Consider the following 487587-nt stretch of genomic DNA (forward strand, 5'->3'; position numbering starts at 1 on the left):
AGCAGCGACGCCCCTCTTCACCGCGCAGGATCTGCGCGGATTTCGCACAAATTGCTGCGGAGCACCCGGAAGAGCCGGAAAGTCCCGGCGCTTTTGCGGCGCAAACGGAAACTGGTTTTTGGCGGTTTCCGTTTGCGCCGCAAAAGCGGCAGGACTGTCCGGCTCTTCCGGGTGCTCCGCGGCAATTAGTGCGAAATCCGCGCAGATCCTGCGCGGTGAAGAGGGGGTCGCTGCTGATTAAGGTGAGTGCGAAAACGCCCTCTGTGTCACATAAGAACATAAGAGAAGCCATGTTGGATTAGGCCAGTGGCCCATCCAGTCCAACACTCTGTGTCGCATAAGAACATAAGAGAAGCCATGTTGGATCAGGACAATGGCCCATCCAATCCAACACTCTGTGTCACATAAGAACATAAGAGAAGCCATGTTGGATTAGGCCAGTGGCCTATCCAGTCCAACACTCTGTGTCACATAAGAACATAAGAGAAGCCATGTTGGATTAGGCCAGTGGCCCATCCAGTCCAACACACTGTGTCACATAAGAACATAAGAGAAGTCATGTTGAATCAGGACAATGGCCCATCCAGTCCAACACTCTGTGTCACACAGTGGCCAAAAAAATTATACACACACACACACATATATATACACACTGTGGCTAATAGCCACTGATGGACCTCTGCTCCAGATGTTTATCCAATCCCCTCTTGAAGCTGGTTATGCTTATAACCACCACCTCCTGTGGCAGTGAATTCCATGCATTAATCACCATATACCAACGAAACCACCCTGTGATTCCCATAGGGTTGCCAAGTCCAATTCAAGAAATATCTGGGGACTTTGGGGGTGGAGCCAGGAGACTTTGGGGGTGGAGCCAGGGGACACTGGGGGCGGAGCCAGGAACAAGGGTGTGACAAGCATCATTGAACTCCAAGGGAGTTCTGGCCATCACATTTAAAGGGACAGCTCACCTTTTTAAATGTCTTCCTTCCATAGGAAATAATGAAGGATAGGGGCACCTTCTTTTGGGGCTCATAGAATTGGACCCCCTAGTCCAATCGTTTTGAAACTTGGGGGGTACTTTGGGGAGAGGCACTAGATACTATATTGAAAATCTGGTGCCTCTATCTAAAAAAACAGCTCCCCCAGAGCCCCCGAAACCTCCAGAACAATTCCCCATTATACCCTATGAGAATTGATCACATAGGGAATAATGAAGACGTTTCCCCCTCTCCCTCCTCCCCCCTTTCTGGCCAGTCTGAAGCAGCGAATCAGCCTCTCTACTCACCATTTGCTGCCAGCTTCTTCACAGAAACAGAGACACACCATCCTAAATTGAAGCCTTTCAAGTCAAGCCTCTGGAGGTGCAAAGGCACATGGTCCTTTGAGGGCGGGGCTCCCTCCCCCCCCGCCGCCAGCCAGCTGATTAGGGCGGGAAGCAGCCTGGGAAAACTGAAGAAAGGCTGCTGCGATCGGGGCTGGGTGGGAAGGGCAGGGCAAGGAGAAGCTGCTGAGGTCGGGGCTGGGTGGGAAGGGCTGCCACTCCCCCCCGCTTTCCAGATTTTTGGCTAGCGGGGGGAGAAGGCTCCAAATTGGGGGTCCCCAGGCAAGGCGGGGGCTTTGGGAAGCCTAGATTCCCACTTAGGTTTACGAAGATATAAACATATGTAGCTAGGGTTGTCATCTATAGGTTGAAAAATACCTGGATATTGTGGGAGGTGGAGCCAGACAGACAGTTTAGGGAAGACAGGGATCTCAACTGGGCACAATGCCAGAGAGTCCACCCTCTAAAGCAGGGGTGGGGAACCTCTGTCGCAAGGGCTGTATATGGCCCTCGAGGTCACTTGGTGTGGCCCGCTGGGATTGCTGGGCAGAACCAAGCCATATGGCAGCCTCCTTGGGGCCTGGCTGGCCAGCGAGGATTGTGGGGCCCAGCCGCGCTGTGCAGCAGCCTCCCCAGGGCCAGGCAGGGATCACAGGGCCCAGATGTACTGTGCGGCAGCCTCCCCGGGGCCTGGCTAGCCGGCCAGAATTGCTGCAGGGCCTGGAAAAGTTACTGTCACAGTTCAATTTGCACTTGATTATCCCAGATGGTGTGGCCTAATATGGTAATGAGTGTGTGACCTAATATGCTACTATTAGGGGATGTGGTCTAATATGCTACTGAGTTCCTGCTGGGCTTTTTCTACAAAAAAGCCCTGGACCTATGCATTTGCCTAGGGCAACGGGCTGGGTATGTGTGTGTGTGTGTGCCAGATTAGGCTCTCCCCACATGACTTCAAATAAAAAAACAATTATTTGCATTAATTTTGCTGGCCTGAATCTTTCTCCCTCGGCGGAGCATGGTTTTTTAAGTTGATAATTTTTTATGGCCCGCGAATTATGTTATAAACATCCATATGGCCCTTGGCAGAAAAAAGGTTCCCCACCCCTGCTCTAAAGCAGCCATTTTCTCCAAAGCCATTTTCACTTGTCATCTGGAGGTCAGCTGTAATACTGGGAAATCTCCAGGCTCCACCTGGAAATTGTTACAGAGATAAGGAACTACCATGAAACAATAAGTATGCAATGTGAACAAAAGCTTATTTTGTAGCAGGAACTCATTTGCATATTAGGCCACACGCCCCATGATGTAACCAATCCTCCTGGAGCTTACAGCAGGCCCTGTAAGAGCCCTGCAAGCTCTTGGAGGATTGGCTACATCAGAGGGTTTGGCCTAATATGCAAAGGAGCTCCTGCTACAAAATGAGCCATGGTAAACAACAACATAGCCGGGATGGGAGAGTCTCTGAAATCGCACATCGTCCTTCTACAAAGTAAGGGATTGCTTTTTATCTCATCTCTACATTTGAACTGGAATAATTGGGGAGGAAGGAATTCTACTGAAAGTTTACATATTAAGAATGGACTAATTAGAGGCACAGAGCATTTTAAGAATCGGCGAACCATTCTTTTTATTGCGCCTTTATTGGACTATGAGTGAATTAAGAGCTGCACCGTATCAGAGTCTTACAATTGAACCAGCGAGTGAATGAATTCTTTGCATCGCTATAGTTGTTGCCATTGCATACTCGATTGTTTCACAGTTGTTCCTTATCTCTGTTTCTATATAACTCCCACCTGGAAGTTAGCAAGTCTGTCAGTAGCAGAAAAGGGTTATATTTGTAGCTGCAGGTAACCATGCTCTGAGAAATACTAACATGTGAAATCACTGAAGCTGGTCCCCCCAAGCATTAGATCGGGGTTGCCGATGTTGCACTCGTTGACCAACGTTCTCTCTGATTTCTTTTCCGTACTGAGTAGGGCTGCCAAGATCTCATCGGGGGGGGGGGATCCTTGGCCATGAGGAGCCCTGTTGGCACGTGCCATCCCCGGCACAGGGACACTCTAGGATTCACACTAAAAACTATGGTACCATAGAGTTTTAGGGCAAGTCCTAGAGTGTCCCTACGTGACGGCCCTGGCACGATGACGTCACTTCTGGGCGATGTCATCGCATCGTGTGTGCAAAAGAACAAGTCCCCCGCCACAGCAGCAGAGGCAATTCTGCTACTAAGAGGAGAAATTCACATCCTATTGTGGGTCAACAGCCTGCAGCAGCTGATGCTGATGCCCGACCGGATGAGCCTGTTCCCACCCCTAACAGTGACTCTGAGGCAGAGGAAGCGGGCCCTTGAGAACCAGTCGCTGAAGTTGCTAAGGACAGTGGGGACCCTAGCCCCATGGGCACTGAGACCACAGAGGAAGTGACCCCAACAGGCAGTGAGCCAATGACCCAGGATTCAGGAAAGGATGCCTCACCTCCCCTTTCCCCTGAGCCAGGGGAACACAGGAGGTGACAGTCATGCTTGAAGCTCCTCAAGAGGAGATGGAGTGTGGGTCGTCACATGTATTCCCTATTTTCACCCGATCTTCCTTTGGGTGTGTATGTAATTATCCGCTGGTTTTTCATGCAGATAGGTGTCTCAGCCTGCCCTAATTTCAGAGGTTCTATTTCACCCTAGTCCTACCTAGACAACCCACGATTTTCTGCCTTTGTTACACTTCCCAGGCTAAAGGTACCAACCGCCCACTGAAGCTGACAACCTCCCACCTTCAGGCTTCAACTCCGGCCTTGCTATGTGGAGGAGTGGGAGGGGAGAGTGGGGCAGCGACATTGACACAACGCCATGATGTCATTTCCTGCTGAGCAGGAGGAAGTGGCGTCACAGTGTCAGCTATGTTCTAGGAAGTTCTCAAATCTCTATTGCATTTACTGCAGAGATGCAGGAAATTCCTAGAGTATCACGGATGCTCAAATGGCAGTGATGTCAGCTAGGGAAGCCAGCCTCCCGGGATTACAGCTCATCTCCAGGTTACAGTGATCAGTTCCCCTGGAGAAAATGGCAGCTTTGGAAATTCATCTCTATGGCATTATAGAGATGAATCCCCACCCCTAACCCTAAACTCCGCCCCCCCCAGACTCAACCCCCTCCTAGGGTGCCAGCCCCCACCCTGGCCTCTGGAGGGCGATGGAGGGTTAGAGCGACCAGATCCAGGTTGGGAAACCCCTGGAGATCTGAGGGTGGAGCCCTGAGCAGGACAGGGACCTCGGTGGGGTTCTGAGCTCTGTAATCTGGAGGTGAGCTGTAATTCCAGAGGATCCCTAGAGGCTAGCATCCGTATCCCCTCCCCAAGTTGTGCTCCCAAATTTTTCCTGGGGGTTGTTAGTGGAATTCACTGTCACAGGAAGTGGTGGCAGTCACAAGCATAGATGGCTTCAAGAGGGGATTGGATCAACACATGGAGCAGAGGTCCATCAGTGGCTATTAGCCACACGGTATAGATGGAACTCTTTGTCTGGGGCAGTGATGCTCTGTATTCTTGGTGCTTGGGGGAGGGGCAACAGTGGGAGGGCTTCAAGTGTCCTGGCTCCAATGGTGGACCTCCTGATGGCACCTGGTTTTTTGACCACTGGGTGACACAGAGTGTTGGACTGGATGGGCCACTGGCCTGATCCAACAGGGCTTCTCTTTCTTATGTCTGGGCTGAGATGCTCTGTCATCTTGGTGCTTGGGGGAGGGGCAACAGTGGGAGGGCTTCTAGTGTCCTGGCCCCACTGATGGACATCCTGATGGTGCCTGGTTTTTTTGGCCACTGTGTGACACTTTGGTTTTTTTGGCCACTGTAGGACTGGATGGGCCATTGGCCTGATACAACATGGCTTCTCTTATGTTCTTATGAGTGGAGAGGCAGGTGACTCAGTCCGAGCTCCTCATTGTGAACGCCATCCACAGAACGTCCATTCTGAACAGTTCCAAAGGCTACATAGTCATCTAAACTGTGGGATAATTAGAGGAGCATAATTCGTTAATTTGTCATTTCAAAGTTTCAAATCAAATGGATTTTTCTTTTTTTAAAAAAAATACAGTCAGTTTTAAGATCTCAATAGGCTCGGAGGTACCCGCTCCCCCATTCCTTCTGAGTTCACCATTTTGTCAAGGCAGCTTTCACCTACAAGATACTTTAGAATTATTCCCTGACAGCTCCCGAAGCCATTAAAATACAAAAATGAACTGGAGACTAAATCAATGACAAGCATTTTGGTATCTCTCTCCGCCGCATAGTGAAAAGGCCACGGGGCTGCTTAATATGCGCTCGTCTGCCACGATGTGCCCATCTAATCAGGTGTGACTGAGTAACCATGAAATTTTAGAGTGCCATCACACCGTCTTTAGGCTGTCAGCTTCTCCCCCCGCCCTCCCCGTTGCCTTCCGTGTTGTGCGTTAAGGAAACCCAAATTGCTTCTGTGCCTTCTTGATAAGGTCCTTGTTGACCCTAGGACAGTGCGAATGCAGCACAAGAAAGTCTCGGTAAATTTGTGTGATTGGTGCTATGGAATCACCGTGACGGTATTTTTAAAATGAGGGTAAAAGGAACATATAAAATGGTGTATTTTTAAAAAAAAAAAAAAAAAAGTAGGAGTATAAGGTTATTAAGGACTAAAGTACGCTCGAAAAAATGTACCAGGTGTAATGCACATTGCCCTGATGGATCTTGTCAGATTTTGGAAGCTAAGCAGGGTCGGCCCTGGTTGGAACTTGAGTGGGAGAATCATAGAATCCTAGAATCCTAGAATCATAGAGTTGGAAGGGACCCCAGTCCAACCCCCTGCACAATGCAGGAAGCTCACAAACACTTCTCCCTAAATTCACAGGGTCAGCATTGCTGTCAGATGGCCCTCTATCCCTCTGTTTAAAAACCTCCAAGGCAGGAGAGCCCACCACCTCCCGAGGAAGCTGTTCCACTGAGGAACCGCTCTAACTGTCAGGAAGCTCTTCCTAATGTTGAGCTGGAAACTCTTTTGATTTAATTTGAACCCATTGGTTCTGGTCCTACCTTCCGGGGCCACAGAAAACAATTCCACACCATCCTCTACATGACAGCCCTTCAAGTACTTGAAGATGGTGATCCTATCACTTCTCAGCCACCTCCTCTCCTGGCTAAACATGCCCAGCTCCTTCAACCTTTCTTCATAGGACTTGGTCTCCAGATCCCTCACCATCTTTATTGTCCTCCTTTGGAACCATTCCAGCTTATCTATATCCTTCTTAAAATGTGGTGCCCAAAGCTGAACACAATACTCCAGGTGAGATCTTACCAGAGTAGAGTAAAGAGATACCAACACTTCATGTGATGTGGACACTGTACGTCTGTTGATACAGCCCAAAATTGCATTTGCCTTTTTAGCCACCACATCCAAGGAAAACCTCCAAGGAAGTCCTGGGTCAGAAAGAGGCAATGTAATATTTTCAAGGAAAGAGAACATCTCTTGCCTTGAAAATATTACAAGATCACCATTTGGAAGAAGAAGAGCTGACCTCTGACCCCTCCCCCTTCCTTAGTCCTCAGCCTCCATCTTTAAATCTTAGTGAGAGAGCTCTGACAGAAGCTGCCCTTTCAAGAACAACCTCTACAAGAGCTATGGCTGACCCAAGGCCATTCCAGCAGCTGCAAGTGGAGGAGTGGGGAATCAAACTTGATTCTCCCAGATAAGAGTCCGGGCACTTCACCACTACACCAAACTGGCTCTCGTTACCTTGAAGTAATCAGTTCTTGTGACCTTGACGCTTGCTCCAGCTCCTGAGACAAGCACATGGACAACACCTGCCTTGCTAAAGAAGAGGTCTGTGTGTGCTCATGAACTCAGCACCCAAGGAAAAGAGAGTTCCTTCCGGCTGCAAGGAATTTTTTTAATCATTTCTGTTTCTCCACCCACTCACCAGGTCACGCCAGGTCAAAGAAGCATTTCTTAGGGTTTCTTCCTGGAGATCATTCCTGGATCCATTCTAGCCTAAGGTACTCCACATCTGTGTTCCCTGCTTAGGAGGGAAGAGAAGGGGGAAGGATGACCATCCCATCATCCAGATTTCTTAGCATTTATATGAAGGCAAGTCTGGAAATCAGGGCTTTGTTTTGGAGCAGGAACTCCTTTGCATCTTAGACCACACACCCCTGATGTGGCGAATCCTCCTGGAGCTTGCAACAGGCCCTGCACCAAGTGCCCCGTAAGCTCTAGGAGGATTAGCCACATCGGGGGGGGGGGGGTGGCCTAATAGGCAAAGGGGTTCCTGCTATAAAAAGAGCCCTGAAACTAACAAACTCTGTGGCACTGGAGGCACTTTTGTGAGTCACTGGAAAAGTGAGCAGTGACTCACGAAAGTTCATCTACTGCCCCAAATTTTGTAAGTCATTCAAGTGCTACAGGACTCGTGCTCTTTTCTGTGTTTCAGAGGCACCCTGAGAGTGTTTCTGAGTTACCTGAGTTACTTTTTCTGTAGGAGCTCCTTTGCATATTAGGCCACACGTCCTAGGCTTCCCAACCCTCCCGCCCTGGCGGGGGACCCCTGAATTTGCAGCCTCCTCCCCCACTCTCAAAAAATCTGGGGGCAGGGGTGGGGGGGGGAGAGAGAACATACCTGTAGGCATCATGTTATTGTAGAGCTTCTGATCCGTTTTTAAAATGTGTCCCTTTAAGGCTGCGCAGGAAACAGGAAGGGCTTCATGGGAAAGGGTCAGTAACAGTTTCCATGGAGAACGGCCTCTCCCTTTCTTTTCCTGTGCAGCCTTGCTTTCGTTTTCACAGCCAACAAAGTTCTGCTGGAAGAAGACCAAGTAAGTATTTGTGTGTGAGAGAGAGGGAGGGGGGATTCCCTGGTATGGAGGCCCTCCCCCTTTAGAAAGTGTGGGGGGGAGGGAAATGCCTACTAGGCACTCTATTATTCCCTATGGAGAACGATTCCCATAGGGAATAATAGGGAATTGATCCATGGGTATTGGGGGCTCTGGGGGGGCTATTTTTTGAGGTAGAGGCACCAGATTTTAGTATAGCATCTAGTGCCTCTCCCCAAAATACCCCCCAAGTTTCAAAACGATTGGACCAGAGGGTCCAATTCTATGAGCCCCAAAAGATGGTGCCCCTATCCTTAATTATTTCCTATGGAAGAAAGGCATTTAAAAAAATGTGCTGTCCCTTTAAATGTGATGGCCAGAACTCCCTTGGAGTTCAATTATGCTTGTCACATCCTTGTTCCTGGCTCCACCCCCAATGTCTCCTGGCTCCACCCCCAAAGTCTCCTGGCTCCGCCCCCAAAGTCTCCAGATTTTTCTTTAGTTGGACTTGGCAACCCTAACACCTCCTGATGTAGCCAATCCTCCAAGAGCTTACAGGGCTCTTTGTCCAGGGCCTACTGTAAGCTCCAGGAGGATTGGCTACATCAGGGTTGTGTGGCCTAATATGCAAAGGAGTGCCTGACAGTGCCGTTTGTAAGTAATCGACCAGCAACTTGGCGTCTAGTTTCTGAGCACTGGTTCCAGGTTTGAATTGTTATTTGCAGCTATGGCCGCTTAAGAGAACTGCTACCTTGGATACTGACATGCATTTTGAATGTATGAGTTGAGGTTCCAGAAAGAGTCATTTTTGTCAGACTGTAAGCCGCTCTGAGTCTCTGATTCAGGGAGAAGGGTGGGGTATAAATCTGCAATTCTTCTTCCTTATGTGTTTCAATACCAACTTCCTCTGATCAAAATACTTCAATAATCTGGAACCAATGCTCTATCACAGTATGCGTGCAGTTAGTCGATTACTCCAAACAGGAATTAGTGGTTCTCCACCACCACCTCTTGTGGCAGTGAATTCCACGTGTTAATCACCCTTTGGGCAAAGAAGGACTTCCTTTTATCCGTTCTAACCTGACTGCTCAGCAATTTCATTGAATGTCCTCGAGTTCTCGTATTGTGAGAAAGGGATGAAAAGTACATCTTTCTCTACCTTTCTCTAAGTCGGGGGGGAGGGAAGAGAGAATATTTCGTCTTTTTATCTGGGTGTTTTTTTCCCAAACAGAAAGTAATTTGGTAGAAACTGACCCTTCCAAAAATGGAGAGTAAGAAACCATTTTCAAAATGGCGGGGCCATCCAAGAAACCCTCTCTGAATGATATGCAGCAGCTGTGCTAACTTCAATTCCCCCTCAATTAAAAATTACCATCTCGACAAGGACGGCATTTCAAAAATATCTACTGTGTATAAATCAACAGCTTAACCTTGGGGTGAATTCGAGGGGGTAAGCCGATCTGGTGGCGGGTTGCTAATTGACAAACTTTAAACGGATGCTCGTTATTTTTTTTTTTAATGAGGCAATTATGTATGAAGCTGAGGCAATGCACCTCACAAAATAGACTGGCACAGATGCCAGCGTTCAAGTTGCTTCTTAAAAGGGGAGGACAAGAAGTGAAACAGGCCTTTCAAAAAAGAGAGGTGGGGTGGGGAACCCATTAGATTGACATTTTCCTCAATAAAAAGAAACCCTCCAACTGGGCCGCATTTTGGGCAGGAGCTCACAGGAGCAGAGCTCCGGAACGTCTAAATTTTATTGTGCTCCTTCTTTCTCCCCACCCCCACCCCCACCCCCCAGCAATACTTGCTTCTGGGCTCCATTGTTCAAACCCCACTGTGAGAACTCTTAAGATTTGACAAACTTTCTAATATTTTTCCCTACCAAAAAGTGAGGAAATGGCCCCACTAATGGACCTCCTGATGGCACTTGGGTTTTTTGGCCACTGTGCGACACAGAGTGTTGGGCTGGATGGGTCATTGGCCTGATCCAACAGGGCTTCTCTTACGTTCTTAACCAAAACACATAAATCAGACAGATGGAAATCTTCCTCATGCCACTGAGGCCACATAGGAGAAATGGAAGAAAGATGAATTTTGCGATCTATCAAAGACTTTTTGATTTAGAATTACACAACTTCTGCCCATCTCACCCTTATATTTACTCACAAGCTCACCTTGACCTCTCAATTCAGTATGGCCAAATGGCCCAATACCTTCATAATCTCAGCCACCCCGACCATCGTAGAGCCTTTACGTTAGCGCGGCTGAATGTCTCCCCTCTAACATGCCGTGGGGTTGATTTCATAACTTTCCCTTACAGAAAAGACTTTGCAGTTGCCCCACTACTGATATTGACTCAATTTCCCGTATTATGCTCGCTTGCCAATTACACACAGAGTCTCGTAACAAATTTCTGCCCCCGGACTCTGATCTATTTAGAAGCCAATATAGCACAATTTGATATCTGCTCAACGATACTTTTACAGAAAATACTAATACGGTAGCTAAATTTTTAGCAGAAGCAGTTGTTCTTTGATATAGGCTTTTTATATGAATTGTACTTTTTTGGACGCATTTTGATCACTGGAAGTGTATGTTGCAATGTACCTTTTCATACCGTTATGCCATTAAAGGTATTTCGATTCAATTTGATTTGAATTAATATAAAAAATACGTCGGGAGGAAGGTTTTTATGATGACAATTAGGATTCAAGAAGCGTTTTTAAGGTAGATACTGAGCTGATATCATTTGGTACGCCTTCCGGTGATGCCAGGGGGGTGTGGTGTATGCAAATGAGTTATGCAAATGAGTTGTGCTAGTGAGCTCGGGCACCTCTTTTTCTACAAAATGACCCCTGGCTCCAGCTAGGGTTGATGGGTCCTCCTTGGGATTAGGGTTCCCAGATTCAGTTGGGAAACTCCTGCAGATTTGGGGGTGAAGCATGGGGGAAACTGCGGCCAAAGTGGGGTACAATACCACAGAGTTAATGTTCCCTCTGAGCTGCGGAGCCTTGGGAGGAAAAATTCTGCTTTGTGAGCTACCGGCATTAAAGCTGTGAGCAGGCCTCAGATTCAGCAGGAGCTCACAGCCCTTCTGAGGATTCCCCCTCTTCCTCCCCACCTACCTTGTCCATTGAATAGCAGGTGCAGCTGCATAGTAATCCCTGGATTAGGAGAGTGGGCAGCCAGCCAGCCACCAGGGGCTTTGCCATGCCCCCAGCAGCCCTCATTAACCCCTGGAGAAGCCCACACCCCACTCTTTCTCCACTTCCTATGTGATTTTGGGTGGTGGGTGGCTGGCTGGCCTTTTGACGGGGGGGCAACCCAGGAGAACCCCAGGTGAGCAAGGCCTGCTTAGGTTGGCTGGATCACCTCTCAGTCGACGTTTCTCCAAGCTAAAGAGCCCCAAACATTTTAAGCTTTCTTCATAGGGAAAGTGTTCTTAGAATTACAGCTTCCTAGGGAAAGCGTTCCCAGAATTACAGCTCATCTCTAACCTGGGAACCTGAATCAAGCAACCCAGACTCCCCCCCTCCCCAATCCCCGGCTAGAGGTCAGGGGAAAACCTGGCAACTTCGCATTTTACCAGCCAGTTGTCTGGATGAAGCCAGGCAATACTCTTCAGGAGTGTGGAGTTGCCCCACCTAAGAATTTTAAAACAACTTGTCCTAAGCTGGAGCGGGTCCAGAGGAAGGTGACAAAGATGGTGAGGGGTCTGGAGACCAAGTTCTACGAAGAAAGGTTGAAGGAGCTGGGCATGTTTAACCTGGAGAGGAGGCGGCTGAGAGGTGATAGGGTCACCATCTCCAAGTACTTGGAGGGCTGTCATATTGAGGTTGATGCAGAATTGCTACTGGGTTGGCTACTGGGTTCAGGAGCCACATGTGGCTCTTTCACACATCTAGCTTTAAACCCCCACTACCCGTTGGCTGGCTTGGAAAAGGCATTTCTCTTTTCAAATCATTTCTCCAAGTCAAGCCAGCTGGCGGCTTGGAGAATGCATTTAAAGTTGTTTTATTTCCACCTCTCCCTCTCCATCTATTTCCCTCCCTATTTCCTTCCTTCCTTCCTTCCTTCCTTCCTTCCTTCCTTCCTTCCTTCCTTCCTTCCTTCCTTCCTTCCTTCCTTCCTTCCTTCCAGTTTGGTGTAGTGGTTAAGTGCGTGGACTCTTATTTGAAAGAACTGGATTTGATTCCCCACTCCTCCACTTGCAGCTGCTGGAATGGCCTTGGGTTAGTCATAGTTCTAGCAGAGGTTGTCCTTGAAAGGGCAGCTGCTGTGAGAGCCCTCTCAGCCCCACCCACCTCACAGGGTGTCTGTTGTGAGGGGAGAAGATATGGGAGATTGTAAGCCACTCTGAGTCTCTGATTCAGAGAGAAGGGCAGGGTATAAATCTGCAATAAGGTTTTCAAGGCAAGAGATGGACAGAGCAGAGCAGAGGATGGTGACCAAGATGATAAGGAGGAAAGACTGAAGGGCCTGGGAGTTTTCAGAAGAAGAAGAAGAAAGAGTTTCCGACTCGACATTAGGAAGAACTTCCTGACCGTTAGAGCAATTCCTAGGTGGAACAGGCTTCCTCAGGAGGTGGTGGGCTCTCTTTCCTTGGAGGTTTTTAAACAGAGGCTGGATGGCCATCTGATAGCGATGAAGATCCTGTGAATTTGTGGTAGAACAAGAAGATAAGAAGATATTGGATGTATATCCCTCCCTCCACTCCAAAGAGTCTCAGAGCGGCTCACAATCTCCTTTACCTTCCTCCCCCACAACAGACACCCTGTGAGGTGGGTGGGGCTGGAGAGGGCTCTCACAGCAGCTGCCCTTTCAAGGACAACCTCTGCCAGAGCTATGACTGACCCAAGGCCATGATAGCAGGTGCAAGTGGAGGAGTGGGGAATCAAACCCGGTTCTCCCAGATAAGAGTCCGCACACTTAACCACTACACCAAACTGGCTCTCCTTAAAACGAGAAATTAAATCAAAAGAGTTTCTGACTCAACATTAGGAAGAACTTCCTGACCATTAGAGTGGTTCCTCAGTGGAACAGGCTTCCTCGGGAGGTGGTGGGCTCTCCTTCCTTGGAGGTTTTTAAACAGAGGCGAGATGGCCATCTGACACCAGTGAAGATCCTGTGGATTTAGGGGGAGGTATTTGTGGGTTCCCTGAATTGTGCAGGGGGGGTGGACTAGATGACCCTGGAGGTACCTTCCAACTCTATGATTCTAAGAAGAAGACAACACTGGATTTATATTCTGCTCTCCACTCTGAATCTCAGAGTCTCAGAGTGGTTCACAAACTCCTTTATCTTCCTCCCCCATAATAAACACCCTGTGATGTGTGTGGGGTTAAGAGGGCTCTCACAGCAGCTGCCCTTTCAAGAACAACCTCTGCCAGAGCTCTGGCTGACCCAAGGCCATTCCAGCAGCTGCAAGTGGAGGAGTGGGGAATTAAACCCTGTTCTCCTAGATAAGAGTCCGTGCACTAAACCACTACACCAAACTGTCTAAGGACGGGGGGGGTGGGGACGTGAGAGAGGTTTCTAAAATTATGCCCAGGGCGGAAAGAACTGATAATTTTTTGTCCCTTTCCCAAAATACTAGGACTCAAAGGCATCCAATGTAGCTGATGGACAGTAGGCTATCCAGGTTGTGGTCTCCAGAAAGTTCCGTCACGTTTCCAGGTAGGGCTTCAAGAAAATATTGCCAAAACAGTGATTTTCTGATGAGAAACAAGTCGTCTTCACAATAAAGCCAGGTGTCAGTACGTATTTTAGCGTCTATGCATTTTTAGCCTCCGAAAGGAAACAATTCATTCCACCCAATGGCCTTGAGTGGAAAGGCACTGGATGAATAAGGGGAGTTATTTCAAGGCTCATAACTTTCTTAAGTCAACCTCTTACCTCTTTAAGGATCCCCAGCCACAGTAGCTGAAGGGGATATTTTTTTCCAGAACACTTCTGAGTAATAGTGCTCTTGGAAACACTTCAGAGTCCCCAGGGAAATCTTGGGTGGCAGATGAGTGAAATTTGGAGCACTACCTCTTTGGAGGAGAGCTCTGTCACTAATAGTGCTTAAAAAAAAAAAACCACAGGATTTTCCCTATTTTAGAAGACAAACTCTCATTCTTTAAGTAAAAATTCTTGTATAACAAATTAACAGAATCTTAGAGTTGGAAGGGACCCCCAGGGTCACCTAGTCCAACCCCCTGCACAACGCAGGAAACTCACAAATACCTCCCCCTAAATTCACAGGATCTTCATTTCTGTCAGAGGGCCCTCTAGCCTCTGTTGAAAAACTTCCAAGGAAGGAGAGCCCACCACCTCCCAAGGAGGAAGCCCGTTCCACTGAGGAACAGCTCTAACGGTCAGGAAGTTCTTCCTAATGTTGAGTCGGAAACTCTTTTGATTTAATTTCAACCCATTGGTTCTGGTTCTACCAGGCTTGGAATGCTAGCAGGAGCTCCTTTGCATATTAGGCCACACACCCCTGATGAAGCCAATCCTCTGAGAGCTTACAAAAAAGAGCCTTGTAAGCTCTTGGAGGACTGGCTACATCGGGGGGGGGGGGGGTGGCCTGATATGCAAAAGAGCTCCTGCTATAATTCCACCCCTGGGGTCTACCTTCTGGGGTCACAGAAGGGTTCACCATTACCCAACATAATATTCTGCTTTTGTGTAAGCCCTGTTCTATCCAGCTGTTTGCTAAGAAGGCAACCTGCTTCCATCTCCCCAGTGCAAAGGGTAACTGACAAACCCTGAGCACTAGATTCGAATCCAGGAGCAACTCAGAGACTGGCAAGGGATCTGTGACTCTCAAAAACTTATAACCTGAACATCTGGTTAGTCTCTATGGTGTACTGGATTCAAATCTAGCTGTTCCGCTGCAGACAAAATACAGCTACCCTCTGAAACTATATTTAGGTTCGGGCAGCTCTGGGTCGATTTCTCTGACATAAACACACACACACACACACACAACCAATGTTCCATCAGGCCCTTCTACAAAATTGTGTCGTTACGGACCTGGCTGAGGGAAACATATGTTGTTAAACTGTTCAAGCTGTTAAGATCCCGTCTGTGTTTGTACTTTGTGTGCCCAACAAAATAGCTGAATCCTGTTACGGGTCTCTCTCCAAACCGGGATAACAAAGATTATGAGTAAAGACTGAGATTGTGACAATTGGGACTTTGAAATCTGATGATTTCTTGGAACCTGGTGCCATTTCAAAGGCTTATGAAGACTCTACAGGGATTGCACATGGTATAATTGTGATAGCAAGCAGTCAAGAGCAAGTTTGGTGTAGTGGTTAAGTGCATGGGCTCTCATCTGGGAGAACCGGGTTTGATTCCCCACTCCTCCACTTGCACCTGCTGGAATGGGCTTGGGTCAGCTAGAGCTCACACAGAGCTGCCCTTGAAAGGGCAGTTTCTGGGAGAGTTCTCTCAGCCCCACCCACCTCACAGGGTGCTTGTTGTGAGGGAGAAAGGTAAAGGAGATTGTGAACCACTTTGAGATTCAGAGTACAGGACATGATATAAATCCAATTTTTTCTTCTTCTTCTTCTTGTAGTAGAAATAAAAAGGTAAAGGTAGTCCCCTGTGGAAGCACCAATCATAAGAACATAAGAGAAGCCATGTTGGATCAGGCCAATGGCCCATCCAGTCCAACACTCTGTGTAACACAGTGGCCAAAAAATTTATACACACACACACACACGCACACACTCTGGCTAATAGCCACTGATGGACCTCTGCTCCATATTTTTATCTAACCCCCTCATGAAGCTGGCTATGCTTGTAGCCGCCACCACTTCCTGTGGCAGTGAATTCCACATGTTAATCACCCTTTGGGTGCAGAAGTACCTCCTTTTATCTTTTCTAACCCGACTGCTCAGCAATTTCATTGAATGCCCACGAGTTCTTGTATTGTGAGAAAGGGAGAAAAGTACTTCTTTCTCTACCTTCTCCATCCCATTCATAATCTTGTAAACCTCTATCATGTCACCCTGCAGTCGGCGTTTCTCCAAGCTAAAGAGCCCTAAGCGTTTTAGCCTTTCTTCATAGGAAAAGTGTTCCAAACCTTTAATCATTCTAGTTGCCCTTCTCTGGACTTTCTCCAATGCTATAATATCCTTTTTGAGGTGCGGCGACCAGAACTGCACACAGTACTCCAAATGAGACCGCACCATCGATTTATACAGGGGCATTATGATACTGGCTGATTTGTTTTCAGTTCCCTTCCTAATAATTCCCAGCATGGCGTTGGCCTTTTTTATTGCAAATGCACACTGTCTTGACATTTTCAGTGAGTTATCTACCACGACCCCAAGATCTCTCTCTTGGTCAGTCTCTGCCAGTTCACACCCCATCAACTTGTATTTGTAGCTGGGGTTCTTGGCCCTAGGGTTGCCAAGTCCAATTCAAGAAATATCTGGGGACTTTGGGGATGGAGCCAGGAGACTTTGGGGGTGGAGCCAGGAGACATTGGGGCGGAGCCAGGAACAAGGGTGTGACAAGCATAATTGAACTCCAAGGGAGTTCTGGCCATCACATTTAAAGGGACTGAACACCTTTTTAAATGTCTTCCTGCCATAGGAAATAATGAAGGATAGGGGCACCTTCTTTTGGGGCTCATAGAATTGGACCCCATGGTCCAATCGTTTTGAAACTTGGCAGATACTTTGGAGAGAGCCACTAGATACTATACTGAAAATTTGGTGCCTCTACCTCAAAAAACAGCGCCCCCAAAGTCCTCAAAACCTCCAGATCAATTCCCCATTGTACCCTATGAGAATCGATCTCCACATAGAGAATAATGAAGTACTCAGCAGACTTCCCCCCCCCCCCCAATTTCTGGCAACACTGAAGGGGGATTGGCCTCTCTACTCACGAGTTGTTGCCAACTTTTTCAAAGTAACACAGACACCCCATCCCAAGAGGAAGTCTTTCAATCAGCGACTGAAGCCTCCGGAGGTAGAAACGCACATGGTCCTCTGGGGGCAGAGCTCCTCCCCCTCCGCCGGCCAGACTCCCCGAGGAGACGCCTGTAGCAGCTGGAGAGGATGCAAGGACTACGAGTCCCAGCATGCACCTCGCGAAGGGAGGCCGCGCTGTTTCCCCCACACACACCCCTCCCGCTTCCACGTTCTTGGAGATCGGGGGGAAAGACTCCTAATCCAGGGGTCCCCTGGCAGGGCGGGGGGGTTGGGAACCCTACTTGGCCCCAGTGTGCATTACTTTGCACAGCCACATTGAACCGCATCTGCCATGTTGACGCCCACTCACCCAGCCTCAACAGATCCCTTTGGAGTTCCTCACAATCCTCTCTGGTTCTCACCACCCTGAACAATATAGTGTCATCTGCAAACTTGGCCACTTCACTGCTTACTCTCAACTCCAAATCATTTATGAACAAGTTAAAGAGCATGGGACCCCACTGCTTACCGTCCTCCACTGCGAAGACTGCCCATTTATACTCACTCTCTGCTTCCTATTAATTAGCCAGTTTTTGATCCACAAGAGGACCTGTGCTTTTACTCCATGACTCTTGAGCTTACTAAGGAGCCTTTGATGAGGAACTTTATCAAAAGCTTTCTGGAAGTCAAGGTAAACAATATCTATAGGGTCTCCTTTGTCCACATGTTTGTTCACCCCCTCAAAGAAATGTAACAGGTTAGTGAGGCAAGATCTTCCTGTACAGAACCCATGCTGAGTCTTCCTCAATAACTCATGTTCATCAATGTGCCTACTCATTCTGTTCTTGATAACGGTTTCTACCAACTTTCCCGGTATTGAAGTCAGACTGACTGGCCTGTAATTTCCCAGATCCCCTCTGGAACCCTTTTTAAAGATGGGGGTGATATTTGCTACCTTCCAGTCCTCAGGAACGGAGGCAGATTTCAATGAAAGATTACATATTTTTGTCAGAAGGTTCACAAGTTCAACTTTGAGTTCTTTCAGAACTCTGGGATGTATGCCATCCGGACCTGGTGACATATAATTTTTTAATTCGTCTATCAGTTGTAAGACCTCCTCTCTTGTCACCTCAATCTGACTCAGGTCTTTCAACACCCCTTCCAATATAAGTGGTTCTGGAGTAGGCAAACACTTATCTTCCACAGTGAAGATGGAGGCAAAAAATGCATTCAGCTTCTCAGCCATTCCCCTATCCTCCTTCAGTAATCCTTTGACCCCTTGGTCATCCAAGGGCCCCACTGCCTCCCTGGCTGGTTTCCTGCTTTTAATATATTTGAATAAATTTTTATTGTTGGTCTTTATGTTTTTTGCAATATGCTCCTCATAGTCCCTTTTTGCCTGCCTGATCACAGTCTTGCATTTGATTTGCCACTGCCTGTGTTCCCTTTTATTAATCTCGGACTCATATCCGACTCCGGGGTGACGTCACATCATGACGTTTTCACATTGCCTTCCCAAGCCATCTACACTTTCCCCCCAGCAAGCTGGGGACTCATTTAACTGACCTCGGAAGGATGGAAGGCAGAGTCAACCTTGAGCCACTATCTGAACCCAACTTCTGCCAGGATCGAACTCAGGTCATGAGCAGACAGTTTGGGCTGTACTGCAGCTTTACCACTCTGCACCACAGTTCTGCTTAGCAGTAGAAATACATGCTGTTAAAATCAATCTCCCATATGCTTCAGGGTAGTCAAAGTTTGGTTCTGATATATGTTTGACTCCACCAGCAGACAAATAATTCTGGTGTTAAAGAGCTCGACAGCTTGAATAGCTGTGGGCTACTGGAGGACCTGAGTTCATATTCCACCACCATCCCATAGAGGTTTTGGAAAGAGGGGTAATAAATCCCACACGTCTAGTGTTGTTGCAATAATCTTTGGGAGAAATGCTAAGGACAATCTTAAATCACATTTGAAGCTAGCTATCCTGATGTTCTGTTGTAAAAAATCTGCTTAGGAATCTTACCTCTCTTTTCTTTTTTAGCCAAGACCGAACTTGGGGGGAAAATACATTTCAACAGTTCGCACATAAATATGGAACAACTGTGATAAAAGGGAGCTCCCTCCAGCACTGCGCTGTAGCTATGGCAACCCGCATTAAAAAAATATGCCCATCATAAATACATAAACCACCCATTAAGGAAAGATTTAGTTGCACCAATGGCTGATTTGTGAATATTCCAATCATGAAAAATGCTTCTTGTTAAAACTGTTTATTTAAAAAAAAATAGTGCAGCTGTTTGCAATTTTTCACACTAGGCAACTTCGCCTTTTTCCTCTGCTTTGTATAACTTCACTATTTTGGAGGTGTAATTTTCTGTTTGATTAATAAGGTTTAATATTCCAGGGTTCTCTGCTCTGTTAGCTTTCCTGCAAGGGTACTTGTTGAAGAGCTTCATTTTTTCTTGAAAAATTCAGGGTCCTGAGCTTCATGAACTAACCTTGTTTTTTCTTGAAAAATTCAGGGTCCTGAACTAGCTTCATTTTTTCTTGAAATTTCAGGGTCCTGAGCTTTGTGAACTAACTTCATTTTTTCTTGAAAAATTCAGGATCCTGAGCTTCGTGAACTAACATTGTTTTTTCTTGAAAAATTCAGGGTCCTGAGCTTCATGAACTAACTTTGTTTTTTCTTGAAAAATTCAGGGTCCTGAGCTTTGTGAACCAGCTTTGATTTTTCTTGAAATATTCAGGGTCCTGAGCTTTGTGAACCAGCTTCATTTTTATCAAAGATTTCAGGTTTTCACAGCTGGTAACATCATTAGGATTTGTAGAATCTTTCGGGCTCAAGTTCTACTGGAGAAAGTTTTTCTTCCAGACGTTTCATTCTCGGCTGCAGAGAACATCCTCAGTGGCGTTGCAGCTGGAGCAGGCGCTCTGACCTTCTTGGCTGCTGTGCATTGAGTGAGGCCAAGGCTGCTGGAGAGCTGCTATTTCTAGGCTGGAGGGGGTGTGGTGAAAGGGCAATAGGTTTGTGGATGTGCCCATTGTTTGGTGGGGCTTCGTGGAAGGGTAGTGATAAGGAAAATGGCTGTTGAATGTGTTAATTGCTGGGAGGGTTGGAAGGGGTGTGAAGAATAGGAAGATGGTTGTTGACTGTGCTGATTGTTCTGTGGAATGTACTGGTTGTTCTGTGAATTTCTGCAAGTTATAGTCTGTAGGGTGTTTTGCAGAGCTGGATACCAAGATTGGTGGATGGAAATGCCTTCTTCCTTTCTGTTAAAGTTGTGCTGGTGTTTGTAAATCTCGATAGCTTCTCTGTTCAGGCGGGTATGATAATGTGAGGCCGTAGAAAGAACTTCAGTTCTTTCAAAGTGGATGACGTGGTTTCCTTCTTAAAGTGCATGTTCAGCTACAGTCATCCACTTTGAAAGAACTGAAGTCCTTCAAGGACGTAAAGCCCTTCAATGACAGCCCTTCAAGGACTTAAAGATGGTGATCATATCACCTCTCAGCCGCCTCCTCAGGCTAAACATCCCCAGCTCCTTCAACCTTTCCTCATAGGACTTTGTCTCCAGACCCCTCACCATCTTCGTCACCCTCCTCTGGACCCGTTCCAGCTTGTCTATATCCTTCTTAAATTGTGGTGCCCAAAACTGAACACAATACTCCAGATGAGGTCTTACCAGATCTGGACACTATACTTCTGTTGATACAGTCCAAAATTGCATTTGCCTTTTTAGCCACCGCATCACACTGTTGACTCATGTTCAGCATATGATCCACTAAGACCCCTAGATCCTTTTCGCACATACTACTGCTAAGACAAGTCTCCCCCATTCTATAACCATGCATTGGATTTTTCCTACCTAAATGCAGAACGTTACATTTATCCCTGCTAAAATTCATTTTATTGGTTTTAGCCCAGTTTACCAGCCTGTCAAGGTCATCCTGTATCCTGTTTCTGTCTTCTTCTGTGTTTGCAACCCCTCCCAATTTAGTATCAACTGCAAATTCAATAAGCATTCCCTCTATTCCTTCATCCAAATCATTGATAAAGATGTTGAACAAGAGTTCCTGAGCAGTGTTCCATCTAAGCTGAATTAGCGTGAGCTAGCTCACAGTTTTTTAGCCTCCAGCTTGCATCTTTTTGCCTTAACTCAAGGGAAATGGCCCCAGAGCAAATTAATTTATGCAGCAGCTCAGAACTTTAATGCCAGTAGCTCACAAAGTAGAATTTTTACTCAGAAGACTCTGCAGCTTAAAGGGAACATTGCTCCTGAGTTACTTTGATTCCCTCTTAGTCTTTAACAATCCCAAAGATCTCACCTCCCTGCGAAACAATCTAAGTCTTTATTAAGTTGCCCTTGATTTCTATAATTCACCAGAAAAGTTCATTAAAGACTTCATTACTTTTCACCCATCTGTAAAAGTCTTGTCACTCCTGCTGTTCACTGACAGGTAATTAACTGGGTTTCATGTTTTAATTGGGGGGCAAGTCATCCACCTGCCCTGTCGCTGGCATTAGACTAATTACAATTTGCTACGGCAAAAAAAGAAAATCGTTTTAATTTCCCCCCCCCTGTCTGTTCCAGTCATGAGGACTCCATATTTAATGTGGGACGCTCACGTCAGTTCTTCTTCCCCACAGCATATATCCCCATCGGGCTGAACGCATAGTATTAGAGAAGAATAACCGCAAAAGACTTTGGGCCTGAAATGTATCACAGAGAAACTGCAGCCAGTTCTCCGGAGTCTTGGCTTGGGCCTGCCTCTCAAAACTTCCGCTAGTTCTGGAGTCAAGTTTGAGGGAAAAGTTTTCCTCATAGGCCGGGGTCATTTCGTAGAAAAAGAGGTGCCGAAGCTCATTAGCACCACTTATTTGCATATGCCCCACACCCCTGACATCACCAGAAGGTGGACTCAATTAGATCAGCTCAGCATCTACCTTAAAATGCCTTTTGTATTATAATGATCATCATAAAAATCTGACTCCCATCATAACTTTTTAAATGACTTTTCCCTAGGTAGCCACAGTGGCTTGATGAAGTTTTTCATCTGTCTGCTTTCTATGTTTTAGTTATTTCCCCATTTTTAACAGGGAAAATATCAAGAGCCCCGTGGTGCAGAGTGGTAAAGCTGCAGTACTGCAGTAGGAGCCCTCTGCTCATGATCTGAGTTTGATCCCAGAGGAAGCTGGTTCAGGTAGAAGATGAAGAAGATATTGGATTTATATCCCGCCCTCCACTCCGAAGAGTCTCAGAGCGGCTCACAATCTCCTTTCCCTTCCTCCCCCACAACAGACACCCTGTGAGGTGGGAGGGGCTGGAGAGGGCTCTTACAGCAGCTGACCTATGGCTGACCCAAGGCCATGCTAGCAGGTGCAAGTGGAGGAGTGGGGAATCAAACCCGGTTCTCCCAGATAAGAGTCCGCACACTTAACCACTACACCAATCTGGCTCTCCAGGTAGCCGGCTCCAAGTTGACTCAGCCTTCCATCCTTCTGAGGTTGGTAAAAGGAGTGCCCAGCTTGCTGGGAGGGAAAGTATAGATGACTGGGGAAGGCAATGACAAACCACCCCGTAAAAAGTCTGCCGTGAAAACCTTGTGAAAGCAACGTCACCCCAGAGTCGAAAACAACTGGTGCTTGCACAGGGGACTACCTTTACCTTTTTAATAGGGAAAATATTAGAAAGCTTGTGATATCTTGGAGTTCCACAGAATATGGGGTTTCAGCATGCATGCAAGCAGAAAAACAATAATAATAATAATACATATGCTTAAATCCTTATATAATTTAAACCAGTGAATACAATGTCAGTGTATACAATAAAGGCCAAGCGCAGAAGAATAGATGCTTTCGAGCTGTGGTGCTGGAGAAGACTCTTGAGAGTCCCTTGAACTGCAAGAAGATCCAGTCAGTCAGTCCTAAGGGAAATCAACCCAGACTGTTCCCTGGAAGGTCAGATGCTGAAGCTGAAGCTCAAATACTTTGGCCACCCAATGAGAAGGGAGCACTCCCTGGAGAAGACCCTGATGCTGGGAAAGACAGATGGCAAAAGAAGAAGGGGATGGCAAAAGAGGAGATGGTTGGACAGAGTTACTGATGTAACAAACACGAATTTGAGCAGACTTCGGAGGATGGAGGAAGACAGGAGGGCCTGGCATGACTTTGTCCACGGGGTCGCAAAGAGTCGGACTCGACAGTGCGACTGAACAACAACAAAAATACAATGTCAACGTATCTTCCCTCCAAAGAAATTACAATTACAATGTATTACAAATCATTCCAAATCAATTGCTTCCACGGTTTCCAATAGAGGGATGACTAGCCTGAGAGCCATCACGGCTCGTTGTCATTGAAAGACTTCTCCTCCATGAATTTATCTCATCCCTTTTGAAAGCTGTCTATTCCCATGGGCATCACGCCATTCCTCTGGCAGCAAACTCCACATTTTAATCAGCCTCTGTGCAAAGTAGTACTTCCTTTTGTCTGTCCTGAACCTACTGCATTTTTTTTTGCATTTGAACCTAATTTTTCTAGAGGCCAGTAAGTAATAGGATCCCCAGGTCCCTCTGGGCAGCTAACAGGGAATGGGGGCGTGGTTTACAGGGAGAAAGGAGTCTTACCCAATGTTTCAGCAACATGCCCATGTGACTTCGACCGTGACCCAGAAGTGATGTAGGCATGCCAAGGACATCAGGGTGATGCTCTGGTTCTGAGGCAAAAACTCTATGGTAGAATTCGCTTCTACCATAGAGGTTTTACCCAAAACACTAGAGCATTGCCCTGACATCCCTGATGTGGCTACATCACTTCCAGGACATGTTGAAGTCATGTCGACACATTGCTAAAATGTCCGGTGTTTGCCCCTTTTTTGTGTTAAGTCCCCCCCTCCACACTGGCCAACTGATCAGCAGCATAGAGGTGGGGCTGGAAGCAGGGAACCCCTGCCCTAACTAGGGGGTCTGGCGTCCCTAGTTAGAAGGAAAGGTTCTCTGGTCAAGCCATTCAAGCAATATCTCATTTTCTGTTTTGTACTTGAGAACAGATATTCAGGGGAAGAAAGTGACATGATGTAACCCAGTTGAAGAAAAAGAAGATATTGGATTTATATCCCGCCCTCCACTCTGAAGAGTCTCAGAGCGGCTCACAATCTCCTTTCCCTTCCTCCCCCACAACAGACACCCTGTAAGGTAGATGAAGATATTGGATTTATATCCCGCCCTCTACTCCAAAGAGTCTCAGAGCGGCTCACAATCTCCTTTCCCTTCCTCCCCCACAACAGACACCCTGTGAACTAGATGAAGATATTGGATTTATATCCCGCCCTCCACTCCAAAGAGCCTCAAAGTGGCTCACAATCTCCTTTACTTTCCTCCCCCACAACAGACACCCTGTGATGTGGGTGGGGCTGAGAGGGCTCTCCCAGATGCTGCCCTTTCAAGGATAGAGTCTCAGAGCGGCCTACAATCTCCTTTACCTTCCTCCCCCACAACAGACACCCTGTGATGTGGGTGGGGCTGAGAGGGCTCTCACAGCAGCTGCCCATTCAAGGATAGAGTCTCAGAGCGGCCTACAATCTCCTTTACCTTCCTCCCCCACAACAGACACCCTGTGATGTGGGTGGGGCTGAGAGGGCTCTCCCAGATGCTGCCCTTTCAAGGATAGAGTCTCAGAGCGGCCTACAATCTCCTTTACCTTCCTCCCCCACAACAGACCCCCTGTGAGGTGGGTGGGGCTGGAGAGGGCTCTCCCAGAAGCTGCCCTTTCAAGGACAACCTCTGCCAGAGCTATGGCTGACCCAAGGCCATTCCAGCAGGTGCAAGTGGAGGAGTGGGGAATCAAACCCGGTTCTCCCAGATAAGAGTCCATGCACTTAACCGCTACACCAAACTGGCTCTCAAGAAGAAGAAAAAGAGGAGGGGGAGGAGATTAGATTTATACCCTGCCCTTGACTTGGAGTCTTAGAGCAGCTTACAATCTCCTTCCCTTCGTCTCCCCAGAACAGACACCCTGGGAGGCAGGTGGGGCTGAGAGAGCTCTGAGAGAACAGCTCTTGAGAGAACATCTCTGAGAGAACTGTGACTGACCCAAGGTCACACCAGCAGCTCCATGTGGAGGAGTGGGGAATCGAACCTGGTCATCCCAGCTTAGAGTCCCATGCACCAGTGCACCAAATTGGCTCTCAAATTAACTAGTACACCAAATTAGCTGCCAGGTTTAACTCCTACCCCCAAACTGAAGCTAAGCAGGGCAGGTACTCTGGAAGGAAGGCGCTGCAGAAGAAGGCAATGGCAATCCCCCCTGGCTTCTCACTTGCCTTGAAAGCCCATGCTTGGACTGTCATGAATCAGCTGCAGGGTACTTACGTACATACGTAGAGACACCCAAGCTGTTCCGCTCGTCCACCGTGCAACATTCCGTCTGCCTTGTGGATAAGGAAGAAACGAGGAAACTTTATCAAAGCCAATTACAATTCAGCTGACGGATACAAACCGGAGACAATATAATCTCATCCATACAAAACTGTCGTTGCAAGTTCCCTCAAAAGGGCAAAAGCTAATCCTGTAAAGCAGAGCCGCCCGTCTGTTGATACATTCCGTTTCGCAAACGTGACGGGAGACTTAAAAATGCATCAGAGAGGCGGCAAAGTTGCCCGGGTGCCAATGAGAACAGCATGAAATGTAACATAAGCAAAACCAAAAAATAGGAAGATGACACAGATCAGTGGGAGAAAGTCTAATTAAAACTCAGGCGAGGGAAATTCACCGTGCTCTGTTGTCTCCGTTGGAGAAACTAGCATGTGCACCCACACAGCCCTTACTTATGTTTTTTTGCAAAAGTTGGAGGGAGGGAATGAAGGATATTTAAAAGTAGGCAGGTATTTATGATTGTGAGCAAGCAGACAAGATTTAAAAAAAAACAGATCAGTAGACAATAACGTCTTCCAAATTTGACTAATCTTCTGAAAGAGAGAGAGGGAGAAAGAGAGTTTCAGAAGTGATTTCAACAATGGTGTTCAGCGCTTTTTTTTGTAGCAGGAACTCCTTTGCATATTAGGCCACATCAGGGGCTGTTTTGTAGAAAATTAGGTGGTGGAGCTCATTAGAGCCAGTTTGGTGTAGTGCTTAAGTCCGTGGACTCTTATCTGGGAGAACCGGGTTTGATTCCCCACTCCTCCGCTTGCACCTGCTGGAATGGCCTTGGGTCAACCATAGCTCTTGCTGAGTTGTCCTTGAATGGGCAGCTGCTGGGAGAGCCCTCTCAGCCACACCCACCTCACAGGATGTCTGTTGTGTGGGGGAGAAGATATGGGAGATTGTAAGCCGCTCTGAGTCTCTGATTCAGAGAGAAGGGAGGGGTATAAATCTGCAATTCTTCTTCTTCTTCATTAGCATAACTTATTAGCATATGCCCCCCCCCAGCCAAAAGCAACCCAATGCAAGAAAGGAGAACGCTGGGTGAGTGAGGCCTGCTTGGGCTGGCTAGAGCCCAGCCATCCCAAGCAGGCCTTGCTCGCCTGGGGTTCTCCTAGGCTGCCCCTCCCAGTCAAAAGGCCAGCAAGCCACCCACTGCCAGAATCACATAAGAAGTGGAGAAAGGGTGGTGTGGCTTCTCCAGGGGTTAATGGGGGCTACTGGGGGCTGGCTGCCTGCTCTCCTAATCCGGGGATTTGTTATGCAGCTGCACCTACTATTCAATGGACAAGATAGGTGGGGAGGAAGAGGGGGAACTCTCAGAAAGGTTCAGAAGCTGTGCTCCTGTGAGCTCCTGAATCTGAGGCCTGGGCCACACACCCCTGATGTAGCCAATCCTCCAAGAGCTTACAGGGCTCTTGGTACAGGGCCTACTGTAAACTCCTAGAGGATTGGCTGCATCAGGGGTGTGTGGCCTAATATGCAAAGGAGCTCCTGCTACAACCAAAAAAAGGGGCTGGTGTTCACACTGAAATGTGCTATTTGTGAATGTGGTTGCTAAGAAAACCGAAAGCCAAAGTGAGTCTTTTTAAAAAAATTCATTCCAACCTACATTTGAGTCAATGTGGCTTTTTAAAATTTGGTTTGCAAGCACGGAGTATCTTGCTACGGATGCTGTTATTTAACAGCACCGTAAAATGGTTTTAAAATGTTTTAACAGTGTTTATTGTTTGGAGTTTGTTTAATTTGCATTTATTGTCTGAAATTTGGACTCTTAGCTGCCCTGAGTCCGTTTGCAGAGAGGGCGGGGTATAAATTAAAGGTAATAAATAAAAGAAATAAAAATCTTACAAAAATGACTAGAGACAGACAGACAGGACTAGAAGTAAAGTGGAAAGACAGGGTGAAACGTATTTTTGTCCAAGGCAACCAATATCCAAGGATCAATCTTGCAGTGCCCATAAAGAAAGTTTCTTTTAAAATGCCATGTTTGAATTAGGTTCTGTAATATACTGTTTGGAACTTGGGATGATGCAGCTAATTTTTTTTCTGCTCCTAAAACAACCACAGTAAATCCAACAAAATGCTACAATACAACAGCAGCCACCCACTAACTAAAGTAGTATTTCTCACACCATGTGTCTTTAGAGCCAGTTTGGTGTTGTGGTTAAGTGTGAGGACTCTTACCTGGGAGAACCAGGTTTGATTCCCCACTCCTCCGCTTGCAGCTGCTGGAATGGCCTTGGGTCAGCGACAGCTCTCTCAGAGTTGTCCTTGAAAGGGCAGCTTCTGGGAGAGCTCTCTCAGCCCCACCTACCTCACAGGGTGTCTGTTGCGGGGGGAGGGGAAGGTAAAGGATATTATGACTGCTCAGATATAAATCCAATATCATCTTCTTCAAATATGTTTCATGGTTTTACCTTGCTTTGAGAACTGTTTGTTAGGAAAGCAAATAATAAAATTGAAAATAAATAACATGCCCTCAACTTTTCATAAAATGTTTTCTTGTTGTTATAATAATAATAATAATAATAATTTTTTATTTCTATCCCGCCCTCCCCGCCGGAGCAGGCTCAGGGCGGCTCACAACATAAAACACACATTACATCAGTTATAATTATAAAACACGGTTAAAACAATTACAAAGTATTAAAATTCACATAACAGTATGGCGTTATAACAGGTTTCACTAAATTCCAGAAGTAAAAACATTTCAAGAATAAAAGCATTTCTAGCAGCATATCTAGTTTTGTCACAGTTTTTTCACTAATTTTTTTTTCGCTAGTTGAAGGCCATCTTGAAAAGGTGGGTCTTACAGGCCCTACGGAATCCCTCTAAACATCGTATGGCCCTCACCTCCTCAGGGAGTTGGTTCCACAGTAGTGGAGCAGTAATAGAGAAGGCCCGGTCCCGGGTGGCTTTCAGTCTGGCCTCCCTTGGCCCAGGGATATTCAGCTGGTTTTTCCCAGATGACCTCAGTGCCCTCTGGGGCTCATAAGGGGAGAGACGGTCCCTTAGGTAGGTAGGTCCTCGGCCATATAGGGCTTATGGCTTATGTTCTTACTGACCATGTCACAAAACAATGCCACTTAGTTATGGGCTTTTCATAAGAACATAAGAGAAGCCGTGTTTGATCAGGCCTATGGCCCATCCACTCTGTGTCACACAGGGGCCAAAATTCAGGTGCCATCAGGAGGTCCTCCAGCTGGGCTAAAATTCCAGAAGCTCTCCCATTCTTGTCCCCCAAGCACCAAGAATACAGAGCAGCACTGCCCCAAACATAAGAGAAGCCATGTTGGATCAGGCCAATGGCCCCTCCAGTCCAACACTCTGTATCACACAGTGGCCAAAGCCCAGGGCCGTCATGAGGTTCACCAGAAGGGCCAGAACTCCAGAAGCCCTCCCACTGTTGCCCGCCCCCCAGCACCAAAAATACAGAGCAACACTCCCCCAGACAGAGTGTTCCATCTAGGGCTATGCTTCCCTCTCTCAAACATACACACTCATACCCATCCACTTACTTGCTCTAAAACGAAAGCAAAACAAACGAAGGGGCTGTACTTTGAAGAGCTTCTGCTATTGACCCTTCCCCATGAAGTACTTCCTGCTTCCTGCTCAACTTTAAAGGCACACACATGCAGGCATTTTGAAAGGGGACCTGTTTGCAGGTTTCTTAACCTGCCGGAGATCTAGAGGTAAGTGGTGACTGTGGAGGTGGGCCTTCCCCCAGCCGACCAGCTGGCGGGGGGAAGCCTGTAAAACCGGGAGATCTCCCACTGGGACCTGGGGATTGGGAAGCCTACTACAAAGACTTCTGAAAAGTACTCTCTCTTTCTCACTGTGTCTGGTTCCTCCACAATGACATCTGACAGTTACAGGGGCTACGCTGCTCTCTCTCTCACACACACACATGCACACACTCTTACTTGCTGTGAAACGAAAGCAAAACAAATGGAGACTCTGCTTCTGACCCTTCCCCATGAAGTACTTCCTGCTTCCTGCTCAACTTTAAAAGGACACACACACAAAGAGGCATTTTAAAACGGGACCTGTTTGCAGGTTTCTTAACCCGCGGGAGATCTAGAAGTACTTATGGCTGTGGGGGCGTGGCTTCCCCCCACCGGCCAGCTGGCTGGGGATGGAGGGAAGCCGTTAAAAACGGGGGATCCCCCGCTGGGACCTGGGGACTGGGAAGCCTATCCTGATGCCTACATTCCGATTGACTGTCCTTTTAGAACCAGCCAATCAGGATGTGAGGCGTTATCTCTCAGGAAACACAAATGAAGGATCCCGGAGAGACCAGGATTGCTGCCCACATAAGGGGGCGTGTTTATCTCAGGCCAAATGGATATAAGGAGTGGTGTGGCCTGTTTGTGTTCAGTTCTGCTCTTGTTCAATAAGTGTTCTTGCTGGCTGAACTCACTATATGATACCAACGTAGCTGCACATAGCCCAGGCTGCCATGTTGGTGTATGAAAGCTCCTAGCGATAAACAACTTACTAAATGGAAAGTATCAGAGGTGGTTTCATGCTTTTCATATTTTCTTTTCTTTTCTTTTTTGCATGCTCCAGTAATTGCTGGAAGTAACCTTCTCCATCTGAGAGATCATGCTTGGATTTCTTACACATAGACATTCGCCAAATGCCACGGCCTCTCCCCGTCTCTTCTCCACATGGAGAAATTTGCTAGGAATTCACATGAGCATAAAGTCTTTTCCTGCATTAGATTTAAAGCTAGGTTCATAGGAGTGACAGGCTGGTATATTAATCTACTGTGCCACATAACCTCATAATAACACAGAGGTTTCTTCAAAGAGCACTTCCCTTCACTTTCACAAGGTTTTCTTTTCGCTTTACTCAGTGTTCTTATGAATATTTTATACTGGCTTATACCTGCAGTACATCTTACACATATTATTTCCCCTGGGGCCCGGTAGGCCATTTATATGCCATTTATTTTTGCACGCATTTTACTCTGACTTGAGTAGATATACACATTTGTAAGTCACCTAAACATTTTCTGTTCAATATACCATAATGCACTGGGTTGCTCTTTCGGTGCATACGAGGAGGGATCTACATTACATCTACATTAGGAGCGGGGGGTGGAAATATTTCCTGCATCAACCTTTCCATTTTTTTCCCCATATAATTTTCCCATTCTTTAACTTGAAAAATGGCTGCCTGGTATGATTTACCTCCCGTATAACGGATGGGTGTATTTATCTGCTATCAAGTTAACTCTCTGATGTTCCGCTATTTTAGAGCTTCTACGATACGGAGCGTTTATATAGGATGTAAAAGATAAACAGTAATGCTGTTTGCCTTAAGGCTACGGTGCAGTTCCGTGCAGCGAACAAAGAGAGATCGGCTAAAGAACTGCGAACACTGAGGCTTGGATAATACGTTGCTCAGACATTCGCAGAGATAGTTTGCAGATCTCTTGGGGCTCTGACCCAAAGGAGGTATGGTCTGGTAGGTAAAGGGTGGGACTTGTGAGGTCAGGTGATGCAGTTGGTAGGGTACAACCTCTAGGGCAGGGGTGTCGAACTCATTTGTTATGAGGGCCAGATCATAACATAAACGAGACCTTGTCAGGCTGGGCCCTGTGTGTACCTATTTAAGATTAGGCAGCAGAGATACAAACTTTATAAAGGACACAGACAAACACAATTAAAGATTCTAAAAAAACAAAAAAAAAACCCAAAGCATGCTTAAAACATTAGCACTCATTGGTCTTAAAGGGACTTTCTTTGTATCTCTCCCATGGGATCCAAAGAACTGGGCAAAGGAAGCTCTGGCTCTCTCCTTCCTTCCCCAGGGGACCAGGATGAGGAGAAGCCTCAGCCAATAGAAGGAAGAGAGGCCTGGCTCAGTAGCTCTGCTATGCTATTGAGAGAGCCTGGCAAAGCAAGCTCTCCCTCCCCCCTCTTCCTCCCCAAAGGAGGAGCCTCAGCCAATGGAGAAAACAGAGGCTTTGCTCTGTAGCTCCTAGGCGATTGAACAAGCCTTGCAAAGCAAACTGTTATGCAGAAGGAAGCAAGAGAGAGGGAGAAGGAAGCAAATGACAGCCAGTTGCTCAGGGGCCTGATAGGAACCCTCCGGGGGCCTGATTCAGCCCCCAGGCCGCATGTTTGACACCCCTGCTCTAGGGGACAGGGGTTGATGCTGGTCAGTGACTACAAAGTGCCTATGGCGCTTTCTACACTAGCCATTTAAACTTCTCTTAGTGCACATTTCAAAGTGACCTTCTACATTAACTAGCGCCTTCAGTCCTCTCTCACCTCGCAGTTTCTTGTAGCTTCTGCATTCATTTTGAGTGACTAGAATTCACACTGATTTCAGCTTTCTTTCTCCTGCAGTTTCCAAAACTCCTTTTGGGGCTGTTACCAGAATTACCCTGGATTTGGTCGTGGGGAATTAATGGGTGGGCAATCTGGCTTTTGCGAGATCTTTGGAATCTGTGTATACAGAGGATTTCTCCTTTGGAGGTCACCCAATAACGAGGAGGTGTTGTCTAATAATCAAGGGGTTTTTATTGTAAAAATATAGGCATTCATACAAGGGTATAAAATCATACAGCAAACATACCGACCTAGGAAAATAGGGTTGAAATAGACAGGGGTAAACACGAGGTGGACAAACAGGGTAATAATTACCTATCGTAGTCTTTGAGGAAGGCTCCAATAGCGACAAAAAGGGAGATTGGGAAGGACCCTCAACTGATCAGGTATCGGGGGCGTATCTAAGTAGCAGGGTAGGGGTACTGTCAGATGCACACATGTGGGGCATTGGGTCAGTGGTTATAAGGACTACCTTGAGCCCTTAGGGGGTAGGAGGTCCAGGGGCTTATGACACGGGGTCAGATGGGACATTATGCTGTATCGCATGATATATTACCTCAGGGAAGGGGAAGCACCAGAATGACAGTGTGGGTGGGACATGGGTCAGGTCTGGGTAGAGGGAATTAACACGTGTCCTAGAATAACAATAGAGGGCCAAATTGATATCTAAGGTGACATCCAGTTCACACAATAGCTCTGGCCGGTCTTCCTCTTCTTTCTCCTCTGGCTGGCACCATTCTTTTGTCAAGAGTCCCGTTTGACAAAAGTTCGGGCAATTGTACCCAAGCTAAACTTTATTGCTTTATGCAGATCTTAAAGCAGCTGTTGTTGGATACGTGAGCCTCTCGCTTCCCCATCATGGAGTCTGGCTGGGCAGGAAGATGGTCGTTTAGTGCCGTCAGCAATGGAATGTAGCCTTCATGGAACCGGCTGGAAACCGCTTGACTAGGCAGCTTATGGCAGTGCGACTTCTTCCACTGCAATGGCCGAGACTGTGCACACACTGAGCGGCTAGGAGCTGGTCGTCCCTCCTGGTTAGCCTCCATTCAGAAGTAAAGAATGCTGCTGTAAAGATGAGGCCACTAGTATCCACATAAGTCTCTTAGAAAATGGCAGATGAAACCCATGCTTTAGAGTAGGTGTGTGCAGGGCTTTTTTTTTGTACGGAAAAGCCCAGCAGGAACTCATTTGCATATTTGGCCACACCTCCTAATGTCACCATTGTTTCACATAGGACTTTTTTGTAGGAAAAGCCCAGCAGGAACTCATTTGCATATTTGGCCACACCTCCTGATGTCACCATCGTTTCGCATGGGACTTTTTTGTAGAAAAAGCCCAGCAGGAACTCATTTGCATATTTGGCCACACCTCCTGATGTCACCATCGTTTCACATATGACTTTTTTGTAGGAAAAGCCCAGCAGAAACTCATTTGCATATTAGGCCACACCCCTAGCACCAAGCCAGCCGGAACTGCGTTCCTGTGCATTCCTGCTCAAAAAAAAAAAAAACCCTGGGTGTGTGTGAGTTGGAATTCCAGGCCCCCTGGCAACCAAACTAGCTATCACAATGTCCATATATCAGTGAAAATGGGGGCTATCGCTCACAGTGCAGACCTTTTGCCTTCTCCATGTTTGATCCGGGTATCTTTCAGGGAAAATGATGGTGGCCATTCTCTGGAATCAAAACATCCCCCTGCCTGCCTCCCCGCCGCCCAAGTCAAAGGCAGGCTTTCTGTTGAACCGTACAACTGACTATAATATCCTTGCGGGCAAAAAAGAAAAGCGAGAGATAGAAATTGGCGCCCTAAAATGAAAAACAGGAATAATTGGTACCGGTAGGTGAAACTCATTCGGTTGCATATATGACCTTGCGAATACGGAGATGTATCAATGCGGCGATTGCTTCCAGTAATAAGGCATTGTTAAAAAATTAATCCACTTGGTAACGGCGGTCAATAAAAGTCTGCATTTGAAAGTGAAATGTGTAAAATATCGTGAGGAGATGGAGGGGCGATCCGTAGCACAGAATAGTGTTCTCAAGCGGCCTGGCACTGGCTCAGGTGTTTCTTTGGGCCTAATTAATTTTACCTTCCATTTTAATTGTTAAGACAGAAAAGAGGGTAGAGTGGGCATCACGTCAGTCCTGTAGGGCAGCCACATCTGTCCTGACAACTGGAAGGGATGGGGAGGACATATTGGGAGGGGGAGAGGGGCCCAGCCGAAACTGCAGCTACGCATTTGCATCACTTCCAATGTGACTCAGAGCTGACAACACCATGCAAGATGTCAGGGCGACACTCTGGTATCTGGGCTAAAGCTCTAGGGTAAATCTGGCTTCTACCATTGAGTTTTCGCCCAAATAGCAGAGCATCACCCCAATTCTATTGACGCGATGACATCATTTCCGGGCCACGTCAGAAGTGATGTAGACACGTTGCTGCAACATTGAAGGGGGGTAAGTCCCCTCCGCCAGCAAGCTTATCGGTGGGAGAGGGGCTGGTGGGGGGGTCCCGCCTCCACAAAAGATCTGGCCACCCTAATGGGGCCCCAGTTGTCAGTGGAATTATAGAAAATAGTGTTGGAAAACAGACAAAAGCTAAGGACATAAGAGAAGCCATGTTGGATCAGGCCAATGGCCCAACCAGTCCAACACTCTGTGTTACATAAGAACATAAGAGAAGCCATGTTGGATCAGACCAATGGCCCATCCAGTCCAACACTCTGTGTCCTACAGTGGCCAAAATACCAGGTGCCATCGGGAGGTCCATCAGTGGGGCCAGAACAATAGAAGCCCTTTCACTGTTGCCCCCCAAGCACCAAGAATACAGGAGCATCACTGCCCCAAAGATAAGAACATAAGAGAAGCCATGTTGGATCAGGCCAATGGCCCATTCAATCCAACTCTCTGAGTCCCACAGTGGCCAAAATACCAGGTGCCATCAGGAGGTCCATCAGTGGGGCCAGAACACTAGAAGCCTTCCCACTGTTGCCCCCCAAGTACCAAGAATACAGGAGCATCACTGCACCAAACATAAGAACATAAGAGAAGCCATGTTGGAGCAGGCCAATGGCCCATCCAGTCCAACACTCAGGTGCCATCAGGAGGTCCATCAGTGGGGCCAGGACACTAGAAGCCCTCCCACTGTTGCCCCCCCCAAGCACCAAGAATACAGGAGCATCACTGCTCCAAACATAAGAACATAAGAGAAGCCCTGTTGGATCAGGCCAGTGGCCCATCCAGTCCAACACTCTGTGTCACATAAGAACATAAGAGAAGCCATGTTGGATCAGGCCAATGGCCCATCCAGTCCAACACTCTGTGTCACGTAAGAACATAAGAGAAGCCCTGTTGGATCAGGCCAGTGGCCCATCCAGTCCAACACTCTGTGTCACATAAGAACATAAGAGAAGCCATGTTGGATCAGGCCAATGGCCCATCCAGTCCAACACTCTGTGTCACATAAGAACATAAGAGAAGCCATGTTGGATCAGGCCAATGGCCCATCCAGTCCAACACTCTGTGTCACACGGTGGCCAAAAAGACAGGTGCCAGCTAAAACACATCCTGTAGTGCATTTTGGAAGAGATGTGCACTGTGAAAATTAGACAGATTTTTTCTTCTTCAGCTGGGTGGGAATAAAAGGACTGCAGGAATGCAATCCTTGACATTTGCACAGGATCCCCAAATCATGACCACCCCTGCGTGAGACAGTCAGGTGACTATATTGCACACCGGGTTCGTTTCAAGGTGCTGGTTCTTACCTTTAAGGCCCTATATGGAGACAGAGTGTTGGACTGGATGGGCCATTGGTCTGATCCAACATGGCTTCTCTTATGTTCTATATTAGGGACCACCTTTCCCAAATATGTTCCCCGGAGTGCACTTCAGTCTGGATCACAAAATCTTCTGTCAATCCCCGGCCCTAAGGAGGCCAGGCTCATGACAACTAGAGCCAGGGCCTTCTCTGTAGTGGCCCCCCACTGTTGGAATGAATTGCCTAGAGAAGTTAGGGCCCTGCGAGAGCTCATACAGTTCCGCAGGGCCTGTAAGATGGCACTCTTCCACCAGGCATTTGCAAACTAGATTGCTGGCCGCTACAGTCCTCAGGGAACGTCTGGACCGCCTCTTGCAAGCTGCCCTGAAGCAGGAGCGGAAGGGAACATCGAAGATCTGTTAGCAGAGGACATAACTTTGAATTTAAGACCACAGCATCAAAAAACTTATATGTTTTAAACGGTTTTCTGGCTTTTATATGTTTTATACTCGTGCATACGCATGAGCATGTAAGCTGCCCTGAGCCCACCTCGGCGGGGAGGGCGGGATACAAATGGAATTAAATAAATATGGCCAATGTATTCGGCTGGGAGGAGGGACTTCAAGGAGGCGGGCATCTGCTCTTAGGGCTGCCAACTTCCAGGTGGCACCTGGAGATCGCCCCCATTACAATGGATCTCCAGATGACCGAGGTCAGTTCTCCTGGAGAAAACGACTGCTTTGGAGGGGGGGGGGCCACTCTGGCATTGGACCCTTCTGAGGCCCCTCCCCTCCCCAAATCCCTCCCTCAAAAAAACCTCCAGAGTTGACAACCCCAGCTATTGTCCTTGTCCTTCTTCTATCTGAAGGTAGCAAGTTCACCAGCAGGGAAGTGAATGTCCCTCCATAGGGTTGCCAATCCCCAGGTGGGGGCAGGGGATCCCCCGGTTTGGAGGCCCTCCCTCCACTCCAGGGTCATCAGAAAGCGGGGGGAAGGGAGGGAAATGTCTGCTGGGCACGCCATTATTCCCTATGGAGACCAATTCTCATGGGGTATAATGGAGAATTGATCTGCCAGTATCTGGGGTTCTGGGGAAGCTGCTTTATGAGGGAGAAGCACCACATTTTCAGCATAGCATCCAGTGCCTCTCCTCAAAACACTCTCCAAGTTTCAGACAGATTGGAGCAGGGGTTCCAGCTCTATGAGCCCCTAAAGAAGGTGCCCCTATTCTTCATTATTTCCAATGGAGGGAAGGCATTTAAAAGGTGCGAAGTCCCTTTCAATGGGATGGCCAGAACTCCCTTTGGAATTCAATTGTGCTTGCCACAACCTTGCTTACTACTCCACCCCCAAAGTCTCCAGGTAGTTCTTGAATTGGACTTGGCCAACCTAACAGTCCCTTTCAATGTGATGGCCAGAACTCCCTTTGGAGCACCTGTGCTTGTCACCCCCTTGCTCCTGGCTCCACCCCCAGTGTCTCCTGGCTCCACCCCCAAAGTCCCCAGATATTCCTTGAATTGGACTTGGCAACCCTAGCAGTCCCTTTCAATGTGATGGCCGGAACTCCCTTTGGAGCACCTGTGCTTGTCACCCCCTTGCTCCTGGCTCCACCCCCAGTGTCTCCTGGCTCCACCCCCAAAGTCCCCAGATATTCCTTGAATTGGACTTGGCCACCCTAGCAGTCCCTTTCAATGTGATGGCCGGAACTCGCTTGGAGTTCAATGATGCTTGTCACACCCTTGCTCCTGGCTCCGCCCCCAATGTCTCCTGGCTCCACCCCCAAAATCCCCAGATATTTCTTGAATTGGACTTGGCTATTCTACTCCAGTACTACAAAATCGAATACGCTAAACAAAGTCGTTCTGGGTATACGAGACTGTTCCGCGCGAGGCTTCTACAAAGAACTTTCCCATCGAATGTGAAAGAGGCACTACATTAAAAAAAAAAAGATATGTTCCAGTAAGACAGGGCCTCCTAGCATATTCTAGAATTAAATTAACCAACATGACAAGTTGCATATATTTCTTAGATTCTTGACATTTATTTAACAAAATTTTGCACTCGACTCGGATTAAATCACAGCCAGCAACAGGCCGTCGGTGACGTAGGCCACCATTAACATCAAATCACCGTCTTTACAACTGCCTTCTGTTACTTCTGAGATGACGGCAGTCAATGCCTCCTGACCGTTATATAATTATCGGACTCCTAATTCCTTTATGGGCAGTAATATGCCTTTAGGCCTTTTCCCATCCATAGCTGCAGCTTTAATTGAGTTTCGGAAGGAAGTGAATTATGGACTTGTCAGTGAGAAGGCTGACAACCCAATTTTTCAGGTTCACAAACAGCCAGTCATGCAAACAGCTGTGCTATGCAACACAATGGACAAGGAAGTCTTTGCTGCGTGTGCCGCTTCACCAGGCCAAGGTTTTGTTTAAAATTTGGTTTTGTTTAAAATCTGATTTTAACATTAGACATTGTTTCCTTGCATTGATATTTAAATGCATTTTATTTCCAACTGATATCAGCCATTCCCAGGGCTTTTTAAGAGGGGGAAAAAAAGGCTAGCAGGAACTCATTTGTATATTAGGCCACACCCCCTAATGTCACCATTGTTTCACACAGAGCTTTTTTTGTAGAAAAAGTCCAGCAGCAACTTATTTACATGTTAGGCCACACACCCTTGACATAATAATAATAATAATAATAATAATAATAATAATAATAATAATAATAATAATAATAATAAATTTTATTTATATCCCGCCCTCCCCGCCTAGGCAGGCTCAGGGCGGCTGACAACAGTTCGATAAATTATACAATATAAAATATACAATATAAGGTAATTTAAAACAACATTTAAGTTATACATTGATTTAAAACAACAATCTAAAACCAGTTCCAAATGTCTGGGTCATTCCATAGTTTAAACGGCGGTGATCTTCCTGATGTTATCTGTACACTTGTATTATGGCAGGGGTCACTAGATAAATCGTTGGTAATTAAACAGCCATCCTATCAACTTCTACAAACGCCTGCTTGAAAAGGATGGTCTTACAGGCCCTGCGGAATTGGTCCAAATTCCGCAGGGCCCGTACCTCCTCCGGAAGTTGATTCCAAAGGCACGGGGCTATAACAGAGAAGGCCCGTGCCCGTGTACTCTGTAATTTCGCCTCCTTTGGCCCAGGGATAGTCAGCGTGTTCTTCCCTGCCGACCTCAGTGCTCTTTGGGGCTCATATGGGGAGAGACGGTCCCTCAGGTAGGCAGGTCCTCGGCCATATAGGGCTTTAAAGGTAATATCACAATTGTTCCACACCGAGCTTTTTTGTAGAAAAAGCCCAGTTGGACCTCATTTGCATATTAGGCCACATCCCTTGATGTCACCTTTTTCACACAAAAAAACCAGCAGGAACTCATTTCCATATTACGCCATGCCCTTTGATGTTACCATAGTTTCACACAGAGCTTGTCTGTAGAAAAAAGCCCAGCAGGATCTCATTTGCACATTAGGCCATGCCCCTTGATGCCATCATTGTTTCACACAGGACTTATTTGTAGAAAAAGGCTTGGCAGGAACTCATTTGCATATTAGGCCACACCCCTTGATGTTACCATTGTTTCACACAGGGCTTTTCCATAGAAAAAGGCCAGCAGGAACGCATTTGCATATTAGGCCACACCTCTTGATGCCACCATTGTTTCACACATGGCTTGTTTGTAGAAAAAGCCCAGCAGGATCTCATTTGCATATTAGGCCACACCCGCAATACCAAGCCAGCCAGAACTGCATTCCTGCTCCAAAAAATCCCTTCCCATTCCTGCTTTTGACTTGGGATAACACATTACAGGGGAAGGAGACGAAGTCCTATGAGGAAAGATTGAAGGAGCTGCATATGTTTAGCCTGGAGAGATGACTGAGAGGTGATATGCTCTCGAAGGGCGGTCAGAGAATGGTACTGAGTTGTTTTCTGTTGCCCCAGCAGGTCGGTCCAGAACCAACAGATTAAAATTAAAATCAAAAGAGTTTTCAGCTAAACATTAGGAAGAACTTCCTGACCCTTAGAGTGGTTCCTCAGTGCAACAGGCTTTCTTGGGAGGTGGTGGGCTCTCCTTCCTTGGAGATTTTTAAGCAGAAGCTAGATGGCCATCTGACAGCAATGAAGATCCTGTGAATTTAGGGAGGAGGTGTTTGTGAGTTTAGAGTGGTTCCTCAGTGGAACAGGCTTCCTTGGGAGGTGGTGGGCTTTCCTTCCTTGGAGGTTTTTCAACAGAGGCTAGATGGCCATCTGACAGCGGTGAAGATCCTGTGAATTTAGGGGGAGGTGTTTGTGAGTTTAGAGCGGTTCCTCAGTGGAACAGGTTTCCTCCTTGGGAGGTGATGGGCTCTCCTTCCTTGGAGGTTTTTCAACAGAGACTAGACGGCCATCTGACAGCAGTGAAGATCCTGTGAATTTAGGGGGAGGTGTTTGTGAGTTTAGAGTGATTCCTCAGCGGAACAGGTTTCCTCCTCGGGAGGCGATGGGCTCTCCTTCTTTGGAAGTTTTTAAACTGAAGCTAAAAAAGCTTCCTGACAGCAATGCTGATTCTGTGAACTTAGGCAGATCATGGCCCTGTTCAGACACGCAGTATAATCAGATGTTGCTGCTGTTTCCTTCCAGATTTAAAGTGGCTGATCAGACAGCAACATCTGCCTCCCGGTATTAACTCGTGGTAGCCCCTCCCAATCCTTCTCAGAACCGGATTATTTTGTTACCTGCTCCTTTGCGGTGTGTTTTGAGTTCTCCGGTTTCGCCTCGCAGTTTTCTCCGTTTGGATAGTTCTGCTGCGATATTAACCAACTTCCGGATGTCTGAAGGCCGTCCCACAGCAAATGGAGCCTCAGACATCCGGTTTACAGCTGCCATTTTTTTTTCACTACTTAGCGATATGCGCATAACCGCATAATGTTTTAACCTATACGCATGCGCATAATGCGCACATGTCCCTAATAGTGGAGAGAGAAAAGAACTGCATGGTGCCGTCGTGTGGACGGCAGAAGACGGTTTCACCGCAGAGTGATTCAAATTGACGTATGGCAGTCTGATCGATAATATCCGGAACAAAGATATTCGGAACAGAACCGGGTCAGTTTAACATGGACTCAACACGTTGTGTGAACAGGGCCCACGAGAGGGTTCCAGCAGTGCTCAGTTCTCATGGCCCTTTCTTAAGCACGCAGGGAAATGCCAATGACCACTTTGGGGTCAAGAAGCAATTTTCTCCAGCTGAGTTTGGCCAGGAATCCTGGTGGGTGGGGGGGTGCCATCTTCTGAACATGGAGCAGAGGTCCTTGGAGGTGAGGGAGAGGTATAGAGTTTTTATCCAAATGCTAGAGCATCCCCCATGCAATGTACCCAGTGCAATGGCATCACTTCCGGGTGATGTCAACACACTGGGCATGCCGGGCAACAGTGGACCTCTTCGGGGGCAGGGCTTCCCCTACCGGCCATTTCCATGCCAGCGGGTTGGAGGCCCCGAAATCCACCCCTACCCTGAAGGGTCCTGCAGCTACAGCCTTTGCCCTTGGTCTACCTTCCAAGTACTGACCCTGCTTGTTAAAAAAAAACCCACTTTAACAGAGCTTGCTAGCTTTCTGCTCCATTTTAACACCTTCTTCGAAGAGGGGGTTCGATGTCCTCCCCAAAATTCTTATTGTTCCATGCCGCTTAGATACAGTTGACAATCACCACAAGCTAGCAAGCACCACTGAGGTGGTTTTTGAGACATCTTTCTATCAATTCCATGATGGACTATATTGGAAGAATTCTGACACAAGCACTTTAATGAATCAAGAAGACCATAGATTTATACCCTGCCGTTCTCTCTGAGTCAGAGTCTCTGAGAGGCTTACAATCATCTTTATCTTCTTCCCCCACAACAGACACCCTGTGCGGTAGGTGAGGCTGAGAGGGCTCTCCCAGAAGTTCCCTTTCAAGGACAACTCCTACGAGAGCTATGGCTGACCCAAGGCCATTCCAGCAGCTGCAAGTGGAGGAGTGGGGAATCTAACCCGGTTCTCCCAGATAAGAGTCCGTGCACTTAACCACTATACCAAACTGGCTCTCAAACTGGAAAAATTCATATTCAGCATTGCACTTAAATGCTACTGGATTAGAACTTTATTGAGATTTCTAAGAATATACAAATCAATTGTATGGTAGAATGTTTAGAAAAAAAATTTTCATGGTAGTCTGGCCACACCTTGAAGCTAGCAACCCTATTACAGTATATTGGACTGTACGGACCACTGGTCTGATCCAGCAGCCTCCACTTACGAACTGTTTTTCAAAATATCTAGCTGTCACATTTCCACTTTACATTTTTAGATGAAGACTTCAAAACAATCCAAAAAACATAATGTCTGAAGAGCTCTTCCAAAGATCTCAGGAATTCTGATAAGACTGAAGACGGACTTAAAAGTAATATCAGGCCCAAGTAATATCAGGACTTCAAAGGTTAATCTGAGACCTTGACCTAGAAGATAGCAGTGAACGCCAAAGGACTGATGTAATGTATTCATTGACATGAAAGACCTAAATCCTTTGCTTCGAAGGGTCTTTTTACATTCAGTTTGATCCAGAGATTTAGAGTCTTCAAATCGCCAGCCCACCATTCCACTTTAATTATTTTCCTTTAACATTGGTGGATTTGCTGCGCTCATTTTGCGTAGCCAAACTTCTACATTTCCTGCTGAAAGCATTTCAGTTTGTGGGGGGGGGGGGGGCCTCTGATCAGAGGGCACATGGAATACCAGTGTTTAGTTAAATGTATACGATTGCTTAGAAATTGTGTCAATACTGCAAAAACAATACACATTTAAATTACAAGATGAGGCAAGCAATGATATGTAAAAATTTCAAGTGCTGTCAGTTCTCATGCAAATTACTGCACCTTGTGGCTTTTGGAGGAGTCTTTTACAACACATGAAAACTGGAGAGCCAGTTTGGTGTAGTGGTTAAGTGTGCGGACTTTTATCTGAGGGAACCGGGTTTGATTCCCCACTCCTCCACTTGCACCTGCTGGAATGGCCTTGGGTCAGCCATAGCTCTGACAGAGGTTGTCCTTGAAAGGGCAGCTGCTGTGAGAGCCCTCTCCAGCCCCACCCACCTCACAGTGTGTCTGTTGTGGGGGAGGAAGGGAAAGGAGATTGTGAGCTGCTCTGAGACTCTTCGGAGTGGAGGGCGGGATATAAATCCAATATCTTTTTTTTGTTATAAACAATTTTATTAGTAACATATGGTAGTAGAACTATTTCTACAGCTTATAAAAAAAAAGCCTTAAGATGAAAGCATCATTCCACCCCACATCTTACTTTCCTCCCACCCCACCCCCCAATAATTGACCCCCGCCAGTGTTATTTTTTAAAAAACAGATATTAAAGGTACCTTTAACTATCAAGAAAAAACAAAAATTGATTAAGAAAGAGAAAAAAAGAGAAAAAAAAACCCTTCAAAAGTTATATTCTTGTCTTAAAGGTCTTAATCTTCAAAAATTGTCCAGTGTCCTTTTATTTTCCACTCTTTTTCAACATATCTTCTGAATTTCTTCCACTCCCGATTAAAGAGTTCTAAATCGCAGTCTCTTAATTTTCTTGTTAGCTTATCCATTTCACTCCATGACATAACTTTTAAAGTCCAGTCCCATTTTTCTGGTATTTTTTCTTGCTTCCACAACTGCGCATACAATGTCCTAGCAGCTGAGAGCAAGTACCATATTAAAGTTCTATCTTCTTTTGGAAAATTCTCCATTTGTAATCCCAGCAAAAATGTCTCTGCTTCTTTTTTAAATTCATATCCTAGGATCTTAGATATCTCTTGTTGAATCATCTGCCAATCCAATATCTTAATCTACCTCACAGAGTGTCTGTTGTGGGGGAGGAAGGGAAAGGAGATTGTGAGCCGCTCTGAGACTCTTCGGAGTGGAGGGCGGGATATGAATCCAATAATCTTCATCTACCTCACAGGGTGTCTGTTGTGGGGGAGGAAGGGAAAGGAGATTGTGAGCCACTCTGAGACTCTTCGGAGCAGAGGGTGGGATATAAATCCAATATCTTCATCTACCTCACAGGGTGTCTGTTGTGGGGGGGAAGGTAAAGGAGATTGTGAGCCGCTCTGAGACTCTTCGGAGCGGAGGGCGGGATATAAATCCAATATCTTCTTCTTCTTCTACAAAACAAGTTTGCAACGCCTGTAGAGAAATGACCAGATCAAAACTAGTTCTGAGAAAAATGTTGCAGCAGCAGCAGCAGAACTCATCTCATCAAAACAAATGTAGATGCTTCAGGCAGCAACGATGCAAAACAGTTGTGAGAATGTTAGGTAATGTAAAAGGTGAGTTTCCAATGCGATGATAGAGCGTCACAAACTGTCAATGTAAAAACACCCTCTAACTTGCCCCATGTTCTCCATACGCCTCCTGCAAATGAATCCAGTTAATACAAGCTGGAGACCTGACCTTTAACCCCCTTAAAATCAGGCGACTTCCCAGAAAGTCAACAGGACATCTACCATTGGGTTTTCATGACACCTGAATTCTCACTTCCGTCCTTCACAGTCGCTGAGCAAACCTGGATTTCCGCAGCGTGTTGCTGACCTCTTTGACAGTGTCTTCGTGGATAAAGGCTAGTTATCTGCCCTCGAAGTATCCCTGTGTTCTCTTACACCTTTTAACACAGCGGGGTCTTCGGTAACTATCGCAGTGGAGGCTGGCTCCACCTCAGCTTCTCAGAATACCAGTTCTATAGCCTCGGTGGCCTGCAAATAGAAGCTTCAGCGACCTGACAAAATGGGATTGGTAGCATCAGGCCAAAGCCGGCCTCCTGTGATGAACAATCTTTTCTTTACAACATGCCAAAAGGATGCTTTTATGAAAACAGTTGGGAAGAAGTGGGACGTCCAATGGGGAGAAGAAGAAAAAATCAAACTGCTTTCATTGTCAAATTGTCTGTCCTTGCACTTGTCCCATCTCTCCCTGGAGTCCTTTCTCCTGGTCCTTGGTAAGCCGCTGTGCCTATTTTTCCTTTTTGAGAATATCTTTTTATTTCCCAAAGCACGGCCAGTGTGAGATGCCAGATTGCTGTAGGGTTTATCCGCAGGGTCTCCGGAGAATGGAAGATTTGTTTTCTGTGCAGCTACAGGGAGAGGTTTCCTAAGCCCAGAGTCACACATCACAGTATATGCACGTACGACCTGAGCATACAATGATTGCAGGGCTTTTTTTGTAGCAGGAGCTCCTTTGCCTATTAGACCACGTACCCCTGATGTAGCCAATCCTCCTGGAGCTTACAGTAGGCCCTGTACTAAGAGCCCTGCAAGCTCTTGGAGGATTGGCTACATCAGGGGTGTGTGGCCTAATATACAAAGGAGTTCCTTCTACCAAAACAAAGCCCTGCATGTTTGTAAGAAGGAACTAATGTGCATTCACTAATTACATAAAACTAGGGACAGGCTTACTCAATGCACATGCAAAAAACCCCCCATGGATGGTACATGCATTGCAGCAATGGGGCCGTGGGGGTGGTGCCCCCTCCCAAATCTGCCAGACACACTCTCTCCTTGTTCCTCGACCCTCTTCTCCTCTTGTTTATGCCTCCTTCATTAAACTAGTGCCCTCTGGTGCCACAGTCACTGAAGAAGTGAAAAAGTCCACACAGTGAACAGTGAAAAAGTCCACACAACTCCACGTATGGGGCGAAGCCCACTTCCTGTACACATCTCTATGTCCTGTTGTCTTTCGTGCCGCTACAAAGGAATCCAAAGAATTCCACTGGAGAGAGAAAGGGGACGATACTCCTAGGTCAAATTACGGTTTCGTTCCTTGTCCCTTTGTCAGCCTGATCTCTCCACGGCCGTCTTTGTCACTAAAATATATGTTTGTACACACTTTGGTGTGATAATAAGTATATTTCTGGTGTTGATTGTATTGATCCAGGTTGGGAAATAGCTGGAGATTTGGGGGCGGGTCAGACCTGAGGAGGGTGGAGTTTGGGGAGGAGAGGGACTTCAATGAGCTATAATGCCTTACAGTCCACCTTCCAAAGCAGCCATTTTCTCTATTTAGCCAACTAAATAGCCAAGTGTTGAGGTTGTCCTGGGCTAGGGTTGTCCATCTCCTCATGGAGCTTGGAGTTCTCCTGAGATTTCCAGCAATCCCCAGACAACAGAGACAGGAGAAATGGCTGCTTTGGAGGACAGACCCTATGGCATCAAATCCCCTCTGACCGTCTTCCCTTTCCCATATTCTCCCTCTCCATGCATGGTCCCTAAATCTCCAGGGATCTTCCAAGCTGGAGTTGGCTACCTGAGCAGGTGCATCACATTTGCGTCCCCTTGGTTTGCCCCCCCTCCCCCACCTAGCTATGGCCCTGTTCCGGAATTCAGTTCTGGTATGTTCCCCCAGGAAAAAAGCCCCGGTGGTTATAGGTTAACCGTGACTTGACAACCCTGTCCATCACACTGGAAAAGGAAGGGAGGGAGAGTTGCCAACGTTGAAGCAGGGGAGAAAGAGCCCGGAGATCTCCCAAAATTGCCACTGATCTCCAGTCTACAGGGATCAGTTCCCCTGGAGACAATGGTGGCTTTGGAGGGTGGACTGCATAATAGCCCACTGAAGTCCCTCTAGGGTTGCCAATCCTCAGTTGTGGGTAGGGGATCCCCTGGTTTGGAGACCTTCCCCTCACTTCAGGGTCATCAGAAAGCAAGGGATGGAATGTCTGCTAGGCACTCCGTTATTCCCTAGGGAGACTGAGTCCCATAGTGTATAACGGTGAATTGATCCACGGGTATCTGGGGCTCTAGGAGGGTTGTTTTTTGAGGTAGAGGCACCACATTTTCAGCGTAGCATCTGGTGCCACTCTTCAAAATACCCTCCAAATTTCAAAATGAGCTCCCAAAGAAGGTGCCCCATCCTTCATTTTTTCCAACGGAGGGAAGGCATTTTAAAGGTGTGCAGACCCTTGAAATGTGATGGCCAGAACTCCCTTTGGAGTTCAATGATGCTTTTCGCAACCTTGCTCCTGGCTCCACCCCAATGTCTCCTGGCTCCACCCCCAAAGTCTCCTGGCTCCATCCCCAAAGTCCCCAGATATTTCTTGAATTGGACCTGGCAACCCTGTCTCACCCCTTCCCCTCCCCACCCCCCAGACTCCACCCCCAAATCTCCAGGAATTCTGCAGCCTGGAATTGGCAACTCTACGGGACACAGCTTGGAAAACCAAAGCCCGAAGCCTCCCTCTGAATTTTACAGTGATGACCTCTGACAATAATTTTTCCCCCAATGCGGAACTCTTCTATTCCCAACTGATTTGATCTACTCAAAACCCACGGGAAATATATTTCAGATTGTTTTTCTCTGCCAGGGACCATCTAACTTTCCCCACAAAAAGCAAGCTCTGAGCTGTCTGTCCATCTCAAATCGGCTGCCTGTTTTCAAGCCGCGGAAATCGCCGAAGTTATGCTGAATGTGCAAGTTAAGAAAATGGGGGAACTGAAAGGAAATTATCATAATTTTCTTTCTAGAAAAGAAAAAAGAAATCAGGAGGCTAGTCTAAACTTAGAACTGAATGTTGCGGCTTCTTAACAAGAGGAACTACAGAGCTGGAACACGGCCCTGTTTGGCGATGCGCATGTTAAGAAGGCAAATATTTCGGCAAACTGTCAAGAATTGCGATGATGGCAGTGTCGGTAACACAAACAGACTCGGGTTGTGAATGACAGCTTTTCAAAAAAAAGGAGAAAGAGCAGGTTTCACCTAAGGCTAAAAATGTGGTGTAAGTGGAATAAAATTGAAGTAATCTTCTTGGTCATTAATGTTCTAATTATGCATTTCATTATGTAAAGTTTTATTGCAAAGGAATTCATTAATAACAATTAGTCTGCCATCCTCTTCTAATTTATATGCACCTGTTCCTAATTACAGTCCTGCTGTATCAATATTGGGGGAAACGCTTAACCCTTTTGGAGCAGAAGAGCATATTTAAATCCTATAGGTGCTAATGGGGACTAAGCATGTTCAATTTCTCTGGATTGTAGCCTTGGCACCTATGCCAAGGAGACCAGATTGGACTGAGAATATACACATATGCTCTTTCCGCATTCCAGTTGCCCAGAATCAGTTCCTTACTCAGTTCTAGCAATTAAAACTCCTGTAGGAAGGAGTAGAATTCTAACTGGAGCTCCTTTGCATATTAGGCCACACACCCCTGATGCAGCCAATCCTCCAAGAGCTTACAAGGCTCTTTTTTTGGAAGCTCTCGGAGGATTGGCTACATCAGGGGTGTGTGGCCTAATATGCAAAGGAGCTCCTTCTAGAATTCCACCCCTGCTTGTAGGTACGGTTACCATTCCCCTGATGTGGGCAGGGGATCCCCCACTTTCTTGGGCTCTTGATAGGGTGGGGGCAAGAAATCCTCTGGTTTGGAGGGCCTCCTCCCACTTCATTTTGTGGTGGCATCCACTATTCATCAGAAAGCGGGGGAGGGAAATGTTTGCTGGGCACTCCATTATTCCCTATGGAGACTCATTCCCATAGGGTATAATGGAGAATGGATCCGTGAGTATCTGGGGGGGCTGTTTTTTTAGCTAGAGGCACTAAATTTGCAGCATAGCACCTCATGCCTCTCCTCAAAACACCCTCCAAGCTTCAAAACAATTGGACCAGGGGGTCCAATTCTATGAGCCCCAGAAGCCACCCCTACCCTTCATTATTTCCAACGAAGGGATTTAAAAGGTGTGCGGTCCCGTTGAATGCGATGGACAGAACTTCCTTTGGAGTTCAGTTATGCTTGTCACACCCTTTTTCCTGGCTCCACCCCCATGTCTCCTGGTTCCACCCCCAAAGTCCCCAAATATTTCTTGAATCAGACCTGGCAACTTTAGCTCCCAGCAGCCAGCTAGCAGGCCGGAGGAAATTCCCCACCCCAAACAGCAACACTGTGTGTGATACGACGATGTCACCCGGAAGTGATGTAGGAGCATCAGTGACGTTGGAGGGGGTGACGCTCTGGTTTTGGGGCAGAACTCTATGGCTTGACGGCGTTTTTCCCATAGAGTTTTGCCCCCCTAAAAAAGTGTTACCCCCAACATTGCTGATGTCAGTTCCGGGTAACGTATGCGTGCCGTGTGACATCCCTGCCCACTCCCAGAATGCCCTCTCATCCCCCCCACCAGCACAATCCCCCCCACCAGTGCAACCTGGCAACCCTACTTGTAGGCTACACTTTACAGGGGAAACAGTAGACACAAGAGTTTCAGATGGCAGTGCAAACTTCCTTGAGAGTCCGGAAACAGCTGCCTCCAACATAGGAAGCTGATTCTTTTAGAGCTCTTAGTGTTTTGTGATGGGCTGCCATTGCCATTTTGTGGTCGGACGAAAAACTCTCAGCCGCCATTTTGTGGCCAGACCAAAAAAAAACTCTTGGCAGCCATTTTATGGTGGCATCCACTATTTGTTCTTGGCATTCCAAGAACCCTCTCCAGCCTCACCCACCTCACAGGGTGTCTGTTGTGGGGGAGGAAATGAAAGGAGATTGTGAGCCGCTCAGACTCTTCCGAGTGGAGGGCGGGATATAAATCCAATATCTTCATCTACCTCACAGGGTGTCTGTTGTAGGGGAGGAAGGGAAAGGAGATTGTGAGCCGCTCTGAGACTCTTCGGAGTGGAGGGAGGGATATAAATCCAATATCTTCATCTACCTCACAGGGTGTCTGTTGTGGGGGAGGAAGGGAAAGGAGATTGTGAGCCACTCTGAGACTCTTCGGAGTGGAGGGCGGGATATAAATCCAATATCTTCATCTACCTCACAGGGTGTCTGTTGTGGGGGAGGAAGGGAAAGGAGATTGTGAGCCGCTCTGAGACTCTTCGGAGTGGAGGGCGGGATATAAATCCAATATCTTCATCTACCTCACAGGGTGTCTGTTGTGGGGGAGGAAGGGAAAGGAGATTGTGAGCCGCTCTGAGACTCTTTGGAGTGGAGGGCGGGATATAAATCCAATATCTTCATCTACCTCACAGGGTGTCTGTTGTGGGGGAGGAAGGGAAAGGAGATTGTGAGCCGCTCTGAGACTCTTCGGAGTGGAGGGCGGGATTAGGGTGGCCAGACCGTCCCGGTCTCCCGGGACATTCCCGGATCTGGCCACCCAATCCCGGATCCCGGGCTGCCTATACCGGGACCATTAAAGGTCCCGGTTTAGGCAGCCCAGGAGCCGGTGGGCCGCGGGCGGGGAAGGCGGGGAGTGAGGGAGGGAGCGTCCCTGCGCCTGCGCAGGGCCCCTGCGCACGCGCAGGGACGCTCCCACCCTCACTCCCCGCCTTCCCCGCCCGCGCGCGGGGCCCGGCGGCAGTGGTGGAGGCCTCTCCGTGGCCTCCGCTGGTCGCTGGAAGCCCTCCAGAGACTCTGGAGGGCCTCCAGCGACCAGCGGAGGCCGCGGAGAGGCCGCGGGGCACCCGGCGCTGGTCCCGGAAGGCCTTCCAGAGCCTCTGGAAGGCCTTCGGGGACCAGCGCCGGCCAGCGAAGGCTTCCCCGCGGCCTCCGCTGGTCCCTGGAGGCCCTCCAGAGTCTCTGGAGGGCCTCCAGGGACCAGCGGAGGCCGCAGGGAAGCCGCGGGGCACCCGGCGCTGGTCCCGGAAGGCCTTCCAGAGGCTCTGGAAGGCCTTCCGGGACCAGCGCCGGCCAGCGAAGGCTTCCCCGCGGCCTCCGCTGGTCCCTGGAGGCCCTCCAGAGTCTCTGGAGGGCCTCCAGGGACCAGCGGAGGCCGCGGGGAAGCCGCGGGGCACCCGGCGCTGGTCCCGGAAGGCCTTCCAGAGGCTCTGGAAGGCCTTCCGGGACCAGCGCCGGCCAGCGAAGGCTTCCCCGCGGCCTCCGCTGGTCCCTGGAGGCCCTCCAGAGTCTCTGGAGGGCCTCCAGGGACCAGCGGAGGCCGCGGGGAAGCCGCGGGGCACCCGGCGCTGGTCCCGGAAGGCCTTCCAGAGCCTCTTGAAGGCCTTCCGGGACCAGCGCCGGCCAGCGAAGGCTTCCCCGCGGCCTCCGCTGGTCCCTGGAGGCCCTCCAGAGTCTCTGGAGGGCCTCCAGGGACCAGCGGAGGCCGCGGGGCACCCGGCGCTGGTCCCGGAAGGCCTTCCAGAGCCTCTGGAAGGCCTTCCGGGACCAGCGCCGGCCAGCGAAGGCTTCCCCGCGGCCTCCGCTGGTCCCTGGAGGCCCTCCAGAGTCTCTGGAGGGCCTCCAGGGACCAGCGGAGGCCGCGGGGAAGCCGCGGGGCACCCGGCGCTGGTCCCGGAAGGCCTTCCAGAGGCTCTGGAAGGCCTTCCGGGACCAGCGCCGGCCAGCGAAGGCTTCCCCGCGGCCTCCGCTGGTCCCTGGAGGCCCTCCAGAGTCTCTGGAGGGCCTCCAGGGACCAGCGGAGGCCGCGGGGAAGCCGCGGGGCACCCGGCGCTGGTCCCGGAAGGCCTTCCAGAGCCTCTGGAAGGCCTTCGGGGACCAGCGCCGGCCAGCGAAGGCTTCCCCGCGGCCTCCGCTGGTCCCTGGAGGCCCTCCAGAGTCTCTGGAGGGCCTCCAGGGACCAGCGGAGGCCGCGGGGAAGCCGCGGAGCAGCCGGCGCTGGTCCCTGGAGGCCTCCAGAGGCCAGCGCCGGTATCGGAGAGGCCCGGCGCTGGTCCCTGGAGGCCTCCAGAGGCCAGCCCCGGCAGCTCCCTCCCTCCCTCGCCGCGAGGCCGCCGCCGGAGGACTCCCCGCCGCCGCCGCCGCTGGATCCGCCGCCCTGGATTAAGGTAAGGGGGCCGAAAGCGGGGGGGGCGGGGGGCGGCCTTCCTTTCTTCCCTCCCTCCTCCCTTCCTTCCTTCCTTTCTTCCTTCCTTCCTTCCTTCCTTCCTTCCTTCCTTCCTTCCTTCCTTCCCTCACTCCCTTCCCTTCCTTCCTTCCTTCCCTCCCTCCCTCCCTCCCTCCTCCCTTTCTTCCTTTCTTCCTTCCTTCCCTCACTCCCTTCCCTTCCTTCCTTCCCTCCCTCCTCCCTCCCTTCCTTTCTTCCTTCCTTCCCTCCCTCCCTTGCCTTCCTTCCTTCCCTCCCTCCTCCCTTCCTTTCTTCCTTCCTTCCTTCCCTCCCTCCCCCCTTCCTTCCTTCCTTCCTTCCCTCCCTCCCCCTTCCTTCCTTCCTTCCCTCCCTCCCTCCCCCTTCCTTCCTTCCTTCCCTCCTTCCTTCCTTCCTTCCTTCCTTCCTTCCTTCCTTCCTTCCTTCCTTCCTTCCTTCCTTCCTTCCCTCCCTTCCTTCCTTCCTCCCTCCCTTCCCTCCCTTCCTTCCCTCCCTCCCTTCTTCCTTTCTTCCCTTCTTCCCTTCCTCCCTTCCTCCCTTCCTTCCTTCCTTCCCTCCCTCCCTCCTTATGTTGTTATGTGATGCAGAGTGTTGGACTGGATGGGCCACTGGCCTGATCCAACAGGGCTTCTCTTATGTTCTTATGTGACGCAGAGTGTTGGACTGGATGGGCCACTGGCCTGATCCAACAGGGCTTCTCTTATGTTCTTATGTGATGCAGAGTGTTGGACTGGATGGGCCACTGGCCTGATCCAACAGGGCTTCTCTTATGTTCTTATGTGACGCAGAGTGTTGGACTGGAGGGGCCACTGGCCTGATCCAACAGGGCTTCTCTTATGTTCTTATGTGACGCAGAGTGTTGGACTGGATGGGCCACTGGCCTGATCCAACAGGGCTTCTCTTATGTTGTTATGTGATGCAGAGTGTTGGACTGGATGGGCCACTGGCCTGATCCAACAGGGCTTCTCTTATGTTGTTATGTGACGCAGAGTGTTGGACTGGATGGGCCACTGGCCTGATCCAACAGGGCTTCTCTTATGTTGTTATGTGATGCAGAGTGTTGGACTGGATGGGCCACTGACCTGATCCAACAGGGCTTCTCTTATGTTGTTATGTGATGCAGAGTGTTGGACTGGATGGGCCACTGGCCTGATCCAACAGGGCTTCTCTTATGTTATTATGTGACGCAGAGTGTTGGACTGGAGGGGCCACTGGCCTGATCCAACAGGGCTTCTCTTATGTGACAATACTGACTTTGGTGGACCCAAGCACTGATTCAGTGTAAGGGAGCTTTGTGTTTGTGTCTTCTAGTGCAATTTTGTTCTCAGATCCTGTATTTACTTCATCAGTATATGGGATAAGGCACTTTCTCAACTGTGCTGCATAATGCAGCCTATTTATTTTGTCCTGTTGGCTCTGTTGGCTCTATCTGCGCCACCTTCATCACTTTCGGGGTGTGGATCCCCCAGTGGAGTGGTCTCCCGACTCCCTCCGCCGGCTGTTTCTGATAGCCCTGCGCCCCCTCTTTCATTTGATATGTGTCCCGTGCGGGTGCCACCCTCCCGCCGGGAGATGCCGCAAAATGAGCCCCCTTGAGGCTTATGGCGGCAGGGCTCGGGGGAAGCGAGCTAGACTGCTGTTCTTTTGAGGGGTTATAGAGTGTTTCGAGCCCGTCCCTGTGGCATCGGTCCCATCATTGTGGGGCCCAGGGGGCCGGCGCAGCGGCACGCTGAAGCAGCCTGTCGGTCACTTCCAGGTTCCTGTCCTGCATCTTGACCGGTGTTATTAGTGACAGGCTGCTTCGGCGTGCCGCTGCGCCGGCCCCCTTGGTCCCACAACGATGGGACCGATGCCACAGGGACGGGCTCGAAACACTCTATAACCCCTCAAAAGAACAGCAGTCTAGCTCGCTTCCCCCGAGCCCTGCCGCCATAAGCCTCAAGGGGGCTCATTTTGCGGCATCTCCCGGCGGGAGGGTGGCACCCGCACGGGACACATATCAAATGAAAGAGGGGGCGCAGGGCTATCAGAAACAGTCAGCGGAGGGAGTCGGGAGACCACCCCACTGGGGGATCCACACCCCGAAAGTGATGAAGGTGGCGCAGATAGAGCCAACAGAGCCAACAGGACAAAATAAATAGGCTGCATTATGCAGCACAGTTGAGAAAGTGCCTTATCCCATATACTGATGAAGTATATACAGGATTTGAGAACAAAATTGTTTCCGGCGGTGATATTTGGGGGATTTTTGGGGACGTCACAGGAAGTGCTGTGAAGTCACTTCCTGTTTCCGGCAGGTGACGCGGGGGAAATGATGTCACAGGAAGTGATGCCACTTCCTGTTTCCGGTGGTGGCATGACATCACCGGAAGTGACGTCACCGGAAGTGACGTCACTTCCTGTTTCCGACGGCGCGCGCACACCCCCCCCCCCCCTCCCAGTGTCCCTGGCTGGCCTTCAGACATTATGGTCACCCTAGGCGGGATATAAATCCAATATCTTCATCTACCTCACAGGGTGTCTGTTGTGGGGGAGGAAGGGAAAGGAGATTGTGAGCCGCTCTGAGACTCTTCGGAGTGGAGGGCGGGATATAAATCCAATATCTTCATCTACCTCACAGGGTGTCTGTTGTGGGGGAGGAAGGGAAAGGAGATTGTGAGCCGCTCTGAGACTCTTCGGAGTGGAGGGCGGGATATAAATCCAATATTTTCATCTTCTACATCTCACTGAAACAATAGTGGACTGAATGGCAAGACTGTGAAGTGGGGTAATTTGTTTCTTAAAGTACCTGTGTGCAATCCAGATGAAAGAATTTAAAGTGCCTGCGTGGACTTTGATTTATTTTTGTGCAGACTGTTTGAGTTCATTTTTGTGCAGACTGTCTGGGAAAAGAGGTTAAGTCTAAGTGCCTGGGTGCACGCTTGGGTTTCATATGGCAGTCCGTTTAAAGGTAGAAGCTTTGGAATATTAAAGTGTCTTTTGTGCACATTTGTATTGTTCTTCTTAGATTATTTAGAAGTAGAGTCTACTCAGACGTAGAGGCCAAAAGGGTTTTCCTATTGCATATAAATGTTTCGATAGTATAGTTTCACCCTGATGTTTCTTCTATTATAGTCACAGCATAACCAGCCCCCTGAGGCGTGCCAATACGACAAGATCCTTGTCCACTCTCTATTGACGGTGAAGACTCAACTGCCGTAAAGCGAATCAGAGATCATAATCTATCTCCCGCATCAACCGTGGTATCTTTCGCGAACTAAAACACATTCCCTTATCTCAGCAGGTGAAGTGAGGGGAACAAAATGTCTGCCTTGATTCACTGCTCAGCCACAATCGGTGAGAGCTTCGGGAAGTGACAGAAAGAACAACACAAGATATGGCTGTGTTCTCTTTGCCTTTTAATCAGGGCTTTTTTGCAGCAGGAAATCCTTTGCATATTAGGCTACACACCCGTGATGTAGCCAATCCTCCAAGAGCTTACAAAAAAGAGCCTAATATGGCCTAATATGAAAAGGAGTTCCTGCTACAAAAAAGCTCTGCCTTTTATATATATAGATATATCTGCTAAATGTAGATATATATATATGGAGTGGCTTAGATCTGATATTTAAAAAAAAAAAAAACACCTCCTACTGATGTGAAGACACAGAAGAAGCGTTGGTTTTATACCCCACTTTTCTCTACTCTAAGGAGTGCCAAAGTGGCTGACAATCATCTTTCCCTTCCTCTCCCTGCAACAGGCATTTTGTGAGGCAGGTGGTGCTGAGAGAGTCCTGAGAGAACTGGGACGGGCCCAAGGTGGCCCAGCAGGCCTCAGGCATCTCAAAGCAGCTGACAATCGCCTTCCCTTCCTCTCCCTACAACAGGCACCCTGTGAGGCAGATGGGGCTGAGAGAGCTCTGAGAGAACTGTTACTGCAGAGGAGGAGTGGGGAATCAAACCCGGTACTCCAGATTGGAGTCCGCCACTCTTAACCAATGGTCCATCCCCAGTTCAACACTTTGTGTCACACAGTAGCTAAAAACCAGGTGTCATCAGGAGGCCCCCCTGTGGGGCAGAACTTCAGAAGCCCTCCCACTCTTCCCCCTCCCCAAGCATCAAGAATACAGAGCATCACCATCCCAGACAGAGTGTTCCCTCTATATCTTGTGACTAATAGCCACTGATGGACCTCTGCTCCAGCTGTTCCTCCAATCCCCTCTTGAAGCTCTCTATGCTTGTAGCCACCACAGCTTCCTGTCACAACGCTAGGTGTTAATTGCTGGCTTCGTGTATATTTGTCTTTTCCTCAGTCCATTGTATCCATAAACTGTGTTGGTCTTAAAGGTCCCACTGGTCTCTTCTCCAACACCACATTTCAAATGCATCAACTTTCTTCCCAATCGGCTTTCTTCGTTGCCCAACTGAGGGACAATTCTGCCCAGTTTCCACTCTTCCCTACAGCTTGCCCTTGCCTCCTGGAATCTCACCCATGAAGCTTCTTGAAGGTCTCAGGGAGTGTTAAGTAGCGGGTTCAGACGCTAGAGCAGGGGTGGTCAAACTGTGGCTCACGAGCCGCATGTGGCTCTTTCACACATATTGTGCGGCTCTCAAAGCCCCAACTGCTCCATCAGCCGTTTTGGAGAAGGCATTTCTCTCTTCAAATCACTTCTCCAAGCCAAGCCAGTTGGCGGCTTGAAGAATGCATTTCAAGTTAGCTTTCTTTCCACCTCTCCCTCCCTCCTCCTCCCACCCCTAACTGTTTGACTGCCTGCTTACCTTTCCTTCCTTCCTTGTGGCTCTCAAACATCTGGTGTTCATGTCTTGCAGCTCTCCAACATCTGACGTTTATTCTGTGTGACTCTTACATTAAGCAGGTTTGGCCACCCCTGCGCTAGAGCATAGAGAACCAGTTTGGTGTAGTGGTGAAGTGTGCGGACTCTTATCTGGGAGATCCGGGTTTGATTCCCCACTCCTCCACTTGCACCTGCTGGAATGGCCTTGGGACAGCCATAGCTCTCTTATCTGGGAGAACCGGGTTTGATTCCCCACTCCTCCGCTTGCACCTGCTAGCATGGCCTTGGGTCAGCCACAGCTCTCTTATCTGGGAGAACCGGGTTTGATTCCCCACTCCTCCACTTGCAGCTGCTGGAATGGCCTTAGGTCAGCCATAGCTCTTGCAGAGGTTGTCCTTGAAAGGGAAGCTGCTGTGAGAGCCCTCTCTAGCCCCACCCACCTCACAGGGTGTCTGTTGTGGGGGAAGAAGGTAAAGGAGATTGTGAGCTGCTCTGTCCTTGAAAGGGCAGCTTCTGGAAGAGCTCTCTCAGCCCCACCCACCTCACAGAGTGTCTGTTGTGGGGGAGGTAGATATAGGAGATTGTAAGCCACTCTGAGTCTCTGATTCTCATGTCTGGGGCAGCGATGCTCTGTATTCTTGGTGCTTGGGGGGCAACAGTGGGAGGGCTTCTGGAGTTTTGACTACTGCGTGACTCAGAGGGACTGGATGAGCCATAGGTCTGATCCAACATGGCTTCTCTTATGCCAGTTTGGTGTGGTGGTTAAGTGTGCAGACTCTTATCTGGGAGATCTGGGTTTGATTCCCCACTCCTCCGCTTGCACCTGCTGGAATGGCCTTGGGTCAGCCATAGCTCTGGCAGGAGTTGTCCTTGAAAGAGCCAGTTTGGCATAGTGGTTCAGTGCACGGACTCTTATCTGGGAGAACCGGGTTTGATTCCCCACTCCTCCACTTGCACCTGCTGGAATGGCCTTGAGTCAGCCATAGCTCTGGCAGGAGTTGTCCTTGAAAGGGAAACTTCTGGAAGAGCTCTCTTAGCCCCACCGATCTCACAGGGTGTCTGATGTGGAGGGAGAAGATATAGGAGATTGTAAACTGCTCTGAGTCTTTGAGAAGGGCGGGGTATAAATCTGCAGTCTTCTTTATTTATTTAGCAAGAACACACTCTAGCCCCCATTGGTGGACCTCCTGATGGCGCTTGGGGTTTTTGGCCACTGTGTGACACAGAGTGTTGGACTGGATGGCCCATTGGCCTAATCCAGCATGACTCATGTTCTTACTTTGAAAACACATGTGGCAAGCCACAACTATATACACAAAAACTCCACCCAAAGTACACCTCCAGCAATAAACAGCCCAATAGAAAAACAGGCGCTCGGATCCCTCATTTGCATGGGTCACCATGACTTCCTAGTGCATGCACACACACACTCACACATGTGCACATGCACATGTGCACATGGACATACAAAAAGGGGGAGCTTGAAGAACCCTGAGTTAAACCATAGTTTTGCATGGGCCAGCCCAAGGTCAACCTATGAGCCTTACGACCAAGCAAGGATTTGAACCCAAGCCTTCCTGATCCAAACCAAACATCCTATCCTGTACACCAGGGGTGTCAAACATGCATTCTGGGGGTCGAATCAGGCCCCCGGAGGGCTCCTATCAGGCCCCTGAGCAACTGGCTGTCATCTGTTTCCTTCTCCCTATACCTTGCTTCCTTCTGCATAACAGCTTGCTTTGCAAGGCTTGCTCAATAGCATAGGAGCTACAGAATTAAGCCTCTATTTTCTCCATTGGCTGAAACTCCTCTCTTGGGGGAGGGAGAGCTTGCTTTGCCAGGCTCTCTCAATCGCATAGCAGAGCTACAGAGCCAAGCCTCTCTTCCTTCTGTTGGCTGAGGCTCCTCCCCCTTCTGTCCTCCTGGGAAGGAAGGAAAGAGCCAGAGCTTCCTTTGTCCAGTTCCATGGATCACATGGTGGCAACAGAAAGAAAGCACCTTTAAGACCAACAAGTGCTAATGTTTTAAGTATGTTTTATTTTAAGTTTTTATTTAAAAATATATATTTAATTGTGTTTGTCTGTGTCCTTTATAAAGTCCATATCTCTGCTACCTAATCTTAAATAGGTACAGGCATGGTCTCATTTATGCCAGATCCGGCCCTCATAACAAATGGGTTTGACACCCCTGCTGTGCACCATATTAACTTTTATATCAAGAAAGGATTCAGATGGTTTCCTTTGAAAAACTCTACTTAGCATTTTGTGCATTTGAAAGCTTGACATTCAAAAGCATTCAAAGTACGGGTTACGTATCGAATCGCCCTGCAAGGAACATTTCTGTGAGATGAAAGGAAAAATCCTTTTGTTTTCCCACACGCACTTCAACTTTAGAAACGACAGTATGCCCAATTATTAGAGCAGTGAAACATCTTATAGGTAAGAATCAATGAGCGAGGGTAGCTATTTTGAAATCCTATTAGTTTAATGAATCACACTTACTACGAGCCTAATAATTATATTATAAAAAGGCAATCGGAGCGATGTAGAATCACCCATCATATAATATTCTGCATGTCAACTTTATTGCTACAATTACAGGGAATTAATCGAGAAATATGACACGCGCAGGAATTGATGAAGATAAAGGACAGGGGCGATTAATGCAGGGCCGCGTTAAGCAGTGAGTTGCCGTCTGCTGGCTTCGATACATAACAACGACGGTTGGTCTCATTTACACAAAATAATTGTTACATTAATAGACTAATGTAACTCAGCAAACCGATTCAGGAATCGTTTCGGTACGCATGAACTGATGGATAACTCGCAACAAACTGATTTCCATGCGAGTGCAAGAAATTGCACGGCGATGTTATCACAGACGAATGTGGGTGGGAACTTCTAAAAGGCAGAGCCTTCCCAGGTGCATTGTGGGAGGTGACACTCCCTTTTGTTATGACCCATCCGGTCTTTTCCAATAAAGGGCACACCCTTAATTAAGATGGATCATGGGGATTGGAGGGGCCATGTTGAAGGTGATTCTAGCTGTCTCTCCCTCTTTTCTTTTGCCATCAGTCACCGCTGGTGTATGGCGAGTCAACGGCAAACCACCCTGTAAAACAGGGGTGTCAAGCATGTGGCCCAGGGGTCACATCAGGCCCCCAGAGGGCTCCTATCAGCCCCCTTATAAGAACATAAGAGAAGCCATGTTGGAACAGGCCAATGGCCCATCCAGTCCAATACTTTGTGTCACACAGTGGCAAAAAAAACCCCAAGTGCCAACCGGAGGTTCACCAGTGGGGCCAGGACACTAGAAGCACTCACACTGTGCCCCCGCAAGCACCAAGAATACAGAGCATCACTTGCCCCAGGCAGAGAGTGTTCCAACAATACGCAGTGGCTAATAGCCACTGATGGACCTCTGCTCTATATGCTTATCCAATCCCTCCTTGAGGCTGGCTGTGCTTGCAGCTGCCACCACTTCCTGTGGCAGTGAATTCCATATGTTAATCACCCTTTGGGTGAAGAAGTACTTCCTTTTATCTGTTCTAACCTGACTGCTCAGCAATTTCATTGAGTGCCCACGAGTTCTCGTATTGTGAGAAAGGGAGAAAAGGACTTCTTTCTCTACCTTCTCTAGCCCATGCATAATCTTGTAAACCTCTATCATGTCACCCCGCAGTCGGCGTTTCTCCAAGCTAAAGAGCCCCAAGCGTTTTAACCTTTCTTCATAGGGAAAGTGTTCCAACCCTTGAATCATTCTAGCCCATTTCTGCACTTTTTCCAATGCTATAATATCTTTTTTGAGGTGTGGTGACCAGAATTGTACACAGTACGCCAAATGAGGCCGCACCATCGATTTATACAGGGGCATTATGATACTGGCTGATTTGTTTTCAATTTCCTTCCTAATAATTCCCAGCATGGTGTTGGCCTTTTTTATTGCCATCGCAAGCTGTCTCGACATTTTCAGTGAGTTATCTACCACGACCCCAAGATCTCTCTCTTGGTAAGTCTCCGCCAGTTCACACCCCCATCAACTTGTAATTCGAGCAACTGGCCGTCATCTGCTTCCTTCTCTCTCTCGCTTGCTTCCTTTTGCATCTCAGCTTGCTTTTCCAGGCTTGTTCAGTCTCACAGGAGCTACAGAGCGAAGCCTCTATTTTCTCCATTGGCTGAGGCTCCTCCGTCGGGGAGGAAGGGAGGAGGAATAGCTTGCTTTGCGAGGCTCTCTCAATTGCACATCAGAGCTACTGAGCCAAGCTTCTCTTCCTTTTATCGGCTGCGGCTCTTCCCCCTCCTGGTCCCCTGGGGAAGGAAGGAAAGAGCCAGAGCTTCCTTTGCCCAGTTCCCTGGATCACACGGGAGAGATACAAAGAAAGCACCTTTGAGACCAATGAGTGTTAATGTTTTAAGCATGTTCTATTTTAAGCTTTTAAAAAACCTTTGTGTGCGTCTGTGTCCTCTATAGAGTTTACATCTCCACTACGTGGCATTACATTTTATGGTGCCCATGGCCCGGCATGACAAGGTCTCGTTTATGTCACATTCTGCCCGCATAACAAATGACTTCAAGCCAGGCCTACAGTAAATAAATTGCCTATGCATCTGCTGAAACATCATGTAGGGACCAGTGTTCCCTCTAAGCTGAGTTAGTGTGAGCCAGCTCAGAGTTTTTTAGCCTCTGGCTCACACATTTTTGTCTTAGCTCAAGAAAAACAGCCCCAGAGCAAACTAATTTTATGCAGTAGCTTACAAATTGAATGCCTGTAACTCACAAAGTAGACTTTTTCTCACAAGACTCCACAGCTTAGAGGAAGCATTGGTTGGGACCCTAAAAGGATACTTGGGAGGGGGCAGTGCATGTCTAAGGGGGTAGCTCTCACTAAAGCTTGTTTTTGAGAAGGACGGTTGTCCGACAGTGACTCTTTGGACCAGGCTCAAAGATCCAACATCCCCAGGGGAGGGACAGTGGCTCAGTGGTAGAGCATCTGCTTGGTAAGCAGAAGGTCCCAGCTTCAATCCCTGGCATCTCCAACTAAAAAGGGCCCAGGCAAGTAGGCATGAAAAACCTCAGCTTGAGACGCTGGAGAACCATGAATAGGGCTGTGGCTCAGTGGTAGAGCATCTGCTTGGTAAGCAGAAGGTCCCACGTTCAATCCCTGGCATTTCCAACTAAAAAGCGTCCAGGCAAATAGGCATGAAAATTTCAGCTTAAGACTCTGGAGAGCCGCTGCCAGTCTGAGTAGACAATGCTGACTTTGATGGACCGAGGGTCTCATTCAGTATAAGGCAGCTTCATATGTTCATAACACCCCTGCTGTAAAAAGTCTGCCAAGAAAATGTCATGATGTGACGTCACCCCAGGGGTCAGTAACAACTCGGTGCCTGCACAGGGGACTATTTTATTTTATTCTCTTCCCGTAGAACAGGCTCAGGGCGGGTTACATCATAAAAGCAGTCAACAGCAAAAACAGTAAAAGACCAATTTAAAAATATATAAAACCTAAAATTACAAAGACTAAGATGGCAGATTCCACCTCACAGATATGGCCTATTGTCCAGGTCCAGCAGATCTTATAGCACTGGGATGGAATGAAGCGGGTGGCCGGTAACGAATGACGCCCACTGCCTCAGTTGAAAGCCTGGCGAAAGAGCTCTGTTTTACAGACCCTGCGGAATTGAAGCAGATCCCGCAGGACCTGGATCTCCAGGAGGAACTCATTCCACCAGGCAGGGGCCAAGGCTGAGAAGGCCCTGGCCCTCGTCAAGGTCAGATGGACATCTCTGGGGCCGGGAATTACCAAAAGTTGTTGGGTCACTGATCGTAAATACCTACGAGGCTCATACAGGGAGAGATGGTCCTGAAAGTATCCTGGCCCCTGGCTGTATAGGGCTACCTACCTGAGGTTTTCAAGGCAAGAGACTCAGACACCGGGGTCATTTTGTAGAAAAAGAGGTGCCAAAGTTCGTTAGAGCAACTTATTTGCATAGCTCATTTGCATATGCCACAGACCCACCCACCCACCCCCGACATCACTGGAAGGTTGACTAAATTATATCAGCTCAGCATCGACCTTAAAAGGCTTCCTGAATTATAATAATCATAAAACCTTACTCCCAGTCTGGCCATCTAAACCAGGCCCAACAGCATTGCCCCATAATCTTGGGTTGGCATTAGGGTTGCCAAGTCCAATTCAAGAAATATCTGGGGACTTTGGGGGTGGAGCCAGGAGACTTTGGGGGTGGAGCCAGGAGATATTAGGGGTGGAGCCAAGATCAAGGCTGTGACAAGCATAATTGAACTCCAAAGGGAGTTCTGGCCATCACATTTAAAGGGACGGCACACCTTTTCAATGTCTTCCTTCCATAAGAAATAATGAAGGATAGGGGGACCTTCTTTTGGGGCTTATAGAATTGGATCCCCTGGTCCAATCTTTTTGAAACTTGGGAGGTATTCTGGGGAGAGGCATTAGATGCTATATTGAAAATTTGGTGCCTCTACCTCAAAAAACAGCCCCCCCAGAGCCCCAGATACCCGCGGATCAATTCTCCATGATTTTCTGTGGGAATAAATCTCCCTAGGGAATAACAGAGTCCCCAGCAGACATTTCCCTCCCCTCCCCCCGCTTTCTGACGACCCTGAAGCGGGGGGAGGGCCTCCAAACCGGGGGATCCCCTGCCCCCATCTGGGGATTGGCAACCCTAGTTGGTATAGACCAGGAGTGGCCAACAGTAACTCTTCAGATGTTTTTTGCCTACAACTCCCATCAGCCCCAGCCAGCATGGCCAATGGCTGGGGCTAATGGGAATTGTAGGCAAAAAACATCTGGAGAGCTACCGTTGGCCACCCCTGGTATAGACTAGTGTATGAACTACCAAAGATCAAGGCCTTTTTTGTAGAGAAAGTCCAGCAGGAACTCATTTGCATAATAGACCACACACACCCCGTACACCAAGCCAGCCAGAACTGCGTTCAAGTGCGTTTCTGCTCGAGAAAAAACCCTGCTGAAGATTCGTTTTGAGCTCTGCAATATTTTAGAAGCCATAAATATGAACATTTTAAGCCCTAGCCTAACGAAGACAAGGAATGCTTTGTAATGGCTGGCTGGATTTATCAGTCTTTCATTAAACGAACCCGTCTCCCCTTGCTTCATTGGCTCTTAATAACATTTGCCTTTCTGAAAGAAATGAAATCATGTTCACGTGACAAACTTTAGGGAAGAAAATCTGTTTCCTGAATTACAAGAACGATGAGTCGGGATTTAGGGCCTGGCTCTCGCAGAGCGGCCCCGCCGAGCTCTTCTCCTCAGAGTTTCAAGGATAATCTTTGTTTTCAAAAGGCGAGAAACTTCAAATGTCAAATTTAAACGAGTTTAAAGGACAGGGAAGAGTTAGAGAAAAGCGGAATCGGAAAAGGGAATGAAACCATTTACCAAAGGCCAAGAGGCTCCGGAGGAATATCTGTATCTTGAGCCAGTGACTCATTCACCGCCTAGCTTTGTAGTGAGGACTGGGGCTTGCCACCTTCCAGGTGGGACCTGGAGATCTCCCAGAATTACCATGATAGAGCTTAGTTCCCCTGGAGAAAATGACTGCCTTTCCTAGTTCTGTATTGCTGGCGTTGAGTATTGTCTTGTGTTTGTATCTTGTCTTAGGCAGAATTTGCCATTTTAGTACCTATTGTTCTCTGTAATTTTAGATTTTACATATTTTAAATTGTTTTTTTTAGTGTTGATTGTTTTTATGATGTCACCCGCCCTGAGTCTGTTCTACGGGAAGGGCAGGCTACAAATTGAATTAAGGAAATAAATATAAATAAATAAATATGCTTCAGAAATCCTCCAATAAAAATAATTTGCTTCAGTTATAAAAACTCTCTTTGTTGACTAAGGGCCTACTGGGAAAAACTGACCCCAATATATGTATTATTTTTGCCATCATACCCCCCCTAACTAAAATTCCCCAAATTTATTTAATAAGGCAATTTGGCTTACAACTAATACCGGGGGAGGGGGGCAACCTTTTTGAGCCTATAGGCAGCTTTGTAATTCTGACCCAGCATGGAGGATGCAGCCACAAAATGGCTGCTGAAGGAGGCGGAGCCAGCCACAAAATGGCTGCCACAGAAAGGCTCCTGCAGAAATCATAGAGTTGGAAGGGATCACCTGGGTCATCTAGTCCAGGGGTCCCCAACCCCCGGGTCGCAGACCGGTTTCCAAGTGGGCCGCGCAGCCGCCTGCCTACCCCCCTGCGCAGCCTCGCCATCCCCCATTTATACCACTTTAAGGCCGGGGAAGGTGTCATGAAGCGCTTTCCAGGCCGACCTCCCCCGCCCCCTGATGATCAGCTGATCCAATCAGCGGGGGAAACCGCAGCAGCAGTGGCAAGCGACCACTGAAACAGCCACACTGCTGTGGTTTTCCCAGCCGACTGGATCAGCTGATCGGCGGGGAGGGGAGGTCAGTCTGGAAGGCACTTCACCTTTCCCGGCCTTAAAGTGGTAAAGGCTGCACGGGGGCAGGCAGCAAGGTTGCGGGGGGCGGGGCAGAGGAGGGAGGAGGAAACAGAAGGGAGGAGGCACCGTGGGGAGCGGCTGCCAGCTCTGGGGTCGCGGTGGGCCGGCCAGCCCTGGGGCTGGTCCCTGGGACAAAAAAGGTTGGGGCCACTGACCTAGTCCAACCCCCTTCACAAGGCAGGAAATCCACAAATACCAACTCCATGTACACACACCCCAGTGACCCCTGTTCCATGCTCAACCCTCCAGGCTCCCTGGCCAAACTGGCCTGGAGAAAATTGCTTCCTGACCTGTTACATAGCAGGGGACTAGCAGGGCCGTCTACTGGCTGCCACCACTCTGGTAGGGGTCTATATGGAAGGCCCAGAGCATCCAACCACCTTTGTCTTCCTTGTTAATAAATATGTCTTATCTGTGACCAAACAGATGTGAGGACCCCAGCAGTATAACAAAAAGAGGTTTATTGTTAGTGCTCTAAAACAATAAGTGGGTGACAAAGATTTAGTGCTAAAGTGAATATGAAACAGTAATGGTTGGTGCAAATAAACAAAAGCCCTGAAGCGTTCAACTATACAGTCCCTACTCTAATACCAAAACTCACCACCTCCCTTGGGTGAGGGATCTTCCAACTGCCTATTCCAGAGAGCACTCCTTCTCCATCTGCAACCTTTCTAGACAGAGAACCTCCCTGCCAGCAGCCTTTCCAGAAAAGAACACGCCGTGTCTGTGCTTGGCCCTTTTTATGCTCTCCTCCCAGGTCCCACCCCTCTCTGAGCTTGTTCCCCTCCGAAACTTTGCCACCCAATCAGAGGGACAGAGGGGGTCCTGGGATATGTAGGCTTTCAGCAATAACTCCGAGGCAAGCTTCTATGGAGCCCGTAGGCCTCATTAGGCCCAGGATCATGATATGACCCCAAAGTGGTGATCGGCATATCCCTGGGCATGTAAGAAAGGGTCACGAGAACCCCTGAACTAATACATACCACCAATGAAGAAGAAGAAGAAATTGGATTTATATCCTGTCCTCCACTCCGAATCTCAGAGTCTCAGAGCGGCTCACAATCGCCTTTATCTTCCTCCCCCACAACAGACATCCTGTGAGGTGGGTGGGGCTGAGAGGACTCTCATAGCAGCTGCCCTTTCAAGGACACCTCTGCCAGAGCTATGGCTGACCCAAGGCCATTCCAGCAGATGCAAGTGGAGGAGTAGGGAATCAAACCCGGTTCTCCCAGATAAGAGTCCGTGCACTTCACCGCTACACCAAACTGGCTCTCACTATTCTCATGGGCCATTCATATATCTCTGTTATGTACACAGAGCAGAAGAAGAAGAAGAAGAAGAAGAAGAAGAAGAAGAAGAAGAAGAAGCCAGGGCTATGGCTAACCCAAGGCCATTCCAGCAGGTGCAAGTGGAGGAGTGGGGAATCAAACCCGGTTCTCCCAGATAAGAGTCCGCACACTTAACCACTACACCAAACTTCCTACCTTATTCTCTGCCAGTCCACCTTGCCGCTAGTAGTGCGCTCATACACATCATCTCTCCTGAGCCCTTCCCAGTTTTTAAGCAAAAGCTTCTGAGCATGGATTATTTGGCAATTGATGGTAGTTCTATTTTCTCCACAGATGTAGCAGAAGATGTCCACACAAAGTCTCATCACAAGGAAAGACTGGTTACTATGAAAACCAAAGCCACCTCATACCTTTTAGTAGGGTAGAGCCAAGCAATGCAAAAACAACATAATTATAAGTCGTTTCATGGGTTTTTGTCTGTGACCAGAAGTTGTCATGTATCAGCATGTACCTCCATCGAAATGGAGAAGAAAGGACTATTAAAGCATAGAGGAGAACTTGCCCTTCCATGAAGAAAATCCGTTGGCTGCTGACGGAAACGGGGAAGCCTTTGGAAATTGTGCCTTTAGTCTGCCAAAAATTATTCTCCGAGTCACGATAAACGTTCTGCGGAACCTGGAGCTGAAATCCTGTGCTTAAATAACCACAACAGAATTAATTTCATCGCAATGCAGAGACTCTGTTTTACCTGAGCACCTGGCTCGGGGAACCAGGGCTTTCAAAATGTAGAGTTGCTCATGAAACTGCCTTTCACCAAGTCAGGTAACTTGTCTATCAAGGTCAATTTCTCCTGACATGTAGCAATTCTCTAAGGTCTGAAGCAGAGGACTTTCAGAGGTCTTTTCATCTTTCCGATGAAGAAAGGTTGAAGGAGATGGGCATGTTTAGCCTGGAGAGGAGGTGGCTGAGAGGTGATAGGATCACCATCTTCAGGTACTTGAAGGGCTGTCCTATAGAGGAGGGTATGGAATTGTTTTCTGTGGCTTCAGAAGGTAGGACCAGAACCAATGGGTTGAAATTAAATCAAAAGAGTTTCCAGCTTAACATTAGGAAGAACTTCCTGACTGTTAGAGCGATTCCTCAGTGGAACAGGCTTCCTCAGGAGGTGGTGGGCTCTCCTTCCTTGAAGGTTTTTAAACAGAGGCTAGATGGCCATCTGGCAGCAATGAAGATCCTGTGGTTTTAGTGGGAGGTGTTTGTGAGTTTCCTGCATTGTGCAGGGGGTTGGACTAGATGACCCTGCAGGTCCCTTCCAACTCTATGATTCTGGGGCTGATTACAGACCGGCACTTTGGATCGACTCAGAGATGCCTCTGAAGTCGACCCAAAAAAACCGGCCACACGGCAGCATCTGCCGGCCGCCCCCGTCCCGCACTTACCCCGTCCTGAGAGACGCTCCAACCATCTCAAAAAGGAATCACTTGGAAAGTAGTCCCTTTTCACTGGGGCGGCTCTGAGGCGGCAGCTGGCCGTCTGGAAGCCCGGAGAGCGCCTTACAAGCACCCGGGGAGCTGCGAGCAGGACACATGAGCGTTCCACAAGCTCCCCAGCCGCCCAAGGCCTGCCCCTTCTTCCGGCACCGTCTGGAAGCACCAGGGCGCTCTTCTTTTGGCTGGCTAACAATGCTGTTATCAGTCTATGATTCACATCGCTCACTACCTGAGAGCCAGGGTGGTGTGGTGGTTAACAGCATTGAACTGGTATCTGGGAGACCCAAGTTTGAATCGTCACTCATGCCTGGAAGCTTGCTGGGTGACCATTGGCCAGTCACACTCTCTTCGCTTTAGCTCCCTCACAGGGTTGTTGTGAGGATAAAATGGAGAAGAGAGAAGGATATAAGCCCCTTGGTGTCCCTGCTGGGGGAACTGGTGGGGTACGATTGAATTAAATCCAATCCAATTGGCCCCAACTTGGAGACACTTCGGTGCGAAGGGCGGGGTATAAATCCCAATATAAATAAATAAATAAATAAATAGCCCAGGCAAGCCCCATCTCGTCAGATCTCAGAAGCTAACCAGGGTCGACTCTGGCAAGCCGTTGGATGGGAGACCTCCTTGGAAGACCAGCAGTCGGGAGTTGAGGGGCAGGCTCTATTCAGCCACCTCCCTGAAGATCCTTCAGGCCTCTAGTCAGGGTCAGTCACTGGAGGTCGCCATGACTTCCAGGTGTGCACACCGACAAGAAAAATACAAAAATACCCGCCCAAAAAAGGGTAAAAAATAAACTGGAGATGCTGGAGGTTTATACTTGGGACTTTCTGCATGCAAAGCCAGAAGTCTCTTCCACTGAGTCATATAGCCGCTCCCATATATCGACATGCTAACCAAGGTGGAATTCTAGCAGGAGCTCCTTTGCATATTAGGCCACACACCCCTGATGTAGCCAATCCTCCAAGAGCTCACAAGGCTCATTTTTGTAAGCTCTTGGAGGATTGGCTACATTAGGGGGGGGGGGTGGCCTAATATGCAAAGGAGCTCCTGCTAGAATTCCACCCCTAATGTTAACTAACCAAGAGCCCTCATTTGGTTCCTTGTAGTGATCTCCTACCCCAAAGTGTTGCTTAATAGAGCCTTCAGCTCCTTCGTTCGCTGCCAGAACCCCGCATTGGGCAGCACCACATGTCTGTTAGGTCTTGTATGTGTAAGCAAAAGCGATGTCACCATGGAGCAAGGCGCTCTAGGATTTCCCCCAAACTCTAGCGTAATTGCCATAGAGGTTGGAGAAATTCCTGCTGTGTTGCACAACACAGTGACGTCACTTCCAGGTTCCTAGCGGGAAGTGAAGATGTGGTGGTGTGCAATGCAGTTTCCCCCCTCATTTCCACACACACACCCCCACTCCATCTGAGATCTGACAAGATCAGGCCAACCTGGGCCCTCTATGGGTAAAAGGTAAAGGTAGTCCCCTGTGCAAGCACCAGCCGTTTCTGATTCTGGGGTGACATCGCATCATGACATTTTCATGGCAGACTTTCTATGGAGTGCTTAACCACTGCGGCCCGGTGGCGCAGAGTGGTAAAGCAGCAGTACTGCAGTACTGTGGTCTGAACTCTCTGCTCATGACCTGAGTTCGATTCTGGCGGAAGGTGGATTCAGGTAGTCGGCCCAAGGTTGACTCAGCCTTCCATCCTTCCGAGGTTGATAAAAAGAGTAGCCAGCTTGCTGCGGGGAAAGCGTAAAAGACTGGGGAAGGCAATGGAAAACCACCCTGTAAAAAGTCTGCCGTGAACATTGTGAAAGCAACGTCACCCGAGAGTCGGAAACGACTGGTGCTTGCACAGGGGACCTTTCCTTTCCTTTCTTCCCCTTAAAGAGCCCCGTGGCTCAGAGTGTTAAAGCTGCAGTACTGCAGTCCTAAACTCTGCTCACAACCTGAGTTCGATCCCAGGTGGAAGCTGGGTTTTCAGGTAGCCGGCTCGAGGTTGACTCAGCCTTCCATCCTTCCGAGGTCAGTCAAATGAGTACCCAGCTTGCTGGGGGGAAAGTGTAGACGACAGGAGAAGGCAATGGCAAACCACTCCATAAAAAAGTCTGCCATGAAAACTTTGTGAAAGCAACGTCACCCCAGAGTCGGAAATGACTGGTGCTTGCACAGGGGACCTTTTCTTTCCTAACCACTACACCAAACTGGATCCTAGTCTCCTGGAGCTTACAGTAGGCCTGTACTAAGAGAAGTGTTCCCTCTAAGCTGAGTTTGGAAGGCTTCCTTGCTAGAATAAGACATGTAACAAAGGCAGCTTCATAAACTACTGACATAAGAAATTGTAGAACAAAGTGGGAGTCCAGTGGCACTTTTAAGACCAACAAAGTTTTATTCAGAATGGAAGCTTCCATATGCGAATTCAGAATAGAAGCTTCCATATTCTTCAGACAAGGAATCAGGTACAGTGAGCAGAGCTACATATAGCTGGTGGGCAGGATTTTAGAATTCAAAGTGGTACAAAGTTAAAATCCAGTGGCAGAATAGTAAAATTAACAAATTGAGAAAACTTTTGATCTGGGTAGCATTAGCATGAGAAACCAATAAAACAGTAACAGATCAAAATCAGTGTTCTCTCTAAGCTGAGTTAGCGTGAGCCAGCTCACACATTTTTGTCTTAGCTCAGGAAGGATGACCCCAGAGCACACTAATTTATGCAGCAGCTCACAACTTTAATGCCAGTAGCTCACAAAGCAGAATTTTGGCTCACAAAACTCTGCAGCTTAGAGGCAACATTGACTAAGAGCCCTGTAAGCTCCAGGAGGATTGGCTACATCAGGGGGGCATGGCCTAATATGCAAAGGAATCCCTGCTGAGCTTTTTCTACAAAAAAAGCTCTGAAGACATCTAAGTTACTTTCACACCTTTTCAAATGGGACATTTTTCTTTCTTGACTCATGAGAATTGCTGGGGACAGGGTCAGGAGAAAAGGTGGGCTACTTCGTGGGGGTGTGCCCTAATATGCAAAGGAGTTCCTGCTAAAAAAGAAAAAGAAAAGCCCTGCGCTTCACACTTATTCAGACTCGGTCAAAATGTTGCTCCCATCTTCTATTCAAAGCATCTAGGCAACAAGTCCACATTTCTGACCACCATCTAAATAACCTCCTGTCAGGTTATAGATTTAGGGGAGAAGTATATTAAAGTATAGATTATTTCACAAAACAGCCCGAGGCTTACCTAGAGTAAAATAATTAAGAGACTGCTCCATTAACGAAGCCGCAGCAATAATGGATTTTCCCTCCGGCTCCACCTCGGTTTCAATTCTGTCTAATTTTCTCCCTGCCCGTAGAACCTCTGGTCACAGAGGGTTTCTGACCCCAGCCTAGTTTGTTCCATCAAAAAGTAAATCACTGTTTGTATGCAAGATAGGCTTACAGTTGGACATAATTAACGTCATTCTGCAACACTTACTGGTTAAAAAAGAAAAAAGAAACCACCCAAAATTCCTTGAAAATATGAAAAGCATTTCGCCGGTAACTGCAATCGGGGTTATCTTTCTCCCCAGCGAGAATGTATCAGCTGGGAGGGGAGGAAGGAGAACTTCCTGTAATTATTTACAACGGCGACATCATTAAATGATTAGGCCATCAATAATAAATGTGCTTCTTTGGTACTTTTTTATTACTACGGAGGGAAGGGAGGGAAAAGGCAAACGCCTGCTTATTAAGCCTTTGCCGAATTCCAGATACCAGCAGATTTTGAGCAGGGCACGAGAAACTGCCATGTCTTTAGTTTTGAGTTTACGGGCACCTTGTTTTTCACTGGAGTGTTCAGAAGATCAGCAAAAAAAATCTCCCCACATGCCTTCCGGAATTGGAGAGAGAGGGTTCTAACAGTAAATGAACGTTTGCACCTCTGTCAGCGAAGCAATATACCTCGTTCATTAGCACAATCACTGACCTGTCTGCAATTAAATGAGTATCCCAGCTATACAAATCTGCTATAAACAGCAAAGGACAAAGTTATGTGCCCCGTAACTTTTAGACATTCATTTTGGGGGAATGAACACCGAATAGCTGACTCAATATCTCTCAGTCTTATCTCCTGTACTTATTTTTTGGGGGGAAATTACCACTGTCGTCTGTTCGAATCTCACCCCACAGCATAACTTCAAATCCACTCTAGGAGGAACCGTCTTTCTCCCCCAGTTACAGTACAGTCCTATACAGAGTTATACTCTTGCGAGTCCATTGAAGCCAAATGGCCTGACTCTTTTGGACTACAGTGTTAGCTTTCCAGATTAGAACTCCCTGGAACTTTCTGAAAGTGTTGGGCTTTGATTCCCCACTCCTCCACTTGCAGCTGCTGGAGTAGCCTTGGGTCAGCCATAGCTGTCGCAGGAGTTGTCCTTGAAAGGGCAGCTGCTGGGAGAGCCCTCTCAGCCCCACCCACCTCATAGGGTGTCCGTTGTGGGGGGGGGGAGGATACAGGAGATTGTAAGCCGCTCTGAGCCTCTGATTCAGAGAGAAGAGCGGGGTATAAATCTTCAGTCTTCTTCTTCCTCTTTTGTAGCAAAGCTCCTTTGCATATTAGGCCACACACCCCTGATGTAGCCAATCCTCCAAGAGCTTATAGGGTTCTTAGTACAGGGCCTACTGTAAGTTCTTGGAGCATTAGTTGCATCAGGGGGTGTGGCCTAATATGCAAAGGAGCTCCTGCTACAAAAAAAAAGCCCTGGATGGAACTGTCTGTGAGGAGGAGGAGAAGGCTGGATTTATAAGATGCCTCAGAACAGCTTACAATCTCCTTTCCCTTCCCCTCCCCACAATAGACACCCCATGACATAGGTGGGGCTGAGAGAGCTCTCACAGAAGCTGCCCTTTCAAGGACAACTCCTGCGAGAGCTATGGCTGACCCAAGGCCATTCCAGCAGGTGCATGTGAAGGAGTGGGGAATCAAACCCGGTTCTCCCAGATAAGAGTCCGCTCACTTAACCGCAGTGCCAAACTGGCTCTCAGTAGAGGGAGGGCTTCTTGCCCTGACTTGGAAGGCCCAATCTAGCCAGATCTCATCCCATCTCAGAAGGCAAACAGGGCACTGCTTTGATGGGAGATCGTCAAAGAAGTCCAGAGTTGCTACGCAGAGGCAAGCAATGGCCCTTCACCTTTGCACGTCTTTTGCCCTGACTTGGATGGTTGAGGTTAGCTCAGTCTCATCAGATCTGGGAAGCTAAGCAGGGTGGCCCCTGGTTGGTATTTGGATGGGAGACCACCAAGGAAGCCCAGGGTTGCTACGCAGAGGCAGGCAATGGCCAACCACCTCTGACCGCCCCTTGCCTTGAAAACCCTACAGGATCGCCAGAAGTCGACGACGACAACCTGATGTCACTTTTCACCATCTGACAAGAGGATATATGGGAAATCTCCAAGCTAGTGCGTATAACTGCTCCACTTAGCCTGGGTTATAAAAAGACCAACAACAACAAAAATGCTGCGTAATACAGTTTTTCTTCTAGAACGGGGGTGGCCAAGGGTAGCTCTCCAGATGTTTTTTTTGCCTACAACTCCCATCAGCCCCAGCCAGCATGGTCAATGGCTGGGGCTGATGGGAGTTGTAGGCAAAAAACATCTGGAGAGCTACCCTTGGCCACCCCAGTTCTAGAATATGCTCCTGAGGATTTGCAGAAACGTGAACAATTCGCATTGCATCCAGCAGATGGCAGTCACGGAGCCCACATCTGTTCTTGCTTTCCCGTAAAACGGGGGGCAGGTGAGAATATATTTATGAAGCCAAACACTAGGTATCTCCGTAAAACAAAGAAGGTGGCTAATAGAATCCCAGGGGTGGTGTCAATGAGGGGGAGCAGTACTGGGGGGGGGGGGGAAGTATGACACTCCTTCCTGGTCCTCTCCTGTGGTCCTAGTCAAACTCAACCCTACACACACATACCCCTACACAAAGATATGGTCATGGATTGTCATTAAAACACGCCGTTTGGCCCGGTTAAATAGCGGTTTCGATACATGAAGAGGCTTGTTGAGGTTGATCTAGGCTCTTTATTCAGGTTGCAGCAGGGTAACAGTTAGGTCAGGGTTGGCCGAACTTGCTTAATGTTAGAGCCACAGAGAATAAACATCAGATGTTTGAGAGCCGCAAGAAATGAGTGTCAGAAGTTTGAGAGTTGCAAGAAGGAAGGAAGGAAGGAAGGAAGGAAGGAAGGAAGGAAGGAAGGAAGGAAGGAAGGAAGGAAGGAAGGAAGGAAGGAAGGAAGGAAGGAAGGAAAAGAAAGGGAGAAAGAAAGAAAGAAAGAAAGAAAGAAAGAAAGAAAGAAAGAAAGAAAGAAAGAAAGAAAGAAAGAAAGAAAGAAAGAAAGAAAGAAAGAAAGAAAGAAAGAAAGAAAGAAAGAAAGAAACATTCCCTGTGAGGTAGTTGGGGCTGTGAGAGCTCTGAGAGAACTGTGACTGATCCAAGGTCACCCAGCTGGCTGCATGTGGCAGAGGAGTGGAAGGGAGGGAGGGAGGGAGGAATATATTGCTAGAGCTGAATGAAGAAGATGATGATATTGGAATTTCCCCCTAGGAAGGAAGGAAGGAAATAGATGGGACAGGGAGAAAAAGAGAGAGGTGGGAAGAAAGCAACTTTAACTTTAAAGGCATTCTCCAAGCCACCAGCCAACAGGGCTGGTGAGGGCATCAAAACCACACATATGTGTGAAAGAGCCACATGTGGCTCCCGAGCCACAGTTTGGCAGGAACTAACAACCAACATTAAACACAGGAGTCCACTTACACAACAGACCCTTAGAACAGCCAGAAGAGACTGAGGATCTCTCAGCTTCTCACGGGGCAGGGCGGGTGTGTAAAGTGCCCTCAAAGCCACAGCTGATTTAGGGCAGTCCTGTCAGGTTTTCAAGGCAAGAGATGTGCAGAAGTGGTTGTCCATTGCCCACTTCTGTGTCCCGACACTGGTGTTCCTTGGAGGTCTCCCACCCAAGTTCTAGCCAGGGCTGACTAGGGTTGCCAATCCCCAGGTAGGGGCAGAGGATCTCCCAATTTGGAGGACCCTCCCCCTGCTTCAGGGTCATCAGAAAGCGGGGGAGGGGAGGGAAATGTCTGCTGGGAACTCTATTATTCCCTGTGGAGACTTATTCCCATAGGAAATAATGAGGAATTGATCCGCAGGTAACTGGGGCTCTGGGAGGGCTGTTTTTTAAGGTAGAGGCACCAGATTTTCAGTATAGTATCCATTGTCTCTCCACAAAATTCTCCCCAAATTTCAGAAAGATTGGACCAGGGGGTCCAATTCTATGATCCCCCAAAGAAGGCGCCCCTATGCTTCATTATTTCCTATGGAAGGAAGGCATTTAAAATGGTGAGCAGTCCCTTTAAATGTGATAGCCGGAACTCCCTTTGGAATTCAATTATGCTTGTCCCACTCTTGCTCCTGGTTCCACCCCCAATGCCTCCTGGCTCCACCCCCAATGCCTTCTGGCTCCACCCCCAAAGTCCCCAGATATTTCTTGAATTGGACTTGGCAACCCTACGGCTGACCGTGTTTAGCTTTTGAGATCTGATGAGAAAAGCCAAGCCTGGGCAATCCAGGTCACTTTTGATGGCCACTTAGGAGGACCACACTGAGGCCCCTCCCCTCTCCAAACCCCCAGCACCCTCCCTAGGCCCCACCCCCAAACGTCCAGGTGTTTCTCCAGAAGGAAATGTTTTTTTGAGCAGGACCGCATCAGGGGGTGAGGCCTAATATGCAAATGAGTTCTCGCCGAGCCTTTTCCACAAAAAGACCTGTGTGAAACAAGGGTGATGGCAGGGGCGTGGCCTAATATGCAAATGAGTTCCTGCTGGGGGGGTTGCTACCAAAAAAAAGGCCCTGGAGGTGACAATTCTGTGTGTCACAACATTTTGTATGAGAAGAAGAAGTAGAAATAAAAGTTGTAGAAGAAGAAGAAGAAACTGGATTTATATCCTGTCTTTTAGTCTGAATCTCAGAGCAGCTCACAATCTCCTTTCGCTTCCTCCCTCACAACAAGCACCCTGTGAGGTGGGTGGGGCTGAGAGAGTTCTCCCAGAAGCTGCGCTTTCAAGGACAGCTCTGTGAGAACCATGGCTGACCCAAGGCCATTCCAGCAGCTGCAAGTGGAGGAGTGGGGAATCAAACCCGGTTCTCCCAGATAAGAGTCCGCGCACTACACCAAAAAAGATCAGGAGGAGGAAGAGGAGATTGGATTTATGCCCCACCCTTCACTTCGAGTCTCAGAGCAGCTTACAATCTTTCCCCCCTTCCGCTCCTCACAACAGACACTCTGTGAGGCAAGTGGGGCTGAAAGAGCTTTTTAGAGAACTGCTCTTCAGAGGGCAGCTCTGAGAGAATTCTGACTGGCCCAAGGTCACCCAGCTGGCTTTGCATGGAAGAGTGGGGAATCAAATCCAGTTCTCCCATATTGGAAGAAGAAGAAGATACTGGATTTATATCCCGTCCTCCACTCTGAATCTCCCCCACAACAGACACCCTGTGAAGTGGGTGGGGCTAAGAGAGCTCTCCCAGAAGCTGCCCTTTCAAGGACAACTCCTGTGAGAGCTATGGCTGACCCAAGACCATTCTAGCAGCTGCAAGTGGAGGAGTGGGGAATCAAACCCGGTTCTCCCAGATAAGAAAAGTCCCCTGTGCAAGCACCAGTAGTTTCTGACCTTGGGGTGACGCTGCTTTCACAACGTTTTCACGGCAGACCTTTTTACGGGGTGGTTTGCCATTGCCTTCCCTGGTCGTTACACTTTCCCCCCAGCAAACTGGGTACTCATTTTACTGACCTCGGAAGGATGGAAGGCTGAGTCAACATCGAGCCGGCTACCTGAACCAGTTTCCGCTGGAATCAAACTCAAGTCGTGAGCAGAGGGCTCCGACTGCAGTACTGCAGCTTTACCACTCTGCGCCACGGGGCTCTCTGCTGCACGGGGAGAAATGAGGAATCAAACCCAGTTCTCCTAGGTAAGAGTCCATGCACTTAACCGCTACACCAAACTGACTCTTTTTAGTTGACTATACAATGAGCGAGTTTGTGTGACCTGTGGCTTCGAGGCTGAAAATACACATTTCAATTAGTTGTACGGTTTTAAATGCAAGTGGCCCAAATATTATCTTTGCAGGTCCAGAACTAGCGTACAAGTGTTCTTGGGGGCATTATTTCCAGTTTGAGACCCTTCAGTTCAGCAGGGTCAACTCCTGTTTTTCTCTTCTGACTTCCAGTGCCCTGTTCAAACAGAGGATTTGGAAAGGAAATTCCCCTTAAGAATAATCAGAACAGCTCTCTCCCATGAAGTGATGGTCTCTGCTTGCTTCAATGGCTCTTCTGTAACCTTTGAAGTACAGAAGAAGGAACCAATTTTTCATAACAGACAGCCCAAAAACAGGAGAATGAGTTGACTAGCCATGCTTATTAGCAAGGAGACCGCTCAACCTTTTTTGCAATTCCCGAGGCTTGTTTGAAGGACCTTTGCTTGCAAGACTGAACTGTACTTTTGCTTAAGCAAAACGCTTTTCTTTTTCTTTTCTTATCTCCATCGAGGTTATCTCCACAGGTTTATCTTTCTTCCGATTAAGATATAGACGGCAGGCCTTGAATGTGAAAGCTAGCTTCTGAGAGGAACTCTTGACGATCTCAAGAGGGTTTTCTCCCAGAACTAAGAATTCCTGGTCAATTTGTATGGTTTAGCACTTGGGCTGCCAACCCCCCGGTCCGGGCGGGGAATCACCCGCCTGGGAAGTTCTCAACCTGCCGGCCTGATGGAACCTCCCCCTGCGATGACATCACCCGGAAGTGACGTCGTCAAAATAGCAGCACCCGTGCATGGCCACTCAAAGCATTTCCAGGAAAACTCTATGGTTTTCCCAACCACTTTAGCCATTTGGGAGGTTAAAAACTCTATGGCACTTTTGCACCATAGAGTTTTAACCTCCCGAATGAGAAATACAAAGAAACCTCCCATAGAGTTTTCCTGGAAACGCCTAGAGTGACCCCGCATGGGGCGCCACCATTTTGATGTCACTTCCCTGCACGAAAGTCCCCCGCGGGGGGATGAAGAGGACTTGGCAAACCTATTTAGCACAGGGGTGTCAAAGATGTACCCTGAGGGCCAAATCAGGCCATAGAGGGCTTCTATAATGCCCCCAAGCAACTGGCTGTCATCTGCTTCCTTCTTCTTCTCTCTTGCTTCCTTCACAGCTTGCTTTCCCAGGCTTGCTCTATCGCACGGGAGCTACAGCGTAAAGTCTCTGCTTTCTCCATTGGCTGAGGCTCCTCCCTTGGGGAGGAAGGGGAGGAGGCAGAGCTTGCTTTGCCAAGCTCTCTCAATTGCACAGCCGAGCTACTGAACGAAGCCTCTCTTCCTTCTATTGGCTGAGGCTCCTCCCCCTCCTGGTCCCCTGAGGAAGGAAGGAAAGAGCCACAGCTTCCTTAGCCCAGTTCCTTGGATTCCCTGGGAGAAATACAAAGAAAGCACCTTTAAGACCGAGTGCTAATGTTTTAAGCATCTTTTAAGCTTTTTTTTAATTATTTGTGTTTGTGTCCTTTATAAAGCTTATATCTCTGCTATCTAATAGGTTCACACATGACCTGGCCCGACATGGCTCAGCCCAACCCAACATGGCCAGGCCCGACAAGTTCTCATTTATGTCAGATCCGACCCTCATAATAAATGAGTTCAACACCCCTGGTTTAGCAGCTGAGTGGCTACTATTTAGATCCAGTAGTACCCCAGAGCAGGGGACCCCAACCCCCAGAACATAACTGTGGCCTGTTAGCAATCAGGCCATGGAGCGTGGCAGAGATGCTGCACCTCCCCTTTCGCCTGGCCAAAGGAGGCAGCCTCTTAAGAACATAAGAGAAGCCATGTTGGATCAGGCCAGTGGCCCATCCAGTCCAGCACTCTGTGTCACATAAGAGAAGCCATGTTGGATCAGGCCAATGGCCCATCAAGTCCAACACTCTGTGTCACATAAGAACAGAAAAGAAGCCATGTTGGATCAGGCCAATGGCCCATCCAGTCCAACACTCTGTGTCACATAAGAGAAGCCATGTTGGATCAGGCCAATGGCCCCTCCAGTCCAACAATCTGTGTCATAAGAACATAAGAGAAGCCATGTTGGATCAGGCCAATGGCCCATCCAGTCCAACAATCTGTGTCATAAGAACATAAGAGAAGCCATGTTGGATCAGGCCAGTGGCCCATCCAGTCCAACACTCTGTGTCACATAAGAACATAAGAGAAGCCATGTTGGATCAGGCCAATGGCCCATCCAGTTCAACACTCTGTGTCACATAAGAACATAAGAGAAGCCATGTTGGATCAGGCCAGTGGCCCATCCAGTCCGACACCCTGTGTCATAAGAACACAAGAGAAGCCATGTTGGATCAGGCTAATGGCCCATCCAGTCCAACACTCTGTGTCACATAAGAACAGAAGAGAAGCCATGTTGCATCAGGCCAATGGCCCCTCCAGTCCAACAATCTGTGTCATAAGAACATAAGAGAAGCCATGTTGGATCTGGCCAATGGCCCATCCAGTCCAACACTCTGTGTCACACAGTGGCCGAAAAAAACCCAGGTACCATCAGGAGGTTCACCAGTGGGGCTAGGACACTAGAAGCCCTCCCACTGTGCCTCCTGAAGCACAAAGAATACAGAGCATCACTGTCCCATACAGAAAGTTCCATAAGAACGTAAGAGAAGCCATGTTGGATCAGGCCAATGGCCTATCCAGTCCAACACTCTGTGTCACACAGTGGCCGAAAAAAACCCAGGTACCATCAGGAGGTCGACCAGTGGTGCCAGGACACTAGAAGCCCTTCCACTGTTGCCCCTCCCAAGCACCAAGAATACAGAGCCTCGTAGCTAGGCAGAGCAGCCCTGCCGTCCTGTCCGCCGACCCAGGGGGACAAAAGAGGCAACGCAGCCCCACTCTGAAGCACCACCTCTTTCATCCGCAGCGACCTTCACCTACCCCTCATTTAAAGGCCCGCATGAGGAGCAGGGATGGGGCAGGGGGGCATTCTGGGGTAGCAAAAATCCCAGCATCACCATCCCCCACCAGTCTGTGGAAAAATTGTCTTCCACAAAACCAGTCTCTGGTGGAAAAAGGTTGGGAGCCACTGTCCTAGGGAACAACAGGATTTCCACAATAGACCACACCGACCTCCAAATGACCACGCTCAGTTCCTCTGGAGAAAATGGCGGTGTTGGAGGGAGAAGTCTATGGAATGATACCCCGCAGAGGTCCCCAAACTCTGCCCTCCCTGGGGCTCCACACCCCACCCCAAATCTCCACGTATTTCCCAACGCAGAGCAGGCAACCTTAGTGTGTGTGTACATATCATTATTAAAACTTCCCTTCGCCTGACTTCCTTGTTGAGGCATAACATACTGCAAATTTTCTCTCCTTTGCAGTAATCCAAACAAACAAACACCCAATGCACCGTACAAATTTTCAGGATGAAGAAGAAGAAGAACAACAGCATAGATTTATACCGCACCCTTCTTTCTGAATCAGAGTCTCAGAGCGGCTTACAATCTCCTTTATCTTCTTCCCCCAACAACAGACACCCTGTGAAGTGGGTGGGGCTGAGAGAGCTCTTAAAGCAGCTACCCTTTCAAGGTCAACTCCTGCGAGAGCTACGGCTAACCCAAAGCCATTCCGGCAGGTGCAAGTGGAGGAGTGGGGAATCAAACCTGGTTCTCCCAGATAAGAGCCCACACACTTAACCATTACACCAATCTGGCTCTTAACCACTACACCAAATGTGGAAGGTAAGCAGGGTCCTATCCTGTTTGGATAGGAGACCTTCAAGGAGGTCCAAGGTTGCTACGCAGAGGGCAACCAATGGCCAACCACCTTTGTTTGTCTCACTCTGAAAACCCTGTGAGGTTGTCATAAGTCCACTGCGACATGATAGAACTTGTTATAGTATGTTTTTAAAATTTCATATAAACAATACAAACATTGAGAAAGGTAAGATGCGATAGAAACGCCGCAGTGTTTCATTTATACGTAAACGGTCATATTTGGTTCAACAAAAGCATAAAAATCAGAGAGAAACCCTCATTTATAACCACCATGTTTATTGACTTGGATATAGAATCAAAGAGTTGGAAGGGACCTCCAGGGACATCTAGTCCAACCCCCTGCACAAGGCAGGAAACCCACAAATACCTACCCCAAATTCACAGGATCCTCATCGCTGTCAGATGGCCATCTAGCCTCTGTTTAAAAACCTCCAAGGAAGGAGAGCCCACCACCTCCTGAAGAAGCCTGTTACACTGAGGAACTGCTCTCACGGTCAGGAAGTTCTTCCCAATGTTGAGCCAGAAACTCTTTTGATTTAATTTCAACCCATTGGTTCTGGTCCTACCTTCCGGGGCCACAGAAAAAAAATTCCACACCCGCCTCTAGATGACAGCCCTTCAAGTACTTGAAGATGGTGATCCTATCACCTCTCAGCCGCCTCCTCTCCAGGCTAAACATCCGCAGCTCCTTCAACCTTTCCTCATATGGCTTATATATGGAAGGAGTGTATTGAAAACTTATATTCAGGGCTTCTTTTTTTAGCAGGAACACACCGGAACACAGTTCCAGCTGGCTTGGCATCAGGGGGTGTGGCCTAATATGCAAATTAGTTCCTGCTGAACTTTTTCTACCAAAAAAGCCATGTGTGAAACAGTGGTGTCAGGGGGTGTGGCCTATTATGCAAATGAGTTCTTGCTGGACTTTTTCTACCAAAAAGCCCTATGCAAAACAGTGATGTCAGAGGGTGTGGGCTAATATGCAGAATAGTTCCTGCAAGGCTTTTTCTGCATAAAAAACCCTACATGAAGCAATTGTGTCAGGGGGTCTGGCCTAATATGTACATGAGTTCCTGCTGGGCTTTTTCTACAAAAAAAGGCCCTGCTATGACTTCATGAATAGTTCTTAGTCGTTTGTGTCACAATAACTTTGTTATTCTGTTTGATCCCACCTGGAGGTTGGAACCCTACTTCCACCACCACCACCCTCAGATTTTTATGTTGTAGAGATCCAGGGGAAGGCAATGACATTTAAATTTTACGTTTCAAGAAGGCTAGCTCAACTCCTCTCCAAAACAGGGACAGTGTGGTTTCACAAAAACAAACCGAGAGTCTGCCACTAGCCACCAGCATCCAGTCCCACAACCAGTGTTCCCTCTAAGAGAGCCAGTTTGGTGTAGTGGTTAAGTGCATGGACTCTTATCTGGGAGAACCAGGTTTGATTCCCACTCCTCCACTTGCAGCTGCTGGAATGGCCTTGGGTCAGCCATAGCTCTCGCAGGAGTTGTCCTTGAAAGGGCAGCTTCTGTCAGAGCCCTCTCAGCCCCACCCACCTCACAGGGTGTCTGTTGTGGGGGGAGAAGGTATAGGAGATTGTAAGCCGCTCTGTCCTTGAAAGGACAGCTGCTGTAAGAGCTCTCTCAGCCCCTCCTACCTCACAGGGTGTCTGTTGTGGGAGGAGAAGATATAGGAGATTGTAAGCCGCTCTGACTCTCTGATTCAGAGAGAAGGGTGAGGTATAAAGCTGCAGTCTTCTTCTTCTAAACTAAGATAGTGTGAGCTAGCTCACCGTTTTTTAGCCTCTGGCCCACACCTTTTTGTCCTAGCCCACGCAAAATGCCCCCAGAGCAAACTAATTTATGCAGTAGCTCCCAACTTGAATGCCAGTAGCCCACAACTTTAATGCTAGTAGCTCACAAAGTCGAATTTCTGCTCACAAGACTCCACAATTTAGAGTGAACATTGCCCGCAACTTCTTTCTTTCATGTGCAATGGTTTTATAAAGCACCTTTCATGTTCAAGGTGCTTCCAAATGCTTTACTGGGTAATGAGTCAGGTGCTGATGTTACCGCGGTTGCAGGCTCATCCGGTGTGAAATAGCATACGGCGCAGCCTTGGACAGTAAACCTGCCTTGCTCGGGAAGAAAGATTACCTCCAAGAGCCAGTTCATTTCCAAAAAGGCTGCTGGATTTTTATCTGTGGTAGACAGCTTGGCTCAACCCGCAGGCGAGCGCATCTGCCCAAAGCCGTATCTTTGCACTGACTGCTGTGCTAAAACAGGAAATGTGCAGGAATTCTGAAATATGCCACCTGGAATGCAGCCCGGTTCTTTTTTTTATAGCTGTGAAAGATTAAAGTTGCATCCAGTCTAGCTTCCCCATCTCACTTCTTTGGGTTCTGGGTTTTTATTTTTTTATCTCCTCTCTCCCCCCCCCACCCCCTTTTTTTTGTTTTGTATTCTATTCCATTAGAGAGCCCCATGGCGCAGAACGGTAAAGCTGCAGTACCGCAGTCAAACTCTCTGCTCACGACCTGAGTTCGATCCCAGCGGAAGCTGGGTTTTTCAGGTAGCTGGCTCGAGGTTGACTCCGCCTTCCATCCTTCCAAGGTCGGTCAAAGGAGTCCCCAGCTTGCTGGGGGGAAAGTGTAGATGGCTGGGGAAGGCAATGGCAAACCACCCTGTAAAAAAATAGTCTGCCATGAAAACGTCGTGATGCGACGTCACCCCAGAGTCGGAAATGACTGGTGCTTGCACAGGGGACTACTTTTACCTTTTTATTCTATTCTGTGCAACTCTTTCTTGTGCTCAGCAATATTCCACAAGAGTAAACCCTGAAACAGAAGTTGGGAAGGGGACTTTGTTGCAATTGCCAGAGAGGCAGAAATATTTTCCAGTTTCCCAAAGTGGTTCAACAAGAATGTCCATGTCCAGGAAAATGCCAGTAACCACTTTAGGGGTCAAGCAATGGGAGGACTTCTAGTGTCCTGGCCCCACTGGTGGGCCTCCTGATGGCACCTGGGTTTTTTTGGTCATTGTGTGACACAAAGTGTTGGACTGGATGGGCCATTGGCCTGATCCAACATGGCTTCTCTTATGTTCTTATGTGACACAGAGTGTTGGACTGGATGGGCCATTGGCCTGATCCAACATGGCTTCTCTTATGTTCTTATGTGACACAGAGTGCTGGACTGGATGGGCCATTGGCCTGATTCAACATGGCTTCTCTTATGCTGCTATATGGAGCAGAGGTCCATCAGTGACTATTAGCCACAGCATTTTGATGGAACTTTCTGTCTGGGGCAGTGATGCTCTGTATTCTTGGTCTTGGGGGCATAGGTGGGACGGCTTCTAGTGTCCTGGCCCCACTTTTGGACCTTCTGATGGCACTTGGTTTTTTTGGCCACTGTGTGACACAGAATGTTGGACTGGATGGGTCAGTGGCCTGATCCAACATGGCTTCTCTTATGTTCTTATGGTGACACAGAGTGTTGGACTGAAGGGGCCATTGGCCTGATCCAACAGGGCTTCTCTTATGTGACACAGAGTGTTGGACTAAAGGGGCCATTGGCCTGATCCAACAGAGCTTCTCTTATGTTCTTATGTGACATAGAGTGCTGACTGAAGGGGCCATTGGCCTGATCCAACATGGCTTCTCTTATGTTCTTATGTGACACAGAGTGTTGGACTGAAGGGGCCATTGGCCTGATCCAACATGGCTTCTCTTATGTTCTTCTGTGACAGAGTGCTGGACTGAAGGGGCCATTGGCCTGATCCAACAGGGCTTCTCTTATGTTCTTATGTAAGCAGCCATTTTTCTCCAGGCCACTTTGGCAGGGCTCTGGACACAGAGCAGGGGGCCCTGGAGATGTATGTAGGCAATGGCTAGCATTTTTAAAATAAGCTTCCAACATCTTTTGAGTGATCAATGATTTGTCTGCATTATTTATGCATTATTTTAGGTATAATATATTTAAACAAAAAAATGTGCCCCCCCCCCCCAAAAAATGAAGAATTCTGGCTACAGGCCGAAACAGCCCTAGATTGTTTGGGTCAGTTCCAAAGGGTTCCCAAGTCCAATTCAAGAAATACCTGGGGTCTTTGGGGACAGAGCAAGAGACTTTGGGGGTGGAGCCAGGAGACATTGGGTGGAGCTCGTTGTGACAAGCATCACTGAACCTCAAAGGGAGTTCTGGCCACCACATTAATGGGACCACACATCTTTTTAAATGCCTTCCCTCTATTGGAAATAATGAAGGATAGGGGCACCTTCTTTTGAGGCTCATAGAAATGGACCCCCTGGTCCAATCCTTTTGAAACTTGCAGGGTATTTTGGGGAGAGACACTTAGTACTATGCTGAAAATTTGGTGCCTCTACCTCAAAAAAACCCAACTCCCCCAAGCTCCAAATACCAACTGATCAATTCTCCATTATACCCTATGTGAATGGGTCTCCATAGGGAATAATGGAGTATCCACCGAACATTTCCCTCCCTGCACCTGCTTTCTGATGACCCCTGCAGTGGGGGAGGGCCTCCAAACCGGGGGATCCCCTGCCCCCACGGGGATTGGCAACCCTAAATCAGTCTCTCTAACCATAGAGAACATACCAAGGTTAGCCCTCTCCATGTTCATCAGAAAGGAGGAACCGAGGAAGTGGTCTCTTAAAGCAAGGACGCATGCAGCATTCAAAACCAGCAATCACTTTGGGGCATTTATAGGGGGAAATCAGCAACGTGAGCCCTGTGGCGCAGAGTGTTAAAGCTGCAGTACTGCAGTCCTAAGCTCTGCTCATGACCTGAGTTCGATCCCCGGCGGAAGCTGGGTTTTCAGGAAGCCACTCCGCCTTCCATCCTTCCGAGGTCGGTAAAATGAGTCCCCAGCTTGCTGGGGGGAAAGTGTAGAGGACTGGGGAAGGCAATGGCAAACCACCCTGTCAAAAGTCTGCCGTGAAAACGTTGTGAAAGCAACATCACCCAGAGTCGGAAACGACTGGTGCTTGCACAGGGGACCTTTCCTTTCCCAGCAACTGAAAGGAACTGCAAGGGTGATGGGGTGGGACGAAATGTCCATTTTATTGACTATGTTTCAAAGGCAAACAAGTTCTCCAGGATGCTCGCCTGCTGAAGGACTTGCCAGCAACAGTATAATGTTGATTTTGAAAGGCTACGAGAGAGGGTTTTCTTCCTCTGAGGAGTCCAACTCTTTTTTTAAAAAAAACCCTGACTTTTTCAAAAGCATTTTCTCAGTAAATCATGGAAATCTGCCATTCGTGTTTGCTGCAGGGGAATTTAATTTAGAGTATTTCCAAACCAGAATATTTCTAACTCTATGATAATCTTGCCCTGAGCAGAACAGCCCAGGAGAACCCTATTTCTGTCATATTTAGGAAGCGAAGCAGAGCGCAGGGGGGGTGGCCAAACCAGTTCCGCTCATCTCTTGCCCTACCCTGGAAGGAACTCCCTTTGGAGTTCAAATGTGCTTGTCGCAACCCTCTTCCTGGCTCCTCCCCCAATGCCTCCTGGGTCCGCCCCCAAAGTGTTCAGGCTCCACCCCTAGACTCCTCAGATATTTCTTGAATTGGACTGGGCAACCCTAGGCAGAAGACTTTCCCCAAAAAAGGTTGTCTCTGCAAAAGTAATAAAAGGGAGTATTCTGGGCAGCTTCCGCTTATTGTTCTAGAGGAGGTGGGATCCTGCCAAGGCCGCAGTAGGGAGAGCCAGTTTGCTGTAGTGGTTAAGTGTGCGGACTCTTACCTGGGAGAAGTGGGCTTGATTCCCCACTCCTCCACTTGCAGCTGCTGGAATGGCCTTGGGTCAGCCAGAGCTCTGGCAGAGGTTGTCCTTGAAAGGGCAGCTTCTGTCAGAGCTCTCTCAGCCCCACCACCTCACAGGGTGTCTGTTGTGGGGGGAGAAGATATAGGAGATTGCAAGCAGCTCTGAGACTCTTCAGAGTGGAGGGTTGGATATAAATCCAATATCTTCTTCTTCTTCATGAGTCTATCTAAACTTGGATTGTTCTAACCATCACCAGCCATTCATATGCTGGTCATTTGGTGTGCAGTGTTTTTCTTGCTTTGCCTAAACTCCACTGCAAGTTTCCTTATTTAACGCCCACCTGGGGATTGGCAGCCCTACAATAGATTGAGGACCAGCACAAGAAAATACTTCTTGGCACAGAGAGTGATAAAAATGTGGAATTCGCTGCCAGAGGATGGAGTGATGGTCCCAGGAATCAAGAGCTGTAAAAGAGGATGCTAGATCAGGGGTGTTGAACTCATTCTTATGAGGACCGGATCTGACATAAATGAGACCTTGTTGGGCCGGGCCATGTGTGTCATAAAATGTAATACCAAGTAGTGGAGATATAAATTTTATAAAGAACACCGACAAACATAATTTAGGATTTAAAAAAAAAACACCTTAAAATATGATTAAAAGAAGATTAGTACTCTTGCAATATTTTGTTTATTTAACAGTTTCTGGTAACTGACCCCTCTAGGTCTGAATTATTGCATCAAAATCTGGAGACAATGTCTGTGCTGTAGCAGTCTTGAGTATGCTGTTCAGGTGTGTGCCTGTAAGTTGCAAACCTACTTTTGATTTACTGACATTCATTACAGAAATCTCATGGGCAATGCTTTGAGCCTAAAACCCCAGGGGAAAACATGAAATGGCTGGGCATTGCAAGCTTTTGTACCTAAGTTGCTTCATATGCTGATCAGCCAATGGAGAAAATAGAGGCTTTGCTCTGTAGATCCTGTGCGATTGAGCAAGCCTGGCAAAGCAAGCTATGATGCAGACGGAAGCAAGAGAGAGAAAGAAAGAAACAGATGACAGTGAGTTGCTTGCAGGCCTGATAGGAGCCCTCCGGGTAGGCTTCCCAAACCTCCCGCTCTGGCGGGAGACTTCTGGGTTCGCAGCCTCATCTCCCGCTCTTCAAAACTCTGGAAGCGGGGGTGGGGGTGGAGGAGGGGGAGAACATACCTTTAGGCTTCATGTTGTAGAGCTCCTGAGCCGTTTGCAAAATGTCTGCCCCTTTAAGGCTGGGCAGGAAGCAGAAAGGGCTTCTGAGAATGGCCCCTCCCTTTCTTTGCTTTCGTTTTCACAGGAAGTAGAGTTGTCCGGAGGAAGATCTGGTAAGTGTGTGTGTGTGAGAGGGAGGGGGCAGGGGATTCCCTAGTTTGGAGGCCCTCCCCCCCTTTAGAAAGTGTGGGAGGGGAGGGAAATGTCTACTAGGCACTCTATTATATAAATATATATAAATATATATAATGAAATAATAAATAAATATATATAATGAAATATATATATAAATGAAATAAATAAATAAATAAATATTATTCCCTATGGAGAACGATTCCCATAGGGAATAATAGGAAATTGATCCGTGGGTATTGGGGGCTCTGGGGGGGGGCTATTTTTTGAGGTAGAGGCACCAAATTTTTAGTATAGCATCTAGTGCCTCTCCCCAAAATACCCCCCAAGTTTCAAAACGATTGGACCAGAGGGTCCAATTCTATGAGCCCCAAAATATGGTGCCCCTATCCTTAATTATTTCCTATGGAAGAAAGTCATTTTAAAAGGTGTGTTGTCTCTTTAAATGTGATGGCAAGAACTCCCTTGGAGTTTAATTATGCTTTTCACACCCTTATTCCTGGCTCCACCCCCAAAGTCTCCTGGCTCCGCCCCCAAAGTCTCCTGGCTCCACCCCCAAAGTCCCCAGATTTTTCTTTAATTGGACTTGGCAACCCTACCTCCGGGGGCCTGATTCAGCCTTCAGGCTGCATGTTTGACACCCCTGAATAGATTCATGGAGGATAAGTCTATCAAATGCTCCTAGCCATGGTGACTGAGGGCAACCTCCTCACTCAGAGGCACTAATCCTCTGAATCCCAGAACCAGGCCTCAGCCTCTATGCCCTGTTGTGGGCCCTCCAGAGGAACTGGCTGGCCACTGTGTGAGACAGGATGCTGGACGTGATGGACCACTGGTCTGATCCAGCAGGGCTCTTCTTGTGTTCTTATCAGGGGAAGGCCTCAGCCTCTCTGCCCTGTTGCTGGCCCTCGAGAGGAACTGGTTGGCCACTGTGTGAGACAGAATGTTGGACTAGATGGACCAGTGGTCTGATCCAGCAGGGCTGTTCTGATGTTCTTATCAGGTGAAGGCCTCAGCCTCTATGCCCTGTTGTGGGCCCTCCAGAGGAACTGGCTGGCCACTGTGTGAGACAGGATGCTGGACGTGATGGACCACTGGTCTGATCCAGCAGGGCTCTTCTTGTGTTCTTATCTTCAACTGTCTCCTAGAGATCCAAAGTGAGGGGGCCAGGTGCACCTCCCTGAGGATGTTGTTCCATATTCATGGGGCTGCCACCTGTAAGGTCCTCTCTCATGTACCTACCAAACAAGTTTATTTGATTGATGGGATAGTCCAGAGGGTCTCTCTTCATGATCTTAATTCTTGGGCAGAAATGTATGGTGGACAACACTCCTTCAGGCAGGAGTGGCAGGAGTTCCTTTGCATATTAGGCCACACCCCCTGATGTAAAAAAGATGTGAAAAGAGAGGGCTGCCCACTTTCCACCCCCATTTTGGCTCAGCATGAGTTTCAAAGAGATCTTTCTGAAAATGAATTTACTTCCAAAGAAGAGGCAGGTTTGGGGGAGTGCCCTGGAAGTGACATCACAGGAAAAGGTGGAGTTTTGGTTCAGTGTGCCCGAAAGTGACATCACTTGGTCCTTGATACCACAGGAAATGACATAATTCCTGTCTCCCGGCTCCACCCCCAAAGTCTCCTGGCTCCACCCCCCAAATTTTAGTGGGTCACAAAGGATAAGTGTAAAAATAACCGGGCCACGGGAAAGAAAAGTTTGAGAAACCCTGCTCTATAGGCAGCCCTTCAAGTACTTGAGGATGGTGATCCTATCACCTTTCAGCCGCCTCCTCTCCAGGCTAAACATCCCCAGCTCCTTGATATTCAGAAAGAGGGCAAGAGGGAGGGAGAGATCATGGGTTTCCCTTTTCCAATCTACTTTTTAAAATAATTACTTTATGCAGATTTTCCAACTTTGAAAACTATGATTCCATCTGTTCAGTAGGCAGCTCACAGAACATTGTCCCTTTCCTCTCAACCTTGAGGCCCAAGCAGTAGAGAACCGCTCCCAAGTGCACTCCCATTAAATGGAGCCGCCATGTTCCCAGGCTCCTTTTATGCATTTCAACAGCCCTTTGTTCAAGAAACCTTCCAGCAGACAATGCCCTTTGTTCTTCGTGCTCCCGTCCATGTGAGACATTTTACCGGCTAGGCTCATGAGACATAACCACAAATGGGCAAATTCCAAAGCAATGAACATCTGTGTAGGCTTTGGATGATGGATTTGCAAACTGAAAAAGAGGAGCGTTGAGTAGAAAACCAGCTGGGGCTGTTTTGGAGCCCCTCGAAACTGAACGAGGAGTACCAGAACGGGGTACCTTTGGCACTGTCAAGGCCATCGTTTCACTGGGCAGAATGGTGACAATCGTTTAAACTATCACATTAAAAGGGAACGTTTCTGTTACCTGGCTGTACAATACAGCTGGATTTGAAAGATGTGTTTTTGCAATCCGTCTCTGAATGGGTAGATGTCCCTTTAAATGTTGTCTTTACTGTAGAGTTCATCTGCGACACCATCCAGCAGCTGGCTGGAGGGAAGCCGATTGATGGAACTGTTAGACACTTCCCATGCTCTGCGGGGAGTGCGTTTCATGCGGAGCGACTGACAAAATGGGATGCGAGGGGGAGAGGAGAGAGTTTATAGCAAGCTGTAAATGCCTTCCTGCGATATTCAAATATTCATTTGCTTTGCAACAGAGACACAGCTGTTCGTAGAAACACGGGTATCTCGACAAATGTTTCTCGGCTTGAAAAACTTTTTATCTGTGTTCATTCAGACAGGGAGGGTGAAATAAAACTCGGGTGACGGCAGGAGTCAGGCAGGAGGGGTACAAAGAATAAGAAGAAAACTTCGTTTTAGCCAGACAATTTGAAAAGCGCAACTTGACTTTCCTAACATAGCTTTCTTTGTCTCATTGACTTGTGAAAGGCAGTGGACTGTTTGGCATTCCCTCGCTTTTGTGTTCCTGTTGCTGGGGGGGGGGATGTGTTGTCTGTTCTATATGTTCTAAAAAAGAACTACATACATAAATGTGTGTTTTGGACCCTCTAGTGGTTGATTCAATATTGTATCGCTTGATGCCCAGAGCCAGTTTGGTGTAGTGGTTAAGTGCGCCGACTCTTATCTGGTAGAACCGGGTTTGATTCCCCATTCCTCCACTTGCACCTGCTGGAATGGCCTTAGGTCAGCCACAGCTCTGGCAGGAGATGTCCTTGAAAGAGCCAGTTTGGCGTAGTGGTTAAGTGCGTGGACTCTTATCTGTGAGAACCGGGTTTGATACCCCACTCCTTCACTTGCAGCTGCTGGAATGGCTTTGGGTCAGCCATAGCTCTGGCAGAGGTTGTCCTTGAAATGGCAGCTTCTGGGAGAGCTCTCTCAGCCCCACCCACCTCACAGGATGTTTGTTGTGGGGGAGGAAGATAAAGAAGATTGTGAGCCGCTCTGAGACTCTGTCCTTGAAAGCGAAGCTTCTGTCAGAGCTCTCTCGGCCCCACCTACCTCACAGGGTGACTGTTGTGGGAGAGGAAGATAAAGGAGATTGTAAGCCTCTCTGATTCAGAGAGAAGGTCGGGGTATAAATCTGCAGAGTTTTTCTTCTTCAGAATAAAAAACCTGCTGTCTAAATTTGCAGGGAGATAAGCAAAACATAAAGCAATGTAATATTGAACCGACCAACAGAAGGAGCAAAATGTACGTAGAAAAAAAAAAACCCAAAACACCAAAGCAATGGGAACACACAAGTGAAGAAAATGAAAATACGGAAAAGTTCAAAGTCTTGCAACACAGCACAATGAAGTTTTATTCAAGGTGTGAGCTTTCATGGGTTACCCAGCTGGCTTCATGTGGAGGAGTGAAGAATCAAACCCAGTACAGTACTCCAGACTAGAGTCCTGCCACTCATGGCTGGTGAATGGGAATAGGCCAAGTAGGCAGCTGCCTAGGGGGCACCACGAGGCGCCCCCCCTCCCCACACGCAGCATATGTGCTCCTTGGAGCCTGCCTTCCCCAATGGAAAGCAGACTCCGTGGAACACAGACACTGCCCACCTGGGAAACACAAAAGCAGATGGCACCAGGACAGTGTGCTCCTCAGAGCCCAGCAGGGATAAATTAACCAATTGTTAAAGCTGAAGAAGAGCCAATTCCAGTTTCTAAAAATTGGCTCCTGTTGAAGTTGTCTGCTGCCACTCATCCTTTCTACTCTGCTTTAACAGAGCCAGGTGGTGGGAGCCTTATCTCAGGGGTGGAGCATCTTCCTCGCACACACAAGGTCGTGTCCCTGGCACCTCCCGCTAAAAGGATCAAGTAGAAACGGCCATGTGACAGTCTTGTCCCTGGCACCTCCCGCTAAAAGGATCGAGTAGCATTCTGACAATTTTAATTGCTTAATCTCACAATTTTTAAAAATAATTAAAATCTAAAATAAAAAACCTGTAAATTAAAAATGTGTATAGTTTCAAGTTTCTTCATCTCTCCTACAATTCTCTGTTTTTAAATCTTCAGCGGGGGGGAGCTAGTGGGCAGCTGGCCTAGGGCCCCAAAAACCCTAGCACTAGCACTGCTACCAGTTGTAACCATTACATCATGCTGAACTTTGTCATGTTGTGGGTCAGGGAAGTATACCCTCTCAGGCCCTGAGAAAACAAGAAGAAAAAGAAGAAGATGATGATGATGATATTGGATTTAAATCTCAACCTCCACTCCAAATCTCAGAGGGCGTTTTCGCACTGACCTTCTAGTGGCGCGACCACCCTCTTCACACCGGAGGATCTGCCCGGATTTCGCACAAGAAGCGCCGGCGCACCCAAAAGAGCCGGCGACTTCCGTCGCGAAACCCGCTCAAACGGAAACCGCCAAGAAGCAGGAAAACGTTTGAGCGGGTTTCGCGACGGAAGTCGCCGGCTCTTTTGGGTGCGCCAGCGCTTCTTGTGCGAAATCCGGGCAGATCCTCCGGTGTGAAGAGGGTGGTCGCGCCACTAGAAGGTCAGTGCGAAAACGCCCAGAGTCTCAGAGTGGCTCACAATCTCCTTTATCTTCCTCCCACACAACAGACACCCTGTGAGGTGCGTGGGGGCTGAGAGAACTCTCACAGCAGCTGCCCTTTCAAGGACAACTCCTGAGACAGCTATGGCTGACCCAAGGCCATTCCAGCAGCTGCAAGTGGAGGTGTGGGGAATCAAACCCTGTTTTCCCAGATAAGTGTGCACGCACTTAACCACTGCACCAAACTGGCTCTCAACAGCTGACCCAACTCAACCCTTGAATAATTTAAATGTTAAAGGGATCAGTATACAGACTGGTGTGTTTCTATTGCAGAGAAGACCCATTAGGAAGCCAAAATCCTGACACTCTATCTCAGTATTACTCATACATGCTTAATGGAATCAGATTGATCTGATACTATTCACCGCTCTGCGGATGAGAGGCAAACGCTGCCATCAAAGCGCGTATTTACTAATGAGCCCAGGATACTGATTCTCAAAGACACTCCTTCCCAACCGATTTGCATAAAACTGAAGTGAATAAAAATTCAGTAATTGGAACTTTTCCTTGAAAAATGGGACAGGCTGCGGAGCCGATACATATGCTTTAACAGATTGCAGGAGCAGATTACAGATTTCAAATGAAAGCGTCGCATTTGCATTATTTGTTCTAGATGACTGTGGGAAACCAGAAATGAAGTCTATTTTTTTTTAATATACTAGTCATTTTTTTTTCCAAGAATTGGATTACTAGTGCCTAAGGAATTGCAAAGGGAGATGAGATCTATTGTGCAGCTGGCAAAATTAAAATGACAATGATCATTGTCAAATATCTAGAAGAAGGGTTGGGCAAAGTGTGGCTCTTTAGCATATATTGTGTGGCTCTCGAAGCCCCCACTGCCCCGTCAGCCAGCTTGGAGAAGGCATTTCTCCCTTTAAATCACTTCTCCAAGCCAAGTCAGCTGGTGGCTTGGAGAATGTGTTTAAAGTTAAAGTTGCTTTCTTTCCACTTCTCCCACTCTCCTCCCTCTCTCCATCTTCCTTCCTTCCTTCCTTCCTTCCTTCCTTCCTTCCTTCCTTCCTTCCTTCCTTCCTTCCTTCCTTCCTTCCTTCCTTCCTTCCTCCCTCCCTCCCTCCCTCCCAGCTCTCAAACATCTGACATTCATGTCTTGCGGTTCTCAAACATCTGATACTTATTCTGTGTGGCTTTTATGTTAAGCAAGTTTGGCCACCTCTGCTCTAGAGAGACACATGCCAACCTTATCTGGAACACTGTACACTCTGAGGAAGTTATTGTTCCTGTTATAATCTCTTATCTGAAGGCATTGGTGGTTTGTTGTGGGGAGGGGAAGGGAAAGGAGATTGTAAACTGCTCTGAGACTCTGAGTGAAGGGGCAGGTTATAAATCCAGTCTCTACCTCCTCATCGTCTTCTTCCTCTTCTTCCTCCTCTTCTTCTTTCTTCTTTTTCCTCTTCCTTCTTTTTTCTTCTTCCTCTTCTTCCTTTCTTCTTCCTCCTCTGCTTTCTTTCTTCCTCTTCTTTTTTCTTCTTCTTCCTCTTCTTTCTTCTTCTTCTTCCTCTTCTTTCTTTCTTCATCTTCCTCTTCTTTCTTTTTCTTTTTCCTCTTCTTCCTTTTCTTTCTTTCTTTCTTTCTTTCTTTCTTTTTTCTTCTTTCTCTTCTTTCTTTCTTCTTCCTCTTCTTTCTTGCTTCTTTTCTTCTTCCTTCTTTCTTTCTTCTTCTTCCTCTTCTTTTTCCCTCCTCTTCCTCTTATTTCTTTCTTTCTTCTCTTTTTCCTCTTCTTTTTTTTCTTCTTCCTCTTCTTTCTTTCTTTCTTTCTTTCTTTCTTTCTTTCTTTCTTTCTTTCTTTCTTCTTCTTCCTCTTCTTCTTCTTCTTCTTCTTCTTCTTCTTCTTCTTCTTCTTCTTCTTCAGTATGCTGCCACATTCCACTTCTCCCAGCACTCCTTTCTGACTAGTTTTGCCCCTTCTGGACCAGGCTATTGCAGGAGATCTGTGGGGCGGAGCTTGGAGCTGGCAGGCTTTGGGGACGGGAGGGACCTCGATGACATCTAATGTCATTGAGTCACTCCCCCCCCCAAAGCAGCCATTTTCTCCAAAGGAACTGATCTCTGTCATGTACAATTGTTCTGATCCGCCCTGAGCCCATTTGTGGGGAGGGCAGAATATAAGTCTCAAATAAATAAAAATAAAATGTGCTTAAAAAGTCTAACACAAATGCAGACAGAATATTCAGAGACCAGCGAATATTATTCACCAAAGAAAGCAACGCCACTCCAGAGTCGAAAATGACTGGTGCTTGCACAGGGGACTACCTTGGAGGGACTTACCAAGAGAAAGAGAAAGGTTCAGACCACATTTCTGTTGCCACACAGGAAATGATGTCATCACACCAGTGTCTTTCAGGTGATACTCTGGTATTTGGGCATAAACTCTATAGTAACGTTTTGGCCCAAATACCAGAGCAGCACCCAGAAGTCTCTCACATGATGATGTCACTTCCTGTTTCTCACTGGCAATGTGGCCTGGGCCTTCCTCTTTTTTCTGTGAGGTTGGCTTCAGGCAACCATGTGAGAGAGGGGACCTGATTTTATCCATAATAGTAGCAGCAAACAAAGGAGGGAGGAAACAGTGGCTAGTTTTGTCCTGCAGTGTGACAGAGACTATGACAGTGCTAAACAGAGTTCTCAATTCCAGGTTGACAAATTCCTGGAGATTTTAAGGGAGGAACTTGCGGAGGGCAGGTTTAGAGAGGGGAGGGACCTCAGGTAGGTGTAATACCATAAAGTCCACCCTCCATTTTTTCCCAGAAGAACTGATCTCTGTTGTCTGGAGACCAGCTGCAATTAGGCTTCCCAAATCCCCCACCTTGCCTGGGGACCCCCGATTTGGAGCCTTCTCCCCCAGCTAGCCAAAAATCTGGAAAGCGGGGGGGAATGGCAGCCCTTCCCACCCAGCCCCCGATCTCAGCAGCTTCTCCTTGCCCTGCCCTTCCCACCCAGCCCCGATCGCAGCAGCCTTTCTTCAGTTTTCCCAGGCTGCTTCCCGCCCCAATCAGCTGGCTGGCGGGGGGGGGAGCCCCGCCCGCAAAGGACCATGTGCCTTTGCACCTCCAGAGGCTTGACTTGAAAGGCTTCAATTTAGGATGGTGTGTCTCTGTTTCTGTGAAGAAGCTGGCAGCAAATGGTGAGTAGAGAGGCTGATCCGCTGCTTCAGACTGGCCAGAAAGGGGGGGGGGGGGAGTCTTCATTATTCCCTATGTGATCGATTCTCATAGGGTATAATGGGGAATTGTTCTGGAGGTTTCGGGGGCTCTGGGGGAGCTGTTTTTTGAGGTAGGGGCACCACATTTTCAATATAGTATCTAGTGCCTCTCCCCAAAGTACGCTCCAAGTTTCAAAATGATTGGACTAGGGGGTCCAATTCTATAAGCCCCAAAAGAAGGTGCCCCTATCCTTCATTATTTTCCTATGGAAGGAAGAAATTTTAAAAGGTGTGCTGTCCCTTTAAATGTGAGGGCCAGAACTCCCTTGGAGTTCAATTATGCTTGTCACACCCTTGTTCCTGGCTCCACCCCCAATGTCTCCTGGCTCCACCCCCAAAGTCCCCAGATATTTCTTGAATTGGACTTGGCAACCCTAGCTGCAATACTGGGAGATCTCCTGGCCTTACCTGGTGGTGAGCACCCTGATGGTAAACTGGAAAGGAGTCTGGGAAAACCCTCAAAATGGGAGGGCTAATACTGGTTATCATCTTGATCTAGACATCTCCCTTTTGAATAGGGTTGCCAATCCCCAGTTGGGGGCAGGGGATCCCCCAGTTTGGAGGCCCTCCCCCCGCTTCAGGTTCATCAGAAAACAGGGGGAGGGAAGTGAAATGTCTTATTCCCCATGGAAACCAATTCCCACAAGGTATAATGCAGGGGTGGCCAAAGGTAGCTCTCCAGATGTTTTTTGCCTACAACTCCCATCAGCCCCAGCCAGCATGGCCAATGGCTGGGGCTGATGGGAGTTGTAGGCAAAAAAACATCTGGAGAGCTACCGTTGGCCACCCCTGGTATAATGGAAAATTGAACTGTGGGTATCTGGGGTGCTGGGGGGGCTGTTTTTTGAGGTAGGGGCACCAAATGTTCAGCATAGCATCCGATGCCTCTCTTCAAAAAACCCTCCAAGTTTCAAAATGATTGGACCAGGGGGTCCAATTCTATGAGCCCCTATCCTCCATTATTTCCAAATGAAGGGAAAGCATTTCAAAGGTGTGCAGCCCCTTTCAATGTGATGGCCAGAACTCCCTTCAGAGTTCAACCATGCTGGTCACAACCTTGTTCTTGGCTCCACCCCCAATGTCTCCTGGCTCCACCCCCCAAAGTCCCCAGATATTTCTTGAACTGGACCTGCCAACCCTATGTTTGAAGTAAGATTCAAGAGCGATTTCAGAAGTTGTGCCTTGTCAGGAGGCCAACTCAATCGGTGAGATCCTGCGTTGACCACCTCAGGAAAAAAGAAAAGTACGATAGGAAAACTCCTTCTTTGTCTTGTTGAAGCTCACTGAACATTTTGTACGAGGAAGCTTCTGTCTCTATCAATTTCCCCCAGCCTCCATCCCTTCCTGCTGATGCAAAAACAACCGTTTATCTTCGCGGAAAGGAGATAACCTTGAAGAGGGGAGTTAAGCCCTGTGGAAACTGAAGCATTCGGTGGCGGTCTGAGACTGCACTGAAACACATTTAATTTAAAAGTGTTGGATTCGGACATAAACAAGTAGGTGCGAATAAATCAAGCCAATCTTTGGCTCTTGGGACTAGAATCTACAATGAAAACTCGATCTTGCAGGAAAAATGGTAGCCGAAATTTTAACATTCCAAATGTCTCTGTTTTCGTGGCTTTTTTAAAAAACCATTCATTTAACTGGCCATAGTTTCAACGAGCTAGGTTATGTTTGTTTTTTTAAACAGTCTTTTTAGTTGATAAGACAGTCATTGGGTGGACGAAGGCAGCTATGCTCTGTATTCTTGGGGCTTGGGGGGCAACAAAGGAAGGGTTTCTGGAGCTCTGGCCCTGCTGCTGGACCTCCTGGTGGCTCCTGGGTTTTGAACACTGTGTGACACAGAGGGTTGGACTGGAAGGGCCATTGGCCTGATCCAACATGGCTTCCCTTATGTTCTTATGCCTAGGACAGTGATGATCTGTATTTTTGGTGCTCGGGGGCCAAGTGTAGGGGGCCTTCTGGAGTTCTTGCCCCTCTGGTGGACCTCCTGATGGCACCTGGGTTTTAACCACTGTGTGACACAGAGTGTTGGACTGCATGGGCCATTGGCCTGATCCAACATGGCTTCTCTTATGTTCTTATGTCTGATGCTTTGTATTCTTGGAGTTTGGGGGCGGGACAACAGTGGGAGGGCTTCTAGTGTCCTGGCCCCACTGATGGACCTCCTGATAGCATCTGTGTTTTATGACCACTGTGTGACACAGAGTGGTGGACTGGATGGGCCATTGGCCTGATCCAACATGGCTTCCCTTATGTTCTTATGCCTGGGGCAGTGATGCTATGTATTCATCATGTTTGGGGGGTAACAGTGGGAGGGCTTTTGGAGTTCTGGCCCTGCTGGGGGACCTCCTGCCTGAAGGAAGGAAGGAAGGAAGGAAGGAAGGAAGGAAGGAAGGAAGGAAGGAAGGAAGGAAGGAAGGAAGGAAGGAAGGAAGGAAGGAAGGAAGGAAGGAAGGAAGGAAGGAAGGAACTTTATTTTTAAATGCATTCTCCAAGCCACCAGCTGGCTTGGCTTAGAGACGTGATTTAAAGAGAGAAATGTCTTCTCCAATCTGGCCAATGGGGTGGTGGAAGCTTCAAGGTTTAGCTGCAGTCTGGCCACCTGATCTAGATAGATAATCAACCACCCCCAATCTGTATTCCCCTCCTCTGTTTCATGTTTGTTCCCCTTGTGTGCTCTTGTGTATATTTTGCTCTTTTATTTCTTTTAAATAAAATCCTTTTTTTTTAAATTTAATTTGGACTGGTTTATTTTGAGAGTTCTCAAGAGGAGAATCCCTGTAAACACTAGCGGAGATCTTGCTCTTTACCCCCTTTTGCAAGCTCTGGCTCCAATTATGCTAATTCCCTCCAGTAGATTTGGAGGAAAAAACCCTCCTCAGTTTGGGTAATATAGCTGCTGCTGCCTTCCAGAGACAGACAGAAGAGAGACAGAGACACAGAGAGACAGAGACAGACTGTTTGTTCGTGAACTATGGCAGCAACAGCAATTTGGAAGTGTTGTACATGTACAGGGCAACAATGCACCCTTCCCTCTTCAAGAGATAGCAGCCTTCTTACCTCTTCAAGAATTTCCCAACCTGTAGATGGCAGCATAAGAACATAAGGGAAGCCATGTTGGATCAGGTCAGTGGCCCATCCAGTCCAACACTCTGTGTCACATAAGAGAAGCCCTGTTGGATCAGGCCAGTGGCCCATCCAGTCCAACACTCTGTGTCACATAAGAACATAAGAGAAGCCCTGTTGGATCAGGCCAGTGGCCCATCCAGTCCAACACTCTGTGTCACATAAGAACATAAGGGAAGCCATGTTGGATCAGGCCAGTGGCCCATCCAGTCCAACACTCTGTGTCGCATAAAACAAGAGAAGCCATGTTGGATCAGGCCAGTGGCCCATCCAGTCCAACACTCTGTGTCACATAAGAACATAAGGGAAGCCATGTTGGATCAGGCCAGTGGCCCATCCAATCCAACACTCTGTGTCGCATAAAACAAGAGAAGCCATGTTGGATCAGGCCAGTGGCCCATCCAGTCCAACACTCTGTGGCACATAAGAACATAAGAGAAGCCCTGTTGGATCAGGCCAATGGCCCATCCAGTCCAACACTCTGTGGCACATAAGAACATAAGAGAAGCCATGTTGGATCAGGCCAGTGGCCCATCCAGTCCAACACTCTGTGTCACATAAGAACATAAGGGAAGCCATGTTGGATCAGGCCAGTGGCCCATCCAGTCCAACACTCTGTGTCACATAAGAACATAAGAGAAGCCATGTTGGATCAGGCCAAAGGCCCATCCAGTCCAACACTCTGTGTCACATAAGAACATAAGCGAAGCCATGTTGGATCAGGCCAATGGCCCATCCAGTCCAACACTCTGTGTCACATAAGAACATAAGCGAAGCCATGTTGGATCAGGCCAAAGGCCCATCCAGTCCAACACTCTGTGTCACATAAGAACATAAGCGAAGCCATGTTGGATCAGGCCAAAGGCCCATCCAGTCCAACACTCTGTGTCACATAAGAACATAAGCGAAGCCATGTTGGATCAGGCCAAAGGCCCATCCAGTCCAACACTCTGTGTCACATAAGAACATAAGCGAAGCCATGTTGGATCAGGCCAAAGGCCCATCCAGTCCAACACTGTGTCACATAAGAACATAAGAGAAGCCATGTTGGATCAGGCCAAAGGCCCATCCAGTCCAACACTGTGTCACATAAGAACATAAGAGAAGCCATGTTGGATCAGGCCAAAGGCCCATCCAGTCCAACACTCTGTGTCACATAAGAACATAAGCGAAGCCATGTTGGATCAGGCCAATGGCCCATCCAGTCCAACACTCTGTGTCACATAAGAACATAAGCGAAGCCATGTTGGATCAGGCCAAAGGCCCATCCAGTCCAACACTCTGTGTCACATAAGAACATAAGCGAAGCCATGTTGGATCAGGCCAAAGGCCCATCCAGTCCAACACTCTGTGTCACATAAGAACATAAGCGAAGCCATGTTGGATCAGGCCAATGGCCCATCCAGTCCAACACTCTGTGTCACATAAGAACATAAGCGAAGCCATGTTGGATCAGGCCAAAGGCCCATCCAGTCCAACACTCTGTGTCACATAAGAACATAAGCGAAGCCATGTTGGATCAGGCCAAAGGCCCATCCAGTCCAACACTCTGTGTCACATAAGAACATAAGCGAAGCCATGTTGGATCAGGCCAATGGCCCATCCAGTCCAACACTCTGTGTCACATAAGAACATAAGCGAAGCCATGTTGGATCAGGCCAAAGGCCCATCCAGTCCAACACTGTGTCACATAAGAACATAAGCGAAGCCATGTTGGATCAGGCCAAAGGCCCATCCAGTCCAACACTCTGTGTCACATAAGAACATAAGCGAAGCCATGTTGGATCAGGCCAATGGCCCATCCAGTCCAACACTCTGTGTCACATAAGAACATAAGCGAAGCCATGTTGGATCAGGCCAAAGGCCCATCCAGTCCAACACTGTGTCACATAGTGCCCAAAACCCAGAGACCATCAGGAGATTCACCAGCAGGGCCAGAACTCCAAAAGCCTTGAGGCTAATAGCCATTAATGGGCGATGGAGTCATATTTGGAATTCTGCTGTATACACATCACCTGCTTTTAATATTAGGCTCCAAACATATAAGGTGATTTCCATATGGTACCTAGCCCCTGCTCAAATCTCGCACTCAGTCCCAGACCTGCCTCCACATTGTTGGAAAAGTTGTGGTTCTAGGACAACCTTTTTTCATGCTTGGTGATCTTGCCCTGTGATTACCATTTTTTGGAAACAGGTGATTAAGGAAATTTTCAAGATCACATAACACCTGATTCCATTTTCTCCAAGTCTGATTCTTCTAAATCTATGGGAATCTGGTTCTGCCTCAAAACGAGATAGAGAGCTTATAATGAATTTACTTACAGCGGCTAAAGCGGTTACTACTTGTAAATGGAAAGATGTGCTGTCTCCCAATATTCAAGCTTGGTATCTCAAAGTTTGAGATTATTTTACTATTGATAAGATCACCGATGAGGTCCAGTCATGTGCTATGACACCTCGGTATAAGTCTGTAATGAAAAAGCGGTCGCCGTTTTGAAGAATGATTAAAGGTTTGGAACACTTTCCCTATGAAGAAAGGTTAAAACGCTTGGGGCTCTTTGGCTTGGAGAAACGTCGACTGCGGCGTGACATGATAGAGGTTGACAAGATTATGCACGGGACGGAGAAAGAAAAGAAATAAGTACTTCTCTCCCTTTCTGACAATACGAGAACTTCTGGGCACTCCATGAAATTGCTGAGCAGTCCGGTTAAAACGGATAAAAGGAAGCACTTCTTCTCCCAAAGTGTGATTAACATGTGGAATTCACTGCCATAGGAGGTGGTGGCGGCTACAAGCATAGCCAGCTTTAAAAGGGGATTGGATAAAAATATGGAGCAGAGGTCCATCAGTGGCTATTAGCCACAGTATATGTGTGTGTGTGTATGTATGTATGTATGTATGTGTGTGTGTGTGTAGATATACACACACACATATATTGGCCACTGTGACACAGAGTGTTGGACTGGATGGGCCATTGGCCTGATCCAACATGGCTTCTCTTATGTTCTTAAGAATTCATTTTGCTAATTATTTAACTTAGATTTATTTTTTTGTGTTATTATCTATGTGTGAAATTTAAGTTGTATCAAATTTTGAAGCTTTATGATTTTATGTAAGCCGTTTGAATTTTCAATAAAGAAATATTTGAAATTTAAAAAAAAAACCGTCAATGAAAACCATGCAGCAGATCTGCTCTTGGGTGTTTTCAGTTTGGTGTAGTGGGTAAGTGCGCTGACTCTTATCTGGGAGAACCGGATTTGATTCCCCCCTCCTCCACTTGCACCTGCTGGAATGGCCTTGGATCAGCCATAGCTCTCGCAGAGTTGTCCTTGAAAGGGCAGCTTCTCTGAGAGCCCTCTCAGCCCCACCCACCTCACAAGATGTCTGTTGTGGGGGAGAAGATATAGAAGATTGTAAGCCACCCTGAGTCTCTGATTCAGAGAGAAGGGTGGGGTATAAATCTGCAGTCTTCTTCATACAACTAGGGGAAACAACCAGAAACATGTGCTTTAGTAGCATGCTTGTAAAATGGAAAAATAATGTCTGTTCCCTTGAGCTGAGAAGAATTCTATGGAAACCACAGGCCTCCCAAAGCAAAATCTCGCTAGTGTAACTAGGGGAGAGGCAAGGGTCAGAGATAACAACACAAAACAGGCTTGCTTTCTTTGGACATAACCTATACATATTCATCGGGTTATTTCATTTACTGGCAGGGTCATCCAGCAGAATAGAACCCGGCGTTCAGCTGGTGAGCAGCTCCTATTAGTATTAATGGGAATCGAACGGCAAGATCTGAGTGTGCCCAACTGTGAAAAGAGACCCCCAACACCTGTCACAGATGCATTTGAAACGTTGTGCCGGTTTGAATGATTAATCCGCTTCGTTTACGGTTACTGCCAAAGTCTGAGAGAAGACGAATCTGGAATAAATGGCTCGAACATGGCTTCCGTTTCCCCGTGCAACTATCATATTGCTTTCCCCCCAAAATGCTATAGAGGTAGTTTTGAAAGAGTCGTTCACAAAATAATGAGGTCAGACTCCGCGGGGTGCAGTAGGGGTTCCGTCTCCCGGACAGCTTGCCATTAAAAAGCCTAAGGAGGCTGCAAGAGATATAGGGCGTTAAATTGACTTCGGACTGCTTTGTTTTGGTTGCAGGGTCTCTCCCACTGCTCTGCGCAGGGTGCCCTGCTGCGCGATTTGTTCCCTTGGCCTCGTATAACAAAATGCAAAAGTATTCTTTCCCAGCAGTGCGTCCCTACCCGTGGGACGCATCCAAAATGATTAACGGGGCATTTCTAAGTAGAGTTACCCCCTTCCGAGTCCCTTGAAGTTAACCGGCTTCGAAGGGCAAAACTCTCTTTAGGATTTCTCGGGAACTCCGATAATTCATAATCCTTGCATTAATTCAAATGAAGTTTGCTCTCCAGGAAAACCACTGGAAAACACAAGCACCGCAGAGAGAGGAAGAAAAAGGGGCACGTCGGTACTATAAATCCACCGAAATATATGCGCGTGCTGGGTGCGCTAACAAAATGCTGCATCGTTCTCACAAACAAAACGCAAAGTGCATAATAAAGGTATATGTTTTGGGGGTCAGGGCAGTATTTGTCAAAAGCAGGGGTGTCAAACATACAGTCCACGGGTCAAATCAGGGCCCTGGAGAGCCCCTTTCAGGCCCCCGAGCAACTGGCTGTCATCTGCTTCCTTCTCTCTCTATTGCTTCCTTCTGCATTGCAACTTGCTTTGCCAGGCTTGCTCAATCGCACAGGAGCTACAGAGCAAAGCTCCTCCCTTGGGTAGGAAGTGAGGGAAGGAGAGCTTGCTTTGCCAGGTTCTCCCAGTTGCACAGCAGAGCTACGGAGCCAAGCCTCTCTTTCTTCTGTTGGCTGAGGCTCAACAAGCCAGTGAAGTGAATTAGGCTGAGTGTGTGTGTTTGTCTGTGTCCTTTATATAGTTAATATCTCTCCTACCTGGCATTACATTTTATGACACACATGGCCCAGCACTTATACATATATAGCCACCAAGCGCATGAACATGTGGAATCCACTGCCACAGGAGGTGGTGGCAGCTACAAGCATAGACAGCTTCAAAAGGGAACTGGATAAGCATATGGAACAGAGGTTCATTAGTAGCTACTAGCCACAGCATATTGTTGGAACTCTCTGTCTGGGGCAAGTGATGCTCTGTATGCTTGGTGCTTGGGGTGGGGGACACAGTGGGAGGGCTTCTAGTGTCCTGGCCCCACTGGTGGACCTGCTGATGACACCTGGGTTTTTTGGCCACTGTGTGACAAAGAGTGTTGGAGTGGATGGGCTATTGGCCTGATCCAACATGGCTTCTCTTATGTTCTTATATGGAGCAGATGTCCATCAGTGGCCATTAGCCTCAAGGCTTTTAGAGTTCTGGCCCTACTGGTGGACCTCCTGATGGTCTCTGGGTTTTGGCCACTATGTGGACACAGTGTTGGACTGGAGGGGCCATTGGCCTGATCCAACATGGCTTCTCTTATGTTCTTCTGGACACAGAGTGTTTTTTCCCATGATACCCTTCTTAAAGTATCAAGTCAGGTGATTATTCTGTATTGGAAACTCTCCTGTGCTCAGTTTTTTTCTTTCAGTGCCTTGCAGCGAGCGCATGAACAATGCAAGGGATAATTACTTTCTCCAGTATCTCCTGAACGCATATTCTCATTGGTCAAAATACATAGATTTTTGTGACAAAATCTGTCATGAATCATTGGGGAAGCGGGGGAGGGAAACGCTGTCTCAGTGGTCCTGTCTATTTATTACAATTTTGGAGAGTGCATTACTGATTCAGCGACACATTCTCCTAAGTAGTGCATTTCAGCAATCTCTCCTGTACATCTTTTTTCTGAAACTCCTGCACTGCAATATAAATTTGCACTCTAGGCAGAGAGAGGTGCAACCTCCTAATCAAATCGCTAAGGGAACAACTTCATTTGGTACAGCTACTGTATAATTTTCCAACTAGAGTCTCCAGGTACCACCTGACAACCTGTGGGGGATGGAGGGGACTTATCAACAGTGCTTTTTTGCAGAGAGAGAGAGAGGAAGGAAGGAAGGAAGGAAGGAAGGAAGGAAGGAAGGAAGGAAGGAAGGAAGGAAGGAAGGAAGGAAGGAAGGAAGGAAGGAAGGAAAGGAAGGGAGGGAGGGAGGGAGGGAGGGAGGGAGGGAGGGAGGGAGGGAGGGAGGGAGGAAAGAAAGAAAGAAAGAAAGAAAGAAAGAAGAAAGAAAGAAAGAAAGAAAGAAAGAAAGAAAGAAAGAAAGAAAGAAAGAAGAAGAAAGAAAGAAAGAAAGAAAGAAAGAAAGAAAGAGAAAGATTCCCTGTGAGGTAGTTGGGGCTGTGAGAGCTCTGAGAGAACTGTGACTGATCCAAGGTCACCCAGCTGGCTGCATGTGAAGGAGGAGTGGAAGGGAGGGTTGGAGGAATATATTGCTAGAGCTGAATAAAGAAGATGATGATATTGGAATTTCCCCCTACCCCTTCACTCAAAGTCTCAGAACTGCTTACAATCTCCTTGCCCTTCCTCTGACCACAACAGACACCCTGTGAAGTGGGTGAGACTGAGAGAGCTCTGACAGAAACTGCTCTTGAGAGAACAGCTCTGAGAGAACCATGACCAACTCAAGGTGACTCCACCAGCTGCATGTGAAGGAGTGGGGAATTACAACCCCAGTTCTCCCAGATAAGAGTCCACACACTTAACCACTAAGGCAAACTGGCTGCAGTTAGGGCTTCCAACCTCTAGGTGGGGGCCTGAGTCCTCTCACAATTTCCATTGATCTTCAGACAACAGAGATCAGTTCTCCTGGAGAATAAGTACGGTTGCCAGTTCTGGGTTGGGAAAAAACCTGGAGATTTGGTGTGTGGAACCTGAGGGTGAGGTTTGCTATTCTCCAGGTGGCACCTGGAGATCTCCTGCTCTTATGGTTGATCTCCAGATGACCAAGATCAGTTTCCCTGAAGGAAATTGCTGCTTTTGATGATGGACTCTATGGTATGGACCCTGCTGAGGTCCCCCCCCCCTCCCTAAACCTGCCTCCACCCCCCCAAATTCCCAGGTATTTCCCAACCCGAGCTGGCGACCTTGTTTTCATTAAAAGGGCAGAAAAAGGGCAACTAGAATGATTCAAGGGTTGGAACACTTTCCCCTATGAAGAAAGGTTAAAATGCTTGGGGCTCTTTAGCTTGGAGAAACGTCGACTGCGGGGTGACATGATAGAGGTTGACAAGATTCTGCATGGGATGGAAAAAGTAGAGAAAGAAGTCCTTTTCTCCCTTTCTCACAATACAAGAACTCGTGGGCACTCAGTGAAATGGCTAAGCAGTCGGGTTAGAACAGATAAAAGGAAGTCCCTTCTTCACCCCAAAGGGTGATTAACATGTGGAATTCACTGCCACAGGAGGTGGTGGCAGCTACAAGCATAGACAGCTTCAAGAGGGGATTGGATAAGCATATGGAGCAAAGGTCCATCAGTGGCTATGAGCCACAGTGTATTGTTAGAAGTCTCTGTCTGGGGCAGTGATGTGTTTCAGGGGGAGGGGCACAGTGGGAGGGCTTCTAGCCCCACTGGCGGACCTCCTGATGGCACTTGGGTTTTTCGGCCACTGTGTGACACACAGTGTTTGGACTGGATGGGCCGTTGGCCTGATCCAACATGGCTTCTCTTATGTTCTTATGATACTGCTCCCTTGTAAGCAAGGCATTGTCTCAGTGAAAAAGGATAGGCCAACTATCTGGCCAGTGAGGGGTTCTCTCTATGCTGACCCATTCACCTTTGCTTCAAGGGTTTGAGGGCGCTTCAGGGAGGAAGTTCAGTGCAGGTGTGATGTTGTAGAGTCCACCCTCTGAAGCCACCATTTCCTTCCAGGGAGCTGACGTTTGCAGTAGAGATCAGTTGTCAATCTGGATGATCTCTAAGCCCCATCTGGAAATTGAGAAGCCATCAGAAACCCATGAAGGGTTTGGGATTGGACTAGATGATCCTGAAGGTCCCTTAGAATCAAAGAATTATAGAGTTGGAAGGCACGCCCCCCCCCCGGGTCATTTAGTCGAACACCCTGCACAATGTAGGAAACTCACAAATACCTCCCCCTAAGTTCACAGGATCAGCATTGCTGTCAGATGGCCATCTAGCCTCTGTTTAAAAACCTCCAAGGAAAGAGAGCCCACCACCTTCCAAGGAGGAAGCCTGTTCCACTGAGGAACCACTCTAAACTCACAAACACCTCCCCCTAAATTCACATGATCTTCATTGCTGTCAGATGGCCATCTAGCCTCTGTTTAAAAACCTCCAAGGAAGGAGAGCCCACCACCTCCTGAGGAAGGCTGTTCCACTGAGAAACTGTTCTAATGGTCAGGAAGTTCTTCCTAATGTTGAGTCAGAAACTCTTTTGATTTAATTTCAACCTGTTGGTTCTGGTCCTACCTTCTGGAGCCACAGAAAACAATTCCACACCATCCTCCATATGACAGCCCTTCAAGTACTTGAAGATGGTGATCCTGTCACCTCTCAGCTGCCTCCTCTCCAGGTGAAACATGTCCAGCTCCATCAACCTTTCTTCATAGGACTTGGTCTCCAGACCCCTCACCATCTTTGTTGCCGTCCTCTGGGCCCGTTCCAGCTTGTCTAATGTGGTGCCTAAAACTGAACAAAATACTCCAGGTGAGGTTTTACCAGAGCAGAGTAAAGCGATACGCTTCACATGATCTGGACACTATACTTCTGTTAATACAGCCCAATATTGCATTTGCCTTTTTAGCTACATAATCACACTGTTGACTCATGTTCAGTGTATGGTCCTCTAAGACCCCCTAGATCCTTTTTGCACATACTTCTGCCAAAACAAGTCTTCCCAAACTATAACCATGCATTGGATTCTTCCTACCTAAATGCAGAACTCTACATTTATCCCTGTTAGAATTCATTGTATTGGTTTTAGTCATTTTCCAGCCTGTCAAGATCATCCTGGATCCTGTTTCTGTCTTCTACTGTATTTGCAGCCCTTCCCAACTCGATGATTCTAGAGAGGTTTTTGGCTTCCCTGAACACTCATCTATAGATTTCAAAGTTATAGTAGCTCAGCAGGAGGGATCTTGTAGGGAAATAATTAATAATTATCATATGTAGTATAGCCAGGAGATCCAAAGATTGTCTGGCTGCCTGAATCTCTAGCTCTTTTTGCGGTGAGCTAGGTTTATTTGACTGTAGCCATGAAATTAAAAGACGTTTGCTCCTTGACATAACAGTTAAGGTGAACCTAGGCAGTATAATAAAAAGCAGAGACATCACCCTCCCAACAAAAGTCCATATAGTCAAGGCGATGGTATTCCCAGTAGTAATGTATGGCTGTGAGAGCTGGACCATAAGGAACGCCGAGAGCAGAAGAAGAGATGCTTTTGAGATGTGGTGCTGAAGACTCTTGAGAGTCCCTTGGGCTGCAAGAAGATCCAATCAGTCAGTCCTAAGGGAAATCAACCTTGACTGTTCCCTGGAAGGTCAGGTGCTGAAGCTGAAGCTCAACTCCTTTGGCCACCCAATGAGAAGGGAGCACTCCCTGGAGAAGATCCTGATGCTAGGAAAGACAGAAGGCAAAAAAAGAAGGGGATGGCAAAAGAGGAGATGGCTGGACAGGGTTACTGATGTAACAAACACGAATTTGAGCAGACTTCGGAGGATGGTGGAAGACAGGAGGGCCTGGCATGACTTGGTCCATGGGGTCTCATAGAGTCGAACTTGACTGTGCAATTGAACAACAACAAAGGTTTATTTGGGGGGAGGGCTGAGAGAACTGTGACTGACCCAAGGTCACCCAGCTGGCTTCACGTGGAGGAGTGGAGAATCAAACCCGGTGCTCCAGATAAGAGTCTGCCGCTCTTAATCACAACACCAAACTGGCTCTCTTTATTTTGCTTAGGACAGAAGGTTATTTTTCCCTCCAGAGGAATGCTATACACATCTATCCTATGTCCTCATGGATACATCAGCGGTTAGGAATGGTTCACACCCACTGTGAGTAGGTAAGCGGAGGCTTTGGAGTTGATCTTGTTTATGCCACTGCTCTGCTCTATGAATTTCACACACCTTAGCCTGGGAAACCCTTGAATCTTTGAGCCTTTCTGTTGTTCGTAGCTCTGGTGATCAATCTGTCAGCCAACTGCGTGTCACGCTTCATGCATCTGCTGAGGTCAATTTGGTGCAGTAATTAAATGCGTGAACTCTTATCTGGGAGAACCGAGCTTGATTCCCCACGCCTCCACTTGCAGCTGCTGGAATGGCCTTGGGTCAGCCATAGCTCTTGCAGGAGATGTCCTTGAAAGGGCAGCTTCTGTCATAGCTCTCTCAGTCCCACCTCCCTCACAGGGTAGGGGAGGAAGGCAAAGGAGATTGTAAGCCGCTCTGAGACTCTGAAATTCGGAGTGAAAGGCGGAGTATAAATCCAATATCAACATCTTCTTCTTCTAGCTTAAAGAAGCATCTGGTGTCATACATAAATGTCATTAGCCTTTGAGGTTGTGTGGTTGTGTGCAGGGGTGGAATTCTAGCAGGAGCTCCTTTGCATACGAGGCCACACACCCCTGATGTAGCCAATCCTCCTGGTGCTTACAGAAGCCCCTGTACTAAGAGCCCTGCAAGCTCTTGGAGGATTGGCGACATGATGGGGGTGTGGCCTAACATGCAAAAGAGCTCCTGCTACAAAATAAAACCCCCTGCAACTAACAAAATTTGTGGCAGGGGATGAACTTTTGTGCGTCACTGCTTCTGACTCACGAAAGCTCCTGTGTTGCCATAAACGTTGCTAGTCTTTAAGGTGCTATTGGACTGTCACTCTTTTCTACTTCTACAGACAGACTAATGCAGCTGCCCATCTGGATCTTTTCTAGCTCCTTCATGGTTGCCCTTCTCCATCTCAGGCTACAATCACATGCACTAAATAATGCACTTTCAATCCACTTTCAAGTGGGATTTTGCCGGTTCCTACAGTACAATCCAGTTGGAAAGTGCATTGAAAGCGGATTGAAAGTGCATTATTTAGTGTGTGTGATCGCAGCCTCAGTCTCTTTCTGATTCCTTGGTTGCAGTTTAAGGTTCTTCTACAGGACCATAATTCTTAGGGTTGCCAACCCCCAGGTGGGAACTATACAAAAAGTCACTGCTCACGACCAAAACGCTGCAGAATTAAAACCAATTTTATATTTAGTATGCACAGATAAACAACATGAATTCAAAAGCAACACAGTTGCAGGTTTGAAACACTGTTGACTCGAACTGATAGTTGTGAATCATGCCATTCCACTGCTTGCAACAAATGCCCGTATTTAAAGAGCCACGGCTCTATTTCTTCCCGTACTTCCTGTGTGCGGAATATGGCGACTGATGACACAGTTCTTTATGGCTGATGGTAAGTTCAGTAATTATTGTTCCCAAGATGAGAATAGCGCAACGGTGAACCGGTAAACATTCCGTTTCCCACAAATGCTTCGACTGGCGCATATCCATTGCTTGGAACAGAATTTCAAAAAACAACATACAAATTCTAAGGAATAGAATCTATAAAAATAGAAGCTGTCAATACTACGGCCAGCCTGCATCCAATGATTTATGAAATCATTTACAACCTGTCAGTCCAAGGGAGTCATGTACTGTCTAATTTGTGGGTGCTCTAAGATCTACGTGGGGAGCACAATTAGAGCTTTGAGGACACATTTGCTTGAACACAAATCTAGGTTGCGCTTTTCAGTCCCCGATGCCCCTCTCGTAAATCATTGGATGTAGGCTGGCCATAGTATAGACAGCTTTAAGTTTGTTGCCATATATAAGGTTTCCTGAACATGTAGATAGTTTCAATGCCCATAGAATTCTTTTGCATGAGGAATCTTTCTGGACTTTCAAGTTAGCAGCTGTGGCCCCAGAGGGTCTAAATTCCAGTTTGGATTTAGCATGCTTCTTGTAAAGTGGTTGTATTTATACTATCAGCTAGGAGTAGCTTATGTGTATCGATCATAATAAAATCTATGTCAGTTTTTAAGTATCGATTGTATCAATCAAATCATGCATAGGTAAGTGTTTTAAAATCATGTTGTATAATGTGGAGATACCTTTAAGGAAATGTGTGGCATGTACACCTGATACCGATTAGTCCTTTTAGTATGGGAGCTCTCCGCTATGCTCTAAGCTGCCGGAGTCTGAAAGTTTGACTCGAATAAAGGGGTTGCGATCTGTATCGCTTGCTGAGTTGAAGATATAAAAACCTGGAAAATGTGCAAAATTTTATTTTGAATGTGATGTATTCCTTAGAATTTGTATGTTGCTTTTAGAAATTCTGTTCCAAGCAATGGATATGCGCCAGTCGAAGCGTTTGTGGGAAACGGAATGATTACCGGTTCACCGTTGTGCTATTCTCATCTTGGGAACAATAATTACTGAACTTACCATCAACCTTAAAGAACTGTGTCATCAGTCGCCATATTCCACGCACAGAAAGGACGGGAAGAAATAGATCGGTGGCTCTTTAAATACGAACATTCGTTGCAAGCAGTGGAACCGCACGATTTACAAATATCAATTCGAGCCAATAGTGTTTCAAACCTGCAACTGTGTTGCTTTTGAATTCGTGTTGTTTATTTGTGCATACTAGATATGAAATTGGTTTTAATTCTGCAGCGTTTTGGTTGTGAGCAGTGGCTTTTTGTATAGTTCAGGTTATACACAACCTTTGACACAATCCCCCAGGTGGGGGCAGGGGATCCCCTGGTTTGGAGGCCCTCCCCCCACTTCAGGATGATCAGAAAGCGGGGGGGGGGGAGGGAAATGTCTGCTGGGCACTCCATTATTCTCTATGGAGACCAATTCCCATAGGCCGGGTATAATAGAAAGTTGATCCACTAATATCTGGGCCTTGGGGGGGCGGCTGTTTTTTGAGTTAGAGGCATCAAATTTGCAGCATAGCATCCAGTGCCTCTCCCCAAAATACCCTCTGAGTTTCAAAAGTATTGGACCAGGGGGGTCCAATTCTATGAGCCCCAGAATAAGGTGCTTCTATTCTTCTTTATTTCCAATGGAGGGAAGGCGTTTAAAATTTAAGCTTTAAACGTTATGGCCAGAATTCCCTTTGGAGTTCAATTATGCTTGTCACCACCTTGCTCCTGGCTCCACCCCTCAATGTCTCCTGGCTCCACCCCCAAAGTCTCCTGGCTCCACCCCCGAAGTCCCCCGATATTTCTTGAATTGGAGGTGGCAGCCCTAATAATGCTGGCTGCATGAGGATCCTAAATACGGCTTCCCCTCTGGGATTCATTTATTTGCTTACATCATTTATGCTTCATCTTTCTCACCAATGGGAAAGAGGAATATCAAAAGGAGCCGCACTGGTGCAACAAAAGGGAGTTGTCTTCTGAAGGCAATAAAATCCCCTTGATGAGTTTCTCCTTGAGTTTATTAATTAATGCATCAGCTTTCTTTCCTCATGGATCTCAAACCACATTAGACAGAAAGTCTCCTGACTTTCAAGTCACTTTCTTGAAATGGATATACTCATTCCTGGGGTCTTCGAGCAGGGGTGGCCAAACTTGCTTAACGTAAGAGCCGCGCAGAATAAATGTCAGATGTTGGAGAGCCGCCGCAAGATGTGAATTGTCAGATGTTTGAGAACTGTAAGATGGATGGAAGGAAGGAAGATGGGAGGGGGAGCTAGAAAGAAAGCAACTTTAACTTTAAATGCATTCTCCAAGCTGCTGGGTGGTTTGGCTTGGAGAAATGATTTAAAATGTTACAAAATGTTTTAACTGTACTTACTGTTTGAAGTTTTGAACTATTTAATTGTATTTATTGTTTGAAGTTTTGAACTGAGTGTTAGCCGCCCTGAGTCTGCTTGCAGAGAGGGTGGGATACAAATTAAAGGTGATGATGATGATGATTTAAAGATAAATGCCTTCTCCAAGCTGGCCATTGGGGAGGTGGGGGCTTCAAGAGCCTCACAATATGCGTGAAAGAGCCATATGTGGCTCCCGAGCCACAATTTGGCCACCTCTGTGTTAGAGCATCTTTGTATATTTCCCAGAAGGCTTTTAGGAGAGAAAAAGGAAAGGAAAAGGAAAGGTCCCCTGTGCAAGCACCAGTTGTTTCCGACTCTGGGGTGACGTTGCTTTCACAACGTTTTCACGGCAGACTTTTTACGGGGTGGTTTGCCATTGCCTTCCCCAGTCTTTTACACTTTCCTCCCAGCAAGCTGGGGACTCATTTTACCGACCTCGGAAGGATGGAAGGCTGAGTCAACCTCAAGTCGGCTACCTGAACCCAGCTTCCGCCGGAATCGAACTCAGGTCATGAGCAGAGAGTTCAGACCACAGTACTGCAGTACTGCTGCTTTACCACTCTGCGCCACGGGGCCGGCCGTGAGGAGAGAAAAAGAGAGCATCCCAAATCTATTGAGGGAGGGGCATCTTTTATAATCACTGTTATCACTAGGGTTACCAGCGGTTTTCCCTCTAAGCTGAGTTAGTGAGCTAGCTCACAATTCTTTAGCCTCCAGCTCACACATTTTTGTCTCAGCTCAGGAAAAATGGCTCAGACGGAGCAAACTAATTGATGCAGGAGCTCACCACTTTAATGCCAGTAGCTCACAAAGTAGAGTTTTTCCTCACAAGCCTCTACAGCTCAGAGGGAACATTGGTTACCAGATATCCTCTTTTTACAGGACATGTCCTCTCTCTTTTGTGTTTGTCTGTCCTCTTCGGGGCTCTTTTTTTAAAAAATAAACTGTTGAAAGTGTCCTCTTTTGGGGTCAGAAGGTTAGGACTGGGGTCAGAAGTGAGTGACAGCCAGCGACCACAGCTTTAATGGGAGGGGAATATAAAACGAGATTTGTCACAAGGATCATTTGTTTGAGGTAGTCAGTTGGGAAGTGTGTCCTTTTTTTTCCTTTTCAAAAATAAAGTAACCCTATTATCACTCTACCTGGCTAGCTCACCCCTCAGGGCGTCTTTTGTCTGCCTCAAGTAAATCTCCCTATTCTTCCCCCCAGATTAAATGCCAAAGTTCTGCTTTTGAGAATGGGATCTCTTTCCCTCTGTCTACAGTTGCTTATACGACATACAAAGAGGCCTGAATATTTATCTTGTTCTCCTGTAAAAAGGGAAGTTTAGGAGGTCCATTCAAAAGGCTGGAGAACCCTGTTCTTCTCTCCATTTCCTGTACACCTTTCAGCTTAAGAGTCGCTTTTCACTCCTGCTCGGGTTGCCAGCCTCCAGGCAGTGGCTGGAGATTTCTTGAAAGTGTTAGAGGGAAACTTCGTAGGAGAGTGGAAGATAAACTGTAATGAGTGAACAAGCTACGGCTTAGGTAAAGCTTACAGCGAAATAGACCGTTTTTGCCTGTCAGTGCTGTGCTTTTGAGGTGTTGCAGTGATCCACTCAGGCCATTCCATGTGAATTTATGATACGTCGAATGGATTGAATTTCCACACCCATTTGCTGGTGAAGATCATGTAGACTGAATAAACAAAGTTGTTTGAGACATTTTTCTATCGAAACGTGTATTGAGTTGCACGTCTTTAAAGTGCTCATTTTACTTCAGGAGTCTGTTGCAATCGGTGCTTTTGCTTGTGCTCCAGCTCCACATCCTGCGCAACTCTTTTTTGGGTTGCCAAGCCTCCAGGCAGTAGCTGGAGATTTTCCTGGGATCTCCAGGCAACAGAGACCAGCTCCCTTGGAGAAAATTACTTCTTTGGAAGGTGACCCATATGGCGTTGTACCCCACGGAGGTCCCTGCCCACTCCAAAACCCATCTTCTTCAGGCGCCACCCCTAAAATTTCCAGATATTCCCCAACCTGAAGCTGGCAATGTTACTGGCGAGGTGGGGTGGGGGGAGAATAGGGTTGCCGATCCCCAGGTGTGTGCCTCAAAAAAGTGGCAACGCAGTCTATAACAGCAGAAAATAACAACTGTGCACAAAACAGACTACATATAAATTTCCCTTAAATTTCTACCCTGCCCTCTGCACAAGCGAACTCATGGCGGCTAAGTCAGTTCAGACATTTATATTTACAATTAAAAACCAATAAAGTACAATTACAATTAAACGCATTGTATGGTGCTGCGCAACTTCAATACAAGTGGGCTCTTCTTTCCTGATGGTGATCGTATAGTAGTCGTAGCTCTTAGCGATGTGGAGTGGCAGTCCTCTCCTGCCTTAGATGTTAAAGGCCTGTCGGAACAGTTCAGTTTTGCCCTTATGGCCTCCAGGAGGGCATTCCACATTTCTGGTGCTGCCACCGAGAAGGCCCTAGCCCATGTGAAGCATAGCCTGACCACCTTTGGTCCAGGGATGGACAGTAGGTTTTGTGTCCCTGAGCGCAGATCTCTGGGGAACATGCGGAGAAAGGCGGTCCCGTAGATAGGCAGACCCCTGACCATATATATGTGTCTCTTTTGTTTGTCTCTGTTTGTTTTCCAACAATACCAAATACACAGTATACAAAAATATCTCACAAAAGGAAAGGATCCACAAAACTTCAAATGTCCAGAGGATACACAGTCCTTCACACCTCTTATTCCATCTTGTGTGATATCCAAATTCCATTCAAATCCAGGCTCCGAAGGCGATGTTCCTTTTTTGTGCTCGTCAACTTAAGAACATAAGAGAAGCCATGTTGGATGAGGCCAATGGCCCATCCAGTCTAACACTCTGTGTCACATAAGAACATAAGAGAAGCCATGTTGGATCAGGCCAATGGCCCATCCAGTCCAACGCTCTGTGTCACACAGTGGCCAATATGTGTGAGTGTGTATACACACACACACACACACATATATATACAGTAGCTAATAGCCATTGATGGACCTCTGCTCCATATTTTTATCCAATCCCCTCTTAAAGCTAGCTATGCTAGGAACTTGGATCACGTTTCGCACTTAATGCTTCCTCGAAGAGCCAGCCTGCTCAATTTTTCTTTTTGATGTCAACTAAGACCACTGAATCAAATTTCCAATAGGCACTAGCTCATTGTACATATATTTTATTTGTTTGTTTGTTTGTTTTATGATTTATATCCCGCCCTTCCCACCAAGTGGCTCAGGGCGGCTTACAACATAAAATCCCACATAAATTAAGTTTAGGTATTTAAACAGTTAAAATAATTAAAAACATTTAAAGCATATATATTTTTGTGTGTTTTGTACACAAGTGTTGTTTTCTGCTGCAATCCCCAGGTATGGGCAGGGCTATGATAAGTGATTGTGAGCTGTGTAAAGCTGGAGTAAGAAATGTAAAAAGCACTAGTTCCAATCTTAGTTGCTGTCAAGAAGAAGGATTGCAGAAACATGAAGTCAACCTAGGATTCATGTGGCTGCCTATTTTTTTGAAAGAAATACAGCTACTTTACAGTCTGCTAGTGCTACCTGACATCACCCATCAAAGAAGAAAAACTGGCCACTGGATTTTGTGCTGGATATTCAGAGTGTGGAGTGATGACTGAAGGATACACTGAGTGCAAGTAGAAGAAGATGACAGATTTATACCCCGCCCTTCTCTCTGAATCAGAGACTCAGAGCGGCTTACAATCTCCTTTATCTTCCTCCCCCACAACAGACACCCTGTGAGGTGGGTGAGGCTGAGAGAGCTCTGACAGAAGCTGCCCTTTCAAGGACAACCTCTGCCAGAGCTATGGCTGCCCCAAGGCCATGCTAGCAGCTGCAAGTGGAGGAGTGGGGAATCAAACCCGGTTCTCCCAGATAAGAGTCCGCACACTTAACCACTACACCAAACTGGCTCTCTTGTGCATGGGACTGTAACTTTAAGAACTTTGATAAGCATTTATGTTTCAAATGCAATGATAGGAATGATGTATGTCGTATGAGAAGCATAGTATGCTCTTCTGATGTGTTCTGTGAATATAATAGAGTTTGTTGTGTAAAGGATTTCAGTGGTCTTTAAGACTTTTTCACCAGCTATTAGTGTTGTTCAATCCCCAGCTGGGGGCAGGAGATTCCCCACTTTGGAGGGGCCCCCCACTTCTGGGTCATCAGAAAGTGGGGTGGGGGAGGGAAGTGTCCCCTGGGCACTCCATTATTCCCTGTGGAGGCTGATTCTTGTGGGGTATAATGGAGAATTTATTTGTGGGTATCTGGGGCTCTGGAAGGGCTGTTTTTTGAGATAGAGGCACCAATTTTCAACATAGCATCCAGTGCCTCTCCTCAAAACACCCCTCCAAGTTTCAAAAAGATTGGATCAGGGGATCCAATTCTATGAGCCCCAAAAGGAGGTGCCCCTATCCTTCATTATTTCCAAATGCAGCGAAGGCATTTTAAAGGCGGTCCTTTTAAATGTGATGGCCAGAACTCCTTGCTCCTGGCTCCAGCCCCAAAGTCCCTAGATATTTCTTGAGTCAGATCTGGCAAATTTATGGGGGAAACTCTTCCTCCTGTCTGTTTCACCCATTAAAAAAATCTTTCAAGGGTTAGGATGGCCAGGTCCAACTCAAGAAACATCTGAGGACTCTGGGGATGGAGCCAGGAGACTTTAGGGGTGGAGCCGGGAGCAACGGTGTGACTAGCATGACTGAACTCCAAAGGGAGTTCTGGCCATCACATTTAAAGGGACTGCACACCTTTTCAATGCCTTCCCTCCATTTGGAAATAATTAAGCCTTCTTTGGGGGCTCATAGAATTGGATCAGAGAATCAGGCTGTTGAAATGGAACCCGATTTCAATAATTTCTTACACAGACTCAAAGTTCAAAGCTAAAGCAGCGTCATTGGGTTCTCCAGTGAAGAAGACCAGTATTTGAAATGTCTTGAAATGTAGAGGAGACGTCTTTATGAAAGCTGCAAGGATTTCCTGGCCTCTCCACTTGAAAGAATTTTGTAGGAAGTGATGGATTGCGTTATGGACTTCGTTAATTGGAGGAAGGATTTCTGAAAATCCCTCTATTGGAAAGTATTAGAACGAATTGTTGTTTGTTAATCATTTGTAAATTTTTCTGGAGGGGAAGAAATTGGAAATTGATGTTGATATTTGTATACACTGGTTTAAAGTTGTATATAGGATACATGATATGTAAGGATTGAAGTCTACTCATTTTTTTTCAGTGGGGTTCTATCCGCTTTGACTTTACACGGAAACCCCTTCTCCTGTGGTACCCCCCTGGAGGTGGCATCCCGACTTCCAGCAGCGTTTGAACATGCCAAATAATTATAATAATAATAACTTAGTTCTTCTTACACCTGTTAAAAGACACACAGGCCAAGCCGCGTGACGCAATCTCGTGTCCTTTGTGAAAACCAGTTCAAAAAAAAAAATCTTCACCTGCAAGTTGGTAAAAGGTAAATTATCCAATTAGAATGAAAGGATCTAATCAGAAAGCAAGCTAATTATTAAACTGTTGCAAGAACCGACCAGCCGGATTCTCAGGGCGACGCCCAATTCCAACTCAAGGTCAATAAAACCAGAGCAGATGCTCAGAATCCAAAACGCCTCCCTGCTTTAAACGGAATAGAATTTTTACAAGGTTTTTTTGGTAACATTTCATGTATCATTGTCCAGTACCAGTTTCGCTTTTTGCAGGTCCGCCACATGTGGAAAAAAAAGACAGCAGGGGGGATTTATGCAAAGGAAAGGTCCCCTGTGCAAGCACCAGTCGTTTCCGACTCTGGGGTGACGTGACGTTGCTTTCACAACGTTTTCACGGGAGACTTTTTACGGGGTGGTTTGCCATTTCCTTCCCCAGTCATCTACCCTTTCCCCCCAGCAAGCTGGAGACTCCTTTGACTGACCTCGGAAGGATGGAAGGCTGAGTCAGCCTTGGGCCGGCTACCTGAATCCAGCTTCTGCCGGAATCGAACTCAGGTCATGAGCAGAGAGTTCAGACCACAGTACTGCAGTACTGCTACTTTACCACTCTGTGCCATGGGGCCACTCCCCCCCCCAAGTTGTCATCAAATCAAATCCCCCCTAATGGACAATCCATTGTTAGGAGAAGCAATAGCAAGGGATCACACAAAAGTGGAGTGGTGATTAAAAGGGCGAATTTGCTTGCAAAGTCTTGCATTCAAAGGAAAAAAACCCAGCCTTTTGGTGAGGGTCCTGGGTGACTTTGTCCTCAGGTGAGATTTGATGCATAACCTTCCCGCCCACTGAGGGCCGTAAATAGAAGGCTAGATGGAGGTGGAATCCAAAACCTGTGGAAAAGAACTCCACGGAGCTGTCTTTCAGGTTCTGCTCTGGGGCTGGGCTGAGGGGTTCCTCTGCGAGCCAGTTCTCTCAAGAGCCTGGACCCAGATTTTCTTTGGATGTCACCCATTCAGGCTGCGGGAGTGAGAATAGGGTGGCCAAGTCTGTAGGGTTGCCAATCTCCAGGTGGGAGCAGGAGATCCCCCAGTCTGGAGACCCTCCCCCCACTTCAGGGTCATCAGAAAGCAGGGAGGGGGGGGGGACGTCTGCTGGGCACTCCATTATACCCTACGGAGACCGATTCCCATAGGGTATAAAGGAGAACTGATCCATGTGTATCTGGGCTGGGGGCCCGTTTTTTGAAAACCAAAGTCACTATTAAGAACACTGTGCAGATTCACACAATAAAATCTTTCTCCACCATCAGTTTATGTTCCATCTTCCTTTTTTTAGTTCATATCAAACAGTTAGTGACCCAAAGGTAAAAGGTAAAGGTAGCCCCCTGTGCAAGAGCCCCATGGCGCAGAGTGGTAAAGCTGCAGTACTGCAGTCGGAGCCCTCTGTTCACGACCTGAGTTCGATCCCAGCGGAAGCTGGTTCAGGTCGCCGGCTCCAGGTTGACTCAGCCTTCCATTCTTCCGAGGTCAGTAAAAGGAGTACCCAGCTTGCTGGGGGGAAAGGCAATGGGGAAGGCAATGGCAAACCACCCCGTAAAAAGTCTGCCATGAAAACGTCGTGATGTGACGTCACCCCAGAGTCGGAAACGACCAGTGCTTGCACAGGGGACTAAAAAGGTAAAGGCAGTCCCCTGTACAAGCACAAGTCGTTTCTGACTCTGGGGTGACGTCACATCATGACGTTTTCACAGCAAACTTTTTATGGGGTGGTTTGCCTTCCCCAGTCATCTATACTTTGCCCCCCAGCAAGCTGGGTACTCATTTTACCGACCTCAGAAGGATGGAAGGCTGAGTCATCTTGGAGCCAGCTACCTGAACCCAGCCTCCACCGGGATCGAACTCAGGTCGTGAGCAGAGCTTGGACTGCAGTACTGCAGCTTTACCACTCTGGGCCAAGTGAAACAAAACAATATGTGCGTATATACAAAAGTCCCACTTGTCCAGCTCTCAGAGTATCTGAAATCCACAAGTATATTCTTCTCCCTCCTGCAAAAACGATCTCCTGTTCAATCAGTACTTCCAAAGTTCCTTTTGCAGTACACCCTTGTTCATGCAAAGATGAACAAAAGCCAAAAGTTGACACGTTGCCAGGTATTGTGTCGCAGTTTGGTTGGATCAAACTATATTGGCTTCTAAGTGGGACTGAAAATACAAAAACATAATCAACCGCAATAAGCAAAGCATATCATACATGCCAAATGCAGCACACACCAACATAGCTTCCCTTGATCTCAACAAAAAAAAACCAGCACCACCCCCCCCCCCCTATACACAAACACACCAGTTTGTGGGAAAATTGCCTTTCACAAAACCAGTCCCTGGTGCTGAAAAGGTTGTGAGCCACTGCCTTAAAGCAGAGGTCCCTAAACCCCGTTCCGTGAACCAGTACCAGTCCATGGCATGTTAGCAACCGGGCCGTGAGTTGTATAATTATTTCATTATATAATACAATGTAGTAATAATAATAAAACGACGACGACATTGGATTTATATCCTGCCCTCCACACCGAATTTCAGTCTCAAAGCAGCTCATAATCTCCTTTTCCTTCCTATCCCACAACAGACACCCTGTGAGGTAGGTGGGGCTGAGAGAGCTTTCCCAGAAGCTTCCCTTTCAAGGACAACCTCTGCCAGAGCTATGGCTGACCCAAGGCCATGCTAGCAGCTGCAAGAGGAGGAGTGGGGAATCAAACCCGGTTCTCCCAGATAAGAGTCCACACACTTAACCACCATACCAAACTAATAGATATAAAGTGCACAATGGTATTATCCTGAAACCACCACCACCACACACACCCCAGTCCATGGAAAAATTGACTTCCACAAAACCGGTCCCTGGTACCAAAAAGGTCGGGGACTGATGCCTTGGAGTATTTCAGAACAATCAAGCCAAAACACGGGTGTATCACCTCAATACCCGCCACCATGTAAATGCTGCCAGAATCGGGTAAGCTGTGCTGGTCAGTGTTCCCTCTAAGCTGAGTTCGTGTGAGCCAGTTCACAGTTTTTTTAGCCTCCGACTCACATATTTTGGTCTTAGCTCAGGAAGAAAATGGTCTCAGAGCAAACTAATTTATGGAGTAGCTCACAACTTTAATGCCAGTCGCTCACGAAGTAGAATTTTTGCTCATAGGGAGTATTGCTTACAGGGAACATTTTTTGGTGTATGGGCAGTGTTTGGTGTATATTACATGCTTTGTTTTCTGCCATTGGAGTCCGACGCTCTTATCTAGAACACCCCGTCCGATGTCATCCGGCTCACCTTCTTTCACCCACTGAATGCACTCCGCCCTGCACAGATAAATGTCAGTGATGCAAACCACGGTGTGAGTCACAGCAAACAGACTTATAATGAAAAGATGCCTGATATGAGACTTTTGGGTTGCCAGATCCAGGTTGGGAAATTCCTGGAGATTTTTTTTGGGGGGTGGAGCCTGAGGAAGGCAAAGTGAGGGGAGGGGACCTCAGCAGGGTAGAATGCCGTAGAGAAGGCGTCCCCCACTTTTTTGAGCCTGCAGGCCCATTGGGAGTTCTGACACAGCAGGGTGGGCACAGCTACAAAATGGCCACTGCAAGAGCTGGAGCAATCAACAAAATGGCCGCTGCAGGAGGCGGAGCCATCGACAAAATGGCCACTGCAGGAGGCGGAGCCATCAGCAAAATGGCCACTGCAGGAGGTGGAGCCATCGACAAAATGGCCACTGCAGGAGTCAGAGCCATCGACAAAATGGCTACCGTAGCTTACCTTCAGTCACACAGTGAAGATTCATGCACTGTGGTGGCAGCTGCCACTGAAACAGCATTTTTTTTTAAAATCTGCACCGCCAATCAACTCTCCAGTGGCCAATCAGAAGCCCTGCAGGGCAAAGCCCTGCTGGGCCATGCCCGCTTTCTAAAAACACTTGGCAAGCATCTGGAATGCCCATAGGCAACACGATGGCCACTCTCCAAAGAAGCCATTTTCGCCAGGGGAACTGATCTCTGGAGGTCATTGTGATTCCAGGAGATCTCCGGGCACCTCGTGGAGGATGGGAAGCAACCTATTGGCAGGACTTTTTTTGTAGCTGGAACTCCTTTGCGTATTAGGCCACGCACCCCTGATGTAGCCAGTCCTATAATAAGGATTAAGAGCCCTGCAAGTTCTTGGAGGATTGGCTACATCAGGGGTGTGTGGCTTAATATACAAAGGAGTTCCGGCTACAAATAAAAGCCCTGCCTGTTGGGATGTTGGTTACTTCTGCATGTTTGGAGTGTTCTTTCTTCTGCAGAAAAACAAAGTAGGGTTACCAACCAGGTGGGGGCAGGGGATCCCCTGGTTTGGAGGCCTTCCCCCCACTTCAGGGTCATCAGAAAGTGGGGGGGGGGAGAGAAATGTCTGCTGGGCATGCCATTATTCCCTGTGGAGACCAATTCCCATAGAGTAGAATGGATAGTTGATTTGTGGGTGTCTGGGGAGGGGCTGTTTCTTTTTTTTCTTTTTTTTTGAAAGAGGCACAAAATTTGCAGCATAGCATCCGAAGTCTCTCCTCAAAACACCCTCCAGGTTTCAAAAAGATTGGTCAAGGGGGCTCCCAAATAGGTGCCCCTCTCCTTCATTATTTCCAATGGCGGGAAGGCATTTAAGAGATGTGCGGTCCCTTTAAATGTGATAGCCAGAACTCCCTTTGGAGTTCAATCATGCTTGTCCCACCCTTGCTCCTGGCTCCACCCTCAATGTCTTCCGGCTCCACCCCCAAAGCCCCCAGCTATTCCTTGAATGGGACTTGGCAACCCTACTCCTGGCTCCACCCCCAAAGTCTCCCGGCTCCACCCCCAAAGCCCCCAGCTATTCCTTGAATGGGACTTGGCAACCCTACTTCTGGCTCCACCCCCAAAGTCTCCCGGCTCCACCCCCAAAGCCCCCAGCTATTCCTTGAATTGGACTTAGCAACCCTACTTCTGGCTCCACCCCCAAAGTCTCCCGGCTCCACCCCCAAAGCCCCCAGCTATTCCTTGAATGGGACTTGGCAACCCTACTCCTGACTCCACCCCCAAAGTCTCCCGGCTCCACCCCCAAAGCCCCCAGCTATTCCTTGAATTGGACTTAGCAACCCTACTTCTGGCTCCACCCCCAAAGTCTCCCGGCTCCACCCCCAAAGCCCCCAGCTATTCCTTGAATTGGACTTAGCAACCCTACTTCTGGCTCCACCCCCAAAGTCTCCCGGCTCCACCCCCAAAGCCCCCAGCTATTCCTTGAATTGGACTTAGCAACCCTACTTCTGGCTCCACCCCCAAAGTCTCCTGCTTCCACCCCCAAAGTCCCAATATTTCTTGAATTGGACCTGGCAACCCTAAGGTTTTGTGCACGCACACAGACACACACACAAAATGACCAAAGCCCCTGAAGGCAAAGTGCAGGTACAAAATGCCTTCCCCTCACCCAAGAAGTTATTTTTTAAGAAGAGCTTTCAGCGTAAGGGGAGACTGCATCTATAGAATATGGGGAAATGACACTGAATACAGCTAATCTCGTTCTAGGCCACCCGCCCCCAGCTTTCTGTTTTTTCCTCTGCCAACTGCCTAGGTGGACAAAATTCCATCCCAGCCAGTAATAATCCAGTTGGCTGGCAACTCTGTTTTACAAAACACAAGAGGTGGCTGGATATGGTTGCCAAGTCCAATTCAAGAAATATCTGGGGACTTTGGGGGTGGAGCCAGGAGACATTAGGGGTGGAGCCAAGATCAAGGCTGTGACAAGCATAATTGAACTCCAAAGGGAGTTCTGGCCATCACCTTTAAAGGGACGGCACACCTTTTCAATTCCTTTCTTCTTTAGGAAATAATGAAGGATGGGGGCACCTTCTTTTGGGGCTCATAGAATTGGCCCCCCTGGTCCAATCTTTTTGAAACTTGGGAAGTATTTTGGGGAGAGGCACTGCATGCTATACTGAAAATTTGGTGCCTCTACCCCAAAAAACAGCCGCCCCCCCAGAGCCCCAGATACCCACGGATCAATTCTCCATGATTTTCTATGGGAATAAATCTTCATATGTTCATAGGGAATAACAGAGTTCCCAGCAAACATATATATGAATATATGAACATATGAAGCTGCCTTATACTGAATCAGACCCTTGGTCCATCAAAGTCAGTATTGTCTTCTCAGACTGGCAGCGGCTCTCCAGGGCCTCAAGCTGAGGATTTTCATGCCTACTTGCCTGGACCCTTTTTGGAGATGCCAGGAATTGAACCTGGGACCTTCTGCTTCCCAAGCAGATGCTTACCACTGAGCCACCATCCCTCCATTTCCCTCCCCTCCCCCCGCTTTCTGACGACCCTGAAGCGGGGGGAAGGCCTCCAAAACAGGGAATCCCCTGCCCCCACCTGGGGATTGGCAACCCTACAACAAGCATAACTGAACTCCAAAGGGAATCCTGGCCATCACATTCAAACGGACCATGCTCCTTCCAAATGCCTTCCCTCCAGTGGAAATAATGGATAGGGGCACCTTCTTTGGGGGCTCATAGAATTGGACTCCCTGGTCCAATCCTTTTGAAACTTGGGAGGGTGCTTTGAGGAGAGCCGTTGGATGCTATGCTACAAACGTGGTGCCTCTAGCTCAAAAAACAGCCCTCCCAGAGCCCCAGATACCCACAGATCAATTCTCCATTATATCCTATGGGAATTGGTCTCCATAGGGAATAATGGAGTGCCCAGCAGACATTTCCCTTTCCCCCCCCCCCTCTGCTTTCTGATGACTCTGAAGTGGGAGGCAGGGCCTCCAAACCAAGAGATCCCCTGCCCCCACCTGGGGATTAGGCAAAACCGGAAACCACAGTATGCTGATTAACACCAACTGCAAAACCGGAAACCACGGTGTACTGATTAACACCAACTGAAATAAACCGCTGCGTTACCTCTATATTGCAAATAATTGCTCTTCAAATATTTCTTACATCCTATTCAAAATACAAATTAATTTCCAATGGCTGTAACGGTACCAAACATAAGAACATAAGAGAAGCCATGTTAGATCAGGCCAATGGCCCATCCATCCAACATTCTGTGTCACATAGCGGCCAAATAAATAAATAAATAAATAAATAAATAAATACACACACACACACACACACTGTGGCTAATAGCCACTGATGGACCTCTGCTCCATATTTTTATCTAACCCCCTCTTGAAGGTGGCCATGCTTGTGGCCGCCACCACCTCCTGTGGCAGTGAATTCCACATGTTAATCACCCTTTGGGTGAAGAAGTACCTTTTATCCGTTTTAACCTGTCTGCTGAGCAATTTCATCGAATGCCCACGAGTTCTTGTATTGTGAGAAAGGGAGAAAAGTACTTCTTTCTCTACTTTCTCCATCCCATGCATTATCTTGTAAACCTCTATCATGTCACCCCGCAGTCGACGTTTCTCCAAGCTAAAGAGCCCTAAGCGTTTCAACCTTTCTTCATAGGGAAGGTGTTCCAGCCCTTTAATCATTCTAGTTGCCCTTTTCTGAACTTTCTCCAATGCTATAATATCCTTTTTGAGGTGCGGCGACCAGAACTGCACACAATACTCCACAGTACTCCAAATGAGACCGCACCATCGAAAGTCCACTGTCTGTATCCTTTCATTGATAGACGTGTGCAGTACCCCTTTGGTACCATTACAGCAACTGGGAATTAATTTGTATTTTGAGTTCTGTTGTATGCATGGACATTTGTAAGAATTTTGGTGAAGAATGCATGAATAGGATATAAGAAATATCTGTGGATCAATAGCTACATCAATAACTTCTCTCTCTCGGCTTGACTTCGCGAACGAAGATTTAAGAAGGGTGCAGTAGTCCACGTCTGCTGCAGGCTCGCTGGTGGCTGACAAGACCAATGCAGGACAGGCAGATCCGGCCACAGTGGCTGCAGGGAAAAGTCTGATTTGGGGTTGGTGCTGTAAGCAGTGCGATTCTTCCTCAATAACTTACTTTGTGCTTATTATAGGTGTGAGTTAAATTAGATGTTGAGACAGTCTTGAAAGAAAAAATCTTTTTTCTTAACTGGTTATATTTAATTTGTGTTTAAAAAGAACTGTTTAGATTTACATTGCTTCACTAGTTTATTAAAAAAAATTATTATTATTATTTTATTATTCTGGTAGAAGAAGAAAGGAAGGTAATATTTAAGGTGATTTTTATACTTGCAGGCAGAATGATCTGAGCATTTTATTGGGAGGTGGAATTAGAATTGATATATTTGTACTGGTTTCTGTTTCTATTTTCTCCATTCCGTCAAGGCCCCTTTCCCTCTTTTTATGTATCTTCTGCAATGCTTCTTTTTTGTAGTTTAAATCAATAAAACTTTTTAAAAATGAAGAAATATCTGTGGAGCAATTATATGCAATATGTAAGTAACACGGTGGTTTATTTCAGTCGCTACCCACCTGGAGATTGGCAACCCTACGGCAGGAGCAAAGGGAACATTTTGTTATTTGGGGAGAGACGGTGGCTCAGTGGCAGAGCATCTGCTTGGTAAGCAGAAGGTCCCAGGTTCAGTCCCTGGCATCTCCAAAAAGGGGTCCAGGCAAGTAGGCATGAAAATCCTCAGCTTGAGACCCTGGAGAGCCGCTTCCAGTCTGAGAAGACAATACTGACTTTGATGGACTAAGGATGGATTCAGTATAAGGCAGCTTCGTATGTTCATATTTTATGAGAGCAGAGCGTGGTCACGGCAGGCAAAGAGTTTCTCCCCAAGACCCAAGCATGGCAAACCATCCGCTCCCAAAATGAGAAGCCACCCACAAAACAGACGCGTGGGTGCAATCTCAGCACACCCCAATATTGCTATCTCTTTCTGGGACACCAAATCTGATAACATAAATGAAATTAGCGGGCGTAGGAGAAGCCGGATGCAGTGCATAATCCCATGGTGAGCTGAAATGAACCTTTGTCCGCCTAGCCTACTGTCTCTCTCAAGGCCTTCCAAGTTCAAAGACAAGGGTTGCCAATCCCCAGGTGGCAGCAGGGGATCCCCCGGTTTGGAAGCCCTTCCCCCACTTCAGGGTCATCAGAAAGCGGGGGGGGGGCAATGTCTGCTCAGTACTACGTTATTCCCTATTGAGACCAATTCCCATAGAATATAATGGAGAATTGATCCATGGGTATCAGGAGCTCTGGGGGGGGCGCTGTTTTTTGAGATAGAAGCACCAAATTTTCAGCATATCATGCGGTGCCTCTCCTCAAAATACCCTCCAAGTTTCAAAAGGTTTGGACCAGGGGGTCCAATTCTATGAGCCCCCAAAGAAGGTGCCCCTACCCTTTATTATTTCCAATGGAGAGAAGGCATTTAAAAGATGTGCGGTCCTTTTAAATGTGATGGCCAGAACTCCCTTTGGAGTTCAATCGTACTTGTCACAACCTTGCTCCTCCCCAATGTCTCTTGGCTCCACCCCCAAGTCTCCAGGCTCCACCCCCAAAGTCCCCAGATATTTCTTGAATTGGACTTGGCAACCCTATCAAAGACCCAGTTCTGTTGGGCTCCAAACATTAGGCTCCAAATGGGTGTAATGAATCCAGCCCTTAATCCGTTCTCGCATATGAATGGTTCGCTAATGGCTCAGCCAGGACATCCTGTGGGGACTGAAGCCAAACCTAAAGGAGAAAGGCCTCTCCCAGCCTTTGGCTTCCGAGGCTGGCAGGTGCAGAGGTGGCAAACGTGGGCTGGATCACACAGAAATGTCACTTTGTCCGGCCGGGCCATTTGTGCCGTGAAACGTCATGCCAGATTCCGGAGATATAAACACAGGATACAGGCAGACCCGATTAATGATAAATCAAGATGGCTAGCCCTGTTAGTCTGTCCGGAGCAGGAGAAAGAGCAGAAGTCCAGGGGAACATTAAAACCGGAGCCCTCAACCCCCATTCCATGGACCAGTACCACTCCGTGGCCTGTTAGCAACCGGGCTGTGAGTTGTATAATTACTTCATTATATATTACAATGCAGTAATAACAATAAGACGACATTGGATTTATATCCTGCCCTCCACTCCGAATTTCAGAGCCTCGGAGCGGCTCACAATCTCCTTTACCTTCCTCCCTCACAACTGACACCCTGTGAGGTAGGTGCGGCTGCGAGAGCTCTGAGGACAGTCTCTCAGAGCAGCCTACAATCTCCGTTCCCTTCCTCCCCCACAACAGACACCCTGTGAGGTGGGTGGGGCTGAGAGAGCTCTCCCAGAAGCTGCCCTTTCAAGGACAGAGTCTCAGAGCGGCCTACAATCTCCTTTCCCTTCCTCCCCCACAAAAGACACCCTGTGAGGTGGGTGGGGCTGAGAGAGCTCTCACAGCAGCTGCTCTTTCAAGGACAGCTCTGCGAGAGCGATGGCTGACCCAAGGCCATTCCAGCAGCTGCAAGTGGAGGAGTGGGGAATCAAACCCGGTTCTCCCAGGTAAGAGTCTGCACACCAAACTAATAAAGTGCACAATTGTATCATCCTGAAACCATCCCCCTCCCCCCAGTCCCTGGAAATATTTGTCTTCCACAAAACCGGTCCCTGGTGCCAAAAAGGTTGGGGACCGCTGCCTTAAAAAATAACAAAATTTGTGGCAGAGGAGGAGTTTTCATGAGACACTCTTCACTTCTTCAGATACTAAACATTTGTGCTCAGGGTTTTTTTTTGTGTGTGAGCAGGAATGCACAGGAACACAGTTCCAGCTGGCTTGGTGTCAGGGGGTGTGGCCTAATATGCAAATGAATTCCTGCTATGCTTTTCCAACAAAAAAACCTTATGTGAAACAATGGGGAGGTATGGCCTAAAATGCAAATGAATTCCTGCTAGGCTTTTTCTACAAAAGGCCCCTATGTGAAACAACGGGGAGGTGTGGCCTAATATGCAAATGAGTTCCTGCTGGACTTTTTCTACAAAAAACCCTCATGTGGAACAATGGGAAGGTGTGGCCAAATATGCAAATGAGTTCCTGCTGGGCTTTTCTGCAAAAAACCTTGAGACAATGGGGTGTGTGGCCTAATATGCAAATGAGTTCCTGCTGGGCTTTTCCCACAAAAAACCCTTATTTGAAACAATGGGGAGGTGTGGCCTAATATGCAAATTAATTCCTGCTGAGCCTTTTCTACAAAAACCCTATGTGAAACGATGGGGGTGCAGCCTAATATGCAAATGAGTTCCTGCTAGGCTTTTTCTTTTAAAAACCCTATGTGGAACAAAGGGGTGTGGCCTAATATGCAAATGAATTCCCGCTAGGCTTTGCCTTAAAAAACCCGTTATGTGAAACAATGGGGAGGTGTGGCCTAATATGCAAATGAGTTCCTGCTGGGCTATTTCTGCCTTAAAAAGCTGATTGTGTTATGTTTCTTGTTAAGAATCTGCATAGTTCAGATGGGCTCAGGCTTTTGAACACAGCTCTGCAGTTCTTATGCCAGGAGGATAGTCTTCTGGGCTTCTTATCGTTTGTTTCCTGCCCCCACCCCTTGGGGATTGCTGAGTCATTGGACGGCATCCATTCATACACATTTGAAGGTTAAAACAGGATCTGGCTGTATTATGTTCCTAATACAGCACAATGCCTCCAGCAGTTTCTTGGAAAGGCAGCCTACAAATAATGCAACCTTGAAAGAAATAAAATGCTGTTTATTAAAGCTTTCTCTTTCAAACATAGCGGCCCCGTGTCACAGAGTGGTAAAGCAGCAGTACTGCAGTACTGTGGTCTGAACTCTCTGCTCATGACCTGAGTTCGATTCTGGCGGAAGCTGGATTCAGGTAGCCGGCCCAAGGTTGACTCAGCCTTCCATCCTTCCGAGGTCGGTCAAATGAGTACCCAGCTTGCTGGGGGGAAAGTGTAAAAGACCGGGGAAGGCAATGGCAAACCACTCCGTAAAAAGTCTACCGTGAAAACGTTGTGAAAGCAACGTCACCCCAGAGTCGGAAACAACTGGTGCTTGCACAGGGGACCTTTCCTTTTCCCTTATCTTAATTACAGCTGTGCATCAACAGGTTAGCAGCCCCCTGGCACAGAGTGGTAAAGCTGCACTACTGCTGTCCGAACTCTCTGAGTTCGATCCCGGAGGAAGCTGGGTTCAGGTAGCCGGCTCGAGGTTGACTCAGCTTTCCATCCTTCCGAGGTCGGTAAAACGAGTCCCCAGCTTGCTGGAGAGAAAGCGTAGATGACTGGGGAAGGCAATGGCAAACCACCCCGTAAAAAGTCTGCCGCGAAAACGTTGTGACAGCAACGTCACCCCAGAATCGGAAACGACTGGTGCTTGCACAGGGGACCTTTCCTTTTCCTTTGACACACAGCAAACAAGCAAAGTACAAATGTATATGACTTGTAAGCAATGTACAGATCGGATACCAGGCAGGCCGGGGCGGGGGGCAGGACTAAAACTGGTGTTTGGACATAATCATATAATTCAGTCATACAAATCTTATGCTCTCTGCTTCTATTTTTAAAAACGGTTTTGGCATCGAACCCGTTGCAGTGAATGATCTTTGGCCAGAAAGCTCAGATCGCGTTGGCGTGCTTGTTCTTGTATGTGTGTGTTTGTACACAAGCAAAGCGAAAGCACACAACGCCATCCAAGCTCTGCAGGGTTGCACAACTAACGCACATGTTGCCAAGTCTTCTGTTTAGTCCATTAATTAACTGGTGGAGGGTATCTGGATTTCTCTCCCGGCAGAAATCCGACTTCTAGCCGCCGAAGCTTTCCTCCTGATCCGATTAGCATGACCGGCTTATGGGGGCTTGGGACGGAGCCAAACGCTACACTTGGAGATTTCCTACTGAAGCTGGCGGTGTGGCTCAGGCTCAGTGGTAGAGCATCTGCTTGGCACGCAGAAGGTCCCAGGTTCAATCCCCAGCGTCTCCAGTTAAAAGAATCAGATGGGGGCAGGCGATGGACAGGACCTCAGGTGAGACTCTGGAGCAGGGGTGTCAAACTCAGTTTATGAGGGCCAAAGCTAACATAAAGGAGACCTCGTGAGGCTGGGTCACGTCAGGCCGGGCTGTGTGTGTACTTACTTAAGATTAGGTAGCTGAGATACAAACTTTATAAAGGACAATTAAAGATTTTTTAAAAATTAAAACATACTTAAAACATTAGTACCCAGTCTTAAAGGTGCTTTCTTTGTATTTCTCCCACGGGATCCAGGGAGCTAGGCAAAGGAAGCTCTGGCTCTTTCCTTCCTTCCCCAGGGGACTGGGAGAAAGAGTCACCTCAGCCAATAGAAGGAAGAGAGGTTTGGCTCAGTAGCTCTGCTGTGCGATTGAGAGCGCCTGGCAAGGCAAGCTCTCCCTCCCCCCTTCTTTCCCCATGGAGGATCCTCAGCCAACAGAGAAAAGAGATTTTGCTCCGAAGCTCCTGTGTGATTGCGCAAGCCTTGCAAAAACACGCAGTGATGCAGAAGGAAACAAGAGAGAGGGAGAAGGAAGCGGATGACAGCCAGTTGTTTGGAGGCCTGATAGGGGCCCTCTGGGGGGTCTGATTTGGCCTCCAGGCCACATGTTTGACACCCCTGTGATAGATAGACAATAGAGACAGACAGAGGGCTTTTTTTGAGCAGGAACACACAGGAACACAGTTCCAGCTAGCTTAGTGTCAGGGGGTGTGGCCCAATATGCAAATGAGTTCATGCTTGGTTTTTTGGTACAAAAAAGCCCAGTGGGAAACAATGGTGACCCCTCCAGGGGGTGTGGCCTAATATGCAAATGAGTTCCTGCTGGGCTTTTTCTACCGATAGATGATAGATAGAAGGCGGACGACGGACAGATGGGTGGGCGGGCGGACAGACAGACAGACAGATGTCCTTAAGATGGGAAACCACCAACATGCATGCAGCACACACATACACACACACAAAACTGAGTCCAGTGGGTGCCTGAAAGTCTACTCGACTTCATGCCTGGGGAATCCTTGGTGAGTCAGAGTTCCCTTCCACTGACTCACACAAAAGCTTCTGCTGGTGCACATTTCATTCTGTTTGCAGGTGCCGCTGGACTCCTGCTTTGCTTTGCTGATCCAGGAGACAGCAGATGCCTCCTTCCCACCTTTTTCAACCTTTCTTGGGCTGCTGAGCCCCGTGGCGCAGAGTGTTAAAGCTGCAGTACTGCAGACCAAGCTCTCTGCTCACGACCTGAGTTCGATCTCAGCGAAAGCTGGTTCAGGTAGCCGGCTCGAGATTGACTCAGCCTTCCACCCTTAAAATGAGTATCCAGCCTTGCTGGGGGCAAAGCGTAGAGGACTGGGGAAGGCAATGGCAAACCACCCCGTAAAAAGTCTGCCGTGAAAACGCTGTGAAAGCAACGTCACCCCAGAGTTGGAAACGACCGGTGCTTGCACAGGGGACCTTTCCTTTCCTTGACAAGGCTGGCCATCTGAGAGGGGGAGGGGAAATGGAGGCAAGGTGCAGATTTGCAAGGGGGGGATGGGAAAGGAAGAGGAGGCCTTATGCGCCCTGCCCCCCAGGATCACTCCAGGGTCATGGCCTTAACGGGGCTCTTTTAATTTGCAAAATAAAGTACAGAGGAGGACAATTGAGGTGAGGAGGGGGTTGGAGCCGCTTCCCTGGGAGGAAAGGTGGAAGAGTCTGGGACTTTTTGGTTTAGAAAAGAGAGGACTAAGGGGGAGACAGGAGGGCAGTTTATAAAATTATGCAAAGGGTGGAGAGAGTTGCCAAGGGGAACTTTTTCTCTGCAAAATGCTAGAACTTCAGGGGATCCAAATGAAGCTAATGGACAAAAGGAAATATTACTTTTAAACAGGGAGTGATTCCAATTCATTGCAAGAGGACGCAGAGATGACCACAGGCATAAATGGCTTTCAAAGGGGATTAGAGAGATTCATGGAGGATAAATCTACCACTGGCTCCTCCCCATGGTGGCTGAGGGGAGCCTCCACCTTCAGAGGCACGAATCCTCTGACTCCCAGAGCCCAGAGGCAGCATCAGGGGAAGGTCTCAGCCTCTGTGTCCTGTTGTTGGCCCTCCAGAGGAGCTGGTTGGCCACGAGATCAATGTGAGGAGCTGTGTTGGTCAGAAGCAGTAGAAGTTGGAGTCCAGCAGTACCTTTAAGGCCAACAAAGTTTTATTCTGAGAATGAATAAGCTTTCCTGTCGATGCATGGTTGGTCCCTGCGTGAGGCAGGATGCTGGACTAGATGGACATTCACTGGTCTGATCCAGCAGGGCTCTTCTGATGTTCTTCTCAGGGGAAGGCCTCAGCCTTTCTGCCCTATTGTTGGACCTCTGGAGGAACTGGCTGCCCCTGTGTGAGACAGATGCTGGACTAGATGGACCACTGGTCTGATCCAGCAGGGCTATTCTGACATTCTTATGAAAGCCTCAGCCTCTCTGCCCTGTTGTTGGCCCTCCAGAGGAACTGCTTGGCCCCTGTGTGAGACAGATGCTGCACTAGATGGACCTTCACTGGTCTGATCCAGCAGGGCTCTTCTGATGTTCTTCTCAGGGGAAGGCTTCAGCCTCCATGCCCTGTTGTTTGCCCTCCAGAGGAACTGGTTGCCTGCTTTGTGAGACAGGATGCTGAGCTAGATGGACCACTGGTCTGATCCAGCAGGGCTTTTCTGATGTTCTTATAAAGGCCTCGGCCTCTGTGCCCTGTTGTGGGCCCTCCAGAGGAACTGGCTGGCCCCTGTATGAGACAGATGCTGGACTAGTCTGATCCAGCAGGGCTCTTCTGATGTTCTAAATAAAAGCCAACAAAAAGCAGAAACAGGAGAGACTGTGTCTCAGCTTCCCTAAAAAGTTACCCACCTGAACAGATTCAGGTGGGCAGCCATGTTGGTCTGAAGCCGCAGAACAAAGTTTGAGTCCAGCGGCACCCTGAAGACCAACAAAGTTTATTTCCGAGTATAGGTTTCAATGTGCATGCACACTTCTTCAGATACATTTGGTATAAGCTTTTGTGTGCATGTATACTTCTTCCCTTATTTCCTGGCTAACCAAATTGGATGGTCCCTCCAGGCATCTGGAGACCAAGTCCTATGAGGAAAGGTTGAAGGAGCTGGGGATGTTTAGCCTGTAGAGGAGGCAGCTGAGAGGTGATAGGATCACCATCTTCAAGGACTTGAAGGGCTGTCATATAGAGGAGGGTGTGGAATTGTTTTCTGTGGCTCCAGAAGGTTGGACCAGAACCAATGGGTTGAAATTAAATCAAAAGCGTTTCCGGCTCAACATTAGGAAGAACTTCCTGACCGTTAGAGCGGTTCCTCAGTGGAACAGGCTTCCTTGGGAGGCAGTGGGCTCTCCTTCTTTGGAGATTTTTAAACCGAGGTTAGATGGCCATCTGACAGCAATGAAGATCCTGTGAATTTGGGGTAGGTATTTGTGGGTTTCCTGCCTTGTGCAGGGGGTTGGACTAGATGACCCTGGAGGTCCCTTCCAACTCTATGATTCTATGTTGCATCAGGCCAGTGGCCCATCCAGTCCAACACTTTGTGTCACACAGTGGCCAAAAAACCCCCCAAAACCAAGTGCCATCAAGAGGTCCACCAGTGGGGCCAGAAGCCCTTCCACTGTACCCCCCCTCCAAGCACCAAGAATACAGAGCATCACCATCCCAGAGAGTTCCAACAATACACTGTGGCTTATAGCCACTGATGGACCTTTGCTCCATATGCTTATGCAGTCCCCTCTTGAAGCTGTCTATTCTTGTAGCTGCCATCATCTCCTGTGGCAGCGAATTCCACATGTTAATCACCCTTTGGGTGAAGAAGTACTTCCTTTTATCTGTTCTAACCCAACTGCTCAGCAATTTCATTGAGTGCCCACAAGTTCTCGTATTATGGGAAAGGGAGAAAAGGACTTCTTTCTCTACCTTCTCTATCCCATGCATAATCTTGTAAACCTCTATCATGTCACCCCTCATGCATCACCTTGTAAACCTCTATCATGTCCCCCCACAGACAAAGTTTCTCCAAGCTAAAGAGCCCCAAGCGTTTTAACCTTTCTTCATAGGGAAAATGTTCCAACCCTTTAATCATTCTAGTTGCCCTTCTTTTCCAGCTGATGGCTTGGAAAGGCATTTTAAGTTAAAATTCCTTTATTTCCACCTCTTCCTACTCCCATCTATTTGCCTTCCTTCCTTCTCTCAAACATCTGATGTTCACGTCTTGTGGCTCTCAAACATCTGTAGTTTATCTATACAACTCTTACGTTAAGCAGATTTAGCCACCCCTGGTCCAGAGTGCAGAAAAAGCTATATGGTGCCATCTGAGGGCTTTTTTTTTTTAAATTAATCTGCTATCTTGTTTTTTATGTGTATACTGTTTTGAGGCAACTGGGGCAGTTAAGATGATTATGATAAAATAATAATTCATGTGCATGTACACTTCTTCAGATGCATTGTGGGTAAAAACAGGGCTTTTTTCTGGGGGATGTGGCAGAATGGAGTTCTGGGACCTCTGTGAAAAAAAAAATCACAAAAAAATGTTTAAAAGTTCATGAGGGGCACCTGTATGTTCTTCATTTCACTCTTGAGAGTTCCAGAACCAATTTTTTCCAGAAAAAAAGGTGCTGGGTATAAGTTTCCATGTGCATAAATGCTTATTCCAATGCTTTCTGGCTATAACAGGGGTAGCTGAACTTGCTTAATGTATGAGCCACAAAGACATGAATGTCAGATGTTGGGAGAGATGCAAGGAAGGAAGGAAGGAAAACAGAGGTTGGGAGAGAGAAGTGGAAAGAAAGCAACTTTAACTTTAAATGCATTCTCCAAGCTGCCAGCTTGCTTGGCTTGGCAAAGTAATTTAAAGAGACACATGCCTTCTCCAAGCTGATCAACAAGGCAGTGAGGGCTTCAAGAGCCATATACCATGCGTGAAAGAGCCACATGTGGCTCCTGAACCAGTTTGGCCACCTATGGGCTGTAAGTTTCCATACGCATGCACACTTCTTCAGATGCATTCTGGGTACAAGCTTTCTTGTGCATGCACAGGAAAGCTTATACCCATAATGCACCTGAAAAAGTGTGCATGCACAGGAAAGCTTATACTCACAGTGCACCTGAAGAAGTGTGCATGTATAGGAAAGCTTTTACCCACAATTCACTTGAAGAAGTATGCATGCACAGGTAAGCTTTCAGTCACAATGCACCTGAAGAACTGTGCGTGCACAGGTAAGCTTTTACCCACAATGCACCTGAAGAAATACACATGCACAGGAAAGCCTATACCCACAATGCACCCGAAGAAGTGTGCATGCACAGGTAAGCTTTTACCCACAATGCACCTGAAGAAATACACATGCACAGGAAAGCCTATACCCACAACACACCTGAAGAAGTCTGCATGCACAGGTAAGCTTTTACCCGCAATGCACAGGAAGGTTATACCCGGAATTAAACTTTGTGGGTCTTCAAGATGCTTGACTGCATGCATCCCAATTGCTTAGTCTTTACAAGTCCCACTTAGCCAAAAGAAGAAAAAAGGGGAGGGGAGGAGGGAAGAGAAACAGACCTTCCAGCGCCCGGCCTCCACCGCGCATGCGCCCCTCCGCTCCGCCGCCGGCGCAGCGCCTCTCCTCCGCAGCGTGGCCGCTCCGCCAACAACGTAAGGCCCGGCCGGGCCGCTGACGAGGCGAGAGCCGGGCCGCGCGCGGCGTAAGCCCGTTTGAGGAATGGCGTAGCGGGCGAGAAGGAGAGAAGGCCGCGGCGGGGAGGGAGTCGGTCGTCGGGAGCCCCTCACGAAGCGGCGGAGGGGCGGGGGAAAGAAGCCGGAGGAGGAGGAGGCGGCGCCTTTCCCGCCCAGCCAGCCAGCCGCCCTCCCGCCCGCCTGCTCGCGCGCCGCGGCGGTTTTTGGTACCGAGCGGAGAGGCGAGAGATGCACACGGCACACTCGCGCTGAGGTAAAACTATAAAAGCCCCGGCCGGGCGGTTGGGCCTCTTCCTTTCCCGCCTTCCCCAGCCCTCGCGCGCGCTCTCTCGCAGGAGAGGAGAGGCGAGGAAGGCCGCGGCCGTGGAAGAAGAAGAGGAGGCGGCTGTGGGCCCAGGGCGGCGTGAGGGGAAGGGAGCCGGCGGGCCTGGAGGGGGGACGGGAGAGAAAGAGAGGGCGGGAAGAGGTCGCCGCCGCCTCCGTCTCCTCAGCGCGTGGGAATGAGGAGAGATTGGGGGAGGGGGGGGGTCTTCGCCGTGTGTCTTTTTCTTCCTGCCGACCCACCCCGGGTTTCTCTGAGGCAAAACGAAGCTCCGGGGTGCCTGTGGGGGTTTTTTTTGAGGGGGGGGGGAATAGTTGGTTTGTGATGGGGGAGGGGGCCTTGAGGCCTCTTTGGGTCTTTCCTCGGTGGGCACGAGGCGAAACAGCCCTCTTCTCCCCTCCCCTCCCCCAGGGTTTCCTCTGAGGCTGAAGACGATAGGGGAGGTCTTTACCATGTGTCCCGCTCTTCCTGCCCAAGCCCACCCCGGGTTTCTCTGAGGCGCAAAAGAAGGCTCGGGGGTGCCTGCGGTGCTTTTTGAAAGGGGGGGGTTGTTGGTTTGTGATTGGGAGAGGGGTCTTGAGGCCTCTTTGGTGGGCAGGAGACGAAAAAGACCTCTTGTCCCACCCCCAAGGGTTTCTCTGAGACCCAAAACGAGGCTCGGGGTTGTCCGCAGTGGGGGTTTTTTGGTTGTTTTTTTTAGGGGGGATTGTTGGTTTGTGATGGCGAGGGGGGTCTTGAGGCCTCTTTGGGTCCCTACTTGGTGTGCAGGAGGTGAAAAGGCCCTCTTCTCCCCTCCCCAAGGGTTTCTCTGAGGCGCAAAACGAGGCCTGGGGGTACCTGTAGGGGGTGTTGGTTTGTGATTGGGGGAGGCCTCTTTGGGCCCTTTGGTGGGCAGGAGGCGAAACATCCCTCTTCGCCCCTCCCCCAGGGTTTCTCTGAGGCGCAAAACGAGGTTGGGGGATGGCTGTGGTGTTTTCCGAGGGGGGGATTGTTGGTTTGTGATGTAGGGGGGTCTCATGAGGCCTCTTTGGTTCCCTCTTTGGTGGGCAGGAAGCGGAAAATCCCTCTTCCTCCCCCCCCCCCAAGCTGGAGAGGAAGAAGCCAGGAAGACAAAGGGGATCATGATAATAACCCTCCCCCCCCAATGGTTATTTTTAAGGGGGTTGTGTGGAGTTGCTTTGCTGCATTGTGGGTGTGGGTGGTTTTTTTTTGCAATGCGTTTTGGGGGGAAAGGGGGAGGTGACCTGGAAAGGGTTTCTTCCCCCCCCCCCCCCCCCAAGCGCCAGTATCGATTCAAGGACCACGCTGCTATTGCTGCTAAGGGGGGGATGTGTGGACTTGCTTTACTGCATTGGGAGGGGGTGTCTTTTTGCATTGCATTCTCCCCCCCCCCCAAAAAAGGAAGGGTCAATATCGATCCGAAAGCCACCTCGTGGGGAGGGCCACGCTGCTGCTGCTGCAGGAAGCCGCCTCTCTCCTTCCCCCTTATTTCTCCCAGTTTCTGACCCACAACAGTTCTATTGTTGCCTTGTTGTAGGTTTCAAATGGAAACCTAGGAAAAGGGCTAGTATCATCCGAGGGCCATGCTGCTGCTGGGGAGGGGGTGGGGGGAGTTTGTCATCCTGCTTTGATGCATTGGGGTGGGTTTATTTTTTTGCATTTCATTTTGGGGAGGGGGTAGGTGACCTGGAAATGGTTTTTTCCCCTCCCAGGAAGGGCCAGCATCAATCCAAGGAGGCTGCCCCCCCCCCCCCCCGCAGTATTGATCAGAGGGCCACGCTGCTTCTGCTAAGGGCGAGTGTGTGGACCTGCTTTGCTGCATTGGGGGTGTGCAGTTTTTGCGTTGCATTTTGGGGAAGGGGGTAGGACAAGGGTAACCCCCCCCCCCAGGAAGGGCCAGTAGCAGTCTGCTGCTTCAGCAGGGATCCTTTCTTCTTCCTCCTCTCCCCCCCCCCCTGCTTTTGACCCACGCAAGCTCTGTGTTTACCCTGATAAAGGTTTCAAGTGGAAACCTGGAAAAGCTACTCCCCCCCCCCCCCCCCCAGTATCGATCTGAGGGCCAGGAATGCTGTTAAGTGGGAGTGTGTTGACCTGTTTTGCTGCATTGGGGTGCATGCATTTTTGCATTGCATTTTGGGGAGGTTGGGCTTAGGTGACTTGGAAACGGTTCTCTCCCCCCCCCCCCCGCCTCCCAGGAAGGTCCAGTATCGATCCAAGGGTCTCCTCGTGGGGAGGGCCACACTGCTGCAGGGAGTGTCTCTTAATCTTTCACCCACACGCAGCTCTTGGCTCTGTTGTTGCCCTGCTGTAAGCTTTAAGTGGAAACCTTGTTTTTCTAAAAAGGGCCAGTATCGATCCCCCTTGTGGGAGGGCCACGCTGGGATCCTCCCCTCTTCTTCCTCCTCTCCCCCCACCCCTTTCTGACCCACACACAAGCTCTTGGCTCTGTTGTTGACCTCCTGTAGGTTTTTAATGCTCTGGTCTTCTCGTGGTTTCACTTGTTCTGGGCAGGGCCAGGCGAGGAGGTAGGCTCTTTTGTTTTCCTAACCCTACTCTTTTGGAGAGGGGGAGGGTCGTGTTTTTCAAGAGCTGTGGGAAAGGCCTTGTGAAGGGTTTTTTTGGTTTTCAAAGTCACAAGTGTGTGGCTTTTAAAAAAAGATTCTTTCCCACTCACCCCCCAGCCTTTTTTGTTTGTTTGTCCTTCTGCTTATTTTTGGTGGCGTCCTGGGCAGGTCTGCTCAGAAGGGGGTTTCAGAGTTTGAGAAGTAAGCTTGGGGCTGGCTGTTTTTATTTTTGTTTAAATTGGGGAATGTGGAGGAGAGGACCAGTAGTTGCTAGCTGTGGTGACTGAGGGGAATCTGCACCTCCCAGAGCCAGGAGGCAAGCTCAGGGTGAGGCCTCAGCCTCTATGTCCCTTTTGTCGGCTGTCCAACTGGCCGCTAGACGAATCTGGTAGCACCTTGAAGACTTCACAGAATTAATGCCAGGGGATCACCTTCCATGAGTTGCTGCTCATTCCAGGCGTTTTGTTAGACTTTAAGGTGCTGCTCTCTTGCTCTTTTGTGCTGGTACAGACATCTTACATGACCACCATTTTGGTTAGCCAGTGTGTGAGACAGGATGCTGGACTAGGTGGACCACTGATCTGACCCAGCAGGGCTCTTCTGATGCTCTTAGGAAGGCCTCGGCCTCTCTGCCCTGTTGTTGGCCCTCCAGAGGAACTGCTTGGCCACTGTGTGAGGCAGGAGGCTGGGCTTAGATGGACCACTGGTCTGATCCAGCAGCTTTTCTGATGTTCTTATGGGAGTGTTTTAAAGTATTTTAAGCCACCTTGAACCGCACGAAGCAGTCTTCTACTAAATCAGTATACTGCTTTATATTGAATCAGACCAATAGTCCGTCAAGGTCAGTATTTTGTGTACTCAGACTGGCAGCAGCTCTCCAGGGTCTTAGTTAGAGGTCTTCCTCATTACCTGTCGCCTGCTCCTCTTAACTGGAGATGCCAGGGATTGAACCTGGGACCTTCTGCATGCCAAGCAGATGCTGTACCACTGCAACACAGGCCCTTCATGAAGGAAGGCGGGGTATATACGTTTATAAATAAATGAGTCCCGTGACATGTAGTGGTGCTTGCTACAAGGTGCATGCGCTTTTTGACACCTCCTGGGATTTCACTGGTAGCCAATCACGGTGGCTTTCCTTTCTCTTCCTATTCTCTTCCCTCCCCCAAAGAAAACTCTTTACAGAGAGATAATTACAAGTTGCTTTTCTCTTAAAACAAGTTCACACTGACTTGCAGCATTAAGAAGGGGGGGAAATCCTATAAAAGTGTTATATGACTTATTTTATGAGTTATGTAACTCAAAACATGTGTGAACTGCTACTGCTGCAAAACAGTTTCATAGCTGGGAAAAGTTGTGATGGCAGTAGAATAGAATCTCTGTGGTTGTGTCCCAGCCTTGGTATTTTGAAGGAGTCAAAAAGATTAGACAGGAGTGCTGATTTAACTTTAGTCACATGCGGCTAAGGTGTTAATATGCAACATGTTTCTGGTGATGTACATTTGAACACACATCAAAATGTGTCTCCCCTTCAGAAAATAGTCGAGATAAATTGTGTCCTAATCAGAGGTGAAAGTAACTAGTATTGTTGTTTTAGTGTTGGTAAGCAAATGCCAGAGTTGGACCTTCCGCCTTGTGATTGTATCGCCCAAGAGAGAATCCACTGTAGCAACAAAAGTATTTCTGCTCACAGAGAGACACTTCTATGAGTGTGATTCCCCATGCAGCAAGCCATTGCTGTATGTATCCCTATTACGTTCCTTCCTTGCATTTGGCCATCTCTGCTCAGCTCGCTGGGGAAGAGCACTAGTTTAGGTTATGGCTTGTTTTGGTGACGTGAAGCAGCACAGTGATGTAATAAGCTTCTGGTGTCTGGAATCACAGCTCAGATATTTTTTCCTGAAGCCTGGGAACAATGTGGCTCTTTAAAAAATGGAAAGTGACTATGCTGTCATATCACTTGCATATAGCAGCATCTGTTGTTTTCACAAGAGGGACAGACTAGTGTTTGCCCCTTTTGTTGACACAGCAGCTGCTTAATAGGCATGTGATTTATCTCCCCTTCCCCTCCCCCCACCCTTTAATCGAGGAGAAAAACTTGGATTCTCCTCCAGGTATAAAACAGGATGTTTTCGCATTGCCCTTCAGCAGGTGTTGCTTAAGTTGCATTTAGCCTAAAAATGAAGCATTCTCATGGAAACACGAGGAAAGTTGGAAAGCAGAGTGCCTGCACAGATTGTACTAATCCTCAAATATCTTGTATGGGTTAACAGATTCGCAATGCTACGAAGGGTCATTTGGAGTGAAGTCCAAAGGTAACTGTATGTAGCAGGGGTGGCCAAACTTGCTTAACCTAAGAGCCACATAGAATAAATGTCAGATGTTTGAGAGCCACAGGGGAGGGAGGGAAAATAGGGAGGGGGAAAGAAAGCAATTTTAACTTCAAATGAATTCTCCAAGCCAGCTAATGGGGTGGTTGGGGGCTTTGAGAGCCACACAATATATGTGAAAGAGCCACAGTTTGGCTGCCCCTGGTATATAGCCTTAAGCTGCAGTCTTAGTGTGCCCCATGGTGCAGAGTGGTAAAGCTGCAGTACTGCAGTTGGAGCCCTCTGCTCATGACCTGAGTTTGATCCCAGCGGAAGCTGGTTCAGGTAGCCGGCTCCAGGTTGACTCAGCCTTCCATCCTTCCAAATGGGAAAGTGGGGGAAGGTGTTGGGGAAGGCAATGGCAAACCACCCTGTAAAAAGTCTGCTGTGAAAACATGAAAGCAACGTCACTCCAGAGTCAAAAATGACTGGTGCTAGCACAGGGGGCTACCTTTACTTTTTAGTGGGGGTAAGCTCCCCCCCATAAGACTGGACTTACTTCTGAGTAGACCTGCTTAGGATTGCTCTCTATAGTTCTGGGCTGTAATTTCATGTACACTTACCATGGAAGAAGTCTCACTGAATACCGTGAAACTTAATTCGAAGTAAAGATGAAGAACAACAGGCTGCACAACATTATGCTAAGTGGACTTCTGTAATTGCCTCATCAAGCCGTTTGATTAATGGAAAACATTCAAAAACAAATGTGATTTGTGGGCAGTTCTGTACCATCTGCACACCTTCTGCTCAGTTTCTTTTTTTCAAAATGCTATTCCAGAATAAAGTTTAATTGTGCTTCAGTGTAATGAGCTTCATCTTTTAACTTTTTGGGGATTTTTTTTAATGATGCAAGAATTTTGGCCTAGCAGTGTTGTACTCCTGCCATGGAAGAGTAAGCAGAGCTGGCTATGAACATTTGCATAGACCAGGGGTGGCCAAACTTGCTTAACGTAAGAGCCACATAGAATAAATGTCAGATGTCTGAGAGCCACAAGACAGGAACATCAGATGTTGGAGGGAGGGAGGGAGGAAAAAAGGGGAAGGGGAGGTAGAAAGAAAGCAACTTTAAATTTAAATAATGAGTTCTCCAAGGTGCCAGCTGGCTTGGCTTGGAGAAGTGATTTAATGAGAGAAGTGCCTTCAAGAGCCACACAGTATGTATGAAAGAGCCATATGTGGCTCCCGAGCCACCATTTGGCCACCCCCTGGTGTATTTGCATTGTATATTTTATATGGTTTAAAAAAGCTTTCACGTCTTTCAACGTAATCTTACAAATCAGTCTTTGGCAACCTGTTAGTGGTTGCCTGTACCCACCTTCCTTTTTCTTGTTCTGCTGCCCATCCATCAACAGCCACCTGTCTTGACTCACTACACCTCAAACCTTTCCTTTCTCTGGAGAGAACAGCTGCCCCTTGGGGCTAGAGGAGAGCATTACCATATACACCTGGCCTAGTGCTGTGGTTGAGTGTTTCGTGATGCTAACTTTCCAGCCTCAGGGGAGTTCATGGCTCTTGACAAATAGAATAACGTGTATCAGACTGTTCAGAAAGTTGCTGATATTATTCAGGCTGCTCCTTTTAAAAAAATTGAGAAAAGCTAGGTTTTAGGTTGCAACTCAAGTTCTTAGCCAAATATATATTTGCTAATATCCAGTGATTCAAAGGCAAGCTTGGTTTAAGAACTGCTAATGATGAGAAATAGCCTATCAGCATGTAAGGTTTATACTGCTGAATGCTTGGGATCTTCTTCCACCCCAGTGTGATTACTAAGGCTTTCCATTAAGAATCAAAGGCGCTGGGGCCCTGATTAGTGTAACTCAGGGGTCCCTGGGCCATGGACTAGTACTGGTCTGTGGCATGTTAGCAACCGGGCCGCAGGGTGAGGCAGAGACCTTTGGCTGCTCATTTAAAGACCCCCATGAGGGGGGCAGGGACGGGGTGTGGGCATGGGGGCAGCAGAACCCCCAGCACCCTCACTGGTTGGTGGAAAAATTGTCTTCCACAAAACTGGTCCCTGGTGCCAAAAAGGTTGGGGGGCTACTGTTGTAACTGGCAGACACTGTTGATTTGGTGCTTCCAAACAGAGAATTGTATATTGTCGTCTTATGATGTATCAAGTGTTATGTACGTTGATATTACTTCAGTGTCCCCTCTCCCAAAGATATGCCATAAAAAGACAGGGTTATTTCACATTTTGTGTACAAATCTGTTATGTCCAATAGGGGAAAAAATTCTTTAAATGGGTGGTTGTCTTACATTCAGGGTCACCTTCCTTTCCAGTAAATACACCAGTGTGCGTTGAAAGCATGCATATGAATCAGAAGTGTAAAGGACAAGTTCAGATTGCTGAGACCCAAAGAGATCTTGGAGTAAAGGGAGGGGGGAGTTATACCTGTTTGGTGGGAGGTTTTAACTCCCCTCCCTTCCTCTGAGCAGCTCTCAGAAAGCAACTCCAGAAAACTAAGAACCGCCTTCACCACCTTACAGTGGTCAGACTTGGTTGAGTCCAAGTCAGTGATGGACTCAAGAAGGCGGCCTTGGATCTGAAGATAGCTTGCTGAAAAGTGTCAACAGTGTGCAGTGGTGATTCCTTATAAAAGGAGAACTACACATCAATTATCAAGAAAGGACTGAGAACCAAATAGAAGTTGGTGGTGTGGCCTTGTTCGACGTCCAGTGTGCCATCCTGGTTCCTGCGTCTCAGAAAAGATAGTCAAGACCTAGCAAAAGAGTAGAAGATGGCAACTAAAATGGCTGTGAGGCTGGATTTGTGAGGTCAAGCAGCAGTGGGAGAACCCTTGCTCCGATCCAGCATGGCTGTTCTTGTAGCTCTCCAATTTGAATGACAAATCGGTGGAGCGGTGGGGCCTGTATGAAAGTGTTGGAGCAAATGCCTGTGACTCTCTGGGCTGAAGCCACGTCAGAACTGAGAAATCATTCATTTATCTGTTTATTTCATGTTTAGCCTACCTTTCTGACTGAGACACAAGGTGGATTAGAGGACTCTTTAAAAAAAATACGTCAGACAGCAAGGATTTCCAATGAACAATGCTGTAGGTAGGACTGCTGGGAACAAAAACCAGGCACAAGCAAACAAAAACCAAGGCGTGACAATGCAATAAGGCAGCAAGTGAGTTGCAAAGACAGAACACAGTGCAGGAAAAGGGGATACCTGCAATACACATTAAAAAGTCTCCAAGCCTTTTACCTTCTAAAAGCAACCTAAACATCACTGATATTAGAGGATTTTGTGTAGGTATGTCTAGGATTGGAGTGTTGCAAGTACACGTTAGAGCGCCATGCTCTCTGCACTTATGCAATATTTATCAGATAATTAACTTTATGTTCCCGTTCTGCTCAGGACGCATTTTGCCTGAAAACAAGAATGTAATTACAATGCACATAATCAGCATATTGAAAACAACTTGGAATTCATGAGTCAAAAGCAAACCGAAATTATTTCTCTGCCAGAGTCAAGCTGCTTCTACATGGGAAATTGAGTGCACAAAACTTAGGCATGGAAGAGCAATTCAGCTGTCTGGGTGAACAAGAAGTCTGATCGGGCTTGCTGGAGGGTTTGCATTGTAGACATCCAAGGCTCAATTGTGCAACAGTGTGTTTATAATTGTATAATTCTGTATCTTTCCAGACAGTGTGTGGGCCACAGATATAAATGGGCAAGACATTGAGCCTCTACCTTGTCTTTAGTACTGGTGCTTAGCTTTGCACAAATCTGAAGTGAGTGGGAGTTTCAAATCTAACATTGTCTCCACAATCTGGTATCCATTTTGGATCTTTCCAGGATTATAATCTGTGTGAGCTTCATCATACTGAAGATCAATCCTTTGTAAACATCTGAGAAGTAAACTGGCTCAAGAAAATGGGCAGCAGACTGTTGGCTAAAAAAGTTAAAGACGTGACGGAAATAAACATTGGGGGGGCGGGAAGCAAAATATATTTAACACTAATAGTTCTTCTCTTGCATGTTTTCAAAATGAAGACTAGTTAACTGAGAAAACTCGTGATATTTCCCGGGATGCTTTTGGCTACATTCCTTACTAATGTATTAAAATGGGAACAACTGTTCAAATTGTTAACTTAAGCTAAGTTGTTCTTGTTGTGGTTGTTGTATGAAACGATGGCACTGCTTTCACATCATCTCACCTCAAGCGCACAACTTTTTGTTGGAAGAATTTTGCATGTTCAGCTCAGATCTTTCAACAGTGAGTCACGGAGTGATGAGTACATGTGTGTGCAGATCGGCCCTAGGCTGCGCCAGAAATACTTTTTTTTTTTACCTCTGGGCTGTGGAGTGGTGAAATTACACCCCCTCCAATTTGTGCACCTGCCTCACCTTGTATCTTCTAGTGCTTTTTTTCTGATCCCTGTTCCCTCACTTTATGTGAGGAGTAGCTGTGTTTTCCAGGGCTAGTAAGATGGCTCTGCTCAGCTCAACTCCCCTGCCAGTGTCTCCTCTGACTAACCCATAAAGCCATTTAACATTCATTTGGGTATTTTTTTATTGTTTGAAAAGATGTTTTGTTAGCTGCTTTGAGAAAGTGTTTGGCCACAATAAGCCAGTTTGGTGTCGTGGTTAAGTGTACGGACTCTTATCTGAGAGAACTGGGTTTGATTCCCCACTCTTCCACTTGCACCTGCTGGAGTGGCCTTGGGTCAGCCATAGCTCTCATAGGAGTTGTCCTTGAAAGGGCAGCTTCTGGGAGAGCCCTCTCAGCCCCACCTACCTCACAGGGTGTCTGTTGTTGGGGGAGAAGATATAGAAGATTGTAAACTGCTGTGAGTCTCTGATTCAGAGAGAAGGGTGGGGTATAAATCTGCAGTCTTCTAAGTAGGGTACACATTCCCAAAACATACACGATTTCAGGTTTCAAATGCACCCAATTTAATTTGGATAGCAAATAGTTTGTGTCCACAATGATCACAGGCTGAATTGAGTCCAGCCTAAACTTGAAACAAAATCTTCATGCTTCGCTTTTTCTCCTACTTTGTGTACTCTGCAATGCTCTAAGAAAGCACACCCATATTCCAGCAGGTGTGCACTGTCTGTCCTCTGCTACATTCAGATGGACCTTTTCATTGTACGTCCATTCTTGGAGAAAGAAGCAGACACATTCAGACATCCTCTTTCACACTTTGAGCACATCAACATGCAGTTTTAGGCAGTAGCCAGAACTGTTTTGGAGATGAAAGAGTGGTGGTCTCAGTGACCAGGTGGTAGAAGACACTCATTACATATTTATTGCCACTGCTGGTACTGTGACCAGATAATACATGTATTTTGTACATCTTTAAAACAAACGTCTACTTTTGCTATGCCATTTATTAAGATAATTATACTGCGTTTGTCTCCCCATGGGTAACCTAACAGCAGCTCATAACATAGTTCTTTGTCCTTCATTTTATTCTCCCGACAGCAGTCCTGTGATTAGACTAAGAGACAGATGCTGTCCCCATGAGATGGCAGAGTAGGTATTCATACCAAGGTCTGTCTGCTTCTAGTCTAATACTAACTGCCACCTCATGCTGGCTCATACAATACAGACAGCTCAGGGTTTTTCCCCCTGTCATTATTCAATCAGTTGTAGCATTATTGAGCTACTTACAGTCTCTCCTCGGGTTTTCCTCTTTGCGCTCAGTTGAGTGCAACGTCGTCTTAATAGGACCGTCCTGAGCATGCTTACTCAGAAGTAAGCTTCCTCTACTTCTACGAGTGGGCTTAAAAGAAGGAACAGCATGCCACTGCATCGCACCGGCAGCCCTCAAGAGAGGCAAAACAGCAGGAATTATATACATGGTTCTGGTCAGCAGGGGTTGTTTTGTAGAAAAATAGGTAGTGGAGCTCATTAGCATAACTCATTAGCATATGCCACCCTCCCAGCCAGAAGCAACCCGATGTAAGAAAGAGTCCCGGGCGAGCGAGGCCTGCTTGGGCTGGCTAAAGATCCAGCCAGCCCAGCAGGCCATTTGGGCTGCTGGGGGCGTAGTGAAGCCCCTGGTGGCTACCTGGCTGCCCGCTCTCCTAATCCAGGGATTGTTATGCACTGCACCTACAATTCAATGGACAAGGTAGGCGTGGGGGGAAGAGGGGGAACCCACAGGAAGGTTCAGGAGATGTGTTTCTGTGAGCTTCTGCTGAAACTGAGGCCTGCTGGTCAGAGACCCGGTTCTTCATGAAGGCAACATAGAGACTCCCCAGTAGGGGAGAGACCAGATTTTTGTGGTTAGGTTAGTGGCTGAGCCATGACCTAGAGCCATTTAAACCAAACAACTGAGTTTTTCACAGAGAGCAGAAAGCAGGAGTTTAAATGGTTCAGCCACTTAAGCATGTTTTTTTTCTGGACTTAATGAACTACTGTGAAGTGCATCAGAATTCCTGTAATTTTGTGTCGAACTTTAGTTCATCGGCTGGTTCTTGCCCATCTCTGCTCACTAGAGCCCACTTTGACGTGCCTGTAATTGGCATCTGGAGATAAGGAGCGAGAGCCATGGCTTGCCCCATTCCACAAAGACCTAGAATGCTTAGTTTTTACATCATTTTACGTCATTGACCTATTGGTGGTGCTGAGGGCAAGAACAACCAACACCAAACCCCTCAAGCTCACCTGCCCCCAGGAACAAAAACTGTCCTGGATAAGACTTCACACATTGAAATGTAAGAATACTATTAATCCACACCTGTGCAGTGATAACTTTTCATTTAAGTTAATTTTTTAAAAGTTGACAGAAATTGTTAGAGAAATGGGCAGAGGGGGTTGGAGAAGGCTGCCAGGTGGGTATCCACTGTGATTGTTTTCCTCCTATGATAATCTGTGGTAGTCCCAGTTAAAGGGGACTGATATCTTGTACAGTTACATTTTTACCCACTTTGTGTTTCCTGTGTGTGTGTGTGTGTGTGTGTGTGAATGACAGGGAATGAAAATTATTTGGTGAAATTATGAGTTTTGTTACATTTATATTTGTACACACCTTTCCCATCTTTTCCCAACAATAAAATGACTCTGTGAGGTAGTACAGCATTTGTGTCCAGTGGAACCTTTAAGACCAACAAAGTTGAAATCTGTGTATAAGCTATAAGAGGGGTGGGGAACCTCCATCCCGAGGGCCGTATGCAGCCCTTGAGGTCACTTGGTGTGGCCTACGGGAATTGGTAGGCCAAACCAAGCCATGTGGCAGCCTCTCTGGGGCCTGGCTGGCTGGCCAGCGAGGATTGTGGGGCCCAGCCGCGCTGTGCTGCTGCCTCCCCAGGGCCAGGCAGGAGTCACAGGGCCCAGATGTACGGTGCGGCAGCCTCCCTGGGGCCTGGCTGGCCAACCAGAATTGCTGCAGGGCCTGGAAAAGTTACTTCACAGTTCAGTTTGCACTTGATTATCCCAGATGGTGTGGCCTAATATGCTAATGAGTGTGTGATCTAATATGCTAATATTAGGGGATGTGGTCTTAATATGCTACTGAGTTCCTGCTGGGCTTTTTCTACAAAAAAATCCCTGGACCTATGCATTTGCCTAGGGTGGTGGGCCGTGTGTGTACGTGCCAGATTAGGCTCTCCCCACATGACTTCAAATAAAAAACCATTATTTGTGTTAATTTTGCCAGCCTGAATCGTTCTCCCTTGGCGGAGCACTGTTTTTTAGATTGATAAATTTTTATGGCCCATGAATGATGTTGTAAATATCCATATGGCCCTTGGCAGAAAAAAGGTTCCCCACCCCTGCTTTAAGAACATAAAGAGAAGCCATGTTGGATCAGGCCAATGGCCCATCCAGTCAAACACTGTGTCACACAGTGGCCAAAAAACCAGGCGCCATCAGTGGGGCCAAGACACTAGAAGTCCTCCCACTGTGCCCCCCCCCAACCACCAAGAATACAGAACATCACTGCCCCAGACAGAGACTTCCAACAATATACTGTGGCTAATAGCCACTGATGGACCTCTGCTCCATATGCCTATCCAATCCCCCTTTTGTGTGCATGCACACGTCTTCAGATAGGTTAGGCTGAAAGAAAATGACTAGCTCAGGATCACCCAGCAAGTGTCATAGCTGGCTGGGCAATTAAATGCCAGTCTCCCAAGGTCTTATGCAGCCTAAGCAGAGGGGCACCTTTTTAATCCATTGAAGCTGATGGGCTTAAAAGGGTGTAATTTTTTTAAGATTAATTTTCAGTGTTTCTTGCTGGAGTACACAGGGAGCTTAGCTTGGATGGGCCAACATGGACTTAAATACAGGTGAAGTATCTATTAGCTACTCTTTTCTCAAATTTAGTTTAAGGGTAATTACAGGTAATTTGGTGCCTGACCTTTAACAAGTGTCCCCATAATGAAGCTTGAGCAATTTACACATACAGGGGAAGACACAACTTGAAACAACAACATGCTAATCAGAGAAATATCTTGACATCCTGTTCAGAGGCGGTAGTTGGGTGCAGGTGATCAGCAAACTGTTCCATTTCTACCCACTGAATGATTTTTAAATACCTTTCTCTCATGTGAGTTTGTAGAAGAAAACATTCCTCAGCCGTATATGTAATCTTCTTTTAATTGCATCCTTCCCCCCCCAAAACCAGTCACTGACAATATTTAAATATATGAAGGGCTTTTTTGAACAGGAATGCGGTTCCAGCAGGCTTGGGGCATGGGGATGTGGCCTAATATGCAAATGAGATCCTGCTGGGCTTTTTCTACAAAAAAGCGCTTATTTACATTCAGGCCCAAGGCGTCTGCAAGAATGTGCAGTTGGTTTTCCCATTTCCTGTTTTATCGTTAATGGAATCTTGTTGCACACAAAAAGGAGAAAATTAAAATTTCTTTCCAACTTGGATTTTGTTTCCTGACCTTTTTGTTTTCTCCTAAGGGCAGAAGGCGGGGGGGAGCGGGTGGCAGTGTGTGATCCAAAGGAGTTGATGGGCAGTAGATTCAGGGCAGACAAAAAGGAAATGCTGCTTTCTTCAGTGAGTGGCTAAAATGTGGAATTTGCTGCCAGAGGATGTAGTGATTGCCACAGGCATAGACATCTTTGAGAGAATTAGTCTTCTTATGGAGAATAAGGCTATTAGTGGCTACTAGCCATGGTTACTAAAGGGAACCTCCACATTCAGAGGCACTAATCCCCTGAATCCTAGTCCAAGGAGCCAACAGGGGAAGGCCTTAGGCTCCCTGCCCTGTTGTTGGCCCTCCAGAGTAACTGGTTGGTCACTGGGTTAAATGGAATGCTGGGCTAGATGGACCATTGGTCTGATCCAGCAGGGCTCTTCTTATGATCTCTTAGGTTAGTAACTACCAGACATCATCTACCTATATTTTAATTTTCAAGGACCCAAAATATTCAAGCAAGTGTAAGAAAACTGATTTTTTTTTAATGTGGTTGCATAAGCACACAGATTGTATTAGTACACGCAGCAGCAGTAAAGTACAATCAAACAGAGCTTTGCCATTACAGTTTAGAAACAGGAGACATCAGGTGTCTGATGGAACTTCCCACATATTATTTCCAAGTAACAAGAGAGCAAGAGACTGCAAAAGACATTCTTAATAGAATACGTTGTCTTCAGAATGAAGATAACGAATAGTTGAAACTCGATAGTAGATTCTCTCTTGTTCTTTTACAAGCTAGGTTTGGTGTAGTGGTGAAGTGTGCAGACTCGTATCTGGGAGAACCGGGTTTGGTTCCCCACTCCTCCACTTGCAGCTGCTGGAATGCCCTTGGGTCAGCCAGAGCTCTCGCAGAGCTGTCCTTGAAAGGGCAGCTGCTTTGAGAGCCCTCACCCACCTCACAGGATGTCTGTTGTGGGAGAGGAAGGGAAAGGAGATTGTGAGCTGCTCTGAGATTCATAGGGTGGGATATAAATCCAATATCATCATCGTCTTCTTCTAGTAGGCAGGAGATATTCTAAGTTTTGGTTTATCTGCTAGATAGCCAAAAGCAAAATGAGTTTATGATTTATCTCTTTGCTTCTGGCAGGCAATCCAAGGAGAGAGAACTAGAAAGGGCAGCCAAACATACTATATTGGTTTTGAGACACTGAAGTTCCTAATGGAAATTAAAAGCATTCCCAAATCCCATGCCCACAATGTCTCAAGGTACCCAATCATCTGGGATCTTTACAAAGAAACCTTCCAGAGATTGTTGGACGAGAACCACCATTATGAGAACTGGAAACTCCAAAAACCTTTACGTTCAAACTTGTCAAATTCAAATATACCTGTGTAGAGGCATCTGCCTAAATATATTAAATGTTGATTTCCATCTCTACATATGTGAAGAGGTGTGCGTGCACATGAAAGCTGTTACCTCGAATAAACTTTGGTTGGTCTTAAAGGTGCCCCTGAGTGCAAAATCTGTTCTAATTCAAAGCTTGCCTCAGTATTTAGTAGATTATTTTTCCTGCTGGTAGATTTATTGTGCGGCATTCTGGGCACAAGGATCACTGAAGGACAGTCTGAGGGACCTGGCTTTCTTTTCCACCAATACCATTTCTTTCCCCAGGGAAGTTTATTCCTGTGGTCTTTTAAAACCCTTGTGGACCAGGTAGCCATAAAGGCTGAGAAGCTGTAGGGCAAAGGAAGTGAAATTGTTCCCTTCTTCCTACATGTGTGTTACTCGTGTGAGTTCCATAACCCTGGGAACAAGTTCCTGGGTTCTGAAAGAACTGTTGGCAGGAGGGGAAAACTGGGAATTTTAGAGGCATATCAGTATCTTTTGCTGACAGATTGCAGGATACATTCCAGTGTCTGTAACAGAGGTGATGAAACTTGCTTAACAAAAGAGCTACACAGCATAAACATCAGAGGTTTGAGAACCACAAGACATAAATGTCAGAAGTTTGAAAGCTGCAAGACAGGAAGGAAGGAAAGGTGGAAAGAAAGCAAATAGATGGGGGGAGGGAGAAAGAGTTGGAAAGAAAGCAACTTTAATTTCAAATGCATTCTCCAAGGCACCAGCTGGCTTGGCAAAGTTATTTAAAGAGACAAATGCCTTCTCCAAACCGTCCGACAGGACGGTGAATTCTTTGAGAGCCACACTATGTGTGTGAAAGAGCCACATGTGGCTCCTGAATCACAGTTTGGCCACCTCTGGTTTACAATATCTACCTTGAGACTTCTTAAACAATTACATATTGGTCATAGTCCTGTGAATTGCACTTTAAAAGATATATGGAGTTGACATTTTTTTCTTGAAAGGTAATTGCAAAGTTCCATAAGTTTGGGGTCCCTCCCCCCTTCTGTGTGTGTTTAAACATCAGGCAAAATACTTCCTGCTGAATGATTTGCCAAGCTATACATGATAGATTTGAATAATGCTAAAAAGAATGTGTGAAAGGGTTTATATCGTTAAGGATTAAAGTAAGCAAATGCTCTTAGTAGGTTGAGTTGAGGTAAAGGGTAGAATAGCACACCCGTTTCTTCCTATAGCTAAATATCTGGATCCGCCTTTCCAGCAAAGAAAGGAACAGGATTTTTGTCAGTTTCCCCTTCCCACTACAAAACTCCCCCTTTCACCCCACACTGCTCTGGTTGGTTCCCTATTCCCCAGCAGTTGCTACTGCATTTTGGGGAGCTCAGTTCACCACGGCAGGGGAAGTTCTGTTCTAGCCCCTGAATTCGACTAATGAGATTTCAGATCCGGCCCTTTTGTGAAATATTTTTCCCTGCCCCGTCCCCAAAAACCTCTGAGCAGATTATATGTATTTCAAAATATGACTAACGATTCTTCAGATTCCTGACTTGGCTATACCAAACAGCATTAACATGGCAGTACACCTTTTCTTTCTTCTTGGAAGGACAAACTATTGTGCCCCATTTTTGTTGTTGATGTTTGTCACAGTCAGGTATGTGACTGGTAGACTTGTTTTCTGCAATTAGAGATCTAGCCAAGTTCTTGGGAATTGCAGATGTATCTTAGCAAGATTCTTTGCAAGCAATGCTATTTTCTTTCTGTCAAGTCACAGCAGATTTTATGGCGACCCCATAATGTGGGCGTGTCGAACTCATTTGTTACGAGGGCCGGATGTGACATAAATAAGACCTTATCGGGCCGGGCCATGTGTGTCATAAAATGTAATGCCACGTAGCAGAGATAGAAACTTTATAAAGCGCAAAGACAAACACAATTTAAGATTTTTTAAAAAGTAAAATATGCTTAAAAGATTAGCATTCTTGTAGTATTTTGTTTATTTCTCTCTCTCTCTCTCTCTCTCTCTCTCTCTCGGCTTGGCTTCGCAAACGAAGATTTAAGAAGGGTGCAGTTTATTTAACAGTCTTATAACTGTCACCTCTTGCTCTGAATGGAGAAAATAGAAACTTTGCTCTGTAGCTCCTGTGCGATTGAGCAAGCTGTGATGCAGAAGGAAGCGAGAGAGGCAGAAGGAAGCCGATGACAGCCACTCATCGGGGGCCTGATTTAGCCCCTGGGCCATAAGGTTTCAAGGCAAGAGGCAATCGGAGGTGATTTGCCATTGCCTGCTTCAGCACAGGACCCTGGTATTCCTTGGTGGTCTCCCATCCAAATTCTGACCAGGGCTGACCCTGTTTGCAATCTGACAAGATAGGGCTGTCCAGGGCGGGGCCAGTGTGGTTTAATGCGTTGTCTGAAGGATCAAAACAGTTTACCATTTATTTAGCCAGTGGATGGTAAAGATTATTATGTGATGTCAGTGCTCCTTTTAAAAGCTGTAAAGAAACTGAATTACAAATAAGGGTTAGCACTTTTAAAAATGTTTGTTCTGGGTTTTTCCCCCCCGTTCCGAGCAGTTCATCGCTACCAATTTTCAAATGACATTTTGCGATGAGGTCATTTTGCAGAAAAATGGGCCAGTGTATTTTCAGAGCCTGAGCTCTCTTTATCATACACAGATTCATTCCCAGGCACGCAGATTATTCTTGGACATGTTCACAGTGAAGGCTTCACATTTAGTTCTGAAGGGACGGCATCCGTTGCTGTGGGCAATAAGGGCATCTTCTAAGAAACCGCAAATAGAACCATGTTTAAAAATCTGCATAGGCAGTTTGAAGCAGGGCGGATGGACTGACATCAAGGTGAGTGGAAAGCATCAAGAGGAAAATAAATTTACATTCATGATTCAGATCAAGTTTACCGTGATAGTTTGAGCCTCAGCATAGTTTGCAGAAGCACGTATTGGTTTGTTTTATATGATAATCACAATTGTTGGTTTGCATCTAAATACAATTTTAATTAATTGTGTCTAAATACAATTTAATTTAATGCAGTTTACTTAATTGCATTTGAATGCAATTAGAATTAAAATACATTGCTAGCAGAGAGCACAACTCAAAGCTGTTGGTTATGTGTCCCACTTTTTGGGTAGGTTTGGTATTTTCTTTCTTTCTTTGCGTTTGCACCTGGAAGTCATGTCAGCTTCTGGTGACTGATCCCTGAATAGAGCCTGCCTTTGCTTCTCAGCTGGGTATTTCAAGAAAGTCTCCCATCCAAGTATTAACCACAGTCGATCTTGCTTAGCTTCTGAGATCTGACGAGATCAGCTTGCTTGGACTATCCAGGTCAGGGCGTCTGCACAGTTGTCTCTCTTTAGGGATGAGAGGAGCTGACTGAAGGTGGTGGGTTTCTGTTTGGCTCTCTGTACACATGTAAGAAGCCCTAAACAAGATTCTTAAAGTCGAGGGCCACAGTCCAATGCGCAGAGTTGAGAGTGATGGGTTGTGTTCGGATAGAATTTTGCAGTAGACAAGACAGCAATATTTACTGGGCAAAACGAATCCCCCCCCCCCCGGAGAGACGGATAGTTTGTGCTGTTCTGTTCAGTGCGACTGTTACATCATATTTGATATAACAGTAAATACAGCGTTTGGCTTACTGCACATGTAACAGTTCTTGTGGTCAGAACTATTTTTTTGCCTTGGTAGAAGCAATTACATAGTTCAAACTTCAAAGGCTTGCTCTTTGGTGTTAGACATCCTGACCGTGCTTACTCAGAAGTAAGCTTCCTCTACTTCTACAAGTGGGCTTAAAAGAAGGAACAGCAGGCCACTGCATCGCACCGACAGCCCTCAAGAGAGGCGAAACAGCAGGAATTATATACATGGTTCTGGTCAGCAGGGGTTGTTTTGTAGAAAAATAGGTGGTGGAGCTCATTAGCATAACTCATTAGCATATGCCACCCTCTCAGCCAGAAGCAACCTGATGTAAGAAAGAGTCCCGGGCGAGCGAGGCCTGCTTGGGCTGGCTAGAGATCCAGCCAGCCCAAGCAGGCCATTTGGGCTGCTGGGGGCGTAGCGAAGCCCCTGGTGGCTACCTGGCTGCCCACTCTCCTAATCCAGGGATTGCTATGCACTGCACCTACGCAGAGGCGAACCACCTGGGGCTTGGCGGGGCAAGAGTGGGAGGGCTTCTGGAGTTCTGGCCCTGCTGGTGGACCTCCTGAGGGCACCTGGGTTTTCGCCACTGTGTGACATGGCGTATTGGGATGGGTGGTCCATCGGCCTGACCCAACATGGCTTCTCTTATGTATGGGGCAGTGCTGTTCTCTATTTTGGTGCTGGGAGGGCAACAGTGGGAGGGCTTCTGGAGTTCTTGCCCCACTGACGGACCTCCTGATGGCCCCTGGGTTTTGGCCATGTGTGACACAGTGTTGGACTGGATGGGGCCATTTACCTGATCCAACGTGGCTTCTCTATGTTCTTATGGCTGGGGCACTGATGCTCTGTATTCTTGGTGTTTGGGGGGCAATAGTGCAGGGGGCTTCTGGAGCTCTGGTCCTGCTGGTGGATTTCCTGATGGTACCTGGGTTTTGGCCACTGTGTGACGGAGTGTTGGATTAGATGGGCCATTGACGTGATCAACATGGCCTCTCCTATTTTCTCCTGTGTGCACCTTTGACAGTCTCTTGCCTTGAAAACCCTCTGGGGGCCTCCATAAGTCAGATGTGACTTGGCAGAACTTTCCACCCAGGAAAATGGGAGTTTGAACAGAAGAACATAAGCCAATGGCCTATCCAATCAAACACTCTTTGTCACACCATGGCCAAAACCCAGGTTCCATCAGGAGTCCCACAGTGTTGTCTGATGTACTCTTGCATTTCCATTGCAATTAGATTCATGTTTGCTCAGAAGCAAGGTACGCTTTGTTTACTAGGATTTAATCTTAGCAGGGGAGTTTTGTCTCCATAAAGGTGCATTGAAAAGAAAACCAGGCCCAGCCAGCATTAAGTGATACTTCTGTTTGACTGGGGGCAAACCTAACCTCCTTGCTTGAAAGCGCAGTTTCCAGATGTTGTCCCACCACGTACCATTACCTTGTTCTCATCTAGCGCTTTCTTGGATGATTTTTCTAGCGTGTTTTCAGGGGTTCTCTCCCCCCACACACACACACACACCCCCGCTCTGGTTTCTTACCGAAGATTGTTCAGAGCTTGTAAGCGTAGTTGAGGCTGGCAGAAATACTTTTTTAGAAAAATATAATTGCTTCCAGGTCAAGACAGTGTGACGGGGTCAAAGCAAATGGCGCCCTTGTAAAAGAAGAACAAATACATCCCCCAGCCTCTCTTGAACTGCAGTTCTAATTGGCAAGATGCATTAGCGGAGTTGACACTGTGGCTCATTAGAATTTTTTTTTTAAAAAAAAAGTTATGTGGAGATGATTTATGCATTATTCGTTGCTTCTCGCAGGATAATCAGGGCCCAGTCTTATCCGTAGCTAATTTACGTAAATTATTTTTAAGTTTCTCAACTGTCTTTTGACCCCAGTTGGATCTTCACAGCAAACGTCAACACGTAGAAAATGCTTGCCGCAAAGGATTCTTCATTATTTTGAAGCAGGCCTTCACACGCCTGCGTGGTAAACTGATTAAAGACTTCACACCTACGGATTTGTAGACTTGTTAAATTTTTAAAAGCAGTCTCTGGGAAGTAAATGATTTAGGAATGTGCTTATTTCAGGGCTGGTTATTTTAACCACCTTCTATGCAAGTATTTTAAAAATGTTAATTGAGCAGAACTGTAGTCAGAGTGGCTGGTGATGGTTAGAACAATCCAAGTTTAGATAGACTCATGAAGAAGAAGAAGAAGATTTTGGATTTATATCCAGCCCTCCACTCTGAAGAGTCTCAGAGCGGCTCACAATCTCCTTTCCCTTCCTCCCCCACAACAGACACCCTGTGAGGTAGATGAAGATATTGGATTTATATCCTGCCCCCCACTCTGAAGAGTCTCAGAGCGGCTCACAATCTCCTTTCCCTTCCTCCCCCACAACAGACACCCTGTGAGGTAGATGAAGATACTGGATTTATATCCCGCCCTCCACTCTGAAGAGTCTCAGAGCGGCTCACAATCTCCTTTCCCTTCCTCCCCCACAACAGACACCCTGTGAGGTAGATGAAGATACTGGATTTATATCCCGCCCTCCACTCTGAAGAGTCTCAGAGTGGCTCACAATCTCCTTTCCCTTCCTCCCCCACAACAGACACCCTGTGAGGTAGATGAAGATATTGGATTTATATCCTGCCCTCCACTCTGAAGAGTCTCAGAGCGGCTCACAATCTCCTTTCCCTTCCTCCCCCACAACAGACACCCTGTGAGGTGGGTGGGGCTCGAGAGGGCTCTCACAGCAGCTGCCCTTTCAAGGACAACCTCTGCCAGAGCTATGGCTGATGCAAGGCCATGCTAGCAGGTGCAAGTGGAGGAGTGGGGAATCAAACCTGGTTTTCCCAGATAAGAGTCCGCACACTTAACCACTACACCAAACTGGCTCTCCGAGGATCATGGAGGATCAGTCTGTCAATGGCTCCTAGCCATGGTGATTGAGGGGAACCTCCACATTCAGAGGCACTAATCTTCTGAATCCCAGAACCAGGAGGCAACATCAGGGGAAGGCCTTGGCCTCTGTGCCCTGATATAGGCCTTCCAGGGGAACTGGTTGGCCACTGTGTGAGACAGGTTGCTGGACTAGATGGACCCTCACTGGCCTGATCCAGCAGGGCTCTTCTGATGTTCTTAGGAGGGCCTCAGCCTCTCTGCCCTATTGTTGGCTCTCCAGAGGAACTGGCTGGCCACTGAGTGAGACAGGAGACTGGACTAGATGGACCATTGATTTGATCCAGCAGGGCTCTTCTTATGTGCTTTTAAAATTACTTAGCCATTCCGGTGAAACAGCAAAATCCTAAACCTTTGTAATGATTTTCTTTCATTGATTAGCTCACAATGGTTTGTGAATATTAAGGCTAAAAAGACAATGAGCAGCTACCCTAGGCTTTTATCCTGGAAGCCATGCATCCTGTCAGCGGTTAGAAATTCCATTTAAAAAGGAATTTCAGTATTGTTACCAAACAACAATAGCAAGCAAAAATCAGTATTAAGAACATAAGAACATAAGAGAAGCCATGTTGGATCAGGCTAACGGCCCATCAAGTCCAACACTCTGTGTCACACAGTGGCAAAGAATTTTATATACACACATACACTGTGGCTAATAGCCACTGATGGACCTGTGCTCCATATTTTTATCTAAACCCTTCTTGAAGGTGGCTATACTTGTGGCCGCCGCCACCTCCTGTGGCAGTGAATTCCACATGTTAATCACCCTTTGGGTGAAGAAGTACTTCCTTTTATTAAAATGTGGGTCTGGGTACAGCACAGGGTAAAAGCAGTCCCTTCCCTCCTCCCTGTATGGTATCAGGGAGAGCCACTGCGGTATAATCGTGAAGAGTGTTGGACTAATATCTGGGAGACCCAGGTTCGAATCCCTCCTTGTTCCATGGAAGTTCGTGCTGGGTGACCTTGGTCCAGTCACACTCAGCCTAACCTACCTCACAGGGTTGTTGTGAGGACAAAGTGAAGAAGAGAACCATGTAAGCTCCTTTCGGTCTCCAACAGAGAGAAAGGCAGGGGTATAAATAAATTTAATAAATGACATAAATATGATGGCAGTTCTTAAGAGCATGGGTGGCCGAACTGCGACTTGGGAGCCGCATGTGGCTCTTTCACACGTATTGTGTGACTCTTGAAGCTCCCACCGCCCCATGGGCTGACTTGGAGAAGGCATTCCTGTCTTTAAAACCACTTCTTCAAGCTGAGCCAGCTGGCAGCTTAGAGAATGCATTTAAAGTTGCTTTCTTTCCACCTCTTTCCCTCTTCCCTCATGTATTCTCCTTCCCTTCCCTTCGCTTCCCTCCGTCCCCCCCTCCCTCTCTCCCTGTGACATCTGGCATTTATTCTATGTGGCTCTTACATTAAGCAAGTTTGGCTGCCTCTGTCTTTGAGCAAGCCAGCAGCCTTCTTTCAGTTCTTGATTGTCAGGTGTCACTGCGATGCTGCAGAACAGGTACACGAGGGCAGCGTCTTGGCTTGATGCCACATTCGACTGCATCCAATGTTTTCAAGTCGTAGGCAGACAGTCCCCCGGCATCCCAGCGCTGTCTTTAGAGTAACAGGCTCATTAATGCATTGGACATCTTTCAGATAAAAGCAAAGACAGCCATCTTGAAAAACTCCTTGTTCTTTCCTGTGAAATAATGAGCGTACATATCTGATTTTAAAAGGGAAAAAAAAATTTCCTTGTTAAAAGCAGTCTTAAATTCAGAAACCGATTGACCGGTCTCTCGGTCAGTTTCTTTTTGGGCAAAGGAAAGACAGGAGCTCTGTCAGTGTGGCAGAAACTGGCGGATGCAGAGCGCAAAGGGAGTATCGTAAGCTTTGATCCCAGGAGCAGGGAAAATAATGCCATGCAAATTGGAGCTCTCCAGAGGAAAGAATGCACACCCACGGTTGGGAGATAGAGGAGATACTTCCATGCTTCTGTGGCAGAAAGATAGCAACCATGACAACGTGAAATCACTTCTTCAGCAGCGGTAATGCAAATACAGACAAAATGGCTTTCATGGTGTGGATCGTTCAGGTTTGCGGATAAACGGCAGAAGTAGAAACCCTAGCTTTCAGAAATGTAAATGATATGTTAGGAAAAGAACCATTTGGTTTGGGCTAAATAGGTTTGTGGAGTTATGTAAAAGCAGGCGGGTCTAATTACACAGTAGGAGTTTCTTCCCCAATGGAGGGCTGTCGTAAACCAATAGTCTTTGTTCCAGTAACTTTACAAACTCCCTTGCCGAATCACACCAAAAGCTGTAGCACAAAAGGCTGGTACCATCTGCAAGAATGGTGAGCTCGGTGCATCTGAGAACCTCTTCAGTAGCTTCTACTGGCTCCTGTTCTGGGGTGACCAGTGTCTGGTATATTGCTTTGGAACATGGAGGCTCCATGATCCTTTATTCTGGCCAATAAGAGTAAAAAAAATCTGTTCTACATGGACATTCTGCCACTCTTTAAAAAAAAAACCATTTAAGCTTGTGGTAGTGAATTTGGGTCACTTCGAAGACCTGTCGAAGAAGGTCTATCCTGAATCTGCTGCTGCTTGGCTTCGAGACAGTTTGATGTAGTGGTTAAGTGCACGGACTCTTATCTGGGAAAACCAGGTTTGATTCCCCACTCCTCCACTTGCACCTGCTGGAATGGCCTTGGGTCAGCCATAGCTTTCGTAGGAGTTGTCCTTGAAAGGGCAGGTGCTGTAAGAGGTGCTGTAAGAGGTTTCTTAGCCCCACCTACCTCAAAGGGTGTCTGTTGCGGGTGGGGGGGAGAAGGTAAAGGAGATTGTGACCGCTCTGAGATTCAGAGTATAGGGCGGGGTATAAATCCAATATCATCATCTTCATTCATTGACTTTGAGTTCTTATATGATGCACTTTCATGATTTTATAAGTCTTTTATGTTGTCTTAGCTATCTTTGTTCCTCATTGAACATGTTTGAAAATGTGTGCATACAAAACACCCAGCAGGCAAATCTGCCGGGGACAGTTATATGCCTATATCCTTGCGAAAGAGAAATGGATGTTTGAGGTCGTGATTTTAAATGGTCCCGTTTCATGCACTTTAAAGCAAAAAACAAAATATAACATATTTATATCATGGCAAAAACCTCTTCCTAGGGTAAGAACTATTAGAATTGACTCCACCAAGGGACAGATCTGTGAGCCAGTATCAGATCCTTGTTAGGTCCTACTTCGTTACCAAAGAGTAATTAACACACAGAATTCACTGCTGCAGGTAGAGGTGGCAGCTACAAGCATAGACAGCTTTAAGAGAGGACTGGATTTGCATCTGGAGCAGAGGTCCATGAGTGACTGTTAGCTGCAAGGTATAGATGGAACATTTTGTCCAAGACAGTGGTGTTTTGTGTTCTCGGCGCTTGGGGGGCCAACAGTGGAAGGGCTTTTGGAGTTCTGGCCCTGCTGGTGGATCTCTCCTGGTGGCCCCTGGGTTTTGGCGACTGTATGACAGAGTGTTCAACTGGATGGGCTAGTGGCCTGATCCAGCATGGCTTTTAAGATAGCCAGTTTGGTGTAGTAGTTAAGTGTGTGGACTTTTATCTGGGAGAACCGGGTTTGATTCCCCACTCCTCCACTTGCACCTGCTGAAATGGCCTTGGGTTAGCCATAGCTATCGCAGGAGTTGTCCTTGAAAGGGTAGCTGCTGTGAGAGTCCTCTCAGACCCACCTACCTCACAGGGTGTCTGCTGTGGGGGGAGAAGATGTAGAAGATTGTAAACTGCTTTGAGTCTCTTATTCAGAGAGAAGGGTGCAGTATAAATCCGTAGTCGTCGTCGTCGTCGTTTTCTCCTCCTCCTCTTAGGTTCTTCTGAATTATCTTGAAAATTTATTGAAAATAAGGAAAACACCTTCCCTGAACATTTGCCAGACTTTTGTCTAGTTCAGTTTGGATTTGGGGGGCATTTAAACCTGACAGCTGAGAGGTGCAGTTCTGCCGCTGACCTGTTAGATTTAAATGGCAGCAAGTGTGGGGCAAAACTGACAGGCTTAATGGCTTGCAGCCATTTAAACATGACAGCTAATGGGCATACTCACCTTACTTTTAGGTTGGCATGGCTGGCAGCCATTTCAGTGGCCAACAACAGGGCATAGAGGCCGAGGCCTTTTCTTGATGTTGCCTCCTGGCTCTGGGATTCAGCGGATTAGTGCCTCAGAATGTGGAGGCATTTCCTTCTTTTTTGAACAAGCGCTGAGCAACACAAAATAGTCTGAATTATACTTCTATATAGTGGTCAGATAATTTGTCGGATTTTGAGAAATCGACTCCAGATTACTAAATTGTGGGGATTTACAACTCCTGCTTGAAACCAGACATTGGGAAACTGGTATTAATTCATCAAATCTCATCCATCGTGTTAAGAATTTACTGAACAGGGGAGTAGTTACTGCATTTGGTATCTATGATTCCTGCTAAATGGCTGTCAGACTTTGAACAGCTAATGCAACCCAAGAGAGCAGTTGCTATAGACTGTGCAACAATAAATAAACCCAAAGGGTTATAGTGACCAAAAATTTACTAAGTGTAATGTACTACAAACTTCTAACTTCTATAGGTGAATCATAGTTCATATTAACTCATCAACAGTCGCATAAACAACCTTGAGCCATTTTTTGAGCTGGTGCCAGTTTGTAAACAGAGAATGAAGACTTTTTGTGTCTAATTGTAAATGTACTAAAGGAGATGTTATTATAAATTATTGGAGGAGGAGTAGTTTGGAGTTGCCTTGGAATGTGATTATATTACTGGAGTTGTCTCCATTGAAGAGGAGAACGTAGAGTTTACCTTTGCTGGAAGAAACTTCGAAGCAGAACATCAAGTCGACCTCCTGTACATTGGAACTTTACCTTTACCTTGTACTGTATTTTTATAGAAATATATCTTGTATTGTGGTTGCTTATGTGATTGTTGATGAGTTAATATGAACTATGGTTCACCTATAGAAGTTAGAAGTTTGTAGTACATTACACTTAGTAAATTTTTGGTCACTTTGGGTTATTTATTGTTGCACAGACTTTGAACAGGTGGCAACGGTTGGATCGTGTTCATCAATTTTGTCGAATAAATTAAGCCAAACTGTGTTAATCGGATTTAAAATAATAAATGTACAATTACTTGCTACTGGTTTTAATTTTATTGTTGTTCTCTTCCTTAGTGGGTTACACAAACCACTATTTCTGAAAAATGCTTCTTATAGTGTACGGCAGGGATGGCCAACGGTAGCTCGCCAGATGTTTTTTTGCCTACAACTCCCATCAGCCCCAGCCATTGGCCATGCTGGCTGGGGCTGATGGGAGTTGTAGGCAAAAACATCTGGAGATCTACCACTGGCCACCCCTGGTGTAGGGAAGGCGGCACAGGGGATGAGATTATGGAACCTAGAGGGTGGTGGCCCCAAAATGTTTGGGAACCACAGAGCGAAATCAGGGCAGTACTGTCATGTGTGACCGAATTCTGTCTCTAGCTGTGCCTGTATTGGATTTGAAAGGCCAGTAAAGCCCGATTACCCTCAACATACATAATTCAGAACAAAAGTTCCAGATAGAGGCTGTCCAAAGCAAAGAACATTGTGAAGAGAAGAGCTGCCATTCCAATGATGTGCTATCTATCACTGGGCTAGTTTTCACTTTAGAGCAGGCCTGGCCAAACTGTGGCTCAGGAGCCACATACAGCTTTTTTGCACATATTGTGTGGCTCTCGAAGCCCACCCCCCCTCCACCCTCATTAGCTGACTTGGAGAATGCATTTAAAGTTAAAGTTGCTTTCTTTCCACCTCTCTCTCTCCACCCTCCCTGCATCTGTTTGCTTGCCTGCCTTCCCACTTTCAAACATCTTATGTTCATGTCCTGCAGCTCTCAAACATCTGACGTTTATTCTATGTGGCTCTTATGTTAAGCAAGTTTGGCCACCCCTGCCTTAGAGATTGTTCAGTAAGAGCCCTATGGTTCGGTTCTGAAAAAAATGTGGATAAAGCTTAATAATCTCGACAGTTTTTATCTGCAATAAACTATCTTCTTAGCAGCTCTTCTTGAGATCAGAAAACAATATCTTGTACTATACCTTCCCCCCCCCCCCTTAGTAGCTTGTAACTAACATTTTTCTCGTAGAAGAAAGTTTTGTGTCCAGTGGCAACTGAAAGACCAAAAGTTTTTTTTTTCCTGTGTGTAAGCTTTTGTGTGAATGCACATGAAAGCTTATACCCAGAATAAAACTTTGTTGGTCTTAAACAGGGGTGGCCAAACAGTGGCTTGGGAGCCACATGTGGTTCTTTCACATGTATCGGATGGCTCTTGAAGCCCCCACCACCCCATCAACCAGCTTAGAGAAGGCATTTCTCTCTTTAAATCACTTATCCAAATCAAGCCGGTTGGTGGCTTGGGGAATGCATTCAAAGTTAAAGTTGCTTTCTTTCCACCTCTTTCTTCCTCCTCCCATCATTTTGCCTTCCTTCCCTCCTGCCTTGGCGGCTTTCGGACATCTGACGCTCATGTCTTGCGCCTCTCAAACATCTGATGTTTATTCTTAGGTGGCTCTTACATTAAGCAAGTTTGTCCACTCCTGGTCTTAAAGGAACCACTGGATTTGAACTTTGTTCCGCTGCTTCAGACCAGCACAGCTGCGCACCTGAATCTCTTTTTTCATACTAATTGGATCTGATTTTCTTACAATTAAAATAGCTTTTGCTTGCAAAATCAATATGTGTATAGTATTTACTTGAAAGCCCACTTAGGGCAACCTCATGAGGTTTCAAGGCAAGAGGCTTTCAGAGGTGGTTAGCCGTAAGAACATAAGAGGAGCCATGTTGGATCAGGCCAGTGGCCCATCCAGTCCAACACACTGTGTCACACAGTGGCCATAAAACCCAGGTGCCATCAGGAGGTCCATCGGTGGAACCAGGACACTAGAAGCCCTCCCACTGTTGCCCCGCCCCCAAACACCAAGAATACAAAGCATCACTGCCTCAGACATAAGAACCTAAGAGAAGCCATGTTGGATCAGGCCAGTGGCCCATCCAGTCCAACACACTGTGTCACACAGTGGCCATAAAACCCAGGTGCCATCAAGAGGTCCATTGGTGGAGCCAGGACACTAAAAGCCCTCCCACTGTTGCCCCGCCCCCAAACACCAAGAATATAAAGCATTACTGCCCCAGACATAAGAACATAAGAGGAGCCATGTTGGATCAGGCCAGTGGCCCATCCAGTCCAACACACTGTGTCACACAGTGGCCATAAAACCCAGGTGCCATCAGAAGGTCCATTGGTGGAGCCAGGACACTAGAAGCCCTCCCACAGTTGCCCCGCCCCAAAACACCATGAATACAAAGCATCGCTGCCTCAGACATAAGAACCTAAGAGAAGCCATGTTGGATCAGGCCAATGGCCCATCCAGTCCACCACTCTGTGTCACACAGTGGTCATAAAACACAGATGCTATCAGGAGGTCCATCAGTGGGGCCAGGACACTAGAAGCCCTCCCACTGTTGTCCCGCCCCCAAACTCCAAGAATACAAAGCATCAGACATAAGCGAAGCCATGTTGGATCAGGCCAATGGCCCATCCAGTCCAAAACTCTGTGTCATAAGAACATAAGAGAAGCCATGTTGGATCAGGCCAATGGCCCGTCCAGTCCAAAACTCTGTGTCATAAGAACATAAGAGAAGCCATGTTGGATCAGGCCAATGGCCCGTCCAGTCCAAAACTCTGTGTCATAAGAACATAAGAGAAGCCATGTTGGATCAGGCCAATGGCCCCTCCAGTCCAACACTCTGTGTCACACAGTGGCCATAAAAACCATCAGAAGGTCCACCAGTGGGGCTTGAAACCCTCCTGCTTTGCCCCCCCCCCAAGCCATTATCTGCCTCTGCGTTGGTGGTCTCCCATCCAAATACTAACCAGGACCCAACCTTGCTTAACTACCTAGATCTGACAAGATAGGGCTGGCCTGGGCTATTGAGGCCAGGGGAAATTAACAGGACATTTGTGTCGGTAGTACATATATTTTTGGAGGCTTTTCCTTTTGGCCTTTAAAAAGAAAACAGCCATGCATGCAGAATAGCAGCAGAGAGAATTCAGCAGAAGGGAACGATCAGTAAGCGGCCATGTGTTAAACCAAATGTCTCATAAAGGAAAGGTACAGTCTAAAATTAGAGAGGCATGACCACATTTCCAAGTACAGTTCAGTTCTGCCGTACGTGGTAGTCACATGAAAACGGATCATGCGCCAGCAGGAAGGGCTAGGATCAGAGGTGAGACCTGGGTAAGGAACATTTTTTAAAAGCAGAGCGCTTGGGCTGCTTTGAACTTTGATGCTTCGCGAGAGAGTTCATCCATATGGGAAGAGGGAGGGAAGCTCTGCTCGTAACAGGCAAGACTTTGGTAACAGCGGAAATGACTTCTCTGTAAAGGGTATCTTAAATAGTGTCTCTCAAAGGTAATGTAAATCTGCTGGGCCACACCACAGAGAAGCAAAAAGCTCACAGCTGAATGACTGCAAATAGTAATTATTTTGTACACACATATCTAGAAAAATCTTTCATCAAAAATTGATCCAAAAATATTCTTTGCAAACACAGTTGCACAATACACTCTGACCCGAGACGATATTGGCACATAATAAGTGCCACGCCGCTTGCCGGATACGCTTCCTTCCATGTTTTAAAGAGCCCAAGCTCTAGTTACCATACATCATTGTGGAGTCCATATAAGCATTCATATTGTCTCTAAATTGATGATGTTGTAAAAGTCCCAAAGATGAGAATCCTAGGCGCAACGGTGGACCGGTAAACTAACCATTTCTCAGATGAATGCTTCATCAGGTGCTGCTTTAATAAGTGGGACCAATCACTGATACAGTCAAAATGACTTATCGATTCAGTGTAGCAGTGCTGGTGCTTCTGGAAGCAGCGCCTGATGAAGCATTCATCTGAGAAACGGTTTGTTTACCGGTCCACCGTTGCCCCTAGGATTCTCATTTTGAATTTTTGATGAATGATTTTTCTAGATATGTGTGTATAAAATAATTAATATTTGCAGTAATTCAGCTGTGAGCTTTTTGCTTCCCTCAGGTCGATTCATTGACACGTCTTCCTCTTTTGTTTGCTGTGGGCCACACCATAGGCCATCATGGGAGAATCTTTGCCATTTCCTATTCCACCTACTGCTGGCACAGTTTCATCCCTCCTCATAAGAACATAAGAGAAGCCGTGTTGGATTAGGCCAGTGACCCATCCAATCCAACTCTTGTGTCACACAGTGGCCAAAACTGAGGTGTCATCAGGAGATCCACCAGCAGGGCCAGAACTCCAGACGGCCACCCACTCTTGCCCCCCAGTCACCATGAATACAAAGCATTACTGCCCCAGACATAGGAATGTAAGAGAAGACATGTTGGATCAGGTCAATGGCCCATCCAGCCCAACACTCTGTGTTACACAGGGACCAAAACCCAGGTGCCATCAGGAGGTTCACCAGTGGGGCCAGAACTCCAGAAGCCTTCCCACTATCCCTGCTGTCCCATACCAAGAATACAGAGCATCACTGCCTTAGACATAAGCAAAGCCATATTGGATCAGGCAAGTGTTCCATCCATTCCAACACTCTGTGTCACATGTTAGCCAAAACCCAGGTGCCATCAGAGGTCTACCAGCGGGGCCAGAACTCCAGAAGCCCTCCCGCTGTTGCTCCCCAAGCATCAAGAAAATAGAGCACCATTGCCCCAGACATAATGTTCTATCTATACGTTGTGGCTAATAGCCACACGTGATCTGGACACTAGACTTCTGTTGATGCAGCCCAAAATTGCATTTGCCTTTTTAGCCACTGTTGACTCATGTTCAGAGTAGGGTGGCAACCAGCTGGGGGGCAGGGATATGGGGTGGACGCAACGCCACTGACATCTCTGCAGTTCTCCCTCAGAGGTTGTCGGACATCTCTGTGGGTTATTCCTACTATTCCTTCAGGGAGGCAGGAACACTTTTTTCAACTTCCTGTTGGCGCCTTCGGAATAACCCCGCCCTCAGTTTTGTTCCTGCCTCTACAGGGAGCAGCAGCACAAGGCTAGGCTCAGCCTTTTTTCTCTGTTTCTTCTTCTCAATTTCCATTCCATATCCTTTTCTTTTCCATATCTACTTATCCCTCCTTTTCCTTCTGCCTTTGCTGATCAAAGACTACCGAGGAAACTTGTTCTGGGTCGTTTTAGAATGGCCTGTAGTAGGGACGGTTTCCTATCGGACGAGGAGGGAGAGTCGCGCGCCGCGCTTCTAGCAGCGCCGACTCACGTCGAAGGAGCCGACCTGCCTTTGCGGCTTGTTCGCGCCCTTCCTGACGCGGCCGCAGACGAGCCAGCTGCCAGCGCCAAGAAACGGCGCGTAATGAAGGCCCAGGCTACGTCCCTCGGGGCGGCAGCAAGCAGCGGCGGCCATTTTGGAAGTGCGGAGCGTAGCTCTCAGACCTTCCAACCCCCAGGAGCAGGCACTCCGGAGACTCGGAACTACCTGCAACCGCGCATCGAAGGCTTCCAGGACGGGGGTAATGTACAAATGGGCAACCCTCTGAATCCAGAGGCTATGCTTTTTATTAGAAGAGCTATGCAGGAGGAAATGGGCTCCTTTTGCGCCCGGCTGGGGCTTCTCCCTCAAGGATCAACCTTTCCTGCAGACCCTCCCCGCTCTTTCTCCTGGCCCACTAAGGCAGCGCGAAAGGCCCCAGTGCAGTCTTCCCAATCCTTAGAGCTCGAGACTATGGCATCTGACTCTGACCAGGAAGACAGGGAAGAGGGGGAATGTTTCTCTGAGGAGGAACAGGAGGAGGTTAAAATTCCTGAAAAGGCTAGTCGTTTCTTCCATCAGGAAGATTACCAGTTCCTTCTAGCCAAAACGCTTTCAGCCTTAGAAATTGAGGAGGGCCCTATTGATGAGGAAATCAAGGTAGCTAGTTCTAAGAAGTTTAAGTCAAAAACCAGTGGTAATTCTGAGTTCTTGCCCAGGGGGGAAGCTTCTGAACAAGTCTTCCCTTTTCCAGAATACTTTGAAAAGCAGGTCAGAGCAGAATGGGAAAAGCCAGCTTCCCTTAAGCAGTTTCCTCACTTAGTAAAGAAGTTATATGCACTGCCTGCCTATACCAATGAGTTGTTACAAGCTCCAACTGTGGACGGCCCAGTAGCAGCTCTACAGTCTTCGGGACTGGTTTCAGAGGACGGCCAGGGTTCTCTTAGAGATCCCCTGGACAAAAAAGCTGAGGCAACCTTGAAGAGATTGTACGAATCTGTGGCCATGATAGTTAAGGCGTCCTCCGCGGCCTCCCTGGTCTCCAGGGCGTCCATTGTTTGGGTACGTAAGTTACTCCAGATGTTACCAGAGGACAACAGACGCATGTTAGAGGGCGCCTCACGCATCCTTAAGGCAGCGTCATTCACAGCTGACGCAACCTTAGATATACTGACCTTTGCCTCTAAAACAATGGCTTCCGCTACTGTGGCTAGACGCCTCCTGTGGCTTAGGGCTTGGCAAGCTGACTTCCTCTCTAAATCCACAGTGGCAGCTTATCCCTTTCAAGGGGATCGTCTCTTCGGGGACGCTCTGGACAAGATCCTAGTAGAGACTAGGGATAAAAAGAAGGCCATGCCCAAATCCATTCGGAGGAATGAAAAGAGGGGCCCTCAGTCCTTTCGGACCCAACATTCCTTGGCCAGATATCGTTCTGAATCAAAGAAGTTTAATTGGGAAACACCAAAGAATTCCTTCAAAAGAGGCTCATTCGGCTCCAAATTCAATCGTAATAACTTCTCCAAAATGGACAAGCCTGACAGAGAGGGCAAGTCCAAGCAGGCATGACTACGGTCACGTACCGGTGGGAGCTCGACTACTCCACTTTGCAGAAGCCTGGGAGGCCTCTCAGGCAGACCAATGGTCTTTAGAAATTGTAAAAGAGGGGTATTCAATAGAGTTTCACCGCATTCCACCAGACAGATTTGTCAGATCACCTTCCCCCAAGCAGAAGCACAAACGTCTCATCACCTCAAAAGCAATTCAGCATCTTATCGACATTCGAGCAGTCGAACTAGTCCCAGGGTCGGAGAAGGGGAAAGGCGTATACTCCATCCTTTTCACCATACCCAAGAAGAATGGCGACTGGAGGGCCATCTTGGATCTCAAGTTTCTAAATCGCTATGTCAAAGTACGTCACTTCAGAATGGAAACCTTGAGATTCATTATGGACTCTCTATTGTCAGGGGAGTACCTCACTTCCATAGACCTGACCGAAGCTTATCTCCACATCCCTATCCACCCTTCTCATCGTCGTTTTCTAAGGTTCGTGGTAATGAATCAGCACTTCCAATACAGGGCCTTACCCTTTGGCCTGTCAACGGCGCCCAGAGTTTTTTCCAAAATGTTAATTCACCCTATAGCCCAGCTGAGGAAGCAGGGTATTCACATTCACCCCTATCTGGACGACCTCTTGGTCAGATCCAACAGCAAGGAGAAATCCCTTCGGGGGACAACTCTGGCCATTCAGTGTCTTCAGTCTCACGGATTCCTGGTGAACAAAGAAAAGAGTTCACTTCAGCCGAGTCAGAGGTTGGAGCACCTAGGCGCAATGATCGACTCCACTTGCAATTCGCTATTTCTACCTCTGTCCAAGGCCAGGGCCATCAAGGATTTGGCTTCCAGGGTCATCCAGAGCAAATCATCACCTCTGATGTTGCTTGCCAAACTAATGGGACTTTTTGATATCGACCATAGACATGATTCAATGGGCCAGATTCCATTCCAGGCCTCTTCAACTGTTCCTACGACCATTTCAACTTCAGATAATGGAGAGAAAGGCCATAAATCTGATAATTCCGTTGTCAGTCAAGAGGAGTTTGCGATGGTGGACGGACTTGTCTCATCTTCGCCAGGGCAAGTTGTTCCATCCTCCCTCATACCTGGAGGTATTCACAGATGCCAGCCTGGGGGGCTGGGGAGCTTCTCTTCAGGACAAGCCAGTCCAAGGCAGGTGGTCTCAGTCCGAGAGTCTGCTTCCCATCAACCTGCTAGAAATCAGAGCCATTCGTCTAGCCCTGGTTGCATTCAGGACCCAATTGTTCCAGAAGCATGTGCTTGTCAGAACGGACAATATCACAGCCAAGGCGTATCTGAACAACCAGGGGGGCTCCAGGTCTTCTCAGTTGCACCGGGAAGCATCAAGAATTCTGACATGGGCAGAAAAACATCTGGCCTCTCTAAGGGCGGAACACATCAGAGGCCAGGACAACATACAGGCAGATTGGTTAAGCAGACAGGAAATCTGCGAGGGCGAGTGGGCCCTCAGCTCAGACATATTCGACCTCATATGCCAGCGTTGGGGTCTACCAGAGGTGGATCTTTTCGCTTCAAACACAAATGCGCAACTACCAAGGTACTTCACAAGGTTCTCCCATCCAGAAGCCGAACAGACAGATGCCTTGACAGCCATATGGCCTCCAGGTCTCTTGTATGCGTTTCCTCCGGTCCCTCTAGTTTCTCGAGTACTGCGGAGGGTGAGAGCTCTACAGGCGGAAATCATCATGGTAGCTCCCTATTGGCCACGGCGTCCGTGGTTCTCAATGTTGACAGAGCTATCAATAGACCTTCCAATGTCACTTCCAGTTCCTCCCGACATGCTTCATCAGGGTCCGGTGTGGCACCCCGACCCGGGGTGGTTTCATCTGACCGCGTGGAGATTGAGCGGGAGACATTCAGAAATCTAGGTTACTCTCCGGAGGTGACGGACACTATGCTAGCATCAAGAAGGCCCTCCACAGTTCGCATATACAACACCACCTGGAAGGCCTTTGTCCGATGGTGTCGTAGGAAAAAGGTTCCTTCGCTTTCCCCTTCCATTGCGGAGATACTAGCGTTTTTACAGGAGGGCCTGGACTCCAGGTTAAAACCAGCTACGCTGAGAAGGCAGATAGCTGCCCTGTCCACTGTCTTACCGGTCGTTGGAGGGTATAGGCTATCTCAACATCCACACATCCAATTATTTTTGCAGGGGGCAAAATCGAAATCTCCTCCGACAGTCCATCGCTTTCCGTCTTGGCGGCTCCATACCGTTTTATCAGCGCTTACCAAGAAGCCATTTGAGCCCCTTCGAGAGGTGGACTTAAAATGGGTGCGAATGAAAACTCTCTTCTTAGTAGCCATCACGTCTGCACGTCGAGTCTCGGAACTGGGGGCCTTATCAGTGAAGGCGGGTCTTTGCGTGTTCCACAAAGAAAAGGTGGTTCTGCGCACGGATCCCTCCTTCATTCCTAAGGCTGCTTCTAGGTTCCACCGCTCACAAGAAATCTACTTACCCACCTTTTGTCCAGAACCCAAACACCCAAAGGAGGTAGTCTGGCATACGTTAGATGTGCGCAGGGCCTTGAAGATTTTCATTCTACGATCTGAGTCAATTAGAAAAACTGAATCCATGTTCATCAACATCTCTCCTCCAAGAGTGGGAGACAAGATGTCTAACTCATCCATCAGTGCAGTGCTGAAGGCCTGTATCAGCGAAGCATATAGGGCATCAGGGTTACAGGTACCTGGAGGAATCACGGCACATTCTCTTAGGAGTGCCTCCACAAACGCGGCACTGCTGAATAGGGCTTCAGTCGAAGAGGTGTGTAGAGCTGCTACTTGGTCCTCTCCGTCTACATTCATAAGACATTATAAGATCCATTCCATGGCATCAGCAGATGCAGCATTTGGGAGAAAGGTATTACTGCATGTTCTGGGGGAGGTCAGCGATGAAGACCCACCCAATTAAAGGGGACTGCTCTGATAGGTCCCACAGAGATGTCCGACAACCTCTGAGGGAGAACGGCCCATTGGACTTACCGTGAGGGGTCCTTCTCCTCAGAGGTTCGGAGGACATCTCGCCACTCCCAGATTCATTTCATCGCTTAGGTTTCTTTCTATAGCCTATCTCCCTTGTACTGTGTTACTTTCAGTATTATCGGAGTTCAAGTTTACAGTTTACATGTTAAAACGAGTTGTTAGTTTGTGTTTATAGTCCTTCTAGTTAGAGGGAAGACGACACTGCTTTCGGAGTCCCACAACTGAGGGCGGGGTTATTCCGAAGGCGCCAACAGGAAGTTGAAAAAAGTGTTCCTGCCTCCCTGAAGGAATAGTAGGAATAACCCACAGAGATGTCCTCCGAACCTCTGAGGAGAAGGACCCCTCACGGTAAGTCCAATGGGCCGTTTCCAGCCGTTCCTAGAGAGCTAACCCTTTGTGACATAATGACGTCAGTGACAGCACGGCTTTTGAATTATCATTTTTCTCCCGCAGCCACTCTGAGCGGAGGAGGTAACAAGTCTGGCAAGTCTAGCAAAGCCTAGGGTTTTGATCCCCACCTCTTTATCCATCTGCGCTCCGCTGAGGGAATCGTATGTGAAAAAGAGAGTTGGCAACTCCCCCCCCCCCAAATTAAAAGTTTTATTGAATTTCAGATACAGGAAAAGGGGGAAGGGAAGAGTCATACAGGCAGATATGGGGAAATCAGGGTTGGAGGAGGACAACAAATGCTTCTCTTACATTTCCTTTCTTATTATAAACACATCTAATTCTATTAATTCTCAATCTGTGTATCATTTACGATTTATATCTTCCATTTTGTCTCTTATAGGAGGGGTGGCCAATGGTAGCTCTCCAGATGTGTTTTTTTCCTTACAACTCCCATCAGCCCCAGCCAGCATGGCCAATGGCTGGGGCTGATGGGAGTTGTAGGCAAAAAAACATCTGGAGAGCTACCGTTGGCCACCCCTGTCTTATAACATTCTATCTCTTTATAACTCTTTCTTTGGCTTACAAATACACATTTCTTATCATTGCACCATCTTATTCAGCATAATATGCATTACTCACTCCTTATCTTATATTCTTATATGCAAATATGTTGCCACTTAGTTTGCCTCAAATTTCAAACTCATACTACACCCGACTAATCATACAGTGGCTGCCAGACCTTCTTAATTGTCTTGAGAGTTGGCAGTTTTGAACCCGAGTGCTTGATTCTGCATATGCTCTGCATTTTCGTGTTGCTGTCTTTATATTCTCTAATGCCAAGTGGGTCTGTCCCCTTGTGGGGATATGCGGCAGTGTAACCAGGCCAAGCATTAAAAGGATCTCCCAAGAATTTCAGAGGCTTTCAGGGTCTGCTCTGGAATTTTCAGAAGCTTAATGTTTGTGATATTTATGGAAGGCGGGGTTGGACAAGATGACCCTGGAGGTTCCTTCCAACTCTGATTCTATGACTCTTTCCCTCTAAGCGCTAAACTGCCCCTCTGTGGAAGGAGGGATTTGAGTGCTAACACCTTTGGATGTGGAGATTCTCTTGAGTCACCCTGGCTAGTAACCAGTGTTGGCCGTGCCCTCAGCGAAGGCTTTGAGGTCTGTATCTTAGTCCAGAGTTCTGTATGGTCTCTACTGTGTCTGCCTGTAGCTCTAATGTACACACCTGGCTCCATTCTTCAGAGCAGGCCTCGAATTCAGCAGGAGCTCACAGGAGTGCAGCTCCTGAACCTTTCTGATGGTCCCCCCTCTTCCTCCCCCACCTACCTTGTCCCTTGAATAGTAGGTGCAGCTGCATAGTAATCCCTGGATTAGGAGAGCAGCCAGCCACCAGGGACTTTGCCATGCCTCCAGCAGCCCTCATTGACCCCTGGAGAAGCCCACACCACCTTTTCTTCAGTTATGTGATTTTGGGCAGTGGGTGGCTTGCTGGCCTTTTGACTGTGGGGGAGCGGACCAGGAAAGCCCCAGGCGAGCGAGGCCTGCTTGGGCTGGCTGGATCTCTAGCCAGCCAAAGCAGACCTCACTCGCCCGGGGCTCTCCTTTCTTGCATTGGGTTGCAAGCCAATGAGCTCCACCACCTATTTTTCTACAGAACGGCCCCTGCTTCAGAGGAATGCGTGTGCAGCTCTGCTTCCTCATCAGGATGGGTAGGGTAGCCCTTGAGAGTAGGGGCAGTGTTCTAAATGTGCATTGGAGCTCCAAGCTTTTATAGCTCAGCAGTAGACCCTCTGCTTGGCATGCAGAAGGCTCCAGGTTCAATCCCCAGCATCTCCAGTTAAAGCATCTGGCAACAGGAGATGCAGAAGACCTTCCTCCGCCTGGGACCCTCGAGAGCCGCTACCAGTATGAGTAGGCAGGACTGATTTTGATGGGTTTGGTTCAGAAAAAGGCAGTTTCATGTATGTCCAGAGTTCCTTGGAGGGCATGTGACAAATAGATGAAGGGTTGAATATCTTGGAGGTTGCACCCGTATCTCATGAGTTCCTGGAATTTCCTTGTGGCTTCGCTTCTGGGGTCATTCAGATGTACCCATTCTTTCCTCCACAAGGAATTGTTGTTGTTTTTTAAAAAATCAAATTGTGTCTAAGCAGGCAATATGTTAAGAAATAATTAGGTGCTTGTTCTGGAGGTCCATCGACAACGCAGGCTTTACGGAGGCTCGCGAATGAACAGAACCCTTTTTGTGAGCGGCACTGACTTCCTGGCTCGAGTGCTTTCCAGCTTTGACATGTTGGCAGTCTGTAACCTCAACGAGGTTAGCAGAACGTCATTCCGCATTTATAAAAACAGAGCAGGTAAGCCTTGGAGTCTGGAAGAAGAAGGCTCTGAAAGCTTGATTCTGTCCAGAGTTGTGATCCAGAGTGCGTGCTTTCTGCAGTGAGTATGGATCTCTGGCTTGGGTTTACCATATTCTTTGTGCCTGTGAGATTTGTAGCCTTCCTTCCTTCCTTTTCCCCTTCCCGTTTCCTTCCCTTCCCATAGGGCAGGGTGGCCAAGGGTAGCTCTCCAGATGTTTTTTTCCTACAACTCCCATCAGCCCCAGCCAGCATGGCCAATGGCTTGGGCTGATGGGAGTTGTAGGCAAAAACCTCTGGAGAGCTACCCTTGGCCACCCCTGCCATAGGGTTTTCAATGCAAGAGAAATTCAGCCAGGGCTGACCTTGCTTAACTTCCAGGATATGACAAGATCAGGTTAGTCTGGGCCATCAAGTCACGGCTGGTTTATGGTGGCCTTGTGGGGTTTTCAACAGAAAAGACATTTTCTGTTGCCTGCCTCTGTGTAGCGACCCTGGACTTCCTTGGTGGTCTCCCATCCAAGCGCTAACCTGGGCCGACCCTGCTGTGTTTCCAAAAATCTGACGAGATCGGGCTAGCCTGTGTTATCCCAGGTCAGAAATAATCCTGACTTTAGGTAAATTAAAATCACTGTGCTTTTTCATGAGTTTGTGCTGTGTTCTCATGAATGGGCTCTGGGTAAGAAACCGTGACTCACTTTTACATCCTACTTTTCAAGAGGGGGGGGGGACCCTCTTTGATCATAAGACCTTTTAATTAAACGAAATAGGATTTCTCTCCACTTTCTTCCTTGTAATAAGGCTTTTATTTAAATCTGGATAGGTACCATCAAAGAAATTGGTTGCTGGCCAGTGTTCCATGGGCAGACTTTATGCCTCGATTCCTTTCCCATTGTTAAAGAGGCTGGATAGCTGAGTCTGAACGTTCGTTCTTGGCTTAATCATCCCTTGTAATTGGTTCCTTGGAATTAGCCAATAAACTCCAAAGGAATCATTGTGGTTATTCGTTGAAATAATGCACACACACAAACACAAAACACAACTAATGACACTTTAAAGACTAGTTTTTATTGTGGTACAAGTTTTTGTAAGCTAAAGCCCAGATGCCATTAGCAAAGTGGGCTACAGCCCACAAAAGCTTGTGTTCCAGCATATTTCGTTAGTTGCAGTTAAGTCTTTCAGGCAAGGGTGGCCAAACTTGCTTCAACTAAGAGCCACATAGAAGAAATGCCAGATGTCTGTGAGCAGCAAGACATGAACCCCAGATGTCTGAGAGCCGCAAGGCATTAACGTCAGATGTCTGAGAGCTGCAAGACATGAACATCAGGTGATTAAGAGGCGCAAGACAGGGAAGAAGAGAGGGAGAGAAGAAGGAAAGCAAATAGATGGGGAAGGTAGAGGTAGAAAGAGAGCAACTTTAACTTTACATGCATTCTCCAAGCTGCCAGTTGACTTGGCTTGGACAAATGCCTTCTCCAAGCTGGCCAACTGGGCAGGGGGGGCTTCAGGAGCCACACAATATGGGTGAAAGAGCCACACGTGGCTCCCAAGCCACAGTTTGGCCAACCCTGTTTTAAGGTGTTACGGTTTCTTAACAGGAAGTGCTGAAAGTTGGACACTTATCTTCCTAACAAGCTATCACCCTAATGTCCTTTAGTAAGGTTTATAATTGGTGATTAATAAGGGAAATTGGTGCTTTGTTGAATATTAAGGAGCTAACCAAATGAACGCATGTTCCTGAATGTTTGGAACAGGGGTGTCAAACTCATTTGTCGAGAGGGCCAGATCTGACATAAATGAGACAGAGCCGTGTTGGGTTTGTGTACCTATTTAAGGTTAGGTAGCGGAGATAAAAACTTTTCTTAAAGGACACAGACAAACATAATTAAAGATTTAGAAAAAAATCTTTTTAAAATGTTTTTTTAAAAACATTAGCACCTGTTGGTGTTAAAGGTGCTTTCTTTGTATTTCTCCCGTGGGATCCAGGGAACTGGGCAAAGGAAACTCTGGCTCTTTCCCTCCCTCCCCAGGGGACCAGGAGGCAGAGGAGCCTCAGCCATTGGAGAAAATAGAGGTTCTACTCTGTAGCTCCTGTGTGATTGAGCAAGCCTTGCAAAGCAAGCTGCAATGCAGAAGGAAGCAAGAGAGAGGGAGAAATAAGCAGATGACAGCCACTTGCTCAGGGGCCTGGTAGGAGCCCTCTGAGGGCCTGATTCAGCCCCTGGGCCGCATGTTTGACACCCCTGGTTTGGAGGCTTCTTTTGAGATGATTATTTTCCCCTTTTTCTTGCAGAAACAGAAATGAAGGTACACGTGCACACGCAATTTTGCCTCATTTGCTTGCTGACATTTGTCTTTCACCAATGCAACCACTGCCACGAAGACGGGCACAAACACCATCACAACGACTATCAGATCTCGGAGTCCACGTACCTCCAGAACGGAAGGACAGAACCCACGCCAAATAAAGAAGCTGAAGACGCACAGAAATACTACATTGAAAAACTCTTTGACCGCTACAGCGACAATGGCAAATTGTCATTTTGGGGTCTGGAGAAGTTGCTGACAAGCCTCGGCCTCGGGGAAGTAAAAGTCGTGGAGATCAACCACGAGGACGTTGGCCACGATTACATGTCTCATTTAGACATCCTAGAGGTGCAAGAGGGAAGGCACTCGCACACCCACAACCATCCCAACTCTCACGGTCACTCAGGTTCAGAAAACCAGACTGTAAGTGACAGGTCTGCCAGAAGGTCCCAGAAGTGTGACCCCGAGAAAGAGGTCACCGAGTCGTCTTCAAAACCTGACGGCAAACATGCCCATGACCACAATCTCAGACACCGTGGGCACCACCGTCACCACCCGCACCGCCATCTTGGTCACAACGGCAGCCACCATTCGCACAATGATTCCATAAGGGCCAGTGACCATGGGGAACCGAGTCACGAGCCCTCCACGGAAACCAACACTACTCAAGAACAGTCTGAAAAAAAACCATGTGAGCCCAAGAAACCCAAAGGTAAGAAGAAGAGCGGCAATGCGTTGATAGACACGACGCAAGCCGTTGCTCCGGATCGTGACTCCAATGAACAGTCTGAACACAATCACGTTCACAAGCATGGTAACGCACACCATGCGCCTGCCTCGCATCCGCAGCTTCAGGACTGCGCGAATGACCACGCGGCTACTCACGGGCATCAGGATCCCAATCCCGCCAGTGGAGACGGACATCACCATGCAAGAAAGCGGGAAGCGCCCCATAAGCAGATCAGCGTGGAAAAGCAAGATATTTTTTCTGCGCGGGGTCACAAGGACCATAATGAAGATGAACATCATCACGAAGAGGTCAGTGTATAGCCGATAGAACCATGCAGGCCTTGGTTGTTTTTGCTTTGGAGCCTCGGCCAAATTATGGAAAATCAGTTTGGTGTAGCGGTTAAGTGTGTGGGCTCTTATCTAGGAGAACCGAGCTTGATTCACCTTTCCTTCACTTGCAGCTGCTGGAATGGCTTTGGGTCAGCCATAGCTCTGGCAGAGGTTGACCTTGAAAGAGCCAGTCTGGTGTAGTGGTTAAGTGCGCAGACTCTTTTCCCTACTCCTCCACTTGCACCTGCTGGAATGGCCTTGGGTCAGCCATAGCTCTCGCAGGAGTTGTCCTTGAAAGAGCCAGTTTGGTGTAGCAGTTAAGTGTGTGCACTCTTATCTAGGAGAACTGGGCTTGATTCACCTTTCCTTCACTTGCAGCTGTTGTAATGGCCTTGGGTCAGCCATAGCTCTTGCATAGCTGTCCTTGAAAGGGCAGCTTCTGGGAGAGCTCTCTCAGACCTACCTCACAGGGTGTCTGTTGTGGGGGGAAGGAAGATAAAGGAGACTGTTAGCCATCCTGAGATTTAGAGTGAAGGGCAGGATGTAAATCCCATATCATCATCCTCTCCTTCTTCTCCTCCTCCTCCTTCTTCTCTTCCTCCTTCTTCTCCTCCTTCTTCGGCTTTCAAAGCAAGAGATGTTCAGAGGTGGCTTGCCACAGCCTGCCTCCATGCGTAGCAACCCTGGACTTCCTTGGTGGTCTCCCGTCCAAATACTAGCCAGCAGTGACCCCGCTTAGCTTCTGAGGTCTGACAGGCTTGGGCTGGCCTGGGCTACTCAAGTCAGGGCCTGCAGGCCTTTAACGATGTCAGATATTCTATACACAAGAGCTCCCACGCATATGGCTGAGCCTGGGAACTGTGAAAATTTGCTTTTGCTAGAACAGGCTTGTAAATACTCTCACTTGACTGTGGCAGATGAGGCTTTATAGCCAAATTAGATTCCCTCCCCCCAGAGCTAAATGATACATATGGGAAAGCAGGCTAATAAAATTGCGTAGGCTAGTAACTTTGTGTGTGTGTGTGTGTGTGTGTGCAGATCTATTATCAGAACTGTTCCAAACTGTACTGCCACGGCACATAAAACAGTAGGAATTGTCCTGGCCCCACACAAAATAGCTTAATTGGGTAGTGGACCTTTTGTGTTCTTTCTTTTTACAAGCACCTCCTTCTCTTCAGAGCACGGAGAGGATGGAAGAACTCCGTATGCTGCCCCGAAGTCCTACACCAGGGGTGGCCAAACGGTGGCTCTTTCACACATGTTGTGCGGCTCTTGAAGCCCCCACCCCGTCAGCCAACTTGGAAGAGGGCTTTTGTTTCTTTGAATCACTTCGCCAAGCCAAGCCAGCCAGAGGCTTGGAGAATGCATCTGAAGTTGAAGTTGCTTTCTTTTCACCTTTCCTTCCCTCCCTCCTCCCCCATCTGTCATCCTTTCTTCTTTCCTTGTCTTGTGCAGGGCCGGCTCTGCCGCTAGGCAAACTAGGCGCTTGCCTAGGGCGCCGGGTGGCAAATTGGGCTTCCCCCCTTGCCCGGCGCCCCAGGCAAGCGCTTAGTTTGCCTTCATCTCCCCCCCCCCCCCATGCTGCTGCCGCCGCAGCCGCTGTCCCCCTCCGGCCCGCCACCGCCTCCCCCTACACCCTCCGGCAAGCTCTACTCGCTCTCCCATCCCCTCGTGTCCGGCTCTGCTCTGCTCGCCGCGAGTCAAAACACGCAGGCATGGGCTGCAAGGAGCCGACAGGCCTTCGTCTTACTCGTGGCGAGCAGGGCGGGAGGGGATGCGAGAGCGAGTAGAGTTAGCAACCGGCCGGAGGGCGTGGGGGGCGGTGGCAGACCAGAGGGGGCTAGCGGCGACTGCGCCGGGGGGAGGAGGGATGCATCATGCATGCAGTAAACGGGAAAGGGAAGGGAGGGAGGAGGCGGGGGTGCTGCAGGGTGGGGGGGGGTGCCTGCCTAGGGCGCCAGGGTCCCATGGGCCAGCGCTGATCTTGTGGCTCTCAAACACCTGACATTCATGTCTTGTGGCTCTCAAACATCTGACATTTATTCTATGTGGTTCTTACGTTAAGCAAGTTTGGCTACCCCGTCCTATAAAGATGGGCATAGTAAAGATGCAATGGAAGAGTAAAGGTTTTAGTCTGTCCAGCCATCCTGAGAGCAATCTGCTTCCCGGGATTCGCATATTTTGGCTGCCATTAGTAGCCATCCAAAGAAGAGGAAGAGATTGGATTTATGCCCTGCCCTTCACTATCCGAAGGAGTCTCAGAGCAGCTTACACTCTCCTTTCCCTTCACCTCCCCACAACAGACACCCTGTGAGGTAGGTGGGACTGAGAGAGCTCTGACAGAAACTGCTCTTGAGCAGAACAGCTTTGAAAGAACTATGACTTTGACTCAAGGTCACTCACCTGGCTGCTTGAGGAGGAGTGAGGAATCAAGCCCGGTTCTCCCAGATCAGAGCCCATGCACTTAACTACTACACCATCTGGTTCGCACATAGTCAGTGGCTTCTCAGGCTGTGCCCCCCACTCAGTGATGGAGGGGTGGGTTTCAGCCTCAGGTGCCAAGTTTGGTTTTGGGCATGCAGTGCAAGTTCAGGGGACACCATCCACTGTTGCCCCCTCCACTCCGGAGCAGGATCAAAACTTCACTGTCGGTTCTGTTTTTGAGGTGCTAAAGGTGTCTCCAAGGTGCATCAGTGGAACGCTTCAGCCATCTTCTCAAACTTGGAGTTGAGGACAGAGACTTGTCCAGATACACCCTCTGTTTCCAAGGCGCTTTGAGCCCCAGTGAAGCACGCGGAGATTTCTGTAACAATCCGGTCTTCGCCCTCCCCTCCTTCCCCCAGCTCCAAGTTGAGGGAGCCTGCTGTGCTTCCAAGATGCTTGTGGGACCAGTGAAGCACATGGCAGCTGTACAGAGGATCCCACTTCCTTCTTTTCTCCAGGCCTTTGCAGGGGTGAGGGAGGAGCTATGGCCTAAGTAAGTGGTGACCTCTTCACCACTGCAGGTTGAATTTGTTTAACAGTTTGAAAATTTTTATTAGTTTTCAGAAAGTTAGAGGTAACGGGTAAGAGGGGAATAGAGAAAAAAGTTAACAACTGTCAATACTATAATAATCTAATCTGCACGTAATATGCTTTCCTAAGGTACAAATATTGTCACATATTGTTATCTCTTTAGATTAAATCATCAACATCTATATAATACATTTCAGTGATTGTAAGTTTGCTTATAAAAATGTCTATTTGAGCTTCCATTTCCAATGTAAATGATGTTATAATCGAAAGTACAGGAGAAAGGAGGTATAAGTTCACACCAAAGAACCTTAGAAGTCTTGAGCGTCTAGCCAAACATATAATTTCACCCAATATTTTCTTGCTTCTTCCTTAGATATCCCAGCTGTCAGCTGGGATAAATAGTCCATCTCAGCCATTTCCAGAATTTTCCCCACCAAGTCCAATCTCATGGGGATCTCCTGAGGCTTCCATCTCTGTGCCAATAGAAGTCTAGCTGCTGTGTTAATATGCGCCAGCAAATGTCTCATCTCTTTGGAATAGTCACTAGGATACATATTCAATAAAAATAGTTCTGGTTTGAATTGAAGATGGTCCACGAACTATTACAGAAAATTCTGAAGACACGGGTTGAATTTATTTATTTATTTTAGACTATTTATATTCCGCCCTATCCTAGAAAGGGCTCATGGCGGATAACAATATTATAAAACAGTATATATAACAAAACGTATTGTATCAACAAAACAATACAATTTGATCATAAAGCGTTACAGGTGGTGGCTCAGTTGGACACATGTGGTATAGATTAAGAATCTGGCACAGTAAAGCGGTAGTTTAAATATTACAGCAGAGATGGTACCGCAGCATAGGGCCGGCCGATGAAAGGAACACCCGATAGAGTAGGACACCCGCTGCCTCAACTAAAGGCCTGGCGGAATAGCTCTGTTTTACAGTACCTATGAAAATATAACCGTTCAGTGAGGGCCTGGATCTCCAAGGGGTGCTGATTCCACCAGGCTGGGGCCAAGGCTGAAAAGGCCCTGGCCCTCGTTGAGGCAAGAACGAATGTCCTTCAGGGCCAAGGATGGTCAGCAGATGTTGTGTGCCGGATCGTAGTGATCTCCGGGGCATATATGGGGAGAGGTGGTCCCGTAGGTATGTTAGTGCCAGAATTGATGACACTCTGCTTCTTGACTGGGTGGACCTGAAATTTAAAATCAACCTGAGCGGTATTTTCAATGGGTGGGATTTCCTTTCCCTATTGGGAAGTATTTTTGCTTCCTTTCATCAGGGAGGAAAGCAGCATTATGTACTCAGTTGACTCAAGGCTTCCAGCAATATCGGGGCTTGAACCCACACCTTCTGTCAATGGGAGATAATTTTTTGTCAGTTTTCCCCCACACTTGCACCCATTGCAGACCCCCCGTTTCCTCCCCCCGCCATTGATCTTGAGGGTCCCCCATCTCAGAGAGAGCAGTGGGCTTCTGCCAGAGCAGAGATGAAGGCAGAAAACTAACCTGCTGCAGTGCCAAAATCATTTAGGTGGACTCCCCAATATGCCAGATCATTCCAAGTCTAATTACCGTTGAGCCAAAATGATCTGACAATGAGGAAAGAAATCAAAAGAAAACACTGAAACAAGAGAATTTCACATGAATGCACGTGAAGCTGCCTATTAAATCAGACCCTCAGAGTCAGTATTGCCTACTCAGACTGGCAGCAGCTCTCCAGGGTCTCAGGTTAAGGGCTTTTCCACCACCTACTTCCTGATCCTTGAATTAGAGACACGGGGATTGAACCTGGAACCTTCAGCCTGCCAAGCAGATGCTCTACCACCAAGCCACAGCCCCCTCCCCAAGTTTATTTGGGTTTCTCGTCTCCCATTACTATTCTTCATTTCTCGGAATGGCTTACAGTTACCACAGGAAGGGCTTTCTCGGTGATGGCCCCTACCCCATGGGAGCCCTCGGTGATGACACCTGTGCTCTGCCAGACTCGCTTAGTTACCACGGGGCTTGCAAGGCCAAATTATTCCAATTGGGCCTTTATGGGTTAACCAGATGTTTGGGGCTGGTTAGATAGGGTATGTTGAGAGCCCAGTAATCCCTTGGAGGATTGGCTACATCAGGGGGGCGTGGCCCAATATGCAAAGGAGCTCCTGCTACAAAAAAAGCCCTGGTTATAAGTAAATAATGATTTAAAAAGTGTGCAGGGCTTTCTGCCTCGCCGGAATGTGTCTTCTAAGCGTCCCGACTGTTTTTTGAACTGAGTTACTGAATAGTTGTCTCTTCCCTATCCTGTTTGCAGTGTCTAAACATCACTCAGCTGTTGAGGCATTATGGACTTCGCCCCAATTCCCCCATTTCCCCCAGCTTGTTTACATACCTGTGTCCTGCGCTGCTGTACCAGATCGACAGGAGGCTCTGCATCAAACACGACGACGACCTGCTGATCGAAGAGCTCAGCAAAGGGAGAAATGCATCGCTCGAGCGCATGGATAAAACAGGCGCATCAGGTGAGGGGGGCAGGGAGGAGGGATCTAAGCATTCTGCCAGAGCAGCTCACCGGGGCGACGTGTTTATTGTTTTGCTTTAAGCCGTGCTTTTTTAAAATCAGTAAGTGAGTATTCAGTGCAGAAACTGTCATCTCAATCATGTTAACAGTTTTGTTCCCCTCGTTACTAAAAACCCTTAAGGCAGTTATGTCGAACTCATTTGTTTTGAGGGCCAGGTCTGATATGAATGAGACCTTGTCGGACTGAGCCACGCTTGTCATAAAATGTAATGCCAGGTAGCAGAGATATAAAGGACACCGAAACAACGTTTTATTTTCTTCAAAAGACTTAAAATAAAACATGCTTAAAACAGTAGCACTCATTAGTCTTAAAGGTGCTTTCTTTGTATCTCTCCTGTGCGATTGAGGGAACTGGGCAAAAGAAGCTCCTGCTCTTTCCTTCCTTCCCCTGGGGACTAGGAGGGGAAGGAGCCTCAGCCAGTAGAAGGAAGAGAGACTTGACTCAGTAGCTCTGCTGTGCGATTGAGAGAGCCTGGCAAAGCAAGCTCTCTCTCCCCCCCTTCTTCCCCAAGGGAGGAGCCTCAGCCAATGGTAGAAAATAGAGGCTTTGTTCTGTAGCTCCTGTGCGATTGAGCAAGCTGTGGTGCAGAAGGAAGCAAGGGAGAGGGAGAAGGAAGCAGATGACGGCCAGTTGCTCGGGGGCCTGATTCGGCCTCCAGGCTGTCTGTTTGGCACCCCTGCGTGTAGAGCCCTTACTCCTTTTGTTCTTGGGGCTTTGTGGTGGTGATGACAGAAAGGGCTGTCAGACATCAGTTGACATGCGGCAACCCTGTGGGGTTTTCAAGGCAAGAGAAGAACCACGGTGGGTTGCCGTTGCCTGCCTTGGCACAGCAACCCAGGTCTAGCTTGGGAGTCTCCCATCCAGGTACTAACCAGGGTCGTCACTGCTTAGGTTCCGAGGTCTAATGAGATCAGCCTCACTGGAGAAACGCAGGTCAGGTCAAATGAACAGAGCTGGTTTGCCATTGCCTGCCTCTGCATTGCGACTCCGGACTCCTTATCTGCTGTTGTTTCAGTTTCCACAGCTGTGAAAGTAGTGCAGTGTATTTGGCACCTTGTTTATTGTGAACCCCGTGGCGCAGGGTGGTAAAGCTGCGGTACTGCTGTCGGAGCCCTCTGCTCACGACCTGAGTTCGATTCCAGCGGAAGCTGGTTCAGGTAGGCGGCTCGAGGTTGACCCAGCCTTCCATGGTCAGTAAAATGAGTCCCCAGCTTGCTGGGGGGAAAGTGTAGATGACTGGGGAAGGCAATGGCAAACCACCCCACAAAAAGTCTGCCGTGAAAACGTGAAAGCAACGTCACCCCAGAGTTGGAAACGACTGGTGCTTGCCCAGGGGACCTTTCCTTTTCCTTTCCTTCTTGTTATGGGCTAGAAGACTTTAAGAAAATATTGATACCCAAACTGGTGCCTAATAGGCCTGATTTGAGGGGAAAGGGAACCAGAAAGCTGCTATGTATGGGATCGGACCCTTTGACCATCTGGGTCCCTGTTGCCTCTTCAGACTGGCAGGGGGATCTCAGGCAGAGACTTTTCCCATCTGCTGCCTGGCCCTTTAATTTAAATTTAATTTTTCAATGTATGCCCTGCCCGGTCCCCTGAGTGGGCTCTGGGTGGCTTGCAACTTTGAAAACCTTACTTGAAACATTAAACAAACCACATCCAGACTAGATAATATCATCATTACAGAAATTAACAAAAATCATGATCCACATCATTGGCAACAAGTCATAAAATCACATCTAGGCTGGTAGTATTCAGCATGGTGGTATTGAGACTTAGTACATTTTTTCTTGCGCAAGATCTTCTGCAGCATCTGGTACTCTTCTGCTCCCAGAATCTGGTTGCAGAACATCTTGCTGTGACAGAGTTGTAGGAAATGTAACCCCTTCTTCCTTAAGGGATTGAATAGTTGCTGATGTCAGACTAAACTGTGGATCTTTTTGAAATTCATCTGACTATTCTACTAACAAAGCTTTTAATTTTTCACATACTTTAGGATGAGCCTTGCTTATTATTACATGCACTTCACTGGCAAAGTCATGTGAGCGATTTCTAAGTGGAAAGTCTTCCCACAGTTTGAAACACAGGCTCCTAATAGAGTCAGTGCCTGTAAAGTAACATGGGGTATTTTGTGATTTACTCCCTTCAAAATGGCCAGTTTGGTGTAGTGATTAAGTGCGCAGACTCTTATCTGGGAGAACCACGTTTGCTTCCCCACTCCTTCACTTGCAGCTGCTGGAATGGCCGTGGGTTAGCCAGAGCACTCTTATCTGGGAGAACCGGGTTTGCTTCCCCACTCCTCCACTTGCAGCTGCTGGAATGGCCTTGGGTCAGCCAGAGCTCCCGTAGGAGTTGTCCTTGAAAGGGCAGCTTCTGGGAGAGCTCTCTCAGCCCCAACCACCTCACAAGGTGTCTGTTGTGGGGGGGGGGGAGATATAGGAAATTGTAAGCCACTCTGAGTCTCTGATGCAGAGAGGAGTGCAGGGTATAAATCTGCAATTCTTCTTCAAGGCAGTCTTTTGCTCCATTAGGAGTGCTACCAACTTTTAGTTGGAGATGCCGGAGATTGAACCTGGGACCTTCTGCATGCAAAGCAGAGGCTTTTCCACTGAGCCGCAGCTCCTCCCCCCCAGGAAGACACATATGAACCTGCCTTGTAGTTAATCAGACTCTTGATCCATCAAGGTCAGTCTGCTCTGACTGGGAGTTGCTCTGCAGGGTCTCAGGCAGAGGCCTTTCACCTCAGACATTGCCTGCTCCTTTTAGCTGGAGATGTTGGGGATTGAACCTTCTGCATGCCAAGTAGAGCCTCTTCCACTGAGCCTTAGCTCTTTCCCACCTCTCTGTAGAGCAAGGGTGGCCAAATTTACATAACATAAGAGCCACAGAATAAATGTCAGATGTTTCAGAGCCACAAGACATAAACGTCAGACAATTGAGAGCTGGAAGGAAGGAAGGAATGAGGGCGGAGGGAAGGAGAGGTGTAAACTGAGAGCTAGTTTGGTGTAGTGGTTAAGTGTGCAGACTCTTAGCTGGGAGAATTGGGTTTGATTCCCCACTCCTGCACTTGCACCTGCTGGAGTGGCCTTGGGTCAGCCATAGCTCTCGCAGGAGTTGTCCTTGAAAGGGCAGCTGCTGTGAGACCCCTCTCAGCCCCACCCCCCTCACAGGGTGTCTGTTGTGGGGGGAGAAGATAAAGGAGATTGTGAGCCACTCTGAGACTCTGATTCAGGGAGAAGGGTGGGGTATAAATCTGCAGTCTTCTTCTTCTTTAAATGCATTCTCAAGCTACCAGCTGGCTTGGCTTGGAGAAGTGATTTAAAGAGCGAAATGCCTTTTCCATGTCATCCAGCCAACAAGGTGGTGGGAACTTCAAGAGCCATGCAATATGTGTGAAAGAGCCACATGTGGCTCCCGATTCACAGTTTGGCCGCCCCTGCTATAGGGTCTCAGGGCAGAAGTCTTTCGCATCACGTGATTCTTTTAACTGGAGGTGCCGGGGATTGAACCTGGGACCTCCTGCTTGCCAGGCAGAGGCTCTTCTGCTGAGCCACGGCCCCTCCCCAAAGAAGATTATAGGCTTAGTAAAGATTTAAGAGCAGCACTGTATTATTCTCTCTTGTGGCTGCTTGGTGCTCTTGGCCATACGCAACGTGCACCAGGGTAGAATTCTTTGGGATTATGGAACTGGCTCTGGCCCCTCCCCAGAGGGTGGTCCTGAGCAGCTACAGATGCCTGTACAGGACACACTTGTTCAGCTTTCTTGTCATCACCACGCAGCAGCAACAGCTAGTTCTCCATGAGACAGGGGTCTGTGTGCCTGCCCTGACTCTATCTCCCCCATGGTTTTTTAAAATGAAGACTGCAGATTTATACCCCGCCCTTCTCTCTGAATCAGAGTCTCAGAGCGGCTCACAATCTCCTTTATCTTTTCCCCCCACAAGAGACACACCCTGTGAGGTGGGTGGGGCTGAGGGAGCTCCCATGGAAGCTGTCCTTTCAAGGACAGTGGCTCACAATCTCCTTCCCCCACAACAGACACCCTGTGATGTGGGTGGGGCTGAGAACTCTCCCAGAAGCTGCCCTTAGCTATGGCTAAGCCAAGGCCATTCCAGCAGCTGCAAGTGGAGGAGTGGCGAATCAAACCCGGTTCTCCCAGATAAGAGTCCACAGTACACCAAACTGGCTCTCCTTTTGCACGTTGACATCACAATTCGTTGGTGCGAGTTTCCTGCAGAGTAAAGCCAGTGCAGCTGCTGTAACTTTAGAAGGGGATGGGGAAAGAAGGAGGTTTGGAGGGAATTGCCCTTTGTTTGGAAATAACACCGTCGCTAATGGCAAATATCGATTAGTTTTTTTCCCGAGCGCTTATTAGCGTTGTCAGAAACGAAGCCCGAATTAAGGAGGTTCTGATAGATGTTAATGATTGTCAGAGAAGCATGGCCCCGGTGGTAATTATTTTTAATGACTGCAGCATCATTAAGAAAGGTTAACTTTTTGTGTGTGTAAATCTCGTCGAGTGGCACAAGCCACTACCCTCATTAACTTTTAGTGCAGAGATTCCGTAAACCAAATAATGCGACGTGCTGCATACAGTAGCAAATCGTTTCTTTCGCAGGGTAGTCTTGTTTGAGTCAGAGCTCACCCCCCCCCAGTATAATTGCCAGGAGAGCTTCCGAAAAGGCTGCTAAGCGTTTTTTCTGCCAATTAAAATGTGGAAATGGCGTTTAAAAAAAAAAATCCAAAATCCGTCCCCCTCTCCCCCACCTCCCATCGCCTATATGCCTTTGAACAGAGTTAATTAGAAAGTTTCCACAGATGAGCGCTTCTTTTTAAAAGAAGCGTTTTTCTGTCGAGATAATGAGGGAGGGAGTTGATGAATAAGTAATCTGGAAGACCTTTAACATATTAAGTGACCTGATTTTGCCGAAATAGTGAAATGTGCGGCAGGCTTGTCTGCACGCTTTTGCAGAGGTGGCGTTCCGAGCACACGCCTCACAACGGAAACGAAAGGCCTTCCGGTTCGTTCCGGCGGCCTGTGGTGTCGCCCTGCTGGGAACGTTTCGGGGAGCCTTGTCAGCTGCCGAGCAGAGCGGGTTTGGGGTTCGAAACCCGTATTGCGCCTGTCCTTCTCTAATCTTAACCAACTGCCTGTGCTTCTTAGCTTCCAGAAGCAAGAAGGTTTCTGGGTCTTCTCTCCGAGCCCCCACATCAGGTCCTGCCTCCTTCATTCCATCCTCCACTCCCAGACCTCCAGTGACTCCAGACCCCCGCTTTCCTGTCTGTTGACCCTGGCTTTCTGCCTGCTGACTTGTCCTTCGGCTGTGTGTTTTTGCCAGTGGATTTCCTGTTACGCTTTGTGAACATAAAATGCTTTTATCCAAAGATGCCTTATAGTAGGGGTGTCCCACCCAGGGCTTTAATCAGGCCCACAGGGCTCTTTTCTCCCCCCTCCTGTCCCCTCACCCTTTAAAGCTCTGAGGCTGCCAAAATTCCCAGCTCCTTCTTCTTTGTCTTAGCAGGCTGAAGCAAGAAGCAATTCTGGGCTTGCAAAGCTGCAAGGAAAACGCGGAATGGACTTTCCATTACGGTCTCTGTGCCCAGATGGACTACTCTGGGAGACCATAATGGAACATCCATTCCATGTATTCCTTGCAGCTTTTTGTTGTGCTGCAACATATTGTAATGGAGTAGAGCTCAGCTTCACTTTTCAGTGTTTATATGGCCAGTTAAAAGCTGTTCTTTGCTGGAGTTGGTGTGACCTTCCAAATAAAGGGCTGATGCTTTGAGCCAGCAAGTCGCTGCTGAATGGATCTTAGAACTGGTGCCTAGGGAGTCCTCTGACCTGGGAACCCACAGCCAAAGGAGGATATTAGTAGACCTGGGGGCAGGGGGAGAAGCTTGCAATGCCCAGCCATTTCCTGCTCTCCTAAGCCCAGAGCATTTTATATTTGTGGTTTCTGCTGTGATCCTTGTGCTTTTTCTTGATGCTTTTATTTTTAAAAATTGCATTGCCAAATCCCACTATTCCCCCACCTTTCCGTTTTAAACAAAACACGGCAAGAGTTTTTAAAGCATGTTTGCATTTTAAGTAAAAAAAATATTAATTATGTTTCTCTGTATCCTTTATAACAGGGGTGGCCAACGATAGCTCTCCAGATGTTTTTTTGCCTACAACTCCCATCATGGCCAATGGCTGGGACTGATGGGAGTTGTAGGCAGAAAACATCTGGAGAGCTACCGTTGGCCCACCCCTGCTTTATGTCAGATCCAGCCTTCATAACAAATGAATGCAACCAGGGGTCATTTAGTAGAAAATTTAAATTACTGTAATTTATGAGATTATTTAGTTTGGATGTAGTCTGTTTGATGTTTTGTAAAGTTTTTTTTAATGTTGTAGGCCACCCAGAGCTCGCTTGTGGGATAGGGCAGAGCATAAATTGAAAAATTAAATTAAATTAAAAAGAGGTGCCAGAGCTCATTAGCACAACTCATTTGCATATGCCACACACCCCTGACATCACCAGAAGGTGGACTAAATTCGATCAGCTCAGAATTGGCCTTGAAATGCTTCTTGAACCTCACTCCCACCATACTCTTTAAATTACTTTCTCCTGTGTGGCCACAGTGGCATGAGGAAGATTTCCATCCGTCTGCTTTATATGTGTTGGTTCTTTTCCCATTTTTTTTTGTGCGGAAAAATATTAGAAAGTTTGTCCAATCTTAGAGTTCAGCAGAATTCTCCCAGGGGGTTTGAACAATGGAGCCCAGAAACAAGTGGGGTTTTTGGGGGCGGGGGGGGGGTAAGAAAGAAAGGGCACAATAAAATTTAGACGTTCTGGAGCTCCACTCCTGTGAGCTCCTGCCCAAAATGAGTTCTGAGTGCCACACCCCTTCCTTATAGTGAGATGTTTAAACCTGTCCATTATGCCAGAGTTGCTGAACAAACGGGACCATTATAGCTGCAGAACCGGCCCTAGGGCTGTTTGTTACATCAGGGTTCTGACCGTTTGGTTGCCAGCACGTTGGCTGAACACCTAATATTTTAAGCCAGTCCGTCTTCCTGCGGCATTGTTGTCCACGCCTCCTCAGGAGAAAAAGGCAAGTTTGTGTGTTTCTGCGTGTGCAGAGGGGTTTGTCTCCCGCTGCCGGTTCCTCAAACACATTCCACTGCTCTCCACTTTTGGGCAGTCCTTCTCGCTCCTCATCCAGCGGGTGCTAATAAAAGTCAGGAGGAGATGGAGAATAAAGTCCACTTGCAGATTTTCCATGGAGAAGAAGATGAATGAAGATTTATACCCCGCCCTTCTCTCTGAATCAGAGTCTCAGAGCGGCTCACAATCTCCTTTCCGTTCCTCCCCCACAGCAGGCGCCCTGTGAGGTGGGTGGGGCTGAGAGGGCTCTCACAGCAGCTGCCCTTTCAAGGACAACTCCTACAAGAGCTATGGCTGACCCAAGGCCATGCCAGCAGGTGCAAGTGGAGGAGTGGGGAATCAAACCCAGTTCTCCCAGATGAGAGTCCGCACACTTCACCACTACACCAGGCTGGCTCTCCACTGCACCAAACGTAGACAAGGTAGCTTCTGTCGGCCAGGGGTGCTCAGCCTTTCCGAGCTTGTGGGCCCCCTCCAGCACTTTCCCAATGGCCGCTAATTGTTCTTAGAAGGTGGGCAGGGCCAGGAGGAGCTTTTGCCCTCCAGGGCAGGATTAAGCCTTGGAAATTTGATTGGCTGTGCAGATTTTTTAAAAAGTCACTTAAATTAATTTCGTTTTTCGATTTCTTCCCCGCGCTGTCCCACAAGCGGGCTCAGGGCGGTTTGCATTAAAACAGGATGAAACAAACCGCATCAAACTAAACAGAATCCTAAGTACAAAATGTCACGGAAAATCAAAAGACCGCAATCCACACAATTGGCAGAGAACCAAACAACAGCAGAGAGGCTGGAAGCTTTCAGCAAAAACTTGAGCACATTGATAGCAGAGTGCTGGGCGGGGGGGAGCGATGACTTCGGAGGACAAATGGCCTCCATCTTACAGGCCCTGGATCATCAGCGGGAGCTCATTCCACCAGATAGGGGCCCGGACTGAAAAGGCTCTCGTTGAAGCCAGTTGGGCGTCCTTAGGACCAGAGATCACAAGATGTTGTGAAGCCGACCTCAGAGCCCAGGGGGGGTTCATATGGAGAGAGGCAGGCCCAAAGATATGCAGGCCCCAAGCAGCTGCCCCCATAGCACAAGAATCTTCACTGTGTGACTGAAGGTAGGCTGCAGCAGCCATTTTATGGCTGGCTCCGCCTCCTGTGGCAGCCATTTTGTGTCTGCCCATCACTCCGTGTCAGAATTTCAAAGGGGCTGGCTGGAAACAGTTGGGGCGCTCCTGCCCAAGCGACTCTTTTCAGAGGCGTTCCACAGTTGCTCAGGCTGGCGCTGATAAAAGAGATCAGCATGAATTTTCCCGTTTGGGTTTTCAACCTCAGGAGAAAAGAAGGCATATAAATACTGCAAATAAATAAATGAAATAGCAGAACGTTAGAAAACTTAACAGGTAAAATAAAGATAAGGAGTGCCCCGTGGCACAGAGTGGTAAAGCTGCAGTCCTGCAGTCCGAGCCCTCTGCTCATGACCTGAGTTAGATCCCAGCGGAAGCTGGGTTCAGGTAGCTGGCTCCAGGTTGACTCAGCTTTCCATCCTTCTGAGGTCGGTCAAATGAGTGCCCAGCTTGCTGGGGGGAAAGTAGATGTCTGAGAAAGGCAATGGCAAATCACCCCGTGAAAAAGTCTGCCATGAAAATGTTGTGATGCGATGTCACCCCAGAGTCGGAAACAACTGGTGCTTGCACAAGGGACCATCTTTACCTTTTAAGAAATAAAGATAAAATGCATATCAAAAAGTTACATGAACCATTAGAACAGCAGAGGATGGGCTAATTACACAAAGTGAGTTCTTCACCTGTTTTCAGAACGTCTGAAAAGGTCCTAGATGGGGAGGGGTGTTTTGTCCCCCAATGGGTGAATGGTTCCCATCTGCAAAGTATCACACAAGCTGTAATTTTCTGCCACCCAAGAGACACTTAGTGGCAGACTTGCTGCCCCCTATTTTGTACAGAATCACCATTTTACCCATATTCTCCATATCTAACCGTATTCCAAAGCTCTGTATTTAACCGTATTTGTGTTGATGCAGTTTCAGCTTGTTGCTTAGCCTTTTGGAAAGCTCGGGAAGTGAAAAAAAAACCCCAGACACATGTGCAGTTTGACTCTGCAGTAGATGGAATGAGAACTTGTTATGCTGAATAGGGGGTTAGTCTTTTATACTTCCTGTAAAGAGCTACTTCCCAGAGTTGGTGACACGTCAATCAGTTGTATGTTTTAGGCTGAAGTCTTCCTCTTGGCAATTTGTTTTAGCCTGAACGACAGTGACTCTTGTGTGATCGACTGTATCGTCCTGTCGTCTTCCTATTAATGAGTGGTTCACATTCAGACATGAAGCAACAGGGAGCAAAGTTAAAACCGCGATTGCACGAAACAGCACATGCTGCGAGCCATTCTGGGGCAGGGGAAGGGGCAGACCACCCCAGAAATCTCTTGTCTACTTTGCTTATCTCAGAGGGTGAGGATTTGGGCTCTAGTTGAAGGAGTATAATAAGCATCTTAAAAAAAACCAATAATGAAGCGTGTCAGCCAAATGTAAAACTGGAGGGAAAGAAGACTGATCTGCTTGTATCGAGCCAAATTCTGCAACCCCCTGTTGCAAAAACATTCATCTCCTGAAATACTTGAGAAAATTTTTTTTCATAGGCGTATGTTTTAAATTTTGATTCTGGAATGGTTTTCCATTGTCAGGAAAGTGGCGTATGCCGCGATTCAGATCCTGAGGTTTGTGTGAACGTGTGTGGTGATCAAAATAGGGAGTATGATTCCAACACAGTGAATGCTACCCATTGTTATGTTATGTCAGAAGTTGTTCTTGATACATGCCCAGAATTTTTATTACTGGCATCCCAGAAGTTCTTGGTGGGAGAGGAAGGTGAAATACGGTGTGGAATTCGCTGCCAGAGGATATAACGGTGGCCACAGGAATAAACAGCTTTCAAAGAAGGTTAGATTGATGGAGGAGAAGTCTTATCAGGGGCGCCTAGCCATGGTGACGGAGGGGAACTTCTACATTCAGAGGCACTAGGCCTCTGGATCCCAGAACCAGGAGGCAACATCAGGGGAAGGCCTCAGCCTCTCTGCCCTGTTGTTGGCTCTCTAGAGAAACTGGCTGGTTACTGTGTGGGATGCTAGACTAGATGGACTGTCGGTCTGATCTTAACATTTTTATGTTGTATCTTCACTGTTCTGGTATAACCCTAATTGATAAGGCCCATGGCACAGAGTGGTAAAGCTGCAGTACCGGAGTCCAAGCTCTCTGCTCACGATCTGAGTTCAATCCCGGTGGAAGCTGTGTTCAGGTAGCCAGCTCCAGGTTGACTCAGCCTTCCATCCTTCCGAGGTCGGTAAAATGAGTACCCAGTTTGCTGGGGGGGAAGTGTAGATGACTGGGGAAGGCAATGGCAAACCACCCGTAAAACTGCCTTGAAAACATTGTGATGTGACATCACCCCAGAGTCGGAAACGACTGGTGCTTGTCCAGGGGATTGCCTTTACCTTTTTTTATAACCCTAATTGACTCCAGAGCAAGTGAAATTGACCCCAGAGCAGGAAACACAATTCCACATTGTCCCAAATATTGTCTTTGTTGTCTGCACTCAAATAATATGGATTTAAAAACAATCCCACACCCCCACATCCACCTTTTTGGTCCAATGGGTGTTTGCTGTTTCAAATTTCACTCCTAGATTTATGACACATGGAAGTTCAGGAAATAGTGGATTTCTTCCCGGCCGGTTGGGTGGGAGTTCTTGGAGCCATAACTGTAGATTTCAGACTCTCCCGTAGATGAGAACAGCTTTCCTGATTAATCTTTTTGTCCCCACTCCCCTTCTTCCACAGCCTGGATTTGTGGCATCATTTCTATCACGGTCATTAGCCTCCTGTCCTTGCTGGGGGTGATCTTGATCCCCATCATCAACCAAGGGTGCTTCAAATTCCTTCTCACCTTCCTGGTCGCTCTCGCGGTGGGAACCATGAGCGGAGACGCCCTGCTTCATCTGCTGCCCCATGTAAGTTCTGTTCCATCTTTACACTTCTGTTTCTTCCCTCCTTTTAAAAGATGCTTCTGCCACACACCCCTGACATCACCAGAAGGTGTACTCAAGTATATCAGCTCAGCAGCTACCTTAAAATGCTTCTTGAAATATCATTGTCATAAGAAAACCTTGCGCCCATAATACTTTTAAAATAACTTTCTCCTCTGTGGCCACAGTGGCATGATGAAGATTTCCATCTGTCTGCTTCTCATGTTTTGGTTCTTTTCCCATTTTTGTTGGGGGAAAATATTAGAAAGTTTGTCAAATCTTAAGAGTTCAGCAAGATTCTCACAGGGGGTTTGAATGATGGAGCCTAGAAGCAAGTATATTTTTGGGGGGGAGGGAGGTAAGAAAGAAAGCAGAATAGAATCGAGAGGTTCTGGAGCTCCTCTGCTGTGAGCTCCTGCTCAAAATGAACATATGAAGCTGCCTTCTACTGAATCAGACCCCGAGTCCATCAAAGTCAGTATTGTCTACCCAGACTGGCAGTGGCTCTCCAGGGTCTCAAGCTGAGGTTTTTCACGCCTACTTGCCTGGACCCTTTTTAGTTGGAGATGCCGGGGATTGAACCTGGGACCTTCTGCTTACCAACCAGATGCTCCACCACTGAGCCACCGTCCCTCCCCAATGAGGCCTGGAGGTCTCAACCTGACAAGGGGAGGTTTGACTCAAAAACTCCTACTGTGGAAATGTTGTTGGTATCTAAAGTTCCGCTGGACCCAGATCTACCTGTTTTGCCGCAGAGCAACATGGCTACCTTTTGAAACTAACTTATGTAAATAGATCCAGGTGGGCAGCTGCGTTGGTCTGAAGCAGCAGAAGAAATTTTGAGCCCAGCGGCCCCTTTAAGACCAAGGAGGGAAATCCCTTCCTGACCCCAAAGTGGTGCTCAACATTAACCTGGGCATATAAGGAAGGGACAGGGGTGTCAAATTCATTTGTTATGAGGGCCGAATTTGACATAAATGAAAGCCTGTCGGGCCAGGCCATGTGTGTCATAAAATGTAATGCAGGTAGCAAGGGAACAAACACAATTAAAGATTTTTTTAAAACTTAAAATTAAAACACGCTTAGAAGATTAGCACAAAGGTGCTTTCTTTGTATCTCTCCCATGGGATCCAGGGAAATGGCAAAGGAAGCTCTGGCTCTTTCCTTCCTTCTCCAGGGGACTAGGAGGGGGAGGAGCCTCAGCCAATAGGAGGAAGAGAGGCTTGGCTCAGTAGCTCTGCAGTGTGATTGAGAGAGCCTGGCAAAGCAAGCAATCCCTCCCCAAGGGAGGAGCCTCAGCCAATGGAGAAAATAGAGGTTTTGCTCTGGAGCTCCTGTGCGATTGAGCAAGTCTTGCAAAGCAAGCTGTGCTGCAGAAGGAAGCAAGAGAGAGGGAGAAGGGAGTAGATGACAGCCAGTTGCTCAGGGGCCTGATAGGAGCCTTCTGGGGGCCTGCTTCGGCCCCCGGACTGCATGTTCGACACCCTTGGGCTACAAGAACCAATCACTGGTTCATCCTTTCCTGCCCTTCTGCTCAGAGATATTCTGGGATTATTTTTTTTTTAGAAAAATGGTTAGAATTACATAACGAATAACTGTATCTTGTCTTGTATGTTTCTGTTGGGTGAGGTGACTTATTGCAGGTCCGGTGAATGTTTAGTTGGCCTGTCTTCTGTTCGAGCCCATAGGGAGATGATGTATTTCCTGTGGGGTAATTTTGAATTGTTTCGGCCCCTGCGAGGACATATATAAAGATTTGTTCTTCTGCCGCATCTGGGGAGCAAAGCGGCCAGGCAGTTTGGAGACGTGAGATTGGGTGGCTGGAGCATGTTTTAAAGTGCATGTGATTGTATACCAAGACGGGTATGCAATGAATTTATTTTCCAGATGGCAAAAGCGATTAACTGCGGCCAGTTCATGTTCCAGATCTCACTTTTGTTTGAGAAACAGATGAGTTGTTCTTTTTCTTTTCCTTTTTAGCGATGTTTATCAGGCATCTAACCAACTAGGCCCTCGGTAATCGATGAAGTTCTCTAAGACTTGGCCTTGCTGGCAGGTTTAACATCTACAAGTCTAAAGCATTTTATTGATTTAATTTCAGAAGCAGAAAAACTCAGGGCAGAGCGCTTTGCCCCTGAGAACGTGGAGAGGGAGGCAGCCGATTGATTCTCGGGATAGAAGGCAAAGGTTTTCCACTATACCTGCTCAGAATTTAGTGACAGCTGTCCCTCTGATTTTAGTAACCCCGGGTTGTACAACTACCTTGGAGGCCAATAGCACCTTAAAGACCAACAACATTTTTGGAGTAGAAGCTCCCAAGAGTCAGAACTCTGCTCCGATCCAGCTGTTCTACTGCAAACCAGAATGGCTCCCCTCTGAAATTGGCTTGTTCCCTATATTTCAAATACTCCTCGCCAGGGTGGAATTCTAGCAGGAGCTCCTTTGCATATCAGGCCATACACCCCTGATGTAGCCAATCCTCCAAGAGCTTACAAAAAAGAGCCTCGTAAGCTGTTGGAGGATTGGCTACATCAGGGGTGTGTGGCCCACTATGCAAAGGAGCTTCTGCTAGAATTCCACTCCTGCTTCTCACAAACCAGTTTTGCGACCTGTGTCATACGCTAACCCACCAGTCCAAACCAGAAGTAGGTACGTTAACTCAGAAGCTAGATATCCCAAAGACCACAGAATAATTTTTGTACTCTGTGTGTGTGTGTGTGTGTGCCTCGAAGTCATGGTGGTTTCTAGTGACCCCTGCTGGAGCATGGAGGAGATTCAGAGAAATGGCTTGATACAGCCTGCCACTGCCTCCCACTCCTGGTATTCCTCAGAGGTCTCCCTTCCAAGTACTGCCAGAGTCAGTCCTGCTTAATTTCTGAGATCTGACGAGATCAGGCTTGTCTGGGCTATCCAGGTCAGGGCGACCACAGAAATAATTTTTGACAGAGGAAGCACCTGGGTGCCGAGGATCAAGATTATGTTGCTTCAAACCAACTCAGCTAATCCCCAAATCTAAAATGATGGTTAAGTACACACTTTGGTGTAACTAACCCTTCCATATTCATCGGTTGCAGGTTTCTTCTTTGGCCTTACTTGTCAATTTTTCAGACCCATCCCTTTGGCGACTGAAAATGAGATGCTAGATTAAAAGAACCCTGAGTCTGATCCAGCCAGTCTATGCTTGCTTTCTTGGGTCCTTTTGTAAGAACATAAGAGAAGCCATGTTGGATCAGGCCAATGGCCCATCCAGTCCAACACTCTGTGTCGCACAATGGCCAAAACTCAGGTGCCATCCGGAGGTCCATCAGTGGGGCCAGGACACTAGAAGCCCTCCCACTGTTGCCCTTCCCAAGCACTAAGAATACAGACCATCACTGCCCCAGACAAAGAGTTCCAACAATACATTCTCTCTTTTGTGTGTGTGTATGAAAGCGAGAGAAATTTAGTAACTCTTCTTTCTAATTGGGAAAGAATTTAAGAAAACACTAAAACAGTGTGCATAGCCAGCCACATCTTCAGTGGCAAATCCGAAGCCCTCGCTTGGCGAGTTTCACTTTCTAAAGACAATTGGTGGGTGCCAAGAAAGGCATCCTTGGGGGCAGTTGCATGTTGGGGGACCCCCGGTTATACATCCCATAAGTGTAGTCTTGCTATGTTGGGAACTTCCACTGCCCGTGTACTGCTTCTCCAGGTCAAAAATCCATCTGCAGCGGTTTCTTTTCCCCCCCATCAAGTCATAGCTAACTTAATGGCAACCGCATGGGGTTTTCAAGGCAGGAGACGTTCAGAGGTGGTTGCTGCTACCTGCCTCTGTGTCACCGCCTTGGGCTTCCTTGGAGGGTCTCCCATCCAAACATTAACAAGCTTGGCTTAGCTTCCACGATCAGACAAGATAAGGACATAAGATGTGATGGTATCGCTTTACTCTGCTCGGGTAAGATCTCACCTGGAGTCTCGTGTTCAGTTTTGGGCACCACATTTTAAGAAGGATCTAGACAAGCTGGAACAGGTCCAGAGGAGGGCGACGAAGATGGTGAGGGGTCTGGAGACCGAGTCCTATGAGGAAAGGTTGAAGGAGCTGGGCATGTTTAGCCTGGAGAGGAGGCGGCTGAGAGGTGATATGATCACCATATTCAAGTACTTGAAGGGCTGTCAGCTAGAGGAGGGTGCGGAATTGTTTTCTGTGGCCCCGGAAGGTAGGACCAGAACCAATGGGTTGAAATTAAATCCAAAGAGTTTTGGGACTTCCTGACCATTAGAGCGGTTCCTCAGTGGAACTGGTTTCCTCCTTGGAAGTTCTCCTTCCTTGGAGGTTTTTAAACAGAGGCTGGATGGCCATCTGACAGCAATGAGGATCCTGTGAATTTAGGGGGAGGTGTTTGTGAGTTTCCTGCATTGTGCAGGGGGTTGGACTAGATGACCCTAGAGGTACCTTCCAACTCTATGATTCTAAGAGAAGCCATGTTGGATCAGGCCAATGCCCCATCTGGTCCAACACAGTGGCCAAAAAAATCCCCAAGTGCCATCAGGAGGTCCACCAGTGGGGCCAGGACACTAGAAGCCCTTCCACTGTGCCCTCCCCAAGCACCAAGAATACAGAGCATCCCTGCCCCAGACAGAGAGTTCCAATAAGTTGTGGCTAATAGCCACCAATGGACCTCTGCTCCATATGCTTATCCAATCCCCTCTTGAAGCTGTTTGTGCTTGTAGCCGCCATCACCTGTGGCAGTGAATTTCATGTGTTAATCACCCTTTGGGTGAAGAAGGACTTCCTTTTATCCATTCTAACCCGACAGCTCAGCAATTTCATGGAGTGCCCACAAGTTCTTGTATTGTGAGAAAGGGAGAAAAGTACTTCTTTCTCTACCTTTTCTATCCCATGCATAATCTTTTAAACCTCTCTCATGTCACCCCGCAGTTGACGTTTCTCCAAGGTAAAGAGCCCCAAGCGTTTTAACCTTTCTTCATAGGGAAAGTGTCTCCTGTTTAAGGACTAATCGGGGCAGACCCAGCTTAGCTCCCAAGATCGGGCCAGGTTGGAGTATCCAGGTCAGGACCAATATTCCCTCTATGCTGTGGAGTCTTGTGAGCAAAAAATTCTATTTCGTGAGCTGCTGGCATTAAAGTGGTGGGCTGTTGCATAATTTGCTCAGGGGCCATTTTCCCTGAGTTAAGACACAAAGGCGTGAGCCAGAGGCTAAAACACTGAGCTAGCTCAGCTTAGAGTTACTGGTCAGTTAACACTTGTCATGATAGCAGTATACGATAGTAAAAATCCCAAGGCTCCAATCCCCTACAAAATCAGAACCGTAATTTCAGCAATTTGTGATGCACAGCATTAATGAAAGCAGTAACCTCCCGTGTTTCTGTCTCTTTCCTGACTTCAGTCCCAAGGTGTGCACAACCACACGCATCACGAGGGCCCAGGGCATTCGCACGAGCACCACCACTTCCACGGCCATTCCCACGGGCATGGAGGAGCGAGCCAAAGCTTCCTGGAAGAATATGACGCTGTCCTGAAGGGCCTGGTGGCCCTTGGAGGGATTTACCTTCTCTTCATCATCGAGCACTGCTTAAGGATGTTCAAGCACTACAACAAGCAAAGGGTATGTTCTGACGTCTCTTGCATTCTGAAGACGGGGCGGAAATGTTCTGCAGGGAGGAGTGAATTCTTCATTGGGAGAGCCAGTCTGGTGTAGTGGTGAAGTGCGCAGACTCTTATCTGGGAGAAGCGGGTTTGATTCCCCACTCCTCCACTTGCAGCTGCTGGAGTGACCTTGGGTCAGCCACAAGTTCTTGCAGAGCTGTTCCTCTTGAGAGCAGTTTCTGTTAGAGCTCACTCAGCCCTGCCTGCCTCACAAGGGTGTCTGTTGTGGGGAGGGGAAAGGAGACCGTGAGCCCCTCTGAGTGAAGGGTGCGATATAAATCCAATCTCCTCCTCCTCTTCTTCTGTTGTCTTTCCTCCTCTTCTTCTTCCTCCTCCTTCTGTCATCTTTCCTCCTCCTCCTCTTTTCCTTCCTCCTCCTCCTGTCGTTTTTCTTGCTTCTACTCTGTTGTTTTTCCTCTTCTTCCTCCTCTTCTGTTGTCTTCTCTTCTGTCGTCTTTCCTCCTCCTCTTCTTCTGTCGTCTTTCCTCCTCCTCTTCTTCTGTCATCTTTCCTCTTCCTCCTCCTCTTCTTCTGTCGTCTTTCCTCTTCTTCTGTTGTCTTTCCTCCTCCTCCTGTTCTTCTCCTTCCTCCTGTCATTTTTCCTGCTCCTCCTCTTCTGTTGTTTTTCCTCTTCTTCTGTTGTCTTTCCTCCTCCTCTTCTGTCATCTTTCCTCTTCCTCCTCCTCTTCTTCCGTCGTCTTTCCTCCTCCTCCTCCTCCTCTTCTTCTTTCTCCTCCTCCTCATCTTCCAGCCTGTTAATGACAGACTGATTAAAGATGCTAATACTATAATAGCAATCCTGTGTCCTCGAGCTGCAGCCAACCTCAGGGACTTTGGGCAAGAGATCAGGTGGCTTTTGCCATTGCTTCCTCCACACAGCAACCCCAGTCATGTTGCTGTCTGCCAATTTTTTTATTAGCGTGGTCAGGAAAACGATGTGTGGATGTAGGAGCTGGTATCAGTGTGCAAAAGAGCAAGTGTTACTTCAGAATCGATCTGGGGAAGGTTTTGTGCCGTCGAATCTGCACCAGGTTCTGTCTGCATCCAGAGCTGCCAGTATTTTAGTGTAGCAAACGTCTTTCACACCAAGCAAGACTGCTGATCCACCCGGTCCATTCCTGTTTGCTCTGCTTCTTAAGATGGGTAGCTGTGCTAGTCTGTTTGCAGCAGTAGAAAAGAATAAGTGTCCGTGAGCAACTTAAAGACTAACAAAATCTGTGGCAGGGCTTGAGCTTCTGTGAGGGACTTCTCACTTCTTCAGCTGCAGCTTGAACGGGCCTGTCTGTCCTTATATCTCGGCAGGGGTCATTTCATACAAAAAAGTGCCGGAGCTCATTAGCACAACTCATTTGCATATGGAGAGCCAGTTTAGTGTAATGAATGAACTGACCCTGCCGTGCCACTCTAGTTGAGGACTAAGCTGCTAGGTAAACAGATGGCCATTGTATAGCCAGCCACTATCACATTCAACAAGAATGACTATGCTTAAGCGACAAGTGTTTTCTCCAGTATTCAAGTCATTGTTTTCTAGTAAGCTGTGGGGGGTGGGGAGTGTTGCCTGAGACATTATCTGTCCATCTCCCATTCTGTTGCCCATAAGCAGCCACTGGCTGTGGAGGCCATAGACTTTCCACTTGACAAAAGGACGGTGATTGGCAGAACAGTATGGCCAGCCTGCAGAAGGCCAGAAAACCAGCTTTGATGAAGACTGGAGCATCAATGGCTCTTGGATGTCAATTTATACTGTCCTATTTGGTTTTGGGATGACTGTGGAAAGGGAGCAACCCTTTCTCCTCCTCCCCAAAGCGCCAGCATGGGCGTTCAGCACTCTGGTCCCCTGCTAGATTTCTAGAGCAGCAACTGGCCTTGGGGAACTGGTTCCCTTAATCCTAACTGCTCCCAAGGTGTGATGGGAGTTGCCATCATTAAGGAATTAGAGGACGGTGGTGTCACCTTCTCTGACTGTGCGTGTGGTTTGGCGTCTTCTTGGATTGTATCCATCCTGTTTCATGAATCACAAATGCTCCCCCCCCCCTTTCTTTGTAAGTAAATGTGTATTGTGCCATTTGTGAAGCCCAGCTCCCCTCCTCCTCCTCCTGGCACCACAAGTGCACAAATGAGGCCAGGCCGGCATCTCCAATTACGTGTAGTGGTTAAGTCTGCAGACTCTTATCTGGGAGAACCGGGTTTGATTCCCCACTCCTCCACTTGCAGCTGCTGGAATGACCTTGGGCCAGCCAGAGCTCTCGTAGGAGTTGTCCTTGAAAGGTCAGCTGCTGGGAGAGCTCTCTCAACCCCACCTACCTCACAGGGTGTCTGTTGTGGGGGGAGAAGATACAGGAGATGGTGAGCCACTCTGAGATTCAGAGTTAAGGGCGGAATATAAATCTAGTATCATCATTTGGAAATGCCACTCACCCGACATCACCAGAAGGTATTCTAAATTGTATCAGCTCAGTGTCTACCTTAAAACGCTTCTTGAATTATAACTGTCAGAATAAAAAGTTATTCCCATCATACTTTTAAAATTACTTTCTCCTATGGCCACAGCGGCATGATGATTTCCATCTGTCTGCTTTTTTATATTTTGGTTATTTTCCCATTTTTTGTGGGGGGAAATAGAAAAAAGTTTGTCAAATCCTAAGTATTCAGCAAAATTCTCCCAGGGGGTTTGAACAACGGAGCTCAGAAGCAAGTATTTGGGGGGGGGGGGTTGTTTTAAGAAAGAAAGAGCACAATAAAATTTAGAGGTTCCGGAGCTCCGCTCATGTGAACTCCTGCCCAAAATGAGGCCTGAATCTTGGAGAGTGGAGTGATTGTTATTCCTATTGGTATTTGTTGCCTTTAAGACAGTTTTGGCCATAGAATGTGACCCCGCCCTGGTGTTTTCTGGACATAGATAAATGTTGTGTTACTTTGAATTCCATCTTCCCCTCCTTTTGTTTCATGTTGGCATTGTGGGTAAGGAGACCAATTTCGCACTAGACCTTTAACTCCTGGTTTAGCCCTGTCCCCAAACTGGCATTCTGCACTAGAATCATAGAATCAGATAAAGCAACTTTATGACTCTATGATTTTAGTGAAGAATGTCAGCTTGGGGACAGACATAAACCAGGATTAAAGGTCTAGTGCGAATTGGTCGGACTCTCTTTCACCAGTGCAGAGTGGGGTTCCCCCCACCTCCATTTCTGATGGGCCCTTTTGGGGGGAAACGACTGCAACAGCCAGCTACTCTGAAGGTGTCCGGCCAGTTCAACCAAGCAGACTTGCTTCTTCTGCTCAGAGGACGCAGGGATTGAGATTTAGACACCTTAGAAGATGGAACTCGCCAAACAGGAGTTGCTACCCCAGGCAGCGTTCGTCATGATAAAGCCAAAAGCTGGAATCAGAAACCACATGTGAGAAGAAGAGTTGCAGATTTATACCCCGCCCTTCTCTCTGAACCAGAGACTCAGAGCAGCTTACAATCTCCTATGTCTTCTCCCCCATAACAGACACCCTGTGAGGTGGGTGGGGCTGAGAGGGCTCTCACAGCAGCTGCCTTTTCAAGGACAGAGTCAACCAGCGGCCTACAATCTCCTATATCTTCTTCCCCCACAACAGACACCCTGTGAGGTGGGTGGGGCTGAGAGAGTTCTCACAGCAGCTGCCCTTTCAAGGACAACCTCCGCCAGAGCTATGGCTGACCCAAGGCCACTCCAGCAGGTGCAAGTGGAGGAGTGGGGAATCAAACTCAATTCTCCTAGATAAGAGTCCGCGTACTTAACCACTACACCAGACTGACTAGAAGAGACAGCTAGATTGTCTTTCCCATGTGTTACGTTCTGTTAGTTTGAAAAGAGAGCACCATAGTGTGACAGTTCCTTGGAGGTGGAAAGTTTGTTTTCCCGTAAGCAAAATTGCTCCGATTTGAACTTACGGTTTTGCCTAACATCTGGTCTACCTTTGAAGATGCTGCTTTGATCTTCAGCCAGAACTGGAAAGCTTCCAGATGCTTGATCGCTTGAATACCTGAACACTTGCTGTTGGCACAAAGCAAACTGGGGGCAGAAACCAACCCCAAACAATGTCCCTGTGTACCAAAAGCGAGTGTTTTGATGTCCAAATTGCCCAGAGGTTCTGGCTCAAGATTCTCTGATCTTTAGAAGTAGAACAGGTAGTAGGTTGCGTGAAATATCTACCTGGTAGGGGTGTGAAAAAAGAAAACCTCATTTTTTTTTCTGGGTCTGGATATATTGAACCCAAAACGCAGAAGGTTGTGGGTTCAGTCCCCATAGCTCCAGTGAAAAGGACCAGGCAGTAGGTGAAGGGAAAGACCTCAGTCTGAGACCCTGGAGAGCCATTACTAGTTTTGAGTGGATATTACTGGACTTGATGGACCAGGAGTCTAATTCGCTATATAAGGCAGCTTCACGTGTGACCAGCATTCCCTCTAAGCTGAGTGAGCGTGAGCCAGCTCACAGATTTTTAGCTCACGCATTTTTGTCTTCGCTCAGGAAGGACGGCCCCAGAGCACACTCATTGATGCAGGAGCTCACCACTTTAATGCCAGCAGCTCACAAAGTAGAATTTTTGCTCACAAGACTCTGCAGCTTAGCGGGAAGATTTTGTGTGACCCCTGTAGTGTTGCCGTGGAAGAGATGGTAAATGATGTGTATTTGGCCAGCATACCAGAGGTCTCTGCTAAGGAGGTTGCTGCTACTACAAGATCTGCGTGCACTCAGCAACTAGGCACTTCCAACATGAGCAGCAGAGCAGGCTCTACACCTTCGGAGGGCACGGGGCTCATTCTCCAGATGCTCAGGAGAGCCCTTTGCCCCTCACCCCTGTTCCATGTCGACCGTAACGTTCCCACGTGCCTTTTCTCTTTCAGACCAAACAGAAGTGGTGTAAGAAGAAGCAGAAGTCCGACGAGTCGCCAGTGGGGAGGAAACTCTCTGATCACAAGCTGAACAGGCCTAACACTGACTGGCTTCAGTTGAAGCCTCTTGCAGGTAACAAGCGAAAACTGCAATATTAAAAAGAAATCTCCCCCGGGGGGTAACTATGTGTCAGCAGAGGCTACGAGGAATCTTGTGGTGCTAACATTTGCGAAGTGGCACCTGTTTCCTCAGATATTTGATGCCCTCTGGTGAAGTAGAACAGGGGTGGCCAACGGTAGCCCTCCAGATGTTTTTTGCCTACAACTCCCATCAGCCCCAGTCAGCATGGCCAGTGGCTGGGGCTGATGGGAGTTGTAGGCAAAGAACATCTGGAGAGCTACCGTTGGCCACCCAGTCAGCATGGCCAGTGGTTGGGGCTGATGGGAGTTGTAGGCAAAGAACATCTGGAGAGCTACCGTCGGCCACCCCCTGAAGTAGAAGGTGCCATCAAGTCTCGCAATAGGCTGATGGTGACCCCAGAGGGTTTTTGAAGGCAAGAGATGTGCAGAGGTGGTTGGCCATTGCCTGCCTCTGCATAGCGACCCTGGACCTCCTTGGTGGTCTCCCATCCAAGTACCAACCAGGGCTGTGTCCCTTCTTAGCTTCTGAGATCTGATGAGATCACGCTAGCCTGGGCTATCCAGATCAGGGCCAAAGGAATTCAGAGGATGTTTTCCATTGCCTGCCTCTGCATAGCGACCCTGGACTTCTTTGGTGGTCTCCCATCCAAGTACCCACCAGAGCTGACCCTGCTTAGCTTTCGAGATCTGACAAGATCAGGTTCGCCTGGGTCTCGCAAGTGGATCTGATGCCCTCAGTCGGCAGATGTTAAATCACAAAAAGCAGGGTCAGAACTCCAGAAGCCTTCCCACTCTTGCCTCCACAAGCACCGAGAACACAGAGCATCACTTGCCCCAGACATAAGAGAAGCCATGTTGGGTCAGGCCAGTGGCCCATCCAGTCCAACACTCTGTGTCACAGAAGAACATAAGAGAAGCCTGTTGGATCAGGCCAATGGCCCATCCAGTCCAACACTCTGTGTCACAGAAGAACATAAGAGAAGCCTGTTGGATCAGGCCAGTGGCCCCTCCAGTCCAACACTCTGTGTCACATAAGAACATAAGAGAAGCCATGTTGGATCAGGCCAATGGCCCATCCAGTCCAACACTCTGTGTCACAGAAGAACATAAGAGAAGCCATGTTGGATCTGGCCAATGGCCCATCCAGTCCAACACTCTGTGTCACAGAAGAACATAAAAGAAGCCATGTTGGGTCAGGCCAGTGGCCCATCCGGTCCAACCCTCCGTGTCACACAGTGGCCAAAACCCAGCAGGGCCATCAGAAGGTCCAGCAGCAGGGCCAGAACTCCAGAAGCCCTCCCACTGTTGCCCTCTTAAGCACCAAGAACACAAAGCATCACTTGACCCAGACATTGTGTCCCATCTACACCTTGTGGCTAAGAGCCATTCATGAACCTCTGCTCCATATATTTATCTGGATCTGAGTCTCTTTGTTTTAGGATCCACTCCAAAATAGGATTTTCTCTATTACGGGTATAAAAATTATTGTAGGGAAGTCTAGGAAGCTTGTGTGAGCAGACAGTTTGCCTGTTTTCTGTACAAGTTGAACTCAGTACGGAATAGCATGGACTCTGTAGCAATCACATAAAAGCCCCTGCTGCAGTATATGTGTCAGTGCTTCATGAACTCCAAGACACTCTTTAGTGTGGTGTTTTTGCATTGCTGTTGAAGTTGTCCTTGAAAACATGATCCTGCGCCTGCTGTTTTCGACAGCATATGGCCTCAGCGCTAACACAGCATCCTCAGTGCTATAGCGGAGGGTAACATCCCCATCATAATCAGCCCACTGTTGTCTGCCTAATGTAACATTTCTTTTGGCTCCTTCAACCCAGGAGCAGACGACTCCGTTCTGTCCGACGATCGACTGAACGAAACGGAGCTAACCGAACTGGACGGCCAGCTGGACTCCCTGCCAAAGACCTTCTTGTCCATGGAAGAGGAAAACAGGATGCTCCATTCCCACAACGACGTCTCCCACGCCGCGAGAGAGAACAACATTCCCGACGTGGAGTACACCGGCAACCACCGAGAGGACAAAATTGTCGTGCGGAAGCACAACCACCTGTGGTCGCACAAACATTCCCACCATTCGCACGGCCACTGCCATTCTGGCAAGGACTTGAAAGACACAGGCATCGCGAATATCGCCTGGATGGTCATCATGGGAGACGGCATCCACAATTTTAGCGATGGCTTGGCCATTGGTAAGTCAAGACGGGGATACGTGGCTCTCCGTTCTCCAGAAATAATAATAATAATAATAAACTTTTATTTATACCCCGCCCTCCCCGCCTAGGCAGGCTCAGGGCGGCTAACAGGACATGGTAGAAACCATGATGCAAATAAACAATAGATAATACAATTAATAATTTAAAGAATAAAACCAATAAAACAGTAAGACATTAAAATACAGTCGAAGGGCATATAAGATGGCTCGGTATTATTGATCTTATCAAGAGTTCTATCTTAAAAAGCTAGCCGGAAGAGGGCAGTTTTGCAGGCCCTACGGAACTGGTTAAGATCCCGTAGGGCCCGCACCTCTTCCGGCAATTGGTTCCACCATTGGGGGGCCTTTGTAGAGAACACCTGTTCTCTGGTAGCTTTTAATTTAATTTCTTTTGGCCCAGGGATTTCAAGAAGATTTTTTGAGCTTGATCGCAGTGCTCTCTGGGGAACGTATGGAGAGAGGCGGTCCCTAAGGTAGGCAGGTCCTCAAACATATAGGGCTTTAAAGGTAATGACCAGCACCTTGTAACGAACCCGGTAAACAATTGGCAGCCAGTGCAACTCCCGCAGCCCAGACTGCACATGTTCCCACCGAGGCAGTCCCAGTAGCAGCCTGGCTGCTGCATTTTGCACTAGCTGCAGTTTCCGGGTTCGGTACAGGGGCAGCTCCATGTAGAGGGCATTACAGTAGTCCAACCTCGAGGTGACCGTTGCATGGATCACTGTTGCCAGGTCGCCACGCTCCAGGAAGGGGGCCAGCTGCCTTGCCCGTCTAAGGTGAAAAAAGGCGGACTTGGCAGAAAGTGAACACATGCAGTCATGAATGGGCAAGAGGCCATGTATGCCCAGGAGGTCATTACGTTTGGCCTCCCAACATCTGTTGGCTGTCCCCAGCCCAAGAGACGCCCACTTTGCCTCAACTAGGAGCAGGGCTTTTTCAGTCCTGGCCCCAACCTGGTGGAATCAGCTCCCTATTGAGATCCAGGCCCTACCTGGCTTAGTAGCCTTCCGTAGGGCCTGTAAAACGGAGCTTTTCTGCCAGGCTTTTCGTTGAGGCTGCAGGCGTCTTATTTCTTGATCTGGTTGGCCTCTCCTGTTGGCATTGTCATCGGCTAAAAATGGTATAATATCTGCCATCTTTATGGGATAACATCTCGTCATGATGTGAGACGGCCGGGCTGAGTGCGGTTGAGTTGTCTGTTCATAAACTGTTTTTATTGTATTTTATTGTTTTATTATATGTTGTGCTCCGCCCTGAGCCCTTCGGGGAATGGGCGGGTTAGAAATATACTAAAATAAATAAATAAAATTGGACAGCAAACCTCACAGCATTGAAAACAAGGAACATTTCAGTGGTGTATGGTCCTCGTGTCTGCATGATGCAGTTGTGGACAAAATTAGTCACATCCAACAATAAATACAGCTTGAATATATATGTTCGTTGTGTTTACAGTATATACAGGAATTATTATTACCTGTAGTTACAGTTCTTAAAATTTTTCTATAAATTTTCTGGGTAAAGTCTTAGAGATCATTGTAGTGCTTCCAAAAAGGAACACGTTTCATAGTTTTCTCCCTCCCTCCCCCCAGCAGCACACAGAATTTCAATTCCCCCCCCCCCCTTGTTTGGGAAAAATTTAAACCAAGTCCTTGGAAAATATGCTGTAATTTGTTCCTTTCTTCCTCAGGAACTTGCATCTCTAACTGTAACCTGGCCATACAAATAGGACCACCAAAGTTATGAGCCTCACAAGTGATAAACTTGCATAGTCTTTTTGCAAGCCCCTGGCCTCTCTGCTTGTTTTTCAGAAGGGTCTCTGCTTGGTCATCTGCAGGCAATGTGTGTCTTTCTCAAGCACCCAAGCCAAATAAGTCATAGAATAGAATCATAGAACTGGAAGGGGCCTCCGGGGTAATCTAGTCCAACCCCCTGCACAATGCAGGAAATTCACAAACACCTCCCCCTAAGTCATTCCACGTAGTCCCCTGTGCAAGCACTGATTGTTTCTGACTCTGGGGTGACATTGCTTTCACGGTGTTTTCACGGCAGACTTTTTACAGGGTGGTTTGCCATTGCCTTCCCCAGTCATCTACCCTTCCCCCCCAGCAAGCTGGGGACTCACTTGACCGACCTCGGAAGGCTGAGTCAACCTTGAGCCGCTACCTGAACCCAGCTTCCACCGGGATCAAACTCAGGTCATGAGCAGAGTTTAGTACTGCAGCTTTACCACTCTGCGCCACAGGGTTCTTCAAGTCATTCCAAGGTTGCCTTAAATTGCACCAGCCTGGTACCCTAGATGTAGCGCTGGTTTCCATGGAAATATGCACAAATACTTGAAAGTTTGTACAATCTTTTTGCAAGCCCCCAGCCTCTCTGCTTGTTTTTCCAAAGCATCTTTGCTCAGTCATGTGCAGGCAATGCATGTCCTCTTCCCAGGCTGAACAAGTCCTTTCAAGGCTGCCTTAAATCGCACCAGCCCAGCACCCCAGACGCGTCGCCCCTGTCCTTGTCGCTGGGAAGGCCGACTGGGCGAGAGAAGTGTTCTTCCCTCAGCAACCATCCTTAGCAAATACCAGCATTAAGAGGTTGTTGAGTGGTGTTAGCAGCTTAGTGGTTTCATGCTGTAAAGCCCTGTCAGAATAAGAATATTGCTGGTAGCTGCTGCCTGCCCAGGAAGGGGAGGGGATGCGCTGGGATAAAGCGTGCCAGATGCAGGGAGAAAGGGTCAGGGTGTAGAGACAGTCTTAGCTCCTTCTAAAGGATTCAGTTCCTCCCAAAAGCCAAAGATGACAACTTCCGGGGTTGGAAAATGCCAAAGGCGGGCTCAGGGCGGCTCACAGACATGGAATTCCATGATTCAAGTAAAACAATGTAGACAGTTTTAAATATAATCAATTACATAATAAATTTTTAAAATAGATAAAATATATAAATTAGGTGGTAAAATACTGTAAGTCATAATATCCACAAGATGGCTGGGTGGCCACACGTCAGGTTGGCAAAGATGAACAATAAAATGCCAGATAGATTGCTGGAAATGTAAAAAACATGAAGGTTCTTTCTACCATATGTGGTGGACTTGTGAAAGAGCAAAGAAGTATCGGCAGATGATTCAACAAGAAATTTCTAGGATCTTGGGATATGAATTTAAGAAGGTTGCAGAGACTTTCCTGTTGGGATTACAAATGGAAAAGTTTCCAAAAGAAGATAGAAATATAATCTGGTATTTGCTTTCAGCTGCTAGGACATTGTATGCACAGTTGTGGAAGCAAGAAAAAATACCAGAGAAATGGGATTGGATTGTAAAAGTTATGACATGGAGTGAAATGGACAAATTAACAAGAGCTTTAAGAGACTATGATTTAGAAGTTTTCAAGATGGAATGGAAAAAGTTTAGAAGATATATAGAAAAAGAGTGGAAAGTAAAAGGACATTGGACAATTTTTGATAATGATTAAGTATTAGAAGGAAGAAGGATATTAATCTTTGTTTTTATTAGCTAAGGGTACCTTTAAATATTAGTATTTTAAACAAATAACACCGGCGGGGGTCAAGTAATGGGGGGAGGCATGGTTAGAAAGTAACATATGGGATAGATGAAAAGAAGTTATTAATGATGCAAGAAATAGATATTGTTACCATATGTTACTAAATAAAATTGTTTTAACCCAAAAGCCAAAGATGACTTACTGCCTTTTGCTGGCATTTTATGAGACATTTCTTAACACCTGATCTTCTTCGTGGTCTCTGTGCATCACACCGATGGGAGAAGGCGCCTGCGCCGATCACGATCGGTAAACTTCAAAGCTGCGGATTTCCGCGCCTCCGTCCCCGCACGCATGCGCAGACGCCCCACTGCGCATGCCCACCGGGACGGGGAGCGGACATCCCGCCAGTTCTCTTCTGACCGCCGCGCTGATCAGTCGATCCTTAGGCTACGGTCGGTGAACTTCGTTCTGTTTTTTCGATTGCTGCTTTTTGTTAGTGTAGTTAGTGTTAGTATAGTATAGTATAGTATAGTGTAGAATAGTTAGGTCTCTTTTTTCGGGGGTCTGGGGTGTGTTTTTCTTCCACCCGCGGGTGGTTCCCCCCCCCCCCGTTTTTTTTTTTCTTCCCTTCCCGCCTTTGGTTTCGCATGGAAAGGCGGTGGGGGTTTTTCCGCCGGTGTTCTAAGTGCGGTAGTAAAATCGCACCACCCGACGGACATTCGTTGTGTCTATGGTGTTTGGGGGAGCACCACAAACCAGACTCTTGCGGACATTGCGCCCGTTTTTCTAAGCAGACAAGGAGAAACAGGGCGGCAAGGCTGGCTGCAGCGCTCATGGAGCAGGCGCTTACCCCTAAGAAAATGGCGGAGGAACAGACCGTTGTGACCGTCGAGCCGTCGACATCGGAAACGGCCGACGCCGATCGAGCTCCAACCGACGCCGATCGCCCACCAAAGCGCTCGGGCTCGGCTTCCGTAGCGGATCCCTCTGTGCCTGCAAAACGGCTCAAGGATGACGCTGGAGAGCACGTGGAAAAGTCTAAGAAGGCTAAGAAGGCCGATAAGGCCAAACACTCTAAGCCTCCACTGCAGACTTCTCCGGAATCACCTCCGGCACCGACGCGGCTCGTCCCGCCGCTGAAGCTCTTCACATCACCGGTGCATCGACGGAGCGCCCAGATCTCGTCGATGTCTACCCAGCTCGTCATATCGGACTCGGATTCCGAGATCGAGTCGGCGCAACCTCTCAAACCCGACAAGAGTCCAACAGGCCGTCTTACACCGGGCCCAAGGACCCCTCGCCCCCGAAGCCCACTGCGAGATCGAGGGGACGTCGGTCGGGATCGACCCCTCGGCATCCGTTCTCCACACCGTGAGGACACCCACGATCGACCTGTGACCCATGTGCCTTGGGACCAGCGCCAATGGCAGTATCTGTACGGAGCGTACTCCATGCCGCCACCCTTCCCGTGGATTCCCCTCAAACAACTGGAGTGGGACCAGCGGTCGGATTCATCGTATCGCTCTCGGACGTCCTACCATACCCCGAAGCGATCGGCAACGGCAGCGACATCGGCGCCGGTCTCGACACCGAAATCACCCGAGGTCGAACAACGCCCCAAACCTGCTCCTGAGCTCATCATCAAACCGTCGGCACCAGTGTCGCCACCGGTGCGGAACCCTTCGGACTCGGCGTCCCCGCGGTCCCACCGGGACTCGTCCCCGGACGAGATGGAAGATTCCTCCCCTGAGGTCCCTTCCCCGCCGGACAAAACGTCGGACGAGCTTCCCATTTCCCCATCAGAGGACTTAAAATCTTACGGGGATTTGGTTAGACGAATGGCACAGTCATTGTCCCTCACCACGGAACAGCCGCAACCAGTGGTCACAGACAGTGTTTTCGATATTGTCCAGAGGGACACGTCAACAGCTGTGGCGCTCCCACTCACAAATGTCATGCTGCAGACCGCGAAGTCCTCCTGGGACAAGCCGGCCTCTGCCCCAGTGTCTTCACGACGCCTGGATCATATGTATAGGATCCAAGAGAGCACAGCAGAGTTCCTTTATACCCATCCAAAGCCCAATTCCGTAGTCGTATCTTCCTCGTCGAAGGCGAAGAAGACTCACTCAACCCCGCCCGATAAGAAGGGTCGGAAGCTGGATGCTATGGGCCGACGGCTTTATTCAGCAGGCTCCCTTGGCGTTAAAATAGCCAACTATTCGGCATGTATGGGCAGGTACCAGTATGCCCTATGGGACCAGGTCTCCACTCTCCTCCATACCCTTCCGGATCAGAGTAGAAGTGCCCTGAAGAAGCTTCAGAAGGAGGGTATGCTGTTGGCGAAGCAACAACTAAACGCAGCCAAACATTCTGGGGACACGTGCGCCAAGGCACTGACGACGGCCATTTCACTGCGACGTCACTCCTGGTTGCGGTCCACTGCGCTCCAGCCGGACACACAGGCTTTCATTGAGGACCTTCCCTTTGATGGGTCGGGTCTCTTCAGCTCCACCACTGACTCTGTACTTCAAGAGTTAGACAAGAGCATGAAGACATCCAGGAACTTGGGGGTGTCTACTTCTCGGCCTCAAAAACGCCAATGGAAACCGTGGCCCAAGAAGCCATATTCCAAGTCACCGGAACAGTCCTGGCGTACGAAGCCATCCCCTACTTTTCCTCGCCAGCAATATCAGGCTAAACCCAAGTACTCACCGTCTTCGACCCAGTCGACCAGACAGAAGGGATCCAAACAGCAGAAACAGGGCCTTTGACTGCCTTCAGGCCCCATGCCTATCCACGGCTGTGGACCCTACTCGCCTTTTCCCTTTCCTGCCAGCATGGTCCCACATTACTTCGGACCTATGGGTCCTATCTGTTATCCAGCACGGGTACGGGATAGAGTTCATTCGTCCTCCCGGGACCCCGCATTTTGTTTTTACCCCATCTTCCCCGTCCCTCCAGGAAGAAGTGCAATCTCTCCTCTGCAAACGGGCTATCGAAGTGGTCCCTCTGGGCCAGCGGGGCCGTGGTTTTTACTCCCGTTACTTTACTGTCCCCAAGAAGGATGGGGGGTTACGGCCGATCATGGACCTCCGGGCCCTGAACCTCTTCGTTCGATGCGACAGGTTCCGCATGGTGTCCCTGCAGCACATTCTGCCGCTTCTCAGTTGTGGTGACTGGATGGCGACATTGGATCTAAAAGACGCATATTTCCACGTCTCCATCCTTCCGGGTCACCGGCAGTTCCTGCGTTTTGCCATAGGGGAGGACCACTTCCAATATCGGGCCCTACCCTTTGGCCTGTGTACAGCCCCGAGAGTCTTCACCAAAACTATGGTGGTTGTGGCGGCCCACCTGCGGCTGCAGGGGATAACGGTGTTTCTGTACATCGACGATTGGCTGCTGGTGGTGGACTCCCGGGAACTCCTTCTGCAGCACATCGACGTCACTTTGACTCTCTTGGCGGACCTGGGTTTACAGGTCAATTGGGAAAAGTCTCACCTCTGCCCGTCTCAGAAGGTGCAATTCATAGGGGCGATTCTGGACACCACGATCTGCAGGGCCTTTCTCCCTCCGAATCAGGCGGACGCCATTGTACAGACGGTCCACGCAGTACGTCAGCACCCTATCTTGTCAGCTCGGCAGGTCCAACGACTGCTGGGACTCATGGCGGCCACTACGTCTGTCATCGCCTTAGCGAGGCTCCGCATGCGCCCACTACAACTATGGTTCCTGAGGACCTTCCAGTGCAACGTCGACTCTCTCTCTCAACTGTTGCACGTCCCCCCGGGGGTGGTAGCCTCCCTGCACTGCTGGGGCCTGAAGCGCTGGCTGACGGAGGGCGTCCCCTTCCAGAAGCGGGCTCCGACGATGACAATCACGACAGACGCATCCCTCTGGGGGTGGGGGGCACACACTCAGGGTCTCTGCGTGGGGGCCCCCTGGACGGACCACCATCTTCACCGGCACATCAACTTCCTGGAGTTGATGGCCATATACCACGCTCTCCAGTCCTTTCAGACGCTGATTCGGGGCAACTCTGTAGCCATTCTAACAGACAATACAACGGCTATGGCATATGTCAACAGGCAAGGGGGCACGGTCTCCCGCAGCCTCTGCTTGCTTGCTGCGACCATCTGGGAGTTCTGCGAGACCATGGGGGTTTCGATTGCCGCGACCCATCTTCCCGGGGAGCTGAATGTGCGGGCGGACTTCCTCAGCCGAGGGGGGGCCTCCCTGCACGAATGGGAGCTCAACTGGGAGTTTTTGAGTCCAGTGTTCCGGTGTTGGGGGACTCCCCAATTGGACGTGTTTGCAACGCAAGACAACAAAAAGTGCGACCTGTTTTGCAGCAGGGGGGGAGCGGATCCCGGGTCTCTGGGGGATGGACTCCTGGTTCCTTGGAGCCACCTCAGTGTTTACCTTTTCCCCCCGATTCCTCTGATAACCAGGGTGGTGCAAAAAATTCTGCGGGACAGACCGGTGGGAATCCTGGTCACCCCTTGGTGGCCGAGGCAGCAGTGGTTCCCGATAGTTCTGCGCCTCGCCAGTGGGGAACTTCATCATTTTCCGCAGGCCCCGGACCTTCTACTTTCCCAGGGGGGCCAGGTCCTGCACCACGATGTGCCGCACTTGAAATTGACGGCGTGGCACCTCAGCGCTCGCAGTTATCGGACCGGGCGCGCTTCGTCCTGTTGAACTGCAGAAAGTCTTCTACTAGGCGATCTTATGCCTATAAGTGGGCGAGGTTTGTCCGGTTCGCTGAGGGCGCTGGGACTGAGCCTCGCGGGGCAGGCTTGCCTGTCATCTTTGACTTTATCTTGTCTCTGTTGGACGGGGGCCTGACGGTGTCTTCCGTCCGAGTTTACTTGGCAGCTGTTTCCTCGGAGCATTCCCGGGTGGAGGGGTGTTCCGTCTTTGCTCATCCGGACACAAAGAAGTTCCTTAAAGGGATTGCCCGGCTGTACCCTACCATCAAGGTTCCAGCGCCGGCTTGGGACCTTATTTTGGTGTTAAAAGCCTTAACAGCGAAGCCATTTGAACCAATGGCCATGTGCTCTCCACATCTGTTAGCCTGGAAAACAGCTTTTCTGGTGGCGATCACGTCCGCCAGGAGGGTGGGCGAGCTGGCGGCTCTCCGGTGTGATGAGCCGTATTTGCGCTTTACCCCGGAGGGTGTGGTGCTTCGACCTGATATAACTTTTCTGCCAAAGGTGCTCTCCCCATTTCATCTGAATGCTGAGCTGTGCCTACCAGTGTTTTTTCCTAACCCGGTGTCGGACTCTGAGCGTCGGCTGCACGCTCTGGACGTCAAGCGGGCACTGTCCTTCTACCTTTATCGCACGAAAGGCTCCCGGAAAGACTCTCGACTATTTGTGTCCTACGCGTCCGCGTCGCGGGGACGGAGGATTTCATCTCAACGGCTGTCGGGATGGATTACGGGGACCATTCGTCTCTGTTACCTCCTCCGCAAGACGCCGCTTCCAGGACCGGTCCGGGCCCATTCCACGCGGGCTGTGGCGACCTCGACAGCCTTCATGAGAGGGGTCCCTCTTCCGGACATCTGTAAGGCTGCCACATGGGCCTCAGCGCATACCTTCGTGTCGCATTATGCGCTGGACCTGAGGAGGCGTCAGGACTCTTCGGTGGGCCGTGCTGTGTTGCAGTCTGTGTCTTTCTGATGGACCGCCGCTCCCTCCTCCAGGTAGGACTTTGGCTTGCTAATCTCCCATCGGTGTGATGCACAGAGACCACGAAGAAGATAAACAGGTTTCCTACCTGTAACTGATGATCTTCGAGTGGTCATCTGTGCAGTCACACTACCCGCCCTCCTTCCCCTCTGCTGTCGGTCCATCTGTGGGCTAACGCAGCGGTCCGAAGGAACTGGCGGGATGTCCGCTCCCCGTCCCGGTGGGCATGCGCAGTGGGGCGTCTGCGCATGCGTGCGGGGACGGAGGCGCGGAAATCCGCAGCTTTGAAGTTTACCGATCGTGATCGGCGCAGGCGCCTTCTCCCATCGGTGTGACTGCACAGATGACCACTCGAAGATCATCAGTTACAGGTAGGAAACCTGTTTTTTTTTATATATAGGACAGAGCTTGTGAAAATAGGCACCGGCATGCAGTGTTCCCTCTAAGCTGAGTTAGCGTGAGCCAGCTCACACATTTTTGTCTTAGCTCAATGAAAATGGCTCCAGAGGAAACTAATTGATGCAGTCGCTCACAACTTCAATGCCAGTAGCTCACAAAGTAGAATTTTTGCTCACAAGACTCTGCAGGGAACATTGCCAGCACAGAACACCTACACCGTTCCATTATGTCGGGGAGGGATGGTGGGCTCAGTGGTAGAGCATCTGCTTGGTAAGCGGAAGGTCCCAGGTTCAATCCCCGGCATCTCCAACTAAAAAAGGCCCAGACAAATAGGCGTGAAAAACCTCAGCTTGACACCCTGGAGAGCCACTGCCAGTCTGAGTAGATGATACTGACTTTGGTGGACCGAGGGGGGTCTGATTCAGTAGAAGGCGGCTTCAGATGTTCCTGCCATCTTGTCCGAGGAAGACTTTCTCTTGTTATTTCTTCAGCGAATCCATTTTAACAATTTTAACAACTATTCTTTTGTCCTTTTCTCCTTCCTTTCTCTCCAGGAGCAGCGTTCAGTGCCGGCTTGACGGGAGGGATTAGCACATCCATAGCAGTATTCTGTCACGAGCTCCCCCACGAACTGGGTAACCAATTAAACAGATGCCAGCTACGCATTGCTTTTCCTCTTTGCCTAGGAACAAAACACAGCCATACGTAGGCAATAGACAGGATTGTTTGGGTAGCCAAAAAGATTTACTGATTGGATTTCATAATATGGGGGGGAGGAGCTTTAGCGGCATTGAGGCGGACCGGACTGTATCGGGCTCTTGTGAGTATGAAATCGTGCTGAGCTACAATGGAAATGAAATCTGTCCCTCAGATTTTCGCACACAGACTGCAGCTCACGGGGTTTAAAAAATATTTTTGAAAATGTCCTTTCAAGGACAACTCCTGCGAGATCTATGGCTGACCCCAGGCCATTCCAGCAGCTGCAAGTGGAGGCAAACCTGGTTCTCCCAGATACGAGTCCGCACACTTCACCACTACACCAAACTGGAACTCTGTGCTAGTTAACAGCTGGGCCCTGTTCTGCAGGACCTGCAAGGCAGAGATATTTCGCCAGGCATACCACTGAGGACAGCAACTGTTTTTAACAGTGTAATAGCTATTAATAACTGTCTGATTCACAATCTGTTTTCACTCCTCTTCATCCAACACTAATGTAAATTGGGAGACTAGAATTGCATAACGGTGCCATATGGCTGCTAGGTTTTGGTATTGCACTTTAATTAATAGACTGAATGTGTTTGATATGAATTTGTTGCGCACCGCCCTGAGCCTGTTTACGGGGAGGGCGGTTGACAAGTCATGTAAAAAATAAATAATGCAAAAAAATCATAGGAACAGTGGCCAGAGATGATCGATATGTAACGTAAAACCCACAAGGCTAAAAGCAGGTTATAGAAACAGCTAGGAAAGCTGGGATGCGTCAGTCTTGGGTTAAAACAAGGCTGATTTCGCATCGGCTGCTCTGCGTCGCCATTTTGCTTGGAAAACCCCGCAATTTGCCGCACCCACAGTGTAAACCTGAAAAATGCAGGTTGACGTTGCCATGCATGAAATCGGGGGTTTCTCCAACGAAACATGGCGGCATGGAGCAGCTTGTGTGAAATTGCTAAGCTCACTCGAGAAAAAGGGGAAGCGGAGCAAGGTTAGTGCAAAATCAGTCTAAATGTTGGGGGCTGATGCTTCAAAGGCAATGAGCCTTGAGGGGGAAAGGGACGTACCAAAGGTGAGGTGCCACAGGTGAAAAGATCTGATTGCCAGCAACGTCACATCGCTGGCAACGGGCATAGAGAACTGGGCTTAGGCAAAGATCCCTATTCCCAACTTCCTCGCTCCGCATATGTAAGGAGCATCTCTTTAGATGGAATATTCCTCCTTGTGCCCAGCAAACATTGATTGTCTAAATGTGCTTAAAATACAAGTTGCTCCATCTTGTCTAAATATGCTTAAAATGCAGGTTGCTCCGTAAGAGAGCCAGTTTGGTGTCGTGGTGAAGTGTGCGGACTCTTATCTGGGAGAACCGGGTTCGATTCCCCACTCCTCCACTTGCAGCTGCTGGAATGGCCTTGGGTCAGCCATAGCTCTGGCAGAGGTTGTCCTTGAAAGGGCAGCTTCTAGGAGAGCTCTCTCATCCCCACTCACCTCACAGGGTGTCTGTTGGGGGGGGGGGGGGATAAAGGAGATTGTGAGCCGCTCTGGGATTCGGCGTGGAGGACGGGATATGAATCCAATATCATAATCATCTTCCATCTCTGTATCTGGAGTGTCAAAAAGGCCCCTCTGTGGTGTCTCGGGGATGATGAGCCGCTTGCTTTTAATGATTTCTGTTCTCTCTGGCTGCTTCATGCCCTCTGCTGCCTTAGGCACTTCTAGGCAGACTGCTTTATCAAAGCTCCCTTCTCATATCCAGGAGGTTTATGGGATTGCAGGAAAGGATTGAGGGATCATCTCTTGGACATCAGAGGATGCTGGGCAGCTTTGGCCTTTGCATGCCTTTTTCACTTGCCTTCTCCATCTCAACCTGCTCCGACTGAGTTATATTTTCAGACCACATCCCTGTTTTCCTTAGTAGCAGACAGGTAGTTAGCCGCCCAGTTTGTACCCATTTGTGCCGTGAGCGTGGGATGAAACCACTCGCTTTGGCAGCTATCTCGGTAAAGCGCATTTGGGAATGCCACGATCGCGGTGCTGCCGTTTAAGGAAATAAGAAGAGCCCTTATCGTCTTGGTTTGCCCTCCTCTGTACTTTCCCCCCACATCACTTTTAACACCAGATATAAAGTAATTTACAAAACAAAACGCCGCTTCGACACTCCTTTGTTATCAAGCTGTTTTTCTTGTACCGAAACAGCTCTCGAAAGTGTCCTTTCCTTTCCCTTGGGCAAGCCAGGTTCTCCGATCAGCCTGAATGAGCCCTCGGTGACTCTTTACGTTTCTCTCTTCCAGGGGACTTCGCCGTGCTCCTGAAAGCAGGCATGACTGTGAAGCAGGCCATTGTTTACAACCTCCTCTCGGCCATGATGGCCTACGTGGGAATGTTGATAGGAACAGCCGTGGGACAATACGCCAACAACATCACGCTCTGGATCTTCGCCATCACCGCCGGCATGTTCCTCTACGTAGCCCTGGTGGATATGGTGAGAGTTATTGATGGTTCCTTGCCGCTGCTCTAGGTCAAATTACCCCGAGGCAAGCCAGCTGCTCTCTGAGTTGCTAAGAGCCTCCGTGTGGTTTCCTTCTGTCACTCTACTTTCTTGCGCTAGCTAAGATCAATGCGCTTTTGGGCTGGATCAACGGATGTACAGTGCTCCGATCACATGAAGCGATGGCATCGCCTCGCTCTGATTTGGTTAGCCCTCCCTTGGAGAATTGTGTTCTGTTTGAGGCACCACGGATGGTGAGCTGCCTGGAGACTTTACGTCCTGTGAGGAAAGGCTGAAGGAGATGGGTAGGTTTAGCCTGGAGAGGAGATGGCTAGGAGGTGATACGATAGCCATATTCGAGAATTTAGGATGGGGTGGAGTTATTTGTTGTTGCCCCAGATGGTTGGGATTGAAATTAAATCAAAAGAGTTTCCGGCTCAACATTAGGAAGAACTTCCTGACCGTTAGAGCAATTCCTCAGTGGAACAGGCTTCCTCCTCGGGAGTTGGTGGGCTCTCCTTCTTTGGAGGTTTTTAAGCAGAGGCTGGATGGCCATCTGACAGCAATGGTGATTGTGTGAACTTGGGCAGATCGAGAGCGGGAGAGTGGGAAGGGAAGAACCAGGACTCAGCTCTCATGGCCCTTTATAACATGCTCAGGGTAACGCCAATCCCAACTTTGGGATTTAGGAAGGAATTTCCGTCCAGGCCAGGAATCCTGGAGGGTTTTCTTCCCTTCCTCTGGGCATAGAGCAGAGGTCGCTGGAGGAGTGTGGGGTAGTTGTGGATTTCCTGTGTTGTACAGGGGACTGTATCAGATGACCCCTGAGGTCCCTTCTGGCTCCATATTTCTATTTTTCTAGCAGCATTTTTCACACTGCTGTTTCTTGGAGATCTGCCAGAGGTACTCTGGGTGCCTGCAATTCATTTGTGAAGATGAGGGCTGAGCTCCTCTCATGTCCAGCCATACAATATGAAAATGGCACCCTCTCCATTTTTTAGGAAGGAGGATATTATGGATACTGCACTCCAGGAAGAGAAGGGAATCAGCTTCCCCCTGCCCCCTCCCTCCCCTAAAAAAAAAAATAGGCTGGAGAGCTCACAGAACTGGTGCCACTGGCAGTCCCTATAGATTGTAGAGCCCTAGCCAGAAAATGCTCTTGATTGGTGGTTGAGAACCCATAGCTCAACCCCGTAATAGTTTGAGTGGCACCAGAGAAGTACAGTTCTGATGAGGTTGTCATAACTAATTCTTGTATAAAATAGAACAGGGTTTTGTTCTGTTCAGCCCCGTTAATATCTGCACTATCGGGCTATTACAGGTTCCTTTTTAATAACACCCCCCCCCCCAGTGTGAGAGCTCGAGCTGCAGACACTCATGCAGCAGAGCCACTCGTGAGACTCTGCAGCGCTGACGTCCTCCAAGAAGTCCTGCAAACGGATGTCATTGACGAGTATTCCTCTTATTCCTATCTTCCAGCTTCCAGAGATGCTCCATGGCGACGGCGACAATGAAGAGCACGGTTACTGTCCAGTGGGGCAGTTCATCCTCCAGAATTTAGGGCTTCTCTTGGGGTTCGCCATCATGTTGGTGATCGCTCTTTATGAAGACAAAATCGTGTTGGACATCCAGTTTTGACCATTCCCCGTGCTCAGCTGCGGTTGCCACACCATTCACTTTGTACGGCTTTCAGGCTGCACTGTTGTACTGTATCCACATCGTTCCCAGGCAGACCAGTGGCTTGCGCCGCTTGCGAGTCCAAGTGTTCCGGTGTCTGCGCAAACAAGCTCCCGCTTTCTAGCTCAAACGGACAAACGGGAAAAGGGCCCGACTTGAATGTGGTGCAGCGTCTCCAAGGTAAAGGTCTCTGTCTTCAGCAGGCAGCGTCCGAAGCAGGAAATGCCGTCAGCACGCAGCGTCGCTCTCTACTCGTCCACTGCAGTGTGTGGCGGAAGCTAGACCCCCCCCCCCCTCGGTTGAAGAGACCTTTCGTTTTTATACTTGAGCAAACGGCGACACGTGCTCTTCTGCAGTGCCAGAGCTACGGTCCTCGGAAGTGGACGGAAATGGTCTGTTGCCCTTGTCACAGCCTCCTGCTTACAGCTCCCCCGCCCCAAGCGCAAGAATAATAAATCTGTTGGTGCATGATGAAGAAGCACTCTGGATGGAGTGTTTTCCATTAAAAAAAATGCTCATGCATGTTGTCACTAATAGTCTTGCAGCGGTATGAGCATTTGAGATGCTACCGACCCTTGTGTTTGCCGCGGCCCGGGAATCTCCCGTCATCTGTTTTGACCCGCGCTGAACGGTTGTTGAACAAAACGAAGCCGTACGTTCTCCTGGTTCCTACACGGGATGGCCCGTTTCCTTGCTGATTGGCTGAGTGTTGTCACATGGGGTCTTATTCCTACACGCCCCCAACCCCCCAAGTGCACAGATCTGTTCCCTTCTGCAAGCAGCTCTGTAGCTTCGCAGCAGGGGATAGTTCTTGTGCTGTATTTTGTCATTTGGAAGCCCAAGGAGCACGAGCACAGAGATTTCTGCATTGAGCCCTAGGGGCCCGCATAGTCCAAAATGGAGAAGTTAGCGGGGGTGTGGGGAAATGATAAGCTTTATGTATTTGATGTTAGCTCGTAGACGTTGTTAGCAAAATGCTGAATAGTTAATACTGCCAGGACTGGCCTTTTCCTGGAATAGTTTTAACACATGACAGGGGCTTCTCAAGACCTGAACTACTGACAGGGTGTATTGTGAATTTGTTGCTTTGTTCCTCTCGTGGAACGGCCACGTTTGGATTTCCTTGGTTGCAACGGCCAAATGGGTTCTCCCTTTATACTCTTCCAAACACCAGGTTGAGAAGCGCTGATCCGAGGAGTGCAGCAGCGCCCCTTGGAGGCAATCCTGGTGACTGTTTACGCAATTCCCCGGGAACAGTTCCGAATGTATCACTTTGGCATGCTTCGCCCCCCCCACTCCCCCCCCTCCCAGTGCTCAGAGCACCCGTCAGTGCTGGGAACGGGGACTGTGTTAAACGAGGGGAGCTTTCAGCACTTGCTGTGTGGGCTGTGTTTTTAAGTTTTTGTTATGTTCTAGGTATCTTATGGCTCTGTTCCTATATTACCTGGGAAGTGGGGGGGGGGGCTTCAGTAACACAAGAATCCTGTGGTCACTGGGAAGGGGACGGCACATTGGTTTCCTCCTCTGAGCTGTCTCCTTCCTGGGAGTTGGATGATGCAGCTGTCTTCTCCTACATGACCGGAGGGTTCTCATGAGCCCCAACCACAGAGAGAACATTAGGATCTACCCCTTCGTTTCCAGCAAGAGAGCTCTTGCCGTCTTCGTAGTGGTGCCAGTTGACTGGCAGAACGGGCTCCGCCAAAAAGCCTTAACATGCAGAGGGAAAGCTTTAACGTTCGTGCCAAGCAAGCTTGTATTTCCCTGGTCCGACTGAGTCTCCTCCGTTTTCCTCTTCCATTCTGATGCAATGTTGATGCAGTCTTAGCAGTGCTAGCAAAACATGGCAGCTGACTCCTCTCTGCTTTTCGTCTTCGTTCCTGCCTCCGCCGACGAGCTCAGCTGCATTCTGAGTAGGTACAAAAGCCTGCGCTTTTGTCGCATTGTTGGGCTCCTAAGAAAATTAACTTGGCCAGAAAGCTGAAAGAGCCTTTCATTCCGAGTGAAAATCAACTTCCAGCCTTCCGTTTATTTGCTCTTTGCCATTCCTTTTGAACATGACCACCATGCTTTTCTGTTCAAGGCCTGCCAGACAACTTTCGTTGGGCAGCTTTCTTTGATACAGTATTAAGGGTCGAGTTGGATCCGGTGGCATATCCAATTGAGGGGGTGGTGGTGGGCTGCGCTTCTGTCATTAGCGAGCGCGCAGAATTCAGTCAGATGTTTGCGACTGAGGATCATGTTCTCAGATCCTGGTGAGTTTTGTAATCATTTCTGCTCCATTTCAGGCAGTATTGAGTCAAGTTTAAATCGCGTTGCAGTTACTTGATTTCTTTGGCTGCCCAATTATGGTTAATTCTGCCAATTTGGGGTGGGGGGGGTGGGGGTGTGATGTCGCTGAAGTAGATGTTAGTCAGGAGAAAAGGGTGAGGGGAAGAACCTGGGCTTTTAAGGTTTTATTTTGTAATTACGAATAAAGCTACGTCAGGTAGGTTTTTACAAATTTCACTTGGAATGTGCTCTAAGGTAACTTTTGCCTCTTTAGGGAAACAAAAAGTTAAGTGATACTTCTTTAACCAGAAAATGAACACACAGCTCATGTTGGGAAGTGCAAGATCTGTATTTCTGTTAGAATGGGACACCTCTCGCTTGCTTGTGTGTGTGCGTGTTACACTTTGTGATGAGCAATACAGCAGCCGCGGCTTCTCTCGTTCTCCTAGAGTATTGCATTTCCAGGCTGTTTTCTTTGGGACATTCGCGATTCCGCTACATTTCTAACCTGGCCTTCATTCTGTTCTGCTGGAGTCCAGTCTGAGTTAACTGTGTACTTGTTGGAGGGCGTAAATGTTCTTTGTATCTTAACGATGCTGTCACTGTGTGACATCCCATGAGAGTTTTGGTGTCTATCACACTGTGCTCAAATCAGCTGTGATTATTATCCTTAGAAAATACTGTAGTCTCCTAGGAAGCAGTGAGATTTCTTCTTTTCCTTACGGTTGAAACAATGTGATTATGGTCCTGAAAGATATTTGAGATATCAGCTTCTTTTAAATTTTTTGTTTGTTTTTTGGTGTTTTTTTTTTTAAAAACAAATTCCTTTTTTTTTAAAAAAAAAGTAAGATAAAGCTGGAAATGATGAGATGCTGTTTTGTTCATTGTCAACGGTGTTGTGTTCATCTTATGTATGTTCCTTGTTCACGAGGAACGTCAGGAAATAAAACAATCGAATAAGCAAACAGACTTTCTGTGGGTTTTGTTCAACGGACTTTTAATTTTTTTGCGAATAAAGAAAGACACAAATTAAAATATATTTTTGAAGATTAAAATCACGGGCATCGTAAAACTCTCTCGAGTTCCGTCTCTGCGGATATTTTGAGCTTTGGGTTATGAGTTCAATTGGCACAGAAGAGCCACCCCTCTCCCTATCCAGTGCTGCTGGGGCTGGTCCGATGCGAGGATCATGCCGATCACAAAATTGGTGGAATGGCCGGTAGTGGAGAGGGTGCCTCGCCTCTCACTGGTCTTGTACACGGGGGCCAAGTAGCTCGGTCTGTCAGGGATCTCTGACCTCTTGCAGGGCTTCAGCCACATCTATTACAAAGAGGGGAAGCAGAGGGACGTTGGGAAACGTGTTCCGCAAATGCCTTTAATCATCTTCTTTGTGGTCCCTGTGCAGTCCCACACTTGGGCTTTGGGCCCTGCACGAATCCAACCTCGAAGAATTTCAAGAGCAGCGTCAGCGTAAGATGAGGAGACGAAGACGACGATGAAGAAGGAGGAACGGTGAGGTCTTGGAGCGAGGAAGTGGAGTTGGAGACGCTGAGGTTGGAGCTAGGCACACAAGGGCCGTACAGGGCAGCGGTGAAAAAGAAACTGAATGGGAAGTGGGTCTTCCTCCCAGACCTGGGCATGTACTCTGACAACTTCCGGCCTTGGCGGAGGACCCTCTGCAGGAAACAAACGCTGACGCTGCTCTTGAAATTCTCCAAGGTCGGATTCGTGCAGGGCCCAAAACCCACGTCTGTGACTGCACAGGTGACCAGTTTAAGTTCATCAGTTACAGGTAAGCAACCTGTTTTCCTGGCTCATAGCTGGACCAAGCACTGCCTCATTGGCCTTGGCAAGGAGAAACGCCAGGTCCCTGTGTGTCCCTTCTCTCCACCCCCCACCCCAAGTCCTCCCTGATGACTACTTCTCAGTGGATCTCACATCCCATTTTGCAGCTTTGTCCAAACTATCAGACACTTCTCATCAGCTTAGCTAAAAATGGCTGACACGTACTAATGCCGATGTGGCACAGCCCACCCCAAGCTTCAGACTTATGCATGTAAATTACCTTATATTTTGCTCTAGTGCAGGGGTGGCCAGCAGTAGCTCTTCAGATGTTTTTTTGCCTACAACTCCCATCAGCCCCAGCCATTGTCCATGCTGGCTGGGGCCGATGGGAGTTGTAGGCAAAAAACATCTGGAGAGCTACCGCTGGCCACCCCTACTCTAGCAACAACAGTTTCAGATGGGAAGCTGTGTTAGCTGGCAGTAGGAGGACAAAAATTCGAGCCCGGTAGCCCCTCAAGGACAAGCAAAACTGCCCAGAATACAAACTTCCTTGAGTCAAAGCCATTCTGTCAGCTACAAAGGATGAAAGTTTAATAGCCTGGGAAATTTTGTTGTAAAGATGCTGCCACTGGACTCAGATTTTGCTCCAGGGACATTATACATGCGCGAAATAAGCCTTTGCGGATCCAACATTGCCCAAAGTGATCGGGAATGTCAACTATGGCAGTCTTCGGTAGAAGTAGGTGAAATACTCAGTTAACAAGGCATTGAACAATGTATTAGCGGGCAACACACCCAGATGCGGGGCTTTTTTTGTAGCAGGAACTCCTTTGCATATTAGGCCACACACCCCTGCTGTCTAGCCAATCCTCCAAGAGCTTACAGTAGGCCCTGTAAGAAGAGCCCTGTGAGCTCTTGGAGGATTGGCTACATCGGGGGGGGGGAGGTGTAGCTTAATATGCAAAGGAGTTCCTGCTACAAAAAAAAGCCCCGCCCAGATGTATGACTCTTGACCACTCGAAGATCATCAGTTACAGGTAAGCAACCTGTTTATCTTGTGCATACTTGGTCAGAAAGAAGACCTAATGCGCATTGACTTGGAAATAAACCACACTGAACGCAAAAGACTGAAGTCTAAATTTAAACGATAAGATCTTTCCTGAGCTCAGACGACATAGTAAATGCTTACCACTGGCATGTTATCATACAGGATTTTGGGATGGGATTCTCCAAGTTTCTTCGTTTTCCTGTTCCAGCGAGCGCCATCCAGGAACAATCCGTGAATGTAGACGCCTGTATTTTAAAATAAGCAGCCATCAGCGCATGAGCCAACAGCCATCCAACGGCAACATGAAGAACAAAAATTGTGTGTGCTTCATATATTTAAAAACCCACAGTGTGGTTGTGTTGGATTATAAACTACGGTTAGGGAAACTCTCTCTGAAGCTACCATACTGAGATAAGAACTTATTTGCATAATTTTTAGACTTTTTTGGGGGGTGGGGGGAGACCAGCAACTGATTGCACAGCTGTACATTTTGTCGGTACACTCGGTGAAGAAGAGGAGATTAGATTTACACCCTGCCCGTCACTTGGGAGTCTCAGAGCAGCTTACAATCTCCTTTCCCTTCCTCTCCCCTCAGCAGACGGCTCTGCTGAGAACTTGTGGCTGACCCAAGGTCACACCAGCACCCACGTGGGAAGGAGTGGGGAATCAAACGCAGTTCTCCCAGTCTGCACTTTTAACCACTACACCAGACTGGCAGTGATAGACATGAACGTCGATCTGCTGTAGGAGTCCCCAGTGTGAGGCCTGTGTTTCCACGGTGCCCGCCGGTACCTTTTCTGGTGTCCGTCAAGTGTTTTTAGAAAATGGGTTGGTTGGGACGTGGGCTTTTGCCCACCAAGGCTTCTGATTGGCTGCTGGAAATGTTACTGGCTTTGCAATTTTTTTTTAATTGTTTCAGCAATAGCAGCTGCTCCACAGCACAAGATTCTTTGCCACATGACTGAAGGTAAGCTGTGGCAACCATTTTGTGGCTGCCTCCATCTTCTGCACGAGCCATTATATGGCTGCACTCACCATGCTGTGGGCAGAATGTCAAAGGGGCCCACAGGCTCAGAAATGTTGGGGAACTCTCAATTGCTGACTGTTGCCATCCTAAAGGTAAAGGCAGTCCCCTGTGCAAGCACCAGTCGTTTCCGACTCTGGGGTGACATCACATCACGTTTTCACCGCAGACTTTTTTTACGGGGTGGTTTGCCATTGCCTTCCCCAGTGATCTGCACTTCCCCTCCAGCAAGCAGGGGACTCATTTTACTATCCTCGGAAGGATGAGTCAACCTGGAGCTGGCTACCCGAACCCAGCTTCTGCCGGGATCCAACTCAGGTTGTGAGCAGAGAGGTTGATTATGCCGGTGACAGAGAGATGGGTGGATAGATGAGCCCCCCACAGCCTAACCCCATTACTGCTGCCATGAAATCAAGAGAATCCCCATGGGATCGTTTGGTTATTACATGAACGATTAATTGCGACAGTTTTTCCAAGCGCGAAATCCTAATCCCATTTAGTGCTGGAAATGTAAAAAAAAAATGCCTCAACCAGGTACCGATATGTAGCGTAGGGGGTAAACTGGGGACAGCCAAGGGCACCGTGCCCCGCCCTGGATGCCCAGGCTAGCCGGTTCTCATCAGGTCTCAGAAGTTACACAGGGCTGGCCTGGTTAGTACTTGGGATGGAAAATCACCTCTGTCTCTTGTCATGAACCCCCCCCCCCCCCCCCGCAGAGTCGCCGTAAGTTGGCTGCAACTTGAGGGCACGACACTCTGGCACCAAGGGGCACATCCCAGCTCAACTTCGTACGATCCAGGACACGGCTGCCCAACACAAACCACTTCAGCAGGGTTCCCGTGAGGATGAAATCTTGGGGGAGGGGGGTGGTGGCCAAATTTGCTTAATGTAAGAGCCAGATAGAATATAAACGTCAAGACGTTTTAAGATCTCCAAGACATGAATGTCAGTTGCTTGAGAACTGGAAGGAAGGCAGACAAACAGATGAGGGAGGAAGAGGTGGAAAGAAAACAACTTTAAAGACATTCTCTGAGTCTTAAGCCACCAGCTGGCTTGGCTCCGAGAAGTGGTTTAAAGAGAGCAATGCCTTCTCCAAGCCACCCAACATGGTGGCAGGGGCTTCAAGAGTCACACAATATGTGTGAAAGAGCCACGTGTGGCTCCCAAGCCACAGTTTGGCCACCCATGGACTTCTCAAATACACGCCTTTCCATGAAGGTAAAGCAAGGGGGCTATGCATGAAATGTTTTAAGATCTCCATATACTCCAGTGTGATGAAATTATTACCGTTTTCACACACAGCTTACCACACGGTCACATCCCTGTTCTCTCCACAGCGTCCGTCGGATTTCCCCCCATCTGCGCCCGAGTTACAGGAAGTGCCGCGGCTTTTGCGTAGCAAAGGTAAACTGGGTTTTAGCAGTTTAAGTTTGCTACGCAAATGCCACGGCACTTCCTGTAACTTCGGTGCAGATGGTGGGAAATCCGACGGAGGCTGCGGAGAGAACAGGGACGTGACCGTGTGGTAAGCTGTATGCGAAAACCGTCTAAGTTATTTGGTTGCATTTACCATCTTCGGGAGCGTTTTTGTATTCCTTGTCCTCCAGGACTTCATAGTCGAAGCCTAGCAAGTCAATGGGGATGGTGTACTTGCGGGCGTAATTCTGCTGGGCTCCCGTTAGGAAGGCCTGGGTAAAGAAGAATCCAGACAGCCAAAACGTCGGAGGGGTTCCGTTCTCATACCAGGTCTGCAGCAGCAGAAGGAGGGGAGGGGGTGGGAGAAAGCAGAAACTTAGCTAGATACTGCAGCATTTTTTTTAAAAAAAGATTCTATTCCTTTATTTAGTGAGATTTACAGGCCACATTTCAACAAATTCTTAAGTAGCCACACATCACGAATCAAAACAATAAGAAAATTCAAAGCCATCTTATTTGGCGACTTTGTAATGAGAAATTAACAAGATAACAGCATTTGTCTCTTGGCTTGCTTTCTGAGGGACAGTGGCTCAGTGGTAGAGCATCTGCTTGGTAAGCAGAAGGTCCCAGGTTCAATCCCGGGCCAGGTGTGCACCTATCAAAGATTAGGTAGCAGATAAACTTTATAAAGGACACAGACGAACATGGCTAAAGATTTTTTTTTTAACTTTAAACATGCTTGAAACATTAGCACATGTTGGTCTTAAAGGTGCTTTCTTTGTATCTTTCCCATGAGATCCAGGAAACTGGGCAAAGGAAGCTCTGGATCTTTCCTTCCTTCTCCAGGGGATGAGGAGGGGGAGGGGCCTCAGTCAATAGAAGGAAGAGAGGCTTGGCTCAGTAGCTCTGCTCTGCAATTGAGACAGTCTGGCAAGGCGAGCTATCCCTCCTCCCTTTCCTCCCCAATAAGGAGCCTCAGCCAGTGGGAAAATAAAGGGTTTGCTCTGTAGCTCCTGTGCGATTGAGCAAGCCTGGCAAAACAAGCTGTGATGCAGAAGGAAGCAGACGAGCCAGTTGCTCAGGGGCCTGATAGGAGCCCTCTGGGGGCCTGATTCAGCTCCCGGGCTGCATGTTTGACACCCCTGGTTAAGATGGTTCTGCAATCTTGGGTTAGTTGGCATGTTTTGATTTGAGCATTTGGTGCCCATCTTCCAAGGAAGGCCATCCGTGCAGCCCCTGATTCAAACGTGGGAGTCCCCTGTGCTGCCGTTCCCCACCTTCCAACTGGCGGTCAGCTGTGCAAAAGTTCCAATGTACAGCTGACTTCTCTGTGACATGGATGGAAACAGCCTCGGTTGGTGTGTTACTTATTGCACTGGCAGATAACCAAGACAGACCTTCGGACAGAACACCCTAGGAATTGTGTGCAGCTTAACAAATGTTACTTGAGATCCATTAAAATCACGGCGGGGGGAACAGTTTGCACACTTGGAGGCGCTCACCTGTAAGAACTTCAGCCTGGTGAGGAAATCGTTCACGTAGCTTCCGAGGGGTTTCAGGCTCGGGTAGGACTTGTTCATCCACATGCCTGGGATCTTGCCTTTCAGGATGCTGCTCACCACCTCCTCCAGTTCCGCGGACATCACCACCAGGCCCTGGTTGAGAGAGGGGGGAGAGGGAAAAGCACTCGGCTCAGTCAACAGGCAGGTTAATCAACGGCACCACCAACAAAGCAACCATTGCTGCGGCGGCCTTTGAAATGTTTCAGGAGCAGATTTCTAAAACATTATATGAAACCACAAACATCGTAAGAACATCAGATCACGCACCAGCTGTCCCATCTGGCCTAGCAAACTGTCTCATGAGACACAGTGGCCAGCCAACAATAGGGCATAGAGGCTGAGGCCTTCCTAAGAACATCAGAAGAGCCCTGCTGGATCAGACAAGTGAGGGTCCATCTAGTCCAGCATCCTGTCTCACACAGTGACCAACCAGTTCCTCTGGAGGGCCAACAACAAGGCAGAGAGGCTGGGGCCTTCCCCTGAGAAGAACATCAGAAGAGCCCTGCTGGATCAAACCAGTGAGGGTCCATCTAGTTCAGCCTCCTGTCTCCCACAGTGGCCAACCAGTTCCTCTGGAGGGCCAACAACAAGGCAGAGAGGCTGGGGCCTTCCCCTGAGAAGAACATCAGAAGAGCCCTGCTGGATCAAACCAGTGAGGGTCCATCTAGTTCAGCCTCCTGTCTCCCACAGTGGCCAACCAGTTCCCTCTGGAGGGCCAACAACAGGGCACAGAGGCCGAGGCCTTCCTAAGAACATCAGAAAAGCTGGGATCGTGCTTAACTTTTGTCTCTGCAAACCGTCTTTCCGTTTTCTGCAAGTCCTTGTGGCCAGCAATAGCTACAATTGGTCATATTCTACTGCTGGTGGAAGCAGATCTTCCCCTACTTTCCTCTTTCCCTTTCAACCCCTTTGGGTAGTTCAACGGCATTGCTAAGGGAAAGGGGGATCAAGACCAAGTCTCCCATCCAAATACTAACCAGGGCCAGCCCTCCTTAACTTCCAAGATCTGATGAGATCGGTCTGGTCTGGGCCATCCAAGTCAGGGCAGAAGATTGCTAGATAAATGCAAATCTTACATGATTGAGTCATCCATCCACCAGAGGTCTCCGCTGACATAACCTCACTCCTCTTTCCAACAACAAAACAAATATCCAGTGGTACCTTAAAGGCTAAAGTCCATTATTATTTCAATATGAGCTGCTGTGGGTTGGAACTCACTGCATCAGAAAGGTATGTGATGGGAAACCGTACTGGGAAATGTTATGGGGCAAGTTGGGGGGTAGGGATTGGGAAGTCAAGGTTTGGTGTGACGCAAGCGATGAGCCTCCCAAGGTGGTATGAACATAACATAAGAGAAGCCATGTTGGATCAGGCCAACGGCCCATCAAGTCCAACACTCTGTGTCACACAGTGGCAAAAAATGTTATATACACACATACACTGTGGCTAATAGCCACTGATGGACCTGATGATTTAAGCAATGAGCCTTCCAAGATCACCTATCTTATCCGATTAACTGGGCTGTGAATTAAGGGATTGGGCAAAGCATTCCTTTTCTTTAATTGAGAAAACTGACTGAATTAAATCTTTTCTATTTCCAAAATTTTTGTTTCTTTCCCAGAACTTGCCTAGTATGATTGCTAGGCATCACTTTGATAGGTGACATTGTAAGCTCATCTCTTTCATATGGGGGGGGAAGGGACAGAATTTCCTCACACCTCTTATCAAAACCGGTTGATAAAGGTGGATTGGCCTTTCCTAATTTGTATTCTTCTTATATAGCAGCACAGCTTAAATACACATTATTCTATTCTTGCCCAATGGTTTCCCCCAACTGGGTACAAATAGAACAAGCTTCATTGAAAAATTCAAATATACATGAAGCTCTCTGGAATGATAAAAAAGACAGGCAATGGAACCATGTTAAAAGTCCTTTCCTAGAACATACCTTCAACTTATGGGATAATATAGAGGAGTCTTACTCCCCCAAACTTCCCCTGTAATGCCATTTCTGGGGCAATCTTGGTTTCCCCCTGGAAGGTTGCTCTCAAGCTATAGGATTTGGAAAGAAAATCAATTCTACCAACTTAATGACCTTATTATCAAAGGGATGTTGGGTACAAGAGAACAACTTCAGAGAAAACACAGATATGAAATCCCTTGGCTGCAATATTATCAAATTCACAGTGCTTTCCAGAAAATTATTCCTTTATTGCCCAAAATTGATCAATTAAATCATATTGAAAAACTATTTATAACTCAAGATAAAATCTCCAGAGGGGTCATTTCAAAAATTTATTGTGTTCTGGAACACCAAACTTGGTCACAATCTTCATCAGTCCTCAATAGTTAGCAAAAGGATTGTAATATATCCTTGAATAAAGAACACTGGCAGAAAATTTTTAAATCTCCCCTAACACATAACAAATGCATTAACATTCGCATGCAGCAATTTAAATTATTTACTAGGTGGTACTTAACTCCATATAAACTTTAAAAAAGTAAAATACTCCAAAAACCAGATTGTTGGAAAGGTTGTGGGCACACTGGAACCTTTATTCATCTTTGGTGGGAATGCCCTAAAGTCCAGATTTTTTGGTCATCGCTTGTTGCCAAATTTACAGAGATCGTAGGAATTATTATTCCTTTTACTCCTGCTTCAATTTTATTGAATCATTGGCCAGATCATTCAATTCGTCATCTTCAAGCTGAACTTATTTCTTTATTATTGCTTGCTGGGAAAATGGCGCTGGCCCAGGTTTGGAAATCTAATAAAACACCTAGTATTAAAACTTGGTTCTCAAAGATATGGGACTTAGTGCTAAAAGACAAGCTGGCTACTCAGATTTTACTGATGGAAAGTCCTGAAATGGATAATAATTTTGTTGAAAAATGGTTTGTATTTTTTGAATATGTTAATTCTATTTGTCCCGAAGACGGCAAATTCCACTCAAATATGCTGATCTTGAATTATATTAATGTACTGTGGACAGGTATATTGGTTAACAGCCTATGTTTTATACAGTTTATCTCGAATGTAAGGCGACTATGTTCTTCCTAGGGTTTTATTTATTTATTTATCTATGGGGGGGGTGTTACTTTGTTGGTTTGTAAAACTATGATAAAGTTTCAATAAAAGTTATCTTTATTTAAAAAAAAAACACTGGGCTGTGTAAACCATGAAATCTCATATTGAAGAAAAATGGTAGTAAATTTGAGTCCAGTGGTACCTTTAAGACCAACGAAGTTTAATTCTGGTATAAACTTCCTTGTCGCATGCACACGTTGGCGGATGCACATAAGTTCATGCATGTACATTAAAGCTAACACCTAGAATTAAACTTCGTCAGTGCATGCACACATTGGGGCATGCATGCTTGTTCGTGCAAATACACCAAAGCCCATATCCAGAATTAAACGTTTTTAGTCTGAAAGGTGCCAGCAGATCCAAGCTCTGTCTTACTGTCTCAGACCAACACGGTTGCCCACCTGAAATAAATGTAGTTTGTCTTCATAGTGCCACTGGATTTTTGTTCTATTTCGACACGGTGGACTTAACATGGTCAACAGGACAGACTAACACCGTTTGAAATCTTCAGCACAATCCCTTAGCGCCTTGTCAGGTGAGGCCGAAAGAGAAATAACAACCTATTCATGGCAGAGGTGAGGTTTCCCTCACCAATACCCAGCTCTGCTTTTGGGTCACCCTGCTACCCCGTGGCCTCGGTCCAGGGACCCACCCGCCTGGACCTACCGAAGCTTTGTCTTTTCTCACAAGAGAGCAGAACTTTGGGCCGCTACACTGAAAGCCCAGAAGAGGCTTACACTTCCAAAGGCAGGGGACGGGTTTTTTGTTCTCCTTCCGACTTTAATTCTGAGCAGCGACATGCAGTGCAGAAGGCTACATTCAGTGGGGCACAGGGGTTACTAAAAGAACCCTGGCGTAAGTATGAGGATCACTGAAGAAAAGAGCCATTCTGCATGTTTTCGAAGACATAACTGCCACTTACAGCTGCTGGCTCCCACTTGCATCACCTTCCAGAAGAGGAAAAACTAGATTTGAGTCCACTAGCAACCTTAAGACGGAAAAGATCCAGGAGGGTATACATTTTTGAGAGAGAGGAACCTCCACTTCTCTTTGATGACAGCAGCTTTGACTCTCAAAACATTCCACCCAAAAAATCCTGTTCGCTTCTAAGGTCCTACGAGACTTGAATCGAGTCATCCTATTTAAGACCAACATGGCTGTCCTCCTGAAATTATCGGAAGCGCACCTTGATTGCTTTCTGAATGTTGATGCAAGAGTCTCGGATCGTTTGCAGCAGTTTGTTGAATCGCCCCATCTCTTGGACGAGAACCGTGTTCATGCTCTGGGCGTAGGTGGTTGGGTATCTCCGCATAGCGGCTTCGATGTGAAAGTCAGCCGGGAGTTTGCTTTGGACGTCGCTGGCCACCTCGCGGACTATCTCATCGGATGATTTTGCGCCCGCACCCGACGCGCGAGACTGGAATCAAAGGCAAGGGGGGATTAAACGGTGCGTATCCTGGCTGATGTTTCAGACTGGCTCTCTTCTTAGTCACAGCAGACAGAAAGGGCTCTTATTTTTAAAGATTTTTAACTATGTAGCCTGGGACCTGCCTATCTTCAGGACCGCCTCACCCCACATGTGCCCCAGAGAGCACTCCGTTCAGGGTCTCAAAACCTCCTGAAGATCCCCGGACCGAAAGAGGCTCGACTGTCTAGCACGAGAGCCAGAGCGTTTTCAGTCATAGCGCCTGCTTTGTGGAACTTCATTATTTCAACTCGCTCTTAACGGTTGAAGGGAAGTAGCTATTACTCCACAGCACCGACAATCCCACTGAATTTTATAACTGAAACAAGAACATCACAGAAATTAGAAATGCACATCTTGGATTTAGGACTGTGTAAATTGTATTAATAATAATAATAATAATAATAATAATAATAATAATAATAATAATAATAATAATAATAATAATAATAATAATAATAAAATTTTATTTATATCCCGCCCTCCCCGCCGAGGCAGGCTCAGGGCGGCTAACGACATTCATAGAATAATTATACAATAACTGAAACAAGAACATCACAGAAATTAGAAATGCACATCTTGGATTTAGGACTGTGTAAATTGTATTATTAATAATAATAATAATAATAATAATAATAATAAAATTTTATTTATATCCCGCCCTCCCCGCCGAGGCAGGCTCAGGGCGGCTAACGACATTCATAGAATAATTATACAATACAGTAATTATATAAAAACTTTAAAATCAACATTGTCTTAAAACCATTCTAATAATAAAATTTTATTATTAAAAATTTTATTATAAAATTTTATTTTATTATGTATTTTGTTTTTAATGTTTATGTGGTTTTAATTTGTTGTTGTTAGCCGCCCTGAGTACGTCAGGGAAGGGCGGGATATATATATTTGATAAAATATATATATTTTTAAATTACGTCACAAAAATGTTATATATTGTTTTATGCCTTTATTGATTTCGCACTCAGCTTATCCCACGGTCACGTTCCTCTTCTCTGCACAGCGTCCGTCGGATTTCCCACTATCTACGCCAGAGTTATAGGAAGTGTTGCGGCTTTTGCGCAGCAAACGGAAACTGGTTTTCAACCTACTCAGCCTGAGCCAATACAAGTAGGGATGGGCATGAACCGGCTCATGAGCCAAAATTCAGCACGGACTTGGGTTGGTTCAGAATCTCCAAACCAATGTTCAGGCAAGGCACCTTCCTCGAACATTTACCAGACTTTTGTCTGGTTCAGCTGTTCAATGCTTTTAGGTTGAAATGGCTGCCAGCAGCTAATTCTGGAACCTTCCTTTGCCTTTAAACTGATCCTTACGCATAATAATGACTGTAAACAGACTGGATCCTTCCATCCAACTGAATGTGACCCTGTACATATGAAAAGTTCCCGTGCTAACAAAGACCACATACAGATTTCTAGTTTGGGGCAAGCAAATGTAATTGTGAAGGATATGCAGTATACCTTTGCTAAAGCACCAGGGGACTTTACACTGAGGTTATTTTCGAGGGTATTAGAAAATTCTGGAATATTTGTCTAATCCAGAAGACTTTTTGGATTCTTCTTGATTCAATATTACACTGAATTTCCTGAAAATTGCTCTTATAAAAGCTAATCACATTGTTCAATAAAGTGACCACAAAGAGCCCCTCTATTTAAAATTGTATCAAAATGCCCCTCTTTTATCAATCAATAAATATGCCATTAGCAGCAGGTGCTAAGCAGCAAGGAACTTTGGATATTGACATACCTGCGTCAGAAGGATATTATCAAACAACAGCTGGGTCTCAGCTTGATCTTTGGTGATATCAGCATTGGCATTCATCCCAAAGATTTCTGGGGAAGGGTTGAGAGGAAGAGTCTTTGTGTAGTCAATGTAGCTTTGGTACTGAAAAAGAACAATGAAAGGTAAACTCTGCATCAGGGATTATTAGGAAAGGGATTAAGAATAAAACAGCCAGTGCTGTAATGGCCCTTTGTAGACCTATGGTGTGGTCTCATTTGGAATAGTTTGTACAGTTCTGGTCATCATATCTCAAAAAAGGACATTCCCTGTCCAGGGCCTGACCTTCTCTTCGACTTATCCAAGCCACAGCAGCGGGAAGAGGGGCGGCAGAGTTTATTTATTTAGTACATATTTATGTATTTATATTATGTGGAGGCGTCTGAGAGGTGATAGGATCACCATCTTCAAGTACTTGAAGGGCTGTCACATACAGGAGGGTGTGGAATTGTTTTCTGTGGCCCCAGAAGGAAGGACCAGAACCAACGGGTTGAAATTAAATCAAAAGAGTTTCCGGCTCAACCTTAGGAAGAACTTCCTGACCATTAGAGCGGTTCCTCAGTGGAACAGGCTTCCTCCTTGGGAGGTAATGGGCTCTCCTTCCTTGGAGATTTTTAAACAGAGGCTAGATGGCCACCAGACAGCAATGAAGATCCTGTAAATTTAGGAGGGAGATTTGTGGGCTTCCTGCATTGTGCAGGGGGTTGGACTAGATGACCCTGGAGGTCCCTTCCAACTCTATGATTCTATATTTCTATTCTGCCCATTCCCCGTAGGGCTCAGGGCGGAGTATAACATATGATAAAATAAAATACAATAAAACATTTTATAAATCAACAGCTCAACAGCACTCAGAAAATTTCCCATATCATCACATATTGCCCAACCTGGCCATCTCACATCATGACATTCCATTTTATAGCACGGAAGCCGACCAGATCAAGAACGGAGTGACCCCCAACCCCAACAGCTGCACCTGGGCCAAACCCACCCGGTTATCAGGCTGGCTCACGAAGGAGGCCAAACGGCAGGCCAGGAAGAAGGGTCCAAGTTATAAGGACGAAGAAGTGTTTCTTACACTTCACTGGGAGCCCCCAATCTTCCTGAGCCTGCAGGGACCTTTCGAATTCTGACTCGGCGTCACAAAATGGCGGCTGCAGAAAACGGCTGCCACCGCTTCCCTTCAGTTGCACGGTGAAGACCCTTGCGCTCTGGGGGCAGCTGCTGCCGAACCAACGTTCTTAAAGATCTGTGCAACTGATCGGAAGGCTTGCTGGAGAAAAGCCCCACCTGCTCGCACCCGCTTTCTAAAACATTTGACAGGTGTCCAAAAAAGGCAGTGGTGGGCACCATGGCACCCATGGGCACCGTGTTGGGGACCCTACGCTACACGCTTAAGATGTTGCTTCACTGTAGTAGCCCATGCCCAGCTTCCATTCCTTCTATGGGACCTGAGGGGGAGAGCATTGATTGGGCACTGCCCAGCGTAGGTGAAGAAGCCTACTTCTCCTTCAGGGGGAGCAAAATAAAGGCCGCTGGAATCGAACTTGTAGTCGGGATCCGTGACGATGATGGGATTGTAGAACTTGTTCAAGATGCTGCGGAGGGTGCGCCGGTCCCAGTCGTCGGTGACCCTGCCTCCGTAATTGCATTCGCCGGTCATGTAGCGGATGGCGTCGAACGGCAGCTCCTGAAGCACAGAAACAAGCACTTCGGTGTAACCTTTTTGCATCTAGAAGAGGCTCATAAATGTCTGCTTAGAAGGGAGAGTTCAAAGCGGTCTGGGCTCCATACCACTTCACTTAGTTCTTTCTAAAATGTACTACCCCTTATCCCGCCCTACAAACACACGCCGGTTAGCGTCACACGATGCATCTGCCCATTTCAGTAGGGTGACACTACGAAGCGAATTCATACATAGCAGCTGACTGTTTCTGAAGATCTGTGCGGAGGGTACCTCGTACTGATTCAGGAACATATGCAGCTGCTGCACGCTGATCCGCAGGTCGGTCTCGTTGAACTCGTAAGGGATATTCCAGCCCAGGGGGCCAAATTTCCGCCTCTCTTGGACCAAAGCGTGGAAGAAACAGAGGCCGTACAGCAGCTTCTTGAATTCAGCCTGTTAAAAAAGAAGATGGAAAATTCTTAACCGTCTTATTCAATTTGTAAACGTCTTTCTTCTTTCTCCAGCTTCTTAGCTGGGTGACCAGTGGGAAATTTCGGCACTTCATTTATCCATTCACTGCTCTCATATCCTTCCCTTCCTCAAATGAGCTTTCTAGTTCCCCCATGCAGTGTCCAGATGTCTTCTCTCTCTCAGTGCTCTCAGACGTCTCTTTGTGGCTCGTGGAAGCAGTAAACCTCTGCCCCAATCGTGTATTATTAAGCCTGGGGTGGGGAGGCTGGGAGCTTCGGTTCAGCTTTTTAAAACAACGGGAGGAATGCAGGTGAGGAACTCCCTCGTGCTCACGCCTCAGCTCTTCCTCCATAGCCTCTTTCTGTATTTCCCTCCTGCAAGGTTTTTCTCCCACCCATGTTCCCCTCTGAAGTCAGAGAGCAGCCAGAGGAAAATGATTCCGGAAGAGAGGACACAGGACATTTACAGAGGTTCAAGCCATGGCCACCAATGCCATTTTAGAGAAGATACTGGCCATTTAAAAAATACTGTGAAAGAGCAGAGCTATAAATATTCATACACAACAATTTAAAGTCCTTTCACGTTGGTATTTGACTCCTTTAAAAATTTGTCGAAGTAAACCTAACAATAATGTAGAATGTTGGAAAGGGTGCGGTAAGGAGGGTAACTTTCTTCATTGTTGGCGGCTATGCCCTGAAATTCAAAAATATTCGGCCCGGTTGATAGCAAAAATATCTGAAATAGTTGGTTGTATGGTACCTTTAACTCCAGAATTGGTACTTTTAAATCTCTGGCCAGATAGTTTTCCCATTCCTCAATGCAAAGAGCTTATTGCTTACTTGATACAGGCAGGTAAAATTTTAGTAGCTCAGAATTGGGAAAAAACTAGTCTTCTTACTACGGATGAATGGTTTGCGAAAGTCAGGGAGCTTATAGTGCAAGATAAATTGTCCACACAGCTTTTAATCACAGAAACACCGAACTATAAGAATAACTTTATTGAAAAACGGTTTCCTTATCTTGAATATGTGAACTCAATTGCCTCTGCAGAAGAAATATTGCCTCCAGAATTGTTGAACTTTATTGTTCTGTAATTGATTGAGCTGTGCTCTGTTCTTTTTTTGTAAAACCAAACTTTGGTGTAACTTTTTTGTATAAACTTTATTTAAGTTCTCGTTTGTAACGTTCTTTAAAAAAAATGTTGTTACAATAAAATTGAAATTTAAAAATAAATAAATAAATACTGTGAGGCATGGAGGGGGGGGGGACGAGGAGACCTTATCCACCGCCCCCATCTTTGCAAGTGCCGGAACAGCCTCTCTCCCAGGTGTTCTAATTTTGAAAAGGTGCGTGTGTGTGTGTGGGGGGGGGGTGATCCTGGGACTGGGCCATCACAGCATATTTTTTTTTAAAGGTCAGAATCTTCTCCAAGATGACAGGGGTCACACCCGTGGCCACTGTGACATCTAGTTTGGCCCTAATAAACAGGCAGAGCAGAAAGACTTTGAAACCTTGTGCTTTACGATTTCAGACTTCCACATCTGGCCTCATTTAAACAAAACTGCTTCCCCCCCCCCCCCCCGCCCCAGCCTTGGCCTGCTCCGTTTCTGTAGCATCACCACAGTTTGCTCGTTTTATGAGAATAGAGGCGTCGCACCTTTCTTCTGCAAAAGTCCCCAGGAGGATCGGGGGAATTATAAAGAGTCTCCGCAATAAAACGCCATGAAGCAAACCAATCAGTGACAGAAACTGTGGCCTGGCTTCGGCATCGCGGGTCAGGGAGATTCAACCCCACTCTCTGCAGCAGTGCATGCCGGGCGGCCCTGAGGCAGCCCTTTTCTCCCTCCTAGCCTAACCTGCCTCGCAGGGCTGATGTGAGAACAAAAGGGACGAGGGAAATGCCATCCGTGCTGCTCCTGAGATTCTCGGGGCAGAGCAGAAATATAGCAAGTAGGTGGATTTTATTTGTGGCAGCCAGGGCTGGCCCTGCCACTTGGCAGCTGCCTAGGGTGCCAGCCTTCTGGGGGTGCTGAACTGGGTGCCCCACGTGACTTGATGCACCAGAAGTTAGCCTTGCCTAGGGTGCCCATCTAGGGCCTCCCCTGGGGGCAGCAGTCAGGACTCAGGTGGTCCTGATCAGATCCATTTTTCTATTCTGCACCAAAGAAAACCGGCTATTTTGACCACCGCGGTCTTTTTCCCTTTTACTGTTCATATCTAAAAGCAGCAGGAGAGCTTATATTTTCTAGCTTTCAAAGCTTTCGATGAAAATCTATGAGCTTAAATGTCAAGGGAGAACTCCCGCATTTCAGTTTTGCATTGTCCGACATGTGGGTTCTTACACAGGGCTTCAAACGCCAGAGAAGCAGTGGACTTTCCAACTGTTTTTATAAAATTGCTTGCAAATCTCTCCTGTTTGGCCTTTTCCTGATTAAAAAGCAATCTTCTCTCTCTCTCTCTCTCTCTCTCTCTCTCTCTCTCTTTGGCACTGAAAAAACTTTACAGGGGTTTTTCTTTAATTGCTGGGAGAAGCAGAAAAGGATCATCGTCTCTGTTTAAGCACAACCATCTCCAGTTCTCCATTTAAGCACAACCATCTCCAGTTCTTAATTACGGCACCTATCACGGAAACGATCTTGGGTCAAGCCCATTTGCTCTCTGAAACCTAATTACAAAAACAGCAGGTGGCTCCCCAGCCCAAACCCGTTATTCTGAAGGAGGCGTTTATGAGCGCCATCCATCAACCGGCACAGCAGCTTGAGCGCTCCCCAGTTATCGGGAGCGCGGCGTGTTAATGCTGCTGATTAAAGACTCAGTTCTCAGCAGTGCCCAGGCTCAGCTATTCTTCTGCAGCGTGAATTTCTCCCCTGCCTTGCAGATTTGTGTCGGGGAAACTACTTCCTCCTGACTTTTTAAAATGGGACGCTGTATTATTAATGGCTTGCCCGCCGAAGCTCAGCGGAAAAGGGAATGAAGCTTGGCGGCAAAATAAAAATAAAAATTTTAATAAAACCCGCTATTACTCGCTTCCCAGGAGCCAGTAATCAACACCAGCTTTGGTACTGAGGAGGCGGGCTTGTTTCCGTTTGGTGGGCTTTAAAGCGAGCAAGCCCACCTGATGATCGCCAGGGTCTGCTTTGGCGGTCTCGCAGGAGGGAACGGGCGAGGCTAATAGCGAGCATACTCACGGGACACTTGCAGCTGTTGAAGAACTCCGAGTCAGAGATGGGATCCATCAGATAGGAACGGATCACGTTAGCCCGCAAGCCTTTTGGTGCCTCGTTGGTCATTTTCACCCCATTCTGGAGCACGGAGACAGGGAAATTGGGGGACGGGTAGCTGGTGAGCCACAAGCGGAAATCGGGATGAGTCGCTTCCGGGTTGAGTTCCTAGAAGAGATGAAGAGCCCATGTCAGGGGCAAGCCCAGGACTTCCAACGGAAGCGTTTCTCTTTCCCTATCTTATACGGCTTCTTGATGTACTAGTTTTAAGTAGATTACTAAAATATAGAAAAAGCTAGACCCTCCCACCCCCGTTTGAGCGACATCTCTGGCATATAACCTATACTTGTGCTGAACTAATTTCCTCCTTAAACTTGTTTTGATTTCAATACAGCATTTGGCATCCTCCAGTACAATCTTAAGGACACTGCAGAGCTGGAAAAAGTACAGAAGCGGGCAACCAAGATAACCTACAGCAGCCTTTTTGAGCCTGTGGGCACCTTCGGAATTCTCATACGACGCTGTGGGCACAACTGTTACCCAAATTGGTTATCTGTTATCTAATCAGGGAAATTAGCTTAGCAAGAGGCGGGCAGCTGGGATCTCCACCCATGTATATACGAGGCAGATGTTCAACTGGAAGTCTATGCATTGTGCTCAAAAACAAACCCTGCTCAGAACAATGGTACTGACTTTCTGACAGATTAGCTTTAGAGACAATTTCATGGTATCAAATTTCTTGGGGAATGGAGGTTTTAAACAAGGGTAACTCTCAGAGATGCGGTAACTAAAATCTCAGAATATACAGAATGAGAACGAATTACCATATTTTTCGCACCATAAGGCGCTCCGGAGGATAGGACGCACCTTCCTCCTGGGGGACGATCCGCTGCCTCTTCCTCCGATCCGGCGCTTTCCCCGCGCCTGCTTGCCTGGCTCCATCTTCTTCAGGCAAGCACTGGGATCGCTCTACATGGCCCCAGCGCTTCACAAGCGCCGGCTGCGGAGGGGGCAGCGTGCTTCCTACTTGCCTATGTCCCTGCCTTCAGCTGTGATGTTTAAAGCAAGCGCTGGGATCGTTCCCTCCCTCCTCCGATCCCAGCGCTTGCTTTAAACATCACAGCTGAAGGCAGGAACACAGGCAAGTAGGAAGCACCCGCCCCCTCCGCAAACGCAGCGCTTTGCGAGTGCCGGCTGTGGCGAGGGCAGCGTGCTTCCTACTTCCCTGTGTGCCTGCCTTCAGCTGTGATGTTTAAAACAAGCGCTGGGATCGGAGGGGGGAGGGAGCGATCCCAGCGCTTGCTTTAAACATCACAGCTGAAGCCAGGCACACAGGCAAGTAGGAAGCACCCGCCCCCTCCGCAGCCGGCGCTTGCAAAGTGCTGGGGCTACGTGGAGCGATCCCAGCGCTTGCCTGAAGAAGATGGAGCCAGGCAAGCAGGCACGGGGAAGCGCCGGATCAGAGGAAGAGGCAGCAGATCGCCCCCCCCCCGAAGGTACGTCCCTTCGGACTATAAGACGCACACACTTTCCCCCCCACTTTTTTTTTGGGGGGGGGAGTGCGTCTTATAGTCCGAAAAATATGGTATGTAGGTATTGAGACCACAAGGGGCTTTGACATGGAAGGGACCACAGCCACCGCATAGCAAAAGATCCTTTGTAATAAAAGCTCATTCGTCTTGGTAAATCCAAGCACCCTCATGGGGTAGGACTGGGTGGGACCGTGGTGCATGAACCTTTGGCCCATCAAGCTATCAGTCAAGAGTACTTGCGTGCCATTGGCTGAGTCTGCTCCTCTCTCCCACCCAACTGGCTGTTGCTAGCCAGCAAAGCTAATTCTGTCAGTAAAAGGCAAAAATCTCAAGGTCATGCTCTGGAAAGAACGTTTATTGTAGCCTGTCAAACTGATCAAAGAAAACTTGAGGGAGGGGGTGCCCATAATAAAGAAGTTCGGGGATGAAGATATGTGGGCTACATCAAGCTTCTCTTTTGGAGCAGCGCTGAGGCATTCCGTTTTTATCTGGCTGCTGGCTACGCCATCATCTCACATCTTTCATTCTTTTTTGGGGGGACAACTGCTGTTGGTTTGTTTTTTTATCATTTTGCCCCCCCCCCTCCCCATGTACACAGGCATCTTCCATGTTCTCCATTTAGGACTGTTTTCCATTGTGGAACAGGGAAAATACAAACAAGTGCCCTTTCAGGAGGAGGTATTAACCAGGATGGAAATTTGGCACTGCAGCGGTGCCTCCCGGGTGGTTTTGCTGTGCCAGTCCAGTTAGATGAGCACAGCTGCAGATGTCGAGAATGCCAACCCGCTCAAAGGGCTTCTAACTGGAAGCAACCCCAGTGCACCAAATAAAAAGGGTGGGGAGAAGGAAGGAGGCAGAAGAGCTACAGTGCCACCCTGGGGCTGCTGTAGAGAGCTGCAGATCCTCCAGCCATCAGACTGTACTGAAGGGAGCAGTCAGTTGGCAAGTGTCTCCCTGGGACCAGATGTGGGGGATCAACGTGCCCAGATGGGTGTCCTTTGCTCTCTTTCCACTGTTTGCAGAACTCTGTCCTGACTGCATCATTTTCATCTTCTTGCCCTCTCTGTGTTCCAGAATATTCTATCTGCTAAGCCAGGGGGTGTCAAACATGCGGCCTGGGAGCCAAATCAGGCCTCTGGAGGGCTCCTATCAGGCCCCTGAGCAACTGGCTCTTATTTGCTTCCTTCTCCCCTTCTCTTGCTCCCTCCTGCATCTTCGCTTGCTTTGCCAGGCTTGCTCAATTGCACAGGAGCTACAGAGCAAAACCTGGATTTTCTCTATTGGTTGAGGCTCCTCCCCCTCCTGGTCCCCTGGGGAGGGAGGGAAAGAGCCAGAGCTTCCTTTGCCCAGTTCCCTGGATCCCACGGGAGAAATACAAAGAAAGCACTTTCAAGGCCAACAAGGGCTAATGTTTTAAGCATGTTTTATTTTAAGGCTCAAGAAAAAAAAATCTTTAGTTGTGCTTGTCTGTGTCTTTTAAAAAGTTTATATCTCTGCTACCTAATGTTAAATAGGTACACACATGGCCCGGCCCGACATGGCACAGTCCGGCCCAGCAAGGTCTAGTTTAGGTCAGATCCTGCCCTCATAACAAATGAGTTTGACACCCCTGTGCTGAGTCCTTTCTTGCCTTTCGCCATCTTGCCCAGTGGGGCAATTCCTCTTTCTCTATCCACTACACCAACGCTGACCCCTCTCCAGGGCTTTTTTTGTAGCCGGAGCTCCTTTGTGTAGCACCCCTGATGTAGCCAATCCCTCCTGGAGCTTCCAGTAGGCCCTGTACTAAGCTCTGTAAGCACTCGGAGGATTGGCTACGTCAGGGGGTGTGGCCTAATATGCAAAGTAGTTCCCGATACAAATAAAAGTCCTGCTCCTCTCACTTTCTGAGCTAATTTGTTGCTCAAAATATCTCACTGGAGCACCATGTCATGTCTACTTTGGAATGATGGCTGCGCATTATTACTCAACTGTTCCAATCACCGTATCTCCAAAAGGACATTACAGAGCTGGGGGGAAAGTACAGAGGAGGGCGACCCAAATGATTAAGGTGTTGGGGCTTCTTCCCTAGGAGGAAAGGCTAAAGAGTCTGGGGCTTTTCCATTTATAAAAAAGATCACTAAGGAGGAACACGAGAGAGATTCATCAAATCATGTATGAGGTGGAGGTAATTCATAAAGTGAACTTTTCCTCCCTCTCCCCAAATACAAGAACTCAGGGACATCCAAAAAAGCTATTAGGCAGTAGATTCAGGATGGACAAAAAGAAACCACTTTAAACACTTTAAACAGCATGTGGAGAAACGCCATTTTAGTCAGTGGTGGTGCTTCATTTGGCAGGGGTCAGTAAATCCCTCAGCAGGCTTTGTAGCCTTCCCCTCACTCCCCCCCTCCCTTCCAGAGCCAAACCAACAACGCTAGGGGGAAAATCTCCTAGAGAGGCAGGAAGTGCTTTTGTTCTTGCCATGTGTTAGGCAGGAAGAGAGCCTCAGTTGGGAGCTGGCGCTCTGGAAGAGAGGTTGCTTGCCGGTGAGCTCCTGCCTGTGGGGGAGGCCTGCTCAGGAAAATGAGGCCTCCAGGCAGTAAGACAAAGTAAGTCATTCAAAAAGGGCAGGGCATGTCTAGATCAGGGCCAACCGGATGCGTTTATAATCAACTTTTCTTTGTTATGCTGTTTGCTGTGTTGTGCGGTGCTGTGCTAATTTTTTAAACGCAACTGTTTTTGTTTTGTTTTTCTTTCCCTATCTTTTCCTCTTGTAAATAAATAGTTTTTCTGTTTTAAATGCTGGCAGTCAATCTCTGTACCACCTAGACCCCCAAACCGCTTTAGACCACGCTGTTTTTAAGGGGGCCCCAGGGAAGGGGGAAGGCATGCAGTTGGATAAAGTGCCAATCCTCCAGGGGTGCCCCAAAGAAGTGCTGAGGTCTCTGTGAAACCCAAGTTTAGGGTGGCAGAGGACCTTGAGGCCGGGCCTCATAGCTGGAGAGGGGGATTGGGAGTCCTGTTCCTCTCAATCTGAACCCCGGGACTGAGCAGGTGGTGGCAGCGCGCCCAAGGGGCAGGAGGAGAAATAGCTCCCTCCAGGAGTTGGCGACTCAATATGGAGCTGACGGGACCGGGTCTGAAGGCAGAATCGGGCCGGTTCCGTCACACAGCATTAAAAGGAAATTAGACAGATTCATGGAGGATAAGTCTATCAGTCGCTACTAGTCCTTGTGACTGAGGGGAACCTCTACATTCAGAGGCACCAATCCTCTGAATCCCAGAGCCAGAAGGCAGCATCAAGGGAAGGCCTCAGCCTCTCTGCCCTGTTGTTGGCCCTCCAGAGGAACTGGCTGGCCCCTGTGTGAGGCAGGAGGCTGGACTAGATGGACCCTCACTGATCTGATCCAGCAGGGCTCCTCTGATGTTCTTCTCAGGGGAAGGCCTCAGCTTTTATACCCTGTTGTTGGCCCTCCAGAGGACCTAGTTGGTCACTGTGTGAGACAGGAGATTGGACCAGAGGGATCTTCACTGTTCTGACCCAGCAGGGCTCTTCTGGGGTTCTTCTCAGGGGAAGGCCTCGGCCTCTCTGCCCTGTTGTTGGACCTCCAGGTTGGCCACTGTGTGAGACAGGATGCTGGACTTGATGGACCCTCACTGGTCTGATCCAGCAGGGCTCTTCTGAAGTTCTTAGAAAGGCCTCGGCATTCTGTCCTGTTGTGGGCCCTCCAGAGGAACTGGCTGGCCACTGTGGGAGACAGGAGGCTGGACTAGATGGACCCTCACTGGTCTGATCCAGCAGGGCTCTTCTGATGTTCTTCTCAGGGGAAGGCCTCGGCCTCTCTGCCCTGTTGTTGGACCTTATGTCCCCTTCCTTATTAGAGCCTTCGCCTTCTCTTTGACTTACAATCCCATCCTCTGCATATTGCCTTGGAAAGAAGTCCAGCTGTATTCACTGGGAATCGTTCCCCAAAGACTGGGCGTGGGACAGGAGCCTTAGCGGATGGTGTCTGTGTCGTGTGCTGCCGTTAGCTGCCTATCGGGAATATGAGGTGCGGAGTTTACCTCGCAGACTTTTTCCAGCGTGGGCATCCAGGACGTGGCCAGATGGCAGTTTTGCAGGACCACCCAGCTGCCTTCCTTCACTGACTTCTCAATCATGCGCATGGCGATGGGGCCCTGGCCTTGCCCCAGGGACAAGGAGCTCATCTTGGAGGCACCAAAGCCCTGCAGGGAGAGAAAACGGCCGTGCAACGGGGGTGACGGGGAAGGGGGTGGACAGAAACTGCCCAAGGTCCAGATATTTATTTAGAACATTCTTATACTGCTCTCCAGGGACCAACACAAGGCAACTTACAGAACAAAAAATAATAAAACAGAACATTAAAAATCGGAATTAAAACCTAGCATTAAATACACAGCCTAGCATCAAAACATAGATGGGGGGGGGGGTCTCCAACCTTTTTGAGTCTATGGGCACCTATGGGATTCTGGCACAGCATGGTGGGTGCAGCCCCAAAATGGCTGCTGCAGGAGGCGGAGCCAACCACAAAATGGCTGCTGGGGGTGGAACCAGCAAAAAATGGCTGCTGGGGAAGGCGGAGCCAGCCACAAAAGGACTACTGCAGCAAAAATCCATGTGCTGCAGTGGTAGCTGCTGTCAAAGCAACAGCCAATCAGAAACTTTCCTGGGCAAAAAGCCCCATCTACCCCACCCGCTTTCCAAAAACATTTGGAAGATACTAGGAAAGGTTTCCATGGGCTCCAAGATGCCCATGAACACCATGTTAGGGGACCCCTGTGATAGATCAGACGAACAGACTGTTGACAGCTTAAAATTATGGCTCTCATACTAAAACAGTACTAAAAACCCAACCCCAGGTGAACAGAAATAAGGTGAAAGGGCATTCCACAAGCGAGGTGCCACTGCTGAAAAGACCTTGTCTCTAGTCGCCAGGGTCCTCCCCTCTGAAGGTCGGGGTGCAGAGAGCAGGGCTTGACAGGCAGGTCTTAACTGGTGGGGTGAGCAACGTGGGAGGAGTAACACAAGGGACATTTTGGCGCAGCCAGTTCTGCATCTGCTGAATGCCGTCTTGCTGAATGGACAGCATGGAAACGTGGGAAGCACAGGCCGTCATCGAGTGGCCTGCAAGGAACCAAACTGAATTCCTGTTTTGGGTAAACCTGATGCTGCCTGCTCATCAATCAGCCCACTTCAGAACTGGCGGTCTCAGGTTTAACACGGATCACGATGGCTTCTGTGGGTAGCCCAGGCAAGCCCCATCTGATCGGATTTGGGAAGCTAAGCAGGGCTGACTCTGGCAAGCCCTTGGATGGGAGACCTCTTGGAATACCAGCAGTTAGGGAGGCGGGGCAGGCTTTATTCAGCCACCTCTCTGAATACCCTCCAGGCTCCCAGGAAGGCCAATCGGGAGGAGGAGGAGGAAAGATTGGATTTACAGCTCGCCCTTCACGTGGGAGTCTCACAACGGCTGACCATCTCCTTCCCTCCCCCTCCACACAAAAGACACCCTGTGAGGTGGGGGGGGGCAAAAGAGCTCTGAGAGAACTGCTCTTGAGCAGAACATCTCTGCCAGAACCGTGACTGACCCAAGGTCACACCAGCAGTTGCGTGTGGAGGAGGGAGGCGTGGAGAACCAAACCCAGTTCTCCCAGATAAGAGACCATGCTCTTGGCCACTACGCCCAACCAGAGGTGGCCATGGCTTCCAGATGCAGATAGACACACATGCACACACATTAAAAAAAAAAACAAAGTCAATGCAGAGCAGTCTTTGTCTTCGGGGCCATCGCTGGCCACAGCGTGCTCTGCATTCTCCCCTTGACTCTGCCAAGGAATGGCAGCAGTTGGAAGGGCAGGGGCAGCCCCCTCCCTGAACATCCACCAGGCCCACAGCAGGGGTCAGTCACCAGAAAGAGCCATGACTTCCAGGTATAGACACACACACACACGAAGCTACAAACACACACAAAAGATGGGTAGCTGTGTTTGTCCGTAGCAGCAAAAAAGAGCAAGAGCTCAGTAGCACCTTAATGAGTAACAAAATTTTGTGACAAATATCTCACAAAGTGAGCAGCAACTCACAAAAAACCTCATACTTTGCCCCCAGGGGTCCTTTCGTAGAAAAAGAGTTGCCGAAGCTCATTAGCACAACTCATGTGTGTAGGCACACCGCCAGAAGGTGGACTCGGGACTTTTTTGATAGGAAAAAGTCCAGCAGGAACTCATTAGCATATTAGGCCACACCCCTAAAAAACAAGCCCGCCGGAACTGTGTTCCAGTGTGTTCCTGTTTTTAAAAAAAAGCCCTGGGTATGCTAAATTCGATCAGCTCAGCATCTACCTTGAAATGCTTCTTGGATTATAACTGTCATAAGAAAACCTTACTCCCATCATACGTTTTGCATTACTTTCTCCTTGTGTGGCCAAAGTGGTATGATGAAGATTTCCATCTGTTTGCTTTATGTGTTTAGGTTATTTTCCCATTTCTTTTTGTGGGGAGAAATATTAGAAAGTTTGTCAAATCAGCAAAATTCTCACAGGAGGTTTCAGCAATGGGCCCCAGAAGCAAGTGTTCGAGGGTGGGGGGCTAAGAAAGAAAGAGCACCATAAAATCCAGAGGCTCCAAAACTCCGCTCCTGCTCAAAGTGAGGCTTACTTGCTACAAGTTTTGTTAGTCTTTAAGGTGCTGCTGGGCTGTTGCTGAGGTTTTTAACATGAACATCATCTTGATGATGATGATGATATTGGATTAATATCCTGCCTCCACTCCGAATCTCAGAGCAGCCCACGACTTCCTTTTACCTTCCTCCCCTACAACAGACACCCTGTGAGGTGGGTGGGGCTGAGAGGGCTCTCCCAGAAGCTGCCCTTTCAAGGACAACCTCTGCCATTGCTATGGCTGACCCAAGGCCATTCCAGCAAGTGCAAGTGGAGCAGTGGGGAATCAAACCCTGTTCTCCCAGATAAGAGTCCACGAACTTAACCACTACACCACACTGGCTCTTTCAAGGACAACTCCTGGCAGAGCTATGGCTGACCCAAGGCCATTCCAGCAGCTGCAAGTGGAGGAGTGGGGAATCAAACCTGCTTCTCCCAGATAGAGTCTGTGCATTTCACCACTACACCAAACTGGCTCTCTCAATGGTTTGATATGCACGCGCACGTACATACCTGATCATCAGCGAACTTGAGAAGAGCCGCCATGGGATCCGCCCCAGGAGACAGCACAAAAATCAGGGGTGCGCAGCAGTGACTGTCGCCGAAGGCTTTGGACAAATCGAAAGGAGGAGGCTCGATAAACATCCGTCCCAAGTTCCCAATGATGAACTCCTGCACCATCGGGATGACCTAGGAAAACCAAGAATGAAAAAAGGGAGCAGAAGGAAATCAGTGATCGACAGCTAGCGACGGAATGCAAAGACGTTGGTCATGCAGAAATCAATCTTCACGCAAAGGTCACCTGATGACTTTTAGCTCCTCCGTGGACAGGCAAAGGAAAAGAATGAATTAAATCTGCCACACTGACAACAAAGGGAGAAATAGCGCAGTAGAAGATGCAAAAGAGAGGTTCACATCATTATGTTCACACACAAATTTAAATTCCCAAACTAATTAATACTGCCCACTGTCAAGATGGGTAGCTGTGTTAGTCTGTCTCAAGGGTGGCCAAACTGTGGCTTGGGAGCAGCATGTGGCTCTTTCACACATATTGTGTGGCTCTCAAAACCCCCACCACCCCATCAGCTGACTTGGAAAAGGCATTTGTCTCTTTCAATCAATTCTCCAAGATAAGTCAGCTGGGGGCTTGAAGAACGCATTTAAAGTTAAAGCTGCATTCTTTGAACCTCTCCCCCCCCCATCTATTTTCCTTCCTTCTTTCCTTCCTTCTCTCAAACATCTGACATTCATGTCTTGCGGCTCTCAAACATCTGATGTTTATTCTATGTGGCTCTTACATGAAGCAAGTTTGGCCACCCCGGGCTGTCTGCAGCAACAGAAAACAGCAACTGGTCTTGTACCAATTTTGCACTAGACCTTTAATCCTGGTTTAGTTCTGTCTCCAAACTGACATTCTACACTAGAATCAGAGGAACCAACTCTATGACTCTGTGCTTCTATGATTTTAGCGTAGAATGGCAGCTTGGGGACAGGGCTAAACCAGGATTAAAGGTCTAGTGCAAAACTGGTCCAAGAGCGCAGGAGCACCTTACAGGCTAACCGGGCATGACCTTTCACCAGTCGCTTCTGAAGCGACCAGTGACTCATGAACGCTTACACCCTGCCACATTTGTTAAGTCTTTAAAGTGCTACCAGACTCTTGGCTTTTTTTCTGCAGCCCTTCATGTTTGTCATGTTTTGATCCCAGCTTAACTAACTGAGCTGACCAAAAGGCTCTGAGTCTTCTCGATCAGGGGTGCCAAAATGCGGCCCAAAGGCCAGATCAGGCCCCTGGGGGGCTCCAATCAGGCCAGCGAACAACTGCCTGTCATCTGTTTCCTTCTCTCTCTCTCTCTTGCTTCCTTCTGCATCACAGCTTGCTTTGCCAGGCTTGCTTAATCGCACAGGAGCTACAGAGCAAAGCCCCTATTTTCTCCACTGGCTGACCAGCGCATGAAGTAACTTACGTACAAAAGTTCACAAGGCCCAGCCATTTCACGTTTTCCCACTGGGTCTTAGGATCAAAGATTTTTATTATGAATGTCAATAAATCAAAAGTAGGTTTGCAACTTACAGATATACGCCTATACAACACAGATATACAGATATATACAGTGGCTTCTCTGATCTTCTTAAACGGAGCAGAGGTTCATCAGTGGCTATTAGCCACAAGGTATAGACAGAGCACTCTGTCTGGGGCAATAATGCTGACTTCTTGGTGCTTGGGGTTCTGGTCTCACTGGTGGACCTCCTGATGGTACCTGGGTTTTGGCCACTGCACAGAACAGGGTGTTGGGTGGGATGGGCCATTGGCCTGATCCAACATGGCTCCTCCTTCCATTTTGCACGGTGCCTTCGCATCCTGACTCCTTTCTTTCCATCACTCCTGCCACCTTCAGATCAGGGTATAAAAGCTCTGATGCTGCACATTTAAGATCACTTGCCTTGGAGGGTGAATACAGAAACCCGTGAAGCTGCCTTAATAAACGTGAAGTGCCACTTTGGTGCAGTGGTGAAGTGTGCAGACTCTTATGTGGGAGAACCAGGTTTGATTCCCCACTCCTCCACTTGCACCTGCTGGAATGGCCTTGAGTCAGACTTAGCTCTCACAAGAGTTGTCCTTGAAAGGGCAGCTTCTGTGAAAGCTCTCTCAGCCCCACCCTCCTCACAGGATGGCTGTTGTGGGGGAGGAAGGGAAAGGAGATTGTAGGCCGCTCTGAGACTCTGACCTTGAAAGGGCAGCTTCTGGGAGAGCTCTCTCAGTCCCACCCACCTCACAGGGTGTCTGTTGTGGGGGAGGAAGGGAAAAGAGATTGTAGGCCGCTCTGAGACTCTGTCCTTGAAAAGGCAGCTTCTGGGAGAGCTCTCTCTGCCCCAACCACCTCACAGGGTGTCTGTTGTGGGGGAGGAAGGGAAAGGAGATTGTAGGCCGCTCTGAGACTCTGTCCTTGAAAGGGCAGCTTCTGGAGAGCTCTCTCAGCCCCACCCACCTCACAGGGTGGCTGTTGTGGGAGGAAGGAGGCAAAGGAGATTGTGAGCAGATCTGAGATTTGGAGTATAGGGTGGGATATAAATCCAATATCATCTTCTTCTAATAGAGAAGGAGACCTCTGGTCCCTCAAAGTCAGCACTGCCTACTCAGACTGGCGAAGACTCTCTCCAGGCTCTGAGGCAGTTATCAGGCATCTTGAGTCTCTCTCGGCCCCCAGCAGGGGGTGGGGGATCCAGATTGGGAAACTCCTACAGATTTGGGGGGGGGGGTGAAGCCTCCTTAAGCGCCACCGCCCAGCTGAGCTCCCGCCCCGAGTGGACTCACCTTGTCTGGCCTGAGGCAGCGAATGACCAGCATCCTCTGGAAGTCGTCCACTTTCTCCTGCCAGACCTCGGGAAAGACCTCGTGTTGTGGCTCCTGCAAACACACACAGGCACCGGTTCAGCTCTGCCACCCGAGAGCAAAGGACAGGACCGTCTGGACGTCCGTCCACAGCAACGAAGGAAATGCCTGAGAAAGCATCCTGAGGAAACCACGGCTACGGCGGTCATACAACGAAAGCTCCGAAGAACCCTGGTGGGGCAGCCCAAAGCTCCAGCTGTCAAGGGACGGCCAGACGGACTGCATTGAGTTGCGTTTGGGCTCCTACAGGTCAAACCCTATTGCGCTGCCCGTTAGGAGAGAATCCTAGAATCCCTGAGTTCAAAGGGCCCTACAGGCCATCTGGTTCAACCCCCTGCTCGGTGCAGGATCAGCCTAGCGCAGGGGTGGCCAATCTGTGGCTCTCAAAGCCCCCACCACCCTGGTGGCCAACTTGGAAAAGGCATTTCTCTCTCTAAATCACTTCTCCAAACCAGGTCAGCTGGTGGCTTGGAGAATGCATTTAAAGTTGAAGTTGCTTTCTTTCCACCTCTTCCTCCCTTCTATTTTCCTTCCTCCCTCCCTCCCTTCCTTCCTGTCTTGTGGCTCTCAAACATCAGACATTCACATCTTGTGGCTCTCAAACATCTGACATTCGTGTCTTGTGGCTCTCAAACATCTGATATTTACATCTTGTGGCTTTCATACATCTGACATTCAGGTCTTATGGCTCTCAAACATCAGACGTTTATGTCTTGCGGCTCTCAAACATCTGACATTCACATCTTGTGGCTCTCAAACATCAGATGTTTATGTCTTCCGGCTCTCAAACATCTGACATTGATGTCTTGTGGCTCTCAAACATCTGATGTTTATTCTATGCGGCTCTTGTGTTAAGCTAGTTTGGCCAGCCCTGGCCTAGTGCATCCCCGACAAGCATTTGTCCAGCCACTGCTTAAATGCTGGCAGTGCGGGGGAACTCCCCACTTCCCTAGGGAGCCGATTCCACTGTCGAACGACTCTTGACTGTCAAAAAGTTTCCAGTCGATATTAATTTAAACCCACCGCTGTGAGTCCTCTCCTCTGCTGTCAATGGGAATTAAGCTCCCTGCCCTCCCCTAAGTGGCCCTGGTCGATTGCACTAGCTTATTCTGTTCAAGTGGGCAGCTGTGTGAGTCTGAGGCAGCAGAACAAAGTTTGGGTCCAGTGGCCCCTCAAAGAACAACAAAGTTCTATTCCAGGTATAAGCCTTCATGCGCGTGAACACTCCTTTAGAGTCAACCGTGCATGCGTGCAGAAGCTTATACCCAGAATAAAACTTCGTTGGTCTGAAAGGTGCCACTGGACTCGGTCTTTGCTGACTTCTTCTATGCAATCCCCGTTCTACATAATCTGCCTTGAATCCCAGTGAGAAAGGTGGGTGATAAATAACATAAACAGAGCACAAGCAGGGCTTTATTTTTTTTGTAGCAAGAACTCCTTTGCATATTAGGCCACGCCCACCCTGATGGAGCCAATCCTCCAAGAGCTCGCAGGGCTCTTCTTATAAGGCCTGCTGGAAGCTCCAGGAGGATCGGCTCCATCAGGAGGTGTGCGGCCTAATATGCAAAGGAGCTCCTGCTACAAAAAAAGCCCTGGAACACAATAAAGCAACGGGTGTATCTATCAAGTGATCTGTTTGCTTTGTTACGCAACGTCCCGAGCGGCTTTTGAAGAGGGTGATTTGGCCTGCACACGCTCTTTGGGGTCCCCCCCCCAAAAAAAGAGCAGGTCTTGCACTTCCGGCTTTAGAATGGAACACAGGGGAACACATTCAGATTTCCCTCCCCCCCTTTCCAGTTATATCTAACTTGGACTTCTGAGGTCAGGGGGCACCAGGCTTCCTCCCAACCTACCACTGCTGTGTTCTACAACAGCACTATCAAAAGAATAAGGAAATCGGTTCTTTGTTCAATAAATTCAACATGAGTATTCGATAGTGTACTCATGTATACTGATGTAGCCAGTCCTCCTGGAGCTTACAGTAGGCCCTGTAATGCTTCAACTACAGTGTGGTATATTGGCTACAGCAGGGGTCAACAATCTTTGGTGTAGCAGTTAAGTGCACGGACTCTTATCTGGGACAACCGGGTTTGATTCCCCACTCCTCCACTTACAACTGCTGGACTAGCCTTGGGTTAGCCATGGCGCTGGCAAGAGTTGTCCTTGAAAAGGCAGCTTCCGAGAGAGCTCTCTCAGCCCCACCCACCTCACGGGGTGTCTGTTGTGCGGGAGGAAGATAAAGGCAATTGTGAGCCGCTCTGAGACTCTGTCCTTGAAAGGGCAGCTTCTGGGAGAGCTCTCTCAGCCCCACCCACCTCACAGAACAATGTCTGTTCTGGGGAGCGAAGACAAAGGAGATTGTGAGCTGCTCTGAGACTCTGAGATTCACAGTGGAGGGTGGGATATAAATCCAATATCTTCATCTTCTTCTTTTTGAGCCCATAGATACTTTTGGAATTTTGACAGTGACTGGTGGGCACAGCTACAAAATGGCCACCACAAAATGGCTGAGGGAGGCGGAGCCAGCCACAAAACGGCTGTGGCTTCTTACCTTCAGTCTCACACTAAAGATGCTTTGCTGTGGAGATAAGCTGCTGCCAAAACGACAATTTGGAAATATGATGAAGAAGAAGAACTGCAGCTTTATACCCCGCCCTTCTCTCTGAATCAGAGAGCAGCTTACAATCTCCTATATCTTCTCCCCCCACAACAGACACCCTGTGAGGTGGGTGGGGCTGAGAGGGCTCTTTCAAGAGCTGCTCTCAAGGAGAACAGCTTCTGACAGAGTTATGACCCAAGGTCACCCAGCAGCTGCAAGTGGGGGAGTGGGGAATCAAACCTGGTTCTCCCAGAGAAGAGAGCTATGGCTGACCCAAGGCCATCCCAGCAGCTGCAAGTGGAGGAGTGGGGAATCAAACCCGGTTCTCCCAGATAAGAGAGCTCTGGCTGACCCAGGGCCATGCCAGCAGGTGCAAATGGAGGTGTGGGCAATCAAACCCGGTCCTCCCAGATAAGAGAGCTATGGCTGACCCAAGGCCATTCCAGCAGCTGCAAGTGGAGGAGTGGGCAATCAAACCCGGTTCTCCCAGATAAGAGAGCTCTGGCTGACCCAAGGCCATTCCAGCAGCTGCAAGTGGAGGAGTGGGCAATCAAACCAGGTTCTCCCAGATAAGAGAGCTATGGCTGACCCAAGGCCATTCCAGCAGCTGAAGGTGGAGGAGTGGGCAATAAAACCCAGTTCTCCCAGATAAGAGAGCTATGGCTGACCCAAGGCCATTCCAGCAGCTGCAAGTGGAGGAGTGGGCAATCAAACCCAATTCTCCCAGATAAGGGAGCTATGGCTGACCCAAGGCCATTCCAGCAGCTGCAAGTGGAGGAGTGGGCAATCAAACCCAATTCTCCCAGATAAGAGAGCTATGGCTGACCCAAGGCCATTCCAGCAGCTGCAAGTGGAAGAGTGGGGAATCAAACCCGGTTCTCCCAGATAAGAGTCCGCGCACTTAACCATGACACCAAACTGGCTCTCTATGCACAGCCTATCAAAAGCCTTACTGAGGAAAAAGCCCATATGGCCCCGTCCGCTTTTTAAAAAGCACTCAGCAGGTGCCAGTCAAGGTGTTGGCTGGGGGCTTTGGCACCCACAGGCACTGCGTTGGGGACCTCTGGGCTGGAGTGTCCAACTAGGTCTGGGGGATGCAGTTCCAAATCCCCACTTTTGCATGGGAGCTTGCTGGGGTGACCTTGGGCCAGTCACAGACTCTTCGCCTGACCTACCTCACAAGGGTTTTGTAAGGATAAAATTGAGGAAAAGGAGAATTATGTCAGTCATTTCGGGTTCCCTTTGGGAAGAAGAAAGGAAGAGCCCAGTGGCGCAGAGTGTTAAAGTTGCAGTACTGCAGTCCTAAGCTCTGCTCACGACCTGAGTTCGATCCCCGGCGGAAGCTGGGTTTTCAGGTAGCCAGCTCGAGGTTGACTCAGCCTTCCATCCTTCTGAGGTCGGTAAAATGAGTCCCCAGCATGCTGGGGGGAAAAACATAGACTGGGGAAGGCAATGGCAAACCACCCCGTAAAAAGTCTGCCATGAAAATGTTGTGAAAGCAACGTCACCCCAGAGTCGGAAATGACTGGTGCTTACACAGGGGACCTTTCCTTTCTCTTGGATGAAGCAGATAAAGAAGTGTGAATACAGCCGAATGGGATGGTATTGGAAGGCGGCATGGGAATTCAAGTAATTCCATCCAAAGAATGAAATGCAATTTTAATAAATTCTCCATGCCCAGCATCATTGAGTTGCTAAATGAGGGCCAGCATGCGGGATGTAAAATTATAAACCGCAATCCTTAAAGGCACTTTCCTGGGAGTAAGCCCCACCAAATAACATGAGACTTACTTTCAAGTACATATGAACATATGAAGCTGCCTTATACTGAATCAGATCCTAGGTTCATCTAAGTCAGTCTTGTCTACTCAGACTGGCAGCGGCTCTCCAGGGTCTCAAGCTGAGGTTTTTCACACTTATTTTGCCTGGACACTTTTTAATTGGAGATGCTGGGGATTGAACCTGGGACCTTCTGCTTACCAAGCAGATGTTCTACCACTGAGCCACCATCCCTCCCCAACATATATGAACATAAGAAGCTGCCTTCTACTGAATCAGACCCTGGGTCCATCGAAGTCAGTCTTGTTTACTCAGACTGGCAGCAGCTCTCCAGGGTCTCAAGTTGAGGTTCTTCACACCTATTTGCCTGGACCCTTTTTAGTGGGAGATGCCAGGGATTGAACCTGGGATCTTCTGCTTACCAAGCGGATGCTCTACCACTGAGCCAAGATTGCCACATTGAAACTGAGGCAAGCACCTGACCTCAAGAATCTCTCAGACGTCCCAGAATTGTTTTAAATAATCTATTGATAAGGAAATCTAGATCTGCGAACGTCTATCACATTCCCAAATGTACATAACCAATGTTGGCATATGCGGTCTGAGTTGCAACTGAGTTGGTTAACTAGATAAAAGGTAAAATCAATGCCAACATCAGGGGTGGAATTCTAGCAGGAGCTGCTTTGCATATTAGGCCACGCACCCCTGAGGTAGCCAATCGTTGAAGAGCTTACAGAAAAGAGTCTCGTAAGCTCTTGGAGGATTGGCTACATCAGGGGTGTGTGGCCTAATATGCAAAGGAGCTCCTGCTAGAATTCTACCCCTGGCTGATGTGATGGCAGTATAGATAGCAGGAGTTTTTAAAAAAGAAATTTAAAAGGCTCAGAACAAATTTTGAGACGGCGTCTGAGGAAGTGTGTGTCCACACAAAAGCTGACACCTTGAATAAAACTTTGTTGGCCTTGAAGGTGCCACCAGATTCAAAGTTTGTTCTGCTGCTTCAGACCAACTCAGCTGCCCACCTGGGATTGAAAGACTCGAAAGACTTCTGTATGCAGCTTCCAATTAAGAAATGGCATCGTGACATGGTTCCATTCCAAAGTCATTAACGCAGAGACTTTCGCTTAATGACTGCTCCTGACAGAGAATATTTAATAGCAAGACAAGTGTTATGCAGACAGTTGGCTTTCAGCTTCCGATTAAAGACGTGATGTTTTTGACGGGCCGAATGCAATACCCTTCCACAAAAACATTTTCTAGTGGCAGAAAAGCGACACTGAGAAGAAAACTGGGGTCTGTGTGAGGTTTGAGAGCCAGTTTGTGTGAGAGCCTGTTTGGTGTAGTGGTTAAGTGCACGGACTCTTATCTGGGAGAACCGGGTTTGATTCCCCCCTCCTCCACTTGCAGCCACTGAAATGGCCTTGGGTCAGCCATAGCTCTGGCAGGAGCTGTCCTTGAAAGGGTAGCTGCTGTGAGAGCCCTCTCAGCCCCACCCACCTCACAGGGTGTCTGTTGTGGGGGGAGAAGATATAGGAGATTGTGAGCCCCTCTGTCCTTGAAAGGGCAGCTGCTGTGAGAGCCCTCTCAGCCCCACCCACCTCATAGAGTGTCTGTTGTGGGGGAGGGGGAAGATATAGGATATTGTGAGCCGCTCTAAGTCTCTGATTCAGAGAGAAGTGCAGGGTATTCTGAAATTCTTCTTCTTCTTTTGAAGCATGTCTGGGAGTGCAGCAACAGCGATCCCAGATGGGGTATGCCATAAAGCTCAGGCATGGCCAATGTGATGTTGCCGACTTCTGACATGCTGCTGTGTCCGTTTCAAGTGCTGGGGACCAGGACACCTGAAAGAGGTCCACATGCTGCCCTCCAACACCTTCTCTGCCATCTACCAAGTGTTTTTAGGAAGTTGGCACGGCCAGGTGGGACGACTCCTTCTTTGTAACTTTGTATGCGGTGTGCGTGCACCTGGAAGTCATGGCGACCTCAGGTGACTCACCTCTACTGGGGGCCTGGAGGGTGTTCAGAGAGGTGGCTGAATAAAGCCTGCCCCTGCCTCCCACTCCTGGTATTCCTCAGAAGTCTCCCATCCAAGTACTTGCCAGCGTCGGCCCTCCTTAGCTTCTGCGATCTGACAAGATCAGGCTTGCCTACCCTATCCAGGCCAGGGTGCCTGGTGGGACGTCTGATTGGCTGTGCAAATGAAAGGCATCCTGTTAAACAGAACTTCTGCATTAAATGTTGAAGCATTACTAGGAAAGATCCCAGTGGGCAGCCGTGTTGGTCCAAAGCAATAGAACAAAGCAGCAGACAAGTGCACCTTTAAGACCAACTTGAGTTTTATTCAGAATGTAAGCTTCCGTATGCTCTTAAGCAGACTTCATCAGACAAAACGGGAATGGCAAGCAGCAATTCTTAATATAAGTGGGCAGTGTAGAATCATGGGAATGTTTTTAGCAGATTAAAAGAATCACAAATAGGGATCTGTGTTTGTCAGTGTCAGAACAAAGCAGGGCTGAAACAACACTGGAGGGTGATAAAAAGCAGACTGCTGTTGAAGGTGCGAAGTGCCATAAATCTAGGTAACATTCTGGCTTTGTTAGTTTAAATAGAGGGCATGGTTTCTCAAGAGGTTATAACATCCATTATAGCTGGCCATTAGAAAAAAAGGAAGACATTAAAATACATGTTTTTTATCACCCTCCGGTGTTGTTTCAGCCCTGCTTTGTACTAATACTGACAAACACAGATCCCTATTTGTGATTCTTTTAATCTGCTAAAAACATTCCCATGAATCCACACTGCCCACTTATAGTAAGAATTGCTGCTTGCCATTCCCATTTTGTCTGATGAAGTCTGCTTAAGAGCATACGAAAGCTTACATTCTGAATAAAACTTAGTTGGTCTTAAAGGTGCACTTGTCTACTATGTTCCGTTACTCGGAAAGCTAGGCAGAAATCTGCTCCCTGACATTTTGTTGGCTCTGCCTCTCACAAAAGCCATTTTGTTGTTGTGCCCGCCACAATAGCGGTAGAATCAGAGACATGCCCACAGGCTCAAAATGGTCTAGAGATCTGCTGGTACTGCTCCATGAGCCCTTCCATTGGATGTGAAGCCAGGTTATGGCTACGAATCCCTGTTAGGAACTCATGTCCAGGGCGGGGATTCTAGCAAGAGCTCCTTTGCATATTAGGCCACACCCCCTGATGTAGCCAGTCCTCTAAGAGCTTACAAAAAAGAGCCTTGTAAGCTCTTGGAGGATTGGCTACACCAGGGGTGTGTGGCCTCATATGCAAAGGAGCTCCTGCTAGAATCCCACCCCTGCTTGTGTCAAATGTAATGTCTACTCTGGCCTGGAGCTGACTGACATCATGCAATAGAGAATTTCCTCTGCCTGAAATTAATTTGAAGAACAGTAGCTCTGTCCCCAGGATGGAAGTGCGGATTACTGCATTTGTGAATCACGGCAATGCCAAACTGCCACTCCGGGCACGCTTGCTGGGAGCTGTCCCCCTCTGTCTCAATCCACGCTCACACAGCTTGCCCCCTGCTTGTCCCCTCCTCAGGGTTCTTGCCAAAGATACAGTCTTTATTTGAGTGACTGTTAAGTGCTATTAAGAGCCCCGTGGCGCAGAGTGTTAAAGCTGCACTACTGCAGTCCTAAGCTCGGCTCACGACCTGAGTTCGATCCTCGATGGAAGCTGGGTTTTCAGGTAGCCGGCTTGAGGTTGACTCAACCTTCCATCCTTCCGAGGTCGGTCAAATGAGTCCCCAGCTTGCGAGGGGGAAAGTGTAGATAATATACGGTGATGTCGCAGGTACCACCAGACCTGCGACACCACCATCTCAAGCAACGGAGCTGCCATGCGTTCACACATGGTTTTGTACTTAAGGCAATGGCAAACCACCCCATAAAAAGTCTGCTGTGAAACGACTGGTGCTTGCACAGGTGGCCTTTCCTTCCTAAGCACTATACTTTCTCCTTCCCCCCCACCTTGAAAATAATGGGTTAAAACTGAGAAGATTTGGGGAGGGGAGTTTGGATGAACGAGTCAAAAAAGGAACAAGGGAAATCTAGCGACGTACGAGGCTGTCGTAGACCAGCTTCCATCCTTCCTTCAAGCGCATGAATTCCTTTCGGATGGTTCTAAAGGTCGGCAGATCATCCAGGCGGCAGATTTCATCCCAAGATTTCTGGGGCAGCCAGGGACAGGGGTTGGAATAGGGGTTGTCCAGGCCGATCCCCCCCGTTAGCAGGAATTTCCACTCTGTTTCTTCGATCTGCAGTAAAACATTTTTTAACAAATGCAGGGACTTTGGAAACTTATCATACGGCAACGTTAGAGCTGTGCTATGCCTTTAATAAGACAACAATCTCAATAAGAACCGGGGTGGAATTCTAGCAGAAACTGCTTTGCATATTAGGCACACACACCTGATGCAGCCAGTCCTCCAAGAGCTCACACGGCTCCTTTTTGTAAGCTCTTGGAGGACTGGCTACATCAGGGGGTGTGGCTTAATATGCAAAGGAGCTCCTGCTAGAATTCCACCCCTGATAGGAACCACAGTTTGAGACTGAAAGCAACCAAAATGAAAACTGTGCAGCACTCAATAGATACACAGATACAATTATTCTGATGTACTTATTCCAATATAATTCATCTTCCAAACACCAATAAGCTACTATACAAAGACAATACTACAAAGTCCGTAGGGCCACTGTCCTAGGGAGGGACAGTGGCTCAGTGGTAGAGCATCTGCTTGGGAAGCAGAAGGTCCCAGGTTCCATCCCTGGCATCTCCAAAAAAGGGTCCAGGCAAATAGGTGTGAAAAACCTCAGCTTGAGACCCTGGAGAGCAGGGGAGGGACGGTGGCTCAGCGGCAGAGCATCTGCTTGGGAAGCAGAAGGTCTCAGGTTCAATTCCTGGCATCTCCAAAAAAGGGTCCAGGCAAATAGGTGTGAAAAGCCTCAGCTTGAGACCCTGGAGAGCCACTGCCAGTCTGAGAAGACAATACTGACTTTGATGGACCAAAGGTCTGATTCAGTATAAGACAGCTTCATATGTTCATATGTGTCCTGCCAATGCAAAGTCTCCAAATAACAACAACAATACAGACAGTCTCACTGGAGTCGTCTTCCTCTTCAGTCAACATTGTAGCAAGGCAAAGCCTGGAATGTAGTTTAAGGGCAAAGCCAGGAACCAGTTTCGGTATCGTACCTTCCTCAGCCAAAGGCTTAACTTGCAATTCAATGCACTGTGGCTTCACATGCCATGCACTAGCAAAATCACTCGTTAGTCGAAGCACCTATCCTTCCCCTTGTGAGGACCAAAGTTCCACAGTTTTTCAGCTGAGATCGATTCTCCTGTTTAGTGAGACCTGCGACACCACCGTCTCAAGCAACGCAGCTGCCATGCGTTCGCACATGGGTACCGCCAGGTACCCTGGTGGTCGTTTTGTAGACAAATAGGTGGTGGAGCTCATCCAGGGATTGCTATGAAGCTGCAATACTATTCAATGGACAAGGAGGTGGAACTCTCAGAAGGAGGAGGAGGAACTCTCAGAAGGGGAGGTGGAACTCTCAGGAGGAGGAGGAACTCTAAGAAGGAGGAGTGGAACTCTCAGAAGGAGGAGATGGAACTCTCAGAAAGGTTCCAGGAACTGTGCTCCTGTGAGCTCCCACTGAATCTGAAGCCTGGGTACCACGAGCTGTGGCAACAGCTGGATCAGCTTTCTGCACATCTTCTGTACTGGCTCACAAAAGCCCTGCTCGTAGAAGTGTGAAGAAAGCTAGTCTCTGCAGTATTTGGGGTCTGCTATCAAAAGTCACGCATCTGCTCCAGCTAGGTCTCTCCTGGCTGCTGGTGGGGAATGGGTGAGTAGGGTTGCCAGCTCCAGACTGGGAAACTCCTGGAGATTTGGGGATAGAACCTGGGGAAGGCAGGGACCTCAGAGGGGTACAATGCTCAGTGGAGTCCACCCTCCAAAGTATCCGTTTTCTCCAGGGGAACTGATCTTTAGTCTGGAGATGAGCTGTAAGTCTGTGGGATCCCCAGGTCCCACCTGGAAGCTGGCACCCCTAGTTTCAGCTGATGGTATTAGCACATCTGCAGAGCTGTTAGCCTAGCACAGAGGTGGGGAACAGTGGCTCTCCAGATGTTTTTTGCCAACAACTCCCATCAGCCCCAGCCAGCATGGTCAATGGCTGGGGCTGATGGGAGTTGTAGGCAAAAAACATCTGGAGAGCCACTGTTCCCCACCCCTGGCCTAGCGAGACAGTAGAGCGATAGTCCAACGCTGGCCTTCATAACCTTCTCTAAGAAACACCAGTGGCAGACAGGAAGCCTTCTCATTCGTCACACCGCTCTGTGACACTGGGGGAGCTTAGCCAATCGCAGCTGAAGGCTTCAGCGGCATGCAAGAACCTGAAAATTGACTGCTGTTTAATTAGGCACCCAGTTATCTCCCAGTGGAGACAGTCACGTGATGAACACTGCTAGCATCACAGTAATCCACAAGCTCCTCTTCTCTCCACCAATAAAAGGACAAACAGGCATTTTTCCTTTGGAAGCAGCAAGTCAACAGAGTATGGGCCTTCTGTACTTAAATTGCTGTAAGCCTCCACTCTTACTCTCTATGGCATCATAGCACCACTCTAGTCTTGCCCTCTATGGCACTATGGCTTGACAGGAGAGGAAGCTGCTCGACTCCTCCCTCCTGCTCTACAGCGCCACCATGGCAAGTGGCGAAGGGTGATATTGCAGCTATTTGTTCCTCAGGGATGCAGTGAGCCCGAGAAGCTGGTCGGGCTCCCACATGACCCTGACAAACCCAACTCTCATCTAGAAGGCTAGATGGCCATCCGACAGCAATGAGGATGCTGTGAATTTAGGGGGCGGTATTTCTGAATTTCCTGCATTGTGCAGAGGGTTGGACTAGATGACCCTGAAGGTATCTTCCAACTCTGTGATTCTATGATCTTAGCCTGAGGCACAGGCTAAATTTCTGATTTCCGACACCATGGCCAATGTCAGCAGAATGTTCACAGGCTCCCACAAAGGAAGGAGGGAAGAAGCCCCAGGCCTCAGATTCAGCAGGAACTCCCAGAGTGCAGCTCCTGAACCTTTCTGAGGGTTCCCCCTCCTCCTCCCTACCTACTTTGTCCATTGAATAGAAGGTGCAGCTGCATAACAATCCCTGGAATAGGAGAGCAGGCAGCTGGGCAGTCATCAGGGGCTTTGCCAAGCCCCCAGCAGCCTTCATTAACCCCTGGAGAAGCCCGCACCACCCTTTCTCCACTTCTTATGTGATTTTGGGGGGCGAGTGGCTTGCTGGCCTTGTGACTGTAGGGGGGGTGGCCCAGGAGAGCCCCAGGTGAGCGAGGCCTGCTTGTGCTGGCTGGATCTCTACCCAGCCCAAGCAGGCCTCGCTTGCCTGGGGCTCTCCTTTCTTACATCGGGTTGCTTTTGGCTGGATGGGGGGCGGCATTTGCTAATGAGTTATGCTAACAAGCTCCACCACCTATTTTTAACAAAACAGCCCCTGAGAAGCCATAATTAGTAATAAATTATTACACGCAATGCCAGGGAGCAGCGCGACATTTATGGGGACCGACCTTCTTTTCGTGCTTCAAGAGGTTCACGTTGAGGCAGAAGGAGAAGAGCAGCTTGTCTTTTTCAAAGAGGGAGCGGCAGATGTTTACGTAGAGGGAGTAAGTAAAGTGATCCTTGAGTATCTTCAGCCTGCGTTAAAGGGAAAAGAGAGGGAAACCCAAAAATTAATCTCACTTTGGGGTTTGCCACTTAATAAACACAATTAGAAACCACTTAAGATTTCAGCTGTTCTGGTCAATTTGCTCCCATGCAATCAAAGACGCTCATTAACGGTGCGCACCAACTTGGGAGCAGACAAATGGAAAACATTTCAGTGGAACTGGAGACGACGGTTGTGGGTTTTGCAGGAATAATCACGGACTCGGAACAAGCAGAGAAAGAAAGTTTTGGGTTGGCAGAAATCAAGGCCGCCTCCGGGGCATGACTCTGTGGCCTGCCAACTCTTCAACTTCTATTTCGTTTGCATAGTTAGAGGATTTGTGTGCAACCTATCCCAAAAACTCTTTGGGGGAGCAGGGACTGGGGGGGGGGGGGGTTATGGCATCATCTGATGAAACCACAGAGTTTCCAGCAATTCCTTGAGCTACTCTACATCACAGACAACACTGAGGGTTTTTGAGTTGCTTTCAATTCTCCTGCTCCCTGTGTGAGCAGTGGTGGACCACTTGGGCTACCGGCAGGAATAGAGACCTAGATCACCTGCGACAAACATAGACAGCTGCAAGAAGGGACTCGATTAACATCTGCAGCCGAGGTCCATCAGTGTATCCTTGGTGCTTGAGGGCTTCTGGAGTTCTGGCCCCTCTGGTGGACCTCCTGATGGCACCTGGACATTTGGCCCATGTGACACAGAGTGTTGGACTGGATGGGCCATTGGCTTGATCCAACATGTTCTTATGTTTGGGACAGTGATGCTCTGTATTCTTGTGCTTGGGGGGGGGAGCAACAGTGGGAGGGCTTCTAGTGTCCCGGCCCCGCTGATGGACCTCCTGATGGCATCTGGGTTTTATGGCCGCTGTGTGACACAGAGTGATGAACTGGATGGGCCACTGGCCTGATCCAACATGGCTTCTCTTATATACTTATGCTCTGTGAGAAGGAGTCCTGGTCTCATCAGCAAGAAAATGGAATTTCTTTTCTCAGTTACATTTGAAACTCCCCCCCCCCTTCTTTCAAAGGCTTCAGGCTCTACCCTCAGTCTCCCTGGTGAAATGTTCCACTGGCTATGTCATAAGAACATAAGAGAAGCCATGTTGGATCAGGCCAACGGCCAATCCAGTCCAACACTCTGTGTCACACAGTGGCCAAAACCCAGGGGCCAACAGGAAGTCCACAAGTTGGGCCAGAACTCCAGAAATCCTCCCACTGTCCTCCCCCAAACCCTGAGTATACAGAGCATCACTGCCCCAGACATAAGAACATAAGAGAAGTCATGTTGGATCAGCCCAATGGCCCATCCAGTCCAATACTTTGTGTCATATAGCAGCTGAAACCCAGGGGCCATCAGGAGTTCCACCAGTGGGGGCACAACTCCAGAAGCCCTCGCACTGTTCCCCCCTAAGCACCAGGAATACAGAACTTCATTGCCCCAGTCATAAGAACATAAGAGAAGCCATGTTAGATCAAGCCAATGGTAAATCCAGCCCAACACTCTGTGTCACACAATGGGCAAAACCCAGGGGCCATCAGGAAGTCCATCAGTTGGGCCAGAACTCCAGAAACCCTCCCACTGTCCTCCTCCCAAACTCTGAGTATACAGAGCATCACTGCCCCAGACATAAGAACATAAGAGAAGCCATGCTGAATCAGCCCAATGGCCCATCCAGTCCAATACTTTGTGTCATATAGCAGCTGAATCCCAGGTGCCCTCAGGAGGTTCACAAGTGGGGCCAGAACTACAGAAGCCTTCCCACTGATCATAAGAACATATGGAAAGCCATGTTGGATCAGGCCAATGGTCCATCCAGTCCAACATTGTGTCACACAGTGGCCAAAACCTAGGGGCCACCAGGAGGTCCACCAGTGGGGCCAGAATTCCAGATGCCCTCCCACTGTCCTCCCCCTCCAAGCACCAAAAATACAGAGCTTCACAGCCCTAGATATAAGAACATGAGAAGCCCCACTGGATCAGGCCAATGGCCCAATGGCTCTGCGTCACATAATGGCCAAAATCCAGGGGCCAGATGTAGCTCCTTAGAGGAAAAGGGTGAGATGAAAATGTGACTGACTAAAAATTTATTATACTTCTAATACTGTATGCTCATAAATCCTTTCCGTGTCTTTGGGAAGGAACTGCAAAGGCATCCCCAGATGCCACAAAATGCCCTGTATCTTCCTCCAATACATGTCAGCCAGAGCACAGCCGCTCCACCAAAGACATCAGCAATGTAAACGCAACAAGATGGCTCTAAATTACTGGTAAATACAAGCAGGCGCCGCCGAGGAGGGAAAACTGTGCACTTGACCCCCGAGATCTCGTTTATTATTTATTGTGCTCGGGCGATAAATGAGTATCACATAAAAATCTGACACTGAACTCAATCTCCACAGCGCATTATTTTTTAAATGAGTTTCTAGTGAAGTCAACTTAAAAAAAGCTGGGCCCAATTAATGGAAGAGACGGGAATTAGTCAGGCTAGCCTTTGCCTAATTTTCTCGGGGTTTGATGTCTAAGGCCTGTTTTGACATTTATCCGTTATGTTTAATTGAATCTAAAAGAAACTTGCGAGGCGATTCTGCCTAAAAAGTTAGGAGCCTCCCAATTACTTCTGAGTACTTGTTACATGAGCTGATTTGTTCGTTTTTAATGAGATTCTGTTCTTGCGTGGCTCTTCAAGGGCAACAGCTCTACATTGTTTCCTTGTGGTGGAGTAAGAGACTCGGCATGCCAGAACACTGGGGGGCGCTACATCACTCTAAGTGTGTATAGGGGCGATCTCCTTGAATGGGAGAGCTGTTTTGGTGTCGCGGTTAAGTGCACAGACTCTTATCTGGGAGAACCGGGTTTGATTCCCCACTCCTCCACATGCCCCTGCTGGTGTGACTTTGAGTCAGCCACAAGTTCTTGCAGAGCTGTTCCGGTCAACGGCAGTTTCTGTCAGAGCTCTCTCAGCTCCACCAACCTCATAGGCTAGGGGATATTTTTCACAAAGCCATTTTGTCCCGCCTCCTGTGCTATGGAGAGAAAGAAGGCTCTTTCTTGGTCCACCAAAAGCAGAGAATTGTCCTTTAAGGGGCAACTCGTAAGAAAGGAAAAGGAGCTGGGTTGGGAAATATCTAAGCTCTTGGGGGTGGAGTCTGGGGAGGGCAGGGACCTCAGAGGGATACAATACCACAAAGTCCCTCCTCAAAGCAGCCATTTTCTCCAGGGGAACTGATCTTGCTCCTTGCAGCGCTTTTATTGTAACAGGAACTCCTTTGCATATTAGGCCATACACCCCATCATGTAGCCAGTCCTCCAACAGCTTACAGGGCTTTTATTACAGGGCCTGCCGTAAGCTCTCGGAGGACTGGCTACATCAGGGGTGTGTGGCCTAATATGCAAAGGAGTTCCTGCTACAAAAAAAGCTCATGTAGCAGGACATCTCCGGGTGCTACTTGGAGGTGGTCAACCTACGTGTGGAGGGAGTGTTTTTATTTTATTTCGTTCAGCTTTTCTCAATCTCACGCAGGCATGTGGAGGTTTACTGTCTCAGACGTGGACACTGGAGGGTTTACTGAACTTATTCAGATCTTCCTTCCTGGCCAGCCATCTGAGCCTGTGATTTACATAGGTCCGAACGACTTTTTTGTGTTTAACTTCCCTAGCAGCGGTGCCGAACTCATTTGTTACGAGGGCCGGATCTGACATCAATGAGACCTTGTTAGGCTGGGCCGTGTGTGTCATACTATGTAATGCCAAGTTGCAGAGATATAAACTTTATAAAGAACACAGAAAAATACAATTAAAGATTTTGTATCTCTCCCGCGTGATCATGGGAACTGGGCAAAGGAAGCTCTGGCTCTTTTCTTGAGAGCCAGTTTGGTGCAGTGGTTAAGTGCCCGGGCTCTTATCTGGGAGACCCGGGTTTGATTCCCCACTCCTCCACTTGCACCTGCTGAAATGGCGTTGGGTCAGCCATAGCTCTGGCAGGAGTTGTCCTTGAAAGAGCCAGTTCGGTGTAGTGGTTAAGTACACGGACTCTTTTCTGGGAGAACCGGGTTTGATTCCCCACTCCTCCACTTGCAGCTGCTGGAATGGCCTTGGATTAGCCATAGCTCTGGCAGAGGCTGTCCTTGAAAGGGCAGCTGCTGTGAAAGTCCTCTCAGCCCCACACACCTCACTGTTGTGGAGAAGGAAGATAAAGGTGATTGTGAGCCGCTCTGAGACTCTGAGATTCAGAGTGGAGGGCGGGATATAAATCAAAAATCTTCTTCTTCTTCTCTCCCCAGGGGATGAGGAGGGGGCAGAGCCTCAGCCAATAGAAGGAAAAGAGGCTTGGCTTAGTAGCTGTGCGATTGAGAGAGCCTAGCAAAGCAAGGTCTCCCTCTCCCACCTTCCTCCCCAAGGGAGGAACCTCAGCCAATGGAGAAGGTAGAGGCTTTGCTCTCTAGCTCCTGTGTGACTGAGCAAGCCTGGCAAAGCAAGCTGTGATGCAGAAGGAAGCAAGAGAGAGAGAGAAGAAAGCAGACTTGCCCGTGGGCCTGATAGGAACCCTCCAGGGGCCTGGTCTGGCCCCCGGGCCGCATGTTTGACACCCCTTGTCTTACAGTTTTACTACAGGGATTAGAAACCATGTCTCACTTTAGGGCACTATGTTAAAATCTCAGTCATCACAACTCAAATTCTCGCCCTGCTTCTTGCTTCTACTTGGCATTATTTTAACAACAGACTAGTGGAAAGACAGACCCTTTTCTCTTCCCAAACGCCAGAAGGTATGAAACAGCTGAAATTGAGCTCTTCTGAATCTCTGCAGTTTCGATGGCAAAGCCAAGCAAGTGTTTATATCTCTCCCTAAGAAATCAATAGAAGGACCTACTGCTGGTTGGATCTCACCGAAGATTTTAAAAGGGAATGAGAGGCGAACGGCATAGTCTCATGCATGTTTACTCAGAGGTGATGCCTACCGAAATTAGTGGAGAGTCTTCCCAAGTAAATACATAGGATTGGAGCTTTTCTGTTCAAGTGAAGTCTTTATAGCAAGTGGTGACAAATAGCCACCTGATATTCCACAAGCATTTAAAAAGCAAAATTCAAAGCAAAAGCACTTGACTCACCTTGCTTGCAAAATATCAGATTTCTCAGAATTATCGATGGACATGACAAAAAGGTTGATAAACCATGTGAGGGAATACTGGTACATGGGCTCGATATTGGCTAGATCGGCAATGGAAAAAAACAAAATTGATGAATGGATGGCAATCGGACGATATTCCATTCGGGTCGCATCGATTTTCTTTTCCGTTTCTTCCGCCACGGCTTGCTTCTCCGAAATCTCGTTAGCCAAAGCCTTGGAGGAAGACAGGACCTTGATGGCGGTTTCGTCCTCTAAAATATTCCCTTCAGAGGATGAAAGGACTTCTAGAATTTTGTCCTCTATTTCTTTGAGCTGCCTGTAATGAAATAATAAAACACGACCCTGTTTGGAAAGTTGCAAATGACCTTACGGATGGTGCAGACAGTTATATCTACTGGCAAAAAATGGGATTTAAGGCCAGAGGACGTTACTACTATACACACACAAAGTATTTTCTAAAATACATCAGGGTTTTTTCATACATTTTTTAAGCTCAGTCACAAATAGTTGCTTATAATGTTCCCTAACGATTTTTGCCCAGAACTTTCTACAGCCAGTTTGGTGTCGTGGTTAAGCATGCAGACTCTTAGCTGGGAGAACCGGGCTGGATTCCCCACTCCTCCTCATGCACCTGCTGGAGTGACCTTGGGTCAGTCATAATTCTCTCAGAGCTGTTCCACTCAAGAGCAGTTTCTGTCAGAGCTCTCTCAGCCCCAACTGCCTCACAGAGTGTTTGTTGTGGGAAGGAGAGGGAAAAGGGGATTGCAAGCTGCTCTGAGACTCCAAGTGAAGAAGAAAAAGACCACAGATTTATACCCCGCCCTTCTCTCTGAATCAGAGTCTCAGAGCAGCTTTAAATCTCCTTTCCCCACAACAGACGCCCTGTGAGGCAGGTGGGGCTGAGAGAGCTTTCCCAGAAACTGCCCTTTCAAGGACAGCTCTGCGAGAGCTATGACTAACCCAAGGCCATTCCAGCAGATGCAAGTGGAGGAGTGGGGAATCAAACCCAGTTCTCCCAGGTAAGAGTCTGCACACTTAACCACTACACCAAACTGGCTCTCAAGCTGAAGGGCAGTGTATAAATCCAATCGTCATCATTGTTCTGATTTAATGACATTCACTGCAGAAATCTCATGGTCAATGTTTTGAGCCTAAGACCCAGGGGAAAACATGAAACGGCTGGGCATTACGAGCTTTCGTACATAAGTTGCTTCACGTACTGGTCAGCCAACGGAGAAAAGAGAGGCTTTGCTCTGTAGCTTGACTGAGCAAGCCTGGCAAAGCAAGCTGTGGTGCAGAAAGAAGCAAGAGAGGGAGAAGGAAGCAGATGACACTCATGGGCCTGATAGGAGCCCTCGAGTGGGGGGGCCTGATCCGGCCCACAGGCCTCATGTTTGACATCCTTGATCTAAACTGTGCATGTGAACAGTTGCTCATTAACATAAGAAGCCCCACTTGGCAACAGTCTGGAGCCACTCAGGGTCTTGCACCGCCCATTGCCCATTTTAAGATTACAGACAAAACAACCAAAATAGTTATAGTGACCAAATAGCTATGTATATTCATTGAATACAGTCCATAGTAAACTTAAATATACAATTCCCTGTGCACCCATTTTAAAATGATAGCGGTTCTATTTGCTCAAGATGTGAGCTGCTCCACTCGGTAGGGGACGGGGGACAGATGGAGCACTGGCCTCGTTCTCTTCTCATGGCTGGACTGCCTGCAGTTATGGATGCCAGCCTCCAGGCGGGACCTGGGGATCCCCCAGAATCACAGCTCATCTCCAGGTTACAGAAATCAGTCCCCCTGGAGAAAACGGGTGCTTTGGAGGGTGGACTCTGCAGCATCACACCTCCACTGGGGTCCTTGTCCTCCCCAGGTTCTACCTCTAAATCTCCAGGAATATCTCAGTCTGGAGCTGGCAACCCTCGCCTCCCACCCCCGCCCCATCTGTGGTCTGGACGGCAAGTCTCCTGCACACAGCCCCAAAGAGAACGTCACCTTCCATGGATCTCGGAGGACTGGATTCATCCACCCTCCTGTTCCCCCCACTACAAAAGACCGCGGCTGCGCTTATACCAGTTGCACAGGCTTATCACTGGCAATAATCTATCTACTGATGGACGGACGGCCTGGCTGTGTCCCAGAAAAACTGGACCTGGTGTTACAGGCTGTGGCAGGAAGCCTCAGGCTGAGTAGGCTGAAGTTGAATCCAGCGAAGACAGAGGTCCTTTGCCTGAGTCGTGGTGGTCTGGGAGGAGAAATCCCCCTACCAGTTTTTGACAGGGCGCCATTGGTAATGGCGCACAAGGTCAAGAGCTTGGGGGTGCTACTGGAGCCTTCTTTGTCAATGGAGGCCCAGATAGCAGCCACTGCCAAATCCGCCTTTTTCCATCTTAGGAGGGCGAGGCAGTTGGCCCCCTTCCTGGAACGTGACGATTTGGCAACACTGATCCATGCAACGGTCACCTCGAGGTTGGACTACTGTAATGCCCTCTACATGGGGCGACCCTTGCGCCGAAGCCGGAAACTACAGCTAGTGTAGAACGCAGCAGCCAGGCTGTTATTAGGGCTTTCTAAGTGGGGGCACATACAGCCGAGGCTGCGGGAGCTGCACTGGCTGCCAATTGTGTACCGAATCCGTTACAAGGTGCTGGTCATTACCTTTAAAGCCCTATCTGGCCGAGGACCTGTCTACCTTAGGGACCGTAACTCCCCATGTGTACCCCAGAGGGTGCTGAGATCAGGTTCACAAAATCTACTGACAATCCCCGGGCCGAAGGAGGCCAAACTGAAAACGACAAGAGAAAGGGCCTTCTCAATCATGGCTCCCCACTGGTGGAATCAGAGGAGGTGTGGGCCCCCTGCAAGACTACCCTCTTTCAGCTGGCCTTTTCATAATGCGGATTCTGCTGTGCCGTCGCTACGAAAATCTGTAAATGAGCAAGATCGGAAACTTTTGAAAATATAGCACCGAGTACGATTGCATGAAATTGTTGGTTTTAATTAGATGGCTTCAAGGGAATTTTAAGGAAACTGTATAATGTTGGAGATTGTTGTTTTATTATGTAATCTTTGTATTTTATATTGTATTGTGAGCCGCCCTGAGCCTGCTTTGGCAGGGAGGGAGGGTATAAATTAAATGTTGTTGATATTATTATTATTATTAATAGAACTGCCAAGTAGGCAAGAAAGGTTGTGGGAACCCTCCGTACAAAGCACTCTTCCCAGAGGTCACGTTCCTCAAGGAATACAGGCAGCTGCTCTTATTCAACGGACCCCGCAATTTGACAACTCTAGGATCCAACTCCTATTCCTGGAAAAAGGAACTCCTTCAACAATCATTGCCCTGCCGATTAAGATGCTTGTTTTGGGGGGGGCAGATAACATGCGAATACCTTTTATTCTCAGCTCCTTGCAAGATCAGAGCTTGTTTCTCCTCTTCGAGGTCTGGCCTCTCTCTGGCTACAACGATCCCCAGAAGCTGATCTTGCATTCCTTCTGGTGTTATCATGAAGTTCAATAAGGTTACCTGGAAATTAAGGACAGAATGGCTCCAAAAAAGAGGTACAACAGGATAAGAGAACATAAGAACATAAGAGAAGCCATGTTGGATCAGGCCAATGGCCCATCCAGTCCAACACTCTGTGTCACATAAGAACAGAACAGAAGAGAAGCCATGTTGGATCAGGCCAGTGGCCCATCCAGTCCAACACTCTGTGTCACATAAGAACAGAACAGAAGAGAAGCCATGTTGGATCAGGCCAGTGGCCCATCCAGTCCAACACTCTGTGTCACATAAGAACATAAGAGAAGCCATGTTGGATCAGGCCAATGGCCCATCCAGTCCAACACTCTGTGTCACATAAGAACAGAACAGAAGAGAAGCCATGTTGGATCAGGCCAGTGGCCCATCCAGTCCAACACTCTGTGTCACATAAGAACATAAGAGAAGCCATGTTGGATCAGGCCAATGGCCCATCCAGTCCAACACTCTGTGTCACATAAGAACAGAACAGAAGAGAAGCCATGTTGGATCAGGCCAGTGGCCCATCCAGTCCAACACTCTGTGTCACATAAGAACATAAGAGAAGCCATGTTGGATCAGGCCAATGGCCCATCCAGTCCAACACTCTGTGTCACATAAGAACAGAACAGAAGAGAAGCCATGTTGGATCAGGCCAATGGCCCATCCAGTCCAACCCTGTGTGTCACACAGTGGCCAAAAACCCCAAGTGCCATCAGGAAGTCCACCAGTGGGGCCAGGACACTAGAAGCCCTTCCACAGTGCCCCCACAAGCACCCAGGATACAGAGCATCACTGCCCAGACAGAGAGTTCTAACAATAAGCTGTGGCTTAAACCATAAAACCATGCCAACCTCGGATCACTGAAATACAGTTCTTTCAAACCAAGGATAGTGTTTCAACACTTTTTTTTTGGGGGGGGGGGGGTGGGCACAGTTGCCATAGGTAAGAAAACAAAACGTCTCTCATATGTCAATTTCCGTCCATCTTCAACACAAGTCGTTCCCTGTCTAATGGTAGTATTGTTGGAAACTCAATTTGTCTGGCACAGGGGTAGCCAAACTGTGGCTCGGAAGCCACACGTGGCTCTTTCACACATATTGCATGGCTCTCAAAGCCCCCACTGACCCATAAGCCAGCTTGGAGAAGCCATTTGCCTCTATAAATCCCTTCTCCAAGTCAAGCCAGCTGGCAGCCTGCAGCATGCATTTAAAGTTACAGTTGCTTTCTTTCCCTCCCTCTCCTCCCCCAATTTCCTTCCTTCCAGCTCTCAAACATCTGACATTCATGCCTTCTGGTTCTCAAAACATCTTTATGTTTATTCTATGTGGCTCTTACGTTAAGCAAGTTTGGCCACCTCTAGTCTAGCATATGAAGCCAATGTTAGAGAATGCCAGTTATCACCGACAGCTTGATTTTTTAAATTATCTTAAAAAGTAAAGCATCTGTCCGTATTCATACACGCAACCTTAAGGAAGGCCACCGGAGAAACGGAACTGTTGTTGATGGACTTCTTTGTTCATTATACAACATAATAACATCAGGGGTGGAATTCCAGCAGAAGCTCCTTTGCATATTAGGCCACACCCTCATGATGTAGCCAATCCTCCAAGAGCATACAAGGATTGGCTATATCGGGGGGGGGGAGGTATGGCCTAATATGCAAAGGAGCTCCTGCTAGAATTCTATCTCTGAAACTACATATGATTCAAAGGCTCATTTTGTAGCAGGAGCTCCTTTGCATATTAGGCCCCACACCCCTGATGTAGCCAATCCTCCGAGAACTTACAGTAGGCCCTGTAATAAGAACCCTGTAAGCTCTTGAAGGATTGGCCACATCAGGGGTGTGTGGCCTAATATACAAAGGAGCTCCCGCTACAAAATGAGCCCTGGGGAAATCATATGTAGTTTCGGGGATGGAATTCTAGCAGGAGCTCCTTTGCATATTAGGCCACATCCCCTGATGTAGCCAGTCCTCCAAGAGCTTACAAAAAAGAACCCTGTGAGCTCTTAGAGGATTGGCTACATCAGGGGGTGTGGCCTAATATGCAAAGGAGCTCCTGCTAGAATTCCACCCCTGTGTTTAATCACTCGCTATTCAGCTCTTATAGGCACAGGAACAATCACACATGACAGGACTCTTTTTGTAGCAGGAGCTCCTTTGTATGTTAGGTCACACCCCCTGATGTAGCCAATCCTCCAAGAGCTTACAGGGCTCTTAGAACAGGGCCTTCTGTAAGCTCCAGGAGGATTGGTTGCGTCAGGGGCGTGTGGCCTAATATGCAAAGGAGCTCCTGCTAGAATTCCACCCCTGAATAACATGACGTTCTCACGCAAGCTGCTCACTTTTACGGATGTTTCCGGGAGGTAGTGGGGGTTCCTGAGCTTGGTCGTGATATAGAAGCGGAAGTCGGGAGCATATTCGATGGTGGAGTCCCCCAGGCGGATGCAGATGCTCCCGGCCTGCTTGAATGTCTGTTTCAGCAGCAGCGGCTCCAGAATCGGATCCAGCTCCTCGCCCACGTTTTCCAGCAGCACTTCCGGACAATAAAAAAAAAAAGAAGAACTAAGTTTCTTAAGCCATAAAGCCTGAACTTATGATTTGTAAGGAAGAGGAACACAATATAGAGCAAAACCAATCTTCGAGAAATACCACCAGATGGGCCATAATTTCAAAACAAAATGGGAAACAGTTTCAGGCCGTCGCTTGGCTGAAGTTCAGGGGAAGAAATATTTTTACAAGCGTGCCAGCTGCACGCCTGGGCGTAAATTCCAAAGAGAACGGCAACAAAGTCTTATGCCGGTGATATTTAACACTTGAGAGAATAAGAAAGACCTGCAAGACAAGACAAAGCAAAATGCTGGCAACACGGGGGTGGGGATTTCACACGTATGTGGTGGGGTGGCCCAAAGATCAGAGATATAATTAAAGGCAGCTATGATTAAACAAATCAAAAGCACAGCAGCATGTGTGATCCCATTAACACTGGAAGCGATACTACTTGGAAATATTAAAGATCAAGTACAGAAGCCGAATCGCCTATTAGTGGAGGGTACGTTTTTGCATACAGAGATTCCCAATGCCACTAAATGGAAATTAAGAGAGAGCTCCGTGTTGGCTGACTTCTCCACTTTGAGTACACGAAGTATAATGTGCAGTTCTGGCTCACGTCTGCTCAGCAATCCAAAAACAAAGCGGTTCCAGATAAAACTGAGTCTGCTCAGCAACAAGGTCTTCTCTAGCTAGAGCTGCCAGTTCCAGATATTATTGTTGTTGTTGTCGCTGTTGTTATTTCAGTTTAATGAATCGCCCCATCCCAGCTAGTGTCAGGCTCTGGGCAATTTACAACAGTGGATAATAAATACAATCGGGGTCTTTTTTTTATAGCAAGAACTGCTTTGCCCAGTAGGCCAGACATCCCCTGATGCAGCCAATCCTCCTGGAGCTTACAATAGGCCCTGTACTAAGAACCCTGTCAGCTCTTGGAGGATTGGCTATATTGGGGGGGGGGGGGTGGCCTAATATGCAAAGGAACTCCTGCTAACCCCCCACCCGAATACAATCATATAAAAAACAATAAAATCAATTCATTGATTCTTTGGAATCAAACCCGGTTCTTCCAGATAAGAGTCCACGCACTTAACCACTGCACCAAACTGGCTCTCAATTAACTGATTTTATTGGTTTTTAATATGATTGTATTCAGGGGGTTTTTTTCTTCAAAGGAAAATAAGCAGCACCTAAGTAAACCCTTTTATTTCAGCCTGTGGCTCCTTATCGAAAAGATCAGCAGAAGCAGACTCGCAAAACGAGGGCGAATGACTGTTTATATTAATCCCTGGGACTGTATGGGGGATAAAATATGAAGTTCATTGAAAGTACGAGACAGACTAGGCAAGACTGCCGTTTTGAAGATAAACGCGTCCGCGGCAGGAACAGGGAATTAGATACCAAGAGCTTTAGAGCCTGGTGGTATTTTAGTTGTGACGACAGCCATCCGATGACCTGTGATTAATCCGAAGAAAGCGGGAGTTTATACAATCCCCCAGCTAACTCTCAGTTAATCCAGTTTGGTGAAGTGGTTAAGTGTGGGGACTCTTATCTGAGAGAACTGGATTTGATTCCCCACTTCTCCACTTGCACCTGCTGGGTTAGCCATAGCCTATGGGTTAGCCATAGCTCTGGCAGAGGTTGTCCTTGAAAGGGCAGCTTCTGTGAGTGCTCTCTCAGCCCCACCCACCTCACAGGGTGTCTGTTGTGGGGGAGGAAGGGAAAGGAGATTATAGGCCACAATGAGATTCTGTCCTTGAAAGGGCAGCTTCTGGGACAGCTCTCTCAGCCCTACCCACCTCACAGGGGGTCTGTTGTGGGGGAGGAAGGGAAAGGAGATTGTAGGCCGCTCTGATGCAGAGAGAAGGGTGGGGTATAAATCTGCAATTCTTCTTCTCCTGCCCTCCCCAGGCTTGTTACCGACCAACCGTTTAGGCGTGGGGCCGCTCACCGGGTGTGCCGAACTGCACGCAGTTTTCCAGGGTCCTCACGTATTCCGTATTGCTGAGCTTAATGACGTGGAGGCTGTTGGCCTTCTCCATATTCTTCACCCACTTGTTGGCTTGCCCCTGAGGATCTATCATGAGAGGCCACCGTCTCGCGTTCCTGGAGAGGAAAGATGGGGCATGCCCAAAACTTCGTGGAAGGCATTTGCACGCCACCTTCCAAGACAACCCTTGTACAGAAAAATCTACAATAAAACAACTGTCATGTCATGGAAAAAAAAGCCAAATGTTATTGATTCTTCACGGCTTTTTTTTCCCCAGCAGGATCTCCTTGGCATATTAGGCCACACCCCCTTGGTGTAGCCAATCCTCCTGGAGTTTATAGGTGACCCTGTGCTAAGAGTCCTGGAAGCTCTTGGAGGATTGGCTACATCAAGGGGGTGTGGCCTAATATGCAAAGGAGTTCCTGCTACAAAAGAAGAAGAATTGCAGATTTATACCCCGCCCTTCTCTCTGAATCAGAGACTCAGAGCAGCTTACAGTCGCCTATATCTTCTCCCCCCACAACAGACACCCTGTGAGGTGGGTGGGGCTGAGAGGGCTCTCCCAGAAGCTGCCCTTTTAAGGACCACTCCTACAAGAGCTATGGCTGACCCAAAGCCATTCCAGCAGTTGTAAGTGGAGGAGTGGGGAATCAAACCCAGTTCTCCCAGATAAGAAGAAGAAGATGATATTGGATTCATATCCCGCGCTTCACTCCAAAGAGTCTCAGAGCGGCTCGCAATCTCCTTTCCCTTCCTCCCCCACAACAGACACCCTGTGAGGTAGGTGGGGCTGAGAGAGCTCTCACAGCAGCTGCCCTTTCAAGGACAACCTCTGCCAGAGCTATGGCTGGCCCAAGGCCATTCCAGCAGCTGCAAGTGGAGGAGTGGGGAATCAAACCCAGTTCTCCCAGATAAGAATCCACACACTTAACCACTACACAAAACTTACTCTCAGCCCTGATTCTTTGCAATGTATAAGCAAAATGGTGGGACAGCAACAGCTCCTTCATGTGAGCAGGGCCGGCGCGAGGGAATAGGCCACGTAGGCGGCTACTTAGAGAGCCACTTGACCTAGGGGCACCACGAGGCGCCCCCTCTCCTCGCACCCCACGTCGCTGCCATCTTTTGCCGAGGTCTCCCGAGAGGGAGACCGCGGCAAAGGGGGGGCAGGGTAGCAAGCACGTCACAAGCGCTCCCGCTCCGCTGCTGTCCTTTGCCGAGGTCTCCCGAGGCTCGGGAGGCGGCGGCAAAGTGGGGGGGAGCAAGCATGATGCAAGCGTGCCTGCTTCCCTGCCGGACTTTGCCGGGGTTTGGGTCATATAGTCCAATCCCTGCACAATGCTGGAAATCTGAACCCCTCCCCTTCGCATGAACACACCCAGTGAACCCTGTTCATGCCCAGAAGATGGTAGAAACCCCTCCAGGATCTCTGGCCAGAATGGCCTGGAGAAAACTGCTTCCTTGCCCCAAAGTGGCGATCAGAGTTTCCCGGGACGTGTAAGAAAGGTCCACAAGAACTGAGCGCTGGGGCACCCTTTCCTGCTCTCCTGATATAACCTGGGTTTTTCTTTTCCATGCCCAGTACACAGTTCAGTAGTGTCTGGTTTGAGTCCCACCAGAAATCTGAGTAAGTACCAGATAGCCTACCATAACTCCATTGTTTCAGGTGGGTACCATGTTAGTCTGCAGTAAAAGGACAAGATTCAAATCCTGTAGCACCTAAGAGACCAACATGATTTCCAGGGTAGAAGCTTTCAGAAGTCAAACCTCCCTTGATCAGAGACAAGCTTTCCTGCTTGCTTCCAACAAAACGAGCTTCCATTCTCAAAAGTGTGTGAATGGCAAGGAGGCTCGAAGGCCGTCTTTCTCAGACTGGTTACCTGAGGCCAAGGGTTGGAAATGCCAGGCCTCATACCTCGGGCTAACGAAACGTAAAGGAACAGAACAAAGTCGGAGTCCGATGGTATCTTTAAGTCCAACAAAACTTAATTCTGGGTATAAGCTTTCGTGTGCACGCACGCTTCCTCAGACACGCACAAAAGGTTATATTCCGAATTAAACTGTGTTGGTCTTAAAGGTGCCACCAGACTCAAAAACTTTGTTCTATTGCTTCGGTCTAACACGGCTCCCCAACTGAATCTATCCAAAGGCCAGGTCTCGGATTCAGTGGGAGCTCACAGGAGCACGGCTCCTGAACCTTTTGGAGAGTTCCACCTCCTCTTTCTGAGAGTTCCACCTCCTTGTCCACTGAATAGTAGGTGCAGCTGCATAACTATCCCTGGATGAGCTCCACCTCCTATTTTTCAACGAAATGACCTCTGCCAAAGGTAAAGCAGATATGACCTGTGCTTTTTTTTTTTATAATGTAGAATAGTAAAGCCATTGTGTTCCTTCAAGCAGTGGATAAGAGAAGCCATGTTGGATCAGGCTGATGGCCCATCCAGTCCAACACTCTGTGTCACAAAGTGGCCAAAAACCCCAGCCGCCATCAGGATATCCACCAGTGGGGCCAGAACTCCAGAAGCCCTCCCACTGTTGCCCCCTCCCAAGCACCAAGAATCACTGTCCTAGTCATAAGAACATAAGAGGAGCCATGTTGGATCAGGCCAATGGCCCATCCAGTCCAACACTCTGTGTCATAAGAACGTAAGAGAAGCCATGTTGGATCAGGCCAATGGCCCATCCAGTCCAACACTCTGTGTCACACAGGGACCAAAAAAAAACCAGGCACCATCAGGAGGTCCACCAGTGGGGCCAGGGCTCCAGAAGCCCTCACCTTGTTGCCTCTCCCAGGCACCAAGAATACGGAGCATCACTGCCCCAGACGGAGAGTTCCATCTATACCTTGTGGCTAACAGCCACTGATGGACCTCTGCTCCATATGCTTATCCAATCCCCTCTTGAAGCTGGCTATGCCTGCAGCAGCCGCCACCTGCTGTGGCAGTGAATTCCACGTGTTAGTCACACACAGGTTCCCCCCCCACACACACACACCGGGATGACATTGGGATTAAAAAAAAAAAAGATTCCTGAAACATCTGAAATGCAAACCAGTGTCTGCCTGACACATCCCCTGCTTACGAGATAATGATGCCGTTGTCAACGGAAAAGGAGTCGGAAGGCAAGCCGGCGATGTTCCAAGCTCTGATTTTCACGGGTTCCCCTAAGGTGCCTGTTAGAGAGAAGTCATCGGAGCAAGGGATGCCCATGGCTTTGCACGTCAAGACCCAGTCGTGTGCTTGATTCTAAAGGGAAGAAAGAAGGCCAAAAGTCAGTCATTGTAACAACGGCTCATCGCCAGATTTGCAGGAGGAACGAGGTCCGTTTCGTGAGACCAACCAGGAGTGGAATTCTAGCAGGAGCTCCTTTGCATATTAGGCCACACCCCCTGACATAGGCAATCTTCCTGGAGCTTACAAGGTTCTTTTTTGTAAGCTCTTGGAGGATTGGCTACATCAGGGGATGTGAGGCCTAATATGCAAAGGAGCTCCTGCTAGAATTCCACTTCTGATACCACCAAATCAGCTGTAAAGCATGGAAAGATCCATGACACCCTTGGTGTTGCTGAGAAAATCTATATTTCTCCCCCCCCCCCCATTACAAGTTTGACACCAAGGCTCCCAAACCTTTTGCAGTCTCTGTGCATGTTTGGAGATTTGAAAAGGTGGTGAGCGCCACCCTCAAAAATGGCTACCACAAGAGGCAACGCCAAACCCAAAAATGGCTTCTGTGTAAGAACGAGATAAACCATGTTGGATCAGGCCAATGGCCCATCCAGTGAGACTTATTAGTTGTCCTAAAAAGCAAAAGCAGCAAACACTAACCTCATGTATCATAGAATCCTAGAATAATATAGTCGGAAGGGATCTCCTGGGTTATCTAGTCCAACTCCCTGCACAATGCAGGAAACTCACAAACACCTCCCCCTAAATCCACAGGATCCTCATTGCTGTCAGATGGCCATCTAGCCTCTGTTGAAAAACCTCCAAGGAAGGAGAGCCCACCACCTCCCAAGGAGAAAGCCTGTTCCACTGAGGAATCGCTCTAATGGTCAGGAAGTTCTTCCTAATGTTGAACCAGAAACTCTTTTGATTTAATTTCAACCCACTGGTTCTGGTCCTACCTTCCAGGGCCACAGAAAACAATTCCACACCATCCTCTAGATGACAGCCCTTCAAGTACTTGAAGATGGTGATCCTATCACCTCTCAGCAGACGAACACTTTATTCTCAAAGGGCTAAATGGGTTACAGGTAAAAACTACATCAGAACCTCAGGGAGTCTTGAAATTATGATGTTCAATCTCAGTCAGGACTTAAATAGTTCCCTTTGGTAGAATGTAGAGGGCTTAGTTAGAGGTAATGCTGTGAGATCTGTGAATGTTTTTCCCCCACACACAAAGACAGATTTTGATAAATAACAATCACCAGTTTGCATTGGAGCCGTGGAGGGGGACAAATTCAACACTTTCCTAGCCCAAGACCTCTTTTTTCAACTTCATATAGTTCTCTGGAACGATTTGTCCCATATCCCATATAAATATTGAGCCTCAAGCAAGGAAGGCAGACTATAAACAACAAAATAATAAATAATAGGGGAAGACATACAGGCAAGATTCATGCAATCAGTATACCCCCAGCAGTTCTGGGCAGGGCTGGTTGAGGGAGTGGTCATATAAGTTTTTTAAAAATTGTGTAGGGGGAAGAGTTAACTCCCCTCTTCCTTGTGCATTGTGGCCCTGATCTAAATGGGGCAGGTTTTGAGATCCATAGATCTCCTGCTTGGGGGGAAAGTCACAGGTGAAAGTGAAAAACGCACATGCATGGATCTCTGGATCACAGCACTTCTCTATAAGCACCCAAAAGCATGTTTTGGAATATCTAATAACAGGGGGTTTTTTCTTGATTTTTAAACAATTTATTGATAACATATGGTTACAATGTGTAATTATATCCTTGCTATCTCTAACCCATATGGTATTTTCAATCCCCCCTCCCTCCATTACTAGACTCCCGCCGAGGTTATATACTTAAATTCAATTATAAAGGTACCCTTAACCAATCAAAGTTCAATGTCTTTCTTTTCTCACATTCATATTAAAAAATTGTCCAATGTCTTTTTACATTCCACTCTTGCTCTATATATCCTCTAAATTTCTTCCACTCTTTTTTAAACACGTCCAAATCATAGTCTCTTAAAGTTCTTGCTAATTTATCCATCTCACTCCACGATAAAACTTTCGCGATCCAGTCCCATTTTTCTGGTATTTTTTCTTGCTTCCACAACTGCGCATACAATGTCCTAGCAGCTGAGAGCAAATACCAAATTAAAGTCCTATCTTCTTTTGGAAATTTTAGGGTTTTTTTTTCTTTATCTAGATCAGGGGTGTCAAACATGTGGCAGCCCAAGGGCCGAATCAGGCCCCCAGAGAGCTCTTATCAGGTCCACGAGCAACTCACTGTCATTTGCTTCTTCTCTCTCTCTCTCTCTCTCTTGCTTCCTTCTGCTTCACAGCTTGCTTTGCCAGACCTGCTCAATCGCACAGGAGCTACAGAGCAAAGCCTCTGTTTTGTCCATTGGCTGATCAGCACATGAAGCAGCTTGTGTACAAAAGTTCGCAATGCCCAGCCGTTTCATGTTTTCCCCTGGGTCTTAGGCTCAAAGCATCGACCGTGAGGATTTTGGTAATTAATGTCAAAAAATCAAAACCTGAACAACACCCGAACAGTATACTTAACACTGCTACAGCGCAGACGTTGTCTCTAGATTTTGATATAATAATTCAGAGCAAGAGGGGTCATTTATCAGAAACAAACAAAATATTGCAATAGTGCTAATATTTTAAGCATATTTTATTTCAAGTTTTTAAAAAAATCTTTAGTTGTGCTTGTGTCCTTTATAAAGTTTATATCTGTACTACCTGGCATTACATTTTATGACACACCTGACCCGGCCTAACAAAGTCTCACTTATGTCAGATCTGGCCGTCATAACAAATAAGTTTGACACCCCTAATTATCCTTTCCTTTAACTCTCTGCTTAAAATCGGACTTGGAAGACCCCATCGCCCCGTATTTTGTATAAAGATGAAATTATGAACCCCTACATTCTCAGCAACGCATTTGTAGATAAAACCTAGACAAACTTAAGCGCTGTTAAGTCCCATTGTTTTCAGTGGGGCAGATTTAAGCATGAATTGATCATAAGTCCGCAGAGTATAAAATAAATTAGACACAATTTGAAATGTTGAACTTGGGAACTGATTTAGCCACACACACAAAATGAAACTGCAAGGAAGTTTAATACCCCCTGGAAATTAAGTCCAATTAAATATTTCTGGATCTACCTCCCAGGTGACTTTAAAACACTTTAAGGATAATTGTCTGCCACTTAGTGATAAAATGAGCAGAACTGGGATAAATTAACGTTGTTTTAATGTCAGCTATTAAAAGATGTGTTTAGTGAATTTTTATTCATGTCCTCCAAGTTACAATCCTCTACCGGTCCCAAATCATTTGTTAAAGAGTTGACAAAAATTAATTTTAAAAGTTTCACTGAGATGGGGGGAAACGAAGGAAAAAAGCATGACTACAGTACAAAAGGAAAACAGAATGAGGGTGCTCTCCCTACTAAATATTATTCTAATTACCACATTGTCTCCGCTTGCAGCTAATCCAGAGGATGGCTGGAGTTTAGCACCACCATTAAAATGGTGACACTCAGTTCTAGTGTTTTTTTCCTCCTTTTAGTTTTTTGAGACCCAGTTTGGTGTGGTGGTTAAGCATGTGGACTCTTATCTGAGAGAACCAGGTTCGATTCTCTACTCCTCCACTTGCACCTGCTGGAATGGTCTTGGGTCAGCCATTGCTCTTTGCAGAGTTGTCCTTGAAAGGGCAGCTTCTGTCAGAGCTCTCTCAGCCCCACCTACCTCAAAGTGTGGGAGGAAGGTAAAGGAGATTGTGAGCCGCTCTGAGACTCTGAGATTCAGAGTGAAAGGCGGGATACAAATTCAATATCATCATCTTCTTCTTCTTCTTCAACGGGAAGTCTTAGGGAAAAAACCTACCCAAATGCTGCTCATCTGGGAGCTTTAGCCCAGAAGTGGGGGGGAGGGGGCTGTTGAAAGTGTCCAACAAGATTACAGGGGGGGGGGCTTCTGCACCACTGTGATGAGCAGGAAGGACGTGTGAAGCAGCACTGAGTGGCATAGGCCCGGGATTCGCGAAAGCCGTCCATGTGCGCCCCTGCGTGCAAGCAACTATGTTGCGTCCCCCCAACTGTCATGAGAACGTGACACAAATGCCGTTCTCTCATTACTTACTTGTCTGTAGCTGGACGTGAAGGCTCCCAAGTAAGCCACAATGCCTGATGAGATGAGGATATCGCCTGTCAGATTGACGTACTGTTTCCCCAGCGCCAAAGCAGTCTGGCTCCAGCGGGTTTTCTCGCCTCCAAGGCCGCCGAGTAATTTCTCTGCTCGGTCCAGTTTTTTGCTGCACAAGTCAACCTCGAAAGCAAAACACAAAAATTAAGGCGAAACCGCGGCAGCTCTGCCTTCACAGCAAACCGTTACACATTTTGCCTGCAGTGCTTAGGAGCACTATTACAGACCCATCGATTTTGTCCAGTGATGTTATTATTTTTCAATAAAATGAATGGCCTTTGGATTGGATGTTACTGGAGTGCCTGAAGGAAAAGGAGAAAAAAAGAAGAGAGGAAATGCGTGTGACAAATGGCCACGGCTGAAGACCGGTCTGGGGCATTTCGGTTCTCCTTTCCTTGGAATAAATCATCACTCTCTGCTTGAAATGTGCAATTGATAATGGATTTATATGCAATACAGAAAATAAAGAGCATTCAAATGAGCAATATCTATCTCACGAGGGAATGGCGCTGACTTACAAAGGTCACTCCTGTGTGAACAACCTGCTGAATATATAAACAAAGCAGGTGTCAAGCCGCACCTTTAAGGCCAACCAAGTTTTAATAATAATAATAATTTTTAATTTATATCCCGCCCTCCCCGCTGAAGCAGGCTCAGGGCAGCTTACATAGCATAAAATACGAACATTACAATAGTACAATAATAAAAACCCCAAATTACAAACAGTTGTGTTTCTCAATTAAATATACAATTACATTAAAATCATCAGTTAGACTAACAATTTAAAACTACAGTTTAAACCACAATTAATTTTGGTGCTACAATCTTAATATAACACAGTTATTCATGATGATGGTACAGTAATTCCACATTAAAAAGCCTGCTGGAAGAGGATGGTCTTGCAGGCCCGGCAGAACTGGTCAAGGTTCCGCAAGGCCCGTACCTCTTCTGGTAACTGGTTGCACCAATGGGGAGCTGTAATCGAGAAGGCCCTCTCCCTCGTAACTTTCCATTTGGCCTCCTTTGGCCCAATAACGTAAGCATTATTCGGAACGTAAGCTTTCGTGTGCTCTCTAAGCACACTTCATCAGAGCTTACGTTCTGAATAAAACTTGGTTGGTCTTAAAGGCGCAACTTGACTCCTGCTTTGTTCAACTACTTCAGACCAACATAGCTGCCCACTTGGAACTGTTTTACCATGTGATCACAGTCAGTTTGCACTCCTAAACAACAAACTGCGTGTATTTCAGCCCACAATACCTGATCCCCTCGTCTGACGAAGTGTGCTTAGAGAGCACATGAAAGCTTACGTTCTGAATAAAACTTGGTTGGTCTTAAAGGTGCCACTTGACTCCTGCTTTGTTCATCTACTTCAGACCAACACGGCTGCCCGCTTGGATCTATCTGCTGAATATATACTGAGTTTTCTATCCAGCTCTTCCTCAAAGCTATTTACTAATATACTAAGAAGGCAGAAATTTCGCGAAGGCTGGCAGCTTCCGTTGGAACTCGGGGGAAAAAATGTCAGCCGTGAATCAATTTTAAAAAAAAATGTTTTTACCTGAAGATGAAGGAAGATGATCTGGGAAGGGATTGGTGTGCAGCTCTTAGATTACTTTCTCTCCCCTTCCCAACTGCCACCTTAACTTTCCCAAATGTAGCAGAAGTAATACATAGGTACAGAAGTTGAACCCATCGTTTCCTTGGATTGGATTAAATCTGCACCATGTGGGGGCACCAGCTTGGCAAAAGATCTAGGGCCACCGCCCCCCCCCCCCATGCAGGTCCCACTTCTACACTTTATTCAGATGCTTCCCCTACAAAAAAAGTTCAAACTTTGTTACAACCAAACCCTCAAATGTACGCATCCACGTGCTGTTGGATATCGTGCTATTGTTCCACAAAGCGAACATTCACAACTGTATTTTTGCATGCGGACAAGACAATGCAATTGTGAATTATTGTTACGGCACAATGATAGTGCTCTATATATAGATATATATAGTATACATATCACAGAAGAAGAGTTATTCAAATGGCCTCCTGCACAGTAACGCAATTCATGCAAACAGACATTTCTCCCAGTGGTTGTAGCTCCGTGTTCCATACCTGGTTCTCCAGGTCAGCTTTCTCTTGCTTCTTTGATTCCAGGGCCTTCTCAAGTTTAGCCAGCTTGTCCTGGACCTCCTTCAGGGCAGCTTGTTTCTTTCTCAAACCGTCCATCGCTATTTTCAGCTCCCCTTCGGCCGCATTGAGCTTTATCTTTTTAGGGGCAACTATTTTGGCCACTCTAAAAAAAAAAAAAAAGCAAAAGGAAGCTGAATACACTACAAAAAAAAATGTCTGTAAACAGACAGTCCAGTAGGTAGGAAAGGAAAGGTCCCCTGTGCAAGCACCAGTCGTTTCCGACTTCGGGGTGACGTTGCTTTCACAACGTTTTCATGGCAGACTTTTGACGGGGTGGTTTGCCACTGCCTTCCCCAGTCCTCAACACTTTCCCCCCAGCAAGCTGGGGACTCATTTGACCCACCTCGGAAGGATGGAAGGCTAAGTCAACCTTGAGCCGACTACCTGAACCAGCTTCCAATGGGGATCGAATTCGGGTTGTGAGCAGAGAGTTCAGACCCACAGTACAGCAGTACTGCTGCTTTACCACTCTGCGCCATGGGGCCGTTCCAGTAGGCCCCATGAATTACAACTGTTCTCCAGATTACAGAGATTAGCTCTTCAGGAGAAAATAGTTGCTGTGGAAGGGGGAACTCTCAGCCATTATACCCTTTTTCAGGGTTGGAATTCTAGCAGGAACTCCTTTGCATATTAGGCCCCCCCCCAATGTAGCCAATCCTCCAAGAGCTTACAAAAAAGAGCCTTGTAAGCTCTTGGAGGATTGGCCACATCAGGGGTGTATGGCCTAATATGCAAAGGAGCTCCTGCTAGATTTCCACCCCTGCCCTTTTCATCCCCTCCCCTCCCCTGGCTCCACCCCCAAATCTCCAGAAATGCGACACAACTCCACCCCCAAATCTCCAGAAACACTACACAACTCCACCCCCAAATCTCCAGAAACACTACACAAATCTCTGTGCACAGATAGAATGACTCCATTCAAAGGCAACTCAGATACCAGACGGCCGGTTTGGGTGGGCTTCAAGCCATCCCAAAGAGAGCAGGCTGGAAATGGAGCACCCGGGAGCTTCCAGACAGTGCACAGAAAAGGGACGGGCCGTGGGCACCCGTCCGCAGCTCCCCGTGCCTCCCGGCTTTCCAGATGGCCGGGGAGGCGCCTCAGAGGCACCCCAGTGAAAAGGGATAACCTTTGAAAGTGGTGCCCTTTCGAGCTGGCTCCCAGCAAGCCTGGGCGGGATGGAGGCAGCAGGCAGATGTGTGCGTGTGGACACTTTTTGGGTCCACCTGCCTCCCATCCCCATTATTCAAACTACTAAAAAAAGTAATCTTAGTTGAAAGGTGAGTTGAACCATGAAATCAGCTGGCAAAGTCTCTTCCTGTATACCAGCACTGCTGTGGATGCTGAAAGGGCTTTTCCCCCCAGTCAGATTTCATGAGGATACCCTCTCTGTTACCCTGGACAGCTAAAGTACTTCCTTAACAAACACCAGCGGCCAGTTAATGTTTTTGTTTGCCAGAAATGATGACTGTGAAAGAGGAAGAGCTCAGATCCAGTGTCGTGTTTGGATGCGTGTGAGAGAGCGGTGCATTTGTTATCACATTTCCCAAATCCAGATCGACTGTGAATTCACTTCCTAAGGAACGGTGGACTTTTAATAGTCTTTCGTATCAGATTTTCTATTCCTGAACCCTACTCTGAGATTCAGTTTTTGGCTGAAAGGAGGACCAAAGGTATTAAAGAAATAAAGAGCAGCAAATCAATACTGTCAGGTTGGTACCTCAAGAACTACATTTCCCAGGACGCAGTGAGACACATGCACTGGAAACAGAATCTGAGGCAGCAGAAGGCCATGTGTGTGTATGTGTGTGTCTTGCTAAGGGGTCGTTTTGTAGAAAAACAGGTGGTGGAGCTCATCCAGGGATTATTATGCAACTGCCCCTACAATTCAATAGACAAGGTGGGAAGGAGGAGGGGGAACCGTCAGAAAGGTTCAGGAGCTGTGCTCCTCTGAGCTCCTGCTGAATTCAAGGCCTGGTCTTGCTCCATTTTTCTACAGGCAGCCTGGGGCTAAATTAGACATGATCATGTTTTTGGGTCTGACCCATGGACCCTGCTGCCATTTTAAATTGATAGCATTTTTACCACCACCACCCCCCCCACACACACAAACATGCCTTTACAACTGTTGAAACTTCACGCTCCAACAGGGGCACACAACTAACAAAAATGAGAGAGCACAAGAGATCTAGCACGGTCTGTGTGTTCCCCTCCCTGCTCTGTTTGCATGTTTGAAAGCGAAGAGACGCTATACAGCGACCACTCTGAATTCCCAGGCTTCTCTCTTAACAAGGGAATGGAACTGACCCTGAAAAAATCCACCTCCTGGAACTTCCTGCTACCGGGGGAAGTGGGTTCAGGGGGGTGTGGCCTAATATGCAAGGGTTGCCCCCTGTGCAAGCACATCCAGCCGGCCCAACAGTCAGCTCGAAAGGCTCACTTGTCGTAAGAATCCATGGCGATGACCCATTTGCAGAGACCCTCGGCAGCAGTGGAAGCATTTCGGACCTTCTCGGGGACAAACTCGGGATTGGTGATATACTGTTTTCTAATGATGCTCATGTAGGCCGGAGGAATGTTGTCTTTGTCGTACTCGTGAAGGGACTGCAGAAATCTCATGTCCCCCAGAAGTTTCTTAGCTGGGCCCCAGAAGTCTTCTAGCTTTTTCCCGGTGCCTGTCGGATCTGGCATTTTATCGGCCTTGATGCCTTTCAAGATGCAGATGGCTTCCATCACAAGCTTCACTCCAGCAGGGGGGCTCTTCATGGACTTCACCACGGTGATATCCTGGAAATAAAAAAGTCGCTATCAATGTTCCCTCTAAACTTCAGAGTCTTGTGAGCAAAAATTCTACTTTGTGAGCGACTGGGATTAAAGTTGTGAGCGACTGGGATTAAAGTTGTGAGCTGCTGCGTAAATTAGTGTGCTCTGGGGCCATCCTTCCCGAGCTAAGACAAAAATGTGTGAGCTGGAGGCTAAAAAACCTGTGAGCTAGCTCACGCTAACTCAGCTTAGGGGGACAAAGCAGGAGTCAAGTGGCACCTTGAAGACCAACCAAGTTTTATTCAGAACGTAAGCTTCCGTGTGCTCTCCAGGCACACATCATCAGACGAGGGGATCAGGTATTGCGGGCAACACTGGTCACTATACATAGGGATCTTCGATCTCCATAATTGGAAGATTTGATTTCACCTACTGTGAATCTTCCTTCTCAGTGGTCAAGGACTGGAGCAGTCAGATACATCTGAAGAGGAAGAGACTTCCCAGAGGTACCTGATTGCCCCACGCCTGGACCACTGGAGAAGCTAATGTTACTATTTTATTTGTTTGTTCATTTTACCAGATTTATATTTCACCCTTTCCCTCCCATAGGTGGGCTCAGGGATGGAAGGCTGAGTCAACCTGACCTCGGAAGGATGGAAGGCTGAGTCAACCTGCAGCCCACTACCTGAACCAGCTTCTGCTGGGATCGAACTCAGGTTGTGAGCAGAGGGCTCCAACTGCAGTACTGCAGCTTTACCACTCTGCGCCACAGGGCTCTTCCAAGAAGAATACCAGTTTTTAAAAAGCCAGCCTAGCCCTGGGGCTAGTCTGGCTTTTCCTTTGGCGTTTTTTAAACTGCACTGCAGGAGAAGCTGACCCCGGGATCTGTGTGCAGTGAGGAGGTGAGAGAGTATCATCTGGGGCAGCAGGAGCTCAGAGCTCCGCGCCACCTTGGCTGGGAGCTGCAAGAGGAGTTGGACCCAGCTAAGCTGGTACAGAGCTCTCAGCCGATCCCGGACTGGCTCCTCTTGCAGCTTAGTTTAAACTGAGCTGCAAGAGGAGCTCACCAGCCATTTGGGATAACTGAATATACATGAATAAATGCTGGAAAAAAATTAGTTTTAGTCGGGCTCAGCTATACCGGCAACCAATTAGATTCTCTTATCTGTATTTGGCTTAAGTAATAAGGTATGTTGGGGTATTTTTTTAGCTCAGTTTATGCTGAACGCACACCCCCTACTTATTACTGATACAGAGAACTCATCATCTGACCTTTTTTTTTTTTATCACACTTGCTCTCTATTTTTACCCAACCGATTGTTATGATACGTATGTTCTTTAGAAATTTCAGTCAGGCAAAATAAAGTCCTTTTCTGAAAAGTATATATTGCAAATCAACTCGTTTTCCCCTACTGGGAACATTTTTCCCTGTTATTTCTGTCAAAGGAAAATCAGGGCGTTTAGACATTTCTTAAAGCTTTCCCCTCCAGAAATACTTTGCATTCTCTTAACTAATTGTTTTACTCTGTTTTCTAAATTGTGCAGCTCTCCTTCTTGGATTGACAAATGTATAATTTTCATATCCTTCTTTAAACCTCCTTTTCCAGAGCTCAGGCTAGACTTTGTTATTTTGCAGCTGCTGACAATTCTAGTGTTTTCAAGAACTCCTCTCAAAATGATTCCGCGCGACAGGTAACAATCATTACTGGTTGTTGTAGATTTTCCGGGATGGGTGGCTGTGGTCTTGGTACTGTGAGACCTGACAGTCATCATTTTCACAATGTCACTGAATAATTTTTTTATAAATGAAGGGTCTCCAAGCTCGTCGAATTCTGACACAATATGGTGGCAACAACCACAAAATGGCTACCATAAAATGGCTGCCACAGAAGGATGAACCAGCCACAAAAATGGCTGCCACTGCTTCCCTTCACACAATGAAGACCCTTGTGCTGTGAACAGCCAATCAAATTCCCAATGGCCAATCAGAACCTTTCCTGGGCAAAAGCCTCTCTTGACTCCACCCACTCTCTCAAAATACTTGGTGAGCACCAGAAAAGGCGCTGGTGGGCAGACTGGGAAGCCCAGTTGTAAATGATAAAAGCTTTGTCCTATTTTCTCATTTGAAACTAATTCAAATACATCTGAAGCTAATTCAAATATATTTTAATGCTGCAGTGGCATTTGGCAATTGTCTGGTCCCTGGGGTTCAGGCTCAGTGGGCGGAGGCAACAGGGCCTTCAGGACATGCTTTTACGCCAGAATGCTGCACCTCACACCACAGCTGCAGGAGAGTTAAGATCTCCTCAAAGCCCTGTTGGCCGCTGCCCTTTTCCTCTCTCTCTAGACTTTAGTTCCTTGAGACCACGAGCTCTTCCTCTCCCAGGACCGGCTCACCCACTAGGCAAACTAGGCAATTGCCTAGAGCACCAGAAGGGGGGTGCCAAATTGGGCTCCCCCCCCTCCCGGAGCCCATGACAAATGCCTAGTTTGCTGCCTGCATCCCCGCCCCCGCTGTCCCCTCCCTTTCCTCGCGCTCCGCCTGCCCCCTCAGGGCGATCAGAGTTCGGCCCTACTGGCTGTGATGTGGCCGACATCTGTTTCATCTTTGGAGGCTTCGCTCCCCCTCCCTTCCAACTATAGCGCTGCGAAGGGAGGGAGGGTGGCAGAGGGAAGGGGGGGGCGGTGAGTAAAGAGCCTGCCTGGAATGCTACGCGCCCTAGGGCCAGCGCTGGTCCCTCCCCAAGGTAGTGCCCCGTCTGTCCTTCCTTCCTTCGCTCGCTCGCTCCCTCCCTCCACTAATTCCCGGACTTTATTTGCAGCCCTAGGAGGTAACCTGGAAAGGGGATCATTCACACTGTTGTGGGACCAAAGGAGCTCCAGCTGTTCCCCATTGGCTGGAGCTGCCCACAAAGAGGCTTCTGTGGGGCTCAGAGCTGGGGCCGGGAGACCAGGTGGGATTCTGTCTGAGCAGGAAGGTACAATGGGAGACTCACTGGCCAGGAGACCAGGTGGGTTTCTGTCTGAGCAGGAAGGTACAATGGGAGACTCACTGGCCGGGAGACCAGGTGGGATTCTGTCTAAGCAGGAAGGTACAATGGGAGACTCACTGGCCAGCTGGGACCTGTTGGGAGACCTTCACTCAGCCCAGAGGGGTGGGGTAGAGAGCAGAGTCTGGGGCTGAGCTGCGAGCTCTGGACAGCAATCTAAACTATTTAACTAAATGTAGGAAATTCAATGAATATCAAAATTTACAAGTGATTTTTAAAACTGCAGGAGGCAAGAAGAAAATTCTGACATCAGCCAGTCAACTGGATAGCCAATGGAGTGTTCTGCACAAATGACCGAGTCTTCCCTTCAGTCCCATCATTTACTGCTAAAGGCTGTGCTTACAACAGCTTTGCGCAGGGCTTTTTTTTGTAGCAGGAACTCCTTTGCATATTAGGCCACACACCCTGATGCAGCCAATCTTCCAGGAGCTTACAGGGCTCTTCGCACAGGGCCTACTGTAAGCTCTTGGAGGACTGGCTACATCAGGGGTGTGTGGCCTAAAATGCAAAGGAGTTCCTGCTACAAAAGATGTCCTGGTCACAACCTGTGGTGTTGACACAATCAGGGCTTTTTTGTAGCAGGAACTCCTTTGCATATTAGGCCACACCCCCTGATGTAGCCAATCCTCCAAGAGCTTACAGGGCTTTTAATGCAGGGCCCACCAGAAGCTCCAGGAGGACCGGCTGCATCATGGGGTGTGGCCTAATATGCAAAGGAGTTCCTGCTACAAAAAAGCCCTGGCTTTGGGTAAATGATTGGTGGGGGGAAAGACTTCAGGTCCACCATTTCTTTTGCTTGCTTGAACTTCCAGAGAACCAGCAAGTTTCTTCAATGATGACACGACCTGTAGCTAAGATTCTGACTTTCCCCCTCCTCGTTTTGCATTAATAATAAGATCTTCTGATATTCAAGATCCAATAATTTAGCTACAATTGACCGTTATCTTTTGTAAAGACCCAAAAGAACGTTGATGTCTCAGAACGAATAGCCTGTGGCAACTGTAAACTGTGCCAGGCCTGAAATGATTTTGTATTGGCCAGTGCAACAGAAGCCAACATGAACAGCACACCACCACCACCCCCGCTGTACCTGAGGGGTCAATGTATCCAGGGCAGCCAAAGCACTTTCTAGAATCGGCAAGGCTTCGGCCAGGTCAGCATCGCATTCATCTTTGATGGCCTTGGCGGCCATGGCTTGCTCGTTGGCTACTGCTTCGTCCGCTTTCACTATTTTTTCCGTTTTGGCCACTTCTAAGGATTCCTTCTCGATGACCACCATCATCTCATCCACCTGTTTGCTGGCTAACCTGAGCTGTGGCTGCAGAGCTTCTAGTTCAGACTGCATAGTGGCCACCTGGGAGGCTGCCGACTCCAGCTTCTCCAGGCCAACTTCATACCTTTTCTTCATTTTCATCACCTGACTGAAAGCAAATTTGGAAGACTTTGGGCAACGCAGGAAGGCGAGTTAAATCCAAAGGGCATCACTTTGGTAACTACAGTTCGCTAAGCCCAAATCCTGTTTCTGTTTCCCCCTTGATATAATGAAAGCCAGTTATCTTCTTAAGACTGACTTTCAGTTTCAGAACTCTGCACAGAGTTTCATGGGAGAGCCATTCAGTTGAACATTTCAATGTTAAATTTCATCCCTGCAACAACTGGCTTTAAGGTACAAAAGAACATAAGCGAAGCTATGTTGGATCAGGCAAATGGCCCATCCAGTCCAACGCTCTGAGTCACACAATGGCAAAACCCCCAGGTGCCCTAAGGAGGTTCACCAGAGGGGCCAGACATGGAATTCACTGCCACAGGAGGTGGCGGCGGCTACAAGCATAGACAGCTTTAAGAGGGGATTGGATAAGCATATGGAACAGAGGTCCATCAGGGGCTATTAGCCACAGCGTATTGTTGGAACTTTCTGTCTGGGGCAGTGATGCTCTGTATTCTTGGTGTTTGGGGGGGGGCAGGCACAGTGGGAGGGCTCCTAGCCCCACTGGTGGACCTCCTGATAGCACTTGGGGGTTTTTTGGCCACTGTGTGACCTGATCCAACATGGCTTCTCTTATGTTCTTATTAACTCCAAAATCCCTCCCACTGTTGCCTCACCCCAAACACCAAGAACACAAAACAGCACTGCCCCAGACATAAGAACATAAGCGAAGCCATGTTGGATCAGGCGAATGGCCCATCCAGTCCAACGCTCTGAGTCACACAGTGGTCAAAACCCAGGTGCCCTCAGGAGATCCACCAGAGGGGCCAGAACTCCAAAATCCCTCCCACTGTTGCCCCCCAAGCACCAAGAATGTAGATAATCACTGCCCCATACAGAGTGTTGCATCTATACCTTGTGGCTAGTAGCCACCGATGGACCTCTGCTCCATGTTAATCCAATCCCCTCTAGAAGTTGTCTGTGCTTGTAGCCACCACCACTTCCTGCAACAGTGAATTCCACGTGTTAATTACTCTTTGGTTGAAGGACCTCCTTTTATCTGTTCTAAGCCTACTGCTCGCTAATTACACTGAGTGCCCACGAGTCCTTGTTTTGTGAGAAAGGGAGAAAAGGACTCTTTCTCTACCTGATGTATGTAACCTGATGCCCTGCTTTTCAGTACCAAGCATAAACCAATTCAACCAGTATTGTACCAACTGTATTGACTCCCTGTTAGCTCACAGGCCTGGTTCAAGGTACTGATGATGCTAACGGTGAATGCTCTTCATCGGCTGAGACAAGCACATTAAAAATCACCTCTCCCTACACTTCAAGGGGACTTAACCGGGGGATTAGACAAACTCACGGAGGAAAGACCTATCAATGGCCATTGGACTCGCTGAGTATAGGTTTGCCAGCCTCCAAATGGGGACTGAAATCCTCTGAAAATTACAACTGTTCTCTAGATAATGGGATTGAGTTCCCCTGACGAAAATGGCTGCTTCAGAGAGAGGGCTGTATGACGTCATATTGTACCATAGAGTTTTCCCTTCCAAATTACTAGAGTGTCCGGGAAAACCACAGAGTTTTCCCAGAAATGCCTAGAGCGGCTGGTGCGCAACATCGCCAACACAATGACGTCATTTTTGGGTGACGTCATCACGTCATGTGGGCCGGCAGGTTGGGAACCTCCAGGGCAGGAGAACCCCTGCCCGGCCCGGGGGCTTGGTAGGCCTAGCTAAAGATTTGGGGGCAAAGTCAGTGAAGTTCTTTATTAATAATAAAAACTCACTCTGCAAACAATGAATAGTAATTGTGAATGAATGGATTCACAAGATCCATGCCCTCAGGTCTTGGGTGACTAGGAAAGCCTTATGGGTGTTCCAGGTCTCCACCCAGCAATTATGCCCTTTTCCAGTTACACTTGGATGGGTACCAAAGTTCTCTATTGATAGTAGCCACTGCAACAAAAGGCTCTTCTTTGTAAGCTCTTGGAGGATTGGCTGCATCAAGGGGGTGTGGCCTAATATGCAGAGGAGCTCCCGCTAGAATTCCATTCCTGCTTACTTGTTATTAGCACCAATAAGCTTGAGCAAAAGCCAATTTCTAACAGCAACCAATATATATATTAAAAAACACGGCAAGACATTTCCTTTTCTATCAAACGCTGCATTATACTTACGTTCTCTTATTTTCCAGAAGGGATTTGAAAGTGGAGATCAATTCGAGGTAGGATGTAGGCGTCACATAGTTATGCCTCTGGAGTTCAGCGTAGAAAGTTTCAGACAAAGTAATGGTCGTCATGTGGAATTTTTTGCACATGTCGATGCAGCCATTCCGGGTTTCCTCAGACATCTCAATGTCCTCCAGGGAGCGAGTGGCAACCGCTTGCAGCGCATCTTTTGGCCATGACTAATTTAAGGAGGAAGACCCAAATGATATTTACTTTTTTTAAGCAAAAGACCCAAATTAAGCTACTAATCTTACAACAATGAAATGCTGCGTAAAGAACAGTTTACTGGTTCGCTCAGGATGCAAATCAGGGCACAAAACAAGCTTAAGTCGATGAAAAGATTTGGTCCTTTTATAACATCAAGCATCCATGACTCAAGAGTCTGGTCGAGAGATTCTGTGTGATCTACGGCAGATTTAATTTCATCCCGTTGGTTCTGGTCCTACCTTCTGGGGCCACAGAAAACAATTCTGCACCATCCTCTAGATAAGGGGTGGCCAAACTGTGGCTCTGGAGACACAGGTGGCTCTTTCACACATATTGTGAGGCTCTTGAAGCCACCACCCCGTCAGCTGGCTTGGAGAAGGCATTTATCTTTTAATCGTTTCTCCAAGCCAAGCCACCCAGCAGCTTGGAGTATGCATTTAAAGTTAAATTTGCTTTCTTTCTAGCTCCCCCTCCCATCTTCCTTCCTTCCTTCCTTCCATCCATCTTGCAGCTCTCCAACATCTGACATTCCGCGTCTTGCAGCTCTCAAACATCTGACATTTATTCTGTGCGGCTCTTATGTTAAGCAAGTTTGGCCACCCCCGTTCTAGATGCTCTGCCGCTGCCCCTCCCCCATTTCTCATGATGTATTTACGATGTCCGCAGCCCAGAAGGTGTGTATTGCAAAACATCCTACCTGAAACCAATCAATAGTACAACAGTTAACAAGAGATGGGAATTTTCGAAGGCGATTACGGAACGCGTCTCCAATAGGACTCATGGCCAACACAATATGCAGTTGGTCTCGACAGCGATCGATGAACATGTTGAACAGGGCAATGGGACTACCATCTGTTTGTTTCGTCTTGTCCCGCTGGCGGTCTATTTGACGCATCTTTTCACATATTTCTTGCTTCTCGTCTATCGCAAAGAGGTTTGGCACTTCTCCTGCATTCAGCAAGTTGTTTATGTCCTCTAGAAACGACTCCCTTTTGATCTGGGTGTCGGTGAATAAGAAAACTCCTTGCATCTCGCCTTCGGTAGACCTCCGTAAGATGAATTTTAGGTCTTCGTGCCACTCATAGCTTCCATAGCTCTTTGATATTTCGACCTGAAAAGGTGTATAATCGGCCATATGAGCAGCTAAACGGGTGAGGGACTGCCTCCCACTTCCTCCAACGCCCACCAGAAGGGCGTGGCTACGGGGCTGTTTCAAAATACGGGAAATTCGGCAGACATGTTCTATGGCAAAGCGGAATAAAACCAGCTGCATGGGCTTTTTGCTCATGTTATTGTATTCTTCCAGAAGGCCCTCTACGACAGTTCTCAACTCATCCACGTCAAAGACCTCTCTGTAGTTTGTATCCTCCCTTTTAGGGTCATGAAAATCACAGAACATCAGACTTCGCAAATCATCTTCTTCCACTATCCCATCATAATTGAAATCCAGCCTCTCGAAAAGCTCGCCAAAGACTTCCTTCATGTGTTCTTCCACTACTTGCTGAATGCATCCGACAAGCCAGGATCGATCCGCTTTGTCTACTAAACGATCATAATATACTCTCAGGACCTGTGCAAGACATGACAGGATGATCATTGGAGTAACTGATGAGGCATTCTAATCACGAATACAAAAAAAGAAAGGTACCTTCTCTCTATAACGATGTGAAATTAAGGTTGCAAAGTGACATAGATTGGAACATCTGACCCACTTTATGAAAAATTTATATATTCTATCAACAAACTCTACACTGCTAGGCACAAACCAAGTGAAGACATAAACAACTGTTAAGATCTCCATAGGGAAATACACCAAAAACATCAGAATCTGAAAAGTGGCTGTTTATTTTCATTTAGAATGTTTGTGCTCGTTTGGTAGAAGACAGGAAAAGCTGAAGCTGTGTGTGGTAAGCAAGCTTCTAAATTACGCAAAACGAGTAGGGGAAACATATATTTATTAAATTTTATGGCTCACTCTGCCCCAAGATTTGATATTGGTAAAATTTTAAAAGCATAATTTTTCAAGCAAGTTGGAGGGGAAAGATCAATACATTCAAGTATCATTTGACATATTTTCTTCTCAAATGCTATAAGGCTTAAACAAATCCAGCCAGATTAAACTTAGTGCTTCTAGAAGTTGCTAGGGCTTGTATTTAGGGAAATTTCCAGAGTAAGACATCTTCACAACCGACTTGGCTTGTCACTGCTGCCAGGACTAGGCATAATTGTTGCCATTCATAAAAGGGGAATCAGTTGACCTGTCGTGTCCAATCACAGCAGGATACGTACAACCACAACAAGATGCACCCATTTGTCCTAATTCAATTAAATTTAGGACCAACAAAGAAACTGTCTTAATAATTTGTGTGTAGAAAAGAGCAAGAGCCAAGCAGCACCTAAAAGACTAACAACACTTGTGGTAGGGTGAGAGCTTTCGTGAGTCACTACAGTCATTTTTGAAGAAGTGCAACTTTATATATATTTAGGCTCAGGGGTGGAAATTCTAGCAGGATCTCCTTTGCATATTAGGCCACACACCCCTGATGTAGCCAGTCCTCCAAGAGTTTACAAAAAAGAGCCTTCTAAGCTCTTGGAGGATTGGCTGCATCAGAGGGGCATGGCCTAATATGCAGAGGAACTCCAGCTAGAATTCCACCCCTATTTAAGCTTATATATGAGTGTCAATTGTCATATTTGCAGGGCTCTTTTTCTAGTAGGAGCTCCTCTACATATTAGGTAGCCAATCCTTCTAAAGTTTACAGTAGGCCCTGTGCAAAGAGCCCTCTAAGCTCTTGGAAGATTGGCTACATCAGAGGGGCGTGGCCTAATATGCAGAGGAGCTCCTGCTAGAAGTGTCCTCCTTTTTCTTGTAGGTTTGTGAAAGTGAAGAGGAACAAAGTAATCGAAGAAATCTGAAGAAAAAGGCAATGAAGGTGAGTACCGACGAAAGATGGGAGAAAGATCCTGTCCGCACAGCGGTCAGAAAGGAACTGACGGGATCCTTGTGCCTGTCCCAGTGGGCATGCACGGTGGAGAGCTGCGCATGCCCGGTGGGACGGGCCCGAAAATCCTCTTTTCTTAAGCCTCGAAGTACAGATCGAGATCGGCGCAGCGGCACTATATCCCATCAGTGTGAAGCACAGAGACCACAAAGAAGATCGTGAGGTACCATCAGCAGCAAACATTTGTCGCCCCGCCCCCCCCCCCCCAGTTATCCCTATGTATAACTAAACCTACATATTTGACAAAACTTCAGATGCTTAAAGGTTTTTACATCATAGCTACCAAGGTCAGAAGAATCCACTAAATTGTGCTAGAAGAAAATGTATTTTAATCAAGACAAGGCACAAACTTTCAGTTATTTTCTGACAGGGAGTTTACCTCATGAACCCAAAGACGTTTTATGACTCCTGTAGATTCTGTCGTCTCAGGTCTTGAGAGACAAACGCCTTGAATCACCCGAGAGAAATCACGCAAGTTGAACAAGTAGTGCGACTTTGTCGGCGTCGGAAGCAAGTTCACCATAGCCTCTTTATATACCATCATAGTGCTACTGACAATCTGCTCAGTCAGTTCAACGCATTCTGGAGGGAAGGTGTAGCTGTTCATTGAAACAAAACGCAAGAAGACGAATGATGGGACCTATGCAAAATGCCAGTTTCAATATTTTTCTACAATTACTGAGATTGCAAGGCTCAGAAAACAATTAAATGGGATCACAGTGTGAATGTCATTCTAAATACAAAAAAGCATAACTGAGATATATGGACTACTTTCCTTTGTTTAATAAAACTACATATGAATTCCCCAGGGCTCATTTTGTAGCATGAGCTCCTTTACATATTAGGCCACACACTCCTGATGTAGCCAATCCTTCAAAAACTTACAGTAGGCCCTGTAAGAAGAGCCATATAAGCTCTTGGAGGATTGGCTACCTCAGGGCAGTGTGGCCTAATATGCAAAGGAGTTCCTGCTACAAAAAAGCCCTGGTTAAAAGTGCTTACAGGGCTCTTTTTGTAAGCGCTAGAAGGATTGGCTACATCAGTGGGGTGTGGCCTAGTATGCAAAGGAGCTCCTGCTAGAATTCCACCCCTGATGTTGGAGAAGCTGGTAAAAAATGAAAGTCAAATTACCTAGTAGTTGTTTTGTGTCCAGAACTCCTTTATTCTGGAGGAAGCCCCGAACGCAACCACCTTATTGAAGCAAAAAAACACTTTCACAGTTATCCCAGAATTGAAAAACTGGAATAAGCAGAATTGGGTTATTTTAGCGTACAACACATTGGTGCGTATCCTACAACTTCCTTCCGTTAAAAGTGGATTCAATTACTCTCTTCTGCAAAATCTTTCTCCGATGGAGAGAGTTACTGGAATGGTGTCGCTGCATTCAACCCATAGTCTGTAGGTGTCACTGGATCCAATAAATGGTATGTAGTGTTAGTTAATTTTTCAGGCTCTATGTCAGGGTCCGCAATGTTCCCTCTAAGCTGCAGAGTCTTGTGAGCAAAAATTCTCCTTTGTGAGCTACTGGCATTAAAGTGGTGAGCGACTGCATCAATGAGTGTGCTCTGGGGCTATTTTTCCTGAGCTAAGACAAAAAAATGTGAGCTGGAGGCTAAAAAAAATCTGTGGGGTAGCTCACACTAACTTAGCGTAGAGGAAACACTGGTCAGGGGTGTCAAAAATGTGGCCCGGGGGCCAAATCAGGCACCCAGAGGGCTCCTATCAGGCCCCCGAGTAACTATCATCTGCTTCCTTCTCCCTCTCTCTTGCTTCCTTCTGCATCACAGCTTGCTTTGCAAAGCTTACTCAATCACACAGGAGCTCATAGAGCAAAACCTCTATTTTCTCCATTGGCTGAGGAAAGGGGAAAGGCAGAGCTTGTTTTTCCAGGCTCTCTCAATCGCACAGCAGAGCTACTGAGCCAAGTCCCTCTTTCTTCTGTTGGCTGAGGCTCCTCCCCCCCCCCCCCCAGTCCCCTGGGGAAGAAAGGAAAGAGCCGGAACGTCCTTTGCCCTGTTCCCTGATTCCTATGGGAGAAAGACAAAGAAAGCACCTTTAAAGACCAACATGTGCTAATGTTTTAAGCATGTTTTAAGTTTTTTTTTTAAAAAAATATTTAATTGAGTTTGTCTGTGTCCTTTATGAAGTTTATATCTCTGCTACGTAATCTTAAATAGGAACACATATGGCCTGGCCCCACATGGCCCGGCCCAACCTAACAAGGTCCAGCCCAACAAGGTCTCATTTATGTCACATCCGGCCCTCATAACAAATGAGTGCGACACACATGCTCTATGCAGTTTTCAAGCACATTTTACTTTTAAGTAGAGGCAACTTATGTACGCACAAGCAAAATGCTATCAACTGGCAGCCAACTTATGGGGACCCCTTAAGAGTGTTCAAGGCAAGAGACGGTTTGCCATTGCCCCAGACGAGACAAGTTGTAGAACTAATAAAAATGAAGGCGATTCTGAAGTAACTAACCATCACCCAAGTATTATCCTGGTCATCCTAACTACCTCCAAGATAAATTATTGAGAGTCCAACATATCAAGTACAAGGTCACAGAGAAATGTTTTCATAGGTAAACCCAGGGGTGGAATTCTAGCAGGAGCTCCTTTGCGTATTAGGCCACACACTATCTATCTATCTATCTATCTATCTATCTATCTATCTATCTATCTATCTATCTATCTATTTATATTTCGACTTATATCCCGCCCTTCCCACCGAAGCGGCTCAGGGCAGCTCACAACACACAAACTTACATAAGTTTATCTTAAAAACATTTACATAATAAGGATTAAAACAGTAAATTAATAAAACATAAAACATAAAAAACATAAAAACCAGCGGTCTGTTAAATGCATTCTAATTCCATCCAGAAATTCTCAGTGTCAGTTAGTTGTTGTAGGCCAGCCGGAAGAGGACTGTCTTACAGGCCCTGCGGAACTGCCCTAGGTCCCGTAGGGCCCTCACCTCTTCCGGCAGCTGGTTCCACCAGTAAGGCGCCGTTACCGAGAAGCCCGATCCCTGGTGGATTTCAGACGGGCCTCCTTTGGCCCGGGGATTACTAGCAGATTTTGTGAGCCCGATCGTAGTACTCTCTGGGGAACGTGTGGGGAGAGACGGTCCCTAAGGTAGGCAGGTCCTAGGCCATATAGGGCTTACTTTAAAGGTAATGACCAACACCTTGTACTGGACTCGGAATGTTATTGGCAGCCAGTGCAGATCCCGAAGCCCCGACCGAATGTGCTCCCATTTTGGGAGCCCTAGTAGCAGCCGGGCAGCGGCATTCTGCACTAACTGCAGTTTCCGGGTTCGGCACAGGGGTAGCCCCATGTAGAGGGCATTACAGTAGTCCAACCTCCAGGTGACCATGGCATGAATCACCGTTGCTAGGTCGTCGTGCTCCAGGAAAGGGGCCAACTGCCTCACCCGCCTAAAAAGAAAAAATGCAGACTTGGCAGTGGCTGCTATCTGAGCCTCCATTGTCAATGAAGGCTCCAATAGTACCCCCAGACTTTTGATCCTGTGCGCCGCTATCAACGACGCCCCGTCAAAAACTGGCAGGGAGATTTCCCTTCCCGGACCACAACGACCCAAGCAAAGGACCTCTGTCTTCGCCGGATTCAGCTTCAGCCCGCTCAGCCTAAGCCACCTAGCCACTGCCTGTAACGCCCGGTCCAGATTTTCTGGGGCGCAGGCAGGCCGGCCGTCCATAAGTAGATAGAGCTGGGTGTCATCAGCATACTGATGACAACCCAACCCATACCTTCGGGCAATCTGGGCAAGGGGGCGCATATAGATGTTAAATAACATCGGGGAGAGTACCGCCCCTTGAGGCACTCCGCAATCAAGCGTGTGTCTCTGGGACAGTTCGTCCCCAATCGCCACCCTTTGTCCCCGACCATCGAGGAAAGAGGAAAGCCATTGCAAGGCCAGCCCCTGAATCCCCGCATCGGCAAGACGGCAGGCCAGCAACCGATGGTCGACCGTATCGAACGCTGCCGATAGGTCTAACAGCATCAGCACCGCCGAGCCACCTTGATCCAGATGCCGCTGAAGGTCATCCACCAGGGCGACCAGCACTGTCTCCGTCCCATGGCCCGGGCGAAAGCCAGACTGGCAGGGGTCAAGGACAGAAGCGTCCTCCAGGAAACTCTGTAGCTGCAACGCCACTGCCCTCTCAATAAGTTTGCCCAAAAAGGGCAAATTCGAGACCGGCCGGTAATGTGCCAATTCGGCCGGGTCTAACGTTGTTTTTTTCAAGAGGGGACGGACCACCGCCTCTTTAAGCGCTGATGGAAAATGACCCTCCAATAGGGATCTATTTATGATATCCCGTATAGGATATCTCAGCCAGTGGCGTCACTGGGGTGGGTTGCACCCTGGGGCCAAGTGCGTGGGTTGCACCCTGGGGCCAAGTCGGTTGCACCCTGGGGCCAACTCGGAGGGAAGAGCAGCAGTCCTCGTGCGCTGCCCAGAGGTGCTAAATCCCTCGCGTTCGAACAAAGGAAGCCTCCGCCTGGAGAAGCCGAAAGATTTGGGGACGGTAACCGTCCCGAAACTTGAGGAGAGGCGCTGCTCGTCCTGCAAACTACTTCTTCCATCAGTCCGTCCCTCCCAAGGCGCTGGCGGCGGCGCGGGCTTGTGCAAGACCAGTTGCTAGCCGAGAGCGGCAGCTGGGGGAGCTCAGCGCACCTGGCGAGAACCAGCGAGAAAGAAGCCCGCTTCGGGTCCTCGTCGCCTGCCCCCTCCTCCCCCGCCGCCAGCAGCAGCGCCTGCGGTGCGGAGTCTTCAGCACTGGCGCTCATGCGCACTGCCGGCAATGCTCCTGCGCTACCCCTCACCCGCTCCTCCTGTTGCTGCTGCGAGCGCGGCCGATGCCGCCTGTTTTCCTCCTGCGTGAGGGACTCCCTCGCTCTCTGCCTGCCTGCCCCCTTCCCTTCCCTCCTGCGCCCCGCGCGTCTAAAGCCTCCTTTCCCTCGCTGGTTGGCTCGCAACGTCCTCCCTTCCCTGGTTTGCCTGCTCGCCCTCTGATGCCTGCCTGCGGAGAGCTGCGCTTTCCTCTTCCCTCCCGGCCTTCTCTCGCTTCGCCACTGCCTTGAAAGAGCCTCCCCGCGTCTCCCGCCAATAAAGACTGTGATTGCTTGCCGCCTGCTGCCTTCAAAGAGCCCTAGGGGGCCAATGAGAATGCTCTGGGGGGGGCCAATGGCCCCCTTGGCCCTGCCCTAGTGACGCCTCTGATCTCAGCTCCCTCTGGCAGGTCTTAATAAGCCAGGAGGGGCACGGGTCCAATTTGCAAGTTGTTGGGCGTGCAGATAGGAGGATCCTGTCAACTTCTTCCAGGCTGAGAGCACTGAAGCCGTCCAGAACACGATCCGAAGACAGGCATGGAGCCTCAGGTTCGCTGACTGTATCTAATATGGCAGGGAAGTCGGAACGGAGCGATGCGATTTTATCTGCAAAGAAATTCGCAAAAGCCTCACAGCCAATTTCCAATTTGTTAGAATTTGGTCTGCCCTGTGGCAGTGTTGTAAGAGTACGAATTATGTTGAACAATTGTGCCGGGCGCGAAGTTGCAGACGCAATCTCGGCCGCAAAGTATGTTTTCTTAGCGGCCTTGACTGCCATCTCATAGGACTTCATAGACTCTCTATAAGATGTTCGAGTCGCTTCGTCTCGAGTACGCCGCCATTGCCTCTCTAGTCGTCTGAATCCCCGTTTCAAACGCCGCAACTCCCGGTTATACCAGGGTGTCAGCTTTGAGCGAGGGCGCAGAGGACGCCTAGGAGCGATCTCATCGATGGCCCTGGAGAGCCTATCGTTCCAAGACTCCACCAGGTCATCAAGGGAATTGCCAGGGGGCCAGGGATCCCGCAGAGCCGTCAGGAAACGTTCTGGGTCCATCAGGCTCCGCGGGTGAGCTAAAATAAGCTCGCCGCCTAAACGGCGAGGATAAGCTCTTGGAGGATTGGCTAACAGATGAATTTGCAAATGACTGGGCCCACCTTGCATTTATGGATAGCATCTTTCAGTCACAGAAGGATTCCTTCAATATGGACACCTTTGTGGATGCCACAGCTTGGATTCAGCCCACTAATTATTTGAACCCTGCACAACGTACCAAAGTGACCTACCATATAGTGAGATGCCAGTCTAATATTCTGGAGAAAATTGTAAACATCGAAGCGTCGTCAAATTCGTTAATGGTCACAGTATTGAAGTGCCGCACAAATCGAGGGGTGATTGGGTTTCGGCCTCCACCTGTTATTCGGAAGCACAAACACAGAAATCAAATATTGCACACACCAATATTCTACATTTATTGAACACCTGTCAGTCATAGATCCAGACTGGTGTCTGCAGCTTATATGTAAATCGAGAAGAACTGCGCTGTGATGGTCGTGTGCCACTTACCGTAAAGGAGGAATCCATCAAGAGCTTATAGTAGGTCAGGAAAGGAAAGGTAAGGTCCCCTGTGCAAGCACCAGTCGTTTCCGACTCTGGGGTGAAGCTGCTTTCACAATGTTTTCATGGCAGACTTTTTACGGGGTTCTTTGCAATTGCCTTCCCCAGTCATTTACATTCCCTACCCCCCAGCAAACTGGATCCTCATTTTACCGACCTCGGAAGGATGGAAGGCTGAGTCAACCTGGAGCCGGCTACCTGAAAACCCAGCTTCCACCGGGGATCGAACTCAGGTCCTGAGCACAGCTTAGGACTGCAGTACTGCAGCTTTAACACCCTGCGCCACGGGGCTCTTTCGTAGGCCAACTATGCATCAAAATGTGCAGAAGCCCAATCCTTACACTAATAAGCACTAACGATCTAGTACTACAATGACACCGCAGAAGCTAACCGGCAGCCTCTGCGAAGTCCACAAACAGGAAGATTGCAACCACATCACCCTGCCTGTGCTCCTCAAGGCATGCTACCTATGGTACCTATGAGAGCCAGTTTGGTGTAGTGGTTAAGTGTGCGGACTCTTATCTGGGCGAACCGGGTTTGATTCCCCCCTCCTCCACTTGCAGCTGCTGAAATGGTCTTGGGTCAGCCAGAGCTCTCGCAGGAGTTGTCCTTGAAAGAACCAGTTTGGTGTGGTGGTTAAGTGCACGGACTCTTATCTGGGAGAACCGGGTTTGATTCCCCACTCCTCCACTTGCACCTGCTGGAATGGCCTTGGGTCAGCCAGAGCTCTCGCAGGAGTTTTCCTTGAAAAACGGTCAGGAATTAACTGATTTCCTAAAATCAGGGTCACTTCTTTACTTGCAAGCATGTGTGCTCAGGGCTTTTTTATTTTTTTTTTTGCAGCAGGAACTCCGTTACATATTAGGCCACACCCTCTGATGTAGCCAATCCTTCTGGAGCTTAACAGTAGGCCCTGAAAGAAGAGCCCTGTAAGCTCTTGGCGGATTGGCTATATCATACAGGTGTGGCCTAATAGGCAAAGGAGTTCCTGCTACTGAAAAAAAGCCCTGTGTGTGCTTGAGACACTAACGGTCCTTGTATTCAGTCATTCACTTTCGAAAGGATATCTGCAATTATTCGTGCATGAGCGGTAGGGATTTATTCTGAAACGAAGGGGGCGGGGGGGTCGTACCTGGTGGCCCCATGGCGCATATGATTTGTGTGTCCACCAGTTTAATCATAGAGCAGTCCTTCAGGTCATACCAGTTCCAGTGATCTAACCACTGCCGAAGCAACTCCACTGGGGGCTGGGCGCCATACACCTCTCGGGCCGGCATGTTGACGTCATCGACAAACACAACCTGACGCCAAAGAAACAAACAAAAAACCCTTCTTTTTCAACTAGTTCCGGACAATGCATTAAAAAGGCACTGCCTCTGAGCATGTACAGATTGTGCTCCGCTCCGTAACAAATAATCATAACCAAATCCACTAGTGCACACACACACACACACATCACACCTCCATTTCTCTAGAACAGGGGTGGCCAAACTGCGGCTCAGGAGCCACATGCGGCTCCTCCACACATATTATGTGGCTCTCGAAGCCCCCCCTGCCAGTCAGCCAGTTTGGAGAAGGCATTGCTCTGTTTAAATCACTTCTCCAAGCCAAGCCACCCAGAGGCTTGAAGAATACATTTAAAGTTCCTTTCTTTCCACCTCTCACTGCCTCCTCCCTCATCTATTTGCCTTCCTTCAAGCTCTCAAACATCTGAAGTTTATTCTAAGTGGCTCTTACATAAGGCAAGTTTGACCACCCCATCCTGAGAGGACCTGCAATAAGGGTACATCGAGACCGCGGCCTGTTTTATTGGTTTTATTCTTTAAATTATTAACTGTATTATCTATTGTTTATTTGTATCATGGTTTCTACCATGTCCTGTTAGCCGCCCTGAGCCTGCCTAGGTGGGGAGGGCGGGGTATAAATAAAAGTTGTTTATTATTATTATTATTATTATTATTCTCTGTTAAAAGTTTACCATTTTCTTCCCGAGAGGGGGCCCGAAGACTTTTTTCCGCCTTTTGTCCAGCTTGGACATGATGATGTTTTGAGTCTGGGCAGCCGTCGTCTGCGCCGAGAAGTTAATGAGGAGGGGTTTGTAGATGTCCTTATTTAAGCGGTTTAGAAGGAAATCCTGCAAGGGTGGTTCAAACAGGAGGACACAGAGAGAGAAATAGAGACAAGACTGGATCACGCGGGCATAAAAACCTGACAGTTTATAGCACCCGACCGAAAGACACAAAGCTCTGTATTTATTGCGAGCCATCTAAACTAGGTGGGTTTTTCCCACATCGAATTTGTGAGCCGTCCTGCTTCCGCAACGATGAGGCGATAATGAACCCGCGGTCGTTAGCGTTCGCTGCTCTTTAATGAGGTTCCTCCAGAAATAAACCACGGTGATTCAAAACTTTAGGACCTTTTTTTTTTCTTTCTCCTCCCGAGAGAATAAAAGGTAATACATCAGAGGCGTTTCACAACATTATCACAGACTTTTTAACTAGTTGCTCTACATCATATTAGCTCACAGAGAATGTGCCTCGTTAAATAATTTGCTCGTTACGGGCTCTTTCCAAGACTCCCACCCCGAGTTTCTGGTGGGGTTTTATGCTTTTGGAAGAGATCTTTTTGGGCATCGCATTAACATCCAAAGAATCAGTGAGCTAACAAACATGGTCTCCTATCTATTTAAGAAATGTAATGGAAGATATAGACCCTGACCTGGGTAGCCAAGGCAAGCCTGATCTTTTCAGGACTCCGAAGCTATGCGGGGTCAACTCTGGCCTGTAACTGGATGGGAGACCTCCTTGGAATGCCAGCTGTCGGGAAGGCGGGGCAGGCTTTATTCACCCACCTCTCCAAATATCCTTCAGGGCCCCAGTAAGGCCAATCAGGAGGAGGAGGAGGAGGAGAGGTTGGCTTTATAGCTCGCCCTTGTTGCAAATGGACAAAAACCCCTCCTCTCCAATCGAGGGGCTTTCCAAAGGACAGAGGCACAGAAGAGTTGCTTTGCAGATTCCTTGTATTGTTTTTCTCACATTGAATGTGGGGAAAAGAAGCAAACCCTTAACCCCCTTCTCCGTTCTCCTTTGAAATTCTTCCCCATAGTCACAACATCTTATGCCTTCCTGTAAACAAAGGCCAACTCACAGATTGGTTACATCGGTCTTCACCTTTGACATTCTGATTACATTCATTGGTCAAATAAGTCTCATATCCCAACGTAGAAGCGAGAGATGAATAGATATCACCCCGGGGGCGCTAATCTGGACCCCCATGCCCCACTTCCCCATACTTCATACCTGCGGTTTCGCCCCCTTCGCTGTTCGGCTCCAATGTAGGCCTCCTGGCCCAATTCCAGGATGAGTAAGCGCAGAGCTCCTGCTGTAGCAGGGAGATTTGACCTTCTCCAAGAGATAGGCTCTCGGTGACTCCCAGAGGTAGAAAGATAGCTTACTTTCCACCAAAAGATGTTTACAGAACAAAATGAAGATAACGAGTCTCTTCTAAAGGGGAGACTTTTGCTCGTATCTAACAGTAGCCCATTGTTCTTAGTTAGGACGTTGGAACCAAAATCATAGAAAAGGCCCTATAATACTTTTAAGGCGAGCTCAGCAAATATAACACTGCAAACATGATACTTTGAACGCATATATAATACTTTGTTAAGGCAGGTTAGTGCAAATGATCAAGATTAGTGCAATTCTATTTGGCACTCTGTCCCTGCTCTAATGCAAATCTGAATCTACATCCAACACCCTTCACTTAATTTAATTTAATTTAACTTGGGAGTTGAACAAAGCAGAAGTCAATTTGCACCTTTAAGACCAACCAAGTTTTATTCAGAACGTAAGCTTTCGTGTGCTCTCTAAGCACACTTCATCAGACGAGGGGATCAGGTATTGTGGGCTGAAATACATGCAGTTTGTTGATTAGGAGGGCAAACTGGCTGTGATCACATGGTAAAACTGTGTGGCTTGGCCATTTGGTCTGGATAGCCATAAAAGGTAATAAAGTTTCCTGCCAGTTGGTGTTTCTGCAAATCTAGGTAAATCGCAAAAGGACGTGTATTTCCTAGTTGTAGTCCACCTAATTTACTTATCAACATCAATCTATGCATTATAAACATCATTCTAGTCTGCCATTAGAAAACAAGAATACATAAAATGAAAATGGGTTAAGTATACGTAATGAGATAAATAGCCAATATCCCTTATTTGAGTATGTCAATGTACAAATTATTTATATTTTTTCTGCCTTTTGTCCAGCTTGGACATGATGATGTTTTGAGTCTGGGTGGCCAGCAGTTGCGTGTGGAGGAGGAGTGGGGAACCAAACCCGGTTCTCCCAGGTGAGAGTCCATGCACTTAGCTACTATGCCCAACCAGAGGTCACCATGACTTCCAGATGCAGACACACACATGTGCACACATTATAAAATACAAAGTCAATGCAGAGCAGTCTTTGTCTACGGGGCCATCATTGGCCACAGTGTGTTCTGTATCCTCATCCAGAGGCATCTGTTATCAGTTATCTGGGGAGAAGAGGAAGTGAAGCAAATCCCTTGATGTCCACATTGAAGAGACATTCACTACACTGCTCTCCTATGGATGGGCAGTGGTAGATCTAAAAACACGCCCTGGGACTCTTGCGACAGGAGATGCTCCAGTTACCACTGGTGTGGGTTGTGTGGTTGTAACCAGTTTGGTGTAGTGGACTCTTATCTGGGAGAACTGGGTTTGACTCCCCACTCCTCCACTTGCAGCTGCTGGAATGCTCTTGGGTCAGCCATAGCTCTCGCAGAGGTTGTCCTTAAAAGGGCAGCTTCTGGGAGAACTCTCTCAGCCCCACCTACCTCATAGGGCGTCAGTTGTAAGGGGAGGGAGGAAGGTAAAGGAGATTGTGAGCTGCTCTGAGACTCTTGAGATTCAGAGTATAGGGCAGGGTATAAATCCAGTATCATCTTCTTCTTCTCTAATGGGTGCAGCCATGAGGCCTAATAAAGCAGGAATCCTGAGCCAAACTACCAGAAGACTTTCTGAATATATCAGCTCCAGAACTCTTTGAACACACGAACCTTTGACTGAATCAGACCCTTGGTCCATCAGGGTCCATATTGTGAACTGAGACTGGTCACGACTCTCTCTTTCCCCTCACCTACCACCTGATCTTTTTAACTGGAGATGCTGGGGATTGAACGCAGCACCTTCTGCATGTCAAGCAGATGCTCTGTCACTGAGCCACGGTCCCTCTTCAGCAGCTGTGAGGTGTGTCCACTTCAAACTATGGGAGGCCAGATTCAGCTCGGGGGAGCATCATGAGGGGAAGCAACAGACCACCCCATTTCCCGAAGCTGAAACGGCCCTTGTGGGGAGTTATTTCCCCCTCTTTGTTAGCTGCCTTTGCAAGCACCTGGACACAGACTCGATACTCGTTAAAAAACAAATCATGTAGCTGGTGGGAGAGAGTGGAACATAAATGCAGAGGCCAGCTGGGCTCTGTCCAGCAGGAAGAATACTCCAGCAGCTGTGAAGCTGAGTACTGACCCAATAAATTTCAGAGCCTTCGTAAAGGTAAAGGTGAGATTTCTCCCCAAAGACACACAAGTTCAGGGAAGTTAGGAGATGCTAAGTAATACTTTCTTGTTGAAGGAGAAAAGGAAGAGAAGATGTTAGGAGCCAGTTATCTACAGAGGGCAACAGTGGGAGGGCTTCTAGTGCCCTGGCCCCACTGATGGACATCCTGATGGCACCTGGTTTTTTGGCCACTGTGTGCCACAGAGTGTTGGGCTGGATGGGCCATTGGCCTGATCCAACATGACTTCTCTTATGTTTGGGGCAGTGATGCTCCTGTATTCTTGGTGCTTGGGGGGCAACAGGGCTTCTAGTGTCCTGGCCCCAATGATGGACCTCCTGATGGCACCTGGGTTTTTTGGCCACTGTGTGACACAGAGTGTTGGACTGGATGGGCCATTGGCCTGATCCAACATGGCTTCTCTTATGTTCTTATGTTTAGGGCAGTGATGCTCCTGTATTCTTGGTGCTTTGGGAGGGGCAACAGTGATAGGGCTTCTAGTATCCTGGCCCCACTGATGGACATCCTGATGGCACCTGGTTTTTTGGCCCCTGTGTGACACAGAGTGTTGGACTGGATGGGCCATTGGCCTGATCCAACATGGCTTCTCTTATGTTCTTATGTGACACAGAGTGTTGGACTGGATGGGCCATTGGCCTGATCCAACATGGCTTCTGTTATGTTCTTATGCGACACAGAGTGCTGGACTGGATGGGGCATTCGCCTGATCCAACATGGCTTCTTCTCTTATGTTCTTATGAGGGAGCCCCTCGGGGCGCGGAAGGTACTAATCTGTTGATACCAGAGGTTCAATGCAATGAATGTAGAGGAAGGAAAGTAAACTCTGTGGTGCACCTCCTGACCAAAACCCATGTTTCTTTGGTAATACCGTCGTTCGCAGACAGATGTTGACAAAGGTGTAGATGAACCAGAAGTGAAGGTTCTAACTGGAAGCTCAAGACAGTCTCGGCTCTTGGGAGTTGAATTGGCCCTAGCCCTGGTTGAGGTGAAGTGGACGCCTTTTGAGCTAGGGACTACTAAACGGCCTCAAGAACATAAGGCTCTTTGGGGCATATTCAGGGAGAGACAGTCCCACTGGGCCACAGCTGCACAGGGCCTATCTTTTATATATACATACATATACACATATATATATAAAATGGTTATTTTTATCATTTTAATCTGCAACTGCGAATGTTTTTGAATTGATTGTGTGCTGCCCCAAGTCCGTGTGCAGAGAGGGCGAAACAGAAGGCTAAAGTAATAAATAAAACATGCCCTGGGACTCTTGCACAAGAGATGGTGGCGACAGGTTCTCCTTCTTTGGAGATCTATAAACAGAGGCTAGCTGGCCATCTGGCAGCAGTGCTGACTCTGTGAACTTACGCAGATGAGACGTAGGGCAGGAGGAGTTGCATTGGTGCTTAGTTCTCACAGGCCCTTCTTGCACGCTCACCAAAATGCCACTTTGGGGTCAGGAAGACATTTGGCCAGGAATCCTGGAGGGCATGGAACAGGGGTCACTGGGGGTAGTTGTGGGGGGGGGGAAGCTGGATCTCCCCCTTCTCCAGGCAGGCGTGAATGACACAGCCTCGAAAGGGGGGAGGATTTCACATCTAAAACACAGGATCTAAAATGTTCCAGACTGCAGTTCTGTGCATGAACTGAGCCTGCTGGTTTAAGGGCACAGAGACTACAATGAAGAGTCGTGGACCTCACTTCCTCCTGCGCCATGAACGCTTCCAAAGGGTTTTGAAGAACGTATGCAAGATAACACAATTTATATTGTGTTATTTTAACAGCCATCTTCAAAAACTAGCATTTTACAGTAAACGTGGGCCATGCCTAAGCAAATAACTGGAGTTTCATGACACAGGGGTGTTTAAATAGCTCTCCCTAGAAGCGAAAGTGTCCAAAATGGAGGCTATTCAACTTGGATGACATTATGAGAAGACCACTGGGAAAGACCATAAGGCCAGGCAAGAACAGCAGGAAAAGAGGAAGACCTGAGATGCATTGACTCAATCAAAGACGCCCCAAAGGCCCTCAGAGTTTGCAAGTCCTGAGAAAGAATGATGATGATGATGATGATATTGGATTTATATCCCACCCTCCACTCCAAAGAGTCTCAGAGTGGCTCACAATCTCCATCATCTTCCTCCCCCGCAACAGACACCCTGTGATGTGGGTGGGGCTGAGAGGGCCCTCACAGCAGCTGCCCTTTCAAGGACAACCTCTGCCAGACCTATGGCTGACCTTAGGCCATTCCAGCAGCTGCAAGTGGAGGAGTGGGGCATCAAACGCGATTCACCCAGATAAGAGTCCGCACACTTCACCACGACACCAAACTGGCTCTGATATAGATAGGACATTTTGGAGGTCATTAATTCACATGGTTGCCATAAGTCAGACGTGATTTGATGGTGCTTAAAACACACAGACACACAAATGCCTATTGAATTCAGAAGCACTTTATGCCAAACACATGGACCCATGTAATGCATCCTTCAAAACAAAAAAGGGGAAGGTAGTTGCCTGTGCAAGCACCAGTCATTTCCGACTCTGGAGTGACATTGCTTTCACAATGTTTTCACGGCAGACATTTTACAGGGTGGTTGTCATCTACACTTCCCCCCCAGCAAGCTGGGGACTCCTTTGACCGACCTCAGAAGAATGGAAGGCTGAGTCAACCTGGAGCTGGCTACCTGAACCAGATTCAGCTGGGATCGAACTCAGGTCATGAGCAGAGGGCTCCGACTGCAGTACTGCAGCTTTACCACTCTGCGCCACAGGGCTCCTTCAAAACAACAAGGCAGTAAAAAAAAAACCCAATAATAATAATAAAACTTTCCTTCACAACTGGTCAATGCTTTAACTCACTTCACCTAGGAAGCACAGGTAAAAATACAGGTACGCTTCACATAGGAAGCACGGGGACAAATACAGGTATGCTTCACCTAGAAAGCACAGGGACAAATACAGGTACGCTTCACCTAGAAAGCACAGGGACAAATATAGGTATGCTTCACCTAGGAAGCACAGGGACAAATACAGGTACGCTTCACCTAGGAAGCACAGGGACAAATACAGGTACACTTCACCTAGGAAGCACAGGGACAAATACAGGTACACTTCACCTAGGAAGCACAGAGACAAATACAGATACACTTCACCTAAGAAGCACAGGGACAAATATAGATCAGGAGCTAAACAGGATAGCAAATGAAAACGAGAATATCTGGGAGATTCAGGACCTCCACCACCAATGGCGGCCTTGCATCTCTTTCTCCTCTCACCCTAAAAACCAGTAGGAATCAGCATGTCCTCATTCTGCTACCCTTAACTGGCTGTCCCTTGGGGTGGGGGTGAGAGGGGAGGGTCACATCTCTCACCAACAGCATTGTCAGGTCCCCCCCAGGCCACCAGCATGGGCTGGGGGGGGGGTGTTGCCACATCCTTGTGGGGAAACCCCACCCCCCAAAGCATCCATTTTCTTCAGGGGAACAGACAGGGTTGCAAAGTCCCCCCTGGCCAGTGGTGGTGGGTGGTGGGGTAGGGTTTCCAGATCCTTGTTTGGAAACTCCTGGAAATTTGGGGGGGGGGTGGAACCTGGGGAGGACAAGGAGCTCAGTCCGGTGCAATGCCAGAGAGTCCCATCTCCCCAAAAAAGCATCCATTTTTTCCAGGGAAACAAATAGGGTTGCATAGTCCCCCTTGGGCAGTGGCAGTGGGATAAGGTTGCCAGATCCAGGTTGGGAAACTCTTGGAGAATTGGGGGTGGGATTTGGGGAGAGGCCGGGGACCTCAGTGGGGTTCACTGCCATAGAGTCCACCCTCCAAAGCATCCGTGTTCTCCTGGGGGAACCAATCTCTGCAGTCTGGAGATGAGCTATAATTCCAGGTGATCCCTAGGCTGAACCTGGAGGCTGGCATCCCTGCACACCAAACATCCCAGGCCTTTACAAAGACAAAACAAAACACACAAAAAGACAAAATGCAAGCAATGTTCCCTCTAAGCAAAAATTCTACTTTGTGAGCCACTGGCATTAAAGCGGTGAGCTACTGCCATCAAAGTTCAGAGCCATTGAATCAATTATTGTGCTCTGGGGTCCTCCTTCCTGAGCGAAGACAAAAACGTGTGAGCTGGAGGCTAAAAATCTGTGAGCTGGCTCACGCTAACTCAGCTTGGAGGGAACACCGAAACGCAAGTCTCTTGTTTTTTGGTGGCAGCCCCATGTCTGTTAGAACGTTTCGTCTCAGTCTCTGACACAAGGGTAGGTTAAGCTGCCCGCAAGTTTCCTCTAATCAGCACAAATTAATATTTAATTTTTGCCAAGGATAATTCTCCGACTAAATGCATAAGCCTTGCTTTGGTGCTTCCCTTGAACCATGGATCCCACGTTACTAATATTCTATCAGGGCGATAAATCAAAGCCACTTTAAGGAGTAATTAAATAAACGCCAATTACAGCCCTTTATTGCTAAAAATAATTTTCCAGTTTAGTTACTTTCTGTTAACCGGAATAAATTCCCAAATATCAGAATCAGCAAAACGACTGTAGGAAGCCGCTTTCGACTGAAGAGCCAATCCAATTACGTGTACCGTTAATGCACAAAGTAATTGCATTAATAAAATCCATTTACGGTGAATGAAGGCACAGAGAAAACTCATTTGCAAGATGACAATAATTACCAAGGGTTTTATAATCATCTGATTTAGGCCATAGTGATTATTTTTTCAATAAGAAGTTTATAATTTTTAAGGCTCACAGATAAGGGAGTGGAAAAGAGCAAGAGCCCGATAACACCTTAAAGGCTAACAAAAATTTGTGACTTTCGTCAGTCACTGCTCATTGGCTGCTGTAGATTTTCCAGGGTGTGTGGCCGTGGTCTTGGAATTGTGAGACCTGATGTTTCACCAGCAACTGTGACTGGCATCCTCAGAGGTGGAATCCAGAAAAATGGAGTTCTCTCTTGGTCAAATTGAGAAGAAGTTGGTAGGCAGGTTAGACTACTGTAATGCCCTCTACATGGGGCTACCCTTGTGCCGGACCCGGAAACTGCAGTTGGTGCAGAACGCTGCTGCCCGGCTGTTATTAGGGCTCCCAAGACGGGAGCACATTCGGCCGGGGCTCCGGGATCTGCACTGGCTGCCGGTAATATTCCGAGTCCGGTACAAGGTGTTGGTCATTACCTTTAAAGCCCTATATGGCCTAGGACCTGTCTACCTTAAAGACCGTCTTTCCCCACACGTTCCCCAGAGAGTACTACGCTCGGGTTCACAAAACCTGTTGGTAGTCCCCGGGCCAAAGGAGGCCCGTCTAAAATCCACCAGGGATCGGGCCTTCTCAATAACGGCACCTTATTGGTGGAACCAGCTGCCGGAGGAGGTGCGGGCCCTGCGGGACCTAGGGCAGTTCCGCAGGGCCTGTAAGACAGCCCTCTTCCGGCAGGCCTATAATACTGACTGACAAGGAAATCTTTTGGATGGAACGAAATGCATCTGTAGACCGCCGGTTTTATCTATCTTGTTTTTTATTAATTTATGGTTTTAATTCTACTTGTAAGTGTTTTAAATTGTAGTATTAAATTATTATGTTGTAAGCCGCCCTGAGACACTTCGGTGTGAAGGGCGGGGTATAAATTCCAATATAAATATAAATAAATAAATAAATAAATAAATAAATAAATAAATTTATATCTACTCTGGCAGGTGGGGTAGGGCTGAGTCATTCTCTTGTGGGAGCTTCCTGGGCTGTGACATGCTAATGGAGGAGCTTACCTGAGGGGGTTCTTTTGTACATGGATTGGCTATTGAAAATTTTACTCTTATCTGTAGTGCTGTTGTAAGTTGTAGGGAAGTTTATGTTTTTCAGGACTGGAAGCCATGCCCTATTCATTTTTAAACTTTCTTCCTTCCTGTTGAAAGTGTTTGTGTTTCTGGATTTCAATGGCTTCCCTGTGTAATCTAGCATGGTAATTGGATGTGTTGTCCAGCATTACGGTGTCCTGTTTGAGCTAGGCTATGTTCAGCCACAGCGGATTTTTCAGGTTGGCCAAGTCTGCAGTGTCTTTCATGTCCTTTTATTCTTGTCTGGATGCTACGTTGTGTGGTCCCGATGTAAACTTGTCCACAACTGCAAGGGTATGTGCTATACTCTTGCAGAAGTGAGGGGGTCTCTTCTGTCTTTTGATGACTGTAGCATCTATTGTATTACGAGCTTTCATCAGTCACTGCTCACTTCAGATAGAAGCCACTCTCCAAATATTTTCAGGTATTTATTTTTATTTTATTTATATCCTGCCCTCCCTTGACAGGCTCAGGGCAGCTAACAACAGTTAAAACAACATAGAATTTAAATAGAATCACAATAAAATCATTAAAACCATTTCATACAATGACAATTTCAGTTACAGTCCCTAGGATCCAAGATGGCGTCATTTTTTAGTTCTTATTTAGCGCTATCTATAATGATGTTGTTAGATACTGTTTGGGGCTCTAAATTTATGCTGGGATGCGTTCAGGTACAAATGCTGTGGAATGGTGAAACAGTGGTTGCCTCCCGGTTAGATATTAAAAGCCAGCTTGAACAGTTCTGTCTTACAGGCCCTACGGAACTATGGCAAGTCCCGCAAGGCCCTGATGTTTTCCACAGGTTCCACAGAGCAGGAGCTGCCACAAAAAAGGCTCTAGCTCTAGTGGTAGACAGCCAAGTTTCTTTTGACTCGAGGATCGTAGGAAGATTTTGTGAACTTGATCGTAGTTCTCTCTGAGGTTGTCTGAAGAAGTGAGCAGTGACTCACGAAAGCTCACCTCCTGCCACGAATTCTGTTAGTCTTTAAGGTGCTCCTGGACTCTGGCTCTTTTCCACCGCTAAGACAGGTTGCTTACCTGTAACTGTAGATCTTCGAGTGGTCATCTGTGCATTCACACTCATGGGATAGTGCGCCTGCGCCGATCCCCGAATCGGTATCTGAAAAAGCCCGGGATTTTTCCGCGCTCGGCGCCAATGAGCATGCGCAAGCGACCCACTGCGCATGCCCACCAGCGCCCGCGCGGCAATCCCGCCAGTTCCTCCCTGACCGCTGAAAGCCCCTTTACTGAAGAGAGACCGTCAGCAGCGGGGAAGGAGGGCGGGTAGTGTGAATGCACAGATGACCACTCGAAGATCTACAGTTACAGGTAAGCAACCTGTCTATCTTCTTCGTGGTCTCTGTGCCTCACACTCATGGGAGATTAGCAAGCAAAGCATACCTGGAGGCGGGAAGACGGTCAGCCTGAAGAAACAGCTTGCAACACCGCAGCTCCCAACCGAGTCCTCTGCTGAGCATGCACGTCCAGCGCGTAGTGCTTCATGAAGGCATGCGGAGAAGACCAGGTAGCCGCCTTGCAGACATCGGAAAGGGACACACCCTTCAGGAATGCCACCGACGTGGCCATCGCCCTTGTGGAGTGTCCACGAACAGGTCCAGGTAGAGGCTTCTTAGCCAACAAATAACAAAGTCTGATCGTCTCAGTGAGCCATTTGGACAGTCTCTGAGAAGAAATTTTGGACCCTAACTTTGGGGCAGAGTAGGAAACAAAAAGTTGATTGTCCTTACGAAAACCCCGTGAACGGTTTAGATAAAACAGGAGGGCACGCTTAACATCTAACGCGTGCAGTCTGCGTTCCTCATCCGAGGAAGGGCTAGGGTAAAAGGTGGGCAACCAAACCTCTAAGTTGAGGTGAAACTGGGAAACCACTTTCGGGAGAAAAGTAATGTCTGGGGCCAGAGAGACCCCAGCCTCTCTAAAGGCAAGGTATGGGTAGTCACACCGCATCGCCGTGAGCTCCCCTGCACGGCGTGCCGAAGTGATGGCAACTAAAAATGCAGTCTTCCAAGACAAAAGTTGCAGGGAACATGTCGCCATAGGCTCAAAGGGGCGACGAGTCAACTTGTCCAGGACCAAAGTCAAATCCCACAGCTGTGGAGGGGATCTAGACGGGGGATGAAGGCGGAACAATCCCTTCATAAATCTCTTGGACTGCGGGTGAGCAAAGACAGAGTAACCCTCAACTGGATCATGAAAAGCAGAAATAGCTGCTAAATAGACCTTAATGGATGAGAATACCAGCCCCTCATCCACCAAGGACAAAAGAAACTCAAAAACTGTGGGCAGCCCAACAGTGTCAGGTGACATTGGAGAGTCAACCACAAAGTCACTGAACTTTTTCCACTTCCTCTCGTAAGAGGCACGGGTGGAAGGTTTCCTGCTACTCTGGAGCACTTGTTGAACCCTGGTGGAGAAGTCTAGTGGTCGATGAACCACGCTGTCAGCTTCAGGTGCGGCACGTTGTGATGGAGCACGTGCCCTCCCTGGGCCGACAACAGGTCCGGTTCTGCCGGGAACTGGTAAAAGGTCCCCCTCGACTGCTGGAGCAGAATCGAGAACCAGCCCTGACGGGGCCACCACGGGGTCACCAGAATGCAACGTGGCTTCTCCTGCACTAACTTGTGGACCACCCTCGTTAGCAAAGGTAAGGGCGGGAAAATGTACAGGAACCAGCCCTCCCACCGAAGTAGAAGTCCGTCTCCCAAGGAAGCCGGATCCGCACCTCCCCTGGCACAGAACAATGGGCACTTCTTGTTCTGCGCTGTGGCGAAAGCATCCAGCTGTGGGTAGCCCCAGAGTTGGAACACCGGCTCTAGGAACCTCCATTGCAGTTCCCATTCGTGTGGGGAGGCTCCACCCCTGCTGAGAGAGTCCGCCTGTATGTTGAGGACCCCCGGCAGATGTGTAGCTTTTACAAAAATGTCCCACTGGAGACACTCCTCCCAGAGATCCATCGCCAGTGAGCATAGCCTGCGAGACACTGTCCCCCCCTGTCTGTTTATATAGCACAGGGCAGTGGTGTTGTCCGTAAGCAATGCCACAGTCTGTCCCACCAGCAGTGGACGGAACGATCGAAGGGCAAAGTGAACTGCTAGCAGTTCTAGGTAGTTTATATGGCACCGGCTCAGTTTCGGTGGCCACTTGCCTCCCACACACAGCTCCTCCAGGTGGGCTCCCCACCCCCACATGGAGGCATCGGTAGCGATGGTTACTGTAGGGGTCGGCAGATGAAAAGGGGCCCCTTGACGGATGTTGCTCTCTGTTCCCCACCATTGCAGGGAGCGGAGAGTCCCGGGTGGAATGGTGAACCTCTTTCGAGGTGAGTCTCTGAGAGGCCGAAAGTGGCGCAAGAACCAAATCTGTAGGCCTCTCATGTGCAGTCTTGCGAAACGTAGCACGCTTGTCGTCGCGGCCATCAACCCCAGCATCCGCTGGAGCTGCTGAGCCGTGCCCCACCGCCGCCTTTGAAGTAGCTGCACCAGATTGATGATGTCCTTCGCTCTCTGCGAAGGGAGGAATGCTCGATGTTGTTGAGTGTCCAACAGAGCCCCTATGAATTGAACTGTCTTTGAGGGAGTGAGATGGGATTTCTCCAGGTTGACTTGCAGCCCCAGGGTGCCAAGAAGACGGAGAGTGGTAGCGATGTGGGTTGTTAGACTCTCCCTCGACTTCGCCACAAGAAGCCAGTCGTCGATGTATGGGAAGACAACGACTCCCTGCAGACGAAGATGGGCAGCCACCACACTCATCAGCTTCGTGAACACCCGAGGAGCAGTAGACAGTCCAAACGGCAGGGCCCTGAATTGGAAGTGACGAGCACCCACTGCAAACCGTAGGAAACGCCTGAACGCGGGATGGATGCTGACATGAAAATAAGCATCCTTGAGGTCCAGGGTCGCCATCCAGTCTCCCTGATTGATGAGGGGCAGGATTGTTTGCAGCGTAGCCATTCTGAACTTCTGGTACAGAATAAATTTGTTCAGACTCCGAAGGTCCATGATAGGCCTTAGGCCCCCGTCCCTTTTGGGAACCAGAAAGTACCGGGAGTAGAAGCCTCCCGTCCTGGCCTCCGGTGGAACTACCTCTATGGCTTGTTTCTGTAGGAGGTTGTTCACCTCCGCCAGCAGAGGTGGGGAAGGGAGAGTGGTGACTACCACGGACTGGTTTGGAGTCTGAACAAACTCTATTTTGTAGCCCTCTTCTATGATGGACAGAGCCCACCTGTCTGTGGAGATCAACTCCCAGGCAGGCAGGAAAGGGCGTAGGCGGATGGATGAATTCCCAACGGGGACGACGACGCGTGCTTGGAAGAAGTCAAACCCCCTGCTTCTGGGAGCGAACCCCCTTCGACTTGCTGGGCGGTTGTGATCCATAACGGTTCCTGCCGTTACCCGAGTATGGTGATCGCTCGGACTGGGCAGGGCGAGGACGCCATTGCTCCGGAGAGAACTTCTGGTAAGGCTTCTTGGTCCAGGGTTTGGACCATTGCTTGGATTTGGAAGCCTTAGGAGCAGATTGGACACCCAAGTTCTTAGAGGTTTTGACACTCTTGTCGAACTCTTGCAGCGCCGAGTCAGTTGTGGTGCTGAAGAGCCCGTCGCCCTCAAACGGCAGATCTTCGATGAAGGTCTTAGTGTCCTGGTGGAGCGTGGTAGACCTGAGCCAGGAGTGCCGTCGGATACAGACTGCAGACGTAATCTGTTTGGCCGAGGCTTCAACCATATGTTTTGCTGCGGCCAGTTGTTGTCTGGCCACAGCGAGACCTTCTTTTTGTAGCCTGGTTGCAGCAGCCCTCTTTTCCTCAGTTAACGAGGAAAGGAAGGGGGAAAGTTGTTCCCACACGGCATACTGATATCTAGCCATGCAGGCGGCATAGTTAGACACCTTTATGCCGAGTGCCCCCGCGGAGTAGACCTTGCGGCCCATTCCATCAATCTTCCTCCCTTCTTTGTCCGGTGGGGAGGAGTGGACCTTCCTTGCCTTCGAAGAGGAGGAGACGACCACCGAGTTCGGGCGCGGATGGGTGAACAAGAACTCAGCCCCAGTCTCTTGGACCCTATACATATGGTCCAGCCGTTTCGATGAGACTGGCGTCGAGGAGGGTCGCGCCCAAGGCTCTTTGACCACCTGGAGGATCACCTTGGTCACTGGCAGGGCAACCGCAGTGGATGTGTTCCTTTGCATTATATCGAACACATTGTCGTCCACTACTGGCTCCGGTTGCGTCACAGGCAGCTTGAGGGTGGCGGCAATCCGCTTCACAAGGTCCCCATAGGACTTCAGATCCTCCGACGGCGAGATCGGGAGATCCTCGGCCGTCTGGGAACCCGGTGAAGGCTCCAATCCCTGAACTTCACTCTCCGACTCCGACGACGAGGAGTCCTTGTGTGTGGAGTGCTCCGAGAGCATCGGGGTCGATTCTCGCGGTGGAAGGATCGGTGGTCTTCGATCCACATCTACCGGAACCAACTGTCGATCCGGGGGAACCGACGCCGACGCAGAGGCCTTCCGAGACCGATGGGATACCCTCGACACCGATGAAAATTGGGATGCTTGCTCCCAATCGTGGTAGTCGTCCGGGTACCAACGACAGGTCTCGTACCGGGAGTAGGGAGGCTGCCACCTGCGTTGCTCCCACGGTGGTATCGGGAAGCGTTGAGGAGGATAGAATGTGTCTCGCCTGACTCGGGGCTTGAATGGTGGGTCGATCACCGGTGCCGACGCATCAACCTCCGAGGTCGATTCGCTTTCGGAGCGACGACGGGAGCCCGAAGACGAAGACCGTTGGGTTAAGTCGATTTCCGGCTCTTGTTCCGACGCCGACAGGCGCTGCTGGGCTGGGCTACGGCGCGGAGGCGTCCGAGGTTTTTTCGGAGGTTTTGTCGACGTCGATGTCGACGCACCGCCCGATGGGGAAGGAGTGCGGGGTCGCTTTCGCTTCTCCTTCGACTTCGCCTTTTTCGGAGGTCGGGTCCCCGAGTCCTCCTGGCGATTTTTAGCGGGCGTATCCACCGAGCCCTCAAGGGAACGTTTCGTGGAGCCACGCTCTTCCGGCAAGTCCAAAGTCCGTATCGGAGCCGCATCGGCCGATGCGAGCTCCAGGGCCGGGGTTTCGGACGACTTCGGTGCCGATACCTCCATCGGTCGATGGGGTGTAAGCGCCGATTCGATCAATGCCGCAGATAATCGAGCCGCCCGGTTCTTCCTCGTCTGCTTCGAAAAGCGGAGACAATGCGGACACGAGTCTACTCGGTGGGCCTCTCCCAGGCACAGTAGACACAGGGAATGACCGTCTGGAGGGGCGATCTTCTTCCCACACGCACGACAGCGTTTGAAAAACCCCCAGCGACTTTCCATAGAAAGTAGCCGCAAAAAAACTCCCCAGAACAATCTGAGAGAGAAAAAGAGGAGTGGGGGAAAAAGCGCGGGCGAAGCGCCCCGAAGGGCCGTCCGGCGGGCGAACACAAAACGCTTTTTTTTTTTTTTTTTTAAACTAACTAACTAACAACTATGAACTACAACTAACTACTAAACAACAACGGTAAACGGGCTAGAACGAGAAGAAAAGGCGAAGCCAAAAAACTTCTCACCGACCGGGGAAACGGAAAGGTAAACCTCTCAGCGCAGCGGTCAGAAAGGAACTGGCGGGATTGCCGCGCGGGCGCTGGTGGGCATGCGCAGTGGGTCGCTTGCGCATGCTCATTGGCGCCGAGCGCGGAAAAATCCCGGGCTTTTTCAGATACCGATTCGGGGATCGGCGCAGGCGCACTATCCCATGAGTGTGAGGCACAGAGACCACGAAGAAGATCAGAAAGACTCACACGGCTACCCATCTTGATCTGTCTCCAGATAAGTGAGTAGAACTCAAAATGACTCCAAAGGATGCAAGCATGATGCGGTAGAGCATCTGCTTGGTAAGCAAGAGGTCCCAGGTTCAATCCCCGGCATCTCCAACTCAAAAGGGTCCAGGCAAGTAGGCGTGAAAAACCTCAGCTTGAGACCCTGGAGAGCCATGAATGGGGCTGTGGCTCAGTGGTAGAGCATCTGCTTGGTAAGCAAGAGGTCCCAGGTTCAATCCCCAGCATCTCCAACTAAAAAGGGCCCAGGCAAGCAGGCGTGAAAAACCTCAGCTTGAGACCCTGGAGAGCGGCTGCCAGTCTGAGTAGACGAGACTGACTTTGATGGACTCAGGAGGGTTTGATTCAGTAGAAAGCAGCTTCATATGTCATATGTCTAAGGGGAGGGACGGTGGCTCAGTGGTAGAGCATCAGCTTGGTAAGCAGAAAGTCCCAGGTTCAAGCCCCAGCATCTCCAACTAAAAAGGGTCCGGGCAAGAAGGCGTGAAAAACCTCAGCTTGAGACCTAGGAGCTTTTAAAAAATAAGTTAAAATACATTCAAAATATAAAGAAAACCAGTTGGGAAGGAGGGGCATGGGGGGAATACCAAACGACCAAAAAATGTCTTCCTCTGCTGGTGGAAGACAGAAGAGGACAGAAGAATCTCCCTGGGGAGTTACTTCCAGAGCTTTGGGGCCATGACTGAGAAGGCCCTCTCCCAGGTAGCCATCTGCCTAACCTCAGAAGCGGGTGGGGGGGGATGAAGCAGGGCCTCTGAAAATGACCACAACGATCAGGTAGGTTCAAATGAGATTAGGTGGTCCTACAGATGTGTTAGGTCAAGACCAATGCCTTGAATTGTGCCTGGAAACAAAATGGAAGCCAGCGTAGATAGGACAAGACTGGAGCAATATGTTGGTGTTGGCTCACGGCTGCCAGCAGCAGTACAGGCAAGCACCAGTGGCACTGCCAGCTGGATGACTGCCTCTGACCCCCTCCCCCAAAACACACCACTGGCTTGTAGCCCCAGGGGCAACTCAGCCCTGCTTGTACCTGAGCCATTTAATTCCCCAGTCCGTCCATCTCCATACAAAGAATACTTACTATGATATAGACACTCTTGCCAGTTCCCGTCGGCCCCACGAATATAGCGGGCTTCTGATGCGTCGTCAACAGCTCCATTAGGGCAAAGTATCGAATGGTGTCCAGAGTGGGGACGATGATCTCGTTGAACAACATGTCCTTCATTATAGGCGGGGCCGACTTAAGGGCTTCCACCCAGGGCTCCCACCTCCCTTCTCCCTGTTTCGAAACAGGACACAAAAGGAGATGAAGGAAATGGTGAGAATAAGAATAAGATGTTGAAGGCTTTCACGGCTGGAGTTTATTGGTTGCTGTAGATTTTCCGGGCTGGGTGGCCATGGTCTTGGCATTGTGAGACCTGACGTTTCGCCAGCAACTGTGACTGCCATCTTCAGAGGTGTAACCCAGAAAACTGGAGTCCTCTCTGGGTCAAACTGAGAAGAAGTTGGTAGGCAGGTAATTTATATCAGCTCAGGCAGATGGGGTAGGGCTGAGTGATTATCTTGTGGGAGCTTCCTGGGCTGTGACATACTAATGGAGGAGCTTAGCTGAAGGGGTTCTTTTGTATTTGGATTGGCTGTTGAAAGTCTAATCTTATCTGTAGTGCTCTTGTATTAGCATGCCACAGCCCAGGAAGCTCCCACAAGATAATGACTCAGCCCTGCCCCACATGCCTGAGTAGATATAAATTACCTGCCTACCAACTTCTTCTCAATTTGACCCAGAGAGAACTCCAGTTCTGTGGGTTACACCTCTGAGGATGCCAGTCACAGTTGCTGGCAAAACGTCAGGTCTCACAATGCTAAGACCACAGCCACACAACCCAGAAAATCTACAACAACCAAAGAGCAACGATAGATTTTTAGAGATATTTTGTGATCATGTACAGGACTTGCTGATTCAGGACAGGGCGCTGCGTATACGTATTTTGAATCCACAGGTAGGGCTGACAGCTCCAGGCTCGGAAATATGTCAAGATTTAGAAGGTGGAACTAAGGAGGGTGGGGTTTGGGAAGGGACCTCCATGGGGTATAATGTAGGGTTGCCAAGTCCAATTCAAGAAATATCTGGGGACCTTGAGGGTGGAGTCAGGAGACTTTGGGGTGGAGCCAGGAGACATTGGGAGTGGAGCTAGAAGCAAGGTTGTGACAAGCATAATGGAACTCCAAAGGTAGTTCTGGCCATCACATTTACAGGGACCGCACACCTTTTAAATGCCTTCCCTCCTTTAGAAATAATAAAGGATAGGGGCACCTTCTTTGGGGGCTCATAGAATTAGTCCCCCTGCTCCAACCGTTTTGAAACTTGGAAGGTATTTTGGGGAGAGGCACCGGATGCTATGCTGAAAATATGGTGCCTCTACCTCAAAAAACAGCTCTCCCAGAGCCTCAGATACCAGCAGATCGATTCTTCATTATACCCTATGGAAATCGGTCTATTCCTATGGCAATAATGGAGTGCCCAGCAGATATCTCTCTCCCCTTCCCCCCTGCTTTCCGATGACCCTAAGCGGGGGGAGGGTCTCTAAACCAGGGGATCCTTTGCCCCCACCTGGAGATTGGCAACCCTAGTATAATGCCACGCAGTCCCCCTTCCAAAGCAGCCATTTTCTCCAGGGGAATAGGATCTCCACCATTTGGAGATCACCAGCAATTCTGGGAGATCTCCAGGCTATGTCTGGAAGTTACACAACCAAGATAGAATCACGGAAAAGGTTGAGACCAGGAGATAAAGCCATGAAAAATAGCTACAACCCCACCCATAGAGCTACACACATTGGTCCCAGATCTGATTTTTGAGCCAGGCAAATCTTTCAAGAGGATGAGGTTGTCTGTTTGGGGAGCTGGAATCCTAATCCATAGAATCATAGAGTTGGAAGGAACCTCCAGGGTCATCTAGTCCAACAACCTGCACAATGCAGGAAACTCACAAACACTTCCCCCTAAATTCACAGGATCTTCATTGCATGGCCATCTAGCCTCTGTTTAAAAACCTCCAAGGAGGTTTCCTCCGTTTTCTCTCATTTTTTTAAAGGCGTCATAAAGGGAAAAAGACCCACCTTCAAGCCCACCTCATCCCAAGCAAATAATTGCCAGCTCCAGGGCATCTAAGAACATATCTCCAGAAATAGGGTCAGAATCGAGATTGAGGTCAGATTCAGTCTATCTCTAAACATTTAAGCTATTGGCCGTTATTAAGGGTTCACGTATTCGGTTTTGATACAAGCGTTTCATTTTCTAACAGCTTGATCTCCATTCAAGTCAGTACACGAGGGATCACAGCGACACGAACACAATTTGCATAGATTAGCATAGCGATTTCTTAACTAGACTGTTCTATTTCTCGACACCTTCCCAGTGATTTCCAACTAGGGCAGAAATCCTGATAAACGATTGCCCCTGATCCCTAAGAACAGGTTTTCAAGCTATGCGAGGATCAAAATGACAAAATCATCAGCAATTCGGGGCACGTTCCAGCCAAAAATAAATAAATTTTTAAACAATCCTGCAAATTTCAGAGGGAGTTCGGCAAGCATTTTATTGTCTTTTTAAGCAGAGGCTAGATGGCCATCTGACAGCAATGCCGATTCTGTGAACTTAGGCAGATCATGAGGGCAGGAAGGGCTGCATCAGTGCTTAATTGTTGTGGCCCTTTCTTACACACCCTGGGAAATGCTGATTGGAGTCAGGAAGGAATCTTCCTGGTTCATAAAAATTTTATTAAATTTCGGATATGGGGAAGGGTGGGCGGAACATAAAGGGAAAAGAGGAGAAAGGGGACTGGAGGGGGAAAGCGCATATCTTTTCCATTTCCATTTCCCTTTCATTTTATCAATTGACATCTACTATTATTTCATAATCTTTATATAACATCAACATTTATATTTACTCTTTCAGTTCATCTCTTATATCGTCCAAACATTTTGTTAATACTCTTTTGTAGCTCACATTTTTATCTTTCTTATAACTGCATCTCACAAGTTACTTTTATGACAATACATCCTGTTAACCTCTTATTTAGTATACATATGTCCCATCGTAAACATCTTATATACATTATAAGTTATATACATTAACTTCTTACAATTATAAAAATTGTAGAAAATTTGTTTTGTACCCTATTTTTCATGTATTACTTAACCAATCATATAATGGTTGTCAGGTCTTTTTACTTCCTTGTATATTGCCATCTTTTAATTTAATAGTATTACTGTTAAATTAAAAGAAGGAAGAAATCTTCCTCCAGGCCACACTGGCCTGGGATCCTGGAGATTTTTACTTCTCTCAGGGCACAGAGCAGGGATCACTGGGAGAGCGGCGGGGAGGTAGCTTGAATTTCTTGTGTTGTGCAGGGGGCTGGACTAGATGACCCTTGAAGTCCCTTTCAGCTGTATGTTCCTTTCCCATAGGAAATAATATTTCAGATGCTGCTCTTCATTCTTTCTACATAAATTCCATAATCCAGCAAGAGTGTTAATTTTTTAAACATGTCAAGTCTGCTATAATGTATGAGTAGTTTAGTGCTAAACTTTGGTTCAGGAAAAGGATCCTGGGTAAAAACCACTCTGTATTCAGATGCTGCTAGCTCAAGCTCTCCTTCCCCCCCTCCCCTCCTTTGTTATGTAGCAATGCTTGGGAATATGGGAACAAGATTGTGGTGCCTTCTCAGAGATAGCCGGTGCTAAGAAAGCGCCCAAGGCCAGCCGGTGCTTGAGAACGATAAAACAACAACAATGTGTGAATGTGCCCTGCATAGAGTGCCCCCTCCCTCAGGAATCCCTTTGATGTATACCTTAAATGTTTGCTCTTTGTGCATGCTCGCCAGTCTCTCAATCTGTTTCTACAGTCTTGCAACATGTTACAATAAACTAGAAACTTTTCTATCAAGAAGGTCTCGTTATTGAAACATCAGACTTGACAAAACAAGGCATTAGAAATAATGTATGCATCTCCACAAAACGAGGATGCTCACCTCTTTGACAAACCGGTATTCGTAAATTGTTCCATCTTCTGGAAAGGGGACAGTGAGGATTTTGGCAGAGAGCTGCTCCGTACAGCTCAACAATTTATATTTCTCTCTTGTCTCATCGCTCATCGGCCCGATGAGCAGTTCTCGCACAATCAGATCGAATTTCAGCCGATCGTCCTCCTTACAGCTGGCACCGATAGACCAGATGAGTGAAAATATAAAGATGCCCTGGGTTGCAGAAGGGGAAACAGAGGGCAAACGGAAGATTATTAACCACATGGTACTGTTTCCGGGTTAGGGCGAACGTGTTTATTTCTGTGATTTTAAGGCATTCTCAGGGCTTTTTTTGTAGCAGGAACTCCTTTGCATATTAGGCCACACCCCTCTGATGTAGCCAATCCTCCTGGAGCTTACAGTAGACCCTGTACTAAGAGCCCTGTAAGCTCTTGGAGGATTGGCTACATCAGGGGTGCGTGGCATAATATGCAAAGGAGTTCCTGCTACAAAAAAAGCCCTGGGCATTCTTAAATATCATCTGAATGCAGAGGTACACAAAGTGGTCAATAGCCTGAGGTCATAAACAGTAAAGGTCAAATTTTAACAATTGATTTTGATCAGAGCAAACAGAGCAGCGGGTGAAAACAAGGTAGAAGTAATTAGTACCCAAGAGCAGCAATGTAAGGGGAAAAGACTATAGTCCAACATGTTTGGGGGCTAATCTTCGAGGGCTGAAAAGAAAAATGAGGGATTGTTATACATTCTACGATAATATTTATGCATTTGTTTATTAAAATACTATTTGTACTATAAACCAGGGGTTCCCAGCCTTTCTGAGCCTGGGGGCACCTTTGGAATTCTGACAAAGAGAGCTGTGTTTCTCAAACGCTTATGTTACTATAAAATGTGTTAGTCTTAAAGCTGCTACTGGACTCTTTATTATTTTGGAATTCAGACAATTGGGTGCCACAAAATGGCTGGTACAGGAGGTGAAGCCAACCACAAAAGGGGCACCTTAGGTTACTTTCAATCACACAGTGAAGATCCTTGTGATGTGATGGCAGCTGTCAATCAAAGCTCCAGTGGCCAATCAGAACCCCTGCTGGGCAAAAGCCCCACCTGGCTCCGTCTACTTCCTGGAAACACTTGGCAGCACCCCTGTTGTAAATAAAGAGTTCTTAAGACTGCTGGTAGTGAAGCACTTGTTTTCGCATATATTTCACTCTGTCCCTGAAGGCGGAGTGAGGTTGACTTTCACTCCTACCTTTTATTCAATACGTTAAAAAAAAATCCCACCCACCTCGAGCCAAGAAAAAATGTCACGATCACTCATGGTTTTAATTTTGGCCTCATTAGAGAACTCGTCCATCATGCAGTCCATCAGCTTCATTAAGGATCGCACCAAATTCGTGTCTGAAGTAGGAGATAGTTCCTAGAATGACAAAAGGTTTCCGTGCATCTCTTGATTCTGAAGGAGGAGGGGAGGAGAGATATCGGATTTATATCCTGTCCTTCACTCTGAATCCCAGAGTCTCACAGTGATTCACAATCTTCTTTATCTTCCTCCCCCACAACAAACACCCCTGTGAGGTGGGTGGAGCTGAGAGAGCTCTCCCAGAAGCTGCTCTTTCAAGGACAACTCCTGCGAGAGCTATGGCTGGCCCAAGGCCATTCCAGCAGCTGCAAGTGGGGAATCAAACCCGGTTCTCCCAGAGAAGAGTCCATGCACTTAACCACTACACCAATACAATGAACATTTTCACAATCCCTCTCTTTACCTTACCTTTGTACATTTTCTAATGAATTCGACAGAAAGTGTAACCATTCTGTCAAACAAGTTAGTTATAAAGTCCTTGTGCAGATCCGTCAGGGTGGGCGGCATCTGATTTAACCAAGATAACATTAGGGGCCTCCAGCCCAACATCTGGGGTTCCATGTAGACCATGCCGCACCTGGAAACCTGAAAGAAGGGATACATTTTTACATATTCGGATCCCAACAATGTAATTTGCAGCTTTTGAGGTGCTGAAAACAGAGTATTCAAACGCTCTATAGGTAAGCATGTTGCCTTGAGCTGTCACCAGAATAACACTGCTCAGCTGGCAGCTGCAGAAACCCACTAACGGATTCTTCTTACAGCAGCAAAGGCGGTAATTTCTCAAAGTTGGAAAAATACTAAGCTTCTCGCTATTGACCTGTGGGTGTCCAAAATCTGGGGCCATTTGATAACGGATAAAATCTCTTCCACTTTAGAATCTACAGATCCATATGAAACTCACTCACAATTTATTTCTAAATGGTTCCCTATCCTAGGGAAAACTGATACTGATCCAAATTATATATGTTCTCACACTAAGATAGCATTTTATAAAGAAATATTGTACTTATAACTTTAGGTACTAACGTAAAGGACCACTGTTTTAACATCAGTGCATCTCAATATGTTATTGTACTCTTTGTGTTTTTCAACTTTATTTATTTAAGGCACAGCTTTGTAACTGGTCTTGAGAGAAAGAGCTCTGAGAGAAATTGTGACCGACCCAAGGTCACTCCAGCAGGTACATGTGGAGGACTGAATATGCAACTCAGGATCTGCAATGAGACTAAGAGTTCACTGCAATAATTGGCTTTGTAAGCCTATGCTCGATAAAAGACTGAGCTATGGAATTGTAGGAAGGGACAAGACTGTTTAATATTATTTTATGTAAGTTGTTATAGATGTTTATCTTGTCGAATTGTATCGCATTACAATCTCAATAAGTTTGTTTATAGAAAAAAACCCATTGCAATAAGACTTGTGAAAATAGACTTAAATTTTAGATCTGACCGGGGGGGGAGAATTGTTTGACACATCTGTAAGTCACATGTCCTGTTAGATGCAAAGAGACATGAAGCTGCCTTCTACTGAATCAGACCCTCGGTCCATCAAAGTCAGTCTTGTCTACTCAGACTGGCAGCAGCTCTCCAAGGTCTCAAGCTGAGGTTTTTCACGCCTATTTACCTGGACCCTTTTTAGTTGGAGATGCCGGGGATTGAACCTGGGACCATCTGCTTCCCAAGCAGATGCTCTACCACTGAACCACTGTCCCTCCCCAAAATAACACAGCTCAGCTGGCAGCTGCAGAAACCCATTAACTGAATATCAACATTGCCATTAGACTTGTGAAAACTTAAATATTAGATCTGACCAAGGGGGTAGGGAATTAACACTTCTGTGAGTCACATGCCGTCCTGTTATGCAAAGACACATGAAGATGCAAAGACACATGAAGCTGCCTTCTGCTGAATCAGACCCTTGGTCCATCAAAGCCAGTATTGTCTACTCTGACAGGCAGCTGCTTTCCAGAGTCTCAGAGGGAGGTTTTTCACTCGCTGCTTGGTCTTTTTGACTGGAGATGCCAGGGACAGAACCTGGGACCTTCAGCATGCAAAGCAAGGGGTTCTTCCACTGAGCCACAGCCTCTCAGCCCCAGGGTAGATTAGGACACTTAGCAGTTCTGGAGAGCCAGTATGGTATGCTAGCTGGTTAGAGTTTCAGGCCTCGAAGCCCAGGCTGCAAACCTTACTCTGCCGTGGGACCTTGATGGATGAAATTAAGGCAGTCACACACGCTCGGCCTAAACTACCTCACAGGGCTGTGGTGAGGATCAAATGGGGGAGAGGAGAAAGATGTACGCAGGGCTGGCATTCTAGCAGGAGCTCCTTTGCATATTAGGCCACACACCCCTGATGTCCGCCATCAGTACTAACTAGAATAGCGTCAATGATAATATGGTTTGTTTTAATTAATGCTCTAACTGGTTTTTAAGGTTAAATTAATGCTCAATTTTAATGTTTTAATGTAATTGTTTATTAATGTACCATTGGTCATTGTGTTGTTTATTACTGTTCTATTTATTAATGTACCACTGGTCATTGTGTTGTTAGCCGCCCTGAGCCTGCTTCGGCGGGGGAGGGCGGGATATAAATAAAATTTTACTTACTTACTTACTTACTATGTGGCCAATCCTCAAAGAACTTACAAGGCTCTTTTCTGCAAGCTCTTGGAGGATTGGTTACATCAGGGGGGTGGGGCCTAATATGCAAAGGAGCTCCTGCTAGAAGTCCAGCCCTGGATGTACGTCATGATGGGCCCCCCAGCAGGGAGGAAAGTAAGGTATATATGACGTAAGGAGTGATTAAATTCTCTTTTCTTTTGTTCTTTACCTTAATTTTCTCTTACTGTGCTAGTCGTGGATCACACCTAATGGTAATTGCCTAATAGTAATTTTTTTATTAACCTGCATAATAAGTATAGAATATATTTAGGCAGTTGGGAATTAATATATATGACATTTTTTTTTAAATAATACAAGTATTTTTTGGGATTGGTTGTATCTTGATACTCATCTTTTCTACTCAAATTTTTTATTATAGACTCATTACAATTACTACCTGTTCCAACAGGTAGGTGTACCATAATAACAAATCAAAAACAACGCAACTTAAAAATATCTCATATGTTACCATTCCACACCACTTAATATATATATGTGTCTATTTATATTTTCTATTTTTTTTAGCAGAGGAATAATTAAGCTTAACAATGCTGCTTTCCCTAACAGATATTTTAAAACTTAATACCACAAGCATTCAATATAACTTCTTATTTTCCTTCTTCTTCTATATCTTGATTATTCCTTCTGCTCTCAAAAAAAAAATCCATAAAGAATAAATTCTAACTATATAAGTCCCTGGAGACCTTAAAATTAAGGTCAAGAAGAAAAAAAAAATCCTTCTTTCTTCACCTGGACTGAATTAAACAAGGAGGGATGTTACCCAGGTGCTCTCACCAGCTGACCCCACCCAGCCTTTAATTCTGAAAGAAAAAACAATAAATATAAATTATAAGTTTCTTCAGCTTTTCCCTTTTCTTGTTGTTTCAGTGTCTTTTAAATAGAGTCCATATTTTCTTCCAGATTGACATGAACTTCCTCAGTACACGCACGGGTTGTCCTTGGAGGAACGAGTGGAGAGCATTCCTGTCTCTTATTAACTCTTGATGTAGGGGAGGAGGGAATTCATTTAGAGAGTAGAATCTCACCCGAGGCTGCGTCATAAGCTGTAAACGAAGTGGAGCCTTTTTTGGACACATAGTTTGCCTGATTGTAGCCATTTATATTTAATATTTAAGTCCCGCAATTTGGCAGTTGTGTCCTTAAGGTCTCTTCTGATTCTTAAAAATTCAGGAGGAAGATCCGGAAAGACCTGAATCTTTAACCCCTGGTAGTCGAATCCTCCGCTCTGTCTCGCCTCTGCAAAGACTCTTTGCCTCATTCTATAATCCTTGAACTGCACCACAATATCTCTGGTATAAGACGAATTGTCTTCACATACCTTGCCAACACGATATACTTTCTGAATGAGTGGGAGAATTTCGACTTCCGGGTGGGTTACTTCAGCAAGCCAATTTGCCATGAATATATATAAGTCCATTTCAGCTTCCACACCCGATTTAAAACCTCTAAATTTTAAGCACAGCTCCCGGTTACGAAAGTCCATTGTTAAAACTCGTTCCCTCGTCCATGCATCTGAAGTCATCTCTTGAGCTTTTTTTAAGGCTTGTTGTGCGGTCTGGGTTGCCAGTTTACAAGAGTTCTCTAATTCGTCCAGAAGCTGACACATTGGTTGAAGCATAGAAGTTATGTCCTCTCGTAATTCTTGTCTTAATTTAGACATAGCTTGAGACAATAAATTCACAGTGAGAGGGCTATCTTCAGTTTCTGGTTCCTCATCTCTCCCCAACCTTGCGTGGGAGGTGGACGGCTGTTCCAAGAAGTTAGTTAAAGGCTGAAAGCTTTTTTCCTTCTGCTTGGTTTTTTTTCCCCCTTTCGGAGGCATCTTTCAAAAGTTCAAAAAATATAGTTAAAGGGGTGAAAAAAGATATAACTTTGGAGACAGCTGGGAGAGCGTTAGGCAAAAGCTCCTGACCGGATATTGGTCCTTGATACTCATCTTGACCTCTCTTCTTGATTAGTGAATGATTAGCATGTCTAGTTACATTTATGTAACTTAATATCCTTCCTCGATATTTATTATAAGTATTTGTGCTACTTTAGAACTTGCTTTTAATAAGATTAATTAATTGTATACACATTAATATTGATATTTACTTGTTTACTTCAAAAATTAATAAAAAAAATGTTAATATGAGGAGATCCTGCTACAAAGAAAAAACACAACCCTGTAAGCTCTTGGAGGATTGGCTACATCAGGGGTGTGTGGCCTAATATGCAAAGGAGCTTCTGCTAGAATTCCACCCCTGGATGTACGTCATGATGGGCCCCCACCGGAGAGGAAAGTGAGGTATAAATGACCTAAGGAGTGATGAAATTAATGGCCCTGCAGGGACGCAAGTGGCGCAGCATCTGCTTGGCTCAGATCTGGGCTGTTGCAACCATGACAACAGGTGGACCGACCACAGGTGGGCCGTCATCATTACCAGGGCTCTGCAGTGCGTTTGGTACAGCCTGCTCCTGGCCCTTGAGGAGAACAGCCCATCTGGAAGCTTCCAGGTAAGCTAAAGAGTCAGTTCACCCCTGTGCAGGGACATAACCAATGTCCGGTTTATTCTGTAAAACAGATTTGGAGTTCAGGGGCACCTTTAAGACCAGCACAAGCTTATATGCATGTGCTTGTGTGTGTGTGTGTAGGAAAGGAAAGGAAAGGTCCCCTGTGCAAGCACCAGTCGTTTCTGACTCTGCGGTGACTTTGCTTTCACGTTTTCATGGCAGACTTTTTACAGGGTGGTTTGCCATTGCCTTCCCCAGTCCTCTACGCTTTGCCCCCAGCAAGGCTGGATACTCATTTTAAGGATGGAAGGCTGAGTCAATCTCGAGCCGGCTACCTGAACCAGCTTTTGCTGAGATTGAACTCAGGTCGTGAGCAGAGCTTAGGACTGCAGTACTGCAGCTTTAACACTCTGCGCCACGGGGCTCTTGTGTGTATGTAGGGAAACAGCAAATTAAGACTAAATAGCAATAACAAGCCAAGGTTACAGGTCACAAAATGTTTGGATTTAATTATGGGGGGAAACAGTGGAGCAATAAATAGGTCAAGAAGGAAACCAAACCAATGTGTGAAAATGTCTTTCTTAGTCGTTAAGAGTAACTGAGACTATGCTGTTAACTTGAGACCCTGCCTCTGAAGACTTGTGCATGAACACAAAAACTCACACCTTGAATAAAATTCTGCTGCTCTTAAGGTGGCGCTAGACCACATCAAGCCAACACGGCTGCCCACCTGGATCTGATTTATTGTGTAGAAGGCGACAGAAGGGCCCCACCCTGGATGGAACCAAACTTAGCCTGACTTTATCAGATCTCAGGAGCCAAGCAGGGTCAGCCCCGGTGGGTATCTGGAAGGGTGACCTCCAAGGAATACCAGGGCTGAGAGGCAGAGGCTGGCAATGGCAGGCCATCTCCTGTTCGTCTTTTGCCTTGAAGACCCTATAGCAGTGGTCCTCAAAATGTCAAGACAGTGTGCGATTGCAATAAAAAAGGTCAACGCCATGCTGGGAATTATTAGGAAAGGAACCGAAAACAAATCAGCCAGTATCATAATGCCCCTGTATAAATCGATGGTGCAGTCTCATTTGGAATACTGTGAACAATTCCGGTCACCGCACCTCAAAACGGATATTATAGCACTGAAAAAAGTCCAGAAAAGGGCAACTAGAACGATTAAAGGTTTAAAACACTTTCTCTATGAAGAAAGGTTAAAACGCTTCGGGCTCTTTAGCTTGGAGAAACGTCGACTGCGGGGTGACATGATAGAAGTTTACAAGATTATGAATGGGATGGAGAAAGTAGAGAAAGAAGTCCTTTTCTCCCTTTCTCACAGTACAAGAACTCGTAGGCGTTCAATGAAATTGCTGAGTAGTCAGGTTAAAACGGATAAAAGGTACTTCATCCAAAGGGTGATTAAAATGTGGAACTCACTGCCACAGGAGGTGGCGGCAGCTATAAGCATAGCCAGCTTCAAGAGGGGATTGGATATAAATATGGAGCAGAGGTCGATCAGTGGCTATTAGCCACAGTGTATATATATTTTGGCCACTGTGACACAGAGTGTTGGACTGGATGGGTCACTGGCCTGATCCAACATGGCTTTTCTTATGTTCTTATGTTCTTTAACCTTTTTGGCACCAGGGACTGCTTCTGTGAAAGACAGTTTTTCCTTGGACCAGGAGGGGAGGGCATGGTTTCAGGATGATACAGTCGTACACTTTATTTTGATGCGAGGGTTGTGGTTAAGTGTGAGGTCTCTTATCTGGGAGAACCGGGTTTGATTCCCCACTCCTCCACTTGCAGCTGCTGGAGTGGCCTTGAGTCAGCCATTGCTCTCACAGAGCTGTCCTTGAAAGGGAAGCTTCTGGGAGAGCTCTCTCAGCCCCACTCACCTCACAGGGTGTCTGTTGTGGGGGAGGAAGATAAAGGAGATTGTGAGCCACTCTGAGATTCAGAGTGGAGGGTAGGATATAAATCCAATGTCATCATCATCTTATTATTATTATTATTACTACTACATTGCAATATATAATGAAATAATTATACAATTACACACACACACACATATATATATACACACTGTGGCTAATAGCCACTGATGGACCTCTGCTCCATATTTTTATCTAACCCCCTCTTGAAGCTGTCTATGCTTGTAGCCGCCACCACCTCCTATGGCAGTGAATTTCACATGTTAATCACCCTTTGGGTGAAGAAGGGCTTCCTTTTATCTGTTTTAACCTGACTGCTCAGCAATTTCATTGAATGCCCATGAGTTCTTGTACTGTGAGAAAGGGAGACAAGTACTTCTTTCTCTACTTTCTCCATCCCATGCATTATCTTGTAAACCTCTATCATGTCACCCCGCAGTCGATGTTTCTCCAAGCTAAAGAGTCCTAAGCGTTGTAACCTTTCTTCATAGGTTTTATCCTCTAGTTCAGGGATGGCCAACAGTAGCTCTCCAGATGTTTTTTGCCTACAACTCCCATCAGCCCCAGCCAACATGCCCAATGGCTGGGGCTGATGAGAATTGTAGGCAAAAAACATCTGGAGAGCTACCATTGGCCACCCCTGCGTCTAGTTAAATGAACTGCTGAAGAATTAGGACAACTGAAGAAAAGAAAAATAAGAAGCCTGCTGATGTAGAAATGCTACATTTAGCTTTCACCTTATCCAAAATCAAGCTTGCAGACGGAGAATGCCTGCCTCCCTTTCACAAAAAAGAAAAAGAAGAAGCCAGATAACAGATTAAAGGAATGTCAGGCTCTATAAACAGCACTGAAGCAGATACTGTTAATAACAGCCATGAAAAGAGAGCTCTTTAAAGCCAGCGGGGATCCAAATGAGGCAACAGGGAACAGGTCTGGAAAAACAGCTTTAATGAAGGGCCAGACGGCTCTTGACACTGCAGTTCTTTGAACGTGAGATTTGTAAAGTGGAGCTGACATGCAGCAGCTTGGGGGGTGTGGGTGGGGAGATGAGTCAGGGCGACGGCACTGAAGGAGCAAGGGTTCCGTTCTCCCCATATCTCACACACATGCTGTTTTCCCTTCCCAGTGAAAAATGGACCCCTAGGCTGCATTTTGCTCCTGCAGGAAGAGAGGGGAGGCACACAGGCTCAGGGGCTGTGCCTCAAGGGCAGAGCCTCTGCCTGGAATGCAGCAGGTCCCTCATTCAGCTCCTGGCCTCTCCACTCAAAGGACCAGGTGGTGGTGGAAACTGCCCTCAAGTCGTAGCCTCCTGGCAACCCTGTAGGGCAGGAGTGTCAAACATGTGGCCCGAGGGCTGGACCAGGCCCCCAGAGGGCTCCTATCAGGCCCCCGAGCAACTGACTCTTGTCTGCTTCCTTCTCCCTCTCTCTTGCTGTTTTCTGCATCACAGCTTGCTTTGCTGGGCTTACTCAATCATACAGGAGCTATGGAGCAAAGTCTCTATTTTCTCCATTGGCTGAAGCTCCTCCCATGGGAGGGAGGGAGAGTTTGCTTTGTCAGGTTCTCTCAATCACACAGGAGCTATGGAGCAGTCTCTATTTTCTCCATTGGCTGAGGCTCCTCCCAAGGGGAGGAAGGGAGGGAGGAGGAGTTTGTTTTGCCAGGCTTACTCAATCACACAGGAGATATGGAGCAAAGTCTCTATTTTCTGCATTGACTGAGGCTCCTCCCAAGGGGAGGAAGGGAGGGGGAGTTTGCTTTGTCAGGCTCTCTCAATCACACGGAATACACAAAGAGCGATCGTGTAAATATTGAGCAACCAATAACCTATACAGGTCTAGTGATCCAAATTCCTAAACTGTTATTACAAATTACGAAAAAAGTTTAATTAACCAGGTATATACAGACAACATCTCACAAGACCAATTCATAAAACAGATTCACAGTGATGCAGCTCTCTATAGGTCCTCCTTAAATCCAAGAAGGACCTTTTTCACTGTGAATCTGTTTTAATCTCTTTTTGCATATTAGGCCACACACCCCTGATGTAGCGAATCCTCCTGCAGCTTACAGCAGGCCCCGTACTAAGAGCCCGGGAAGCTCTTGGAGGACTGCCTACATCAGAGGGTGTGGCCTAATATGCAAAGGAGTTCCTGCTACCAAAAAAGCCCTGCCCTCCGAGGCATACTTACAGTTGCAGGGGAAGCAACTTCTAAGTCCATTGGCTCAAAAATGAGGCTCATCTGCTGGGACATCTGGATGATCTCCCCGCTCATCAAGCACAGCTTCTTGTTGTCGTCCAGCACGGTGTTCATGTTCTCGATCCACACCGCGTCCACCGGCCCGTCGAAGATCAGCCACTTCCTGTCAGGGGTCTGCAGTGGAAAGAGAAAGATTGGGAGCCAAGGACCCAAAGGGTGATTAACACGTGGAATTCACTGCCACGGGAGGTGGTGGCGGCTACAAGCATAAACAGCTTCAAGAGGGGAATGGATAAGCGTATGGAGCAGAGGTCCATCAGTGGCTATTAGCCACAGCATATTGATGGAATTCTGTCTGGGGCAGTGATGCTCTATATTCTTGGTGCTTTTGGGGGGGCAGTGGGAGGGGTTCTAGTGTCCTGGCCCCACTGGTGGACCACCTCCTGATGGCACTTGGGTTTCTTCGCCTCTGTGTGACACAGAGTGTTGGACTGGATGGGCCATTGGCCTGATCCAACATGGCTTCTCTTATGTACTTATGACACAGAGTGTTGGACTGGAGGGGCCATTGGCCTGATCCAACAGGGCTTCTCTTATGTGACACAAAGTGTTGGACTGGATGGGCCACTGGCCTGATCCAACATGGCTTCTCTTATGTTCTTCTGTGACACAGAGTGTTGGACTGGATGGGCCATTGGCCTGATCCAGCATGGCTTCTCTTATGTTCTTATGACACAGAGTGTTGGAGTGGATGGGCCATTGGCCTGATCCAACATGGCTTCTCTTATGTTCTTATGACATAAGGCTCAGACCCTACGTCAACTCAGCCCAGAACTCATCTTCAGCAATGACTGGCCGTGTGCCTTACGAAATTATACCAGAAGGACAAGACGACGATTGGTTTGACTTTCTATTCTCCTCCAAAGATGATTGCTTATTTGATTTATTGTTAAAACTGTGCAACCCGCGTTCTGCTATCTGTGAAGCGGTTTCCAAAAAGTCAAAATATTTATTTATTTATTATTTCAGTTTCCATTCCTTCTTCCCCGCAAGCGGGCTCGGGTCGGATTACAACAAAAGTCAAAACATTAAATAAACTGCAAATAGTTAAAACCAATTCAAACAGCAAAACTTAGCTAATACAATACTCACTATTGATACATCAAGATGGGTAAGCCATGTTAGCCTCTCTGAAGCAGCAGAAAAGAGCAAACGTCCAGTAGCACCTTATAGACTAGGGGTGGCCCTGGTTAGTATTGGGATGGGAAGACCACCCAGGAAGCCCAAGGTTGCAACGTGGAGGCAAGCAATGAGTCGCTGTAAAGTCAACTGCAACTTGATTGCCCTTTCCACTGCTGCCGCCACCACCACCAAGACCAGGGCTGATCAAACATAAGAGCCAGGAAGGAAGGGAGAGAGGAAGGAAGGAAAGTGGAAAGAAAGCAAATAACTGAGATAGGGAGAGGTGGAAAGAAAGCAACTTTAACTTTAAATGCATTGTCCTAGCCACTGGCTGGAGAGCCACACGATATGTGTGAAAGAGCCACATGTAGCTCCACCCAGGAAGCCAGGGTTGTGATGTGGAGGCAGGCAATGGGGTCACCATGAAGTCAGCTGCAATTTGATGGCCCTTTCCACCACCATCACCACCACCACCACGGCCATTGATTCATGCATTTCCCTGGGCACACAACCAGCCTAGAGCTTACAGATAAGGCACACCATTCTACAGTGTGCTTGCCTATCGCCAAACCAACCTCATTCAAAATTTAAATGTTGGGGGGTTTTTGGGCAGGATGTGTGTGTGTTATTTTGCATTTGTATATGTGTGCACACATGTGTGAGTGCCTGGAAGACATGGCTGGTTTCCGGCGACTTCTACTTGGGCTTCAATGTTTCAGAGAGGTGGCTTGTTAGCCTACCTCTGCGTCCCACCCCTGGTATTCCTTGGAGGTCTCCCATCCAAGCGCTTGCCAGGGTTGGCCCAGCTTAGCTTCCAAGATCTTCCTTGGAGGTTTTTAAGCAGAGGCTGGATGGCCATCTGTCAGCAATGCGGATCCTATGAATTTAGGGGGAGGTATTTGTGAGTTTCCTGCACTGGGCAGGCAGTTGGACTAGATGACCCTGGAAGTATCTTCCAAATCTATGATTCTATCAGATGAGGTCAGGGCTAAAATTATATTATGCTTATGTGCATTACTTCCCGAGTTCTGGCTTAAGATAAACCTGGAGATTCCAACTTCCGGGGTTAGAAAATGCCGAGCTGAATTGCTTCTCAGAAGGGGAGCAGGCTGGGGCTTCTTTTCGGGGTAGTGGAGGGTAATTTAATGCCTACTGCCTACTTTTCTCAGTCAGAGATCAGTCCAAGATATGCACAGGAAACTCTGAGGAGATTTACCTTGGCTAAAAGGGAGTCGGGGGGGGGGCTCCTTTGAGGGGTCTCCAGAGACGAGTTGGATATTCATCATCTGCAGAAGTTTCCAGATCATTTATTTGACATAAGCTCGACAGGATCCTAACCTTCTTTGAGACTGCTAAACATCTAAAGCTATACAAGACCAGTGTTGGATATGGATAACTGCAGAAAAAGGTACTGATGACTATCTTCATTCCAGGACTATTTAAAGTTAAAATAAAATCAGAAGGTGGGAAATAGAGATTCAGAAAGTTTTGAAGAAGAAGGGGTGAAATTTGAACTTTGTAAATTTAAAGGACAGTGCTAAAAAGTGGAAAGGAATTTATTGTTTTGTCTAATTGCGGTTTTGGTGAAAAAGCCCCATCATCACAGATTTGCAGCTCTCAGTCAACACAGGAAATACGTCAAACATCGCAAGATCTTTTTACCAGTGAAAACAGGATTTGGTGGCAAGAAAAGCAGGAAGTGTCGGATGGAAAAGGGAAATCATTGACGCAGCTAGCCTACTCTAGGACTATAATATCATAGAAAAACATCGGTGGCCATTGCTAGGAAGTCAAAATTTAAACAAAGTTTTTAAAGTGTTCGGGACATTAAAAATTGGTGAAGCTGACAGAGGTGACAATTATAAGGTAAATACTATTGGACATTATCGCTGATAATTATTTTAGAAGCCTTTTGAAGGAAAATTTTTTTAAAGGGAAGCAGAAAGTTGCGACAGCCATTTTGGAAGAAATAAAAACTTTAAAATTAATATCTGAGCCCAGGAGGCTCTGAGGACGGCGAAATTAGGTTAATTGAAAAGGGCAAGCCTTACTCTATCAAACCTGATAGTTTAAATTTAATTTGGAGAGGTCAAAATTTTCGGTGTTTTTTTAAATGTCAGAGCATAAGTTAACCCGTGCGAGGACTGCCTCAATGGAGAAAATGCAAGAGCAATTAAAAGCAATGGAAGCCAGGATGATGAAAGGGGTGAGAGACATAATAACTGCTTCTAAAAAAGAAATTAGAAAAGACATTGAAGAGCTAAGGAAAGATATAGAAGATCTCAGAAATGAGACTGTGGTGCAAGTGTAAGAGGTGGAAGAGAGAGTGAAAGTACATGATTCCACCTTGCTAAAAATGCAAGAAAAGGTGGCAATTCATGACTGCAAATTGATGGAAACCCAGATACGTCTGAGAGGAGTACCTGAGGATGAAGAGACTAATTTGAAAGGATATATAATAAGAATTACAACAGGACTTTCGCGATGCAATCATCATCACTCTACACAAGAACAAAGGGGAAAAGTCAGACTGCTCCAACTACCGGGGGATAACCCTGCTCTCCATCGCAGGCAAAATCCTTGCCAGAATACTCCTGAACAGACTGGTGCCCACCAATGCAGAAGAACTCCTCCCAGAGAGCCAGTGCGGCTTCAGAGCTAACAGGAGCACCACCGACATGGTATTTGTTCTCAGGCAGCTCCAAGAGAAATGCAGGGAACAGAACAAGGGTCTATATGTGACTTTTGTCGACCTTACCAAAGCTTTCGATACCGTTAGCAGGAAAGGCCTGTGGCAAATCTTGGAATGTTTAGGATGTCCCCCAAGGTTCCTCAGCATGATCATCCAGCTACATGAAGACCAGCGAGGCCAAGTCAGACACTGCAATGACCTCTCGGAGCCCTTCCCAATAGGCACAGGTGTAAAGCAAGGCTGCGTTCTCGCGCCAACTCTCTTTACAATCCTCTTTAGCATGATGCTTCAAAGAGCCGCAGTAGATCTAGATGATGACGATGGTGTCTACATCCGCTATCGCACCGATGGCAGCCTGTTCAACCTGAGGCGACTAAAGGCTCACTCCAAGACAATGAAAAAACTTATCCGAGAGCTACTGTTTGCTGATGATGCTGCACTCGTCTCCCACTCGGTATCAGCTCTGCAGCATATGACGTCCTGCTTTGCAGAGGCTGCCAAGCTATTCGGCTTAGAAGTTAGTCTGAAGAAGACAGAAGTTCTCCACCAGCCTGCACCCCAGGAAGATTATCACCCTCCCTGCATCACTGTGGGTGAATCAGTTCTGAAGACAGTCCAGCAGTTCAGCTACCTGGGGTGCATCATCTCCTCAGATGCCAAGATCGACAAGGAGATTGACAACAGGCTGGCAAAGGCAAACCGTGCATTTGGTCGACTGCACAAAAGAGTGTGGAGCAACAAGCATCTGAAAAAAGGCACAAAGATCAATGTTTACAAAGCGGTTGTGATGACAACCCTCATCTACGGCTCCGAATCGTGGGTTTTATACCGTCATCACCTGCGACTCCTTGAGCGCTTTCATCAGCGCTGCCTTCACACCATCCTCAACATCCACTGGAGTGACTTTGTGACTAACACTGAAGTCCTCAAGCGGGCGGAGGTTACAAGCATCGAGGCACTGCTGTTGAAGACGCAGCTGCGCTGGGCAGGGCATATTTCTAGGATGGAAAACCACCGCCTTCCCAAGGTTGCTCTGTATGGCGAACTTTCCACCGGCCATCGAAATAGAGGGGCACCAAAGAAGAGGTACAAGGACTCCTTGAAGAAATCCCTTGGCACCTGTCACATCAACCATCACCAGTGGTCTGACCTAGCCTCAGATCGCAAAGTATGGAGGCACACCATCCACCAGGCTGTCTCTTCCTTTGAGAACGCACGCATAGCTGGGCTTGAGGACAAAAGGAGATTAAGGAAGAATCGCACTGCTACACCACCAACCCCAAGTCAGACTTTTCCCTACAGCCACTGTGGCCGGATCTGCCTATCTCTCATTGGTCTTGTCAGCCACCAGCGAGCCTGCAGCAGACGTGGACTACTGCACCCTTCTTAAATCTTCGTTTGCGAAGTCAAGCCGAGAGAGAGAAGCGAAAGAGAGATAATAAGAATAATTGCAGAATTTTTGGAGGAAGATCCTGAAGGAACTAGAAGCATGTATGACTATATGTATAGAGTGAACTCACTATATAGAAAAATAATCTACCAAGAGATGTGGTTATAAGATATATGACAAAAGAAATGGTGGGAAAAATCTTGAATAAAAATTTTGAAAAGATATTGATAGTGGGAGGCAGTAGAGGAAGAATCATGAAAGAATTGCCAAGACAAGTGATAAATGACAGAAAAGCATACAAAAAATTGACAGAAAAACTACGTGACAATGAAATGAGGTATAGATGGATAATACCTGAAGGTCTGAGCTTTGAGCTGCAAGGTAAAAGGATTACAATTACAAGCACACAGGAACTGCGTAGGTTTTATGAAGAACATAAAGAATTTGCACCATGATGGATTACAAATTATTATCTTGGAATGTAAATGGACTAAATTCACCACAAAAAAGAAAGGCAACGTTTCATTGGATTAAAAAGCAAAATTGTAATATAGTTTGTTTACAAGAAGTGCATATCAAACAAAAGGATTACAAATTTTTATGGAATAAACAACTGGGACTAGAATTTTATTCATTGACTGAACAGAAGAAAAGGGGAGTGATTTTCTATATTAAACAAGAATTGGAGCCAAAATTAGTGTTTAAAGATAAAGATGGAAGATTTGTAGCGGTAGAAATAATATTAAATGCAAAAACAACGTTATTGGGACTGTATGCACCAGATGGTGCAAAGGATGCTTTTTAAAAAGACATTATGCAACAATTTGATGAACTGACTTATGACCAAGTTTTGATAATGGGGGACTTTAATAGAACAATTAAGAACACACTGGATAGGTCTGGGGGGTAAAAAAAAATAATAAGGAAGGAAAATTGCCAAAGTCTTTTTTTGAGTTGGTCAAACAAGAAAATTTGGAGGATATATGGAGGAAATTTAATCCTGAAGTGCAGGACTATACCTTTTTTCAGCAAGACATAAAACTTTTTCCAGAATTGACATGTTGTGGGGCACTAAAGACTTAGGCCTTATAACAAAGAAAACAGAGATTTTACCTAAAATTGGGGCTGACCATAACCCAATAATGTGGATTACAAAATTGTCTAAGAAGTTGAGAAGATGGAGATTGAATGAAGATTTACTACAGAATAAAGGGGAACTAAGAAAAAGGCCAGGGAAAAAGAGAATTATAAGGGAGATTACAATATTACAAACGCAAATGAGACATTTGTTAAATAAAGAACTGGAATGGAATCTGAAAAGATTGCAGCAGAAATCTTTCGAGGGAGCAATCAAACCCGGAAAATATTTGGCCTAGCAACTGAAGAAAAAGAGAGAAAGTAAAATTATTAATAAAATTGCGGTGGATGGAAGAGAGGTGGTAGATCAAGAAGGAATAAAAAGAGAATTCTTTAAGTATTATGCCAAGTTATTTAAAGGTGTTAAAATAAGGAAAGAAAAGATGGATGAGTACTTACAAAAGATAAAAATAGCACCCTTGGCAGAAAATATGCGAAAAGTTTTGAACGATCCAATTGAAAAAATAGAAATTGAAGCAGCAATTAATACAATGAAAAATGAAAAAGCACCTGGGCCAGATGGATATACAGCTAAATTTTTTAAAACCCTTAAAGAGGAGTTAATCCCGAAACTTCAGAAACTGATGAATATGATAAGAACAAAAGGGAAAATACCAAATACGTGGAAGGAAGCTGTTATTTCATTGATTCCAAAGGAAGATAGAGATGTTATGAACGTAAAAAATTGTAGACCAATTTCATTATTAAATAATGACTATAAAATATATACAAGAATCTTGGCAGAACGGTTTAAACAATATTTGATAAATTTTATAAAGGAAGATCAAGCGAGGTTTCTTCCCAAAAGGCAAATAAGAGACAATATCAGAACTGTTGTAAATATTGTAGAATATTATGAAAGACATCCAGAAAAGGAAGTAGCATTATTCTTTGTGGACGCAGAGAAAGCATTTGACAATTTAAATTGAGATTTTATGTTTGCAAAAATGGAGAAAATCGAGCTGGGAGAAAGCTTTATAAGAATGATAAAAGAAATATATACTGAACAACGTGCAAGGCTATGTATAAATGCTGATCTTACAGAAGATATGATAATTAGTAAAGGTACAAGACAAGGTTGTCCACTTTCCCCATTGTTGTTTATAATGACTCTTGAAATATTACTGATGCAAATTCAAGAAGATAAAGAAATAGAAGGATTAAAAGTAAAAGGATTTACTTATAAATACAGAGCATTTGCAGATGATATAGGCCCTTTTCACACTTACCACTGGAAACCGGAAGGGAGTCGGTATTGTGCCGCTTGCAGTAATCCGAGACAGGGACGGGAGTTTTCAGACACATGTTTTTTTTTTCCGGTAGGGTTCCGTGATTGAAGCGAGCCATTTCACACTGTTCCGCTCTTATCTCGCTTCCACCAGCGCCAGCCGTTTTTGCCTGCCGGCTCGCGATTTCCAGCTTTTTTTTTTTTTTTTGAACGTTGGGCTAAGATCGCTATAGCGACGTATTGTCACGGCTGGGGCCGGGTCAGGCAAAGTCCAGAGGCAGGCCGAGGTCTGTAGCCAGCAAGCAGGAGTGTCCGAGGTGCCAAATCCAAATCGCTGTGCAAGTATCGCAGGTCCGAGGTCCAGAAGCCGAGGTCAGGGAGTCCAGAAGTCAAAAGCCAAAGTCAGGGAGTCAGGAACCAAAGTCAAGCCGGAGTGGATGCTAGAACGTCAGGGAGATGACTAGTTGCTTCCACAAAGCCTCCTCCCAAAGCCCACAGCTATATAGCCCTCTGCTGGCTGTTGCCTGTTTGGGCTAATTGCTGGCTCAGGGAGGCAGCCAGGATCCTGTTACCACTCAAGCATCCTTGCTCTTAGAAGGGCCAGAATCCTCTCAGAACTCAGGGCTCAGGGAGCGTCTTGCTTGTGAGCGTGCCGCCCTCCTCCGATCCCTGAGGTCCTGCCGGAGGCGGTCACGCACACGAGCCACCCGAGAGGGCGAGGCAGGGGGGCTGGGATCTTCTCCAGCAGGAGGCAGGGGCACTGGTGCAGGTGGCAGGGGCACAGTTTCCGCATCAGACTCAACTTCCTCTGAAGGGTCCCCAGCACCCATGACACGTATCACAACAGCAACACCATAGAGATGGCTAGGCTCTATTGTGATAAGTTACCAGGTTTCAGCGGTGGCGATATCTGGCATCTTAATGGAGCCCAGGCATCCCTATGGTGGTGCTGTTGTGAAACGTCGCTATAGCGCTATAGCGATCTTAGCCCGACGTTCCAAAAAAAAAAAAAGCCGGAGATCGCGCGCGCCGGCAGGCGAAAAAGGGCGCGAAAACTGGACATTTCACACAGCACCCCATAGCGATTTCAACCCGGAAGGAGCTGTTGAAAAGTGGAAGAAGCTGCTCTTTGTTTGTAACGACTCAGGCACGCCTCACTACCGGGACAGCCGCGGGAGTGTGTGAAAAGGTGAGAGTATTCCGGTATCAGCCAGTTACTGAATCGGGTCTGTCTGAAATGCCAGCAGAAACCCGTTACTGTTCAGTAACTGACCAGCTTCCATACCGGAATACATAGACTGTGTGAAAAAGCCCATAATGTTTATAAATGAAAATCCCATACAAGTCACACCTTTGTTGTTAGCCAAAATACAAGAATATGGGGAGTTGGCGGGACTTTGTATTAATAAAGAAAAATCAAAACTTTTATGTAAAAATATGCAAATAAATAAGCAACAAGAATTGCAGGGACTAATGGGCTGTAAAGTTACCTCCAAGGTAAAATATTTGAGTGTGGAGATAACAATGAAGAATATTGATTTGTTCAAAAATAATTATGAGAAGCTATGGCGTAAAATGGATGAAGATATGTTAAAGTGGAATAAACTTAATTTGTCACTGTTGGGTAGAATAGCTACAATTAAAATGAATATTCCACCAAGAATAATGTATTTGTTTCAAACTATTCTTATTGTGAAAGACAGTAAACAATTTAATAGATGGCAAAAAAATTTCAGAGTTTGTGTGGGCAGGAAAGAAACCAAGAATTAAAATGAAAATTTTGACAGATGCAAAAGAGAGAGGCAGATTTCAATTACCAGACTTAAAATTATATCATGAAGCAGTTTGCTTAGTATGGATAAAAGAATGGACAATGTTGTTAAACAAAAAACTCTTAGCGTTGGAAGGTCATGGAAATAAATTTGGCTGGCATGCTTATATGTATTATGGGAAAAAAGATGGTTTTTTCTCTCACCATTATATAAGAAACAGCTTGCTAAATACATGGATGAAATATAAGAAATATGGAGATGAGAGAAAACCATTATGGATAGTGCCAGCCGAAGTGATAAAAATAGCAGCTGAGACGGGTGAAGAAAAGTGGTTGTCATATAATCAACAGAAAAAATACAAAGTGGTAAAATAGAATTGAAAACTGCTGAAGAGCTGAATAATAAATATGATTGGTTTCAAATGCAACAAATAAAGAGTCTGGTGGAGAATGACATTAAAACTGAAGGAATAAGAAAAGAGCAAACAGAAATAGAAAAAATTCTGCTTGGAGACAACGAAAAATTAATTTCAAAATTATATAAATTACTTTTAAAATGGTCTACGGAAGATGAAGTAGTGAAATCTCAAATGATTAAGTGGGCAATTAATGTAAATAAAGAAATACAGATGGAAACTTGGGAATATTTGTGGAAGAATTCTATTAAGCTTTCGACGTGTCATAGTATTAAAGAGAATTGTTTTATATGATGTATAGATGGTATATGACTCATAAGAAATTGGCAAAGATGAATAATAAGATGCCAGACCGATGTTGGAAATGTAAAAAACATGAATGTTCTTTCTACCATATGTGGTGGACTTGTGAAAGAGCAAAAAAGTATTGGCAGATGATTCAACAAGAAATTTCTAGGATCTTGGGATATGAATTGAAGAAAGTTTCAGAGACTTTTCTGTTGGGATTACAAATGGAAAAATTTCCAAAAGAAGATAGAACTATAATTTGGTACTTGCTTTCAGCTGCTAGGACATTATATGCGCAGTTGTGGAAGCAAGAAAAAATACCAGAGAAATGGGATTTGATTGTAAAAGTTATGACATGGAGTGAAATGGACAAATTAACAAGAATTTTAAGAGATTATGATTTAGAAGTTAAGAACATAAGAACATAAGAGAAGCCATGTTAGATCAGGCCAATGGCCCATCCAGTCCAACATTCTGTGTCACACAGCGGCCAAATATATATATATATATATATATATATATATATATATATATATATATATATATATATATATATATATATATATATATATATATATATATATATACACACACACACACTGTGGCTAATAGCCACTGATGGACCTCTGCTCCATATTTTTATCTAACCCCTTCTTGAAGGTGGCTATGCTTGTGGACGCCACCACCTCCTGTGGCAGTGAATTCCACATGTTAATCACCCTTTGGGTGAAAAAGTACTTCCTTTTATCCGTTTTAACCTGTCTGCTCAGCAATTTCATCGAATGCCCACGAGTTCTTGTATTGTGAGAAAGGGAGAAAAGTACTTCTTTCTCTACTTTCTCCATCCCATGCATTATCTTGTAAACTTCTATCATGTCACCCCTCAGTCGACGTTTCTCCAAGCTAAAGAGCCCTAAGCGTTTCAACCTTTCTTCATAGGGAAGGTGTTCCAGCCCTTTAATCATTTTAGTTGCCCTTTTCTGAACTTTCTCCAATGCTATAATATCCTTTTTGAGGTGCGGCGACCAGAACTGCACACAGTACTCCAAATGAGACCGCACCATCGATTTATACAGAGGCATTATGATACTGGCTGATTTGTTTTCAATTCCCTTCCTAATAATTCCCAGCATGGCGTTGGCCTTTTTTATTGCAAACGCACACTGTCTTGACATTTTCAGTGAATTATCTACCATGACCCCAAGATCTCTCTCTTGGTCTGTCTCTGCCAGTTCACACCCCATCAACTTGTATTTGTAGCTGGGATTCTTGGCCCCAATGTGCATTACTTTGCACTTGGCCACATTGAACCGCATCTGCCACGTTGACGCCCACTCACCCAGCCTCAACAGATCCCTTTGGAGTTCCTCACAATCCTCTCTGGTTCTCACCACCCTGAACAATTTAGTGTCATCCGCAAATTTGGCCACTTCACTGCTCACTCCCAACTCTAAATCATTTATGAACAAGTTAAAGAGGATGGGACCCAGTACCGAGCCCTGCGGCACCCCACTGCTTACCGTCCTCCACTGCGAAGACTGCCCATTTATACTCACTCTCTGCTTCCTATTACTCAGCCAGTTTTTGATCCACAAGAGGACCTGTCCTTTTACTCCATGACTCTCAAGCTTTCTAAGGAGCCTTTGATGAGGAACTTTATCAAAAGCTTTCTGGAAGTCAAGGTAAACAACATCTATCGGGTCTCCTTTGTCCACATGTTTGTTCACCCCCTCAAAGAAATGTAACAGGTTAGTGAGGCAAGATCTTCCCTTGCAGAACCCATGCTGAGTCTTCCTCAATAACCCGTGTTCATCAATGTGCCTACTCATTCTGTCCTTGATAATGGTTTCTACCAACTTTCCCGGTATTGAAGTCAGACTGACTGGCCTGTAATTTCCCGGATCTCCTCTGGAACCCTTTTTAAAGATGGGGGTGACATTTGCTACCTTCCAGTCCTCAGGAACGGAGGCAGATTTCAATGAAAGATTACAGATTTTTGTTAGAAGATCCACAAGTTCAACTTTGAGTTCTTTCAGAACTCTCGGATGTATGCCATCCGGACCTGGTGACTTATTAGTTTTTAATTTGTCTATCAGTTGTAGGACCTCCTCTTTTGTCACCTCAATCTGACTCAGGTCTTTCAACACCCCTTCCAATATTAGTGGTTCTGGGGCGGGCAAACACTTCTCATCTTCCACGGTGAAGACGGAGGCAAAAAATGCGTTCAGCTTCTCAGCCATTTCCCCATCCTCCTTCAGTAATCCTTTTACCCCATGGTCATCCAAGGGCCCCACTGCTTCCCTGGCTGGTTTCCTACTTCTAATATATTTGAAGAAATTTTTATTGTTGGTCTTTATGTTTTTTGCAATATGCTCCTCATAGTCCCTTTTTGCCTGCCTGATCACAGTCTTGCATTTGATTTGCCACTGCCTGTGTTTTTAAGATGGAGTGGAAAAAGTTCAGAAGATATGTAGAAAAAGAGTGGAAAATAAAAGGACATTGGACAATTTTTGATAATGATTAAGTCATAGAAAAAAGAATATTAATTTTTGTTTTTATTAGTTAAGGGTATCTTTAAACATTAGTACTTTAAGTAAATAACACCGGCGGGGGTCAAGTAACGGGGGGAGGGGTGGGTAGAAAGTAATATATGGAATAGATAAAAGAAGTTATTAATGATGCAAGAAATATAATTTGTTACCAAATAAAATTGTCTTAACTAAAAAAAGATATACCTGGAGATTCCAAGGGTGGAGTCTGAGGAGGGCGGGGTTTGGGGAGGGGAGGGACTATGAGGTATAATGCCACAGACAAGAGGGACAATGCCATAGTGTCAACGGGGAATAATGCCACAGAGTCCACCTTCCAAAGCGGACATTTTCTCCAGATGAACTGATCTGTTTCCTTGAGTTCGGAGCAGGAGATCTCCAGCTACCACCTGGAGGTTGGCAACTCTTGCACTCACTTTGTAGCAGGAGCTCCTTTGCCTATTAGGCCACCCTCACACACACATCCCTAATGTAGCCAATCCTCCAAGAGCTTACAGGGCTGTTCTTTAGGGCCTACTGGAAGCTCCTGGAGGACTGGCTACATCAGGAGGGGTGAGGCCTAAAATGCAAAGGAGCTCCTGCTACAAAGTGAGCCCTCTAATGTGCATTATTATATATTTTAACCTTAGCGACTACTTACAGGTGAAGAAGCAAATGCTCTGAAGCTGACTGCTAGGACACCATCGGACCACTCGTGGGAGACAGGATCAAACTGCCCATATAGCTGGCCCATGGTGACGGCCTTCGGGTTGATAACAGTAATCTTAACTTTGTTTTCCTCCATTAGTCCCTAAGGAAACAGAAGAAATTACATGTCATCCATCTACGGTATGTTGGAACTCATCAGAAAATATTCATAGCAGTAGCCATTCCAAAAAAAGGAGGAGGAAGAGTAGAAGGATATTGGATTTGTATCCCGCCCTCCACTCTGAATCTCAGAGCCTCTGAGCAGCTCACAATCTTTACCTTCTTCCCCCACCCCCTCCCCACAACAGACACCCTGTGAGCAATGTTCCCTCTATGCTGCAGAGTCTTATGAGCAAAAATTCTACTTTGTGAGCTACTGGCATTAATGTTGTGAGCTACTGCACAAATTAGTGTGCTCTGGGGTCCTCCTTCCTGAGCTAAGACAAAAATCTGTGAGCTGGAGGCTAAAAATCTGTGAGCTAGCTCACGCTAATTCAGCTTAGAGGGAACACTGTCTATGAGGTAGGTGGGGCTGAGAGAGCTCCCCCAGAAGCTGCCCTTTCAAGGACAGCTCTGTGAGAGCTATGGCTGACCCAAGGCTATTCCAGCAGCTGCAAATGGGGGAGTGGGGAATCAAACTTGGTTCTCCCAGATAAGAGTCCGCACACTTAACCACTACACCAAACTGGCTCTCAGACCAGAAAAAACAAGGACAGAGAAGGCCAAACAATCATGGAACAAACATGTAACAACACCCTAGAACAGGAATGGCCAACGGTAGCTCTCCAGATGTTTTTTGCCTACAACTCCCATCACCCCCAGTCATTGGCCATGCTGGCTGGGGCTGATGGGAGTGTGCACAAAAAACATCTGGAGAGCTACCATTGGCCACCCCTGGCCTAGAAGGACTCACTGTACAGCAAAGATCTCAAGGGGAGGTTAGAGAGAGACTGCTGAACTGCAACTGATAATGAAGGTCAAGACAATGCACCCTCTTGGACTGAATCGAGACCTAGGTTTCCCTGTCTCATCATCTACACTGTTATCCCTCTTCTGCATATCACGCCTAATCCGATCATGCCAGCTTCCGTAATTCTCCCACTATTATAATTCGGCATCTGAAATCGCTCCATTCTCAAAAGATATAAAGGCGGATGAACTCATATTATAGCTGTGTCTGAAGAGGTGAGCGGCGACTCACAAAAAGCTCTTCCCCTGCTACCAATGTTGTTAGTCTTTAAGGTGCTCCTGGACTCTGGCTCTTTCCTGCTGTACAGCAATAATTCACATAAAGTTCAAACAAAATTTACAACAGGCATACAAATGACGGTCCTCAGTCTACATGAGAATCAAAACATTTTGCTGCTAATTTGTGGCTATCAAAGCAGGGTTCCCACCTTGAAGGCTCCCCCTGCTTTCTGCTGTCAGGAGAATTCTGTTTTATGTTGCATTGCGAATTTTTAAATCACTGAGAGACAGACGCCTTCCACGCTTATCGGAGATAACGCAAGGCGACTTAACAGGATCGGTCATCAACTGCCACATCGCTACAAAAGCATGACCTAAAGCAGGAATGTCAAACATGCAGTTTGGGGGCCGAATCAGGCCCCCGGAGGGTTCCTATCAGGCCCCCTCGAGCAACTGGCTGTCATCTGCTTCCTCCTCCCCCTCTCTTGCTTCCTTCTGCATCAGAGCTTGCTTTGCAAGGCTTGCTCAACTGCACAGGAGCTACAGAGCAAAACCTCTATTTCTCCATTGGCTGAGGCTCCTTCCTTGGGGAGGAAGGGGAGAGGAATAGCTTGCTTTGCCAGGCTCTCTTAATCACACAGCAGAGCTACTGAGCCAAACCTCTCTTCCTTCTATTGGCTGAGGCTCCTCCCCTTCCCAGTCCCCCAAGGGGCGAAGGAAAGAGCCAGAGCTTCCTTTGCCCAGTTCCCTGAATCCCATGGGAGAAATACAAAGAAAGCATCTTTAAGACCAATGACAGCTAACATTTTAAGCACGTTTTAAATTTTTTAAAAATATATTTGTGTTTGTCTGTGTTCTTTATAAAATTTATATTGCTGCTACCTAATCTTAAATAGGTATACACATGGCCTGGCCCGACACGGTTTGGCCCAACCCGACATGGCCCGGCCCGACAAGGTCTCATTATGTCAGATCCGGCCCTCATAACAAATGAGTTCGACACCGCTGAACTCAAGGCATGTCCCTGCACTATCCCTCTAATGCTGGAGGGCATTTGTAACAGTGTGGTATATTGGTTAGGAGAAGACTAGAGCCGGGGAGACCTGTATTCAAATCTCCACTCAGCCATGAAGCTCACAGAGTGATTTTGGGCCAGTTATTCTCTCTCTGTTTGAACTATCTCACTGGGTTATGATAAAATCAGGGCTTTTTTAATTTTTGTAGCAGGAACTATTTTGCATATTGGGCCACACACCCCTGATGTAGCCAATCCTCCTGGAGCTTACAGTAGGCCTCTTACTAAGATCATAAGAACATAAGAGAAGCCATGTTGGATCAGGCCAGTGGCCCATCCAGTCCAACACTCTGTGTCACACAGCGCCCTCTTGGAGGATTGGCTACATAAGAGGGCCAGGGCCTAATATGCAAAAGAGCTCCTGCTACAAAAAAAGCCCTGGATAAAATTGTGAGGGGGGGGATATAGCATGCTGCTGGTAGGATAAAAATAAAACAAAATTTTCAATTTGACTCCCAGTCTCCCCCCCCCCCAAAAAAAAACATTTAAAAATGCTCATGAGAAAGGAGAAGATTGTAAATCAGCTGCCATGCTTAAAAATTGTGACCAATTCCCCACTAGCCTTAGCGCCGCTCTCATGCTCTTCTTTGCGGAGGTTCCGTCGGATTTCACACTATCTGCCCCGGAGCTGCAACCAGTTTTGCCTTTTTCACGCAACAAGCAGAAACTGTTTTTCAGAGGTTTCTGTTTGCCGCACGAAATCCAACGGAACCTCCGCAGAGAAGAGGAGCGTGAGAGCGGCATAAGGCTAGTGGGGAATCGGTCTGTGTTTTGCCAGTACTTCCTATATAGAAAACTATTTCCTAGGGAATGCTTCTCTGCCAGGGTCACGATACAAGCTGCTTGGGTGGACACTGTCAGCCACAGAATATTGACAAGCAAGCAAGGCAGGTTATCCGATGGAAGCTGGGCATTTTTTGTAGCGGGAACTCCTTTGCATATGAGGCCGCGCACCCCTGATGTAGCCAATCCTCCAAGAGCTTACAGGACTCTTATTACAGGGCCTAGTGGAAGCACTTGGAGGATTGGCGACATCAGGGGTGTGTGGCCTAATATGAAAAGGAGTTCCCGCTACAAAAAAAGCCCTGGATGGAAGCAAAATTTAAACAGATAAGCCATAGAGAAAAACTCGAGACAGAGCCTAATCAAAGGAGCTGTGCTTGGCCGACAGGAATCGCTCTACCTCGGAAAGAGATGCATCTTTAATAAATATAAAACAAATTACTGGAATCAATCATTTTGGTCTTGGGCTGTAGGTCTTCTACTCATTCACTGGCGGTTACATTGAGCTACGTTTAATAATTCAGAAACAATGCAACTTGTTTGGGGAGGGACGGTGGCTCAGTGGTAGAGCATCTGCTCGGGAAGCAGAAGGTCCCAGGTTCAATCCCCAGCATCTCCAACTAAAAAGGGTCCAGGCAAACAGGCGTGAAAAACCTCAGCTTGAAACCCTGGAGAGCCGCTGCCAGTCTGAGTAGACAATACTGACTTTGATGGACCAAGGGTCTGATTCAGTATAAGGCAGCTTCATATGTTCATGTTAAAAAACTCAATAATACCTAATGCACTATGGAAGACAGTTTGCTAAAGTCATTGAGATTTATTTCTAACTATACGTGCTTTGACTTTTTTTTTTCAAATGCTTGCTTTTCAGCCCTGCAATGTATCTGAAGAAGTGAGCAGTCACCCCCGAAAAGATCCTCCCCTGCCACGAATTGAAAGTGCTCCTGGACTCTGGCTCTTTTCTAGCCCTACAAGAGACTCTTCTCTGACAGCCAGTTTGCTGTAGCGGTTAAGTGTGCAGACTCTTATCTGGGAGAACTGGGTTTGATCCCCCACTTGCACCTGCTGGAATGGCATTGGGTCAGCCAGAGCTCTCGCAGAGAAGTCCTTGAAAGGGCAGCTGCTGTCACAGCTCTCTCAGCCCCACCCACCTCACAGGGTGTCTGTTGTGGAGGAGGAAGATAAAAGAGATTGTGAGCCGCTCTGTCCTTGAAAGGGCAGCTTCTGGGAGAGCCCTCTCAGCCCCACACACCTCACAGGGTGTCTGTTGTGGGGGAGGAAGATAAAGGAGATTGTAAGCCGCTCTGTCCTTGAAAGGGCAGCTGCTGTGAGCGCTCTCTCAGCCCCACCCACTTCACAGGGTGTCTGTTATGGGGGAGGAAGATAAAGGAGATTGTGAGCCACTCTGTCCTTGAAAGGGCAGCTTCTGGGAGAGCTTTCTCAGCCCCACCCACCTCACAGGGTGTCTGTTGTGTGGGAGAAAAATAAAGGAGATTGTGAGCCGCTCTGTCCTTGAAAGGGCAGCTTCTGAGAGAGCTCTCTCAGCCCCACGCACCTCACAGAATGTCTGTTGTGGGGGAGGAAGATAAAGGAGATTGTGAGCCGCTCTAAGACTCTGAGTGGAGGGTGGAATATAAATCCAGTGTCTTTTTCTTCTTCCTCTACAAGGGTTGGGGGGGGGGGTTGGGGGGGTGCAAATATTTACTTTTTCACACAAGTCACCCAAGGCAGCCGCCAACACTCGATACGCGGACGTTTTCCCACCAAAAGGTTCTCCCACAATCATAAAGCCGTGCCGCACGATCATCATTTCGTATATCTGCAAGATCTTCTCGGCGAAGAAATCGGTCATCTGCAAATTCATGGACTTGCAGAATATCTTGATGGATTCCAGAATGTCATTGTAATCCGGTTTCGGCAGCTTCACGCCAGGAAATAAATCAGAGGTGATGCCCTGTGCAAAGAAGAAATTACAAAGCGTTTTACAATGACCTGTATCCCATGCTGCAGATAATGAAAAAAATAAAAGTTGCTCCTAGTCCAGTGGTATAATTTTACAGCAATAAAAAGAATCCTTTTCAGACTTCAATATTAACTTTAAAAAGAAGCAGTGATCGATGACTGAACAGGTGATAGTGAGATGCGGAACCAAAATATAAAAGAAAAATAACAACATGTTCATTGTTTACGGCAGGGGTGGGGAACCTTTTTTCTGCCAAGGGCCATATGGATATTTATAGCATCATTCGTGGGCCAGAAAAAATTATCAACTTAAAAAACAGTGCTCCACCAAGGGAGAACGATTCAGGCTAGCAAAATTAACGCAAATAATTGTCTTTCAATTTGAAGTCATGTGGGGTGAGCCTAATCTGGCACACGCATACACACATGGCCAGCCGCCCTAGGCAAATGCATAGGTCCAGGGCTTTTTTGTAGAAAAAGCCCAACAGGAACTCAGTAGCATATTAGACCACATCCCCTAATATTAGCATATTAGGTCACACACTCATTAGCATATTAGGCCACACCCTCTGGGATAATCAAGTGCAAACTGAACTGTGACAGTACCTTTTCCAGGCCCTGCAGCAATTCTGGCCGGCCAGCCAGGCCCCAGGGAGGCTGCCGCACAGTACATCTGGGCCCTGTGATCCCTGCCTGGCCCTGGGGAGGCTGCTGCACAGGGTGGCTGGGCCCCACAGTCCTCGCTGGCCAGCCAGGCCCCAGAGAGGCTGCCACATGGCTCGGTTCGGCTCAGCAATCCCCGAGGGCCACACCAAGTGACCTCGAGGGCCGCGTACAGCCCTCGGGAGGGAGGTTCCCCATCCCTGGTTTAGGAAACACCACCAGCCAAACCACCATTTTAAGGATAAAAACCATACGCATTATTTTCATTGTAGTTTGGAAGGTGTGATTTACCCTTAAGATACATAAGGATCCTGTTCCAGGAGCAGTTATGGTCTTCAAAGTGCATTCCTGATCTATCCCCTACAGATGTGTCATGCAGGTGTATGTGTGCTTTAGTGGGCAAAGATTACAGAGGATCATAATGCCCTTGTATAAATCGATGAGGGGTGACATGACAGAGGTACGAGATTATGCATGGGATAGAGAAGGTATAAGAAGCCCTTTTCTCCCTTTCTCACAATATGAGAACTCGTGGGCACTCCATGAAATTACTGAGCAGTTGGGTTAGAACAGATAAAAGGAATCACTTTTTCACCCAAAGGGTGATTAACACATGGAATTCACTGCCACAGGAGGTGGCGGCGGCTGCAAGCATAGCCAGCTTCAAGAGGGGATTGGATAACCATATGGAGCAGAGGTCCATCAATGGCTATTAGCCACAGCTTATCGTTGGAACTCTCTGTCTGGGGCAGTGATGTTCTGTATTCTTGTTGCTTGGAGGGGAGGCGGTTCTAGTATGATGCTCTGTATTCTTGTTGCTTGGGAGGGCTTCTAGTGTCCTGACCTCACTGATGGACATCCTGATGGCACCTGTTGTTGGTTTTTTTGGCCACTGTGTGACACAGTGTTAGACAGGTTGGTTCACTGGCCTGATCCAACATGGCTTCTCTTACGTTCTTATGTCTGGGGCAGTGATGCTCTGTATTCTTGGTGCTTGTGAGGAGGGGCAACAGTGGGAGGGCCTATGGAGTTCTGCCCCTACTGATGGACCTCCTGATGGCCTCTGGGTTTTGGCTACTATGTGACACAGAGTGGTGGACCAGAGGGGCCATTGGTCTGATCCAACATGGCTTCTCTTATGTTCTTACCTGAGAGGCTCCCATTACACTGATGAAGTTCCTTACCTCAAAAAGTGGTAGATCATGGGATAAGAACTTAGGCAAGTTGACATCTATAATGGATCTGAGCAGCAAAATTTCTTCATTTTCTGAGGGATATTTCAGCTGCAAAACAAACAAATAAAAGAAGGAATTAAATTCAGATTTATAAATGTGTTCCAGATCACAAAATCAAATGCTAATATTTCACATATTCTCACCATTGCCTTTATACATGCCTGCCTCAAGCCTTCAGGATAATGGAGCATGTTCCAGATGAAGGCTGCTGTGTTCAGGAAGTCTTCGTAACATACAAGTCCAATGTTATGACAGAACTAGCAAAAGTTCGTATTTTAAAAGCAAAGGGAAGTGTTGACCTCTTTTGGCTTTAAACTATTCTGGGGAAAACTCATTCTAGGTAGAAGAAGCAGGGTAAGGTGTTTTCTCTCAGTTGGAAGAGTAATGTCTCTCATTGTCTGGAAGTAACCTGTTTTCCCTTCCTAGCTTTGTTCTCACCAAAGGTGAAGTTAATACGGCTTATGTCCATATAACATCAGAATAGTCCTGCTAGATCAGACCAGTGGTCCATTTAGTACAGCATCCCATCTCACATAGTGGCCCATCAGTTCCTTTGACGGGCCAACAACAGGGCATAAAGGCCAAGGCCTTCCCCTAATAAGAACATAAGAAGAGCCCTGCTGGATCAGACCAGTAGTCCCTCTAGCCCAGCATTTGTCTCACACAGGGGCCAACCAGTTCCTCTGAAGGGTCAACAACAGGGCAGAGAGGCCGAGGCCTTCATCTGAGAAAAACATCAGAAGAGTCCTGCTGGGTCAGACCAGTGATGGTCCATCTACTCCAGCATTTTGTCTCACACAGGGGCCAGCCAGTTCCTCTGGTAGGCCAACAACAGGGCATAGAGGCTAAGGTCTTCCTAAGAACATCAGAAGAGCTCTCCTGGACCAGACCAGTGGTCCATCTAGTCCAGCATCTCGTCTCACACAGTGGCCCATCAATTCCTTTGAAGGGTCAACAAGAGAGCATAAAGGCTGAGGCCTTCCTCTAATAAGAACATCAGAAGAGCACTGCTGGATCAGACCAATGATCCCTCTAGTCCAGCATCTTGCCTCACACAATGGCCAACCAGTTCCTCTGGAGGGCAAACAAATGGAGGAGAGAAGCAGAGGGCTTCCCCCAGAGTTGCCTCCCAGCAATGAGACAATTTCTGCCTCTGAACTTGGGAGATTCCCTTGAGTCACCATGGCTAGTAGTGATAAAGACCTATCCTTCACCAATCTGCCCAATCCACTTTTAAAGCTGTGAGAGGCACAGGCAAGCCAAATAGCCAAAAAGGGTCAATTAGGCAAACCTCCAAATGCGTGCAATTAGAAAAAAAACTTTAAACAAGTTTTAGTTTTTCATTAATTATACATACACCATAAAAATTGCTCTCATGTCCATTTGCAGTTGGCCAATGGATACGATACAGCAAAAAAACACCAAATGTGTTCTGGCAAACTGCCTTCCTCAGTGGTACAATAAAACAACTTCAGACAAATATCAAGGTAATTGCCACATGCAAATATATCCAAATATCTCATACATCAGAAAGTCTCCTATTATTGTAGACTAGTAATAGAGCAGGAAGAGAATTCCTACAGCCTACATTCATGACAAGGTGTTTTGTCAGTTTGGTGTAGTGGTTTGGTGTAGTGGTTAAGCACGCGGACTCTTATCTGGGAGAACTGGGTTTGATTCCCCACTCCTCCACTTGCAGCTGCTGGAATGGCCTTGGGTCAGCCACAGCTCTCTCAGAGTTGTCTTTGAAAAGACAGCTTCTGGGAGAGCTCTCTCAGCCCCACCCACCTCCCAGGGTGTCTGTTGTGGGGGAGGAAGATAAAGGAGATTGTGAGCCGCTCTGAGACTCTGATTCAAAGAGAAAGGCGGGGTATAAATATACGGTCGTCGTCGTTTTGAAGTGCTATCACTAATACACGAGGTGCAGGCGTATAACTCAATAAAAATAATGGGTATTATAATATCTGTGTGAGCATCCAACAGCATTCAAGACCAAACGGAAGTTTCAGCATGCCTGCCACACATGTTCCCACACAAGCGATCCCCTCTGAGGCTGTCTGATGGGTGTGAAATATTTCTCAATGCAACCTGTTTTCTTTTTGAATGCTATTCTGCCTTTTGTATCCATTTAATTTCTTTCCAAGTCAAATGTACGTGGTTGTACGTGGTCACTGCACAATTAACTTGGCTTTTCAAGCCTCTGAAAAGACATAGCCTGCCTACCCACCCATATTTCCCACAACCCTTTATTTTTATTTTTATTTTTGTTTTTAATTTTATTTAGTAGGCTTATATTCCACCCTTTCCCATAACGGGCTCAGGGCAGATTGCAACATAAACTGGACAATAAAAACCTACAATACAAACTTTTTTTCCAGAGCAACTGTACACTCCACCAGATACACGATCAGAGCGCAAGTGAGCATTCTCCTTTATTTTATGGCAATAAAGACAAGCAATCTGGAAATTTGGCCAGCAGCGATCTCTCTATGCTGAGTTAGTTTGAGCTAGCTCAGAACTTTTTAGCCTCCAGCTCACCCATTTTTGTCTTAGCTCAGGAGAAATGGCCCCAGAGCAAACTAATTTATGCAGTAGCTCACCACTTTAATGCCAGCAGCTCACAAAGTAGAATTTTTGCTCACAAGATTCTATTGCTTAGAGGGAGTATTGTTGGTCAGTTTGTTTGACCATAGTAATAATCAGAACTTTTTTTGGTAGCAGGAACTCCTTTGCATATTAGGTCACACACCCCTGATGTAGCCGATCCTCCTGGAGCTTGCAGTAGACCCTGTACTAAGAGCCCTGTAAGCTCCAGGAGGATTAGCTACATCAGAGGTGTGTGGCCTAATAGTAAAGTAAGTAAAGTAAAGTAAAGTAAATTTATTTTTATATCCCACCCTCCCCCGCCAAAGGCAGGCTCAGGGCGGCTCACAGGCATGGGACAACCATGATTTCGATAAAATACAATCAAGACAAAGGCAGATTAAAATACAATTAAGTTACCGTTATAGATTAAATTAAAATAGATAAAACAGCTGTTATAAGTTAAAAGTTAAGGTGCTACAGTTTCACAGTCATGTATAAGATGGCTAGGTGGCTACAAGTCAATTTAGCCGGGTTCTATCTTAAAAGCAAGCTGAAAGAGGATGGTTTTGCAAGCCCTGCGGAACTGATTCAAGTCCCGCAGGGCTCGCACCACCTCTAGGAGTTGATTCCACCATCGGGGGCCATTGCTGAAAAGGCTTGCTCCCTCGTTGTTTTCAGTCTAGCCTCTCTTGGCCCAGGGATTTTTAAAAGGTTTTGAGAACTAGATCTCAGTGCTCTCTGGGGAAATAGGCAAAGGAGTTCCTGCTACCAAACACGCTCTTTTAGCTCTTGGAGGATTGGCTACATCAGAGGGGTGTGGCTTAATATGCAAAGGAGTTCCTGCTACCCAAAAATGCCCTGTGAGCTCTTGGAGGATTGGCTACATCAGAGGGGTGTGGCTTAATATGCAAAGGAGTTCCTGCTACCAAAAAATGTCGTTAGCTCTTGGAGGATTTGCCACATCAGAGGGGTGTGGCTTAACATGCAAAGGAGTTCCTGCTACCAAAAATGCCCCATGAGCTCTTGGAGGATTGGCTACATCAGAGGGGTGTGGCTTAATATGCAAAGGAGTTCCTGCTACCCAAAAATGCCCTGTGAGCTCTTGGAGGACTGGCTACATCAGAGGGGTGTGGCCTAATATGCAAAGGAGCTCCTGCTACCAAACCCCCCCCCCTGGTAATAATAATTATTAATAATTATCATATGGCATTGTGTGTAGAACAGCCAGGAGATCCTAATGTTATCTGGCAGCCAGAAGTTCTCTTTTTTAGTGTTATCCACTGCTAGGTAATTAAAGGTAATAAATAAATAGGTGGCGAGCTAGACTTGTTTTTTTTAAGGCAAGAGACATTTCAGAGGTGGTTTGCCATTGCCTGCCTCTGCATCACGACCCTGCTATTCCTTGGAGGCTGCCCTTCCAAATACTAGCCAAGGCCAAAACTGCTTAGCTTCCAAGATCTGACAGTACTGGGCTCGCCTGGGCTAATCAGGTCAGGGCTTGGAGAGGGTGACCCCGTTCTGGAACTCTTGTCCTTACCAGGAACTGAAGGGGGCAATCCCATTCCTGGTAATGGCAAGAGAAACTGTCACAAGAAGAAAGGGATTTACATAAGGCTGGATCTGAAAGAATTCCATACATAGAAGAAGAAACTTTATAGAAGATACTGGATATATACCCCGCCCTCCACTCTAGAGTCTCAGAGTGGCCTACAATCTCCTTTATCTTCCGCCCCCACAACAGACACCCTGTGAGGTGGGTGGGGCTGAGAGAGCTCTCCCAGAAGCTGCCCTTTCAAGGACAAGCTCTGTGATAACTATGGCTGACCCACGGCCATTCCAGCAGCTGCAAGTGGAGGCGTGGGCTCCTCCCAGCCATCTTGACTTGACATTTGTAGAACTTATTGATTAATGAATATATGAAATACTGCAAGACTCTGGTTTGAACATCTGATGAAGCCATTCAGCATGCGGCCCCGTGATCAACTTATGGAATTGGTGTTTAGCTCTTGCACCACTGACAATCTCTGAAGAATGGCACTACGATTGCCTCATAAAGTGTGGAAACGATTGTGGTGGAATCTGATATATCCTGGACTGATGATTCGAGTTTTCCCGGTTTGCCGGGTTTTTGCCGAGTCAAATTTGATGTCATAGGAATTCACTTGTGCAAACTGATGTTCTCAGCTTTCTGCTAAATGTATTTTTAAGATTTTTTTGAATTAGACACTTCAATAGTTTGAATACGTTGCCACTAATTTACAACCATGAGCCTTCCTGGTTTCAAAGTGGCTGAAAGTAGGACTGTAAAGGCAATTCCTCAGAGAATCAAAATCGGATTAATAAACATACAGGCCGTGTAAACCAATGCCACAGGAACCTCCTAAACATGCAACCGCAAGTCAGTCCCTCTTTGTGAATCGCTATTTAGGTAAACCACAGAGTAAGAGGCAAACTATTATTATTATTATTATTATATTTATTTATTTATTTATATTCCACCCATTCCCACATATGGGCTCAGAGCGGAGTACAACATAAATAATAAAAATCACAATAAAATCACCACAGCATGACAATAAAAACCAACTACAATATTCAGTGCAACAGAATGATCCAGCAGGATAATATAAAAAGATGGTGCAAATCAAAGCAGTAGGATAGTGCCGTAGGGGAGGCCAACCGATCTAATAGATAGATGCCCACCACCTCACCCAAAAACCTGGCAGAAGGGCTCCGTTTTACAGGCCCTACAAAAGGCCAGCAAGCCAGGTAGGGCCCGGATCTCCACAGGGAGCTGATTCCACAGGTCGGGGCCAGGACTGAGAAAGACCTGGCCCTGGTAGAGGCAAGACGGGCATCTCTTGGGCCGGGGACAGTCAGCCTGTCTTTGGAGGTTGAAGGAAGCGACCTCCGGGGCGTATACGGGAAGAGACGGTCCCGCAGGTATGTCGGTCCCAGGCCGCGTAAGGCTTTAAAAGTCAAAACTAACACCTTGAAATGGATCCGGTGCTCTATAGGCAGCCAGTGCAGGCTGCAGAGCACCGGCCGCGTGCTCCCCCGTACAGGTGATGCAGTCAGCAGGCGAGCTGCCACATTCTGTACCCGCTGCAGTTTCCAGATCAGTTGCAAGGACAAGCCAGCGTACAGCGAGTTACACTAATCTAATCTGGAAGTGACCATTGCGTGGATCACTGCAGCCAGGTCTTGGGGGGAAAGATATGGCATTAGCTGCCTGATCTGCTGTAGAGGGAAGAATGCAGACCCAGCAGCCACTGTGATCTGGGCCTCCATAGAAAGTGAGGCATCCAGGATCACTCCCAGACTCTTCACCTGTGGAGTCGGCACTAAAACAGCGCCGTCCAAGGCTGGGAGTTGGGAGCACAAACTAGTTGCTATGGCAGCCAAGGCGGACATGGCCACTGCAACATCAAGTTTAGCTCTAAGTCAGGGGTGGCCAAGGGTAGCTGTCCAGATGTTTTTTGCCTACAACTCCCATCAGCCCCAGCCAGCATGGCCAATGGCTGAGGCTGATGGGAGTTGTAGGCAAAAAACATCTGGAGAGCTACCACTGGCCACCTCTGTGCTAAGTGATTTCTTGCAACAGCACAATACACGTAATGTTACTCAGATGATAATCATATCACTAGCGACATGCACAGCTTTCTACCTTCAGGTTACCCGCTGCAGTGAGCACGGACTTCACGGCCCTCATTCCGTAATCGTAATGGTGCTGGGAAGACAACTGTTCTGAACACAGGCGGTAGGTAGCTACAATTTTTACGGACAGAGGTCGAGCGGTAACGAACCCACAGGAGTACAGGACGATCTCCGCAATCATGGCATAATCGGGGACCATCATAGCCACGGTCCGAAACAGGGCCTATGAAGCAAGCATTGAGAGGCACCGTAGCTTCAGCGTTTTTGGAATACCTTGATAAAAGACTAATTATCAAATATTTTATAGATACAACACCTCAAGAGAAAAAAAATTCATTCAACATTAGCAAATGTTACAATTACTAGTTCAGTAAGACAGAGGTCCCCAACCCCTGGGCTATGGACCGGTACCGGTCTGTGGCCTGTTAGTAACCAGGCCATGAGTTGTATAATTACTTCACTCTATATTACAATGTAAGAAGAAGACAACATTGGATTTATATCCCTCCCGCCACTCTGAATCTCAGAGTCCCAAAGTGGCTTACAATCTCCTTTACCTTCCTCCCCCACAACAGACACCCTGTGAGGTGGGTGGGGCTGGAGAGGGCTCTCACAGCAGCTGCCCTTTCAAGGACAACCTCTGCCAGAGCTATGGCTGACCCAAGGCCATGCTAGCAGGTGCAAGTGGAGGAGTGGGGAATCAAACCCGGTTCTCCCAGATAAGAGTCCGCACACTTCACCACTACACCAAACTAATAGAAATAAAGTGCACAATTGTGTCATTCCAAAACTACTGCACCACCCCCCTCCCCAGTCCGTGGAAAAATTGACTTCCACAAAACCCTAGTGCCAAAAAGGCTGGGGACTGCTGCAGTAAGATGTAAATAGAATCAAGAGATTTGACACAAACGTTGAGCAGAATATCATTGTCGGTATGACACGGCCTGTGGCTACACTGGTAAAAACAGTTCCTCTCAAAACAAGGTATGCAGATATGATTTATATGTTATACAGAGCTCTCCACCTGGGGAAATACACGGGGCAAAATCTTTGGAGAAGAGGTTGGCGAAATGGAAAAGAAGCAAAATGTGCCGTCGAGTCACAACTGACTCATGGCGACCCAATGAAACCCCACCGTTTTCAAGGCAAGAGAACAGCGAACGTTATTTGCCACTGCTGCCCTCTGCATAGCAAGCCTTGCCTTCCTTGGTTGGTCTCCTGTTCAAGTACCGATCGTGGTCAACCCTGCTTAGCTTACAGGAGTGTTGAGCTCATATGTTATGAGGGCCAGAACTGACATCAATGAGATCTCGTGGAGCCGGGCCATGTGTGTACCTATTTAAGATTAGGTAGCAGAGATATAAACTTTATAAAGGACACAGACAAACACAATTAAAGGCTTAAAACATGCTTAAAACATTAGCACTCGGTCTTAAAGGTGTTTTCTTTGTATTTCTCCCACGGGATCCAGGGAACTCTGGCTCTTTCCTTCCTTTCTCAGGAGACCAGGAGGGGGAGGAGCCTCAGCCAACAGAGGGAAGAGAGGCTTGGCTCAGTAGCTCTGCTGTGTGATTGAGAGAGCCTGGCAAAGCAAGCTCTCCCTCCCCCCCTTCCTCCCCAAGGGAGGAGCCTCAGCCAATGGAGAAAATGGAGGCTTTGCTCTGAAGCTCCTGTGCGATTGAGCAAGCCTTGCAAAGCAAGCTGCGACGCAGAAGGAAGCAAGAGAGACAGAGAAGGAAGCAGGTGACAGCCAGTTGCTCGGGGGACTGATAGGAGCCCTCCAGAGGCCTGATTCGGCATGTGTGACACCCCTCTTCTAAGCTCTGACAGGAAATGGCTGGTTTGGGCTATAAGGGCTGCCATAAATAATATTACTTTAGGTATATATCTTATGATTGCCTGTATTTGATGGGTTTCAGGGGTACATCTGGATGAAAAATCTCCTACCTACTCACGTGTGGAACCCACGGAAGTTTGTTCCATTCAGCCAGTCAGCCAGTACTGCCCACGGGTCATGCTGCTCAGGACCAGAAGTCACCAACCCCCCAACACCACCACCACAACAGGTATCTCTCTGCTTCTTCAGTGGCAATCTTGTTTCATTATGTGTTTGCTTTTCTCATGCAGTTTTAACACTACAAAAAAGCACCCCTAGGTTACTAGCTGCAGTACCTTCAGATTGTCTGGGAGTTCTGAGCGCCCCGCATAGCCGGGGTTCATGGTGATGAAGACGGCACAAGTCGGGTTAAGTTTCAGCTCAGTCCCTTCAAATACCAGGATGTCAGACCCCGTATTGATACCTACAGACCAAGAGAAATCGGTTTTATTTTTCAGAGGGTTGAAGATTTGTGGTTTTATTTTTAAAAACAGGATAAGATAGATTCATAGAGGATAAGTCTATCAGTAGCTACTAGTCATAGTAACTGAGGAGAACCTCCACATTAGAGGCACTAAGCCTCTGAATCCCTGTAGCAGGAGGCAAGATAAGGGGTAAGTCCTTGGCCTCGATGCCCTGTTCTTGGTCATCCAGAGGAACTAGTTGGCCGCTGTGTGAAATAGGATGCTGGACTAGATGGCTCTGCTTGTGGACTTCCTGATGGCCCCTGGGTTTTGGCCACTGTGTGACAAAGAGTGTTGGACTAGATATATTAGATAGACTGTATAGAATGGATTGTCGAAGAAAGAAAGTTGTGATCCCGCCAATACCAAAAATTTCTGAGTAGCACCATGAATGTATTTTAATTGTTTAAGTTTAATTGTTTTTAAGTCGTAAACTCAAATTGTGTTTTTTGATTATTAGCCGCCCTGAGCAATGTTCCTTCTAAGCTGCAGAGTCTTGTGAGCAAAAATTCTACTTTGTGAGCTCCTGGCACTGAAGCTGTGAGCGACTGCATCAATTAGTGTGCCCTGGGGCCATTTTTCCTGAGCTGAGACAAAAATCTGTGAGTTGGAGGCTAAAAATCTGTGAGCTAGCTCACACTAACTCAGCATAGAGGGAACACTGGCCCTGAGTCCACTTGCGGAGAGGGCGGGATGGATGGATGGATGGATGGATGGATGGATGGATGGATGGATGGATGGATGGATAATGGAAGATGATAGATAGATAGATAGATAGATAGATAGATAGATAGATAGATAGATAGATAGATAGATAGATAGATAGATAGATAGATAGATAGATAGATAGATAGATAGATAGATAGATAGATAGATAGATAGATAGATAGATAGATGATGGATGATAGATGGATGATAGATAGATAGATAGATGATAGATAGATAGATGATAGATAGATAGATAGATAGATAGATAGATAGATAGATAGATAGATAGATAGATAGATAGATAGATAGATAGATAGATAGATGATGGATGATGGATGATAGATAGATGATAGATAGATGATGATAGATAGATAGATAGATAGATAGATAGATAGATAGATAGATAGATAGATAGATAGATAGATAGATAGATAGATAGGACAGACAGAAGACAGACAGACGGACGGAGGGACGGATTGATGGATGGACAGTTGATAGATAGGTAGATAGATAGATGATAGATAGATAGATAGATAGATAGATAGATAGATAGATAGATAGATAGATAGATAATGATGATGATGATGATGATAGATAGATAGATAGATAGATAGATAGATAGATAGATAGATAGATAGATAGATAGATAGATAGATAGATAGATAGATAGATAGATAGATAGATAGATAGATAGATAGATAGATAGGACAGACAGAAGACAGACAGACAGACGGAGGGACGGATTGATGGATGGACAGTTGATAGATAGGTAGATAGATAGATGATGGATGGATGGACAGATAGATAAATGATAGATGAGATGATAGATAGATGATGACAGACAGACAGATAGATCCAACATGGCTTCTCTTATATTCTGATGACTGTCCATATGAACCAGCAGGGCTCTTATGTTCTAACATAGTGTTGATTTTAAAAACACACAATCTACATTACCTCTCTGAATAGTGAGAATCTGCTGTGCGACAACAGAAAGTACTTCCAGGTCGATTCTGTTAAATTCATCAAAGCAGGCCCAGGCTCCACAGGAAAGCAGGCCCTAGAAAGACACACCAGAAAAAACTCAGAAAGCCCTCACCTCAAAACACCAAATCCAGCACTTCTTGTCAATTTTAAAACAAGGATGGAATCTTCTTTGAAGGCTAATATTATCCATTTATCTAAACTCTATCCATTATTTATTTTAACTACAAAAAGCTGGTTTTTACACCCCATTTTTCTCAAAGCAGCTTATGAGTCTCAAAGCAGCTTATGATCACATTTCTTTCGTCTCCTCACAAAAGGCACCTTGTGAGGTTGGTGGGGCTGAGAGAGTTCGAAGAGAACTGGGACTGGCCCAAAGTCACCCAGCAGGCTTCATGTGGAGGAAGAGTGGGGGATAGTGTAGTTCAGGGGTGGCCAAACTTGCTTAAGAGCCACATAGAATAAGCATCAGTTGTCTGAGAGCCGCAAGACATGAATGTCAGATATTTGAGAGCAAGAAGGAAGGAAGGAAGGAAGGAAGGAAGGAAGGAAGGAAGGAAGGAAGGAAGGAAGGAAGGAAGGAAGGAAGGAAGGAAGGAAGGAAGGAAGGAAGGAAGGAGGGAGGGAGGGAGGGAGGGAGGGAGGGAGGGAGGGCGGAAGGAAGGAAGGAAGGAAGGAAGGAAGGAAGGAAGGAAGGAAGGAAGGAAGGAAGGAAGGAAGGAAGGAAGGAAGGAAGGAAGGAAGGAAAATAAACGCAGGAGAAAGGGAGGAGAGAGAGGTGGGAAGAAAATAACTTTAACTTTAAATGCATTCTCCAAGCCTCCGGCTGGGTTGGCTTGGAGGAGTGATTTAAAGAGACAAATGTCTTCTCCAAGGTGGCTGATGGGGAGGTGGGGGTTTCAAGAGCCACACAATAAGTGTGAAAGAGCCATGCTTGGTGGCTTAACATATTTGTAATCAATAAATCAGTACCAGTAACAAAATTAACGCCCTGGTAAAATATTCCAATCTCCTTAAAAGCTTTCCAGAATGAATGTGTTTTCAAATACGAGAAGGCTTGTAATGATATGGCTTAACATACTTCCTGAAAGAGCTAGACTGATTTCTCACGAGCGTTGCTCCACCCCCAGGCTTCTGTGAGTGATTCCCCACCAGTGGCTGCGTGGGTGCATTTTGACCTGCGGTTCCCTCCAGTTCCCCTCGCGGTTTCCTAATCCTTAAAAGACAGCATCACAAAGCAGCTGGCACTGTGGCTACCATAAAAGTGCTGAAATGCTTTGTGAACTGTACAAAAGATAAGCTCAAGTAAGTAAAAATAAAGGAAATTAAGAAATCTAGAAAAAGTGGAACATTGTATTTGAATACATTATGGCCAAACAGTCACGCCTACCTTAAAGAATTTCCCTAGAGCCAGGTAATCCAGGCCATCTGAACAATTGAACACCACACACTGTTTGGCAACTGCTTTCGCCAAGTCCTTTGTCGTTTCAGTTTTCCCAGTTCCCGCAGGGCCTTCTGGGGCACCCCCAAGATGAAGGTGGAGGGCACCAAACAGAGTTCTGAAAGGAAAGGGTGATGAGTTGGAACACGCCATGGCTTCTTGCAAATAAAGGGACATCTGGCAAAGCAGCGCTGTTCTTCACCTGCCGATCTCCATCTTATATCTTGTGCAGGCACATTAGCCAGCAAGTCCAACACCAATACTTTTACGAACCTTAAGAGCCAATGCTATGTACATTTATTCAAGTAAGTCCCAATGTGTTCAAGACTTACTCCCAGGTACAGCACTGAAACTTTAATCATGGTTTATCATGGGGCAGGCAACCCTGGGCACACATGCCAATAGGACCAAATCAGCTTGGCACTCATGGCCAGATCTCCACTGAAGAAGAAGAAGATGATGATATTGGATTTATATCCCACCCTCCACTCCAAATCTCAGAGTCTCAGAGCGGCTCACAATCTCCTTTACCTTCCTCCCCCACAACAGACACCCTGTGAGGTGGGTGGGGCTGAGAGAGCTCTCACAGCAGCTGCTCTTTCAAGGACAACTCCTACCAGAGCTACGGCTGAACAAAGGCCATTCCAGCAGGTGCAAGTGGAGGAGTGGGGAATCAAACCCGGTTCTCCCAGATAAGAGTCCGTGCACTTCACCAGCACACCAAACCGGCTCTCCACTTAGGCAATTGTGGCATTGGCAGTTTGGCTACTATAAAGGTGCTGAAATGCTTGTGAACCACACAAAATATAAACTCTAGTAAGTAAAAACAAAGGAAGTTAAGAAATCTAGAAAAAATCTCAATGATCTACTCAGGACCATTGTATATGAATACATTATGGCCAAACTGGGAAGGAAGGTGGCATGATATTGCCTGACCTCATCAGTCTTGGAAGCTAAGCCGCGGTTGGTACTTGGAAGGGAGGCTACTGAGGAAGACCCTGCAGAGGAAGAGGAAGAGGAAAAGGAGGGAGGAGGAGGAGGAAGAGAAGGAGAAGAAGAAGAGAAGAAGAAGGAGGAGGAGGAGGAGGAGAAGGAGAAGACAACAACACTGGTTTTCTATCCCACCCTCCACTCGAATCTCAGAGTCTCAGAGCGGCTCACAATCTCCTTTATCTTCCTCCCCCACAACAGACACCTTGTGAGGTGGGTGAGGCTGAGAGAGGTCTCACAGAAGCTGCTCTTTCAAGGACAACTCCTACAAGAGCTATGGCTGACCCAAGGCCATTCCAGCAGCTGCAAGTGGAGGAGTGGAGAATCAAACCTGGTTCTCCCAGAAAAGAGTCCGCACACTTAACCACTACACCAAACTGGCTCCCTACACAAAACTGGAAGACAAAGACAAACCACCTATTGGGATTTTGAGGACATGGGAATGACAAATAAAGTCATTAACTGTTCAGGGAAAAATGAATTTAGGGGGAGGTATTTGTGAGTTTCCTGCATTGTGCAGAGGGTTGGACTAGATGACCCTGGAGGTCCCTTCCAACTCTATGATTCTAATGTTTTTCACCTGCCTTGAAAGCCCCTTGCTGGGGTAGCTATAATTTGGCTGAAACTTGACGCCACTTATATACAGACAGCCACGTCGGGATAAAAATAGACAGGAAGATATTGGATTTATATCCCGCCCTCCACTCCGAAGAGTCTCAGAGCGGCTCACAATCTCCTTTACCTTCCTCCCCCACAACAAACACCCTGTGAGGTGGGTGGGGCTGGAGAGGGCTCTCACAGCAGCTGCCCTTTCAAGGACAACTTCTGCCAGAGCTATGGCTGACCCAAGGCCATTCCAGCAGGTGCAAGTGGAGGAGTGGAGAATCAAACCCGGTTCTCCCAGATAAGAGTCCGCACACTTAACCACTACACCAAACTGGCACACTTAACCACTACACCAAACAGGCAGACACGAACAAGTGTCCCCCCAAATATATTGGGATTTTGAGGTCATGGGAATGACAAATAAAGTCATTAACTGTTCAGGGAAAAGTCTGTGTTAATTTAAATTGTAATACGCCTATTCTAAGGAAGACATGCAAACATTGTAGCGATACCAAAGAGAAAACAAAGAGGAAGTTGTTGAATCCCATTTTCTATTACGGCAGCCCCCAGACTGATGATGCAGTCGCATTACCCCTAACAGAGGGACTTTTTTGTAATACAACATTCTCAGCAACTTTACCTGTAGCACCGATCGGTAAGTGGCGTAATGACCAGCCGGGGGGTATTGCCGAGATACTCGTATCCGTATCTTAAACCAGCGTTGATCATTTTTGTCTCCAGATGTTGTTCCTGTGGGAAAAAAACACAAAATGTGCAGTACAGGAAACAGAAGAAATAAGCAGCCTGGCAGTTGAGCAGTTGGAAAAAAACAGCCTACTTCTGCACTTCAGATTTACTCCAGCATTCTAACAATGAAATCCACCTCCTGCCTCACTGCCCCTTCCCACCACAGCCACTTTCCCACTCACACCAGCCTCACAGTGTTCCCATTTCGTCTTATATCATTGTTTTAAAAAGTAACAACACAGCACAGGCGGAAATGAGAGCCAGTTTGGTGTAGTGGTTAAGCGCATGGACTCTTATCTGGGAGAACCAGGTTTGATTCCCCACTCCTCCACTTGCACCTGCTGGAATGGCCTTGGGTCAGCCATAGCTCTCGCAGGAGTTGTCCTTGAAAGAGCCAGTTTGGTGCAGTGGTTCAGTGCGTGGACTCTTATCTGGGAGAACCGGATTTGATTCCCCACTCCTCCACTTGCAGCTGCTGGAATGGCCTTGGGTCAGCCAGAGCTCTTGCAGGAGTTGTCCTTGAAAGAGCCAGTTTGGTGTAGTGGTTAAGTGCGCAGACTCTTATCTGGGAGAACCAGGTATGACTCCCCACTCCTCCACTTGCAGCTGGCGGAATGGCCTTTGGTCAGCCATAGAGAGCCAGTCTGGTGTAGTGGTTAAGTGCACAGACTCTTATCTGGGAGAACAAGGTATGACTCCCCACTCCTCCACTTGCAGCTGGCTGGAATGGCTTTATTTATTTATTTATTTTATATCCCGCCCTCCCTACCGAAGGCAGGCTCAGGGCGGTTCACAAATTAAAGGTCACACAGTGACAATAGTGTGACCAAATAAAATAAAACAACAATAAAAATATAAACATAAAAACAATTTCTAAAACATGGTTTCAGAAAGCGATCAGGTTCTAATGGTGGTTAGCCATTCTAAGAGGTCCTAGGATCACCCTAGTGTGATGTGGTAGACCGTTGGTGATATTTTTATGGGCCGATCCCGTTGCTTTGGGTCAGCCACAGCTCTCACAGGAGTTGTCCTTGAAAGGGCAGCTGCTGGGAGAGCTCTCTCAGCCCCACCCACCTCACAGGGTGTCTGTTGTGGGGGGAGAAGATCTAGAAGATTGTAAGCCACTCTGAGTCTCTGATTCAGAGAGAAAGGCGGGGTATAAATCTGCAGTCTTCTTCTTAGCTGTTTAAGCCCCAGAACAAGTAGAGTCCATGATTATAAACCACCACAGCGGTTCTGTACTTCAGGATCCTCCATAAGGTGCCCTTCCTTATGACAGTCCACAGGGCTTTTTTTTTTTGTAGCAGGAGCTCCTCTGCATATTAGGCCATGCCCCCCTGATGTAGCCAATCCTCCTGGAGCTAGCAGCAGGCCCTGAACTAAGAGCCCTCTAAGCTCTTGGAGGACTGGCTGCTTCAGGGGGGCATGGCCTAATAGGCAGAGGCGCTCCTGCTAGAATTCTATCTCTGGGCCCTGAACTAAGAGCCCTCTAGGTTCTTGGAAGACTGGCTGCATCAGGGGGGCATGGCCTAATAGGCAGAGGCGCTCCTGCTAGAATTCTATCTCTGGGCCCTGAACTAAGAGCCCTCTAAGCTCTTGGAGGACTGGCTGCATCAGGGGGGCGTGGCCTAATAGGCAGAGGCGCTCCTGCTAGAATTCTATCTCTGGGCCCTGAACTAAGAGCCCTCTAAGCTCTTGGAGGACTGGCTGCATCAGGGGGGCGTGGCCTAATAGGCAGAGGCCCTCCTGCTAGAATTCTATCTCTGGGCCCTGAACTAAAAGCCCTCTAGGTTCTTGGAGGACTGGCTGCATCAGGGGGGCGTGGCCTAATAGGCAGAGGCGCTCCTGCTAGAATTCTATCTCTGGGCCCTGAACTAAGAGCCCTCTAAGCTCTTGGAGGACTGGCTGCATCAGGGGGGCGTGGCCTAATAGGCAGAGGCGCTCCTGCTAGAATTCTATCTCTGGGCCCTGAACTAAAAGCCCTCTAGGTTCTTGGAGGACTGGCTGCATCAGGGGGGCGTGGCCTAATAGGCAGAGGCGCTCCTGCTAGAATTCTATCTCTGGGCCCTGAACTAAGAGCCCTCTAAGCTCTTGGAGGACTGGCTGCATCAGGGGGGCGTGGCCTAATAGGCAGAGGCGCTCCTGCTAGAATTCTATCTCTGGGCCCTGAACTAAGAGCCCTCTAAGCTCTTGGAGGACTGGCTGCATCAGGGGGGCGTGGCCTAATAGGCAGAGGCCCTCCTGCTAGAATTCTATCTCTGGGCCCTGAACTAAAAGCCCTCTAGGTTCTTGGAGGACTGGCTGCATCAGGGGGGCGTGGCCTAATAGGCAGAGGCCCTCCTGCTAGAATTCTATCTCTGGGCCCTGAACTAAAAGCCCTCTAGGTTCTTGGAGGACTGGCTGCATCAGGGGGGCGTGGCCTAATAGGCAGAGGCGCTCCTGCTAGAATTCTATCTCTGGGCCCTGAACTAAAAGCCCTCTAGGTTCTTGGTGGACTGGCTGCATCAGGGGGGCGTGGCCTAATAGGCAGAGGAGCTCCTGCTAGAATTCTATCTCTGGGCCCTGAACTAAGAGCCCTCTAAGTTCTTGGAGGACTGGCTGCATCAGGGGGTCGTGGCCTAATAGGCAGAGGAGCTCCTGCTACAAAAAGAGCCCTGTCCATACACCGACCGGAAGACTATGGGCCTTTCCCATGATGGGGAGGGGCTGCGTCACAGCAGTAGAGCATCTGCTCATCATGCAGAATGCCCCGGGTTCAATCCCTGCCCTCTCCAGTTGAAAGGTCCAGGTAGCGGGCCATGGGTGTCGAACTCACTCATTATGAGGGCTGAATCTACATAAATGAGACCTTGTCAGGCCGGGCCATGTGTGTCACAAAATGCAATGCTGGGTAACAGAGAGATAAACTTTATAAAGCACAGAGACAAACACAATTAAAGTGTTTTTTTAAACACTTAAAACAGGATTAATACATCAGCAGGTTGTTGGTCTTAATGGTGCTTTCTTTGTACACATCCCTTGCGATTCAGGGAACTGGGCAAAGGAAGCTCTGGCTCTTTCCTTCCTTCCCCAGGGGACCAATAGAAGGACAAGAGGCTTGGCTTGGTAGCTCTGCTGTACGATTGAGAGAGCCTGGCAAAGCAAGCTATCCCTCCCCCCCACTTCCTCCCCAAGGGAGGAGCCTCAGTCAATGGAGAAAATAGAGGCTTTGCTCTGTAGCTCCTGTGCGATTAAGCAAGCCTGGCAAAGCAAGCTGGGATGCAGAAGGAAGCAAGAGAGACAGAGAAGGAAGCAGATGACAGTCTGCGAGATCTGAGCAAGGCTATTAACAACAGGACGTTTTAGAATTCATTCATTCACAGGGCTTTTTCTTTTTTTTGTAGTAGGAATTCCTTTTCATAAGAGGCCACACACTCCTGATGTAGCCAACCCTCCTGGAGCTTACAGGGCTCTTAGTAAGTTGGAGGCGACCTTGAGAGCACTTAACACACACTAAGAAAGCTGAGTGTGCGTAATAATAAACTTCACACACACATTTCTAAAAAGTACTTAACGTTATCCTTTAACATCAAACAACATCAAAAGGCATGCATAGGCACATTTTTTCCCTCCAGCACAAAACAACCAACCAACGTGCCATCATCATGCCTGCATTGCGTGCTAAACCAAATCATCATCAAATAATAAGCAGATCAACCTACAACTTAAGAAAATATTTTGACGTCTCAAGCGAAAAAGAATGCGGTGATTTCTATAGACTTCCCAACAAGGTAGGCATTCAGAGTCATTTGCCTAATTGCCGCTGCAAATAGAGCGTATTGTGGGGATGAAAGAGGCGCTTTCGATACACGTCCTGCCTAGTGTTGCCCAGCTCACACTGCGGATGCCGACAAATGTTGACTAAAGGCCTCCCAGCAGAAAACAGGGTTGCACTTTGTCGTGCTCTCCAGTGGCTAAGGATGGAGCCTCAGACCACCTGAGAGGGGTGGTTAGCAACGCCATCTCTCCTCTTCTCAGACTGGAGGTCAGACCGGGCTGTCTCTCTGGCCATCTGACCGTGTGCTGCTCCCATGTGACTTTCAGTTTGGTGTAGTGGTTAAGTGCAAGGACACTTATCTGGGAGAACTAGGTTTGATTCCCCACTCCTCCACTTGCAGCCGCTGGAATGGCCTTGGGTCAGCCATAGTTCTCGCAGGAGTTGCCCTTGAAAGAGCCAGTCTGGCGTAGTGGTTAAGTGCTTGGACTCTTATCTGGGAGAACTGGGTTTGATTCCCCACTCCTCCACTTGCAACCGCTGGAATGGCCTTGGGTCAGCCATAGCTCTCGCAGGAGTTGTCCTTGAAAGGGCAGCTTCTGGGAGAGCTCTCTCAGCCCCACCTGCCTTGCAAGGTGTCTGTGGTGGGGGAGGAAGGGAAAGGAGATTGTGAACCGCTCTGAGACTCTGATTCAGGGAGAAGGGCGGGGTATAAATCTGCAGTCTTCTTCCTCCTCGGCTCCTCTCCTGCCTTTTTATTCCCCTCTTCCCCTTTGCGCCCTCACCCAACTCAATCCTTCCAATGATCAAGGCTCCCAGCTTCAGCTGCGGGCAGCAGGTTACAACAGGTGCAGCTTGCCAGGGTGCGAGGGAGGCGGACGTTGGACAACTTCCCACAGGGTCCTGCCTCCTTGCTTTGCTGGGAATCTTCCCTGGGGGATGGCTTGGTCACCCGGTCCTGGGCAGGGTTTGGGGAGCCGCCAGCTGACATGATCGGGTCCTCAGGCTCCCGCCAGTCGGACCAAGGCTTGTCGGGTTCCCCTTCTTCCCAAGCCTTGATTCCAGTCAGGAGTGGTACTCTGGAGGCAGACCCAAGTAGAGAAAGGGAGCTTGAGGGCCTGGGGATGCTGTCCAAGTCCAGATCCAGGGTGTCAGGGTCCAGAAACACTTACCTGTAACCAGGGCTGGAATTCTAGCAGGAGCTCCTTTGCATATTAGGCCACACACCCCGATGTAGCCAATCCTCCTGGAGCTTACAGTAGGCCCTGTAATAAGAGCCCTGTAAGCTCTTGGAGGACTGGCTACATCAGGGGTGTGTGGCCTAATATGCAAAGGAGCTCCTGCTAGAATTCCAGCGCTGATGTAGCCAATCCTCCAAGAGCTTACAAAAAAGAGCCTCGTAAGCTCTTGGAGGACTGGCTACATCAGGGGTGTGTGGCCTAATATGCAAAGGAGCTCCTGCTAGAATTCCAGTGCTGATGTAGCCAATCCTCTAAGAGCTTACAAAAAAGAGCCTAGTAAGCTCTTGAAGGACTGGCTACATCAGGGGTGTGTGGCCTAATATGCAAAGGAGCTCCTGCTAGAATTCCAGTGCTGATGTAGCCAATCCTCCAAGAGCTTACAAAAAAGAGCCTAGTAAGCTCTTGTAGGATTGGCTACATCAGAGGGGTGTGGCCTAATATGCAAAGGAGCTCCTGCTAGAATTCCAGCGCTGATGTAGCCAATCCTCCAAGAGCTTACAAAAAAGAGCCTAGTAAGCTCTTGGAGGACTGGCTACATCAGGGGTGTGTGGCCTAATATGCAAAGGAGCTCCTGCTAGAATCCCACTCCTGCTTGTAATCATTCTTCATTGAGTGGCATTCCATGCAGACACACGTGGGACCACACGATTGCAGGCCAGATGCAGAGAAGAGCTTCCAATCTTTTCTAAAGAAATTTCGAGGTTCTGGATTGCTCCCCCTCCCCCTCTGCCTGAAGACATTCCTTTTACCGCCCAAAGGGCCACATGACAAAGGCGGGGGGCGACCACTCCCCTCTCGGTTCCATTCACCGCCAAGGTGACACCAGCTGGTGAGGCGCCAACGATGAAAAATTTACAATTACTGAAAGCAGACTTCTCCAGCAGAACGTGGGAGACTCAGCCAAGGCCTCTGACAGAACAAGTTTTATCTGCGAGCCTCTTGCCATCTCAGCAAGTGCGAAGGGAAGAGTTTGGGAAGAAAAACTCATTCTGATAACAAATGGTCTACATGTCAAGCACCTTGCACAGAACGACGGACAAGATACCTTTGGCTATCGGCAAAATTTTTTTTTAAATTCGCATTAGTGTCATGTCTTTTCTCCTGTGTCAGCGAGCGAAACCAAATGGGAAAGCGGCAAATGGAAATTTCCTAATACGATTCGAGGGCAGGCCTCAGATTCAGCAGGAGCTCACAGGAGCACAGCTCCCGAACCTTTCTGATGTCCCCCCACCTACTTTATCCACTGAATAGCAGGTGCAGCTGCATAACAATCCCTGGATTAGGAGAGCGGGCAACCAGCCAGCCACCAGGGGCTTTGCCAAGCCCCCCAGCAGCCCTCATTAACCCATGGAGAAGCCCATGCCACCCTTTCTCCTCTTCTTATGTGATTTTGGGTGGCGGATGGCTTGCTGGCCTTTTGACTAGAGGGGGGGCAGCCAAGGAGAGCCCCAGGTAAGCGAGGCCTGCTTGGGCTGGCTGGATCTCTAGCCAGCCCAAGCAGACCTCGCTCACCTGGGGCTCTCCTTTCTTGCATCGGGTAGCTTTTGACAGGGGGTGGTATATGCTAATGAGCTCCACCCCCTATTTTCCTACAAAATGACCCCTGTTCGAGGGCATCGCTTACCTGCCAGTAGTACCTCAGCTGGCTTAACCATTCAAAGTCGTTTTCGTCGCTGACGCACTTGCCGACGAGGGATGCGAGAACGTCCCTAGCGTGGACGTCCAGGACGACAAGTGCCCCGAGAGTCACTCGGTTCTGCTTGGACAGTTTTCCTCGCACTAAGGTGACAATGCCATCGATCTGGTCATTGCACTGGTCCAGGTAATTCTCAAGCGCCTGGGAGAGGAAAGACACAGGCAGGGGAAGGGAACAGGTTTAACTGGTGCCACATCAATGCAAACATGCAGCGCTCTGACCGTTGCTGTTTCCAGGACTGCACATCCTTGGCAGATTTCTCATCAGAGCTGATTATTGTTTTCACTGTATTCGATTTATTTATTTAGAGCATTTCTATGCCCACCCAGTAGAACATTTTGTGTCACGGTGGCCAAAACCCAGGTACCATCAGGAAGCCCAGCAATGGTGCCAGAATTCCAGAAACCTTCCCGCTCTCGCCCCCGCAAGCACCAAGAAGACAGAGCAACGCTGCCCCAGACATAAGAACAGAAGAGAAGCCATGTTGGATCAGGCCAATAGCCCATGCAGTCTAACACTGTGCATCACACAGTGGCCAAAACTCAGGGGCCATCAGGAAGTCCACCAGTGGGGCCAGAACTTGAGAAGCCCACCCATTGTTGCCTCCCAAGCACCAAAAATACAGAACATCACTGTCCCATTCACAGTAGAGTTGCCAAGTCCAATTCAAGAAATATCTGAGGACTTTGGGGGTGGAGCCAGGATACATAAGAACATAAGAGAAGCCATGTTGGATCAGGCCAATGGCCCATCCAGTCCAACACTCTGTGTCACACAGTGGCCAATATATGTGTGTGTACATACATACACACACACATATACACACATTTCACCGACCTTGGAAGAATGGAAGGCTGAGTCAACCTCGAGCCGGCTACCTGAAAACCCAGCTTCCACCGGGGATTGAACTCAGGTCGTGAGCAGATCTTAGGACTGCAGTACTGCAGCTTTAACACTCTGCACCACGGGGCTCTTCCTGCCTTTTGAAGGAGACAGGAATTGTTGGTAGCTCCAAATGGCTGATAACACATGGAATTCACTGCCACAGGAGGTGGCAGCAGCTGCAAGCATAGCCAGCTTCAAGAGAGGACTGGATAAACATATGGAGCAGAGGTCCATCAGCAGCTATGCACAGAGCATTTGCCAGCAGACTCTAGAAGGCTTTTGCATTTAGTTATAGAAGAGGCACAGGACCGGCCTGCTTAAAATGATACACTTAAGTGGTTTTGAGCATTTTGCTGTCAAATAAGAATGGCTTGCTCGAAATCATAAATAAATAAATGATTTTATAGAGTATAAGAGCATTTTGCTATCAAAAGAAACGGCTTGCTTCTAATAAAAATGTTGCAGAGAGCGATTGGCTAGCAAACTCCAGAAGGCTTGTGCATCTGGCTAAAAGAAGTTTGGACTGCCTTAAGCTCCTAATATATATGTATACACTTAAGTGTCATTGAGTGGTTTATGAACTTGAAGTAAAAGATGTTGCAGAAGAGCATTAACAATGGTTGTTACAAGAGGCTGGTAACCCTGGAAGAAATAGGAAGGACGACTCCTGAGGAAGTTCATTGAGGAAATGAGCCTCTATCTGGGTGCTCATTGGACCTTTTTGTAATATTGTAATGCGTGAATGGGCCTTTCTTGACGTGAATGGACATTTTTAGTGCAGTATAAAAAGATTATATGATTTAAAAAGGTTTTTCTTAAATGGTTTTACTAAACATTAATTAGCCAGTCCATCATCGTGTTTGTTTCTCTTGTTGCGCGGTTTACATGACGGCACAACCCTGCCTTTTGAAGGAGACCGTTAATTGTTGCAGTTCCAAATGGCTCTGATCTGGTTGAAGAACACCTACCTCCTGGCCATTTTGAATAGCTGTTTGCACTTCCAAGGTCCAGAAAGCCTGGGAGACACAAAGGACGGTTTGCCCAGGCCATTCCCGAACCCAGTTGATACGCTCGCTTCTCGGATAGGCATCTATTGCTTGGCCAATCACCTGGAGAGAAGCAAAGGAGAGACACTTTGTCATGATCCTGGACCTAGCGAGGCCTGCAGGCCCCAGGGAAGCCTGCTTAGGAGTACAGGGAAGAGCCTACATTTCCCAGGATCCCCTCTGTCCCTCTGATTGGGTAGCAAGGGTTTTGGAGGGAAACAGGCCCAGAGAGGGGTGGGGCCTGGGAAGAGAATATATAAAGGCCAAGCCCAGGCAGGCTGTGTTCTTTTCCTAGGAGGCAGAGCTGAGGAGGAGCTGCTGCCAGGAAGAGACTCTTGCCCTTAGAGGAAGGGTGAGTAGGCAAGGTCTGCCTGAGATAGTAGGGGCAGTAAGTTCAGATGTGTTAGGGCATTTGTTTATTTCCCCTTCACCCTTTTACTGTTTCATTGCACCTTGTTAATTTACATTACACTGAATTAAACCTTTTTGTTGTTGTTGTTCACTCTGCCTGGTCCTCACACCTCTTATTTGGCCTAAGCTATGGAAGGCCTGAAGGGCTTGGGAGGGGACTCTGGGCCTTCTCAAGGGGAACCCTGAACCCAGAGTGGTGGCAGCACTCGGTAAGACCCCCCCCCCACTGAGTCGTGACACACTTCAATGGGACAAAGAAGAAAGGTCCAGATCTATAACAATATTGGTGGAATTCAGATGGGTAGGCATGCTGGTCTGAAACAAAACCCCACCCCCTCCAAAGTTTGAGTCCAGTGGCACCTTTAAGAACAACAAACTTTAATTCTGGGTATAAGCTTTCATATGCATGCATATTTCATCAGATAAGTGTAGCTGATAAAGTGTGCTTGTGCTAGGCTTCCCAAACCTCCCGCTCTGGCGGGAGACTTCTGGGTTCCCAGCTTCATCTCCCGCTCTCCAAAAATTGGGAAGCGGGGGGTGGAGGGGGGGGGGAGAACATACCTGTAGGCTTCATGCTGTTAGCTCCTGAGCAGTTTGTAAAATGTCTGCCCCTTTAAGGCTGGGCAGGAAGCAGGAAACAGGAAGGGCTTTGGAGAACGGCCCCTCCCTTTCTTTGCTTTCGTTTTTACAGCAGGTAGAGTTCTCCGGAAGAAGACCCAGTAAGTATTTGTCTGTGTGAGAGAGGGAGGGGGCAAGGAGGGGGGATTCCCTGGTATGGAGGCTCTCCCCCCCTTTAGAAAGCGTGGGGGGGGGAGGGAAATGTCTACTAGGCACTCTGTTATTCCCTATGGAGAACGATTCCCATAGGGAATAATAGGGAATTGATCCGTGGGTATTGGGGGCTCTGGGGGGGGGCTATTTTTTGAGGTAGAGGCACCAGATTTTTAGTATAGCATCTAGTGCCTCTCCCCAAAATACCCCCCAAGTTTCAAAACGATTGGACCAGAGGGTCCAATTCTATGAGCCCCAAAAGACGGTGCCCCTATCCTTAATTATTTCCTATGGAAGAAAGGCATTTAAAAAGGTGAGCTGTCCCTTTAAATGTGATGGCCAGAACTCCCTTGGAGTTCAATTATGCTTGTCACATCCTTGTTCCTGGCTCCACCCCCAATGTCTCCTGGCCCCACCCCCAAAGTCTCCTGGCTCCGCCCCCAAAGTCCCCAGATTTTTCTTTAATTGGACTTGGCAACCCTAGCTTGTGCACAAAAGCTTACACCCAGAATTAAACTTCGTTGGTCTTAAAGGTGCCATTGGATTGAAACATTTTTCTAATGATCGCAGTGGTTACTCACCTGACATTCACGCTTAATCAGATTTTAATTTTCCATCAGTTTGCATAATTACAGAGCACAGTCTGAAGCAACCACTGAAGAAAGGCATTTTATGAAACAGAAAATATTTCCTCTAAATGGGTCCTTTTGTAACTTGGAGAAGCGATTTAAAGCCTGCCTTCTCCAAGCTGACCGGCGGGGAAGTGGGGCCTTCGAGAGTCACACAAGATGTGTGAAAGAATCACATGTGGCTCCTGAGCCACAGTTTGGCCACCCCTGGACTAAAGGGACATGATCATACCTCAGTTGCATTGTGAGAAGGCAAGACTCACTGGAAAAGGCAATTAATGCTAGGGAAAGCTGAAGGCAGTAGGAAGAGAGGAAGACCCAACATGAGATGGATTGACTCAATCAAAGAAGCTGCAACCCTCAGTTTGCAAGACTGGAGCAAGTCTGTCAATGAGAAGATGTCTTTGCTGAGACATCCAAGAAGTTAATTTGGTTAGCAGAGGCTTGGCGTATAGTTTGCCTATGATGGAAAGAAGACTGATTGGCCTGTAGTTGGAGGGAATTGTATGATCACCTTTCTTTTCTTTTTTTGAAATTATTATTTATTTAATTGATTTACAACATATAAATGCTGCCTTTCGACCCAAGGCGGTGAACATCAGACATTAAAACATTTCAGCAATAAAATAGCGTTTAGAATGCAGAAGTAAATATTTAACAGTACAACATGCAAACGTGCACACCCAACCAGGGGGGAAAGCCAATAAGAGCAGAAATGCAGAAGATCTAAACTTTACCTATTTTAATGGGAAATGCTATTTTCCTCTCATACCATTTCCAGTTTTCAAAAGTTTTATTGATTTCAAAAAGATTGAGGGTAGAGGAAGTAGAAAACACAATACATTTTGATCTTGTTCTGCATAAAAATACTTTCAAAAAGTACAAGCTTAATTCTACAATACTTCCTTTACTTGAATTGTCCCATATTATTATGTCTAAACTAAACATCATCCACATTTTAAAATTTTATAGCATAAATCTATTGTTAAAGTTATCAATTAGTTTTGACAATTCTAGTAAAGGCAATTTTGTAATATAAAATACGGGGTGGGGGGGAAGGAGAAGTAAGTTGACACCAGGGAATTGTATGGTCACCTTTCTTATGAATTGGGACTACAATTGCGTCCCGCCAAGCATCGGGAGTAAGGCCTGTTTGATTGATCATGGTGAAAAGGGAAGTGAGGGGGACAGGCCACCATTCTGGATCTAACTTCAGAAGCCCCGAAGGAACCAAACCAGGGCTGGGAGCTTTCCCAGTTTCCAGTTGGTTAATTAATTGTTATTTCATCTTGGGGCCAGGCTGGTAAGTCCTCATCAGAAAGATCAAATGGCTCTCATTAAGGCTTTGTACGTGCAACTTAGAACAAGTTGATTCGTTGTCCCATATTCTTCTTTTCTGCTCCCAATATGACACTATACACCTCATGTTTCTAGACCCAATTCCGCTCAATATAACAAGTTGCTCAGATGCTGCAAAGGTCTGCCATCTTCTGAACAATCTGTCATCTGAAATAACTGGGGAGGCACGGTGGCTCAGTGGCAGAGCATCTGCTTGGTAAGCAGAAGGTCCCAGGTTCAATCCCCGGCATCTCCAACTAAAAAGAGCCCAGGCAGGAAAAACCTCAGCTTGAGACCCTGGAGAGCCGCTGCCAGTCTGAGTAGACAAGGCTGACTTTGATGGACTGAGGGTCTGATTCAGTAGAAGGCAGCTTCATATGTTCGTATAACTGGAAAGGCTGCTTTATTCTTGAGTCTGGTAATCAAGGATCGATTGTCCAATGCGTAGCTGTATACGACTGGTTTATTTTGTTATTTCCGTATCTCTTTTTGCCTTATTTATAATCTGATACATGCCAATAAAGGCTTGTGCTTGTGGGAAGATGTCTCGGAGATCACCAATTCATACAGTCCTGTACGTTGGAACAGACTTGACGGCACTTCACACACACTCATTCTGAGTGCTTCAGCTTAAGAGGATTTACAGGGTTGTCCTAAGTAGAGCTACACCCTTCTGCATTCATTTGAGGTCGATGGTGTTAGAAAGGTGTAACTCTGCTTAAGAATGCATCGCAAGTCCTCTCCGCTCAAAAGGAACAAATCAAATCCCGCCCTCAGTGTGCTGAAAGAGTTGTTTGCAAGCCCAGTCTTGAGTTGACTGACACAAAGGAATTAATCACACGTTTAAAGACCGGCGCGCTCAAGGAGGCTTTTCAATCGAGTCACAAAGTATTGCAATTTATTTTTTTAAAGCATAACAGTAGGGAAGAAGAATAAAGAAAGGATGTGATTAATACAGGGTGGGGGGGAAGAGTCCAAAACAGTACATTAAGTGAGTTCAAATCAAAAATAGATTCCAAAAGAAAACAGCCAATTTACCATTTTTGTCGGATTGCTTTTGCAGCGTGATGAGCTGTCTACCACCCCCACCCAAACATGCTTTTTCGCCTGCTCTACTTTCAGAACCTCTCCAGCATCGGCAGTGTTTGCTCACTGTTAACTAATTCATGGGAGATGCTGCCACACTGTAATTTTGCCGAACTAAGTCATGACAATGGTGTTTTGATTACGACAGACAAGGGAGATGCGTTTATTGACTGGATGGCCAATAACAGGGCAGAGAGTCTTTTGGGCACACATGAAGATGTCTTATAATGAGTCAGGCTTTTCGTCTGCCAAAGTCTGCTTTCACCCCCAACCTCCAGTGTCTCCTGGCCCTCTTTTAAAACATCTGTCCTTCATATTTGCTAACACTGGATCTCTTCCCCACAGACATTTGCCTCCAGAGGTGTTTTTTTTTTGTAGCAGGAACTCCTTTGCATATTAGGCTGCACACCCCTAATGTAGCCAATCCTTCAAGAGCTTACAGGGCTCTTCTTACAGGACCTACTGTAAGCTCCAGGAGGATTGGCTATATCAGAGGGGTGTAGCCTAATATGCAATGGAGTTTCTGCTACAAAAAAAGCCCAGCTTAAACCACTCTGCCTTTATGTGCTTGCTCAGGGTTGAGATTTCACTACAATCCACATGAACGCTTCCCCTATACTTAGCATTCCACCCATTACAGATTACTGTATCCTTACTGACTTCAAACCGTGGAGACCAAACACAATCTCAAGATTTTTTAAAAAAAATACAGCCAACATTCAGTGGTGTTTTGGTTTTTAAACAGGCATGACTTCGGGAACAGAATCAAAAGACATATGATTTATTACCTTGCGGATGGAACTGACCATAGCCGATTCCAATTCAACTAGCCATTTTTCCACCTGACCTCTAGCTTTAGAGGTTGATATTGTGGTTATGAGTTCCACGACTTCTCCTTCGCTGCTCTTTATGTGTGTGATGTCCAAGACTTCAGTGAACTCAACGCTAGCAATTCCTTCAAAGCACTTTTTCAAGTGAGGCTTTACTCTGCAGAAACGAGAGAGACAGAAAAAGACACATAGAGAGGCAGAGAGAAAGAAATCAAGATTTGCATAAGACAACAAGCTACAGCTCTCTCAAGCAGCAACTAATTTATATTTTAGATAATTATTTTAATAGCTCCTATCTTATCTTCCTGAGCCGGGGGTGGGGGACAGAGAGAGGGACTCTCAATTTTTATTGGCTGATGCCATTCTAGATGTTACCCTTAAGGAGACTACTTTCATCTTTTTAGCAATAAAAATAAGGAAAAAGATAACTACAGCCACCCATACAAGAATTTTGGCCAAGTTATTGTCTCATTCTGTCATGTAATTTTATTATATGTTTTGAATCAGGGGTGTCAAACATGCAGTTTGGGGGCCGAATCAGGAAAGCCAGTTTGGTGTAGTGGTTAAGTGCATGGACTCTTATCTGGGAGAACCGGGTTTGATTCCCCACTCCTCCACTTGCACCTGCTGGAATGGCCTTGGGTCAGCCATAGCTCTGGAAGAGGTTGCCCTTGAAAGGGCAGCTGCTGTGAGAGCCCTCTCAGCCCCAGCCACCTCACAGGGTGTCTATTGTAAGGGAGGAAGATAAAGGAGATTGTAAGCCACTCTGAGACTCTGATTCAGAGAGAAGGGTGGGGTATAAATCTACAGTCTTATTCTTCTTCCTCCACCTGCAGCTGCTGGAATGGCCTTGGGTCAGCCATAGCTCTGTCAGAGGTTGTCCTTGAAAGGGCAGCTGTTGTGAGAGCCCTCTCAGTCCCACCCACCTCACAGGGTGTCTGTTGTGGGGGGAGAAGATATAGGAGATTTTAAGCTGCTGAGTCTCTGATTCAGAGAGAAGGGCAGGGTATAAATCTGCAATTCTTCTTCTCCTATCAGGCCCCCGAGCAACTGGCTGTCATCTGCTTCCTTCTCCCTATATCTTGCTTCCTTGTGCATAACAGCTTGCTTTGCAAAGTTTGCTCAATTGCACAGGAGCTACAGAGCAAAACTATTTTTTCCATTGGTTGAGGCTCCTCCCTTGTGGAAGAACAGCTTGCTTTGCCAGGCTCTCTCAAACGCACAGCAGAGCTACTGAGCCAAGCCTGGTTTTTTTGGCTGCTGTGTGACACAGAGTGTAGGACTGGATGGGCCATTGGCCTGACCCAACATGGCTTCTCTTATGTTCTTGTCTGGGACAGTGATGCTGTCTTCTGAGTGCTGGGGAGGGGGGCAACATTGGGAGGGCTTCAGTTCTGGCTCTGCTGGTGGACCTCCTGATGGCAATTGGATATTTTGGCCACTGTGTGACAGAGTGTTGGACTGGATGAGCTATTGGCATGATCCAACGTGGCTTCTCTTCTGTTCTTGTCTGGGGCACTGATGCTCTGTATTCTCAGTGCTTGGGGTGCAGCACTGGGGGTGGCTTCAATAGTTCTGGCCCTGCTGGTGGACCTTCCAATGGCCCCTGGGTTTTGACCACTGGGTAACATAGAGTGCTGGACTGGATGGGCCACTGGCCTGACCCAACATGGCTTCTCTTCTGTCCTTAAAAAGATCTCCAGCAGCAGATTCACGAAAGATGTCCACCTGACACCTTGGACAGCTGCTGCCAGTCCACAGTAGACAGAACCAAGATAGACAGACTCAGTGCAAGGCAGCTTCTTGTGTTCATGGGGTGGCTGTAAGGCATGGTGCTGTCTCTCTGTCTAACCTACTTAATAAGATTATATAGGTAAACTGAGAAACCCACATGCAATATCTCCAGCTCCCTGGAGCACCATGAGGGTTAGAATGCAATACAAATTAATAATTGAGCCCTCTCTTGGAGATAAAGGCATAAAATGTTTTTTTCCATATATAGTGTTATATGGAAAGATATTGAATTTATACCCCACCCTTCTATATATATTAATAGAAGATATTGGATTTATACCCCACCCTACATTCTGAATCTCAGAGTAGTCACAATCTCCTTTACCTCCCCGCATCCCACAACAGACACCTTGTGAGGTGGGTGGGGCTGAGAGGGCTCTCTCAGAAGCTGCCTTTTCAAGGACAAGTCCTACAAGAGCTATGGCTGACCCAAGGCCATTCCAGCAGGTGCAAGTGGAGGAGTGGGGAATCAAACCTGCTTCTCCCAGATAAGAGTCCGCGCACTTAACCACTACACCGAACTGGCTCTCTATATTTGGATGGGAGATCACCAAGGAGGTCTAGGGCTGCTACACAGAAGCAGGCAATGGCCAACCACCTCTGAACATCTCTTGCCTTGAAAACTCCATGTCAGCTGTGACTGACAAGACTTTTCACAACCACCAAGAGAAGCGCTCTCTCTCTCTCTCAATGCAAGGAATAAGCATTTGCATGGTTCACATGTAGCTTCCAAGTGCATAAGTCATGGATTCACTTATAATTTTCACACTGGTGTATCACAGTACCGTGTAGGATCCTTGGTCTCTGAGAGAATCTCCAGGAGTTCGTCATTGGATAAGAAGAAGAACCTGGGGAAGTAGAGGCGCTTTTTTTCCAAGTACTCATTCAGTCCTTTAAGAATCAGCTCCAATAACTCATTGCATTTTTTCAGCTTCTCCAGCATCTTGTCTATCATCACTACTGTAAGAACGTGACGGTCCTGGAAACAAAAACAAAAAAAATACAAATTCACAACCTGGAGGTTGTGTAAAGAAGTACTTTACTGTTACAAAGGGGGGGGGGGGATCATGAAAATGTATGCCTACACATTTTTGATAACAAAATCTCTTCGAATTGGATATATGAATATCTGCTGAACACGCTCTGAATATTTAGCAACGTTCCAGTTCAAACTCCTCTCTTGAGTTCTCTCTAACATGCTCACTGGTCACCACACAGTCTCCATCTTGATTACGGCTTCCATCTCCCCCGCAGGACTTGGGAGTTCTACCAGAATTACAACTGATCTCTGGACTACATGGATCAGTTCCCCTGGAGGAAATGGGAGTTCAGGGGGAGCGTACTCTATGATATCACATCCCTGCTTAGCTCTCTACCAAGGTTCCCTTCAGTGTGAGCACGTGAGCAAAGGCACACAGATTTTCACTGGTATGTTCACAGCTTTTCAATCTAAGCGCACAGATGCTTCCTCTAGACCTGGGTTCGCATGATAGTCAAATGTAGGCTTGCTCACAACTTTAATGCTAGCAGCTCACACAGTAGAATTTTTGAGCATAAGAATCTCCAGCTTAGAGAGAACACTGCTCTCTACCCTCCCCAAGCTCTGCTTCCAAATCTCTAGGAATTTTCCAACCAATTTTCTGATCAATTTCCTAGCATCCCTCTCTCTTTATTGTGGATTCTTTGGACAGAACCCCAGTGCTCTCTAACAGCCGCTATCTTCTAGAAACCTGATCTCCGTGCTTCCCTTCCTCTCCCTTATTCTCTCCACCGACACCAAAAGCTCAGATGATATTTTCTGCCTTGCAGCCATAACCCAGAGAAAAGTACATGTTGTGAGTAACGGCACAGGAGTGCTCTCCAGCGGTATGACATGCAACTGCAGCAGCCCCATTTAGAAAATTTATCTTCAAGCACGCATTTCGCAAGATTTTTCTCTGCAACGCTGGGATTCAGATCTATTCCTGGTTCAGCTACTGGTCTTCCTTTTCGCAGCTGCAACGCTGGCGGAGCCTGAAGAATAAATGAGACGGCTCCAAGCAGCACTCGCTCAAAGCGTTGATGCCATTTGCAGACAACTAGCAGAAAAATAAGCTTCATAGCAACGAAGCTACGCTCCGGCCAGCGACGTGGAACAAGAAGCTACAGACTTTTTAAAATGTCATAAATTGACAACTGCAGCTTCTCTTTAGAACTTCGCGCCTGCCAGTCTCAGCTGTTGTTGTTTTCCAGCAAAAGCCTTCGATTTTTCTCCCCACAAAGAAACTCCGATTGCTCCCTTTCCGCCGTTTGTTTATCAAAAAGCAGCAATGAAATCAAAGAGCAATTTCGTCCTCATTGATTTGAGCCAGACAGATAGCAATTATTTAAATCTGGGGTAAAGCGCAGGGCAGGACCAAAAAAAAAAAAAAAGAAGCCTTTGCTGTTTTCCCACAGTTGTTAAAAAACACAACAGCAAGGTTAAAAAACAAAACAAAAAGAACCCAACCAAACACCACCAATGCTGAATCTCAAATTTAGTGTCATGATGTGCCATGAAAAACTTAAGGGATGTATGTTCTCTGCATCTGAATCTGGCTACCATTTCCAGACAGACACTGCCATCTTCTGGAAGAAGTGCGGCATTGGCATTGGTTCAACATATGGAGCAGAGGTCCATCAGTGGCTATTAGCCACAGGGTATTGATGGAAGCCTCTCATGGATTGCTGCCTTGACGTGGCGAGAGGGCTTGCGCGGTTCAGTGAGGCTGTGGGCTATGCCATGCAGGGCCACCCAAGATGGACAGGCCACAGCTGAGAACCCAGACAAAATGCAATCCACTGGAGAAGGAAATGGCAACCCACTCCAGTATCCTTGCCAAGAAAACCCCACAGTCAGTAACAAAAAGCTAAAAGATATGGCGCTGGAAGATGAGCCCCCCCAGGTTAGAAGGTGCCTAATATGCTACTGGGGAAGAGCGCAGGGCAAGTCCAAGTAACCACAGAAAGAGTGAAGCGGCTGGGCCAAAGCTGAAAGGATGCTCAGCTGTGGATGTGTCTGATGGTGAAAAAAACAGTCCGATGCTGAAAAAACAATACTGCATTGGAACGTGGAATGTGAGATCTATGAATCAAGGTAAGCTGGATATAGTCAAACAAGAGATGGCAAGACTGAACATCGACATCTTGGGAATCAGTGAACTAAAATGGACGGGAGTGGGTGAATTTAACTCAGAGGATCACTACATCTATTATTGTGGGCAAAAGTCCCATAGAAGAAATGGTGTGGCCTTTATAGTTAACAAGAGAGTGAGGAAGGCAATAATGGGATACAGTCTCCCTCTGCTCTGGTAAGACCTCACCTGGAGTATTGTGTCCAGTTTTGGGCACCACATTTTAAGAAGGATATAGACAAGTTGGAACGGATCCAAAGGAGGGTGACAAAGATTATGAGGGGTCTGGAGACCAAGTCCTATGAGGAAAGGTTGAAGGAGCTGGGGATGTTTAGCCTGGAGAGGAGGAGACTGAGAGGTGATATGATCACCATCTTCAAGTACTTGAAGGGTTGCCATATAGAGGATGGCGTGGAATTGTTTTCTGTGGCCCCGGAAGGTAGGACCAGAACCAATGGGCTGAAATTAAATCAAAGGAGTTTCCGGCTCAACATTAGGAAGAACTTCCTGATCGTTAGAGCGATTCTTCAGTGAAACAGGCTCCCTCAGGAGGTGGTGGACTCTCCTTCCTTGGAGGTTTTTAAACAGAGGCTTGATGGCCATCTGACAGCAATGAAGATCATGTGTATTTAGGGGGAAGTGTTTGTGAGTTTCCTGCATTGTGCAGGGGGTTGGACTAGATGACTCTAGTGGTCCCTTCCAACTCTTAAGATTCTATGATTCTAATCTCAAAAATGACAGAATGATCTCGGTCTGTAGCCAAGGCAAACCATTCAATATCACAGTAATCCAAATCTATGCCCCAACCACTGACGCAGAAAAGGCTGAAGTGGACCAGTTCTATGAAGATTTAGAATTAACACCAAAAAAGATGTTCTCCTCATCATGGAGGACTGGAATGCCAAAGTAGGAAGTCAAAAGGTAACCAAAACAACTGACAAGTTTGGCCTTGGAGAACAAAATGAAGTCGGGCAAAGGCTAATAGAGATTTGTCAAGAGAATAAGCTGGTCACAGCAAACACCCTCTTCCAACAATCTAAAAGGCTACTCTGCACATGGACATCACCTGATGGGCAACACAGAAATCAGATTGATTATATACTCTGCAGTCAAAGATGGAGAAGCTCCTTACAGTCAGCAAAAACAAGGCCTGGAGCTGACTGCAGCTCAGATCATGAGCTACTCATTGCAAAATTCAAGCTTAAACTGAAGAAAACTAGGGAAGCCATTAGGCCATTCAGGTTTGACCTTGATCACATCCCTTATGAATATACAGTGGAGGTGAAGAATAGGTTTAAGGAACTAGAGCTGATAGAGCACCTGAAGAACTATGGACAGAGGTTTGTGACATTGTACAGAAGGCAGCAATCAGCACCATCCCAAAGAAAAAGAAATGCAAGAAAGCAAAGTCTGATGAGGCTTTACAAATAGCTGAGGAAAGAAAGAAAGCGAAAGGCAAAGGTGAAAAGGAAAGACTCATTCAACTGAATCTGGATTTCTGGAGAACAGCAAGGAGAGATAAGGAGGCCTTCCTGAAGGAACAATGCAAAGCAATAGAGGAAAATAATAGAATGGGAAGGAAAAGAGATCTATTCAAGAAAATTGGAGAAATCAAGGGAGCGTTTCATGCAAAGATGGCCATGATAAAGGACAAAAATGGTAGGGACCTAACAGAAGCAGAAGAGATCAGGAAGAGGCAGCAAGAATACACAGAAGAATTATACAAGAAGGATCTCAGTGTCCCGGACAACCATGACAGTGAAATCGATGACCTTGAGCCAGACATCCTGGAGACTTAAGTTAAATGGGCTTTAGAAAGCATTACTAACAACAAAGCGAGCTGAGATTATGGTATCCCAGTTGAGCTATTCAAAGTCCTAAAAGATGATGCTGTTAAAGTGATGCACACATTATGTCAACAAATTTGGAAAACGCCACAGTGGCCACAGGATTGGAAAAGATCGGTTTATATTCCAATCCCAAAGGAGGGTAATGCCAAGGAATGTTCAAACTATCACACCATTGCACTCATTTCACATGCCAGCAAGGTCATGTTAAAGATCCTACAAGCTAGGCTTCAGCAGTATGTAGATCGGGAACTACCAGAAGTTCACGTTGGGTTTCGGAAAGGTAGAGGAACTAGAGATCAAATTGCCAACATTTGATGGATTATGGAGAAAGCACGGGAGTATCAGAAAAATGTCTATTTCTGCTTCATTGACTATGCCAAAGCCTTTGATTGTGTGAATTACAACAAACTGTGCCAAGTCCTTAAAGAGATGGGAGTACCAGACCACCTCTCATGTCTCCTGAGAAACCTGTATAAAGGTCAAGAAGCAACTGTCAGAACGGGATATGGAACAACTGATTCGTTTAGAATAGGAAAAGGAATTCGACAAGGATGTATATATTGTCACCCTGCTTATTTAATTTATATGCAGAGCACATCATGCGGAATGCTGGCCTGGAAGAAGCACAAACCGGAATTAAGATTGCCAGGAAAAACATCAACAACCTCAGATATGCAGATGACACTACTCTAATGGCAGAAAATGAAGAGGACCTAAAGAACCTCTTTTTGAGGGTGAAAGAGGAGAGCACAAAAGTAGGCTTGAAACTCAAAATCAAAAAAACTAAGATTATGGCATTTGACCCCATCAAACCTTGGCAAATAGAAGGAGAAGACATGGAAGTAGTAACAGACTTCACATTTCTGGGATCCAAGATCACCACAGATGGTGACTGTAGCCATGAAATTAAAAGACATTTGCTCCTTGGGAGGACAGCTATGGTGAACCTGGGCAGTATAATAAAAAGTAGAGACATCACCCTGCCAACAAAAGTCCATATAGTCAAAGCGATGGTATTCCCAGTAGTAATGTATGGCTGTGAGAGCTGGACCATAAGGAAGGCTGAGCGCAGAAGAATAGATGCTTTTGAGATGTGGTGCTGGAGAAGAATCTTGAGAGTCCCTTGGACTGCAAGAAGATCAAATCAGTCAGTCCTAAGGGAAATCAACCAGACTGTTCCCTGGAAGGTCAGATGCTGAAGCTGAAGCTCAAATATTTTGGCCATCAAATGAGAAGGGAGCACTCACTGGAGAAGATCCTCATGCTGGGAAAGACAGAAGGCAAAAGAAGAAGGGGACAGCAAAAGTTGAGATGGCTGGACAGTGTTACTGATGTAACAAACACGAATTTGAGCAGACTTCGAAGGATGGTGGAAGACAAGATGGCCTGGCGTGACTTTATCCATGGGGTCGCAAAGAGTCAGACTTGACTGTGCGACTGAACAACAACAAATTGATGGAACTCTCTGTCTGGGGCAGTGATGCTCTGTATTCTTGGTGCTTTGAGGGCAACAGTGAGAGGTTTCTATTGTCCTGGCCCCACTGATGGACCTCCTGATGGCACCTGGGGGGGGGTTTGGCCACTGTATGACAAAGTGTTGGACTGGATGCGCCACTGGCCTGATCCAACATAGCTTCTCTTATGTTCTTATGTAAATGAGTTCCTGCTGGGCATTTTCTACAAAAGAAAAGGAACGAAATCCCAGCAGAGGTGTTAGGACACAACTCTTGATTAACACATGGAATTCATTGCCACAGGAGGTGGCAGCTACAAGCATAGACAACTTCAAGAGGGGATTGACATTTATTCTTTGTGGCTCTTATGTTAACCAAGTTTGGCCACTCCTGTTATAGACATAAGGATGGATGGATGGATGGATGGATGGATGGATGGATGGATGGATGGATGGATGGATGGATGGATGGATGGATGGATGATACACAGAGAGAGATGGATGATCGATAGAGGGAAAGATGGGTGGATGGATGGATAGACAGTCAGGAGGGATAGAGGGATGGATGGTTAGATGATAGACAGTTGGATGATGGACAAACTTATTGGATAAACATATGGAGCAGAGGTCCATCAGTGGCTATTAGCCACAGTTTATCATTGGAACTTTCTGTCTGGGGCAGTGATGCTCTGTATTCTTGGTGCTTGAGAAGGACACAGTGGGAGGGCTTCTAGTGTCCTGCCCCACTGATGGACCTCCTGGTGGCTCCTGGGTTTTTTGGCCACTATGTGACACAGAGTGTTGGACTGGATGGGCCATTGGCCTGACCCAACATGGCTTCTCTTATGTTCTTATGTGACGCAGAGTGCTGAACATATGAACATATGAAGTTGCCTTATACTGAATCAGACCCTCGGTCCATCAAAGTCAGTATTGTCTACTCAGACTGGCAGCGGCTCTCCAGGGTCTCAAGCTAAGGTTTTTCACACCTATTTGCCTGGATCTTTTTAGTTGGAGATGCCAGGGATTGAACCTGGGACCTTCTGCTTACCAAGCAGATGCTCTACCACTGAGCCACTGTCCCTCCCCAGTGTTGGACTGGATGGGCCATTGGCCTGATCCAACATGGCTTCTCTTATGTTCTTCTGTGACACAGAGTGTTGGACTGGATGGGCCATTGGCCTGATCCAACATGGCTTCTCTTATGTTCTTATGACACAGAGTGTTGGACTGGATGGGCCATTGGCCTGACCCAACATGGATTCTCTTATGTTCTTATGTGACACAGAGCGTTGGACTGGATGGGCCATTGGCCTGATCCAACATGGCTTCTCTTATGTTCTTATGACACAGAGTGTTGGACTGGATGGGCCACTGGCCTGATCCAACATGGCTTCTCTTATATTCTTCTGTGACACAGAGCGTTGGACTGGATGGGCCATTGGCCTGATCCAACATGGCTTCTCTTTTGTTCTTATAAGGGTGATTAACACATGGAATTTACTGCCACAAGAGGCGGTGGCAGCTACAAGCACAGACAGCTTCAAGAGGGAATTGGCATTAATAATGTCAGAAGCTATTAAAATAGTGAATGATGGGGGGCGGAGCGTCGCCGGGTAATGGTGGACGCAAATTAGCACAGCTCCGTTCCTTCCCTCCGAAATCCTGGCCCTATTGCTAAATCGCAGACTTTAAAAACAGCCCCAAATGGGAAAACCTTTAAAGAACAAAGCCAAGGCTAAGGAAACTCCAAAACTGAGAGCGAAGAAGGCGACAGAGACGACCCAGTCGGTAAGGAAGTTTTTTCCCCTTAACTCTTCACCAGGGCGGGAAAACCAAGAGGCCCTAGCTATGGCAACAGGACAACTTTCCCCCGGGACTGAGCAGTTGCAGATGGACGAGGCTCCCTTAACAAAAAAAGACATTTTGCAGCTTAAAGAAGACATACATACCTTCTTTAAGGAATCTATGCAAAGCTGGCTAGCTCCAATAAACAAAAAACTTGAGGAGATGGAGAACAACATAGAAGTAACTGCCAAAATGGCCGAACACAATGCAGAAGCCTCACTTGCATTGCAAACAGAAATAAAGCAAATAAAAATTAAAGAAACGAGGCTGAATGCAAGAATTATAACGCTTGAAAACCGTTGGAGAGCCTATAATTTGAAGCTCAGAGGGATTAATGAGGGCGCGGAAGAAGAAATGGGTATTTTACCCTTTATTAATAAATGGCTGCTGAAGGTGCTGGGCCGAGAAAATAGCACAGCTCCTGAGATTGTAAAAGCCCTACGTCTGGGACCGCCTGCCTTAGCAAAGAAAGGAAGGCCAAGAGATATATTGGTCCAGTTCGCATTTCCCACAACGAGAGCTAGACTACTTAAGGAATCTAGGAAGAAAGATGCCTTGAGTCATGAGGGCCAAAGAGTACTAGTCTTATTAGACTTGCCACCAGAAGCCATAGAAAAAAGAAGGAACTTGAAATTCTTCGCAACAAAATTGTACACTGAGAACTTTCGATTCCGTTGGAGCCCTGTTTCTGACATTATAGTGTACAAAGGAGGTGCTCTACTAAAAGCATCAGATTTAAAAACGGGAAAACTGCTTTTAAAGAAACTGAACATTAAACTATCTCAAAGGGAAGAAGGAGAACTACAAGCCCTTTCTCCAGACTTAGAGGAAGAACAAGAACAAACCCCTACTGACACATGAACTACTAATAAACTGCCAACGCATATGAGAACAAGAAAAAAAGAAAAAAGAAGAAGATGCAAGAAGAAGTTATTATACTGTGTAATATTTAAACTTTAAGTATGATTACTAAGTTTTATAGTTAGAAACAGTAATTTCCAAAACCACTAGAGGGCAGTGTTAGTTAAGCAATTCAGATAGAACCTATGCAAGTATTTTAACTAGCATACTGTAGAGTGTAAGTCATGTTAAAGTGTAGTGTGCAGATATTAAGTATGTGTATTAGGTTCTATTGTTAGAAGAAGTAATGCAGTGCTAGTTAAGTAAATCAGATGGAACCTACGTATATTCTTTAACTAACATACTGTATAGTGAAAGTCAAGTTAAATGTTATTTTATATGAATTTTAATTGGTTTAAATAGTAAGGGAGGGGGGAAAAGTAAATTGAGTTAAAATTGAATGAGGGTACGATTATATGTAGATTAAATATGAAAAGGCATTTATGATATGTTTAAATTGAAATGTGGAATTTTACTCAGTCTGCTTATATCTTTACAGGAGGGAAGGGGGGAACGTTTATTTTGTATTGTTGCCTATGGAGAAAAGTTGTGACGTCTGAACAACGCCCCCGGATGATGATAATAATAGTAGTAGTGGTAATAGGTTTACTTTTACTTTTCAGATAAGAAAGCACTGTAACAGCTTTCTTTGCTCTGTTAGGTATTTGTAGGGGAGGAGTTTCTGAAAAGTTTCCCCTAATTAGGGAAGTTAGTTTAAAAAGTTGTTTTTTAAGTTAAGTTTTGTTGTGTGAGGTGGTGGGTTGTTGTAACACTACTGAAAATTGTTGTCATTAACATTTTTTTTGTTACTCTTTTTTATTTTCTATTTTTATTTATCTTTGTTAGTTAGATTGGAAGATGACACGCCCATATAAGCTCCTCAGTTGGAACTGTAGAGGTCTCAATAATATTGTAAAACATAAGAGACTACTTAACACCATGCAAAGAGATAGAGCAAATATAGTATGCCTACAGGAGACGCATTTAAAAAACACAAATGGAAAACTATTGTCCACAAACTGGTTTAATCAAAGTTATTTGGCAGCAGGAACATCAAAATCTAGAGGAGTAGCAATTTTAATATCGAAATCAGTACCTTTCCATTGCCAAAAGGTAAAAGCAGACCCTAGAGGCCACTATATTTTTATTAGTGGAGAATTGGACGGCCAGCCACTAACAATAGCATCTTTGTATGCCCCAAATGTAAACCAAAAAGAGTTTTTGAAAACTACTTTACAACTATTGTCTGAATTTCAGAAAGGAGAAACAATAATTGGCGCCGACCTAAATTACATATTGGACCCCAAATTAGACAGAACATACAAAACGGGGAAAAAAATACTGAAACCAACAGGTATACAGAATATATTAGATACATTTAATTTGGTGGACATATGGCGTGCATTAAACCCTGGAGTAAGGCAATATACTTATTACTCCACCGTTCACCAAATTCATACAAGAATTGATTATCTCCTAGTGAGCAAAAAGTTGGCTAAGCAAATCCAAGAAGCAGATATAGGTCCCCGTACAATCTCAGATCACTCCTGGGTTACGGGATCATTTACCACTCAATCTGAAGACAAACAGGGATACCATTGGAAACTGAATAAATTATTGCTACAGGATGAACTGATTTGTAAAAAAATTTCAGCAGCGATAAAGGAATACTTTAAATTTAACACCACCAAGGATGTAACACAAAGCACATTGTGGGATGCTTTTAAAGCAGTTATTAGAGGGCAATTAATTGCAATAGCTTCCACTCATAAAAAGGAAAGACAATCACTAATACTAGAACTTACGAATAATATCAAACATATGGAACTGCAATATGCAAAAAAAGGAGGGAAAAAACTGTTAAGAACATTAGAACAGGAAAGAAAAAAATTGGAACTATTGGAAACATCTCAAATACAAAAGAATTTATTGATACTCAATCAAAAATATTTTACTAAAACACCTAAATCGATAAAACTACTTAAACAGAGGACCACACAAACGAGGGCCTCCCATCTTATCCATAATATGCGAAATCAACAGGGATCCCTAGTTACTAAGTCAAGTGATATAATTCAAGTCTTTCAGAAATTCTATCAAAAGTTATACGAATCAGAGAACCCAAAACCTGACAAAATTAAAGAATATCTTACTTCAATAAACTACAATGTTAAAATATCTTCGGAACATAAGGCATACTTAGAACAAGATATAACTCCCCTGGAAGTCTCTGAAACCTTAAAGCATATTAAAAACAATAAGGCTCCAGGCAGGGATGGTATCCCTATAGAATTCTATAAGGTTTTTGAGCAAGAGCTGCTAGACCCTTTGGTTCACACTTGCAACTCGGTCATGTACAGTGGAGAAATGCCTAACACGTGGTCCGAAGCAAGAATTACAGTAATTCCTAAACCTGGAAAAGACAAACAAAACCCAGCCTCTTTTAGACCTATTTCAGTTCTAAACAATGACTTTAAAATATTCTCTGCTTTGATGGCCAACAGATTGAATAATGTCATCACGGAATACATACATAACGACCAATCAGGTTTTATCCCCACAAGAACGTTAACGGATAATATCCGTAAAACAATGGACTTAATATTTTTGGGGAAACAAAGACAGGAAGAATCAGTTCTTTTGGCCATCGACGCAGAGAAGGCCTTCGATAGGGTGGAGGTCCCTTATTTAATTACTTTATTACAATATATGGGTTTTGGTCAGAAATTTTTAACTTCCATTAAAACTTTATATGCAAAACCTAAAGCACAAATCTATATTAATAATTATAGATCTGAGGACTTGGAGTTGCATAGGGGTACGAGACAGGGTTGTCCCCTGTCCCCTATACTATTCGCACTTTCTATAGAACCGCTGGCCTTTGCGGTACGTAAGGAGAAATCGATAACTGGCATATCAGTAGGAAACGAAGAGTATAAATTGAGTCTATTTGCCGATGACGCAGTTTTTTATGTTACAAATCCCCTCCAATCTATTTCATCACTATTAAATCATATCCAAATATTTAGTGGAATATCAGGTTTTAAGATAAATTATACAAAATCTGAATTATACCCTATCATATTGTCTCCAAATACTAAATCAAATCTACTAAACGCCTTTCCGTTCAAATGGGTTCAAAAATCGATTCGGCACCTGGGTATACAAATACCATTAAATTTACAGGACCTCTATGCGGTCAACTACAAAGTAATGGATAATACCATTAAACTACAATTGGAACAATGGAGTAAATTAAATCTGACGTTGTTAGAAAAAATTGATATGATTAAGACCTTTGTTCTTCCTAAATATTTATTTCTATTTTATAACCTACCCTGTTATATTTCAACTAAGGTATTTGGAGAAAGACAAAAGTTTATTTCTAAATTTTTATGGTCAAACAAAAAACCAAGATTTCAATTTAAATTAATGACAAGACCAATAAAACAGGGAGGGCTAGGTCTACCTAATTTAGAAGCTTATTATTTAGCTGCAAATTTAAAAAACATATTAATGTATGCAATAAAGTACTGCGGAAAACCCTGGGTAAAAATTGAGGCATCATATCTAACAGATGACCATTTATGGGAAGCCATTTGGAACAACCCTAATGACAGACACTTTGCCGCAAACAATAACCCATACTTAGCTCTGACTTTAAAACTTTGGGATAAACACAAAAAAACTCTAATACCATCCACTTCACCGATGGCAAGCTTTCTGGGCCAAGCATGGTTTAAACCAGGACGTGAACCAGGGGATTTTAAAATTTGGAGAGAGGCAGGAATATACCAGTTCCAAAATATTATTAAGAATGGACAAATGCTTACTAAAACACAATTGGAAACGCAATTTAAAATATCAATCCCATGGTTTCAGTACCAACAAATACATTTCATTTTACATAACCCCAGAATTGTAGAAGTGATAGACAGGCCGTTAACAACTTTTGAAGATCTGTTGAAAAAGAATACAGAACGAACTAAAACATTAACGTCGACTATATACAACTTAATTAATGCTAAGGACTGGTCTGATATTACAACCCAACAGAAAGCTTGGGAGAAAGACTGTGGTATATCCTTCTCCCTGGAACAATGGCAATCTATTTGGGAATCACCACTCTACACCACCTATTCATTAAATGTGAAACTCCAAAACTACAAGCTGTTTGCGAGATGGTACTTGACACCTAAAAAGCTTTTTTTGGCTCACATAAAACCAACTCCAGATTGTTGGAAGGGCTGTAAGCAGGAAGGGTCGTCTTTACATTGTTGGTGGCTGTGTCCAGAAATTAATAAATTTTGGAGAGAAATTAAACACGTAATTGATATTATTGCAGCAGAAGATATCCCCTTCACTCCAGAATCGTTCCTTTTGAATTTCTGGCCCAACTCAAAACTTTCTAACTTGAGAAAGGAATTAATAAGTCTTTTGATAATGGCGGCAAAGTTACTGATTGCTCAATTTTGGAAAAGAGATGCGTCCCCTACAACACAACAATGGATGACTAAAATATGGGAGGTAGCAGCTTTGGATAAACTGGCAATACAAATAAAAGCAATGGAGACACAAAGGAAGAATAATAATTTTATTAAAAAATGGTTTCCGTTTTTTACTTATATAAATTTAGAAGAGGATCCTCAAAAATATGTACCAAAAAAATATATTGATTTTTCATATTATTGAGTATTATATTTAAAAGAATGATAACTTATTGTTTGGATTTATGGACATTTACTGTTATAAAGAATAAGATGAGACTTACAGTAATCTACGTATAACTGTTACATAGTTGTTCATCTTTCAAGAAATGTTGAAATGTTTAAATGTTAAAAGTGTATTCGAATTATTAAATGTTGTTAAAATTAATAAAAATTTAAAGTTTAAAAAAAAAAATAGTGAATGATAGCCATTCCCTGTGATCTCCAATGGTAGTACCAAAAGTTTATCATGTGCAGCCTAATGCTTTGTGTATTTAAGCCAAATTGCTGTACACTCGGCCTTGCAAGATCTCGGAAGCGAAGCAGGGCGAACCACGGTGAGTGCTTGGTTGGGAGACCACAAAGGAGGAAGGGGGTGCCTATGCAAAGGCAGACAATGGCAAACAACCTCTGTGCATCTCTTGCCTTGAAAACCCAGCGGAGCCATCATAAGTCAACTGCAATTTGATGGCAAAAAGGCATTCAGAAGTCCAAAACCAATCAATTTAATACCTCCAGGCTTGAAAGGCAGGGCTGGGGCGTGGAAGTAGACCATGTAGGCGGCTGCCTCGAGCGCCATGAGGCGCCCCCGCTCCCCATGCCCGCTACCCTCCGTCTCTCTGCGCCCATTACCGTCTGCCTCCCTGCGCCCATTGCCCTCCATCTCCCTGCACCAGCTGCCCTCCATCTTCCCGCGCCTGAAGCCACCCGCCTCCCCGCGCCCAAAGTGCATGTGGCCGATGATGCTTCCCGCAAGCTCTCAGGCTGGCCGCCCCTGCTTCAAAGGGAGCCACCCAGCTCCCTTTGAAGCAGGGGAGGGCTGGGCTAAGCGTCGTGCAGAGCGCGTGCAGCCCAATGACATCACTTCTGGTGACGTCATCAGGCTGAGCACTTGAGCGCATGCACAAGAAGACACCGGGGGGAGGCAGGGGAACAGGCCTTGGCCTAGGGGCACCAGAACCCCTAGTGCCAAGTCTGTTGATGGGCATCCAGTTCCCAACCTCAATATGTCCTGAGAGTGCTTGCCCTGACCTGGATGGCCCAGGGAAGCCTGACCTCACCAGATCTCGGATGCTGAGCAGGGTCAACCCTGGCAAGCACTTGGATGGGAGACCTCCTTGGAATACCAGCAGTTTGGAGGGCAGGGGCAGGCTTTATTCAGCCACCTCTCTGAAGATCCTCCAGGCTCCCGGTAGGGATCAGTCACCAGAGGTTGCCATGATTTCCAGATGTGCACACCCACTCACTCACACATGCACACATACACACAGAAAGATACAGATATAAATACACCCGCCCCCCCCCAAAAAAAGCAGGGTCAACCACAGTTAGTATTTGGATAGGGGACCAGCAGGCAAGTCCAGGGTTGCTAGGGCAAAGGAGGTTCAGTGCTGGATTAAACCCTTAGGAGGCCCCTAGGCAGTCAAAATCTCGGGGGGCCCCTCACAAATTATCTCAGAGCCGGAGCACCCGCCCTGCAGTCCCCACTGCAGCCTGCAGGCACATTCTGAAAAGCCCCTTTGACCAAGCTGCGGGAGAGAGGCAGAGAGGCAAACTTGGCGACAACACCAGCAGCAGCCACACCAGCAAGATGGGCAAACAGCAGCTCAGTTGCTGGCTGCACATGCAGGCTGGGAGGGCTGCAAGCAGGGGGGAAACTGGGGAGGGGGAGGCGAAGCCAGCCCAAGGCCCCTAAAGGCGTGGGGACCCATAGGCCAACGCTTACTTGGTCTAATTGTTAATCCGGCCCTGGAGGGAGGCAATGGCAAACCACCTCTGCGCGTCTCTTGCCTTGAAAACCTTCTTGCCTTAAAAACTGTTAAGTCAGCTGCGACTTGGACACTTCACACAAACACAACTGTGCACGGGATTGCCTCATCCCATGCGCACTCGTCAAGTAAGTCCAATGGGGGTGCTTACTACCCAACAAAAGCAGAATAGACCTTGTAAGAGAAACAGAGCAGGCGCTGCCCTTTCCCTCTTCCTCAAAAGAGGGAGAGCCCTGAGCCTGCTCCGGTGGGGAAGGCGGGATATAAAGAAAATATATTATTATTATTAAAATGACTAGTTTCTGCCAGCACAGTTGCTCTGTGACGTCTGATTGTACAAGTGGCCTACTCCCGCCTTGCGCCACCGGGAGTCAGCAGGGGGGGGGACACAACTCACAATGCAGCCAGTCTTTATCAAACACTGTGCTAACCCAGACAGTATTGGGAAAAGGAAGGGAGGAGGACGGCTCTGTGACCCAACTCGTGCTTATTTTCACAAATTAAGCATGCGCAGGATTGGAATTTAAGGGCCCTGAGACTGTCCTGAGACTGTAGCCTTATTTCGGAAAGAAGCCCTACTGGATTTATTTCCATGTTTTTAAAATATATATATATATTTACTCTGTAAGGCTGCAATTCTATGCACAAACGAACCCCGTTGAAACCAACGGAGGCTGCTTCCAAATAAATATGCATTGGATCGAGATGGGAATTTCCTTTCACGGCTGGGATCAGGTCCCAATGGTTATTTGTATTCCATTCGTGCCCTGGTGCATCCGGTTCCTCCAGACCAACATTCCACATCAGGATGCGTTTCAACCTACCTACCTGAGGGACCGTCTTTCCCCATATGAGCCCCAGAGGGCACTGAGGTCATCCGGGAAAAACCGGTTGAATATCCCTGGGCCAAGGGAGGCCAGACTGAAGGCCACCCGGGACCGGGCCTTCTCTATCACCGCTCCACTACTGTGGAATCAACTCCCTGAGGAGGTGAGGGCCCTACGAGGTTTAGATGGATTCCGTAGGGCCTGTAAGACCCACCTTTTCAAGATGGCCTTCAACTAGTGACAAAACTAGTGACAAAGCTAGAGGCTGCTGAAAATGCTTTTATTCTTTGAAACTCACTGATAACCTGTTTATAACACTTTATTGTTAACGCCTTATTGTTATGCTAATTTTAATAATTTGTAATTGTTTTAACTATGTTTTTATAAGTATAATTGATGTAATGTGTATTTTATGTTGTGAGCCGCCCTGAGCCTGCTCCGGCGGGGAGGGCGGGATAGAAATAAAAAATTATTATTATTATTATTATTATTATAACACATGCAGCTTAGTTTAGTACAGACTTAATTCAGGATATCTTTGTTAATTTTTAGAAGATGAAGAAGAAGAAGATATTGGATTGATATCCCGCCCTCCACTCCGAAGAGTCTCAGAGCGACTCACCATCTCCTTTCCCTTCCTCCCCCACAACAGACACCCTGTGAGGTAGATGAAGGTATTGGATTTATATCCCGCCCTCCACTCCGAAGAGTCTCAGAGCGGCTCACAATCTCCTTTCCCTTCCTCCCCCACAACAGACACCCTGTGAGGTAGATGAAGATATTGGATTTATATCCCGCCCTCCACTCCGAAGAGTCTCAGAGCGGCTCACAATTTCCTTTCCCTTCCTCCCCCACAACAGACACCCTGTGAGGTGGGTGGGGTTGGAGAGGGCTCTCACAGCAGCTGCCCTTTCAAGGACAACCTCTGCCAGAGCTATGGCTGACCCAAGGCCATTCCAGCAAGTGGAGGAGTGGGGAATCAAACCCAGTTCTCCCAGATAAGAGTCCGCACACTTAACCACTACACCAAACTGGCTAACAGGTCTTAGCATAAATAAAATAAACTCATATTTCCTATCTGTTCATACGAACAATAATTATTTTCTGATTTTACAGCACTCTCCCTCTCATATCTGTCTGTCTACCATCCATTCATCTGTCTGTCTAACATCCATCGATCTATCCATCTGTCTGTCTCTCTGTCATCTGATCTATCGATCCATCCCTCTGTCCATCATCCATCCGTCCATCTCTACGTCTATCCTTCATCCAGCCATTTGTCCATCTGTCTGTCTGTCTATCATTCATCCATCCGTTTGTCTGTCCATAAGAACATAAGAGAAGTCATGTTGGATCAGGTCAATAGCCCATCCAGTCCAACAATCTGTGTCACATAAGAACATAAGAGAAGCCCTGTTGGATCAGGCCAGTAGCCCATCCAGTCCAACACTCTGTGTCACATAAGAACATAAGAGAAGCCATGTTGAATCAGGCCAATGGGCCATCCAGTCCAACACCCTGTGTCGCAAAGTGGCCAAAAAACCCAGGTGCCATCAGGAGGTCCTTCAGTGAGGCTAGGACACTAGGAGCCCTCCCAGTGGTCCCCCCCCAGCACCAAGAATACAGAGCATCACTGCCCCACACAGAGAATTCCATCAATATGCTGTGGCTAACAGCCACTGCTGGCTCCATATATTTATCCAATATGTTTGTCTATCATCTATCCATCCATCTCTCTATCATCCACTCATCTATCTGCCTGCCTGCCTATTTATCATCTATCCTTCCCTCTGTCTATCATCCACCTATCTGTCTGTCTGTCCATCATCCATTCATCCATCCATCCTTATGTCTAAAACAGGAGTGGCCAAACTTGGTTAACATAAGACCCACAAAGAATAAATGTCAGATGTTTGAGAGCCACAAGACATGAACAAATATTACATGCATCTTTACTGAAACTCTTAATACTTACTTTGCACAGAAAGTTAAAATACATATGTATGCACTTTAAAACACAACCATGGTAGAAGGAGACTTTTTAAAAAAATAGCTGGGAATAACAGTCCTCATAAGACCAGCATAGGGAAAGGTTAGGGAATTATTTTTTTGGCATCAGTGGGAGAAGAAAACATACATGTACTATATAAACCACTGACCACCATTTTGCATCATTATGCATCTCTCTTTGCCTTGACAACAAAGTTAGTAAATACTGCTCCTACAAGAGCTATGAAACTAAGGGGGAACCCTGTGTCACCCTCTTTAATTCCATCCCTCCTTCCAGTGGCTCCCTTAGCTCATGAGCTCTCTTTCCCTGTTCTAGGTCTCCAGGTGACCTCTGTGATAGAGGAGAAGAGCTTGCAAGTCTGCCTATTTCCACCTCCTTCCCTGCTTCACACATGGCAGAAATAGTCACCTACCTATGGGTCAGCGTGTAAAGGCTGACTGAGGTCCCAGTGCTAAGCATGCTTGCTTGAAAGTAAGTCTGCATTAAGTTCCTTCTTGATCCCTGGGAGCGGCACAATATGTGTGAAAAGAGCTACATGTGAAAACAGCTGCATATGTGTGAAAAGAGCTGCATTCTTCCAAAAATAGCATTCGCTACCTGAATGGCACATTTCATGAGATCCTTCCAGGTTTTGTCCACAGTGGTGAATCGCCTGCCTTCTTCAGGCATCTGAGACATAATGTCAGGAGAACTGAAAATGGGCTCTAAATACAGCCAGGTAGCCTGAACCTTGAGCCACTCGTCCAAGATCTCCTGCACCAACAAAAGCTTTCCTTCCCAGTCTCTATAAAAAAGAAAGCACCAAGCTTCAGATACACATCTTTATCTAGATTAATTTAACACCAGTGACAGAGCAATCCTATGCAGAGATACTCCAGTCTAAATTTATGGGCTTAAACTGAAGCCACTTTGCACTGGATCGTACTGCTGTTCTCCTGAAGAACTCAATGTTTCCTTCCCCATGACACCTGGGGCAGTTTATGATGCATGACTTGGGATGTAAACTGGACATTCCACAGCATGGTAGGAATGCACAGGAACGTGGTTCCGCTCAGCTTGGCATCAGGGGGTGTGGCCTAATATGCAAATGAGCTCCTGCTGGGCTTTTTCTACAAAAAAAAGGTCCTGATCTTTATAACTGCACATTTGCTGTGCAGAGCCCCAGCAAGGCCCAAAAGAAACCCGTTACTCCATGGCTGGGTGATGGGCAGAGAGATGAAAGAGCAGCCTGGCTGCTTCACATCGGTCAGGTGAAGTATTCCCAAACGACATGCTTGTCCTCAAATAGGACACTTCATGCTCTTGTCTCCCCACCCCAATGCTGCTTTGGAAAAAAAACCCAAACAGATCCCAATCATGACATGGGATTCAAATCCTATGCCAAGAAGGCGGCAGAGAGGTGATATGATCACCATCTTGAAGTACTTAAAGGGCTGTCATATAGAGGATGGGGTGGAATAGTTTTCTGTGGCCCCAGAAGGTAGGACCAGAACCAATGGGTTGACATTAAATCAGAAGAGCTTCCAGCTCAACATTAGGAAGAACTTCCTGACTGTTAGAGAGGTTCCTCAGTGGAACAGGCTTCCTCCTTGGGAGGTGGTGGGCTCTCTTTCCTTGGAGGTTTTTCAGCAGAGGCTAGATGGCCATCTGCAGCAATGAAGATCCTGTAAATTTAGGGGGAGGTGTTTGTGAGTTTAGAGTGGTTCCTCAGTGGAACAGGCTTCCTCCTTGGGAGGTGGTGGGCTCTCCTTCCTTGAAGGTTTTGAAACAGAGGGTAGATGGTCATCTGACAGCAATGAAGATCCTGTGAATTTAGGGGGAGGTGTTTGTGAGTTTAGAGTGGTTCCTCAGTGGAACAGGCTTCCTCCTTGGGAGGTGGTGGGCTCTCCTTCCTTGAAGGTTTTGAAACAGAGGGTAGATGGTCATCTGACAGCAATGAAGATCCTGTGAATTTAGGGGGAGGTGTTTGTGAGTTTAGAGTGGTTCCTCAGTGGAACAGGCTTCCTCCTTGGGAGGTGGTGGGCTCTCCTTCCTTGAAGGTTTTGAAACAGAGGGTAGATGGTCATCTGACAGCAATGCAGATCCTGTGAATTTAGGGGGAGGTATTTGTGAGCTTCCTGCATTGCACAGGGGGTTGGCCTAGATGACCCTGAGGGGTCCCTTCCAACTCTGTGATTCTATGATATGACTCTAAGAATCCTCTCCTTCTGACTTCAAAATACACCACAAAAATAATTAAGAAGAAGATGATGATATTGGATTTATATCCCGCCCTCCACTCTGAAGAGTCTCAGAGCAGCTCACAATCTCCTTTACCTTCCTCCCCCACCACAGAGACCTGTGAGGTGGGTGGGGCTGAGAGGGCTCTCACAGCAGCTGCCCTTTCAAGGACAACCTCTGCCACAGCTATGGCTGACCCAAAGACATTCCAGCAGGTGTATGTGGAGGAGTGGGGAATCAAACCCGGTTCTCCCAGATAAGAGAGCTATGGCTGACCCAAGGCCATTCCAGCAGGTGCAAGTGGAGGAGTGCGGAATCAAAGCCGGTTCTCCCAGATAAGAGTCCGCGCACTTAACCACTACACCAAACTGGCTCTCCAGTTTGGGGTAAGCCTTTTGTAATAATTCAAGGAAAGGCGGTGGTTCATGGGTAGAGACTCTGCTTGTCATGCAGAAGGTCCCAGGCTTAATCCCCGGCATCTCCAGTTGAAAGGACCAGGCAGGAGGTGACTGGAAAGACCTCTGCCTGAGACCCTGGGGAGCTTCTGCCAGACAGAGCAGACTCTTGAGGGACCATGGGTTTGATTCAGTTAAGGCACTTCAAATGTGTGTGTTCAGTTTCACGTTTTCTTTGGAATCCTATAGATGGGCGCAAAAGGGCTTTTTTTGCCCAGGAACTCCATTGTGGCAGGGCAACACTTTACAAGGGACGGAAGGGGAGCAGATGTCTATCAGCAGGGAAATACAACTACAGGCCCCCAGTGGCTGGAGGGGGGAGGGGGGATGAACAAAGAAGCTGTGCAGGAGCACCACCACAAAGCTAACTGAAGAACTTTGTTTGTTTCTTCTGTGCTGCGATGTCGAATGGGAACAGTAAACAAATCGATTTTAACACCAAAGGGGTTATTTCAAAATTATATCATATCCTGGAAGCACGGAAGGTAGATAAACCTCTTTCATATCAACGCAAATGGCAGACTGAACGTACCACTCAATTGATTTCTAAACAATGGGACATTGTCTGGAATGCTTTTGGAAAATACCACTAAGATGACCATTATTAGGCTGCAAACGTTGAAGCGCATGTCATTTTGGTATTATACTCTGCAGCAATTGGCAGATATATCTAAAGGGATTAGGCCACTTTGTTGGAAGCGATGCATGCAAACCAGAACCTATTTGAATTGTTGGTTACGGTATCCAAAAATCCTAGGATTTTGGAAAGCTATACTGAATAAAATCAGAGTGATAACAAGTTTGACATTACTCCTGATGCCAGAGTTTGTTCTTTTAAACCTTAAAATAGGATTTAAAATCTCTCCTGTGAATAATAAGATAATAGTACTTTTAATTTTTGAAGCTAAACTAGCAATAGAACATAAGTGAAAGTCAGAAACTGCTCCTTCTTTTAAATCTTTAGCACTCGAAGATCTGGAAGATATCTATCTATCTCTATTCCCAGGGCTTTTTTTGTAGCAGGAACTCCTTTGCATATTAGGCCACACACCCCTGATGTAGCCAATCCTCCAAGAGCTTACAGTAGCCCTTTAAGAAGAGCCCTGTAAGCTCTTGGAGGACTGGCTACATCAGAAGTGTGTGGCCTAATATGCAAAGGAGTTCCTGCTACAAAAAAAGCCCTGTGTATCTCTCTCTCCCACCACTCTTGCCTTCCTGGGTCTGCACAGATCCCAGAAGGCGAGAGCGGCAGGGCAGCGCAGCGGCGTATGTGCTCCTCGGGGCCTGCCTTCCCTTGCAAGGGAAGGCAGGCTCAAAGGAGCACATGCACACCCCACCACTCTCGCCTTCCCGGGTCTGCCCAACACAGGGGCGGGGGGCCTAGGGGGCCAGAAACCCTGCCGCCAGTCCTGGAAACACAAAGTTAAGGAGTGAAGACTTCACCTTTACCCACTGACCATTATTCTCTATTAAAATATTAGCAATATGTTTTTCATATATGAAGTTAGTTATCAACTGACAGCCAATATGGCACAGTGGTTTAAAAGGTGGGATACAGCCAGGGAGATGTAAGTTCAAATCTCAGTTTTTAGACATGAAAGTCATTGGGCAATGGTGGTCCAGTCACTCTCTCTCACCCTAACTTACCCTACAGGGTCACAGTGAGTCTAAAATGCTTGGCAGGATGAAAATAAACCCCATCAATATATCCACCCCCAAGATCATCTGTCACAGCCACGAGAAAAGTTTACCTCATCTTTTTCTCATAAGGTTTGATGAAAGGAGACCCTCTCATAGTCTGAGTTTTGACAATATGGTCATCCAGCAACATCTGAATGTCATCCACAGCTGACAAAATGTAAGTCCCGGTTTCTCGGTAGGAAAGGAGAATGAATTCCATGCCGTCCCATTCTGAAATCATTTTCACCATGGCCTTCTCCAGCGAATGTTCTTTGCTGGCGGTTTCACTGATGCTCTCGAATTTTTCCAGGTACGGTTCGAGGTGCATTTCGATATAGTTCGAGACAGTCGAATCTTCGGACGGCTTCAGCGAGTAACCCACTATTTCTGACATGGCCTCCCAGTGCCGATCCTGCAGTCCGGGGTTGCAAATCACTTGAATCAGCGGGATGTGCTCCTTAAACTCTTCTACTTTGGCCTTAATCCTTGTCGTTATAAACAGGGCGTTTGGGGAATCATGGAAGGTTTTTTCTAATTTGTAGAGTGCCCGCCAGTAGTTCCCCACGTCCAACTCAACTTGGTCTGGGTTCACCTTGGTGAATATGCCATCCATCCAGTTCCTGTATTTGGTGTTAAACTCTACAGTCATGTCATAAAGTCGAAGGTATGGGTTCAGGGCATCTTGGATTTTTTTACGCTGGGGATACTGAGTGGTTGGCCATCCGTACGCCTCCTCTTCTGCATTAAATTGATCAATCTGGGGTGGGGGGACACAGAACACGTTTAAAATGTCAATAGGGGACTGGAGTTAAAGAAGTTACCATTGCTACAGCTTTAAAAGAACAAAATATCACTTGAGCAAAACGGATACAATGCACCGTTCAAAACGTTCATTGAGATAGCAGGATCTGTTTGACTCATACACTAGCTTAAAGGTAAAGGTAGTCCCCTGTGCAAGCACCAGTCATTTCCAACTCTGGGGTGACGTTGCTTTCACAACATTTTCACGGCAGACTTTTTACGGGGTGGTTTGCCATTGCCTTCCCCAGTCATCTACACTTTCTCCCCAGCAATCTGGGTACTCATTTTACCGACCTCGGAAGGATTGAAGGCTGAGTCAACCTGGAGCCGGCTACCTGAACCCAGTTTCTGCCGGGATCAAACTCAGGTCATGAGCAGAAGGTTCCGACTGCAGTACTGCAGCTTTACCACTCTGTGCCATGGGGCTCTTATATACTAGCTTAGTAATAAGCTATTCATGCACTTATCCAGTCTGGGTGAGTAGCATAAATCACTGATAAGAGCTCCAGTCAGAGGGGGAAAGAATAACTCAGAAACAGCAAAGTAAGGTGGTGGAGGTTGGGGGGGGGCGGAATTGAATGCACAGAATCAACACTAAATGAACCAACTCTTGACAGTGGTGAAGAAGGAACTGAGGGGCAGGGGCATGTGACAGTTTTCACAGAAAACATACTGCAGCAACTCCAAGGGGGGACGGGCAACCCCTAGCAAGCTTTTTTAAAGCTGAAAAGAAGTTTCTCCATGGCAGGACTGCTCACGCAAAGTCTCAATGTGGGACTGCACAGAAGACAGATAATTAACATCAGGGGTGGCCAAACTTGCTTAATGTAAGAGCCACATAGAATAAATGTCAGATGTTTGAGAGCTGCAAAACATGAATGTCAGTCGAAGGGAGGGAGGGAGGGGTGAAAAAAAGCAACTTTAACTTTAAATGCCTTCTCCAAGCTGGCTGCTGGGGTGGTGAGGGCTTTGAGAGCCACACAATATGTATAAAAGAGCCACATGCGGCTCCTGAGCTGAGTTTTAACCACCCCTGATTAACATGGTGCAACCAATGTTTGTCTATTCTAGACCAATTCACACAACCAAAATACAGTCCTCTGGGACCTGAAGCACTGAATAACTGCTCATCGCACCATCACTCGTGCAGAATATAATAAAGAGAATGAAGATGCTGAATGGCAGATTTGACATATAAGAGATAAATAATTCACACAATCTTAACGGCCACTAGGCAGTTGTAAAACATATCAGGTTACTGGGTGTGTGGGCATCTAGAGTGCCTTTTTGCAAACCGTCAAGCAATAGTGGGAGAGCACATCCTTGAGAAGGTGTTTAAGACTGGATGAATTATTGTTATGTTAAGTGGGTCTACAAGCTTTAACTGAATGGATTAATCAAAGAAAATATTTGTTGATTAATTGTTGGAGCACTGAAACTGACAAGTACATTGGTGTTTTTCAAAGATCTTTTTGCTCTGATATATTTCTGCTGTAAGGGATTTTTTAAAAATGCACCATTAAAGATGGCATTCTTTGATTTGTTTCTTTGATCACAAAACTTTCCAAAAACATTATTCAAAACCATCAGAAAGATGTCTACACTGAACACATCTATACGGTAATTTACAAAGGCATTTCAAATTAATCCATTAAAAATCAACTCTGGATAGCCCAGGATAGCCCAATCTCGTCAGATCTCAGAAGCAGCAAGAACAGAATCACAGAATCATAGAGTTGGAAGGGACCTCCAAGGTCATCTAGTCCAACTCCCTGCACAATGTAGGAAATTCACAAATAACCGCCCCCTAAATTCACAGGATCCTCATTGCTGTCAGATGGCCATCTAGCCTCTGTTCAAAAACCTCCAAGGAAGGAGAGCCCACCACCTCCCGAGGAAGCCTGTTCCACTGAGGAACCGTTCTAACGGTCAGGAAGTTCTTCCTAATGTTGAACCAGAAACTCTTTTGCTTAGGCCATTCAGCTTAGGGAGAGTGGGAGGGAATCTGCCTGGTTTACATCAGGTCTCAGGTAGAGATGTAAAATTTCTGAAAATTTTGAAGCTCGGGAAAAAAACCAGGGTTTTTTTTTATTTTTTTCAGAAAAAAATGGAAATTTTCAGACAAATTGAAAAAAATGCTACATTAGCACTTTTTTTTTCTTTTCCAGGTTGAAAGTCATTCTCTTACTTTAGGAACATAAAATATGACTATGGACAATTTTACTTGGCATGAAATTATCACAACTAGCATATTAAAAATATAGTGTATCCAAACAATTATAACAAACAGAATTTACTTTTTAAATAATATTTATTTGTAATTGTAACAAATCTCCTGAACTGTTTACTAGTTTATGTGGAACAGACAAAAAAACCTCCACAAAACAATTTTTTAAAAATCCAGAAGTAACAATTATTCATATTTCCTCGTCACAGTATTAAATAAAAATAAAAAAACGCATTCTCATAAAAACACTGAAGAGGGGGGGAGTGTATAGAAGGGAGTGTAGGACTAAGTTTCAATGAATGAGCATGACCTAGGACTTGCTTGTCCTCCGTGCACAGAAATTAGAATAATCTGATACCATACATATTTTTAAAAAATGATTTGGAAAAAATCTGAACACCTTGTCTTAAAATATTTTATTCATCATGTTAAAATAAAACGTTCTATAATCATTTATTTTATTTTCTTCAATTTTTCCAATTTTTTGGAAAAAAACAAAAAAGGCTTCAGGAAAAAAAACGGGAAAAAACAGTTTTTTCCCGAATTTTTCTGTTTTTTTTCCGGGCCTTCACATCTCTAGTCCCAGGTTCAATCCCCAGTATCTCCACTTAAAAGGATCAGGTAATACAAGATGTGAAAGACCTCCACCTGAGACCCTGGAGAGCCACTGCCACTTTGGGTGGACTCTGATGGATCTATGGACAGATGCAGAACAAGGCAGCTTCATGTGTTCATGTGTAAGCAGGGTCACCTCTTATTAGGACGTACATGGGAGACCACCAAGAAAGCCCAGGGCTGCTATGCAAAGGCAGGCAGTGGCAAACCATCTCTGTTCGCCCCTTGCCTTCAGAATCTTATGGGGTCACCCGACCTCGGGTGCAACTTGAGGGCACTTCAGACAGCAATGACTGAAGACAGATTCAGGCGTGGAGACCAAGTCCAAGGAGGAAAGGCTGAGGGACTTGGGAACATTCAGTCTAGAGAAGAGGAGGTTGAGGGGGGGACAGGATTGGTGTAGTGGCTAAGTGTGCAGACTCTTATCTGGGAGAACCGGGTTTGATTCCCCACTCCTCCACTTGCAGCAGCTGGAATGGCCTTGGGTCAGCCATAGCTCTGGCAGAGTTGTCCTTGAAAGGGCAGCTTCTGGAAGAGCTCTCTCAGCCCCAAGATAAAGGAGATTGTAAGTCACTCTGAGACTCTGATTCAGAGAAAAGGGCAGGGTATAAATCTTCTTCTTCTCTCTGTAAGTATTTGAAGGGCTGTCACTTAGAGGAGGGCAGGGACTTGTTCCTGTTGGCAGCAGCAGAGGAGAGGACTTATAATAATGGGTTTTAATTAAGGGCGGCAGGGCTCTTTTTCTAGCAGGAGCAGGTCACACACACACACACACGGTGTAGCCAATCCTCCAAGAGCTTACAGGGCTCTTAGTACAGGGTCTACTGTAAGCTCCAGGAGGATTGGCTACATCAGGGGGGTATGGCCTAAAATGCAGAGGAGCTCCTGCTAGAAAAAGAGCCCTGCCTATTTGCATATCAGGCCACACCCTCCTGTTGCAGCCAATCCTCCAAGAGCTTAGAGGGCTCTTAGTACAGGGCCTACTGTAAATTCCAGGAGGACTGGCTACATCAGGGGGGCGTGGCCTAATATGTAGAGGAGCTCCTGCTAGGAAACAAGCCCTGAAGGATGAGAAGGTATCTACTGGATATTAGGGAAAACGTTTTTACAGTTAAGAGTTGTTCAACTGTAGAATCAGCTCCCGAGGGGGGCGGGGTGAGCTCCCCCTCACTGGCAGTCTTTAAGCAGCGGCTGGACAAACACTGGTCAGGGATACTGCAGGCTGATCCTGCAGGGGGTTGGACTAGGTGGCCTCTATGGCCCCTTCCAGCTCTATCATTCTGTGATTCTATGACTGGCGGCCATCCCTATGCTGACTGAGCCATGATAGCCTGATTTCATCAGATCTCAGAAGCTAAGCAGGGCCGACTCCGGTTACTACTTGGGTGGGAGACCACCAAGGAAGTCCAGGGTCGCTAACAGAGACAGCTAATGGCGAACCACCTCTGAACATCTCTTGCCTTGGAAGCATATAAACTAAAACAATCTCATTGGGGTGGATAGCTTTAATACAAAGCCAGAAACTTCTGAACTGCCTTCAGTCCTTGTCACCCGTTCCAGTCCATTTTACAATCAGAGTAAAGAGAAATCCTGAATCGCTTTCAGTTCCTAAGCATCTAAAATTAAAATGCGTACTGTGAAGTTAAATGGATATTTGGAAGTTCCTTTGTTCTGGGTCAGATTGTATCTCCAGGGTAATCTGTAAGCAGCTAATCAAAGTCTCAGAACCTGTAATCCTTGAACTCAAGATCCTGAGAGACCAAAATGGGCACCATCCACAAGAAAAGCCTGTGCTCCAACCTTTGAGCTATGCTCCCACCCCAGTAGAAGGATTCTGGAAACCTTACCTTATCAGCAGCTAGGTCTAACTTGGTATTCAGAGCCTGGGCTTTTTTCAGGTATCTGTTGACTTCCTGAAGGTCCCCATAAGAAGAGAATTCTTCCGCTTGCTTGGCATAACCTTCCAGCTCCTCAACAAATCTTTCACAGCGCATCTGACAAAAGAGTACAGATGAGAGTTTGGAGAACCCTTCATTTCACTCTTCGTTTTTGGAATCTTGGCTTCCCTTTTTGGGATACGTGTCAAACAACAAGAACATAAGAGAAGCCATGTTGGATCAGGCCAATGGCCCATCCAGTCCAACACTCTGTGTCACACAGTAGCCAAAAACCCCAAGTGCCATCAAGAGGTCCACCAGTGGGGCTAGAAGCCCTTCTACTGTCCCCCCCCCCCCCCCAAGCACCAAGAATATAGAGCATCACTGCCCCAAACATAAGAACAAAAGAGAAGCCATGTTGGATCAGGCCAATGGCCCATCCAGTGCAACACTCTGTGTCACACAGTAGCCAAAAAACCCGAGTGCCGTCAAGAGGGCCACCAGTGGGGCTAGAAGCTCTTCCACTGTACCCCCCACCCCACCAAGCACAAGGCTATCCACCTTACTATAGCTTTCTAACGATACTAGGACCTGTCTGCATTCCTGTTTTAGTATTTTGTCACACAAGCAGAGAATGGTCCTGTATGATTTACCGGCAATACTATATTATAAAACTAATCTATCTCTCGTCACTATAAGACTGTTTTCACTGGTTTATAACGTATTGTTATTTTTCCCCCCGGTACTTTGTTTGTACTGTACTATTTTTTTTGTACTATTTTGTTTGTACTGTACTATTTTTTTCAGAGGATGGTGGAAGACTGAACAACAACAACATTTTTCTACACTTTATTGGTTTGAGCAAAAATTTTAAAAGATAGAATTTTTTCGAAAAGAGTATAGACACCAGTGTTCCCTCTAAGCTGACTTCGCGTGAGCTAGCTCACAGGGTTTTTTAGCCTCCAGCTCACACATTTTTGTCTTAGCTCCGGGAAAATGGCCCCAGAGCACAATAATTTATGCAGCAGCTCACAACTTTAATGCCAGTACCTCACAATTTTAATACGTGTAGCTCACAAAGTCAAATTTCTGCTCATGAGACTCTGCAGCTGAGAGGGAACATAGCTAAACACACAATGATGGCACAAGCTCACAGTTATTAAACAGTGTTTTCAGCTATGATCATTAGCTGTCCCTGTTGCTTTGGTGATGCTAACCTGCGGGATTCCACAACATCATGGAATCATAGCAGCTCAGGGACCCAAATTGAAAGATTTATTTATTTAAAATATTTTTGTGCTACCTTTCCCCAAAAATTATGGCCCCCAAGGTGGCAAACATAAAAAAAAATCTGAACAGTAAAACAGCATCATCATATATAAAATAATTCAATAAAATACATAAATATACAACACCAAAACTTCATTCAAAGCAAATTAGCTTTTTCTCTAGCTTATTCTCCACCTCATTTATATGAAAAGAAAATTGTTCAACCTTCGTTCACAATCATTTCCTATTTGATGGGCAAAAGATTTTGCCTTCAAATCCTGTATATTGATCAATTATTCCCTTGTTATTGTGTACACTTCATTAATTTAAATTCTATTCAGTATACCTCCTTACACTAGCCTGTCTAAGAAATGTACCTGGAATTCTCAGTTTAGTATTTATGATTCAGTTTTGCACTGTAATGTTTATAAAAAGCTGTCTTCTTGCATTAAGTTTAATTATAGCAATGCTCTCAATAAAATTTAAGTGAAGGGGGGGCGGGAAAGACACCAAAACCAGAGGAGGAGGGCCAGTGCTGGAAGTAGAGAAGGACCCAAGAAGTCATGAAGACAGATCCAGGCAGGCAGCCGTGTCGGTCTGAAGCAACAGAACAAAATCTGAGCCCAGCAGTGACACTTTTAAGACCAACACAGAGTTTAATTCTGGGCATCAGCTTTCATGAGTGTGCACACTTCTTCAGATGGGCAGCCGTGTCAGTCTGAAGCAACAGAACAAAATTTGAGTCCAGCGACACTTTTAAGACCAACAGAGTCTAATTCTGGGTACATGCACGCTTCTTCAGATACTTTTCTGTTTCAATGCGTCTGAAGAAGTGTGAGTGCACATGAAAGCTTATACACATAACTGAACTTTCTTGGTCTTAAAAGTTATACACATAACTAAACTTTCTTGGTCTTAAAAGTTCCACTGGACTCAAACTTTGCTCTAAGACAGCGGTGTCAAACATGTGGCCTGGGGGCCAAATCAGGCCCCCAGAGGGCTCCTATCAGCCACCCGAGCAAGTGGCTGTCATCTGCTTCCTTCTCCCTCTCTCTTGCTTCCTTCTGCATCTCAGCTTGCTTTACAAGGCTTACTCAATCACTCAGGAGCTACAGAGAAAAACCTCGATTTTCTCCATTGACTGAGGCTGCTCCCCCTCCTGGTCCCCTGGGGAGGGAGGGAAAGAGCCTATAATGTACTCAGAGATGAGACGTGCTGAAGGCAATATGCTTTATTGGATAGTACATCACAGGAGAGCGCAATGCGGGCCGGGACCCGCTTTATATACACTTTATCCTGGAACAGCCCACTAACTGGCCAGTCCAATCCTGGCCAGTCAAACTTCCCACCACAGATCGTGATTGGCGGGGTCCTTTCGCGCACTGCACTGGGCGACCTGGGGACTTCCCCTGGTCGCCTCTGCTGCAGGGCCGCGCGGTGCTTTATTTCAGCACAAGACGCTACAGAGCCAGACCTTCCTTTGCCCAGTTCCCTGGATCCCATGGGAGAGATACAAAGAAAACACCTTTAAGACCAACAAGTGCTAATGTTTTAAGCATGATTTAAGTTTTGTTTTGCTTTTTTAAATCTTTAGTCGTGTTTGTCTATGTCCTCTATATCTCTACTACCTAATCTTAAATAGGTACACACATGGCCTGGCATGACATAGCCCGGCCCAGCCCGACGAGTCCACATTTATGTCAGATCCGGCCCTCATGACAAATGAGTTCGACACCCCAGCTCTAAGAAGCCAAGCTGAAGCATCAGGTGAGATCAGTGGGAATCTATTTAACCTAACTTGGCACAGCAGTGACATTAATCAAAAAAGGGAGACGGCATTGAAAGGGCAAGAACTCACCCTGTCCCCTACCCAGGACCAAATGTCAGGGTTAATTCAGTACTCGGTACCTCTGTCTTCTTTGTGTGCACGGGATTTAAGCTGACGGAGCAAACCCAGATAGCACTGCTCTATTAAATGAGAATGACGGGCTTCTGCGGAAGCTGGCTGCAGAGGCTTCAAACCCATTGTTTGCATTGCCAAAGCCATTCGGAGTTACTGGTCTATAACTGCGGCTTGGCGGCAGGACTAAAAATACAATTGAAAATGCAGAGCTGAGAATTTCTAAATAGAGTTTTTAAATGATGGTTGTGGGCAGCCCTGGAAGGGGAACAGAGAACTGTGAGGATGAATGGTCCAAATAAGAAAACGAAACCTCCAGTCTCCCGTACAGGCAATAATACTGAAATTCTGCCCATGCCACAAACCACTATTATTTAAAATGCATATATTTTGTAGTTATTTCAATTATACACACTATTCTAGTGCAGTTCTAGTTCTACAAATTGCATGGCCAATCTTATCTCATTTATGAACGAATGTATGACCCACTTGACCATCAGGTGTTTCAACAGGCACACGTTCAGAATGGGGTGTGCAGGGCAACGCCACAAACCGTTCCGTTGTGCCAACTTTGCAGGCATCTCACTTCACTCTAACGTGATTCAGATACTTGTGATTATAAGGACATCAGAAGAACCCTGTTGGATCAGTCCAATGGTCCATCCAGTCTAGCATCCTATCTCACACAGTGGCCAACAAGTTCCTCTGGAGAGCCAACAACAGGGCATAGAGCTCGAGGCCTTCAAAGAAGAGCCTTGTTGGATCAGACCAGTGATCCTTCTAGTCCAGCATCCCATCTCACACAGTAGCCAACAAGTTCCTCTGGAGAGCCAACAACAGGGCATAGAGCACAAGGCCTTCTAAGAAGAGCCTTGTTGGATCAGACCAGTGGTCCATCTAGTCCAGCATCCTGTCTCACACAGTGGCCAACAAGTTCCTCTGGAGAGCCAACAACAGGGCATAGAGCCCAAGGCCTTCTAAGAAGAGCCTTGTTGGATCAGACCAGTGGTCCTTCTATGGTGAACTAGACAACTGGGAACAGAGGACAAAGGTGGGCAGGAGATCTATGCTGTGTACCAATACTAATTAGTCAGTGGAATACGATCATTGAGAATAGGGCGGGATGTCCGGTCAGGGGATCCCAGTGCTCCTGGGGAGGGGAAGATATGACGGTGGGAACAGACGGAGATGTGAGAGAAGGAGGCTGAGACAAAACAGTGCTCGGCCCCCTTCTAGTCTACTTCCCATCCCAACGGTGACAAGTAGTGGGACCAAGAGAAATTGCCCGCGTCCGACACTGGTGTTATGCAATGCCAGGTCTATAAATAATAAGACCGAAACCATTAGGGACTTCCTGCTTCGACAGGACACAGACCTGGCTTGCGTGACCGAGACCTGGGTTCAAGAGGGGGAGACGACGGCACTCTCCCAGATGACCCCCCCCACGTTACTCAGTCTTTCACCAGTCCCGGATTAGCGGGCGGGGGGGCGGGGTGGCAGTACTCATACGGGAGGGTTACTCCTTCCGGGCTCTCCCGGCCCCAAAGATCGACGGTATTGAGTGTGTTGGCCTTGCGTGGGACGTCGGGGAGAGGTTGGCGATCTGGCTGGTGTACCGTCCGCCTAACGCACCGGCCAGCGCCTTACCATCCCTGATGGAGGCGGTGTCCGGCTGGGCGCTGGAGTACCCAGGGCTTCTGGTCCTGGGCGACTTCAATGTCCATGCCGATGACGCGACCTCCACTCAGGCGATGGACCTAGTGTCTTCCATGGCGACACTGGGACTCTCCCAATTTGTTACGACTCCCACGCATCAGGCTGGGCACACATTAGATCTGATCTTTGCGACCGGGATTCAAGTGAACGAAATCGCAACGGAGACGATACCATGGTCGGATCTCATATGAACCCCAGAGAGCACTGAGGTCAGCCGGGAAAAACCTGCTGACTATCCCCGGACCGAGAGAGGTGAAGCTGCAAAGCACCCGTAACCGGGCCTTCTCCTCTATAGCCCCGAGCCTATGGAACCAACTTCCAGAGGAAATGCGGGCCCTGCGGGACCTAGAACAGTTCCGCAGGGCCTGCAAGACCTTCCTTTTCAGACTGGCTTTCCCTGATGAAAATGGAAATTGCGAAGGAAACCGCCATCAGAAAAAGTAAACATAGCACTAGCACTTTTAAAAATTAATTAATTTAATTTTAAACTTAACCAGATTTTAATTAAATGCTTATAATGTTTAATGTAATTTTATCCATTTGTATAATTCAACCCTGAACCATGTTGTTAGCCGTCCTGAGCCTGCTCCGGCGGGGAGGGCGGGATACAAATAAAATTTGTTGTTGTTGTTGTTGTTGTTGTTGTAGTCCAGCATCCTGTCTCACACAGCGGCCAACCAGTTCCTCTGGATGGTCAACAGGGCATGGAGGCTGAGGCTTTCTGAAGAACATCAGAAGAGCCCTGCTGGACCAAAAGTCTGTCTAGTCCATCATTCTGTTCACACAGTGGCCAAGAAGCTGCCTCGAGAAAGCTCACAAGCAGGACGACTGCCATGGCACCCTCCCACTTGAGCTCCCCACCAAATGATTTAAAGCCTCTGGCACCTGGATACAATTTGCATTCATCCCTTCTTTATTTTTCATTCCCTCTGTCTCAAAGGCCTAAACAAGCTGTAAAATATCCATTTCCTTTAAAATGATCAGATGCGACAATTCTCTATATTACTCAAGTATAAGCAAAGGAAATGACAATAATGCTAGGAAAAGCTGAAGGAAGCAGGAAAAGAAGACGACCCAAGATGAGATGGATTGGCTTAATCAAGGAAACCATGGCTCTTAGTCTAGAAGACCAGAGAATGTCTACTAATGTCAGGACGCTTTAAAAAAGAAAAAAAGAAAAGGTAAAGGCAGTCCCCTGCACAAGCAACAGTCGTTTCCAACTCTGGGGTGACATCACATCACGATATTTTCACGGCAGACTATTTTTTTATGGAGTGGTTTGCCATTGCCTTCCCCAGTCATTTACACTTTCCTCCCAGCAAGCTGAGTACTCACTTTACCGTCCTCGGAAGGATGGATGGATGAGTGAACCTCGAGCCGGCTACCTGAACCCAGCTTCTGCCGGGATCGAACTCAAGTCGTGAGCAGAGAGTTTGGACCACAATACTGCAGCTTTACCACTCTGCACCACAGGATGCTTTGGAGAACGTTAATTTATAGGGCTACCATACGCTGGAAATGACTTTACAGCACTATACTCATACACATACTTTAAAAAAAAAAAAAAACACTTACTTTAAGTCCTTCTTGGAATTGTTCCGTCTTGTCTTTAACTATCTTTCTGTGCTCCTCAAAAATCTCCCCCATTCGTCCGTACCATTGAAAGACACTGTTGTTGAGTCGAATGTCGACTGGGGAGAAGTTGGCACACTCTATCAGGAAGGCAAGATAGTTCTTAGCATCTATTAACTTCTCCTCCATCTCCACCATTTCTACGGCTTCCACTTTTTGTATGTAAGCCTAGCCAGGGAAAAAACATTATTTTATTTATTTATTCAATTTATATCCCGCCCTCCGCACCGAGGCGGGCTCAGGGCGGCTTACAACATTAAATGCTAACAATAAGATAAATAAATATTAAAATACATTAAATAATTTACAACAGCTAAAACAATAAAACAAAAAATGATCTAACAGTGTGGTGCTATTCTACAACCTTCCTTCGCAGTTTTTGGGAACCAGTCAGTTATATGCCAACTGGAAGAGGACTGTCAAATTAAGCGACGTGAGGTTGGGCCAAAACATTTCTGTGGTCTTTTGGCCTATCAAATAACTAGGGGGGTGCATTCAGCTCTATCCGAGCTGAAAAAATAGCCAAAAAATACCTTATCAGTATTTATCAGCTATTGTTTCAGCTGGATATGGGGGGAGGGGTCATTTTCAGTTTTCGAATATGGCCAATGGTGGATACTCCTGGAAAAAATGGGATTATCTGGGAAAACAGGATAGCCACAGTTAAAGAGTGTTTAAAAGGAGTGCAGTCCCTTTAAATGCCATACCAAGGGAAGCTGCAGCTTCACAAATGCATTTAAAGGGACAACACCTTTAAATGCTCTGCCATAGTGTTCCCTCTAAGCTGAGTTAGCGTGAGCTAGCGCACAGATTTTTAGCCTCCAGCTCACAGATTTTTGTCTTAGGTCAGGAAGGATGATCCCAGAGCACACTAATTTATGCAGGAGCTCACAACTTTAATGCCAGTAGCACACAAAGTAGAATTTTTTGCTCACAAGACTCTGCAGCTTAGAGGAACATATTGATGGGGACCATTATAGTCAATGATCCCCATAAGCTATAAGGGGGAATCTATCCAGGGGTGTTTGGGTGGCTGTTTTTTTGAGGTATAGGCACCAAAGTTTCAGCATAGTTTCTGATGCCTCTACTCAAAAGACCCCACTGTCACGGCCAACCCTAGACTGTCTGGCACCCTAGGCAAGGCTAACTTCTGGCACGCGCACACACCCAATGATGATGCCATTGAGTCATATGAGGGGCACCCAATTTGGTGCCCCCCGAAGGCCAGCACCCTAGGCAATCGCCTAGTTTGCCTAGTAGCAAGGCCAGCTCCGCCCACTGTGGCAGTGTCAGCTCAACAAATCCAAGCAAGGAGGGGGTTCCAAGCCCAGCATTGCCAGTGCATGTACAGAGTGCCAAGCAGTACCGGTACAATGTAACAAAAGCCAGCACCTTCCCTTTAATGTTTTCTTTTTTTCCCCTGAAAACAACTGAGGATGAGTGCACCTTCTTTGGGCACTCTGTACATGCACTGGTTCTGCTAGTCTCAGGGAGCCAATTTGGTGTAGTGGTTAAAAGCGGCCAACTCTAATCTGGAGAACTGGGTTTCATTCCCTGCTCCTCCTCCGTATGCAGCAGCTGCATGACCTCTAGTCCGTCACAGTCCTCTCAGAGCTTTCTCAACCCCACCTTCCTCACAAGATGTCTCTTGTGGGCAGAGGAAGGGAAAGAGATTGACTGTAAGCTGCTCTGAGCCTCTGAGTCAAGAGCGGGTATAACACCAATCTAGTCTCCTTCCTTCCTTCTTTCCTCCCTCCCTCCCTCCTTCCCACCCTCCCTTCCCTTCCACCTGATACCCTCTCTACTCCATCTTGCAGCCATGACAGCAGGGGATGCTTCCTGCAGTGTTAGTAACCATAAGAGCATAAGAACATAAGAGAAGCCATGTCGGATCAGGCCAATGGCCCACCCAGTCCAATACTCTGTGTCACACAGTGGTCAAAAAATCCCAAGTGCCATCAGGAGGTCATAAGAGCATAAGAACCTAAGAGAAGCCATGTTGGATCAGGCCAATGGCCCATCCAGTCCAATACTCTGTGTCACACAGTGGTCAAAAAATCCCAAGTGCCATCAGGAGGTCATAAGAGCATAAGAACATAAGAGAAGCCATGTCAGATCAGGCCAATGGCCCACCCAGTCCAATACTCTGTGTCACACAGTCGTCAAAAAATCCCAAGTGCCATCAGGAGGTCATAAGAGCATAAGAACATAAGAGAAGCCATGTCGGATCAGGCCAATGGCCCACCCAGTCCAATACTCTGTGTCACACAGTGGTCAAAAAATCCCAAGTGCCATCAGGAGGTCATAAGAGCATAAGAACATAAGAGAAGCCATGCTGGATCAGGCCAATGGCCCATCCAGTCCAATACTCTGTGTCACACAGTGGTCAAAAAATCCCAAGTGCCATCAGGAGGTCATAAGAGCATAAGAACATAAGAGAAGCCATGTCGGATCAGGCCAATGGCCCACCCAGTCCAATACTCTGTGTCACACAGTGGTCAAAAAATCCCAAGTGCCATCAGGAGGTCATAAGAGCATAAGAACATAAGAGAAGCCATGTCGGATCAGGCCAATGGCCCACCCAGTCCAATACTCTGTGTCACACAGTGGTCAAAAAATCCCAAGTGCCATCAGGAGGTCATAAGAGCATAAGAACCTAAGAGAAGCCATGTTGGATCAGGCCAATGGCCCATCCAGTCCAACATTGGCCTGATCTAACATGGCTTCTCATGTTCTTCTTAGGGGAGGGACGGTGGCTCAGAGGTAGAGCATCTGCTTGGGAAGCAGAAGGTCCCAGTTTCAATCCCCGGCATCTCCAAAAAAGGGTCCAGGCAAATAGGTGTGAAAAACCTCAGCTTGAGACCCTGGAGAGCCGCTGCCAGTCTGAGAAGACAATACTGACTTTGATGGATCGAGGGTCTGATTCAGTATAAGGCAGCTTCATATGTTCATATGTTCAACACTCTGTGTCACACAGCGGCCAAAAACCCCAGGTGCCATCAGGAGGTCCACCAGGTTCTCCTTGTTTTTGCTGTTGTGAGCTGCCCTGATTCTGCTTTGGCAGGGAGGGCGGGATATAAATCTAATCAATCAATCAATCAGTGGGGCCAGGACAGTGGAAGCCCTCCCACTGTGCCCTCTCCCAAGTACCCAGAATACAGAGCGTCACTGCCCCAGACAGAGAGTTCCAACGATAAGCTGTGGCTAAGAGCCACTGATGGACCTCTGCTCCAGATGTCTATCTGGTCCTCTCTTGAAGCTGTCTATGCTTGTAGCTGCCACCACCTCCTGCGGCAGTGAATTCCATGTAACCAGGGCTGACCTTGCTTAGCTTCCAAGATCTGAGAGGACCGGGCTAGCCTGAGCCATCCAGTTAGGGCTCAGTATAATCCCGCAGCTTCCAAAGCACTAAGACTTTTTATCCAAACTATAAAGATCCTGAGCAAAACTTTAACCCCAATACAATACATCTTAGACCTGTTTCGGTAGAGCTGAAGGGACAGCAGCAAGGAAAAGAGGGTCACTTGTTCTTGAAAATGCCTTCAAGGCACACGAGGCTTATCTAGAACCAAAGATCCCAGTGTTCGGTTTTCAAACACACGAGTCAAGTTCCACTTTAAAAAGAAATGCACACCTTAAACTCCATCAGCTCGTGCGTGTTGGACGGTGTGGAAAGGGCTTTCTCTGCTATCCTCTCAAACTCATCACACAGTCTGAAAGGATTAAAAGAAAGAAGGGAAAAAAGAGTACATATAACATGAGCAACAGCAAAAATTCTAGGTCTGTTCAGGATGCTGTTTGCCAACAAATGAGACCATTTCTTGCGCTCCTGGATTTACAGTAGCTTTCTTCCAGGTGCATCTTTAGCAGAGTTACACTCAAGCCCAGGGCTTTTTTGTTGCAGGAACTCCTTTGCATATTAGGCCACACCCCCTGATGTAGCCAATCCTCTAAGATCTTATGGGGGCTCTTAGTACAGGACTTACTGTAAGCTCCAGGAGGACTGGCTACACCAGGGACATGTGGCCTAATATGCAAATGAGTTCCTGCTACAAAAAAAGCCGTGCTCATCAGAGTCCATAGGCTTTAGAAGGGAGTCACTCTTAAGACAAGAAGCGAAGAGCAAGCCAATGCAATTCCCCTTAGTGAGTACTTCTTACAAAACAAGAAATGCTAATGGTCACCTAGTGAAACATTCTTAAAGTAAGATCCAAGTAGGATTACCAGCTATTGTCTGGCAACCAGCAATCGGGGGGTGGGGGGGCACCATCAGTGTGACAGCATTATGTCATTTCTGGAAAAATCTGGAAATGATGTTAACTCCCTCTAAGAATTTCTGGAAAAGAGTTTTCAGCACTTCCTAGAGCGGAGTGATGTCACTTCCGGTTTTTTTCCTGGAAGATGGAATTCTAGCAGGAGCTCCTTTCAATATTAAGCCACACACCCCTGATGTAACCAATCCTTCAAGAGCTTACAAAAAAGGAGCCTTGTAAGCTCTTGGAGGATTGGCTACATCAGGGGGTGTGGCCTAATAGGCAAAGGAGCTCCTGCTAGAATTCCACCCCTGCCCAGAATTGCACCAATGGCAATTTTTTTTTTCTTCCGCCAGGCACTGAAGAGGTGGGAAGCAACAGGAGCTGGAGACAGGACTCGGAGACGTCAGAACTCCCAGAAGGTAAATGTCATCCCTTGGACAAAGCCGAGCTTGCAGGGGAAATGGTCAGGCCACTGGAGATGGGACTATACACCTCTCTGCCACATTTTTATCCCACCCTGCTTCCAGTAGCCCAGAGCATTGTACCCTCCTCCAGGGCTTTTTTTGTAGCAGGAACTCCTTTGCATATTAGGCCACACCTCCTTGATGCAGCCAATCCTCCATGAGCTTCCAGGGCTCTTCTTACAGGGCCTACTGTAAGCTCCAGGAGGATTGGCTACATCAGGGGTGTGTGGCCTAATATGCAAAGGAATTCCTGCTATAAAAAAAGCCCTCCCCTCCTCCATTTTACCCCCAAATCTATGGGGTAACTGAACCTGACCTTCTCAGGTTGGGTGGCACCCAACCCCTTGCATGGCACCCAATCCCTATGAGCCGACATACGACCACATAAGAACAAATCAGAAAATATCTGAAAGAAACAACCATTCTGGTTTTCAGCACTGCTCCACTGTGTATGGAAGCAACCTTCAAAAGCACAGCCAGTGCACACAAGTGTCTGGATCTGACCCCCTGCCACATGCATCCACCAGCCCGGCCCTTTCAATCGGCACAGGGATGTGCATCCAGTTCCCTATGATTAAAGCCAGATTATGGCCACAGTCAGGGCTCATTTTGTAGCAGGAGCTTCTTTGCATATTAGGCCACACCCCTCTGATGTAGCCAATCGTTCTGGAGCTTACAGGGCTCTTAGTACAGGGCCTACTGTAAGCTCTTGGAGGACTGGCTACATCACGGGGGTGTGGCCTAATATGCAAAGGAGCTCCTGCTACAAAATGAGCCCTGGCCACAGTTACCAATAGCTAAAAAAAGAGAGAGAGAGATTTACCTTTGATTTAGGTCCTGATGATCTTTGAACATTTTGGCGATGATTCTGTTACAAAGAGCGTCAGCTCGCTTGGACAGGGATCGGACCAGTTCGTCGCAGTGCATTTCAAACATCCCTAGACGTATACACTGCAACACAAAGCGCCATTGAGGGGGGGAAATTGTGGATGCTAACACCGTACTTCATTATCCACACATGGTGTAGTAAACCAGAGCAATGCCTTTTCGAAAATGCCAGATTTCCAGTAATTTTGCCAGAAATTCTACTTTTGCTTTACCTGAACACGGAATAAAATTAGCATAGCAGCTATGAGTTGGTTTGGGAAGTGTCTTCTATGCCTATCCAATTCTCTCCGGTGGTTAAATTTTGTATTGTATTAAATACTGCTTTGCTTTCATTTACACATATGTTAATCCAAAACAATTCTGCCCATTCCACCCACCCACCCTGAGCCTGCTTCGGCAGGGAGGGCGGGATACAAATAAAAAAAGTATTATTATTATTATTATTATAAATAAAAAATTAATCTGGATTTCTAAAACACAAGGTTCAGAAAGAAGTATCAAATTAATACTTTATATTGGATGCGTTACTTTATATTGGAATAACCACAATAGAATACTTTAAACTGGAATAACCACAATATAATATAATACTTTATATTGGAATAACCACAACGGGCTTGGAATTACCTATTCAAATTCTAATTACCTATTCAAACCTGTAGGAGACGTTCAGGAAATATTTCAGAAACCATCTACAAGGACTTACTTCAAACGGAGAGTTCAGAAACAGATGAAAAGTATACCTAATTGGGGCTCAATACAGGAAAGGGAGGCTGGGGAGGAAGATGGAAGAATTGCTGATGCTACAGTCAGGTTCCCTGTTGGGGATAAAGATGGTCCCACTGTGTGCTGTGTTGGAGTCGGGGCTTTTTTTGTAGCAGGAACTCCTTTGCATAATAGGCCACACACCCCTGATGTAGCCAGTCCTCCAAGATCTTTCAGTAGGCCCTGTAATAAGAGCCCTGTAAGCTCTTGGAGGATTGGCTCCATAAGAGGGGTGTGGCCTAATATACAAAGGAGTTCCTGCTACAAAAAAAGCCCTGGTTGGAGTCCAGGAGCGCCTCAGAGAACTATAAGATAAGAAATTAAGAACATAAGAGAAGCCATGCTGGATTAAGCCAATGGTCCATCCAGTCCAACATTCTGTGTCACAATGGCCAAAACACCCCAAGTGCCATCAGGAGGTCCACGGGTGGGGCCAGGGCACTAAAAGCCCTCCCACTGTGCCCCCCCCCCCAAGTACCCAGAATACAGAGCATCACTGCCCCAGACAGAGCATTCCAATGATAAGCTGTGGCTAATAGCCACTGATGGACCTCTGCTCCACATTTCTATCCAATCCCCTCTTGAAGCTGGCTATGCTTGTAGCCGCCACCATCTCCTGTGGCAGTGAATTCCACGTGTTAATCACCCTTTGGGTGAAGAAGGACTTCCTTTTATCAGTTCTAACCTGACTAATCAGTTCTAATCAATTCAGCAATTTCATTGAATGTCCACAAGTTCTCGTATTGTGAGAAAGGGAGAAAAGGGCTTCTTTCTCTGCCTTCTCCATCCCATGCATAATCTTGTAAACCTCTATCATGTCACCCCTCAGTCGATGTTTCTCTACGCTTATACCCCTCAAAAATCTTGCTCATGTCTGAAGTGCTACTGGATTCATAACGAACTATTTAAATACATGGTGACAGTGGCAAGAGTGATATTTGTATCTAAATGGAAAGCTAAAATATGCCCAGAATCAATTGACTGGGAAAACAAATTAACTGATTACATGACAATGGCAAAGCTAAACATCTTACCTGCGCAACACACCAGAATCCGAATTTCAAGGAAAATTGAATGTATTTTTTGCACATATTGATCAAAATTAGGTCAGAAAGCTTTAAAGATTAAAACAGGAATAAAATGATAACGTCCAGAAAGAATAAGAGACAGAATTGAGCAACGTATGTTTAAAATGTTTATGCTTATGATGACCCAAGATCAGAAATGTTAGAATTGTTGGGAATTAAAATGTCATTGTATGTAGACCAGACCAAAACAAAAAATGTATAGGTAATTTGTACATAACAAGGTAAGATTTATTCAACAACTTTATAGACAGAAAAATGTTATTAGTTACAATTTATTAGATGATATTGATGGCTTTTCTCTGATTTTTATGCTTTTGTCAACCAAAATGTGACTGCATATGTATAAACAAAATGTGACTGCATATGTATAAGAGAAAGAAATATTTTTCTCCCTTTCTCACAAGAACTCAAGGGCACTCAATGAAATGGCTGAGCAGTCGAGTTAGAATGGATAAAAGGAAGTACTTCTTCACCCAAAGGGTGATTAACACATGGAATTCACTGCCACAGGAGGTGGTGGCAGCTACAAGTATAGCCAGCTTCAGGAAGGGATTGGATAAGCATATAGAGCAGAGGTCCATTAGTGGCTATTAGCCACAGCTTATCGTTAGAACTCTGTCTGGGGCAGTGATGCTCTGTATTCTTGGTGCCTGGGGTGGGCACAGTGGGAGGGCTTCTAGTGTCCTAGCCCCACTGGTGGACCTCCTGATGGCACCTGGGGATTTTTTGGCCACTGTGTGACATAGAGTGTTGGACTGGATGGGTCATTGGCCTGATCCAACATGGCTTCTCTTATGCTCTTAAACGAAAAGAGAAAAAAAATCTTCTACTGAAGATCAGTATGGCCTTCCTGTGAAACTCAAAGTTCTTCCAAGATAAACAGCAAGTTATCATTCCTCATCTCTGAAATTCTGGCTGCTGCCTGCCTGAGGATGCAAGATTTGTGCACACAAAGAGCAGCGGCAGAAGACTCAGAGCCAGCGTCAGCATACCAGGGGTCCAAGACGTCGGGCAGGGCCCAGGGCTGCATTCTTTCTCTGCCACCCCCATGCACCTTTTCCCCCTCAAGAGCCAGTTTGGTGTCGTGGTTAAGTGTGCAGACTCTTATCTGGGAGAACCAGGTTTGATTCCCCACTACTCCACTTGCACCTGCTGGAATGGCCTGGGGTCAGCCATAGTTCTCGCAGGAGTTGCCCTTGAAAGAGCCAGTTTGGTGCAGTGGTTTAGTGCACGGACTCTTATCTGGGAGAACTGGGTTTGATTCCTCACTCCTCTACTTGCAGCTGCTGGGATGGCCTTGGGTCAGCCATAGCTCTCGCAGGAGTTGCCCTTGAAAGAGCCAGTTTGGTGCATTGGTTTAGTGCACGGACTCTTATCTGGAAGAACCGGGTTTGATTCCCCACTCCTTCTCTTGCAGCTGCTTAAATGGTCTTGGGTCAGCCATAGCTCTCACAGGAGTTGTCCTTGAAAGAGCCAGTAGTGGTTAAGTGCACAGACTCTTATCTGGGAGAACCAGATTTGATTCCTCACTCCTCCACTTGCACCTGCTGGAATGGCCTTGGGTCAGCCATAGCTCTCGTAGGATTTGTCCTTGAAAGGGCAGCTGCTGTGAGAGCCCTCTCAGCCCCACGCACCTCACAGTGTGTCTGTTGTGGGGGAGGAAGATAAAGGTGATGGTGAGCTGCTCTGAGACTCTGAGATTCGGAGTGGAGGGCAGGATATAAATCCAATATCTTCTTCTGCTACTGCTCGCTAGCACTCCATCAGAGTCACCTAAGCTCCTGAACGTGCCATGCTCAGCACCACCAGGGAAGGGTTTGCTGGTAGTACACAGCACTTCCAGCAGCAAGCACCACACCAGATGAGGCGCTCCCAGGTGCAAGTACCACACCATGCCGTCCGAGAAGGTTCTGTAGGCAGTGCGGGCAGCTGCATGCATGGGTGACGAGGACCACTGGCCTGATCCAGCAGGGCTCTTGTGTTCTTATATATGGATTCACAGAGAAGAGATTTGTCAGCAGCTACTAGCCATGGTGACAGAGGGGAACTTCCACATTCAGAGGGACTGATTCTCTAATCCCAGAGCCAGGAGGCAATATTGAGGGAAGGCCTGCTCTGTTGTTGACCATCCAGAGGAACTGGATGGCCACTGTGGGAGACAGGATGCTGGACAAGATGGACCACTGGTCAGATCCAGCAGGTCAGATCCAGCAGGGCTCTTCTGATATCCTTATAGAGATCTGATGGAGAGATCTATTGGTGGCTGCCAGCCATGGGGACTGAGGGGATCCCAAAGTCAGGGGCAACATCAGGGGAAGGCCTCAGCCTCTCTGCCCTGTTATTGGCTGCCAGAGGAACTGGTTGGCCAGTGTGTGAGACAGGATGCTGGACTAGATGGACCACTGGTCTGATCCAGCAGGGCTCCTCTGATGTTCTTAAGAAGGCCTCAGCCTATATGCCCTGTTGTTGGCCCTCCATAGGAACTGGATGGCCAGTGCGTGAGATGGGATAGTGGACTAGATGGACCACTGGTCTGATTCAGCAGGGCTCTTCTGATGTTCTTAGGAAGGCCTCAGCCTCTGTGTCCTGTTGTTGGCCCTCCAGAGGAACTGGTTGGCCCCTATGTGAGACAGGAGGCTGGACTAGATGGACCCTCGCTGGTCTGATCCAGCAGGGCTCTGCTGAAGTTCCTCTTAATTACAACAGAGATCAGTTCCCCAGGAGAAAATGGCAGCTTCTGAGGGTGCACTCTGGGGCATTATGCCCCATTGAGGTCCCTCCCCCTTTCCAAACCCACCCCCCTCAGGCTTCATCACCAAATCTGGAGCTATTCCCAAACTTAGGCCCTGACAAGATTATTTAGTGAGCAGCCCACCTAAGGGCTGAAGCCTTACTGGCCAGCTTATTGGATAAATGTAAGAACATAAGAGGAGCCATGCTGGATCAGGCCAGTGGTCCATCCAGTCCAAACACTCTGTGTCACACAGTGCCCAAAAAAACCCAGGTGCCATCAGGAGGTCCACGCTAGAAGCCCTCCCCCTGTTATATTATGGATGTTCCCATAAGAACACGGCAGGCCAGGGTGCAAAACCATTTTAGAATTGTGGCGAGCTCTTCTGCTTTTCTCAACATACCGGAGCCCATAAACCAAAACCCTACATCCCCCAGTGGTCTTACCTTTCTAGAAGTAAACTGTATTTCGTCCCTCAGGTTCTGGTACCTCGCGACTTCTCCCGTCACTTCTTCAAAGGTGTGCTCTTCTGACAGGAACTGCTCGACATCTCGCTCTGCCTGCTTGGTGATCAGATCAGAGTATTTGTCGTAGAGTTTGAGGTGCTCCATGGGCGCCTGGCTTTCTTTGATGATCTCGTCCTTGACGGTTTTCTTGTGCTTCTCCAAAACCTCACGCAGTACGATGGGCTTCAGGTTCATGGATTTGTTCCTGCTGTCGGGCTTTTAGGAGCAAAATAATACAGTTAGAATGATTTCGCACTAATCTTGTTCCGCGGCCGGCTTCCCCTTTTCTCCAGAGCAAGCATCGCGATTTCGCACAAGCTGCTCCATGCCGCCATTTCCCTTCGCGGCAACCCCCAATTTCATGCGCGCCAACGTAAACCTGTTTTTTCAGGTTTACATTGCCGTGCATGAAATCAGAGGTTGCCGCGACAAAAAAATGGCGGCATGGAGCAGCTTGTGCGAAATCGCGAACTTGCTCTGGAGAAAAGGGAAAGTCAGCCGCGGAACAAGGTTAGTGCGAAATCATTCTAACTGTATTATTACAGTCCGGCCGCCCATCAATAGATAGAGCTATTATACAGAGAGCCAATGCAATATGTCGACATACACTAAACAATGATCCAGGATGAATGAAATAGGATTTGAGCTGTAGAACCAAAATTCTAAAAAAAACCAAAAACCAAATGGATCAAAGCACAGGTGTTAACATGGAATCATAGAGTTGGAAGGGGCCATACAGGCCATCTGGTTCAACCCCGTGCACAACCTGCAAAGAAGATGGCCATAATCCCACACAAAGGAAGAAACACTTAAATCCCATTGTTTTATGGAGTTTTTAATATGTATAACTATACACTGAATTGTAGCTAAAACACACAGAAATGTCTGAATCACACAAACCAAATAACTGTGCAATCCTGGATGGGATTGAGAAAGTAGAGAAAGAAGTCCTTTTCTCCCTTTCTCACAATACAAGAACTCGTGGGCATTCGATGAAATTGCTGAGAAGTCGGGTTAGAATGGATAAAAGGAAGTACTTCTTCACCCAAAGGGTGATAAACATGTGGAATTCACTGCCACAGGAGGTGGTGGCGGCTACAAGCATAGCCAGCTTCAAGAGGGGATTGGATAAACATATGGAGCAGAGGTCCATCAGTGGCTATTAGCCACAGCATTTAATTGGAACTGTCTGGGGCAGTGATGTTCTATATTCTTGGTGCTTTGGGGTGGGGCAAAGTGGAAAGGCTTCTAGCCCCACTTGTGAACCTCCTGATGGCACTGGTGGGGGGAGGGGTTTGGCCATTGTGTGACACAGAGTGGCTTCTCTCATGTTCTTTTGTCCAGGACAATGATGCTCTGTCTTCTTGGTGCTTAGGGGGCAACAGTGGGAGGGCTTCTGGAGTTCTGGTCCTGCTGGTGGACCTCCTGATGACCCCTGAGTTTTGGCCACTGTGTGACACAGAGTGTTGGAAAGGGTGGGCCCTTGGCCTGATCCAACATGGCTTCTCTTATGTTCTTATGTGACACAGAGTGTTGGACTAGATGGGCCATTGGCCTGATCCAACAGGGCTTCTCTTATGTTCTTATGTGACACAAAGTGTTGGACTGGATGGGCCATTGGCCTGATCCAACATGGCTTCTCTTATGTTCTTATCATGCACCCCTTTAATCGTCTCTTTCCTGAACTGAAAAATCCCAGACTCTTTAGCCTTTCCTCCTATGTCAATCCATTTACTTCAATGGACCTTGAGGGGTGTAACTCTGCTTAGAACTACACATGCAAGGCTTGAATGATTATTTTTATCAGGGCTTTTTTTGTAGCAGGAACCCCTTTGCATATTAGGCCACACACCCCTGATGTAGCCAATCCTCCTGGAGCTGACAGTAGGCCCTGTACTAAGAGCCCTGGAAGCTCCAAGAGGATTGGCTCCATCAGGGGTGTGTGGCCTAATATGCAAAGGAGTTCCTCCTACAGAAAAAGCCCTGTTTTTTATTATTATTTTGAAGAGAATCATCAGATAAACAGCATTAATGGTTCACAAGAATCCATCATTCCAAGAAACGGATCCTTCAGATCGTAGCTCAAGGTTGACAAAATACGGGAGGTCAAGATAAAACGATATTACGACGCAGTTTCTTACCCACTTTGAATAAAGTTTGGTCTCTACTCTTGGCAACAGATGGACGGCTTTTATCATAACGTTAAAAATGTTCATAAAGATGGCTTCGTAGTCACTAAACTCCGGTTCGAACTTAATGCGGTCATTGTCAAGGATAAGCCTCATTATAAACCCCGGGTGTTCGTAGGCCCGAACGGACTTCTGGCAAAAGACAATTAAATAGTCAGCTAGCATGCAAAAAAAGCAACACGATCACTATTCCCAAAGTTAGGAGATGGTTTATAATGCCACAGGTGTCAGAAACAGTACAGAGCCAAAGAAGTGCAGAGGTCAAAGTGTTGAACAAGGAAGATTTTTTAAAAGAAGATATTGGATTTATACCCCGCCCTATACTCTGAATCTCTCAAGAGTCTCAGAGTGGCTTACAATCTCCTTTACTTCCACACACACACCCCCACTGCCCACAACAGCCCCGGTTTGAATCCACACTCTGCCGTGGAAGTTCACTGGGAGACCTCGCTCTAGGCCAGGGGTGGCCAAACTTGTGGCTCGAGAACCACGTGTGGCTCTTTCACACGCACTGTGCGACTCTCAAAGCCTCCACTACCCCGTCAGCCAGCTTGGAGAAGGCACTTCTCCCTTTAAATCACTTCTCCCAGTCAAACCAGTCCATGGGTTGGAGGGTGCATTTAAAGTTGCTTTCTTCCCACCTCTCCCTCCCCTGTCTATTTGCTTTCCTTCCTTGCAGCTCTCGAACATCTGATATTCATGTCTTGCAGCCCTCAAACCTCTGACATTTATTCTTAAGCAAGTTCGGCCACCCCTAGCTCTAGCCCCATACTCTCAGCCTAACCTGCCTCACAGGGTTGTTGTGAGGATAAAATGGAGGAGAGGAGAACAATGTGAGCAGCTTTTGCTCCTGGTGGAGGAGAAAGATGGGATATAAATAAATAAATACACTCAGGGCTTTTCAAGTGAAGAATTAGTTTAGCTGGATTCTAGCAAGCCTTCCCTGCAGGGCTGTAGCCACCGGGGGGATCTGTGGGGGCACTGACCCCTGACTTCCAGGTGGGCCCCCCAAATTCCAGGGGTCCCTCCGGTGCACACTCTGCTTTTTCTTTTTGCCATGGCTGAGCTGGTGAAGTAAGAAACCTGAAAGGTTAATATGCAATTAAAGGGCCAAACATTAAAAACAAACTGTAAAATAAATCATAAACCAACATACACGTATTTATTGTAGAAAGCTAAAACCATTTAAGGGCCCATCATAAGCCTCTATCCTATGTATCCTAAGTACAGTCACTTTTGGCACATAGGCTCTGACCTCACATCTACCTTGATCAATTCTGAACCGTGTGGCATACAATAAGAGACTGGATGCAATATGATTAGGACATAAGGCTGTAAAACAAGAGGTCTCAAGAATATCTTTAATCCTTTGTCACTTCGTTAAATTTCCTTGTGGTCCAGCATTGTTCTATTGTTTTATTGTATTCTGTATTATGAGCTAATAGGTGTACTTACCTTTCTGATCTCTGAAGAAGACCCGTCTAGATCAAAACGCATCAGGTCAAGTTGAGTGAGTTCCCATTGTGGCTTTATGATTGTACATAGGATAGAGACTTATGATGGGCCCTTTAATGGTTTTAGCTTTCCACAATAAATGCGTGTACGTTGGTTTATGATGTATTTTACAGTTTGTTTTTTAACGTTTGGCCCTTTAATAGCATATTAATCTTTCAAGTTTCTTACTCCATTTTTTTGGGTTAAGTTTCTTTCCCTTCTTTGTTTTTCCTTGAGCTGGTGAAGCTCAACCCAAGAACTTAACCCAAAAACTGGAGTAAGAAATAAAAACAAAATGTAAAAAAATCATAAATCAACACACATGTATTTATTGTAGAAAGCTAAAACCATTTAAGGGCCCATCATAAGCCTCTATCCTATGTAAAATCATAAAACCATGTGGCATACAATAAAACACTGAATGCTATAGGTATGCCCTCGATTAAGACATCAGGCGATAGAACAAGAGGCCTCAAGAATATCTCTAAGCCTTTGTCACTTCCCTAAATTTCCCTGTGGTCCAGCATTGTTCCATTGTTTTATTTTGTTCTGTATTATGAGCCAATAGGTGTACTTACCTTTCTGACCTCTGAAGAAGACCAATCTAGGTCGAAACGCGTCAGGTCATGTTGAATGGATTCCCATTGTGGCTTTATGACTGTACATAGGACAGAGGCTTATGATGGGCCCTTAAATGGCTTTAGCTTTCTACAACAAATACGTGTACGTTGGTTTATGATGCATTTTACAGTTTGTTTTTAATGTTTGGCCCTTTAACGGCATATTAACCTTTCAGGTTTCTTACTCCATTTTGGGGGGTTAAGTTTCTTTCACTTCTTTGTTTTTCCTTGAGCTGGTGAAGCGTCACCAGCGGCAGCCGGAGCTGGGAGAGCTGAGCAGGGCACAGGGGACGGCAGCAGCAGGCAGAGAGGAGGGAGGCGGAGGAGCGGGAGGTGCTTAGAATGGGCCAGGGAGGGGAGGGAGACAGATGGAGCTGCTGGCTGCAAAGTGCTGGGGTGGGGAAGGGGGGAGGTGGAAGGAAGCCCCCCTGCTTGCACGTAAGGTGCAGTCCCTTCTCAATTCCAAAGTTTTAGGGTTGCCTCGACTTGGCCACTTTTAGAGCCTCCAGCTTTTGCCCCTACCCCAAAAAGCTTCTGAGAAGCGGCAAGCCCCGCAGTGGATGGGAAAGGGGGCCCCCGACTTTTAGAATCCTGGTTAAGGCCCTGCTTCCCTGTCCAGGGCCAGGCCTTCTCCTGGCCTTACCCAAGCCACGGGGGGGAGGGGGGGCATGACCCCGATCCCAACATGTGGCCAGCAACAGCTGCCCCTGGGCCAAACCCGTTGGGATATCCGGCAAATGGGAACAGGTATGGGAGGTCAGGAAAGGCTGTTGAACGTGTGCATGATTAAGGCTGGCTCATGGAAGAGGTGGAACGGAAGGCCATGGAAGGGAGGAGGTTCCGGGTTATAAGAACTGAAGAAGACCCCCCCCCCCAGTGGTTTATCTAGTCCACCATCCTGTGTTGTATTGTATACTGGCCAACCAGTTTCTCTGGAAGATGAAAGAAACAGGGAATAGAAGTCAAGGTCTTCTCCTCGTGTTGGCTGCTGTCACTGGTATTCAGAGGTTCACTGCCTCTGAACATGGAGGCTCACGTTTAGTGACCATGCTAGTAGCCCTTGATGGATCTATCCAACATGCCTAATCTTCTTTTACAGCTATCTGTGGAGCACCTTTCCTATGAGGAAAGGCTAAAGAGTCTGGCACTTTTCAGTGCAGGAAAGAGACGATTAAGGGGGCGCATGATAAGAACATAAGAGAAGCCATGTTGCAGCAGGCCAAAGGCCCATCCAGTCCAACACTCTGTGTCACACAATGGCAAAAAACACCCAGTGCCATCAGGAGGTCCACCAGTGGGGCTAGAAGCTCTCCCACTGTGCCCCCCCAAGCACCAAGAATACAGAGCATCACTACCCCAGACAGAGAGTTCCAACAATAAGCTGTGGCTAATAGTCATTGATGGACCTCTGCTCCAGATGTTTATCCAGTCCCCTCTTGAAGCTGGCTATGCTTGTAGCCGCCGCCACCTCCTGTGGCAGTGAATTCCATGTGTTAATCACCCTTTGGGTGAAGAAGTACTTCCTCTTATCAATTTTAACCCAACTGCTCAGAAATATCATTGAAGGTTTATAACGTTATGCATGGGGTGAGGAGCTGACAAAGAGACATTTTTCTCCTTCTCCCAAACTACTCAAACTAGAGGGCACCCAATGAAACTAAGGGCTGGTATGTTCAGAATAGAAGAAGACTGCAGATTTATACCCCACCCTTCTCTCTGAATCAGAGACTCAGAGCGCCATACAATCTCCTATAACTTCTCCCCCCACAACAGGCACCCTGTGAAGTGGGTGGGGCTGAGAGGACTCTCACAGCAGCTGCCCTTTCAAGGACAACCTCTGCCAGAGCTATGGCTGACCCAAGGCCATTCCAGCAGATGCAAGTGGAGGAGTGGGGAATCAAACCCAGTTCTCCCACATAAGAGAGCTCTAGCTGACCCAAGGTCATGCTAGCAGCTGCAAGTGGAGGAGTGGGGAATCAAACCCGGTTCTCCCAGATAAGAGTCCGGGCACTTAACCACGACACCAGACTGGTTCTCAGGAAATACTTCTTCACACAGGAAGCGATTAAAATGTGGAATTCCCTGCTGGAAGATGTAGTGGTGACCATAGGAACTAACAGCTTTCAAAGGGGATAGATAGATTCACGGAGAAGAAGTGGATCGATGGCTATTAGACATGGAGACTGAGGGGAACCTCCACCTTCAGAGGCACTAATCCCCTGACTCCCAGAGCCAGGAGGCAACACCAGGGGAAGGCCTCAGCCTCTCTGCCCTATTGTGGGCCATCCAGAGGAACAGGTAGGCCGCTACGTGAGACAGGAGGTTGGACTAGACAGACAGTTGGTCTAATCCAGCAGGGCTCTTATTTTGCTCTTATGCCTGTGGCCATCACTGAATCCAGGCTGCAGAGGAGAGACCTGGAAAGAGAAGAAGAGAAACAAGGTGTTCCTGGGTAACGTAATATTTCCTTTTGTCTGTCCTGAACTTACTTCCCATCGGCTTCACAGGATGCTCTCAAGCTCTAGAGCAGGGGTGGCCAAACTTGCTTAACGTAAGAGCCGCGCAGAATAAATGTCAGATGTTTGAGAGCATCGAGACATGAACGTCAGATGTTTGAGAGCCGCAAGACATGAATGTCAGTTGAGGAAGGAAGGAAGGAAGGAAGGAAGGAAGGAAGGAAGGAAGGAAGGAAGGAAGGAAGGAAGGAAGGAAGGAAGGAAGGAAGGAAGGAAGGAAGGAAGGAAGGAAGGAAGGAAGGAAGGAAATAGATGGAGAGCAGGCGAGGTGGAAAGAAAGCAACTTTAAATGCATTTTCCAAGCTGCCAGTTGACTTGGCTTGGAGAAGTGATTTAAAGAGACAAATGCCTTTTCTCCAAGCTGTGGGAGCTTCAAGAGCCACACAATATACGTGAAGGAGCCACAGTTAGGCCACCCCTGCTCTAAAGAAACAGGCTGCAAGCCTACAAAATATACGTAATTCCTGTCTTCCTAGAATGAAGCCTATCTTGAGGGAAGAGGCCCATGGGAAACTGCAGCCTGTATTTTCAACTGCGCCATGAATTTTACTTACCGGAGGCTGGACGAGGAGATCAGTGAAGTCCTGCATTGAAGCTAAAGCTAAACTCTGCAGTTGTTGGGTCATTAAGGCAGCAGCGCAGTCAAAGAACGCTTCTAATTGGGCGCTGCTGGCATTGGTGGGCACTTGCTTCCGTTTATTGCCTTGGTAGTAGATATTCTGTACGGCTGGAAACCACCTGAAAAGAGCACAAGACATTTGGACGCGCTGCACACGACCTTATCCATAATGGTATTTTTGACAGCTGACTACATTGTAGGGCAGAGTTTCCAAACGTTAATCCCTACCATGGGTTGGATTATCATAATGTGCTCTACGGGAAGCTGCCCTTGAAGATAACGTGAAAGTTTCAACTGGTTCAAAATGGGTTTGTGCAACTTTTAACGGGAGCCAACTTCCATGGGCTATTTATGGGCATACGCTCCCATTTTTTTCAGTCTTTACACTGGCTGTCTGATCACTTCCATGTTCGATTCTGGTTGTAACCCTGACATCACCTTTCAGAATTTGCCACCTTAAGAAGAGCCCTGCTGGATCAGAGAAGAAGAAGAAGAAGAAGAAGAAGAAGAAGAAGAAGAAGAAGAAGAAGAAGAAGAAGAAGAAGAAGAAGAAGAAGAAGAAGAAGAAGAAGAAGAAGAAGAAGAAGAAGAAGAAGAAGAAGAAGAAGAAGAAGAAGAAGAAGAAGAAGAGGAGGAGGAGGAGGAGGAGGAGGAGGAGGAGGAAAAATTCCAGATTTATACCCCGCCCTTCTCTCTGAATCAGAGACTCAGAGCGCCATACAATCTCCTATATCTTCTCTCCCCACAACAGATACTCTGTGAGGTGGGTGGGGCTGAGAGGGCTTCTCACAGCAGCTGCCCTTTCAAGGACAACCTCTGCCAGAGCTCTGGCTGACCCAAGGCCATTCCAGCAGCTGTAAGTGGAGGAGGGGGGAATCAAACCCAGTTCTCCCAGATAAGAGTCCACGTACTGAACCACTACACCAAACTGGCTCTCAATAATCTATCTAGTCCAGCATCCTGTCTCACACATTGGGCAATCATTTCCTCTGGACAGCCAACAACAGGGCGTAGAAGCAGAGACCTTCATGTGAACATCAGAAGAGCTCTGCTGGATCAGGCCAATAGTTCATCAAGTCCAACGTCCTGCCTAACACAATGGCCAACCAGTTCCTCTGGAGGTCCAACAACAGCACAGAGGCCAAGGCCTTCCCCTGATAATGTTGCGCTAGATTACCCTGGAGGTCCCTTCCAACTCTATGATTCTATGATGTTGCCTCCTGGCTCTGGGAGTCAGGGGCTCTGTGCTTCTGAATGCAGAGGTCCCCCATAGTCACCCTGGCTAGTTGTCACTGACAGACTTATCCTCCATGAACCTCAGTGTGCCTTTCCCTGTATACATCCATGTAAGCAAGTTCAGTCATCTCCCCAGACGTTCTTAATGGCGTCTTCCCATCAAGTAGTGAGATCTGATCCGGCCTGGGCCTCTTCTATTGCTTCTCTGTGTGGCGGAATTTATTTTGGGTTGGCCCTCTTTATGATCCTAACCATATTCTTTATGATCTTAAACATACTCTTTATGAAATTGGCAACAAGAGTTCTTAGCTTTTCAGCAATATTAAGCACTCATATTTCTCTAAGCAGCAATATAATTGCTCTCAGCAGCTCTAAACTGTTAATCTTTGCTGCGGTTATGGAATTTGGCCACTAGAGGTCTCAGTCTTTAAGCACCATGGAGTCTCTATATGAGGGCTAGATGGGGTATCTGAGTGAAAGTTCAGGCTTCCTCTTCATGCAGGAAGTTCCATATATGGCAAATATCCTTATATGGAAAGGAGGAAGCCAAGTTGGTGAGAGGTTGAAGTAAACTAGGGACAACGGCAGCCATGATTATTTTGAGTTAGCTAAAATTATTTACATTTGGCCATAAAATTGTTGACAGCAAAGGACCCAGAAGATGTGTGTATGAGGTCACTAGAGCCTATATAAGCTGTGGATTTTTTGGCCCACACTGCTGATCTGGACCAGAGTGTTGCTAGATTGCCTCTGTGTCAGATCATGCCAAGCTAATTGGAATTTAGAGTCTTGAGTTGCTCTGCAGAAACAGTTTTTCTGCTGAACAGCCTAAGAGGAGAAACAGCCTTTGCTGATTTAAATCATCTTCTGTTTGAGATCTCAAACACAGAAAAAATGTTCAGACTTAGAATCTAGAGCATAGCATTTACTAAGCTTTGGGCGTACAGTCTGCCTCACTGAGCTATCCAATAACATGTTTATGATCTGAGAAGATCTGGGTGACTTCTCTTGGTTGATACCATGGGGAGCAATCAACAAGTCCCCCATTCGCACACACAACCGTACGCCACCCGCGTGTTTCCAAGTTTAATTCTCCATTCTCTGGGGCACAGAAGGGCTGCAGTCCTAACGGACTCTTTCCTGGGAGTAAGTTCCACTGAATAACACAGGACTTGCTTCTGAGAAGACCTGCCCAGGATCGCTCCCACGAGTTCTCCGCAACAAAGCCCTTATTTTTCTGATACAGCAGAAAACATTTTCATCCTCTCAAGTCCCATTGTTCTCTGGAGCTATCTTTGCCATAACTCTTTTTTCATCCTTTTCTCGCGAATCAGCACGAGGGAAAAACTGCTGCCGAGGCAACTTTTTCTTTATTCCTTGAAGTCTGAGAGGTTTTTGGGGCGGTTCATTAGAGACTTCAGAAGGTACCGAAGCAAAGGAACTGACAGGTTCCCTTTGGGACTTCTTCTCTCTGACAACTGGCCGCAGCCGTCAGTGAAACGAACCGCTCCGGATGAGGAGACGAGGAGCTCGCCTGCACGCACAACGCAAGAGGTGCTTTGAAAAAAAAGGCATTTATAGCTGAAGTGGGAGAGAACAAGGTGGAGCGGTGGCGGCAGACCTACGGAGGTGAAGAAGGAGCCTGCAGGACATAGGCAAAATAACTGAGAACACTGGTAGGTTGCAATAACAACTTCCAGCCACGTTCGTTCACCTGGGGCAGGCTTGTGCTGGCTGTGACTCACAGAACGTGGCTGACCAGCTACTGGTGTTCCTTCTAAGCTGAGTTAGTGTGACCAAGCTCACGGTTTTTAGCCTCCGGCTCACACGTTTTTGTCTCAGCTCAGGAAAACTGGCCCCAGAGCAAACTGAATTATGCAGTAGCTCACAACTTTAATGCCAGTAGCTCACTAAGTAGAATTTTGTCTCATAGGACTCCACGGGTCTGAGGGAGCATTGCCAGCTATGTACAGTGGCTCAGAAGTTTAGCCGACCCTCTTGTTGCTGTTGCCCTGGGACTGCAGAAACGTGGAGGCCATTGTGCACGGGGCAATGAGGACTTCGCCACTCCCCCATCTTGATCACAAGAGATCGCAACTCCAGACTCTTCCTTGGAGCACATTTAAGAACTCAAGAGAAGCCATGTTGGATCAGGCCAATGGTCCATCCAGTCCAACACTCTGTGTCACATAAGAACATAAGAGAAGCCATGTTAGATCAGGCCAATGGTCCATCCAGTCCAACACTCTGTGTCACATAAGAGAAGCCATGCTGGATCAGGCCAGTGGCCCATCCGGTCCAACACTCTGTGTCACATAAGAGAAGCCATGTTGGATCAGGCCAATGGTCCATCCAGTCCAACACTCTGTGTTACATAAGAACATAAGAGAAGCCATGTTAGATCAGGCCAATGGGCCATCCAGTCCAACACTCTGTGTCACATAAGAACATAAGAGAAGCCATGTTGGATCAGGCCAGTGGCCCATCCAGTCCAACACTCTGTGTCACCTAAGAACATAAGAGAAGCCATGTTGGATCAGGCCAGTGGCCCATCCAGTCCAACACTCTGTGTCACACAGTGGCCAAAAAAACCCATGGGCCATCAGGGGGTCCACCAGTGGAGCTAGAAGCCCTCCCACTTTGCCCCCCCCCCCCCGAGCACCAAGAAGACAAAGCATCCCTGCCCCAGACAGTTCCAATAATATTCTGTGCATAACGGCTTTGGGCAAACAAGAGTAACCCTGAGCAAAGGTCTTACAAAAAACAAAAAAAACCCTCCACATCCTGCAATCATGAACACATGAAGCTGCCTTCTACTGAATCAGACCCTCCTGGGTCCATCAAAGTCAGTACTTTCTACTCAAGTTGGCAGTGGCTCTCTGGTCTATCATACCCCGATCCTTAAGTGAAGATGCCAGAGGCTGAACCTGGGACCTTCTGCATAGCTGAATCAAAGAGCTGTTGCTTTTAAAAGATATTATAGCGCTTCTGAGTGTATAATTAAATCACATACGATATTTTGTACATTTGCACTATGTGCATGGTTATATTTTACTTCCTTTTTCTTTCTTCCAACCTTTTCAGTTAACTTTCTCATGCAGGGCTGTGTTTTATTCCCCTTTTTTTGGGGCAGAGTGGTAAAGCAGCAGTTCTGCAGCCCGAGCTCTCAGCTCATGGCTTGAGTTCGATCCCAGCAGAAGGTGGGTTCAGGTAGCTGGCTCAAGGTTGACTCAGCCTTCCATCCTTCCAAGGTCAGTCAAATGAGTCCCTGGCTTGCTGGGGAGAAAGCATAGATGACTGGGGAAGGCAATGGCAAACCACCCTGTAAAAAGTCTGCCGTGAAAATGTTGTGAAAGCGACGTCACCCCAAAGTCGCAAACGACTGGTCCTTGCACAGGGGACCTTTCCTTTCTTTTCATTGAACAAGGGAGACAGCTGGTGTTTTCTGGTTGCTTATTCTTTCTCAAAGAGCCCCATGGCGCAGAGTGTTAAAGCTGCAGTCCTAAGCTCTGCTCACGACCTGAGTTCGATCCCCAGCAGAAGCTGGTTCAGGTAGTCGGCTCGAGGTTGACTCAGCCTTCCATCCTTCCGAGGTCGGTCAAATGAGTATTCAGCTTGCTGGAGGAAAAGTGTAGATGACTGGGAAGGCAATGGCAAACCATCCCATAAAAAGTCTGCCATGAAAAGGTTGTGATGTGATGTCACCCCAGAGTTACAAACGACTGGTGCTTGCACAGGGGACTACCTTTACTGCATACCAAGCAGAAGTTCTACCACTGAGCAACAACCCCTCACCATCCAATCAATTTTTCAGTGTGTGTGGGGGGTGCAGGAAGAGATTGACTCCAGCTTTCCACAGCACTCCCCCACAGCTGTTTGGGAGGATTTTCGCACTGCTGAAGAGGTACAACTTGAGTTGCTACTGGTTGGATAGGTAAAGTGAGGATGCAACCGACCAACAGCGAACACGGTGAAATGGAACTGACAGTACTGACTTTGATGGGCAAGAGATGAGTGGAAGTGATTGGTCATTGCCCTTCCCTGCATAGCAACCTCAGTCTTCCTCAATAGTCTCCCATCCAAGAACGAACCATGCTTAGCTTCTGAGCTATGGCAAAGATCAAACTAGTCTGGGCTGTTAGGGCTGCTGTCCTGGTTGGAAATTGTGCAATTATTCACAACTAGATCCTCCTGCGTGGATGAGCCCAGTCTAGTCCAGAATGATCACTATCGCAGAAGGTTAGAGCGATATCCAGCCATATCTGGATGCAACCCAAGCATCGGATAAGGGAAAGACACAAGCAGAGGAAAACCTTGAAAGGAGGAAATGAACTTTCAGGACAGGACTTTCAGCAATAAAGAATCATCAAATGTCACAAAACCCAGAACAAATCTCAGCTGGACGACTGTGATGACCTGTTGTCAGTTCATGGTACGGCTCAAATGTTAGGGTGATGTGCTGTCGAACGCAACATGTTAAATTTCAAAAGCCAAATTCTAGCTCTCATCCTTCAAAAACAGTGCTTCAACTCTGATGCGCAACTTCATCCCTAAATAACTTACTGTGGATTCCTGATCACAAAATCATCTGTGGCAGGTCTTTAAAAGTCAAGTTTAAAAATTAAAACACCTTAATCATAGAGTTGGAAGGGATCTCCAGGGTCATCTAGTCCAACCCCCTGCACAATGCAGGAAACTCACAAATACCTCCCCCTAAAGTCACAGGATCTTCATTGCTGTCAGATGGACATCTAGCCTCTGTTGAAAAACCTCCAAATAATAATAATAATAATAATAATAATAATAATACTTTTTATTTATATCCCGCCCTCCCCACAAGCAGGCTCAGGGTGGCTCACAACATGTAAATGCAGTGTACAATAAAACCATATACAAAACCCACCACCTCCCAAGGAGGAAGCCTGTTCTACTGGGGAACCACTCTAACGGTCAGGAAGTTCTTCCTAATGTTGAACTGGAAACTCTTTTGATTTAATTTCAACCCGTTGGTTCTGGTCCTACCTTCTGGAGCCACAGAAAACAATTCCACACCCTCCTCTATGTGACAGCCCTTCAAGTACTTGAAGATGGTGATCAGATCACCTCTCAGCCGCCTCCTCTCCAGGCTAAACATGCCCAGCTCCTTCAACCTTTCCTCATGGGACTCGGTCTCCAGACCCCTCACCATCTTCGTCGCCCTCCTCTGGACCAATGTTCCCTCTAAGCTGAGTTAGCATGAGCTAGCTCACAGATTTTTAGCCTCTGGCTCATACATTTTTGTCTTAGCTCAGGAAGGATGACCCTAGAGCACAATAATTTATGCAGTAGCTCACAACTTTCATGCCACTAGCTCACAAATGTAGAATTTTTGCTCACAAGACTCTGCAGCTTAGAGGGAACATTGCTCTGGACCCATTCCAGCTTGTCTATATCCTTCTCAAAATGTGGTGCCCATAATCGTGTGTGTGCAAGTGTGTGTATCTCAACCTTACTTTTTAAACAGCATGTCTTTGGCAGCTTCCATATGCCTGACGACTATATTCTGGAAGAACGAGAGCTCCATCGATTCTTGACGAGAGTGAAAGGCTTCTTTATCAACCAAGCGCAAATTTCTGTAAGATTCGTGGCACAAACACCTTGATTAGCATGTTCTCACAATGCATCTGTCTTTGCCGATTATCACTTCAACAAAACAAATGACTGAAACCCAGTTCTCCTGTTAAAACAACTGCTCATAAGTGTCTGTCTGTTTGTCTGTCTATCTATTTTATTATTAGATTTATCATTCGCCTCATGTCAACTTGTGCCAGGCTCTGGGCAATGTACAATGTACAACGTGGCACAGACCATAATGACAGACATACAAAAAATTAAAATAGGATATAATTAATAAAGTTAAAAAACAAAGTTACAATTTAAAAATTCAACAGATTCAGGATAGTGTCCCTGTCTTTTTACAATTTTACAGAATCTGGAATTCTGAACTGCTTGGTTGCTACCGGGGGGGGGGGGGGCGGGGTGGAGGGGGCACAAATCAGAGTTTAAGCGGGGATGAGATGAAATGAGAATATCCATAAGATGCTTAATTTGAATTCAACAGACTTAAATTTAAATTCAATGGCTGCCCTTATTAGGAGAGCTCAGATGAAGATGAAAATATTGGATTTATATCCTGCCCTATACTCTGAATCTTAGTCTCAGAGTGGTTACAATCTCCTTTACCTTCCCCCTCCCCACACACAACAGACACCCTGTGAGGTAAGTGGGGCTGAGAGAGCTCACTCAGAAGCTGCCCCCCCTTTCAAGGACAACCTTTGCGAGAGCTATGGCTGACCCAAGGCCATTCCAGCAGCTGCAAGTGGAGGAGTGGGGAATCAAACCCAGTTCTCCCAGGTAAGAGTCTGTGCATCTAACCACTGCACCAAACTGGCTCTCAAGAGTGTCAGAGGGCAGCAAAAGAGTACCCATTTTAGTACCCATTCTGGCATGAAGCTCACAGGGTGACCTTGAGCTGGGAACTCTCTCTCTCAGCCTGTGAGAGGTGGAGATCCATGTATGCTGCCTTGATCCCCAGCGAGGAAGGGTGAAATTAAAAAAGTGATAGGTAAGATTCTAGAAGGTTTCTGCCATCTTCTGGGCATAGAACAGGGGCCTCTGGGTGTTGTGGGGGGAGGTATTTGTAAATTTCCTGCATTGTGCTGGGGGTTGTACCGGATGACCCTGGAGGTTCCTTCCAAGTCTATGATTCTATGATATACATAAGGAATAAGAGCAACAGTGGCCCCTAACGAGTGATTCCTCGCAACTACCAGAGCTGCAGTTTCCACATGAAGGTCATCCAACTGTAGAGGCTTACCCATTCAGTTCTTTGTGCTTTTTATGCACAAAGCATGAACGTTAGGGATGATTGCAAAATCCAATCAGGTCAGATCTCATAAGTGAAACTTATTTGTCACACTACTGGAGGGCTTCCTGGATGAAATGCCATTCCTTGGAACTTCAGACCAAGAGCCCAACCAGGTTTGATCCTGGCACTTAGAGATTGTTCTTGAAGTGCTGGTTCTGGGCTCTCAGGAATTATCCAGGTACTTACAGAAACACTAAGTGCCTGGATCAGAATTATTTCCCCCAAGTGTATTGATGGAAATCTCTGTCTGGGGCAGTGAAGCTCTGTATTCTTGGTGCTTGGGCAGGGGGGCAACAGTGGGAGGACTTCTAGTGTCCTGGCCCCACTGATGGACCTCCTGATGGCACCTGGTTTTTTGGACACTGTGACATGGTGTGTTGGACTGGATGGGCCACTGGCCTGATCCAACATGGCTTCTCTTATGTTCTTATGTGTGACACAGAGTGTTGGACTGGATGGGCCACTGGCCTGATCCAACATGGCTTCTCTTATGTTCTTATGTCCGTACTCTCTGCAGGCACTGGATAGATCAAAGCGTGGATTACACCTCCTCCACTTCTTGGGTTCTGCCCTATCAAAGTTCATGAACTTCAACTGAAAACCAAAGAGCAGAGGGGGATCGCACATTAAACGGGACAGAGCTGCCGCAACCAGCTCATCCTTAACACATCCAATAAAATGAATGGAAAGCCCCATTCATTCAGAGACTCTGAGCACCACTGTGTATAGAGACTGCAGAGTCCCCAAATAGCTAGATCTGATTCAGTAGAACCATTTGATGTGACTATTATAAAAGCAATGTTTTCAGAATTTTAATCTGTTAATTATGTGTGTTATGAACATCAAGAGCCCTGCTGGATCAGATCAGTGGTCCATCTAGTCCAGCATCTTATCTCACCCAGTGACCAACCAATTCCTCTGAAGGGCCAACAGGGCAGAGAGGCTGAGGCCTTCCCCTGATGTTAAGAACATCAGAAGAGCCCTGCTAGATCAGTTGAGTGATTCATCTAGTCCAGCATCCTGTCTCACACAGAGACCAACCAATTTCTCTGAAGGGCCAGCAACAGGGCATAGAGGTTGAGGCCTTCCCCTGATGTTGCCTTCACATTTTGTACTTCTCTGATGAATCAAGATGAAGCTGTCTGAAGAAAGTTATATTATTGAGGGCTTTTAATGCTACCTGAGCATTCTTCCTTGTGACCCCTATTCCTTCTTCTAGGGGAAAGGAACTCATGCCCTTTTCCTATTATCCAGAGCCTTAAGACATTCCCCAAGAGAAAACTATTCTTATCTTTGCAATGATGTTGTTCAGAGAACAAGGAGCAGGGAAAGCTTGGGGAACGAACCCAACAGATCTTGATTTCTTCCTGGGGCAGCCATTTTGTTTCCGAGAAAGGAAAGCAATCAGATCTGGTATCTTCAAAAGAAAATTAGCTGTCTGTTATTAAAGGGATTTAAGCTCCTGGTTTAGCTGGCATTTCAAATGGTAATTAGACTATCTGATGAACTTCCAGATACTTCTCGCCCCTCAAAAAAACAAAGGAAGTACAACTCAATTAAAACTTCCTCATTAGATGGAGTTATCTGGGGACTTAAGGAAACAAAACTAACCATGACAAAGGGACACTTCTTGAATAAAAAAATGTCTTTCTCACTTTTCTTTAGTCACAAAATATGTTTACTAATAACCGAGCTTCAGGGAATGAAAAGATCCCATTTAGAAATTAGCTCCAAAGCTGATTTAAACCAGTGATGGTAATGTTTAATAGCTTGGCTCTATTGGGAGCCAAAAACTTATTCTTATCAGGCAAAACTTGGGAAATATTTTAAAGATAATGTTCTCTGACAACTATTAGTTCCTTCGGGGCCCTTCCTGTCAGAATGAGGCATCGTCTCAACAGAACAAGTGAAGCCCATTTTGCCTTCTCCTTCGTACTGAGTGCCCGGAGCAAACATTTTTCAGCTATTAATCTCGACTTTGTTCTTTTAGATTTTTTTTTTAAAAATTGCTTTTATTGCTTGCCTGCGTTCAAAATTAAACAGCCGTATGTCTGATTACTTGAGATAAGTCCGCTCTTGTTTGCAGCACAGCGCCTGGTGGTTTCGGGGCAATGAATGCACCCTATTCACCACGGCAAAGCAAGCTGAAAGAACTGCACGAGGGGATTTTTTCAAATGTGCGCTGTGAGCGAGGTGTCAGCGTTCAGGCACCTCACATTTTGTTTTTCGCTTGCTCTGGCAAGATCTGTAAGCAAAAATAATTTCAAACTAGGGGAGCAAACTTCACATTCTGTGCAAATGGGTGTGGTGATGCTTTTGAAGGACACGCAGTTTTCTGTCTCGCCCTCTCCTGCGGATCGGGAATGGTCAACAACAGTTGAGTTTGTGTCCCTTAAAATATTTTAAAGCCCAAGCGCCTCAGAAATGGGCCCAAGGAGGGGTCAGCTCTTTATATAATGACAACAAAAAAGAAGAGGAGGAGGAGGAGGAGACTGGCTTTATACCCCGTGGCCAAAGGAGTCTCAGAGCAGTTTACAGATTTCTTTTCCCTTCACCTCCCCACAACAAGCATCCTATGAGGTAGATGAGGCTGAGAGAGCTCTCCCAGAACTGCTCTTGATCAGAACAGCCTTGAGAGAACTTGTGAGATATCCAAAAACAACTGGGCCAAAAATACCAAACACTTAATACAAAAGTGGGAGGACTCGGCGTTTCTAGATTACTTTTAAGTAATTTACTCTATTAATTGCTTTCGAGTCACCCTATGAAATGGAATGTTTCTGCATGGGACTTTGCTTATTGGACTAATATTTTTAATACTCATGTATGTTTTGGATGCTTACATACTCTCATAATAGATACAACTTTTGCATTTTGTATTAAGTGTGTGGTATTGTTGGCGCAGTTGTTTTTGGATATCTCACTGATACTGTATCGCCATTGTTTCTACTTATTGAGAGAACCTGTGGCTGACCCAAGGTCACTCCAGCAGGTGTATGTGGAGGAGTGAGGAGTCAAACACAGTTCTCCCAGATAAGTGTCCACACACAAAACCGCTACACCAAACTGGCTCTCTTGTTGCTTCTGGGCAGCAAATGGGTAGCAGTGTCTTTCCTGGCCTCACACAGAGCAGTTCATGTTTCATACACTGTAACTGCAAGGAGGGTCCAGTCAAGCTGAAGTGATACCTTTGCCGGCCTTTCTCCGTCACCTTCTCGGTCATGGCACCAAAACTCTGGCATTCTCTCTCCAGGGAAATTTGTCTGTCCCCTTCTGTGGCCATCTTCTGCCAGCAGCTGAAGACCTTTTTTTTGTCTCATTTGGTGGGGCAACAGTGGGAGAGCTTCTAGTGGGTTTTAATTCTGTATTTACTTTGTTTTAATGATACCTGTTTGGGGGCAGAGCTGACGTTAATGGTTTTAAAATGTGATTATTTCATGGATGTTAGCCACTTTGGTGGTCCTTGTGAGGGCGGAAAGGCAGGTTACAAATTTTGTAAGCCAATTAAAATAGTTATTGTCATTCATCATCACTGTCATCTTATTAATAGCCCACTGTTCTTGCTGAGACTCAAGACATACTGCAAAATTTAAAACCAGGGGTGGAATTCTAGCAGGAGCTCCTTTGCATATTAGGCTACACACCCCTGATGTAGACAATCCTCCTGGAGCTTGCAAAAAAGACCCTTGTAAGCTCCTGGAGGATTGGCTACATCAGGGGTTTGTGGCCTAATATGCAAAGGAGCTCCTGCTAGAATTCCAACCCTGTTTAAAACAATGTCATAGAAACAGGATAAGAAGAAGAATTGCAGATTTATACCCCCCCTTCTCTCTAAATCAGAGACTCAGGGCGGCTTCCAATCTCCTTTATCTTCTCCCCCCACAACAGACACCCTGTGAGGTAGGTGGGGCTAAGAGAGCTCTCTCCAAAAGCTGCCCAGTTTTGCTGGAATTGTGGCTGACCCAAGGCCATTCCTGCAGGTGCAATCGGAGGAGTGGGGAATCAAACCCGGTTCTCCCAGATAAGAGTCCGCGCACTTAACCACTACACCAAACTGGCTCTCTAAGATACATAATTAACAGTGTTATGAAACTGGGTTACAAAGTCAGAAAACAGTGCAATAAAAACTGCATCAGAAATGGGGGGGAGGGAATAGAATTACAGAAATTAGAAACCAATGCAGCAAAAAAACCAACATGCAAATATAACAAACAGTTTGCCACTTTGCAAAAACATCCTCCTGAACCATTCTGTTCTACTCATTCAAGCTCTTGTGTTTCTCTGTTTGCCTGCCTGCCTGCCTATTATAGTTTTAGCCCTGCCTTTCTTCATGGAGCTTCCTAAAGGGACCCAAATGACCCAAGAGGCAGGCAAAGCCCTCTCTTTGGATAAGTAAACTACAATGTCCTGTGAAAGGAGGATGAGAAAGGCAAGTATAAACATCATATTAACCCGATCAGCTCCTCACTCCCATGGAAACCACTTAAGTTTTTCAGCCACGCTCCTTCTCTCTGTCTGTCTCAGTCTTACATGCTATGCACTTTTAAAACTATGAATCCTTCTGTCTCACTGAGAGCCAGTTTGCTGTAGTGGTTAAGTGAATGGACTCTTATCTGGGAGAACCACATTTGATTCCCCACTCCTCCACTTGCAGCTGCTAGAATGGCCTTGGGTCAGCCATAGCTCTGGCAGAGGTTGTCCTTGAAAGCGCAGCTGCTGTAAGAGCTCTCTCAGCCCCACCCATCTCACAAGGGGGGTCTGTTGTGGGGGAGAAAGGTAAAGGAGACTGTATGTCTCTCTGAGGGGTATAAATCCAATATCATCTTCTTCTTCTTCTTCACTTCCGCCCCAAACCTTTATGGATATACTGCACATCATCTGTCACAGTAGTATACATTCAAAGCAACGCTTACTTAAAAGATGTCTGCCACAGGTCCAGAACCGCCAACATGGTGGGATTGACTGCGTGCAAATTTTCGTAGATATAATTGCGTGCTGCTATGAAGGACTTGTTCCACGGTTTTGGCACAACTTCCATTCTAAAAAAGAAATGGGTAAGGCTGAGATTTCGCAGAGCACTGATCTATTTATTCCCTAATTACTGAGTTTTTAAAGCTGTTTTCACTAACTTGTCACAACTTAAAAACACTCTCCTGGCAAAAAGATATCACAATTAAACGGGGAGGGGGTTCCTTCTAAGTCTTGGCACTTCCTCGCTAAACCCAAACCTCTTGTGAATCCCCGGGCCTTATCAGATTAATTAGCCAGACGCATACAATTTAGACAGTTAATTAACCAGCTAGAAATACTGTAGGGTTTTAAATCTACAGGAGGCTAGAAATAGACTTCATCAGAAATAACAGAAGGGTTCCAACAAGCGCCACCTGTCCTTCCACATGTGTGCAGAGGATTCCTACAAGGCCTGAGGGAGCAGATTCAAATATCTTCCTCTGGCAAGCGCACGGCCAAGGAGATAATGCCAAGCGCATCACACGGCAACAGCCGTGTTCAAAAATTGGAGTTTGATCTCCATCTCCTGGGAGGGGGAGGGGAGAAGAAGACAGCAGATGAAGAAGAAGAGGAAAAGGAAGACAGAAAGAAGATGGAAGACAAAAGAAGAAGACATAAAGAAGATAAGACAACAGAAGAAGAAGACAACGACGATGACAGAAGAAGACGACAGAAGAAGAGGGAGGAGGAGGAAGATGGAAGACAACAGAAGAAGACGACAAAAGAAGACGGCAATGACAGAAGAAGACGACAGAATTAGAGGGAGGAGGAAGAAGATGGAAGATGACAGAAGAAGACGACAGAAGAAGAGGGAAGAGGAGGAAGATGGAAGACGACAGAAGAAGACGACAAAAGTAGACGGCAATGACAGAAGAAGACGACAGAAGAAGAGGGAGGAGGAGGAAGATGGAAGACAACAGAAGACGACAAAAGAAGACGGCAATGACAGAAGAAGACGACAGAAGAAGAGGGAGGAGGAGGAAGATGGAAGACAACAGAAGAAGACGACAAAAGAAGACGGCAATGACAGAAGAAGACGACAGAAGAAGAGGGAGGAGGAGGAAGATGGAAGACAACAGAAGAAGATGGTAATGACAGAAGAAGACAACAGAAGAAGAGGGAGGAGGAGGAAGATGGAAGACAACAGAAGAAGACGACAAAAGAAGACGGCAATGACAGAAGAAGACGACAGAAGAGGAGGGAGGAGGAGGAGGAAGATGGAAGACAACAGAAGAAGAAGACAACAGAAGAAGACGACAAAAGAAGACGGCAATGACAGAAGAAGACGACAGAAGAGGAGGGAGGAGGAGGAGGAAGATGGAAGACAACAGAAGAAGAAGACAACAGAAGAAGACAACAGAAGAAGAAGACGACGACGACAGAAGAAGACGACAGAAGAAGAGGGAGGAGGAGGAAGATGGAAGACAAAAGAAGAAGACGACGACGACAGAAGAAGAGGGAGGAGGAGGAAGATGGAAGACAACAGAAGAAGATGACAAAAGAAGACGGCAATGACAGAAGAACACAACAGAAGAAGAGGGAGGAGGAGGAAGATGAAAGACAACAGAAGAAGATGACAAAAGAAGACGTCAATGACAGAAGACGACAACAGAAGAAGAGGGAGGAGGAGGAAGATGGAAGATGACAGAAGACAGAAAGAAGACAACAACAATAGAAAAAGACAACAGAAGAAGAGGGAGGAGGAGGAAGACGGAAGATGGAAGACGACAGAAGGAGGAGGAGGGGGAAGATTGTTTTTATATCCCACCCTTCACTACTCAGAGTCCCAGAGCAGCTGACAATCTCCTTCCCTTCCTCTCCCCCAACAGACACCTTGTAAAGTAGGTGAGGCTGGGTAAGTTCTGAGAGAACTAATCTTGAGTAGAACAGCTCTGACAGAAGTGGGACCACCCCAAGGTCACTCAGCTGGCCGCATATGGAGGAGGAGTGGGGGATCTAACTCCAGTTCTCCCAGATCAGAGTCTGCACACTTAACCGCTACACCAAACTGGCTCTCATGCCCCAGGATACCCCGGGCAGCTCTACTCCGAGGATACAAGTTTCTTATAAAGAGTATGATTACATACTATAAAGTCCTCATGTTAATTGGTGGATGACACCAGAACTTCCACATATGAGTTTAGTAACGTCTCAGAGACCAGCAAGTTTTCAGGACATCAGCCCCTTAAACCTGAGCTCACTTCATCAGATGCAGGAAGGAATGGAGATCTCTGAGCCTTTATATCCCAGTCAGAAGGTAGGAGGGATGTTGCAAAGAAGGAACTCAGGACGCAGAAGTACCAGGCACAGTCTAATCAGCCTGATTTGAGCAGAGGGAAAATGCTTCATGACAGAAAATTCGCCTCTAGAGTGAGAAAAGAATCTTGCATCCCTGTTCAGCCCTGGGAGCAGTTTATGGATGAACAGTTCAACAGTCTTGTGAACACGGGTGGAATTCTAGCAGGAGCTCCTTTGCACATTAGGCCACGCCCCCTGATGTAGCCAATCCTCCAAGAGCTTACAAGGCTCTTTTTTGTAAGCTCTTGGAGGACTGGCTACATCAGGGGGTGTGGCCTAATATGCAAAGGAGCTACTGCTAGAATTCCACCCTTGTTTGCGAATGAACTCAAGTTCAGCAGTCTACAAGAACTCTGTATCAGACGTTCATTGGAAGGGGCTATGGCTCAGTGGAAACGCATCTGCTTTGCATGCAGAAGGTCTCAGGTTCAATCCCTGGCCTCTCCATCTAAAAGGTCCAGGCAGTAGGTGATGTGAAAGACCTCTACCTGAGACCTTAGAGAGCCGCTACCAGTCTGAGTTGGCAATACGGACCTTGATGGACCAATGGAATGAATCGGTATAAGGCAGCTCCGTGTGTTCATATAAAGTGATGATGTCCACCAATGAACATGAGGCCTTTGCAATGTATAGTGAGGCAACAGAACAAAGTAGGAGTTCAGTAGCACCTTTAAGACCAACAGAGTTTTTATTCAGAATGTAAGCTTCCGTGTGCACACTTCATCAGATGATGCAACAGAGTACAGTGAGCAGAGTTCCATACAGTTGGTGGGCAGTGGGCAATGCAAAAGCATCCCAAGGCGGAATCTATGCCAAAATAGCATAATTAACAAATTGAAAGAACAACCAGTTTGGTTTAGATATCATTTGCTGTGCTGGACAACAGCAAAGTCAGTAAACGTGTCCAAATTAAAGAGTGATGGGGAGAATGTCACAGGCAATAAATGCAGAGTCTGTTAATAGTCTTGCATGTTTAACCCCTGCCCACCAGCTATATGTAGCTCTGCTCACTGTACCCCATTCATTTGTCTGAAGAAGTGTGCATGCACACAAAAGCTTACATTCTGAATAAAACTTGGTTGGTCTTAAAAATGCTACTAGACTCCTCCTATTGCTTCAGACCAACACAGCTGCCCACCTGGATCTATCTATAGCAGGGGTGGCCAAACTGTGGCTCAGGAGCCACATGTGGCTTTCACACATATTGTGTGGCTCTTGAAGCCCTCCCCCCCTCCCGCCCTGTCAGCCAGCTTGGAGAAGGCATTGCTCTCTTTAAAACATTTCTCCAAGCCAAGCCATCCACCGGCTTGCAGAATGCATTTCAAGTTAAAGTCGCTTTCTTTCCACCTCTCCCTCCCCATTTATTTCCCTTCCTTCCTTCCTTCCTTCCAACATCTGACGTTCATGTCTTGCAGCTCTCAGACATCTGTCATTTATTCTGTATGGCTGCCCCCTGAAAATATATTATGCCAGGGGTGGAATTCTAGCAGGAGCTCCTTTGCATATTAGGCCACACACCCCTTGATGTAGCTAATCCCCCAAGAGCTTACAAAAGAGAGCCTTGTAAGCTCTTGGAGGATTGGCTACATTAGGGGTCATGGCTTAATATGCAAAGGAGCTCCTGCTAGAATTCCACCCCTGATTATGCCTTTCTAGTCAATGGCTTTAAAGAACGGTTGTCTTACTCTTGACGATGAGGTAGAAGAATTGGCTTCTTGCCCTCCTCTTTTTCCCTGGGATCTCTCAAAACAAAGTCAACTAAAAGAAGACATTGGGAGAGGGGGAAAGACCAGAACACAAATGAGCACAGCAAAACAAAGAAACAGGACCAACGTAAGAAAAAAAATCATTTACCGTTCACCTTGCATCTTAATGAGACAGGTGGAGTATATATAACACAAATCAAATAAGAACTCTCTGGAAAACAAAACAACCAAATGTGTACATATAAAGGGCTGGGATGCCAAAAAAAATGAATAGCAGCTGAAAAGCCACCCTGAGCCTGCCTCAGCGGGGAGGGCAGGGTATAAATAAAAAATGTATTTATTTATTTATTATTTAAAAAGGAATACAAAGAAAAAGGCAGAGAAGAAGGTTACCCCTGGATTAGAGCTGTGTTACTTGAAGGACTGACTTCTCCCATGCCCACCAGTTAAGATCTGCCTCACAAGCCCTGCTCTTTCTGCCCCCCTTCTTCAGAGCTGAGGTGGGTATCAGCCAGACACAGGGCCTTTTCAGCAGTGGCGCCTCACTTCTGGAGGCTCTCCTGGTGCCTGCTTTACTTTCTTCTAGATAACAGGCTAAAACACATCTTTTAACCAATGTGTTAACTAACTGGCAGCAGAGGAGAGGACTTGCAATAACAGGTTTACATTAAGGGCAGGAAAAATATTAGGAAAATATTTTTACAGTAACAGTTGTTCAACAGTGCAATCAGCTGCCTAAGGAGTTGGTGAGCTCTCCCTTGCTGGAAGTCTTCAAACAGTGGCTGGATGAACATTTTCTGCTATATTTTAGCTACTCAACCTTCTAGGTTCCTGTCTTGACTCTCAGGTTTAAGCTGCCCTGGGGATGGCAGGTGAGCATAAGAACATAAGAGAAAACATGTTGGATAAGGCCAATGGCCCATCCAGTCCAACACTCTGTGTCACACAGTGGCCAAAAAAACCCCAAGTGCCATCAGGAGGTCCACCAGCAGGGACAGGACATCAGAAGACCTCCCACTATGGCTCCCCAAGCACCAAAAATACAGAGTACCACTGCCTCAGACATAAGAACAGAAGAGAAACCATGTTGCATCAAGCCAATGGCCCATCCAGTACAACACTCTGTGTCACACAGTGGACAAAAAAACCCCAAGTGCCACCAGGAGGTTCACAAGTGAGGCTAGAAGCCTTTCCACTTTGCCCCCTGCAAGAACCAAGAATACAGAGCAACACTTGCCCCAGACAGAGAGTTCCAACAATACGCTGTGGTTAGAGCCACTGATGGACCTCTGCTCCATATTTTTATCCAATCCTCCCTTGAAGCTGGCTATCCTTGTAGCTGCCACCACCTTCTGTGGCAGATCTAAAAAGCGTGTCCAAACGCACACATCTCCCCCACCCAATTCCCGTCCCGTTTCTCACCCCGTCCTAGCCCAGAGGGGAGCCGCCTCAGAAAGGTACCACTTCCAAAATGGTACCTAATATCTGAGGGGGCTCCAAGGTGCCTCCCTAGCCGTCTGGACAGGCGGGAAGTGCCTGGAGAGCATTCAAGGAGAGGCGGACAGGTGCATGAATGCTCTGGCTGCTCCTCTAGGGCGTTAAGATAAGAGTCCGTGCACTTAACCACTACACTTTGCAGGGAGTGCCCAACAAATTAATGAAACAGGCTTTACCTATTGCTTTCTTTACACTGAGAAGGTAGTCCTCTCTCATTTCATCAGACAGGATGTAAATACTTTCGCTGAGCACTTTCAAGTGTTGGGGGACCAGCGCCAACACGTGTTCCAGCCAGGAGTCTTCCATCGGGGCCACGTGTTCTGTATCGATTCCGTGGCGGATGTAATAATAGTATTTCTGTGGGATCAGAACACCACGTCACGTTAGCCGCGTAACAAAACAGGACTTCTGGTTGTGAGGGATGCCTGAGTTTCCCCTTCCAAAAAGCACCTCAGAGAATTCGCGGCCAGAGGCTGCAGTGACAGCCACAGGAACAAACAGCTTTCAAAGGGGATTGGATAGATTCATGGAGGAGAGGCCATGATGACTAACCTCAGCTTTCAGAGGCACGAATCCTATGTATCCCAGAGCTGGGAGGCAACATCAGGGGAAGGCCTCAACCTCTCTGCCCTGTTGCTGGCCCTCCAGAGGAACTGGCTGGCCACTGCGTGAAACAGGATGGTGGAATAGCTGGAGCACTGGCCTAAGCCAACAAGGTTCTTCTAACATTCTTACAAAGGCCTCAGCTTCTGCCCTGTTTATTTGGCCCTCCAGAGTAACAGGTTGGCCCCTGTGAGACAGGATGCTGGACCAGATGGACCACTGCTCTGATCCTGAAGGGCTATTCTTACATTCTTAGGAAGGCCTCAAGACCTCTCTGCCCTGTTTATTTGGCCTTCCAGAGTAATGGGTTGGCCACAGCATGAGACAGGATGCTGGACTAGATGGACCACTGGTCTGGTCCAGCAGGGCTCTCCTGATGTTCTTAGGAAGGCCTCAGCCTCTGTGCCCTGTTCTTGGCCCTTCAGAGGAACTGGTTGGCCACCGTGTGAGACCAGAGGTTGATGTAGATGGACCACTGGTCTGATCCAGCAGGGCTGTCCTGATGTTCTTATAGATAGAGTCATGGAGTATACATCTGCCAATGGCCACTAGCCATGGTGACTGAAGAGAACCCCCACATTCAGAGGCACTAATCCTCTGAATCCCAGAACCAAGAGACCACCTATCAGGAAGCTCCAACCTCTCTGCCCTGCTGTTGGTCTTCCAGAGGAACTGGTTGGCCACTGTGTGAGGCAGGAGGCTGGACTAGGTGGACCTCACTGGTCTGACCCAGCAGGGCTGTCCTGATGTTCTTATAGATAGAGTCATGGAGTATACATCTGCCAATGGCCACTAGCCATGGTGACTGTGGGAAACCTCCCAGAACCAAGAGGCCACCTATCGGGAAGCTCCAACCTCTCTGTCCTGTTGTTGGTCTTCCAGAGGAACTGGATGGCCACTGTGTGAGACAGGAGGCTGGACTAGATGGACCCTCACTGGCCTGATCCAGCAGGGCTCTTCTGATGTTCTTCTCAGGGGAAGGCCTCGGCCTCTCTGCCCTGTTGTTGGCCCTCCAGAGGAACTGGTTGGCCACTGTGGGAGACAGGAGGCTGGACTAGGTGGACCCTCACTGGTCTGATCCAGCAGGGCTCTTCTGATGTTCTTCTCAGGGGAAGGCCTCGGCCTCTCTGCCCTGTTGTTGGCCCTCCAGAGGAACTGGTAGGCCACTGTGTGAGGCAGGAGGCTGGACTAGGTGGACCTCACTGGTCTGACCCAGCAGGGCTGTCCTGGTGTTCTTATAGATAAGAGTCATGGAGTATACATCTGCCAATGGCCCCTGTTGTTGGTCTTCCAGAGGAACTGGATGGCCACTGTGTGAGACAGGAGGCTGGACTAGGTGGACTACTAGTCCAATCCACCAGGGCTTATGTTCTCTAAAAAGCCTCAGCCTCTCTGCCCTGTTTAATTTGGTTGGCCTCCAGGGGAACTGGTTGGCCCCTGTGTGAGACAGGATGCTGGACCAGATGGACCACTGGTCTGATCCAGCAGGGCTCCCCTGATGTTCTTAATGCCAACATTTGTGGCTGTCCTGCCAGCAACAGGTCTTTCCGCACGCAGCTTCTTGGCATTTGCATGCCACAAGCTGCATGTTACAACCCCCCCTTGCTTGCAGCTACAAACTGACAGCCTCTAATGGCCCTGCAAAACCTCACCCGGGCTACAGATGCCAATTTGTACAATCCGGATAGTTCAGCCTCTCGCTCCCATTCGAATCGAGGAGCCGGGCGTCTTATTTACCAAAATGTCTTTCTCAATCGGGGCGGAGGAGCCTGATGTGCCAGGCAGCTCTTCTTCTTGGGCAACTCTTCGCTCCTGAGAAACTGCTGGCTGCCTAACAAAGCAAAACGGGGAAGAAAGTATCATTTTTTTAAATCAGCAGGATCTCCTGCCAAACTTCAAGAGCTCCGTTAGAACAATACGAATCGAAGTTTGTAGCAATTTGGTTCCCCGTGATAAGTTACAGGGCTGCAAATGATATATTAGCAGAGAATCCTCTGTATAGATCTGCAATTTATTTTTTAAATGCCCATCTGTAACTTTAGCGCTTTGTAAGTGAAAAATTACTAAACTGTAATATTGCCTTCTTGCCATCTAGGTTTGAAGTAAAATGACATAATGTATAATTTAGTTAGTAAAGGTAAAGGTAGTCCCCTGTGCAAGCACCAGTCGTTTCTGACTCTGGGGTGACATTGCTTTCGCAACGTTTTCACGGCACACTTTTTACGGGGTGGTTTGCCATTGCCTTCCCCAGTCCTCTATGCTTTCCCCCCAGCAAGCTGGGGACTCATTTTACCGACCTCGGAAGGATGGAAGGCTGAGTCAACCTGGAGCCGGTGACCTGAACCAGCTTCCACTGGGATCAAACTCAGGTTGTGAGCAGAGGGCTCCGACTGCAGTACTGCAGCTTTACCACTCTGCACCACGGGGCTCTTATAGGTAGTCCCCTGTGCAAGCACCAGTCGTTTCTGACTCTGGGGTGACGTTGCTTTCACAACGTTTTCACAGCAGACTTTTTACGGGGTGGTTTGCCATTGTCTTCCCCAGTCCTCTATGCTTTCCTCCCAGCAAGCTGGGGACTCATTTTACTGACCTCGGAAGGCTGAGTCAACCTGGAGCTGGCTACCTGAACCAGCTTCCGCTGGGATCGAACTCAGGTCGTGAGTAGAGGGCTCCGACTGCAGTACTGCAGCTTTACGACTCTGCGCCACAGGGCTCTTAATTTAGTTAGTATTTATCATTTATTGTTTGTACATCAGAGCTTTAAAAATACAATAAAATATTATTGTAAAAAAGAAGAAGAATGGAATCCATGCCACAATTTTTTTTTAAAAAGGGATGCTGGTCTGCAGACCACTGTTCCCTCTAAGCTGCGGAGCTTTGTGAGCAAAATTTCTACTCCGTGAGCTGCTGGCATTAAAATTGTGAGCTACTGAATAAACTACTCTGCTCTGGGGCCGTTTTTCCTGAGCTGAGACCAAAATGTGTGAGCTGAAGGCTTAAAGAAAATGTGAGCTAGCTCACACTAACTCAGCTTAGAGGGAACTCTGCTCCATGCATGCTTTCACAGTGTAAACGGGACCATGGAGGAAAGATTAAGCCACAACAAAAAGAAAGAACTCTCCGTGTAAAATTTGTTGTGAATAATAAGTATCAAAATACAAAACAAATAACACCAGTGCATCTCACCAAGTTAAAACTTCATAAGTTACTCAATGCTCCTACTGCCCTGATGTGGCTGAAGGCCACTATATGACATTCAGTCCAGTATTTAAAAATAGGTGGTGAACCGGTCCGCTTTGCAAGCCATTTTGGATCTCAAATCCTTCTTCTAGGGACGATTCTTATGAGTATTGTACAGTTTTCCAGATCCAGTAGTGCCAAATGAATTCCTAACTTTCTCTAATTAGCATGCACAGTAGCAGGAACGCCATAGTAAATACTATCCTTATCAGCAATGCAGGCATCCACCATTTACAGGCTAGTGCAGGAGTGGCCAACGGTAGCTCTCCAGATGTGTTTTTGCCTACAACTCCCATCAGCCCCAGCCAGCGTGGCCAATGGCTGGGGCTGATGGGAGTTGTAGGCAAAAAAATATCTGGAGAGCTACCGTTGGCCACCCCTGGGCTAGTGCATCCTTTAAGGATGTATCATAAACAAGGTCCACCTGCCAAAACCATTACACTTTGCTCTTAAAGTGGCCAATGTCCTATTGAGTTTCCATTTGTGGCAGACGTGTTCCCAGGCAGCCTGTGGGAAGAGAAATGAGCCCAGTCTCCTTCTGCAGGGAAGGAAATTCTGCTTTCTCCACCGAGCGACAAATGGATGCTTTTGCTAAAGACCCTTCTCCAAAAGATCGCGTTTTCCACTTCCGAAAAAGGAGGGCTTTTTCTTAAAGATCACAAAGGAACTCACATGATGATGTTCACCAGCGCGTTTCGGAAATTTTCCCGGCCCTTTTTAATGCTGCTTTTCCCTTTCAAAGCCGACGGTCCAGCGGTCGCGTCGCTGGCTGCCGAATCGGGCATCTTCCGTTTCTTGGGCCTCTGACTCAGATATTCCTCTGGGGAAGGGGAGGAAAGGACGGGTTTTAATTTAATTTAATTTAAATTTTAGATTTATGGCCTGCCCTATCCCGCAAGCGGACGCAGGGCGGCTTACAACAGAAACTTAGACACCTATTACAGATTTAAAAACATCACAAAACACTTGACGGTATAAAAACAAAGGCAATGCAGCACCACAGTCACAGACGGCAAGCCAACAACAGCGTATGGGCTGACATCTATCAACCCACATCTATCAGCTTACAGGTCCTTGAGCAAGGTTCTTTTCAACTGCATGTCAAGTGCGCAGTGATATATTACGTTCTGAAGCCAAACTTTAATTGCTATTTTATATACCCTATTTCCTACTGCTATCTTATGCAACGGATAAAAGGAAGTACTTCTTCACCCAAAGGGTGATTAACATGTGGAATTCACTGCCACAGGAGGTGGTGGCGGCCACAAGCATGGCCACCTTCAAGAGGGGGTTAGATAAAAATATGGAGCAGAGGTCCATCAGTGGCTATTAGCCACAGAGTGTGTGTGTGTGTGTGTGTGTGTGTGTGTGTGTGTGTGTGTGTGACAAGAATGTTGGACTGGATGGGCCATTGGCCTGATCTAACATGGCTTCTCTTATGTTCTTATGTTCTTAATATTCAAATATTCTGTAAGTATTTTAGCTTTGTTCTTTACCTTTTGTAAATTTTTTCTGATTTGTGCTGGTCGTTGATCGTATTACAATCAAACTGAACTGAACTGCACAGTCACCGTGATGGTAAGGCAATGGGGGGGCCGGTTAATACCAGAGGGATGCCCACCAGATCAATTAAAAGCCCGGCAGAAGAGCTCCGTCTTGATGATGATGATGATGATATTGGATTTGTATCCCGCCCTCCACTCCGAAGAGTCTCAGAGCGGCTCACAATCTCCTTTACCTTCCTCCCCCACAACAGACACCCTGTGAGGTGGGTGGGGCTGGAGAGGGCTCTCACAGCAGCTGCCCTTTCAAGAACCACCTCTGCCAGAGCTATGGCTGACCCAAGGCCATTCCAGCAGGTGCAAGTGGAGGAGTGGGGAATCAAACCCGGTTCTCCCAGATAAGAGTCCGCACACTTCACCACTACACCAAACTGGCTCTCCGTCTTGCTCAACGAGTCCCAAAGGGCCCGGATCTCTAGCAGGAGCTCATTCCATTTTGAGTGGCACGTGCCCAGAGCCAAACTAGAGGTCGCTATTTACGCAGGTTTGCCATGATGACTTGCAGCCATGAATCTGGTGGCAACTCTGGTGTCAGAAGGGCAGGTGGGTCCAATTCTGATGGGGACCATAGCATGAGAGGAGCGAGGAGAAACTCCGGCCTTCCCTGTGTGCTATTTTCAGCAACCAAAACTACCCAGGAACTGTGTAGCCCCTGGGTCATTTCAACGGATGAAAATGGCGCAAGGGAAAGGCACAAGCCCCTCCTCCACCTCTGTCAGAGTCCCTATCAGGATTGGGCCCATCTGTGCTATTTACACAGGCGTTGCCTTTGGGGACCGTAGCTGCAGTGGGGCAGCAAATCCCCTGTAGCATAAAAAAGCAGGCCTCAGATTCAGCAGGAGCTCCCAGGACTGCAGCTCCGTAACCTTTCTGAGGGTTTCCACACTTCCTCCCCATCTACCTTGTCCATTGAATAGTAGTTGCAGCTGCATAACAGTCCCTGGATTAGGAGAGTGGGTGGCCAGCCAGACAGCAGAGGCTTTGCCACACCCCCAGCAGCCCTCATTAACCCCTGGAGAAGCCCACGCCACCCTTTCTCCACTTCTTATGTGATTTTGGGCAGCAAGTGGCTTGATGGCCTTTTGACAGGGGGGGGCACCCAGGAGAGCCCCAGGCGAGCGAGGCCTGCTTGAGCTGGCTGGATCTCTAGTCAGCCCAAGCAAGCCTCGCTCGCCCTGGACTCTCCTGGGTTGCTTTTGGCTGGGGGGGGGGTGGCATATACTAATGAGTTATGCTAATGAGCTCCACCACCTATTTTTCTACAAAACAACCCCTGATAAAAAAAGTATAAGTAAATTCCAACCCTGGAATCTACTTATTAAGGGACTACTTGACCTTGCCCGTATCTCCTGGTAAAACCGGCACGAGAGGAGAACACGCTCAACAGTTTCATCCGATCTCGGAAGCTAAGCAGGGTCAGTGCTGGTTTGCCCTCGGATGGGAGACCGGACCACCAAGGAAGTCGGGGGGTCGCTGTGCAGAGACAGGTGACGGCAAACCGCTTCTGAACATCTCTCGCCTTGAAAACCTCACGAGAAGGGGTCACACCACAGCTCAGCGACCAGACCGGCACTTTCTGCCAAATAACCCCCAGTGCGAAATCAGTCGCATAGCTCTATAGCTGTACGCGGAGCAGTCCCGGCACTCGCAGCCCCAACATTATGCGACTGACTTCCCGTAGGGGGTTCTTCAGGCCGTGAGGTCAGCAAAAACCGGCTTCTTAGGATTTTGAAGAGATATTCTGGGAGCTGACTTGTGACTCTGATCAAAGCGGAGAACCCAGCAACAGCTCATTAGCGTACTGTGCAGTTCAGCCCTGGGAGAATCTCTCCGCCACGACACTGCACAGAAGGGAACTTCTGACAGCTCGGCTTCTCCTGTCGCGGTACGAGAGCACCCCCTGCACGATTTCTCCCGCCTACACAGCTCTTCGGGGGGCACAAAACCTTCTTGGAATCTGTTTTCCAAGTACCTGCAAATGTTCAGGGGTTACCACAGAATGTGACACAAGAAGAAGCGACCCTTCTCAAGAGAGGGAATGCTGGAGGAAAGGAAGGCCGGGCACTGCTTGAGGGAGACCATCTAGGGCAGGGGTGGCCAAACTGCGGCTCGGGAGCCACGTGTGGCTCTTTCACACATCATGTGGCTCTCAAAGCCTCCACTGCCCAGTAGGCCTGCTTGGAGAAGGCATTTCAATTTAAAGTTGCTTTCTTCCCACCTCTCCATCTCCCATCCATTTTCCTTCCTTCCTTCCTTCCTTCCTTCCTTCCTTCCTTCCTTCCTTCCTTCCTTCCTTCCTTCCTTCCTTCCTTCCTTCCTTCCTTCCATCCTCCCTTCCTCCCTGTCTTGTGGCTCTCAAACATCCAACGTTCCTGTCTTGCAGATCTCAAACATCTGATTGTGCGACTCTTCCATTAGGCTGGTTTGGCTGCCCCTGATCTAGGGCCCGGGAAGGCTGCTGGCATGAAGTGCGTAAGTCGTTTGCAAATTCTCTGAGGCCAAGTACAGGCTGCTGCACGCCAAGGCAGATTTCGTGAGGCCCTGGGAGGGGGAATTTTCAAACAGAAGCTCCCAGCCACAGCTCCCTGCCATTTCACTGCCGGCCCCGCCAGCAAACTATCTCCGCACCTCCCACCACCCAAACCTGCCACCTGGCCGCCTCATTTCAAGGGGGTCATCTAGGCCACAGCTCACACCTCCACCGCTCAGCTGACCTGCAGGGCCATTCCAGCCGCCGAAAGGCCGCATAAAGCTGTAGTAGGCTCAGCACTGGCTCCCTCTTACCCCTGTGGCACTTGGGTCCACCCCTGCTCTCCCTTCTGGACCTCGGTTGTTATCTGGGACCAGGGCTGCAAAGAGATGCCTGGGGATATGGGAGCGGAGCCTGGGGAGGGTGGGGCTTGGGGAGAGGAGGGATTTCAGTGGGCTATAATGCCAAAGAGCTGACCTCCCTCAAAGCAACCATTCATTGTACTCCCTGATCCCCACCTCCCCCCTGGAGGCTGATAGCCTTAATGCAGACTCGAACTCGATTAGGCCTACGCTTCCATCTTGGGACCTCTGGACCTTACTCCCCAGGTTAGATCTGACACTTCCGGGCTGGACATTGCTGCTGAGTCCCACCTGATGCCTAGGACTTGTCTCCCTTTGTACCAGCGCTTGGCCCCCGGTCCCTGGACCCAGCCACCGGAACAGTTACTGCGCAGAGACATCCAATGTTCCCTCTAAGCTGCAGAGTCTTGTGAGCAAAAATTCTACTTTGTGAGCTACTGGCATTCAAGTGGTGAGCTGCTGCACAATTCAGTGCACTCCGGGGTCATCCTTCGTAAGCTAAGACAAAAATGCGCGAGCTGGAGGCTAAAAATCTGTAAGCTAGCACTGTGAGGGAACACTGGAGGCAACATAAAACTGTTGGTGCAAATTAGCCCATGAACTATGGAAGCCCAGACACCTCCCTGGCAATGTTCCCTCTAAGCCAGGGGTGGCCAAATTTGTTTAACATAAGAGCCACATAGAATAAACATCAGGGGGGGAGGGAGGGAGGGAGGGAGGGAGGGAGGGAGGGAGGGAAGGAAGGAAGGAAGGAAGGAAGGAAGGAAGGAAGGAAGGAAGGAAGGAAGGAAGGAAGGAAGGAAGGAAGGAAGGAAGGAAGGAAGGAAGGAAGGAAGGAAGGAAGGAAGGAAGGAAGGAAGGAAGGAAGGAAGGAAGACAAATAGAGGGGGAGGGGAAAAGAAAACAACTTTAACTTTTACTGCATTATCCAAGCCACTGGGTGGCTTGGCTTAGAGAAGTGGATTAAAGAGAGCAATGCCTTCTCCAAGCTGGCCACCAGGGCGGTGGGGTCTTCAAGAGCCACACAATATGTGTGAAAGAGCCACATGTGGCTCCCAAGCCACAGGTTTGGCCACCCCTGCTCAAAGCTGAGTTAGCGTGGGCTAGCTCACAGTTTTTTAGCCTCCAGCTCACACATTTTTGTCTTAGCTCAGGAAAAATGGCCCCAGAGCAAACTAATTTATGCGGTGGCTCACAATTTAATGCCAATAGGTCACAAAGAATTTCTGTTCACCACAGCTTAGAGGGAACATTGCTCCGTGCCCCTTTCAAAAACCAAGACAGCAGCAGGAGAACAAGGAGATTGTATTTATACCCCGCCCTTCACTCAAGAACCTCAGAGCGGCCTACAATTTCCTTCCCTTCCTCCCCCCACAACAGACACCCTGTGTAGCAGGTGAGGCTGAGAAAGCTCTGCAAGAACCGCGGCTTGCTCAAGGTCACCCAGCAGCTGCACGTGGAGAAGGAGTGGCGAATCAAACCAGATTCTCCCAGATTAGAGTTTGTGCACTTGACCGCTACACCAAACTGCTTCTATGTATAATAGCCCAAGCTATGGCTGCCTGTCTTCTGCTACCAAAGTGATCTCAGAGAAGCTGGGGGCTGACACCCCCCCCTCCCCCCCAAAAAAAGTTTTGTTTGTCCTGAATATCTGGATCAGAAAAAAATACAGTGCAGCGCAATTCAAAAAGGCACCCTTCCAGCACTGTGAACAGAAGCTGCCTCAGCTAAGACAGAGTTCCTCCACACTGGCTCTTTTCTTCTCTACAGTGCAATCAATATGTGTGACCAGTCTTGTGCGCTGAAGCCTTCTGGTGCCTTCTGTTCAGCAAGAAGCTCTCTGAGCCGAAGAGCATTGTTCGCTTGCGTTTGTTTGTTTGTTCTGTGAAGGGAACGAAGTTGACCACAATCTATTTGCAGGGCAGGATGCTAAACGTAACGATCTCAAACGTAACTCTGGGGGTGCCAAACCCTTCTGGGAAACCCACAACGCAAACATTTCACAAAACTAATGTGCCTAATAACTGCCCCACATTTATGTAACGGGAAAACGTGACAGCAAGAGCCAGAAGATTTATGTCCAGAGGGCGTTGGCATCCGGAGATATTGTTACAAATCTTTTTAGCCCTACCCAAACAATTCCGTTTGATTCTTACCGGGTGTCATCTCGTTTTTTAACCTAAACTCCTCTGGAACGTGAGTCTCCATTTCTTCCCGCAGCTGGAACGAGGGGGGAGTTAAATGCCATTGCGGTTTACAGTTGATCTGAAAGATTTTAAGTTTCATTTTTTTTTTTAAAAAACTGCAACTTGAGATGGTCTTAACTGTTCTCACCTTTCTGACAAACCCTTAAAACATATGATTATGCTAAATAAAGGAACTATACATCAATATAAAACTATAAGTCAGTTTGGTGTAGTGGTTAAGTGTGTCGACTCTTATCTGGCAGAACCGGGTTTGATTGGACTGGATGGGCCATTGGCCTGATCCAAGATGGCTTCTCTTATGCTCTTATGAAATAACCTAGGTTTTGGCCACTCTGTAGTACAAAATGTTGGACTGGATGGGCCATTGGCCTGATCCAAGATGGCTTCTCTTATGCTCTTATGAAATAACCTAGGTTTTGGCAACTCTGTAGTACAAAATGTTGGACCGGATGGGCCACTGGCCTGATCCAAGATGGCTTCTCTTATGCTCTTATGAAATAACCTAGGTTTTGGCCACTCTGTAGTACAAAATGTTGGACTGGATGGGCCATTGGCCTGGTCCAAGATGGCTTCTCTTATGCTCTTATGAAATAACCTAGGATTTGGCCACTCTGTAGCACAGAGTGTTGGACTGGATGGGCCATTGGCCTGATCCAAGATGGCTTTTCTTATGCTCTTATGTTCTTATGAAATAACTTCCCCCAGAGCAGTTTTCATTTGGGAAAACAGCTTGTGGGGGAAACAAGAGTCCCTGACACTGCTCCAAGCCCATTTGGGCTCTCTTCTTTTTTAAAAGAAGCTATTCCCAGCAGCTGCTGTGCAGGGAACATGAGTTGAGTCCAGAGAACCCTGATGCAACTCTTTCAAAGAGTAACATGTAGTTCAGTCTTAGGGCTGCAGTGACAAGTGCAACACAGACGTGAATGTGGAAATCAACACAGAGAAGGATGTATATTTGCATAGTGCTCTCTTGCTGGAATGGGGAAGACCGATTTCTCCTGACCCAACAATCCATTTGTGCTGGTAGTCAGGGAGCAGTTCTGGAAACGAGGGCTGAGGTACAAAAGTGGGAGGCAACTCTTTTGCAGGTGAGTCACAAGGAGGAACAGGGCAATAGGCAAGGATATTGGGGTTCAAGGATAGAAATGTGGCTTTGTCTCTGCACAGCATGTGAAATGGCCATGAAATACAACCTGTCGCACAGTAACAGTATCTATTCATACATCCTAAACAGGGAAATATAAACCTGTTCAGTACTTGCTATTAAAGCAATGGGGTTTTTTTAAAATCCACACAGCCAATCGGATCATACGCATCCGCGGGCACCATGGCAACCACGGGCATCACTCTGGAGACCCCTGGTTTAACACCTGACTCCGTGCTGAGGTTTTCAAGAGCATCAAGACCAGCGGCAAAAGGAGAAATATATGCATATCCATGCATTACCTTATCCAACTGCGGCAAAACTTTCGTTACAGTCTTCTCTAACTTTCCTTTGTTGGGTGGCTTGGGCTGGGAGCAAAAGTAAACAAGAAGTCAAATAAGTCGTGTACACTGACATTTTTAACATGAAACTTCAAAGCATCCTTCAGTCATCCTTTGGTGGGTTTTTTTTCCCCTTCCCTTTGCTCAGTCGCTGCATATAGCTGCACGTTGCCTCCGCTTTTTTTGGGGCAGAGATTTTGAAAGATGCAGACTCGCTCAAAGGGCAAAAGCACTCCTGCATCAGCATCACTTTGATGAAGGGCTTCAGCAAGATACACTCCACCCTAAGCATTCCACTCCAGTAAAATGCCACACAACAATTTAAGAGGAGGACGAGGAAGAGGACAAGGAGAAGGAGGTGATAGTGGAGGTGGTGGAGGAGGAGGAGGAAGAGAGATTGAATTTATACCCTGCCTTTCACTCGGAGATTGAAAGCGGTTTACAGTCTCCTTTCTTTCCTCTCCCTACAACAAACACACCCCTGTGAGCTAGGTGGGGCTGAGAGAGCTCTGAGAGAACTGCTCTTGAGAAGAACAGCTCTACTGAGAACTTGCGAATGATCAAAGGTCACACCAGCTGGCTGCATGTGGAGGCGTCGGGAATCAAACTCGATTCTCCCAGGTTAGAGTTTGTGCTCTTAACCACTACACCAAACTGGCTCTCAGTTTATGAAGTAGCACCACTGTGGTTTTATCTGACTGTTTTTACTGTTTTAACATTGCTGTCTTATGTTGTTAGCCGCCTTGAGTCTTCATAGAATGGGCGGCATATAAAACTAACATCATAAATAAATAAATAAATATTTACTGGAATAAAGCTACAGAGCACATGATTTGTATTGTCCCTAATAACGCCCCATCTTTTGTTTTGATATTTCTGTAATCCCTCAGTTCTTGAGACAACGGGAATTCGGGTTTCCTCATCCCAGGAGCAACCCCTTCCATGCCACTCTATGCAGAGAACTGGCATCCTTGCTTTTGCACAAACGCCATCCCTCCAGCAAACTGCCTGCTTTAAGTTCACATTTCAAAAACTAGGTTTTTTAAAAAAAAAATTATATGAACAGCTGCAAGGAGGATTAGTTCCCTTTATCAAATGCCTGACTTTGAAGAGTGCAGGACGCGTTCTTGTTTCCCTCTAGGATGTCATCCCACAATCAACTTTCCACTAATGAGACGAATATATTAAAGTCTCCTTCAACAAATATGGCGACGCCACCTGCTCCTTCCTCAAACAGCGTGAACGTTTTTAAGTAAATGTCAGAGAAGGAGAAAAAAGGCATTTTGGGGAAGGGGTGGGGGAAGGAAAGCTAATCCAGTCTATTTACTTTACACAAAATACCAAAAAAAAAAAGTTCCCTCTACTTCAAAAGCACACACATACACACCACCTATTCTAGAATAACTTTAAATAACAAGGCTTGTTTTAATCTCGGCAGCCAATTTGGGGAAAGATCGCCCTCTGCTGCTGAAACAGGGTACGACGTGTTTGTCTGTGGGTACCCGTAAATCCTGTTCCAAATCTTTTGATTTTTTTGGCATCAGACAGCTGACTTATGGTGACCTTGTATGGTTTTCAAGATGAGATATGTCTTGTTGAGGTTTGCCGTTAACTGCCTCTGCGTAGCAACCCTGATAGTTTGGAGATCTCCCGTCCAAATACTACGCTATTAGCCACAGTGTATTGTTGGAACTCTTTGTCTGGGGCAGTGATGCTCTGTATTCTTGGTGCTTGGGGTAGGGGGGGCAACAGTGGGAAGACTTCTAGTGTCCTGGTCACACTGGTGGACCTCCTGATGGCACCTGGGAATTTTTGGCCCCTGTGTGACACAGAGTTGTTAAGCCTGGAGAGGAGGCAGCTGAGAGGCGGTAGGATCACTATCTTCAAGTACTTGAAGAGCTGTCATATAGAGAATGGTGTGGAATTGTTTTCTGTGGCCCCGGAAGGTAGGACCAGAACCAATGGGTTGAAATTAAATCAAGAGTTTCTGGCTCAACATTAGGAAGAACTTCCTGACTGTTAGAGCGGTTCCTCAGTGGAACAGGCTTCCTCGAGAGGTGGTGGGCTCTCCTTCCTTGGAGATTTTTCAACAGAGGCTAGATGGCCATCTGACAGTGACAAAGATCCTGTGATTTTAGGGGGAGGTGTTTGTGAGTTTAGAGTGGTCCCTCAGTGGAACAGGCTTCCTCCTCAGGAGGTGGTGGGCTCTCCTTCCTTGGAGGTTTTTCAACAGAGGCTAGATGGCCATCTGATAGCAATGAAGATCCTGTGAATTTAGGGAGAGGTGTTTGTGAGTTTCCTGCATTGTGCAGGGGGTTGGACTAGATGACCCTGGAGGTCCCTTTCAACTCTATGATTCTATGGATGGGCCATTGGCCTGATCCAACATGGCTTCTCTTATGTTAGCCAGGGGCCAACCTTGCTTAGTTTCTGAGACCTGAAGAGAATAGAAGGTTTTTATATCCTGTCTTCACTACCCAGGAGCCCCGTGGCGCAGAGTGGTAAAGCTGCAGTATTGCAGTCCGAGCTCTGCTCACAACCTGAGTTTGATCCCGGTGGAAGCTGGGTTTTCAGGTAGCCGGCAGAAGGTCACACACAGGGTTAGACAAGGTCATTGGACTAAATGGGGCTGGTGGAAAAAGGAATACGAATGGCTACTCGATGCACTTCAGTAAACAAGGCAGATGCAAATGGGCAGCCGTGTGGGTCTGAAGCGGTAGAACAAAGTAGGAGTCAAGTGCACCTTTAAGACCAACAAAGCTTTATTCTGAACGTAAGCTTTCGTGTGCTCCAAGCACATTTCATGAGACGAGGAATCAGGTACAGTGAGCAGAGCTACACAGAGCTGGTAGGCAGTGGCTCAGAATGCAAAATGGGACAAATTGAGGAACCAATGACAGAATAGTAAAATTAACAAATTGAGCAAACCTTTGATCTGGGTAGCATGAGCACGTGAAAGCAATAAAACAGTAATATGTCAAAATTGAGAATGTCTGTCAATCACTCTATTATATAAGCGTGGGTCAAAAAGAGGGCATTACTTTCTTAGTTTTTTCCATCTAACTAATTTACCTTTTTAACATGTAACATACATAGTTTGCCGTTAGAAGAAAAATACACTAAAATATAATAGAAGATGGGTTTTGTATACGTAATGAGATAAACAGCCAATATCCCTATTTGAGTATGTCAATACAGCTAAAAGAGATATAAACAAGGCAGAGAGCCATTGAAGTGTGAGGAGGGAAACGAAGAAATTATATCAAATAATCAAAGGACAGGAAGAACATAGGATGGGGGAGAGGGTGGTGAGACTAACAGAGATTTGTGCCCTATCTAGATTGGATTAGGATGGAAGGCAGGGGGTGGGGGGAGATTGGATTTATACCCATATTTAGTCTGGATCCAGCCCTGTGTCCGGACATTGCCTAGCTGGTGAAGCTAAAGAAATGGACTAAAAACAGAGCACACCTTCCGTGGCTGATGCTAAAAAGAATTAGAAAAAATAACTACTGCAGCACAGGGTGGGGAGGTGTTTATGCTGAAAAGAACAAGAGCACGAATGTTGGGAAGTCCTGTTTCCTTCCTAACCACTATAGCAGGGGTGGCCAAACTTGCTTAGCTTAAGAGCCACATAGAATAAATGTCCGATGTCTGAGAACCACAAGGCAGGAAGGAAGGATGGAAAGAAAGCAATAGATGGGGGGAGGTGGAAAGAAAGCAACTTTAACTTTAAATGCATTGTCCAAGGCTCTGGCTGGCTTGACTAGGAGAAGTGCTTTAGAGAGACAAATGCCTTTTGCCAGCCAGTCAACGGGACGATGGGGCTTTAAAAACCACATAATATATGTGAAAGAGCAGCATGAGGCTCTCAAGCCACAGTTTGGCCACCTCTGAACTATAAGAATACAATTATTTTACTGAAGGAATTGTGAAGCACTGTATCAGAAAGGACCGGTTGCTTGCAATAAATAAGAGAATATAAGCAAAGGAGACCCTGGCCACTGACTTTAATGGCCCAGGCTAGCCTGAATTCATCAAATCTCAGAAAAGACGCAAGATCCACCCTGGTTAGTGTTTGGAAGGGAGACCACCAAAGAAGACCAGGGTCGCTAAGTCACTTGCCTTGCAAATCCTCCAGGACCACCGTAAGTCAGCTGTAATGGCAAGAAAAAGAAGCACAGGACACATGTTGTAGATTTGTGTTTCCCTTTTGCAATTTCTTGCTGTATTTGCATTGTAGGGGCAGATTTTGTTTTCTAAAGTCTGCCATTAGGAGACTATATAGATCAGCTGGCGAGCAACCACAACCAGCCCCTTTGCACTGACTCTTCCCAAAAATATTTCCTTTTGGGGGGTGGGGGGGACACAACACATTTCTAGAAGCTTTAGTGCCATCCCCCAAGTGGAACCTCATGGGAACCAACTGCCATCTTTGTCCAATGGTTTTGCTCTGAAAAGATGCCCTCAGGTCCCTCCTGGCCACCAGAGCAGGAGGTGTCAGAACCAGTCTGGTGCAATGGTAAAGTGCGTGGAGAACTGGGTTTGATCCCCCCTTCTCCACTTGCAGCTGCTGGAATGGTCTTGGGGCAGCCATAGCTCTTGCAGGAGTTGTCCTTGAAAGGGCAGCTTTTGTCAGAGCTCTCTCATCCCCACCTACCTCACTGTTGGGGGAGGGAGAAGGTAAAGGAGATTGTGACCACTCTGAGATTCTGAGATTCAGAGTATAGGGCAAGATATAAACCCAATATCTTCTTCTTTTTCTTCAATTTGGGAAACTCCTGTTGTTTGGGGGATATAGCTTGGGGAGGAGAGAGACCTCCGAGGGCCACAATGCATGGAGTCCACCTTCCAAAGAACCCATTTTCTCCAGGAGAATTGATCTTCATAGTCTAGAGATGAGCTATAATACCAGGGTCCCCAGGTCCCACCTGGAGGCTGGCATCCCTATTGGATGGATGGGATGGGTTGGGTGGGTGAATAGATGATAGATAGATAGATAGATAGATAGATAGATAGATAGATAGATAGATAGATAGATAGATAGATAGATAGATAGATAGATAGATAGATAGATAGACGGACGTTGCCACTGGGTGTTAGGGTTGCCATCTCCAGGTTAGGAAACACCTGGAGATTTGGAGCTGGAGCCTGGGAGGGCAGGGACCTCAGTGGGGTATAAGGCCGCAGGGTAACTGACCTCTGTAGTCTAGAGATGAGCTAGAATACTAGGGAATCCCCAGGTCCTACCTGGAGGCTGGCATACCTATGGGAGGATGGATGGATGAATGTTGCCAAGTGGGGGTTAGAGTTGCCAGATATACTGTAGCTTTCAAAATTCCGGGAGATTTGGGGATGAAGCCTGGGGAGGACAGGGGCCTCAGTGGGGTTCAATGTCACAGAATTCACCCTCTAAAGCAGGGGTGGCCAAACTGCAGGGGAGCCACTCATGGCTTTCACCCATATTGTGCGGCTCTTGAAATCTCCCATTGTGCCATTGGTCAGCTTGGAGAAGGCATTTGTCTCTATAAATCACTTCTCCAAGCCAAGCCAGCTGGCAGCTTGGAGAAGGTATTTAAAGTTGTTTTCTTTCAACCTCTATCTCCTCATCATCATCAATTTGTCTTCCTTCCTTCCTGTCCTGGCTCTCAAACACCTGACATTCATGTCTTGTGGCTGTCAAACATCTGATGTTTATTCTTTGTGGCTCTCACATTGAGCAAATTTGACCCACTCTGCTTCACAGCATCCACTTTCTACAAGGGACCCGATCTCTGTAGTTTGAAGATGAGCTGCCATTCGGGGGATGCCCAGGTCCAGCCTGGAGGTTGCAATCACACTCTGTGCAGAGTCCCTTACATCCAGGGTTGCCAATCCCCAGGTGGGGGCAGGAGATTCGCCGGTTTGGAGGCCCTCCCCTCGCTTCAGGGCCATCAAAAAGCAGGGAGGTGACATCTGCTGGACACTCCATTATTCCCTATGGAGACCGATTCCCACAGGGTATAATGAAGAATTAATCCACAGGTATCTGGGGCTCGGGGGGGCACTGTTTTTTTTTTAGGTAGAGGCACCAAATTTTCCGCATAGCATCCAGTGCCTCTCTTCAAAGCACCCTCCAAGTTTCAAATAAATTGGACTAGAGGGTGCAATTCTATGAGCCCCCCAAGAAGGTGCCCCTCTCCTTCATTATTTCCAATGGAGAAAATGCATTTAAAAGGTGTGCAGTCCCTTTAAATGCGATAGCCAGAACTCCCTTTGGAGCTCAGTTATGCTTAAGAACATAAGAGAAGCCGTATTGGATCAGGCCAATGGCTCATCCAGTTCGACACTCTGTGTCACATGGCAGCAAGAAAACCAGGCGCCATCAGGAGGTCCACCAGTGAGGCCAGGGCACTAGAAGTCCTCCCACTGTGCCCCTCCCCAAGCACCAAGAATACAGAGCATCACTGCCCCAGACAGAGAGTTCCAACGATAAGCTGTGGCTCATAGCCACTGATGGACCTCTGCCCCTTTTGCAGCTGGCTATGCCTGTAGCCACCACCACCTCCTGTGGCAGTGAATTCCACATGTTAATCATCCTTTGGGTGAAGAAGGACTTCCTTTTATCAGTTCTAACCCAACTGCTCAGCAATTTCATTGAATGTCCACGAGTTCTCGTATTGTGGAAAAGGGAGAAAATGACTTATTTCTCTACCTTCTCTATCCCGTGCATGATCTTGCAAACCTTTATCATGTCACCCCTCAGTTGACATTTCTCCAAGCTAAAGAGCCCCAAGCGTTTTAATGTTTCTTCCTAGGGAAAGTGTTCCAACCCTTGAATCACTTGTCACACAACCTTGTTCCTGGCTTCAACCCCACCCCCCACCCCAAAGTCTCCTGGCTCCACCCCCCACAGTCTCCTGACTCCACCCCCAAGTCCCTTGGCTCCATTCCAGTCTCCTGGCTCCACCCCCAAAGTCTTTTGGCTCCACCCCCCCCCCCAAAGTTTCCTGGCTCCATCCCAGTCTCCTGGCTCCACCATGGAGTTTCCTGGCTACGCCCTCAAAGTCTCCTGGCTCTGCCCCATCTCCTGGCTCCACCCCAAAGCCTCTTGGCTCCACCTCCCAAGTCTCCTGGCTCCACCCCCAAAGTCTCCTGACTCCAATGCAGTCTCCTGGCTCTGCCCCAAGTCCCCTGGCTCCGCCCCCAAGCCCCCAGCTATTTCTTGCACTGTGTCTGGCAACCCTCCTCGCAGCCCAAGAGCCAGGCAGGGGCTGAGCCAGCTGGCCAGGGCGACCCAGGCCCGGGAGGAGCCAAGGGCAGCCACGGGCCTCAGTGGGGGGCGGAGCCCGAGCAGGCGAGCCCCGCCTTCTTTGCCCCCCCCGCCCTCAGCCCCTCACCTGGTCGTTGCTCATGGCTGCGGGGGGGGGGAGAGCAAAGGGGGTCTCCTGTCGCCGCCCCCGCCGCGAAGTCTCCGTCCCGGGACGGAGGAAGGGAGGGAGGAAGGAAGGGGGGGATGTTGTGCCTCAGGGCAGAGTCCCGTCGCCTAGCAACCGCCCCGGCCGCAACCGGCCCGCCCCGCCCCTCCGGCCTGGCGACGGAATTCGAATCACCGCCGTGCACTCGCCGGCTCGGATTGGCTGAGAGGGGTAGGCGAGGGGGCGGAGCCGGGAGAAGGGCCGCCTTCCCCTTGGCCGAAGACTGGCGGGTGCGAAAGGGAGGCTGAGGGGGTTGATTGACAGGCGGCGCGAGGCCCGGCCCGCCTCCTCCTCCCGCTGCCCTCCAATGGCGTTCTTTCCCGCGCCCCTTCGCCTCTAACGGTTTTTTTTCCCCCACCCTGAGGAAAAAGGAGAATGGAGGTTGGAGGGGGGGGCGGTTCCCTGAGGCGTTTGGCAGCTTCTGAGGCCAAGTGGCAGCTCCCCCTTAAAACAGACAGGCGTTTTTATGTGTTTTGCTTTATTTATGCTTCCCACCTCTCTCCCCCATGGGGACCCAGAGCAGCTTCCATTTTCCTCCTCTGTTTTATCCTCACTACAGCCCCGTGAGGTAGGCTAAGCTGAGCAAATGGGACTGGCCCAGGGTTTTGGAGCTGCCACCGCCAGGAAGAAACACTCTCCGCTTACAAAATAGTAACCGTGTGTAATACAAGATGCATTCACCAAAACACCTTGAATAAACAATACGCTCATGCAGTTACAAAACCATCCCGTGCACAACGTAGCCCCTGTCCAGAATTCATAATAGTTTATGATGAGTCTCACCAAAAAACAACCTGTCCAATTTCATTTCGGATGTGCTATGCTTCCTCAAGGGACCATTTTGTCATATATATTGGAGCAGTAGACTTGAAGGGCCAACATTTCCTGGCTTCCTTAAGTTTTTATTTATTTTTATTCATGGAATGCCTCTACCAATTTGTATCCATCCACATTCGGTTGCATATGCGACTGCTGCGTAAAAATAGATAAGGAAGCCAGGAAATGTTGGCACTTCAAGTCTACTGTTCCAAAATATAAGAACATAAGAGAAGCCATGTTGGATCAGGCCAATGGCCCATCCAGTCCAACACTCTGTGTCACATAAGAACCTAAGAGAAGCCATGTTAGATCAGGCCAATGGCCCATCCAGTCCAACACTCTGTGCCACAAAAGAACATAAGAGAAGCCCTGTTGGATCAGGCCAGTGACCCATCCAGTCCAACACTCTGTGTCACATAAGAACATAAGAAATGCCATGCTGGATCAGGCCAGTGGCCCATCCAGTCCAACACTCTGTGTCACATAAGAACATAAGAGAAGCCCTGTTGGATCAGGCCAGTGGCCCATCCAGTCCAACACTCTGTGTCACATAAGAACATAAGAGATGCCATGCTGGATCAGGCCAGTGGCCCATCCAGTCCAACACTCTGTGTCACATAAGAACAGAAGAGAAGCCATGTTGGATCAGGCCAATGGCCCATCCAGTCCAACACTCTGTGTCACATAAGAACCTAAGAGAAGCCATGTTAGATCAGGCCAATGGCCCATCCAGTCCAACACTCTGTGTCACAAAAGAACATAAGAGAAGCCCTGTTGGATCAGGCCAGTGGCCCATCCAGTCCAACACTCTGTGTCACATAAGAACATAAGAGATGCCATGCTGGATCAGGCCAGTGGCCCATCCAGTCCAACACTCTGTGTCACATAAGAACAGAAGAGAAGCCATGTTGGATCAGGCCAATGGCCCATCCAGTCCAACACTCTGTGTCACATAAGAACCTAAGAGAAGCCATGTTAGATCAGGCCAATGGCCCATCCAGTCCAACACTCTGTGTCACAAAAGAACATAAGAGAAGCCCTGTTGGATCAGGCCAGTGGCCCATCCAGTCCAACACTCTGTGTCACATAAGAACATAAGAGATGCCATGCTGGATCAGGCCAGTGGCCCATCCAGTCCAACACTCTGTGTCACATAAGAACATAAGAGAAGCCATGTTGGATCAGGCCAATGGCCCATCCAGTCCAACACTCTGTGTCACATAAGAACCTAAGAGAAGCCATGTTAGATCAGGCCAATGGCCCATCCAGTCCAACACTCTGTGTCACAAAAGAACATAAGAGAAGCCCTGTTGGATCAGGCCAGTGGCCCATCCAGTCCAACACTCTGTGTCACATAAGAACAGAAGAGAAGCCATGCTGGATCAGGCCAATGGCCCATCCAGTCCAACACTCTGTGTCACATAAGAACAT

General features: G+C 47.3%; 2 protein-coding genes and 1 long non-coding RNA gene across 3 annotated transcripts; 1 reads left to right on the top strand and 2 right to left on the bottom strand.

Annotated features, from left to right (window-relative positions):
- The first annotated feature begins 136828 nt into the window (after window positions 1-136828).
- SLC39A10 (solute carrier family 39 member 10) lies at window positions 136829-224166 on the top strand. The gene is made up of 10 exons (XM_060257189.1): window positions 136829-137078; window positions 178833-179884; window positions 185228-185435; window positions 196489-196658; window positions 202061-202279; window positions 207194-207314; window positions 209155-209526; window positions 219681-219761; window positions 222129-222319; window positions 223805-224166. The coding sequence occupies exons 2-10, from the start codon at window positions 178841-178843 to the stop codon at window positions 223961-223963; spliced, it is 2565 nt and encodes an 854-aa protein (XP_060113172.1). The 5' UTR covers window positions 136829-137078; window positions 178833-178840; the 3' UTR covers window positions 223964-224166.
- Window positions 224167-227342: 3176 nt separating this feature from the next.
- DNAH7 (dynein axonemal heavy chain 7) lies at window positions 227343-468417 on the bottom strand. Its single transcript, XM_060257065.1, has 60 exons — window positions 468292-468417; window positions 466128-466308; window positions 464434-464506; window positions 460354-460479; window positions 454026-454145; window positions 447233-447416; window positions 442001-442180; window positions 439800-440075; window positions 434705-434832; window positions 432796-432874; window positions 429105-429329; window positions 422615-422761; window positions 417196-417881; window positions 413367-413553; window positions 395039-395232; window positions 392418-392616; window positions 387317-387457; window positions 385392-385604; window positions 378666-378775; window positions 376379-376547; window positions 374962-375064; window positions 373129-373256; window positions 370967-371179; window positions 364663-364761; window positions 362559-362807; window positions 357761-357910; window positions 344459-344641; window positions 335574-335750; window positions 335091-335222; window positions 333797-334021; window positions 329846-330043; window positions 312437-312592; window positions 311591-311759; window positions 310128-310254; window positions 304364-304583; window positions 301680-302552; window positions 300725-300954; window positions 298207-298537; window positions 293744-294090; window positions 291228-291408; window positions 289056-289241; window positions 284817-284980; window positions 281697-281851; window positions 279541-279731; window positions 277067-277200; window positions 273646-273981; window positions 268392-268518; window positions 264863-265057; window positions 256324-256416; window positions 253521-253697; window positions 250393-250554; window positions 244784-244984; window positions 241416-241577; window positions 240963-241148; window positions 239426-239563; window positions 237380-237610; window positions 233046-233198; window positions 231698-231875; window positions 229245-229348; window positions 227343-227590 (listed from the first exon to the last, which is right to left on the bottom strand). Exons 1-60 carry the CDS (start codon window positions 468415-468417, stop codon window positions 227384-227386), a joined length of 11715 nt encoding a protein of 3904 aa, XP_060113048.1. The 3' UTR covers window positions 227343-227383.
- Window positions 468418-476343: 7926 nt separating this feature from the next.
- LOC132585135 (uncharacterized) lies at window positions 476344-485283 on the bottom strand. Its single transcript, XR_009556297.1, has 3 exons — window positions 485260-485283; window positions 477842-477907; window positions 476344-476453 (listed from the first exon to the last, which is right to left on the bottom strand). It is a non-coding gene; the product is annotated as an uncharacterized LOC132585135 (long non-coding RNA).
- Window positions 485284-487587: the final 2304 nt, after the last annotated feature.

Source organism: Heteronotia binoei, chromosome 16, assembly GCF_032191835.1.
Source record: "Heteronotia binoei isolate CCM8104 ecotype False Entrance Well chromosome 16, APGP_CSIRO_Hbin_v1, whole genome shotgun sequence".
In the NCBI taxonomy this organism is placed as follows: domain Eukaryota; kingdom Metazoa; phylum Chordata; class Lepidosauria; order Squamata; family Gekkonidae; genus Heteronotia; species Heteronotia binoei.

What these genes read in the sequence shown, in the direction of transcription:
- SLC39A10 (XM_060257189.1), top strand. Translation starts at nt 178,841, where the DNA reads ATGAAGGTACACGTGCACACGCAATTTTGCCTCATTTGCTTGCTGACA. An exon ending in GGATAAAACAGGCGCATCAG is followed by an intron (nt 185,436 to 196,488) that starts GTGAGGGGGGCA and finishes CTTCTTCCACAG; the next exon opens with CCTGGATTTGTGGCATCATT. An exon ending in CGAGCTCCCCCACGAACTGG is followed by an intron (nt 219,762 to 222,128) that starts GTAACCAATTAA and finishes TCTCTCTTCCAG; the next exon opens with GGGACTTCGCCGTGCTCCTG.
- DNAH7 (XM_060257065.1), bottom strand. Translation starts at nt 468,417, where the DNA reads ATGATACTTTCTTCCCCGTTTTGCTTTGTTAGGCAGCCAGCAGTTTCT. An exon ending in CAAGGAGCTGAGAATAAAAG is followed by an intron (nt 273,982 to 277,066) that starts GTATTCGCATGT and finishes ATTTCATTACAG; the next exon opens with GCAGCTCAAAGAAATAGAGG. An exon ending in TGTATGATAACATGCCAGTG is followed by an intron (nt 227,591 to 229,244) that starts GTAAGCATTTAC and finishes TCTTTGTAATAG; the next exon opens with ATGTGGCTGAAGCCCTGCAA.